At 36.9% G+C, this 576,716-nt stretch overlaps 6 protein-coding genes across 10 annotated transcripts; 4 read left to right on the top strand and 2 right to left on the bottom strand.

The window, feature by feature from the left end:
* The first annotated feature begins 131,100 nt into the window (after window positions 1–131,100).
* Window positions 131,101–151,836, top strand: KATNBL1 (katanin regulatory subunit B1 like 1). Of its 3 annotated transcripts, none has more exons than XM_063332741.1 (10): window positions 131,101–131,384; window positions 139,901–140,028; window positions 141,641–141,681; window positions 142,055–142,337; window positions 143,718–143,836; window positions 144,020–144,070; window positions 144,155–144,244; window positions 144,813–144,902; window positions 145,323–145,416; window positions 146,981–151,835. In XM_063332741.1, exons 2-10 carry the CDS (start codon window positions 139,915–139,917, stop codon window positions 147,011–147,013), a joined length of 915 nt encoding a protein of 304 aa, XP_063188811.1. In that variant the 5' UTR covers window positions 131,101–131,384; window positions 139,901–139,914; the 3' UTR covers window positions 147,014–151,835. The 3 variants fall into 3 exon arrangements, with proteins under 3 accessions (XP_063188811.1, XP_063188810.1, XP_063188812.1); XM_063332740.1 differs by lacking the exon at window positions 131,101–131,384 and adding an exon at window positions 131,696–131,829 and having other exon boundaries at window positions 146,981–151,834; XM_063332742.1 differs by lacking the exons at window positions 131,101–131,384; window positions 143,718–143,836 and adding an exon at window positions 131,696–131,829 and having other exon boundaries at window positions 144,162–144,244; window positions 146,981–151,836.
* A 14,132-nt stretch (window positions 151,837–165,968) lies between these two features.
* Window positions 165,969–176,831, top strand: EMC7 (ER membrane protein complex subunit 7). 3 transcript variants are annotated; one of them, XM_063332916.1, is made up of 6 exons: window positions 165,969–166,672; window positions 169,705–169,824; window positions 171,824–171,962; window positions 172,502–172,582; window positions 174,241–174,389; window positions 175,975–176,831. In XM_063332916.1, exons 1-6 carry the CDS (start codon window positions 165,984–165,986, stop codon window positions 176,018–176,020), a joined length of 1,224 nt encoding a protein of 407 aa, XP_063188986.1. In that variant the 5' UTR covers window positions 165,969–165,983; the 3' UTR covers window positions 176,021–176,831. The 3 variants fall into 3 exon arrangements, with proteins under 3 accessions (XP_063188986.1, XP_063188985.1, XP_063188988.1); XM_063332915.1 differs by having other exon boundaries at window positions 175,972–176,831; XM_063332918.1 differs by having other exon boundaries at window positions 174,241–176,831.
* A 17,752-nt stretch (window positions 176,832–194,583) lies between these two features.
* On the top strand, window positions 194,584–199,119 carry LOC134514782 (fibrinogen-like protein 1-like protein). The gene is made up of 2 exons (XM_063333013.1): window positions 194,584–194,728; window positions 198,202–199,119. The coding sequence occupies exons 1-2, from the start codon at window positions 194,584–194,586 to the stop codon at window positions 198,900–198,902; spliced, it is 846 nt and encodes a 281-aa protein (XP_063189083.1). The 3' UTR covers window positions 198,903–199,119.
* Window positions 199,120–202,182: 3,063 nt separating this feature from the next.
* On the bottom strand, window positions 202,183–254,908 carry CHRM5 (cholinergic receptor muscarinic 5). The gene is made up of 2 exons (XM_063334427.1): window positions 254,773–254,908; window positions 202,183–207,552 (listed from the first exon to the last, which is right to left on the bottom strand). Exon 2 carries the CDS (start codon window positions 207,483–207,485, stop codon window positions 205,899–205,901), a length of 1,587 nt encoding a protein of 528 aa, XP_063190497.1. The 5' UTR covers window positions 207,486–207,552; window positions 254,773–254,908; the 3' UTR covers window positions 202,183–205,898.
* AVEN (apoptosis and caspase activation inhibitor) lies at window positions 212,969–313,877 on the top strand. Its single transcript, XM_063334428.1, has 6 exons — window positions 212,969–213,321; window positions 236,386–236,566; window positions 307,053–307,123; window positions 310,751–310,846; window positions 312,354–312,714; window positions 313,418–313,877. The coding sequence occupies exons 1-6, from the start codon at window positions 213,070–213,072 to the stop codon at window positions 313,543–313,545; spliced, it is 1,089 nt and encodes a 362-aa protein (XP_063190498.1). The 5' UTR covers window positions 212,969–213,069; the 3' UTR covers window positions 313,546–313,877.
* A 150-nt stretch (window positions 313,878–314,027) lies between these two features.
* RYR3 (ryanodine receptor 3) lies at window positions 314,028–547,060 on the bottom strand. Its single transcript, XM_063334430.1, has 104 exons — window positions 546,930–547,060; window positions 497,588–497,707; window positions 489,503–489,610; window positions 486,761–486,835; window positions 485,688–485,766; window positions 483,023–483,135; window positions 482,480–482,579; window positions 479,103–479,196; window positions 475,216–475,290; window positions 474,215–474,371; window positions 467,942–468,115; window positions 463,535–463,656; window positions 459,528–459,696; window positions 458,380–458,515; window positions 456,656–456,751; window positions 455,847–455,965; window positions 453,269–453,402; window positions 452,391–452,632; window positions 449,338–449,530; window positions 445,190–445,406; window positions 444,875–444,979; window positions 443,237–443,340; window positions 442,701–442,784; window positions 440,807–440,966; window positions 440,255–440,402; window positions 439,108–439,313; window positions 438,199–438,373; window positions 436,881–437,089; window positions 435,452–435,636; window positions 434,646–434,682; window positions 434,123–434,283; window positions 433,179–433,344; window positions 430,188–430,274; window positions 429,591–429,817; window positions 427,742–428,543; window positions 427,025–427,225; window positions 426,358–426,460; window positions 421,775–421,912; window positions 412,257–412,530; window positions 410,305–410,419; window positions 405,979–406,108; window positions 404,843–404,946; window positions 401,336–401,471; window positions 397,397–397,577; window positions 396,833–396,938; window positions 395,484–395,604; window positions 394,570–394,739; window positions 393,669–393,889; window positions 392,326–392,416; window positions 390,819–390,959; window positions 388,294–388,457; window positions 387,248–387,326; window positions 385,740–385,829; window positions 384,238–384,387; window positions 382,604–382,666; window positions 382,110–382,185; window positions 381,816–381,939; window positions 377,371–377,486; window positions 377,022–377,089; window positions 376,061–376,182; window positions 373,774–373,823; window positions 373,015–373,075; window positions 371,740–371,978; window positions 370,735–370,816; window positions 365,027–365,157; window positions 363,605–363,925; window positions 362,010–362,250; window positions 360,374–360,461; window positions 360,173–360,265; window positions 355,454–355,468; window positions 352,277–352,447; window positions 351,752–351,811; window positions 350,687–350,818; window positions 349,735–349,847; window positions 345,742–345,838; window positions 344,077–344,186; window positions 343,212–343,263; window positions 342,460–342,513; window positions 342,086–342,185; window positions 341,761–341,840; window positions 341,423–341,499; window positions 339,734–339,807; window positions 339,474–339,491; window positions 338,897–338,977; window positions 338,401–338,489; window positions 337,866–337,994; window positions 337,394–337,498; window positions 336,176–336,257; window positions 334,534–335,858; window positions 331,517–331,575; window positions 330,184–330,352; window positions 329,448–329,534; window positions 328,446–328,643; window positions 327,688–327,818; window positions 324,712–324,754; window positions 324,016–324,143; window positions 323,015–323,075; window positions 321,827–321,973; window positions 319,796–319,930; window positions 318,306–318,462; window positions 317,123–317,187; window positions 316,911–317,011; window positions 315,706–315,757; window positions 314,028–314,887 (listed from the first exon to the last, which is right to left on the bottom strand). The coding sequence occupies exons 1-104, from the start codon at window positions 546,978–546,980 to the stop codon at window positions 314,792–314,794; spliced, it is 14,613 nt and encodes a 4,870-aa protein (XP_063190500.1). The 5' UTR covers window positions 546,981–547,060; the 3' UTR covers window positions 314,028–314,791.
* Between the last annotated feature and the right edge of the window lie 29,656 nt (window positions 547,061–576,716).

Raw genomic sequence — 576,716 nt, 5'->3', positions numbered from 1 at the left:
AATAACCCTTTCAGTGAAAAAATGTTTCCTAATATCTAATCTAAACCTCCCCTGACGTAACTTGAACCCGTTTCCCCTCGTCCTATCACTTGTCACCAGGGAGAAGAGGTCAGCCCCCATCTCTCTACAACCTCCTTTCAGGTAGTTGTAGAGGGTGATAAGGTCTCCCCTCAGCCTTCTCTTCTCCAGGGTAAACAACCCCAGCTCCCTCAGTCGTTCTTCATAAGGTTTGTCCTCCAGACCCCTCACCAGCTTTGTAGCCCTTCTCTGGACACGCTCCAACACCTCAATGTCCCTCTTGTAGCGAGGGGCCCAAAACTGAACGCAGTACTTGAGGTGGGGCCTCACCAGTGCCGAGTACAGGGGGATGATCACTGGCCTAGTCCGGCTCACCACACTATTCCTGATACAGGCTAGGATGCTGTTGGCCTTCTTGGCCACCTGGGCACACTGCTGGCTCATATTCAGCCGTCTGTCAACCAACACTCCCAAGTCCTTTTCTGTCGGGCTGCTTTCAAGCCATTCTGCCCCAATCCTGTAGCGCTGCATGGGGTTGTTGTGACCCAAGTGCAGGACCCGGCATTTGGCCTTGTTGAACCTCAAATTAGTCATCTATTAGATCCACACTTTCAAAATGCCTCTTTAGCCAGAATTTTCAACCGCTTTCTCACAACTACCTGAGATACTGGGTTAGGTTCAGCCTCAGAAAAATGTGAGCAATATGTAATAGGGTTAACTTACCTTTTGCTATTTTATATACATGCAATCATTCTTCTGATTTATGATAAATATAAACTTAATAATTTTGACTCATCTGAGCATTAAGAAGTGTATTTTACCCTACAGAATATTCCATTACCTTTAACTTGAATATGTAGAATGTGGGTAATAAGAATACACGCTTCCCCTCCATTTTGCAATAAAGTAAGCCTATTTGTACTGTATCTAGAAACTGACTCTGAACTCATATAAGGTGCTCCACTCATCTTTTTTTCCAGCATTGCTTTGAAGTTGTTTACATTAATATAGAAATGAAATAAATACTGCATAAAGAAGGACTTCAGTATCAAAGCAAAATACAACTTTGAGCAAACATGATAAGGATTAGAAGTCTTATTCCAACCCTCTAAAATAAACTGGAATATGGCCACTGGAATAGATGGAGCTCTTACCCTCTAGAAAGGAACAGTTTCAGTGATGGCAAAATAAGGGTGTTCTATAAATTTAAAATAACAAATTTTGAAAGTAAATTTATTTTATATAAAATCTAAACGTCTTCCATGTACTATAAAAGTCCCTTTATCAGGGTTTCCTGCAGCTAAACCAATGTGATTCAAGCAGAGGCAAATGCTGAATCAGATTTAGCAAGGATATCATGCAGAGGCTTTTCCTTTTCCCTTCCTTCTATCTGAGCGACACTGACAATGGGCAACTTCATAATAATAGGTCATTTCTATCTACGGATCCCACCTCCCCAAATAAAGAAATCAAACACTACCTATGGACTGCACAAGATCTTCAGATTCCGCCTGTCTTTGACCACTAGATTTTGACCTCTCCTGAGACGAGAAACAAGGATGCCAATTAATTCCAGCAGTAATTATACTTTCTGCATTATTTCCTGTGCAACCTGCTCTAAGGTGACCCTGCTCTGGCAGAGGGGTTGGACTAGATGATCTCCAAAGGTCCCTTCCAACCCTATCATTCTATGATTCTATGATTATAGTCATCTGAAGTGACACAAGAATTTGACTGAGGAGTTTTTATCATTAAAAATTTTTATCATTTCAATTCTGTTCTAACTTTGGACTGTGATGTGGATGGTAAAGGCTCCACATTCCCCTAAGAAACAACAACCATTGACCCTTTGCAATCTAAAAACCTCCAAATTCACAGCGCTAACTTCACTCAAGGAAAAATTCAAGTGAAAACTCAAGTCCCTCTGAGGACCAGTCAACATCTTTGTCACTGACCAAACCTGTCACTTGAATGGATTCAAAATGAAATTTGACTTGAAAAAGATAAAATCTTTGATGAAGGCATGGAATTATTCAATGGAATTTTCTAGCCAATGGGCATATGTTTTTTAAATCTTTTGCAACTTAACTGAGTCTGTCAAGAATGTGAAATTTGTTGAACTTCACTGCAGGTCAGACATGGGTACCAAACCAGCAAAAATCATTGCAACCGTGGTACAAGCGGGATGAAACATGCTGCAACACTTGGTTTTTCAGGTAACCTAAACTTTGATGCCAGCCAAATCTACTTGTACACTTTTCTGAAATAAACAAACACATGAGGTGCCTTGCTTTGCCATCTCTAACAATCTTCACTTTGAAAAGGATTACTGCAGATCACAGAACATGAGGAAAAAAGCCTTGGAGATTAGATCTGGATTTGATTTTCTGTCAACCAGAAGGACGGGAAAGATGTCTTTCTAGTAATAAGGAGGATGTGACCTAAAAATAGCTTTTTGAGTCTTAAACGTGTGTATGAAAACATAATTTCAGTTACTGTTTAACAAATTTTGTTCTTTGGGAAGTGAAGACACAAAATTTGGCTCAAAGTAACTGGAAATAATCATCTTGGTTTTTAAAAGATATAAAAATATGAAGCAAAGGAAAGAATGAACTTAAAGTATTTGATCTCTCTCTATCTTCCATGAGCTCTGCTTTGAATTCTGTCAATCTGCTTTTAGTTACTGGGGTTTTTTTATGTGATGCAGAGTGCTATCTTTTAATGTATTGTCCAAGCCATATGATTTGAAACAGCAATGAATAATATTGCTTTCTGGATTCTTTTATTTCCATGAATGCGTGAAGTTGCCTGAATATCCGTAGCTAGTATGTACAGTCTTAAATAGTATCATACCTTGTTTAAATACTCCACATGCTCAGAATAAAAGTGTAGATAGTATAAGCAACAATGCTGGATCCTCTCCACAGAGTGCAAACAGGAGGTCTCAGTCCTAGCCTGAAATAGAGTATTTTTAGTGATGAAAAATAAATCCAATCTGTAGAACTCATACCAGTAAGCCATCCTAAAAAGGTATAACTTTTCATTCTGGTTTCTGAAATAAAGAGTTTCTTTCAATTGTAAAAGGAACAAGTGAAAAAAGAAATAGGATATACTTAATGTCCGCTTAGGAATAACATGTATAGCTGGTAGATTCTCATTACAATGGTGTTTTTAAGCATGAAAAAGAGGTCAAACGCAAGGGCATCACCTTGCAGGCTTTTTCTTTGAATCAGTACTTTGTGGGAACCGGGTAGGCACCAAGAAATTGCACCTTGAAAAACTAGGAAATCTACCTACACAACCCCAGGACCTGTAGATCCTGTGAAATCAAATTGGTTCAAGTTTATTGTAATGCTCATAAAGGACTGTTCACAGGAGACATCATCTCTGTGCCGTGCACTTCCCCTGGCTTCGGTGAGACTATCTCATGAGAGAAAAGAGGTCACAGGATTCTCTTACTAATGATTTATGCAATTCATATAATGTATAACTTTTATATAATTTCTATAACATCTAACACTTTTAATGTCATTTATTTATATAAATGACATTTTATTTATATAAAATGACATATATAAATTTATATATGTTATTTATATAAAAGAAAGCAGCAGTTACCTTAGCATACCTCAGTATGAAAAGCATGCAAAGGAAAGCTTTTTGCTATGTTAGCTAGTCTAACAAAAGCTATGATTTCTCCCTATGGATCTGGATTCATTTGTATCAATAGACCCTCATGGTCACAGCAACAGTTGGATTATTAGTTTTAAAACTTGGGCAGGGGATTTATTTAAATAAAATAGCATCTAATTAAAAAAAATAATGTATTTCTCTAATTCATCACGGGACATACCTTATAAGGTTTGCCTGGTGATTAGGCCATCCTTTTCAAAAATTATCAACATTTTTGCACGCAGAAGAAATTTTCTGGGAAGAAATTAGTATAAATTACTAGGAAGATTCTACAATAAAAGCATAGTGCCTGTTCTGCTGTTCTAAACATTACTATTCATGCCAATCAGCTGGACATGAATGAGCAGACCAGAAAAACACCAACAAATTAGGGGGAAACTTCCTTGACTCAGACTACACGTTGGTAAAGATACAGAACTGAGAGTTGCCAGCCTAAGATATCTCAGGCATTTATCTTTAACCATCGGAACACAAAACCTTTTCTAAAATGTAACCACAAGACTAAATACTCATAAAATGGCAGAAGGAAAACACTAACTCCACCATTTACTCTTGGATGTAAGTGCATTTCCAGACCTTATATGCTATACAGACCACTCAAAATACTCAGCAGATCAGGCATAAGCAGCATTAACTGGTTCAGAGAGACATGATTTGCCTGTGATTGTAGCATCACTGACGCTCACTTCATAGCCCCAGCCAAAGGCAGCAGGCAATCCACCTGCCAGAGTCCTCAACGTATTTACTCCAAGGAACCCACAGCTCAAGAATTAATGAAACCAAGTAAAATATTTGTACAAAACATTCTTACACATAAAATGGGCAGATCTGGGTCACTGTTGAAATCAGTGACTCATCTGGGTTTCTAATCTGCTGTGAAATATTCTTGGATAATATCGCATACTCAGAAAAGAGATGATAGATGGGAGCATGTGTACTTTTCTGTAAATATGAATCAGGAAACCAGGACATAGTTGAGGAATTTGTTGGCTGGTAACCCCAAATGGAAAGAGAAGGAAAGACAGAGGTCATGCTTTTTTCCTTGATATGAAAAAAAAATAAATATTCATCTAGTATTCGGAAAAGAAATTATGTGATTATTGTCGTACAGCGGTTACATTATCCTCACGCATTCCCAAGAATATCAGACTCCACTCGTGTTCTACATCTTTCGCAGAGAGTCAGAGGACCTAGTGAAGTCTCAGCCTTCTTTCTTGGGTTCTTCAGTTTTCATTGTGTGGGTTTATGCTGTCTGAGAGAGAGAGTCTGAACAGTGTAGCACTGCAGAAGGTTTCCACTCTGTTTGGTAGTGTCATGACATATGAAGTAAAGGACTTGGTTCACGCACCGCTATTTGTCTTACTACTTGGCAGAATCCCTATACCCAAGCTGCATGCCTGCACGGAGCCCTGGGAGAAAGGGCTGCATACGGATGGCAAGCGGGAAGGGAAGCTGGGAAGGGCTCGCTGCGAGAGAACCACTCACACTTGCCAAAGGGGCTGAAGTCCCTGACCCATCTAACCGGCATGTATGCCAGCACGGCCAGCACTTATGGGGTTCTGCAGCAGATATAGCCACTGAAAAAGCTTTACTGGTGGAAACATAAGTGTTGGGGGAATTCAGGCTCCTACAGTTTTAAGCAGAAGCTGCACAGCAGTTTTGTGATTAAAAGAGGTAGCTTCCCGCTACAGTTGCACTCATACATGTCCTTGTGAGTCCAGTTCCTGCTGGTTAAATTTTGAGTCTTTTGGCCTTTAAATGATTTATTAATATCAGTGTTGCCAATACAATCCTTCTGGAACTACTGAATTATAAGTAAATTTTAAGTACATTTTAAGTAAATTCAGTTAAACTAAAGCCCCTTAAGTCTTCACAAGAAATAACCGAGTTCTTGAACAACTGACTGAAGCAGACACCGAAAATAATAATTTGCCCAGTCAATGGGATCATGTGTATATTCTATTTCACACGATCTACTTTGGCTTCCAAGAAAAGACAAACTTTACATGGTAAGAAATCCCTTAATTAGGTCAGTGATGGAGAAAGCAACCCCAGTGCATTGCTGTAAGCAGCAATGTGTGAATTTTCTATTCAACACCACAACAGTGGTCTATTTATTTGGCTTATGTGCATAATTAGTAGTAAAATTACAGGGTTTTTTTCTTTAACATACAGTAGTTATTCTTTATGGGTCTGGATTCTGAACAAAAATATTTCCTTTAGATTTTATTTGAGTAATGCTTTCTTCAGGTGAGCTCTGGCAAATGCCATAAAAAGTTATAAATCTGGAAACCTAGGAAGTATAGAAAGGGGAAGGAAATTACCTCATTTTGGCATGAGGTACAATGTTACTTTCTTTAAATAAAATGTATCCTCTGTCCTTAGGAACCCCTTACAGACTAATTTAACATTTCATTGTACTCTTTCGCTTACCCTTGGCTTGCCAGACACACACAAGGCAGCTGATATTACAGTATCTGGAGTTACAAAGAGCTTATTTTTACATACACTGTTTTTCCCTTCTTTCCTAATACAGGGTTGACTGGCACTTTTCTGATTTATTCATAAATGCTCTTTTACTTACTAAAGCAAAAATAGCACATATGGCATATCGGTAATATGACTGTTGGTAAATATAGAGGATATCATACACTTGCCACCAAAACTGCAATTTAACTGGATGTATTACCAAATTAGCTATGTTTTTTCCCCTCAGCTATTCTTATCTAAACAAGCAGAAAACCCAATTTTAGAAAAAATTTGCTTGTGAACTGAAATCCCGGAAGGAAAAGTATGCTTGATACAGGTGATATTCTTAAAATTGCTTGTCATAGGAGCCATATAGATAAAAATTTTAAAAGATAATAGCACTGTTGATGGCAGCTGCTATAACTCTACATAAGACAGAACCTGCCACTACACATTTTGAAGACCCCTAGTTTGATACAGTATTTAAATCTTCTAAGAGGAATTCAGAAGCAACAAAGCACACGTAAAATCAGTTAAAAACTAGTTAACTGATAGTTCTCCTGTTGTACGTATCCTCCAGTGTAGATATCTCTAAGAAGTTTTTGAATGGGGATAGATCGTTGTCAAATACTGTTGAATATCTTCATAAATTATCTTCATATGAAAGACGAAAGATCTTCATATGAAAGATCTTCATATGAAAGATCTTCATATTTAATGAATATCTTATTACGAACAAAAGACAAAATGATATACAGTGAAGTTCAAGAAAGGTATGAAGACCAAAGAACTGATATGTGCAGAAGACAACAGGCCACCTACATGATGGAATCCACATGGTTTTCTCAACCTACTTTATGGGAAATGCATATTTAAAACCACAGCCAAATGGAAATATGGAAATATGTAGGTATAATAGTAAAGAAGGAATGTAGTCTCACAGGACAGGGACTGTGACCTGGAACAGACGCTGAAATGGTCATGATAGTTAAATGGCCATGGACTTCCAGTTGTGCTTTTCACATTTTAAAATGTATGATGGAAGAAGAAAAGAACTTTCAAAAGACTAAGTATGATATAAGACCTCATTATCATATCTTTTAGTAAAAGACTTAAGAAGTTACATCTTTAAATTACACAAGGGAAGATTAAAGCCAATTCTGGTATTTATATGCCAACAGGAAGCAGAGAATTAAAGCACACTTTAAATAAACACAGAGGCAGAAACTATCCAATAACAGAATGATAAAAAAATACATTCAAATGAGCAACAAAGCAACAATTTCAATTTCTGTGTGCTTAGTTTTGATAGACTCTTACATTTGTATCCTCTCAGGAGGCCAGTAACCACCCTTCATGGTTTGGAGTAAAGACAGGCTGATGTTGTCCCAGATCATCACAGACAAAACTAGAGGGACTACTTGTCTATCCATTTTTCTTTAAACCATCACTGGTTTAATGGTCACATTAACAGTCACAAGCCTACAATGTACAGACAGCACTGGGAACGCAGTCCAGTACTTGCCTATGTGTTCTCAAAAGTTTGAGATAGGGTCCTTCACTAGCCATGCCGAGTTGGAATTCATTTCTGTGACCTGCTTTTATGTAAAGACAGTAGCTTCACCTACTTAAGGGACTAGAGAGGGTTTGAAATGCTGAGTGTAATCCCTTTATTTACCGTGCTTTTATTAAAAAGTCTCTTTCTTAAATCTCTGGTTTATTACCCATGAAATTTCAAATAGAGTCCATCATGCATTTCCAAAGGACAGCAGAGGTTATGAGTCAAGAAGAAGGATTTGGGCTGCACACACCAGGTTTGAGAGGTGCCTAACACAGGACCAAATCTACAGAAAAGAACTTTCTTCCTTGTTTCCCGTTGACTGGGTTAAATAGCCGTCAAATGCACACATGCGTGACCAATATGCCCAATCTGTCCTCCCTGATTTGGGATTCAGGCATTTCCACAGCTTGACATAGTGTCTCTGTATAGCCATCAATGGGTTTTCATTTCATTACTTTGACCAAGATTTGCCCAAACTGCCCGACAGTAGGATCACTGCAGAATTCCTGCATCGGGCATTCTGAATTAATCTTCCTCAAAGACCCTGATACAGACAGCTTTCTGCTGAAACAGAACCTGAAAGAAAAGACGGGCAAGTAAGGGAGGTATGAATTCCATGTTGCCCAGCAGCCTGTCTTTAGAGACATTGTAGGAGACCACTTTTAATGCCATTTGTCTGCCTAGATTGAAAAGGGGCATGAATTTAGCATATTTAGACATTCAGGGAGGGCCCTCACCTACAGAATATTCTAGAGATACAGCTGTTAGCAGCTCTAAATTCAAAGCTGTCATATTTTTGCATAAATAATGAAATATATAGTAATAGAAGAATGACTCTAGAGCTTGTTAATTAGCACTCTTGCCCTGTCTTTTCCAAGGAGATAATTGGGCTGGCTCCCTATCCTTAGGTACCTCAGAGCTCACGCACAGTGAAAGGCACTGGACAACTAATCTGAGACTAAGTAATTTTAAAAGCATCTTTTTTATGGACCTCTACTTTACTGGCAATATGTCAAGACATCAATTTGATATTCAGTAGATTGGACCTATTACTCTATAAGAAGATCCAGAAGTTACTTTTAAATTAGGAACAAAACAAATTAGCAATTCCCATTCTTTTAATTACAGTTGCACCCTCTAGTAGTACTTCTTATGCTTAACCTTCCTAAGAAGCAAAAGTCACCTTTCTCTGAACTCCTCACTTGTCTATGTGGGTAATTAATCAGTCAAAAACACTCAAGTATAAAGTTGATCTGACAAACTCCGTTGAGGACATGTGTGCTGTAATTTTGCTGAATCCCTAGTGCAGGACAGAGTGCTGGCTAAGCCCAAAGGTTTATCAAAACACAGTGATAAATCCCAGATGTCATCTCAGCTTTTTATGCTTTCTATTTTGTTAATGTCTCCAAAACTGCTTGTGGGATTTCTGTTGGGTGTTTTCTTTCTTCCCTCCCCTTCCACAAGTTCAAAGTAAATTGGTCTGGTTTCTAGTACCTGGCACAGTGGCACTCTTCCTCTCAACAACTGTAAGCCTGTCTGAAAAACAGAACAACATCTTTGAGATGGGTGTTTATATGGGCAACATTCAGCCACTGCAGTGAATTTGGTCCCACCTTCAAAGAGACTCCAGAGCACTGCTCACCTGATGAAAGCATTAACTGTTTTTGGTTGACTTGATTTACATGGAAGCAGCCAGCTCATTAGCTGAGCTGAACCCAAAGAAGTAAATGTAATGCACATGCAGATGTTTTCCTAGCTACTCGATGTCAATGTTGCTGCAGCTTTCCTCAGGGTAAGAGTACAAAGGCAGCAGTGATAAGGCTTTGCAGAATCCCCAGCAGCTAAAGGAGAGCAAGCTGTTGAAAAGATTTACATCGGAGCTACTTAGGTAAAAAAAGTTAAATTAATGTAACCAAATCTTAGTGGTTAATAATATGATTGCGCTGTGCACTACATACAGGACTGCACTATACCCTTAATGGGCCTGGCTGAGACAGAGTTAATTTTCCCCATAGCAGCCCTCAGTGCTGTGCTTCGTGTTGGTAGCTAGAAAGGTGTGATAACACACCAGTGTTTTGGCTACTGCTAAGCAGTGCTCGCACAGCATCAAAGCTCCCTCTCCAACCTTGCCCCCCCACCAGTAGGCTGGGGGTTGGTCAAGATCTTGGGGAGGGACACAGCCAGGACAGCTGAGCCCAGCTGACCAAAGGGATGGTCATATTCCATACCATATGACATCTGCTCAGCAATAGAAACTAAGAGAAAGGAAAAGTGGGTGGAGCATTTGTTAATATAACGTTTGTCTTCCAGAGCAACTGCTATACATACTGAAGCCCAGCTTCCTGGGAAGTGGCTGGACATTGCCTGCTGATGGGAAGTAGAGAATAAATCTTTTGTTTTCCTTTTCTTCTGTGCATGGCCTATGCTTTTGCTTTATTAAACTGACTTTATCTTGACCCTCAAGGTTTTTTTCCATCTTACTTTCTCCCCACCCCATCCAGCCGAGGAGGTGAGTGATAGAGCAGCTTGGTGGGCACCTGGCGTTCAGCCAAGGTCAACCCACCACACCATATTTCACAGAAGTAATAATTTAGAATCACAGAATCATAGAATTGCCTAGGTTGGAAGGGACCTTTCATATCATCTAGTCCAACCATCAACCCAACACTGACAAAAACCATCACTAAACCATGTCACTAAGCACTATGTCTACCCACCTGTTAAATACCTCCAGGGATGGCAACTCAACCACTTTGCTGGGCAGCCTGTTCCAATGCCTGACAACCCCTTCAGTGAAGAAATTTCTCCTAATATCCAATCTAAACCTCCCCTTGCACAACTTGAGGCCATTTCCTCTTGTCCTGTTACTTGGGAGAAGAGACCAACACCCACCTGGCTACAACCTCCTTTCAGGTAGTTGTAGAGAGCGATAAGGTCTCCCCTCAACCTCCTTTTCTCCAGGCTAAACAACCCAGGTCCCTCAACCACTCCTCATAAGACTTGTTCTCCAGACCACTCACTAGCTTTGTTGCCCTTCTCTGAACCCGCTCCAGCACCAAAATGTCCCTCTTGCAGTGAGGGGCCCAAAACTGGACAAAGTACTCAAGGTGGGGCCTCACCAGTGACGAGTACAGGGGGACAATCACTTCCCTAGTTCTACTCACCACACTAAATTTAATATGACCAAGGGGTGAATGAAGGGCTTGACATTCACATACTGCTCCCTAAGAAATATACACTTTTTTTACAGTTCTTTAGATTTCTAAGCTACAAGTAAAGTTATACCTAATTATTTATATAAATAAGGCACTCAGTTGTTTTTCAGACACTGTTCTTTCCTTGAGTAAGAAGGTTTAAAATAATACTCTGATGCATACTCGAAAAGGTATTCACAGTATGCAAAAAAAATAATTCAGCGACAAAATGAAAATGGATAAACTTTAATGAATGTAATACTAGACTCTGTTCCGAACTAATATGGAAAATGTTTCATACTCATCACTTCTTAAATGTGAAAGCTACTTTCTGCTGTCTTTCACTCGCAATCCTAATTAAAATTGCACCTCAACATCATTTCTCAGCTAGAAATCTTAATAGGAGCTCCCTATTACGGTTGCTTTTCTTGGCTTCTTATCAAATCCTCACCACGGTCATAACAGCTAAAGATTAATCAACCTGCTTTTCCTCAGTTCATTAATTTAGCTACTTTGCTCATATAATCTATCTATGTGGAATCTAAGGGTCTTTTATTCCTATTGCAAAAGTTCATATAATTTGATCTTTAGCTAAGCATACATTAAAAGTATGACATCTTCACTTGTCTATAACAGAATGCCTCACTCATCACTTTACCTTTGCTTCTTATATCTTTATATTATTTTTGAGATTTTTCTGCTTTTCTAATACTTGTCTCATACATTTGGACACTGGAAATACCCACCTTCTTTGCTCTCCTTTTTGTCATCTATTTATACACCTTTGCCTCTTCCTGTCTCCTAGATTAGTATTATGTTTATCTTAGATTTGCAAACCAATTTTTACCACCATTATCCTTTTATTGATTTAGAAGACAATATAGTGAACAAGAAACAAAGTGAAAAAGGCAATGTGAATGGTGTTTGTATATGCATGCATTTAAGTATAAATATATTTAGTTATAACCAGGCACTAAATTCAGTGGCTTCTGTCTGGAGACCCTTATAGTCTTGTTTTCTTATGAAGTTGGGCAGGGAATGAGAATTTCACTTGCAAAATTCATCACTTGCATTCTATCTATGAATATCCAGCATTAATAAAACAAAAATCAGAATGGGTAAATGGTTAAAGAAGGAGATGGTAAGCTTGAGAAAACAAAGAACAGAGCATGCCTATGATTTGTGGTAAGCACTGTATACCCAAAGGCCTTGTTTTCCCACTTTAGAGACAAGCAATTTCTAAAAAGTCAATGTCAGTTATTCATTTCCAGTGGCAGGAGAATATGGTGCCCAAGTAAAAAAACACTTTAGACACTAAATTTCAATTCCCAAATTGGCTATTCAACTGTAGCCTTATAACTACTTTTCAGGTTTTAATTCTCTGCATTTAGTCTGCGGTTTGATGGTCATAATAGGCTACTGTGCAGTCCTGTGTGAGAAACCATATGCTTTTCCCTGACAAATGCTCTTCCAATCCTGAATGATCGACATAAGAATTTCATATTAAGAAATTTGAAGAAAGAAAATGTCATTTTCCAGTGTTCATACATAGTAACTGTGCTATGTGTCTTATCACAGTGAAGACCCTCATATTTCTGGAAGACATTTTATTCAGGGTCTAACCTACATAGATATATTCCTTGATTTTTTAAAAAGATAATGCAATATATATAATAAGGTGATTAATCTTGACACTAGTTACTTATGCCAGGCAGTAGTAAGAAATACCCATATCTTCACCTTCACACTCCAGCTTGAGTTTGTAAGCACATGATTTGCGACCTGTTTCAGTGTCTCACAGAATCTTCACAAGTCATTTTTGTACATGAGATCCTTAAGGTAAAGTAAAAAATAACTTCTTCATTCAGCTTATAGTGATTATTATGCCTGTAGTAAGCGCAACAGCAGAGAGCCCTGAGCGCACTTCATAGCATCTAAGCTGAGCAAAGGGCAAGGAGGAAAATGCAGAAGCAGTATTAGCTCTGTCGTAGTACAGATTTCCCTGAAAATTTGAAATTCCTTTTTCTACCTAGATTTCACTAGCTATGATAACTTCATTGGTAAAGTTCCTTTTACTAGTTATTAAAAAAAGGCTCTATCTGAAAAGAAAACGTGGACTGAATTTTCCGTTTCTATAATTTTGGAGAAGGGCCCCTGTCAGTGCTATAGGTCTAATATCAGATGGGTCACATAGAATCACAGAATCACAGAATGGTTTGGGTTGGAAAGGACCCCAAAGATCATGTAGTTCAAACACCCCTGCCCTGGGCAGGGACACCTCCCACTAGACCAGGCTGCTCAAAACCTCATCCAGCCTGGCCTTGAACACTTCCAGGGATGGGGCATCGCCAACTTCTCTGGGCAACCTGTGCCAGTGCCTCACCACCCTCACAGTAAAGAATTTCTTCCTGATATCCAATCTAAATCTCCCCTCTTTCAGTTTGAAGCCATTACCTCGTGTCCTATCATTACACTCCGTGATAAAGAGTCCCTCCCCATCCTTCCTGTAGGCCCCCTTTAGGTACTGGAAGGCCACTATAAGGCCTCCCTGGAGCCTTCTCTTCTTCAGGTTGAACAACCCCAATTCTCTCAGCCTGTCCTCATAGGAGAAGTGCTCCAGCCCTCTGCTCATCTTTGTGGCCCTCCGCTGGACCTGTTCCAACAGGCCCATGTCCTTTTCGTGCTGAGGACTCCAGAGCTTGACGCAGTACTCCAGGTGGAGTCTCACCAGAGCAGAGTAGAGGGGCAGAATCACCTCCCTTGACATGCTGCCCATGCTTCTGGCCAGCAGCCGAGGATGTGGTTGGCTCTCTGGGCTGCAAGCGCACATTGCCTGCTCGTGTTGACCTTCTCATCTACCAGCACCCCCAAGTCCTTCTCCTCAGGCCTGCTCTCAAGCCATTCTCTGCCCAACCTGTATTTGTGCTTGGGATTGCCATGACCCAGGTGCAGAACCTTGCGCTTGGCCTGGTTGAACTTCATGAGGTTTGCACAGACCCACCTCTCAAGCCTGTCAAGGTCATCTTGTCATGGCATCCCTTCCCTCCAGTGTGTCGATGGCACCACACAGCTTGGTGTCATCGGCAAACTTGCTGAGGGTGCACTCAATCCCACTGTCCATGTCACCAACAAAGATGTTAAACAGCACTGGTCCCAGTACTGACCCCTGAGGAACGCCACTCATCACTGGTTTCCATGTGGACATTGAGCCATTGACTGCAACCCTTTGAGTGTGGCCATCTAGCCAGTTCCTTATCCACCGAGTGGTCAATCCATCAAATCCATGCTTTTCCAATTTAGAGGCCAGGATGTCGTGCAGGACAGTGTCAAATGCTTTGCATAAGTCCAGGTAGATGACGTTGGTTGCCCTCCCCTTAGCTACCAATGTTGTGGCAACATCATAGAAGGCCACCAAATTTTTCAGGCATAATTTGCCTTTGTGAAGCCATGGTGGCTGTCACCAATCACCTCCTTATTTTCCATGTGCCTTAGCAGAGATTCCAGGAGGATCAGAACTACTCTATGTGCATGGCAGACATACCCTGCATGTGTGTAGAGGATCCCTGCATTGCATGTACGTTTGCTGCAGAATCTCTCTGAACCATCCCCCATGACATTGCAGAAGTTAATGTCCTACATTCTTCGGCAAGGCCAGTATTAGTCTTAGTGGATGGGCACTGGGCAGACCAGCCTCTTTTTATCAGCATCTGACAGAAGAGAACTGCAAACAGGGCATCTCTGGCATTTCTCTATCACAGAGGAGATCAGGTATTTCTTCAAGAGGAGATAAAAGGACTTTCTCTGATGTAAAGAGAGTCTGGGGAAAATCCGGAGAACAACAATTGGTACAATTCTATCTAAACGTGAAGAATATTAAGTCTATTATTCTAAATTTTAATTTATTTGCAAAGTTACTTAAGCCTCTTCCATGTTGCTCCCCCATATGTTTTCTGATGTCTATCTAAATATTCATGCAAGTCGAAAAAAAATCCAGATCTCATTCATTTTTTTTTCTTTTCCTGTAGTGAATATCACTGTTTAACTTCTCATTTTCCTGCACTTCATGACAGGCTTGCACAACAGCATTTTAAATTGGGAACTTTGCACAAAGTCAGTTTTTACAAATGTTATTTTGTTGGCTAATCCAACAGCTGGAAGTGAAGCGTTTTGTTAAAGACCACCTAAATACATACTGCTTTATTCATTTCTTTTTAAAAGTTAAGTAAAGGAGAGAGTTGGAAACATTTTGCTGCCAGAAATAAAGGAATAATTTAAAACTCCATTATAAATTAAAAATAATGCATTTTCTTCCTCAAAGAGTCTGACCTCTTGAGAGAGGCATATTGAAGAAGCTATGTATTAATTAGGCTGATCCTGAAAATCTGCATGATCCTGATTCTCCTTTCCTTCTTACTCACTTTACTGTGAGGTAACAGTACCACTGGCCTCTTCTGATGTACACTGCTCTGCCTTGGAGGAATACTAGGGCTGAGAAAACGGGGGACTGAAGGAAAGGTGAGGTGGCTTTTAAAGTTAAAAAGAAGAATAAAGGGGAAATCTGAGTATCTAATGTAAGGGGAAAGTACGTTTGAACATGATCAGCAAGGAAGAAACGGGAGGAGTGCCAGACTATCCTTCTGCCCACCCCTTAGCCAACTACCTAGACTTCTTCAGCTCTCACCCTTGCTGCCTGTCTGTCCAATTGCCTTTTGAATACGCGACAGTTATGGTTGTCTTGCTCTTGGATAACTTTCAGCCACAGAAGAGCTCAGGCATGTGTGGGAATTCTGTGATTACAGAGTTTGTCAGAGAACCTACCTTTTTGCCACAAAGTCCAGCTCCAAAAAGTAAGTTCTTACATATGTGCCACATGTATGCTCACAGTCTTTCTCTCTTCTCTGACTAACCCCTCTTTCCCATATAGCGGTGGAGGAAAAATATTAAAGATTTGAACCAAATGTATACTATACGATAGTATGCTCAAATATTTAAAATGCTGTCTGAAAAATTTATTTTCAAAAAAAAATCATGATAGAAAAATATTTTTCATGGTAAAGAAAATCAATATTTCATCCAGAAAATCGCTGGCAAATGGCAATAAAGTTCAAAAGAACAACTGTGCTAAAATTAAAACCCCAAACCTCAGTTCTAATTCTGCTTCCCTATATAGTCCCATTTACAGGACTGGGGCTAGCATTCATTCATTTTGCTTCAAAACAAGAAAAACTCTTGCATTAGTTAGAAACCTCCATACCTACCTCACTGATGGATGTATTCCTCATCTCTCTCTAGCAGCTCTGAGGTTGGCATGCTCGTGAGATTATAAATTTTCATATTTAAATGAACAAAGAATTCTTTTCTTATTTGAATGATGCCAAAAATTTCCTGCCTGTTAAATGCCACAGAAAATTAATACACAATTTAGAGTATGTAGTCACTCTTACTCTTGCCTCTTACTTAATTTTCTCCTTCCACCCTCACCCCTCTTGTGATTTTTCTCATTCATTTCTTATCACATTACTCTAAAGATTTTCGTGTCTTTAACCTTTCACTTTTACCTTTTATTCCTCCTTGAATTTTTACTGGGACCTAGGTTAAAACATATAAGTAGTTTATAATTTCCTCCTCTTTTTTTTTTTGTTTAAATTTTCAACATCGTATTGCACCTTTAGAAGCACTGCTCTCAATGAAGTTATTCATAAAGCATTCTATGTTTAAATTTGCAGTCACAGTGCTGGCTGCCTCTCTGTCTCAAAAACGGTGTGAAGAAGTGGGTCTTAATAAAACTCCTGACTGAAGAATGTAAAGTCTTTGATGGAAGGGCTGTCTCTTACCATGTGTTTGTAAGACCACTAACAGAATCGGTCTCAAAGTCGGGTTAGAACCTTCTTGCTGTTTACATAGTTCATAATACCAATAATAGCATAAAACCCAACATAACTATTGCAGGAAGCATCCTTTTCTTTTGCTTAGTGTAAAAGCTGTGTATCAAGATTATTTGTGTAATCTGGTCCCTGCATAGAAGTTCAGCTTCAAGTCCTAGGCCATCCAACAGGAAAGCCAAAATACTGAATTTATGATCACTGATATCACCATTTTCAAAAATTAATTTTATTTCTTTGCATACTTAAAGTAGATACAAGATCCTATAATAATAATGTAAAGAACAGATATGGCTTCTAGCTGCGAAATTCAGAACCAGGTTCCTAGCCATATTTAAACCTGTAAAGGTCGGTCAGACTTAGGATTTAGTTTAACCATTATATATGCATTACATATGTTGGCATGGCATCTATGTATAATAACTCTCAAAATCTAAATCCACAGGTTTCAAAAAGCAGTGTCAGTGGGATAACGAAATCATAAAGGTATGAAGGCCATTCTGCACTGCTGGGAGTAGGCAGACCTGAGTTTGTTGAGCTTGCACTGAGCCCAGGACTGGAAGGCAGCAGATCACACTGACAAGACACCTCTCCTACAGGACAAGAGCCACCACAAGCCAAGCCTTCTAGCCACGCTGGCCCTACCTGAGAGCCTGGGCATGTTAGTGGGCCCAACAGCAGACTAACTCGGGCAGACGGTGTCTGGACTACTGCAATGATGTGGTTTTAGCATTCTGGATTTCTGGTAACTTGAGCCCATCGAAGCAGTGTCTGTCCCAGGGTAGCCATGCCGTGCCTGTGTCTTGGTAGCAGAGCTGGGATTAGAATCTAACAGTCCTGGCTCAGTCATGTCTATAGGTTATTTCTAAAAACTTCCATCAACATCCAGGTTCCCATGGCCAATAAAATAAACTATGCTCCCTATCTTCATTCTCGGCAATGTGTGCCAACATCACTGCAACATGAAAGACATTCTTAAGCAAACAAAATGACTTGAACTCTAAACTATGCTTTCAGATAGTATGAGCTACTGTTGTAACCCACGAGCCAGGCATTCAGTTTTCACAGCTTACAGCAGACACTTAATCAAAGTCACCATCTCTTACTCCCATAGTGTAACAGCAGGCCCAGGGTAAAAATAAGGTTACACTTCACTGATCAGAATTTCAGAAATAAAATCCAAATCTACGTGCATAGGAAAATACAATTTTGAATGTTATATTGCATTTCCTGATATCACTTTCTTGTTCTGAGATATTCTCTGAACTAACAGCAGCTGTAATACACACCATCCACAGTGAGCCACCCCTCTGCAGCGCTCCATCACCGTTTCACTACATTGGTAAAACAATACAAAGCAAACAAATAAATATCTTCCAAGTCTGCTTCTTCTCTTTTCCTGCAATTTTCTCAAATTTCCTGATTTATCATTGTCATCTGTCTTAAGTCATTGGTTCTTTCCAGGTTAAAGAAAAGAAGCAGAATTGTGATTTTACCTTTAAAAGCATTAGTCTTTTATAAGTGCTTTTTAGGTTAAAAAAATATTGCTAATTTGTGCACCAAATGGAATAAAAATGCATTAACTAAGTTGCAATTGTATTTTGCTTCCTCCGTCTGTTAGCATCCTGTCACATTTCCATTCCAATTATCTGTAGCAGACTTTCAGAAAAATCTTCTGGAGACCCTCAGACACAGAGGAATTTGTTAGGTAATGTGATTACAGGCTTGTCTCCATGAACACGAAGGAGCAGAGAGACACAATGGTAGATGGGGGAACTCCACTAACCTACTTGGAGAAAGAAGCTGTTGCCAGGGAGCCTCAGCCCTACAGACCACAGGTGACCCTCATCTGTGAGTCTGTGGGAGAGGCTCTCTGGGACTTCCTTCAGACTGAGGGGGTTTAGCCCAGGGGTAAGAGAGTCATTCTGGGATGCAGGGGATGAACATTGTGGGATTTTACAAGACTTATGAGATGTTTAGGGTAAGTACCAAAGACGGGAAAAGGGAGAGTTCAAGGAGGAACAAGTGCATAAAATGAGGAAAAACGGGATAAAAGCTATCTATAAACTGGCATTTGGCCTGTACGCTTGTCTGTCCATGCACAACCTATCCTATCTTCTCATTAAACTCCATTTTCAACTCTTCTCATGGGTGAGAGGCTCTCTACTGCATGGCTCTTTGTATATATGGGTATCTAAATGCAGTAACTGGAGGCAGACCATGGGGCATCAGGGCCCATGCGTGAGGGGTGGCTATGAGTGGAGAGACTGGAGAGTGTGCATTGCTGTGGGTGTTTACGTTGGTGTGTAATCACTACTGAACATCAAGCCAGACTAGCCAGCAAATAGGATAAGATGCTTAGGATAAGTATTGTTGTGGTTGTTAAGTCTGGGCCACATACCAGAGGAACAAGAGGGCTCTGAAAGCTGGCTAGTGGAGGATCAGGAGGTCCAAGCCAGCTACTGGAAAGACCTTGGGATCTGGAGGTCAGCTACTGGTAAGGTCATAGTTCTGGGCCAGCCACTGTAGAGATCTGTCTGCATGTGTGTATCTGTGTGTGAGGCACCTGGGAAACCAGGAGATCCTGGGCTAGCTGGATAGACTGAGTGTCTAACACTAGCTAGTAAAGAGGGATCCATATTTGCTTATATATGTATATACTTATATATTTTATACTAATGGCCTTTCATCCTGAGCTGCCAGAGAAAGGAGACGGCCATTGGTGCTGTTTCTGTTTGTGTGAGTGCAGTGTTTTCTGTCTCTGTTGATCTGTATGACCAGCCGCCTATATCTGTAAATTTGTATACACGTTTGTGTTTCTATTGTGAATACACGTTCAGTCTCACTACTGGTTGGACCAAGGAACAGAGCTGTGGCAGCCTCACCTCTATTGGGCTACCAGATTTGGCAGCTCTTAAAAGAATTAACATGATGCCTCTAAGAAACCTCAGAAGTTGCAGATGATAATTCTCAATACTGGCAGCTTCTTCCAAAATGTTTAGGAAGCTGTGCAAATGCAGGTGAGGCTACCAAAAGTGTGTATGCTTTTGTAATTCTTATAACCTTCAGCTGGCAGATGGAGTCCTTCCTGGCAGGTAAAACAAAAATTGCCTCATTATAGCAAAGTAAGTATGGAATTACTAGTCTGCCAATATGTTTGGGATAGATGCTGAAATGCTCAGACAAACCAAAACTGAAATGCTTCTGTCCATGTCCAGAAACAAAATTTTTGTTACCCAGGGATTTTGAAAATTCCATGGATAGCTGAACAACTATATAAGTAGTAACTAAGTGAAGACTTGGAAATCGCTGTGTTGAATTTGATTCTTAAATTCTAATTTCAGTGCCTAAACTTTAGTATTTACTAAGAAGTATTGTGATTAAGAGCACTATTAAGAATGTCAGATTAAATGTAATAAAGTATTTTAAGGAAAAAAAAAAACAAGAAGAATTGACCATTCTTAAAGCAGAAATTGGTCAAAAGAAGTTGTCAATCAGCTACAGAGTTAGGTCACTGGAATCTAAATCCTTTTTTGAAACTGGGTGGCCTATTCCTATTATTATCTGTTGTGTTTTGGTGTGGCATTTCAATGTTTTTTTCAGTGATATTTAATATATTGTTGCAAGTTAGCAGGACTTACTCAAACAGAGAAACACATCCCATTTCCTTCTTTTCTTAGCCTATAGTTTCCTACAGTGTCACTTGTTTTTGCTAAGAAGAAACCAAAATATGCCTGGAATTGTAATTCGGAAAAATTTTGTAGACTTGTGGTAGTAGTGGCATTGACTACATGCCATAAAGCTCTCTAATGAGCTTCACCATCTCTATATCAAGTTCTGCAATGAATGCAATTTGAACCCAAAAGAGCCCTTTTCAGAAACCATGTCGCCTTTAAAGGGCCACATATAATATATTAACTCTATTTTGATGAAAAACAAATCTGCTAGATACTTAACAGACTTCATCCTGAAGTAAAAGCTGGTATATGGTGTTGTTCTTGGCAAAATAGCCCCAGCCTCCTTAGAAGCTGTGATTTTGGATTACCACCCCTTTTCAGTAATAATAAACATAGGGTAATCAAAAAAGTTATATGCAGGAAAATACATTATATGCAGGAGATATGTTATTCTTCTCATGCAAAGCAATGAGGACTAGGTCCCTTTTCCTATAAATCAAAGCAGCACCACTTAAATTTGTGGAACTGTCCCAAGTTAGCAATTCGGGTTTTGTAACTGCAATCTGCTTACTAGAGCTAGAGGCGATTGTAACTGGTAACTATACGTGCTGTACCTGCCATATGAACTTATCTTTTTGAACAAGACTTTTTCTCAATTTTGCTTCCATGATGACCTATGCTTTTAGGAAAGGATGAGCAGTCATTAACAATGTTGAAACCAAGTAACATAAATTGAAGGCTCTTTTACATTTCAAAGATGGTGTAAGAGAGAGTCAGGACTGAAGAATGAAAGGAAAAAATCCCAGCCACAAAAGCAGAAGGCAGTTCTAAATTTCCAGCACCAACATTTCAAAGTTTAGAGGCATTAAAGTCTTTTTTCAGAGAGAGGTCATTTGCAAAATGTGGCCATGGATCTAGTTTTAGATCACGATCCCCACCCACTTCCTGTCCCCATAGAGCTTGGGATAGTCAGGTCCAGGCTCAGGGCCATCTTTAGTAGAAACCATTATCTTGAAAACCTGCATTCTTACAGAAAATATTGCACATACTGCATTAACAAATATTTAGAAAGACATTAGTAATTACAATAAAAATCCTATTTTTCAGTTTCATTTTTGGGGGATGGGAGAGAGCTTTCTGTGCTGTAAGTTTCACTGATCCTTTGTACAACCCATTTGTTTATTTCTGGGATGTTTCTTAATCAAATAACAGATTGTTATTGCACGGAATAAGCAGTTGAAGAACGGTAATCTTCCATCCCCATTTGTCAGTTAGGCGTGCTGTCTGTATGTATGGCCACACACTATTAGGGCACTGTAATTATTTCATGGTCTGTTGTGTGCAGGAAGAGGCTCAGTCAGAATGTCCCCATGACAATCATTCAATGAAGAGATTTTGTGCCCTGAGACTGCTCTGTCAGCAGGTGACACCGTAGCACCTGTCACTCCAAAGACAGTGTGGTGATCCAGGATTCTCTTTCTGTACAAGTGTAAGTGTAATCCTGCAGAAAAGTGCTTGAAGCTGACTAATTCTGGATCCTGACTCCACTGCATGACATGCAGGTGCTAGGACACAGCGTCAGTGGCCTTGAGTTCCTTTTTATGAGTCCACTCAACCTCTTACAGTGACAGAAACTTTTCTACCCTTGAGTCAGTCAACAGAGTCGGTCTTAGAGAAAAAATAGGGCAAAATCCTGGGACCTTTACTACATGTCCTCAGAGCAGCTGAGGCAGCAGGAATGCTCATCAGATGAAGGCAAGTAATTGCTGAAATCACCACATCTCTTGAAGACAACCAGAAAATATCTTTTCCATCCATTGGGGAAACGAAAATTGTCCCCTCCTGAAGGTAAGAACAGGAAAAAAAGAGCAGAAAAAGGGTAACAGAAGAGACTCCACGTTCAATAATTTTGTTGACACAAGACAGTCTGGTGTCCACACAAGTAAATATGTGTGTTGCTTGGTCTGTCAGAAATCAGAGTCAGTGATAAATCAGACATCACAGTACAACTCACCCTTAGTATAAATTTAAAGGTGTGACTGTCACTATACTTCAAAAACATTTTTCTGGTGCTTTCGGGGAAAGGAAAAAAGCTTGGCTTATAATCGGAAATGTGTGTGTTTCGCATAGGAACATGTGCATTTGTACAACAATGTTCTACCCCACTCTACTCCACTGAGGTTGCTTCTGCACTGTTGAAGGGCAAATTTCATAAATAGCCTATGTACTTTTTCTGTCCATCAAACTTAGCAACATTTAATGCTACTGTTTGGAATATAATTTCCTGTAAACAAATTTGCAGTTACCATACCATATATCAAAGTCAGCATTCACATGCAATCTACTCAATATACTGTGTGGCTGAGAAACTGGTAACATTCTTCTGAAAGTAAGAAACATCTGGTCTGAATAGCCAGGCCAGCAGCTGCAGTAAAATAAATTTATTTTTTTCCCATTAACAAAGGAAGCAAGATTCTCCACAAGGTGCGTTTGTTTTCTCTTGTCCCTAACTCCTCTTAATATAGAAAAGCTTTCTTGGCAGTACTGCTATCATGGAAAAGGAAAAGCAAAAAAAAAAAAAAATCATTTTCTTCTGTACAACTACACGAACTGAACAGAATCCTTAAGGGTTGGATTGTTAAAGCCATAGCGATTCAAGCTAAACTTTTTGCCTTTGCAACTCATGAGAGGCATCTTCATACTGTCAGATACAGTTCAGTTGTTCTGGAAGAAGTTCTTTACTCTCCCTGCTGTCAGTTTGCCCCTCTCAGCCCAATCTTAAGTATGATAGACAGTTGTTCCAGCTGCACTATAAAAAAAGCATCTCACACAGTCAAGTTGTTTGTCTTTTGATTCAAGTTCTTGGAAGGCTTTTCAACCCTGAAGAGGGATGGTTATGGTACAGAACTCTGACAGTTTGGACTTTAGTTACAGTTTCAGTCCAGCCATGCACTATAGACACAGCCTAAGCCAGAATGCTGTTTGTGACTTGGAATATTGTAAATTCTCTTTTCATCTACAGCTGAATATCTAACTGTAAGCCTAGATAGCAGTATTTTCTGCTCACATTGGTGTAACTAGGTCTAGTCCTTCCACAAATCAACTTGTGCCCTGAATTCAGCAAGTCTACATTGGTATAAATTAACAGCAACTCTACTGCAGGCAAACATAACCAGCAGGAAGGCCTTCTGAAAAGGTCTCACCTTTTCTCCTCTCTCCTATATAACATCTCCTAACTTCTTTTCCCTCAGATACAGATGAGTACAAACAAAGCATGTTTGAATGGATAGTGACCATTGCTTCCTTGAAGTTAATCTTCCTTCCTTCAAGTCAACCAAATGGAGACTCTCATCCTAGGGGAGTCAGATCAAAGGAGAGAACTGTTCACCGCAAATGCTGTTCACTCAAACTTTAAATACTGATCTATAAGATAAACAAGAACAGATTTTGCCCTTTAGACATACATTTTTAAATACCACAGGTAGTTTTTCTCATAGCAGCAACTCTTCAACAAGAAACAGACTTAATTTTTCTCAAAGACCAAAAAAGGCATAGCATCTGAATCTGGAACCTAACTGAATGAAATGAAAATACACAAATAACGGGATTGCAGTCAGTCTACCACAACCTGACATAGCAACGATGAATGTGAATTCCAAAAAGTATCAAGTGTTAAACCAAAAGGATGAAACAGGGAGGCATTTCATCTCCAAACGACAAAATCTATGGGTACCAATCATAAAACTATTACCAATCCTGACGAAGAATTATGGGCAAGTAGACTGTCTCTGAAGACGAGCACCTTCTGAGCCTTCCTCAAGAAAGATGTAAGTGAAATGACAGTTCAGAAATTGTTCAAAATGGCTGCAGATTCCTACCCTGCTATACAATTGGGTTTTTGTTGGGTTCTTTCAAACTCTACCATTTACACAGAATATTGCTTTCAGCGCCAAACCTTAGGCAGGAACAGCACACAGCCACAGCAGGAATAGCACAAACAGAAAGAGGTTCTTCCCAGTGGTAAAGCCTGCAGCTGATCCTCCTGCCACTCAGAGAGATGGGCTGACAAGGGTTGGGGCATAAACAGGAGACAACGACAGTTACAAAGAGCCCCAGGGGAGGGCGTCTGTACTTGGTGGACCTGCAAGAACTGCATGTGAAACTAATTACACTGGTAAGGCTGCTCTGTGACAGATAAATCCCATTCTCTGGCCTCACGCCAGGAACACATAAACTGCCCTGGATAATTCCCTCTCTTTTAGATCAGTAACAGTTCCCATATCCCTCTCAGCTTTGGGGCAATTTTTGATTCCTTCTTCCATGCTAATTTTGTCCCACAAGCTTCTAGGGATTTCGTCTTCTTATCTGGAAGGCACGATTACTCCTGCCTCCAGAATCTCATCACTTTTCTTGCAGCAAATGCAGGTCTGGCTGAGGGACTATAGATTTTTTTTTAGTGATTTTTTTCTTTATATTTCTACCCTTACCCCTGTCAAGTAGTTTGGTGCCTTGCCTTCCCTAAATAGAAATCCTAATGGAGACTCTGCCATGAATTTTACACATACACCCTTTTCTTCTTTCCCTGGCATCTCTCATTCTTGGAGCCCGTTGCACCTAGCTCCCATTTGGGGCTTTTTCTCTCCCACTCTCCTCACACTGTCCCCGCTGTCTTCCATCTGACGTGTTCCTTTTCCCCTTACTTTTCTAGATGACTCAAGATCGCTTTCTGCTCATGCAACCAAAACCTTTTGCACACTTTTGTTGATTTACAGGGGCCACATCAGGTCACTACCTCTTATGCCCATAAAAACAGTTCTCTTTCTTGCACCCCTGTTTTGAGTGGAGGTCTCCGCACGTCCCCTGAGGGCCACCTGAGTGTGTGGAGAGGTCCAAACTGCCAGAAGAGATCCCAGAAAAAAACCCCTCTCCTGGGTTCAAGTCTCTGGCAAATACCTCACTGTATTTCTGAAGTTTAGTTTTTACATGGAATTTATAATAACAGGAAAGAGAAATATACAGTCTTTCAGTACTTGGAATGGCAATATGTCATGTGGCTAGGAAAGGTATGTCTGGGAGTATCATATAGCTGTTACTCAACCTAGAGACAGAGGAGCTTTGTGTGGCGTGCTGAGGCTTCTTGAGCAAGTCAGACCAAAATACAGACACACGGCTGAGGCCGTTCTGGCTTAGACTGACACAGACAAGTTTCACACCCAAGAATAAGTAACTATTTTTTCTTATGACAACAAAATTTTGTGAAGGTAAAAAATTAAGTCCCAATATTAGACTCATCTAACTCCATGTTCAGTGCAGGGCAAGCTCTCACTCCCTGCAATCCTCAGTCAGGCAAAGACCAGGATAGTTTTGTGTCAAAGCAAACTAAAGAGGAGATTTATGGATCATGCTTAGGCAAGCAGAGGTCAGTTGCTCTCTCTCTGGAGACCTTACAAGGGAGAAGCTTGCTTCTTTATCCTGCAAATCTGCCATTCTGAATTACTCAAGATAATTCCAAGTTTTATTAGCTTTCTAGTCATGAATAATTAGATAAAAAATATATAACTGCTCATATTTACAGCAGTAACACAGGAATAAAAATATTGTTAAAACCCAAAAATGCCTATTTACTGAAGCTTTCTAATACTTCGTCTTTCAATGTTCTGAAAGATAAAACAGGAAACTGGAGTTTTGTCTTACAGTCTTAGATTACCAGTAGCAATGGGATACTATAAATTACAGAGGTCCATTTGGAGTAGGATACTCTAAGGTTTGTCCGTGCATAAAAAAATAAAGAGAATCAAGAGGGTCAGGGGAGGAGGGTGTGTTTGTGAATATCTGGATGTTTAATAAAATGCATTCAATAATGTCATTGAAAGGAAATAGATGGAAAGATCTCAATTATTAAGATTAACATAGGACTTCCTGTAAGTTGCCTTGGTAGAAGTTAGGCATTTTCAAAGCCAACTTGGCAATAGTGTGCTTATTTGGTGAAATCTATGGTCAGAAAACAGCACTCTAAAGGAAGGAAATTGGCCGGTTTCTTCTTTCCATGCAGTGCAGAAAAGTCCCACAAATCATCAGTGGCATAGGTCCCCTTGATGTATATTCACACAAAACGTCATTTGCAATTGAATATACAAGCAGCATACAAAACATATTTCTGGCAGCAGAAACCATAGTATCTTACAGAAATTGCATGTAAGTCAAAGAGTTTGAGAAAGAGATCTTCACAATCGTAAGAATGGATCCCATAAAATAACCAGTAACAGTCATTTCACATTGCGCATGCTGAAGCTAGAGCAAAAAAAAAAAAGTGCCATGCACATCGAAATTGCATATTAGACAAAAAAGCCACCACAAATTCAAGCCAATTTATAACAGAAGCTTCATTTTATTATTGTCCCTGCTACTGACAACATTACACTATAAGACTATATAGCAATTTCTCCAATAAGTGGTAATGTAGAATAACTAATTACAAATGGCAAAGCAGATAATGCAGTTCAGCGAGTTCAAAAACTGGCTTTCAGAAAGAGCACTCAGGAATTCTCTGAATTCAAGCTCTACCCAAGCACAGAGAAATATTTACCAATACATCTGTTAAACAATCAGGTTAGTATATCCAATAACATTTACTGAGTGCAACAGCAAATGAGCTAAGCAACACCTTACTCCCCCTCCCTTAAGAAAGTCGTGGTTTCTATATATTGTCAATGTCTACGTAGCTCTCAGTTCATAAAAGGTATTTTCTTTTTTTTTCTTCTTAGTGCACTGAGTTACCTTGCCACTCATTCTACCCTTTTGGAGGTGTCTGACCAAACTCAGAATGTATCATGATTCCTGTTATCATATACAATTATTCCTCCCTTCATCAAGAGGAAATTAACACCTCCATTAAGTCCATTTTCTGAGATAATGTAGATATCACTGGAGGAATTGTGCATGTGACCTATGCTGCACACCACTACAGGAAAGAGTAAACAAAGATACATAAATAAAAGAAAAATCTACTAAGACCTGGTTGATTTGAAATACTAGTGGGAGCAGATTTTCTATTTCTTCCTGTCCAGAAATCCTCTATTTTAGCCACGTCTTGCACTATTCTACATTGTTTCAAAATTCATCTTCTGCTGTCATTGCTGCAGAACCACCAAATTCGTTCAACTATAATACTGACCGTGTGACTATAAATATATGAAAAGAAATTGGACTGCAATGATCCACTAATTTGATAGTGGCCAACCAGCAATATGACATATAACAGTAAGATAAAGGCTCTGGGCAAGGACCTGGGAAGACAGTATCCTAGTATCTTAGAATCATAGAATCATTTAGGTTGGAAAAGACCCTTAACATCATCAAGTCCACTAACACTGCCAAGTCCACCACCAAACCATGTCCCTAAGCACCATGTCTACACGTCTTTTAAATACCTCCAGAGATCGTGATTCCACCACTTCCCTGGGCAGCCTGTTCCAATGCTTGACAACCCTCTCAGTGAAGAAATTTCTCCTAATATCCAATCCAGACCTCCCCTGGTGCAGCTTGAGGCCATTTTCTCATGTCCTACCACTAGCTGTTGGCCTCCTTGGCCACCTGGGCACTCTGCTGACTCATATTCAGCCAGCAGTCGAACAACACCCCCAGGTCCTTTTCCACCAGGCAGCTTTCCAGCCACTCTTCCACAAACCTATAGCACTGCATGGGGTTTTTGTGACCCAAGTGCAGAACCCAGCACTTGGCCTTGTTGAACCTCATACCATTGGCCTCAGGCCATAGATACAGCCTGTCCAGATCCCTCTGCAGAGGCTTCCTACTGTCAATCAGGTCGACACTTCTGTTTGTGTCATCTTGGTGTCACCTGCAAAGTTACCGAGGGTGCACTCGATCCCCTTGTCCAGGTCGTTGATAGAGATATTAAACAGAGCTGGTCCCAATACAGACTCCTGGAGACCACTTGTGGCCACCAACTGATTTAACTCCATTCACCACAACGCTGTGGGCCTGGCCATCCAGCCATTTTTTTACCCAGTGACCTGTACACCCATCCAAGCCATGAGCCAGTTTCTCCAGGAGATTGCTGTGGGAAATGGTGTCAAAGGCTTTACTAAAGTCTAGGTAGATAACATCCACAGCCTTTCATCATCCAAGAAGCAGGTCACCTTGCCATAGAAGGAGATCAGGTCAGTCAAGCAAGACATCATGTACAAATTGTTTTGCCTAAACCACTTCTGTTATTATTGTATCCATATTTCCCTCTATTAGTGTGTTGCTAATAAATTATCCTCTGCTCTCTATTTTCTCTGGAATAAACTTGAGATAGTACTTAAATCACACAAACAGACATTCCAAGCGGAATGTAATCCATTACTTATCTGTAAGTGTGTCTAAATGTTTTCAGCAAAAATAGCTTTGTTATGGAGTAAAGATGTCAAAACACATGAAAAAGCCTATAAACATCTTTAGTGTAATTCCTGTGAGAAAATTGTTCTCATAACCATTGCAGTTTCCTGCAGACTCAAAGTTCTGTCTAGTGAGTCTTCCGTTTATATAAAATCATAACTGTCTCTGTACCGACTTCCTCTTAGCTCCCACAATAGCTCTAATTCAGACCATGGTGATGTAACATTTTTAAGGCTGAAGCAGGTACACAGGGAGTATCTGAATCCCAATGTCACTGGCCGTTCCTCTGTCCTGTGTTTAGAACAGTAGTCTCCAATTAAACTTTTTTAGAAAAACTCAAAAATTTCCACTAGGAGATGAAACTGAATCCCTTTGAGCCAAAGATATATATCTGCTGGCTTCATAACACATGAAACTTTACTTATTTTTTACCACTTCTTTTAAATTCTGTGTACGTATGTACCCACAGACACATTTAAAAGCAATACTTATTCTTACTCTCTAGGCACCCCTGATATAAATAAATAAATAAATAAATAAATAATAACCACATGAACTACAAAAACCTTTTTAAGCTACTACTCTGACATAGCTTAAATACTGTGAAAGCTTTTAGAAATACTTATTTAGGGAACCTGAAACACAGATGGCAGAGCTGTCTGCAGAGCATGTATTTTGTTTTCATAGCAATTTTCAAGCTTTCAACATTTTTATTTTTTGTTGGAAACATTGCCAGAAAGGAATTGGGTGTCAAGAACCAAACTTTCCCATTCAAAAGGCACTCTGGTGACTGGGTGTTGAAACTATGGGCCTGGGAGTCAGAATAGAGTTTATCATCCCAGAGTATTCTGAAAGAGGTGGAAGACAACCTGAATAGGATCTGTCATCATTCCAGTCCAATTCCCTAACTACCACTCCACTGAAAGCGAGATGTGTAACTGAAAACCTTTCCCAAGGAAAGGCTTATTTACACTAAAAGAATCTTAGCCAAAAGTATCCCGAACAATGACAAAAGGAAGCACTTAGGAAGATAAGGGTATTAACTACCCATTTTGTGTAAGATAAAAGTCTGTCTAGTCCTGTCTCTTTCAAAAGTCTGTAGCAGAAAGTACAAGTGAATAAGAAAAACAAAGAATGTATAGAGTCATATACCTACTCCTTTATATATCTCCTACCTTTTAGTTAAAGAAAAAAAAGTCAAAAACCTCAAAACATTATTCATTTCTTTTTGCAGAAATACGTCCTGGTAAATCTTTTGGTCTACTGCAGACTTCTGCAACAGTTCAAGGATTAAATTTATTTCTGCTTCCAAGAAAAATACCAGCAAGTTTCAAAGAAAGGGACAACAGCATGGTGTAGACTTCTTAATGCTCTTAATTGGTATCCAAGCATGAATACTGAGTTCTTTTCAGCAGGACACAGTACAGATTTTCCAAGGTCTAGATCAGAATTCCCACCTGCAAATACCAAATTCATGAGACTAATTTTGTCACAATTACATCAGTGCAACTCTGCTGTAACTACAGCGAGAGCACAGCAAGATATTATCATTGTTATTTATCCCTAGCTAGTCTCATTTATGCAGAAGAGTGACTATAGCTAATTTTTAAATCCTGTGGCCTTCAGCTCTAACGTGAACTGCTCAGCTACAGCCAGTATCTGGTTTCATTACTACTGCATTTCCTGGCTCCTGCTCCCCACAGCTCCAACTCTGCAGATAAGTTTGTGCAGAGTAAAATGTTGCTATTCGGTCATAGTTCCAAAACAGTGTTTTCCCAGCTCACCCACCCTTAATTCTTTGGTCAAGACTCTCACTGGATCTTTTCCAGCTGTATGAAAATGACGGGGGGGGGGGGGAAAGCTCTAAAGCTCTTCCACATTACTGTTTCTCTTTTTGAGACTAACATATTGCAATGTTAACTGACTATGCTGAGTCTTACTTATGCCTGCAGTTAAATTTGGCCCATGACCTGAAAAGACCACAAGAAGAATTAAACTGCAAGGCTGCTGTTTTTCATCAGCTCCTTTTTCTTGACTAGCTAAACCTTCAGAGAATCTGAGTTATAACCACATTTTTCAAAGACAGTTCCCTGCTACTAGTCATTCTGAGGTTCATCGTGTACGTGTAATGTCTTCCAACAACTGCAGCATTCCTCATTTAAATTTCACCTGTGATAATATGCAGCAACTGAGGTAAACTCCACTGATTTCTTAAGGCATGTTAAATATCTGGAAGTTGGCCACCAACTAAAAATTTAGAAACTTACTTCAGAGACAGCAAAAGAATTCTTACCAGATTTCTCTGGACAAGCACAAAAATAATGTGTGATTCTTACAGAGAGCTGATCCTAAGTACCTTCAATCAGTAGAATGAATACCACTGGCTGTAGACCAGCCACCTACAGTGCAGCCAAAAATTACTGAAATTGTGTACCAAAAATCTCCTTCACATGTAACATAGGTTATCTGATAATCAGGAGAAATATAATGGCATCTGTTATGCAGCAGGCCTTAAATACGAGCTTATCTCATTGCAAATATATTTATTGATTTGTAAATACATTTAACTCTGACACAGGAATATGCATATGAAGTATATAAAGCCTACAATTAACATTTGTATTTACAAAATGTATTGCTTTGCACTGTTGATACCTTCATTCATTTAGTTTAATTGCTTGCTGGCACAGATTTTAGGGTATTATTTTTGTAGGCTCCAGAGAATATATTTGCCCTCAAGTCCATTAACACCCAACTGGAGATTTTACAAAAACAATCCAGCAGACCAGCAGGCACTAGCTACTTAACGAAGGAGTCTATCAAAGTGAAAACAATAACATTTTTGTCATACTTGGTTTCATGATCTCAAAAGACAGGAGAAGCCCTGGCTTGGGATTCTATTGGATTCTATCAGATGGATGATAAAAACAATAAAATTAAAATCTATATGTCTCCATAGCTTGTGTAGTATCTTCTCAGAATCCCATCACATTCACTATATCCTTATCAGCTAAGAGCGAAACAAGGTCTGAGAGACTCCTCCATGATGGTTCTGCAAAATCTCAGGAGCTTCATGTGTTCCCATTCACTAGGGAACAGTAAGTGCTGACTCCCCTCTCCCAAATACAAAGTTTCATGATTTGACTTACTGTTGTGTTTTCTTTTCTAGTGAACAAAAACCTGTAACTTGTTGTCTCCCTTTCCCAGCCAACTTCAGTTTGGACATTATAAAAGAAAACGAGTCAATGTAATTTATTGGCCAAAACCCAGTAAATCTTAGTAAAACACAATTTCACAGTTTTCATGAAAATATTCCAAGAAAATGTGCAACAAACAAAGTGATAAACATAGCTGAGAGAATGAGTGACCTGTCTGAGGAATGCTTTCCCTTGCAGCAAAGAAGGAATGGTTATGAGTGATGAGAAACGTTACTGGAGATAATTATGTATGCAGTTTTTATCAGTTACTCTATAAGAGAAATAACTTTTTAGTATTATTCACTCCTTATTTTACTCTTCACTTATCCTCATGTGTCCAAGTACCTTTTAAATAATATTGCTTGCAAAGGCAGCCGAAAAAGTGGCACTTGGCTCTGAAGAACTCTGAAGAATTTATAAGCTGTTTTTCCTCCTGTCCTTGGAGCTACTGCCAGTAGAAGCCAAATCCAGACATTTGCAACTCAACACCAGGAATGACAAGCTAATCTCATCAGTGTTGTCAAGGCCTAAGCCAATGACCTCAGGCATAGGACATCTGACAGATGCTGAGCCACAATAGCTAATTCATTTTATATGAAAACCTTTTTAGATTATTATTTGCTTATGTATTGCTACACTGAGATGCAGCTTAAAAAGACACAGTGAATATTTTCAGTCCAGACTAAAATTCCAGTCCCCGCAAAGCCTCTGGCAAGCATCATTGTTCAAACAAAAAGGCAGTAGGCAAGCCTTTAGAGATGCAGAGATTTGCTTCAGATAATCAGTATTCAGAAGTTGAGATGCTGATGCAATCTGCAAATGCGCTCTCTAAATCTCTCAATTCCATTACAAAATATCATACCTTTTTGGAAATTTGTTCTATTGAGGCTAAGAACTACATAGGAGCCACGTTTCATGTGATATAACACTGCCTCTGCTTCTGGACAGAAACAGGAAATAGCACAAGAAAATGAAATACGGAAGCCAAAGAATAAACCTTCAAATACTTGCAAACCTTGTTGAAGGTTCAAGTCACTTCAATCCAATTGCCCAATCTTGATTAAAAGGGTTCATATATTTCTACCTAAAACACAGAAGGCAAATAGGTTCTCAGGAGCATTATGAAGATGAATGTTTGATATCTGGCACATGTGCTTTCAGACATACTGCTTCCTAGGTCATGTAAAGTAGAAGAAAAAGCTCAGATCAATCACTCTGGAAGCAAAACAATACTTCCTTCTCGCCATGGTGCTGTCTGTAAGAGATTTATGCTATAAAATGAGTTTCAGATTTATGAGCTGAAAACCCGGACCTGCTCAAATTAAAGTCATAACTCCTACTGACTTGAATAAAGCCAACATTTTATCTGCTGAGAGCTTAGAAAGAGCAGGAGGACCTGATAGGAAGAACCAGCCAGGCTGTCTAGCCTACCTAGCAGTGTCTATCCCACGTCCTAAATATGTCTGTGCATCCCTGCTGCTTATTGAAAGAAAGGTGGCAATGGCCTTCTTACCTCTAAAGTAAGTTAATTTGCAGTTTGTTTGGAAAATGGTAGCTATATCAAGAATCATGATCCTGATTTAAAAATACACAGCTTGTCTGATCATATAGCAGAGGAAAATCCTTCTGTAGTGGCCGCAATACACAAAAAGAAAATGCAATTGCTTGGTAATCATATCTAGCTGGAGGCGCATCAAGAATGGCTAGAACTCAAGACTGCAGACTCATTTTACACTGCAGAGTATCTTTTGGAATAGCCGGAATTAAGAACTAACAAAAGCACACACTAGAGATTATTATATCTTTACATGGTACACAGCATTCTTGCTCAAATATTGTTCAGGCATTAAAGGCAACATCTTTCATAAAAGGCAACAAAAAGCATGGGAGAAGATGACAAAAGTTGCAATGATGTACATATATGTAAAGGATCATGCACATAAATGAGTGGCACCTTCTATAGAGGTGTCAATAAGCCATATGCTGAAAATTTTAGAAATAGGTTACTTACATGACTTTAACATAGGATACTGGCATTACATATGACAATATATACAGAAGGACACAAAAGATACTGTTACTCATTACATATTGCAGTGATTAAGACACAGTAGAAGGAGCAGAGAATTAATGGTAGCCAACGAACAGAAGCGGTTCAGAACTGAAATTTCTTTTTATTTAAACACATTTGTTTATCAGATAAGCATACATTGAAAAACTGTTTTTAAACTTTTAATTACAGTATTCACTTTCAGTTTTAAAGACTTAACATTAATTTTTGATTACACTAACTTTAGTTTTACATCTGTGTCACTGTGATTATTCCAAAATGAAGCCTCATGTCTCCTGAAATACTCACATGAGAGAAAAAATGTGCCCTTAAGTAATCTCTATCTATCACTGCAGAGGCAAAGGACACAAATTCCTGGATACATTTATTACTGGGGATGATGTGGCAGGCAGCAGGGGAAAAAACAGAATCTGTGTGCCATGGGGAATCCTGATATGTCTTGTCTTAGGTCTGGATGGCTGTGACCAAGATTATAGTTACTACCAAGTACACTGAGAATGTCTGAAGAAATGATCAGTTCTCTTGCCTAATGTAAAGCGAATCTTCTTCTCCGCTGCCTCTCTAGATCCCTTGAATGTTTCAGTAGACACAATCTAGTGTTGAATAATTTCAGTGAAATTCCTATTTGAATTTGAAAGAAAGGTATTTTCTTATCATAGAATCACAGAATCATAGAATGGTTTGGGTTGAAAGGGACCTTTAAAGATCATCTAGCCCAACCTTTCTCCCATGGGCATGACCATGGAGACACTCTTTCAATTATCCATTCTACTTAATTTTTAAATATATTACTGTATCTACTCTTGAAAGTAAACAACTGTAAATTTAATTGTAAATCCTAAGGATGGGTGGCTAAACTTAACACACTAGATACACTGGACAAACAAAACGTTCCAGCAAATAATGTCCCTTCCACTGAAAATTTACGGAATTAATTCAGAAAATAAAGCAAAGTTTAATTTCATTTCATGTCTTGATATCTGGTTTGTATAACATAATGTCCATGATATAATAAATAGTTGCAATTCTAGATTTCATGGTGATAGAAAGTATGGCACAGATCATTCCATGTTCCAGATATGCAGCCTTCGTTAAAGGCTCATGCAGGATTGTTTCAGTCTTCAAGTCAAATTGTGACATTTATGGGAGAACACACTGAAATTTTAAGCATGTAATCTAGGTAACTGAATTACAGATTCCTGAAAAGGTTGATTCAGAATGGAATCACTAGACCCTTGAAGAATGGGAAACTTCTGAAGTTTCCACTGAACACAGCAATTTACAAAATTGTTAGTATAAATATAAACTCATATACAAATATTCAAGCAAAACTTCCAGCAGAAAACTAATCAAGCTACCAATCATCATAGCTGCAAAATTAAAAATGCTTTTGCATAACTTAGGCAAAGCATTTTATTTTGCAGCCAAGCAATAAATCCTAAGAGCTTATCTCCCCAAGCCATCATCTTGACAGAGGCTCATTTTAATCATTTGAGAATAATTCCTTTAAAACATAAGCTCATCATATTATGTGGTCATACACAGAGCACAGAAGTATTTTTATCACACTCTACTTACATAAATGCATTGCAAACTAGCATTTTTATATCAAGACTTCATTTTCTAAAGATTAAATGTTTCATTTTCAGTTATTTTTCATGTGTGCTGAATATTTCCTTCAAAGGATATGAATTTTCATTCCTGAGTCAGTATTGCTATTATTACAAAGCCAGTGGTGTGCTTTGTTAAGAACTTTACCTGAAATACTGCCCAATGTTAATCATTTACAGTGCACAATAACAAGAACTCTTATTATTCAAGAACAATGCTACATATTCTTGACCACCATCTACTCTCCCCTATTAAATACTTGCAAACTTCAATTTAAATTGTAGCACACTCCTTTTTTAGAAAAGTATTAATTTATACACCAAAGAATTAATTATTTAAATTCTCAGGACAGCCGAGATGCACAAGAATTACATTGTGCACCTGAGTCCTTGAATTTAAGTCATGTTGAGAACTAGTGTAAACAAAAGGTAAGCTTGGAGACAGCCAGGATGAGTGATAAAGCTCCAAAATATAAGAAAGATGTGTTTATTTTGTAATTAGTCATAACGTTTATTTCTCTGTGTTCTGTTAGTTGCTTGAAAAACATCAGAAATACCTATACGGTGCCACACCCAATGAAAAAGAGTTGGAATGTGGTAAGAAGGAATTTTTTTCTTGTTTCATTAGTTGCTTGACATACATCACAAACAAATCAACAAATCAACAATACCAATTTCAATGAGAAATATTTGGTGTGCGGTAAGAAGAGATTCTAGCTATGTGACCTCCAAGGAAATTGTGCTGAATGGCTTGGCTTATGGTGATACAACTTACTAGCGCTATACATAGTAGCTATAAGTAGCTACTTAAAATAGCTAAATTTCTGTTCAAGATGCTGTTCAATTTTACAGTTTTTAAACCAACTTGATTAATAGGGTATCTACTTTATGCAATCCCTCCAGGTAAACTACAAAAAACAAAAGACAGTTTTCTTTAGTTTAGGGTGGGGTTTTTTTTATTCAAAGTGAAATGCATCCACTACCATCTTTCCAGCATGAAATATGAAAAAGCCCCACAAGATACAATAGTGATATAAGACAAGGATGCATGCTGGTGACACCAAGTCAGAGTCCTAGGAAGCTGGAATTCCATCTGTAATTAAAGCATGACTTGGGATGATAAAGCAACCGCCAGATTACCTACCTATTCACAGGTTGTATTTTGTGCAAGGACCTGCCTAGTAAATTCTCTCCCACTAGTCTGGCAATGACTGCAGTCACTTTCACCAAAGGCACTATTCCTCTTAATAAAAACATCGAGTGCAGAACAAAATTCATGGACAGGCTTGCAATAATACCCCAGAAACAATCTTAAGGCAATGTGAAAACTGAATTTTCACCAGGGAACTCTGGTCCCTACACCAGAGATTAGTACAAAGTTATTATTGGCTTCAGGATTTCTAATGCAGATTAATATATTTAGCATTATGTAGGTTTACAGCACATAGAATTGGGATATATTTTCTCCATGTGTTTTCCAAAGGCTGTTGTGTTTACTTAAAAAAAAATGAAGTGATTAACAATAACTCAACATGTATCTCAGTCAAACAGGTTTCTAGGATAACTATTGCATTGAAATAGCCCCAAAAGCAGCCTTGTGACCCTAATCTTGCTGGAGTAACACTAGGCAGTAAAAGTAAGCAACTAGAAGTGAAAATCAACTTAGAAAACTTTTCAAAATCACAATTGTTTTGATTCAAAAAGAATAGATACTCATATCCACTATTTGGATACTTGTAGAATACAGCTGCAATATACTAAAATGCCACAGATGTCAGTTCCCAATGCAGGATTTCAGCACACAGTGCTCTAAAGAAGTAAAACAAATACTCAAACGTGTCTAACACTGAAAACTCAGCTAAGCAATACAACTGAATGTAAATATTCTGGATGGAGAACAAAACCATGATTCAGCCCTCTAAAACAGGTGTTGCTTATACCCTCAAAGTACATATCAAATGGAAAAACTGAACCCAAATCCTTTCCCAAAGAAAGATTTAGAACAAAGTGATTGAAAAGCTGCTTCTTGACCAAAACATAACTGATGCATTTCATGTTCCCACAGTTAGTGAATTTTATCAAGCCTAATTTCCTCAGAATACTTTAAAAGCACCTACAGTGCTTTAAATATACATACAAAATAAACAAAAGGACTAATTATTCAGTTATATTTAGCTGAGATTCGCTAAATTTTAGCACTGTATTTGTTTATAAAAGTTTTAATAAGGTATAAGTAACTTACATGTATTACACAAGCATCTAACAGCAAGAGCAACAGACTTACAAATGTATCTGTTGATCCTATTCCAGTCTCATTGACTTGACTAGAAAGTTTTAAAGTACCTTGAAATCCCCTGGAGTCCTCAATTCATTTACCTTAACATGGGAACTTGCCTAGAGTGTATTTGCATACCCAGCAGAGAAATCACTGAGGATAGAAGATTACTTCTTCCCACCAGAGAACATCAGTGCCGGCGCAACCTTCCAAATGAAGGAATTTACTTCAGAGTTTCCAGTAGCAGCAAGCAATTATCGTCTAAATAATTGGTTCCTCTCACCTCAGCTCCTCATTCCTAACTGCATGAGAATTGCCATGGAGGGAAAAACATAAAGGTACCATTTACATTTGTCAATCTCTTTATGGAAACCAGAATTTAAGATGGCAATTTAATGCGATATGGCTTTTTCAGTGAAAACTGTATCTCAGACACAAGAAAATTCAGAAAAAAGAGCAATGCTTTTTAAGAGGAGGGGAAGAGAAAGACTGAACAGTGATGGATCAAATTCCTCTGAGTTGAGAGACAGCCTACGTGCTCAGGAAAACAAGAGCAATAATTTCAGCAGAAGCAGTGGGATGTGGAACAGAACTGAAAAAAAGTGTTTTAAAAATGCTTTGCTGCATTCACCACAGCCTGTCCTGCCTGACAGTTCTTGTATGATCCAGTGATCAGTGTGTGTTAAAAGTGCCTTTCTGGGCTAGGTTGCTGAGGTGTTATATTTAAGACAGTGGAACCCTGAACTTTTGAAGTTGTTCTGCAAGCTAGACAAAAAAAAGCTATCATTGCTTATATTTCTGGTGTTTCTTGTTTTCCATGCAACAGGCACAAAAATGTCAGTTGTGGATAAACAACTCTTTTATCAGGCTTCTGCATTGGTGGAAAAACCACAATCCAGGCAGCCAGAATCTTTCAACTTCAATGCCAGCTTGTGGGCTGTTCTTCCTACATCTTCCTCCTTCACACTACCACACTGTGTGTGGTGTGACAGAAAGACTGTGTGTATCTTCTTGTCCTGCCGCAATGGTAAGGAGTCACCAAACAATCACTATTGTTTAATACTAAGCAAGAACTTTAGTATCAGACTCGGAAAAATAATCTTATCCCTAAATTTAGCCCATTTCTTTCTCTGCTTTTCAGCAGCACTTCCAGTTTCTCCAGCTGCAGCCAGAAGCCATCTCCAGTTCTGAATGAGTAGATAAGCAGCTGTCACAAATCCTTCTGCCATTCACAAGCAACAGGTGCATCCAGAACTGAAGCAGAATCTAAGTGTCAAATTTATCTTCCCCTTTGGGTACATATTCATTCTAGTAAAAAATGCCACACATTACTATTGACTGAGCTTATTACAGTAGCATGTCTTGACCCACCAAGAGGAGCCTTTCATCGTGCTAACCCTTAAAATTCTGCCCATCCAACTTTTCATTTGCTACACGTGAGTCAGAATTTTATCAGCCCTTCTTTTACTGTGATCCCTTGATGCTATGTTATTAACAGGAATCAACAAGTAATGGAAAACTATTATGATCATTAAAGTATGCAGAGGAAAAGTAGCCAACTTACGCTTATGCATGTGCCAGAAACCAGAATACACACTTTTTCCAGTTCGCAAGCACTTTGAGAAAGGAATTTTGGTCCTGGCATTCTTGGGAAAAATCAAATGCCTGAAGGACATTTAGTTCCAGCAATGGTGAGGTTTTTCCTGGGTTTGGGGGGAGTGTGTTGGCAAAGTAATTGAAAAATGTCATTTTAAAAGTAAATAAAATCAACACATTTTATTAATGTTTTGAAAAAGACACACATTTCAGGTAGCTTATTTTCAGCCAAATACTGAAGCCATTTTTCAAAACTTGCTCAGGAAAGCTTATTGAAGTCAAGAGGAGTTTTGCTGAGTGAGGACTGCAGGATTTGTTTCTAAGAGTCATTGAAACAGTGTGTTTATTACTGAAGCAGCAGCAGCAAAAAAATCAGTCACTGTGAATCATCCAAAATAACTATTTCCTTTAAAGGCTGACACTCAGACAGATAATTCTATCGGATCTTTGTGGACTTGGATGGAGTGGTCTTCAGCAGACATTTGGATAACCTACAAGAAGCATGTGGACACACTAGAGTGAGAGCATAGGTCTTGCCTCAAACTAGAAAATAAGTATTTACCTCTTCTTTTTATAAGTGTGAGGGGACATTAAGGACAGTGGGAAGTTTCTGCCAGGAAGAAGGCAGAGTGGATTTCTGGAAGGAAACATGTTTTCACCGAAAGAAAAGGGAAAAAATAAACAAGGTGGAAAAAGAAGCCAACACTTTCCACTGAAAGAAAGAAAAACCATTAAAGTGAAAGAAGAGGTGAAAGTAAGAATAGCTCCTTTGCAGCTTGTCACTTCCTATTGCTCTTTTTGTTTGACGGAGCCAAAATCATGAATTTACCTTTTTCTTCTGTATTTAAAGGCTATATTACTTTGCTCTTCCTTTATTCATGTGTTTGCTTTTAAATTCTACTTGCTTTCACGTTTCCATGGCCTTTCCTCCTACGAAAAGAACAGGTATGGATATGGATTTCCCCTAGAAGAGATGTCAATGCCCTTCTTTTACCTAACGGCCTTCTCAAGAGATGGGGATAAGGGGGAGTTTTAGAAGCCAACCATATTTTAGCAAACAGTCTACTTTGTCTGATGTTGGGTGTCTGACATCAGACAGTTTTAAGATACACTTGAGGAAAGCATTGGATCCCTCATTCCTTCACAACTTGCCTAGAGGAAAATACGTTTTCTAATATTTGTTTATTTACCAAAGTTGTTCTTTCCTCTGATTCAGTCCTTACACTGGCATGTGTTAACTTTTCCTTTTTACTTATTGAGTACCTGATTTATGATTGGGGCTGCTAGGCTTCATCACAATACAGTGCTAATAGTCTGGCAATAATTTGCCCTGTTTCTTGAGTCTCCCATGTCCCTTGTTTAGGAAAGCACCAAAACTACAGCCCACATGTGTTCTTTTGTCAATGGAGAATATTCAAAGACATTCCTTTGCAAATGTCATTTTGAAAAACATTATTTAAATAAAAAGATTGCAAAAATTAATAACTTACAGGATCCAAAATGGCTATGAAAATTATAAAAAAAATAAAAAAATTAAAATGTCTTTTTTCATTGACTTGGCACTTTGAGCTGTCATATTATTTTTTAAATATTATAAAGGGCACCACACATTTTTCTTTCAGAACCTGGCATGTGATCTCTAAGAGAAATCGTATTTTAAATCCCAAATTCAGCAGATGTCTCTGCAATGTTTTCTCATAAAGAAAAATTCATCATGTTTCATACACATGAGCATACATGAGCATATCAACCTGTTTCCAATCACTGACATCCAAATGATAGATCTGACACATTTCCAGAAGATTTGATCTGGGAAAGTATTTCTAGATCTGAGTCAAATGAAGAAGCAAGAATACTGAAGTTAAAGCCCCTCTGCTTGAGAACCCATCTGTTATTTAAACGATATATTATCAAGGTGCGTGCTCATCGAAGTAACCCCTAGATGCAAGATGTCTCAAAATATGGAATATTAGACTCCAGACACTCTTGGCATTGTGACAGTAGTCAGCTTAGGTTACATAGTTCTTTGCTGATAAATTAGTGCAATTATTTCAGTGCGTTTTTAAGAGCTACAGAGTGTGTTCCCTTGGAAGACCCACTCTCAGCAATACAGTGTTTTCGGAATTTTTCCTGCCTGAGACGCAGTATCAGTCAGAGCAAAACACAGAACAAAGCTCTTGCATTTAGATAACCACGAGGCACTTGGCTAAACCCAAAGTACTAATGTAGCTACTTAAGATTTGTGGCAATTGTGTTTATTACGTGTAATTGGTCTTACTGCACCCACCTGTGTGCATGTATCCAGATACTAAACACCCAACCTTGTGCATTACCTCATGGACACTTATAAAGCTCAGCTTGATGGTCTCTTGAAAACAAAAACTTGTGTCAGGGGAAGAATTACTATTTTCCAGTAGAATCAGATTTTGGTGATGGATACAATAGCTGATTCAGAAAAGAGATATATGTCATGGGACAGACTCTGGCTAAGGTAGCTTCCTAAGCAGAAACATTCAAAGCAGCTGTATCCTGCCTAGAATTCACTAAACCTCTTTATCCACATTAAGAAAAACAGCATAGCTTCAAGGTAGTGAATGTGTTTTGTGTCCATACAACTTTCTTTTTAATAACTATTTTACCACAATCAGTGAGAAGCGTTTGCAAGCTACATGTGGGCCTATTCTTGAACAAATGGAAACTTTCTGTGGAAATTCCACTTCGCCAGGAAATGTTTCTTAGATGCAGGATGTAAATCAGACAGAGACCTTGCGCTAGAAACTCCAGTTGTCCTGTGGCTGCAACATTAATCTGACACTAAAGTATTCTGTCCTTGCATAAAATCAGGCAAACAAGGACTCCACTTGTATTTCCCACTTCCTACTATTGTCTGTTGAATTATTGACTATTGTAGTTAAGATATGTCTCTCCTCGGAGCAGTTGTACCCCTTCATTGAATTTCCTACTCTCAAAATACATAAAAATATGTCTAAGTAAAAGAGAAACTGCAAAAGATTTGTCCCATAAAGAGTAGAAAGGTTTGAAAAAATTCAGTAGCTTCCATTACACAGAAGAACATTTCCCACACAGCTCTTTTCAGAGCACAATACTAACCTTCAGAAAGACTTAGCTTAAGGCAGAACAAGTAAAAAACGTTGGTCTGTTCTACCAGCTTCTCCACAGTGCCACCATCAGTTCTTCAATATGAAATGAATACAAGTGGATCTTGGACCCAGAAGGGAAATCAGATCATCTGTAAAACGGATGATGAGTCAAGCAGCATCCGTGCCACAACTATACCTTGTGTTCACTGGGTGAGCATGGGGACTGAGCACAAATACTCATTCCTTTCCAAAAGTGCAAAGAGATATCAACCTGTCTAAAGCCCAAAGAACAAAAAAAGGAGTCCCCTTCTGGTCTTCACATTCCAGATTTGCTTTAAGGAGCTAAGAAGAGGGAGAACATTCTCTCCTGGTCCTTCTCTGACAATAGCTTTCTAAGATCTTTTTTATAGGTGTAATTTTTGTCCTCTGGAAAAATCACTGCTGCACAAATGCTGCTGGGCAGAAAAATTTAATGCAAATGTTTGACAGCTTTATTCCTGCTGTGAATTGTCAATATTATAATTTCAAATAACTGTTTCAAATTATTCACAAAACTATTTCTTATATAATAATCAAGAAAACGTGCATTGATTTTGAGCCAATCCTGGGCAATCATAACCAATCATTACTAAGTGCAAGCTATGTACACACTGCATGTGTACATCACAGGATTCTTTGAATGAATGCAAGACTGATACTAAGTGTATTAAAAATTCATAATTCCAAATTTGTGAAGATTTGCTTTAAATTTACTTTTGTTGCAAATATTACTGGTGATGTTTCAATTAGGAGAAATTTCAATGCAAAGGGAACACAGAACATTGAATCAGAGAATGGCAGGGGTTGGAAGGGATTTCTGGAGATCACCTAGTCCAAACCCCCTGCCAAAGCAGGGTCACCTAGACACATACAGGTGGGTTTTGAATATCTCCAGAGAAGGAGACTCCACCACCTCTCTCGGCAGCCTGTTCCAGTGCTCTGCTACCCTCAAAGTAAAGAAGTTTTCCCTCATGTTCAGATGGAATTTCCTGTGTACCAGTTTGTTCCTGTTGCCCCTTGTCCTGTCACTGGGCACCACTGAAAAGACTCTGGCCCCATCATAGAATCATAGAATCATTTAGGTTGGAAAAGACCCTTGGGATCATCGAGTCCAACCATCAACTCCACTCTACAAAATTCTCCCTTACACTATATCCCCTAACACCACATCTAAACGAGTCTTAAACACATTCAGGGATGGTGACTCCACCACCTCCCTGGGCAGCCTATTCCAGTGTCTGACCACTCTTTCTGTGAAGAATTTTTTCCTAATGTCCAGCCTAAACCTACCCTGCTGCAGTTTGAAGCCATTCCCTCTTGTTCTATCACTAATTACCTGGGAGAAGAGACCAGCACCAACCTCTCTACAGTGTCCTTTCAAGTAGTTGTAGAGAGTGATGAGGTCTCCCCTCAGCCTCCTCTTCCTCAAACTAAGCAGTCCCATCTCCTTCAATCGCTCCTCATAAGATTTATTCTCCAGGCCCTTCACCAGCTTCGTTGCCCTCCTCTGCACTCGCTCCAGCACCTCAATATCTCTCTCGTATTGAGGTGCCCAGAACTGGACACAATACTCAAGGTGTGGCCTCACCAGTGCAGGGGACAATCACCTCCCTCCTTCTGCTGGTCACACTATTTCTAATACAAGCCAGGATGCCATTGGCTTTCTTGGCCACCTGGGTACACTGCTGGCTCATGTTCAGCCGCATGTCAATTAGAACCCCCAGGTTATTTTCTGCCAGACAGCTCTCCAGCCACACTTCCCCAAGCCTGTAGCGATGCATGGGGTTGTTGTGGCCTGAGTGCAGGACCCAGCGCTTGGCCTTGTTGAAGCACATTCCATTAGCATTGGCCCATTGGTCCAATCTATCCAAGTCTCTCTGTAGAGCCTCCCTATCCTCATGTAGATCAACACTTCTGCTTATCTTCATGTCATCTGCAAACTTGCTGATGATCAATAAAGATGTTAAACAGAAATGGTCCCAACACCGAGCCCTGAGGGACACCACTTGTGACCGGCCGCCAGCTGGATTTAACTCCATTGACCACCACTCTGCGACTGCCCATCCAGCCAGTGCTTGATCCAGCAGATTGTATGCTCATCCAGGCCATGAGCCGCCAGTTTTCCCATGAGAATTCTATGGGGGACAGTGTCAAATGCTTTTCGAAAGTCTAGGTAGGCAATGTCCACAGCCTTTCCCTCATCCAGTAATCAGGTCATCTTGTCATAGAAGGAGATCAGGTTCGTCAGGCAGGACCTGCCTTTCATAAACCCATGCTGACTAGGCCTGATCCCCTGACACCCACCCGTTAGATATTTACAAGCACTAATAAGATCCCCTCTCAGTCTGCTCCAGGCTAAACAGACCCAGGTCCCTCAGCCTTTCCTCATAAGAGAGATGCTCCATTCCCTTGATCATTCTGTAGCCCTCTGCTGGACTCTCTCTGGTAGTTCCCTGACTTTGTTGAACTGGGGGGCGCAGAACTGGACACAGTAGTCCAAATGTGGCCTCACCAGGGCAGAGCAGAGGAGGAGGATAATCTCCCTCAACCTGCTGGCCACACTTTTTAATGCACCCCAGGATACCATGGCCCTTCTTGGCCACAAGGGCACATTGATTTGAAATGTAAATTAGAGAACTATGATAACACTCAGTTACCTCTAGAATCAGAGCGCAACAAGCAGCGCAACAATTCTGGAATCTGTTAAGATTGTGACTACACAACTCCATGATGTCAAATGCAGAGTATTCCCGTGATTTAAGGGTAAATGCTGTCTGCCATTTAGATGGTTCTCTGGAGAGGTGACGACCAACAGGAAGAATGTTCAGCATCATTACTGTCTATTTTGATTTGAGGACAAAAAGGCTGTACAATGAGACACCCTCTCCTAACCACTGTTGGGATATATTTATTTACAGCTGGAATGATAATTACATGGATGGTTCTTTTAAGCTGAAGTATGGTTCCTCCTTTTTGCTTTAAAGTAAGGGTGATCATACTAAATCTGTCATTACAAGTGGTGTTTTCTTTTTCCTGATACTATATAAGACTGCCAGCCTGCCAGCTCAGCAAAGATATCAACAAGCACTTGTTTTGCTGACCAGATGAAAACAAGTGCATTTCAGTTTAAGAACTTCAGCATTTGAAAAAACATACTTTTTAAGAAAAAAAAATATACTCTGTAAGAAAAAAGAAAAGAAGAAGCAGTATCTGGCTATTTGTATAAACAAACAGTTCTCCCATGTGATGACAACTGCATACAACAAAGTTTCCAAGATGTTATTACAACAATATATTAAACTGGGATGTACAAGTCTGTCCCTGAGGCTGGTATGCAAAGAGAGAGCTCCACAACTTCTGCCTTGCCTTTTGCATCTTTGTCTCTCCAAACACAGGCAGATTCTGTCATATTTCATTTACAGTTATGGACTTGATTTAAATTCTGATTTGTTCTGAGAAATAAAACAAGAAGAGCAGAAAAAGAATACAGCGGGGAGCTGGTGTTGCCCAAAGGAGATGGAAGATGTCTTAATCCCACATTAATACAGAGACACAGGCAGGACAGAGCACCTCCCTCTCTCAGGGAAGGAACACTACTTGAGTGAGTTCTCATCTACCTTCCTCAGCTCCAGAGGATGTCGGACCTGTCTCAGAGGAAAGATCCACTGTGGCAGTATCCAGTCTCACCTGTGGGCACGTATTGTAGTGAAGGGGCATGTGAGACTAAACAAAACTGAAGTGTGTTCCATAGGTGAAAGTGTCACACTTGTTTTTAATTACTACTGCAGTGGTTTAGACATCAGTGTACACAAATGCTTGCTGGATACAAGTATTCACTTTCTCAACACATGCTCAGATCCCAGATATTTGCTAGCTTGTAAAGTAGCTTTAAAAAGTACTCTGTAATTTACTACAGTGCTATAGTCCCATATGTACTCAAAAAATCTATTGTCCTGAGTACAAAAAGATCTTTCAGTGATTTTTTTTGGTTGGTTTTTGGTTTTGGAGGGTTTTTTTATCACTAGACTTTTATAAAAATATGAAAGGAAACATGAAAAATTTCTACTAAATTTTATAGAATATTTTTGCCATAAATAAAAAAAATCACACCTATACAGAAAAAAACCAAAACCAACATCTAAATACGAAGAGTTAGAATATCTGATCTTTAGTAGAGGCCTGGCTGAAAGACTTATCTTCACTATTTGGCTTTCCAACAATTATAACATTACATATTTTCATACATTAAAACCAGATCCATTAATATAAACCAGAAATTACTTCCATGTGTTTCCATGTAAAATATTCCCTCTTCTCATGTTTAATAAATTTCCTGTTTGAAGAGCTGTAAACTGATATTCTCATCCAGCAAAGCACTTAAGTACATGTTTAAACTCATGCACATTAGTCGTCTTCTCGATCAGGGTCTAAATGAAGCTGCCATCATTTCTCTCTGCCAGAGTCTTTCCTCTACAGTAAGGGGATGTAAAACCAGGTTGAAAAGAGACAAAAAGTGTATTGCCACCATTTAATGTAGGTGTTATTGTGAACCAGTAGTGGAGCAGCTTGAACAAATCTCCATCATGCCACAGGAATGGTTCTCACTCAGGTCCTGGATAGCCAGAGATAAACATGAAAACAGAGGTCATCCAGAAAAAGTCAGCAGTGCTGAATACATCAAAAGAAGCACACAGGTGACTCAGAATGGGTTACCACATTACGATTCCACTCCCAGTTTCCCCAGAGACTGCAGATACTGAGGTTTCATGCAGGGGAAGCTGGTTATGCCTTTTACAGTAATTAATCTCATCCATGTCTTGGCTTTCCTGATGAAACATTCTTCTGATCAATATTTTGACTGAAATGAATCATTAAGTTTCTATTCATAATTGTAATATGTTATTCCTCATCAGAAAACCAGCAGTAGTGAATCCAATTGAATTTCTGCCTCCTCTTTTTATTCCTTTTTCCTGCCTGGTCACCTCTCTTATGTTCTCATTTTCCCTTGACGTCCTTCATCTAATATATTATCATACAAATAATCTGTTCTTCTTTCAATATTCTTATGTCTTTTCTTTCCTTATTTCTTTCTTTTCTTTCCTTGTCTGAGAATCATAGAATAGTTTGGGTTGGAAGGGACCTTTAAAGATCATCTAGTCCAACCCCCCCTGCAACGAGGAGGGACATCTTCAACTAGACCAGGTAGCTCAGAACCCTGTCCAACCTGACCTTGAATGTTTCCAGGGATGGGGCATCTACCACCTCCCTGGGCAACCTATTCCTCTTTGTTCCTTCTTCTTTTCTTTTTCCTTTTCTTTTTTAATTTTCTTTTTTCCTTTTCTTTTTTTCCTTTTCTTTTCTTCATTTTCTTTTCTTTCCCTCCCTCCACTCCCTTCCTTGCTTCCCCCTTCCTTTCTCCTCTTTCCAAGTTCCTCTTTCCCTTTTCTTTCTTCTCTTTTCCCATTTTTTCTTTTCCTTTTCCTCTTTCTCTTTTTCTTTTCTACTTTCCTTTTATCATCCACTTCTCATTTTCTTCCTTTCACTCTCTTCTATGCCATGACCTTTTTTCTCTCTACTATTAAAAAATAATATGCAAGAGCATACACACATGTATAAATTAAAATTTAAAAAAAAATCATTAACTGAGATCATTTCTGGAGGGTTCATCCTTTTAGAATTTCTTCTGTTAGAAAATGACAACTCTCAATGCTCACGATGATTTAAGAAAGCTGAGAAGTAAAACTAAGAATGATTCTATTTGAAAAATATATAGACATGAAGGCTCAAGTTAGCATACAAACACACATCATACACATTAAATAAAATCCTGGTCTACCTAACTGCAAGTTCAGTATAAATATTTGTACACTCTTCCTGGAGAATAAATAAAATGAAAGTTGATGTTCAGCAGTGCTGAATCTCTATGCTTCTTTAAATTTTGTCCTTGAAGATATTTGTGTTTTGTAAAAATAAGCTTATGGAATTTTCTTTCTGTCTTGCACATGTTACAATAGGCATCAACGGGAAACTTTGAAGTCAGTTGCTTGAATATACAAGGCAAAGTCAAAAGCTTCGCTACTGCAAAAAGCTTCCTACTTCAGAACTTATGGTTTAGATACGGAAAAATAACAGGTAAGAAATAAAGGAAACCCCCCTGTAATACATTTTAGCCTAAGTGTATAAACCAATCCTCGTGCATTATTGACTTAAAATAATCTCAGGACATCTAATGCTCATTTCAGTGAATTAGACAACACAATGGGACATCAGATTTTGCAAATCCCTAGTCATATTTGTTTTAGTTTGAGAGACAATCTGCTTACAAGCAGTCCTCTGGGTTCTCAGTCCATCTTAACAAGAAAACATCATAGGGCTGTATTTTTAAGCAAACACTTCCGTTTCTTTGTCTGACTGAAAATTCTGAAACTTGAGGAGAAAGTAAACCAGCAGTTAGTTATGGTGTGACAGAGTCACTGTTATTTAGATGCTTAAATAGCATCCTGTGGTGGTGCTGGTCAGCGGCAGCCTGCTGAAACCCTGCGCTGAACCAAGGTGCCCTCCAAAAAGGGAAGCACTGTAAGGAGGTACCACCTGTAAGGAACCAATGTTACACAAAGACATAAAATTCAGCTTCATTTTACAAGTAAAAAGGGTTACATCTGTACAAGAGCTTTGCTCATTTGTAAACTTCTATAAATTATACTGCTGCTCAGGAGTGAATATAGTCACATTCAACTCAGTGCCATAAGAAATGCAGGAGCAAGCTGATTTAGGCACTCAGTTAAAACAAAAATAACATAACATTTAATGTGAAGTTGAGACATTGCATGAGATGGATTCATATTCCAGTATTCTTTAAAGTATATTGTATATGTTGCTATTGCTCGATATAACCCATCTGTCACTTTTCTCAAGCATTTTCTCCAGAAAACGGATATTTAAAATTAACAAAACCAAAATCCCATCCAATAGCTAGATAATTTCCTAAGAATACAAAACTCTTCACCTTAAGGAGATAGAGGAGCTAATAATCCAACTGCTCTCTCCCGTCTGCTGGTCAGATTGAAACTGCAGGATGTGTGTTACAGCAACATCTCTCCATTAGGACACTAGTAATCACTCCAATTTTGTGTCATACAGGCATATTCAGTGACTTTGTACAATACTCGCCAGAAGCAAAAGACTCAAAATATCCAAAAGCATGGGGAAAAAAAAATAGGCATCCTTTAATTCATAAATAACAGGAATGCAGTCATGTAAAAGTTATTTCTAATGAACACCATTTCAGTATAGGATCATTCCTTACATCCCTTTGGGGAAAACAAGAAATAACTTACTGCTAAAATGACATATTTAGAAAGCATCATGGGAACAAATTCACTCTAAAAGAAACATCACACAAAACCTTATGAACTTTGTGACTAAATATTCAAAACCAGCTAAGTGATTTTACCCATAAATATGGATATTTTTGCTTATGTTTTTTCTATGTGCAAGTTTACTGAAGTCTGAAGATCAGTCCTTTTACACCAGCCCACACAAAAGGACTCAGAGGAAGACATCAAGCCACCTATCTGCCTCCTTTGCCTGAGGGTATACGTGTGCCTGGCCAATTTTTCAGTACAAATTTTAACATCCTGAAGGCTGCTCTAATTTGTTGGCGAGGTTCCAAAGGAGCCGTCTTTGTGGCCATAGCTGACAGGGGCTCAGGAAAGCATCAGTCATGACTCCATGCTGACTCTGGCACGCAGAGAGAATGCAGCTTTTTCTGGCTCTTTGCTAGAAAGCATCCCACCCACAATTTTAGGAAAATATCAGATATCAGAGTGGTGCGAAGTATTCTTGATGACAGTATTTCTGGAATTTGTTATTTTAAGTTGTTTATAAACCTATACAAGGGATTACAGTTTGCATTTACTGCGTATTACATTAACATGCAGATAGTTGTAATGTACACTGTTAGAAAGAGAAGGGCTGGATGCTGAGGCGGGACACCAGTAGAGAGAGAGAGAGTTTAAAAAGATTTTTGAATTTTTCTTTCATGATGTGCAATATTGAAATTTCAGCTTACTATTTCTTTTACATTTATTCATTTCTCTTCACATTTCTTTGGTTTATGAAAACAATGTTTATGTATCATTAAATAGATCTTCCTTTTTCTATAGACATGTAAACATAAGATACGATTATAGGGTTTCTTCTGTTGAAAACAGTCATATTTTACACCTTTTTTCCTCCTGTCCACTAGGTAGTGATTTTCTTTCTTAGCCACGGATTACTCTCTTTCAAATCCATCATTCCCAACCACTCATTTGGTGGAGCACAGCAAGCTTTTTCAATCTCTCCTTTTTGCTGACCATGCATATGAGGTTGCAGAACTCCATTTTGTCCTCACAAGAGAATTGTTTTGGTACACTTTTGTTGTAAATTTGAAGTAATACAGTTACAGTCTTACATGGGGATGTTCTGATTCCAATACCACAAAACTTTTTTAAGTTTGTTTTCATCACATGGGAACAGTTCTAAGCTAAAGTAAGCAAGCAATTCTCCTCCTCTAATAAAAGTGTTCATGTAGGAGATTATAGCCATGTAACAGTTCCAATGATTTGTCTCCTGTCGAGACGAAGTCCTAGACAATGACGTGCTCCATGCAGACACAGAAGCAGCATACAGATGATAGGTCTCCATATTGTCCTAATTGGTTCAGATAACATGGTTTTCTTTTATAATAGCATGTCTCTATTTTTTGTCAATTTTTTAAAGGAAAAATATCCTTTCAGCTGAAATCTTACTATCAGTCATTAAGCTGCTAAGAACCCTTCAAAAGCTTGCTACAAAGTCCTGGTAAGCCCCAGCATCTCATAAAATTTCTGTAGTAAATAATTTCTCGTACTATATTTTCCATATGCATGATACGTTCTTTGTATTTTTAGCCATCTAAGGAACAATAACATCGCATGCCATGATAGTCAGATGAGGCAACAGTCCAAAGAGCCACCCCTGTATAGACTGCATTGATAGGTACTTGGAAAGGAGAGTCACATGGTAGAAAATTAAATAAAAGCATCCTAAGGGAAAATTCAGGTTATTTCTGACCCACCCAACAGGGGAAAGAACCCACTCATCAGAAAAGGCTGAAAATGAACTTTATCAACTGAAAGAATGAGCTTTCTTAGTAATTCAGTGACAGAATTACAGTTCAGTGACAGATTGCTATAATGAGTTCTCCATGGATAGAATATTTTCATGTACATTGAGGAAGTTTCAATTTAGAAGTTGCAATTTAAAAGTTTCAATTAAAAAATTAAAATAATAAATTAGATCTGCAAACATTTGCATCATTTTTGTCTGGTTCATCTAACCCTTGTGCGCTGAACACTCCATTTTCTGCTTTCTATTCAACCCATGAAACATGAGGGTGAGACACGCCAGTTCATAGTTTCAAAAATGCTCATGTTGTCTTTTCTGGGAAGTAGAGAAACATTTCGAATCATAAAATTAAAGAACTAGTAGAAATGGAATTTTAAGTCCAGGAAAAGGTGGGTAGCTGCTGATGATGTGAATGCTAAGCAAGAAAGTACTCATCATTTTTAAGAGTTTAGGTGAGAGCACAGGCAAACAGGTTTAGATAACATTAAACAATTGGCCAATTAAAAATTTTTTGCTCATCAAGCAATCACAAAAGCCTTTCCTTAAAGCCACCTTTGCTCTATACTTGACCATTCCATGGTCAAATAGAGACAGCAATTTAATTTTCAGTATGCCTGCAGATCTTCAGAAAGCCTTATTGCTTTTAAATCATACTGCCTCATATAACTGAATATGTATTAACTTAGAAGTCTGTTTAGCCTCTTATTTGTCATACCTTTGTTTTTGATCTATGGAGAACTCAAATCCCTCAGTTCCTACTACAGCTCCTGAAAATAAATCTGCTTTGATTTGCAACTGAGTATAAATTGCACTTTCTATGGTCATTTTTTCCTACACAGGGACACTACAGGCATCTGTCAATTTATGGAAGCAGTTATAAAAATCAGTGAGAGGGAGACACAAAAACGGGTAGAGGTAAGGAAATCACGTACTGCGTGGCCAGAGAACATCACTACTTTCTCCATTGCAGATAAGAGCAAACACTGACTCAAGTCTAGCTGATTTACAGATTCAGGTTTCCCATTCTAGCCAAATTATCCACCCAGTCTTACAATGATTTTTTTTTTCCAATTCTGATATCCAGAAGTAATTACTACTCCAGTTTACCCATAAAGAGCTCTCATTCCTTATGAGAAGACAATTTAGGGCACTGAAAATCTTTTTGTATTCAGTTAAACAAATCATTCGGAAAGTAGCTGTGATCAGTTCAAATATGTGATTTGCATCAGCATGCTTTTAATGACTCATAGAGAGTCTTCAAAAATCAAAACTTGTAATGCTTCTTTATATTTTGGGACATTAGAAGTATAAAAATTCAAGAAATACAATTTCCATAAAAACAAGCTAACAATTAATGAAATGCTGATTACTACGGGAAGAGGATAGAGCCAATGGAAATTGTGTATATTACTGTAATTCTAAGCTAACTATCACTTAGTAGAGAGGACAGTCTTAAGGTTAAAATCCCTTCATTCCCCTCAGACAATGCCCTGCATTCCATGCTTCCAAATTATTTACCACCTACTACAGCCCACTTTCGTAACACTTTTCATTAAAGAAAACATGGAAAACAAAACAGCAGATAGAAACAGCATTGGAGTGCATTGCTCTGCCCCCTAAAACCATTAAAGGCCTTGTTTAAAGGCCATGCTTAAGGCTTTGTTTAAAAAAAAGTTTACAACCTCCATTTTTGTTTACGAAGAGGGAAGAGTAACAGTCCACATCTCACAAAATTCTACTGTAAGAGAACTTAAAGAATATGTAGGAGTTTGGCCCACAGAACTTACAGGATGACCAAGGAGGTTTTTTTACCCTAACTCTCCATGTGCAGTTTGGAATAAGAAGAATCAACATCCACAGTCTCAGCTATATCTACATTCTCCGCCTCCCAAGACATGATTCCACAATGCACACCGATCGGAGCGATTTGAGGATGTTCTGTGTTACTTAGCTGTAATGTATTCTAAGCTTATGTAAACGTATATGCATGCAGTATTTGTTGTATTGTATTGATTGGTCAGGGCCACCTCTAGACATGCAGAAGACAGGAAAAGTTTAACTACATTTAAGGAATGATTTTGCTGCCCAAGTTGTCCTTTCAGAACTGCAATACCAACCCGTAGTTTAACCACAATCACACACACAAAGAAGCATGTAAATGCTGTCTAGGATGTAATTAAAAATAAATAGAAGTTTCCACCCCTATTTATCACAACAGATCTTCAACATGGATTTCTCTGCTTGAACAAAAACAGTCTGCGGGACATACAGGAAGAGACTGCTCCTTAAGTAGCTTCTGATGGCAGCATCCATTAAAGCCTGAGAGCTTATTCCCAGGAATCCATCTTCATTATGAAAGGTCCTCTGATAAATGTCTTATTTAATTTCTGGGCAATTCAGAGGAAGCACAAACTATTTCTTTTATATTCTATTGCTGATTCTGAAGTAGCCTTTGACAAATCATTTACATTTTTTCCTTCAGTTTTTCTATCTGTATCCTGGAGTAACAACATTTCATTGCTGCAAAGAATCAAGTACTGCTGACTGCTATATAAATGCCAAGTATGGTAAGAAGAAAAAGGAACCTGGAATGAGACCCTGGAAAAACAATACCACATGGGCAAGAAATTAAAGGATTAAAAAAATGAGGGATAATAAAGACTTAAGAAAAGCAAGAATAAATTAATAACATGTAAAATGATTGCTTTTAATCTGCTTGTTTCCCCTAATTTGTCAGTTCCTCTACATCAGGAGAAAGTCAGGATAGATATTTGGTGGGCTCAAATTGCATTATGAAGCTATACCTACCTGGAGGGGGAAAACAACTCACCAAAATGTACATAGAGTCCTCTAGCAGATGAGACTTCACACACACAGAAATGATGATGGAACTGTTTTAGTGTTTACAGCTATAAATGGCAGGATGGATTTAATCTCTACCATAGAGAAAGCTACCTTCATCACATCTTTATGCAAGTTGAGTCTGTTCTGAGTGTAATATGCTGGGAGTAGAATAGCATTTCTACAAACTGCCATGATTGCTGAGAACTTCCACTGATACCTGGAATTTCATTCATGTTTAGGGTAAATATCAAATGGTTTGGACAGCATTAGCAAATGGATACCTTGTTCCACAACTAGTGTGACCAACATTTCTAACTATATTATATTTCTAAATTATATTTCTACCTTTTCCCAAAGAAGGAAAAAGTATGTGCTCCTGGAAACAGGTCGGAAATAGGCCTGTTTTTCAACATTGCACCTTCTTAAAACAATAAAGAAAAAGACAGTCTCCTCTCTTTGCGTAAGCAGAATATCTCTTTCAGCAGCTGCTCTGTCCTTGTATAGGGTCCCTCTAAGCAAAAATGATCACTACATAAATAAACAGTGCCTCTTTCCCTTCAGCTGCCTCTTGCTCCCAAAATGTCTCATTTTTTTTACATAATTGATCAGCGCTATTTGGATGAATGTGTTTGCACAGCTTTGGCAAGCAAATGTGTATTTTTTCCCTTCTCATGCTGGAAGGAACAGTTTATTTCAAAGAGCTAAACAGCCTCAGGGACCCTTGAGGTGTTCTACATCCTCTAGCTGTGGTATGCACTCTGCTAAGCTTTGAACGATACACTATACAGCAGCCCCTTTGAGGATATGGCTATGTAAACCATCTTACAGACTCTTTTCCTACCTATATTAAAGGCCTAGTGTCTCCAGGAAAAAAAGCTAACGATTCCTGTAATTGGAAAAAATTACCGCTAGAAAGAATCAACAACAGGAAAGGATTGAAATGAATAGGTAATCCAAACACGTGCCTGAAATTCCATCATTAATAATATAATTGCCACAAACTTTCTCAACAATACTGCACTGTTAGCCACACATGCCATTGTTTACATTGTTGTGATGCTTATATTAACACAGATATAACTGCACCTTAAGTCTGGGACATTTGTGGCATGACATAAGTCAACCTCCTGTCACACGTCCATTTATTTTGCTGCCTTCTAACACAGAAGAGGGAGTCAGCAACAAAGATGCAGATCCCATATGTGCTGAAGTTCCAGAGTCACATGGTTTTCTTTTGGAAACCAGGATCATTAAGTAAAAAAGCTATGAAATAAGCCCTTTAAACACAGTAGCCAAATTCTTTTCTCAGTCACTAAGTGTAGCTCAGGAATTTTGACTCTCTTTTTTTCAGCTGCCAAATGAAGCCACAGTAGAAGTACATGGCTGGTCTTACAAAAAAAACCAAACACACTTGTACTGGTGCCAGTCTTAAATTCACTGAAAAAAACACTTTAAAAAAATATTATTAATTAGTGGAATCATTCCTTTTTCTCAGAGAAAATAAATTAATAATATCTCCTGGTCACCATGTGTGACGGCTCTGTGTAACTTAATCTTGTCTCTTATCTGAAATAATTCAGTATATATATGCAGCCACTTAGCAAAACGTTTAGTTAAAAGTGTGTGCAGCAGAGATCTAATTTGGACAAGGAACATTTTACCCACTTCTAAAAGGCTCCACGGGAAGTTACCAGCTTTTTCTTGATAGACAAAGGTTTTTTTAAAATCTGCCTGTGAAGATTCCTTTCTTAACAGTCAGTTGTTTCTATGTAATTATAAATTCTGACACACTTTTTTGCTGCCCACATAAGTATTATATCACTGTAACAGAGGGGGGACACAGAAAATGTGAGTCAGGGAAGGAAAACCAATCAAAGATGAAGGAAAACAGCATGGGAAAAAAGGATTCCCAAAAGATTTTCCCCTGACAAGAAAGGCAGGCATAGGTTGTATGAAGGGTATTGGGGATCAAGGAATTGAGGGATCTATGTGCGTCAACTGAAGAAAGGATTTCTGGATATAAGACATTTGCTATTATTGGAAGATGAACAGAAGGGGCAGAATACAGAACCTCTGTAAAATGAATAGACCCAAAGGAGACTGAAACACAGCATTCCAAATAATTTAGGAAAAACAACACTGAGGGCAAACATTTCCTTTATATAACTTGGCAAGCCAGTGCTAAAAAACGAAATGTGGATCTCTAGCACTTGGCAACAGCAGATGGCCAGAAAAGGACTCGTGTGAATAATATGCAAAGCAACTATGAGTTTTAATTCAATTTATCATAAAAATTATGAAAAGAAAGATTTTCTACTTTGCCAAATTTTAAAATATTTTTCCTATCTGTTTTTCTTCTTTTTTTTTGTTACTGCAGTCAAGTCCTTTTAACTTTAATAAATATTGCATATTAAGCATTAGCAATTATTTTTCTATTACAAAATATTATTCAAGCAACACAGAATAGATAGCGCAATGATAAGAATGTTCCCAAATGTCTCTTATCAATTTTGTTTGAAGGTAACTTATCAATAGTGGGACAGCCCCGGAACAGCAAGACTTGGAGAAAGTAGTCTGTCCATCCATTATTATGAATAAATGCACATTCCTTGTCACACAGGAAAGTTCAGTCAAATGATCTTACTATTTATCAGTCCACTCAGATTATCATATCCTTTTTTCCTAATCAAAAAATTTGCTCCAAGTGCACTAGCTCACCACCAGCTCTGGAGATACTTCCCTATGAAAGCAAAACACGTTCAATACTTTATTTGTGTCGCTTTCTATAAATTAAAGCTGTGATCCTTTTTCCTAGAGAATAAATATTTTTGAGGCCAAAATACTAAAGATTTTGAGCAGTCGCAAGACCTTGCATGTACCCATAGGTTTTGCTCTAACTTGGAACATCCTGAAATAGAACAGCAGATTTGAAATTGGTCTGCCTTAATGTCACTGCTAGTAAGAGAAAACACTCTCAGGTTAATAGATAGTCAGAAAAGCTACAGCTGACTAACACGCAGAATCAGATAAACAGGAACTGGCCTAATTCACTTAATATACCAAACCGGTCTGGAAATTGTGGGGGAGAATTCTAGATGGAGCAGACCAAATCTGTGACATAATCCATGACAACATTGCCTACCCTGAGATTTTAGTCCAAGCCTGGACCTTAGCAATGCTTACCTTCCCAGCTTGTTGTGAGGTGTCAGTAATAACCTAGATTTAGTCACCTTCAAACACTTTCTGAGTTTATTTATTCTTAGCAATGATAAAGCTTTACAAATGACTTGCAAGAAGAAAGAAAAATGTCCTGTCGAACCAAGTTTGTCAGAACAGAAGACTCTGTAGGTTCCCCCCTGCTGCAGGGAGAATGGCCAGGCCTTAACAGAGAATTTGAAGAGCTCACCATAGACCTGAGGCAGGAGAAGACTAAATTTTGGGGTTTGCCTCTACCCTAAAACAAAAGTGACTTCTTCTTCCTTGTTCAGAAATTTTCTAATCAATTTATGTTGTAGAATCTAATTTTGATGTTAAAATATTGTACTTCTACTATTATAAATACAATTGCAAGGACAGGGTAAACCAATGCACTTTCTCTTTGAGCAGTAGGCAGAGCCTAGTACTAGAATACAATCACAGCATTTAGCCATATTTTATCTGCATGTTCTTTATTTTGCCATTTCATCCTCTGTAATATGAATCAGATTTTACAGAAATCAATAACCTCATGCCATACTTTGGACAGCCATGGCACCAAATAACCTAGTAAAGGGAAAAGGTTGGTATTAAGTTTTAGTACAGAAATTTAGAAGCACATATTTAAAGAGATACTTTAGTGTTCACCAAAGGAAGGGATGCCATCCAGAGGGACCTTATCAGGCTTGAGATGTGGGCCCATGCAAACCTCATGAAGTTCAACCAGGCCAAGTGCAAGGTCCTGCACGTGGGTTGGGGCAATCCCAAGCGCAAACACAGGGTGGGCAGAGAATGGATGGAGAGAGGCCCTGAGGAGAAGGACTTGCAGGTGTTGGCTGATGAGAAGCTCAACATGAGCTGTCAATGTGCGCTTGCAGCCCAGAAAGCCAACCACATCCTGGGCTGCATCAAAAGAAGCGTGGCCAGCAGGTCGAGGGAGGTGATTCTGCCTCTCTACTCTGCTCTCGTGGACCCCACCTGGAGTACTGCATCCAGCTCTGGAGTCCTCAGCACAGGAAGGACATGGACCTGTTCAGGCAAGTCCAGAGGAGGGCCACAAAGATGATCAGAAGGCTGAAGCACCTCTCCTATGAAGACAGCCTGAGAGAGTTGGGGTTGTTCACCCTGGAGAATGGAAGGCTCTGGGGAGACCTTATAGCGGCCTTCCAGTACATAAAGGGGGCCTACAGGAGAGATGGGGAGGGACTCTTTATCAAGGAGTGTAGCAATAGGATGAGGTGCAACAGTTCTAAACTGAAAGAGGGGAGATTTAGATTAGACATTAGGAAGAAATTCTTTACTGTGAGGGTGGTGAGGCACTGGCACAGGTTGCCCAGAGAAGCCGTGGATGCCCCACCCCTGGAAGTGTTCAAGGCCAGGCTGGATGGGGCTTTGAGCAGCCTGGTCTAGTCGGAGGTCTCCCTGCCCATGGCAGGGAGGTTGGAACTAGATGATATTTCAGGTCACTTCTAACCAAAACCATTCTATGATTCTATGAAAGAGCAACTCAAACTTAGCATCTCCTCTTCTTTTTTTGGGCCTCCTCTAGTAAAAGAGAAGTTTGTAAAAGATAAAAAAGGGAATTATTTGAGAGACTATCAGCCTGGAGAAGAGAAGGCTCTTAAGAGACCTTATAGCGGCCTTCCAGTACATAAAGGGGGCTTACAGGAAGGATGGGGAAGGACCCTTTATCGGGGAGTGTAACGACAGGACACGGGGTAATGGTTTTAAACTGAAAGAGGGGAGATTTAGATTGGATATCATGAAGAAATTCTTTACTGTGAGGGTGGTGAGGCACTGGAACAGGTTGCCCAGGAAAGTTGTCAATGCCCCATCCCTGGAAGTGTTCAAGGCCAGGCTGGATGAGGTTTTGAGCAGCCTGGTCTAGTGGGAGGTGTCCCTGCCCATGGCAGGGGGGGTTGGAACTAGATGATCTTTAAGGTCCCTTCCAACCTGAACCATTCTGTGATTCTGTGATTCTGTGATATGTCCAACAGCCTTCTCCATTAATTGCTGAGCAAATCTCTACCTCCTTTTAAACCACATTTATTTCTCAAAAATACGCATTTCAATTAGTTTTCAGTTTAGGCAAAGGAACTTGACAAGGTTTCTGATTTTTTGTAATGAACAGACGTGAGAGAGGGATGGATCAAGGACACTATTTCTGCCTCTGTTTGTTCTGAATAATCTTTTATTTATAAAACTTATTTTCAGCTGCAAGAATTATTCAATTATGAAAGCAAAAAGCCTACAGATTTCAACAGAGCAAGAAACTGGCAGATTGTATGATCTGGGACATGAAAACTTCTGAAGAAGCATCAATTTTCATTATAAGACCTAGAAATTTGTCAGGTCCTACTAGGCATAATTTATTCACCATCCAATGAAAAGACACTTGTTTAATTTCTTTGTCTTCCCTTCACCATTTCATAGGCCCAGATTATTTCATTGGAGCTCTTACGATTTATCAGCTACAGGTAGCAAATCCTTACAAAAGTTAACCCTACAGAAAGTCTGATAGGAAATGAAAAACTCAAAAGAAAAAAAACTTCAAGAACAGAGACTGAAAGAAAGGAAATTTAAAGAACAGAGACTGAAAAGAATTGAAAGTGTGGCAAGTCATCAAAATAAGGCCATTTTTAGGACCAATTGATCAGGAAATTACATATTCATTTCTGCAGCTTTACATCAGTTTGGGGGAAATACTTGGAAATCGTTGTTAAAGAGCAAATGGAAGAACGGTCAGTAAACCGCATCTTGAATCAAGGATAGCCAACATGGTCTCAGGAAGGGAAGGGCACGCCTCACTTACTTGCTGGAATTGTTTAAGCCTGTGGCTGCCAATACAAACACGGGGAATGCTGTGGATACTGTGCACTTGGATTTTCAGAAAACACTTGCCAGGATTCCTAACTGAGATTACTGTCTAATGTGCAAAGCCATAGCCTAATTCAAAAAGGGCAAAGGGGCCCTCACAGAAGTAAAAGGCTGCCCCTTGGGCAGGAAACAAGGCAAGCCCCTGTAAGTTGCAGGGAGGTTTCTGGTGTTAAGAGCTGGCCTTACCAATAAGCTTATAAATGCTCTGTGAGATGGAATTGATATGTACTTACACTTGGAGAGAATGAGTTATGATACATCCAGAGCACAAATAGAACATTGTATTATTAAATATGAAGGCTAATTAATAATCAAATTGTAATTTTGCAAAAGTAAAAGTAAATTTCAAGATTAAAGAATCTCAAGGCAAGCTTGCTCACCAAAACCCTACCAAGCTTATTAGAAACATAGGCTTGAAATACAGCAACATAGTTTGAAGCCTGAGCCTCTGAGAAAAAAACAAAAGTTAGAGGAATGGTGAAGTTGTAAATAACTAAATTGTCAATTTAGCCACGGAACTGAACAGAAAAATACAAACTTGGTTTGATCAGAAATTAAAAAAAAAAAAAATTAAGGTGAAAAAAATACTGGGGACTAGGAAAAACAAACTGATTCAATCCTTCCAAAATGTATTTCCAAATACTAGTAAAAAAAGCAAGGCAACAAAGGTATGAAATAAGAAATAGGCAAAAGTTCTCTTTTAACTACTGTGCAATTGAAGCACTCACTCAGAATTAAGAAAACATATATCCTCTGCCATTTTCCCAGTCCCCAGGAGTCTGACTTTAACAAATACACTAGAAGAGGTTTTTTTATGCTATTGGATGTATTTGTTCTTCCATTGAAACTATTCTCCCTGGAAATAAGTATTTATGTATTCATTTAGTTGGAGCGGGGCAAAAAAGTACTTACTAGCCAGTAGGGAAACAGCCTTGTCCCTGATTTAATTATTATTTCGCACAAAGTAAACTTAGTGAATTTAATGCTGACACCTCCACATTGGACTAGATGTCTTCTTTCCAACTAGAAAAATGTGATGGTTCTGTGGAAACCTCCTCATCAGAGACCACACTCTGTGGTCTGGTGAACATCAATATTGGAAGCCCCCAGCATTTTAAGTATCATAACCACTACTGGATTAAGACAGCTGTCCAATTCAATTCCAGGCAAACTTGGTGAATCACTTTACAAACTTCATCTGTCTGGTTATCATAAAAGTCTGCTCTCATTTTTGCAGAGCAGAGAATATGAAACACAGTGTGTAAAGTATTAATATTTTTACAAAGACTGGTTTATAGGCATGCATTTTAAAGATGACTCATAGAAGTCCAAGCTTGTGCTTAATTTCTGCAAAATCACCTAAAAATTTTGTTTTATCAATCCAAAAAAATGAGAAAAAAATTAGTCATGGTAATTGCCAAGGACACTTGTAATGGTAAATGAAATAGCTTTCATTCTGTAATACTTTCGGAGATCATTAATTGGATTGTCTTGTACTCATTTCTGTAGGTTAAAACATGTCTGTCATGCATTAATGAAACAAAATACTTTTGCTTCACTGTAACGCTTTCTTAAAAAAAACAACTTGTAAGACCTGATCCTGTAAAAATAAGTAGAGGTAACACCGGGGAAAACACAGCCCCCACTGGTTTAGGAGGATTATGCTGCCTTCCAGTATGTCTTCCTTACAAGGTGGGAACACCTCCACTCCAGCTGTCACTACTAATAAGAGAAGTAAATATCCACATTTCACCAAATCTGCAGCCTGATAATAAAGGACTGCAACATATCAGACACAGGAAGGAGCTCTGCGGCAGCTGATTCAGAGTTTTGAGAGTGCCATTCAGTAGCAAATCTGATCTTCCTATTTACACAACAGGACTAACATAAACAGGAGTTTCTGTCAGTGATTCATTTGCACCTTGAAGATTTCCTTGAAACCCTCATGTCTCCTGGTCACACCCAGCCCTTCTATTTCAATGACCCGATAAAGAAATAAGGCTATCACCACAAGCGTTTCTGGCTTACTACTCAATTCATTTTGCACAAATTCAGCACCACCTTTATCATGCCAAAACCATAAAACTAGGACTGGGGTAAATCAGTAGGAGGTATTTAGGAAGTAAAAGCAAACATCATGCGTTGCATGCTTATACTACTACTTTTTTTTCATATGCAATCAAATATGTGGGAATGAAATCTCATGTTAAAGTAACTTTTTGCAACACCAGTTTTGTTTTTAGGTTGGGATTTCTGACTCAAGTTACAGTGAAGGGATAAACTGAATGAATGAAGGACAAGTAACCAGTAACAATGGAATGGTATTTTGCAGAACAGAGAAATGCGAAGTTATACATACATCACAAAGTGACTCAGTGTTTACTATTTGTTGACTAAAAGTTTGTCATAAATCATGTATGAATGTAACTGCAGCACTGTAATTACAGTACTGTACTTTAGAAAGGCATGGTACTGTGATAATTTAGAGATTACTTAAGTAGTAAAAACCATGGCAAGCTACGTAATTCTGGAGCACCAGGTCAGTAAATGCAAAAATGGCAAAAGATGATTTTAAGAAAGGTTTTTAAAACCCTCAGAGGAATAGCTGTGAATCCAGATTTTATTTAACACAAACCACTAACGCCTGGGGAGAGAAGGAGTTCCTCAGGATGTCCCTGGTTTTGGCACAGCACTTGCTGTTTGAATAAGACACATGGAATATGTGTTTTCCTATAACAAAAACTAAGTTGGCAAATATTTTTTTCCAAAAACAGGAGGAAAAAAGATACCACATTCAGGGTCTGTATCTCAGTGGCTGGGATAATGGAATCAGATAGGTGATCATTGTTTGAATCAATCTTTACAGCACACAGCAAAAAGTAAGATGGCAAGTTAGGGGCAAATCACCAGGTGACTCCTCCACTCAGAAGAATGTAGCTTAGCGTATTGCACGGTTCTTCTCATACACAGACATATACAGAGATAGCCTAGCCAATACGTTAAGTGGCATATATACATTACAGCCATGGGTATTATAATTTAAAGCACGAGACTGTAATTTCATGAAACAGCTTGCGAGAATGCTACACTATCTCACTTAAGATTTAAGCTAGTGTTCAAAACTAGCAAGCACTATGACTCTTTCATTGTTTTTTCAGCCCTGTTAAACTGTCACACAGAACAATGGCAGGCATCCTCAAAGAAAAGGGTTATTAGTTAATTTGTTTGTAAGTAACCAAGCACAATTAACAACCTTTCTGACCTTCACTAAATTGTAGCCAGTTTCTCATACTTAGCACAGTATCTTTACACGACTTTTGATTTTTAGTCCTGCATTTCTTGCCACCCACGACAGCTTATAACTGCATGCAGACCAACACTGGTATGGCTCCAGCAGCATCTCAGCCATGCCTGCACGCAATGCCACAGGTAGGGCCTTACAGAAGGAAACCATCAGCATGTTCCACACTGTCACTATGTACTCAATCCCTCCTTCCCACCAGGAGCACCAATATTACGGCCACATCCATCTTCAGAGGGGTGGGCAGAATGCATCCATAAAAAGTGATTTGGTCTAGACCTGTTTGTTTGACATGAATTGTTAGAACTTGGTGCTTATCTCAAGCAGTTCAGCTTCTCTCCTGACAGTATTAGGATACCTACCTTTACCGGTTGGCATAAAATCTCTTTGAAGGCAAGTCTTTGTCTTCTTCTGTTGTTTTAGGCACAGCAACAGGGACCTGAAAGGTAGGTTTTAATGTTAATGGCAAGAAAATGAAACTCTGAAACCCTATAAAATTGTGTTTTGGATGCACCCTGCATTTCATGAGTGTCTGCTGTAACAATGATCAGATGGCTCCACTTCTCCATTCCTGGATGCCAAGAACCAAGGCTAGCTGAGTTACTGCCTCCTGCTTGGACCCCTGCAGGGCTCCTGGGGTCCTGTGAGCCTTGTGACAGGGACAGCAAAGCAGTTCCCTGGCAGACAAGGTGCAGGTGAAGCGCTCCCACCTCCCATTTCACACTGGGAACCCTTAATCTGTTTTGACAGTGTTACTTGCAGCTTTATTCTGTGGCATAATTTTCATTTCAATCCCCTTTTCACGTGAATCACAATACAGATGACAAGGGATGTATGGTGATAATTACAGTCAAATTGCCAGGTTGCTTGGCACGCTTGCTAAAATCTTGGGATTTATATTCTTTCTTTTAGATGTATTTATCATTAAAAAGGTTCCTTTGTGCCATCAAACGTGGATGTAGATGGAGTAGGAAAGCAAACATTCTTAAATTTATTGGAGTAAAACAACTCTGAGATTATGTCTGCTTAAAAAGCTAATGTCGCTATTAGTTAAGATTACTACTTATAGTAATGTGCACTGGATTGAAATGAGGAATACAGCACTGGACTCAGTAGTATTTCCAAAAGCACATACTTATTTTTAGGGATGCTCCAAGCAACTCAGTTCAAGAACCAACAGATTACAAAACCTAACTCTTCATTATTTTTTGGCATTTAAAGGTACTAAATGCAAGACTCCTGAGAAGATGTGGTGCAACACTTGCTCACAGGTTTTTGTTGCTGGAGGTTTTTAAAAACTTGTAATGCATTAATAATACCACTGCAGGGAATTTGATATGTATCATGCAATTTGACAGACGAGGAAAAGGATAAAAATTGGGGAAAAATAAAAAATAATTCTACAAAGATCTCTCGAATATGAGTAACGCCAGTTGGAAGCACAGATCAAAGGACTAATTTATAACAAGATACAAAACAGCTAGAAGTCCTCACAAGTTCAGATGTTTAGACGTGCTTCTTAAAGGCCAGATGCAGGGAGCCAGCATCCAGCAACAAAACTGCTCCAAGAGCCCTATAGTGCCAAAATGTCTCTTTCATCTCAGCACATCCACCAATCTGGCTATGCCCCATCTCTGTTTTCCATTTTATGCAGCAAATGTACCCAGGTCGTACTGTGCATAAGGCAGGGAGCATTCTACACCCTGAAATGCCTTCCAAATACAGTCATCACATCTTTGCAAAGAGAACCATTCAACTTCTGAGACAACTAAAACACCCTGAATTACCTTCTCTGCCCACCCCGACTTCTGTGTAAGAAGAAGTAGGTTTGACAAAAAAACTGCTGAGCATTAATCCCCTGTTGACAGAACTGTCATCTTCAGTCAAGTACTTTTGATGCTGATAACGATTTAGGCTCTGTAAAATACCAATGTTGATAGGTACGTTTTTAGCTGACAGATTATATTCCTCTACTAGCAACCTGTTTTCTACTAAAAATGCTAACTGGTTCTCTGAATTATAAAGGGAAAAAAGTGAAGCAGGAAGATACCATGGACAAAGCTGTAATTATAGAAGGTTCTGGTGACAACAGCAAGCTCTGGAGCCTTGCTCTTCTGGTTAATTATGATGTCATCATCCCCTCAATGCACAATGTTTATAGGATTTTACTTCAGGGCCTATCATTTATTCTATATATTAACGTCTAGAACTATAACCATGATATAACCTAGTCATTGGGAAAGGCCACAAAGCCTGCTATGGTGTGTCTCGATGCCAATGCTGCTGCTTTACTGCATCTGAGACAGAACCACAGAAAACACACGGCTTTTAAAACTGATCACTGAGGTAACTCAGAAAAGGGCTGCTAACTGGAGGTGCACTGAAGTAACTGATATCTCTGTACTTCTGGTGCTGTGCATTTTAAAAAGTGACTGCAAAGGAAGTTAATTAATTAACCTGTAACACCGCCACAGCAGGCAAGTCAGTCCTACTGGAGATACATCTCAGTTAAAATATTAAAACACATTGACTGAAGTTTAGATGTTAGGTTTCGGTTCCAAGCTATTTTTCCCATGTGGAAAACCAGAAACAGATGTGGAGTATCTGTTTCTGATTTTTACTGCAGTGTATAGATCAGGAGGAACTCCACTGAGTAAAGCCAGATTACATCTAAGTGAATTGCCTTGTAAATATTGCGGAGGATGTGGAATTAGAGCCCTGAAACTTGTTTCAGACCACAAGATCTCCCTCTCTCTCTAATGTCTCAATAACAAACCCCTCATATCTTTATCTCCAAAACGGAAGATGGTATTCCCAGTCAGAACTAACCCTGCTCAGAAGCAAACAGGTATTTTTTAAGCTTAAAAATCAAGGGGTTTTGCTCCAAAGCCTCCCATAACTGTGTGTCAATTATCTGGGATATTGGTAAAGAAAATGGGATTTAAAAATAAAAGTATAGTACTGGAAAGTCAAGTTCTTGCATTTGACAGAGTATTTGCTATTCCCCTTGAGATTCTTTCACTCCAAGATATTGGAAATGTTGTATTGTGACTTGCTCTACATTAAAAACTAGCAACACTTCTAAACAAAATAATACTAAAACCCCTGCAGCACTAGAAAATACATAGGAAAAACTCTCAGCACCGACAGAAGTGTTGTTCATTTATAGGCTTAAACAAATGCCATTTTTAATGGTGCAGATACACACTTAAAATAAATACACGTATCCACACAGAACCATTGCTGTGCCTGGACATTCCTGTGCAGAGACAGAGCATTTTTTTCTCCGACCTGTTGAAATTTACACTTGAAAGATTTTCAAATCATTGTATCAGGAATGAAGACCTGAGAAGGCTTCACCAGCCAAGTTGTCCGAGGGGTGGCAGATCCAGGTTTGAAGAGAAGACACACAAGAAATGGCAGTAGCAGGGGGAGATGGGTGGTGAGGGCCATGCACCTGGGAAATGCCTCCGCTGTCAGAGGACCGTCGGCGGCTGCTGCAGCCGGCAGGTCACCAGAAGCTGATTCCCTCCAGGTGTTTCCCGTTTGCTACCTGGACGGCGAAGTGAAGAGGAAAAGTGTTTAAAATTGGCCTTAGACAATTCGAATTTATTTTATCAACGCGCCAAACTACCTTTGATGAAATTTCACTGGCAGCATATCTGAAGACAGATACAGGCCCCGACGCTCCCTCAGAGGCGGCCTCCCCCCGGCCCGGCCTCCCCCTGGCCCGGGCGCAGCGGCGGGGCGCGGGCGCCCTCTGGCGGGAGTTTGCCAGCAAAAACGGCAGGAAGATAGCGGTGGGTTAAGAGACAGGCGTACACAGTCCATTTTCTCATCAAATGATGGGTACAGCTGTCGCAAATGCGAGGTGAGAATGCCACTGCAGCATTAAAAAAATGCACCGATGTGCGCCGCCCTCATTCTGCTACCTAATGGGTACCGTCAGAGCTGCACCTCCAAGCGGGCAGCCCTGCCGGCTCTGTGCGTACGGAGACAAAACTGGCCAGTGACACACGACTCCCACCCAAGCAGCGGGGGCTCTGAAGGGGGTTGAAGTCATCAGGCTGGTGTCACACCAACGCAGGGACAAAGGCAAGTTTTGGTCTCTGGTCTCTTAGCTTGCAGGTGAGTGCGTCAGCCACAAAAAATGAAATTCAGGTAGTAAAAATACTCAAGCAATCATGTGGTCTAGATCTTCTGCTTCTTCCATACCAGCAAACCTGCTTAAGGGAATGCAAGGTATAACATTTCATGTTTATCAGATCACACACAATCTGGCCTAGTAATAATCACAACTCTTCCCCTTCAGTGACTGTCAGAGAGGCACTGTTTTTCACTCTGTCGTTGGTTCTGCAAAACATCCCGGGCAACTGCCGGTATTCAAATTCAGGTAGTTTTTTCATTTTGTTGTTTTAAATGTTGTGGTGTTGTGTTGGGCTTTGAGCAACCTGGTCTAGTGGGAGGTGTCCCTGCCCGTGGGAGGGGGGTTGGAACTAGATGATCTTTAAGGTCGCTTCCAACCCAAACCATTCTGTGATTCTAATCTTGATAAATGGATCGGACAAGCAGAATGATTATGGGAAATGAATTCTCATTCGTAACACTGTCCACTTCGTCAAGGCGGAGATAGTGGGCAGGCAGCATCCTACACTAAATGAGTGTGGAATGCGAATAAACAGACAGTATCAGCCCACAGCATTTAATCCAGTTTTGTGAACAGCTCTTAAAGCAAATTTTTTAAAAGATTTATGACATTTACCAAAATAAACTAACAGGTCTCTTTAGGAAGACTATATCTGGACAGTGAACATACTGGAACCTTTGAAAAAGATGCCCAAATTCTTTCATTCACATCAATTGTCTTGAATAAACAGCGTTCTGAGATGAGGCTTCATTTTAAATATCATAATTTTAATGCTTTTCAACAGAAGGAAATGGAAAACATTGGTGAAATTAACCTGACAGATGAGGTAGCAGAGCTGCAATTTTAAAAGTAATATCCTTCCACAAGATCCAAGAAAAACTAAATAGTCTTGTGTTTTTCTGTAGGCTCCTTATTTTATTTTCTGTTGCTTTGACTGGCAAGCCCAAATATTTTACCATGAATTTTATTACTGAGGAAAAAAACATGATTATTTCATGAAGATTACATTGGAGATGCACCTCATACTTCTAATAGCATATTATTAGCTTTAGAAAAAATGTTTATCCAGCTGTTCTTCTCACTAAAAACTCAGTAGATCAACATGACAATTATAACTATGGTTTTTTCCAGTTTTTTTTTTTTAAATTAACATTCACAAAAATTAGCGTTTCTGCAAAATATTTTACCTTTGACAGAGCTACAATTTCTGATAAAGATTCCCATGAAAAAATGCAGAGTGGACATCAGTCAGAAAAATATTCTACTTCTACTATATCTGTGTGACTATTTTATCATTTTCCCCATTGATGGTTACAGTGACCTGATATGTGATTGGAGCCCATGAACTAAGCACCGAGGAAAAAAGAAAATTATGGAAACGTGTAATTCTAGTTTACTTGGGTTTTTGAAAATATCTTCTTCATGAATTTACTGTGTGAATTCAAACACTTGTTATTTACACTCCAAGACTTACATTTCAGTCTACCAGGACTGAATTGCAAATTCAGTCAAAACCTCTCAATGAAACATTTTAAGATACTAATCAGATCTGCTAAACAGTGGTACAGACTTGCCAGAGATAGCAAATCTCTTGACACGCCTGAAATGAAGGACACTTGCCAAAGTAAATACTATTTAAGATCCTTATGATTTGTATTAATATAATGATCAATAGAGCAGTTTCAGGGATAGTTATTCAAGAGCAAAGAGTGAACATTAAGAGGACTCTGCTTGCTCCCTGATAGCATTACCTGGAGTTACCTAAACACCAGGGCCTGGTTGCATCAATAATTTGATTGTTATGGATGGAGAAAAAACATGTTTGTTTTTCTTGCCTATATAGTTATAGCATAGAAAGGAGCTGCAGTCCTTTAACTCTGCTGAAACTAGCAATACGAGTGTTTGCTATGGCAGGAAACGTGTTACGGGGTTTTATTCTAGACAATAGCTGTCCACTTCTAACTGGATTGAAGTAAATTTATCATAATCCATGTAAACAGCCTTTATGTGGTATTTAATATTCTAGTTAAGGCTGAAAAGTACAGAATTTGATCTGTTAACTAGAACAGTTAAGTGTAACTAGTAGAACTGTCCCAAGAACAATCAATAAAAATTTATGCTGAAAAATAAAAGGGGTCAGTGTTTTCTGGCTGGGAAACACAACTGAGAGAAGGTAAGAGGAACATGAAATACCTGAACTACATGTCCCATGTGACAGAAGGGCAACATTACAGAATGTTTTTCTTGGCCTTCACTAAACAGATGCTTTTTCCAAAAGGTGTTCCTTAATTAAATGAAAAATAAAAGAAAATACCATTATTCCCTTGATAAAAAAACCAAAACAATACACTGCAGACTACTTGTTTTCAGGTTTGAACTATTTACTTCATGCTTGTAGACAGTAGGATCCTCTTAACAGGTATTGTAAAGCTCCTTAGCACAGGAGAGTATGGCATCAAATAGCAACTTCAGTAACCTTAGAGGCTTTTTCGTTCAAGATTCTGATTGAGGCTGAAATTGTTTAGTGAGGATTGAAATTTTGTGGGCTCCACACAGAGAACATATGTTTTACATCCCACTCACAGGGATTCATGCAAAAATAGATATGGTTATTTCAGACTGCAAAAGGTACAAATGCATCAATCCAAGCATTAGAGAACAGAATGAAATACTTGTGCTCACACCGAGCTTATCCTTTCAACAGGAAAAGAAGAAATAATCACAGTTTACATGAGGGTCTCTCTGCACCTGCAGTTCAGTTGCTGCAGTCCATCATCTCCATTATCTTTGGAAGCAGACTATTTAAAAAATGTCAAGCCACACTTACGAAGAACTCTGAATGCTTCCTGTGCCGTCTCCTTGCCTCAGTCTCAACCAAGGCTGGAATCTAATAACTCGGAACTAGTGATTTCCTGGCAGAATATTATATTTCTGCTTACAATCATTCTTTCTGGGAATTGAGGTAGTGCTCTGGAGAATGCTGAATCCCTAACTGTGCAGGCTGGATTAGATTTACTCTAATCCAATGTTTAAAAAAAATATTTACCTTGCTTTAGTGGAATTTTAGCCATTTCCTTTATTACTTTGATAGTACTTCAGAGATAGTTCTAAACCTGGACAGGAAAAAAATTAAAAAATGTTCCAGGGAAAATTACAGAAGTCTATATAAACATGACTTTTTCCAGCATTCTGATATATGCATGTGTATAGTTATATATAATTTATATATGTATATAATATAAAATCTTTTATGAAAAAATAGTTTACTGCAAAGATTTAAATAAAACATATTGGAGCCAGGGATTGCATGCTATTTGGCATATTCTGTTCTCATTATCAAATGAATATTGGTGCTTTTCTAATGTACCGTTGATATGAAGGCAACCACAGGGTTAATCTTCCACGTTTCTAACACTCCAAATCTCCTTCACAAGAGACAACACAAAATGCATTCAATTGTTATATTCTTATAATGGATCTATGTAGATCTAGCAAGCAGTAACTTATTGTAACCAGTCCTGAAATTATTTGACTGGTATCAATCCAGACGCAACTTGGAAAATTATAAATACCACTGTAAGGATCAAAGTTCGTTGTCACCATGTCTGGCTCACACAGGCAATTATTAAAATGAAGAAGAAAACTATTTGTGCCAGAACTTGGACCCCTTCATAATTCAGAGTTCTATGTTTAGAACAGAACAAGGAGTTACAACACACAATATTTTGAGGCTTTATTTCCACTCACTTTATTCCATTCAGGATTTCAAATAGAAATCCTAAGCTGCCACAGGTTTTGTTTTTGTGTGCACAGTTCTTCCACAAACAGGGCAGAAATTACTTTCAGACAGGAGTCATTATTTAAATAACACACGATTCCATCCAGTTACAAATACACTGGCTGAGCGAGAAAATTAAATTAAAGGGGGGAAGACTTGGCACATTTCACCAGTTTAAAGGATTATGAAAAGCAGAAAAAGTTCTAGAGGATCTGCAAACCCAAAACACCACAGAGGTCTGTTATCCATCGCTATTTATGCTGCTATGTTTAATGACAAGTTTTGCAAGAAAACCATTTGGTAAGATTTTCATCCTGAAGAAATGAAAATAACAACAGTAAAACTCAGTAGTTATATAAAATCATGTATGTTTGAAGAGACATATAAAAATTAAGTGATGGGGTTTTTTTCACAAAAAATTCCTTCTAATTGATACCAAGTGGAAATGAGAGGCCACTCAAAGGACTCGGGGTGATTCAAGTTCCCACCTTTCTCAGGGGTAACAGAGTTCACAGTCATTCCTTGAAATCCAGGGGATCATAGAATCAGTCTTAGGTCTCTGTCCAACCTGGGATTCATTTGTTCTTGGCTCCTTGTCTTCAGGACGATCACTTCTCTTCTGCAGAAACAGGGAAAATTAGATCCACCTTCACCCCTGTAATGCTTGCTGGCCTCAATCCCCACCTTGTCCCTTTGATCTCACACGTAAAGCCTCTTTGAGGCAGTTCCCAGCCTATCCGTGTATTTCCGTGGACAGTATTCCTTCATAGCACCTGTTCTTAGCAATCTCCTTGAGTAAAGCTGGGGACATAATTACGTCCTCCATGGACCTTGATATGCAGGAGATCTACATACCCCCTTACCAGGACAGAAGAGTAATCCTGAAATTAAAATATTCACAATCTCTGGGGTTTTGTAAAATGTGCACTTTCCCTAAATTTTCCATTTGGCCACGATCTTTGCAAGAGATTAAGTAGCAGTGGGTCCATTAAAAGAATATTATATCTTCTCTGTAAAGAAGTGAAGACCTTCAGAAGACCTCTGAAGTGAAAGTGGGAAGACTTAGTACTTTACAGTTAGTTAGGAAGTTTATTTCTTATACAGACATTAGCTTTACCAACACTAAGGATGTCCAGAAGATATAGGAATTAAGGAATACCATCAGGGACCTAAAGCCGTATTTCTCAGCTCTTGCTGATTTGTAATAAATCTTAAGAGTATTAAAGCTCAGATGAAATTATATTTAATTTCCTTTTGTTCACTATCTTATTTTTAAGATTTCATGGAAAGTCATGAGAGACAGTCTGCCTTTTGGAGACCCAGTCTATCATAAATCCTGAATCAGACACATTGGTCTATTTAACAGATTTTGCTGCTTTCATTTTTCTTGTGCTTCTGCATTTACTGATACCATCTGGGACCACAGGTGGAGTGTTGAAATAAAGCAAGAAAGAGTTTTCTACTGATGAGATGGCCAGATAGATATGGTTAAAGAGATGTGCCAGCTGCCCATTTCCTAGCTCTGAGGTTCCATTGTTATATTCCCCAACACTGGGTGTTCCATCCAGTTTGTTTTATTCATTTTAATACTTACATTTCATACTGAATTTTCCCCATCACAATATATTATGACCTGGGGATTTTTTAAAGTACTCTGTGTGATATTCTATGAAGAAAGAAAAGAAAAAAGAAAGAATTTGAGAAACAAGTTCTAAATTGTTTCACAGTATCTCACCAACATTCCTTTTTCTTTAACTTTTTGGACATTAACCACTGTCTTTATTTTAAATTAACTCAATTTAACTAAGCAGCTAACAGTAATTGTACCCACATTGTGATCTTCTGTGGTATTTGCCCACAAGAGAGTGGAACAGGGTGAAGGAGTAGGTCACCTAGCCTTCTTTGACCAAATACAAATATAAAAACTAGCCCCAGTCCTAAGTCTTTTTCTGAAAGACAAAGAAACTTATCACTCTTCTGGCAATTATTAAGATATCCTTAGGGATAGTTGAAGCACTTCTTTCAGTCTTCAGACTTGAATTCATGCACACAACAGTGGAGGAGTAGAAGGAGTGTATGTATAGACACTACATAGATAAATAATCTTGTTTTCACCTTATCTCAGAAAAAACTGCCCAATTTCACCACTCAGCAGATGAAGTTTCTTGACTTTACCCTCCTTTCTCTTAGTTCCCATTGATTCTGCCTTTTCCTAATGCATAAGGAAAATTAATTGCCTGTGAAATTGCAATGTCATTACTTCCTGGAAATATTCCTTTGTGTTATGACTGCTGGTGAAGAATTTATACCAGGAAAGGGTTTTGACATTGAATAACTTTTTTTGACGAAACTGAATTGGCAGTCAGAGCAGCAAAAGTCCAACCTTATAGCTGGCAATAATTAAGAATCTTGCTCAAAATTAAGAATGTTGCCAATGAAATATTATAGATTCAAGGCCAACAACCCACAATCACAGTGCAAAGGCTGACTTCATCATGGCCGCAGGGAGGCCGGTTCATGAGACAGGGAGGGGCCGTACATGTTTTGGAGCTACAGGTACCATTCTATGTTCTGGCAGCTTTGCTTAATTGTGAAAGAGCTGCTTCTGCCATGCCACATCTCACTTACACCAGGATATATATTCAGAACAATTCACTGACTGACACAGGAGGTTCATTGGCCCATTTCAGAGTGATTCTGGGATTTCTGGGAAGCCTAGAAATATGGAAATGAACTCTGCAAAGCTGTCACAAAGTCCCGTCTATGGATGGTTACTTGGTCACATATGTTGTTATGATGATGGAGATGAAAAGCTTCTAATATTCTAGGATAATTTATTGACCTGTCAAAAAAAAAAAACAAATCAAATCTCTAAGCACAACTGATTCATAACAACATCACCAGCTACAGAAAATCTTACCATATGCTTTTGCTTGTCAAAGGCATCTTGCTCCACAAGTTAATTCATTTTCTGAAAATCAGCTGGGCAAATAAAAGCAGGGCCTAAACTGGAGTCTATCACAGTGATTTCAGACAGGCCCAAATGAGTTAACAATTGTGCATCCACAGAATATAGCCATCAAGACTTGCATGAGGGCACCAGGCACGGGAGCATCCCAGAATAAAAATTCTAAATTAATATATGCCAGGATGTTTACTCTCAAAGTTCAGGAAAATAAAACTGACAGGTTAGGAGAGACTTCAATCTTGATCACAGATTGACATAAAGCCATATTTTGATATCTATAATACAAGTGTATTTTTTTTTCTGTCTTACAGGTTTTCCTCTCCTAGTTCCTCTACAAATATGTCTTCCAAATTATCTGGAAGGCTGAGGAACAGCTAACAAAATAAGTTTTCTTCTGTGCATATGTAAAATATTAAAGAAAAACTGGTTTAGCCTCCGTTTTCTTTCTTCACGCAAAGCAAAAGTAGATAACCAGCCTTCAGGTATAATTTGTATAACAGAAAAATTCCAGCTGTGTTACTTTGGAAGTCATCCTTTGAAATGTGTAATACGTGTCTTGTATGCTTCTATACACAATTATTACATTTCTTGGATTTCTTAGCATGTCCTAACTATCAACCACAACTCCTGTTTTGCTTGGCAAGCCTCCCAACAGTCAACAGATGTTTTCTCCCTTCTATCTCTTCAGTGAGCAAATGACTTCCAAATGATATCCATCTCTCCTTGAATACAGGGTGACTCCTTTTTTCCTGAGGGTTCTCTTTTGCGCCCTAGTGTTTAGAAACTTGGTAAATGAAAAGGGTCCCTTTTCAGAAACAGTCCACACTCTAACTTTGTGTTTACAAAATTACACTATGGACCACCAAGGCTAATATAGCCAACCAGGCTTACCTCTAAAGCGTTGGAAGACAAGTGTCTTAGATATGAAAATCTGTAATTCCAAATGGGTTTGCATGGCATGCTTCTCTGCCCAATAAAACCGACTCAGTTTACCTGCTTGAAAGCTTGACATTTGGTAAGTGATTTAGTGCTTGCCACATACTGTCTGATGACTGCCAACACAAACTGCTAGGATTCAAAGAACATGCATAGATCACCTGATGCTACTTCCTTTTGTACTTTCGTAACTGGAGGCAACACAGGAGATGGAAGGAAAATCAAGACTTCTCAAGCTTGTGTTGAGTTGAAATATTACAGTCAAATTAAGTCATCTAGCTTTCTCATGCTAAAGGTCTAAAAATAAACCAGTTATTTTTCAGTGTTAACATTCTAGACCAGACACAAAAATCCCCAGAAATATAATCAAGAGAGTATTTTTCAGTTAGCACTTATTACAGTTAAGGATCCTAGACATCTTTTAAGACTCAGCTGAGCTCTCTTTATTCACTCAGAAACCTCAATTAGTTAAAAATATAATTTTTCAATCTCTATTTTTGAAATTTGTCTTCGATGGAGTACAGCAGGTATGCTTTCAGAAAAGGATATATTTGTTAGCACTTGAAGACCATATATTTCAACATATGTTTGAAAGATAAAATTCTACCAAGTACTTCTCTCTCTCCAAGCAATTTGCAATTCTGAAAATGTGATCTGCAAAACAAGCACACACAGGAGGAAGGAATTTGTGAAGAAAGAAGGATTCTGTGTATCTTACTCTCTTAGTTTTCAGCACAGAGTTATGACTGTTTAAACTAGAATACTCCATTCTCTTACATAGCTGTTTACTCTTCCAGGCATTCTGGTGTTAGCAGGACGTTTTATAACCCTTCTCAGAAGAGGCTTTACCAGTGTGTTACCCAAAATGCTAGGCCCACAGACCCTAATATCTGCAAAGTGTTGTTGCAGTAAATTAAATACTATTAGGTACAGATGCACAGCACGGAATGTAGTGTAGGAAGAGCACAGACAGTTTGCTGGTCCCAGCTGAATGTTGAACATTTGCCTTAGAGATGCCTTCTGTGTCAACTCAATGGTTGTCCATGGCCTTTCCCTGTACAACATCCATCTTCTGGCCTGGAGGTCCCGGTGTTCAATATAAAGCTTTGTAGACTTTAGACCTTGGTGAGAAATTATCCTTCAAGGATTTTCCACTGCCTGACATTCTCTACAAAGGTTCCAAGCCTGACATTCTCTACAATGGATCCAATACTACCATTTCAACTGAGCTGATGGGCTCTTTCTGTCTCAGAGGAGTTGCTGTTCAGTGAATAATCTGGCAAAAATGGTATTATGAGAGAAGAAATGAGATAATCCCCCATTAACATGAACGATGCCATCCAGCACAAAATAAAAAACCAATCTGTAACTGGTACATTCTGTGACACTAAAATTTAGCAACTATATTAGGCTTTATTTTTAAAACCTTTTACTGACATTGGCAAATCCTAGCCCCAGTCTTGCGAGTGATTGACATATTGTGAAACTAGAAAAAGGTGCAGAAAAATTAAAAAATTACTTATCCAGGCCACAGAGACAGAGAGTGTTTCAAGCTTAAAATAAGAAGAAGCAGAAATTCCTGTATCTCAACTGCATAATCAAACACAGATTTTCTTTGCACACATACAACCAGAATAGACAGGCAAATGTAAACTGTACAAAATGTGTGTTGTTATTAACGTATCAAATGCATTGGGCATCCATATGTTTCAATTTTTCATAGGGTGATTTTTGATGTTGGTAAAAATGCAGTCCACTGTCCATGCAGATGAAATCCTGTACCTGCAGGAGCAAGTATAAGAATATATGTCACCTGTCAGAGAATCATCTGCTCTTTGATCATTTTTGGCCTGCAGGAATGTAGTCATTTCTGAAAACAGGTAAAATTGTGACACACAGGCATTTTCAAGGAGAATCCGATAGAAAGTAAGCTTGCTACAGGAAATACTGTGTAATCAGCACGTGGAGAGCTGAGAAGCTATTCAAGAAATAATGCAGATTTCATCCACTTGATAACTGGCTGTATCAGGTCAATACAGGCTTGCTGTAGGCTCAGGGAAAGTAGAAGGTAAACTCTGGGGTGTTAGCAATAACCTTGGCCTGGTTGCTCCCTTTGCCCACACCTGAGGTCTGGAAAACCAGTCTGGCTGCTTCCGAACCAGTGCGGGTTTGGCATAAGCTCGTTCTGTGGTGTGGAGAGGTCCTCCAAACAGCAGCTGTCAGACCATCCTTCCCATGGTAGTGGGAGCAGCAGTCCTTACTCTCCAAGGTCCTTTCCTATACCTGGCTTCCTGGTTGTCTGTCCCCACCTTTCCCTGAGGTAGGACCCTCCCCTGAGACAGCGAAATTAATGTTTTTCTACATTGCTGAGAAGCATTGGGCCAGCTCTGGTTGCGTATCACATTTTTTAATGACCAGTAAGTGGTTAGTTAAAAAAATCGTTACACTTACAAAAGGCCTATGTTTTTAATCCTAAAGATGGACTGGCACCAATGCAAGGAAAACCACCGGGTGCCAAGGCTCAGTACCTAATAAGCTGATCCGCTTCACAGCCTGCCTCCACCTTTCACTACGTTGGCTGCAGTCTTAGACTCTGGCTTTACTTCTATTCAGGGATCTGTGACACCTCTTTGAGACCCACGTCAAAATTAAAACAGACAATTTATGAGCATGGACCACCTACACAGAGTTAAACCATTTGAAATTCTGTGCTTCTCCTATGATGCAGTGTTAAAATCCTTTCTGTTAGTACAGTTTAGCTTCTTCCAGATTACAAATTCTCAATTTTACTTCGCATGTAAAGCCTGGAATCAGGGAAGACATTTTTCACTATAAGCAATATTTCTTCCATTTGATATACACTAGGAATCATCACTGAGCAAGCTTTTCCCCATCATTATTTTTTTCTCATAACAAAACTGTTGGATTTGAAACAAAAATGTGGTTCTCTAACCACAAAAATCCAACAAGGAGCACAAAGCAACAGAATCCTTAAAAGGCTCCTGTTTTTGGTTTTGATTTTAAATATAGTATTAGTAAAGCACTTTTAAAATTAGATATGGCAGAAATCTACAAGCAGAACACCTAATGTAAACTGAGTGGAGCCTGAAATCACAAGTCTTCATATGCCGGCTTCATACGCAGCTACTTTAAAAGTATCATTTTGAACATAAGAAATACAGGGATGAGGAAAAAAGCTGTGATGTGTCCCCCTATTCCATCCCATGTCCTCTCTGCAGAAAGTACTGGCATAACTCTTTGAAGTTTTGCTGTATTCTGAAGAATTTATTACCTTCATATCCATTAAATGAGCTGTAAATTTTACTACAGTTTTGAGCTAATGCCTTTAATAAAATAATGGATTTCAATAAAATGAAATTACTATCCTTCTAAGTATATATTATACATTTTATGGAAATTAAGCCAGAATTTATATATAAAAAACCCCACACAGCAGTTGTTAAATATGAGTTTAGAGCTTATGTGGTACTTCCTCAACTGTTTGTTTTGAACATGAAGTGCCCCATTTTTCTCAATCATGAAATCACATTTAAATTGCCCTTTTGCTTGATTATCAATTGGCATATGTTTCATGATACTTTAGAAGAAAATACATTACTGATAAAGACACAACGTTTTCTACAAATGTATGTTTGTTGAATGTTTTTTGGCAAACCACATGAAAATCCCAGGAGTTTTCATAGCTCTTTTTCATTCCATGACATTCAAAGATTGTTTTCTAATAATCTGGCACATTTCAAAAAAGTGCATTGTCACACAACTCCATGTTTCTGAGTTGACTGATTTTAATAGAGCTACACAAAAGAAAAATTTGGCCTATTTTTGCTAATAAATGCTACCAGAGAAAAGGAGGGGATGTATGAAGACAAAAAAATCACGATTCAAACTGTACCCCACAGTCTGAGTTTGTCTTTTGTATTTGTGGTGATTTCCTGGACTAGTGGGACAACAAGTGTGAAAGAGTGGGAATAAAGTATGACCTGTGTGACAATCATGACTACATCTCAACACCCCCGTCCACTCAGAAAATGCATCTCAGTCATATAAGAGATCCATGAAGATATATCTAGGTGCAGAATTTGCTACGTATAACAATCACAAATGGTCCTGACAGGAAGTCTCGGTAATTGTGACAAAAAAATTAAATATATCATTGGTGGCGTGCCAGATACAGGCCCCATTTAGTTTTTTTCTCAGACAGAGGTTTTCTCAGTTGCAAGATTCATTGCCTGGATAACAGCTTTATTTCTTCCCATTTCTGCCTCTCATAGGCTATCTATCTAAAATGCAGAGCAATGGCACTCTGCCATGTATCTCAGAATATCACTTCCCCATCTGTCCAAACCAGGTACCTGTCCAGACTGAAGTGAAGTTTTCTCTGTTGCACATCTAGATTTAATTTAGCTGTGAATTATGGGATGTGCACTTGCATCTGACCCCAACACAGAATCAAAATGCTGCTTGGGCACGTGTCCATCAGCAGCTTAATGCGTGGCAGGAAGTCCTGGATCTCTTTCATAGTGCCTCTGTAGCTGCTGTCTCTTACGGATGCCTCTTACAGAGGTCATCCAGATCCTGTCAGATCTTGTGCTGGAGACCATTTGTCACATTCCTCTAAAATCTTGTCAGCAATACAAGTGCAATTACCACGCATGGTGCCATTAACAGTTCTCTTTCTTATCAAAACCAAGCCTCGAGCCTTCTCTCTAATAGGTAGTCTTGCCCATTGAATCAAGTTCACCATGAGTAAATCAGTTCTGAATCATCTTCCACCATGTTCTCGCTGCAGACAAATGCTATTCTGGGTTTGATTAAGATGCCTAAATTGGACTTTGCCCTTGCTGACCTGACTAGAATTTTTGCAGAAATGAATTTGTCTATCCTTTTTCTGGATCTAGAATAGTTCTGCTTCCAAAGTATTAAGAAGTTCCATAATTCAATTATTCATTCTCTGAAGAAACATTTTTGCTTGTTCATAAATGTACTGACAGTTTCATTGTGTGGCCCATAGTTCTCACTGTAGGTTGAACATTTTTACCTATAGTAAAAAATAATTCTGCAGTTAAGAATGTAGTACAACGAAACAGTATCATTCCTGGACTGCCCTAGCTTTTTTTAATCAGAAATTTATTATGTTTTTGTCAGTGAAATTTGTAACTCACTTTCTTGTCCAGTCTGTTGTTGAATCTTTTATTGCTCACATATAGGCTTTGAAATCTCACAAAAGGCATCAGTTTGTTTCTGATGCTGTGCCTGACCTTTGTCATAATAATTTCTCATTTCATGTCACCATCACGAATTTTGCTGGAGGAACAATTAAACAAAGTTAGAAGACATTTAGGCAAACAGTCCAATGTACACTTTAACTAGCCACTCTAGCCCAGGTAAGGAAACAGTGGTGAATTACACACATACAGCTCAGCAACACTAAGAATGCCAAAGGACATCAATGATAGAGTCAAACTTATTCACAACTTTCTGTGTCTACTCCCATGCTTAGTCCATATCCATGAGCACTTCCAGGACAGAATTTCAGTGTCTCCAAAAAATGTAAGGCTTAATTTTATTGGTAGAGCTAGCCAATAGAAAGCATCCAAACATGCTTTCTTCAATATTTAGACTGGTGCCTAAACTCATGGAATAAAAAGTGTAAGAAATTTTCCAGATGGACCAAAACACCCTACTACTTCCTTAGAATGTCACAACACAAACACTTCAGGTTGAACAGCTGCCAGGATGTATGTGTTCATGTGTGTGGTGCACACGTGTGTGCATGTATCTCCCTTTCTCTCTTTTCCTATTTTCATAGAGTCTTCTCTCTGGCTTTGCTTTTTTTCAGCAGTTTTTGCCAATCCAAAATATGTAGACACTAAGTTAAATCACTCATTTTGTTTATGTGGCAACAAGTTCAGACTTCTTGCCGAAAAAATGTTCCTGGCTTTGGACAAAGCAGGCTTTGAGATGCTTCCATCTGTTTTAAATACACCACAAATCGTAGTATGGAAACCATTGCCCTCAACTGGTAGCCAATTTGCTGAATAAACCTATATCCAAAAAAAAAAAAAAAAAGAATGATTCAACTGCAGACTGTTTTCATATTTCTTATATCATTTAATTTCAAAGGAATTCAATCCTTGTATGGAAGAACTTTAAATACTTGTGAATTTGTCTTACTGAGTATACAGAGTCAAGTAAATTAACAAAAAATGATTCTTTCAAATTCACAAATTGCTATTATCAGTGGGGGAAAAAGGTTTAGGTCCTTTTTATTTTTATGTAATACCTTTCGTAATGGGACCTGAACACTGCTGTAAAGGTAATTTTTTAATCTCTCAGCAGTTTTACTTCTTTTTAACTTCTACCACTGCTTGAAAGGAGGCATTTGAGACAGTTTGTTAGTCAACAGTATACAGAGCCTTGGAAAAAGCAACATATTCTCTGCTCTGTCTTTGGTCTGTTATGGGAATCTGGGCACATCTTTTTACTCTTCCTCTTCTCTTGCTTCCTTTTTAACTTCCACTGCTAGTTTTGGAAAGGGAGAAGGGTTTCTTTAACAATGTGTATGGACAGCACTAGCAATAAGGACTACCAAACAGTGAGATCCGTATCTTGATAGGAGAGCTCATGAGAAGTGATGCATAGCAAGGAGGAGGTTATCCATTTCCTTTCCATTCCTCCTGCTTAAATATTTGTCTTGGGGACCTGCAGCGGCAGAAACAGCAGCTCAGTACTGCCTACCAGGTCCACACCATCAATCACAGCTGCAATGAAGACTTCTTGAGGGGGCAAGGAGGAAAGAAGAAGAAACGACTGTCCTGATAAGACTTTTTTCCTTACAGTCTTATGCAGACCTCCTCTGGTACAGAGCTGAGTCTGAATCTGCTGAGGTCTGATATCATCTCTCTCCTCCCTTCATCTTCTCTTTACAAGAATAGCATGTCTTGTTGCAGGCCCTGGTCTCCCCACTGATTTGCTCTCTTTTTTCTTAATACAATCCAGCCACTTAAATTTACCACTTATACTCTCCAAGCACACTCCTCACTCCTCCCACCCACTGAAGACTCTTCCATAGTGTATCACCATGCTGGAAAATTGACAGTAGCTGCCAGGGAAGCTAGCAAGATACACTACACTTTGCCAAAGAGCAGGGCACCTTCAACTTTCATGTCTATATCAATATATGAATATATTGCTTCTCCCATTTTATTAGGGCTAAACAAAACAAGGCAAACAAATGTTCTTCATAATCTGGACCTCAGAATTGTTTTCAAACACAGCTCCTTCAGACTCCAGAAAACTAGAATCATAGAATATCTCAAGTTGGAAGGGATCCATAAGGATTATCAAGTCCCTGCTCCTCACAGGGAGTTACATCTTTCAAGATAGTGAGTAAAATGTGTTAGAAGGGATAATTATGTATATACTTGTGTATGATTTTACACAAAAACTAATTACAGGATTTACTCAAAAGATCAAGCAGATGCTGGAGTAAAACTTTGAGCAACATATTCAAATATATCTTGCAGTTCACAGCACAGGTATCCACATTATGCTTCCAGAATCAAACATAGCATGGGAAAGTACTCTAATTTATCCCACATTATGCAAAACTGAGTCTTTCTGACATACGTTTCTGCCTTGTGTTCCCTTCCAGGCATGATCTGTTTTCAGACGTACAGCAAACTGAAAATATACAAAGTCCAGAAGCCAAGAGCCAGGAGCAAGGGACTCCATGGCTGTCATGGTAAATTGCCAGTGATCAAATCTAGTGGCTCATGGCTGAGTTTTCCAAACTTATTGCAGAAGAACCTGGCTTAGGAGAGCCAATGATGGCAGGAGGCATCTCATACTGCATCATCCTGCATTATTTCCCAGTTCTAAACCAAGGCGGGTATGATGTAAATGATTTAGCTGAGCTTGAGAATGTCATGAAGTTTGACCCTTCCAATAGAGGCACAGTCTCACCGCAATGTTGAAAAAATCAAGCCATAAGCAAAGGCTGATGTGTAACAGAGCTGTTAATATGTGCAAAACATTGGTTTTGCACATATGCAGTGTTTCAAAATATACCAGGAGAAACTCAATGGAACAAGAAACTTCACTGGAGGCTGGCAGTCAGTCTATCAGCCCCATCAGACTTTATGCCATTCTACATTCTTTTACATATAGCTAAAATTTAGAATATCAGGGCTGCATGACTTCAGTAAACAGAAAAAAAAATAATCCTGTTCCTTCATTTGAAAACAACTCTTCCATGTCTTAACTCACATAAAGACTCCCTCTTATTCTATCTACATGCTTTTTATGGTTGCAGATGTTGTGGAGTATAACCTACAGATAAGGCAGAAGTAGTATCCAAAGCTATACAAAATCAAATCAAAACTACGATGTGCTAATGATAATTGACCTGTGATGCTAGTCTTCCAGCCCTTTCTATTTTAATGTTTCTACTTCATTAGGTCTCCTAGTGCTACCTGAACAAAAAGGATGAGAAGCAAGAGGAAGCTCCGCTCTGCATCTCAGCTAGAGGTGCTCTTCCCCTCAGCAGAGTGCAAGGCAGGACAATGCTGCTGCATGCGTGGAACTAGTGGCAATCTGTGGGTGCTGTGAGGAGCATGAGATAGGTGAGGGTTGCATACCCTAAAGATGTGAAAGAGAAAAATCTCATTTCCTCTACCATGTGTGTGCCAAGATACGCCTGAAAGAACATCCATGAAAGGCTAAAGTAAGAATTCAATCCCATCCACAAGCCCCCATTACCTCTTTAACCCTTTGGCCAAAATATTTATTAGTATTGTAATACTTGTTAGTCCTTTCTGCTATGGATATTGTTACAAATTTAACTGATTAAATCTTTCATTTCTAATCTGCTAGTGCTATTACTGTTTGCTCCCTGGGTTGGGATTTGGCCCTCTTTTGCTTTCCAGCAAATTATATATTTTTTATCCTTTCCTAGCAAATATTTACTGTCATTTCTTCTGAGGACAATACCTCATACCTTAATAGCACCAAAAACATGAAGAAAGGCATTAGTAATTAAATCATGCTTACCCTCTCACTCCTCTAAATTTGCATAGCATGGGTTAGGGATAACTGGCAAGTCCTCCCTTACAACAATAAATTGATTCACTCACTTATTTTGGACCCCGAACACCACATATATAAACTTTAGACAGTTTTAAGGATAGTTTAGGAAAGGTACAAAATGACCTTACATCAGTAACTTCTCAGCATAGTGAAATCTCTCAATCTCACCATAAAAAGAGACCTTCAAATGACTTCTAACTATGTTGCAATTTTCACTTCATCACCTCTGACTACTCCTCAGCAGATATCACTGCTTAAATCTCCAATTAGATATATCAAAGAAGGCATCTTTCTGCTATATTCCAAACTTTTTATTAGCTTGATGAAATCCTTGGAATCTGTAGTTTTACTGAGTCATTGCTGCAGTTTGGCAGAGTCAGATGGATCTAGTACTCTGATCTGGGAGCAGGCTGAGGCTCTGGTGCTTACAATTATGTCCTTATAAGGCATCTTGGTTCACTTCGAATCATGCTTTTTCTATAAAGCTTTCATATTGCAGTGATTCATTTATGCTCAGCCAATGGAGAGCTCTCATTGCTAATAGAATTACAGTGTTGTTAGGTAAGAAATAACAGCTGAGGTCTTGACTTCTCTATACCTCCACAGACAGCGTGAGAAATGAAGAAGCTCTCTGTCCTTCCCCATTAGCAGATAGCTGGAATAATAATGACACTATAAACTGAACACAATGTACAGGGAAACCCTAGACCCTGGGCTTTCAGCAGGTTGTCAGCTTGTGCTCAGTCATGCAGCACTTCTCTACACCACATACCCTTCACCCAAACCTGCCAAACATCACAAGGCCACAGTTTTTCTCTTCCAAAGTTATGAACTGTAACTTAAGTGAGGGAGGGAAAACACTCGAAAGAAAAGGGCCAGATTAAAACAGGGACTGTCCAGCCCCCATTAGCACTGGCTAGAGTGGAGCATGCTCTTGTGTTAGGTGACACCTGGCACTAGCACGGCCATGTGTTCTTTCACCACCTTGTCCAACCAAAGCTGCTTCCACCACAGACCCCTAGCAATCCCTCCAGTCATTTGCTTTTAGACCACAAATTTCATAAATGTGCTTATTTTTCTCCTGTGCTGTGATGCACCTTAGGTGCTGCAGTGTTTATCTCAGTACCAACAACCTCAGTATCAGGGACAGAGGCTTACGGGACAGACATCCCTTTTTGCTGTGCATGCAATATATGCACACTGAGTCCTCTCTGATCTGGGTCTGGCACTACTGCAACGCAAATAAATAAATGGTATCAGCATATTGGAAAGTGCTGGCATCATCCAGCCATATCTAGCTAATAACTCAACATGCCAAACGGGTACCTAAAGGGACTTTCTGAGCTTTGCCTGCAGTATTTGCTATCTAGACACAAGGGTAAGCAGCACACCATAAATATTTAACATAAATCCTATCCTTTGTTCTGATCTGCCTAATTCATCAGCTTGAAATACCAGCCAGTTCAGCAGGAGAAGCGCATATATGTCTGTGATTCAGTTTTCATGCAGACAGAGTATCAATGTAAATTTTAGTGAGAGGACGAAGGTAATTTCATAATCAGACAAAAAAAAAAAATGCAAAATTCTCCAATTACTTTTAACAAGCACTTAATCAGAACTAACTGGGAAAAGGCCATAATCTCAGATTTTAAATCACAAAAAGTGCAATCAGTTCTTTTTTAAGTAGTTCTAAGTAAAGCACTCTGGCTGGCCTTTCGCTGCACTAATGTGCCGTTCCTGTGAATTCAGTTTGCTTTGTGTGCTTTGTTCTCTTTTCCTACAGCAACCCCTACTGTTAAAAATAAAACTGGAATTTTCAATTACAAGTCCACAAGGGTTTTTTTAAGTAACCACTAACTAACAGCTCAAGCTTTCAAAGTGATCCTAATCCTGTTATACAATGTGTTTTGTCTCCCCAACAACTTTTTTAGAGAGCAATCTCCCATCTAAACTGGTCTCTGGGTGCAAAAGACATGAATTACAGATTTACAAGACAACTCTCTGAACCTAACTAGGGGAACCTGATTGAAATATTTGAACTGACATGCCACCCTCTGCTAGGTCAGTGACAAAACTCAGATGTGGAACAAGATTTTTTAAATCCAGAGCCCAACCTCACTTCTGACTTAAAATAAAAATACTAAAATAACAAGCAGATATTCAAAACAAGCCTAATTTAAGTAAAAAGAAAGCCACCTTATAAAAGTGGTTCTGTTTTCACTTTAACATTTCAGTTTCAGGAGAGTATGGTCACAGGTTTTGGATTCAGTTCTAGCCTTAATTTTATCTAAGCTGTAAGGTAGAAGCTTAGATTTATAATTTAGTGTTCATGCTTTGAAGAAAATACAGGTCTACAGAAAGTCCAAGTACTGCATCAAGTTTGGTAGGCTAAAAAGTTAAGTGAATATTTAAAATGGAAATACAAAAAACCATGCATTTTGTGGGCTATTAGGAGATTGTTTTGACAGAAGGCTGGTTCACAGCTTCTGTTTCCAGATTTATAGAAACTGACAGCAGAGCTACCACTATTTCTTGTTTTGAAAAAATGTATTCTATGTTTTTCTGTGACTAAGGTCACTATGTGTCATCATGTTCCCTAGAGCATGCTGCGAGCAAAGTTCAGCCCCAAGTAGCCCGTTAGCAGACTGTTTTTCTGAAGCCATGTTCTATGTCTGTCTTTTATGCCTACAAGGTTGTAAAACAATTTTATAGATAGAAACACTCTATGACTATGTTATACTTTGTCTGAATTTGAATTACTCATATATTCAAAAAACAAGTTGTTTAAATGAAGTACATCCTTTGACTTGAGCTAGCTGCAAAAAGACATGATTTTTTATTTTCAAAAGTTCTCACAACTGACTTTTGCTAACCTTTAAAGATGAAAAAAATATTTTAAAATCTCACAAATTCTTAGAAAAAGAGAAGCATTTTCCATTGCCCTCGTCAGACTTCCCTGATCCAGTCCTTTGGATATGAACCTATGTTTCTTTATACATTGCTCTGACATGTCATTTCATACATGCATACAAGTGAGAATTTCCTATGGACACAGTGAGAAAGTTTTAATAACAGGATCAATTAATAGATAGTAGCCCTGTAACACCGCTAACTTCTTGTGTCAGCCAACAGCTCTCACACTTTTTGTTGATTTTCCCTGAAGTCTGCACTGCCACAGATTCATTGATCTTAGTATCCAACCAATCTCTGTTTACTCATTCAGCCATGGGAGGGAAGCAGATGTGTTACATACGCTGGAACCAGTTGCCCAAAGAAGTTGTGGATGCCACATCCCTGGAAGTGTTCAAGGCCAGGTTGGACAGGGCTTTGGCTGATCTAGTGAAAGATATCCCTGCCCATGCTAGGGGGTTGGAACTAGATGAACTTTAAAGGTCTCTTCCAAACCAAACCATTCTATGATTTGTTGACTTACAATGTCAGTCCTCAGCAAACCCATCTAATAATAAAGTACTCACTGCTGGAAACCTGGCTTTTGTCATCTTCATGTAGTGAAATACTCATGGATTAAACTGAAAAAAAAACTTCCAGGACCACTACAGAGAAAGGCAGGACACACACATCACAGGAACTCAGCACGAGACTGTATGGAGGCTGCGCTTCACTATCAGTTGAAGTTGAATTTCCTTGTTCAAATTGCCATCTCAAAACAGACCCCAAAACAATACAGAGGAGAGACAGAAGCTGAACTGCAGGCCATACCCTTACCATTTACATTGCTTGCCCTTATATTAGAGCTCCAGAAAATATATTTTTATGAAAGAAATTGCCACAGGCCTGGTTCATAATCCCTATGTCCTTTGAAGCCCAATCAAAACATCCTTTCTAAGCAGGACAATTGGTGCATATTGAGAGGACCCTTCATCCCTATGGAGTAGTTTAAATATGCATAGGCTTATTCTACAGTAAATGCAGTCACAAGATTTTATCGACAGAAAATGTGCAATATTCACCATTGTTTTACTGCAGCATGGTTAACAGATAGCAATGTCATGAGGCTGAGTCTGTCACAGCTAGCAATCTGCTATGAGCTTATAGCTTATGGAGATACTTCTTTAACGTAACTGGTAAAAGTGGAGCTAGAACCTTGATTGAAAGAAAGCCTGCTGCAGTCCATGTGAAAACTTCCACTGACTTCAATACACTTTAGTTCAAGCCTTTTCAGCTGAGCGTCTCCAGTAGAGTTCAACTGATGAAAGCAGCATTTGTACACGGATGTGATTTGCTATGTAAACATATGATGGAATATGCTTTCTATGGATTCTTTGGCTGGCAACAAAGAATCTGGCAAACATTCACCCCCTTCAGACTGCAGTTTGAGCAACTGGAAGTTTTGTTTTTTCTGAGAACTGTGTCAACAGGAGCTAAATTTCATAATAGCTCTCTAAACACTGCTGTCTGGTTTCTGTTAACATTTCCACTACCACGGCTTCTCAGAGGGATTCACAACAATGCTGACTTCTCAAGGAGACAGTAGGGGAAGAGATTGTTTCCCAGTGGGTGTTTTTTACTACGCAGCTCGTGTCACAGTGGAGATTGATTTTTATGAAGAGACTCACCTAGGGAGAGCAGAATCACCTAGGGACCCAAATCTGGCCAATAATAAACATGCAATAAACTTGCAAGCAGAATGAAAGCTGAATGCCTATCTATTGTTGGCAAGAAATTGTCTAGAATGGGCGGTGCAGGGCTTATCAGAAAGGAGTGTTACGAGAACTGGCTGTGGATTTGTGTACTCGAATTTGCACAGTTGCACATAGATAAATCTTTGTACCTTGTATGATTGTACATCGGTAGACATAAGTAAACTGTCTAGTGTGGCCAAGAATCTCAACTTTTTAATTTTACATATATAAAATATCTTTTTCAATGCTTCTAATTTGAAAAAAAAAAAAGCAAACCTTCATTATTTTCATCCAGTCAGTTCAGCAAAGCTCTTACAGCTAGTCTATTCTGTAAAATAATTTCTCTGGCACTTTGGCCATCATCATCTGGTAAAGCTTATTTGCACTCAGTGAAGACATAGTATAAAGAACTGGGGTAGCATTAAGCTTTATCTCCAGGATGACTTGGAACTGACCTATCTTTTCTTTCTTGCAGGTGGCCTTAGTAGAGGGGCATTTCTAATAATAATCCCACTGCTTTTGTGGATGCACTGCCTTTGTACAAGTGTACTTGGAGAAAAGTTACCCTGTTCGTAAATCAGGCTATAAGATGCAACCCAGGAAAGGTCAAAGAATATCTCTTCTGTACACATCTGGATAAAGCCAACAAGACAGAGAAAGCTGCCTACAGCGAATGAATCTGTCCCTGGCTGATGGATGCAGAGGAAAGCTTCTGATAATTCTGACCATTGCTTTCAGCTTAACTTACATTCTAACCATGAAAGAATAGCTATAGGTACAAGTTATATTATATCACAGTACCTGTTCTCCTTCAATGGCACTGACAAGTTCTTCAGTTGAGGCAAAATTCTCCTTTCAGGGACAACAGCAGATTGCAGTTCCAATATCTTGTTTCCCAGCATGCACAGAATTGATCTCAACATCTGACAGAAACACTAAGAATGCTCTCTGAAGGAATCAAAAAGCAGTATCTTGGAAGGAAATGAACAGGAACCACAGATCACAAATAATGTTGTCCCAAAGGAAAGAAGAATCTCTGAGAACTTCCATGGACATTTCTACTCCACAGACTTAGTATTGCCAAATGATTTGCATTGCAGTAAGATGCGAAGTGCATACGCATTCACATGCTGTATAAAAGATATGCGTTATGTGACAGCGTTGTAAGTATAATCTTGTGGTGCTCTCAAAACTGACTGCTCTGAATTACTCTACTTCTATAAACATTTTTAAACATTTTAGATGTTAAATGTTTTAGTGAGGCAGCGATTTCAGCAGAAAAAGAGAGGATCTATAGTTTGTAATGCACTTTGAGATTTACCATAAGGAGAGACGGTAAATATATTTGTATTACTTACACAGATATAAAGATAAAAATACACATTTGCACGCACACATATTCACATGCACACACATATATAAAAAAGCTAACAAAAAGACAATGATAAATTATCTAGATCACTTTTATAATGATTGAATAATTTGAGTATGAGACTAATATACTATTTAAAAAATAAAGCAGCACTATAAATGCTATACAGTGCGAGACCATTTGTTTTCAGCAGCAACTGTGATATGTTAGTCTCTTTCCAGAAATTCACAAATGGCCAGTCCCTGTCCTTAGGTGACCATGTGGCAAACAGACAAGAATACAAAGGTTACGAAAAGGATATAAATATTTTTTTATATAGTCTGTCAGAAATAAATATTTTCACATATTTGAAACAATTGCTATAAAGTTGAGTACTTAATATTAGTCAAAAATTCATACATTAATCCTTATGCTTTCACTGCCAGGGACACTTGAAGGAGCAGTTTCAGACTCTAGGAAGTGAAAATTTCTTCTGCCCAAAAGAGGCATAAAAATGCCAGTTTCACAAAATAAACTCTGCTAAAGTGATCAGACTGCAGACTGAAAAATCTAGTTCAGAAGTCAAAAATGCAATACCAAACCAGGGCAGCACAGACAAGATATAACAACATTTTCAGCACCAGACAAAGAGGACAAATTGGCTCAGCGGCTGTCTTGAAGGAAATTCTTGACTGCTCTGTAGTATCTCTGAGCAAAAGGACAAATGCTGGAAAGTGACAAGAGCTTCAGCTGCCTTCCAAAAGGTGTATTCAGAAGGCCTTACACCCCACAAAATCCGCACACAGAGTGCTGCCAGAGCTATTCTTAGTTTTGCCACCTTTTGTGTCTTGCTACTACTTTAGTGGTTCAAATCTCTTTTCTTTCTGTTTCTTCCAAACCTATGGTTAAGCTCTCTTCCAGTCCAGGATATTCCTAAAGTTCAGTTTTAAAATATTATGTTTTTTAAACATCAGTATTTTAGAAATATAATAAAGTTATACACTTCCTGACATTTCTTCTAGAATAAGCATAATTTCTCACATATTTCCTTTAAAATGTTCTGTGCCAAAATAGTGACCTTGAGGGAATGAGTCTCATCTATTCATGGAAATGTTTTCTTAACAGAAAACAAGGGTTCTGGGATTTCATCCTGTATTGCAACCTTCCAGCCTAGGACCATATAGGAGAAAACAGAAGAAATAGAAAGCCTTGTTTACCTGAGAAAGCCTTATTGCTTGTAGCTGAAAAATGAAGGTGACATATCTACTCAATTACAATGGCATGGCTTGTTACAAATTTGACACAGCAAAATATAAACAAATCAATGCATAATTACTTTTGTTTGTAGAGACAAGCAAAAAATATCAAAAAACGTAGTGTCCTCAGCTGGCATTACTTGTAGACTGGCTGGCAGCCTCTGAAGAGAGAACAAGGAATACTAAAATATATTCAAAGGTGCTATTTTCAAGTCGCTTTACAGACATACTGGCCAGGCAATGTGGGAAACGAGCCTTCCACTTGTCTGTGACAGCCCTATCAGATTTAGAAGATAAACAGAGGGACTACTAGAGTTTCTTCTAAAGTGTTTATTGTGGTAGATGTATTGGCACAATTTTTCTCTGACAATCACAATGTATGGACTCATTCCCAAAGCTCAAAGTGAAGCCTTGCACCGTTTAGGATGGCCCAGCAGTCTTAAGCTAGATATTTTTGCTCTGTCAGGCAAGGGTAACAGTGGAAAATAAACTGATACCATCTTTTGCAGGGGTTGCAGGAAAGGATATACTGCTGTAAAGCTAAGGCATATTACCTCATCTAATTCTAGACCACGTTTTTAATTCAATTTCTGCCATTGCTAGTGGCAGTAGAACTGCACTGTAGACATCAAAGGCTCTCAATTTTGTCAGTCTTGAGGGTATCATAGAAGCTACGGTCTTGCAATTCATCTTTAATAGTTGTTTACATGGAAATCAAACAGCCATGGAATTTCTTGAAAATAGCTGAGGATCGTTCCTAGCTCCTGTCCAGCATTCTCTCTCTTAAAAACAACTTCTGTGGCCATACATCAACTATCATTGAGTGAGATTCAGAGCTGTAATAAAGCTGTTTACTGTTTCACTCTGGACACGGTTTTCTTATTCATGGGTCCCAGCCCAATAACTGCTAAAATATATATACTGTCTCTTATTTCTGTGGCTTGGAATTTATTAACAGTATGCAATACTAATTTACAAGGAACTCCTCTCACTTTTATTCCTCTCTCAGGAATAGGCTGGGAACCTCTACACACAGCTGTCTGAACTTGAATCAGATAAAAATATTATTTATGCTCTAAAGTGTCCTAGGAGCCTCCTAGGCAGAGTTGTACACAGTTAGGATCTGCCCGTTTTCACAAGTGGGGAAACCAGGCAAGATTCATAGTGGAAAATTTCAGCCCATAGCTGCATTTAGGTGAACCTGGACCATGCATATGCACACACAGATTTCAACTCGCTGCTTGGGAGGTCATTGGACGTTCAGCACGATCACTTCAGGAAAATGCTGAACTTTCTCATTGCTTCTGCTTAATCTGTTTATTCTGGTGTTCCAGTTTGTTCCTTTTTCAAACATCCCTCTTAGTCTGACTATGCTTTTCCAAAATTGTATATTGTTGATTTGTATTTTGGACATCAAGAGTTTTAGCTCCATTATAAGGCATACTGTTCCAAGTAAGCATACTTGACACTGGACACAATCCAGGATGAAATATATAAAACCTGGGCAGTCACACCAAAGGATACTAAGTAAATTCAGTCCTTTAACCTTATGACTTTCAGCATTTTTAATTACACTTTATGCGTTAGGATCTTTATGCATTCAGTCTGTAAAGCGATGCTGTATTTGGCGCAAGAGCTAATCCTAGTCCTAGTGTAACAGAACTCACACTCTGCTATCAAAGATCTCGGTAGCACCTGTTAAATTTAAGAGCTTGATGTATGTATTCATCCTGTTTTACTAAGGTCTCTGGGATGAAAGGCACTGCAGAAATGCAAAACCCTATCTCTATTTATTAAATACCATGCCAGAAAGGCTAGCAGAACTGATAGAAGGTTTAAATTCGACAATGATATCATTTTGTTCTGTTTTGTTTTGAACTAACACATGAGTGCAGAACTCAAGAAATTATCTCTAATTTGCTAATCTATGTGTAAAAATACCCAAATAGGTTAAATAAAAATTTCTGGTTTAGTTTTTTCTGTAGCTCTTTAAAACAGAGAAATACCAGAAAGCATAAAATTTAAATTAAGATTTTTTATGTGTTCATAGGAGAAAGTACAGACATGCAACCAGAACAAGATCTAATGGTATTAAATTACAGTCATACTATATAGTAATATAGTTATAATTATCTAATAATGGCCTATCAGACAAAAAGATGTGTTCAATGTTTTTAACTGAAAGCTTATTTAGAATAGCCTATGGCTTATAATCGAAGTGAATAAACCTGATGCCTCTATCACAGACAGATTGGCATTTTACTGTCTTTGAAATACAAGGCTTCTATGGCAATATAAAAGAGATCGTTTTGGACCATAGCTTGTAAGCAGCTGGGTAACAGCAAGAGCCCCATATAAAGGATAGGTGGAATGTTTCTTAGGGCAGAAAGGTAACTCTGGAAGCTTAGCTTCACATATATTTACTTGTAATTATGTCCCATATTCCCATTATGCTTTTTAAATGGCTCATTGTGAAAAATTCCAAAGCTTAGATGAGAAATACAAAGTGATACCTACTGATCCTTCACCAGTGAAATGTAACTATGGTGGAAAACAGGCCATGCTATGCCCCCAGTGACAAGCAATGTTAATGAAAGTCTGTGGTCAGGGTAACATTTTCAGATACAGTATTTCTAAATTTAAATTAACTTTTTTTTCTAGGATAATGGACAGATGAATATTAAGTAGACATTGCACACTGGAAAATAATTGACCTAATACACACCAGGCGTCCAGACAATATTTGATTTGAAATGTCATATAGATAAATGAAGTCATTTCACTCTAACAGATAAACAATTCAGAGAATAAAGAAGCACAAGCCAGACAGACCTTTTTTCTGAGAAAACTAACAGAAGATGACAAAGCTGTTATGAGTTACTTTGTTTTCTTTCAGTAGTAGGAACTGACAAGACTCAAGGCTACAAAGCAAAAGTGGATGGATCTGCTTCATGAATTAGAAGGTTCCTTTGAAACATTTTGTATTTTTCTAAAGAAAAGGTTGTCAAAACATAATGTTTTTAATTACTTTCAGAGATATTTTTTGTGTTTCCCTTAAGTGTCTACAGCTGTCCCTTGCTCAACCATTTTAAAAAACAGATGAACTCTCCTAAAAAACATTCTGCTCAGAAGCAATTTTTATATATCACATATTCTTATTCCTGTCTTATTCCTTGACAGTTTCACTCCTTTGAACTTTGGAATGAAAACAGGATGATTGCTTCACAAAACCGGTTTTTGTTTCTGCCACTTACTTCCCCATTTGCACAATAATTCCTTGGATTTAGGAACAAGATTAGGTTTAAGATATTCCTTAAAAATACTTAATAAAGCAATAACATGATAAAAATACACAACGCTGTCAACTGCAAGCGTTCCATTCTCCAAAATAGACATCATGGGATAGACTGAACCAGAGGAAGAGCTGTGTTCTGCTCTTTGTGTACAGAAATTTCTTTGTCAACATAACATGTCATCCCAGAAGACAGAACATAAAACTTCGGACTTTCTAACAGCTTCTAAGAGGAGCTTGAAGAATCAGTGTCAAGGAAAGGATTCAGGACAAAATTTTCATGCAGTATTTTGTATCTTGCACTCTTTGAAAAACTCTCTGTATGCATCCTTCAAGAATCATGGTGGAGAACATGCTAGGGGCAATACAACTAAAAGCACCCCTGAAGCCATGCTGTTCCTCAAGCCCACACTATGCAAGGCCTTGAAAAATACATACATACATACATACATACATACATACATACCTACCTACCTAAAAACAGACAACTTTTTATGAAAGGATATAACAAACAATTTGGTGGTGTTTAAGAGGCACCAGAGTACAATCATAGATGCATGAACTATCCACATGTAGTTTTCTACAGTGATACCTAGAGATTTCATCCGCTTAATTAAGCCTTAAAAGGTATGTAAATGCGAGGTGTGTAGAGGCCCATATGGCATTCCATGACAAGCCTCTTTTTCACTTTTACAGACATTACACCAGGCCACAGTTCTCTTCTTTATCTCTAGTCATATCACTTTTAGACAGAACTCCATGTGGTCAGTAAATGGGAGTAGGATTGTACGGAGAATGAACAGAGCCTTTGCTTGTTCCTCTCCCCAGTGCACAGACCACCAGAGTTATGCCAGAAATCACAGTCTGTAAGAAATAGGGCCAGCAGAGTTCCAAAGGACACCAAAAGAAAAGTCACAGTCCTTTTGCTGCTGCTCCTTGAGAAAACGTGTCTGTGAAGTTGAAAATAATATAATAATATAATATTAGCTGACCAGCCCTCTATCTTACTACTTCAAAATTATAAGGCATTAGTCACCTATTTTAAAATTCATATTATTTAGGTACACAGCGTTTCTAACTTCTGGTGTAGATATTCTAGAGGTACAGTTGCAAATCAATTTCTGTCAGTCTTATATGCTTCTCAGAAACTATCTTGTAAAAGTAACAATTTTAGAATTACTTTATTCACCATTTTAATCAAGAAAATAATATTGTCTTTTACTTCCAAAAAATTTGTTTTCTGTGTACTAATTCCCAAGACACTGCTTGCAGATCTCTAGGCTGCCAGGCCCATTACTTTGCAGGCTAGCATAAAAATTAATTTTTAATCTATTGGTCCTAATAGATAGAGACAACAACAGCATTTTACAATACAGACGCTGTTTCTGCCATGCCCTCATAATATAAGTTGTGATTCAAATTCAATATGGAACCTCGGCCCACGTTCTACAGGAGCCTTATTCATACTTGGAGCATATTTAGAGTCACTGAGAAAAAAAATATGGGAGACCAGTAGCAGAAAAGAACCAGAATGCTGCACATAAGTTTGTAATTAGGGGCCTGATTCTGCAATAGTCTGAGTATTTCCTGAATGGTTTGGTGCTGACTACCTTTAACTCATCAAGTGATGTCGTCAGCTTAGTTTATTCAATAACACATCACTGTGGTAAGAGGAATGAACAGAAGGTTGTTTAATAGGAGATGTGTTTCAATTGCTATTCAAAGGTAAAAAATCAAGTGTCAGACAACTGGAATTTTTTTGCTGGGACTGCACGCATCCTGTGCCAACCAAGGCATTAGTGCTCCTCACCTGAAGTGGAGGGAAGGCCACTTCATGAATTAAATGGCTGGACAGATGCCCAGCAGCTATGCATATAGAGTGAGAGCCATAGACTCACTTTCACACTCAAAGCACTCTCACAGCATTAAAATATGTTGTTGTCCAAGCCGCAGAGCCACTTTTCTTGATACTGATTTTGAGGATAATGTGCAGCTATGTTGGTTGGGCTTGAAAACTCTCCAGACTGGCTCAGAGTTTGTTTTGCTTCAACTCTCTAACATGAAAAAAATTCTTCCCTCATAAAACCATATCTTCAAGCAAGCTGCCTTTTCAAGCATTACGTGTTTACCCATGAGGTTGAATAACACTGTGCTGTGTCCTAGAAAGTCCACATCAACGAGCTCCTATGAACATTGGAACAAGTTGGTATGATCATCTAGTTGTGTATGAAGGAGGAAAGAAAGTAAGAAATCGTAGTGTATGAATTACATCTGGTGAGGCGTAAGTTCAGCTTTCCAGAAGTTAAACTTTTATCCTCATTGATTTAAATAGGACTAGTAAGACAAAAAGAGTTTATACTTTAAAAGTAAGCCTGTGAATTATATTAAGGAATTTCCAAACTTTCAGACCATGTCCTTGTGTCAGGGCAGGATTCTGGGATTCAGTGTATCTTTGCTAAAGAGTATTGAAATAGAAGTTAGCAAATGGTGCTTTGTTTGGCAAAGGTCCACTTAAAGTTTTAACAATAAGGAAGTTTAGTTTTCAAAATTTAGTTTTGAAGTCTAACAGCTCTGAAATATCAGTCTTATTTTACAGCATCCAGATATTACAGGAAATAAACTCATAGTATTAGAAGTTAATCATATTCTCACAAGAAGAAGTATAGAGTAGTAAGCAAATAATGTTTTTCTATTCCCCAATCTTCCATTCATTTTAAAACCCTGAAATCCATAAACTTGGATTGCAAGCTTGCAACTCTGACACTTCTTGAAATCTGATACCAAAGAGTGCTTTTATATTTATAACCATTATTGCCCAATCCATCATCTTAACCTAATATTTCACTTTCCTTTGCTGAAGTGGAAAGGTCACCAATGGCATACAGGTCGCCAAACTCTGAGGCCTTTTGAGCCCAAGTGAACCTCAAAAGTATATACAAGCTGGGAAAACTACAGGATTACTTAATAACAATTTCCATCTACAAAAGACAATTTTGGGACATCCAAGTGAGTTCACATTCAAAAACAGTGTCAAACTTTCAAAAGGATCTCAAATTTTTAAAGCTAGTCAGAATGAACTGATTTATTGATTTTTTTCCTCAGAAATCTTTTCCTATTTCTTCCTCTCTCAACTGAGTGAGGGCCATGAAAATCTACTACATATTTATAAATATTTTATTATGTATATTCTTAGTTCCAGTCCTCTTGCTCGGTTTCTTTAATTTCAAGGTTTACCTCAAACTACAGTTCATATGAGTTGATATTAAAATAATAATATATTTACATTGCTAAAAGAAATCAAATGTTGCTATATAAATAAAACTACAAAATGTAATATGAGTCTCCATTATTTTTCATCCATCATTTAAATTTTGAATGAATGGTGGCATTGACGTTATGCCTCTTTTATGAGGTATATTTTGTAAGGGACTACTAACTCCTTGTTATAAGCCTGAGAATACTGGAAATTACTTTTGCGAGGCTGCAATGAAGAGGTCAGATGTTGAATTCTCTCTCTGTACAGTGTGAAAAATCCTCATAATCTCATATGAATCTCTCTTTTGTCATTTAATTCTGAAGTTTTTGTTACTCTATGTTATTAGCAGATCATAGAAAAATGTGGGTGAAGTACTGCTCACTTCATCAAGAACAATATGGCCCCCTATAATCTGTTATTAAAAAGAAAAGATTATATTTGTCTTCAGGCTCAGAAGATTGATATTCACTCAATTTCTTACGGAATAAATCCCAAGACCAACCAGTTTTGATAGGATCAAAATAAAATATTTTTTTAATTAAACCAGACCCTTGATTCTGTGGATATCTAAGTTAGAATTCCAAAATTTATCCATTCCTTTTGCTGAAGTGTGAATTGCCATTACACTGTTTCATATTATCTACAAAGGCTTTTATAGCCATACAAATTAAATACAAAATGAGTTTTCCCTTCAACACTTCACTCGGGAATGACATTTTGTACTTTATTCTTGCTCCATATAAAGAACTTTCATAGGAAATCATATATTTCTGCACTTGCCTTACCAAAAAAAAAAAAAAAAAAAAAAAAAAGAAAAACAAAGTAAGGATCATTGAAGAGTACTGATCTTGGAAACAACTATGTTTTCTCATCCATATGTGGAATGATTTGATGACCATTAGATTCATATAACAACATATGTAATATAATGGGCATACCACAAATCCAATAGGCAAGCAAATGATACTGAGAGACATAATGCCATTCTAATTGTTGCTGTATTCAATATATATTACACACTGTGACAGAATTCCTACTATTTAAAAACTCTATGCAAATCCTGAGCTTTCTGAAATAATATAGAAACAGGATTCTACAAATTCTTTATTTGGAACCAAATGCCCCTGCTCTATATATTACTTTATTTTGTGTGACTCGTTTATTTTTAACATTTTCTTAAAATAGCAGCAAGAAAAGGTACTAAAATCCAGTATGTACAGTGGCATAGTTGTTACGTTATGTTATGTTATGTTATGTTATGTTATGTTACGTTACGTTACGTTACGTTACGTTACGTTACGTTACGTTACGTTACGTTACGTTACGTTACATTATGATGTTACGTTATTTTATAGCAAAACACTTGTTTATGTGACCTATGAATGCTGATTTCATCTTATTTTCACATTTTTACTGCAATTATTTGGAGAATGGAAACATTAAAAGATATAAAAATTGCAGTAAAGAAGAGGAAAATGGGTAAAAGGTGAAGCTTTTTCTCTAACTTTAATTTGTTTGGATACGTTATAAACCCTTAATGCTACTGTATGACAAGATCCTCTGGCACTTTGTTGCAACGTGACAGATCAGAGAATACTTAACAATTGCACTTTCAAACGTTTTCCTGCAACACCACGGTGATTTCCTATCACCGTCTGTTACTTCAGGATACTGGAGTTACTGCACTCTTTCCTGGTCTTCCCAGACAGGCAGGAGGCACACTTACTACTACAATATTTTTACAAAGTTGTAGGAACATCACTGTTTTTGAAGTGCTTTTAAAACCGGATACCTCTGTTTTTCATCTATTTTGATGAAATTTAATCAATAGGTTCCAAAGTTGCACAAAGTTGAGTGATCAAGTGATCTTATTACCTTTCAAATAGGAAACATCATTAGTAAAATACAAAAAATGCCAACGTTATGCCTTCTCATAATTTATAAATGTTTTATATAGCTGAGGAATGGGATACATATAATGCAATATTCCACTATCCTAAGAATAAATCTGCAATTTTCAGGACAAATCAAGCATCGAGATTTGACCAAACCAGAAATACAGATGTATATACAAGAAGTTTACAACTTTCCTAACACTTACGAAATGTTATAACAGCTGGCCCTGGAAGTTTGCACTTTCCCAACACAAACTGCAGAATTTGCCAAAAAAATAGATATTCTTTTTAATTTTTCAATTCAGAAAGATATTTGTCAGTCTGAAATAGGCTTTCCTTGCACATGCCAGGATGAATACTAGCAATTCCAGTACTGGTTAATGTTCACTGACAAGACCTAAGAATTTTAGTTCAAGCTACACAGTATATATAAACTAAGATCAAAGTGGCCATGTCCAACTTTGTTAACATTGTCTACATGTATGTGACCAAGTGAAAACATTTATGAATGCACACTAAGCCTTATTAACCAACAACATGGAAAACTGGGATACAGTCTTCCAATACACTTTCCTAAACAGTGCATTGACTTCAAGCAATGGAAGTTGTAGGTGCAGAGTCTATCCTTTGTCTACTTTGTACCTTTGAAATGCAAAGGAATGTTTCCATAAGGGAATGCTCCAGAAACTTGGGTTTCCTTGTGGTCAATTACACAGAAAATCTATTTGCAAAAGGAAAGTACTGAATTGCCTTGTTATTTCACAAATATACATTTCAAGTGAAGCTGCCAAGCCCTGAACACTTACAACATTAAATGTACATTAGAATCATAGAATCATTTAGGTTGGAAAAGACGTTTAAGATCATCAAATCCAACCTTTAACCTAGCACTGCCAAGTCCACCACTAAACAATGTCCCTCAGCACCACATCTACACGTCTTTTAAATACCTCCAGAGATAGCGACTCAATCACTCCCCTGGGCAGCCTGTTCCAATGCTTGACAACCCTTTCGGTGAAGAAATTTTTCCTAAGAAGATCCATCCTAAACTTCCCCTGGTGCAACTTCAGGCCATTTCCTCTTGTCCTATCACTTGTTACTTGGGAGAAGAGACTGACCCCCACCTTGCTACAACCTCCTTATTGTAGAGAGCGATAAGGTCTCCCCTCAGCCTCCTTTTCTCCAGGGTGAACAACCCCAGCTCCCTCAGCTGCTCCTCATGAGACTTGTTCTCTAGACCCTTCACTAGATTCATTGCTCTTCTCTGGACCCACTCCAGCACCTCAATGTCTTTCTTGTAGTGAGGGTCCCAAAACTGAACACGGTATTCAAGGTGGGGCCTCACCAGTGCCCAGTACAGGGGATGATCACTTCCCTAGCCCTGCTGGCCACACTATTTCTGATACAAGCCAGGACACTGTTGGCCTTCTTAGACGCCTGGGCACACTGCTGCCTCATATGCAGCCAGCTGTTGACCAAAATTACAGCCACGACTATTCATTGGACCAATGTTTGCTTAAAAGAATGCCATGGCAATTCATTGTTATGGACTAAATCAAACAGTTTGACCAATAGTTCAAGCAGGAGTTAAATCTGACTGTTTGGTTAGTTTTGACTCATATTCTTGCAGCCACTACGGTATCCACTGTAAACTACCAGTTTTCACAGGTTTGCTCCACATTTGATCCATCCCACTTAGGAGTAATTTGAGCTTGCTGAAATGATTTTGAATTGCAATAAACAGAAGAGAAACTTTGCTTTCTCTCACAAACCTTCTCTACTTATGCTACACCACCTTTGCAAGCTTAAAATAAAAAGCATAAATAAATTGTAAAGACAATTTGAAGCCATCCTTTAGCCCAATATCTTAAGAAATGTATATAATTTATTATAATGCACATATGTATCAAGATATGAAATGCCACATGGCATTTCATGACAAATAATCTACATAATGTAGAGCAGTGACTTCTGTCTAACAACGGCTAGGAAGGGACAAATCCTTACAATTTCTAGTAAAATTCATTAAATATTATAATAGAATAAATAGAAAATATTTAGTATGGCCAAAAAGGAACCTCCTTCTAGACCTCAGCATTAAGTAACTTTATAACCTTCAGTACTTTTTTCCTTGTATTTTCCCTTGTTTTCTATTAAACTCCATATTCTTGTTAATTTTGTAACCATCCTATTAATCTCTCAGTGTCCATGACAAATCCTGGCAATAAGTTTCAGATGCTATGTATGCATTTACTTTTTCATTTTCTAATCAGCTAACTCTTGATTTAATTGAACACGGGTCTGTTCTGCTATTAAAAAAATTTATTTGAGAGAGCTCAGTGGGTTTGTTCCATATTTCTCATTTCAGGTTTTTATAACAATCCTTATTATATTTTTTTTAAACATTAATCTTTTACATTTCTTTCTATGTAAAAGTCTTTGCATGTCATGGGTCATTTACTGCCCTTTGGCCTTTTCTTTTCTGCATATGTAAAAATCTATTCTCTGAAAATGTTTGGTCACTTTTCAGTACCTGCTTCCTCACCGAACTCTGCTTGTACCCTGTGAAAGCCTTACACTCCACTTGGAGCCACCTTACATTTGCATGCGCTTGGGCATTAGGAAGCTGAATGAGACATCTGATTTGTATAGGGGTGTGACGAGGAAGGACAAAGGAAGCCATGCACTGAGCTACAATAAGATCTATTAAATCATGAATATATTAGACAAGGTACAAGTTTATTTGATTTGCTCAAAGTTCCAGGACCCTTCATTTGGCCTGAAGTTAAATTCTATTTAGTCTTAATCCATCACAGCTATGTTAATTGACATAAACAGATCATTACCACACTTTTAGGAAAACCAAGTTAAAAAGTCAACAATTAGAAGAAAAGAATTGCCATAAGAAGCAATTAGAGAGGAAAGAAAACATACTGTGTTCAGCTCATGTCTGGGATTAAGACCAGTTTATTCCTACATAGCTGGTACCTGGGTACGTGCAAATGAATCTGCAGATGAAAACCAGGAAATTATTAGCTTTTTCTCAGCCACATTCAAGAGAGAAACAAAAAGTTGGTGAAGGTGTTCAGACACAATTTTTTCAATACATTTCAATTAAATTGCAGTAGGGGAAAACTGTATCTTTCTGTAACTTACTGGACTAATAGGCTTATACAGAGCAAAATACGTCATTCTTAGTGCATCCAAACTAATTCTTACTCAAATGTTCCTGATATTTTCCACTGTTGTGAAAGTTGTACACAGAAAAGGGCAAAAGTTTTCATAAGTTTAACTATCATCAGAAGGATCAGAATTTGGCAAGTATCACAGTGGGAAGAAAACACAACAGTAAGACACCTCACATATCTTTCTTTTGAACCTGAGCCCTTTCCTGTGATAAATAACATTTCTTTAAGTAACCAGATGTCCGGGAACACTAACTGTGATATTGGTCAGGATACCTCAGTGGAGGAAGACCTGATGTAATAAGAAAGAGATAGTTGAGAAAAGATCAAGCTAGAAAGCTCTTTGTTGGGCTGTGATCTACGAGGCAAACATTGATGACGTTTTAATGGCTATGTTCATTCCAAGAAAGCAGCAAAAACCAGGAAACAATCAGCAGAAAATATCTTGCAGGAGTTGAAGAGTTAGAAGTGATAACTTTGTTAACAAACATTCTGCAAAAACAAGCAGAATTTGTGTAAATAATTCACTAGGAATTAAGTGGGAGAAGTCTATATTCTTATGGTCTCAGCATTCATTGGCTGTTTCTTGAAAAGGACTTCTATTAAAGCTCACTGCTAACTCCTACCTGCCCTAACTGGGCATAGTAAATGGTTTGTAACTGTTTTTCAAAATGTTAGAGCAATAGTCAGTCAGCATCAGTTTCTTTCTAGTTCTGCAAATCAATTAAATATATACAGGCTGTACTTGGCTTCATACAGAAACAGGGAAGTTCTATAACTAGAGATACAATTCAAGTGATTTATCAACTGCAAATTTGTCTAAAACTGCCACATGGCAAGTCAGGCATTGCTTTTAGAAATGAAACTCAGGTGTCTGATATTTAAAGGATAAAAATCACTAGCTTTAATTCCTACATGAACTGTTTCCACTCACATTAATGGAGGCAAATAGTTATTGAAAAGTTCATTATCCAGACATATAGGACTTAACTTCAGGAAAAGCTAACTTTTCAATGTGAGTAGTTTGACACCACCACCCCCTTACTCCTCACACACAAATCTAGAGGCAAACACAGCCTATTCAAAGACTGAACTTTACCTGACACTTTTTTTTTTCTTCTGTCATCATCCTCCAACCCCTTTGATGTTACTAGAGATTACATTGAGGTATGATTAGAAAGGATGCTGGAATTGTGCCCACCTCTCCTCCCAGGATTTTTAAGAGAGATGTGAGTAGAACTTTCAGACTTTGGCTAAAGATGAAAGACTCTAAAAATATGAAGTGTGGAAACATGAAGGGCTCACCACGCTCTCTGTATCAAGTAGAGCCCTCACAATTTTCTTCAATGCAATACCTCACATGAGAATCTCCTCAAAGGAAACAAAATAGTTAAAAAATACACATTTAGTATCATGTGTCTAGATCTATTTTGCAAAGAATCCTGATAATGAATGGTTTTGCCCACTTCCTCAACCGGCGTTAAAAAAAAAAAATTAAAAATGCAAGAACATGTTATTCTAAGGGGAAAATACCTTGAAAAGATATTTTGGGAAAACATTCTAAAAGAAAAACAGACCCTTCCTGGTAAAGATTAGCTGGATGCATGTATTCATAAAGGAAAGGGACTGCTTGCATTTTTCTCAATCTCCACTGGTTCACATGGTGAAGAAAGTCTGTTTTGGCCTGGCTTTTAACGGTCTTCAGCTGAATATCCTATGTCTTCCACCGAACTCAGTACGCATTTACTTATACAAGCAGACTAACTTCCTCTTCCTACTCTGTCAAAGACTACCTCCATTATCACTATAATTCAAACAAATAAAAATTAATTCCACTCACTTTTTTGAAGCTATTCAAAACTCAACTCTTCGCCAGCTCCTCTCTTTCATACCACTGTGAACAGGGAAATTTAATTAAAACTGAGGATGGGATTATGTTCGGCACATATCCTTTGAGATTAGCATGGAGAAAGCAAAATCCCTTTATGGAAGGAAACAGATAACCAAAAGAAGGAAAGCCTCCAATTCAAACACAACTACATTTAAAGAGATGGTAACTACACTGTGAAGGCTTAAGCAACCAGCAAAGCAAAGCAGACTGTATTTCAACCTTCTTTTAATACTGTTGACTGCACCATTATTTTCTCCTCCTAACTGGAATAACATCATACTGCTTTTCAGCCATTAATGCCTTTCCCATCAAAAGGGGGTTGCAACCAAAAGTTGCAATGCCATCTTCTTTTATCCTGAGTCCTGCTACCATGTACACAACAGTCAGGTGAGGAACACACTTAATCCAGCCTTTGCTTGCATGGAGCTTGTATTGTCATCCCTGTTTATAAACACTGTAAAATTTTGTTGCAAAAAGATTATATAAAAATAGTAATTTGTACATTAAAATCTTAGCTTTGCTTTTGCTGTCAAATATCCTCTCACAAAACAGTCAATAAGGACAGCGTTTGGAATATAGTACACTGAAGCGTGATGGTATGTGTTTTTCCTAGGAGTAAGTAACCTACACTGAATTCCCACTCTGCCAGTACCATGCAGGAGCTGGAACAGAACCCTGTGAGCTGCAGCTCCCACAACCCAACCAAAAGTCTTCGCAGAAAGCTGCTGCTCCCTTAATCCATCCCCACACCTCATCTCTCACATTCTGCAGTGTCAACAGAAAAAAAAACATCTGCACGTCCTTTCTTTAGGAGACGCTTTGTGACCAAACATTGCAACCAGCAATAAAATTGCTGAACTAACCATTAACTAAAAATCTATTAAATGCAGCAGTTAGGAAATTATTTTTTTATATAATGAAAGTGCTAAAAGTGAACTTTCCTCAGTCTATCAGAAAATTATGTTTTATCCAATTACTACATGATAAAACTAATTCTAACTAAGACCTGTTGAGCGAGCAGTGTTAATCCCCCATTTTGACCACCTGCCAATGTAAAAATTTGCTCTGATTAACATTTATTAATACTGTGGGGCCTGTGTTGGGAACAAAATCAAAAAACAGTATCTAAATGTGTTCATCTATTTTTTCTTCGACTTCCTTTTTTCCAGATCACCAACAATGGTAGGACAACAATAGAAGATATCTCTTCTTCATGTTTTATGAATACTATGGGTAAGTGCAGAACTGAACATGTTGCTGCATATGGTGCAGCACCATCATGCAGCAATTATTTCCACGATACACACAGTTTTTCCTGTTTGATGCCTCAGCATAAGTCTCAGACACAATTCCGTAAGGATCTTCTCAGATAAGAATTTCAAAGCTGTACGGAGAGGGTAGCAAAGGATTTAGAGTCAGCTTTCTGAATTTTATATGCAGCTCAACTGGTTATTTTCTGCCTGTCTTTGGTCAAGATCACAGCTATGCATCACGTTACTCACCAGAGCTTTAAAAGGCCATGGAAAATAGAGAAGCAAAGACTAATTGAAGAACAAATGTGTTCTTATTACCAAGCCAGTGGTGTCCTAACTGTGCTCAGAAGTAACACTTTGCACACAAGAACCTCCACCCCTTCTAATACCACAAGCAAGAAGAGAGTTAAAGCTGAGGACCCTAGAGAGGCTTTGAGCAGGAGACCGGCCTAGATGACCTCCAGAAGTCTTTTCCAACTCACACGATAGTTTAAAAAATGTCATATTCCAACAGACTGGTACTTGTTTAGTATTGCTGCTTGTAGTCCAGAATTAATCATAACAATAATTAAAAAATCCAATACAACTACTTAGATTTCACATTCAGTAAGACTTGGCTTATTAACAGTTTTCTTCCTTATTAAAATGAGTAACGTTTTCTAAAGGTATGGCTTTTCCAAGTGATGGTATTTATTCTATATTCCTTGAGAAAAAAAATATGCTATCAAATATCTAACATATATGCAGTGCTTCTGAAAGTCACAAATGTTTTCTCTGAGTTGTACACAACTCACAGCCATTGTAATGCAAAATACTTGGAAAGATCTAAGTTTGTGCATTTCATTATTACAGTGGGAAATGTCAAAACAAAAGCATTTTGAAGGAAGAACTAAAACAGCTTCCTCATACATCTTAACATGCTTGTTCGAATATGAAGTCAGGTGCTTTCAGCTGTAAATTAAATAATCTAATATTTATTCCAGAAGCAGATAGGAAGCAATGGAAAACCAGGCAGTTACATAAGCTGTCTTCTGCTCTTAATGAATGAGAAGGAAACAAATATCCCCAGATTAAGAAAACTCATGAAAAACAAGTATACTGAAAAATGGCTCCTCCTGAAATAACTGATACTTGTCTGGACTTTTGGGTGGGCAGATACTGGAATACACATTACTGTAATAGGTCCTGACTAAATCAGCTGCAGTGAAAACTAGGCTTACAGTAAGAAATATGTATAGTAAATTATTTACCATTTTTCAGGCACTGTCCCCAGTTCCTTATATATTATGCTAGAATTCCTTTGGCCATCTATTACTTCCTCCAAGGCTCGATTCTGCACATATGAAGGCAATGAGTATCTTGCTCTTGATGTCAAGTGGAGAATGACTAAGTTCTGAACTTGATTTACCTAGAGTATGAAAATGACCTCAGGTTTATCACAAATCGAAGCCCTGGCTAACGTTGTATTGTTATTGTCACTACAACTCTTGACCTTACTCACTAAGTATTTATAGCTACAGTCACAAGCCCAAAATTTGATCTTAATAACAGCAGTGAAAATCCAGACTTCCCTGAAGCCAGGGAACAGGAGTAGATCCACATCTGTGATATTTCCAGGAGGAGGCTCTAGAAGAAACATCCATAGATCACCTAAAAGAGACTGTCCCCTCCATCACGCTTCATCTGAGCAGACACCGAATCATCACACTAGCTCTGGCTCCTGACAGCAAGTGCTGACTTTGCAGCAGGACTTCTTCTTGGACAACAGTTGTCTAATAATTCTCAGAATGAGTTTTTCCGACAATGACAATGTAAACTGGAATCATGATATATTTGGGGGAGATTCTTTAGAGAGGAGTAAAAAAAAATATGCCTTCACACACACAAAACATGCCTTTGGCCTGTTACGGCTCTGCCTCTTCTGCTGGAATGGTATCTGCACCACAGAAAATCTTACACATAATGCACTGAATCCAGTCAAACATAAGCAAAGATTGCTGTTGTCCTAAATTTCTGAAGGAACTCTGCCTCATAATTTTATTCTGAATTTTCATAGGAAAAACGGTGACGTTTGTGTTCCTTCAAAGTGGCGATGTGTTGTGTGACCAATGCGGGGCATCCAAATAGGAATAAATTGCAATAAGTACATTTGTTACTCTCTGTCTTGTCCTTTTCTTTATTCTCTTTCAAGCTACAACAGAATTAGGAATTCAGCAATCACCCATCTCTCAGCTGGGTACCCTGACTAACCTCAGATAATTTTTTGCACAGCTTCTTCAGGAAAGGTAGTGAGTGCCCAGGCAGAAATCTCTAGCTTACTGATCAGGAAATTCTGTTGGATGTGGGTGTGAATACTTTCCGGAAAAGTTGAGAATTAAATTCAGAATATGCTCCAGCTACCACTGTCTATTCACAAAAGAAAGAATAAGCCTAACTTGCGCTTTGAGGGACAAAAGGACATCAGCGACTACCTCCAGGAGGTAATGTAGTGCTGCAGATCCGGTGTAGATGGATGGATCCTATGTAAGTGGAAACAGCCCGAGGAAAGGGATTTGAGATTGCCCCTCACCTCAGTTTAGCTGTCGGCCTGGATTCCTTCTTAGCAGTTGACCTTTACAAATCTTTCACTTCAAACCCACTGTTGAGGGAGTTTAATAATAAAAACTGAGTTCTGAAGTCTAATTCAGGGGTAAAGTGCCTAAAAAAAATGAAGTGTTATGGTGTCAAACTCTACTGAATCTGGCCTTTAACTTTCTTTTTTTTTCTCGTTACCAAATAAAAACATCAAAGGCAAATTATCGAGATATTGCCAGCATAGAAATAAAGCTGTATTAATTATTACTTACATCAGCTAGTGCAGACTTAGGTATACTTTCCTTCCTAAGGTCAGTATTGATTTCTTAAAAGAAAGACACAAGATGAAAAAAATATTTGGAACAAAAAATATTTGGAGAATATTTTTGTAAAACTTAGTTTATTTTACAGGTGTACATTTTGGATTAAAAACATGTAAAATAAGATAGAAGTCCAGCAATTGAAAAGATTTGACAGTGAAAATTCTGTGGCTGCTCCACCCTGTCCTACATAAATGTTAAAATGAACAGTAGCAGGAAGGCATGTGTGCTCTTAGAACAATTTCTTCTTGTTTACAATTGCAGTAGGCTAAAATGACTCATCGTTCTGTACAAAATAAGAACTGTGTGCTCACAAAAGATGTTTTGGTACTATCTGAAAAGCTTCAGTAAATTAGAATGTCAAAATGATACATGCGCTTTCTTTGAATGTAAATTTGAAAATCATGGTGCCTACAAGAATGTGAAAAGATATACAATGTCTTAGAATTCTGTTTCATGCTGATAAGCTAGGGGACAACATCTGTTTTACTTCATAACTGTTCAAAGGGCAGGTGTTATAAAACTAAATTAAGACCATTGCAATACTTGTCCCTCAGGAATTTCTAAAATAGAACATTTTCCAGAGTTATAAAAATTGTATGTAGCATTTCAGAAAATGTTAAGAACTCTTTTCATCATGAGTTTCTCCTTATACACATTGTAAATATAGAGAGTTTTCTGAAAGGCTCTTATATTAAAACAGAAACTGTAAAGATATAATTTTCATAAGTTTTCTGTACTAAGGACCTGTGTTACAGTTTTAGTGATAATTTCAAAGGCAGTAGAATAAGACAAGAACTTTGTGCTTGAAAATTACTCAAAAAATTAATTGCAAAGTGTAATTCTGCTCAAATTACCTTCTGGCAGCTGTTACAATATCTATATAAAAACACAACTTCTCTCAGTTTAATAAAAAAGTTTTGCTTTTCTCTTCCCTTTAAAAATTATCATGTATTTCAATAAGTTATGAAATCAGTTGGAGAATAATGCATACAATACATAAACACAAAATTCAATATGTAATACAAAAGATGTACATACATCATGAAGGATTCGATCTATTCTTCAGCCTCAGTGCCGAAACACAAACTGACTTCACTTTAAAAACCCCAAGGTTAAGGGGTCTTAGACAAAGATGCAGTGAAGTAGATAAAGAGGCTAAAATCTTTGCTTCAGGAATGAAAATCAAATGAAAAGAAGACATGTCCCTTCCTGTAAGTATTCTCCATAAAAAAAGCTATTAGAAATGAAAGAAGTCTAGCCCTCTCGGCTACTTAGAAGGAAACATTCCAGGAAAGAATATTTGTGTTCTGTGGTAGAGCAGAATACCAGCGTAGAAGAAGAGGGCTTTTGACTTTCTTTGAAGGTCACAAAAGGGGCAGAGCAACAAGGATTTTTAAAGAACAGTATCCTTCCACATCAAAATCAAGTACCAAAACATACCACAAAATATACAGCCAAAAGCGTGCACAGCAACTTTACCGGTGGTTTCTGTATTGACCCAAAATTTCCACATAAATGAAGACCTAACAAAACGACCATATCAAGTCCATCTTGAAAGCCATTTAGTATGAATGAAAAATCTAATCTAGATTTGTGTGCAAGCCCTCTGATGATGTTAAAGATGCTCTTGTTTTGCTGTTTCACACAAGAGGAAAACACACCAGGGAGGAAAACAGTCCTTACCTTTGTAAAAATCAAAATTCAGTGTCTCCAGGGGCTGTGAAATAGTTTATTCCTGACCTTATATGGACCTACATACAGGTACAAATTAGGGAAATGAAAAATATAGTGGAAGTTCTGAATGGCCAGTTATCATAGCCTCCTATTTTCACTAAGATTTATTTAATGAGTAGAAATACAAATATCCCCACAAAACTTGTGTGGAATATCAATGTTAAGAAATTGAATGGGGTCAGAAGTGTTGTCTCTTTCCCTGTGTTTGCTGTCTTTTCTCTGTGGGTTTGGCAGAGAAATTCATTAAGTTCATAACAGAAATTTTTGCTACTTCACAACAGACCTCATTATGAAAGGGATTTATAAAACCCATGCTGATTATAGCCATGGGGGCATTTTACAAAAAAAGCAGTAGCTGGGCAGGTAAGATTCCTAGAATTTCAGGCAGAGTGTAAATGAGAGCAGACTGGGAAAAGACTCGTTAAGTTCTCAGAAGAAAGTCCCCTTTTGTCACTTTGACCTGTCACTGCTTGAAAAATCACTTACATCAAAGACTATTTCAGGAGGTTTGCTACAGTTTTAGCCTTAAAAGAGGCGTTCGAAATTTCTGAGGCAAGTCACTAGAGTTTATTTGAACTACAAAATATCACTGAAAATAGACAGCTACTTGATAGACAAAACAAACCTATAATCAACTTGCATTGTTATTAAAACAAACTATTTTGGCCACATGGAATCCAAATGAAATCCCATGTGAATTAATGTGTTAAAACAGCCAAGTTTAACAACAGTGTTTACAAATTCATTTCCAAAGTAAATGTCATCAAAAAAGACTTTATCATTGCTTTGATTTTTGTTTTGAACAGAAAAATTCCTTAAGGATTTTGCAGCCTTAAAGACGAGAAATGCGACAGAATTTAAACAAATTTTAAAATGTTGTGTGTACTTCATTACATCATAAATATGTATATTCTACTTTGCAGAAACATCATATCAAGTTATAAGGGGAGGGGTTAAAGTGCAATCACTTGGGCCAAACATCCCGATAGCCCACCTTGGAACAGCTGTTAATTTAAAAGACAAGTTAGAACACATCACCACAAAACAAATAATAGAGAAGCAAGTCGGACGGAAGAGAGAATGGGAAGAAATAGAAATCTTTAAATGTTAAATTCTTCTCTCATAAAGTTTATTGGATGCGATATAACACATAAAATCCTCCTCAAATTGATTGATTAATTCCTAACAAAGCATCCAAATAAATCAATTGATTGGTGGTACTTCAATCTCAATATGTATTTATAAAAGGAAAACAGTAATTAAAGCTTTATTACAAAAAGCCAACCACGTAAGACATCAGGGTACACTGAGAGGCTGTACAGGTTGAAACCACAGTATCTTCTTTTTAAACTCAAACCATTTTACAACATCAAAAATAAAAAATATTACATAGCAAAACTTAATCTCTCTATTCTGTAAACCATATTGTTTCTTGAGAACATGTGTATCTGTATTGGGAAATGAGGAAGAAAAGGCACGGACTTAAGTACACAGGAAGACTCTATACATATTACCTCTCTGACCACTATAAGAGAAGCTCCATGCTGATTCTTAATTTTTTCCAGAGGATGTGAGCTTAGGTCCACTTCAAACAGTTCTGTGTTAAGCTATATAAAAAACTGTCAGGTTTACTGAGTTTACTTGCACAACATTATAAATCAATATAATATATGTATTTTTAGGTCCCAGTTGACTTCCCACAATACAGTGTTACCCAGATGTCTATTGTTATCCAAAGAATCATAGAATCATAAAATCATAGAATCGTTTGGGTTGGAAAAGACCTTTAAGATCATCAAGTCCAACCGTTAACCATTAACCGTGCCAACTCCACCACTAAACCATGTCCCTCAGCACCACATCTACACATCTTTTAAATACTTCCAGGGATGGCGACTCAACCACTTCCCTGTTCCAATGCTTGATAACCCTTTCAGTGTAAAAACTTTTCCTAATATCCAGTCTAAACCTCCCCTGGTGCAATTTGAGGCCATTTCCTTGTGTCACCTGTTCCTTGGGAGAAGGGACCAACCCCCGCCTTCCAAAAACCTCCTTTCAGGTAGTTGCAGAGAGTGATAAGGTCTGAAGAGGTACCTGTAATATGGGTTGGACAGATAATCTATAAAATGCAAATGATAAGGAAATGCCAAACTGATCACAAGCATTTCAAAAGTCCTGGGAATTTTACAACCAACGAATCAAAAAGAAAGAAAAGGCAGCAGACCTAAGAGACTGTTGCCTTACAGAGTTTTATATTGTTTGAACAATCTTTCATCTCTAATTATCATTAGGAATGCTTATTCCTCCTATCACTCACAAGAGAGATCTTCCCCAGGATGTTCTGCTTACTTAAAGTTATCAGAAAGCTAAACTAGTGGGGGACAGAGGTAGTGTAAATGCAATGATCAGTCTCACGTTTCTATTACTACTGGACATGCCACTGAGCATACGAAATTCCTTTTTCCTTTTAGTCCTGGATTTATGTCGGTGTTCTACGAAAATGGCATTCATAGTCAACCAGTCACAATCAACCAGACACATCATTACACAGAAAAAATAAATAGCAATATATAAGTTTTGTAAAAGTCACAAATGCAAAAATGCTACTGTAAATCAAGAAACTGGATAAGACTGGGTTAGTAAAAGTAAAGATGGGATTAGTATATTTAAGATTTGATCAGTAAAGATAAAAATTGGATTAGCAAATATGATTGCATAGATAAAGGAATTGTTAAAAATAACAAGTTATTATATCCAGCAATTTTTTGGATATATTCTTATTATCTGGCAGATATACTTCATTCTGATACGCATGTAGGACACATGGCAAGCCAAGAAGAGTTTCTGCTCTGCCATAACTCTCTGTAGTAGCAATGATCTGGGTCATTTTTCTCTGTTTTGCTACAAATTTTCACAATACTTGAAAAACATTTGGTATCCTTAAGACTTCTACATCTGTGGGAAACCTTCTTGAAATTTACCAGTGAATTCAAATGTTACTTGGAGAAATACAGGAAAAAAAAGATACAGACAAAAAAGATACTTTTCTGAGTCCTGCAAACTGAACATAGACAGCCAGTATTTTCTATAAAATAAATTCTGATAATTCAGAAGAAGTAGAGGTGTAAATTCTATTTTTAAAAATCTACATTTCTGCATTTTAATTTATGTAGGGCTGATTTTTCTACTCTTGAGAGTAACTATTACTTCTGATTTTTAAAAATATGTTTACATTTACTTAAAGTTTTGCCAAATTTTGGACACTTAAGCTCAAATTTTCCATGTTGTTTCTCTTTATATTTCCACCACTGCTCTTCATCCATTCTCAGAAAAAGCTACGCAGAAATGCATGATTTCCAGTTTTAAATGCTGGCCACCTTTATGCTCCTGTGCTTTATAAAAAGGAAAGAAGCAAAACACTGGTCTTTCTGTCAGGAAGATAACTTCACTGTTCTGGGAAAACTCACCTAACTTCGGTCACTCTGCTAAAAATAAATGAGTTTGAGAAAATCAAACAAATTTGTCTGTGTCCACAAAAAAAACGGTCTCCAGAACTTGGAATTAAACAGAAGTGCCAAAAATCGTCTATGCATCTGCTACCAGTAACTATCTGTGAAACCCACAAGCTACATCTCTTTCTTCTCCAGTGTTACTCCACAGAGAAAATTGCAGCTTTCTATTGATTATTCTGTTAGCTCAATACATTTGCATAGCAGTTTGCAGGGATTATATTCTTTGAATCTGTGCTTTACTGGGATGCTGTACTAGGGATTTGGGGGCTTTTGAGTTCTCTTTTTTTATGCTAAGAAATTATTCACACAAAAATACATTAAACAATATTATTTGAGTGTAGAATCAATCACTTAAAAGTTAGAAACTGCTTAAATTATCATTGTTTCTGATTGCATTATGATATAGCCTTTAATTATATAGTCTTTTTTCCACAGCTCCTCCTTGTCCAATATCACACTTATTATGAATTCCTGTGTAATGATGACAAATCATTTAAATGGAACGTTTCACAAACTATCCATAGAGCATGCTTCCAGATGACAAGCTTATCACCTTCAGCCTGGTGTGCAAAAATACCAATCAGTCACAAATGTATCTAAAATAATAACATATGAAATGTTTAATGCCAAGTTCAGTGAAGAAATCACACCACAAATGTCCCAAGCTAGACACTCAAAATTTATGTTTATTTTTACCTGAGTTTTCTGAAGAGTATTCAAACTTCTTGACACAGTGTACATTCACCAGACTGCTGTGCAATTCATAATACCAAACAGACAGTCTGAGCTTCCCTTTGCTGGTAAAATTGGCAGCCAGGGTTTAGCAGCCCTGAAGAGTGATTGGCTTAAACCACTGTTATCTTGAATTGCGATCACAGTAGATAGTGTGAACACAGTCTGCTAAATCTTTGTTTCCCCTTCATTAAATATCGTTAATAATATTCCCTTCTTTTGCAGAGCTGTGGTGAAAATTAGTAATATCTGTACACTTCTGAAATATTATTGATGGATGCAATAAAAAGGTGAACGGAGGGATTAATCACTTTCTCTGAAAAGCAGAATTTGAATAATGTGAAATACATGCGGGTTTGGATTGTTTTATTCTCACTGAATGAGACATTGTTTTTTATCAAGGACTGTAACAAAATGGGCGCTATTTTACATTATGCTTCACAAGAAGTTGTCTTCTGCGAAAATTCTCTTAAAAACTGACCACAGTTGCAATTTACTAAAATGTAAAATGACTACTATAGTAATCAAACCCTTACTCATTACCCATTTACTTACCTTACTTAGTCATTTAACAGAATTTGGGATTTAGCTTCTTTTTCTTTCTGATATTACTAAAGTGGAGCTTTTTAAGATAAACTCGTTTCGGAGGCTGAGGTCATGTAATGGTTGTTCTGTGAGCATCTGCAAACTTGTTTTAACTTAAACATAATGGCTATGAACCAGAGGCACCGATTAATGGCTCATACCCTTTACACCTCATTGCTATATTACCAAGGCTGACCTGGGAATTCTCAAAACCACAGAGAAAAAGAGTCTCAGTCCCAATTCTGCTTTCATTTAAATCGTATTATAGTTCTTCAAGGACTTCACTTGAAGCAGTTGGAACAAAAGTCTGCTCGTGTGATAAAGAAGTGGTAAGAGAAGAAAAAATGATAAATTACCAAGTAAAATTTTAAGAGGGTTTTACATTGACATAGAGTGTCTACATTTATGAAACAAAAGGAATGAGATGACTGTGCATAGACTTTTGCACAAGCTGATGACCAGACTTCAAAAACATAATATGAAAGACCCCAAGCATGAAATCCTAACCTACTATTGAACAATAACAGTGAAAGATTTGTCATTTATTTCACTGTGGACAGTGATTTATTCAAGTTCCCAGTAGGATTTAAGATCTTGATGGACAAAATTACTATTATTTGCTGTGAGTTTATGCCACAAGTAACTGGAAAGGAGGAAGCATGGGGAAGAATCTTGCATGACTGTAGGTTTCTTTCCCTAAGGAAACTGGAACATTTTCATTACAAGCAGCAGGAGCTAGCTTTTCATCCCAGCAAAGACCTGGAGAGAGAACTCCCTCCCTCCTTAAAAGTTGCTGTCTTGCAAGTAAGTTAATTTATGCTTTATTATAATAAAACTATTTACAAGATTAATAAGAACTTTTACAAGCTTTGACTCAGAGCTCTGCCTCCTCTGTCAGATGCTACCATGTCCTCCCTTCCTGCTGGAGCTGTGGCATGATTCCATGCAGGAAGGAATGCAAGACTGTCAGGGTGAGAAAACTATCAGGAAAGTGGGATTTCAGCTGGGGGGTGGGGAGGACGGGAATTCTATGCTTTGCTCCCTAATCTTTTTATTTGCATTTTAAATGACAATGCATGCTTAAAGGAAAAAGCAGAGACATTGATGTAAACAGGCACTGACACCTTCCAAGTGCCAGAATACTCCCTAAATATGCATATTTCCCTCTGGGCTTTCTCATTCTATACCAGAGCCTGGAATTTCTTTACAGTCAGACAGTTTCAGAGGAGCAAGAAAGTGCCCTCCAACCAGTGTAGCCAATAATTTGGTGACTAAGACATTTTCCAGGATAGCAGCAAAAACTGGGTTTCAACTCCATTCACTTAAGTGCACCAAATCTATATCTACCACTTTCTAGGTGAAAAAATACTCTGAACCAGCAGGTATTATAGGCACTTCTTGCAGTAGAGTTTTGAAACAAACTAGTGCAGGATACTCTATCTTTTTAATACCTAGAAGCAGGCAGGGCAAACACTGGGAGAATGCAGAGACAGCTAACAGAGCTATAGCGCCTACCCAGCCTACCTATTGGGACACTGAGCCCTATCACACAGCAGGGAAGACTCTGTATACAGTATCAACCCACTACCACCATCACCATTACAGTCACAATACTTGCTCACAGCAGCAGACGCAAACTGGAGATCAATATGTGAAGAACTTGCCTGCCACATATATGAAGTATTCTTACTCCACTAAGGCATGGAATTTTAGGCAAATTCATCTACTTATTGTTTATGATTTGGCTCCCTATTCAGAGTGAAAAATGTCTGAATTATCATTTAAAGGTTCTGATGTTCCCATACATCAGAGAGGGAGACGAGGTATATAACACACAGTTCTGGATCTGGAATGCCAGCGACTGGATACATAAAAGGCATAGTGACACCTGCTTTTTGTGGCTCACAAGTCTTTTATTGTCCTTGGCAATTTGCTGTGGTGTAATTTCTTAAATGTATCCATTTCCCTTTAATTTACAGTTTTATGCTTCATGCTTCATAGAGCCTTCTCTACACCAAATAAAGGCAGTGTAGGCATTTCTCTTTTTTTACTATTAATGAATACTAATTCAGTGAAACCTCTCATTTACATTCACCTTGATCTTTTGAAATGCTGCGTTTATACCCTGATTTTTGGAGGACTTCCAGTCTTTCTTACACTGGTTTTCTAATTTCAATGTACATAAAGAATTGAACATACTACTACCTGTTATGCTTTTAGCCACCTATTTTTAAAAACCCCTCTCTTCTCTTTTTTTTGGTTCCATCCTAAAATTCTTCTAAAAAAAACCCAAAAACACACAAAACTGCCAAAACCATTTTTAGCTTGTATAATAGCTGACCCAGGTCTCTAGGCAGTTCTTATCTATGAAAAACATGATTTTATTCTTGATATCTCACTGCTTTATAAACAGCAAATATCTGAATTACAAGATTAGGTGAAAAGACACAGCTTTCTCAGTATTAGAGATGACCCACGTACTCTGACGCTTTCTCCAACACCAATGCAAACAGTGGTTTTCTAAAGTCTGGGAAGTGTTTGAGAAGCTTATTTCCTTCCTACCACAGTCTCAGTAACTACGACATTCACTGCAACTGATGCTGTCACAAAAATGTAGAAGTCGTCTGCGAAAAACTTCGCCTGACTGGATGATTTTTTATATATCATATTATTTTTGTATGTCTTATGTCTCTCTGCATGTCTTTCTGTATGTCTCTGTCTTTCTATATATCATATACCACTGTGCTTTGGGTCCTTATCCCAATAATTCACCAGCACACTACAAGTAATATTTGATTTTTCTCCCTAACGACAGATTATTTCAGACCTTTGAATTTACAAGTTAGGTAACAGGAAGAACCATGCAGTCATAGAATAGTCTAGGTTGAAAGGCGGCTCTCGAGATGATTTGGTCTAAACTTCTCCTGAAAGCAGGGATTTAGATTAGGTTAGCCAAGTCTTGAGTAATTCCTGAGAGGGACATTCCACTACTTCTCTGAGCAACCTATTCCATGGTTTAGTTGTTCTCATGGTGAAGAAAATCTTTCCTACATCCAGAGACAATTTCCCCCGAAGCAACTTATGTCTGTTGCCCCTTGTCCTGTCACTGTGCATGCCTGAGAAGAGAGCACCTCCTTCTTGATCATATCTACCCTTTCAGGTACTGAAAGACTCCTAATGGACCCCTCAAGCCTTCTTTCCAGGCTGAACAAACTCCATTCCTCTGACCTTTTCCAGGAAGAATTCCTGAAGTGGAATTCTTCACCCACTGCCTTCCACTAACTTACTCAGGAAGACCACCTACAGCAGCACATTGAACAACGTTGCTTCTGAATGTATTTGGAAAGTAAAGAATCCCTTCAAGCCTTCAAAAATAAAATCAGATTCTCCTAGTGGTCTTAACTCCCTGAAGCAATTTAAAGTTATTCATTTACTAGCTCACCTTCCTTCACAAAAAAATCTAGCCTTCGAAGTAAACAGCTTTAAATCTTGTAAAGTGCACAACTGGGTCAGACACAAACTGTGCGTTAATATGTATTTGCATGGAAGAGAAGGAAAGAAGAATGAAAGGCTGGATTCGAAGGGAACGAGCTTCTGAATTATTTTTAAGGATTTACAGTCCATGAAGACACCATGTGGAGTGATGCAGAATAACAGGCTTAGAAGTAAAGTACAATAAAAACTAGTTAGAACTGGCTTCTTTTTGACATGTCTGAGTTCACTTGGGCCTGGAATTAAATTTTTTATACTTTGAAGGAAGAGAGAAACAAACAGTACAGGTGCAGGAGAAGAGAGAGTTATAAGATGAGACTGTTAGGATACAGTACTGCAGTACCTCACCTTGTTCTTTTTTTGCAGGCCTGGATACACGTTTGTAGGCTAACAAACAGCTGCATTCTATTTTTGCTCACTGTTGGATGGGGACTGTCTCAACCGCAGCATTTTAGGTTGTATTTCACATTTTAATTCCACTGCAGCTTAAAAACAGCTTATGTAGTCTATTGAATCTGATTCTGAGAATAACTGTTTTACTTAAGTTATGACAAATTTTCTCCTACGGAGCACAGGGCATCAAGTAGACAACCCTGAATAGAAACAAGCCCTGTATCTTTAACAAAGATTGGCAGAAACTATCTGCTTTGAATCCTTACGTTTTTAAATAAATCAGCAAATAACAGAAATAGCTTTTGAAGTCTCCACAAAGCTTCTCTTCGATCAACAGACACAGAATTTATGTTTAAAAAAACTCTCTAAGACTGACAGCATTGCAAAATATAAGTAAAAACGAAAACAGAGGTATTGTCTGAGATATAGTAATGTGACAGTGTAAGAATGCCATTGCCATTAAATACACCACAAGACACACTATTAAAATGTGAATGAGGAGGAGGCAACTCTCCATACTTATTGCAGAGAAGTGCAAAGAATCCCATAGCAACAGACCAAAATAGATGGATTCTACGACATGCAGATGATGTCTGGAGGTTCCCACACAGACCCTTTGCAGCTCTCCCTCCCCTTTTTGCGGGGACAATCCGTATGGCAGATACACAGCAAAAAAAAAAAAGATAATAAAAGAGATAGGAAGAAGAATAATTTTATTTATGGATCTTCCAAATCTATATCTCATGGAAGTGAACCATGTAGAGAACAGAATATGTAGCCTACAATGTGACAATACTAAATCACATTGCTTGAAGACTTATTTCCCTTACTTAAAAGAAAAAAGCTCGGCCTGCAAGTTATCCATATGATCTTTTAAAACCCAAACTGGAAAAACTGTAGCCAAAAAAGGAAACACTGCAAAATACAGATCCAGAAGAGTAAACAGCCACAGAAAGGATTACAATGGAGCCAGATTTAAAAGGATAAAATCAAAACCTAGTATCTCGTCACCATTTAGAAAAGTGGCAAAACATTCATCACGTCATAGCCAACGCTTGCAGAAACGAAGTAAATGTTTAAAAACTAGTCAAATCAAAACCCCCTGAAGAATTGCCATTTTTTGTCTTGACAGGCTTTAACAAAGATAGTAAGAAGATGTTAACTAATCAACAAGAAAGAGCTATGAAGACAAGGCTAGGATGTGTACGAGATTAAGCTGTAGAACAGACACAGAGGATTTTGTGTGTTAAAGTACTGTGGCTAACATTTAGTGAAAAGAGGAAAATATCCCAGAACTTGTTGCTCACTTAACAAATTACTCCTGATTAACAGCAAGAAACAAGTCTAAAATGAAGAAACCAGACTGATGTTTTGTTGCTCTAATAATGGTACACTTATGATGTTCGTTGTGTACAATGCCTATGATGATTATTACTAAAAAGGCTGCAGGGATTCAATACTGCTCATTGTGAACAAGTATGGCTGGCCCTTAAATTGATTTAATTCACTTATAGCTTCTTTTCACAGCCGTAATAATTTCATGCAAGCAATGGCAAACTCAAAAATATTGCAGTCACCATGAGTTCTCTTAGACAGTCAAGTAATGTAGTAGCCAAGGGTATTTTCAGTAAATCTAGGGTATTTTTATCAGCAGTGACAAATGCTAAAGGAAAGAGGAAAATAATGGGTCTGACAGCAGTATTAGAATGGTGCCATGTTTTTCATGTTCCTAGCAATTACAATCTTATCCCTTAAATTATCAGTATTTGGAAGATTTTAACCTTAGTCTAACTGAAAACCTGTTCTCATTTATAATATATCACATCATATCGCGCTGTTTGTCTAAGTAACATCCTGCAGAGGCGAACTCAACTGCTTGGTTAATCTGTGCCGATACAGACATTTGTTTGCTTGGTTCACATGCACAAAAGATGTATGTGTCCCCAAAGGTGGCCATTTTTTCAACAGTATTAGCTTGGTCTAAAAAACTGTATTTTCTCTACCTACATATTTTGCCATAGCATCTGCATTTTAATTGCTGCTTCATAGTTTCTTTAATCTTCTCATTGCATTTAGGAATACAAGCAATGTATGCCTGATACTGTATCTTTCTCAATGCTTTTCATTAATTAGTAAGCTTTTTCACAAGACAGCTCTGCTCTCATTAACTTCGCTGGGAGGAAATCTGAGCTCGTATGTCTCCTCTGCAGATTGTACGGTGCATGTCTTTTTAATGTCTCTTCCCTGGAAATGCCTTTTCTCCCACATCCTATCTCTTATCACACTTTTTCCCCCTTCTGTTACCTACAATTATGTCTTTTGGGGAAGGGGAGGGGATGGGAAAGTGAGTTTGGAAGTCTGTTTATTCTAAATATAAAAAAAAAAATGGAAAGAGAAAAAAGGAAAGGGAAAAAAGGCACAGCTGGCTTACAAACCTTTCATTTTCAATAGCTTAGGCTCAGTTACTCAAGGACAGAAAAAACACTCTCCCAAGAAACAGTATTGAGAAAATAGTTCCAGGTATTCTGTTGTTTCCAGCTGGGCTTAGTGTGCCTTATAAGGAGAACTCATATTTTCTTAGGCAGAACCTCTCTCAAAGACATGTTGGAAAAGGTAAAGCCATAAATCTGTGTCAAGTCCAGACATGCAAGACTCTGGTGCCTAAAACTCATCCCAGCTTATTTTTATAAACGCTTCCATGGTTTGTTTAAGCAGATTAAAGTAATACATTAGAAGAAAATCACTCAATATACATCTGGTAGATATGTGATGTATAAACTGTACATAAAAGGCACAGAGTTCAGGACCAGAAACTGTGGCTCAAACATTTGCTAGAGAATTTTGCTCACAGGTCGTAAAAACAGTAACAACCACAGTCTCCTGTTATTTGAGCTTATAGGATTCAAGATATCTATGTACATCTCTGTATAACCATGTGTACATACACACTGTGACAGCTTCTGAACAGCTGAACACGGAATACAGATGCGGATTTCATGACTTTTCTGTTTATCAAGAAATATACCTTTCTCACTACACAAGATATTCAAAACAGTTTAGAATTTTTCCCTAACATAGATGCTTAATGTTGAAAATAGAATTTTTTTTTCAGTTAGAATCAGGAAATTTAATAGAGCGTTTTCAACTACATACAAAATTTATAGATAGACATATATACTTCCTTTATTCCTTTAGGCCAACTCGTTTCTATTAATCACATTCCAGGTATTTGTTTTCCTGTACTTTCACATGTTTAATTTGATACCCCTCTTCTTGATATCTCTCTGATATCTTTCCACTCTCTTTCTGTCTCTATATCCTTTTCTCCTCTGCACCTTTTAAACCTTACTATCACCCAGTCCCTTAAGACATTAACATTTGCTTTCACCACTGCCAACAAGTCATTTTCACTCAGCACCATATGTCATTAAAATTTGTAACCTTTTTCTAAAATTCCTGTCATACCTTTATTTCCTTTTTCCCCTTAATAGCATTACATAAAATCTTTTTAAATATCACTCCTATTAACAAAAGCACTGATTAATTTTAGTCAGAGCCTGGCCTGCTCCCTACTCTTTCAAAAAATAAAATAAAATAAATTTAAATTAAATAAGTAAAAGCTTGACTACTTCTTTACAAATATAACTTACACGAAAAACTATAAGTACCACAAACCAGTGTCCTCACCCTACTGTTCAGAATTTCCTAGAGGAAATTACTACAATGGGTTCATGAAGTGTTTAGAAAAATATTCAGGTAACCCAACATAGTATTATAAAGTGCTGTCACTCTTAGATGCCTGAATTAAACTGGTTATACACCTTACACAGACACAAAGAACCTGGGAATAGTTACTTGAAATCAAAATCTAGGCTTTGGACTTCTATTATTTGCGATTACATCAAGGTTAACTATAAATTCTGACTAAAAGAAGCAATTGTTCTAATAGTAGAAAGCAGCCACTACAATTTTTACAAAGTTCAGAGTAATACTGTGACTCTGAGCCCTGCTATAAACGGGAGCTATGTGGCATGAAATTTTCCATGAGTATCCTAGGAAAGAAAACGCAGCAGTAAACATCATTAGTCAAGCGAGACCTACACGTCATAAGCAATAGGCAAGAGTCCAGGAAGGCCACAAGGTTAAAATGCTTTGTTTGAGTAATTATAGGATTTGAAGGATTAGGCTGAACCAAAAGATTTAAGGACGTGGAAGGATTAAAGGGAGAAATAAATAAATTAAACTGAAGAGAATGAAGGTATAGAAGGCAGCACAAAAAATATAGTAGATTCAGTAAAGTTTTTATAACAAGAATTGTTAAATAAAATAGTTGCAATTGAAGGCAACATGATTTTGATGTATTTGTTTGCTATTCAGTATCTGAATCGGGAGAGACTTTTTTTTAAAAAGATCTCCATGTTTCTGAGATTAAAGAACTAAGAAAACAAGCACATATTTGAGGTGAAATGTCTTAGCCAACTTTGTATCCCAAAATGTAAAGTCATTATGTACTCTGTAGCTGCTATGAAAGTGAAATCCCGGTATACAAACCATCAGTGAGATCACACCCACCACAGCCTGTTATTGAAATCTGGAGATTCCTGCCATACACATGGAAAATCTATTCCAGTCTTTACCTTATGCCACTCTGAGTTACAACACTTTACAAAGCTCACAAAGCTTGTTTATTTTAAAAGCCTACTGCCCTTATAAGCTATTAATAGTGAGAATTAACTCACTACATTTGTTCCAAAGAAAATCTAAAGGCTCTGTTTCTCAATATTGAGGATGAGAAAAAATATTCAAGGGTTAGGATGCCTGGGTTATGCCATGCTCATGAGGTAGGAAGTTGACAGAAGATAAAACAACCATGAGATAACCATAGGTATACGACACTAAACATAAATGAATAAAAAGGGTGGCTCTTTTTTATGAAACAGGCACTCCCAATTGCAAGAGAATATCAATTTCAGCAAAGCCATGCAAAAGAATAACATTTGAAAAATAGACATCAACCTTCATTTGACGTTACTGCCATATAACTTAATGATAGCTCTCCTTTTTTTTTTTTTAATCTTTAAAAAAAAACAGCATCTGCGCATCTCAGTAAGGCTATCTGGGAGAAATTCAGGAGACAAAGAAAAAGCATGAGATGGTAAAGGGGAACAGGCAGAAGAAAGAATCAGTTACTGAGAAAGAGAATAAAATGAAGCAAGAAGGAAGTGTTAAGCATGTAAATGCATCAAGAAACTGGAAAAAAGGAATCAAAACACAAAGCTAAGACAAGAGAGAACAAATTAATAAAATACGTATGTTCTAGATGTATGTTTCTTGCTATTCCATCTTTTCCAAAGACATACCCAACCTCAACTAAAACCGTATTGACTGAACCGTGCTGCTGGGCCTAAGGAAATCCCGCTGAAACTCATCCCCCAGCCGGGTTTCTTACACGCGGAGCCGCAGGGCGCTGGGCTGCGGGGCGGACCCGGGCAGGGCCGGTCTCTGGGCACCACCTCCTGGTCAGCGGCGGGAAAGCAGCAAAAAAATAACCACTACCTTTTCATTCATTTTTACCGTGCACGGCATGGAACAGCATAGTTTTTTCTGCGAAGATGAATGCATAGTGTATTATTCGTTATGGGTGTGAAACTATGATGATCGTCATTCACAAGTCTGACTTCAAACAAAAAACGGTGTTAGCAACCCAGAAAATCAGATCCCAAATTCTTCATACGTTTTTTTAAATCTCTTTATTAAGGCCTAGGTGTTTCTCTCAAAATTATCACCCTAAAAGCATAGTTTTGCTTCAGGAAAATTAAATAAAGCCCTAAAGTGGTTAGTATTAATGTATGATTTTCATATTAAAATAAAAGATTAGAGTTGCAGATAATAATTTTCAATATAACTTTTTTTTAAATTACAGTAGGGTTTTTTTTTCTTTCTCTCTTAAGTGGCTATTGAATTTGGCTTTTTTTGTTCACATAGAAAATTGTTTCAGAAGATTAAAGAAATTCAGACACTAGCCCAATTCACAGATTCTATAATTATGTCTGACTATTTCTAAAACAGAAAACGGATGCAGCGTTCAGAAGTGCTATGTTACAAAGAATTCCAGCGTGGCATAGTGATTCATAACTTACTATCCATTAAGTCAGCCTGAGCTACCCTGTCTCAGATTGCAATAAGGCAAAAACTTTTCACATTTGAATGAAGCATCTCTTTCAGTTGAACTACGCCCCATTTAAGTACTGCCATCACGTGCCAACCAGAAAGGATTCTGATGTTGATATCTGCTTTTTCGCATCTTGGAAAAATCAAGTCACTTTTCTCACAAGCTGCTGTCATTTTCAGCCAAAAATTATCAGTTGTTTGCTTTTTAAAAAGCTACCTTTCTATAAACTGACTATTGCCAGTGAAACAGCATCTCTTGACAGCACACACTGACAAATTTTCCTACGCTCCCTTCAGTGTGTTGAGGCCTGACCATTAGGTTTCTAGTGTGATTTTTAGTCCTCATGTTCATTTGGAGCTGTTTGTGGTGCAATCATTCTCACAGTGGGTTTGTTGGGATTTTTTAATTGTAAACCTGTTCACCAGTAGCAGGGATGACTACTGATTTCTCATATGGGTCGCTGACCAGACACCAGATGGTGGAAATATTCTGTTTCTACTAAGCTGGCCCAGAGTTTTCAATTCAGAGGTGAAAAGCTTTATCCCATTACCAACTGCCTGAGCCATCCTGCCTCCCACCTGCAGGCTAAAGATTAAACAGTTAATAGTCTTGAAGTAACTACCACCCCCTCAAATATCCCATCTACTACACATCCCAGACATCTACTGGGTAGATCTAAAAGAAGATCCGTAAATGTCAGTACACTTTATCAAATTTAAATTCTACCTAAGGAGGAATAAAAAAGAAGCAAGGCTGGTAAAATAACAACATCACTTGGGATAGTACTACTTATGCAACAGTTGAAAGGAAAAGTTTACTGCAGGTAAAATATTAGGAAAAATAGAAAATACAAGTAGGCTGCTCATGAGAAATGCAATCTGGAAAAAAGGGGGAGGGCATCATAACAAGGAAATGCAAACACAAATGAAAGACAGAAAATACAAAGATGCATCTCTCTTTTGCAGGTTTCAGAAAAAAAATCACTCTATCAGTATAACACAACACAGTCTTGATCAGTTCTGAACAGCAGAACTAGATTTTTTCAGTGAACTTATCTATCCTATTCTTACAATTTTCTTTGCCTTTGAACAAGTACTTTGCTTTGCTGTGTAGTCAAGCTTTTAATTTTTATACATTAGACTACCTGTTGCATCCAAAATCACTACCAAAATTTCTATTTTCCACCACAAATTGCCAGAGGAACTACTGTTACACTTGTGAAGATGACACCAAACATATAATCTGGAGTTCAAGGTAACTGCAAAGGAAACAATTTAAAGAACTCCTGAGCTTGTCTATATCCAGATTCAATCACTGAAATTCTTTAAAAACGCAAATGTGTTTTAATACCAATATAAATTTTGAAAATACGAGAACACAAGAGGAAGGAGCTAGTAGGCTGTATTTTATATGTAGATATGTTTACATTTCTGTATGTTAGATCTGCATTTATTTGGATCTATATTCTTTTGCTCCTGCAGAAAAACATGATTCAGATTACATATCATGATCTTACAAAATCCTATTACACCATGATTACCTTATCTAGTTAGATTCTTTTACCCTCCTGGAAGATTTAACTATTCAAATCTGTCAAGCGGTGCACAAAGAACTCATTTACAAATGAATCATGAAAGTAACTGTACAAAATCTGACCTTGAGAGAGGGGAAAGGGTAAGCATAGCATAGCTCCTTGGTGCTACCTTAGATGTCCCAGTGTTCATTCCTCACTTCGTGTTTCATACAGCTTCACTTATGGCCGGTACAGAAAGTCATGCAGTATATATACAAGTGCTTGGTCGGGTTTTTTTATGATTACCTGCTTAATTTATTTACAACCATGATGTTTCTAAGGACTGAAAACACCCCATCTTTTGTCCATAAAGACATCCTATCACATCACGATATGTGTCATAGTAGTAGTAGTAGTAAAAAGCAGTGTTCTAAGGTAGATTACTTAAACCGGAGTCTCTCACAGGTAATTCTTTTCCTTGAAAATACATAATTAGGCCTTGCAAAAAATTTTAAAATATTAAAATTTCTCAAGTATACATTTTTCTGTATTAGAATTGCAGCTACAATTGTTTGAAGTTTGAATTTATTGCAAATAATTATTTAAAAAGCATGAGATTGTTTCTTCAGTTTCAATAATAAGGGTGATGCAGCTTTTCTGCTAAAATCCCCTGTTTATACCAGTGCAGCAAATTTGACTCAAGAGAATTAAAATAAGCAATGTTAGAGAAGTACCATTTTCTTGATGCAAACTTCAAACATGTCAAAAGTATCCTACCCCCCTAAAAGTGGGGTATAGTGGCACTCCTCTATTAGCACTGTCCAGAAGCAGCAACATTACATCTTCCCTCTACCGGCCAAATTTACACAAATTAAAAAAGCATGAAAAGGATTGTGGAGCTGGAAAAGAAAGTTTCAAAAAAGAATATGAATTTTCAGTACCTTGCAGTTAATACAAGAAACTCTGATTTTTTTCTTTAATTTAGAGAAGACAGCAGCAAAAACTAAGTTAAAAAAATAGGCTAAGGAGGGTATTTAAAAAAGGTATAAGGATGCTTAGCTAAGAGGACTGTTTTTCCAGGCCCAGATAGCAATATAAAACAGGTAAAAGTATGATACCAAAAACAGAATTGAAGGAAGATACACAAAAGAAGTGGGAATTCTTAATGGAAATTACTGCAGCTGAGCCCTCGGATGGTTAACCTGTTACTATTAGCAGCTAGATGGTCCATGGTCATTGCTAAGTAGCCAGGGTACAGCTTGTGTGCTTCTGAAAGCAGAACTGGGCCCTTGACAGAAATTACATTACTATTACAAAAATTTGACCCCTATGTGGACTTGCAGAACAGCTTCTTTTCAGAAGAGGTATTTAATAACCAGGCCCAGTAACAAAAACATTATTCTGTTTGGCAACCCTGACTGAACAAACCAGTTGCTCTGCCCTTTAAAAGCTAAACATAAGATCACATCACATAAGAAGCACTTCTGCCACTGTCTAGTGTCAGCATCCAACTTAGCCACACACAGCTGGCAATCTTCTAAAATCCATTTGGTATCTATCTGCTCCTGACAAACTTCACAAGAAAGGTCTGTTTTGGAAAGCCCAAACACTTTCAAGTGTGCATCATCTGGTAATTGTCACTTTCTCTAAAACAACATATCATCTGTTTCCCTTGCTACAATTTTTTTGTCAGTACACACAGCTCTAAGAAAATAATTTTTAAAAACCCTTATTGACCATGTGTACCTGGATAGCCGCAGCTGAAGTGCTCAGATGAGTAAGAGAACCATATATATATTAAACTCTATGCACACAGGACAGCTTGAACTGAAACAGCAACATCTGCAAAAATGAAGGTAAAAGTGACATCAGGATGATTAAGCAAACAGAAAAGCTATCCTGCAATAGGCTAGCAAAATGAAATTGTTGAGAGGATGAAATTATTCTCTTATGACAAACAGACATGATAGAAGGTGACAGTTGTTTAAACTATATGATAATATTGGCATTAGAAAAATAAACAGGACATGAATAAACTTAGACTGGAAATCAGAATGGATTTCTAAGCACCAGGGCATTTTGGGTCAAAAGGAGAATGACGGTGAAAGGCTCTAACAACGTTTAAGATCGATATGGTTATGAAACTTTCGAAATTAAATATTACCTAACCTAAGGACTTGATTATATATTTGCAGCTCATTTTTAATGCTATCAAATGTTTTCTTTTGTATAGCAGTTTTGTGTCATAAGCTGGTATCTTCTGTATGACCTTGTTTTAAAATCTGATGATACCATAAGATGAAAAAAAAGTGCTAATGCAGCCTCTGATTAAATCCAGATAGTCTCAGAGTTGTTCAAACACCACTGAGGAAACGATTTAATAACCAAATTACAACTTAAATTGTCATGCCCAGTTAACTTGTTGAAGAAAGGATGTAATTTGTCAAAGCCTGCCCTCTCATCCCCCAAAATTGAGACTACGGTAGGCTAGGTAAAAAAATTTCAGCCAAGCCAAAACTTATATGACTGTAACAGGGACAGATGAAGTCTATTTTACAGGGATGCTGTGAGGTTGTATGAGAAAATAACACACTTCAGGTCAGAATTTATGATGGGAAGGAGGAGCAAAGTAAGGGGAAATGTGGAATAAATCACACCTTTCCCCCCGTTTATCACTAAAACAAGCCATTTTTCTCATTGGCTTTAGGTATGTTCTGAGTTGCTATACCAGATCAAAGAGAGAATCTTAGTAACACCCAAGCCTCAGGAATACTAAAGCTATTCATACTCAGCTATAATCTGGAGCTAGCACGGATTTCTCAGCCAGTCCAAGCACAGCACACTCACAACCGCGCTTCGTCATTAGGAGCCTGCAGACACGGCGGGGAGCGAGGGCTGCAAGGTTCCCGATACAATATAAACATTGAAGGAAAATTAGACACCAGCAAGCTTTCTTTGCACGGAGCAGCGCCAAGCTGGAACGTAACCCCGCACTCGCCATCCCTGGTGGTGGTGACAGCTGCAGGCCTTCGTGACGCCTGTTGAGCCAGATTAAGAGGTGGCCTGGCCTGGCCTTTGCCCCTTCTCTGCCGCTGCGCCTGCAGCGTGAAGGCCCGAGAGACTGGCGGCAACCCGGGCAGCGGGGAGGCGGCCTGAACCCGGCCTGAGGAGGCTCCGCTCCGGGCAGGGAGGTGGAGGAGGACGAGCAGCTTTTCCCAACGAGAAGCTGGACGCGACCAGTGCAGGTGAGGCACGGCCAGGCCAGGCGGCTGGCGGCCCCGGGGCGCACTCGGGAAGGCCGGAAGAGGCCTGAGGTAGGACGGCTGCGGCAGCCTGGGCGGGGGCAGCCCTGCGCTAACGAACGACCTCGCCAAACCAGGGAGCCAGCAGCCCCAACAACCTCACCGCATACCCCGGCCGCCGCGGGAGGCGAGTCAGGGCGGGCCGTGAGGGGCGGGCCGTGCGGGGTGGGCCGGGCCGGGCCCCTGGGCGGTGCGGGCGGTGCGGCCGCCAGAGGGCGCCGCCTGCCCGGAGCGGCGCGGGCGGTGGGGCGTGGCGCGGCGCGGCCCAGCATGCAGCGCGGCGCCGTTTGAATGGCGCAGGCTCCGGGCGCTGGGCCCCGGCGGTAGGACTCTGTGGCGCTTCTTCCTCCCTCCTCGGCGTGGCCCGGCCCGGTACCATGAGCAGCGGGTGAGTGAATGAGGGCGAAGGCTTCCTGGGCCGCGGCTGAGAAGCGGACGCTGTTGGCCGGCGGTCCCTAGTGGCGGGCGGACCCCTCTTGAGCTGGGGCGCGTCTCCGGCCGCTGAGAAACCGGCGACGGGAGGGATCTTCGGCGAGGCCTTCCGCCTCGCTGCCGGCTGTGGGGGAGCGGAACGGGGCGGGCGGCGCCGTCCGGGCCGCGCTCTGCCTCGCCGGGGCCAGGTGCGGCTGCGGGGCGCCCCGCCCGGCGTGCGGGCCGGGGGCGGGGGCTGCGGGCGGGCGGCGGGGCCGCCGCCTTCTGCTCCCCGCCCGGTGGGACGCGCGGCGGCCCCCGCCGAGCCCTCGGCCGTGCCGGAGCGGGGACACCCCCGGGCCCACCGGGCGGCCTGCGGCACGGCTGTTTGCGGTGCTCGCAGGCTGCAGCCAGCGAGGTCTGGCGGCTTTGTCTTTTTCTAAAACGGTGGCTTCATCCAGAACTCGGAGCAGGCGCGTGCCGTGGCAGATAAATGGCAGGAGAGAAGGAGAGCCTTTAGTGGTACCGAAAGGGAGGGTGACCAGCCGGGTGCGAGGCCTGCTGGCGGATTTTTATTCCCTGGGTGTGACAGATTCCAGCGGGGAAAAAAGGGGAGGGGGGTGGGTGGGTGGGTGGGGAGTCTTTAGATGCTTGAAGATCGGATCCTGCATTAATTACTTTGTTAAAAGGCCTTCAGATGTAATGTATTATTTTTTTTCCACTGTTGTGCTGGAGCGGGTTTGGCATGTTGTCAAATGTAGATCTAAAGTACAGAAATTCTGGATAGTGAGATCTGTTAAGGAGAGAGGTTGGGAGGTAGTTTTAGAAACTTTTGTTGCTGTTTTTGTAACATGCTGTGCTTTGAAGCAACTTTAAGTCAGTTGCTTAAAAAAAAGCTTTCTTCCATCTCTTCTTGGAACATGAATTTTGCTTTTCCCACTCCCTTGGGTTTTTTTGTTCCTTCTCAGTCTGTAATCAGGGAAGGAAAAAAAGGATAGTTACCCAAATTGTTCTAGTCAAAAGCTGTCACTTTAATTTCTTGTTATCAGTGCATCTAGTTTTGATAAAAATGTCTATAATATTATTTCATTGAACTCAAATTACCGTTGGTTTGAATTCCTAAACTTTATAACTCAGAACTTCATTATAATAGCTTAGAAATAATATTGTTAAAATATTCTAGATTTATATATTTAAAAAATTATATGTGAGTATACTGATACATACATGTTATTACAGTTCTCTCTCACACCCAGTTTTGAAACTTCTCTTTTCAATATATTTCCATTGGAATAATTTAAATAAGCCTTTTTAAAGAAATGTAACAGGTTTTTTTTATGTTGGTCCCAGGATAAGGAGCTTCAGTATGAACTAAGGCGGCTTTTTAAATACTATAAAGACACCACATTCAATAATAGAAGTGTATTTAAGGGTAATGTAAAAGAAGTCATGTGATCCTAAGCTATGTGAAATGTACTCACAGACTGTGTTCAGCCAAGTGAGGATGAGATGGGTACCCATGCCTCCACCAAGTTTGGAGCATGAGGCATTTTCCAGTATGTCTTTCTCTGGGAGTGAATTTAAAATTCTTGTTGCAGGTGTTTGAAGCTCTTTTTTGGGGTTGAGCAATCAATAGGAAAAAACTTGCGGCATTTAATTTTATCAGTAGCTTCTTAAAGTTTGTTTAAAACATTAATGTGGGAGCTTCAATGTATTGGAGCTTTATTTCCTATATAACAACTCCCAGATAATTTTAATAATAGAACTTTTCCAACAGTCTTATTCCTGGAGTGTTCGTAAATGAAAATCAACAGGTAAAAGCATCTTTTCGTAAGTGAAAGATGACTTTAGAAAGGACTGAAACACTGACAAGTAATATTACTTTATGTCAGCTTAACATATCTGTAAATGGTACCTCCAGATGCAGAAAACCGGGTACTTGTTTACTTGACTTTTTTTCTAGAAAATATTCTTTTTCTAGAATGTGAATAAGGTTCAGCTATTAGACTCATAGGCTAGCTTAGCAAAGAGAGCTAATTTGTACCTGGATTCATCCTTGGTAAACTTAACCAAACTCTGACTTGTGGTCATTTTTGGAGGTTTGTTATGACTGCTTCTGCCAGTGGGCCACATAAAAATTCCATATGTAAGAGTAATAGGAAAAGGAGCTTAGATTGTAGGAATAAACTATATTACTTTAGTTACTCAAATAGTATTTGCCTTTACTGCAAATTTAATGTCATTCTTGTAATTTCTGTCCACTGTGAAACTTTAAACCAGAAAAAATGGCCCCACAGGTATAGCAGGTTAAAAAATTGTGTCTTGCTGGTGTATAAGACACACTTCTTATAGTGTTGCAGAAAAATTTTATATTAACATACTCTTTAAAAATCTTCAACTCCACTCTTTTTAAGATAATTCAGTATTTTACACCTGGTGAACTGTCAGGGCATGAATTACTAAAAAAGGAGTTTAAAAAACCCAACTGTTTCATATTCAAAGGATGTGGATGCTATCTAAAACTGAGAGACAGATGGATTCTCTGACATTTGTCAGAGTTAAAATGAACGTATGCCAAGCTTACGGAATCACTTCTCCATCATAAGATAGTGCTAATTTATTTTTGTAGACAGATTACTCCTTCAGAAGTAAATTTGGAATAACCATTCTTGGAAGTTTCTCATGAGCGTTTTAAATCTGTTAATAATTAGTGAAATTAGTTTACCATTACTTGTTCCCTGATGTAGACCTATTTTGAATGCTTTCAAAGAATGGACTCCTTGGGGAGTAACAATTAATTAACTCTTTCATCTGAGTCTAATATTGTCATCTTTGAACTTGCACTTGATTTAACATGGAGTCGGGGAGAATCACAAGAGCATCAGTGATGGCTAATGTATGTGGAATGCTACAGGAAAAAAATAGCTGTTAAGAATTTGGGCAAAGTAGGATGGGAAGAATGTTTTAAAGGGTATGTACTGATGACTTAAGAAATCTAGCTATTTTACATTTGCTTTGCTGCCATGCAAAGTACTCAAGTCTGTGTTCTGTAAGAAATTAATGTTATGTTAATACATGTGTAGATTACATAACATGTGAAGAAAAATTTGTCCCTCTTTGGGGGCCGTGCCCAGAACGCAGGACGATGGGAGGGAGTGGCAGAGTTGTTAATACTTGCCTTTGATAGATATGCACTTGCAAGCCTTTTAGTGCTGACTTTCTTTGCTTGATTCTGGTATGACTTGAAGAGTTGTATTTCATCTGGGAGAGATCGGAGTTAGAAAATAGCATTAGAGCCATCAAGAAGGCTTTGCGCAGGTACTGTCTGTGGGGGACAAATGAGTTGGCTCACCAGGATATATGGCTGCTGTTACTCTAGTCCTTCTGCTTCCTGAAAATTGAGGAGAGGAAGAAGGGTTGGCATCTGCTATGAGAAGCCACACACGGGAAGGGAAACTGATGAAATGTGAGCCTATCATCTTAATGAAATTGTGCATCTCTCTTCAGATTTGCAATCTCCTTTGTTACAGTTGTAAAACGGTTTAGGCTTGTATGATTGAAGGGCTAAGGCAGAGCTGAGGGGAGTTGCTGTCTATCCTTAGTTTATTTTTAGAATTTCATGAAGCAAGTTACATAGAGTTGTATTGTCCTTAATGAAATGGTATAACAGATTGTTCTGAACAAATAACAGCTAGCTGTAGAAGGAGGAATAGTCAAAAATTCAAGAAGTTAAGGTGTAAGTTGTTTGATCTTGTATAAATTAGTATCTAATGCCACTTTAGAAATCTTCTGTATATATACCGAAATAACAGTGGATGGTAGTGTCTAATTAGCCATCCCTAGATGATAGATATCTGATAGTAGATAGGAAATAAAAGTTGTAAAGGGCTCTGTAAAGTGCCTTTCATCCTCTAGCATTCATCTTTTTAATTGCTGGCCGGCTAGTATTTTATCGTATGTTACAAAGCCTTTGGAAACAGCATTCTTGATGTGGACTACATTTATTATAGCAGTATTAGGTTTGGATGTACCAGGCTCTTCTGCTTGTTTTCTGCTCTGTGCCTGTGCTACCTGGATTATGTTTCTGTATTTAATTACTTTCAGTGTATTTCCTTTTTATGATTTTACACAGTCTACCTGTGTCATGCAACCTATGTCAACATTTGAGTCAACAACATCCTGTGTCAAGTTCAGCTTGATTATAATTGTACCTGCCACCCCCTTTTGTTAGTTTTGAGCCTGCCTTCAGCTAGTGTCTTTTGCCCCTTCATTCTTATGTTGGGCAAGACAGTGAACAATCTGTATGCAACTTCTCCAAGCCATTCATTTTATAGGCCTTTGTCTTATTTCCCCTCTCTGCTACAAGTAGCCTCTTTTCCAGACTGATCGTATGGAAGGAACTCCATGCTTTTTTTAACTTGCATTTGTCTGACCTCTTTTATAATTTACTGGATCTTTTGAATTTCTTAGTTGTGGGTTTGTTGTGGTTTTTTGTTTGGTTTTTTTTTTTTTAAGGAAAGAGTGCTAGGCCTGCACACAGGATTTGAAATACAGGCACAAGTCAATTCTGTACACTGTCACGACAGTGTTCTGTTTGTTTTTCACTATTTATTGATCCATATATAGCACTGAGCAATCCAAATGATCTGAAGTAAACTGTAATGTATCCAGATATTGTTGTGGGTGGCAATTATTAGCTCTGAGCCTGTGATTCTATATGGGAACCCACAATTTCCTCATGCCTGCAGACACAGGCTTTGCTTTGCATTAATCTATAATCATTGCTTCTGCCTATTGTACATCACAGTCCTTACCTAATTCTTCAGCTAGCCCTCATCTTCAGTGCCTGGTGTAACTTTGTATTGTCAACTACTCAATCTCCTTTGTGAGGTAATCTGTGAATATATAGAACAGCATAAACCAATGCAAATTTTTTGCAGGATTCCTGTGGTGGCCTTCTTCAGTGTGGGAACTGCTTGGACAGTTTATCGCTGTTTCTTAGCTATTTCTCCATGCAAAAACTTTTCCTCTTTTCACTTCGTTGCTTAGTTACCTCAAGAGTTAAGTGAGGGACTTCTGGAAGCTTTTTGGAATCTCCGATATACTCTGTTGTTTAGAGTTCTACTACTTCTACTGTCAAAGAATTCCATTAATTTTGCAGGGCAGGACTTGCTTTATCCATGTTATACTACTTCATACTGTCAAAGAATTCCATTAATTTTGCAGGGCGGGACTTGCTTTCACAACAGTCAGGTTGAATCTTTCCCAGTATATTATTTGTTTGTGTCCACTAATTTTATTCTTGATTACATTGTTTACTAATTTGCACAACAGAGATGTCAGTCTGAGTCTTCCTTGAGGCTATCTTTAAATACTGACTGTATTTTCCACACATGATTTCTTCAGGTGCTTTGTCAGTTCTGAGGGAGAGAGGTTCTGCATCTTGGTTGACAGCGCAGCTATTTCATTACTGCGTATATCTTCACTGCTGCTTCTGTTAAACTATGGAAACCTATCTAAACTGTAGGGCTGTGAACACAGACATAAGGATTTTACTTCACTTCATCAGATGTTCCTTTATATCTTATCTGTTGGCCTTTGGGTTTCTGTTTCTGGTCTTTGAAGAAAGAATTGATAGTTTTGTTGTCTTTTCCGACTTCAACTGGGAGGCTAGGGGGCATTATATTATGTTCTTATATCAAATTTGTCAAAGTGTGTAATTCTCTTCATTTTTCTCTTGTACATGTTTAACTTTTTGTAGGGAAATTCTTACCCTCCATGATAATCTCTCTCCAGTTCAGCTATTTTGAGATACTATCTTAGGCTCTTTAGATCCCAGTATTAAACACTGATACGCTAATGGAGTTTCCTTGGTAAGACATTTTCCTAGCCTTCTGTTATTTTACGCTTCTATTAAGTAAAAAGCATTCCAGCTTAACAGTGCTGTTGTATTTGTCGATCAGATTCTTTCTTACTGAATAGCATGAAAGAGGAGGGTAGGCCAAGATCATTTATTAAATAAGCAAGTAAGAAGTCACTCTTCTGCATGAAGAGTTGTAAGCTGTCAGTATGTCCTGGGAGTCACGTGGGATTTTTCAGGAACAGATATTATGGATTTTTTTTTGGCATCTAATGGGATAATTCTATGAGGTTTAGCTCTGGTGGTTGCAAACTGGCCTCCCTATTCTTCCGGAGTTCATTGCTTTCCCCTCAGCAACATTGTCAAACAGGGGACACCAAAAAAAACCAAACCCACAACCATGTTTTTTCCAAGTGTCCTGGCTTTCTGCCTTCATCATTAGCCTGAATATAAGGCTGGATTTGTTTGGATTTTAGGGTTGTTGGGTTGGGCTTTTCTTCAAAAGTTCAGTAGTTTGCCTTTGTGTTGTGCTCAAAGTTCAGATTTTAATGTACAGCGATTTTGAGTCCAAATAGTGTTTTCAACCACTCTGATAAGCAGATAAGCAATTTGTTGTTCTTGTGGTTTCTTCTAAACTTCAGGGGAAAAAGTACTTTTTTACTATTTAATTGTAAGCCTGGTGGCTGTAAATGTGAAGAGGTGACAAAGGTGAAGATGGTGACAACTATTCTGTCACCATCCCATAGCATGCAGGGAAAGAGTCAAGTTAATGAACCAGTCTTAAGCCAGCCTTGTATCTGGAAAAGTATGGACCACCAACTGTTAAAGGTCTTGCCCTAAATGATGCGTCCATTTGCAGTGCCTGCTGAAGTTGTTGTCTGAGGGCTCCATGTTCCCATCTTACAGGGTAAGGGTTTCTGTCAGTAAATCTTCCCTTTTTTGAGAGAGATCTCAAATGAGATTCATCTGTACTGCTCCTGTTCTTAAGAAAACTGAAGCATTTGAAGAATTATTTTTTTTCTTCCACTGTATCCTACGATATGGAATTCAGTGTGCATTATGTGTAGAATATACCTTTTATTTTGTTTTGAGCCTGTTACCTGTTTGTTTTATTTGATGGCCTTTAGCTACTGCATTGAAAGATCATCTGTAGCTAATAAGCTGTTTCCCATCTGGCTTTTTCAGTGCCCAGTGTCTTAGTATTTTAAATACTGAAGTTCTTAATGTGGGATAAATCTGCTACATAGAGAAAAAGGGATAGGACTGTTGGATCTAAAGGTGGAGGGAAGAGATTGGGGCACTCACGTTGGGACCAGAGTTTTGCCATCTAGGGGAAAAACAATATAATTAGAGCAAATGGTTGGTTTTTAAAAGTAAGGTAGGATGTCTTGCTAAAACATTTTGGGAGTAGTGCTCCATGATGATGTAGTTTGTGAATCCAGTCTCAAGCAATGGATCTTCTCAATCACTTGCAAAAAATCCAAAACCACATGTACAACTGTCCCAATGTTGGTTTTGATTCTTGTAGAAATATTTGCATACTTCAAGACAAAGTACTTTAGACTCTTTCTTAATGGTTAACTGTGGAATAAAGATATTTTTTTAATATGGAAAATAGTCACAGTTATATGCTGAAAAAAATTGGCAGGGGGTCGATTTGCCAGTAAACTAAGGGGTGATCTTTCATTTCCATTTTTTTACCTTTGCTATTTTAAAGTTTACTGCCTTCCTGAAAAACAGGGATTATTCTTATTTAGTAGCCTTTCCTTATTTGGAAACAGTTGAGACCAATTATTTTTCTCTAGGTGGCAGATGAAATTCATAGTGTGAGATGTGGAGGAAAGAGTCTCAAAAAATGTCTTATTCTTGTTTGTATGGCACCCCTTAGTGCAGGTATACTAAGCTGGTCTGAAAACAAGATCTCTGCCTCTGTTTCTTTGGAGGGGGACTTGGTTTTATTCCCTTTTTTTTTATAAAGCTAAATGGGAATTTTGAAGTGCTTATCAGCATGTTGCTAATGATAAGGCTTCCAGCTAATGTTTGCTAAAGGATGACTTCTTGGATTATTTATATGGTGGAACACCTTGGGAATAGTTGAACTGTGTTAACTGGTTTTGCCAGCTGCATTTGAAGAAAGTTGACTGAATGTTTTAGAAAATATAACTAAATATCTTTCCCTTGAAAACAGGTATTTGAGAGATTATGGCATCTGAAGCCCACAATGTTAGAAAACAGAAAGTATTGCATATTGAAGGTTGTCCTATTGATCTCCCCAGAAAAAGAATCTCTTCTTCCACTAAAAAGATCATGAAGGAGGTAAGTTGTTTGGGTGGTTTTTTTCTGATGAAACTGAAGTAAATATTCAAACAAGTTTGTAGTTCTGAGCAATCTAACACTAGAAGCACAGCACTATTGGGCATTTCATGTTTAGATGTGCAATAGAACTTTAGCTTGAACAGCAATTATATTATGAAAACTATGCATTATAATAGGCACAGACAGTGACTACACAGATATGTGTATCATCCACATGAGCAGTAGGTACTGATATGGTTTTACTCACGCCTACTTTTCTGCAGTCCAGCCAAGAACTGTTTCAGTAGAGGAATTGTATAATTAAAAAGTTCTTTCTTGCCAAGAGAGCTACATGGCACAAGTGAGAGGCGGGGCAGGTGAAATACCTGCACTGAAATGGACCTGTTGTCTTGTTACTGTACAGCTTGATCTACCACATTGTCTAGTAATGTGTCCTTTCACTGGATTCTTGCTAGTCAGAAACATTTTCTCCTAACCTCTTAACGTGTGTTCTGGCTGAAGAGTAAATAAGGCAGTGAAGTACAGAGGAAGTACTAAGGAGGTAAACTTACTATAAGATCACTTCAGACAGTGGTGAAGATGCCAATATCCTCTATGTTCATTTGTTTGTGGAAATTATGTATTAAAACCCACATGATTTTATGACTCGGCATTACCAAAACAAAAAAATCATAGCATCGTCTTGCTGTTGTGCACAATGTAAATGTTAACAGTAGTATAAATTTTCAAGTCAGAATGCCTGCAGTATATGAGCGTAGTACCTGTTTAAATGAAAATACATATTTCTAACTTGAACCTCTTAATGCTTTTTTAATTTTTAATAATTTGTTTACTAGTGCAAAAAAAGTAGACCAGAACATCACAATTCAACTCATCTTCATTAGATGAAGCTTTAAAACATCAGAGATTACTGTATTAAAAAAAAAAGCCTTTAGAAATTCAAATTGTGTTGCTTGATTTTTCAAAGGTTTTGCTAATCAGCGTGCCACAACCTTGAATGAATTTTGTGACTTCTCTGGGATATTATCGTTTTATGCAGCCTGATTGGTGTCAAGGTGCTAATCTGTTTCATATGAATGAATTCAGGATAACGAAGCTGCTGTTGTCTACAGCAGTCTTGATTTATTTAATTTTTTGTTGTTGTTGTGCTTTGATGGGGAGATGTTCTGCTGTCATCCCTCCCGATACTAGCATCTGCTATTATGGGCCTTTAAATGTATGTGCGAGACAAGCAATGCAATTTTGCCATCAGACTCCAGTAGGCTTTTTATATTAGTCACAGTTTTTAGTGTACTATTAACTAAAGAATCTGTCTCTGATGTCACAATCCTGTCTCTTGCCTTAGATACCCCAAGCCTACTGCTGACTGTGGTGCTCCAAGGACAGCTGGGGCAGACCTAGTCCATCTGTAGGTCACTGTGAAATACTTGAAGATTATAGGAAGGTTAACGTAGCTGTGCTTTAGTTGCAGGAAAGGAAGAGTGGGTGGAAAGAAGGGAATCTGTTGTAAACTTAAGCCATGGTAAAGCAGGACTTCTTTTTGCCAAACTGTAGGAATGTTTGAGACTTTTTAGTAATAAAGCTTTTTTATTCTCTATTCCCTTTCTCCCAGGGTAAGAAATCTCCAAAACAGCTGGCTTCATACACAAACAGGTAGGAGAGCTGTGCTGTGTAGAGTCTGAGTTTTAAGTGAGAGGGAGGCAGGGAGGAAGAAGCAGTTTAAATCTATTGCAACACCCAAGCAGACACAAGTGGAAATGGGTCTTAATTTTACTGACAATACTTGGTACTTTTGTCTACTTCCATAATAATTAGTCTCTGCATTAATAAAAGCAGGAGAAAAATATTGGTGGTAGCTCTTACTTCTGATAACCCAAATGTCACAAAGGTATATCTTGGGGATAAAATGTTTTAAGTAACCTAAAAGTTGACTGCTGAATTCATAATGATATATTTTAACTTAATAACACAAAGTATTGCTTAAGTTTAGAGGAACCTTCACTAAAACACTACTTTATTATTGCAGAATAACAGTTGGAAAAACGGTGACCAGTCCCCTCTCTCTCTTCAAAGTAGTATATTGTAAAAGAAAAGTTCATTGTTATAGTCCAAAGCCCTGTTACAGAAAGAAACAGCTCCCTAAATCTAGGGGCTGTGACATGGCAAATAAAGAAAATGAACTGGCTTGTGCAGGGAATCTGCCAGCAAAACTGCACATAGACAGTCGTACACGCTTGCTGAATTCTAGTGACTCTGGCTCATCTCAAACAGAAGGCCCCTCATCCAAATATAGTGGATTTTTTTCAGAGGTAAGTAGAGTGTAAAGAAACTTGAGTTTAAAATAAAAGTATTCTTGGTAGCTTCTTTGTGTGGTTAGCTGTGAAAGTTTTCAGAGGTTAATTTTCTTAACATATAGATTGGCTTAGGTCTGTGATTTACAGCCTTTATCTGTCAGTTTACAGTGGCACATTTGCCAACAGTGGTGGTCCTGCCAGTTTTCCCCATGTTTGTGTCAGCACAGAAGCTCAGATCTAAGAGGCTAGTCTGGGTTAAAATTCTACCAGCACCAAAGGAAGACGCTTTTTTTGACCTGGTTATGCTTCGTGATCTGGCAAGACGCAAGGCCACATGCGTGTTTGTGAAAGCGTTAGTGTGTAGATGGGCATAACCGTGGTGAGGTACGATAGGACCATTTTCAATAGCAACATCAGCTTAGGGTGTATGAAACTAACTTAAGTGTTTGTATGAGACTGTTTCCTGTTAAGATTGCTTGATGAAACCCAGTGAACACTTGCAGGACTTCTGAAACTGGCTAAAAAGTCAGCTATTTAAATGAAATAGGTTTTGTGACAGTGAAGGCCATTTAAGTCTCTTAATGTTGAAGTTTCCCTTTCTGTCATCATACATGCTTGTTAGCCATTGAGGCTTGCAGGTGTTTAAAGTGAGGCATGGCAGGGAAGATAAGATCGAAGACTATCCCCTGCTGTCTTTTCATGGTACTTTTAAGGGTGGGCTGCCATGAAGAGTCCAAAGGGCTGGCGGTACAAGTCTGTGGCACTCCTTCAAGGAAGGAGCAGTGGAATAGTTAGAATAAAGAGGTTGCAGAAAGGACGGTTAAAAAAAAAAAATGAAGACTAAGGAAGATTCGTGCTCTGAGAAACTAAAGACCAGATCACTGGCCACAGATGTCTGTTTAACTTGTTTGAGAGATGTGGGTGGTTCTGCAGTGTTGATTCCAATCCAAGACTTTAATAAAATACCTAAACTTCATTCCAAGATCAAGCTTTTTCATAAATCAACCTTTTCTGTCAAAGTTCAGAATAATACATGTATTTACTTGTGCCTAAATTGTTAAAGTTCTCAAAAATTAATAAGCATCTAAGTAAAAAGCTCTCAAAGGTAGTAAGAATTATAGGTTGATGCTCATGAATGCTGTATTTAGTTATTACATACCTCCCTTTAGTTGTCTACAGACCTTATTATTGTAGCTTTTGGGTAAAGTAGTCTCAATGTATTTGTGCCCCTGTGGTTTTAAGGCCATTGTTAGCTAAACTTCTAAAACAATCATCAGCATGTGGGTAGAAAAGCATATATTCATATCCTAAATTACTATATTAGAGCAACTTATTGTGTTGTTGCTGTCTACTTAATTTCTGGCAAACTTCTTTTATATTTTTGAAAATATACAGATTTCTCAGGACCATGAAACCATGACTCAAGTTCTTTTCAGCAGGAATCTAAGGTTGAATGTAGCTTTAACCTTTTGGAGAAGGAGAAGTATAAGTGAACTGGTAGCCTACTTATTGAGGTAAACTGAGTGTCTCTTTTTATATTTTTAAAGTGGTAGCAATCCCAAATACGCTGCAGTATTTTTAGGGGTTCTTTAAATGCTGTAATTTTGTTATACTTATTCTTTAAGTCATAGTGGAAGCTTATACTTCAACCTATGATCTACTAGTAACGTTTCTGATTTTATTCTTAATGTTTCTAGGATACAGGATCTTGGAGTACTAGTAGATTGCCTTCCTGTGCTTACAAACAGGTACAGACAAAAAGAAGTGGGGGATAAGAATCTGCTATACCTGTGGTGAAGTTCAAGCACTTCTGAAACGTCTTGTTTTTTAAGTTTACAGGAAGAAAAACCATATATTTCAGCTGGCTGCTGTGTAGATCTTTTGCCTTTAGTGAAATCACTGCTTAACAGCAAATATGAAGAGTAAGTATCAGTTATGGATGTTTAAGGCACTACTACTTCCTGGCTATGCAGTGCCCTAGAAACTAATGGTGACTCTGGCTCTTGTTCCTCTGCCCCTTCTCCCAACCCTGCCTGCCTTAGAGAACACCTACCTGAAGGGGAGCTCTCCTTTGAACCTTTCTCCTTTAACAAACCAGTGGTGCAAAACCTCTTTTTATACAAGGTTAAGGACCAGGGCGGCGCTGGTTTTACGCTTATGCAGATTTATTTATCCTAAACAGTAAAACAAAATGGCACTGAGGTTTTAGTATGCTTTATAACGTGAAATCAAGGCAAAGCTTTCAGGCAAAATACCTGAAGAATTTCTACTTCTTTGACAAGAGCTTCAGTTTACCACTTTGAAAATGAAAACATAGGCGAGTATTAAAACTTGCCAGTTTGTCTAGGTTTTTTTTTCTCTTCTGGAATTGAAAACACATTGCTTTCTAAGTTGCTTACGAGTTTGCTTACTGCTTTAGCTGACCTGTAGATATTGGAGGTTTGGGCGGTGAGGGAAGAAAAGAATAATGTGTAAAATACGTTGTTACAGATATGTGATAGTTGGTTTAAACTGGCTTCAAGCTGTCATTAAAAGATGGTCGTCAGAACTACCTGTACATACCGAAAAGGCAGAGGATGGGTGAGTATAGTATTGGGAAATATTTAAATGTGTTTCTGTAGCTTATTCCATCTCAAAATCTGTTTTAACTTTGATCAGTAGGAGTACACCTTATCTACAAGATAAAAATACATAAATTGAAAGCAAAAGCTTAAAAGTACTTAAAAGAAGTTCTTCTGTTAAGCCACAGGTGGTCTTTGGAAACTTACTTTAAAGATGGCTATGTTGATTTTTTTTTTTTTACTGGAATTTTAATAAATGTAGAACATAGTCATATTGGGGGTTATACAAATGCTGTAGAAGTTAGATTAAAATTTTTCTGATATTGTGGCAATATCTATTGTATAGATTAATTCTATATGCAGTATTAATCGTGTGTTTCAGTCAAAAAGTCTACTGAAATGTAGTATATACGTTTATAAGGTGCTCATTCTTTTTCAGAAATATTCATATTTTAAAAAACCAATTAAGTGGATTATGGGAACAGATGAATCATCTTACTCTGGTTCCAGGATATACTGGTAATATAGCTAAGGTAATCCAGTTCCAGTTGTGTTTAGTAATAAACAAAGTCATATCACTTGCAGTATTCCTCTCATTTGATGTTATTTGCACTTATATTATTCATGGATAGAAACACCTTTACTTTATTTCCACTAATGCTCAAGTATATTGCACAATTTTTACAGAAGTCTGGAGTGTATTCCCTGTGCTAGTAGTACTATGGTTTAGAATGCCACAATGAATTTTTTATCCTTTTTTCTTTCTTTACAGAGGAATCATCTCCTTAATAATAAAATAGCCAATAGTAAAAAGCCTTCAAATTGATGCAAAAAAGGGCCCTGATAAGTAGCTAGACTGTGAAAGGACAGATGTTTTCTCTGAAATTGGCTGTACCTGTTGTTGTAAGTTTAGTGCAGCAAGGAGAATCTTAACCCAGCAATGTTGTTTGTGTTTGCACATCGGGTGCCTGGGGAAGGTGACAACACACTAAGTTCTAAAGCTTATTGCTGGCCTAATGCTTAGAAAATTATGAGTTTCTGAAGAGCAGAAGAGTGTCTCCATCTGAAGTGAATCCCTGTTTGCCTTTCTCGGTACCTTGTGGGATCAGTAATATAATGAGGGTGTCTGGTAACTGCATGATTTGCTGCTCATGATACTCATCCCTATAAACATGGCTTTTTGAGGTGGGGCACCAAGAGTTGCACTGAGTAAGAAACCTCTCCACATGGCACGGCCTGATGAAGGTAGACAGTGAGAAAGGACTTAAAGCAGACACTTGGTTCTGTGCAGGATTTGAGTGAACTTAAAAAGAACTTGGAGACTGCATGCTTTACTTGCATCTAAAGGAGTTTTGTGGAATCTATAATTCTGTGGCTACAGAATTTGTCACTTTCATGTATCAAACAAGTAAGTTGTTCTTTTGGAACTACTGTGTACCTCTGACTTCAATTTTTATGTCTCTCCAAGGAAAACTACAAACTTCTTGCAGAGTTTCAGTCAGCAGGGATGCAGAAGAACTGAGTTCTAACTTGCAAATGGTGGAGCAAGCAATGGGAGCTTGTAATATAAACTGCCTAGATCTTCTGGCAGATCAGCATAGCAGTTACAGCCAGTGTCAGTTTATTTCACTAGGATTCAGGTTCCCTTTCTGTTCATTTGCCTGCTACTTAATGTATATCAGGATAGATTGTGACCAAGGCCACCTCAACAAGTCAGGAGCAAGAAGAGTAGTACAAGAATGTTGGAGGGATGGGGTGAAGGAGTATCACTGCTAGTAAACATGTTCCAAATATGTGATCTCATAATGATGGTTTTCTTTCCTGTGCACGTAGAGAACAGAGGAAAAATGGACCGAATTGATGGCTTTGGAAATTAATCCCACTGTTTTTGTAGGCTTTTTAGTACATAAAGAAGTGCTATTGAAAGCGTTATTTGAAAGTAATCTTGAAGTTGAAGACAACTTGTTCTGAAATTTGGCCTAAACATAATTATTATTGTATTATGGTCCTGATCGGTTACCCTGCCTCAGATACAAAGTCAACGTTACAGAAATAAGTAATGTGACAAGTGCTTTCTCTTTTTTCTTTTTCTTCTAGGATGTAAATGCTTATTTATTACAGCTACACTGACATGCTTGGGAAGCTATGTGTGCTGATGTGGTGAAACAGTCCTCTAAAGTATCCCTGAAATATGTACCTGAAAGCCTTTTGAGAAATACTGGCAGAAGAGAACTGAACTGTCAAGCTGTGTGATGAAACCACTAATAAAATCCTAACAATCTACTTCACATTGAAGTGGAAAAATGTCTAATAGGAGCAACTTTTACTTCAGTGAGGTGAAAGTGCACTATGAAAACTGTATGCCTTTGCTGCATTTGGGATTCACTCAGTTACTAGGTATTCATTTAAATGCTACTGTATTTTACTACAACATCGCATAAAAGAAGATGGATTATACTGTCATGAAGACAAGACAGCAGAACCAGTTGTAAGGAACCAACAAAAGCAATTGGCATTAAGAGGTTTTAAATGTTTCTTTCACAAAAGAACTCCAAAATGCACAACTATCTTCCAGTTGCATTAAGAAAAACTTTGAGGTATTCAGTTACTTCTATGTTTTAATCAAATTATTAAAGACAGTTTTTGTTTGCACTATACAGCAAAGATGCCTTAATTACTAGTGTTTCAAAAAGCCAACGTGTTTAAGATGCAAGTAGCTATTATGTTCAGATTGCGATGAAAAACTACAAAAGTCAGGGTTTCACATTGTGTAGTTAATGAAACATTGCACATATACAAAAATTCATGTATGAAAAATATTATAAATACCTGAAGTTAAGCTTGGATAAAGAGTTATTGCAAATGTCAGCAGAATGGTGAATCTATGTCTAACGAATGTTTTTATATTGTATGTGGATTTCTAACACGATAATCTTGTTCTGTATCACTTAAACTACATGCAGATAAGTAAATATATTAAATGTATCTACGTTTTTTCTTTTCAAGTTCATAAAAACAATTTCTATAATAATCTCTTCCACAGTACTTTTTATCGTAGATATTTATGTCTATTGTTTGAAATGTTTACAGCCAGATGAGGCCATGTTATTCAAATCGTACCCTTTTTGTACTACCTCCTTTTAGAAACTGACAAAGAGCTTTTGCAAAAATAATCAAGTTCTAGCCTGATCAATGATGGCAAATTCATACCAACAATAGCATTGAAAATACAGCTATAAAGTCTTTTACTGTCCTATTGCTATCCTATACTATTTTAATTTAAAAGCTATGGCTTAATAGCTCTGAGGTAGTCTTGATTTTAGGCTTGCTATTGCCTTTTTTTATTTTGTGATTAGGAAGTGTGCTTTTCCAATTGAAACTTTAAAGTGCCAGCTGTTCACTTAAAACATAAATGCACAGTATGTATCACCAAATAGTCTACTTCCTTAAAAAAACTAAGTACTTACAAGCATTGCTTTCATACCTAGCATTAAGCAGATGCACTTTTATTGACATGCAGGAGAAAAGTCTTTTGATAGCCCCAAGTGGTTTTTGCTTTACAGGTGAAATAAATGAATTTTAAACTCTTGTAGTGGTCAACAATGTCAGGCCTCCTGTTGCTTCATTTTGTATTTAATTTACGTATCATTATTGCTGACTTGTGATGACAGACTTCTAGTTAGCTTTCAGAACTTGGTGCTTTTGATTATTTGACTATTCTTTAAACCACCAAAGGTTTTGTGCTTCCCAGGGCAGTCAGCTACAGGGAATAGTTTCTGGGACATCCCAAAACTGAGAACTGTGGGACAATCTTGAGATATGCACAAAGACAAATTCTTTTTGCTGGAATTGTTATGTACCATTAGAGAGATTTCACACTCAAAAGAGTTTGACATAGAACTCACTACTTTTCAGATGTTCTTGCTGTCAATTAAAAATTCAAAGGAACTACAGTATGATGATGTTATTTTATTACTTTACTGTTTTGTTGAGCACTTAAATGTAAAAGTAACATAATGACTAGCTTCGTAACTTGGGTAGCAATTGCTGAACCTCTTAGATTATTCCTCAAGGAGAATACTGTAAAGGTGATGGAAACTCAGATCTTATTTTCTTGGGGGGTTTTTTGAATAGACAAAAGTAACTCATGGCCATTTATTTCTGATAATATAAAAAGTAATCATTGTAATTCATTAAAGTTAAATACTCTGGTCAAAAATCCAACTTGACTCTAGATGTAAATACATGGGCTGATAATGAATTCTGCATGTGGCCATGGATCTACCAAATCCTAACTGTGGATGGTGCTTGTGTTCTAGTGGCAAGGCAAGATTGACTGGAGGATCATTATTGGGGAAGTTCTAATAAAATAATGCATTGTTTTTAACTGCCAAAAGTTGTATTTTGACAGCATCAATAATACAGTATTAAACATTGTCATTAGTATCTGTGCCTTATTTTAAATTATTTTTTTTTACTGTTTCTAGGCAGCTACTAGACTGTTAGAACAGGATTCTGGTCTCCCTTATGAAATTATTTTTCTGTCATCTTAAAGAACTTATTTAAACTATTCATGCTGACATTCAGGCTCAGCTTGTTATATGCTCTTTAGTTCATGAATGGCTAGGAATCATTTTTGCTGTAGTAGAATGGGTATGTATGATACCTGCTCAAAGTGTCATGAGTAAAATGTCTTAAAAGCTATGTAACTCCATTAAATCCATGTAGTTGTATCAGTGAATCTAAGAATTAGCTTTATGAACAATCGTGCATAAATGCTACTCTTCATGTGATACTTTCTGAAAGTGCGCTTTCTAGGATGTGTCAGAAGATCCATGGAGAATTAATCCTTTATGTTTTTGTGATGCAGAAGCATGTACGTACTTGAGGACGAAAGATGCCTCCACAAAGCTGTTCTTCATGTTATACCACTTAATATGAAATTAATGTCTTTGAAAAACAGTATGTCTTTTGCCTCAATGTTCTGTGAGAGTACTTGAGGCTGTTTTGCTGAAAGGGTTTTTATTTACCTATTTACCCTAAACTGAAATTAAAGATGCTTCTTGGCAAACTGCCTCTTTCTGCAGAGCTAAAAAACCCAAACCAAACATTCTGTGAATGTAACAATCAAAGTTTAGGTATTGTTGATAGCTTGCTGAAGAGTGGAGATGGAAAAAGCTACCCCATTAATTAGCTGGGTAAAATAAAGAAGCTAGCATGTCTTAATGATTACGTGTAGCTCTGTTTTGAAGGAGTTACACCTGTTTCTTAGTAAAGAGTAGTCAGCAGTGGAACACCCTGGTATCACAGGTACTGCAGTTCCAGGCTACTTAATGGTGCTTACAAATTGTTATTGATATTACAAAAAAAATTAGCATCAGCCCTACAGAGTCTTATCTTCTGCAGTGAGATATAATTTAAATGATCTTTCCATTTCTGTAGGCTGTCTTATTGTTATCAGAGGCCACAGCTTTAACACTTGGGGTGCAGGAGGGATGGGAGAATGGGAAAGGACAAAAAGAGTTCTTGTGCACTATGTTGAACGACATCAGTCCTGCTGCATCATACCATATGTATCTTAAAGCAGGCTGTATTTTCATTTTCTGGTATCCGAAGTAGGAAAACTTTGGAGTTATGGGTCCTTAGTGAATTTTGCATCGAAGAGAGAAATGTTTTGAAGACAGATGCTACAGTGCTGACTTGTGATGTGTTTTGGAGGGTTTTTTTTCTTGAAAGGGTGGACGTTTTTGTGTATAGAAACTTGAAAGCATCTTGTGCAAAGCTTACTTTTTTGAAAGGAGGAAGTTAGTTGTATTTGTCAGTGCATCGTGCCAAATCTTCCAGTTTTACAGAAGACTGAATGTCTGTCTGAGTGTAGAGACTTGCAGCTATATTTTGTGCCCAGTTCTCTGGTACAAAGGGAAACAGGTGGTTCATAGTCAACTACTTCAGAATACAAAACTATGCAAATCGTGCTACTGGTGTGAAGTTATTCCAGCTTTTGTACAATGCAAATTCTTTAGTTTATGAAAGCAGTTGGTTCTTGTGTGACGAACTTTATATTGAACTGATGAAGCCGTTCTTAATAGCCTTGGTAAAAGCCAGACAGGGTAGCTTAATTTTTGTCTTCAGTCTACTTTCTTACACACAGTAATCATTGTAGGCTACAGATAAAGATTCACCGAGAGGATAGATTGAGCATACTTGTGTTGTTAGTGCTTATATTATACTTCATTAAATAATTTTTTATTCCATGTTAGTTAAATGGCTTTGCTGTCTTAGAATGAGACTAAATGCAAGTATTTCTTTTTTCCCCCATACACACCTCCGTTCATTCTTCAGCACTTAATGATGTTATTTCTTCCTCTTTGAGTTTAAATATACTGTGTCTATTGTTAGAAGCAGGGAGGGGAGGATGAAAATTCTAGATAAAACACAGGGCTACCTACTTAACACTATTCATTTTGAAGTAATTGTGAAAATTTTCCCTCTTTAAAACTTTTCACACAAATTTTGTTAATACCTATTAATTGAAGTGGGTACTCATGGGTACAAGGTTGAGTTTGAACATGGTTGAAAAAAAATAAAGTGTTTTCACTCTTAAACCATAGCTGCAGTATTTCTTCTGTTCTTTTTTTTTTTTTCCATTGAGTACTAAGCTGGACTGATACCTGCCATATAGGAGGCAAGAGGTGTAGCACTGTCCCTTAATGCGACAGAATAGAAATAATTACCCACGATTCTACAGTTGCAAACCTAGAATGTTTTTGTTTCCATACTGGCTGGAGTTTTGTAGTATATCTCTTTATGTAGACTGTAGCTGCTGATCATATTGCTGTAAAATGAGGTCTTCCACTTTCAGGTTGAATGTGGTATGTAGTTGTTTCCAGTTCATACAGATCACTGCTTCAATTAGTCAGTCATTGGAGCACCGTAGCACGTAAACAACAAACTATTGGAGTCCCACATGTCTGTACTTCGCTCTAACAAAATACAAGGATGCCGTGTTCGCATTTTCCACCTCTTTTCCTCTTTTTTTTTTTTCTTATTCCTTAATTTCAGTGCTTAAAGCTATTTGGATTCCCTTTGGTAAGTGATAGCTGCCAAAACATGTGACAAAAATGAGTTTACAAATATGCTTGTTACTTGTTTTAATGCACTTCCTTGAATTTGGGAAGGAGGCAGTCTTCTATATGCATAGGCTTCAAAGAAACAGAACTAGTGGATTTTACTGGGATTGCAACCACTTTCATTTATTTTTTTTAAATTTTTTTTTAGGTGAGCACTATGTGTATTGTGAAACAACAAAACCAAATCTAAATCTTAAGACAATGTTACATTCCAAGACTGCCTGCTCTTGTTGGGTGTAAGTGTTGGAATACATACACACCCTAGCATCACACTTTAAAGTGACCTGCAGACAGTTTCAAATAGCTCTTGTAATTGAGGTTGATGGCTCTTTTTCAAGTTGCATTTAATCTATTGAGCTTCACTTTCAAAAAGTCTGAATTATGTTTGGGTCTTCCAGTTGCCACTTCTATTTCCTGTTTCAGATATTCCATGGATTGGAAGACTTAGTACAATAAGTATTCCAGCTTCAGAAAAATAGCTGGTCTTTGTGTCTTTTGTGACAACAGGCTTGTTGTTTTCTGCAAGAGTTAAATCATTTTTAGAGACACTATTTCAGAGGAAGATTGCCACATCCAAGAAGCCTGTGGCATGTTTGGTTCTAAATGGAGAAGTTGCACAAATACAGTCAGCTGTTAGGAGAATGCATATTTCATTACTGTCAAGTTGTCTTATCACGTTTCAATCAGCTGTGCTGTTATCTGCTTAGCCTAGATAAAAGTGAAATGATGGATTATTGGGGGGTTGAAGGCTTAACAACTCTTGGCTGTAAGAAACCAAAAATGCTATTTCCATGCTGATGAAACTGCTACAACGAATGCAGAAAGGAGCTCTTTGTTGTGTGCTTGGTTTGGACAGCAGAGATCTCTTCTCTCTTTCTATGTCTGCTAGTAATGCTTTGTCTTGAAACTAAAAGGCGTAGACATTTATGTGTGTTTGCTTAAAATAACATTAAGTTTCTGACTGAAAAGGAAAATAAACCCATGCTGCATTAGTTGATTTCTGGATGACTGTGGCACCCATGTTTCAGCTACAGAAAAAAGTAAATAAAATTATAAAAGCAATTAACCATCATTGTACATGTAGTGGTAAAACTTTATTTTCAACATTGTACGGTTCTGGCTATTATTAGTGAAGTAGTAAAGCAAAGTAGAACTAAAGAATAACTGGTAGGTTCTGTTCTCTGCCTTATGTTCTGATAAGTCTAAAAGCTTGACTTTTTAATCAACCAAAATGAATGATGATAAACGGAAGTGTTAATTCTGGAGTAATTCTATGCCAACAGCCAGCATTAGCATAAGAATAAGCTGGGTAGCTGGTTGTGAAGTGAACCCTGCCCACCAGAACAACTGTCTTCTCAAATAAATTGTCTTTGAAAGAACTTTTTGGTACTTTAAGTAAAACTCTAAATTTGCTTCTTTTTGAAAGATGCTGCAATTAGGGGGCTTTCTGCTAGAGAGAGGAGAGAGTGAATTCTGAAGATTAAGATTTTGAGATCGGCTATTTGGATGATGGGGTAGCGCTGCAGAGGGTCCCTCTAAAAATATTTACTGCCCTCTGAGTGGCGGCATCAATAATCATTAAAAGGGGTTGAGGGCTCAAACCCAGGCACACTCTCATCAGGACTGTGGCTGATGTGCATCTCCCCAGTTGTCTGCTGGTGTAGGGAGTTGACTTACAAAATTAAAACTAGGGAAGGGGAAATGTTTGTTTTAGATAAGGTACAAAAATTCCCACTGCCTGAGAAGGGTGCCTGTGATAATTGGGAGGTTCAGGTTTGATGATGCAGGAAGTCTTTCCAGTCCTGTGTGCCTAATTCCACAACAGTGAGGCACTTCGCGAGGGAAGGTTGGAGACTGTGATTGCAGAACAGTCACGTTTCCTCCCAGTTGCTGCTTTTCTACCCCTCTGACATGTTGAAGCACATCTGTTTGGCTGAGTTCCCAGCTCCACATCAACCTTGTCGCTTATCCAAGTGAGAATAAAATGCCTTCATATTTGGCACACCTGGTTTCCCAAGTGATGTCTTGTATCTCAAGTCTTCCAGCTTCTCACTGCAAAGAAAAATTATTAGCTTAGTGTCATCGAACTGTGAAAACTTAGAGGCTTATACCTCTGATGAATAACACGTGCAACTGTCGAACATGCTACCACTGTGTTTACATGCTACCACTTTGTTTACCCCTTACCTTACCGCTAGAGAAGCAGAATGATGCACATTAATGTAGTGGCTATTTCAGTTACCAGGTTTAAGATGAAGCTGTTCTATTAGGTGCGTTTGTGTGTATGCATATAAATGGTTTTTAAATATTCTACCAAGTATTAGCTGAAAGTTCCGAACACTTAGAAATGGCAGGCTGGTGACTAGTTAGGGAGAAATCATGCTGCTTAGAGGTGGATGGTTTGTTGGTTTCATTTATTTTTTTTTTTAATTCTTCACCCATCTGGTCTCCCCCTCTGAGTACAGGTTTTTAAATTTATTGGTGTCTCCTTGAATTCTCATTTTTGCAAGCTTATGCCTTTTGGGATGGTTTTCTGACCCCACAGAAAATGATCAGGGAGTTGGGCAGAGAGAGGACATGTTTAATTAGCCTGGTTCACACAATGCTGTGCAAGCACAGGTATGCGCTCATTGCTGTGCAGAAATTCCACTTCTATACTTCCTTCTGAACTCCGGAGTATTTATGCTTCTACTGGTGGCATGTCCCTTTACATCTGTAAAGGGATGCTTTCCATCTCATAACTCTTCATTTAAAAAGCAGTTTTAGTTGCTTCCCAGCTTAACAGAGAAGCTTGCTACTAAAGCTAAAAACAAACAAAACCCAAAAACCAAACTGAAAAACTAGAATTTGCTTGTCTCCAGCATAACGTAGTGCTGTGGCAAGATGACAACAAATGCTGCCACCCATTTTTCCCTAAAAAGGGTACATAAGAATGCCTCTCTGAATGGAGGATTCTCTGCTATTATGGATTTTTAGGATTAGTGCGTTGTATTTTAGCAGTTTACTTTCTAGATTGTCTGAATATTTGGTACATGACCTCAGCTACCTTACTCTGAAGAGCTGTAAATAGGAGAACGCCCTTGGAGCTGTCTTCACAACTGGCAGCTTGCTAACATCAGCCTTTACCCTGGGGACTAGCGAGGCATATTTTAGCATTTCTGTATGCAGGCTTTGGTGTACATACTTCTGATACGTGCTTCCTCATTTAATAGTTCTCTGTGAGCTCTGGGAAATGAGAATTTAGCCTCTGGTGACTGACTCGAGTCTGTTTTGAATGAAATGGTTCTCATACCAAGAATTCTGGTTCTATGAAAGGAACTGCAAGACCTTCTCTCTTTCTCCATAGACTCACCAAGTTAAACCCCGATGATAATAGGCTTCTCTATTGAGAAATCTGTTTATCCACAGTTCTTGGTATCCTCATTAACACTTTTTTCTGACAAAATGGATTAGTTTGCGGTTCCTTCGTCTTATTTGATTATCATTATCCTTATACTATTTTTCATACCTTATAGAGCAGAGCTAATGGGCAGAACCTGAGGTTTATCTCCAAGATACCGCTGCCCCCATGTTTCCTGGTGTTCAGCATAACTGTCGGATTTTCCAGGCATTTATTTGAAGTAGTCTTTTGGCCAGCAAACGTATTCAGAACTTGAACTGATTTTAATAGTCTGAAATAGTATCTTCATGGGTGTTCAGGAACATTGCACTTTTTGATGATTATATCATTTGCAGTGGCTTTGCAGCGGTATAATTGAATTTTGCCTCCACAACGAGAGACTTGAGCGAGAGGAAGAGCTAATTTGAGTCAGATGGCCCTACCTTCTGCTCTCGCATCCAGCGGTGAAATAAAAGGAATATAAGCAGTAATTACTGCTTTAGGGAGTATTTGAACCCAGCCTCAACCACAGCTTCCGTCTCATATATATCGCTTTTCCTCCTCATGGCACCACCAGCTGTCAGTCACGCAGAGTTGGTGGCTGCAGTGCTGCTCCCTGGTCTGCTGCTCCATGTGACCTTCAGACACAGCATCGCCTCTGCTGAGAAAGTAGGAGACCCTTTTGCTGAACCCTCAGTAGGATTCTTTCCTAGCAGAACTTCCCTTAGAAGATGTTCCAAACACATACCTAAAGTTGTGTCCACGATTCAGTTATGAAAGTACCTGGTTTTCTTTCCTGTATGTGCCTCTTCTAGGTCAAGATGCCACTGTGTGCTTTGTAGCCCAGGAGAATCTTCTCATTTTACGTGCACAAGCTCAGACTTTTTAATCTCCCCATGTTTTGTCTGCCACAGAGACTGTTCAGCCAGATAATCGGCTGTGTAAAAGCCTGCAGCAGGACTTGCTGGTGGTCCACCTGAGCTTGAGCTCTCTGTGGCCTTGCTGAAGAATGCTTCTATTCCAGATACCTACACTGCAACCATTAAAAGGTCCAAGGTCCAGTTGCTTTTTCATCAAGCATCACGCTATTTTATGGAGAAAGGGATATCATGTGTGGTAAGATTATCAGTGTCACGAGATGAGAAGGTTGGTGGCTTTTATTTCGTTTGTTGTGTGGTTTGTTTTTTTTCTTCTTCTTTCCTAAACAAGTAGTACCTGGGCCCTCAGTTTGTTCATGTATAATTTTGTTAAGAGTTTATGCACTTTATTTCTTCTCCCCTATACCACCTCCTGCCCCCCAACTCTTGCATGAATACAAAGTAGCCCTGGCAGTTATTTGATTTTGCTTCCCCTTTCCCGTACTTCTTATTTTGATATGTCAGTATCTAAAAGCTCATCTTTACCCTTGCAAAAAGTAATTCCAAACTAGGCACTAGGGTCTCTGCCACCTGGACCGAACACCGCTTTTAAGATGCTCTGCTGAATTCTTTAGGCTTCCAGGAGACGGTAAAAGCTTGTAAATCAAATTCTGCAATATTTTTTTCTGGGGATCATTGTTGTTTTATTTGCCTAAAATCAAAGTTCTAAAAGCAAAACACAAAATTAAATTCAGTACTCCTGCTATCCATGGCAAAGCTACTGCTTCCAGTGAGCCCTGGATTTCACCAGACATTATACAGAGCTTCCCAGAGGAGCCTGCTGTCAAATAACATTTACAAATAATGAAAGCAAGTAGCTAGAGGCGGAGAAGAGGCATTTGAAGGTGACTTATGGTACTATTTTTTCAAAACACTTAACAAGCTGTTATATGAGAAATATAAAAATGACCCCTTTATACATAGCTCAGAAAATTAAGGAGAAAAAAAAATGTAGGCATCCAAGCCCATGAATGATATGACAAATACAGGACTTCATGCTGCAGTTGGAAAGATTTTATATGATAAAGCTTGTATCATGAATCTAAAAATTACTTAATTTAACCCCACAGTGCTGATCTGAGAAATGGCAAATCTTGCTTCAGGCTGACCTATTAATGTAAAGGAAAAAAAAAAAAAAAGTAAAAAGTCGCTGTACTCCCATAGGACTCTTATTTACCTCTAGTCTAAGGTTGACATAGATATATTTGAGTCAAACAGGAAATACTACTACTTATTGTAAAGCTCCTAGTCATGTTGCTTTAATGAAGCTGTTTAACACATTGAATAGCAATGTAACAACGCATAGAAAATTAGCTTGTTTGCCATTGATTAATGATAGATAATGTGTGCAATTCACCACAGTGGTTCATTTGAGCAGTTCCCTGTGCTCATCAAGGCAAGTATTTACTTGCACAGTCTGATGATTCAGCATAAAAGCCCTCACAAATAGGAATGCACATTAAACATAAAACCAGGATTCATATTTAGCTTTCTTACAGTGTAATAGAGGTGTAATGCACCTCCAAATTATTTCATTCAGATAAACAAGGCAAAGATTTAAGGGTAGGAGTGTTACCAAAGCATATCCTTGAAATGTTATTAGTAACTAGTGTTGGGAATGCCTTATGCGTCTTCTCACGAATAATGAGGACTTAATCCTTGAATTTATTAAGCATGAGTTAATGAAAAGAACTAATCAAGGGAGGCAAGAATTGTATCATTCTCAAGGAGGCATCTCCATTTCTTACACAGCTCTTCAATGTCTGCCCCCAGTAGGAGATCGTCCACGTACTGAAGGAGAGTGAACATCAGTTTCCTTACCTGGCCGTTGCTCCACATTTTACCGGTTCCACATTCTTGGCCCTTCCAGGTTTCTTCGTTGCCCATACAAGAGGTGTTACTGCATCCTTTATTTCCTCTGGTACTGCTCCTGCATCTTCTTTTGTTTGGTCCTCTTGATTTTTCTGCATTCTGTAACACACAAACTTGTGCCTGCCAAGCATGAGCTTCAGGAACTCTTACTTGGATTTTTCCCTGTTCAAAACTGATTTGTGCTCTCAGCTTAGTTAACAAGTTTCTTCCCATGAGAGGTACTGGAATTCAAGTAAGAATTCATGAACTACCGTCTGTTTGCCAATTCTACATTTAACAGATTTCAAAAATGATTTTACCTCTCTTTTTCCTGTGACCCCAGTCACTGGCATAGTACATTTACTTAAAGGTTCTTTACAACTGTTTAATACATAGAATGTAGCTCCTGTATCTACTAAAAAGATTATTGTTTCATTCCCCAGCTTTACGGGAACGAGGGGGTCTGCTGGGGAGTTTGATATATTTGTCCCCGGTTGCCTTCATTCAGAATCCTCTGTTCCCATCATTAGTAAATCTGTCTCTGAAACCGGCTGTTCATTTCCTTGGATCCTTTTAGGACTTTCATTTTTCCAATGCCCATATTCCCTGCAAAAGGCACTCGTCCCCTCGGTGACGTTCCTCTTCCTCTACCTCGACCTCTTCCTCTAGCTGCAGCTTGTGCTTGGACAAAAGGAGCAGCTAGAAAGTTTGCCTGTTGTCTCTGACTTTTCTGTTTCTCTTTCTGCTTTTCCTTCTTCTCTACCTCCTCCCTGTTACTATATACTTTATATGCTATTTCTTTCAATTGCGAGATCGACATTCCTGACACCCCATCTACTTTCTGCAACTTTTTTCTTATATCTGTAGCAGACTGTCCTATAAACAATGTATTAAAAGTCACCTCATTCAACTGACCGTCGTGATCCAAATCCGTCCATTTCCTAGCTGTTTCACAAATACTTTCATAAGATGCAGAGGGACCTTTGTTTGGACCCTGAGCCACTTGATACAATTTGGCTATGTCCTTAGGTCTCAGAACCCCATTTTTAATCTCATGGAGAATTAGCTATTGATACTGCTTAATCATTAATTTCCCACCATCAAATTAAGATTCCAGGAAGGACCCATATCTGGCATGAAAAGTTCAGGCCCTTCTTTATTAATCGGTCTATTCTCTTCATTTGCTTTCTCTAACACAAGCTGCCGTTCCTCTGGGAGGAGCAAGGCATTTAAAAGTACTTCCATATCCTTCCAATTAGGATTATGATTCCCAATTATCATTTGAATTGTTCTGTACGTTTTATCAGGATCCTCTTGGCAAGATCCAGCTGACTCCTTCCAATTCAATAAATCAGAGGTAGTGAATGGAACCTTTACATACAGAGGCAACCCCCTGAGCCCCATCGCTTCTCTTAAAGGGGCCCCAATAACTGAATGTTCGGGTCTTCCCTGCTATGGGGCTAAACCCTTCTGCCCCACGGGAAGAATCCCGATTCTGTTCTCTCCCTGCTGTGTTACCCTCATCAGAATCATGCAGCTACAAGAAGTTGCACATCTTCCTCTTCCTCTCCCACCTTCATACACCTTTTTCCAACACTACATGCAGAACAACATCTGGGATATTAGTTTTTCTCATCCATCCTCATCATTACATTAGAATCATTTACCATCAACTGACATTTCTTTCTTAATAATTTCTTAGAGCAAAAAGCAAATCCACATATGGAACCTCATCCCACTTATTTTGCTTCCTACAGAACAGCATTAACTGCAAAATAGCAGTATAATTCATATATCCCATTTCAGGCCACTTCTCATCCTCCAATTTATACATCAGCCGCCACTGAGTACAATACTGTTTTAATTTCCCCTTCATCAGAGGGTCTCCACCAAACTTATTCCAGTTCCCAAGAATACATCCTAAAGGTGAACAGGGGGAAGGCTCCGCAGAAGGGCCAGTCCCCATATTTTTCCCCCCGAGAGAAAATTTTAAACAAGAATTCGGAGCCACTGCAATTTTCTATAAATAAGAGAATGAGTTGAAGGCCCAGCTTTGTTTCTTTTGCTTTGTCAAATAATACAAGTGCACAGGTTTTACTACTTTCATATTTAGTTTGCATCCTGATTTGCTAACAGTATACACTGTAATAGTTTTTGTAACAACATATTTAGTACATGAAAAGTTTATAATCTAGAAAATGCTGCTCCAATTACAATTGCACTGATATACTTTTAAGTCCCACTATAAATTGTGTAAAATAAAGACACCTCCCAAAAAATAAGGAAAGGCGGGCTTAGAAATTGTGCAAGTCACTCTTTAGTGGCCTTTGGTCAATCACTCCCAGCATAAATTTTCATGATAGGCCAGAAATGCCTAAACTTCCAGCCAGAAAGGGGCTCTGTGACACTTTTCGCCTTTCTTTCTCTTCAGCTTCTCCTAGCACAGAAGCAACTGTAGCATAATTTAAGCAACCGCTTAAGGCTGCCTGAGTTACAGCAGCCCTTTGCATGTTGGATACAGGATTTCCCAGACTCTCTGCAGGGCAGACAACCTGCAGACCTGCTCCAGCTGTGAACGTGTCACTCTGGTTCCGGAGCAGGATTCTCTCTGGTAGAACATCCTACCAAAGTGCTCACAGCCGCTTTGTGTTGCTCTGACCTCCCGTCTGACGTGAACCAATTCTACACAGCATGTGAACCTCTTCTTGAGCTTGAAATACAAAGAAAGGAGTGTCATTTTGTAGCGGTCTGTTACCAATACTGCAGTAAAGCAAAAAAACTATTTTCATATGCCATTCTGTAAAGGATGAGATAATGCTGTATTATGTGGAGGCCACCTTGTGGCGTTACCGAAATAGAATGCAGATGTAAAAGACAACACAGCATTTAGACTGTGTACCAAGAAATAAGGATTTAAAACTGCTTATATTTTTGGAAACCTAATGTCACAGTGCTGTGTCATTCTAGCCTTACGTGAATGATTACAGGTGGTGCCCATACAGGCAACAACCCAGGAATCTGAGGGCATGTGTAGCACCATTCTGTGTGGCATTGCTTCTTACGTAGGCAGCTTAATGGATGCTGTAGTTCTTAAACATGCTGCTTACGTGGTTTATGCACAATTGCTGCTTAACAGAGATGAAGGGACAAATTTTACAGCTAACAGGAGCAGCTGGGGACTGCAGCCACAGTACCGTAAACCCAACTTCCAGGTTACGATCACGTTACCCCATATTTGTTCTGCCTGCAAGAGCGGGGCTGGAAATTTTTACAGAAGGAAAATTATGCTCCTTTTCCCTGCACTTAAACTAATAATTGAATTTCCTCCACCAAAGAACGAGATCTGAGCTTGGTAAAGACCAGTTCAGTCAATTGCAACCAGACAGAACTGGCTACCATCTGGCAATCTCTATGTCAGCATTTGCCAACTGCTATGAAGAGTGTACTAAAATAGTGTCCTGTTTATGTTTTTGGATGTGTATTATCAGAAAGGTGGAAACAATTCATTCCTGAGGAAAAAAAAAAAGGCCTGAAGCTCAAGGCGGAAAATGGAGATGAGGTAAGCCTGAAAGAGAAGTGTCAAGTATGATCACTGTTGGAAAAGGAAGGTAGGACAATCCTGAGTACTGGAACGCTGGATGTTCCAGTGTGTGCCCACCCAGTAACATCCTTAAGGAAGGTTTCTCCACGAAGCTGTACAGTGTGGGAACTGATAATGCAGAGCGTCAGGGTACAAGAAACCTGTTTCATGACTTGGCTTTTGTTGGATGCTTTTCAGCTTACAGCAAAACTTTGGGGACTGCATCTTTATCTCAAAAATTTCCAATGGAGTTTTTCTGGTCAGCTTGAGGCAAAAGCAAACATGGGGGCAGATGAAGGTTAGCTCTCTGAGACAGGAAAGTCTTCAATTGTACACGCTGACTCCATGCTGTGGGGATGGATGCGTTGGAGATGGAGAGATTATTCTGACAGCTACTGAGTTTACAGGGAATTTGGAGAGTTTTCTGCTCCAACATGCAACAATCTGTCAGAGACGGAGTGTAGCATAACATCCAGAGCACTGACGGGCAATCTTTTTGAAGCAGACTGGTATTCTGGAGCAAGTCAAGATGGTGGCCTGCATACCTTTCTGCCCCAAGTCAGAAGTAGGACCCTCTCAGGGCACCTTATATTCAGGACAGCACAAAGACTGTCACTGAATGCGGGCTGTGATGCTGATTTGTTCTGTCCACGTTCTTATGTGAAACTAAGTAAACGTTTCTAGTGTAGCACTGTAAATTGCCAGTAGATGGCATAATGATTCCACTCTACATTTATTTAAAAAAAAAAAAAAAATCGGTGCTGAAGGAAATATGCAGCACAATTTTTGTTAATTCTGTGTTCAATCACAGTAAATCTCCTTGTGAAGGAGAGAGCTCAGTAGATGAGTTAACTGGCTGTGGCCTTTCACGGTACCTTTGTGCTGAATTCCTCCATCTACCTTTGGTTTGTGTGTTCTCATAGATCTGCTCGCTTGGGTGGGCATTTTGGTTTCTTCTCACCTCTAATTAGTTTCTCAAAAAAAAAAAAGTAAAAAATAGGATGTAGGTATGAGTATTCTGATGCACATCTAATTCTTATATATTCTTCTTATCAGCCAGGCCTGTGTCTTTGCTTCCACTGCACATTTGTGAACCAGCGTTGCTCATCTGGTGCACTGGGTGTTACCCGTGCACCCGTATTGGGGGACTGACTCAAAGACTACAGTAAGATTAGAGGCTGAAGCTGCTCCCTGCTTGTCTGCTAAAAGTCAGCAGCTCTGCATATCGCTGCCCGAATCACACACAAACCAGACTGTGGGCTGCTGGTTCTTGTGGTCCAGTGCATGTCCTGTGTGTTGAAGTAAACCAATATCAGTGACAGGATCACATACACTTTCAAAAGCAAAATATTTAATTGCTAGACAGTGTTACCAGCTTTATAGAAAGAGATGTTTTCAGAGCAACTGCAGACATGTTCAAAGGTGAATTAAAGTTTATAAAAATGCTTTACTGATGGTGAACTATAGGCAAAAAATGTATACAGCAAGTTTTGCTAGTGTTCAGACTGTGAAAAGGATTCAGCACAAAAATAAGTTCTGCTACATTTTTGTAAACTCTTTCTTACCTCAGGGGAGAAAACAACTCTCTTGCTATCTAAGAGTGTCCACCAGTATCTCAGACTACATGATTCTCTGTAAACAGCTGTGATGCTCATGGATTTTGATGTTGCATTCAGAGAGCTCGGAGGGATTTAATGGGTCTTTTTCAGTTTGTAGATGAAACCAAAAGTGACAAGAATCTGGAGATCCGGATTTCAGTGTTATCAGCGTGATGGCATTACATTAGTCTAGACCTCCTCTTTGTTCAACCCATTAGGGACTGTCAGCTCTCATCCATCTGGCTGACAGTTCTGCAGCATTAGCGACAGCTGGTTGAAGTAACTCAGACAAAACCAAGAATTTGCTTGTGAGCAGGGTGGAACTTTTCAGAAACTTGCCAGTTTCTACCTAGCTGTTACTCAGGGGGTGAATCCATCAGTGAAAAGACAGCTATAAGATATGGAGGTCATCCTTCATTGGATCTCAGGAGAGATCCATCATCACTCTCAGGAGGCTGATGGAATTGTTCGCTTGTTTCAATTGAACTGAAACTGTTGATTGGCAGTTTCATCTGTCTTTTCTGATCAAGTATTTGCTTGACACCAAGCTGCAGACACAACTTTACTTCCAGAAAAAACAGGTAGCGTCTCCCAGATGAGGTACTAGGAAAATGAGTAGTTGGTTATACTTGGTTATATTTTGATAAATTTATACCTGGATATTTTTATTTCTTTGTTTCCATTTATACTACTTTTTTGGGGTGCTGTTCTTTTTACCTAGAAGGCAAACACAGCGTGATATCAAAACTCACAAATAGCATTGCGCAACCCACTCAAATGAGATGCTCTTACAGCTAGTCTTAACTGAAAGGCAGTAATCAACCAAATTATTTTCTCAGTTGTGTACCCTTAAAAATATGTTAACCCATTTATCTGTTTGTATGAAATAGGGCTATTAATATGTAAAGAAGTTTCACAGTGAGATGAGAAGGGACTGTTTGCCTAACATTAAAATGCTTGCATGCCAATACAGGCATTAGAAACTTTGCATATGTAAAAGCGGAGATATGCTTCTGCAATGAAAGCTGGGCCCAGTCAGGGTTTCTACATGAGGGTGGGATTCTAGCCAAGAGGCTGTTCAACTAACTTGTCAGTTTGCTGGCAGGATGATACCGAGAGAAGCTTCCTGGATTAGAGTATGAAAGAACAAATGAGGTTTCCTTTTCTTTGGATTCACAAGGCTTTAAACCAAGCAACTGTATTATTTAGGTTAATAAATTCTTTGATTGAGGAAATCTGTAAAACTTAAAATGGAGGTCATGACCATTCTATGTGGTCTGACAGCATTCTAATACAGTCCCTTGAGGATATTTAAAAAATAGGAGCATTTTTACACTAACTGCATATAAAAACTAGTAACATGAGATATCGATATGAAGATGATGTCTTTCTGTGGCGTTATACTGGAAACAGCGTTGTGTCTCTGACTTTAACATGAATCCTACTATTTAGTGGTTCTATTGGTAAGTACCCGCTTCGTTAACAAAAACTGAAAAAAGTGACGCTCAAAGTTATTCAATTCAGAGAGGCTACTTTCTAATGCTCTTCAGTTCTCGCATTCTTAGGTTTCCACCCTCAAAACTGATGGAGTTCCTTGCTATTTTGAGTTTATGTGACAGAAGCACCTCATTGATCATATGTCTTCCTGGTTGTCTCCAAAGTAGACAAATCTCAAAAATACTACCAGAGAAATAATTCACATTATCCCGCTCACATGGGATGACACAGGCTTTCAAAGTCATACCGACTATAATGTTTTTATTGAGTATCAACTGATGACCAGGTTCATCATCTCTAACATGATCTTCCTTAATAATTAAATGTTTTCAATGTGGTTAGTAATTAACTCTGACATAAAAGAGGTAAAAAGGAAGCAAGGGTAGCCACAATCTGACAACGAACACGTATGATGTAACAGGACATGCTGTGTAAAGGGAAAACGGGGGTAGGGGAGGCATTACAGCCGTCTTGGTTTCTCCTGTAACTCTGCGACTGCCCACTAAGTAACAGCTTTTCATACTATTGTACTGTCAACATGTTCTAGTTATTCATCAGAAATAAACTGCAGTACTGTAAGTCATTGGTTAAAAAAACCACACTTCAGGCCTTGATTTAATGACCAATTTTTTTTTTTTCTTTTGGTAACTTTTTCCTAGAAAAACCTTGATTATTATTCTTTGCATGATAACTATTTTTATTTAACTTAAAACTAAAACATCTTAATTCTGAATGGATCCATCTGTTACCAAGAAGGATATGTCTACTTCTTACACATTTATATTCTTCAGGTTTGTGTTTGTATCCTTCCACATTTTAAGTGGCAAACTATCTTACACTTTTACTCACAAACTGGAAAACAAAGGAGCCCTCTCTGCCCTCCCAACACCCACTACATTTGTCATCTTGGAATAGACAAACTGTTGAAGAACTGTGTATGGACACAGATTATCCAGACTGCAAGTTACCCGTGCTGCGGAATCAGAGCAAGCACTGCAAGACGTTTAGAGTAACTGTGCTGCTTTTAGGGCCCAAGAGCATGTGATGGTGCGCTCCCTCCTTCCCAGGTGCCAACCTGATCTTTTATCTCCTGAAACCCTGCCCAAGCGATAACTACCTGTGGTGGTCATAATGGGTGTATCTAGTCTATGCCCATAGCCAGCCAGCCCTGCGGCCTCTGCGTTGGCGCTACTGAGAGGCAGGTGCCCCTGCGGCCCCGCCGGCGCTCTGCCCGAGTTGAGAGGCTTCCCCGCGGCCTGCGCTCTTTCAGGCGGGCAGCAGGGCAGCCCGGGCCCCGCACTCCCGCCACGCGTAGGCCGAGCCGAGGCGCCCGGCGAAGGGCGCTTGGGCCAGCGCCTCCACCCGAGCCCCGACCGCAGCAGCGCTTCCGCCTCAGCACGCGTCCCCGCTCCCTCCTATTGGCCGGCGCTGGTTCCGTCACCGGAGGGCTCCCCACCCTCTCTCGCGCGCATGCGCTCGGCGCCGGCTCCCCTTGCCGCCCTCCTGGTGCGCACGCGCAGCAGGCCCGCGGCCCGGCTCCCCGCGCGGCGGGTGGCGCTCGGCGCATGCGCGGAGCTGGCGGCGCGATGGCGGTGGGTAGCGGGGCGGTCCGGCCGGCGCTGCCGCTGGTGCTGCTGCTCTGGCTCTGTGCCTCGCCGCTGCCCGACGGCGCCTGTGGCTCGGAGGCGGTCGGGGCAGCGGAGTCGCCGGGCGTCGCGGGCCCAGGGGAGCGGTTTAAGATCGAGGGCCGGGCCGTGGTGCCCGGGGTGAAGCCGCAGGACTGGATCGCCGGGGCCCGGGTGCTGGTGGACGGGGAGGAGCACGTCGGCTTCCTGAAGTGAGCGGCGGGCGGGGCGGGGGGCTGGGGCCCGGCGGGGAAGCACGCGTCCCCTCGCCGGGCTGGGTCCGCCGTCGCCCGGTGGCGCTCGGAGATCTGCTCCGCGCCTCCGACAGGCCGTAAGATGGCGGCGAGCTGTGGCGGAGCGGGAGCAGCGCCCTGCGAGGCAGCGGCCTTGTCCCGGGTGGCGGCGCACAGCTGCGGAGACGAACATCTCGCGTCCCGGTTTGGCTTTGCCGGTACGCTTGCGCTCTGCCGTGTGAGGCGCTAGGAACGGCTAGGCCTGCAGTGGGAAGCTGGCGTGCTGCAGGTGGTGGTGGTGGTCTCAGCCTCCCGCAGGCGTGAACAAATTGGTGGCCAAAGTTGCCAGCTTTTTAGCCGTCAAAAAATTGGAACCGAGTTTTCATTTTAAAAAAAACAACCAACAAAACCGTGTTTGCATCAAACTGTGGAGTACAGTAGGTACTTTTGTGGGTGCAAATTCTGTCCCTTCTTTTTTAAGACCCTCTCTTTAGCTAAGAATTTACTTATTCTGGAGAAACGTTTGTTTGTGGCAAAAGTTCCAGTTGTAGTTATCTATTACAGTACCTGTGAAAAACCTTTTTCACTGTACCAGTGAAAGCCATTTCAAACGCTGCGGCTTTTTTTCCTCACACAACGTCAGGCAAATGGATTTGGGAGCTGTAAAGAATCAGATTAGCTTATTCAGTCTCAGGTAGTAGTGGGTATATTCAGATCAGCTAAGGATCTAGAGATATTAAGGCATAGAAAACATCCTCAGAATAAAACTAATCTCATAGTTTCAAGAGTAGACCCTTGTTCTAAAATAATTCTTAGTATTTTTAATACAGTGTAATACATTGCTTTTAAAATTATGTATTATAATGAGAAAGTTTATATGGAATTAATATAATATACCATCTTGTAAATACTAGTAATTTTTAATTATTCCTGCTGCAATAAAACTTGAACTGAATTTTGACTGTGCAAAACCTACAGAGTCTTGTCGGTGTGGCACCTGATAAGGCACTACAACCAAGCTCTGGGAGCCTGACATCATATTTAGGAGCTGATTTAATAAATACCATGGAGTTTGTAAACTTCCGAATGTTTGCTTGAGCTTGAGTTGTCTGAAATATGAGGAAATAGTCTTAGCTAAGAGCATACCATATTTATGATAGTGTAACCTAGATATCAAGCTCTATTGATTACATTAATTTGATACGTGTATTTATAGACGTATCAAATTATATTGATTTAACTTAAAGCCAAGCAGTGAATATTACCGAAGTTACTCAGTTTGATAAACATATTTGTAGATGTTGCACTACCATAAGCGTGGTACATTTTAGGAAAAATGCATTAATGTTAGTTGGGATTTTTTTTTTTGTTACTTGTAATAAGCGCAGTAGTGGATAGCAGTATACTTTTAGTAAGGACTGTGTTAAAAGAAAGAACAGTTTTCTTAGATAACAGTTGTATTTCTGGTTCAGTAGAAAGATCCTTCATTTTCAGTGACAGATTTAAATGTATTTGGTATATCAGAAGATAAATTTGTCACCATCTTTTGTCACCAACTCTCATGCAGGTTTTGACTATATATTACATGGATGTCATTCCAGTTATCAAAAAGAGGAAAATAATTATTTGACATAGCAAAGTTTCTTTTTGAGTATTTCAAGAGTCATTCTCTAGTACAAGCATTTTTATAGATCAGATTAGTTTCCCTACTGTAATAAAAATGAAACTTTTTTCTTCTAAAAAAGCAGTTTGATACCAGTTTATGAAGTGAGAATTTGCTTTGTCATATAAATAAATCTTTAGAAAGAAAATATAATTGAATTTTATTAAAATAATACTGTGAAAAAATGAAAAAAATAAAGGAAATTTCTAGGGAAACATCCCACAGCAGTTGCAATATAAGATAGTGTAAGCATTCTTAGGGGTTCAAATCATCACACAAAGTATTAGTGAAATCCACTTAGACAATACTGTTTATATGCTTCTGCCTTTGTGATGGGGAAAGTCCTTAAGTGACGTACGTCTTTGAGAGAGAGAACTTGTGTGACTATAAGGACAAAATTCTTTTTGAGGGTTCACTTTTAAGAGGTTTCATTTGTTTGTTTTCCTGATACAAATTTCTAGCGTATCAGTTTTTATTGCTTTTTCCCCCCTCTTTGAACAACTTTTGTCTTAATTTTGAGTCTTATCTTTAGGAGAGATATCTTTTATATTCATTTCAAAAGGGTAGAGAACACGTAAGTTTTTCTTCCTGGAAACTTCTGGAAGCATGTAGGAGGAAAACGACAAGCTTCTGTACTTTAATTCAGTGGCAGCTGGTGATGAAGTTTTCAAGTATCTTTTTACAAGAAGTTAAACTGAATATTGAATTTTCACGTTTTAAAATAAAAGCAGTCTGCCTAAAAATCCCTTCTGTGTGTACGTTCAGAGCTATTAGTTTCCTTATTGTTGTGATAGAGCTTTCCAGCGTGGGCTGGTCCTAAAGGGAGCAATTAAAAGTAAAAACCTCTATTTTGCAATGAACGAACAAACTGCAATTTTTTTGCATTGCAAGTCATCTCTAATATCTGCCCACACTATGTAGGGTGGCAATTTTGGGGGTTATGCTTCCAGCAGAAGTACTGAAGCAACATAAACTTCATTGTATGTATTTCGGAAGGAGGGAGGAAAGTGTAAGTTGATTCTGCCATCATTTGAATACATGAAATGTAAGCATTTCAAAACTTAATTAGGCCGTTAAATTATTCCTCCAACAAGACAATAGCTTGAGGACATGAGAAGATCTTTAACATAACTGGTAATTTCTGCTACTTTTGTGGCACACATTTATGATCTTAAGGGTCTTGATACTATAAGTGCTAAGCGACTTAAATTTTCCTTTTGGTCATTGTTATATTAAGATTTATAATATGAAGTGATACTATTACAGTTTCTTCTTTAACGAAAAGTAAAGCACACTCTCTTTTGTACTGGAGCATACTGAAATGTAGTGGAACTTACTGTTTTTTCAGGACAGATGGAAGTTTTGTCGTTCATGATGTACCTTCAGGATCTTACGTAGTGGAAGTTATATCCCCTGCTCATAAATTTGAGCCTGTGCGAGTTGACATAACTTCAAAAGGCAAAATGAGGTGAGCCTTTCCTGATTTGCTTCTGTATCGACCTGTTAAGTATGCTTGACAGCACAGTATAAGAAGTAATGTAAACAGTACTGTAGACCTGATGTTCCATTTCAGTCCATATGTTTAAATCTGAAGTCTGATTTCTTTCTTCCTTTCGTATTTATGGCCTTAAATAGATAAAGATAAATAGGAAATAGATAAAGAGAGTCCTGTTTGTTTACTTCCGTTACTTTTTCATGCAGCTATCCGGAAATAAAATCTAGACATAAATGAGTTAACCACTTTATCTTTTGCCAGCATGGTTTTTTTTCCTCCTTCCCTTTTTCCTTTCTTTTCTGCTGAATGTTCTGTCAAGACTTGGCACAATGAAATTCTAAAATATTTCTGTTACACCTCCATAAGATACTCCTTAGAGTTACTGGCAAATGCTAGTAGTTGCCAGCCTGCAGTATTTCTGTAGCATTGTTACCTTTTTTTAATATGTTATGGCCAGATACGTTATCCGTAACAACTATAACTGTAAATCTTTAACTGCACATGATTCAGTAAGTAATACAGAAAAATGAATGTCCCATCTATTAAGATGATTTTCATTTAAATGAACGTGTTTGTAGCTCATTATTCTTTGTACAGGTACACATGTAGCATCTCAACTTCAAGTTTCTCTTTTACAGTATCTTATAAAAAATGCTGTTACATTTTAGGAATACAAACATCAGTATAAATGCTGGAGCAGTATTTTTTGGGAAGGTTAAAAATTGAAATCCCAAACTGAAAACAGTACAAACTGTCTGTTTATAATAATAATAGCACAGTTTGTACTTACATTTTTTTCCCCAAACTTTATGAAATTTTACTTTTATACTTTGTTATGCAGTATCTCATTGGCAACAATTAATATGTAATAAATATGGAAGGAACTCGGTAAAATAGACACAATAGCGTGTATAACCTCTCAATTAGCACTGTTTTGGTATCTGAGGATTAGAGGTAGCAAATTTGACATTAGCTAAATTGCTAGTGTATGTCTGCAGAGCCAGTAGGCTTGACTTCTCTACCAATCAAACAGGTAGAAGCTATAATGTGGAATACAGTTGGGAGATGCATGAGAAAACATAATGCACGTGGAAAATGTCAACTGGGCTTTTCTAAGGGAAGTTCTGCCTTAAAAAAGCCACTGAAATTCTTAGAAAGATGAAACAGCATGTGGGTAACTGATATGTTTGATAAGATCTACTTGAAAATCTCAAAAGCTTTTGAAGAAAACATGTAGTCGTAAGGTAGGAGGGAAAGACATTCTATGGATGAGTATTTGGTGAAAAATTCAGAAGGAATAAATTATTTCTCTTGTAATGGACAGAAGTCATCCCTGGAGTTGCAAAAGGTGGGTAATATTCATAAATCATTAAAAATGGTTCAAGAGTGACAAAGTTAGATGATAATACCAAGTAAATACTAAGCCTAAGTGATGAATACTAGTGAAGAGCTATGGAAAGACCTTATAAAGTAATAAAGACTGAGATTCAGTATCAATAAATTCAAAGTAATGCACTTAAGGAAAAGGTAGTATTAACTTCACATATAAATAATTGTTGCCCTGAGCAACCTCTGTTTAAGCTACACTACACTGTTCAAAGCAGTGCCTTCTCTTTAGACGTTGTAGCTTTTCTTGCTGGTTACCAAGGTGAGAAAAAATGTATTGCAGGAGTCACATTTGAACAAATAGCTCTGATGTTTCTGATCTGCAGGTCTGTTTTCCGTATCACGTTTTTCAGCCTGCTTAATAGCTAGCCTGGAAAAAAGGTAAATTATCATTTGATTCCATAAAGTATACTGATGAGAGAGATTAGCTTCTGAAAGGTAAAGCCTAGTTGACACTGCTTAGCAGATAGTTTTAGTTTTGTTTGTAGTCTACTATTAAAACTCTGTTTAGAATATTATTAAATAATCTTTTTTTTTTGTTAAAGATTGTATTTATATTTTTAATGATTTACCTTTTGCTCATTAGAGCAAGATACGTGAATTACATCAAAACCTCTGAAGTTGTCAGGCTGCCATACCCACTCCAGATGAAATCTTCTGGACCTCCTTCATACTTTATAAAGAGAGAATCTTGGGGATGGACAGATTTCCTCATGAACCCTATGGTATGTACAAGCAACATACAAAGGTTAAAAGTATGCTAAGTTTCCAAGTATAGCTATTATTCAGAATACCAAGAATAAAATAATAGAGAAAAAATGTGCACAGTTTGCTTCTGAGAGGATTGTTTTATTTCTTTGTTTTTTACTTATTTACAAATAGAAAGTTTTTCTGTGACCTCTGCTTCCCTGTATACCCACGTCGTTAATGTATGTCCTCTGAAAATAGCCCATAGTCTGGTTCCTTTGGCAACACGATGTTCTAGTAGCGTGGAGATCAATGTATTGCAAGACTGTAATTCTAACAGTTGAAAGAGATAACATGCATTTGCTTTAATGGTCCGACTTTGAAATCTGTTATTTAAAACATAATACTTCCTTATCAGCTTTCTTTCCTGACAACTGGATTACTGTTACTGGGTTACCGGCTCAAAATGCAATAGTTATAGAACTTGGCTGTTTATCCAAAAGCTTTATGTCAGTTATGTTGAAAAATGTCTGGAGCAACAAATAAGCTGAAGAAATATTTGCTGTTTTCTGCATAGGTGATGATGATGGTTCTTCCATTACTGATATTTGTGCTTTTGCCTAAAGTTGTCAACACCAGTGATCCTGATATGAGACGGGTAAGTATGTTCAATTGATGCGGACATAGAGAACAAAAATAATGAGATTTTAAGGTACAGAAAAGAAATTAAACCAAAACTGGACTTTTAAAGAAGGTTTAATGGGCATCACTTACTCAGTTAATACAGTGTTGCTGTTCTGACAATGAGTTCTAACATTTCCAACTCACGAATATGCTGTTAAACAGCACAACGCAGAATTTAATTGTTTGGTGCAGGTTTGAAAGTACTACAGTATGAATGGTGTTTCCCAGAATTTCTATAAAATAAAATTTCTTGAAGGCGATTTTTCTTATAAGTTTCTAGTTAATTTCTGCACTCTCTTGAAATCTAGCACTTCATTTTTAGACATCATTTAATTAAGTGTCCTGTGTTGAGAAGAGTATTATGTGGGGTTCTCTTACCCATCAGCCTAAACCACATAGTTTACAAGAATATTAAATCCCGATGTCACAATAGCGTATATGATATGGAGTCTTAATAATAGTCATTGAATTATCTGATTTATTGTCCTTTCATCATGCACAATGCCGAATAACAGAAGGCTAGGACAAAATGGAGATTCAAGGTGTTTGCCAAATCTTTTCTTATTTTTAGAAGTATTCCTTGTCTGTCTTGGGTGGCTGCTTTTTGAGGGTTTGGTTTATTTAAACTCCTTTTCCTTTAAATGACCACTGTCTTCAGTAGTACTTTATAGGTTACTGAGTATTTTTCTTTTTTTTTTTTTTTAAATAAGTGATACCTATAAAAAGCATACCAGTACTAGTTTGTATAGAAAATTAATGATTTAGTAACTGTGCGTGTTGTAGAGGCATTAAGTACAGATGTAGTATAGATGTAACAGTAACAAAGGCTGCCGTAACAGCTTTTGCTTTGTTTGTACCATGGAAACAGTTAAAACTGTATCATTCTGAATGATAACTAGAAGAGCAAGGTGACAGTCCCACATTAAATTGGCAATTACTAAAAGCATTATCACACTGTGGATGTGCAGTTCAGCTGTTGTATAAATTAAAAGTACTTCAGGGTTTGTTTGTTTTAAACCGTATTAATTTGTCTCATAGAGCCACTATGCTAAACTCTAAAGTTACATTAAGCTTAGCTGGATATATTGTCTCATTAAAATCCTTCCTTTCATGAAACAAAGAAAACTTAGCTGCTGTACGCTTGATGTTAAAAAGTAGGGCAATAAAAATATCTAATCCCTTCAAACAACTTCAAAAATTTGTTACGTGTAGCGTAAATAATACTTTTGTGTTTTCAAATTAGTATGTGAAACCTATGAGAACACAGATCTGAAAATCTAAATAAAAGCTTAAATTTTAAAGTGGAGGAAAGTAATGCTGAAAATCAGTAATGGCATTTTTTTCTTTTAGAATTTTTTTTTTTTATCAGGTGGTTGCCCTGTAAGACTGCTTAAGACATGGTTACCTTTTTTCATATACCAGTGCTTTTAGTTTTGGGATTTTATGTTTCTGTGCGTAGCTGGGCATTTGGCTGTGGTTGCATAAAAATATGTAGCAATATGTACCCTAGAGGACTACAAATAGTAAAACAGTATTTGGGAAAATTTGACATCTTCCTGATCTTTCAATTGATGCCTTAGAAACAGCCATAATCGTTACGGACTATTAAGGTTATCTAATCTTTGCATGCAGGAAATGGAGCAGTCAATGAACATGCTGAATTCCAACCATGAGCTGCCAGATGTCTCTGAATTCATGACAAGACTTTTCTCTTCAAAATCTTCCAGCAAGTCTGGTAGTAGCAGCAGTAAAGCAGGGAAAAGTAGTTCTGGAAAAAGGAGGTAGTTAAGTCTTCCTCTTAAGCCTGAGTTTGCACAACTGTTTGTTATGTGGTATCATGTTTATTTGTCTTGAAAGATCAAAAAGCCACTACTGTAAACTTTAAAATACGGTATGCTACAACTGTGGCGTGTAGCTTTTTATAGTCTATATAAGCTGTTTTGTACTTGACAGAAAGCAAAAGAGGACATGGCTTCAATACTGTATCTGTATAAAGTTATTGATGATACTGAATTAACTATATTGTTCTGTAGAGAATTATTATAAATTATATGATGTACTAAACAGTAATGAATGTCTTAATCATAAGACAATGTATAAAAAAAATTCAAAGATAATAGAAGTGGAGTTCAGTCTTAAGATGGCTTTAATGTTTTATACTTGCTGTCGAGTTCTGAAATGATCAATCCTTTCAAAATTGAGTCATGGGTTTAGTAAGTAATTTGCTGTATCAGCTTGTCATGTGTGTTACCTATAAAGTAATTTTATTTTATATTATTTGCTGCCTGTACACTTTAGTTCAAGCACTTCATACTTTTTATTGCCCAGTTTTATTCTGATCTACTTTCTACTAAAAACTCTGAGGGAGGGGGGAAGCAAAGCGTCCTGCATCAGAAAGTCTTTTAAGCTCTGTCAAGTTAATTATGAATCCAAGGTATCTATATAATATGGTGAATGTTTATCTTGGTTCTTTCCTTTCTAAATCACGTGTATCACTTCTGGAACACTTTTGGTTCTTACTGTTTTCTGTGTGCTGTGCATTCATCTTATCAATGGTATGATTTGAGGCCAAATGCAGAGCAAAATTTTAAAAACGAAAGAAAAAGCTGAAGAATATAGTAGGAAGGTAAACCCCACGCATCTTTTAAATTATGTTCCAAAGTATATGGCAGTCTCTAGGTATGCTAAGTCACTGGCAAAACTTTTTTCTTTGAGCATGTGTGTCTGTACTGCAATAGTTTTTCAAGCTACCCAGTAACTTCAGAGAAAAGTTGAAAAAATTGGTTGTTTCCCACTAGATGAATATTTGCAAATTAAAATGGCAGCAATATCTGCCAAACCCCACTAGCAACTGTCCATAAGTATTTTTTTTTTAGCATAAATGCTGTTCTTTTCCATTTTTACAATTACTAACTTCTTAGGTAACAGTATCTGTTCAGTATGGGTAATGTATATCTGATTCCAAAAATGGTATTTAACATTCACGTAAGGTACACCTGAAGCAAAATTAATTCTAATGCGTTTATTTGTTCTGCCAAACACTTAGGAGGGCTATAAATTATCTTAGAGTACATACTTAGAAGTATGCTGTGAAACATAAAAGCTACAAAAGAGTAAGTATTCATTCATAGGATTAAGTCTACTTTTAAGATGTTGGAGAATAAATAAATCAATGGTTTTTTGGACAATGAAGGATTTCAGTCTTTGCAAAGCGGCACATTTTTGGTCTTGTTTTCGTTTTGTATATTGAGTAAAATATATCCAATAGAGACAAGGATATTTGGGTATTCTTGTTGGAAGGATTTACTGAAATGAGTGTCATGTGTTGCCTTTGTAAAAAAACCCAAAAACCTCCTCTTTCAGCAGCATCTTACTGAAGAATTCATATGAAAAACGTGGAGCAGTTCTTTGAAGACGGAGCAATTAGCTTTGTTACTATGCTGTCCTGGAAAGTACAAGCCACAAGTTACTTTTGTTTAACAGTAATTGGAATGGGAATTAAATTGCATTAACTTGTTTTAGTCACAGTTTGTTTGGTAATTAATTATATTGATGGTTTCTTCCTTGTTAGAAAGGTAAGAACAGCAATATTTCTGCCTTCTTTCCTTGTGTCTGTTCATGGTCTTGATCCATCTTTAAGGGAGAATGGAGAATTCAGGTCATGAAAAGATGAAAATCTTTATTAACAGTCCAGAGTAAAAAAATTGACAGGAATTGTAAGGATACTAATAAAACTTTGGAAGGAGCATATGGAATATTCAACACTTCTCTTTTTCTTAGAACTGATGTATCAAGGTCCAGGCAATTTCTTTGTCATTGGGATCAGATGCAGTGTACCACTCCCCTGCCTTCCTCAATAGAAAACTCTGCCCCACCCCCAGAAACCTGTTATCTGAACAATCCAAGACACAAAATCTTATTGCCTAACGTTATTCCCCTGTGGTAAAGTGATTTGTAGAAGTGTATTGATCTGCTGCTGAACTAATGCTTGTTACAATGGTACCAACTTGTTTGTTTTCTGAATCTAGGGGTGGAATCTGTGTGTGTCAAGTGTGAAAAGACATTCTAGCCATAGTGCCTTGGTCACTTAAAGTTGTAACATGGTCTTGGGTTATCATAGGCACTAGGCAAATCTTATTTGATATCTTTCGTATTGCAGTTACTAGTATAATGGAAGGTTGTCTTCCTGCAGAAAGTAAACGCTTGCTATAGTTCAGTTTTAATTCCTTGTCCTTATTTACGGATTTTTAGGAGTCTTTCTTCTGTGTTAGATCTGACATATCCGTTTTCCCAAAAAAACATAACTGCCTTCTAGTGAGGCTACTTGGGATAACATAAAGCAGGTGGTAAGTTGAAACCTCAGAACAGAAATTAAAGATGTACAGAATCTGCTTGGAATATAGACAAGCTGATTTCCTCATTGCCAAAAGGAGGAAGTCTTGCTCCCTCAGCTTGGACTGGGTAATCCTGCTGCCTTCTGCCTACAAGTTCTGGTACTTCTCAGGCTTTGGCATTTGTTGACTTAAAAAGAGAAATTTGTACATCTTTCTGCTGGATTTCTGTTAAGTTTTAAAGAGTTAAATCAGCTCACAGGAGGATCAAAGAAATAACCAAAGACGCGAAAGTAAGCACAGAGACATGCAGTCAGAAGCAGGAACTCTTCTCTGTTTCGGGCAGTGAGTGCAAGTAGTACAGTCAGCTCACTGTGTCTTAAACATTTGTAGGCTAAGAGCTCATTTAGTCGTGTTCTGAATGAGTGGGCAACTGACAGGCTGCGTAGAAGGGAGAGGAGACATAATTTTACTCAAGTCTGTTTCAACTATTTGTCATGTAAGATGCCCTGGAAGGTGTTTGGAACAGTTTGAAATAATTTTATTAATTACTTCATCAAAGATGCTTCCATTCTTCACCTGTAAGGAATAAATTTAATGTATCAATACCTCACCTTACTGTTTTAAAGAAAATATTGGTGCTCTTCATCTTTTTGATGAAGTGAGGATCGTAATGGCTCCAAACGGGGTATGTATTGCTTCAAAGAGAAAGGCTGGCTTGTTAAGATTTGTATTTGTGAAGAGGACTTAAAACTCTAGAATCAAGTGCCTTGGGTTCTGATACAATTGTCGGGCTCTGTGTAAATCATTTATGATTTCTGTTTCAATTTCTTGTGTATGAAGTATGAGAAGCTTGTCTCACAAAGGTAATTGTAGGGATAAATTAGTAATGAATATTGAGTACTCAAATAGGGTGGATCTGAGCTTACTGAAGAAAATCTAGTAAGTAATCTTCTAAAAGAGCACCTTTATTAAGAATTTATATGCAGTTCTTGATACATATTTATTAAAGCAACACTATTAAGTAACCACATGTCAAGATTTCCAAAACAATCTAGGTAATTTAATACACCTTTCCAAGTCAGTGACAATTTAAACATCTCCACGTGGGTGTTAACGGACCTTTAATCACATCAAGGTTGTTTATGGGTAAGAATCAGGGGCAGGGCTAACAAGGCAGATATCTTAGTAGGAGTCTGTTATAGACCGCCCAACCGGGATGAGGAGGCAGATGAAATATTCTATAAACGGCTGGGAGAAGTCTCTAGATCACAAGCTCTTGTCCTCGTGGGGGACTTCAATTTGCCGGACATCTGCTGGGAATACAATACAGCAGGGAGGGAACAGTCTAGAAGGTTCCTGGAATGTACTGGGGATAACTTCCTGACACAGCTGGTGAGAGAGCCAACTAGGGAAGGTGCCCTGCTGGATCTTGTGGGGGATGTGGCGGTTGGAGGCTGCCTCGGGAACAGTGACCATGCAATGATAGAGTTTTCGATTCTGCGAGAAGCAAGGAGAGGGGTCAGCAGAACTAATACCTTGGACTTCCGGAGGGCGGACTTTGGGCTTTTCAGGAGCCTGGTTGACAAAGTCCCCTGGGAGGCAGTCCTCCAGAGCAAAGGAGCCCAGAAAGCCTGGATGATTTTCAAGAAGGAAGTCTTAAAGGCGCAGGAGCAGGCTCTCCCCATGTGCCGGAAGACAAGCCATCGGGGAAAAAGACCGGCCTGGCTAAACAGGGAGCTAGTGTTGCAACTTAGGGAAAAAAAGAGGATTTATGGCCTTTGGAAGGAAGGGCAGGCCACTCAAGACGACTACAAAGAGGTAGTGAAGCTATGTAGGGAAAAAATCAGGAGGGCCAAAGCCCAGCTAGAACTAAACCTGGCTTCTGTTGTCAAGGACAACAAAAAAAGTTTCTATAAATATATTAGCAATAAAAAGAGGACTAAGGATAATCTCTGTCCTCTAGTAGATGGGACCAGTAACATAGTGACCAAGGATGAGGAAAAGGCTGAGGTACTTAATGCTGTCTTTGCCTCAGTCTTCAGCAGTAGGACCAGTTGTTCCCTGAGTACCCAGACCCCTGAGCTAGAAGACAGGGATGGGGAGCAGAATGAAGCCCCTGTAATCCAAAGGGAATCGGTGAGAGACCTGCTTCAGCACCTGGAGGTGCACAAATCTAGGGCCGGATGGGATCCACCCAAGGGTATTGAAAGAGCTGGTGGAAGTGCTCACCAGGCCACTTTGCATCATTTATGAGCAGTCCTGGACAACTGGGGAGGTCCCAGCTGACTGGAGGTTGGCAAATGTGACACCCATCCACAAGAAGGGCTGGAAGGAGGATCTGGGGAACTACAGACCAGTCAGTCTGACCTCGGTGCCTGGGAAGGTCATGGAACAGATCCTCCTCAGTGCCATTATACGGTGCATGCAGAACAGGGTGATCAGGCCCAGTCAGCATGGGTCTGTGAAAGGCGGGTCATGCCTGTCAAACCTGATCTCCTTCTATGATAAGGTGACCCACTTAGTGGATGAGGGAAAAGCTGTGGATGTTATCTACCTGGATTTTTGCAAAGCTTTTGACACCGTTTCCCACAGCATTCTCCTGGAGAAACTGGCTGCTCATGGCCTGGACAGGTGTACTCTTCGCTGTGTAAAAAACTGGCTGGAGGGCCATGCCCAGAGAGTGGTGGTAAATGGAGTTAGATCCAGTTGGTGTCCGGTCACAAGTGGTGTCCCCCAGGGCTCGGTGCTGGGGCCGGTTCTCTTTAATAACTTTATCAATGATCTGGATGAGGGGATCTAGGGCACCCTCAGTAAGTTCGCAGATGACACTAAACTAGGAGGGAGTGTTGATCTGCTTGAGGGTAGGTTGGCTCTGCAGAGGGATCTGGACAGGCTGGACCGATGGGCCGAGGTAAATGGTATGAGGTTCAACAAGGCCAAATGCCGGGTCCTGCACTTGGGTCACAACAACCCCATGCAGCGCTACAGGATTGAGGCGGAGTGGCTCAAAAGCTGCCCGGCAGAAAAGGACCTGGGGGTGTTAGTGGACAGCCGGCTGAATATGAGCCAGCAGCGTGCCCAGGTGGCCAAGAAGGCCAACAGCATCCTGGCCTGCATCAGGAATAGTGTAGCCAGCAGGACTAGGGAAGTGATCGTCCCCTTGTACTGGGCACTGGTGAGGCCCCACCTCGAGTACTGTGTCCGGTTTTGGGCCCCTCACTACAAGAAGGACACTGAGGTGCTGGAGTGGGTCCAGAGAAGGGCAACAAAGCTGGCGAGGGGTCTGGAGGACAAACCTCATGAAGAACGACTGAGGGAGCTGGGGTTGTTTAGCCTGGAGAAGAGGAGGCTGAGGGGAGACCTTATCACCCTCTACAACTACCTGAAAGGAGGTTGTAGAGAGATGGGGGCTGACCTCTTCTCCCCGGTGACAAGTGACAGGACAAGAGGAAATGGGTTCAAGTTATGTCAGGGGAGGTTTAGATTGGATATTAGGAAACATTTTTTCACTGAAAGGGTTATTAAACATTGGAATAGGCTGCCCAGGGAGGTGGTGGATTCACCATCTCTGGAGGTGTTTAAAAAAAGGGTAGATGGGGCACTTAGGGACATGGTTTAGAAGTGGTTTTTGTCAGGGTAGGTTAAAGGTTGGACTTGATGATCTTAAAGGTCCCTTCCAACCTCAGCGATTCTATGATTCTGTGATCAGTAGTTTAAAGAGGGCAAAGTTTGTTTTACAGTTTGATAAGAGGACCCTATTTTTACAGGCTAATGGTGAGCAGTACCTTAAGGTACTAAAAGGATTTCACTTTCATTTTTAAGACATCATGGCTGACCTTAATCCTACTGCTATTGATAGTAGATAGTGCGTTTGTATTCCTACGATTTTTTGTTTCATTTGAACCCACTTCTTTTAGGAAAATAACCAATATGAAATATAAATAATAGTAAATTCTTAGTGGCAATACATGTTTTTTATTCTGATGTGTCAGAATGAAATGGCTATATATTATGCTTATTTAATTAACCTAAGGAGAAAGAAGTGTTTACGTCTACTGTTGATGGGCTAAAGAATACAGAAAGTACTTAAAATTTTGAACTTCAAATCATTGTAAAAGCAGATTTACTGAAGAAAGTATGTTGAAAGGTTAAATAAATCTGTATGTACATTTCGCACACTCTTGGGCAGGAAAAGCACAAGATGCACCTGTGGTGCACAGGGCATTGGAAAGATCGTATTTAATAGGCTGAATTGTGATCTGTAGCTCCACGGGCTTGTTACTGACTGGGGAACTGGCACTGAGGCCAGCTTGCCTGGAACACCTCCTGTGCACGCTGTACTCCCCAAAACAGAGTGCATAGGCACTGCGTTTCAGGAGTTGTTTCTTGCCCATGCTAACTTCCCCACCGTATCCAGGAATTATTGGTCGTGGAGGCAGAGTGTTGTTATTTGGCACATCCAGAAGTGTATTGACAGCTCTTGCACAAGCTTAATACTATGAGTCAGCAGATTGCCGTGTACAGGGAAGTTCTCTGGCAGTGTTTCATTCAGTAAGATACTTGAAGCTATAAATGATTGAAAGGAGAAAAATTTGGAGAAAGACCACCAAGGTAATGTAAGGACATGAAAAATACTGAAGAAATTTTAAGGATTGCCATCATGGCAGATTTGACCCAAATACTAAGATTTGCAAAAAATAACTTTAAAAAAAAAAAGTTTTCATGATGTTCTGTGGACATTCTCTTCTGGGTGATTGTATCGTTGGCAGTAATGCTAGCATATATGGATAAATAATTATAAGGGAGCAAATGAAGATGTCTGGCCACTTCATTTTAGTGTCTGTAAAGACAGGACCTTAGATCCTAAAGACTATTTTGAACTTGACCCTGTATGTAAAATCTGTTGATTCAGACTATAAAATGATACAAATTCAGGGAGCTTTTAGTCACAAAACTGTCAGTAGGAATAGTATTGAGTTTTAGTCTTATTTTCAGGTTAAGCTAGTGAAAGCTTCTTGAGGTCACAAATAGATTTTTTTATTTCTGTTGTTTCAAATTCTATAAAGGATTATTAATCCTCTGTCATAATAAATATTAATTCTTGGGGAAAACCTGTCTACTTTTGAAGTTACAAAGTTACTCCTTCAAATTATGCTGGCAGTGACCCTTGTGTAATACGTTGTTTCCAATAAGGTTATGAAGATTTAATGACAATATAATTTTCTGTGCAAGTGGAATTTAGCTAGTTAGCTCTTTTATTGATGATGCACAAAAACAGATTACGGTTGAGCTCATTTTTATTATGTATTTGGTTCTGCATGGCTGATAGGAATAAAAATTAATTAAAGACTGTCATTCAGTCAAGGGCAAATTGTGGTGAATATACAACAGAAAGAAAACCTTTCATGGCATTTTTTGACCAGAACTGGATTTTGAACTGATTCTTTAAAGCTGAATACAAAGATCAAAAAGTAATATAAAAGGTGGTGAAACTCATTTGAAAACAGAGCAAGCAGAAATTAAAAGGGTTTTAAAGGGATATTTTCTGTTTGAAATATTAGAATGTTCTCCTCAGAAGCTCCATGGATTAAGGATCTTCTTGCTGTGGTACACACAGGTCTACCATTTCCCTTTATGTCAGAATGGGGAATAGGACACCCAAGCTCATAGTCTGGTGTCCAGGGCACGGGACTGCTGTTTACCATGCAGATGAAAGGAGAATCCAATTAAATACTCAGAGTAATATCTCCCGTTCCTAGGATCAGAACAGAATAAGACTTTGACTTAATTTTTGGAAGTGGGGAGGAGTGATTCTTCTCCTACCAGTTCATTTTCTTAGCCATCCATAGATGTGGTAGAGATTGCTTCAGCTTGGCAGGCGGGAAATGTATAAGCTGTATTAATAAAGATTTAATTTCTTGACTGTGGTAGTCGAACACCCTGAGAGGAAAGTAAAGAAAGTGGAGACCAAGATTAAGCCTCCTAACCTAATGAGGTTGTATTTTTGCAGTGCTAAACCTTGTCTCTTGCGAAGAGGAGGAGCTCAATGAGAGGTGGAGTTGTTACTAAAAGACAGGCTTATAATGCAGTAAGTGCAGCATCCATCATTGTATTTATCAAAAATGATGAGAAGTGAGCCATAGTGTTGTTATCAGGTATGTGATTAAAGGATCCGGGTGATCCTTTCATAAAAATAATACTTCTACCTGTAGCTTTATAAGGGTCCCCCACATTGGGCATGTGCATCTATAGGCAGTTGGTAGAGACTCCTTGAGAAACATTATTTTGTATTCTTCTCATTTTCCGATTCAAACTGTAGTGTTGATACTCCCTCGTTTGGTTTGGTTTGTTTTCCTGCTAATTCTATTCACATGGTATTTACATAGAGTTTTTTCCACTTCTGGTTGCCCTTCATTTGTATAAAGACTACAAGGGTCTTGTTGAGTAGCAAAATCTATTCAGCTGGTGCTGGCAGAAATAATTGTATACATCACCTGTGCTTTCGAATGTTTCAGTGATAGCAAGCAATTATTTCTGTCACCAGGTAGCTAGCTAATGCTGGAGAGGTCATTTGTCCTGGAAAGATCTGACCAAATTGCTTTGCTTTCTTTGTAATATGTTTGAACCTTATTTTATTGTAGATTTTTTTTTCAAACCCTTTAAGTGTACCCTGAGGAGAGTATCAGAAAGATTCTACAGAGTCAGCTGCAGTTCACTGAAAATTCAAGAGTTTAGTAAACGCACTGTTTACAGTTTTACCTTTGGGGAGAAAAAAAAGAATAAGACAATGTCCAGAGAGCCTGGGTAGCTACTCATGAAAAATGTCAACTTAAATCCCAGTACCTAACACTGAAAATCACCTGCTGCTTTCAGCCCACTTCATTACTATCACATAGGAAAGAGAGACACTTGAAAAATTCTGCCTCTTTCAATCTTAAGTCTGTACTACAAAAAATTGGCATGCTTTCTGTCATACGTTGTAGCTGTTAACACACTTTTATGTATGATGGATTCAACTTGCCCTCTGAAGACCATGAAGTGCCTTTATAGCTTTGCAGTACCTTGTTAGCCTTTAAAAAATCTTTTGTACGTTGTTCAAATTTGACAGCCTTTCTTTTAACTAGAGGAACTTCCACTTTCTCTGTGCTTCTTTGTAAGAAGTGATTATGGCTATAAAGACTTAAATTTCTAACTTGATTTAAGCACCGTTTGTTGGGTTTTTTTCCTTTAAATGGTGCTCACATTGCCTACTCTTTCTGCATGTATTTTTAATAATTTACATATAGTTTGTGTTAACATGCTTTTACTGCCTAATAATTCTTTCATGTTCCAATTTAGGAATTTGAATAAGCAGGTATTTCTGCAACAACAACATGTGGTACTGGGAATATTAATACAGTTTATCAACAGAAGTCCAAACCATGAAATGGGCTCTGCTGTGTTTGCTATTTTTAGCAGTGCTTTCTTGCTTCAGTTAGCTCCTTTCTGAACAAAATACAGACTGAAATTACCAGTGCAGCCAGGTTATATAAATACCTGTGGAAAAATATGTAAGCACATTTGAAGATCTTGATTTGCTATCCAGTGTTACTTTTGAAGGGAAGTTTAGTATTCTTTCTCCAGCCAATGCAAGGGATGTTGGTCTTAGCTGTTGAACACAGCATTATGGCTATTCCACATGATGGCTGCAGATAGTAGATGATGGAAAACTCAGAACTTACATTGTAGGAATGCACATTTCCCAGGTGTATATCCTTGTACTGCTGTAGCACTTCCAGATAGTCTCCTCTGAGTGACCATCGTCTGTGCCCAAATATGCCAAATACCAAGAATTCTTAAAGCCAGGAAAAGACATTAAGCTAACCAAACTGAAGCAAGGGTAAATAAACAAGAGTTTAAACCATAACCCTTAGATATGTGCATGAATTTACCTTAATTTCTAAATTCTATAGGTTAAGTTTTAGAATCAGCATGTTAAAGAGGTATTACAGGTTTTCTAGTCTGTCTAGATTCTTAGACTATAGGTTCTTAACACCATAGTTCCTTAAAACCTTCCAGTAGTCATTGAGTAATCTGACTAATTCTTATGATGTGATCTCAACCTCTCTCCTGGGGAGAACCGTGGGCAGCAAAATGTCTTGTTTTGGTAGAAATTTTTCTGCTCCCAGCCTATCCACCCCCTGTGTATTATTCATGTTGCTATTCATTATCCTTAAACAACAGCAGGATCAAGAAACTAAGTCATGTAGTTAGTGTGAGACAGTGAGATCTGTGATAACTATTATTTCCAGGAGAGACTGATTCCAGAGTCAGCTACAGAAACACACATTAGTGTGGTGGGATAGATGTGGTTTGGTTTTTTGGTTGTTTTTTCCCTGGGCTCATCATCAAACTGAGAATTTCATTTATTTATTTAAAGCCTGTCTATGTTCTGAAGCATTCTTTTTATGATCCTTCCAAGCATTTATTGTGATGGTATATTGCTCTATAATCAAAGCCCCTCATTTTTCTCTTTTTTTTTAGCAATGCCACTTCAGCTGTGAGGTTGCTATAGAGCAACAGAAGTCACAGAATCTCACTTTGGAAATGAGATGGTTGCCATGACAATGCTCCCAGCTGCTTCTTGTCCCTCGTGAGAAAATCATTTTTAGGCTCATACTACAAGGTTAGGCTACAATGTTTTAAACAGAACAGTATAGCTAATTGATTCAAATCAAAGATCAACACATTGCTTGTTAAAAATCTTTGAGCTGATAATCAGCTACAATTGTTGAATCAAATATTTGTGCAGGTACTTACCAAATATTTTATGCTATTTGTTTTTGATCAGATACTTGAGGTAAAACTGGTGCATTGAGAAGGAAAATATTTTCATCATAGTGATTTCACTAAATGTCTTTTTTTGTAGTAGAAATTATCCCGAAAGCTGACTGATACCTAGATAAGTAGTGTTTAAACTATGACTCTGAGTTTGAATCATATCTTGCAATGTGTCGAATCCTGATCAAACCTGAAACGCTAGATACTTTTAAGGTTTATTATCTCAGAAGTCCAGACAGTTGATGATGGAAGTGTTGGTTCTCTTGGTTGTCTCTAGTCAACCTCACTTTGAGCAGGATTATCACCAACACTATGGTGTGTCTGGTCAGTATTAAAAACCTCCAAGCGTGGAGGTTTCACAACCCGTCTGGGAAAGCTGTTCCCATGCTGCACTACTCCTGGTGAACAAGCTTTCCCAAATGTCCAATTTGAACCTCCCAAGTCACAGACTGTGGTCATTGCACCATGTTATTCTTAGACTATGAGGTTAATCATGGTAAACACAAAAGCTTGGTGAGGTTCAGATGAATAGTAACAGGCAGAGGAACCCTAGTTAACCTAATCAGTGAAAACTGTAAGACATAGACTTGACTGCTCCTAAGACTACCAAAGGAGAATGAATAGACCATTGTCCATGGTGTGAAAACCAAATAAACTGTCCTAGGACTCCTTACATAGTGAAGTGTTGCCTACAGGGGACTCCTATGGGATGCAGGGGGAAGGGTACTTTGGAACTGTTTAAAGGTTATTATGGGGTGCTTTTAATGGGACTGTGGGAATGTGTGAAACTTTCTATGGAATGTTTAGGGGAAGGACTAAAGGTTGGGAAAGGAAGGGATTCATGTAGCAGGGAGAAACAAGCCTGGTTTGATTTCTTTCTTGACCAGTCTATGCTGGTTGATTTCATCATCTTATCACCTTACCTTTCATCAGTTTACCCTGTCTTTTTCAGTTCTTTTCTAAGTTTTGTAGCTTGCTGTTCTTTATTGCTCCTAGTTTTTCCCCTTTTTAAAAGATAGGCCTCTGCTATGCCCACTGAAGTCTTCTGGGACCTCCATGACTTCTAAAAGGTAATTGTAAATGGTCCAGAAAGGACTTTTGCTAGTTCATAAGATGCCTGTAGAATTTAATCTGTCCTTGTCCCATTGAAACTATCTAACTTCTTCAGTATCTTTGAGATGTTTTGCACCTAATCTGGCCTCCAGTCCTACTCCTTCATTAAAATTAATTTCATTAAGTATCTGTTCACTGTTTATGAAGTCGGCAACAAAAAAAGGCATCAAATCTGTGACATTTGCCCTCTGCCTTCATTAAATAATGGATTTTTCGTTTTGACTTCTTTTTATTTCCAATGCATTTACAGAATACTTGTCTGTTTTTTATGTTCCTTGCTAATGGTAACCTTTTTAATCTTAACCTCTAATTTTATCCTAGTCTGTTGTTGTGTTATTCCTATATAGTCACTCTCAGGAAATTGTCATTTTATTCCACTCGTTTGCACAACTTCATTCGGACTTTCAAATTTTTAAAGAACTCTCGAACCAGACCTTTTGACCTCCTAGTATGGTTCCTGTCTTTCTACATGAGAAATGGGTTGTCATTTCTCCTTCATTATAGTACCTCTTATTAATTGCTAGCCCCCTTAAAGAGCCTTTTTTTCTCAGAGTCTTGGCAAGAGAGGATAGAAAATGGTTGCCTAAGTTTCTTGGTCTGCTTTTTAAAAAAAAAAAAAAATTGTCCTTACAATGCTGCACATACTTTTCCTTTCCTCTGAATCACAAATTCTACCATATTAAGATAGGTGTCACCTAAATTGCATTCCACTCTCCAACAGTTTTCACCTGCAATGACTCTATCTGGCAATTTCTGCCACCTTTGGAATAAAAAAGCCATTTACAAGATGTGTCCTATCATCCTTTTTTCCAAAGTTACCTGAGTAAGTTAAGTTTTTCATTATCACTAGTCCTATCTGTCGGCTAACCAAACAATTATTTTCCCATGTCTTCCATGATGATGGATTTGGATGTATTTTTCAAGTTGGGTCCTACTTCAGTGTTTTTGTTGAAAGTGAACCCTTTTCAATTCAGTTATGTTTCTACGCCTTTAGAATTTAGTCTATGGTTCAGCAAGAAGACATGAAGAATATGTTTTCAGTGTTTACTTCAGAACTTGGAATATTTTCATAAATAAATCTGAAAAAAAATTACTGAACATTTGAGAAGTCAAACGTTTCTAAGAGGGAAGTATTTGTTTTGTTTCATGTTCAGTCAAAAATATATACCTTGGTTCATTTCCCAAATAATGGTTCATATCACAAATAATGTATGTGTAAAAAGAGATTTAGAAGCTGTATTGAAAATAGTCTTATTTGCAATTTGTTTCAGCAGTTAATAACTGCTTTCGGCATTGTCAGACAAAACACATACTTAAGATGCCATTGCCAGCTCAGAAGTTCAAGAACAAGTGAAAACTGTTATGAACATTTTGTTACTGATCCTACACAAAGATACCAAAGCGCATTTAGCCAAGGTTGCAAAGCAATTCAAAGTCACTCAAAGTTGCAGAAGTAGTTCTATGGCCTGGTTTTGTTGTTTGTTTTTTGGTGTGGGGTTTTTTTTTCCCCAAAGCAATCGCTTGTGCTGTGCACCCATAAAACTTCTTTCAGGAAAGATACTCAGTGAGACCTTTTTTTATGTGTTTTGCCTTGTTAGTACTTTGTCTCTTGAGGTCCTTGGTATGCTGAACAAGATGATTGCCTGAAAGTTAGAATTTTTACATATTTCTGGCAACAATACAAAGCCATCAATCACTTACTTACCTCAAGCGTTTTGAAGACCCTGAGAAAGCAAATTGCTAGCCTGTGTCAAAGCCTTTCCCATAATGACAGGCCATCCCTGGGCATTGCAATCACGAAATTATAGTTTTCAATTCTTGGAGAAGGAAGGAGAAGGGTCAGCAGAACTGCCACCTTGGACTTCTGGAGGGCAGCTTTTGGCCTGCCTAGGAGCCTGGTTGAGACAGTCACTTGGGAGGCAGTTCTGAAGGGCAAAGGAGTCCAGGAAGGCTGGACATTCTTCAAGAAGGAAATCTTAAAGGTGCAAGAGCAGGCCATGCTCATGTGCTGAAAGACAAGCCAGAGGGGAAGAAGACTGGCCTGGCTGGACAGAGATCTTTGGCTGGAACTCAGGAAAAAATGAGTTTATGACTTCTGGAAGAAGGGACAGGGAACTCAGGAGGACTACAAGGATGTCGAGGTTATGCAGGGAGAAAATTAGAAGGGCCAAAGCCCAACTAGAACTTAATCTAGCTACCGCCGTAAAAGACAATAAAAAATGTTTCCATAAATACAACAACATGACATAAAACATACAACAACACAGCAACAAAAGGAGGCCTAAGGAGAATCTCTATGGGGCTGGATGGGATCCACTCAAAGGTACTGAAGGAGCTGTCAGATGTGCTCACCAAGCCACTTTCAATCATCTACATCTCCTTGGCAAACCAGGGAGATCCCAGTTGACTGGAGGTTAGCAAATGTGATGCCCATCCACAAGAAGGGCTGGAAGGAGGATCCAGGGAATTACAGGCCTGTCAGTCTGACCTCAGTGCCTGGGAAGCTGATCACTGGGATGCCATCACGCAGCACGTACAGGACAAGGCAATCAGGCCCAGTCAGCATGGGTTCATGAAAGGCAGTTCCTGCTTGACAAACCTAATCTCCTTCTATGACAAGGTGACCCACTTACTGGATGAGGGAAAGGCTGTGGATGTTGTTTACCTGGACTTTTTTAAGGCCTTTGACACTGTTTCCGACAGCATTCTCCTGGAGAAACTGGCTGCTCATGGCTTGGGTGGGCGTACACTTCGGTGAGTAAAAAACTGTCTGGATGGCTGGGCCCAAAGAGTTGTGAATGGAGTTAAATCCAGTTGGCGTCCAGTCATGAGTGGTGTTCCCCAGGGCTCGGTAGTGGGGCTGGTTCTATTTAATAACTTTATCAGTGATCTGGATAAGGGGATCAAGGGCACCCTCAGTAAGTTCGCAGATGACACCAAGGTGGATGGGAGTGTTGATCTGCTTGAGGGTAGGAAGGATCTGCAGAGGGATCTGGACAGGCTGGACCGATGGGCCGAGGTAAATGGTATGAGGTTCAACAAGGCCAAGTGCCAGGTCCTGCACTTGGGTCACAACAACCCCATGCAGCGCTACAGGCTTGGGGCAGAGAGGCTGGAGAGCTGCCCAGCGGAAAAGGACCTGGGGGTATTGGTCAACAGCCAGCTGAATATGAGCCAGCAGTGTGCCCAGGTGGGCAAGAAGGCCAACAGCATCCTGGCCTGTATCAGTAACAGTGTGGCCAGCAGGACTAGGGAAGTGATCGTCCCCCTGTACTGGGCACTGGTGAGGCCCCAGCTTGAGTACTGTGTCCAGTTTTGGGCCCCTCACTGCAAGAAAGACATTGAGGTGCTGGAGTGGGTCCAGAGAAGGGCAATGCAGCTGGTGAGGGGTCTGGAGAGCAAGTCTTATGAGGAGCGGCTGAGGGAGCTGGGGTTGTTCACCCTGGAGGAAAGGAGGCTGAGGGGAGACCTTATTGCTCTCTACAACTACCTGAAAGGAGGTTGTAGGGATGTGGGTGTTACTCTTCTCCCAAGTGATAAGTGATAGGACAAGAGGAAAAGGCCTGAAGTTGCGCCAGGGGAGGTTTAGGATGGATCTTAGGAAAAATTTCTTCACCAAAAGGGTTGTCAAGCATTGGAACAGGCTGCCCAGGGAAGTGGTTGAGTCCCATGGTTTAGTGGTGGACTTGGCAGTGCTAGGTTAAAGGTTGGACTTGATGACCTTAAAGGTCTTTTCCAACCTAAATGATTCTGTGATTCTGTATTTACTGTCACTTACTGACATCATTATCCAGGCTGCTACTTTGCCCTTGATAGAACTGATGGCTTCATTATATGGGTTAGATATGGATATCTTTCATATTCTTTACACAGACAATCTGATTAGTTGCAATACAGTAGCCAGGTGTCTTTGCAACTAACCTCAGAGCTTGATGAAGTAGTAAGTTGATCAATTTCAGACAAATTCTTCCTTTGCAAGGGTGTGCCGTGAGTTGTTAAAAGTTATAAAGAGACTTTTCACATAGGAGAGGCTGCACTGGAAAAATTCATATGAATGCTTGCCAGTTAAAGCTGGGCAGAATCGGAAGGATAATTAAAACCTCGGCACACTGTGAAGAAGGAAAATGCAGACACTGGGATAACAATAAGTCATTACAGAAATGCATTATTTTGAAATCTATGTACGACCAAACCATAACAATGTAAAGTATCCCTACCTTAAGATCATTATATAGTTTTCAGGGCTGAAAAATTATTCGCAAAATACTTGATCAAGAGCAGAGAGAGATGTCATCATTTTCATTGTTTGAATTTCAGAGTTTTCATCTGCAGAAACAGATGCTTTTCTGAGCATGAGTGAATTAACACTGTTGGCCTTTCTTCTCTCCTAATTAAACACTTCCCACTTCACTTCTGCTCTGCCAGCTCAGATGAAAGTTTGGAAATCAACAGAGAGAAGCAAACAGCAAGAAAGTAAAGAAAAATGGAAAGACGGGGAGGAGATAAACAGTGATGGTAAATGTAGGAATCAAAGGCACAAAACAAAGATGTAGCCCAATTTATATCAGGGTAACATGAGACCTATCAATAAATACCACTAACATGTATTTCTAGAGTGTATCAATATGGACAGAATGGAAAGGTACCTTCTCCTGCCCTTTCTTAGCATACTATTTCAGTAAGATCTGTACCTGTTCAAAGCACTTTTATTATTTCATAAGCTACAATACAGCATTTTCATGTCTTAGACAAGGTTTATAAAGCCTGGTACTAACCAGAAATTAGATATGTCAAACATAGAGATATCAGAAATTCCCTGAGCTGCATAACGCTAAAAGCGGAGAGAATGTGTTCTTACACATTTCCCTGTAGCTCTACTAATGAACAGTGTCAGGGAAAAGATACTGTTCTGACTCCCTGTGGTGACCCTCATGTATAATAAAGCATTGTTCGTGCTTTAAAAATGAAAAGAAATATCACTGAGCTTTAAACGTTACAAGTAAATCTGCCCTAAAACATTCATTATGTGTATTTGTTTAATTGTGCATGAAATACAAATCCTCACGTGTGCTTTCACTGAGGATGAATTATTGAAGAACAGAATTTGTGCATTCTACAAATCCTTAAGTAGAGCTTGCACAGCACTTAAATGCTCCACCAATTTTAATTTTGACTTGGTTTCAGAAACGGGTTGCAGGCTGGATCAAGGAGCACAAAACCTTACGTGTTGGCTCATCTTGAAAAGGGTAAATGCTAGATTAGACATCATCTAAAGGCCATGCATGTAGACAGTACAACTTTCAGATATATAGCAACAATTAATTCACCTGATTCATTACAGTTTTGACTTGAATTAATGTTAATTAACTCTTGTTAATCCAAATAAACTAAAATAGAAACCTGTTGACCAGCGTGTTCGGCTTCTGTTTTTTCCATGTTTATAGCTCCAAGAAACTGCTTCTCATTCATTCACATTAAAACATGAAGTAACAACGAGGTTTATGGTTGGTTTGTTCCTAATACTTAATAACCAAGTTGTCTCTATGCAAGTTTAAATGTGACTAGCAGTATAGCATCTAGTTAATTCACATATGCAAAATGACACAGTACACTTGAGCATCTGTCTGTGTGTATTTAAGCAACATAAGTAATTTTCTGAATTAAAACCACTTTGTGGTTCTCCATCACTGTGTCTGTTTATTAATCAAGGAAATTTAATTTACATACTGTGTTGTTTTAATCTTTGTACTTTATAATTCATACATACTTACTATGTCAGAACAAAGTCCACCGGAGTAAGAACACAGCGTGAAATAATGAAGATGCAATTTTGCTGCATTTGAGATAGCATGTTGGAGCTGATTATTTCACCTGGACTTACGTAGCAGGCAAAGTACAACTGTAAAGAACGAGCTTGTTCATTTGGGTGTGTTTTCCTTTGCCAAGCTTCACTTGAAAGAGGTAAGGTGCCTGCCTAGTGCTGTTTTCTTCAGTTGCTCTCTTAATAATTTATAATATCAAGTTCTATTCTGGAATTAAATGGATCTGTAAATGATTTCAATGTGTAAAAATAAGGGAAGAAAAAAGACTGACTCACTCAAAAATGCTAAAAGAAAAACAAAACAGCTAAAAAAATAACTCCAGATGCAAGTAGAGATTTCCTGAAGTTCAGTGTTGCTTGTGGGTTAGGTTTTTATTTTAAGTTATTTATAATATAATCATTTATAATAGCAACAATAATAGAAGCTTTCAGGAAACAGAATACATGACAGTGGGAAATGCAGGCACAGTAGAACCTGAATGCTTTAAGGGAAACCCTGTGCCAAATTTCATGGAATTAATCTTCCAGTTTATTATGATCCCAATGTCAAATAACCAGCTTTGCATAAAATAGCAAATTGTATGTTAACAGTAAATCAGAATTATTACCGAATAATTTTAGGTAAAGTAGAAAATTCTGTTTTGCTAGTTGTCTGTGTGGTAGGTATAAAATCAACTCTCAAACCAGAGCTTTATGACAATGATTTATTTTGGGCATTTTTTTAAAAATGTGCTGAATATTTTTTCACTCTGGAAAACTGTTTGCTGAATCTGCTGCTAAGTCATTAGATTTATAAGGAAGGGGGCTCTGTTGCAACATAAACCGCTGTGGAGAAGGGTACTGTCCTCTCCAGACTCTGTGCTGACACTAGCAGGAAATAAGCTCTGACCGAAGAGCCGCTTGCTGGATCTATTTTCTGCCTCCGTCAAAGCCACTGTGGAGAGCTCAGTCGTTTAAAAAAAGACAATAATAATAAAAAAGAATTTGGCTAGAGTCTAAATAAATGTGTCCTTTGAGAGTATGGGAAACGTTTGTCACCTTGACTCAGTCTAAGCTGTTGTTGATACAGAAATTCCTCTTCAGTCAGGCTGGGATTTGCCGAAGTGAGGACCCCAGGATTTAGTCCAGTAACAGCCTAAGCCTTCTTGCTATATTGGATGGAGGGGTACCAGATGTGTAACCCTAAAAGGAGGACAAAATGAGCCTCAAAACTGTTCTGATTCAGTATGTTGAATCCTTGTGGGTTTTGAAGAGGCTGAGGAAAAGTTCTTTTTGCTTGGCTTTTGAGCTTTTTCAAAAATAATCTGATTTAAACCTGTAACCTATTATTTAAAGCTGTAGATGGAAATTCATAAAAAACGTAGTCCAGGTGTGCTGAAGTGAGTTCTCCAGTGCATGGAAATATTCCCAGCACTCAGAAAGCCATGTCTTTAAGTACTGTTTGAACTACAGTCATCAGAGCCAGTATTACTGTTTCTGCCAGTTCAACCACTGCAATTTGGACTCAGGGAATTGGCAAAATTTAATTCTAATAAATATAAGATGTGCTTTTTCTTTTGTCATTACATTACTTTCTCTGTCTCTTTATGACACACAAAATTACATTATGTTTCATTGACCAGCATGGTACAGTGAGAGACATTCTGTGTCGCAGCACCGTGCTCTGTGTTAGAGGAATGACCAGTCAGGAACAGGGTGTGAGACATCAGGAAAAGGAGAGGCCCTTGAAAGATGGTAGAAGCCAGTTTGGCCACTATATTGAAGCTAGGTATTTCAATACCTTTCTCCTTCAGGACTTCCATACTAAAAGTCATGAATCTTTCCATTTTCAGTTCCGGTCTGTGTTACAGTTCTGTATTGCCGCAGGAGGACTGACTCGGAAGGAAGATGTTGATGAGCTCAGCGGGATTTATTCTGTTCTTGCTCTCTCACTGCACTGTGTCAGTGAGCACCACAGAGGTAGCAGTCTTGGCTAATGCCCACCTTCTCCCCCAAAGAGGCTATGAGAGACTGGGTAACACCAATGAAAAAGGTACTCATGAAGAAAGCAAGTGATTTGGATGCATGCTGTGTTTTTTACTTTATTGCTTTGCTATAGCATTTTCTGCCAATGCGTTTGAAAGTTAGCCCTGCAAAAATACTTTGCAATATGAACATGTCCTGCCCTGAAGTCCAGAATCTTTAAAAGCCTTGTTGCCCTCTAATTCAGGAGAAATTAATAGGTTTTTCGTAAAAAAATATTTTGTGACATTTGAAGACTTACTCTTAGGACAATCATATCTACATTACATTTAACACCTCAGTGCCTAAATCCCACCGGTACCTATAACTGAGGCATCCCTAGCTTGCAAGGCCCAGCTTGGTAGGTTTTCTAATACATTTACCAGAGTAGGTCCCACAGAAAATGTACACAAAAAGAATAGTGATATTGATTCATTTTCCTCCTCTGACTGATGGCACTTGAGGGTTTATAAAATTCATTTTCCAAGTGAATCCTGTAGCAGTCAGCCTAAATGATTTTCTCATTATCTGTCTATAGAAGTTGTTTCATTTTTCATGAATAATATTCACTGAGAAGGGCAAATACAAGTGTCACTGTGTATATCACTGGCTTGGATTTCACCATATAAATCACCTGAATAATCATTCTATAAAATCATGGGATCAGGTTTTGAGTCGGGCTATGTCTACCAGGTGAATGTTCTAACAACTGGGGTGCAGAGTCATGCACATGGTTCTGCTCTTTCAGGTTATTTAATTATGTCATACAGATAGTATTGAGATTTAAAGTATTCTATTCATGGCTGTAGATTCTATTAGGCAATGAAAGGCATAAAAGTAAGACCTTGGAAAGCCTATACACTCCTGTAAATGTGCCCTGAGTGGCTCAGAAATACCAATAAACTTCTGAATATCAAATATAAAAGACTATATTTAACACAATACTGACATGATGAATAATACTATTTAACAGGTTTAGTCCACCTGGACTTCTACAAAGCCTATGATAAAATACTTCATACAATATTAAATCAGAGAAGGTAGGGTTACATTATTATTTCAGTAGAGATTGAAAAGAAAATGGCTACGACTTGGGTAGAAAAGTAAACTATAAAGCCAAGGGGAGACTGGAAGTATTTACTTATAAGTGATCTTTTCAGTATTCTTAAGTATACTGATGCAAAAATAGGAATATGCTGATAAAATTTAATGATAACATGAAATAGAGAAATGTCAATACAAAGAATGAGAACATTACAGAAAAAAAATTACCAGATATTCTTAAGTAATACCCTTAGGATGAAAAATAAAGTACAAAATTCTAGGTTTTACTGCAAGGTGAGGATCTTACCAGTTAAAGAGATCCAAAGACCGAACTCTAGATGAAAGGAAAATAAGCAATAAAAAGGCAATCCAAGAATATATCAACAGAGATGTTTTTAATATGACTTGGGAAGAATCAGTGGCACTATATAAGGCCATCTGCAATATTGTGTGCAAATTTTACCCACATTCTAGGAGATTAATTTGCAGTGAAGAGGTGCAGAAAAAATGCTAAGACAATCAAGGAACAGAAGTTTTATCTTACACTAAATAATAAAAGAGGTTATTTATCCTAACAGAATTTACCCTAACAAAACAAACGCTGATTAAACGTATAGTTGTCTTCATGGTGCATCGGGGCTTGTTACCCAAGAAGCAGCACTATTTAACTAAAGGAAAACATGACAAAAGAAAGAAAAAGATGTTCAGTGGACATTAACAAAATTAGATTGGAAACCAGATGAGTATTTCTAACAGAGTAGTGACAGTTATTGAATTCTATAGTGCTTTCCCGTTGGAAGAGAAGAAATTTAATAATTCTATTCAGAAGACTGCATGATATAATTCCCTACAGGACAAGTAGCAGATAAAATAGTCATGGTCCCTTTCTCTTTCCAGAAGGCTGGGAAGCTGGGGGCTTCAGTGTACTTTTGATCTGTTGATCAAGAGACCATAGAATGAGACTGACTCTTTTCAGACTCTGTTTTCTGTTCAGGAAAAGAAAAACAATGCGTTCAGTAAAATGATCAGCAGGGGCTCTCTGGTCAGTGGTTTGGGCAAAGAAGAGGTTTTTTTCTGAGGTTTTATTTTAAGTTTTTATCTTTGGAAATGTTTTTCCTTAGGTTCTTTTTTGCAAATTTTTGAAAAAAGAAAAAAAGATAGAACATCTTGCCATGCTTTTCCTGAATTATCCCAGTTTCCCAGAAGGAAAAACTAAGTTATAAATGCAGTATCTAAAGTCCTATCGGTCATTGTCAGGACAGAAAATAGGATTTCATAGGTCTGAAGAATTGTCAGTTTACATCATGGGTGGTCTGTAGGAATTTTTCTTACAGAGATATTAAAATTGTCAAGTTTTAGTTAAATATAGATTACAAATATTCCATAGTATAATGACATGTCTTTCAACTCTATGGAGAAGTGAGTTATTTCAATTCAGAAACACGTTTCTGAGTAATGGAACAGACATTGAATAACACCCTTCTCTACAAAGGGAATTCTCTATATATGAATTCATACATACATAAATTTATATTTAAATAAATTATATTCTGGCTCTTAGAAGTCTCAAAGTCAATTGAAAAAAGCAGACTATTGTGCCTTAGTCTCAGAGATGCTTGATACTACGCTACAGCAAGAAGTTACCTTATAAGTAACTTACATTTAAAAAACACAGTGTGTATATATACATATATATATTTCAGCCCAATAGAGGGCATCATCCCAAGCCTTATATGCCATTTTTATCACCTTCTGAGTCTACTGGATAAGCAATAAAGTGGAAAAGCACTTTCGCCTGTTTTCCTGATATTGGTGTTCAGCACTGCACAGCACTGTAGTTATACCTGCAAATCAGTGGTAAGATTTAGCCTGGAGTTTGAGTGACAAGAACTGTTCCTAAAAAAATCCTCAGATGTTTGTAAGTTTTGTATTAGCAAGAAACGTGCTTTAATATCCCCCTTTTATCAATGAACACATGGCATACATATTGGAATTTAATGCAGGGATGTTACAAGTGCCTGAAGAATAAATTGGTTAAACAGAAATTAGATTTATTTGTTGAGGATAAGGCTAGCTCTAGTAATTGCACACAATGGCCCAAGACATGGCACAGGGAATTGCAAACTTGCTGACTAGTCAAACTGGAAGAATACAGGAGGAAAAGGAATGGTCTTTACATAACTTTTGGCTTTTCAACCATATTTCTGTCACAAATGGAAAATCACACTTCTGTTGTATGACAGGGTAACAAACCCTTTTTTGAACTTCTGAACATTTCCTGCATATTCTGCCCTGAAATCTTCCCCCTTTAGCTAAGCAGGTGCCCACCAGCTGAGATGAAGGCAGAGTCAGCTTCCAGTCAGAAGGCAATCACTCACTCACTCTAAAGGACAGAGTTCAATAAATAAAATGTACTATTTGAACAGAAATTTACTTTTAAACTTTTTTTTTCCTACTCAGACTATCCAAGGGATTGTTTTGAGATATTTCAGCGCTCCAAAGGAAATTCCAGGGATGGTCTTTACATCATCCAACCAAAGGAGGACCCAATTGTTGTCTCTTGTAACATGCAGGATGGTGGCTGGACAGTAATCCAGCACATTACTGCCAATAGTACTGTTGACTTTGATAGGACCTGGCAGGATTACAAATACGGATTTGGCTCCGTTCATGACAACCACTGGTTAGGAAATGAATATATGCACCAGTTAACTAGCAGCTCCGTGAAATATATGCTTGGAGTTAAACTTGTAAACCTAAACGCTGAAATCAAATGGGGACAGTACGAACCATTCCTTATTGAAGATGAAGAGTCTCAATACCGAATCAGGGTTGGTCTATACAAAGGCAACGCCACTGATGCTCTGACCTTGGACACGGAAGCTTATCTCCATGACAACCAGAAGTTCACCACCAAGGACAGAGACAACGACAATTACTTTCAGAATTGTGCTAAATTGGAACTCAGTGGAACTCCTGGAGGAGGCTGGTGGTATGATGCGTGTGCTGGAGCAAATCTAAACCGTAGGAACGTGATATACTGGCAAAAGGACTGCAACAGGCAACGTCTGTGCAAGTTTGCATGGATGATGATCAAACCCATTGACCACAGTGTATCATATCCAACCAAGTCCTGTCCATGTCAGAAAGTTGAACTCTAGATAAGCCACGTTACTTTGAAGGGAACATGGATTCTTTGTCTAGTGACTGAAGTGAACTCACACTGACTGAATAACTGCACTAAGTAATCATGACTGAAAATTTAATTTGGGCCTCTGCAAGAGCTTTATGATAGCATATTGTCCAGGACTGGACCGGGACATAGACATCTACCAACCACACAAGTGAGAAGTCACTGTCAGAAACTAAGGCCTCTACCAGAAGATTTAAATAACTAATTTTATAGTATTTTAGCCAAAAGAGCAGTCAGGTATGAAATCCAGGATATGATATCTTGTATGAGATATACATGAATACACATGCATTTCAGAAGGTTTTGCTCCAGTATGAATGTTCACAGTTGATCTCCTACAATTGCACGCCTTCACATATCATGCAGGAAGGAAATTTTTAGCAAAGTACCTATATTTACAAAATGCATTTTGGAGAGTATTGTATACTGTAGGGCAGCATCAGGCCTTTCCTTTTTACCTTTAGTGAAAGGTATTCTAATATATAAAATTGAAATTAGACTCATCTCCCATGGCTTTTTTTCCCCTTCACTGACTCTTCTATTTATCTCTACTTTTTAATCATCCCATACACAATGAAGTACTCAGCACAGGCTTTCCTTTCCTTCTGTCTTTTTAGAGCACCCAGAGCTAATGGGATCATCAGTTTTCCCATTTAAAGCTACTAATCCAAAGCTTTCAACTCCTCTGAATTTTTCTCCTGAGAAACTCAGTGAACACATTTTTTAAAAAGATCAAAATGATTTCACAATTGTTTACTTTTTGCTCCATTTTTTTTCTGAATATGAGTTCACTTTGTTTACCATGTTTTGACTGTTGCTTCTCCCTGTTCCACAATGTGGCTTCAGCTTTCTCTGTTTTTTTTAATACAACTGTGAGAAAAAAAGTGCGTTGGCTTTATTTCACATTTGCTGTCTTCAATCATTTTGGCACTCAACCCTGACACTATTTAAAGTGTCTTTTTTTCTAGTTATAAAATAAAGAGAAAATAATTAAATTTCATTATAAATTCATCTGTTTTAAAATCATAAATAAAAGGATTTCAGCTTTGGTAACCTTGAAGACCTTGATTTCTTTTACAGCTGTTACTTCACACGTCTATGTCATTGGAATAACTGTATGACAACTGAAGAGTTTTCATTGTTGCATTATACAAAATTTCAGGATAATAATTAGAATATCTTGTATTTTTTCTTAGATATTTCAATTACAGAAACTCAACCAAAAGATACTGGCAAACTCCTGCTTTTTAATTTAGAAATGGAGATCTCATAATTTCAATGAAAATTACTTCACAGAAAATAAATTGTATTGTGTTTTGAGAAGACCAAGATTGCCAGGATTACTTAAGAAGAGACATTAATTAGGAAGTGGAAAAGCCAAGAAAACAATTTTTATTTTTTAGAATGCACTGTAACATTTTCAGAATGTTATACAGATATGTTATGTGGGTGAGGCTAATACAGTATTTACGTCTATTTTTCAGCATCTGATTTTTTTTTCCCCCTGAAATTGTGTTCAAAGACAGAAGTATGATGGGGAAAAAATGGACAGTAGCCGAATTGAGTTTACGTCATTGAGTCAATTTAATGTGGGTTCTGCTGTAACTCTATCAGGATGCTTTCAAAGTTGCAATGAGGATACAAGAACATCACCCGAGTGCTGCCTGTCTCCCATAGTTACTTGAATTCCTGGCTATGTAGACAGATTCTCACGCATCTTCCAAAAATGTGTTTTGAATACTCGACATGGAATGACACAATTGAAAGCCAGCAGGCTGCATCTGATCCTCAAAGGCAAGTAACCTGCTCTGCAGCCCACCCTTGGCCTCTTTTGGAGGGTTGTGGAGGAAAGGACTGTGCAAATAAGCTGTATGAATGACTTGGGCACCAGCAGCTCAAATCCAGCTGCCCAGGTTTGGAGGCACTCTCTGGTATTAGCTGGCACCCTACAAACTTATGCTGACATTGAAATTCCAGTATGGGTATTAGATTAAATTGTATCAATAACTCATAACAAGAAGTCTCCAAGCAAAAACAGACTAATTCAGTTCAAGCAAAGACATTTAATAGAAGTCAGGGACTGAGGTATGTCCCACACTTCTAAACAAAGCACGGATGGAAATGACTACCAGAGATGGATTTGGGACTAAGTAGTGTATGGAAATATATAAGAATATTCCAATACACCCACCAGCACTTCTTTCTAGAGCTCTTAAAGAGAAGGACATGGAGCCTTAAAAAGGGGACTAAATTCTACTTTGTAATTCCTTAGCAAAAGGCTGTTTTAACTGAATAGATTTTTTTCTCCATCCTGAATCTTAATGACCAGATACCCAGAACAATGCTGAGAGCAGCTGCCTGTCAACACTGAATCAGCAAAATCACAGTCTGAAACATGAGGGTTCCTATTCTGTCTGCGCCTATTTTCTTTTCCCTATTACATTTCTCCTATCCTCTCTCTTAGCCTTTCCTAATTATACTGCCACCTGCACATACTTGAAGAACGGAGGTGGGCACTCCCAAGAATATCTGATGGAAAAAAAATTATTTGGTCAAATAAATATCCCACCAAAATGAGGAAGCATGACAAGGTCTAGAGCAACAGGTATATGGCTGATTTCCGCCTCAAAGCACCCCTGAATGGGAGGGTTTTTTTGAAAAAAAACCCAACCTTCTGTAATATCAAAGAGGCATAAGCAGTATGGAGGTTTTTGGGCAGAGTCCCTTCTAACACAGAAGCACCTAGATGTCAAAGCAAATGGTAACTCCAGCTTAATTGTTATGTACAATTGAGGAAACGTGCATTTGCTTCTCACTACGCCCAAGTGATTCCTTCATATTATTTCTGTCTCTATAGAAAGCAAAGAAAATTAATTTCAGAGGAATGTTACACCATTCCATTTGTTTGTTTGTTTTCCTACAGCAAAGAATCTAGAGAAGGCAGAAGTATGTACATCCCCTAAAAATTACAGAGTAAAAGAAGCATCCAAAAATTCTCCTTCAGCATGAAGATTTTGGGAATCTCACTATGAAGGGGTGATTTGGAAACTGTGTTTCCAACCACAAGTGAGGAAGCATCTTACAAAATTCTATTTAAAATCCAGAATCTGAAAATTCCGCAGGTATTCAATTAATTTTCAAACTGGTTATCCAGTTTCATAACAAATGCATTCTATGAGAAAGCAGCATCTTCCAGATTGATACCAGATTCTTTAATTTTTGTAATGACTTCTCATTTAAATTTTACATACTTACCACATCCCAGTGACATTTTTATTCCTTCAGGTATGTGACTATCCTTTGTTACATTTGCATGAGGATTTATCAGTTAAGTTAGTTTGACATGTTCAGGTCATCTCTCAAATATGACAAGGAGGCAATGTCAAAGACTTCAGAGAAAAGCCCTATGTGGGAAATAGAATTATAGAATGATCAGAATAATTAAATTAGAGATGGGGACTCAGCTCTAAAACTGGGACAATATCTAAAGGGTGATAAGGAAGTACAATTTAGGATTTTGCCTTGAAGTGCATCACTGTCTCTGAATCTAAACTCCTCAAATCCATATATCCCAGAGCAGGTCTCATTATGGGTACAACAGAGATGAGGAACAAAAATCCGCATATAAAAATAACTTTCAACAGTTAATAGCAGTTACTAATTGACATGCATAGTTGAGTAAGATAAGCATGATTAGCAATTGAATTATACAATTAATGGCAAAATATGCTCTATCATGTTTTACAGATTCTTACAGTATTTTCTCTATAATCCCTTTGATTTCGTCCTTCCTCAATTCAACAGGATTTTTCTACAAAGGAAATACCTGCATTTATGTTCTATCTTGACTTTCCGTCCTTGGCAAAGCTCTTCGCTCTGTGCTAAGTAGTCACAGAAAATGCACAACTGTAACTGCAAACATAAATTACATTTACATAAAATGAATGTTACTTGATAATTTACAGGGATCTGGAATATATAGGGAGGCTGGCATGTATGAAAAGGGAGAGACAAAAACAATACCCCCAGTTTGTGGAAAAATTCAATATTCAAAAATATTAAAGTATGCTGTGTCTCTGAAAAGCTTAGTTAGGGATGTATATTTATGCATCTATATTGATAATACAGACATACATATCTATATATATGTATGTGTATGTAATTATGTATAAATAACATGTAATTTTACAAAAAAAGATCTTTCCACAAGTCCATGACTGAGACCATAACCAATTATAGGATCAGTAAAAGGTTCATTAAAAGGACAGAAATACAGATAAGAAGATTGTTTTACACTGTAAAAGTCCCACAGCACTTTTCAAATGAACAAAATATAATTTGAAAACAAAATGTAATTAAGCACTAATTGATTCTCTGATGAGGATCGCGTTTTTCTTTTTGCAATTTTGATATTTTTTTAAGAATAAACATTCTACTTAACAATAAAGCCAACACAGACCACTTTATATAATTCTAGGTATTTACAATGTACCCATGTCTGGCCACGTAACGTCTCACACGGTGAAGTGCTAGCAGCATAGGTTGAGCACATATTTCACAATTACACTGAACCAACATTGTTGCATCCATCACCGTGTATTCTAATACATTTACTGAGCACAGAGTCCATAAACATTTACAGAACGCTCTAGTTCAACAGAAGCCAAAACCAACAAAAAATGTCCCATTTAATTTCAGTAGAAGCCAATGCTTTACTTTAGCAACAACACTGCAGCTAGCAGGAACTGTTACTACCTCATAAATTTTGCCTTTAACTACAGCTTGTGCCACAGAGGGACACGTTCATTTGCTAAAAATCAAACACAGTTTACTGAATGCCTGATCCAATGTAATATAAAATAAACCCACTATAATAACCAACTTGTACATAGTTACTGTACACAAGAAAAGCTCTGGATAGTGACAGAGGAAAGTTGATGAAAGGGTCTTTATAAAGACCCATACTTTCCTTTAATAAGCAATCATATGCTAATGTGCAAAAAATAATAGGCACAGTATGGTATGTTACAAAATCAATTGTGAATTTACAGAACATATTTTTACATTACTACAGTGCTAATCTTTCACTGACACAATTCTACCCTCTGGAGATTGGGGATAAAAATATTAATTACTTGTCCTGTGGCTGTTGACGTGGAGGAATTATGTATTTGTAGGGAAACATTTTGATGGTATGATAATTTAATAAATTATATGAACAATTTCACTGAGAGCAATGGTACATTCAGGATGACTAATACAATCCCTGAAATGTGCAACTGGGTCATGTCACCACTGCAATGTCCCACTAGCACATCTAAGTAGATATAATATGAAGATTGGCCCAAATTAATGTTCCAGAGTATCTCACCCTGAATTTTGATAGAAAGGCTAGAGCTGAATCTGAACTTTGTGTACATGGAGATCTTCCTCATTTACTCATAAACATTTGTTTACTTTAGGACTTGACTCTTTATGACTCCTGTCGCCGTTAACTTTGTTTTCTTTTGACCTTTTCTGAGGCTTCACGTTTGTTCCCACCACAAGGAAACAGGTCACCAGCTCTGTTCCAATGGCCGCCTGCTGAAGGCAGACCCTTCGCTTTACACATTCAGTCAAGCTCACAGGGTTCCTGCAACACAGACATCAGGCAGACATGCAGTTCACCCCTGCCACAGAAACGTCCTCACCACATACCCAAAGCCCTGGGAAACTGCAAGTAGTGGCCAGAGTCTCAGCTCATTGTACCTAGGCCAGTACAGCCCAGTCCCAGAAGCCACAGCTGTCAGAGGAGTTGACTCCAGCCCCCAGTACTGTAGCAGATATGGTTCTGCTGGACTAGAAGATAGTGACTGGAGAGAAACTGTATTTCCAAACACCTAATGTTGATTAGCGTTTGTAAAGCTATTTAAAGCTAAAAAGCAGTATGAAAGTGCAAAGTTTCCTTAATAGCTTTAAAAATCTTTCTTCTTTCAGAAAGGCCAATTCTGTCACTGTTTTAAATAATTTCATAACATATAGGTAAATGCACAGGGCATCAATACATATTTTTCTCTTGTTCTGGATCATTCCATCATTAATGGAAACTTTTGGGGCAAGGGGAAGCACAACAGAGGAGATGACTGGAAAAGAAAGATTTTCCTTATGTGGTAAAGTAGATAGACTATGTCCATTATGCTTTACAGTCAGTTCTGATTTGCACCATTGTCACTATAGCACACAGAAGCATTGAAAAATGGAGAAATTCAGAGGTACCTGCTCATTATCACCATTTTTTACAGATGACAGTGATTTTCATGATGGAACTGAGATTAGGACTGGCTTCTTCATAGACAAAATACATTACCTATTTCCTCCACTGTGAGCCCTTCCTATGTCTCCAGAAAAGTCATCCTTAAAGTGGAAATTTTCTCAGTATTACATTCTCCTATAATACGAGTGTTCATTTGAAGTATAATGAATCTCCCTAAACATATATTATTGGGTGCAACATTTACCCCTTTAAATAGTCCTTGTTTCATTCCAACAGCAGGTGGAAAAGTCTCAAAACAGAAGTAGTACAAGCTCCATTGCCTGGTACCTTGAAAACGAAATAGACAATACACTAGAAAGGAAGAAAGGACCTATAGGAAGAAACAGGGAGACAGACTGGATGACCTGACCTGATGACCATCCCACTCTAATTTCCAGTAGTTTATAATTTCCTCTACACTTTCTCATGCTGAAAGGACAGAAGACCCCAAACAATAACTTTAGCACAGACCTACTGCAAAATCACGAACATCCCGTGCTGCTCACAGCAGCCACTGACTTCTTTATCCCAAGCACACTACTTTCATGCAAAATTTTACTTTTCTGCAGATTTTTTTAACCCCTAGACATATAAAGCAAGAGACAGCATTACAGTCAGTTTACTAGGATACATCAATATCTATTTTGCCTCTTATCCCTTATATAAGAGCAATTATGGCAGTCTGGTATTGCCCTGCCAGTATAGTTTTTCCTCCACTTTTTTCTTTTTCCACTGGCAGAAAAGCAGCATCTTAAAAGTTTTCCTGAAAGTTTTGTTACAGAGGGCGTAACACATGGGGTTAACAGTGCTGTTCACATAGCAAAGCCAATATCCAAGGTGCCACAGTGTCAGGGGAATGCAGTCAGAGCAGAATGTGGAGATCAAAACCATGATATTGTAGGGAGTCCATGTGATGATAAAAGCCAAAAGAATGGCACTTAATGTCTGTGCTGCTTTGCGTTCCTTTATAAGAACCATCCGTTTCCTTTTGGTGATTTGGTTATTTATATTTGGATCCATGCTTTTGATGGAAGGATCCTTTGACAGAGCAGCAGAACAAGGAGTTATTTTTACTTTACGGCAACCATTGTTGGCTTCCTGGCTGCCATCAGCCTTAACCACCAACCGGAATTTATAGGCCACACATTTTTTACTTTTTTGTACATGGCCTTTGGCAGGTGACAAAAAATATTTCTGGTTCTCAAAATCATTTTCTTCAGGTTGGTCTTTGACAACAACATCCGTACTGTCATTAAACTCTTCTGCCTTACCTTTAGATGGACTTTTGTAAGTTACTTGGAAAACGGAATCAGCGGCAAGTTTATCCTCCTCTTCTGAAGATGCATAGCTGCTGCAGGTGGTTAACTGGTCAGCCTTAGCCCAGTCGTTACAAGTACTCGCTGCCTGAGAGGCTTTCACCGTAGCTGATGTACTTCGACTAGATGAAGACCAGGAAGCTTGACACCTCTCTCTTTTGACTATGTTTTGCTGCTTGCAACTGAAGCAAGACTTCAGGAAAGTTTTCTGAGGCTTTATCATCTCAAATTCTGCCACAGACTCTGAACCCTGCAGTTCAGCAAGGTCCTTGGTACGTTTTTCCGTCTCTTTATAGATGCGGCAATACAGGATGGTCATCACGGACACTGGAATGTAAAAAGCAGCAATTGCAGTACCAAAGGTGATAATGGGCTCATATAAAAACTGTATCTGGCACTCTTCAGGTGGTACTGTTCGTTCGCCCACAAAATACTGCCAGCACAAGATTACGGGTGCCCACAACACGAAGGAAATCAGCCAGGCCAGACCAATCATGATGCCAGCTCTTTTGGGCGTGCGCTTGGCCCTGTAAGTTAAAGGCCTTGTGATGGAAAAATATCTGTCAAAACTGATGACTAGGAGGTTCATTACTGAGGCGTTGCTAGCTACATAGTCCAGTGCTAGCCACAGGTCGCAGGCAAGGCTTCCAAGAGACCAGTGGCCTATGAGTATGTAAGATGTATAAAGGTTCATAGAAAATATTCCAATGATGAGATCCGCACAGGCGAGACTGAGCAAGTAATAATTGTTGACAGTTTTGAGCTGGCTGTTAACCTTGAAGGATATCATTACAAGAATATTTCCCACTATGGTTATTAAGCTTACAATTGCTGTTACAGTAGCAATAGTAATGACTTCCAGGAGGCTATGCCCTTCTAACTGCTTATGGTTGATGGATGAACTGTTTACAACAGTAGAATTGCTGAATAAATTTACTTCCATTCTTCTTCTTGGTGTATTATCATCAGGATCTTGCTTTCTGTACTCGAAAATATCCTTTTGGAGACAGCTGTAGAAATCAAAGGAAAAAACAGAAAAAAAGGCAGCTCATTAAGTAGCACAGACTTCCATTAGAGTTAGCATCTATCAAATTATTTGTGCTTGCTTTTTGCATTTTGACTATTGCTTCTACCACTGTGAATATAACTAAAACACACAAATGTACATTCTAGGACACCGTACTCTGGTATCTTAGGACATTTTTAAATGCAATCAAAACAACTATTGTTTCTTAAGTCATTCAATCATGCCAGCTTTTATATTTTGAATACTTTAGGATACACTTCTTAAAGACAGACATTTAAAATTTTGCAGTGCAATAAGACAGTGAGTCACTGTTTCCTACAGTACTATGTAGAAGACATGTTGAGATTTCAGAAATTATCTTTGGGAAAATTTGAAGAAGTCACCAACAAGAAAAAGAGAGTAAAAGGAAACTGAAGATGCATGGGGAGTTAGGAACCACGCTGATATGGTGGCGGTGGGAAACAATTAGGTGTTAGAAGTGCTTGGGGCAATTGAGGGGGAATCTTTGAGTTAAGGAAGCAGGCAAGGCCAAGAAGATGTTTTTGGAAAAATACATTAGGCAGGAAAGACTTTTCTCTATTGGGAGATCTTGGGACAGAGATCCTATAGACTGGATGAGGTGTGGAAGTGCAGTTTGGGTAGTTTGGGCGAGTGAATCAGCAATGGATTACCACAGTGAGAAACAATGCAACAAAACCAATTAATACTTGCATAAGCAGCGAAAGGTGGAAATGGCACCACTGTCACTCTATTAACGCATACATGCCTCTGACGTCCATCCCTTCCTACGTTCTTCACTGCTGTTTTCTTGTCCCAGTGAATGCATGCCTGAATTAGGCAATTTGGTTCTTTCACAGGTACCTGCTATTTTTTGAGTCATTCCATCACAACAGATGATGCTAATCACTTGTTCAATGCTTAATCTTGCTAGACTGTATAATTTTGGAATAGTCAAATAGTAGTTATTTTTTTTAAGTCAGAAATTAAGGATAAATTATCCTTTTGTTTATTGGGCATCTAGCCAGTACAAAACCAGTAAGATGATCCCTTTTTTCAAAGCAGACACAGGTTGAGATAAAATTATCACATAAATCACCTATTACAGTCTAACTCTAAGTCTTTAGGATTCTCTCAGCATCAGATCTCTATTACATGGCACTCCCCATTCATCCACACCACTTCTTTCATACTAACTCTCAGAACATTATTTTCTTTGGTCTTGGCAAGCTTTCAAAGCCTATCACTTTCCCACATGTTGTCATCTATGTCTTGTACCAAGCAATTAGGTCCTGCCTCTCATCAGCTGAATACACTGGTATTTTATACCCACTTGTTGAATTTTCAGATAAGCATCTTATTTTCTTTAATTGTCCTTTTATTTTCTGTCATTGTTTCCTTTACTTTTGTCCCAGGTGTCCTAAATATCCACAGAAGTCTATCAACTTTCTTCTTCAAACCCTCCCTAATGATTATCTCTTGTTGTGATGACATTCGATAATGGTTAAGTTTCCTGGTGTACTGAGACCACTGTCTATCATACTATCCAAAATGGTTCTCCTCCATCTGTGTGTGTCTGTCATCTCCTATCTTATATTTAGATGTTTGTACATCTATATTCCATTTATACACAACATATATCGAACCTAACTCAACAGAATTCTAGTTCAGGTATAGGCCTTGCAGCTTAGTAATACTCATAATATTGCACGTTGACCATCTGTACGCTTGGCTCTCTACAGCCTCCAGAGACAGTCTGGCAGCCAAGAATAACTGAAGAGCCACAGCAGTCCTAACAAGCCCCATGCAAGGAAAGAAAGTTCATCCTGGTTTTGCATTCTGCAGACTTCCCTCAAGCCAGAGCTGTCTTGATGGCTGGGCGCGCTGGCTTCACAAATCTTTACACAACCTTGAAGTGTAGGAATTCATTTAACAAGAAACAAAGGTGTGTGGAGCAGCTGCATGGCTGTGATAAGGTAGCTGAGCTGTGAGAGATGAATCTGCTACCTCATATGGCTCATGCTTCTTTTTCTATGAACAGTCAGAACAGTTGTTCTGCATGTCAACAGTTCTGTGTGATTAAATTTCTGAACGTGGCAGTGCAGTAATGAGTTTAGTGTGGCAACGTCAGGGGGCAGAGAGGGCCGGCTACTCTGCAAGGGAAGGTTAGCCACGGGTGGAGCATGATACCAAGACAGGTGGGAGCAGCGATCTCACCGAGAAGCTGGACGTAGAGAACCACGTTTGCCTCATGATCAGGGCCAGTGACAGTGATTAGGGTCTGACATAGTCCAGTGATTACACAGCAGGTCCAAGACCAAGCCAGGAAGCCCAGCCAGCAGGTCCGAGTCAGGATCAGAGTCAAGACTGAGGAGGTAGGAGACCAGATGCAGATGTTGCTGGTGGCCAGCTGCGATGTAGCACAGGCGAGGGCCGGCGGTACAGCCTCAGCTTAAAAGCAGTTCCCAAGGGAAAGGCGAGGGAGGCCCTTGCTTCTAGTTTCCTCACAACAGGTCTTATCAGCTGAGCAGCTGACCTTGGACTCAGCCAGCTAAACTCTAACATAGCCAACAGTGCTCCTAGAAGGGGGCTGCGCTCCAGGCCTTCACAGCTGTAGACCTGAATCACGGCCAGGGATCGTGACTTCTTTGCAAGTTGCAAGATTTCAGGAAAGGCTAGAAACGGTCTTAAAAAGGCACCAGCTATAAATTTCAGGCACGTGGATAAACCTCTACTCACTTCTACATTTGCCTAGCACCTGGGGTTGAGCAGCTGCTTAGGATGATTTTAGGAGATTGTTTGAACTTTCTGCCTTTTTTTTTTGCAGAAGATGACACTTTTCTCAGAAGAGAGGAGACTAGAAATTGCCTAGATGCTGTGCCCTGTAATGCTTTGCCTTTTGCTATAGGTAGCAAGTGTGTCCTCCTCTTAGGTCACTTATCCTCCCTAACACTAGGATTTAGGAGGAAAGACTGATTAAGATACCCCATGTGTATTGCAGATTCAGAGCAACAGGAGAAGCAGAAATTGTTGTTGTCCTGACACAATTGTTCTTGGTTTGAACAGACGCAGGCATGAGGAACGCTGGCAATATGGTATAGAAACTATAATTAATTTCTAAATAAAAAGCCCTCTCATTATTGTCCTGCAAAGCCTTCCCTCCCTAATGGGCTGTTTTATTGTGATGCCTATACAAATTAACAGTAACTAAGCTGCTAGTATGCAAAGATCCCTTCTTGGCATGTTGACCATTCTCATCATCTCTTCGTACTCTATCATCTTCTGTCTCACAGGTCTGTGTTAACACTTGGCGGTGTTACCTTTTGTTCTCTATTTGTGTATCACTCAAGGCAACAGTGCCTTTGAGTGGGGCTTCTGTGTGCTATGGTAACATAATTTATGTTAATTGTCTATCATAAGAGATGATAATAACAGGGAGATCAAAATTAAATTACAAAATCAAAATGCACATGTACAGTATCATGACTTTGCTATCTGTCTCATAATTATTGATGCATGAACTTCACGCTTGTGAGTTGTAATGATATTTGCTACTTGTTACCAAATATTAGCGATATTTTTTTCAATCTAGCTGTAAGTATTAATTAACGTGAGTTGTTAAATCTGTACATATAGTCGGCTTATAGTTATCTGCAGGCAGATTGTTCGTGTCACAGATTAATTGCACCACAGATGCAGGCACAGCTTGGGTTTGCCAGCTTTTATTAGCTCTAGCTCAGCACTGGGTCTGCCAGACCTGTGCTGGCTGCAGGAGGCATCATTTAGATGTCTTTGCAACGTGCTTGCCAGTGCTGCTCCCTGCTACTTGATTTATTTGCTTGTGTTGCGCTGGAGTCTTGCTAAGCTAATTTACTGATTTGCTGCACGCTATGCCCCAGAATTAAGCAGCGCTTAACCACAGGTAGTAGTGCAGAGACACTACAGCCCGTGATTTCAGAGTACGGGAGTTTTGGTCACATTTTGCTGTAAGGACTACTGGGTTTAAAAAACCTTCAAAACCAGATTGATGTTTTAATGTGTGTTGTCAAAAGACAGCCTGTGTGCTCAAGAGCTACTGAGCAAGCCTGCCGTTAGGGAACTGGTGAACTTCCTTGAGGAGAGCACGGGTGCCTGCCTAGTTCAAGCAGAGCAGGACAAACCCTCCTGGCTGTACAGCACAAGGCGGTTCCCATGTCCCTGCTTGCTCTGTGTCCTCAGAGCAAGATGCTCCTCCAGAGGCTGCAGAATCACGTCATGTGCTTCACATAGCGCAGGCTTGGGTGCGACGCCCTGTCAGCCCGGCTCGGTTGCTTTTTTCCCTCATTTCCTACAGAAAGATAACTCTGGGTCCTGCACTTGGGTCACAACAACCCCATGCAGCGCTACAGGCTTGGGGCAGAGAGGCTGGAGAGCTGCCCAGCGGAAAAGGACCTGGGGGTATTGGTCAACAGCCAGCTGAATATGAGCCAGCAGTGTGCCCAGGTGGGCAAGAAGGCCAACAGCATCCTGGCCTGTATCAGTAACAGTGTGGCCAGCAGGACTAGGGAAGTGATCGTCCCCCTGTACTGGGCACTGGTGAGGCCCCAGCTTGAGTACTGTGTCCAGTTTTGGGCCCCTCGCTGCAAGAAAGACATTGAGGTGCTGGAGCGTGTCCAGAGAAGGGCAATGCAGCTGGTGAGGGGTCTGGAGAGCAAGTCTTATGAGGAGCGGCTGAGGGAGCTGGGGTTGTTCAGCCTGGAGGAAAGGAGGCTGAGGGGAGACCTTATCGCTCTCTACAACTACAAATATGAAAGGAGGTTGTGGCAAGGTAGGTGTCTTCTCCCAATGACAAGTGATAGGACAAGAGGAAATGGCCTGAAGTTGCGCCAAGGGAAGTTTAGGATGGATCTTAGGAAAAAATTCTCCACCGAAGGGGTTGTCAAGCATTGGAACAGGCTGCCCTGGGAAGTGGTTGAGTCACCATCCCTGGAGGTATTTGAGAGACATGCAGATGCGGTGCTTAGGGACCTGGTTTAGCGGTGGACTTGTCAGTGTTAGGGTAATGGCTGGAGTCGATGATCTCAAAGTTCTTTTCAAACCCAAATGATTCTATGATTCATACGGCTTTAGCCAAGAGTGCTGTCTTCTAGACATTAAATGCATTTTTGTTTTAAATACATGTGGAAAGCTATTTGTTTTTCACTCCTTGCTCGCTGAGGCTTGCAGAGGGTACAAGGACAAACGTCGTGAGGTGCCCGCCAGGGCCTGGCCCCCGGAGCGGGGTGGACCGCGGGTCCCCGCCGCCGTGTCCGCCGCGCTGCTCCTTGACGGGCCGCAGGGGCTGCGCTCGGCGGCCGTAGTCCTGGCGCCGGCGCCGCAGGCAGGGGGAGCTGCTGAGGGCGCGGGCGCCGCCATTTCCCTCTCTCGCCCTCCGCGCGCGGCCTCTTTCCGGGAGTAGGCGGGGACCGGCGCGGCACAGGCCGGCCCGGCCACAGGCGGCGTGAGGGAAGGTCGCAGCCCGGCCATGCAGCCCGAGCGCGGCGGCAGCCGGCCCCGCAGGGAAGGTGGCCGGCACGGCCGGCGCAGGCCCGGCGGCGCGGAGAGGGCTGCCGAGCCAGCGACCGAAAGCAGCGGCGCGGACGGCCACGGCCGCGGAGGAGGCGGGGGCCGGGGAAGAGGCGGCGCTCACGGGCACCGAGGAGGCGGGGACCGGGGCAGGCGAGAACCTCGAGGCCGCGGGGCACCGCCGCCGCCTGCCGCCCACCACCACCGTAGGGTAAGCGTGAGGAGAGCCCGCCCTCCGCGGGTGCGGGGGGAGGCGGGGCCGCACGCGGTGGGGCCCGGGGCGGGGGCACAACCCTTCCCTCTCCTCCCCTGCTCCTCCCCTTGCCGAGGTGGAGCCAGGCCGGTGGCGGGGGGGGACGGCGGGGCTGGCAGCCTCGCCTGCCCGGTCAGCTCTGCGTCCGCGCCCGCTCCCGGCACCTGCCCGCTGTAGTGGAAACGTGGATAGGGGGATTTTTCCGGCCGCAATACGTTTATAATTTCGGGCTGAAAAATACAAGTCTCGTTTGAGTAACGCACCTGAAAGACACATCTGTGTTTGCAGACAGAGACGAGGGATTGCAGGGCATTTTTGGCACAGTTGATTAGAAGTTGAAATGAGCGTGTGTCTTGTCCAGCGTGTGGTACGAGCGAGGGGGAGATGGTAACAGCTCGTCTTACAGCATTGGTGTCTGTGATTCACGGGAACATGTTTTTGTCATTAATGCAAGTTGATGGTTGTGCTTTGACCAATTATAAAGTGTTTGAGCAGATTAAGAGTAGCACAGACGTGCCAAAGTGTGCCACAACTACACATTCAGTTTCCTGTGGAGATGTTAAAATGCCTTCTGTAGCCTACCGTGGTATGAGATCAACACTATGCCTTTAAAATAATTTCCATTTATAAATGCTTTGACAGGACTACATTCAGATTGTCTTGCTTCTGTTAGCCTTGTTGCAAAATAGAAATCATGGTTGTCCCTGGATTGGCAAAAAGATTAGGATGATGACCTAATATTGATTAGTGTTGGCAGCACTGTGAGTCCTAATGTAGATAGACCAGCTGCTACCCCATTTTCAGCATCAAGCTGATTAGATTCACTTTGACTTTTACGATGCCATAGCTTCAATTGGACCCAGACAGTATTTTATCTATATTAGAACTCCCATGGTTGCTGGTGGATTTGAAAAATGTAAAATATTCATCCCTCTTGTCACTGTATTTAGTTACATTTTAGTACTCGTGTTTTGGGAGATAGAAGATGCAGCTGGATTGGTACTGTTACCTAGAGTGCTGGTTGGTAATTTCACTTGTAAGTGATATAAATTGCTGAGATCATACTGGTGTGTGCAGATGGGTTTGGATTCTGAATGTGAAACAATAGTGCTACCTCATAAGCCGCAGAGACCCAAGGGGGAAATGCAGCACCGGTATTAGCTGAGGAAACTTCTATCCTGGAATGATTTTTTTCTAAGTCATTCAACCGTTTCTTACTAAGTTGAAATACGTTTATATCTGTGTTCCATCTGGTACTGTTGACCCAGCAGCACCCATTTCATAATTTAAAAGGTGCACTCAGGAAGGGACTCATGTTACATGTATGCATTTTTGTCTGTATTGTTGTTTGAAGTATTTCAGGAAGCAGTTAAAAATGTTTATTTTGGGGCAGCTTATAGTATGTTTTGCCTGATCACTGTGTTACTGACTTTGATATGCTCTTCATCTTAGTCTAGCACAGTGACTTAATTTATTTTTGGCCAAGGCTAATATGGATTGTATCTTTAAAAGTGAAGCAGTAGCTAGGATTTTCCCAGAACTCTACTAAAGAGTGGTTAAGCATAATGCACTTCTGCACTGGAGGCTTTTGATGTTAAGCACTGTCTGGTCTCTTAGCACACCTGGCACAAACCTTGTGTTTAGCAGTTTGGAGGGGACTGGCTCCCAGCAATCCAGCCATAGCATCAACAGCTGTGCCAGCCTGCAGCTGCTGCTGTCTGGTGTTACCTCTGAGCCAGTCTTATCGTTTACCACTTCTGAAACAGGGAAGACCTCTTTTGTCCTCCTCTTTCTTCCATCTGCGTGGTCAGACAAGCTCTCTTGTACTGCCTTTGATGTGTGCTGAACCACGTTTTCAGAACAGATTCATCTCTCACCTGGCAGGAAATTACCCCTTTTTAGTCACAGTTCCTTAGGGTTCTTTCTGTTTTACACAAGTGCACCAGCTCAGTGAGAGGGTGCTTGACCCAGAGTAAGCGGTTTGTGTGAGAGGAAACCCTGCTGTCTTGCAGCACCAGCGGTCAGATCTTCTTAAGTGGTGATGTGTAAACTGCAAGCCTGGAGAGCCAGGTAATAATAGGGGGAATGTGAGTGGTTTTATCATGTTGCTTTCCTTACTGTGTGCTGAGAAGCTGCAGTCTTCTCTGAAAATCTCCTTTCTTTTTTCAAATGGGCCTTGAAGAGAAGGGAAGCTAACAACACTGTAATTTTGTAATATACAGAATTTCAAGGGCAATTCTAGCCCTTTTGCCTTCTAGGGTAAAAATTATGGAGGATTACACTCTGCATTTCCACACCGCTGGTGTCAACTTGGCATTTTGGAGGAATTTTCCTACTAGATAGGGATCGTTTTAGCATTGTATAATCAGGATTTAGATGACCCGGTATTATTTCCTGAAAATAATTTTAAATCTAGGTTCTTAAATAGTTTAAAAGCTATATTAAATTTATAATTTTATTTATTTATACCCCATTTGTTTATAAAACTATTGCTGCTAATCTTGATATTTAAGTAATTCTTTATTGCTGGAGATTTAGTTGTTGCCTGGGAAGTTTCTTCTTTATTGTGTCTTCAATTATGAAAAGCTTTATGACAAAATCTACATCAAATTGTATTAAAGTAACTGGATTTGCATTTGTTGAGCCTGCTATGGGCAGAGCAGTAAAATGGAAGTAAAGTTAGAGGTGAATGGGTTCAGTAATTTGTAGTAAGAGTGCTAATAAAACCAAACTTAATTAAAAACTCTTGGAAATATAGTGAAGTAGAAATTGGCATTAAATTGCATAATACTTTGGCAGCAATATTTCATCTTTAGTTACATTCATTTAAAACCATGATTCATCTTAAATTTTGTGTTTCAGATGTTTTAATTTAATGGTTCCTATGCTTGTGTTTGTAGCTCCCGGAGGACGTTATTCCTGACCTGTACAACAGGGAGAAGAAAGTGTACTGGTGGCACGTTTGGTTCTCCTTTTTTTTTTTTTTTTTTTTTTTTGTGGACCAGTGAAGGCTGGAGACTGCTTTACATGTTTTACAGTACTGTAAGAGTACTGTAATTCTTTGGTTTTAGAAATGGGTGACCTGCTGTGCTACTTGCAAAGCCTGTCAAGACGCAGTACTTGCTGAGTCAGTTCTCCCCTCCTCTGCTGGGTGTTAATCTAGAATGAGATCAAGGTGCTAGTGGTTTATAAATAATTGACTTGCTTATACCTGGCATGGTAGATCCAGCTGTGGATCAGAGTCTTAAAGATGAAAGCTTTCATGATTTCTGTCAGCTGTTGAGGTGATAGCTCTCTAAAGAACTCCCCAGCTCCGCTCTTGAAACAAGATGCTGCCTGTCAAACATCGAATTGGTTTAGAAACTGTGAGGAAAAGTGTTCTTATTCCTGTCAAGAGGAAAAAGGATCTTGCACTTGTTAGGTCTTTTTGTAACTAGTGTGCATGTTGATTTAACTGGCTTGATTACTGAAGATTTTGCGTCCTCCCTTCAAAAGTGAATCCAAGTCTAATTATGACCGGCTGGTTTACCAAATGGCAGATTTCTTTATACATCTGTCATCTTGAGTAATTTTCTGTTGTTTCTGTCTGCTTTAACTCATCTATTCTATGTTAAATAAATAGAACACATTTGCAATTATTCATTTTTAGTCAAATAATGTGGAATTATAATGCTTAAAAGGTCCGATTGACATTAGCCTGATGTTATCTCCCACTCTTATTCTAGCTCCTCTGACTTGCTCCAGATTAATATTTTATGGACTGTCGGAATTTTTAAATTGCTCTTCTATGAAAACAAAATTAAAACCAGCTATTAAAACAAAAACAACTTCCTGAAGTTGTGGACAAGATACCGGGTTTTATTTTGGTGGTGCTTGACTACATCCTTTTGTGGGTGGTTTAAGGAGACTTACTTTTGTCCTTTATGTTTATTATATTTGCAGTTTACAAAGTATTCTTTTAACTTTGTTTGCAGTGTGTATGTGATGTCTGCTATTACTTCAGTGCAGTTTGAATTGTCAGGTCTGTTTCAATGTTCCTTTTTTGGCTTTGGGCATTGGTTGCAGTAAACATTTTATTGTTAAAGAATGGAGGTAATCAGCTTAATTTTAGTGCAGTCTTTTTTACTTATGTTTAGCTTCAAGATGATATCACATTTATTTAGTGTTTATTATATCTTCATTCTTGTGGTCCATGCACATGTAGAACTGATCTAATGGAACATCTAATGCATCGGATCAGCATCAGATAAGTCTTTCCTAATTAGCATGAGCTAAATGTTTACAGTCTAAGCAACTGCAAAAAGCAATCTGTTCACAGGCATGGTAACAAAAGTTTGGATTTTTCAAATACAGATACATTTGACTTATTTTAGAACAGTGTAACAGAGCTTGTGCAGATTTCTGGATCTTGACCACAATAAATCTTTTTATGTTTTATGTTAATGTTCTCAAAAGCAACTAGGAAGAAACTTACTTAGATTAATGTACATCAGCTTGTGAGCTCTACTTAATTACTAATGAGGTGCGAAGAACTTCCCTTCTCAGGAGTTTCTCTACTGTGATGAGGTGTGAAGAGACACCGATTGTGAATGAAGTGTGGATTATTTTATTTTGAGTGTATTGATTTAGATTAAGCTTCTTGAAAAGTGTGTGAACAAGGGGCTGGAAACTTCTTTAGGGTTGGTTCAGTGTCAAACTGGTGTTTGTTATGTGGGATTCTGCGAGGCTTCGTTCTGTATCTGTTCACGTTTTTATTTATAATCTTGATGAAGGAGTAAAATACACAGTTAAAATTTGCAGGCAGTGATAAAGTGGAGGGGTAAACAGGAGGGTGGAGCATAGGACACTGTCTCAACAAACTGAAGGAGAAGGAGCCTGCAGTAAGGTGTAATTCAAGGTCAAATATAAGACAACTACATTTACATAGGAAAAATCTGTAGAGGTGTGTGTGACTGGTTAAGCTACACAGAAGTTCCCTTTATAGAAGGGAACTAGCAGTTTAATGGATGAGACAGTATCAGTGCTATCACACTAAAGAACTGGTTCTACTTTTGCAAGATTTGGACCATCTGGGGAAAGTTCAGAGGGAAGGGATGAAGAAGGATGTGAAGTCTAGAGGATATGACCTAGGAGGAAACACTGAAGGACCTGGTTCTCTCTCTCTCTCTCTTTTTTTTTTTTTTTTTTTTTTTTTTTTTTTTTTTTTTTTGTCTGGTGAGGAGGACACTCTGGGGGGGCCTGGATAACAGTGTTCCATTATGTAGAAAAGTTGCCACAAACAGATCCATTTTAGGCAGGACAAGAACAACACCACTATTAAAAAGGAGGATGTTTAATTTGGGAACTGAAAAATTGTGACTGAAAGGGCAGATAGATTGTGTGATGCATTGTGTAGGAAGTATACGGAGATCAGTACAGAAAAATATTGTCAGAGGTTTTAAAAGAGTATGGTGAAGGTTACTGAGCCTACTCAGTAGAGCTGCTGCATATCCACTTGTGACAACCCTATTTTTTTAATTTTATTTTTTCAAGGCTGTCTTTGCAATGAAAAAGAAAAATGCTTTTTACCCAGCCAAAGTTAATATATTCTTTTCAGTTTCTAGACATTAGAGAAACCTGCTTTTCATAGCGCTGGGGACTGCAATATTTCATAATAATCCCTGATTGTTTAGCATGGGACGGTTTAGTGATATTTATTGTTATTCCTTCATTGTATTTTACCAACTTCCCTGCTGATTTAACTTGAGACACTTGCACTGAACGCATCCCATTACACAGGTGAACACGCAGCATCATTGCTCCATAGCAGCTTCATGTCTGACTTTTTTTTTAACTTCCTTGGAAAGAGCTTTGGGTTTTTATAGTTTGGATGGCTGTGCATTTCTGTCCTCACGTACTTAAATGCTTTTATTCCTCTTTTTCCCCTCAAAGTCTCTGGGGTAGTAATTTGGTAACTTTCAAACAAGTTGTCCTGAAATTTTCTAGATTAATGAGATAACTTTATCAGCTCCATATTTTGTTAATAGTGTGAAACACAACTTTCAGTCATTACCTTACTTAGATTTAATTATCCCATAAAATGGAGTGGATTTTATTCAGAGGAAACATAAAATGGTAATACCTTGAATATTGGAGAAGCTCTTCCGAGAGCTTCCCATCGTATTTAACTAAACGTTTTAGAGTTTAGGGAAGAACGAAAACCACGGATTTAAGAATCCGTCTATTTTAAAACACGTTTTGGGGATGAAGCCATGCCGGTAGCGGCCAGTAGGTGGGGTGGGCAACCTGCCCCTGGTGGCTTCATGCGGGCACAGAGAGCGCCTGCACCCAACGATGGAGAGTAGGGAAGGATGTGTGCGCATCGTGGGGCGGGAATGCTGTTCTCGTCCCAGGGTGATGTTTTCTGAACGTACAGCGGAATGGATGAAAGTCACATGTAAGTATGAGGTGTTAGGACTTGCTACTGGGTGTTTGTTCCAAACACAGCTCTGAAAGGAAAGTTATTTGTAGGCAGGGAACACTTAGTAACTCCGAGCTAAAAATCTTGTGCTACTGGGGTGAGTAGTTGGTCCTGGAGAGCGTCGTACAGGGTCTTGTATGGGTACATCAAGTGAGAGATAGTAGGTATATATGTGAAAAATAAACAAATTTGTAGAAGTGATGAAATTTGATTAAAGAATTATTCCATACAGTACTGCTGTTCTTTTCCTCACAAAAGTAACTGAGTAGTTTCAGGAGCCTTGTTACGGGTTTCCAGCCAGTCTAATGGTGCTGCACAGCATTTTGTAGCTATCAGAAGGTTTCACTGTATTTTATAGAAACAAAAAATTGCTGATCATTGATTCTTTGGTAATTTAGAGCCTTATAAAAAGTACAGAGGAGTATTTCTTATAGGTTTTCATAATCAAAGGATTTCAGGCCCGTGTGATTTGGTTTTCTATGGTGTGGCATAGAGGGGTATTTTTATGTGGTTTTTCTTTTCTTTCTTTTTTTTTTTTAATTTAAAAATAAGGCTTAGGTAGACTTAGTAATAGATCCTGCTGGTAAAACCCATAAATCTGCTGGAGTGTGTGAGAAACTTGCCTCAAGGTCCTGTTTCTATTCCTGCTTCACTTTTCCCAGAGGATAACCATACAGTTACAGACTGTACAGACTCTGTCTTTAACCCCAGAATAGCCAGGGTCTCTGTTTTGCCAGGATCTCTGTCTTGTGGAGAACAGAGTGATGATTCTGGGGCACAGCTCTTCCTAGGCTACTGCTCTGCCACTGGCATTTTGTGAGGCCTTGAGCTTTTTCTGATTGCCTGGGTTCTGGTGTGGGTTTTTTTTTATTTTTGCTTTCTTTATTCTGTTTCAGTCTGTATTACTCAGATTATGCTGCTTTGCTGGCTTTACTGATCTATTATGTTCCTGTTAATTTCTAACAGTAGGTGGCATGCCCATGGAAGCAACAGAAGCTCAAATGATCCCATACTCTTTATTTCTTTTCCTTCTACTTCACCCTAATTGTTAGCAAGGGTGTTAAAAGATTACTGTCTCAGAGTAAAATTTATTTGTAGAGGTAAAATTCAAAAATTAATTGTGCTAATGAGAAAAGTTGTTCCTTCAGTATTTTGTCATGGTTCTTCGTTTTTAGAGGTACTGTTAAGGATGGGGTTTTTTTTGGCGCAAATTTGCCTTGCGAGATTACACTCGAGTGTAATACTGGTGTACTCAAAGTGGTTTCCCTCCTGATGGAACTACAGTTGAAGTTGTCCACGAGTTGTCTAGACAGCTGAGCACTGTTTAGAGCTCACCACTGCGAAATGGTTGCAATGTTCTCCTGCAGTTAGTGTTGTGTATGCAGCTAGGGCTGGCAACTAGTGCAAACTGTTGCAGGTAAAGATATGATGTGCACATAAAATCCTGGGTTCATAGTGCATCCCAGCAAGCACAGCCTAATCCTCCTTTACCTTGTTGGGAATTTCCATGCATTTGTACTTCCAGCAAGTTCTAAATGATTTTTAGAGCTTCTTCACAGTAGCGTTAACTGCAGGATCAGAGCATCATTGTGCAGTAACTCTTACTTTTTAGAATTATACTCTAGATCAATGGCAAAATAAAATGACATTTTAACATCTTGTTTTTCTAAGTTTGGTATTAGGGCATTGAGGACCTTTGGCAGTGATTCTTCACTACTTTGTCTTATGTTCCATGTTGGGTTTATGGAAGCACGTTCTTTAAGGCTATTCGGAAAAGTATTTTTCAGAGTATTTTCCCCCCACTCCCCTCCAAAAAAATTTGTAGGTGAATGAGGAAGGAGTGTATGAGGTTTGAGCGGTGATCTCTAAAATGTGTGTAGTAAGTTGCATTCAGATTTGATATACAAAGAACAACGGGGTTTTTTTGAGTGAATGCAAAGACAGTTTTTTGAAAACATCGATGCTACTATACTACCCTGGTGTAGTTATAAAACAGTTTCATCAAGATGATTTAAAAATGAAACACCATTCCTGCTTCTTGAGCCTCTCAAGAGGTTGACAGTCACAGAATAAACATGGAGATACAATACACCGTGGAGTTTTTTGTGAGCACTTGATAGGTTTACATCCGTTCATATAGAATTATTTGACCCTTGTTTAATGACAGGCTTTTTACAGATGTTCTGTCTAGGTAGGCATCATGGTTTTTTCTTCAGCTGTAAACAGGTTTGAACATAAGAACTTGTCAGGATCTATAGACTTTTTCTCCTGTTATTTCAGGTTGTTTTTCTGCAACTCAGTGATGCTTTCTGGAGAGGAAGCTTTGGATGCACTCTTATCTACAAGTTACATATTGTAGATGTCATAGTCACATGACTAATCTGTTTGAATTACCCATAAAACATTTTAAAAATCAAGGAGAGAGAAATATTTTTTGCTATTGAAGTTAGTAAGCTCCTAGAATGATACTTTGTGAGCGCTGGAGCCGTAACAGTTTTATGTAAAAACTTCAAGAACAAATCTCCTGTGTGCTTCATGAGATGTTTTTCCCTTTAACTGGAGCATCATTCCTGTTATGCAAAACATAGGTTTCAGAATAGGATGTCTCTCTTGGCTAATTCTATCTTTAGCTAATGCAAAGTGATGAGTTCCAGTATCTAACATTTATGAAGCAGTCGTAGGATTTCATCTCTCTTTCAAAAATTCTCATCCTGTACAATAAAAACTAAAAACTTTTTTCTTCATGCTACCTGTTCTCTCAGCTGCCCTTTCTGCTAATTAAGCTTCTCTTCAGCTTTGGTAGATCTCTCTAAAGGTCACCAATAAAGCAAACTAGTGAAGAGAATTACTCTTTGGAGGGATTTTATTTTCCCTTTTCATGAAAGAACCTCTCTTGAGGTTCTTCCTTCCTTGGTCTATTAGCGTTTTCCTTCAAGTTGAAAAAACGGTTTATAATAGAAACTCAAACTGGTTTATAATAGAAACTTGAATTTGTACTGGAAGAGCTGTGATGTCTAGGCAAGCAATAAGGAAGTAAGTTGTTTCAGTTAATGGAGGCAATGCTTAAAAATCACTGGAGGCTCACTACAAACTCATCAATAGGTAAGTATGCCCATATGAGAAGACTGTGAACATAGGAACATATCTGTATTACCTCATGCCCATTAATACTTTTGAAGAAATTATTTTTAACTTTCTCTGTCATGTGTGTCACTGTAACGATGGAATAGATATAATATTTAGCAAGACTGTTTAATCTTAGTACTACTGTTGAAAAATCATGAAGTGCAATACACAAAATATTAAATATAATTTTTTTTTTGTCTTTGTATTTCATTAGGTATAGTCTGGAAAAAAATAAAGCATAAAAGCAAAAGGATTTGCAAATACCTGTACTGATTTGTCTAAGCTGACTGCCAAGAATTGCCATTAAGTGACTTGTACAAATGCTTATTCTCTGTTGAATGATTGGAAGGGGAAAAATCTAAATTACGTGAAACCCTGAAGGAGGAAGTATAATGAAAAGTGGTTTAATTATTTTCAGTGAGACAGCAAAGCAGATTGATGCACTTTTCAATAATAATTGTTTATTTTCTTGCCTTAGTGTATCCTTTGTTAGCCACTGAAAATGCTGTTTATGATGCAGAAAAATTGTCTCTTAGTGAAGTAATGTATTATTTTCAGCTCTTTCTCAAAACATATAGCAAAATCATCCTTGTGCCTGCCAGTTTACATTAGAAACCGCTTGTGCATAAGGTTACAGAGCCATTAGCACTGACGCTTTTTTGCAAAAAGGCAGTCAGTGGACAGACAGAGCCTGTTTTAGATACAGAGAGTGCACAATCAATTTGCAGTGAGTAATGAAGCGAAGGATTTGGAGAATGTGGAGAAATGGAACAAGTTCAAACTGTGGTCTGTTTTCTTCCCAGTTTAAATACAAAGTGCAGTCAAGATTTTTTTTCACTTCTCAGATAAGTTACCTGCCATTGGACTTCAGATAAGTTTTGAACTGACTTTCTCTCAATTCCCTTTTTTCAGTCCCTTTGGACTTTATGTAAAACCATGATATTGTCATAAAGATAGAGCAGGAAAGAAAGAATCACGTGAAGTGTTATGGTTTTTTTATTTTAATTTTTTGTGTGTGTGTGTGGTAGTTGGACATCTGCATGGCGCATAGGCCACCAGCTTTTTGAGTTCTCCTGCCAGGAGTGTCCAGGTGCTGTACAAAGTAGAATAGGTCTGGCTGAGAGAGCAGGCTAGATCACTCTGCAATCAGAGTATGTAGAGTCACTGTATTCTCACGGGATGTGGGAATGCAACTTGAACTGCATTTGTGCAGAGAAGGTAACTGAATTTATTTTCACTTTCTAGATAAAATGCTGTAGTTCTGCAGTAGCTGAATAAGTGTGGATTGTGTTTATTTACACTGTCTTTTTGAGCTGCTTTGTTTTGGCATTCCCCTCTCTTACACCCCAGCCTCCATCTATTCTCAGGTCATTTCAGGACAAACAGAACTATTTTTGCTGGAGAAAGTTTCATGTTCCAGAACTGTACAGTTATGATGTTAGTTGTTAGAGGTTGTTGATAAATTATCGTATTTCTGTTGCCTGCAGTGGACTACTGCTTTGAGACCAAGTGCACGCCACACATTGGTGGTATAAAATTTTGCCTCTGACCTACGTGAGTCAGGAGAGTGTGATGTCTCTACACTTTTTTTAAAATCTGTGTTATGTTGATATTCTGATAGACAGAATCCCCAAACATGTTCATCATTAATTCTCAAGCCATAGTATAGCAGTTGGAGGACATACTCCTCTGGGAGCTATACTACTACCTGTACCATCTTTGAGCTTCTACCAAAAGAACTTCAAAATGGGGGGTGTGGTGTGTTGCTGCCTTTTGTTTTGGAGGAGCATCACAGAGACACATTACCCCTCATACAGCTATATTTCGGATTACCGTGCAGGTGGATTCAACGCGAGGCTATCTCTCTTGGAACCAAACCCACCACAAATCAGATGTTTGGCAGTAATTTGCTGTGTTATGGGACAGCATGCTGCATGGTGCCAGAGGGAACTCCAGCCGATTAGTTCCTCTTTTTTGCTGAGTTTGTCCTAGGGAGGAGGCTACTGACTTGTGCAAGGGAAGTTGATAATGAGTGGCTGCTTTTTTTCACCTCTTGGGTATACTGTCAGGGAAATCGTGCATTGATTATGAGTTAGGGATTGCAATCTCTAAGTTTGGAAACATACCTGTGATGAATTACTTTTTTTTTCTCGTTTCCCCTGTCCCTGCATCACTATCATGACTCTGTGGTTTGCAGACACCTATGAAAATGGAAAGGAGAAAAACTGGGCTTCCTCACTGAGCAGTCCACACATTTTTTAAGGCATTGAAAAGACAAGGAAGAAGAGGGGTTTTGGTGTCTGTTTATCAAGTGGGTAGTTTGTACTCTGTGTTTTTTCTATTTTTCCACCGTTTAAAGAAAGAAAGAAATTTTAGTATTGGTCTCAGAAATGCTGTTTAAAACCCTGGGAGTTGAGGATAGTATCTTTTTGATGTAACATTGCTGTAATATGTGGTGGTTTTTTTTCTAGTGTAACTTGATTTTTTTTTTAATTATTGTTATTCAATATGTATATGCTGCTTGCTTGTTCCTTGATATGTGATTTTGCATTCAGCTTTATAGTTATGCATTTTGTTTGCATGTTAGGCGATCTGCTTTTTATCCTTAGTATCTTTTATAATTTATTGTTCATTGATTTACTATGTGGCTGTTCATTGGTCCTAAAAATTATCCCTTTTTGACCCCCCTTTATGAAAATATCGCCAAACGGGGCTATTTGTAACTGCAGTCTTACTGTTTCGTCGTGCCACACCATAAATGTAATAGTGCAACTTAATTTCAAAAATGCATGATGACTGGATCTGCCAGTTTTTGGACAGAAGGGTAATAAAGATGCCAGTTTTTTCAGTAGCACGTGAAATTCTAATTAGGAAATGGCAGTATATTAGTAACGAAAGATGAAAAACTTAGGGACTATGCTACTGACAGTTGCAGAAATAGTGAAAGGGAGAAGGTAAGCAGAATGCTGTCCTTTTGAATTTCTTATATAGTACCCTTTTAGGGCTTCACTTTAGTAGAGTTTCTCCTTTTATAGCTTTAATTTTCATTATGTGAATATTTTTGTGTTTGTAATATGCTGTTATTATGTGATAGTTGATCTGAAGAAGTGACAGATGTTGGGTGTTCTAACTTAAATCCAATATAGCATTTCCCACTGTGAACCAAAGATCAATACTTGTATACTGAACCTCTAAAATGATGCATTACACGTCTCAGTGACTACCTGAAAGCAGTAACTGAAAAAGGGTACTAAAGCCAGTCACAAATGTTCTAAAATTCATGTTGAAAGTTTTACCAATCAACACAAATATTTGTAGCAAAGTATCTATATATTTTTTAATTTTTGTTTAAAAAATATGTGAATTTGACAAAGAACACTTGTGCGTCCATGTGTATTATGTGGAACAGGAACAGTAATGGTGAATCTGCAAGTCTTTAATGGAAAGAGAAAACAAAATTGGCTTTAGAAAAACAAGTTTAGCGTTGCAGGAAATTAAAGCCAAGGATATGGCTTTACCAGTACACTTAGCCAATCTAGCAGATAACTGCTGCCAGATATGAAGGAAGGACCTGCTTCTCAGATCCCATGTTTCATGGCATGGTTCCAGCCTATCTAACCATTATTTGTGCTTGTCTGATTCTGCTGTGAACTGATAGAAGGAACTTAGGCTGGCAGAAGGTTAACAGTAGGAAAGAGAAGAAAACTTATTATTTTTCTGCCAGTTTAGGTGTACGGTTTCAAAGAATACTGTTCTGTTTGGTGTCTTTCCGAATTTTTTCTTATTTAATGCTGTGCCAATTGAAAATATAACAGCGTGAGTAAATATCACTAGTTATTTTTATGTTTTGAAATCTGTAGAAAAATGTCTTATTCCTCATGTGCTTTCTTTTTTACAAAATAGAAGCATTTAAAAAAACCTAAACTTTTAACTTGGTACTAAACATTATCAAATATTTTTGAATTTAAAGGTAGGAAATAGTTATCTTGTTATTCAAATGTAACATAAGTTATGGAGAACTCTCTTAATTCTTAATATAACACAGCTGAAATCTTCCAAAAGCTTTTGTTTGTTTGGTTGGTTTTTTTGTTGTGGCAAAAAATGTGTCTATTGAGAAACTTTGTCACGTATTTTTCCTTTCATGAGAAACCGTGAAGCTTCTTCAACATGTTGGTTTTGATCTTGGTAGAGAGTTGCTCATTTGTGTTGGTTTTGTTCTAAAACCGTGTGCATGTAGGGGATATTAAATACACATTAGACTTGTCTGTGTGTAACTGAGGTGTTCTCTAAACTTTACTCTTGTGAGCAGCCTTTGTTAAGTCTATGAAATAACCTTTGTGGGTTAGGGTCAAGACTCAAATTTTTCTCTCTTCTGCAGATGTATGCTGCTTTCAGTGAGTTTTTTACATAATTTGTCATAATTGGTCATTGATATGGTTGCAAAAGTACAAAGCTTTTCAATACATATCAGTTTATAACATATCTTTGTTGAGTGAGGCTGTCTTACTCATTGACTTATGAAGACTAGCAAAATATCCTTTAAAAAGTCTGTTACTGAGCTTTTGAGGTGATTATGTACCCTCAATAAACTTTGATTGCCTGATGTTGCAGAATTTCTCGTGTGTTATTTGCAAGTTATTGTTAAAGCTGTTAATACAACTGCTTTTACAATTTCAGAAGTGCTAGAGTAGAAGAACAAAATGAAACACTTAGAATTAGGTATACTATTGGAGGTTTTCGAGCCCTGAGTGGACAAAGCCCCAACCTGCTCGGTCTGATTTCAGTTTTGACCTTCTTTTGAGTAGGTAGTTAGACAAGATGACCTCTTGCAATCCCTTTCAGCTTGGATTAGTCTATAATACTGTGACATTAACGCATAAGAATTGAATCAATTTCAGAATACATCAATTTCTCATGCCGCTCGGGATACTTCTATTTAAGAATGGCAGATTTTGTAAGAACAAATAATTTTCTGTAGAAATTTTCCTTAATCTATCCAGAATACTAAGTATAATTTTGCTTTAGAATATGACATACAACATTCACATATGTGGATCCATATGTATGCAGTGTATAAACCCCCTGACTTTGGCAAGTACATCCTATACATAGTAACAATCAGTAATCTAAATGAAAATGCTATAACCTTTTTGGCAATATACTTACTTTGTAAGGCTTTCTTGAAGCCTGTTATTTCTGTCATTTTATGTTTGCACTCATATTTTTGACTGAATGTTTGTAAGAAAAACAGTCAGTTTTCTTAAGTTACTGTCAATTTGAACATAATAGGGCTGCCAGGTTTTGTGCAGGTCCATGTGACAATTTTGTATAAATTGCTTGATGAATTTGCATAGTTGCCAGTAACTTTCATATCATCATTTCCACTGAATTAAAGAAAAAAAATACAGTTAATTTTCTGTTGGTGAAAATGTATTGGCTTGGCAAGTTTAGAAAATCAGAAGTCTCTTTATCTATAGACAGCAGCCGGACAAGCTTCCTCCAGGCTCTTTGCTCACAGCATGGCTCAGCATCATGGAGGGGAGGCAAAGGACTGCTTCTACAGTTTACAGTTTGTTGGTTCTCTACTGAGTTTCCCAATTAGTGCAGAATCATTGCTGAATTTATAATGATAACGTTCTCACAACAATACCCCATAAAGATCCTTCAGTTTGGAGTTATAGTCTAAATGAGTAGAGCTGAATTGTAGCTGGGGGCTTTGTAGTTTGGAAAATGGTGTATCTAATGAGTGAAGTCTCGAAATACGCGTTTTCCCAAATAAATACTTGACAGGCTTTACCAAGTTTCCAAGTTGGCTTCTAATGTTAGACAATAGGGTTTTTGAGACTTTCTTCCTGTGAATGTACATTTCATGGTTATTAAGTTTATTTATCTGTGAGTCAACAGCTTTCAAACTGGGTCTTTAGAAGCTGCAGTACAGAACTGCAGCGGCGTGTCGTAGAGGTTGGTTCATTTTGCCCCTGTAAGCCACCCGTTTGAAGGATCATGCAGCTAATCATGTTCTAGCAGGTTACAGAGCTATTTCTGAGATAGCAGTGGAAAGTGAACATCAGAATTTATGGATTCTTTTCTAACTCTTTGAAAGGGAAGCTAGTCTGCCATTTAAATCCGTAGTTACAAACAAAATAACCAACCTCTCTGCCTGTGGGTCTTTTTTTTTTTTTTCTTCAGGCTCAGCGAGTCAAAGGGAGACATTGAGCTCCTAATAGAAGCTGTTGTTCCAATTCAATGAGGTGTAAGATTCGTACAAAATATGGCTATAGCTTGTGGAAATATTAATAATGATCTGTGAGAAAGATGAAGTATGACTTGTAGCCTCCTGGTGCTTGATCATGTTATAACTTTACTGAGTGCAAAGAATATTTTAGAGGTTTTTTTTTTCAGTTAAACAGTTATGAGAAAATAGTCTCTTTCATTTGAAATTTTTAGTCAGTTCCAATTACTTGCATCTCATGGATAGAATAAGCAGGAACTTTGAAGCAAAATAATTTGGTGGGCAAGATTATTATATTTACTTTTTCATTGCTACTTTGGTCAGACTTGTGAATATGTTGTCTATTGAAAACAATTCAGTATAGTTAAGCTAGCAGCTCACTTTTTGGCCGGTGTTGCTGAGTATTATTACAAAATAGTCTTTTCTGTCTCTGAAAGAAGCTATGGTATCTTACGGTATCACTGCGTGAGGAAAATCTTACTTTTCAGGGAGATATACAAATCTTTATCTTTCATTTACTTTTCTAAAATCTAGATTGAGAGTACTAAATAAGGATAGTTTAGGGGATTGTATTCCACTCTTACTTCATACTGACCTTTTTATGTTGTTCTAACATGCTCTTTTTTGTCTATACAGAAATTTATCATCAATGTTTCTAGGTAGGCAGAACAATGTGTTGGCATGCTTCATGAGATTTTCCCAGATAGTGAAGTTATGTATATAATATATTGACAGACATGCTTACCTTGTCAATTCACTGTTGGTATTTTATTTTTTTTTCTTTTTTTAAAACTAAATTACTGTTTGTCTACATCACTGTGAATTGCATTTCGAATTCTGTCATTGAATTTCATCTGTCTGTCTAGGTAACTTCATAAAGATAACCTGTATTATTTCTTGTAGGTAAGGACGTCTTGATTCTAAACACCTACAAACTTGCATCAGTATTGATAAAATTGCGCTAGTACTTTATGTTTTGTAAAATAATAGCATTAATAAATGCATTTAAAAATGCAGTTCTGCTTTCATTTGCAGTAATTCTGAATTCTGGATATATGTTCTGTTTTTCTTTAATATACCATACAGTTCATATTTTATAGAGCCCATTAAATTTCTACCACAATAAATCAAATAATGTATTCCTTTGCCAACTCTAGATTTAATGTTAAAAAATCTCTAATTACTTACAAGACGGAGAAGAGGGACATATATCTAAGGGTTGTAATTAGGTAAATGTGGAAGATCAGAACAACTTTTTTGAAGATTATTATACTATATATAACTATCATAAGGTATAAGCCTATCAATCATTCTCATGATAGAGGAAAATTAGGCTGTCAGGGGATTTTTCTGTACCTTTCTGAACTTAAGGTAAAAAAAGGATATTTAATGAGCACTGTTACAAGAAAATGAAACCTTTTTGAGATTGTGTTGTATTCATATTGTGCTGGTGTAATCTCATTGCTCCTGTTTGGTTACACCAGCAATAACTTTGAACCATGAAATTAAAAGCAGGTATGTCTTTCCGTGTGCAATTTAAGTCATTAAAGTGTAACTGTAAGTCTTTCACATTTCCACTTATGTCTGCCTGGAGGAACCACTCAGTAGATAATATCAGCCAAGCTACCTTACTTATTGTCAGTCATACAAGCCTCTGTGTACAGACTTATATTCTGTGAAGCAATTTAAAATGTAGAGATTGTGAGCTGCTTTGTTACTTACTATATATGGTTTTTTGATGCTATGGCTTACAAGTTCCATCTGTGAAAATTTGACTGTAACAAATGCTGCTCAAATTGGGATGAGGAGGAGAGGAGAAATTGTCTCTGCCAGACACCTTTCTATTTTAAATACAAAAGAGGAAAAGATATATGCCCATTCATGGTGCAGCTGATAGTCTAGGTCAGATTCCACCCATAGGCTATTTTCACGTTGTCTAACTAGCCTTTTGCTCTGATGAGAAGAGAAATTGGGGCTGAGACAGATAAGCCTGAATGTCATCACACTTGGTCACAGCCTTACAGCAGTTCCCAAGAAGGGAAAAAGGAATCAAGACAGAAGTGGTGTAGCTGGTGTACCTGTAACAAGGAGTTGGTGTAGCTGCTTGGAGAGCAGCAAATGTGGGGAGTAAGCAGTGGTTATCACTTTTCATGAACATGCAAGCGTCTGTGCATGGCAGTGGCTAACTGTTTTTTGTGGACTCTGTGTGGATATATATATGACGTTTGGGGTATTGTAGGTAAGTGTCCCGTATAAAGAATGGAAAAGATTAAGGAAATGTGTATGTTTTTGAGAGAATGTTTTTGTAACATTCAAACAGTAATACAGAAGTTACAGTAACAAAGGGGAAAAGTAGCACTTGAACAGTACAGGGTTTCTTAAGATAAAATGAAAATGTTACTGTATAAATTTTGGAAGAAGGTGAAGGAGAGAAATGGCTATGCTCTTTCTAACAGATAACAGAAAAGCTCAAGCTGTGTTTTCATACATTCTGTAAAGTGATTTTCTCAGGACGAGAAATGGGAGAAATACTACAAAATAAATAAGAATGGAAATCTAATAATGAATGATTACTACATAATGGGGAAGGGCAGTTGGCCCAAAGAAAGACAAGCTGAACCTATGTTGTTTCTATGTTTCCCCCAGTCACTGTAGAATATTGTAAGTACTGACAAAGATTAAATGTTTTAAACTTTTCTTACAGAGTTAATAGAACTGAACAAGAGGGCTATAAACCTTCACTCCTGTGGCTTCCTAAGGGCAATAAATACAGTTTTAGAAAGTCTTAATGGAAGCCTGACTTCTAATGCATTTTAGTTTTTTTTAAAGGGCTGTGAGTTCAACAGTTCTTGTTGAGTGTTTGCACGTGTGTGCTTAACGTGCTAGGACTGACTGCACTTACAGTGAAGAGCGGTTGAGTAATTGAAGCAGGATGTAAAAGGTCACTGTTGCACTTTCTCCCTTGTGTACTTCAGCCTTGGTTTGATCCAAACCACTCTGGGTTCCAGGGAAGTGCAGAAGGATGACCCCGGGGGAAACTGCCTGTTCAGAACAATGTTTACTTCGTTTTGACACCTTCATTCCTGAACCATGTGCATCAACATGTTCTTGTCTGTAGGAAAAGTCAAACAGAAAGCCTGCTTTCCTATTTTTTCTCAATTCCATACTGTCCAACTCCTCAACCCTCTATGCAAAATTATCAGGAAAGTGTGCTAAAATATCGTTTTACTGTGGTAGAGACTGTAGATTGGGGTCATGTGTGCTATGCATTTTGCTTTCCTTCAGAAGGAAAATGGAGTCATAGGCTCTGCTAAAAGATGAAAATACATTCCTTGGTGGAAGACCCCAGATCGTGCAAGCTCCTTTGCGAGGGGAGCTTGGCTCTTACGCTGTTGTTTGAATGACTATGATGAACTTAGTGTTTAGCAGAACACTGCATGTTTGTTTTTGTTTTTTTTTTTTTTGTCCTCCTGGTATGCAAAACAGTCTGAAGGTTTGTTGGTTTTGTTCAACTGGGCTTTTGCGTACTTCCCCACTTTCAAAATTTCAATGAAATATGCAAATAGTAATGCATGTAAAGCTGTCTGAAACAGAGGCACAGCAGATAAATATTATACCTCCTGTGGCATCGTGGTGCATTATAGCACTGAGCAAAAATGTGTAGATGTGGTTCAGTACTGTTTAAAGACGTAAGTTTTTCTCCTTACCTGAGTAATACTGTTTTAAAGGTTATATTTGAGTTGGCTTCTAGAATTTGTTTCAGCTTGTGTCATTTGTTATTTGAGGATGAGGCAGGAGGAAAGTTATTTTATGTCATTACACATAGGACAGATGTTTGCTCCGTACTGATTAAGTCCCATTTTCAGTCGGCTATGATGATAATGGTAGCAGCATAACGTCGAGCTGAATAGACAGCTAAGAGGAAAGTAATGAAGATTTATGTCTACGTGTTTCTGAGGTTGTTACTTTAGATGGTAGCTGTCTCATGTGAGATGGTAGAAGCAAATTATTTTCTGAAGCTTCACTGAGCAGAGTTTTTTTATGTATTTGATATTTTCAATGGTGAAGATACATCTTTAAGCTGTTTGAATGTTGAATATTCAAACGTGATTATTTGCAGTTCTATCCTGTAGCATGGCAGCGCATCATGTAAAATTTTCAGTTAAATATTTATTGGACATGTAAGCAGGTTTGTATCTGAAGTTTACTCATTTCAAAAGTAAACCTCAGGACAGCATTTGGGGAACCAGGCTGCACAACTGCTATTAACACTCCTGAGAATTTGTGATTTATTTCGTAAAGTTCATGTTAACAATTTTACTTCCAAGAAACGAAATTTCCTTGAGGTGTGCTGTATAATACAGCTAATAACAGAATGTGAAAAAGAATGTAGTCCAGTTAAGAGAAAACATTTGAATCTATGTTAGTTTACTGGAAGCTAGTTAAAATAAGGTGATACTCCAGTTTTGTTTATGTCGACAACTGACTGGAGTGAATCCTTTAAACAGGTCTATAGTAAGTAATTATATATAATATCATAGTTGCCTAAGGTGATTCTGAACTTTGCTTAAAAACAGACCTGAAGTACAACACAGATCTATCTGTGTAGCACTATCCTTGCTTTCGCTTGTCAATTGTATCAGCTCCAAGTTATTTTGGACACTGAATGTCACTAGGTTTCTTGGCTTATAGCAAATAATTCAATTTATAGGAGAAAAACAGAAGAGAAATAAGTTGATTCTTATCTTGGTGTAAGTGGATTTGCTCTTTATTCTGTGGAAACTATAGCTCTGGGTCAGTCCCCAGTAATACAGAGTTGTGACTTCAGTCTCCTGCTCACGCAGACGACCATTTGTCCACAACAACCATTTTAGTGTATTTATCTGATGAATAGAAAGAAAAGAGAATTTACCTAAAAATTGCACAGAACCAGTGAGAATCCACAGAATATTTTCCTTCTTGTCAGTGGTTTGAGAACTGGGAGTATAATTATGACAGCTTTTAATCTGTTTTTAAGCTCTTTGATGATTTTACCATTCCTTCATGCTGTTCCTAACCAGATCTCTCCAACAGTGCTGAAAGAAACTTGTTTATGAAGATTGGTGGATTATTTTTCTTGGGAAGTCATTATTTTAGTTCTGATTTTGCTATTTGTGTGATATGCTGGGCAGTCATTTTTAAGACATCAAACCTGGGAGAATCTAAACTCTCACAGTCGTGTTTGAAGATGCTTTGCCTTTCAGTGGACATTTGTGTAAAAGCCATGAAACAGGCTTCACTGCTACTTTTGGTCATTTTTAGTAGATTTTCAGAAATTAGGAGAAGTAATGCTCCACTGTCCACAAAATGCTGCTTCCTACTTTTTTGTCTGTGTCAATCTTCTTTTTATGATGATGTAGTTGCATATAAATACAGTATGTGGTGTGCAACAGGGATTTATTTGGCGTTGAGTAATTGGACACTAAAGGAACATGAAAATCTCAAAATAGTTTATCCTTGTCTAGCTGAGCCAAAATGTAACTACGGAATTTTCTATGGAGTAGCTAAGCTTTCTTCACAATGGATTTCTAAAATCAATCTAAAACATGTTGCACTGCTCTGTGTCCTTCCTTGAGCTATGAAAGTAACTCATCAATTATAAAACAAATTAATGAAGTGATGGTGGTTTGTTCCTGATAGCGGCTTTGTGAAGTTGTTTTCACCAGGTTGTCTGATGTACCAGTATGTAAGTCCACAGTATGTGCTTTAAAAAAAACCCTAATGTAGTTTTAGAAACACAGTAACTACTAGAGATTTTAGTAATCTTTCTGCACAAGATGTTGCAGCTCTTCACTTACAAGGGATTTTTTTAAACATAAATAATTGCTCTTCACGTTTAATTCAGGATTAAATTTAGTTTAAATTATCAAAGCTGAGGTCCTTCTTAAAGCCAGTGTCTGATGGTAAGCTGTAAAGGTGTTTTGGCTTATGGATATATATAATAACTTGCTGAAAGGTAGCTTGCTATTTAAATTATTTTATACTGAACAGAGATGGCTTTAAGTTTTACAGCAGTGTAGATAAACTTGAAATTCACTGCCCTGGTCATGAAGAATGTACTTATTATTGTGACAGTGAAATTTAATCTTACGGCAGCAGCACACTGTGATTTGTGAAAGGAGAGATGGAGTAAAGGAGAGAAGAGAGTGGAGCAAAGGAGAGAAGAGAGTGGAACTGTCATCAGGAATGTTTGGGAGCAGACACAGTGAGAATCTATTCTTTCTTGACTCCCTTACTTCACCTCTTCAGAGCTCTAGACCTCTGCATAAAGTATCCTGTACTTTATCTTGTACTTGTACCAACTTCTCTGGTTGCTCTCAGTTCTCCTCTTGCCTATTGAGTGCTCCTTCCTCCAAGAAGCAAATCTTTGTGAACCGATAGTCATTCCAGCTGAACCCCAAGCTGTGGGAGAGGTGAGCTCTGTTGATCTATAGAGGATTCAAGGGAGGGGGATTGTTTTCCACAGCTGTTGAGTACTTGTGGTAAATGCTTATTTTGCTTGCATCTTAGGCTGACTCTGCAGTGAGTTCTCCTTTTGACCCTAGAGCTTTTTAAGAGTTTGGGCTAGTAGATTGACTGCTAGCAGTGTATTTAATTTTTCCATGTGTATTTCCATAAAATGGCTTTCATGAAGGAAATTAATTTGATTAATTATTCTGTAGTACTTGTGTTAAGACCCTGTAGTTTGTAATAATGGAAATTCTTACATAGATCACCCATTCTGGATGTTTTTCTGCGGTATTTGTTATGTTACCTTTTTCCTGTTCTACTTTACAAACACTAGTTCTTCCAGTTATCATCTGTATCACTGCAACACTTGGACAGAGATACTGTGATTCTTAGTTCTGTTCTCTACACATTGCTCTCAGTTTCAGGAAGGACGCTGTTCATTATGGGCTTCCAGAATAGGAACTTAATCAGTGTTGCTGCTTGACCTCTGTAAGAACTGAAGCTTCACTAGGTGCTTTTAATTATACTATTAATGAATTACATACCGTTCAGGAAGATGGTAGCACCTGGTCTAAAATTTTGATGGGGATCCAGGCTGATTTGTCTTTCTGGGTTTTAATTCTGTGGTTGGACTTGTTTGTATGAATGACTGCTGAAATACAGAACAAAATGCTGTTGAGTTACAATGGCTTAACTGTCCATTTAAATGTCACAGGTAGAGGAGGATGGTGATATTGAATCACGAGAGGAAGAACAGAAGGAAGAACTGAAAAGCTATTCAAGAAGAAAGATTTTTTCCAACTGGAGCCGCTATGAGGATACAGAAAAAGAGGGACAGAGTGAGCGTGGGGAATCACAGAGAGGAACAGACTTCAATGTTTTGCTTAGCTCAGCAGGTAAGCATTTTCTACTCTATAGATAGTTTCTTAGTTTTGCATGGTGAAACTTTACTACTTTTCTGGCTGTTGTCCTTGATGATGAAACAGGACACTGGAATACCATTCCTGTCTGCCTCGGTAAGTCTGCCATTGATGTATTTAGGAGTGTTCAAAGTCTCCATGGGAGCAGCCTTGTAGCGTACAGGCTGCACTGAGCCATGGCAGATGGGGACTAAAAGAGTGCTGCTGCATTTATAGCCTTGTCCTGGAACTATGTGTGGATCTGAGCGTGTGCAGCATCCAGTGACTTTGAGCCTGTTCTTTCTGACAGTGAATTTCTTACTGATCTTCGTCATCAGATTGCTTTCCAGAAAACAAAAACGGTTGCTAAACACAGCAAAGGAGTCAAGCAGCTGCTTGCTGTTGTGTGTTTTGACAAAGATTTGTAATCAGCACTGTACAGATGTGCGTGTGAATAGCAAGCATTACTCTCCTTGAAAATAAAGATCGGTTGTTTTCCCCTCTGTAAAGGAGATAATAGAAGGAGGAGGTGGAGGACCAGGCTGTACTAGATCTACTAGATCTTTTTTTTTTTTTTTAACTATACGTGAATAGTATGGGCGGTTGCACAAAAAACAGTTACCTAAAATTATTTTAGAAACACTATGGGTTTTTTTTTGAGCAACTTAGAAGTTCTGAAATCTCTCAGATCTAAGTAATTGGATTTTTCAGCCACAGCTTGGAGGGATAAGTTAGAAATTATCTACGGTAAAGAAACAAGGACCAGAGCTTGCTTTCTCTGTGCCAGAATCAACTTCTGAGGTTCAGTTTTGCTTCAACATTGTAGAATTGGGCCTAAATTGTCAGTTTTAATCATAGAATCACGAGATGTGTATTGACTTCTCCGAATGATATGTTGCATGGTAAACAGAGTTGGAGTTAAGATGCCTGGTGTGGACCTCCGAGACGGATAGGTAACTTAGCCTGGGGAGCAAAGTAGCTATCACAACTCAAAACGTTTTAAATCAAGAGACCTACCCTGAGCTGCATGTTACTATGTTTCAGCTTTTTAAAACAAACTTTAATATCTCCAACTTTATACTTAGCCTTCAGAATGTCTTTAAAATGTTCTGATGAACAGAACAGAACTAATGATATAAGGGAATACTCTGTATTTCTACTAATTTGTATTTTTTGGAGGTTATACTCCAATACAGTTATTGCCAACCCATTTATTTTACTATGTAGATTCTTTTAATGCCTAAAATTAAAATCTTGTTAGTTAGTATTATTAATAGCTATTAATTCTAAATCTTTCATTTAAAGAGTGCTTTACTTTATTTTAGGATATATTGTGACTGTTCTTGACATTAAAATAAATTGATAAGAAACAGCAATGAAATAAAGTACTTTCAGAGGAAAAAAGTACCTTCTAAACAATAATGCAGATTTCTTGGAGTCTTATAAAAAAACAGTGTGTATTGGAGGGGTTTCTTTGCCTTCTTTGGCTTATGTATGAAAATTGAGAATGCAGTCATCTTTATTTATGGTGGTCTGAGAAGAAGCTTGCATCTTTGCTTTATTTGATAATTTTGATTTGTTCATATATTGCTGTTCAGCATTCTGAAGTTGCACAGTGGATCCAATTCAATTGCAAGAAGCAGTTAGGGGAGTACTGGAGAGGGAATGGAGCTGAAGTGCCATTTTTCACGAATGCAAAAGCTTAGAAAGGTCTTGCAATTTACTATTAATACACAACAATGTAATCAATACAGCCAGTTAAGAATCCTCTGGCAAAAGCTCAGATTAAAAACCTGTTCTCCTATGTAACATTTAGATTCCATAATATTGAAAGCAGTGTCTTAAAGAAGGTCCCATCCTTCAAGATACAACTTGGATTTATTCCCAGAAAATATCCTGTTAATTGAATGAGATAGAGTAGAAAAAATAGTTTGGGATAATGTAGTAATAAAGACGGAATTAATGCTAGCAGAAAAATTTAAATGGAGCAATTCCTGATGTCCAAGGAATTAAAATTCAAAGATCGGTATTTGTTTAATATATTTTAAATTTGTTTCTATATGTGATTGTTCTAGTTAAAATCAACCAAATAATAGCAAAATGAAAAGATTAATATTCTGTGATATGCATGCCATGTTGAAAACTAGCAGGATTGGAGCTTTTAAATTTAGTACACAAACACTACTGTTGCTTGAATTGAGAAAATAACAGAGTTATGGGTTGTTATACTGTATTTTTGTCAGTAGTAAAGCGGGATATTTTTTCTGAGAGGAGGAGGAAGGGATTTGCAGATATTAGCAGAGGATGTTAAGTCTTTAGGGTATTTTATTTTACGTTTTTCTATAGCTTCTGAAGGCATGCACTTTTTTTAGTTTTTTGCCTGTACTTCCATCTTGTCCCTGCCTCAAGCCAATCTTCAGTGCAGCACTGGCTCTGTCTTTTCAATCTAATATTTAAGCCTGACTAGTCCCAGACCATCTCTGACTGCACCTGGTCACTCTGCTCTCAGCCTTTGCCCGTCTACTAATTCTTCTCACTCGCTTCTGTTGATTTTTCTTCTTGTCTAGATTTCTGATTCCTGGTGGTGGGTCTTTTCTCAGTTTTTTGTAGTGAGCCAGCTCCCTTCCACAAAAATTCATTAAAATCCATCTCTGTCAGCTATTTTCTGTCCCTTGCTCTATCTGGTCCTGGTGGTCCCCGTTCTGAGTTGTTCTGCCTGGGATTGCTCATTTGGTTTAATTTTTCTCTCATCCGCTACCACATCTTCTTCTTACATTCCTCTTAGTTTCTTTCCTTGGCCAGTCAATCTCAGTTTATTCTTCCAAGCTTCCAGTTCTAATCTCCACTACAAGCTGTTTTCTTCACGTTCCCTCCAAATGCTCTGGCGGTATACCCTATATGCTACTCAATTACCCAACAATATGAAGTGACAGACCACTTTTTTCAACTATGGCAGGGATATCGGCATAGGTGAGGCTGCAGAAATGTGCAAATCAACACTGTGTTGATTTGCACAACTTAATACCTGTTAAACACAGACTTCTCTTACAGTGAAAATCTGGCTCTTCACTCATAACCAGAGGTTAGAAGACACTTAATTTAGTTGCCTTGCACATGGAGGTGACATAAAGAAGGTCACTGAGGATGGACAGTTTGGTGATTGATTGTTAAGCTCCAGCAGATCTTGCCCAGAAGTACATACAAACTGATTTCTAGAAGCTTGTAGCTTTGCTAAATCAGGTCAGATTTTTCACAAAATGAGGATAAAAAACCACTGTTCAGGCTGATTTCAAGTTATGGAATCAGGGCAGGAAAGTGGTTACAGTTTTTCAAAGGAAGAGCTTACAAGGGCTTTTTTTCTAGGTCTTTTTGTGGTAGAAAAACGTTCTAGCCATTCTCTGACCTTTTTTAAAAGGTGGTGGTGAGGGGAGGGTGAGGAAAAACTACATGAAGCAGACAATTGAGATGGAAAATCTCAGACTGAATGGTTAAAAAAGCAGCTGAAAATAGTCTTAAGTAAGAACTGCCAGGTGGCTTTGATACCAGCTAATGTCACTAGCCTGACAGAGCATTTTTGTTAGGGTTTATTATGCTTGTATGTAAAGTAGGGTGGTAACTTTCAGTTTTTAAGTCTGTTTCCTTCCTTTTTTAGCATTTTATAATTTTATTTTATTTTTAATTAAACTTGAATAGCAAAGGAAACTTTTCTGTATTGCTTTTGATGTCTAGCTGATGTAAACTACAAGTCCATTGTGAAACCTTCAGGGAATATGTCTTGAATCAATTTAGTAAAAATGCTGTTGGAGCGTAAAGAACAAGAGAAGTGGAAGCGATAGGATAACCTTACTTTGCTAGAAGAATCTTGCCATGTTTGAAGAGCTGTCCTCGTTTTTTGACTGATGAGGGTTAAGTGTCCCAAAATAGATTTAAGTCCTTCATTAGGTTTTTGTCTGTAAATAGGTGCTTTACGTTTAAAAATATGCTTTTAAAATTTCATTACAGAGCTGACAAAAATGTACTCAGGTACCTGATCACTTTCCTTTAATCGTGGTAGTCATTATCAGTACAGAACCCAAAAGCTGCCAAATACATGCCTCAATAACAGTGTGCTGAGTTGCAGGGTGTAATGATTATCAAGATGAAAAAAATGTAATTTGGTGGACATGAATTTTTTCCCATTTTTGACCAAAAAATTATTTTTTTGGCCATGGCTGAATAATTCTGATAGCCTTAAAGGCTAAGAACGAGAAATGCTGTGTAATTTAAGCAAAACCAGCGGAATAGTTTTGATTTTGTCAGAATACATATAATTTCTGTAGGTACCTAGGACTTGAATACAACAGGAAATGTGGAATAAAAGTCAAAAGAGCAGTCACTGGAGCATAATAATAATCAACAGTAAGTCTAGGAATTGTGAGATAGCAGTTACTTTAGGTTCCCTAAAACACCGTTGTTTCGGGTTTTTAACCTCTTGCTTTTGGGCCTCTCTGTTTAATCTTGATGTGTCTATTGCAATATATTGCTGCATTTTTGTCATTTTCATGGTTGGTACATACATGAGAATTTGCAGTATACAGAAGACCATTGGTTGTCTTGGAAAAGCTGAACAGATAAACTTTTGGAGCGAGGCTTGTGTTAAAAATAGGTTTTCCTTCATTTTTTGTATCTTAAGTATATACTGACAGATTTTGGGGAAAAAAAAAGTAGAGTGAAGAGTAAATAAGTTTCATATCTTTGATTCTAATCCAGCGTAAACAAAAAGAATGGCAATGGCAGGGCACGGTTCAGCTGCTAAAAAAGAATCCTTTGAGTTTTAAAATTCTAGAGCGTAGCTGAAAATCAGTTTTCTTAACAGAACTGCCTAACTCATTGTTGATTTGAATAGCAGTATATATCAGGGGTCCCACTTCCAAGTGGTATTTGATTGCCAACTTCTACTTTTCGTTTTGTATGTCTCTTCTGTGAAATTATTTATGTCCATATGTCTCCACAGAACTCTGATTCTGCATCACTCTTTCTTGTACTATTGGGACATCTAGGCTAATGAAGAATGGTTGTTTATCAGCTCTGAAAGCATTATTGCTTAGTGTGAAAAATAGTGAAAACTATTTTTTAATTCTTTTTTGCATTTGGTTAGAAATTCAACAGATGCAAAACTTTGTGTCCTTGCTGTTCACCAGGTCACGTGAGCTCTGTGTAGAACATAGAGGTATTAGTTACTACTTATTACTTATCAACAGCTTTAAGATGTTAGTACTGGGTTACTGCTTGTGAAACATGACACTGTTGCAATTTAGGATTGGAAATAGGTGACCTGAATAGTCCTAGTATATGTGCTCCTGAAATAAATAGTTAAGGGCATGTGCTTTACTTGCATCTTTCTTTGTGTTCTCCTTTTTTTTTTTTTTTGCTACCTCATTCCATAAATGTTTTCTGAGCTTCTCTGACGTGCTCTACTCTCCTGCTTCTCCTTTTAACCCCATTCCATCATATCAGAACTTTCCTTTCCTTTTTGATGGTTATGTGGTAGATACCATTTCCCATCTGTGGAGGCTCTTCATCCAAGTGCTTATGTTTATATTTGCAGAGGTTTTAGTTGTGACAGTTATGCCCTGGGCAGTCTGCAACTTCGGACTTGTTGATAGACCTGAGGGATGCTGCTGGTTTATGTACCTGTAGGTATCTGAAACCAACAAAAATGCAGCCTCTCCTCTTCTCCCTCTCTCCTCCCTAGCCAAAGTGATTTTCCCAAACAAATAGCAAAAAACCCTTTCCACAATAAAGATTTGCAGTAAAATCACAGGACTTGGCATCAGTGGAAGCTGGTTTTCCATCTGCTCAGTGCTTCCTCCTGAACTGTTCCTAACATTACAGAAATTCATCTTTTTTGTTCTAATCAGACAAGCTGTCTTTTTTTTTCCTCTGAACTAAAAATAGGAAGTGACAGATTTTAAGTATTAATTGCATTTTGTTGATAAATGTATTTTCCTGTAATAGGTAATCTGTGCTTATTATATATGCTTTCATATCTGTGCCTTTTTCCCTCCTAAGTTTTATTTAAAATATAACCAAAACTGTATGATTGAAGTATAGAAGTATAATGTGATTCCGTGACTTGAATGCATATAAATGTAGGATAAAAGTTCTTATTTTTATTTTAACATTCTGATATCTTAGAACTATGTGACCATGTATGTGTCAGTGATAATATTACTTTTCAGTAATAAAAGAAAAATCTGAAAAATTTGGATTTTTCGGAGCGATTTGTATACTTTATGTTTTAGAATTGAATAGAGTAAGGTTCACAGACTAAAGGGGTAAAATTTGTTCCCATTAAAATTAGCATGGTAAGCTTTTCCCCATTCTTTTAATTTTTCACACCTTGATTGCACTCATTTATTTGTTAAATTCCAGATTTCTGGATTTAGAAATTTTTCTGACTAACATCCTTCTCTAATCTTGGGCCTTAAACTTTTGCTGCCACTATATAGTGACAGTATTTGTGCTGAATTGTGTTTAAGTATGTTTTGGTTATGAAATCATAAATTGGTAAGTTTAAGCGTGGAACAATTTGTCCTCATTCCTGTCTTGCTGTTGTCATGCCCACTACTTGAATTTGTAGGCATGAGAGCTAAATAAAAATGCCTACTCATCCGTTTCACCGTTTCTCTTGTTTAGTCATGTCCTTTGTTTTTATAATACCCCTAAAACTAGTTCTGTATGACCAGGCCTCACGTTGGTCATCATGGTTTCTGCCACATCATCATCTCCTCTGACTTTCCTGCTAGTGAAATCCCTTAATCAAAAATTAATTACTCCGACTCTTGTACTCAGACAATACATCTAGTATTCCAGTCTTCATTTTCAAAATTCAGTATGTTATAGCCACTACATTCTTGTTCCCTTTCTTCTATATTTACTTATTTTTACTTATTTTCTGCCTTTCCCCCTTCCTTTGAATTTTCCTTTTATGCCATGAACTTTTTGATTTTTTTTTTCTCATTGCTGTATGTTACTTTTGATTTTAATCTTTTCTTTCAGATTCCTTTTTACACTTCTGATTCTGAACCACTGTTAAATCACTTGAGTTTGACTGTAAGCTTTTTAGAGCAGGGACTTTCTTTTGCTTACCCGTAAAGTATTTGTTCATTTACAATAATAATGTTAATAGGTATTACTTCTGTGTTAATAATAAAAGATGTTGATTGATTTGGAGGAGCTGTGTTTGTTTTAATTGTAATACTTTTGTTCCATCTCTCAGCAGCCTACGTTAGAGAAAGAAAGAAAAAATAGAAACAGAAATTTTACAAAATTCTATAAAACCAGTTTTTTGTTTATGGTAAGGATGATGTGAGTATCAGATGTAGCAGATTGGTTTAACTGCAGAAGCTAGACTTAATTTACTGTTCTGTTTCTTGTAAGGATAAGTTTATTCCTAATATCAGTTTACAAACAAAATAACTGTGATGGGAATTTTTCCTTGTTCATTGAAGGATGCTCCAAAGCAGTGTTGTGATCAGACTGCATGTGAACACCACAGAAAAGATGGACAGACCTATTCTGCTAGCACAGTTCTCAGAAATTTGTTTGCAGGGAGCAGTGGTGTTTCTAAACATTGGTTTTGGAGTGAAATAAGGGCTGCGAAGTAGGTAGTGCTCCAGAAGACACAGAGTGCCTACTTTTTTTCCTTAATCTCAGTTGCACCTCCTCTTTTCTTCTTATCCCATTTGTGGTCCTGAAATTCCTCCTCACATTTGCTACTGATAATCTGGGCTCTCCTAGCCCTTTTCTTCTCCTTTTAATACTTTCTGAAACACATCCCTTCATTTTGCTGTTCTTTCCCTGATCTCATACAATTGCTCAAGAGTTCCCAATTCCTTCATCCAACTTCTAGTCTATGCTTTCTCTTGAACCTTCCCCCACCCCATATTTTTGTACCTGTCCAAATCACATGTTGGCTCCCTGTCTGTTTTGTGTTCTCTTGCCTATTGTTTGTTCTTGGCTCTCCTGGGAGTGGCATCTTTGGAATTTCTGGCTGTTGTATAGAAAGATGGCTCTCCTGAGCATTTAAAAGATTTGGTTTTTTTTTTTCCCAAAGGGTTTATTTTTTGTCTAGATCTGGGTAGTTTTCTCAAAGAATGTCAAAGGCATATTGAGCCCTGCCAAATTCATTGTTTCAAAACAACAGTTGTATTAACTGTCTGTTCCACCCTAAAGGGAACTCTTCCGTCCTGTCGTCCTTTGTTGCAAACCAAACTGTGAACTAGAAACTCTTTTAATAAAAAGCATGTTTGAGGGACAGAATAGGGTGCGAGTGGGGAGGAATTATGTTTTCTTTGGTTCTGACTCATTTTCAACCTTTACTGGAATGTGAATCAGATGACCTTCCTTTGACAGTACACATCATCTCAGCGTATAAAGCGTGGTATTTCTGAATCTGCTGCAGATAATTTGGATTGTGAAACTGATCATACTCTCTCTATTTCTTTTTAAGCTTTTGATTGAAAACAGCCTGTGATGATCTGGTATTTTCTTCTTGAATACGTGCATGTGCTTCAACATGCAGAAAATGTGTAACTGCAAAGTGTGTATCAGCTAGCTACAAAATGTATGGGGGCAAGGTGGAAGAACTAATTCAAGATGGGAGTGCTTTAATAGGATGATATCATTCCACTGATTTTTGTGTCATAAAATTTTTGTGTCATAAATGCTAGAGGCAGATATATTGCAGATATTTATAGCAAAGAAATTTTCTTTCGAGACACTTGGATAACTTTGTGTTGGGAAAATGCTGGAAGAACGGAGCTGCTAGAAAGCTAAGTATTTTAAATTGACAGTTCAGTGGTAATAGGAGGTGAGCTGGTTTAGATTTTTCTGAGTAAATAAAGTGCTAGGGGTGCAAGAGTAATAGTCCCAGAGAGAAAGTCTATACAGTTTGTACTCTTTCAAGAAAAGATACCGTTTTCAGTCTTCCACATCACCTTTCTGATGCCCAAGGAAGTGTACCGAAGTGATTATAATGGAAAACAGCACTTTTGCCCTGGCTTCTTTACTAATGGAAGTCTTGTTATTTTTGTCCTCTAGGTGTACTTTATGTTTCTGAAGTTGTTAGAACATAGAGTTCAGCATGACAGATGACAAATGTTGATTGGCTTTTATAACATAAGATTTGCTTTGGGCTAACCCACTTCTTGACTGATATCCATAGACACGGAAATAAGAGTGGCACTAGCAAGACAGAAGTTTTGCTTAACTGAAGAGGCAAACAGTCTTCAAAGGCAAAGAACATTCAAAAAAGATGTTTTGAATGTCTCACGTAGATGTATTTCTTAATGCATATTGCTACCCTGTCTGACCAATAGGAAGACAGGATTGTTCTGAAAGCCGGTAAATACATCTCACCTGACTATCTTTCTGTCTTGGGCTTTGTCATGATGTGTCTGTGGGCCCAGGGGAGGAGCAACCAGTTTGAAAAAGAGACTGGGAATTGAGACAGCTTACCCAACCCAATAATATTAGGTCAGTCTAAAGACATCGTTGCTGTCCTTTGTTCATTATCCAGGTTTTCCACATAATACTATGCTTCATTTTGGGGCATAAGTCATCCATCACCCTGAGAAAAAAAAGATATCTAAGATGCAAATAGGATCCGTTGAGACAGTTTGTATAGTCTGGGACATTCAGCATTGCCAGCTGTCACAGGTCTCACTGCACATTACCTCAGAGACTACTAACTTGATATGTCTCCTCTAAAATCAACAAATCCCTGTCACCTTCCATTGTACGCAGGGAACAATTCATAGGTGCTGGTTAATTATTCCAGAATTCTTTTTTAAGGCCTGAAGCATTCATTCTCTCTCTGTCTACTCACTCTCTCTATATTCTGTCTTGGATGGGGTTAATTTTTGTACGCTATCCTTTTACCTTCTTATCTTGGAAAGCATGCTTTTCCTTTTAAGAAAAACAATATATTTTGCACCTTTCAGGTACCCTTTTCAGGACTACATTACCTCTAGGACAAAAACTGCAAGGAATTGTATCCAGCACTTAGTAGTGGTTGAGCGGAAGGTGTTTGCGTGTTTCCTTTCATCTTATGGTGTCACCTGTTACTTCAGATGGGAGTGGGTGCAAAAAATAACTTCTGTGTAAGTTGAGAAACTGACTTTTACCCTAAGTAGCAAAATACTTTCATTTGTCCCAAAATGGGCTGACTAACACTGCTTGTTCCAGCTGCAAAAAGTGCACTCGTATTGGCTTCCCCTGCTTCCACACATTAAATAGCAGAGAAAAACATCTGTAGCTGTTACCAGTCACATTTGCGAATTGGCTTCATTTGATGATGTTTTTAATTTCTAAGTAATTGTATATGTAGCTATTAATTGCTTTAGTTTTCATGCCAGTCGCTACCAAAACATGACTTCTGATGAAAGTGGCTATAATTTATTTTGGACTTTCTCTTCCTTTTGTACGTTCTTAGAAGGAACCTGGTGGATGTCTGTGTTTTGTTTCCTGCGTGTCTCTGCTTCCCTTGCTTTTATGGAGTGTTTGGTTTTGTTGTTCTGTTTGTTATGCAGCTGTGGAGTTCTTACCAATAAAAATGTAATGAATTTGAACTTGCTTTGTGTTTTCCTTCTGCTCTTGATAATAAATTAAGATCACCTCCCCTCTTCTAAGGAAGTGAGTTTGAAAGACACTTCAGTGATATTATGGATTTGGCCCATCACCAGATATGGATCTGGTTGCCTGATTTGACTGCATAAATGCTGCCAAAGGGTTGGCAGGAACATGAAATGGAACAGCTGGTGAGAAGGGAAAGATCTTGGGGGATCGGGGAAATACTAGGATTGGTATTGGTAGTAGTAAGGGAAGAAGTAAGAGCTCCTTTTTCGGTGGTAGCATGCACGTGTATTGCGTTAAATCAGATTAAATCCCGATGCCTGCTTCTGATTTATCTTAATATATGTTTGCAGTTAGAATATTAACAGCAAGTACATATTCTAATGCAAATAAGAGACTATGGTCTCTCTTGCTTTAAATTTTCTATTCTGTAACTCCACATGGTTCTGTCTGCCCCTTCTTTTACCTTTTTTTCTGTTGTTCATTTCATAATGCCTTATTAAGTGTTCGCTTTCTGTCCCACAGACAACTTTGTTTCTCCGAGTTGTATTTGAATATGAAAAAAGAGGAGGAGGGAGAGAAAGGAGGAGGAGTAGAAAACTCTGAGAAGAACAACCTAGTCCCTTGGAGGAAAATTGCCTACAAGTATGAGATGACTAAATTAACTTGTAGAAGCGTAATCTGAAAGCAGATCTCATACCTGTAACTTACAAGCACACTTTAGCTTGTCAAAGACAATTGATCTTTATAAATAACTCTGTGTAAAGTAACATTTAACTGGAGACAAAGCATTTTAAAGTCTCCAAAGTGTTTGATTTGGTTATGTTATCTTTGTGTTTAAAAAAACCCCAACCAAACAGCAACAAAAAAACCCCCTAGTGATTATTTGTGTTTAGTGCCTGTTACTTCGAAATAGTTTATCTGTATCTGTTCATCTGAACTTTAACAATTTTCTTTTGGCTGTTCATTTATTAATAGTAGAGTCCTATAATAGTTTTTTGGGGTAGTCTTTTTGCGGACCTTGCTATTTCAAAGTATTTTACCACATTACCATTTTATTTTGCTGCAGTGATTATAGGAAACTGAGGAAGTGAACAATGGAACCCCTCTGGGAAGCAAAACTGGAGTATGAATTAAAGACCCATCTTTAATTCATGGGAGAGAGAAAGAGTATTTATTGACAGAATTTTGGCATGAATAAAAAAAAAAACTCAGAAGATATTTTTTAATTTAAAAAAGCTGCAAAGAGATGTAATAATTTTTACCTCACAATTGTAAATGCTTTACGGTTACGACATGCTATAAACAATGGTGGTTTTTTCTAAGCATCCAGAATAAAATTATCTGAGCTATATTCCAGAAGTCTGTCAATCTCCCAGACTGGTTGTAAATTGAAATTGTTTCATTCAAAAAAGACTAGTGAAATAAGTTTGTTCTGTAACAAAAATAACTCACTGAGCAAGCTATACTATGTGATAAAAAGCTGCTGTAATGCATTTTTGAAAACAGAGGCATTGAACAACTACACTGAAAATGTAACTTCACGTGACTAGAAATAATTTATTCATGAAAGGAAAGCACAGTAGATTAATCCAGGGACAATGTAACATGGACAACATATATTTTGGTGACAGTGATAGTGTACACCTACGATATCAGTCAGGAAGAGCTAACAACCATGTAATGGCATTAAGGATGATTTATCTAATTTACATTACAATAGGTAAAAGAATTCTTGAGCAGCCTGTTAAGGAGAGTATGTATAGGTGTTTAAGAAAATGACTTTTTCTAGAGTCTGTTTTTCTGTATCTGAGTTCTGACAGCTTGGCATTGCTAAAATTAGAAATGGTTCCATTTCCTCCTCTCCTTGCAACACTTTTTAAAACCGGTATAATTTGAATAATTAGGTGACACAGTATTTGCCATTATTTGCTTTTCAATGTTAGAGATAAAATACTACCAACAAACATATTTGAATTACAGTTCCTTCATTTTTTAACTAGCAAAATGTGTGAAATAGCAAATATAATAAAGAAATCAGTTTCGCTAGGGTTTGGGGCAAATTTGAGGAAGTGAAACTTGCTGTTCTTTCTTTCCCTAACTCAGCTCCCCTTCTGCTTTGAAAATCAATGGACCAGGTTCTCTCTAGTAGGTAATTGTACATGGAAGGCTAACCCCAGCATTGCCAGTAAAATTCATAGATTACAAAAGCCAAGAAACCATTTGTGATCGGGTGAATTTTTCTGGATAACATGATCAGTTATAACAAAGTAAGTTATGAACTAGTTATTGGTTGAATTAGGGTATGTCTGTTAGTATAGCTACTGTCAAAACCTATTGTCAGTCTTGATTTAAACAATTTCAGTGACAGAGAATCCCCCCGAGCTCTTGGAAGGTTGTCCCACTGGGCTCTTGGATTGACTCCATGTACTGTTACCTTGACTGTTAAGTGTGCATCTTAATTCCCCTCTAATTCTGTATAGGCTGAGGACTGCAGAGTTGCAGAAAAAACACACAAATGACAAATTAAACTCAGTGCAGATGAAGATTAAATGATGTACATGGTATGTGTGTGGGGAAACACTCCCCTATCACATTTAAAGACATCTGAGGTGATTGTTACTACTCGCTAGTTGAAAGCAAATGAACCCTAGAAATTAGGAATAGAACAGAGAACAAATCAGAAAATACATCACGGTGTCACTATATAAATCAGTGATACAGGCTTATTGTGTAACTTTTTTTTCAAAGCGTCTCTGCAAGGAAACTGTAGTAATGAAAAGGTACAGCAAAGGGCAGCAGGACAGCCAACAGTATGGAAAAATTTACATATGAGTTATGGCTGAGGATGGTATGAGTAGAATGGAATAGAGGTCTTCAGCCTTAAAGACAGATGACTGAGAAGGGTATGGTGTAGCTGTCTGTAAAATCATGGAAGGATGGATATGGTGAATAAGAAATTATTATTTTCTCTTCTAGTGCAAGAAGTAGGGAGTATTGAATGAAGCTGGCTGGCAGCAAATTCAAAACAAAGAAAGGAGATTTTTTTTCATGTAACTCATAATTGAACATGGGAGTTTGTCAGGGGATCTTGTAGAAGCTTAAATTTTGTGCAGGTTCAAAATACAACTGAAAAAATACTTTGAAGGTTATCTTATAAATAAGACATCATCTCTGGCTCAAGAAATCCCTGAACTGCAAATAGCTGGAGGCTGGCAGAATATTTCTGAGGAAGTGTCCCTCTGTGCCGCCTTGTTCTCAGCATCCCTAGACTTATGCTGTTGGGCACCGTTGTGCAGAATTTGAGGCTATATGGAGCGTCTGATTTGATCTGGTATGACCTTTCTCAAGTGATGTGCTTCTTTCTTCCCTGTTTGTAATCTGTAGAATCGATAAATATAATATTTAAAGTTTGAGAAGGTGTCAGTTCAAAACTTTTGGATGGTATTGACGTCCTGTAAACGATTCAGTTTTCTGTAATTTTGGTATTTTCAGCAAGCTTGCTGACTTCACCACTGTTTGATATATAATTACGTAGTAGTGGGGCAGCAAGTTGAATTCCTTGTAAAGCATCAGTACTGCTCTATGGGGCAGACTATCCAAATAGGTATTTTTAATGTCTCGTAATTGCAGGAATTCTGAAGAAGACCAAGGAATGCCTGTCTTGAATACTGAAAAAATGCTATCAAATGGAAGGAGTTAGGTAAATGTAGGCCCATGTGCTTGATATCAATCTTGGAAAAAAAACAACGGAAAAGCTGATGCAGGATTTGGTTAATTAAGATGTAAAGTGTGGAGGCAGGCCTTGCTGGACCTAAAAGTTGTTGAAGAACCAGCAGCATCACAAGCAAAAGAGGGGGATGAGCTGAACGGATATAAGTTGAGGCTGTAGGGCTCAGTTTTGAGTTACCAGGAGCACACAGTTACGTCTGCTATAACAAAGCTTCCTTCTGTGCAGATGCTGCTTTGCCGTATCGGGTCCCTTCACAAAGCATTTTATAGCTGCCATGAAAGTATATAAACCCTCGTGCTGTATTGATAGAGGGCTGAACGTCTGTCGCTGCATTCTCTCCTGTAGCTATAAACTGGTTTTGCCTGATCTGGCTCTGCCTGTATACTCTATGACAAAAGGATATGAATATAACTAATACTGGTCCTCTTTTGTTTTCTGGAGAATGTCTCTTTACGTGTGATTGGAAATACTGCATAATATTACCTGCATGTATTTACAATGCAAATGGTCCTGAAGTGTTCTAGTGCCTTTTTTCTCATTACAATAACTCTTGGAGGCGGGGGATTATTTAATGAAGGGGCTTGAGAGAGACGCAAAGGACCATGGTGAATTTTGTGTTCATCTGTAATTCAAGTTGAAATGAACACATTGGGTCAGTGATTTAACTATAGGAGCAGAAGTTCTGGATTTCACTCCTTGCTTTCTATTAGGTTATGTAAGTTATATCTCTTAACAAAAAGATGGAAGTGTAAAAGTATCTCATGTTTTACCTGTAGCTTAATAGTCTTGAGTGACTTGGAAGTGAATGCAGAAGGTATGCCAACAGTTTAGGAATACCTATGAGTCTGTGCTGCTACTTGTTGATTTCTTTTAGCTGATAACTGCCCAGAAGGGGCAGTTTGGGCTTTTGGTCTGTCTCATTTGCGTCATTTCTAAAAGGCTCATTAAACCATGCTGCACCACTTTAATCTTTGCTACCTGCTGAATTAGTGTAGAAGGGGGTCCCATTTGTATAGTACCATGCTTTATGTTTTGCTGAGCAGATGTACTATCTTTAGGCAATTGACTGTAGTTATTTTGTCTTGTGGTTTACTCATTTCATGTATACAAGCAACTTAATACAGAGAGAAAATGAAAAGATATCCTTGTCAGATGCTTAGTGATCCTTGAACAACTGATTATAACGGTGAAAAATAAATACCAACTCATTGCTTTCAGGTGAGGTGATTTTACATGATTACACATTTTGGAAAACATTCTGTGATATATTTATTTCTGATTGCACAGAGGTTTTGGAATTTGATAGCAGACCGTTCATTTATGTTAAAGAATCTGAATTCTTTGAAGATAAGTGAGAGGAATAATACACTGAAAACAAAAATAACATTGTGATGAGTTAAATTAAAAATTATTAATGAATAAATCTGAAAAAAAATCTACCTTTTCTTTTAAAAATACTATATAGTTGTATCCAATCTTTTAAAAATATTAGTTGTATCCAATTCTTCCTCCTACAACTAAGCTTTCTACTTGGTCTTAGCCCTCTTGTATTTTCAACAGAGAGCTTAAAAAGCCTTAACTACAACTCTCAGTTTCAAAGTTTCTGAAACACTAAGTTTTGAGTAAGCTTTTTTGAGAGCTTCATTGAATGATAACCTGATTTTTCTTAAATAGGCATGTTGGCTAGCTGTTATCTCTGGGTTTTTGGGTGGGTGTTTTGTTTGTTTTTTAAGCCATGGTAAACAATACCTTTTACAAAAGAGGAGGCAGAGAACTCGCACACAGTGCCCAAGGTAAGAAATTTTTCAGTGTGAGAGCAGTAACAGGAGAATCAAAACTTGAATTACAGTTCTGATTTTTCTCTCTTTTACTTACAACTCTGAACCAGATTCAACAGATACAAAGCCGTCTTCTAAAATCAGCTAACAAAAGCAGTATTACATCTGCTGCTTGTTATAAGTGTTATCGAGTTGTAGTAGGCTTTGACAGTTTAAGTTATGGAGATCTTGAATTGATGCCATTGAAACTTATAGCCATATTGTTTTGTTTTGTATTGCACAGAACCTACTTCTTAAATTATGATTTTTATTTTTTTTTCCCCCTGGTATGTTAATGAGAGACAAAGCATTGGTGTGTATTGTATAGGAGCAGTGAGGAGGCAGGAAGAATTCTTACTGGATCGATGTAATATGTGAAGTGAGGCATAGGAAAAAAAGACTGAGAGATGTTCGATCAAGCGGTTGTGAAGAGAGTAGTTGGAGTTACTTAGAAAAGGACAGAAATTGGGGAGGTGTAGAGAGTGCTGGAACCTGTCAGCAACAAAATGGCTGAGTGGTAGGTGCACTAGGAAAAATTCCCATCAAGTTCTCATGAAATACAGCAAGTGGGAAAGTGGAAGAGGATTAGAATAATGGAAATTTCTTTGCTTGTGTCAAGCAGAATACTTAAGCGTGAATGTTTAGAGACTATGAAACATTTTTCCCCCCCCATCGTGGCAGTCAGGAGTGGGATCTTGTAGGAATAATTTCAAATATATAAAGTATTCTACAGTATTATGGATGCGATGACCCCTCTCCTGCAGAAGTTGTTTCACATATCTTTCCTGGTAGGAATTCCATTTGGAGGCATGTTGTTGACTCTTGATATGAGACAAGGCTCAGCATAGTATTAACTTCTGGTTTTCAGTCTCATGCTATTCTATCAGTCTTTGGGAAGTAGGTTTAGTCTTCTAGCACTTGGTAGAATTCTATATAAGCCTTTTGTCTATAAGTGAAGGGTTCAAAAGAAGTGTTTGTAAAAGTCAAATTAGTCCACCTTAAGCAAGCATCAGGCATGAGAGAGGTTATTTTAGTAAGTCAGTAAGAAAGTAAGAAAAAAAACCAAAAAGGATTGATGGATACATTAAATAAGAAAGGCATGCTAAATAGAAATGAGGGAATTGATATAGAGAAAAGCAGAGGAAAGATATTTTGTACTATTTGTGCTTTTTCAGTTTCAAGGGGTGTGGGGTTTTTTTGTGTATGTGAGCACAGGTACCTTTCTCCATGACTCAGAAGTGTAGTTTTTTGACTAACAGATACTGTGTTTATTTTTCAAGCCATATAAGATGTTAAATCTCATTCTGAGATATTCTGCATGTTATTTCCATGTAGAATTCATGTCTATGTGGCTTATGTAGTAGATGCTCCAAATGAGTGAAATAACTGAGGTGACCTGCACTTTTTTTTTTATAGTTTTACTGGGGCACTGATGTCCAGTCTTCTTGTTGAAACTCTGTACACAGTACCTTGGGGTGTATGAACATGGTGCTTTTTCCTTACAGTGCTGTAATTTACCTTTCATAAATAACTAATCAACAGTTCTAGCTTTATTTAATATCCTTTTATATAAACAAAGATTCATTATCCTATAATAAAAGTCATCCTTTTACATTTACTGCTGTGGTGCAAAATGTTGTTTGCTTTGCCAGATTAAATAGATAATAAAGTACAGCAAATGTGTTTTGCTAATATTAACAGAAGCGTTGCTTTTTATTGATTTCTTTTTTCTTAAATAGCCATGCATGGAAATATGTATTAAAATATTTTGAAACATTTAAATCTTAGGAAATATTTCACTCCAGTATAAGTCAACAGAGAAAGCACTTAATAGTTTTCCTTTGAACAACCTTAATATCAAGAGAGCTGTTATTTGAGCAGTATAGGAAATCTAAGAACATCAATATTTGTCATAGAAGGATTTAAACTTAAGTATCAGTAAAAAGAAATTTAAATTCACTGAGTTACTGTCCATACATTAAAGTATATATTGATGTAATAAACAATTACATGAAAAACATGAAATAAAAACTTACGTGGGAGATACTTGATTGAAGCTTTATCTGTGCTCTGTCAGAATATAGTGAGACTCACTCAGCAGAGAGGAAGCTTTTTTCTATTTGAAATGCATTGTGCACTCTCGTCTTGTGATTTCTTTTTCCACAGCGTCTTGTTGTTCACTGGTGCTTCGTCTTGTGGTATTGGTTGTTTCCAGTTTATTTCCAGGTATCTCCAATATCTGATTTCTTCCACATTCAGCATTTTTGTTTGTTCTGCCCTAATCAGGTAACAGAAAAGAACCTGTAAACTTTGCATCTTCTCTGCCCCCCTAAAAAAGGCGGGGGGGGGGGGAGGGGGGGGGGCGGGTAGGGAAAGGCAAATGCACTGACCCCAGTTAACTCAAGTATTCAGCACCCATTTAAAAACTCATTTAAAGATTTAGCATCCGGTAAATTCCATCTGTTTTCTGTAGCTATTCCAACACTGAGAAGTTATTTCCCTACACATTTTGGTAGCCTCCACGTTTTAGATTTTTGTAGGAAATATGCAGGATCAGTAGACATCAGGTAACTTTCAACCCATACAACATTAATCTGTGAAAGATGGTGAAGTCTGCCTCTCTCAGCTCCTTGTGCTTCTGTCAGACACAGATGTGGAATGCTGCTTTAGAACAGAGAGGAAAAAAAAAATCCCAAAGGGTGTAGTGTTTTGTCATCTCTCAGGACAGTGAGCACGCATGGCATCAATGAGTAGCAGATATGAGCTATTCAAACCAGTCACTGAACTGACAGGATGACGCTTTCGTACATAATAGACCCATTAATTATTTCTTCTGATGGACAGCAGTGTCTACTAGAAGAAAAAAGCAGCAGATGATAATACTAGGTTTGATAGGTGCTCTGTGTTTGAACAGCTTGTCATCAAGAAACGAATCCAGGAAAAAATTGCTGTTTTCGGATATAATCAGGTAAAACGGACCAGAGTTGTTTTGACATCGTAGATGTCACATATAGGGTTAAAAACGCCATTCAGGTTAAGGTCTATTCATAGCTAGCTTTTTATCAAAAAGATGTTCCAAAAGATCTGTTCTAAAAATCGTGGTGTGTTTTGCTTCATGTAGCCTTTCATTTGGGGAACCTGGCTGTAGTCTTGTGGTTTTTAATTTATAACTTAATGTGCAGATTAAGCCTACACATTCATGGGGTTTTGTCTCTCTCCCTGCCCATCCCCCAAGAAACCTTAATGTTTTAAAAAAATGTTTTTCAAAAGACTCTATGTATGAAGATTATGTTCAGACTCGTAACAGTAACGTTATACTCGTTAACTTGTGTCAAACAAAGGCTTTCTGACTCACAAATCCATTTCTAATTAATTTAGAAATTTAAATTGTCTGATTTAATGTTAATTAACCTCTCTTGAGGTTAATGTGTAGGAAATACGTATATATTGAAAAACTCATTTTAATGTAGCATTATGAAGGGATTCTTCGTAAATCTGTCCTGAAATATGATGGGTAAAATCTTCATTCACTGTACTGATGTTGTTAGGGGCAACGCTTGCTGGTTGTGGGGAAACTAAGGCAACATTTGTAACTTTTCCTTAGAATATAGTTTCTTCCCCCTCCACCCCCCGAACCTTATTTACTGTAACTTTTCTTTTTAATTTATTGACAAGAAAATGTTTACAATCAATTTATTTCTTTTTTTTTGCCTTCTATGCATTGAAGGTGAAGAAGAGATAAAATGATGAGGGAAAGAAAATAGAGTATTTACTTTAGAACTGGGCTGAAACATGAACCACACCAAAAAGATGGTGGGAGAAGGGGCTGCTTCTACAGGTTTGTACTTGTTTACTCTAAGTATGAAGAACATCTCTCATAATTTGCCTTAGTCTCATTTCATTGAAACAGTAAAGTTATCCTCCTCTTCCTTGTTATGAAACGATGGAGAGCATCTGGATAAAGCTTTTTTGGTTTATGCGGTCAATAATGATGAGCACAGTTATGCCCTTATATCACATCAAATAATGTTTGGAATACCTTTGGCCTCCATCTTGTATCCTATCTAGCTCCAGACCAAATCCAAGCCTAGTGGCATATGATGGCTGTAACTTTAAATCTAGGTTGTCAGTCTTGTCTCTTTAGATAAGGAGTTGAGTTGCCAAGGATACAATGGGTACATGATGTAAAGTCCATGCTGAAAGTACTGGAATGAGATATACTGTCTGAAATAATATTAACACTTTCTCTCTCATGATTTCTGTCCTCAAGCATCCAGTGCACATCTGGAGTCGGTAGCCTAACCTGAACTTAAAGTGTCCTCAATTTATTAGGATATTTCATAAAAGTGCCAATTCTTATGAAACCCTCCCAAGTAGTTGGAGTCTGACAAGGCACAATCTTTGTATATGTAGCAATAAGATAACTTTATAGAGTTTGTAGTCTCAGATAATCTTTCAGGAGACAAAGAACAAACACTAGTCCCAGTCTGCTTCCCCCTTGCAAATCACAAAACAGGGCACTCTGTGATTACAACTCTACTCTGTGATTATCCCCAAAAGAAGTCCTGAAGCACAAAATAATTGAACCTTTTTTTATATACACATGTGCGTGAGCGCGCACACACACACATATATATATATGTGTATAAAAACCACATTTTTCCCCCCTTCAGAAATGGGTAAGCTGAGCTGTTTGTATGTTAGTATCAAAAGTATTCAGCTGTCTCAAACCTGGAGATTAGAGTAAACTTGGGTAAAGCAGCATGTTAAAATATAGGGGATAACAGCGATCCTGACATCTTGGAGTGCAACCTAAGTCTAAACTAAGGAGATGATTGGTGTTAAGAATTCAAACTCTAAAGACAAAGTTGGTTAAAATTTTCAACCTTGAATATAGCTCAAAGAAGAGGAATTGTGTTTTTAGCATGATGTTCTGAAAATCTTTTCTGTTTGGTCAAGCTACAATAGGAATAAGCTATATATATAAGCTGCATAACTAAAGGGCATAAAGAAAATCTCCAGTGGAGAATGTCGCTGGTATGTCTGAAGTAGCAAAAGCTTCAAGTATGCACAACTGTAAAAGCCCTAGGGCCTATAGTCTGTCTTGTGACTGGATGTCTACTATGTGACAGCGCTGTAGTCTGTGATTAATTCTTGCAGAGTTTGGTTATTTTGCACTCATAGAATGGCGTGATGAGGGATTCCACGTCCATAAATAACGTCAGTTGACGTGAAGTTCTCATACCTCGAAACCAGAGTAAGGAATCACAGGGGACTGGCTGCATCCCTCTACTTTGTTTCACTTGGTTCACAGGCATGTTGTTTTCTGCATTACTTTCTGATAAGAGGAAGGTTAATTTGTAGTGAGGAAAAAGTCCTGTACATCTTGGGCAGAATTCTGTTTCAGTTCTCTCTGTTTTTTTGAGTGGTGTTATGCGTGTGCATGTTATAGCCAAAAACCTCAAAATAACTACGTAGCTTTGGTTAACAATGCATTGAAACGCTGTACCTGAAAATCAGATCTAGGTTGAATAATGCACTTGCCTGTTTTAAGAAGATTGCTTTATAAAAGTTTTTTTTTAAAAAAGAAGTGAGCACAGAAGTCAGGTTTATTTAAAAACGTTTTACATTTTAAATGCATGAGTATGCCAGGTGAAAGCTCACTGAAATTTCATTGCAATCTCAGTGAGATTTGATATTTACAGTATCAAGGCTGATAGCTTTGCAAATAGAATTAAACACTGTCTGTGTTAGTCCGTTCATGATTAATAATTATGAATTCTTCAAGTCAAAAAGGCCAAGTGTTACCCCTGTTGTGTGAAAGTAATTTGTCAAATGTATCGGGAAAGACATTTTTCTAATAAAACTGAATGATCAGTAAAGCCATATCTCGGTGAAATGTTTCTACAAATTATAAATTTGTGTAGTAACCACTAATGTTAGTGCTTCAAATAAATTTGAAAAAAATTGGAAGAAGGCAGTGTCAGAGAACACTTCTAAGCATTTTCCTTTTTGAGGATTTTATGAAGTATTTATCCTTTATTTAAGAACAGCTATGCACATGGAAATCCCATTTTTACCTTTTTTCTGAATGTTGTCATTCGGCTTTTATAGATGTGTATGATTACCTGTTTCAAGTGAGTTGATAACTGTAGTGGTTGCTTTTCAGAGAAAAGCGGTGCATTTATCAGAATTTTTAAATTGCTGAAGAGCTAATGTTCTGAAGAAAATGTCATCATTATTGCCACTTCTTTTGTTGTCTGCAAGTAGTTCTTGCTTTTGTGAACAAAATTATTTTCCCACTTACTCTTCAGCCGCCTTCTTTTTTTTTTTTTTTGGGGGGGGGGCGGTGGAGAGGGAGGGTTTTGTTGTGACCTCATATAAATAATTATTTGTTATTGCAGATTAAATAATTGTTTTGTCAGTGGAATATGTGATTATCTTCCAGCTAAATTAAATTCATCTGCAAAACTGTAATTTTCAGTGACCAATATAGAATACATTATATGTTTCTTAAAAAAAAAAAAATCTATAAATGTCTGTATAAATGAAAACAGTCTTCAAAGTTTTGAAATTTTGCCATCAATCACATATTTAACACTGAGTAATTTTTTACTTAAACTTAAAAACATGGTACACTGAATCTTAAAATTATTTTGAATTTCAGTGGAATATCTGCTAGCTCTCAGTGAAAGTAGATTCTTTTGCGTTTCTTAAAATGAGACTGTTCCTAATAAAATGGGTCTTCCCTGTAGTCTGAAAACTCGTTTAGAACAACAAACTCAAAAGAAAAATGGATTGAGATAGCTTAGAAGAAAAGGAGTTTTTGTTACCTTGGAAATGAGCGAGTAGAAGGACTTAGCAGAACTCATGTCAGACAGCTGAGGGCTTTTGTGTTTCCTAGATTTTAGTTATGGCAGTCAACTGTAGACTTGAGACAAAATGGTTTTAATATTAAATCCTTTGTGAAGAAAGACATATAATTCATTTTCACTTTTTAAGTGGAAGTGTTGCTAGTAGATGCATTTGGCCAGAATGCTTTAATAGAAATGTATAATAGTGGTGACTTAACATTATTTCTAGGGCTCTTGGTTGCTACTAACATTTTGTTGGACATATTATTCAGTGACATTTTGATAGAATAATACTTGCAATTAAAATGCTTTTTGAGAAAGGTAACTAGCATGCTGGCACAGGTTTTAGTTAATATGTTTTATAAATTATTCTTTGTGTAGCCTTCCTATGTTTTTTTTCCCATTATTTTAATACTGGAAACACACAAAGATTTCTACTTTTGTCTGACAGTATTAGGAAGGATAAGTAATGACCGTTTCACAAATATATGAGCTTCAATTATATTTTTAATCACATTTTAATTAACGGATCAGCATTTGTGAATGTGCTGTCTGATTTATTCAAATTACAGCAGGGTACTGTTACTATTCAGATTGGTAACAAATTATGAAACTGGATCAAAGATTGAACAGTTTTGCATAATTGTGGTTGGTTAACTTGTGGTATCTGATGAATATGTGCTCAGCAGATGCTGTCCGGGTATCTTTCAACTGACTCTATTTTTGTAGACTATTGATATGGGCATGCACTAGATGGATTATAACCTTGGATTTTATTTGTCTTAGATTTTACGCTAATGTGTAACTTCTTCCCCCTCGCCTTGTGTTAAAGGGAAGATTTGCAGTTAAATTTTTGTTGTAAAGGTAAGGAGTAATAACACTCTGACCACAAATTTTGAAGAGTTTGTTGGGGGTGGTGTCAAAGATTTTTAAGTTTTGATTATGCGCACTCTTCCTCTTTCCCAACTTGATCATTCTAGTTGCCATAACAACATCATAATAGCAGCGCATTTGCTGCTGTAGTTAAGGTTGTGTCAGCACTTCCATTATAAGCTACTGTTTTCAGGAATTTGTAATTTATCTACAGGCTTAAAAATGACATACAGTAAGCCTATGTAATTGGTTTTAATGTATGGTACGAACTTTTTGAAAGCTGCTGTTGTCTATCTCTAATGGCATGTATAAAATAGCATATTGTTTCAAGTGTTTTTTTTCTTTTTTACCGAGAAGTAGCAAAATATTTTTAGTCTAAAACTTACTTTGACTGGTTCCCATCTGCCAGAGGTATGAGAATCAACATGTTCTTTTGCTCTGCCACAATGCTCCGTCACGCCTGTATCCAGTTAGACCCATCTGTTCCTGTTAGTTAAAAGGTTAGTGTGAACATGGTGCTTTTTTCTGGGAAGAAAAATATAACCTTTTTAATAACAGAATTTCATATCTTATTAAGAAATAAGCATTTGACATCTTCAATGATTTTATAATTAATTTTATTTTAAATAAAGACAGCTATATTAGATGGATGATTTTTGGAATGCAAGAAGTAAAGGGGGAGTCTATGAACAAAAGCTAGTATTGGAAAAAGTCAGTTATTCATTGTAGGTGCAGTTCCCGTTGTAGAATTTTAGCAAGGAATTGTGCTTAACTTTAATGCAGCTTTCTGAAATCTGGAGATCGTTTAACCTGGAAATCCCATCTAAGCAGTTAACATAATTTGCCAAAGATCTACTTCATGCTCTGTAACAAGGAATTCCACTAGGAGCTTGATAAAGGGATTGTTCAAGGACTTTCTTCCACCCAAATGGAATTTGTTTTTTTAAAACACATCAGTTTCAGGCAAATTTACAAGGCATAATGCAAACTTGCTGCCCTGAGTAATTATGAATTTTATACTTGTGAGGATTCATGGTGGTTTTGTTTGCTTTTTTTTTTTAACCTATCTTCTTGCCAAATGTACCACAAGACAATTGACCCTACAACAAAATGATGCCTTTTTGCTGTAGGAGACAATGGTATGACAATGCATTATACAATTTTAGAAACTGCTCTGTAGTATTGTTACTCATAAATTAGAAGGGAACAGATTTTCTTCTGCTTTTTAATCCCTTATTGTTATTATTTTACTTTGAATTAAAGTCTTAATTTGCATAAAAATTACTCAAATGTGAAGCAAGTAGGTTCTTTTTTAGTTCATCTATGTAACTTCTTCACTGTAATAACATCTAATTGCAGTTATTTAGACTTTTGTTTGTATCGCTTCAGTTGATTGATGTTTGAAAAACTTCAGCAACAACATGTAACTTTAAAAGAAAGACTCATTTGATTTGATTTTAATTGTCCGTAGTAAGTGTAGCTATTAATTTCAAAGGCCTATTTCTTCGATTTTATTTTTAAAGGAAAATCTAGTTTAAACTTTGAACATATTAAATTTAGTTTAATCATCTTATTTAGAAAGTATTTGTTTAAGTATATCCTACACTGAAGAAAGATTATGGGTACTTCTCTACTGAAAAATACAAAGAGTTTATTTAAAAAGATCATTGATGTCTTTGACACAGACTTTGTTTTATTCTAGACAGGTGAAATATTCCATCTGCACTTCCTGTGTCCAAACACTTTATCGTCCTTTTATTGCTTCACTTTTTAATATATTTTCCCCTCACCTCCCAGAATGTGATTAATTTTTAGCCATTTTCTGTTATGGTTTTGTAATCAGATTCACAAATTCGATTTTGGAGTCTCTTGTTTCGAACTGACTATTAGATTTTACACACAAAAACCCTATAAATGTTAGAAGAAAAACCACTTAAAACTTCTGAATAAAGAAATTACTTTTAAAAAGCTACAACATGGTGGTAGTTCAAGATTGCGTCTCTTTTTCTAGGTTTTACAGATGTCTGCGTTTTTTCCCCTATCATCTTCTGTTAGTTTCTACTTTTGTTCCCTTTCCACCTCTCCCCCTGAATTTATGGAGTTTTGAATTTCAGAGAGTTCTTTCACCTGGAGGATTAATTTTAAACCTTAGCATGAGTGATTTATTCACCTTAGTTGTTTTCTAGCTTCTGTGTTCTGTTTTGATTTTAATTTTGAAAGATTTTGGCCTCTCTCTGATAAGGTAGGAATTCATGGAAACATTTGCATCCCTTGCAGATTTCATAGCTATCAGAAGTGATAGTGTCTCATCCCTGCAACTTCCTCCTTTTGAGTAAATATCTGAAGAGAATCCTAACTTAATATTAGCTTGGTACTTCATAGTACACTTCAGATGAGAGGGAATATTGAAAGGAATAGTATAATGTTGCAGGCTGTGGATGAACTATAGTCTTTTTAAATTTGTAATGCAACTCTGTGGAGCTATTAAACTTGCATTAGTTAAAAAGTTTGCTCTGTACCAAAGATCTCTCTCTTCTGTCAATTAAAATTGGGGTAAAAGATGAGGTCTGATGTCAGTTGCATTTTGGAACAGTGGTATAGAAATAACAGAACTAATAAAGTCTGGGTTATTGTGCTAAGTTGCTCCAAAAGCTCTTAACATTGCATTGTTTTTTCAAAGATATGTGCTGTGTTGATCTCTAATGTATTAGAGATTGGGTAGTGGAAGTATCATATATTTTCGAAGGGAAGAATTAAACAGAATTACCGAAATCAGGGATTTTTTTGAAGCCCATGTTTTGCAAATTGTAAAAACAATTATCCATAATTTTGAAAACAATTCCCTTCAAAAATACTACATGGTGGCAAAATTATTGAGATTAAAACAACTTTTTGGGCATTCACTACTGTAAAATTTAATGTCTTTGTTTTCTCAAATAGATAAACATCCATTTCATTGAAATGATATTGTTCAGCCTTCACGTGAGCTTAGTTTCAAATTTTGTTATTTTTCAGCCCTATCTGAATGATTATTAGTTTCCTAGTATAAAGAATGTTCTCTGTGACCCATGTGTGTAGGTCTCACCCAGCAGATAGTCACACATCTGAAAAACACATGCCCGTAATTCAGGTAGTTTTATAGTGGTGTTGTGTGGTCCTCATCATCTGTCTCAGGATGTGACAAATGAGCAGGGCTGTCCTGCAAATGACACAATCAAAATTTGCCAGTTGATCAGTGAGTGAGGAATGATTTCTTGAAGTCTTCCAGGAACGGTAGAAAAATGGGTCTTGTTCAAGTACCTCTATAATCTTCCTGCTGTATGTCTGCTTTTGTATATGTATTGCGTGGAAAAATAAATCCTTTCTTTCTGCTTTCAGACTGAATGCAGGATTTTCTAAAGACTCATTTTATAAGCTGGGCAATTTTGAAGTGAAATCAGTACACAAAAAAATATAATTTGGGCTGCTTGATAACTAGGACAGAAACAATTAAGGACTACTGCAGTTTAAAATCTATCTCATTATGCAATGAATTCATAAATTAATATTTAAAAAATTGGAATTTTAGTTTACTCTTGCTAATTGCGTATGTTACTGTCCAGTCTACTAAGTAACCTTTTCTGGTTTATACATTTTAATCCTATAATTTTGCTCGTTTAAAACCATCTACCGGAGCCTTTGCAAGAAATACAAAGAATGAATGAAGTAATGAATTTGCTTTCACAGTCTAGTTAAAAAACAGTTCTAACAATAGATAAAGAAAGTCTAAAGGAGGAAGAAATCCAGTACTGCTCTTATTTGGAAGGGGATATCAATGAATAAGGCACCACTGAGAGTGCATATTGAAAGGCCAAAAAATCTGAAAAGACGAGAAACTCACATGTCCTTGCATCATGACATGCATTGTCTTGCAGTTGTACGTGGATGAAGGGGTGTTCTTTGTTGATAGCTTGGTTCTTTTGCATTTTAGTCAACACTTCATTATTTGATTAGTGAATCCTAGGACTTGAGCTTTATCATCTTTGCCCACTTGTGGAGGAAGGACCAGGATTCTTTCTCAGGAGGAGGGGGAAAAAAACCACACAGAAGAGATGCCTCTTCTAAGGTAATCTATGTGTCGTGGTTTGGGCTGGACTGGACACTGAAACAAATGACAGGGTTTTGTTTGTTTGTTTTCTCCTGGGGATTTATTGCTGCAGAGATGGGAACTGAAAAAAAACCACAGTAGAACACCTTTATAACCGTTTGTGACAGATTCTACGTCGTAACTCTCCGTTCATGAACTGTTTTAAAATTATTTTAGAACTTTGAGAAAGATTGTATTTTGGTATGAGATGTAACTTTATGATTTTAAGGATGCTATATTTGCAGGAACTAAGGTGTGGTGGGTTAACACTGGCTGAACGCCACATGCCCACCAAAGCCATTCTATCGCTCCCCCTCCTCAGCTGGAGAGGGGAGAGAAAATATAATGAAAAGCTCATGGATTGAGATAAAGTCAGGGAGAAATCACTCACCAACTACCGTCATGGGCAAACCAGACTCAACTTGGGGAAAATTAATTTAATTTATTACCAATCCAGTCAGAGTAGAGTAATGAGAAATAAAAACTAAATCTTAAAACACATTCCCTCCGTCCCCCATCCCTCCCTTCTTCCTGGGCTCAACTTCACTCCCGATTTTCTCTACCTTCTTCTCCTGAGTGGCTCAGGGGGACGGGGAATGGGGTCCTCCACAGGCTGCAAGTGGATATCTGCTCCACCATTAACCTCCATATGGCCTGCAAGGGGACAGCTTGCCTCACCATGGTCTTCATGGGCTGCAGGTGAATCTCTGCTCCAGCACTGGTTCCCCACCCCCACCTCCCCCCTACCAATCTTAAATATGTTATCCCAGATGTGCTACCACCATTGCTGATGGGCTTGACCTTGGCCAGTGGTGGGTCTGTCTTGGAGCCAGCTGGCACTGGCTCTATCAGACGTAGGGGAAGCTTCTAGCAGCTTCTCAAAGAAGCCACTCTGGTAGCCCCCCTGCTACCAAAACCTTGCCACACAAACCTAATACATAAGGGAAGGAGGGAAAAATAGATTATAACAGATGTGATGGACCACTTCAACATTTGAGTAGGCAAAAGGAGGACAAACTGCATTTTTAAAAATTTGTCAGTTAAGGTGTCCTGGGAGAGAATTAGTTTATTGGTGAGTAGTGCTGGCGTAGGGCAAATAGCATCTTCAGATATCTGTTTGGGCATGCAACTCTGGTTTTGTAACTGAAACTACAGGTCAAAAAGTGTTCCTTATACCTTTAGCTGTTGATTAGTGGCCAGTGCTCCTTTTGCATCTGGACTGGGAATGTACAGTTGGAAAACCCAATAACTTTTAATAATTATCTAGTTATTTAAATGGTACTTGAGTGTAATTCTCTTCCATTTCTGTTCAACTGGGGAATTATGAAAATATTAGACTTTGTTTTTTCATTATGTGCTTTTTTGAATGACTCAATATATGAATGCATTTGTCAGTTGGATTATGAATATCATGCTTTATGCCTTATCTCAGCCTTAATTTTAAGGAATCTTTGTATTTTCTTTCTATTACACAAGTATCAAATCTCAGAGGGGAGCACAAGAATTCTGTTATTCATCACACGATCTCCTGCCACACTGCAAGCATCCTGCTTACTGGCAGCAAAAGACTGCTATCTCAGTACCCTTCTGTCAGCCCACATGTGAAGCCTGATTGGGTAGAAACTGAAAGATTTGCTGGCTAGAGAGGCATGGGCATCAAGAGCTGGGTGAGAGGCAATAGTGCTCTGCAGAAGCACAGAGAAAGCCTAAGGCCACATCTTGCAGTTGCCGTACCTGTAGGCCAGGGATGTGTGTCTTACGTGAGCTGATGTATGCCTGCGATATCGCTGAACAGGATTGCCCGTTCCCATTGTTTTCCTAACGCATGCGCCTTCTACGTTTGATTCTAGTGTGCTGCAGAGAACTGCTTTTTGGGAAAGTTGATTGCCACTTTAAAATAGAGCCGAACATTAAAATTCAACACTTGCAAAGTAATACATCCATTCAGTTAAAATGTCTCTGATGGAGACGTGACCAATTGTGTGATGAGAAGAAACAGGAAGTTAAGCTGTGATTCTGTTCATCCTGAGCCTTTGAGTACATTCTGAATTGTCAGGCTTTGCTTCCTGCTGGGTATTTGAATGGAGAAGGGTTCCATGAAGCTCTGCCCTCAGATGGAATTGGCTGTGTTCACAGGTGGCAGTTTTGTTGTTGTTCCGTCCTTTGTCTGTCTAGGAGGTTTCTTTGACCTGCCTTTTCAGGATGGTGTGTCTTCCCAGTCACCTGTTTTTTACAATTGGAATTAATTTTTTGGGGGTAACTAGCCAAGAGGCTTGTTTTTTTTTTTTTTCCCCTCTGGGGTTGGGATGCTGGGAAGGGTATTGCAGTATCATGAAGCATAGTTTAACAGAGAGACATAAAAATAAGAAATTAAGTCTTAGAATATAGAAGTTGACTGTTATCTGTGTGCTTCAGCTTTTATTTGGCTGGTCCAGGAAATGTAAATGAACCACCTTCGAGAAGCAAACAAGACCTATGAAACACCTCCATGCTACCTTTAGGAACAGATCAGAGGAACAAGAGCAATTTCATACACTTTTTCAATCAGTGAGATGCTAAGAATATTTTGAGACTATTTTATGTATTAGTTGAGACATTCCATTATCCACCTTCCTGTTATCTCAGTAACAAAACCTGCAAAAAATACCTTAAATGTATTTAAAAATATCTTGAATATACTATGGCTGACAGCATTTTCTGCCTAGGAGAAAAGAAGTGCTGTTTGTTTAACTAATTAAAGATGACATTTACCTTCAGCAGCCTAAGAGATGCTGCTATCTGTAGAAACACCTTGGTGAACAATCTCAGCTTTGAAGCTAGTCCAAATGAGGATGGCTGAGTACAAAATGTACATTCTGTTATAATGCAGGGTTTCTTTTGATCAGAAGATCTACTTCTGAAGGGAAAAGAGATGATGAATACTCTGTTGGTGTAATAGAATATAGTTGTATAATTGGAATGAGAGTCATTAAAAAAATATGTTGAGCGTGTTGATTTAGACATTTGACTTCCTATATGTGTTCCAAATCACTGTAAGCTTCTATGCAGACCATGCTGACAGGACAACTTCAACAGTTATTGTGGCACTTCCAGGTAATACATAGGTTATCCATTAAAAAATGTTAAATTAAACCTCAATTAAAGAGTGGAAACAAAGTATCATGGCCATTTGGAAGTCCTTTATTGTATGTTTTTGGAGTAAGCAAGCACCTTCTTTAGTGAGAATGATGTTCAGAAAAATGACATTGGAGTGATCAAACATAGAAGGCTTGTCTCGGGTATGCCTTAATTTTATATAGCCGATAGTGACTTTGAAATAATAATTTTTGATTTGAAATAGGAACGTCTCTTAAGTCTTATAATTTATACTTGTATAAGAACTATGACTGTTGTGAATGTGAGGGCTGCTTCTTTAGTGAATAATGATGAATGATGATACGTTTTTAATAGAATATAAAGTAGAAGCATCTTGAAAGCTGAAAGTAAATGCTAGCATTTAGTTCTTGTCTTGAAGCTGTTGGGCCTTTTTTTAAACAAGCTAAGATTTTAATCAAGCTTTGTTCTATGTCACTCAATAAGAAAACCTTTAGATAGAGACAGAGGTTCAGGTGGCTTGCTCTTGGGAATTCTGTGAATGTGACTTGCCCAAATAGTAATTATTTTTAAAAAAAATAATTTCTTTATGTTGATGTTCTTAAATACAATAGAAATAGTGATGCCACTTCTAAAAAAAATCAGATTTTTTTTAAAAAGGAAGTTCACTTATGCGCTTTGTTAATAGAAATAAGAAATTAAATAATAGGAAACTGTACTATTAAACATTTCTTCTGTAAGTATGACAGACCCAATTCTTTTCTGGTGTAACTGGTTGCATTTTAACAGCAGTAATGCCCATCTGCTTCTCAAGGTTTCTTGGCAACTTCAGTGCACTAAAAGTTATAAATGCTTCAAATGAAGTTGTATAATTTTGGTTTACTGAAGCCCATATTGGAACACACTGTTCTAACAAACTGTAACTAGATATAATATGTATTTGTGTTTTTTTTTTAAGTTTGGTGCTGAGTTTTCTCAACATTTATGATTAAATAATAAATCTCTTAGAAACTTTGGCATTTAACACAGAAAAGTGGGCTATTGTAGAATGTGTGTGTTAAATTGTAAAATATTGTTTTCTTGGGGTTGTGTCTTTAAAAATGGGGTGTATTAATTTATTGCCCAGGTAGACACTTACTGTAATTCTGTTTAGGATGATGAAAAATTAAATGATAGTAGGGGTTTTCCCATAATTATGTTGATCTTCCCATCCTTGCACGACTGATCCATAACTGTGATTTTGGTGGAAAACCCTGGAAAATAATTTGAGAGAGTGAAGACTGGAAAAAGATAGAAAAAGGAAATGGACGCATTTTAAAAACAAAGGAAAACAACTATGGAAACTCTGAATTTGGCCTAGTAAAAGGAGATTTCTGACCAGTTTGTAAACCATATACATATGTTTTTGATACTTCAAAAGTCCACTTAGTTGAAGTATTGGGAAGGAGAGAGTATCTGTCTTCTGTTATTTTACTTTGCCCTAGGCAACTACTTGTGTCTGCTCTTGGAGGTGAGATACTGTGTGATGGACCATCAGTCTGAATAAGCACAACCATTCTTATGTTGTAAAGCAAAACAAGATTAAATGGGGGATTTAGCCTTTCCATGTTTGACAACAGAAGCTGTATGGATGATATAGGATCACAGGATAATTCAGGTTGGCGGAGTCCTCAGGAGGTCTCTAGTCCAGCCTCTTGAACAAAGCAAGGTCAGCTGTGGTCAGATGCAGTTGCTCAGGACTTTATCCAGTAGGAATCTCAGAGGCTGGCAATGGCACAGTCTGCTCCTCTGCCTGGACTCATGATTAAAAGGCTTTTCCTTGTATCCAGTCTGAATGTTTCCTTTCACTTTATCCCTGTTGTTTCTTGTCCTCCCCCCATGCACGCTGGACAGTCTGGCTCCATCATCTTGTTAACGTCCATGTAGGTACTGGCAGGCTGCTGTTAGGTCTCCCCCCAAAGACGTCTCTTGTGCAGGCTGAACACGGCCTGTTCCCTCAGCCTCTCCTCAGAGGGCAGGTGCTCCAGCCCCCAACAATTTTGGTGGGCCCCTTTGCTGCAGTTTATCAGTGTTTGTGTTGGAGTTCAGTATTATTGGTGTGATCTGCCAGGCTCCAAGGGAGCACTGCTGGCTCCTGTGCAGTTTGCTGCCTGACAGGGCCCCAGCTGCAGCCAGTGAGTTGCAGCCTGGACACATCTTCACTGTGTAGACCAAAAGTAACATAGCAAATATGTTATGGTGAGACAGGTTTTAGGTTAAACATGGGAAAAACAATTCTCATGTGAGAACAGCAAAACATTTTGAGTAAACTCACTAAAGACACTGGGAGCGTCTGTCACTGAAGATCTTCTTTGACAAATTAGAAAAACATCTTTCAGGAGTGACATAGGAATACGTGAGCTTTCTTGAGAAGGAAGAAGGTCTAGATGATCACATGAAGTTTGTTGAAGTCCTGTGATTTCACAATAGTCTGGACAGGAACACAAACTCCCCACATTTTCTTTCTAAATATTAGTGGCTGTTTAAGCTAACATTGCATGAAATAATTATGTTTATATATACAGGAGGAGTTAGACACGTGCACATGCCTGCAGGGCTGTGATCTTATTGGCATCAGGGAGATGTGGTGGGATGACTTCTATGACTGGAGTGTTGGAATAGAAGGATACAGGCTCTTCAGGAAGGACAGGCAGGGGAGGTGAGGAGACGGTGTTGCCCTCTATGTCAGTGACCATCTGGAGTGCATGGAGCTTCTCCTGGGGGTGGATGAGGAGGCCACTGAGAGCTTATGGATCCAGATTAAAGGGAGGGTAGGGACAGGTGATGTTACAGTGGGGGTCTGCTATAGGTCCCCCAACCAGGAGGACCAAGATGAGGCCCTCATATATAGACAGATAGGAGCAGCCTCACGTTCGCAAGCCTTGGTCCTCATGGGGGACTTCAAGCACCGTGGTATCTGTTGGAGGGACAACACAGCAGGGCATAAGCAATCCAGGAGGTCCCTGGAATGTGTCAATGATAACTTCCTTCTCCAAGTGGTAGAGGAGCCAACGAGGAGGGGTGCCACACTGGACCTTGTTCTCACCAACAAGGAGGGGCTGGTGTGGAATATGAAGCTCAAGGGCAGCCTTGGCTGCAGCGACCCCGAGTTTAAGATCCTTAGGGCAGCGAGGAGGGCAGACAGTAAGCTTGCTACCCTGAACTTCAGGAGAGCACACTTTGGCCTCTTCAGGGATCTGCTTGGTAGAGTACCACGGGATAAAGCCCTGAAGGGAAGAGCATCCCAAGAGAGCTGGTTAATATTTGAGGATCACCTCCTCCAAGCTCAGGAGTGATGCATCCCAATGAAAAGGAAGTCAGGCAAAAGTGCCAGGAGGCCTGCATGGATGAACAAGGAGCTCCTGGAGAAACTCAAAAAGGAAGCCTAGAGAGGATGAAGCAAGGACAGGTAGCCTGGGAGGAATACAGAGAAATTGTCTGAGCAGCCAGGAATCAGGTTAGGAAAGCTAAAGCCCAGGTAAAGTTAAATTTTGCCAGGGACATCAAGGGCAACAGGAAAAGCTTCTATAGGTATGTTCGTGACAGAAAGAAGACTAGGGAAAAAGTGGGCGCTCTCTGTAAGGAAATGTGAGAGCTGGTCACCCAGGATATGGACAAGGCGGAGGTACTCAATGACTTTTTTGGCTTGGTCTTCACTGACAAGGGGGTTGGAACTAGATGATTTTTAAGGTCCTTTCCAACCCAAATAATTCTATGATTCTCTGATTCTATATGAATGAACATAGCCCTACATACCATAAGCTGTAGAAATGAAAACAGAGGAAAATATGTGAGCATATGTGTCACTATTTCTCTTCTGCATTCCATTCCAATCTGTGCATCTTAAACTGATGAAGTATTAAAGCTCAGTTCTCATGCAAGGCTTATTTAGCATTACCCTTTTATATTTCTCACAGTTAATGATATCATTTCTGTCTTTTCTTTGATTATTGTTATATTGTTCTTTGATTATGGTATATAAAATATTACCATATTACTCAGTTGAAAGAAGAAATGGCTGATGCCACTGGCAGTCCTAGAAGTTACCACTTACACCTCTTCACTGTTTCTCTTCATGATCTGCCTTTTAAAGATTTATTTCAGAATCAGATTGGTTATGTTGTCATCTTATTAAATCTTCTTTGAATTAATAACCTGTAATGCAGTAAGCATGATTTAATTGTATGCATGATTCCAATAAAGAGTACAAGTATCATCGTGATCAAATAGAATTAAATTATGTACTGGGCTTCTAGATGACTGTGTAATTACTGGATTTTTTAATTTTGATTACAAAGCAATAAATAAACTTTATTAGAAATATTTTTAGAAATTAGGAGCAATCCTTCTGTCATTTGTGTTCATTTAAGTGATAGACTTTAGGGTATTTAGCACCAGTATTTGTATCAAAAATAGAAATTATGTATACTAGGTAGGAGTGATACTTCAACATGATGTTTTGTTTCTGACGAAGCAGAAATCTGTCCTGGAAAGAATTCTCTTCCCCTTCGAAGAGGGGGGAGAGACCCAACCAAAACCCAAACCAAAAGGCAGCTGTCCCACGTGTGTATGTGTTCTGGTGTGCCTGGCGGGTATGTGTTAGGCGTAGTGAGGACCAGGCTTGCTACTGCTTTCACTGGTTATCAACGTACATGTGCTAATGGTTGTGTTTAGGTAACCATTAGATAGCAATGGCAAAATAATAAAGATACAACACAATAATAAAAATGTATTTACCACCTCATTCCTTTCTCTGTTTCCCAAATAAATAATTCAAATTAATTGATACAAGATTTTTTTTTTCCAAAGTCTTGAGAATCCTTTAGTTTGAAGAAATGTTGATAGGCATAGCTTCTGCTACACTTGTGTTCTTAGAAACACTTTATTATCAATGTATCTGAAAAACTTCCGATTTGCCATTGTTATGTTTAAAAGGGACAAATAAATTAATCAAAAAATAGAATTTCTGCTTTTGGAGATTTAATGTACTTCCGTACTTTGCACTGAATCTTAAGAACTTAAGGGCTAAAAGTGTAGTATGCTATGTATGTGAATAGTTGTCTTTGCGTGAATAATCTTGCTGAATATATACACGCTATATATTTATGTTTGTTTAATATTATAAATGTATTTACCTGAATGTTCTGTTGATGTTACAGGAAAAGTGAGTAATTCATATCCAATACTAATACAGATTCTTATTAAAATACAAACCCAAACAAGTAGGAAAGAAGTTCAGGACGCATTCTGTATTTGTGTATCTATTCATGCAGAATTTAGACATATTACTGATTTTATTAGAATATAATGTGGAATTAAGGCAGCTATTGTGATGTGAGGTTAATTCGATTAATCCGCTGTAGTAAAGCAAAATGAGGGGAAAAAAGCAAAAAGGAAAGGTGCAGTGACTACTTTCTGCTGCTTTCTGATCCTCTCCTCTGGTATCTATAGCTGTGTATAAATGAGAGACTGTTAGGACTGTAAATATGCTTTTCTCTCTGACTTGTTTCCTGCTGGTTGCTTGGTTACCAGTACTTTGATACGCATACATGCGGCATATTACCTTGTTCTTCTGTCTTCACACTTTGAGCTTTAATAAGAAGATACATGATCAAAATTCATGTTTTTATTTCTTTGCATCTAGCTGTTAAGGGTTAAATGGCTTATTATCCTAGAAGATTTAAAAGTAATTATGCATAATGTATTGAATTCATGTGGAAGAACAAGATGTTCCACTATCTATCTATGTCTTTCAGGGGGGTTTGGTGGGGTTTTTTGTGTTCGTTTTTTTTTTTTTTTTAATTAAAAAAAAAAATCAGAGAAAACCTTTGAGATGAGGGCTTTTGCATATTATCACTTTTAACATTTCATTTTTTCAATGGTTGATAAAAATAATAAAATATATTGGGGATGGTGAAAGAGTAAAACTAGAAGAGTCTTAAAATTACCAATATTTTTTTTTTCACACTTGGACAGTCAAAAGAGAATTCTGTTCTTTCTGATTTTAATCTCACACAATATTATAACTTGAGGATAGTTGCTTTTCTGTTTGTAGATTCCTCCTGACTTAGGTACAAAAAATATTCTTGCATATCATTTAATGAAGTTGCTACAATTTTTGCAGAGTTTTTATTGGCAAAGGTATAGTTGTCAAGTTTTATCAATTTGACAATGTGTCCATAATTTAAAATGTTTTCTTTCCATTTTAAAATCTCTGTGTGTTAATTTGTGCTCAGACCTACACACCAACCAGAACAGACAAATAATTTTCTCCCTCCATGTTGCTAGCATCCCCGTCCCCTTTTTTTGGGTGTGTGTCTTTGTTCTGGATGTGGTTAAGTAGATGAAGGAAATTAGTGCTATCCTCCAAAATATGAATGGTTTATTCAGATTTCTTACTTCTGTGCTTGTTTGAAAAGATATTTTCATGTTCAGTTGAATCCATACAAGATGACTAGATATCGTATTACTTTCCTAGTTAGGAATTTTTGTTGGTATGACGCGTCGCACCTGTGCCTCCATATAGGACTAATTTCCCATCTGCTAGAGCCTTCAAAAGCTGTGTTGAGAACTATATTGAGATTATCTGCTTTTGAAAATTCTATCCTTTGTAAAGATTTAACTGTGTTTCTTGTAACTGTCCTTATGCAGCTTGTGCACCCCTCTTTCATTTCACCTTTAGCCATTCTTTTCTAGTTGCAATGAAAGAACTGAATGACTTAATGTAAACTGTCATCATTACCTTTGCCAATGATGGTGGTCTTTGCCATTTCTCCTCTAACTTATCCACAGTATATTGTTAGTGTCAGGGTCACTACAGAATGGTATGTAGTATTTTAGGTATTTCTAGCATATCTGTCACCATGGTACCTGCTAGCTTTCTAGCTTTCAACTAATTGGAGTAAGGGGGTAAAGAACGCAGGTTATTATATGTCTCAAACAGAAGAGCATGGAAGCAAGGACAGGTATCGTGGGAGGAATACAGAGAAATTGTCTGAGCAGACAGGGATCAGGTTAGGAAAGCTAAAGTCCACACAGAAGTAAATCTGGCCAGGGACCTCAAGGGCAACAAGAAAAGCTTCTGTAGGTATGCTCGTGACAGAAAGAAGACAAGGGAAAACGTGGGCTCTCTGTAAGGAAATGTGAGAGCTGGTCACCCAGGATACGGACAAGGCTGAGGTACTCAATGACTTTTTTGCCTTGGTCTTCACCAGCAAGGGCTCTAGCCACACTGCCCAAGTCGCAGAAGGCAAAGGCAGGGATTGGGAGAATGAGGAACTGCCCACTATAGGAGAAGACCGGGTTCAAGACCATCTAAGGAACCTGAAGGTGCACAAGTCCATGGGACCTGATGAGATTCATCCTTGGGTGCTGAGGGAACTGGCAGATGAAGTTGCTAAGACACTATCATATTTGAGAGTCATGGCAGTCCAGTGAAGTTCCCACTGACTGGAAAAGAGGAAACATAACCCCCATTTTTAAGTACGGAAGAAAGGAAGATGTGGGGAACTACAGGCTGGTCAGTCTCACCTCTGTGCCTGGCAAGGTCATGGAGCAGATCCTCCTGGAAACCATGCTAAGGCACAGGGAAAATAAGGAGATTGGTGACAGCCAACATGGCTTGATTAAGGGCAAATCATGATGCAAATTTGGTGGCCTTCTACAACAGTGTTACAGCGTTGATGGATAAGGGATGAGCAACTGATATCATCTACGTGGACTTGCGCAAAGCATTTGACATCCTTGTCTCTAAATTGGAGAGACATGGATTTGATGGATGGACCACTCAGTGGATAAGGAATTGGCTGGACGGCCACACTCAAAAAATTGCCGTCAACAGCTTGATGTTCAACTGGTGACCAGTGAGGAGTGATGTTTCTTGGGGGTTGGTACTGGGACCAGTGCTGTTTAACATCTTTGTTGGTGACATGGACAGTGGGCTTGAGTGCACCCTCAGCAAGTTTGCCAATGACACCAAGCTGTGTGGTGCTGTTGGTACAGTGGAGGGAAGGAATGCCATTCAGAGGGACCTGGACAAGTTTGAGAGGTGGGGTTGTTCAGCCTGCAGAATAGAAGGCTCTAGGGAGACATTATAGCAGCCTTCCAGTACCTAAAGGGGGCCTACAGGAAAGATGGGGAGGGACTCTTTATCAGGGAGTGTAATGATAGGACAAGAGGTAACATTTTTAAACTAAAAGAGGATAGATTTACATTAGATGTTCCTGCCAGTGGCAGGGGGATTGGAACAAGATGATCTTCAAGATCCCTTCCAACTCTTAACCATTCTGTTATTCTATGATTCTATTTAATTGCCTGCTTTTAATTTTTTCCCATATTTTCCATGGATAGCCATGGAAGTAGGAAACTGGTTTAAAGGTTCATTGAATAGGAGAACACAAGCTCCGTCATGTCCTTCTATCTTATCACTCCCTCTCCCCATCCAGCCCCCACCCCCTCAAAAAATACTGTTTTGCAAGTAGTGTACCTGAGTCAAAAAGGCAAAGGTGTAAGCAATTTGAGAAGATTCTTTAATGTCAGTTGCATGTGTGTTAATAGAATGATTATAACTTGAGAAGTTCAGACTTTTTACATCAGTCTTTGATGCACTGAACTGTGCTTTCTAAATTGTTTTTTTTCTACGTCTTAATATTGGTAGCCATTTTAGAATTTCCTGAATGTTAACTGATACACGCTACAGATGTGCCATTTTACAGTAATTTTTGTAGAGATATGGCTCAGGGTATCAGATGTTGGAAGAATGATGCCACAGTGATGTCTTCTGAAATGGAAGTTCGCTAATGAAAATATATTCAGATAAGGTTTCATATTTAATTCTTAAGAGTACAAACTTTTAAGAGTCATTTAAAAAAGGCAATGCCAAAGTGGTTTTGGTATAAAGGAAAAAGTAGTAGATCTTAATATTCCAATCTATTTTTGACAAGACCTTGAGTATTAATACATCTCTTATAAAATTGTATAGAAATCTGTAAATGTTTTATCTGCCTTAAATGGTTGAATTATGTACATACGCATGGGCATATGTAAAAAATATTTAAAAGTTGAACTATACTTGCCAATAGTTATTAGACCTCCAAATTATAAACTTTAAGAGCTCCCTTATTTCATAGTTATCTTCTTTTGAAGGTTTTAAAGCAGATATGTTTATGACACTGCTTTCAAAAATTAGTCCCATCTTGAGACTGTCAAAAAACCCGATAACTTACTGTTCTTTTCCAAATTCCATTTTCAAAGATGTGCTCCCCCTCATCATTCATCCCCTAAATACTTAGATATACTGAATTAATGGCAGTAGAAAAGTGAATGCAGGAAAAACAACTTCTCAGACTCTCAAAATATCTTCTTAAAAGGTGCACTTCTTGCTGAATCTGCCAGATGCTTTAATATATACTACACAGTAAAAAATATGAATTCGTGAAGTGCTTGAAAAAATGTATGCAAAAGGTCACTAATCATCTTGGGAGAAACAGAATATATAAATTTCTATTAAGTGCATTTTCTTCTGTTTTCCTTAATTTTTATTCTTCTTCTCTCTCTCTCTCTCTCTCTCTCTCTTTTTCAAAAAAACAAGTTTCTTCAACGGCTAGAAAAAATTTGAACTTTTCTTAGCCTAAACCTGGGACCTAAAACGTAGGACTGTAAAAAAGCATCTCTGCTTAGGGCTTCTGGGGTGGAAGACAATTTATCCACAAGTACGAAACAACACTTGCAGAGTGGACAAATTTATTTTCCTTGGTTTTCTGTTTAACTTTAGTGAAATATGGTATGCATTCAAGAACCCAAAGCATTGCAGAATGCACAAGTGGTTAGTATTATGAAGTTTCATGTCCATGCAACATAAAAGATTACCTTTTCTCCTTAAAGTGGATCAGGAAAGTTAGGGAAGTTTCCTAACAGAAAATGAAATAATGCTTAAAGTCCCTTCTAGATTCTTTCTAGGATAAAGTAACATAGGATGGTTTTTGGAGAAAAGGAAAGATGGCTTCTGCAAAAGTGTGAAAAATATTAATCATATTGTGAATTCCTACTGCACCATGTTAAATTGAATAAAAAATACTCTTCCCATTATGTATGAGGCAACAATAAAATTCATTGTAATTCTACCTCTTTGGCATTTTTAAATTCAGATAATATTTTCAGAAAACGAGAATAAATATAATAGGTGAGTCTAGGTACTCAATGCAGGTCAAGTCTGAATTTGTTTTCTTCCAATTTTTTCCCCCCATATTTTAGGCATATGCTTTAATGTTAGCCCTGAAAAATCTTAGTATTGAAAAATCTAATGTAGATAAATGTTCAGTTTAGTTTAAAATGCTTCTTTGTGAGGTAGTTACTTATTTTATAAAGTGACTTCTCTTCCTTTCTGAAAGATTATGTGTATAAAGATTAACTGTGCCCGTAATCTGATAACTTCTTTAGGAGCTATCAGAATCACTCTGATTTTTGGATTATCGAGAGTAATTGCCTTAATAAAGGGAGAAAAAAAAATCTTAAATTGAAATACACAAATATCAATTATATTTTTTAATAAAAATTCCATTTTCTCTGTTTTGGTGAATCCAGTTTAAACTCTTTACATTCTGAAGATAACACCAGTAGTAAAACTCTAAATTATTTAATTAATATAGTGGACTTCTTATATGTTATGCTAACTGAACTATATACAAACACACGTGCCAATGTGTCTACTTACTGTTTCTTAAGTAGCTGTCCATAGTGTCAAATCGTGTGAGTGGTTTTATGATACGTGAAAATGAAGGGCACAGAAATAAATCTCTTGCTTGCTTTTTGTAGTATGTACAAGCAAAGACAGATGACTGTCCAGTGAAAGGAAGTAACTTCCAATAAAATGAAACGGTATTAAATGAAGTGTATTGAATATTAGAAAGGTATATAATAGTATTATTTGTTAGGTTATTTGGCCCCTTCCTAGCACTGTGCAGTTTGCGTAAGCTTCTTCGCTCAGGATCTGTGTCAATCAAGACTATGACAACTACTGCTTGGTGGTTTGCATGTTGGAGTTACTTGCCATTTTGTGAATTGAACGGAGAGCCTCTGACTTATTTAAGTATGCGTTCTTTTACAAATTAGGCAATGAGAGTTGTGACTGATCTTGCATATAGAGTGATAAGAAATCTGGAGGTGACACCTCCACTTTCAAGTTTTACCCCTCTCACCTGCCCAGTCTCTCCACACCAGAGGGTTCAAGCTATTACTAGCTTCTGATGGTTTCACAAACCCTGATGTGTGTCTGTATGGGTGTCTGATGACACAAAAACTGCATCAAGATGATGTTGAAAAAAATAAAAATTGCCTAGTTTGCGTATTTTTCTGGAGGAGATTAGAAGCAGTTGAGGTAATATGTGCCCCGCGGGCCTGAAGAGAAGCCATGGGCTGCCGCTGCTTGTCACCCCAACGGGAGAAGCAGCAGGGGGGAAGAACTTTCTTTCCACCAAAGCATGGGCTACTTAAAAATTGTGTCCAAAAGGCTATGTAACTTTTAATCTTAAAACATGGATAATCTTTCGTTATTCCTTTTGAAACATTTTCCTTCATAAAGTAGTTTGGTGCTAAAAAGTCAAATGGTCAAAAGGTTCTACGAAAATGGAAAATATTTCCTCTTCTGTCACATTCAGTAGCTGTTAGGGAATGGGAGTGTGTCTTCACTACTGAAGCTGAAGGCAGGTATTGATTTGGAGCTTTATGGCTTTCTGTACATCTGTGGACATCTGCTGTTCTTTAATCACTGCTGTTTATTCAATTACAAAGAAAATGATTGCTTCTGACTAATCCTATCCCAATATGCTATCGGTATTATAGTAAATTTTGAGGGGAATTTGCTCAAGAAAATGGTGCAGATTTTCTAAATGAACTAAGTTAATTTTATTTAATAAGAGCAAAAAGATAAAAAACCCTCAGAAACAGTAGCTTGAGATGAATTAAGCTTTTATTTAGAGTTCCTTACTTTGCAGTTCTTAGAGGTCTCAAAATGCTGCTTCCAGTGGTTTTCAAACAGTGAAAGGCAGAATGTTGCTTTAAAAAATGCCACCTCAGCACTGAGTGAAGAGCAGTTAGCCTGAAGGCAGGGGAGAGGCTGAAATGCACATAAGGGCTTCTTTCCTCCAGTTCCTCAGTTTAGTTTCAGTGTTGTCATCTGTGCTCAGGTAAACAGCTGATTGAAATTTTGATCTTAATGAAATTGGAGAAATAGGAAATTCACATTGTAGTTCTGGTTTTAATTTTTAATGCTAGCTTTTATCTTGGGGTTTCTGAATGTGTCTGCATGGCTGATCATGCTTCTGAGCGACTGTATGCTAAAAATACACATAGAACAAGCCTTGTCTATGTTACTCTGTTATTTTTAAAATGTTTCCTGGTGAGTCTAAGTTTGTATTACCTGCATTTGATATTTTCTACTTGTCTAGCCGGGCATCAGTGAAAATCCCCTGGTAAAGATTTAGTTTTTTGTTTCCAATTGGCTTATATATCAGAGGCCCCTTCTAAAGAGGGATTTAAAATTAAATGCGCAGCCCTTAATTTCAACATTAATGATGGTAATAGTGGAAATAATCAGTGCCATTTCCTCTGTCCCCATTGCAAGCTTCAGAAAAATCTATGTCACTAATTTGTTTATATAATGCATTTTGCAAACTAATTTACTAGATGCAGTAGTACAAATAATCCTTTATATAGCATTACAGATTAAAGGGCAGATTCTGCCACCTTCATTCATATTAAGTTATGCCCTATCTTACAAGCAATTCTTTTGATTTTAATAGGACCACCATAAGGGTAGAATTCCACTGAAGTAGAACCTGTTTGTTTCCGTTGGGATTTAGTTGTGTAGTTTTAAATTCATTGTACCGTTTTATGCTCTCTCATATAAGTAGCTGTGTATAATTAATAGAAGCGTGAGTTTCTTAGAAAATACAATATCACTTTCTGAAATTGCCTTTCAGCTTGTTTCTGTCCTCTGTCTTTCTCCCCAATAGATATTCTATTTCTTCATTTACATGTAGAGGGATAGAATATGTGTGTCAAAAAGCTGTGACAGTAAAAGAATCTGAAAGAGGTAAAAGAGGGTTATTAAACAGTCAGGTATGAAGCGTAAATCAGTCAAGTAAGGTAGTAATAGAACATTTTCTAGCCCTCCTCCCCCTAATTTATTCATTTGTTTTATCATAACATCTATATGCATCACAGTAAGATTCACTGGAAGATAAATTCCCTTCCCTGAAGACCTTATAAACTTGGTATTCAGAAATGTAGTATGTTAAAGTTCCTACCAACCTCAGTTAGTAACCAGGAAACACGATGTATAACAATTAAATTAGAAAGTAAAAGGGGACCAAGGTGTCAGAAAAATTCAGTTGTTTTTCTGTGATTTAAATGAAATTTTTTGTGAAGGTTATAGCCTTCTGTCTGTCATATCTTAATGATTTCATTTTGGAAAGTCATTAATGTGAATCAGAGTAAGCGGAAGACTATGTAATCAGCCCAAGATTTGACAGTGACAAGGGAATTTTTAACTAATGCTATAAGATAATACCCTGGTAAAAAAAAAAAAGGTTCCTTTCTGAAAGCTCTTCTTAAAAACAGGGGTTCCCCTGGACAAAAGAACTATAAGGTTATTTTCTTTATAGTTTGTTTCTACATGCTTTTCTCTGTTCCCAGCTTTTTTGTCTGGACAGAAAAGTCAGTCCATGCTATTACTGGTTTAGACTTACAGATTTGTGGATTGCCCTGTTGGTTGCTGCATTTTTTTTAATGAATCAGAGGATAAGTTTTAATTGTCATTGCTTTGATAAACTCATACAAGGCCTCTTCTTTACCGGAGGTGGTCACAAAACTTGGACATTCATATGTTCAAAAGCTTCACCTGCTGTTATATTTAATTGAAATTTGCCAAATAGATCAGAAGTTATGGGTAGATAGACAAATGGTATATCTCATAAACCATGTTTCCTTAAGAATTATTATTATGCCTCCAAATGAACTAACTCAGTGTATGTTATTTTATGCATTTGGTGGGGTTTTTTATTGTTACATTTTTATGTGGTCATTAAACGTGCTGCATGTACATTTTTAATGTTATATTTGTCATATTCCTTTAAAATAACTTCTTGCTGAAAGAACAATATCCTATGAAAAGAAGCCTTTAAATAAATTGGTTATTGCTTATTGTAAGCAGTGTAAATTGTTTTAGTTACTTACACTATCCCAAAGGTTGTAAGGAAGAAAACACAAGTATTTTAGGAATAGTAGGGATTATGGTCCTAATCATATCAGTAGTATAGCAAACTATTCCAGCCATGGATGCAGTTAATTACAGCAAAAGAGACTTTAATTTTATCTGGGATTGATAGAAAATACTCCCCCTTTCTTTCACATCTCACTTCAGTCCTGTAATAATTTCAGCTCTCTGTTTGTTTATAAATTCCAAGTTGTTTTCATTCTTTTGTATGAGGATATACTTAGGAGGATGTCAGTCATAGTTATGGACAAGTATTTTTGACACTTATTGGCCAGTGTTATCCTAGAAATAACATGCAGGCTCGTGAGTCTGAGAAAAGAACCCATCTATCTTAAGTTCTCTGCAAAGATCTGCATACTGAGATGGCCGTGTTATATGAGGCAGCTGCATGCCATAGCCTTGTTTTGACCAAATGCGGAACTAACATGTTATTCAATATATTTTGTACTCATGTTGTCCTCCAAGTGCTTGCTTAGATGTTTTTATTTTTGACTACTCTTGATTGATCCGATGAAGACCTGTGGGGCTTAGGAGCAGGGGGGAAAGAAAAGAAAACTTTGAAAAAGGCTCAAAAAGAATGGCTGTGTTGGAATTTTTCCGTCGGAATTAGGTGTTGTTTGAAGGGTCACCTTTTCATGATTTAATAGAATTGCATTTGCGAATTGCTGAAAGCTTTTGTTGTTATGTTACTGAAGAACGATGAGGATACAGCGGTGAGGGATGCCTTAATTATTCTCTTTCCTAGCACCAGCAACTGAAAATACTAGATTCTTGCCAGCTTTTAATAAACAACTTAATAGGACTTGAATTTTGGGAGAGGATAGGCATGACACAATATGCTGATGAAGTAAAATGAAAAATAGAACACTCAATTCAGTAAACTTCTATTTAAAATTGCAGATGTTATTTCCAGCTCTAATCCTGTATTACTGTAAAAGAATTGAAAAAATATTGTTATATATTAATAACTACTGTAATACTTAATTCCAGTTTTTTAATACTCTGTTTTGAGGCTCTTGTGAAGTATGACAGAAATTAAGGCGTAAGAAAGTTTACATTTGCCTTTACATTTTCCTCTGCCAGCAGTTAATAAACGAGATCACTGGTACGTAGTATAAAGATACATAAGGCTGGTAACGAATAAGGATAGCACAACAATGCAAATGAAAACTGTCAGTATCATGATCCTGGTGGTTTTTTTTCAATACAGAACAATCTTGTCGTGTTCCATTATAATTTGCTGGTTAACTGCCCTTCCAACTCAGCCATTATATCGTTTATGAAAACACAAGCACAAATTTCTCTAATTGCTGTCCTCTTTTTTGATAGAATTGCTGTTGAGCTTGGTTTCTGATTAGCAGTGCAAGAAATAGTGGGGCTGAGGGCTCTTCAGATATAGAAAACTATCACGTTTGCCACTATATACTAAAAATCCTAAAGGCTTGGTTTGGGTTTGTTTGTTTGTTTGTTAGGCATAGAATTGTACTGCTTTTCTTCTACCTAGGTTTTCTAGGGCTTTTTGGTGTTTTTTTAAAAAGTCTTGATGTGTTTATACATATATTGATGTATTGACTCTTCGTTAGTGGGTGGTTTTTTGATTTTGGTTTGGTTTTTTTTTTTGAGTAGGTTTATATTAGAGAGGAGCATAGACTGCTATCTGCCTTTCAAATTCAGTTGATACTGGACTGAATATTAAGTCCTTATATATTGACAAATAGACACACATTTGCGTTCTCCTACTCTAAGCTTCATTTCTTTGGGAGACCAGGCTAATGCCTATGTCATTGGAGAAGAAAATATAAAATTATTCCTGTGGCTGAAAATGAAGAGAGTTACTCCAGGGGGAGCAGAGTCTTGACAAATTGTGTTTGAGAAAGCAATTAGAAGAACAGGGAGCGGCAAGGGAATTGCACAAGAAAGTCATGTTACTGTAGCATGAGTGAGATGTGCTATCTAGGATTTTTAAAGAGAGAGAAATCTAGAAAGCTGGAATAAAAGGTTTATTTAGAAGTGAACAGCATATCTCACTCTCTTTTTAGTGATGAAACAGGATTGATTGTGGTATCTATCTTTTATTGGAGGAAATGAGCTTTACATCCTTGTTTTGCATTTTTCGACATATTTGGCTTCAGAGATCATTACTTACCTTCAAACTTTGTTCTGTATGGATTAGAACGTAAAATTAATCCAATGCTGTGTAGCCAGTTATGACTGATTCCATTGCTACTGAGGTTGAAGAAAGACAGTCAGTCTCTCTAGAGATTTCGTTTTGTGTGTCAGTCAGTGAACACCTATTTCATTAATGAAATAATGTTTTTAAGTCCTGACTATGGTCAATGGGGCAACAAGCTAGAAAATGAAACAAGCTAGAAAAAGGCTACAATTCCATATAACTGTCTTAAAACTGTACAAACTGTCTTAAAACTGTACTTGTATATGCACATCTCGTGTATTTTGACGAGAGGCATTATAGACAATGTGGAGAATGAAAATACTAAAAATTCAGGGTAAAAGTTAATTTTAAGGGAGAGTCCTGGTACAGTGACAGAAAGACTGCTGCCCTTAGCAAGTATTTTGTAAAGCTTCTGGTATTCTAGAAGTTGATAGGCCTTGTAATATAGGATTTATTAGGTAGGCTTTATAAGTGTTAGGGCAAGACTAATGTGTGACAGCACAAGCACTTTACAGTACTTTGTTATAAATAGTTTTATCCATGCATAGCCATGTAACTTCTGCAGCGCCATAGCTGGTATTATGCAATTTAATTTACCTACTAAAGAATATAATATTTTAATAAGGCCTTTGATTTTTCCAGGTGTGGAGTATTTGTACTATGGAAGTGGAAGACTTCAGGATAAAGTGTTTTTAGAATGTGTCTTCCTAGAACAAGTGTCTGTGCCAGCCTACACACAGATACTTAGAGCTGTTTAATAATTGCTTTCTCCCATGAGGCTGCTTTGCACTGAAATAAGAACCAATGTGGCTAATCCTCATTAAAACAAATAGATTAATTTCTTACTAAAATGGAAGACCTCTTTTTAATCATTCAGCTTCATGCTATTTAGAAAAATGTTAAATTATTAAAAGGCTGCTGTAATTTAATGGACTAGAAGGACTCTGCACTTCATTAAATTGTATGAAATGCCGTGTTTTTTTCTTGATACACAGATTACGCACCTTAGATTTCTCAAAATATCTAAGCTTTCATCTTATTGTTGTATGTCAATTTAAATCTTAAATTTGACCCGTAAACTTTGAAAATTAAAATACTTTCTCTGTAAAGTACTTCTAAAAAATAAGTTAGTAAAGACATGCTACATTTTCATGCTAAAATGCATGTGTCCTTTAAACAAAATCTGTGTCATCTGAAAACTTCACATTGTTTAACTTTCCTGTAATTAAAGCTGGATAAGTTATTTTTGTTAAAATTATTGGGCTGGATTTTTCATTTGTCTTTAATATCTTTAAAATTAATTTGATCACCCATCTGATACGTTTGTTCAGATTATAGAAGAAAAAAAATCATTATAGTTTGAAGGTAGTAAAAAAATGGTTTGTGTAATGCTTTGCTGATGAAAATGGTGCATTTTTGTTAAGTTTAGTAGCTAGTCTTGTTAAAGCTCTCTGTAACAGTTACCGTGCTCTCCTTGCAATGTTTTTTGTTTCCTTCTTCCTCCCCTTCATCCCTGAACGTACATCAAGAAATTCAGTTGAATGGTTCAAACTCCAGTTGATGGCTACTCTGCCTCAGTTTTGACAGAAAAATATGTTCTGAAATAGTTAATCTCTTTTTCACTGAGGATTCACAAATTAGTGTTATTCTCTAAGGCTGAGGAAAAAGTATTAGCGAGAGTAAGTGACTGCCAGTAGTTCTGCTGTTGTGTTATGCTGACTTCATCACATGCAGGGCACATGCAAACCCATTTCTGACTTGTGCTTTTATATTACGCTCTCGGCTTTGTAAACATTGTACATACTTTCTTGGGAAAATATTTTCATTCTGAATAATATGCTCAGTTTCAAAGTGAATGGATTCTTTAATATTAGCAATTGCTGTTGTTTTCAGACATTAATTTCTAAGCAATTGAGCTTGTTGCGATTTTATTTCTTCAATTTTAGGCACACAGTTATAGGGACTCCTGTAATGCTCTGATCTTGAATTAGAACTAGAGAGTCCTGCTCTAGTTTATTATTTCTCTTCACTGCTTCAGACAACACGTATCCATTTTTTCTGCTGTGCCACCTCTGATGCTTCTCGGAATCTACTTGCTAAAATGGCAGAAAGTTTAATTGACAAACAAACCAGCAATACTTTTCTGGCAGTTTAGCAGGGTGAGTCAGCTCGGTAAGGATTCAGCAGGAGGGAGGATGTGCAGCTACGCAGCTAGGACCTGAGCAAGAGGAGGTGTGAGTGGAAGAGCCCCCAGAGCCAGGGGAAGGGAGAAGGTATATGATTATATAGCTAGGGGTGTGGGTGGAAGGAGGGGTGAGTGGGACAGTCTTCTTTCTGACATGACTGAGCGATAGATTCTGTGCCAGAAGCCCGGTGCCTTCATGTACTACTACCTGTGTGTTAGCCACTGCTATGCTGAACGCTGCAATTTATATACTTATGCTAGGTGTTAAGAACGGCAGCATGAAAAGCCCTCTACCGTGAACTTCACACAGTATGTGTGATATGGGAAGTTACCTGCTATTTTTTAGAATGGAAATGTAGGATCATAGAATGGTTCAGGTTGGAAGGGACCTTAAAGATCATCTAGTTCCAACCCCTCTCTCCTAGAATGAAGTGGTCTGATTTTGCTGGTAACTTGAAGTAAAAATTGCCTAAGTATTTTGTATTGTCTGATTGCTTCCTTTCCTATTCAAATGCCGTTTCCACTTTGTCTGCCTAAGAATGTTATCTAAAGATAATGGAGCTGTGCGGGGTAGAGGTTGATCAAAGTACAAATTGCTGGGGACTTGTTTAGTTGTGGAAATGTAACTTTTGGGCTGATTGAACACTTTAGTGGAAGCAGGTCTTGTACGTTTTTATGCACTTCTAAATGCAGCTGTCTTGCAGAAGCATCTCACTCATTTTAAACTAAGATTTTTTTATTTTTTGATATTGTGCCTTAATTGCAGTTCCTGAAACAGTCTGATTTCACTTTTAGCTAGGGTGTTTATTTGGAGTGTGACTCTCTTAATTCCACATTTTCTTTTGTGTTTCTGCTTTACGTATGTTTGGCTGTCTGTTTTTGTTTGGTTGGTTTTTAACCTTTATCAAAACTTTCATTGTATTTCTGCAGCTAAGTAGGTGTTTCAAAAGATACAAAAAAAATATTAGTAAAAGTTTTCACTTTTATATTAACTTGAGACAAGTATTGCAAAATATGCAGTTGAAAAAATAGAGGGAAGAAATGACAAAAGATTCTGGCACATAATTGACAGTTTTACTCCCGTCCTTAAGTTCTAACTACAGGAAATATTTTTGCTTTGTCAGTACTTCATAGGTCTTCAGTAATAACCGAACCTTGTTTTAAGTGTTCGTTTTAAAGAAACTTCTTACTGGAGCTAAAGCTTAAAACTTGTGATTTTATTTCATACATGTACCATATAATGACCATTTCCCTTTCCCTGAAAACTTGCAAGGGGAAGTATGTACTTTTCTGAGAGTAAACGTCAGAGCACAACAGCTTCTTCAGGATCTTCAAGTTTTTCATTAAGACTAGTTAATGTAGTCTTTCATCGTTAGTCTATTTATAAATTAAAGGATACTTTTTTTTTAATATCTGCTGAGGAGTGTTGTAGGTTACAGCAGGAAAATATAAAGAAGAAACATATTGCCAAGTAGGGTAATGGGTGCTTACTGATGGTAGATTTATGTATGAGGCATTTTAAAATGAGAATGTAGTAATACAGCAATTTTTTTTCAGGCTTTAAAAAAATTGTATTTGCGTTTTGTCTTAGATTATTTTCAAAAATCTTCTAGAAGGAACTAGAATATCATATGATATTTTCCATACATTAAAAAACCTTTTAGTGCTGCTTAGAGGGTCTGACCTTAGAAGCTAAGAACTACTGGCTCATAGAGAGAAGAAAACAAGTGTCACCATAAGGTTAGTTATCATATTCTCAGACTGGGAAGTTCAGATTTCTGTTATGAAAATTAAGTTCTCTTTGGCTGTCACTTCAGTGTCAACAGAATGTGAACTAAATTCTCTGATCCCTCGTTCATTTTTCATGTTCCTCTCTGAGGACATAGTATACCCTGAGATCAAAACTCCCATTTTACCAGATATACTAGTTTTCTATGTTATGGCTCGGTTTTATATTAAAATTACAGCTTATTCTTAGATGTCATATGCTTCAGAAATAGAAATAGATGCTATTAAAACTTTTGATTCCCCTACGATCTATTTAACAACAGAAATATTTTTTCATTAGAACATAGCCGCTACTGTTGTTTTTTCAGTAAAACAGAAGCCAGTAATAGTGCATTCACAGATTGATGTGTTGAGAATTTTTACATAACCCACTGTTCTTTCTGTTTCTGGGTAGCTATAACATCTGTACACATAGCAGTCTTATTAGGGTTGCTGATGGAACAAAACATTATCTGTTTTTATTAAAGTCTTAAACATCAAATTGGTAGGAACTTTTATAAAACAGCGGTATTGTTTGCTCTCACATAACTCCAAAATTTAACAGTACCTTTCCAGAGAAACAAATCTAAAATGTATCAGTATAAAATTATCTGATGAACCTTTACTACAAGGATATTCATTATCAGATTTTTGGGACTACATTCTGTCAGTGTTTAACACCTACAAAGAAACCCAGGGAGATCACAGCAGATCAGTTGACACAGTGTTCACCAAGTAAGTATGCTTTCTGACTGGGTGTTTGATCTTGATCGTATCTGGTCTTCATAATCCTCTACTCATAAGAAAAGTACCTCTATTAATTTTTCATATCATAGAGAACACTGATGAAGATCAAAGAGGTAAACAATCCACAAAATGCGCATGCTGTCTGTTTCCAGCTGTCCTTTTTCTACTCTAAGGAGTGTGTCTCATTGAAAAACTATTCAAAGAGACAGTAAGCCCTTATCGTTCCTGGAGGCATGGGATTTGTATCTTCTTATCTCAGAGGAGGAGACTTTATTCCTTCCTGCTTCCGAAGAAAGGTGGTGAATTCAATTGAGAGAACTGCATTATTTCAGCTGCTGCTTTGTTTTCACATTGGTCACTTTTTTATTTCCATTATCAGATTAAAAGCAATAGCAAAGGTACCTACTTTCATAAACATCCAGCCAGCCAATATAAAACTTCTGAGATCCTTACTTGGAATACATTATATTCCTGCATTAAGCACATGTACAGGGTCCTGCTTTGACCTTTCAGTAGCAGTGAGAACATTCAGGGAAACACTGCAGTGGTAATGGCCTATGTATGCTGCCACACTGTGCAGTTGTTCATATGTGAAGATGTCTGGTTTACAAAAGACATTTCCCGTGAACAAATTCAAAGACTACCAAATGCAGTCATTGGTCTGATACAAGAATATAAAAGGAATCAAAGGAAGTCTGCAAACAATATTTAGCTAAAAAAGAGAGGTTCTTTTTTTCTTTTGAGAAGCCTCTTATGAAGTGTACCCCTGAAAAAGTACACAGTTGACCTTTTTACTATGTCTGCCCTGTAAAATTTATGGCCACAGTTGTGGGGTCACAAAAGCGTGAGTAAATGCATTGTTAATGGATGCCAGACTGCACTGTGAAATAAAGTTTGCAGTTTCCAGCATGATCTTGGTCGCCTTTTAGGTCATGTGACCTCTTACAGACATGTAGCACCTGATGCAATAGCTTTTTTCGTTATTTATTTATAGACATAGAAGAAGAAAAATGAATCTACAGTCCAGATAAGTGCCTTGTAGAGAAACTACATAGAGGGGTTTTTTGAGAAAGTAAAACTTTCTGGAATTTTAGAAGATAGGCTTCATACGGGGTCATGTTTTTATGATTAAATCAGCTGGTACATGCTTTTTCTACCTTGAGCTATTACTGTTAAGTAATGTAGTAACTTATAACTCAAAATAGTTTTTGTCTTTCCTAAGTATTTGAAACATGTACAATCTATACACTTGACTCTCAGGACACATCTAAGGACAAAAGCTGGAGGAAGTAATTTGATTTACTATACCCAACAAAATGTTAATGACTGTCTGAAGTAGAAAGATTTTATTACACCTTTTAAACTCATCTTCTCTAACTGTAGAAAGAAATCATACGAGAAGACACGTTTTCAATTTAGAAGATTTAGATAATAAGATAGCAGTGTCGCGTTTTTCTTTGTACTTAGCATTATCAAATACATTGGATTATGCTTTCTCCATGTAGTCAGTGAACTTCTTCCACAGTTTGTCTGCATCTGGCATGTACGTATAGTACCCTCCAGTTGACAGTCTCTTGACATTTTCATGTTCACTTACAGCATCATTGTACAGAGTTTATAACATTTCTCATTATACCAAAGTGATAAGAGTCATGAATCTGGCTCTTCTCTAATGACATCTCATTCATTTGGTAGCCATGTTCACTTCTGTACCTTTTTCAGGAAGGATACTTTCCTTGTAACCATGAAGAAAAAAGTCTTTCTCAACCACAATGAGCTTGTCTACTGAAAAAAATTGGTATTAATTGAATTATTGAGCTATAGCTTTAGTTCTCTTCCATACATTTTGGTGATGATTATAAAGAGATTTGCCATTTTTATTCAGAACAAAAATTTTAGAGCAAGTTCCTTGATTGTTAAGGAGCATTATAAGCAGCCACCACTTCCAACAGCTCCTGGGGGTTCCTTCTGCTCACCCCAGAGACCCCAGGGTCTCTCCAGCTCAGGCTGATGGATGTGGCTGCCGTTTTCCCATTTGCAGGTTCAGCCAATAGTGAGGGTAAGTCTGGCTTTACACTAGGCTGATAACTCCTATATCCTTTTTATTACCCTGCTTGGAAAGTCTCACAGTGAAATGCAGACACGATAAACAGAAAGATTGCTCATGAATTCAGTAGGTGGCATTTTCCAAAATTTCCTGGTGTGCATTTTGACAGTCATAGAAAGAGAGCTTGTTTCTAAGATTATCAATTGCCAAACTGTTTTTTGTTCTTCTGAACTTAATAAATTCAATTGAGACTGACAGTATTTTTCATATGGATATTTTAAATGTGAGTCATTTTCAGCTGTTGTGTCTTCATTTTTGTAGAACCAGAGATATGCATGGCTTTTCAGTGTTTTATGTTTGCATTTATTTACCTTTTTTTTTTTTTTTAGGTGCAGTACTGATGAATTACTAATCTGGGATGTTGTGCTACTGCACAATGTAATAAAAACATTTCTGAAAGCACAGCCATGTATTTTTTGATCACTAGATAAAGTAAGATGACAACCCATTGTACCTTATTTCCTCCTGACATTAATCCTGGAGTCCTATAATAGGTTCCCCACCACCACTGTTGATGGTATAGGGATAGTTAAGTTTCAGTTTGAAATGTGTATTTGAGTAGAAGTATGTGATTTTCCCAAATTCTCCTTGGTTTTGCTTTTCCCTCCAATGGTTGCTAATTCCTAGTTCTGAGTCATCCATCAAAACTGGCCTTGCAGCACGTTTAGCTTCTGCAGTGACTCATCATGGATTTGATGTAGGTAAGGCAACTGCAGCTGGCAGGTTAGAGCAGTTCATGCCTCAAAACTGTACCTGAATTAAAGTGCAAGTGAGCTATACAGTTCAAATATATTTTTAATTTGACTTTCAGAGAACCCTAGATGCTCCCATATATAATATAAAATGGAATTATTGCAGTAGTTAAACTGACCTGAACAGACTTTAATCTTTTTTTTTTACTTGCAGAACTTCAGTGGTTTGGGTTTGTTTGTTGTTTTTTTTTTTCTTTTCCAGTGGGGTGTGGAATCCCGTGGTGAAAGTATCACAGTCTTGTGTGTTGCTTTGGTCACTTTTTACAGGTTTCCTGAGGAATAGTCCACAGGACCCATAGTTGAAAACCACTGATACAGAGTTCTCTGAGTAGAGAAATTAGGAATGGAGAAAAATGGGTTTAGTTGAATTGAAACACAACCTTGAAAATTCATTTTTGTTTTCTTAAGCTTATATCTTAATTTTTTTATATATGTAGTTTGATTGATGTATTGTTCTAGCCTATGTTTTGTTGTCACTTTTTGTTGATGAATGGAACTTCTGCTGTATTCTGAGTATTTTCTAGTCAGTGTGATGAAGTACCTCTCCTGAGAAGGCTCAGATACCTAACTCTGCGGTTTCCCGGGTGTGCTGTTTTGTATTCTCAAACTGAAGTTGTCCGTAGAAGTTTGCATGGGAAGGACTCATTTCGCTGTCACTTTTGTGACTTTGAAAACATGTACAAAAAAAGTATTGTGGAAGGAAAATACACGAGGGGACTGTTTTTGCTGTAAATCTCTGCGTAGTGTTACTGGACAGTTATGTCGAACATCTGAATACTTTGCAGTCTGTCCCTTGAAAACTGTAAGGGTACCCAATGGGTTTGCAATACTCTGGAAGAATTTGTAGTTTGTCATTTATCTGAAGGTATGATCCATCTCTTAATTCACTTCTGAATTAAGTGATTCAAGAGTTAAAAGGCTAGCTTTGCTGTTCAAACTCAGTTTTGGAAAAACTGGTAACCATTCGTGGAACGCCTGCATTGTGTATTTGCACTTAGCAAAAGCAAGCCCCATGATGTGAAAAACGCAAGCAAACTGACTTCTCTCCTTTGACAGCTGTGGATTGTAGCAAACAGAGATGTTTTTAAATTTGAGCTTACTTAGAATTTGGGTAATTCATTAACTGGATGTCATTCATCCAAGCATTTTGTCTCTTTTTGCTTCTGCAGTAGCCATAATCTTTACGTGATTTTTTTAAATGATTACCTCAGTATCAGGTAATCAGGCTTCAGTGGGAAGGTGATATTTTGGTGGCACTGTTAGCACTTGTGTGTAGTTCTTAGGATGCTTTACAGAGAATGGTTTAAGTCTGTAAACAGGCTGTATTTTACAAATATGAGAACTGGCAATGTAGTACGATGTATCATTTCTTGGTAACAATGGAGAGAGTGGTTTTTTTTCCATTTCCATCCTCTCCCAGTACATTCCTTCCTGGTTCAGAAGGTTGTTCCCATTTTTGGGTTGACCTTCAGATATGCAGCAAAACTGTTCACTAACTGAAGCCTGTGGAAAAAATCCTCTGGCCCAGAAAAAGAGGTGTCATCTCTGCGGTTGTATATTAGCCTGTCGTTAGAGTCAGGAGTGACCCTCTTGTCATCCTAAAACTTTTGGTAGTTTCTGATTCTTTTCTAGTCTCTGAAGCTTAAAAACAAAATGAAGAAAGGTACTTCTACAAATGTTAATTTAAAAAAAAAAGGAAAAAAAAAGAAAAAAAAGTCCTGACTAAGAACCAGAAGAAGAGTTATTAAAAAAAAAAAAAAACCCTGAATGTGTGTTTAGAGAAAAGGTCATTCATTTTTCATCTATAGGGAAATACATGCACGAGAGCAGCGTCTTGGTGAAAGGTGAAAGCTTTTTTCTCTTACGCTACGAAGACTATGATTTTTCCTTTTTACATATATGTGGCTAAGATTTATAAATGTTAACTCAAGCATCTTTTACTGGTTTTAAGCACATTTTCATTGCCTGCTAATCCTTGTTCTCAGATTACTGAATGAGTTTTGGCTCTGTGTTATTGCAGGTTTGTGTTGATTCAGTGGGAAAATTGCATTGTGAAACCTTTCCCTATGTGATTGCTGAAGCAAAGGGAGAGTCAATTGATTGTTTTGTGGAAGAAAGTAATGATAATCCAAAACTTGCTACAAATCTCAGTGTCCCTGATACTGCTTTTTAAAATAAATTTTTATTAGATTAAGAATTAAACAGTTTGAGCTGCTGAGGAAAATTCTGCCTGAATTATTTTTGCAATTGAGAATGCAGTTTCTGAAAAATTGCAATCTTTCATTGAGTGCTGTGCCTTCACTGCTTAAATGCTAAACCTTATTCAGGTTTTTACTGACTTGGTATATTCTGCACAGTGACTTCACTGTTGACATGCTAAATGCAAATCAAAATTAATATGCCCAAAAAGGCAAGGCTGGCTGAAAGCATTTCCCTAAGACAGTTAAATAAAAAAAATTAAAAAAAAAAAAATCTTTCTACTCAATAATAGAAACATATACTCAGTACGAAAAATGTCTTAACTTTTTGTTTTGAAATACTATTTTCTCACCACATTTACAATGAAAACGAGTACTGAGAGTAATGTTTGATAGATGTCTTTCATATTTCTGTGCACGGTGAAATGTTTACCACAAAGCAATGCAATTTGAAAAGGCAGAGCAGAGAGAGTACTTGGTACTTTCTACGTGATTCACAGGTCATTTCCTTCTGAAGTAAAGAATTCATTGATCAGCACGTGCTTATTATGTTCCAAGTAGGCTAGGGGGACTTAAAGTACCATAATCATGGTCAGAAATCTGGAAGAATTGATTTAAACAAGATAAAAAGCTAAAATAAACCTAATAAACAGGGCTAAAACAAGCAGGGTGATGGATGAATGAATAGGCAGGGAAGGCTTTAGCACAACATTAAAACACATCATGAAGTAATGTCCTTGGCAGGCAAAGTTGTGCGAGACATTTTTTTTTTTTTGGACTGTATAGAACTAGATCATAGACAAATCTAAAAGTAAACAACAACAGAAAGTAAACATGTCTAATAAATAGCTATAATACAGATGATTTTTCATTTTAGCCTTGTTGTTATAACCAGACATGTCAGTGTCTTCAGTATCTTAAAACCTGAATTTTGATATTGCTATTATGCTGTTTAATAGTATGCCAATAGAATCATAGAACGGTTTGGGTTGGAAGGGACCTTAAAGATCATCTAGTTCCAACGCCCCTGCCATGGGCAGGGACACCTCCCACTAGACCAGGCTGCTCAAAGCCCCATCCAGCCTGGCCTTGAACACATCCACAGTGTGGGGCATCCACAGCTTCTCTGGGCAACCTGTGCCAGTGTCTCACCACCCTCACAGTAAAGAATTTCTTCCTAATATCTAATCTAAATCTCCGCTCTTTCAATTTAAAACCATTACCTCTTGTCCTGTCGCTCCACTCCCTGGTAAAGAGTCCCTCCCCATCTCTCCTGTAGGCCCCCTTTAGGTACTGGAAGTTCGCTATAAGGTCTCCCTGGAGCCTTCTCTTCTCCAGGCTGAACAACCCCAGTGCTCTCAGCCTGTCCTCATAGCAGAGGTGCTCCAACCTTCTGATCATCTTTGTGGCCCTCCACTGGACCTGTTCCAACAGGATGGAAAATAAATTCTCTAAATCAATATTTAAAAATGAACACTAGCGTGCACATTTCAATTCCGTGCTGTTTAAATACAGAAGATAATTAAATAAAAAACAATACTTTTCCATTATTCAGACCTGTGAAACACTGTGTATCAGCAGCAGATACGTAGCCCAGATGGTGTTTGTCATCCAGAAAACTGTAATTCTCCATTCTGTATCATCTCTTCATGTTTTTTAATTTGTGGGAGAGCTGTAGTTCTTGTCACTACCATGCAAGGAGAATTTGCATAAGGAGGCTATGGGATGTGTTGCTAAGAGGTATTGTAAGCTGTAGAACGTGGAACGCTGTAGTGTGTTCAGCGCAAAGGAGCAAGCGCAGGGGTCAACGTGGGGGACACTCGTGTTTTCACTTGAGCTAATCCAAGCTTTATTTACTTATGATGAATTTGTTAGAAAAACCCTGGAGGTACCTGATATAAGCAGAAGCTCATATGTGGCTACAACTTGCTTTTTAACATGACCCAAAGAATAGTGGATAGTAAGTAATTATTTTTCTCCTTTTTGCTTTACAGAAGAACTCTTAATTTCTATTAATACAGGGTTTGAAACATTGCATTGATCAGTTCATCTGTAACAATGGGAGAACTCCACTGTCGATAATCGTAACTTTTTAAAAAGCATATTTCTTGAAAAATAACCATGAGCTTCTACCTCATGGATTATTTTTCTTATAAATGCAAGTTGGACCAAGAATGTAGTGGCTTTCTAAGCCTTTGGTAAGACAAATCCAGTACGCTGCTTGCTTGTATTTTTGATCTGAAGTGAATGTTTACCAATCTGCTGTTAATTTCAAGCTGATGTTCAGAACTCTCTCATAAGCCATTACACTACTGTCTTTGGAGAATTAAGAGTAACTTGCATATGCAAAGAAATACTTTCCAAGCTTTTGCATCCTTATAGAGCTGGAGCTTTACTAGATTTACTCTTTGCTAATTGTATTAAAATATCAGAAGAAAATCCTGTCTTGTTTTCTGAAGCTACTTCTCCTTTCTTGTTTCATTCCACTAAACAAAAAAATCTTGCAAGCTTGTGTTAGTACTATGACTTGTCGTATGTTCATAAATGCAAGAAAGTCAAGCCTCATACTCACTATATCAAACCGCTTGAATATTTTTAGGCCTGCACTTTCATGTATAATTTATGAATACTTTTGAAAGATAGTCCCATAGACAAGGCATACTTTACCACTTGCATGAATAGTGAATTCTGCTTTAGGGAAACGTCGTACTAATTTGGATGTGATGAAATTAAAAATATCCAGCACAACAGCATAAAGAATATTTATTGATTATATAATTTCATTCTTTGCTGTAAGTGTTCTATCAAATACAGAGTAAGGAATGAACCTGTAGCACTAAGAAAAAATTGGAATAGTTTTTTAGGTTATGAAATTCTAATGAGGGCTGTCAACTAATGTGTGTACCATCATCAAAAATTAAGACTGGCTTTAGATGCTTATACAGTCAACTGTTTGAAGCTTGAATAGTCAACTGTCAAAACTATAGTAAACTTTCATGGCTTGTCTGCTATAAAAATTGGAGGGAAGAGGGAGAGAGAAAGGGAGGTTTTCCAGTGTTTATGTGGCATGTAAGAACTACAGACAGCAGATTCTTTTCTCCAGTTGTGTCAAATTAGTGGCTATTATTGGAGTAAAAATAGCAAGCTGCTTAAAATAAAGTATTTCTTCAGTTTGTTCATTTGTTTGCTTTAAGAGTACTTACTTTTTCTTTAAAAAAAAAGTATAGATTTTTTGGATTGGAGGTACGATGTGGAATAAAGGAAGCTTATTTTGTATATACCTGCCATTTATGGATAAGGAAGATATTTCATGAATTTTGAAGTTTTCAGACCAAATATTCTGACAGCCTACTTACAGAAAAGAGTGGTTATCCTCATGTAAATTTATGCAATGCAACTGGTCTTATTTAAGCCTGCCAGTTAGATATAAAGCTCTCTTAGATGGAAAGGTGCAAGAATAAATCTGATTTAATGAACTGTGTGACATTGTCACCTCCCAGATACAATACAGCAGTATAGTTGCGTGCACTTGTTTACACAGGAGGCAGAATGAGCAGTAATCCAAATAAAGGATAATTAGGAGGATTTTTACTTAAATAGATAAGGTAAAGAACCTAGGCCAGTGAGTGCCGTTCCATGAGTTACCAAAATACATTAATGTGCCGTTTATATGTTCTTCTGTCTTGTAGCTAGCATGACAATAAGTATCTAAACAACAGTAGGATTGTTATTGCATTTTTGAAATATATATGTTTTACTTAAACTTTAATTGGGAAGAATCTTCACGTTCCTAACAGAACTGAGAAAGAGCCATCTACGAAAATACCAGTAGTTTAGTGGGTAGAGCACTCTGCCAGTTTAGACCAGCAACTTGAGTTTCGAATCTGAGCTTTCTTACTAACGAGTGATCTAGTTAGCAGTTGGCAAAGTTTGAAATCTCGTTTGGTTTTATACAGTAAAACATTCATTCTGCTTGGATTTGGAAACATTGTAAAAGCGGGTCTTGATGTGTAATTTAGACAAAAATGAAAACAACTTGAATAAACTGCAAAAGTTACGTAATCCATTATGGAATTTATTTTTTTTTTAACTTATCAGAATACCAGAGATCGGAAGTATAGGATGTGGAATTACTTGCGAGCTGTACTGTCTAAGGTATGAATGAGGGGTGCTGTTTCAGCTTTAACCTCGGGGTTATTTCTTTTTCTCTTCTATATAAAACTAAACTCTTCATTAAAGCTCTCATTTCCTCTTCAAAGTGTTTGTGTGAGCTTAGAGGTAACATCTGCCACAAGGTCTCAAGCCAGTATTTTTGCTTAATAGAATCCATAGGAATGCATCCTTGTCCCCGCTCCCTCATCCTCTGACGCCCATTCACTCTGGCTGCTGCAAAGCAGTTCCCGACAATAGGCAAGGCAAATCTGGGGTCTTTTTGGATGACTGGCCTCTGTTCTGATTGAACCTCGTTGCTCTTGTTTCAGATTTTCTTCTTTTCATTCTCTCTCTCTCCTTTCCTCACTTACAAGCCAGAATCTGGTACGAGTACCTTGTGCCAGCACATACAAACGGATTCCTCTTGGGTCCTGCAGTTTGACGTTATGCAAATTTTCTTTCGTGGGTGGGAACCTTGCCATTTCTTCATTTCTTCCAGTGTTGAATTTCAGCTTTGCTTCCTGCTATGGACGCACGCTGTACTGATATTAGCTGCTTATATAGTCTTGGAGAAAACGGGGTCTTCACGAAGGGCCAGGTCATTAGATTCCTTAACCTGTTGGTCTGTAGGGATTAAAAACTCTACTTTTTCCTGTGTTGGGTCCAGGCTTATGAAAACAAATGAGTCTTCTCCCTTTCACCCAAAGGAGAGTTGTCTGCACTGGTCCCTAGGGAGAATCACAAATTTCACTTCCTGCCGTGTCATACTGCTACTACAAAAACAACGAAACAAAAGCCTTTTGTCGTGAGTATTTGTGCATTAAGTTATGTGGCGATCTTTGCCTTTTTTTTTCAGCCTTTCTCTTGAATGATACTGCTCAAAAACTAGTATACTGTATGGACTTTTACACTTTGTCTGATCTAGCAAGCTGGTTGCGGTGACATTTAAAAAATCACTAAGTATGTTATGAATTAGTGACCTGAAAAAAATGACACTAGAAAATGTCATAAAGTATCAGGAAAAATGTAAATATTTAAGGTGACTAGCTTAAACTTAATGAAAGGTTTAAGCTTAACCTATGGGGAAATCAGTAACTTCACACTTAAATATCATTTTATTGTTTATTCAGTAAAAAAGTGAGTAACGGAGAAGATGGGATTGGTTCTTATGAATCACTGCATCGGGGTACTGTATTTGGGTGAAATTTTAAATATACCTTTTTGTTCAGTGCGTTTTGTTCTAACCTTTTGCATTTTTGCTGCATTCTAAGAGCTATAATAATTAAATATTTAATAAAAATTGCATATGAAGGATAGTGATACATTTAGGAAAATGTGGAAAAATTAATTAGAAAGCAGAGAGGGTCTATTGATGCTGTTAATACAATTTCCTGTATGGTGGTGTTGTCTGTTGTCTCCTTATACACCCTGCAGATTTACAATGCACATTGACTTGAAAGAACCCTTCGCTAGATTAAAAACAAATTTGTGGATTACTTGCTTTTCCTTCCTGTTTTTCCTGCAGAAAGATAACTAATTAAGAGAAAGGTACAGCTCTACAATTAAAGAACATAGCTATTTGCTTTAATTTAAGGTTGGTTCTATTGAATTAGACTCAAGGTCCATCTGGAGACGCTTGAGGTAAGGCACCTGAACATGCTATATGATACGCTACTTTCCCGAACACTTTCTTGACCTGTGACAATTTGTGTCCCAGGGACTTCCTGAGCCAGATATGGAATCTTTGTGTCTAAAAATAGTTGTCTTCTGTCCCTCCTTCCATCTGTGGAAACTTGGGGCATCTACGCCATCTGATGGCATGGAATCCCACAATTTAGCTTCAACGTAAAAAGATTTGCCAGTTTTTGTTGAGTACATTCCCTGCTGGCTTCATTTGATGCCTCTAGGTCTTCTATGAGAAGAGACATTGAGCAGTGAGTCCCCATCTGCCCTTTTCATGCCGTTTGTGGTTTTCAGATCTCTGTCATGTCCCCTTGGTTCCCCTCCCTTGGCTTAAGTTACTAAATTGTTTCTCATACAGGAACTGTTCCATGCCTTTTCTAGTGCTGTTATACTTTTTGAGATTGGGCTTGGGAAACCAAGACTGTGCATAGTATTCAAGATAATAACACATGATGAGGGTGTAATGATGTTCTCTGTGTTGTTCACTATTGCTTTTTTAATAATACCCAAGAGTTTGGTTCTTTGAGCACGGTGGAGTGCTGAGATTCTGATTCTGAATTGCGTTGGTCAGCTCTGAACTTATTTTGTATGTGAAGTGCAGCATTTTGCATTTTTGGTATTGAGTTCCATCTGCCATTTTAAAATCTGCTTTTTCAATCTTGTGAAGTTCTTAACTCATTCTCCACAGCCTACCTTCGTCTGCACTACCATGAAAAGCTTAGTATCATCAGCAAACTTTGTTACTTCATTTTTCTCATCTTTTTTTCTCTTCTGTTTTAATTGAGTGAAGAGGTTAAACAGATACAACCCCAGAGAAATGTACTGGTGGTTTCTTTTAATGTGAAAATTGACAATTTACTCTTTTTTCTTCCTACTTTTAGGCAATTATTTATTCATACAAAGCCTCCTCTTCTTTTTGCTGGGAAAGGGAGTGGGATGTCAGTGAGAGCTTTTGGAAACGTGTGAATTATATGAACTAAATCCTGGTTGTGTGCGTGATTTTTTTGCTTCTTCCAGGAAAATGTCTTAGATCGTGCAGCAGATCTTTCCTTTTCAAATGCCATGTTGACTCTTCCCGCAAGTATTATGTCTCTCCACATATCCATTAAATTTCTTACTAGTTTCTACCAATTTGTCCATCAAATGCATTGAGCTGGTATTGCACTGTCCTCCTGAGTCTTCCTTTCACTGCTCCCAGTATTCCTGTGTTGTCATTTAGCTTTTTGAAGCTTTAAAGACTTAAAGGCATTTGAGTTTCTTCTGTCTTATTTCTTAGTCACCTGGTGTGTATGCAGAAGCATGTGTACTACTGTTTGGTTTTTTGAACCTCTTCAAATATCAATTTATTTGTTCTGTTTTCCTGGTTTGACTCTTGTTAACCTCTGCTTTTGCTTTTAATAAAAAAAAAAAAAAAAAAAAAAGAGTTGTTTGTTTGTTTTAAAACTGTTGTGTTCTTCGACACTTGTTGGCTTCACCCTGCTCGTCATTTGAAAAACTGGCGTCTGACCTTGATTTCAATAGCTGTAGTTCCTCTAGATGTTATATTAGTTTTGATCTTCCTGAATAGACACTCTTTGTTCCAGCAGCAGCACTAGTTTCCGAAGATCTTTCCTTCTTGCTCCTTTATTTGCCACACATTTTAAATTTTGAGGACGTTGTTTAGCCTTGATCAGATGATCCTGTTGTTTGGTCAAATCCACATATTTATTTTTTAAATTGTGACTAGTACTACCATGTATTGGTGCCAGGGAGTTAATTTTGAATATTGTCGGTTTTGAATCTGGTTACAAGTATGCTTTATAAATTGCGGTGCAGGCCACAAATATCCTTGACATCAGTATGTTTGCACAGAGCTCAAGAACTTCTACTGGTAACAGTAGAAGAATGTTATTTAAAATATTTTCTTTGAGATATGTATTCTGCTGGTAGGTAAAATTTTTATGCTGGTAGGTAGAATTTTTATGCTCAGCTGTTGCATAAGCCTTCTGGAGTTTGTAATACACGACTGTGCAACCTACTGGTGTGCAGCAGAACCAGGGAAAAATGTAGGTTGTGCTAAAGTATTTGTGGTGAAGGCATGTTGTTTGGAAATACCTGTCATGTTCTTGATGACAGACAGACTTTGCAGTGACATACAATATTACTGATCTTAATAGTATCTGAAGAAAACGATTAGATGTTGAGTTCTTAAAGGGTCTTTTTCTGTTGCTTTTATATTCTCGTATTCTGAAAATTGCTATTACTCAATCTATGCTCGTGACAAATTGTGTAAGTAGCACACTGCAGCCTTAGTCATAGTAAAAGATAATAGATACAGTGTGTGCTCTACTGAAGTAGAGAAATTTAAAAAGCAGAAGTAGAAATTAGTGATGTTACTAAAACTGCCATGAAGAGTCTTTGGAAGCTTTCTGTCTTCCAGAAGTTTGTTTCTCAAGTTTTATATGTTACCTCATCATATCTGGATAATTATCTGTTTATGACGTGTATAAAACTACTCATAAAACTTTTGCAGAACATACATTTCCTAGTGTTGGAAGAATATTTATTATGATTTTGTGTATAAGTCTCCTTTTGTAGGAGAAAAAAGGAAAACGGTTAGGTGTCCTCTAAAAGGAAATCTTCACTAATATTTATCCAAAGTGATTTTTATAAGATGAGCATTAATTGTAGAAAGACAATTTATATATATATAAAATATATAAATAATATATATAAAAAACACACTATGTGGAAACACTGTGTGAGGAGAAAAGACATCTTTTCATGTCTTTTCATGTCTTCATGAAAAGCACCCAGTCGTCCGTGGTTCTTGCTGTCTCCATGCTGCTTTCAGAATCTTCTAGTTAGAGCAAGTCACGGCATGGGTGGATGGGAGTTCTTCCTCATGCTTTTTCCTCGAGTTTGAGAAAGATTCATGCACACCTAATTAATCCCAAAAGACTGGTGAGCTTTAGTTTTCTCTTTGTGCTTGTAAGTTAGCTCAAAATTCATGACTCAGTACTTGCCCACCTTTTCTATGATCTATAGATTTCTGTCTTCTTTTGCACCTTCTACATGAAGTCTTGTACTATTAAAAGGGAAAGAATATGTTGTTTATCTTGCCCTCAGACTCCTCAAGGAAGTTCCTCAGTCTTGTATGGACCACTGTCCATATAAGTTAGATAGGATTTCAAGCATCATTCCTGCCTAAACTCTGTGATTCAGGTTGTTTTTCCCTGCAGAAGAGTGTTAGATTGGAGGACCTGGTTCTTTTTTTCACCTTAAAAATAACATCTGTTTCCTCCTGCGTTATTGGAGCCCATGGAGAAGACTGGTGGAACAGGTAGTTAGCTTGGTTTGGTGTTATATCCTTCATATAGTGATGAACTGGGGACCGATATATGTAGAGAAAGGGATCTCTTAGAAGTTAAATTTGCAAAATTGCTTAAAATCTCTTCTAAAGATGAACTTTCTTCAGAGAGAATCTTCTCAATTTAGTAACTCGGAGAGAACTTTGACTAGTGTAGTAGAGAGAGCATGCTTTTTGAGATATTTTAGGCCTGTTAATTTCCCAAATGTAGCTAAGTTGTAGTTTTCTGTTGTGATTTATTTTGTTCAGCTGCGTACTGCCATCATAAATTTATTGCATGTTATTTAGCTGACTAAACAGACTTGTAGATAGAGGCTTGAATTCTGAAAATAAAATAAATGGGAGATGAGCAAGGTTGGAAAACTGCAAATAAGTTTATGAAGATCATTGTTGCTTATTTAGGAGAAGGTAAATTCTGATTAAAAAATTGGGTTTAGAGTCATCTATTTGCCCTTAGAACAGTCCTCAAAGGATCCTGTTACACTGTTTGTTTGTTCCCTCCCCTCCAGTTTGAAAGTCTTTAAAATGATAGAATATTTTTCCTCTGTCTTCAGTAGTGTTTTATATCTTTTGCTTTTAATGATTTTGAGAGTTAAAATGAACAGAATCACTCTACTGATATGTCAGTTTTCCTACTGAAAACTGTTTTTCTTCATTTTTTTTTTTAACTGTTAAACTCATAATTTCACAGATTGGTAAATATTTATTACAGATTACAGGTAGGATTTGTTTGATTCTGCTATTCAAGGAATATTTGTATGAAGAGCTAATTGGACTGTCGAGAATATGAAATGTGTTCATTTAAATCAATTGATTTAGCTTTAACATATATTCAAGTGGTGGGAAAGCGTGGTGGTTTAGATTTGCTGTTCTTTCATCATAAAGTTACATTTTATACAATAAAGAACACTAAAGAACACTTATTATGAATGTTACCAAAGACGGTGTGTGAGGTTTACTTGAATGCGTTATTTTTAGCTATGCTGTATTTGAAGGCCAAGTGATATTTGTAAGTAGCATAAAAAACTATTCACATGAAGAAAAGTGGTTTTTTTTTATGTTGGAAGGAACTTGGAGTCATTGCAAGACTTTTGATTAGTATTCATGGCATAAAAGGAAGTTATTTTCAGGGTAAAGGAATTTGTGAAAAGATAATTGGTTAGACCAACATTCTCATTAACCTAATTTGCATTAAATGTGCTTCTGTGAATTGTAGTTATTGCTTTTCCATTTGAAAGGCGTGCTTTGTTAACTTATTTAAAGAGCCTGGTTAAACTACAGCTTAAGTCACCCTTTAATTCAGCAATACAATATCAAACTCAGGATCTGTTATTACCAATTTTGTGAGTGCGGAGAATCATCAACCAGTTCTTGATCCCAGTGGATTTTCCTGAAGAAGTAGGTTTGTTTAGCTGCTTGACATATGGTCGTTGTCAGATACTGAAAGCATTCGACTAATCCTTCAGTTTAATGTTACTCCTTTATAAGAGCAGAGGAAATTCTTTATTTCCTCTGTGACACAGCATTAGAAATAACTGAAGGAGTCTTGGAGATACTGGAAGAAAATACTTATGCCTTTGTTCTATAATAGCGTGAAGACTTTGAGGATAACTTGGGTTAATTATTTTCTTTACGAGTGTAACTAAATCGAACCTTTAAAATATGAGCTGTGAGTTGAGAAGCACATTTGCACATTTTCATACACATTTTTAAAATCATGAGACTGAAGAATGAACTTGGAGTTCTTTAATTTTCAGCGTTAGTTATTACTTATTAGTATGCTAGATGTTTTGAAACAGGGATTTGTTTGCTGTTGTGCTGTGTGCAGTGAAGAGGAAGGCACCTTTGTCAGCAGTGAGTCAACTGTGAGTGCTTAAGTTAAGTATTTGCATCTGCAGATAGATACATAAAGACAATATATTTTTTTTTTTCCGTATTGCCGAGCATACCGAGCTGTCATGGAGTTTGTGAATTATATGAACTAAACATTTATAAAGTTAGGGGGCTTCTTAGGATACCTAAATGTTAATTTCAGTGCTTAATTTTAATTTTTCGCACTTGTACTGTTTGACACTGGTTGTTTTCAAACCAGTAATGTCTGGAGGTGTTGAATGTAAACCAAAGCCTAGCTGCTGAGGCACGGTTGTTTAGCAGCCCAGTAACGCTGAATGATGTTGGATAAACCTAATGAAAACAGGGGGGAGCAAATTCAAGCTGGTTACGGTAATGGTCGTGAATATCTATATAAATACTCAGCTGAGAAGGTCACTTTATTGCTAGAATGGTTCTGAAGATGACGATGATGGACACGGCAGGTACACAGTGTGATTAGCATATGAGTACATTGCATACCCAATGAGCATACATGAAATGCAATGAGTTAGAAGAGCACTTTAGATATTTAAAAAAAAAACAAGCTATGGCAAATAAATGTTACATTCTAGCTGGGAGATGGTTAGGTCTCCCTTTTTTTTTTTTTTTATGTTTGGCAAAGAAATATGCCAATTACTATGCCATTTTGCTGCGTATGCATTCTGTTTGCAAAACAGAAGCTGGCTGATGGTTGCGCTATTGAGTAAAATTGCTGAAAGGCTGAACTCCCCTACGTTTTAGGACAGGCAGACAATGGAAAAGAACCCAGTTTTGAGAACAGCACATTATTTGTTCGGATTCTGTATGCAGGATTAAGGGCATGATTCAGGAATTGTCAAAAGTATGAATGGCAGTTAGGATGTTGAGAGCCAAATGGAAGTTAGATGCTCAGTTGTTGGTAACGCCATCGAAAACTTTCTCTAGCGCATTCATTCTCTATTAGAGGTTGGGAAAGAGTGAGTTGTTGCTTCTCAACTAACTGCTGGACTCAATCCTAGTGATTTATAGGTGATCTGCAATTCTCAGGATCAAATTTCATCTCCTTCATGCAATAATTCAGCAGGTTGTTTTGTTGGGTTTTTTTCTAATAGAGCTGCTGAAACAGCTATTTGTTCTCAAAGTGCATGGTCTAAGAAGGCATCTGTCGCATACGCTGCGTCAGCAGCGTCTTTGCTTTATCTTACTCTAGGCCTTTGGCCATCATCTTGCAACCCTAATCTTTCCTGTTTCCTCTGTCACAGGCCTTACTGATTTTTTGAGTTCCTGGCATTCTTGTGTGTTTCTTCAGTGAATAAATTTATGGGACTGTCTTTTGCAACCTAGCATGGTACTACTGCAATAGAAATATTGCGTCGAAAACAAAATAATAACCCAAGCCCTGCTGTAGTAAGAGGAAGTTCCTACTGCCTTGGAGGAATGTGATAGGAGGTTAGAAGATCCTATAGCTAAGGTTACATACGTAGCTTAATTAGCCCTATTTAAGGTTTCTTTTAATTCAGTCCCTTATGCATATAAATTGGAGTTCGGGTTCAGCGCCTTTTTTTGATGACATGCTGGAGTAGGGACTAGTTCAAGAAAGAGAAGAGGCTGGAGAATTTAGCTACCAGACAAGAAGTCTTTACTTGGCCCGTACAAACTGATTTTGGGGACACATATAATCCATTTTAAGAGAGAATTGCATGTTGATAAGAGAAGGCCTATCTACAGCACATTCAAAGCTGTTCATAAAAATGTGCTCTGTGAATACAAGATATATTCCTAGTATGTTGTCCAAATCGGACTTTTCAATGAAAATCTTGCTTGTTGACATGTCACCTGGCACCTCCTCATTCAGTTTTGAATTTGTTGCACCTTTTTCAGGACTGTTTTGCAAATAAGAGATGAAAAGATCTTTCTATAGAACTTTGGCTTAAAGAAGTTTAATATTGTGAATGCAAACAGCATTAAAATTAAATGCAAATTTGTTGAAGACGTGACATTTATTGACTGAATTTACTTCTGTAGGGTTGGGAACTTTGGAGAGCGCTCGTTATTTTTTTAAAAAATAAATATGTTTGTTATTTCTTTTCTGTAGGAGATTCCTTTACACAGTTCCGATTTGCTGATGAGAAAGAATGGGATAGAGACAGCATATGCCATAAGCAGGTAACAGAATTTTCATTCACCTGAGTTTGTATGGATAATTGCCTGGGACAGAATAGCTAGGCAGCTGTGCTTTCAGCAACAAATTGTTTAATACAATAATAAGACTCTTTATTCTGCATATTTTTATTAATATGATGCTGGGGGCTGTTAGGTCTTGTCCTGTTTTTTCTATTGAAGCAGCAGGCTAGGTTTTTAAGTAATGCTGGAAGAAAAGAACAAGGAAACCCATCCAGTGAAGGAAAATAAGGGACATTGTCACTTTGCTTTACTGACATATCAAGTCAGCCTTCCTTTTTCAGCTGTATTCAAGAGAAAATAGTTTAGTGAAATGACTGCAACAAAACCTATATGAGTATATTCATATATTAGACTATGAAGCTGGTTCTAGATATTTCAAATTAACAGTTCATATCCTCTGGTTGAAACTTCACCTCCAAAATGACTATGGAAACGACCAGGATTTTAGATGATTTGTATGTGGATTCTTTATGCTGGAATGGAAAGGGTCAAGGCAATAGGAATCTGCTGTTTGCTATATAAGGATACTGGAAAGTGGTAATCTCTGCAGCTGTCTGCCTCACATAAGTCACCTAAATTATTGCAAGATAAATGCTTTTGTCATCCAAGCCTTTCTTAAAATTGCTGCGAAACTGTGCTTGAATGTTTCTTGAAACATACGTATGTATTCAGATTTTAAAAGTTTGCTATTTATTTCATAAAATTATAATTATCCCTGGGAAGTGATATTTAAAGGTACATTAAAGTTGCAAAGTCAAATTAAAATGAGCAAATAAAACCAAGTGCAGCATTTTTGTAAAGCATCATGTGTTTGTTCAGTGGGATACAGTCTTTCAATGACTCTGTATTTTTGCTTACTAGTTTCTCCTGCTCCTAGCGTGCAGGATGACAGTATCCAGAACATGAATTTATTCATAATTTCCTCGTTGGTGTGTCATTACAGCATGTAGGTGATTTGAACACATTAATTAATTTCTCAATGGCTAAAGCCGTTGTGAGCAGAGTGAAGTTCCACGTTGCCAGTGGATTTCACAAATACTCTTCTGGCTGCCAGTGATGAGCCTGCCCGGCTCTGGAGCCGGTCCCATGCCCTCGCTCACTGTGAAGCATGCCGTGGCGGGCACCTTCTGCCTCTGTCCCTACCAAACTGTAGCCATTCGTCCTGCCCCATCCAAACTTGCTGTTTCCAACTGTTCCCGTCTTTCACTGTTCTTACGTCAGTTTGAAATAGTTCACTGCACTGATCACCATTACCCTTCCTTTGATTTCTTATTTCAGTCCCGAATCCTCGCCCAGATGGCTCCATAGCATTATCTAATCTTTCATGTTTTCTTTGGTCTTCAGCCTGTTATCTCGCCCGTCTTTCTTTTTCCTGAAAGCTGGATCCAGGTCTAATTTTCATCCTAGATCCCTTTGCTAAATTCCTTTGCCTCCTGGCTCACCTGTTTCGAGTCCTTTGCCTGTCTATACGTGATGTACAAGATTAGAGAATTGTAAACCAAAGTGAAGTGAGTACGATGGAACAAAATAAAGCAGAAAAGGCATAAAAATAGTTGCAGAATGACTAGATGTTTCCCATTCCCTATTATGTGTAGGAAGTAATGGCAAAACATCAGTTTCAAATGTGGAATGGGAGTGTAACGGTGACATCAACAATTTCAGTTTATTAAAAACATTGTCATTCATTATTACAAAAATTAGATCTGGATTTGCTTTATCATGTATTGATAAAATGCAATAAAAATATGTCAGAACGTGGTCTGCAATTTAAAAATCAAACAGACAATAGTAATTTGGACTTTTCAGTAAAAAATGGCAATTCTAGCAACAAAGTATGCCTCTATTTTCTCGATCAAATAGCTACATATGCCATGAAGTTTATGATTTGTTAAATGTTGCTTTGATCTGTTTTTTATTCAAACACCACTTTTAGTGAAATCTCTACGTAGATATCGAATTCCTTTTCTCAAAATTCCTCTTTTCCGTCATCCTCAGCCTATCCTCTTCTTCCCCAGCTCCATTTTCACTTTCATTCGCAGTGTTCGTTCACATCAGTCTTTTTGCAAGTGTACTTAGCTCTTCCCAAATGCATATAAATGTTACTCAATGATACTTGACTTTTTACAATTTTTTACGCTACCAGATTCGTATGATTTCCTTGTCCTTTGCAAATGTTCAGAAGCCACATTTGATCTTCAATATCTGTCAAAAGAACTGGGTTTTCTGAAGTTGTGGTTCATTGCTGGGCAGCAAGAATTGCTTGTTGAAGCCTTTTTGAGGTTACTTGTACCAGTGAATCATCTTTGATGGTGATCACTAAGTAAAAGCTGTTAGTAAAGAAGAAAGAAAACATCAGATATTTAAGTCGTTTTGTCCTTTTACTGTCATTACTGGATACCAGAACCAGAGTTTGGATACAAGAAACTGTTAAACCAACCACGTTGTTTCTTTTTTAAATTTATTTTAATTTTGTAAACACGCTATCGGAACACACTGTCTTTGATGTTCACTCTTGCTGTGTGCAGGTGTCAGAAGCCATTCTGCTGGCTGGCTTTTGGGAGCAGTGCGCATTCCTAGGACAAATCTCGTATGATACGGCACAGAACACTCTCTCCTAATCTATGAGTATTTGGACTTCTAAATGTCAGTGTCCATCCACGCTGTATTGAGAGGGCCAAATTTTAGTCTTTTCTAACTAGATTTAGAAGCAGGTTCTCTGCTTAGGTGAAAATGAGAGGATAGACCGAACTTAAGTATTTTGTTGTCAGATTTTAAAATATGTGATGGATGTCGGATTATCTTTTTCATCAATGGTGAATGTACTCAGAATGTTCTGTTGCACTGCGAGCTCAAAATCTATTTAAGTCTACCGAAGTCCAGGGTGTTCTGTAAAAACATCAAATATTGCTGGTGCATTTTGTGTAAGTTTGTTTTTAATCGTTTGAGGCCAAAAAAAAAGGGTCAAGAGAGAAGGAAAGTTCAATACCTGACACATTAATAAGTGACAGTTCCACCTTCTAAGCAACTAGGCAACAGTAGAGTATCTTTCTGGAATATCTTGAATATCATTTTAAAAGTGCATGTAACTATAGACTGTTGCTTTTGTAAGCATCGAAACAACATTTTAAAAGATGGGGAAGTATAAAAAGGGACACGTTTAGGCATTAAAAACAGTAGAGGTACACACAAGCTACGTGGTTTGATTGCTTAGAAAACAGTAGCAACTCATTAAAGAATGGCGATTCCCACCGCATGGAAAGCTTCACCGATTAAAAGATGTTTGAGTTGGAAAAGCCCTTATGACATTGTCAACTTGCTGAACTGTTCCCTACTTCGGATTTTCAAGGCGTTGCCTAAGGAGCATTCCATTTGTACCTTGTTTTTAAACCTTTTAAGTGATTACTTGCATTGTGCGTGTTTGTATGGTAATTTAGCCAAACTGCTTTGTACACATGTAATTTAAAACTATTAATTCCTGTATTTCATTAGATTGTTCTTCACATTCCTTGAATGTATTGAACAGGGGAATGGAATGGACTAAAGTCATTATCAGTTCATTTATTAATTTTTTTTTAACACAAGCGTACTGTGTGCTGAATTCTGTTTCAGTTATCTGCGCTTTCTGTTGACTGCCAGTCTTTGGTCCAGGCCCTTCAGGAATTGCCTCTGCACCTGCGGTTGAACGTAGCTGCGGAACTGGTGCAGGTAACGCTGTGAATTTTCACGAGAAAATGCAGATGTTTTCAGTGAAACAATCTATGCGAGAACGATTACTTTAAACTTGGTCTTCAAACAGAAGTAGAATGTGTTTCCTAAGTAAGTGCCTTTATTGAAGTGGCGTCTCCAACGGCAGGTAATGCAGGATACCCGTCTGTCAGCACTTTTTATGCTTTGTTGGCTTTAAACAAAGTGCTTTGATGTGCAGCACATTAGACTTGAAGCCAGGTATCGGAGTATTTGACATGGAATGATTGTACTATTTCTGTATTTACTTCTCTTGGTAGCAGCTGTTAAAATCTTGTGCCAAAACTTTGAAAGTGCTTTCACATTATTTCCTGTTAATTATTTTAATTGTGATTTACTCTTCTACATAGCTAATATCAACATACATGTTTATTCCATGAATCAAACTTACATCTGTGTTAGAACAGGTAGAACTGTCACTCAAACAGGTGAAGAAAATGTCATTTATGCTCTGGTAGGAAAAAAAAAGGAAAAAAAGGCAAGAGAATATTAGGAAAAAATGATTCTTCAGGCCGTGAAAAAGAAAATATTAAAGTAAGGGCAAAAGAAGCAATGAGACTTAAATATAAAACCAAGATTCTCAAAAAAAAAAGTAAAAATTAATCTGCTTAAACAAGAAAAAAGGAACATGACCCTTACAGAAGGAATTTTACTTCTGTTTGGAGTTGCGTGAAGTGCTTCTGTGACTGACACAACCATGCTCCCTCTTACGGGAGCTCAGTCTGTCTGCAGATGTGATGTCTAGGGGAATCCGCACATAAATGTTACTGTCAAGTACAGTCTTCTTAAGAGTTCTAGTCACGGTCTTTAACTTCTATCGGGGTTATAAGGTGTGTGTTATGACATTTAATCTTTGTCTCCTCATTCTGACCGGCGATGTGGTCATCAGGTATGCTGCAGTGTTATTAATGCCAGGGCATCTGGATAAAAGCAGAATCTGCGTTCCACGGCCATTTCTTGTTTCAGTATTTGATATTTTGTAATTTGGTTTCATTTTTCAAAATATCCAGCTGTATACTATAACTTTTGCTAAATGATAACCAGCAACCTGTAGTATGGTTTGGTTTCAAGACTGGAATTTTGGAGGGAAGGCCTAACATGAGGTAATGTGTCTAACCAATTTCTGACTTCGGTCATTCCAAAATTCATGGTATCGATGGGATTTCACTACAGAAGAATTAAAGAAAAGTAACTCTCCAGGAAGTGTTTGTGAAACAATGGAACTTGATTTAGCATACAATCTCGTATTTCACAGTAAGGGATAAAAGGAGTTTTTATTTTGTAGTTGCTCTGCAAAAGCATCGTGAAGATAACTTTGGTTTGCTTTTACTTCTGAATTCAATTCTGTTGAAATTCATTGTACCTTCTTAAGTGATCAAATGTAGGAAGCATGAATTACAATCCAAATTAGAATAATAAACATGGGGTTAATGATTAGAAAGACTCAAGCCCTTTCCTGTTCTCTTAGGCATCAACACCTGTAGAGCTCCCACAGATGAAATCTAAAATTATTGAAGACGGCAAGAGGAGAGAGCTTCTGTTCCGACAGTCTCTGCCTCAGAGTGAAACGGCCTTGGTCTCCCATCCCCTTGGTGATTCTGTTGCTCCATCAGAGCCTGGAAGTCAAAATGGTCCTCGAGCAAGTGCAGCAGAACCATTTCAGAGAGCCCAGCTGCTATCAAAGCAAGAGACTGACCATTTGGATGAAGAACTAGATCTTCTCCTAAATCTAGATGCTCCCGTTGGTACACAAACCAGACCCGTGTCTGGTGCATTATCCTACAACAGATCAACTGAGAAGGATTTGAAAATGGATTGTAAGGAAAAAGGTGAGATTTCTCTTCTACCCGGCATGCCCTTATTCAATTTCCATTGCTCTGTTTTGGTGATGTTTTGGCTAATCTCTTGATTAGCCAGTCAACAGCGCCACTGTCGTCACCTCTGTCATTCCGCATTTCATTTATGTGGGGCTATGTTCTGACCCATTTGTTCCTTTTCAATTTTAACTCCCCACTGAAGTAAAGTTGCACAATTGTCAGTTTGTTTTAAGCATTAAGAGAAATTCTTCTGCAGAACAGCGTTGGTCTTTTATGATTCAGCAGAATTTTAAATAAAAAAAAAATAAAATTAATGTACTGCTAGAGAATTTTAGTGAGAGGAAGACTAAATAAAGTTTTTATGTAACATTATGAACCCTTAGTTCACTGTGCTAAGAGTACAAGGAAGAACTGACAGCTCTTTCTGATGGCTTGCTATGAATTCTATTTTCAAGCGTTACCAGCTGCGGACCAGGCCCTGCCCCTCCTTGAATCAGACAGAAGCCACATTGCTCTTGTGGACCTTATTAACCTGCCTCATTATTTTTTTTTTTTATTGTTGCTACTATTTTTGGAATATGACTCGCTGTTCTTCAAGAGAGAGAGATTGTGTTCAAGTAGTCAGTTGTGCATTAAAAAGCACAATGATCTGGGACAAAAGGGCTGGTATGGAATTGTTTCCAGATTTTCAAGTCTGTTCTTTTCACTTTTCTAGACCCTTTAAAACTAGATCAGCCTGAAGAGAAGAGCGCAGCAGCGCAGCAGCAGCAGCAGCAGCAGCGTACATCTAAAAATGTTACTGAGGAGGAGCTTGAAGACTGGCTGGACAGTATGATTTCCTGAAGCTCAAATTTTCTTATATGAATAACTGAATATAGCAAACATTAAGTGGAAAGTTGAATCTCCTCATTATTTCCTTTATCTATTTCACTTTGTTGAGCATGCCAAATGCCCGGTTTTCTTTCCTGGCACCTAAAATTCTGTGCAACCAAAATTCGTTTAGCTGTGATTGAAAATTGTCTGAGACTGATACTCTTAGAAAGGTCTAAAATTTGTGATGAAATTAGGATTTTCGTTGCTTAAGATGCAGGCTACAGCACACTACGAGAACAGTTATTTCAGCTTGTACTTGCTCTCTGTAGTCCTTTAAAATAAAGCTATGAATGAATAATGAATACGTGTGTTTTCAGTCGCCCTCCTCACGCGACATCTCCATAGTGTGGACAAAGGAGAAAGAAGAGAGCAAAAGTCACATTTGGTTTATAATACTTTATTGCAGTGGGCACTTTTTATTAGAAGAAAAGAAATGCATAATCCTAGCAGCTTCTACTTGCAGGTGACCATAGAGCATTGTTTTATTTTGGCCTAAGATTTAAATTGTATTAATTTTGATACAGTGTATGTCTTTTAACAGCAGCATCTAATAAGCTGTTATTGAAGGTAGTATATAAACAAACTTCAAGTGCAATTTCATACAGAAGGACAGGAAAGCAATACAGGTAATGGATCCGTTCATCTAGAACACTAACATAAATAAAAAGTTTGCATAGCTATGTCTACAGAGGTTTTAAGGCACTTAATGTTTCAAGGTCGACAGAGTGTTTGAAAATGTTTTCTTTTTAACTGCTTAAAGCTTTTCAGGCTGTATCTTAATACATTCACTAGCAAATACCGGGGGCAAAAACTGGACAGCAGTTAAAGTATTTTTTCACGAGGCAGGGCCTCTGATGTTCAAGTTCTTAAATGTCAAATGTTGTGCAATTAAGACACCTTTTAGCCCTTTCAACTGTACTGCCACACACTGAGTTAATGATGCAGTTAAAAAGATGTTATCATTTCAGACCATGTTTGAACAGGAAGGCTTAAGTAAATCTGGCATAGTTTTCTCTTTTCTAATGAAAATTCTAACAGGAGACCTGTTTCCTATGTGGTAGGTACAAAAAGCCGATGAAATAGTGTCAAATTTTACGTACGTGTTGAAGACATTTAAAGCAAATACAAGCTCTGAAATTACACTGTGAAAAGAAAGGAAGTTTTTTTTGTATACTGGATCGTAACAGTTCACGAATAAATAATTTCTTTTGTGGTATTAGCCAAGTTGATCCTCATACTGTTTCCGGAAGCAGTCCCCTGCTGGGAAGAAATCCCAACATCTTTCTTGGTACATCTTCCACACAAATGACTCCTGAAAATGGTAAAGAGTGTTTATTTTAACAGACACCTTGCAGTTAGTGCTCTAGAGAAACTTTTAACAATAACCAGGTGCTGTGCCCGTTACCGGGGGGCGCAACTGGGAAGGCACTGAAACTCAAAGATCGTAACTCAAGAACAGTTGTAGAATGTTCTGCGCTTGTCTTGGTTCAGTAGAACTGAAATTTAAGCCCTATTAGAAAAACTGCATAAATGAATCAGTCTAGTTCTATCCGAGCAAACCTGTACACAATCTGCATATATCAAATGTGGTTTAGTTTGCTTGGAAACCATTGAAGTGTAAGGTACTTTTGTAGTGTTTGCGTAACAGCCGCTTATTTGAGACAAGATATAGTTAAATCCTATACACTTTCTTATTTATTTACATTTAGGGCCTAACAACACTAGACATACCTACCCACATCCATGTACCTATCTATATCTACATATGTCTGGATTTAGACTATAAATATAGTAGCTTCACTACTGACTCTTTTGGGAATAAGCTATAACTGGTGTATTTCAGGGTTTCATTTCAGAGCTAAGGTGACAGTACGATGACTATGCCCGAGTCCAGTGCGGGGGGTACAACAGGGCACTGCTGCAGCCGCCACCTCCCTTTTTTTTAACCCTTCCTTTTCCTTCACTGCCAGAAGGCTCTCAGGGAGGGTGGCACCATCTCCACTCCTTGGTGGTACATCAGTTCCACCTGGTGGTACACAGCTACAAGGCTGGAGAAGAAGCGTTATCTTTCAACAAAGCGTTGAAAGATAATCTTAAAAAAAAAAAAAAAAAGTTTTACTTTCTACTCACCTGGCCAGTATGCTCAGTTTCATCCTTGTTAATGAGATACATTAAAAAGAACCTGAAACAAGCACATGATGTGGGTATTAATGCAGAAAATGTAACATCTCTGCCTCACCTTTCATAGATTGGGGTATCTGAGGGAGACGGTGCCAACCAGCAGAGTAACGATACTGCTGGGGGTCTAAAGTGCTTATGTTAAAGGAGAAAATTCTGTCCTCCAGCACTTCTGTGGAAGTGCTAATAGATGTAAAATCTGTAGAAGTGGAAATGGTTTAGCATTTTCTTCATTTCAGTGCTAGGAGCAATACGTGAGTTAGGCATATGCCACCTCCTGTACGCACATGCGCCAACATCTCGCCCTGGAAGAAGTTACTAGGGCTATAGATAGAAGTGTGGCAAATACTCAGCTGCACCAAGATTTCCAAACACTGGTGCTCGTAAGCTGCGCCAAGCTGTCTCGGGTACCTGCGCTCACTCCCGTGTACAGAGCTGGAACTAATGAGAAGGGCTGTAGAGTACTAACAATGGTCTGTCTGTAGTAACCCCACTCCTGGCTGACGCTTGTGATGCAGTGCATTTGGAATTAAACTTGGTATGTGCTTTCATGGTAAAGAAAGGAGCGTATAGTGAATATAGCATTTGTCTAATTAAAGGGCAACGTGGTTAGAAAGATTGTTCGCTGTATATTCTAATATTAAGGAAATGGACAATTTTAATTCACTGTGAATTACAGGTTCCCGTATACCAATTAAGCAAGTCAACATAGTAAGAAAAGCTTGGAGGTTATAGACTGGTAAAACTATGGATATTAATGGAAATTTACCTCACAGAAGTAGTGTGCTTTGATTTTGCAGTGTCAGTTGCTATGCAGGGTATAATGCAGCCTCCACTCCAGGAGGCACACTTTTTTTTTTTAATTTAAAAAGTTCAGATGCAGCATTCCAAAGACAGACTTCTGTAAGACACCAGCAGTTTGGCTCCTTTGGTTCCGCTGGCACAATGCTCATATAATTATCCTTGTTGTATGAGTAACTAATGCCACCAAATTAACTTTTAAAATCTCCTCTTTGATCGGCTCTTTGTTTACTGATGGAAGTGGAAGATCAGTGTCTTGGCACTCTGGGCAATAGTCTAAACACACACAAGTCCCGATTGCTTTGAGGTTTTGGAAAGCTGCGCTATCACTAAAGAACTAAAGGAACTATACTTACAGATAGTTTGCCAAGTTGTGTTCTTGCAAAGTATGTGTTTCGAAGCCATGTGGGGTTGTGTCAAAATAGTCGTTGCCGATTCCACAAATAAAACATTTGGTCTGGAAACACAAGTTGTGGTTACAAATGAATTTTAGCTCAAAGATGCTATTTTAACCAATAACGATCTAGATGAGTGAGAGTAATGAAAAATGTTATGTGCTTACTCATACCTCCATATCTTCTCTCACTTGCTCTTGCTGGTCTCTTAATTCACCAAAAGCATCGATGATCAGACCTGTTTCAAACGGAAAAGTAACAGCACTTCAGTACTTAGCAACATTCATATTTCAACGGCAGACATTCTCCACTGTCTGGAGTTTAGCGTACTTTTATGCAGGTTAAACAATTCAAGATACTATCTATCAATTTCCAGACATCTAACACCTGGTCACACTGCACTCCCAGCAGTAAGAATTTCTCTTACACAGAAGTACAATCTTGAGAGTGGAAAGGTTTTTCTGTACTTATGTTCTGGTCAAGTTAAGCTTCCATAAATCTCATCTCTTTTGTTCCCATGAAAGACTTTAACTTTCATTCTCCTTCTCTTGGAACTCTTGTATCCCAACTTTTGTTCAACAAAGACGACGCTTCTCCCCCAGCCCCCCCAGTCAGTTTGTGATGCTGCTTCACATTTGAAGCATTATTCCTCCACTTACAACACATTAACAATGGACTTGGATCATTTGGGGGACTGTGACATTCATAACTTCTCAATATAGATGTATTTCAGTTTTTCTTTCCCACCAGACTGACATAAAATGATGGGGTTTTTCCTAACAGCCTTAGGGCAATTTATACAATGAGTGTTGAACACCGACAGGCATGGAAGAGAAGAGGTCTCGTTCTCTGTAAACCACAACTGCAAACCAAATAAAACTGCAAATCATCCTCTAAAGAAAGGAGGAAATGGGTATGTGGCCACGGTGACTTTCTCTATGTCGTTTCTCCTTTCCAAGGGGAAAGTCTCCATTCCCCAGCCAGCTGCGGTGGGTCCAGACTAAAGGTGTGAAGAGCGTCTCCAGCAAGGCTCTCCAAGTTTGAACGGTTACAGCAAGAGCAGTGATCCTGCACATGCTGTGTCATTGCTGGATAGCTGCCAAAGTGTCCATAAACACTTCAACCCTGATAAGTTACATTTCTTGTGCTTTGTCTTTGTGTAGTACTTGGGACAATGCATTATTTATAAATTAAGTCTAAAATTATTACTTTCAGAATTAGTGATTTTACCAACTCAGAAATAAGTCTTCATAGCAATACTGCTAAATTTACCTCAAACACAGATGGGGTTTAAAAACATTGCAGAAGTTAAGTAAACTAAATTCTAACAGTCTCCACTATGGTTAGTGTTGGTACCTTGAATAATGGCCAGTAGGATAACAATGACAAAGAAGAAAAATGTGATGTCAAAGACAATGCGATACATTTCGTAAGGGTCTCCAGCAGGATCCTCAATTTCATCTCCAATGCCACCACCAGCTCTTACACCCACATACATGTGGAACAGGTAACACTAAAAGAGAGAGGAAAATTACAGATATACTTACCATGAATTATTGTGCTGTTTTGTGTGGGTTTTTTCTGTTTAAAGAAGATTCTGCTCTGCTAATGCTCTTCAAAAGTTAGAGTAACAAAGAACACAGTATCATTCCTCATGTATCTCTCACGCTGGACCTTTAAAAGTCTGTTACTGCCTTAACAAATGGGGTTACATCTTCTGTTGACATAAGATGTTGGTACTAGTTTAATCAAACTTAAAAACATAACTTGGAATTGATTTACCTCACATGGTAGAGGTAAAGTAATTTATATTTAAAAAGTAATATAGTTTAATTATTCCAATTACTCTTACACCTATTTTATGACCATACTGTTGTATCCAGCTTGCAGAGGGACCAGTTAAATAATACTGCTTGGGCAGTTTTCATAATTTCCATCGTTTGCACATCTGACTTGCACTGAGTGTTTGAAAGAAAGGTCAAGAATAGGGAAGAGCATTTTGTGGAATTCTATGACACAGCTCTGGTCTGAGGGATTTGATTCTATTTTTGGCATATAACACAAGGCAGAGAGTGACTATTCCATGGAAGAAATGAGCTGGCCGCAAACTCAGAATATTACAGTTTTAATACCTGAATTTGTGCTGTTTTCTGTATACAATAAGAAAATCAAATCCTCTTCATACCATAATACATTATCTGTAGAGTATCTTTTAATGTGACGAAAATAACATTCTGTAGCAACAGGTGGAAATCAGAAGGGAAATTAGTAGCATTAGATTATCACCTGTAATAAGGTTTCATTTCCTCCTCCTCTACTCACCTTTGACTTCTTTTTTCATGACTAAATTACTAATTGTAAGCAGTTTGGGGCAGGTTTTTGTAACTAGTGCTAATAACACCATATACTTGATATAACCAAAACAAGGAGAGGAGGAGCCTGCACATTTGCAAACATTGGGAAGAAACTGGATTTATTTGTGCTGCAACAACACAGCTTCTTATTGCAGGGCTGGCCAGTTTGTCATGAAATTTCTTCCACATACTTTCCGGGTTTGCCATCTTCACATGAGAGTTGCAGCAAATCATATTCTGGATTTTTCTCCTCAATACTGTGGTATATCTTCCTATACTGGTGAGTGCCATCTATCTACCGCTGAGTTTAGACCGCTGAAGAATGCAGAGGGCATTTCGAGACCGTTCACTTTTTCAAAATGACATACAGCAAGAAGAAGAGACCCATGGACTTAACAACAAAAACACCCCTCCTTGCTTATCGTTTTATCTTAAGTATCCACTTGAAAATTCAGGATGAAATTTGAAGCATGCTCGTGATGTTTTAGTTACCGTCATCATGTCATCACATTTCATGTCGGGTTCATCTTCATCTTCGCTTTTGTTGTAGAATTTGCGGAAGAAGTTGAACGCCACAACAGTGTAAAGATACACTACTACAGCGAGGAGTCCTACAGTAAGCACAAGCTGTGTATGGAGACATGAGGTGAAAGCAGGTTTCAATTTCATGCGGTCAGAAGAGACATGCTAGCTCAGTGCACTGCCTTAAGTACTGAACATGTGTTACATTGTACCTTTCCCAATAAGGAAACTAAGATAGCAGGTATCACGGCTTTGAGGTCTCCCTATTGCTTGGATCAGTGTAGAGGTGTTACTTTACCCCGTGCTCAGGTGAAAATCAAAGGGAAAAACGGTATCAAGAAACTGAAGTTGTTTCCATCTTTCTGAGCTATATGCATACGGCCTATGTATCACTGAAGCACTGTTTCCACTATTTAATTTAAAAGTTAAATTCTGGTAATTTGAAAAACTGGCTATACAGTGAACATTAAATGATAAAAAATAAACCCCTTTAATTAATTTGATAAATAATTTCAACTGGGACTTCTTATGACTTACAATAGTCTATTTTCTGTTCCAAACGCGGTTAGCAAAGCCATTAATAAAGTGGATAGAAAATTTTTTAGATAGCCAAAAAGTAGGTAATTTTTCAGGTCCTGCTTTTAAGCAAATAAAATCCTTAGGTGAAAAAGTTCAGCAGTTATTAAGACTAGATTATATTGTTTGTTGGAGTTGGCATTAGAAGATGCGGCTCTGGAGAGGAGTTACTAAAGTCTACATATTTTTCAAAGTGCGACAATTGGTATTACTCTTAAAAGAAGTGTAAAAGTACTGAACAACAAGCTGTTTGTCAGTTTATCACTTTCTGCCAATGTGTAAGTATGCTCCCAAAGTGAACGCGTCAATTGAAAAATCTCCACCTGTCTTTCAGTGTTCGTATCCACTAGCAAGAAAAGCAACAGGATGAGGAAAACTAAGCTTCGCTTTTTAAGAATGTATACTAAAAGCTGTGGTCTTGAGTTGAAACAGGTCTGTCAATTATGCTCAGTTTTGAGTACTATATTTAGAAAAATCTCATAAAGAAAATATATCAATCAGACTTTGGTCATCCTGGAGGAAAATGAAGGGGATGAAACCAGAGATTTCATTTGTTTTTGTGAGGATACTGAAAACTTCCTCATATGTACTATTTTAGAAACTTCCTTTCCTGATAAGCAAAGAAAGTTCCATTGGTCAACTTCTGCTGAAAGAAAGGATTAAGCAAACATAAAGAATATATCTGAGTTAAGCTAAGGTGATATTCTTAGGCCTCTTCCAAAAACGTTACGTGGTTGAAAATGTTTTGACAAGTCTAAGAGAGCATAAGAGTGGTCTTAGAATACATGTTACTGCAGTCGAGAATGAATGGAATGTGTATGTTTGAAATTAAATGTACATTAAAAAAGGGCGTTAGTGAAAAGCTTGCTTTTCTTGGTGTGCTAGCTAGGAACACAGAGCCTTTAGAGATCTGAGAATGATTCCCTGCATAAGTTTCAACCATCAGTTTTGGAAGTAGATTTTATTAATCTGATCTTTGCATGATGGAAGTGGCATATAAATATACTCCACAGTGCACAAAGCCCACACCTGTAAGCACTTTCTTACTAGCTAAGGATTGAAATCTCAGCGCCAGATCATTATTAATGCTCTAGCTAAGGAGAGATTGTGAATTCTTATTAGTTACCACCAATCAGTTCATCATTGAGCACAGAGAAGGTGCTGGTTAGGTCATAATTCATATTCTTGCATTTCTCCAGTGGTAGAAAACTTCTTCAGCTGTCAGCACTCCGTGGGTATAGATTATTATCATTTCATAGGATTTAACATGTATTAAACGTGCTGCAGAAGACACAATGGGATCTATTCTTTAATCCAGTTATGATCAAAATGGATCTCATTCCAGTATTTCCCAGGTACCACAAGATTTTTTCCAGCACTGTTACAAAACGCATTCATTTTCACACCTTTGCATGTAGCACTAACCTGTTTGCCATTGTGAGTGACTGAAGACAAAATGGTTCGCAATGTCTTGAAACCCATAGCAATGTCCAGCAGATGAGCAGCAAAGAAGAAGTTGTTGTAGTGCCCAAGGATAGACATAGTCGTGTACCAAGCTAAGTACAAAAACGACTGCAGAGGAAGTGAAAAGTGGCAGAATGTTAGCAGGTGCTCATGTGCATTACTGGATCCAAAATCTGGCTTTCTTTTAGTCACTTGAGTTATGAAATAAAATAATACTTTCATGATCTGATTAGAATCACAGTCTGAATGTAATACCTCTATTTTACATGTTCAAAAAAGACCGTCTTAGTGTCTCTTATCATCTCCACTGTTCATTTAAGGAACGTTTATTGCTTAGTTATGCTAATGAGACCTCTGTCTTTGCACACTTAAATGCAGTCTTCAGCATATGTGTTATTAACATCAAAATCCCCTACCTTAAAACTTTTGGTTACACAATACTTTAAATTTTAATACTGATTCTGAAGGAAAGAAAATGCATTGTATTACTCTTGAGACACTTTCTCTGTTGAAGTCTCAGACCACCTCAACCAGGACACCTCAAAAACCGACGGCAGATAACACAGCTTATTCTTTTAACAAGCAGTGAACCTGAAGCCACTTTGACATGAAAGCTCTTATTGAAGAACAGTGGCTCGGTGTGCTTTTAGTGCGCAATGAATATATGCATCTTCACTTGATTCACCTTGGCCGCCTTGTTTGTTTGGGAATGCTCAAGAGAATGAAAAAGACAATTCCCAAAAAAAGGACTTTCAGTATAAGCGTGGTCCTTTCAAATTAACCAACCATATCAAACAGATGATTCAAGAAGAAGAAAGGATAACTTTCTGTAGGCTGTGCTTCATTTTACAAAAGATGCCTTTGGTTGCTAGATTGATTTCTACAAAATTCATCAATGTACCATTAACTTCCAAAATGCTGGCATTGTATTAATGGTGAGGAGGTGCATATTGCTATTTAGAATCAAAACAAAAATTTTAACATAAATTAAAGCAATTTGCTACAACACAAGACAGAAAAAACTATTTTAAAATGGCTCTGTAATGCAGTAGTATTTGTGTATGTTTGTTTAAAATAAAAGCAGATGGTGGAAGACAGAATCATGTTTATAGTAAATCAAAGCATGTTCTTCTAGGCTAATGTACTCACGTTATCAGTGAAAACAACTCCGAGCTTCCAAATGTGGTACTTTGTATCAATGGAGCTTAACCTAGGAAATACAAATTTTTTGAAATGCATCAATGTCAAAATTAAGTATTGAATTCTGTAAGTATAAACAACAAACTAGGTTTGGTACTTCACATTTGTTTGCTGAAGGTGGTGATAGAGATTAGCTATTTATTTTTTGAATGATGTAGGTGCTTCGTTTTTCAGAGAGCATTCATTAACTCTGAGCACCCATACACAGTTTCTAAACCATTGAAATGGTTGGAACAATTTCAGTAGGAGTGATACTGCTATATTCCAGATTTATAAAAATTAAAATGTGTGTTAAAAGTAGTGAAATGTGGAACTGGAATTGCTTGAATTCAAGACATAAGTGTCCTGTCTAGTTGAAAATGTTGCCAAAATTTCCAAGATAAAAGGTAACACCTTCTGCAAGATTCTAAATATTTTATTGCCATTAGATGTCACGCGAACGGAAATCCTGATTCTTGTGTGCCTTAAGGATTGGGGAAACCAAATTCTTGTTGGAGCCTAAATCATTTGGGACTTGGATACTTTGAAACTCTCATCTTCACTGATGGATTATAAATCAGGAGAACATCTCTGAGATTTTTCTAGATACCTGGGATCTAGACGTTTGATACCAATACTTATTCGGTGCTGTGGTTTATAAACTAACTCTGTTGTAACACCTAAAGAACTTTTAAATGCTGCACTGATTATTGTTTAAAATAAAAGAGTGCCCAACTATATCAGTCAGCATCAACTTGTGTGATTCTTCTTCTTACTTTTATAACATTATAAGTACGTTTTAGAACAAACAAAAAGCTTTGTTATTTTACTTCCACATTAGGAAGACTTCTCCATTTGAATTTTCCATGCTGAGGAAAACGTCACTACAGTTTCAATATAAAATCTGTTTTCATCTTTGACGGTGACGTTATGCCAACATACAATTTGTCTGTGAAGTTCAAAAGTCATACCATGATACAAGAGATGCCTCTTCTGGTTCGCTCTCTTCCACTGGACTAAAATCAAGGGCGCTTTTGTCCAAACCCAGAAGTTCTGCTATGCGCTCTGCTCCATATAAGTCTCCGTACTTGTTAATAACCTAAAAATGAAAGAAGAGAAGCTTTTGCTCAGAGAAAGACCTTGGTGACATTCACCCTACTTTAAGCCAGTAGTTGTCAGAATTTTTTTTTAAAAAAGTCTTTCACAATTAACACTACTAGAACAGTCAGAACTCCCAGGAAGCCAGGCAGGGGGAGCATAACAAAGAAAAACAGAAGCATTAAAGGCTATTATCTGAAAGCTTATGTATAATTTGCCGTCATTTAAGATGGCATGTTTTTCTTTTTTTAGGGGGATGAGGGGGCTTTGTATCCTAAAGATGACAATGACTGTAAATTAGACCTGCGTGGCTGATTGACAGCACAAAGTTATTTCGATTGCCTGAGTCTAGGAAGGAAACCACAGCCTTCTGTCTTCTCCCTCCTCCCACCTACGCTGCAGCTGCCTGTTCACTGAGACATTTGCCACAATGACTTCCATAAAACAAATTTCAGTTCTCAATTATTTGTATATTTATGCGTACAAAAGTATATTACACATAGATATCCGAATTAACCAAATAGTAGATTATTGCTACGACTAACGTAATAGAAATAGAAAAAGCATACCTTTCGTTTTACAAATTTGTCCCAGTAATTGCTAGGAAAGGACCTACATAGATAAGGCAAAGATATGTCAAGTTATTTAACTTGTCAGGGGAAGGAAAAAACACCTAAATAAAGGAAAATACCATGTTCCTGGTCACTGCAGATTCTGGTACAATTTCATTCACTCACATGCTGCACTTCGAACAATTTCTTTTCATGTTGACAACAGCTATTATTAATCATCATTCGCTGCAATATCGTCTTTTTATTTCCCCCCTCTTTTCTTTTTCACATCCACAAATATGATTGGCTACAAATAGACAGCAGGCTAAATATTATAACCTAATGAGCCTAACAACTCGATAAGGCTAGGGTAGTCACTGTAATATCATTCATCTCCTAAATAAGTACTTTATTGCTCCTAGCCATAAAATCAACACAGACAATGATTTTCAGAGGAAAATGTGAGAGTCTTGTAGCATAAATACTTTTTAAGTTCGCTAGATTACATTTCAAATGGAGGCTGAACACTTGGGAACCAGTAAACAGTTTGCCAACATAAAATTAAAATTAAAAAAAAATTAATAAAAAAAAAACCCACCACCCTCCAGAAAATTGCAAAGATCATTTGGCAAGAACAGAGGTCAGTGGTAACGTTGTTGTCAGGCGGATATATTGTTACTGGATCTGACATCCCAGAACAAGACAAGGTAAAAAACATTTATAATTCTACAGCTGCGAGACAGTTCAGCTAAAGAACATTTTGTGTCATCTGCCTCGTGCCCACATTGGTAATTAAAAGAAAACCTATTGTGTATACAAAAGAGAAAGAAATGAAGCAGTAAATCTTAAATATTGAAGAAGTGTCAGGGTATCTTTTATTGAAAGGGTATCTTTTGTTGAAAATTCCCTGCTTTTTTTGAGAGTAGTGAGCAACCATGATGCTTCAATAAGCAACTTTTTATCCTGGGGGAGATCTTAAAACAGACGCTAGGAAATACATTAGCTTTGACCTGAAAGAAAAAAGATAGCCTTCTCTCTTATCAGTGACATTTCCCTGATCTTCGTAAAAAATACTGTTCTTATTCTTGAAGAATAAGAAATTCTTGTCTTATGAATAGCAGTGCCCAGGAATTCCTCATTCTAACAGTCTTACTGTATAGTACGGCAGTTTTGAACAATGCCAATTAGCAGGCAATACTACAAAATTTAAGGTTTTTCTCTCATCATTTCCTGAATGTAACATTGAATTGAGCAAATATGCAGGAAGTTAAGTAAGAAAAATAATTACTTAAACTAAAGGACAGTATTGGTAAAATAAAGCAAGCGTTAACATCAGAAGAATGAGATTCCAGGACACTGTTCTGCTGGGATGTGAGACAAACTTCCCAACTTCTATTAAGTGCTCAATTTTTTATTTTTCTGAATTGAAGTTCTGAATGAGATTCCTCCAGAAAAAGGCAAACACCTCCAATGTCTCAGATAGCACGTTCTGGTCCAGTGATCTATATTCTTTCTTTCCTTGACTTCTCAGACTTTTAAGCCAAGTATGTGTCTAATGTAGCCAGCTTGGATCTGTCTCTTTTACCATAAACATCTAACAGTGCTGCATTTATCAGGGTACCTCTTCTGCCTTTTTAATTACCTTTTTTTTTCACTTATAGAAAGCATATTTCAGTGTATACACAGCACTGGGTACCCTCCAGCAGTGGTTATGCTGCTCGTTACAATACCTGCACTAAACCTTGAGAGTTGGTTCACATCAAGAGGGGAGAATTAGTCTGCTTAAATTACCTTTGTCTTTTAGTCAGTTTTGATAGACAGTGCAACATGCTGAGAACAGGCTGTACAGCACGTCGTTCGGGATAAGCTGACAATGTATCTCATTAATTTATGCTTGTTTTTGCTGAGAATAAATTTACTGGATGTCTAGATGGCTTGCTGTCAATAGTTAAAGAAACGGGTTGGAAAGTAAGCAAGCTCTCCAGTTTCCCAATTACCTTCCATTGTAACTTTAATAATATGCGCCAGTCTGTATTTCTAACTGAAATGAAAGAAAATTCTTAAAATTCATGTGTAGGAAAACAAAGCATTCAATAATTTCTGCTATTTTAGACATTCTGATTTTAATGAAAGTAAATCTGAAAGTAATGAAAAAATGAAAGTAAATAGGGCACTATTTATGATATACAAAAATTGAGTATAACTGATAAGATAGGTATTTTGGCTATTTGGCAGCATACTGTCACTCTGATGCGTTTAGTTGATTGTTTTTGCTGACTTGTTTTTATCAAATACTTACTTATGCCTGCATATACTAGCCATAACTACTTTGTGACTTGTAAATAACTTTGTTCTTTTACAGCTTTCTGTTACTCCTACAGACTGCTGCAGCTTACTGGTATTTTTCTTTTTCTTGCCTACACTTGTATCATTCACTCACAGAACAGCAAGTGAGTCTCCTAGAATCAGTGTATGACTACTACAGTATTTGCTAATGCGTACAACTTGACAGTAATTCCTGTCAGACCTACTCAAATCGTGGGATTGCTATTTTACACGAGATTTACTTCTCTTGTCGTATACAAATTTTGTTAGCAAAAAGCGGGAAAGGCAGGCAGCAGAATACTGCTATGCAATATGAATGTGAAATTGAGTCACTGAAAAGGATGGAAGTTATCTTTTTAAAACTTTCTCAATAGTGACTAATGTGTGCAACGTCTCGGAGAGAGCTTGTGAGGTAAGGCACAATCCTTGCAAAGCCTAGAAAAAGGAAAAGGATGTGGAATATGCATGTTATGATAATATTAAATAAACAGATAATACAGGATTTCATATTCAAATCTAATACTGTAGCATCCAACGTAAGGTGAAAAATGCCTTTCTTTTAGATGAACTAGGTGGCAGATGGACAGGGAAGGTTCTAGATCAGTGGCTTAATGATCTATAATATTTATAAACAGTTTACATACAACAATAACATTTAATTTTACATACGGAGTATTTATAACCAGGCGATCCCATTGTCCTTTAATATCATCTTCAGATGGCTGTTCAGTTATGTATAGTCCGTCAAATTCCAGCTTTCTAGCTACCTCCTTTTCTCTCTTGAATACAACCAGAGGGACCTATAAAAATGACAGTGGACATCTTTGTCATGGTTTATATATTTTTAGAAACTATGATATCTACCTACAGTATTACGTCCTCTTTATAACACTATGTAAGACCAAACATCACAGCAGCACCTCCCACAGGCACCTCAATGCCTAGCCAGTCTCTGAGCAACATCCATCTTGGAAGTCAAGCATCCCCCGGCAGCTTTTACCGCTGAGCATGACATTACATGGTGTGGAATATCGCTTTGGTCCATTCAGGTCAGCTGTCCCAGTTGTGCCCCCTCCCAACTTCGTGTCCCCTCCCAGCGTACCCTCTGGGGGATGCACAGAGTGGGTAAAGGAAAGAGAAGGCCTTGATACTGTGCAAGCCTGTTCCACAATAACCAGAAGGTGGGTGTTTTAACAGTTTTAATAATGTTTTAACCACAAATCCAAAATACACACGCTGCTATGAAGAAAGTTAACTCCATCTCTGCCAGACTGAGTACGTGAGGAAAACATCTACATATTGAATAATGAGAATTTTTAAACAACTAGGTACAAATAGCTATACCAGTATTAGCTCCAAAAATGACCTTGGGACATAGCCAATGTTCTTTAACAAGTAATAGATTAGTAATAAGATTCAGAACTTGCCTTTAAGCAATAGTATCCAATCACACAGACAAAGGAGATGATAGTATGAATAACTGCCAATGCTCTGAGAGCAGGTGCCATGTAACCTGTACTTTCTTCTAAAACAAAAAACACCATGCCCTCCTCCTCTTCCTCCTCATCAAAAGAGTTCCAGAGATTAGAGTCTTCCTCCACTTCATCAAGTGGCTCTTCTGTCACCTGAGAGAAATTCAAGCATATTGAAAACACACAATAAACTTAAAAGCTTTACTATAATGACAAAAGATGTTTGCGAAGCCTGCTCATGGGAAAATGAGAGAGCATTAGCTTTGAACAGTGATGTCCTTCATTTTCACAGAAGTCTCCGCATCATCTCATGTCACTGAAAAGAGAATCTAGAAAAAGCAAGTAGTTACAAATCTCTCCATTGACAGTGCTATAGCAAAAGCAGAACAGACAATGAAAAAGTTATGCAAAAATGTTTTCTTGGAAGAACCAAGAAATGTCACGGTTATCTAATATGACTGAATTTAGGGTTTGTTTTGTAATCTACGTTGTTGCTGAGTCTAGAAACAAAGTTCTCATGTTGTCAACTTGTACATTGTCCACAAGTTTTTATTTCATGACTTAGTTTAGAGCTTAAAAATTACTACAGGATTTAATACGTATTCTGTAAATACCCCCAAGCCGTAAAGCTGACATACTGCCCTAAATTATTGCAGCAACTTTAAAAATGTGGCCTTTAAAATAAAAGGCCTAAGTGACCTTCTTTTGACAGCTTTATCTGAAAGCTGAAGTCCTGTTCAGTCCTATTTGGCTCCCACAGACGCTTTTCTATGAAAGATGGACTTGTATTGATAAACATAAACTTTTGTCCTTGCTTTTAACTACTTCATATCTATATACTTTAGTTTATGTTTGAAGGGCTTGTAATAATGGCTTTATTAAACAAGCCTTGAAACCGTCACTAAATATTCCTCTGGAAGTTACCAAAAATATTTAAAGAACAATACATAATCTTACCTTATAGAATAGAAGAATAAAGTTGATGGCAAATGCAACAAATAGAGCAAGAAATCTTAAGTTATAAAAATTTCTTGCCAAGTAGTGCTGAAAGTAAAAAAAATAAAATAAAATTAGACGTGGCCTGTAGCTAATATCAAGATAAGGAAAGTAGGCAGCAAGGTTTCTAAGAACGTAAACACGTAATTGTGCTGCCTTAACACACCAGTTACAATGAGCAAGGGCATTTCTTGGCAGCCTATTCTCCCATTTCATGGTGAACAGGATTAAAAATAATGGGCTTAAAATTGCAACAGGAAAGACTGAAATAGAATATTAAGGAAAAATTTCTAGAAGGAAGTCTGGAAAATAAATACTACAATATTGGAATAAACTACTTGAGAAGGTTTCGGAGAGTTCATCATTTGACGGTTTTAAGAACAAAGAAAAATTTTACAGAAAATAGAATTACAGATTCTAGAAGTTCAATTATGGAAAATAGGGAGGTCTTAACAAGGAACTCAAGAGGTTAATCTGTCTTGTTAGACCAAGATAGGAGAAATTACACACACACAACACTTTATTTATATAACTGTATGAAGTATTACAAAAAGCAAAAAAGACTAAATACAGCCAGTCATTTGAAAACTCATGCCAATGTTTCTTTTATGATGACATTTCTCCCTCCGATATCAAACCAGTGTTCTATATCACATAAATCAAATTCAGTGACTAGAAGAGTTTAAGAAAAACTTACAAGCATTTTTGTTTGATAAATTTCCAAAGCTTTGAAGAAGTTAGCCATAACAGCCTCTGGTTTCTCAATTTTTTGTCCATGCCGTCGCTTCTTTTTCTTCATTTTTCCCTCTTCTGGCTGCTCAGATTGTACTTCCTTTGCTTTATCTTGTTTCTCACCATCTTCCATGCTAGAAGAAAGGTTATCTAAACAAAAATACGTAGCCAAACTTCTGTATTGTAAATTAGGAATCCTAATTCAGAAAGTTTGGCTTTAAACTTAGTTTTGACACTGGGAGAAAAATGATTGTACGTAACAGACTTGAGGTAGACAGTGAACTCGGAGTAAAAAACGAAAGGTGATCTTAGTTTCAAATGATAGGCAAGAATAGAGTTGTTGAGGAGAGATCAAAAAGGGTAAAAAGCCAAAACCCAGGCAGAAGTTACTGCACGAAGTGTGAAGTGGGTGTTTGCTAAAACCACTGATGTACATATATACTCAATACAAGCAACGTAATTTTTAGAGTTCACGTGTACTTTCTTGAGCCTGGGGCTGAAGAAGAGAAATAAAGCTTTTGGGATTTGGTACACTGTATCATAATTGAATCACAGTATCAGAAAATGATTTCATTTCAGTCAAGGCAATCACTGTTACAGATATGAATGAGTAATACCAAGGAAGTTCGCTTCAGAGGACTGCACCTCACAAAGTATGTAGGAGATGACAACCATTCCTCCTGCACCACTAAACTGCCTTTATGAAAATTAAGTATCAAGATTGTACATAGTAACAGGGGAATTTAGTTACTAAACAACAACAACAAAAAAAAAAGGTGAATTTGCATATATGTAAAAGAATGTTGAGGCATCGAGGCGGTTGAAAGTTTTAGCCATGAAGATAAAGAAATGCAGTATGTGGTTCACTTATCACACTACTACTACTACTACTACTTATCACACTACTACTGCAGTAGCAATCATACGATGGGTCTCTAAGAATGTGTTTATCTTCTACCAAAAAAAGGCCCTGTTGCAGCCTCAGAAATGTAAGTCATTCAAACTCAAACTTTTGGTCCTCATTTTTAAAGGTAGTTATGGGAACTTTTAAAAATACAACGGCTACAGATTTATATATGCAGAATTGTCAAGGGCCACAAAAAATCGATTACCATTTTGTTGCTCACTGAGATGGTCTGCCATCTCTTAGGGACTGTGCTGCTTTTCAAAATACTGATGAGACAAAGTGTACACGAAGTTCTTTGAATACTGAGCATTGCTTGGATTCTTTCTGGCCAAATTATCTAGCATTAGGAAGTAGCAAGGAATTACACGGGAATTGTGTAAAAATAACTTACTCTGCCTTCTCAGATTCTGCTTTTCTTTCTTTTTCAGCTTCTTTTGCAATTTCAGATATCTGCAAAAAGTATTTTAACTGTCAAAATGGATACATTAAAATAAAATTTTGGTAACTTTAGATACTATTTTCTAAGAAACAAATAAAATAATTACCACACTATATTTTTTATACCACTTTGCACTTTTAAATGTTACAGTTTTAAAAATAGACAGCTCAAACTAGATTTTAACAGTGAATACTGCAGAAATTCTTCAGATAGCCTTTTTCAATATGGTGTTATCAATACTATAGCTATCCCAGTTGACTGAACAACTTAATTATACACGGTTATCAGATTATGTGAAAAGGAAAAACCAATATGCCATTTTACAGATGGCTAGCTGCAGCAAAGAAGCTGGGACCTGGATTTCAAACACCTTTAGGCTCAGTGTTGCTAGACCAAAGTGAGCTCATTTCAAATGCATTTTGAACATCTAAGCTTCACTGGAAATCAGAGAGATGCAGGCTATGAAGTCCTAGATTCAAAAAGGAATCTAAAGTGCCTAAATTTGCTACCATTCACTTTTGCAAAAACGTATCTTAACTCTTCACCCTCTTCTGTATTCTTCAAAGAGCTGAGACAACAATTATCTATTGGTGTATTCTCTACATTTCTAATACACAAATACAGTTATCTAAACTTTTCCCCCACTACTCACCTGGATGCCTATTCTCTTGCATGTAAGTAGTGAAATAATTTATGAAAGAATTTACTAAATTGATCTTGCCTTGCTTATCTCACCTCTAACATGTGAAGCCTCATCTTGTACATGTGATAAAGCATGCGTAACTCTTCCACAAAGAGTTTCCCCTAAGATCTCAGGCTGGTGGAGTGTAATTCAGCAATCATTTGCTGACACCTAGTTCTTCTAAGGGGTAGAGTGGGAAAAGAATGAATAAATCCCTATCCATCCTCTCCAGGCTGAAGAGCCTTAACCTACTTAATTCCATACACAGTATTTGTTCCATATCAAGTTTTGATAACTTTTTCACCCTCACTGAACCTTTTTCAGTTTTATCACATTCTTTTTTCTTCAAGACACAGTTATATTTTGGGTTCATGGAACATAGTCATCTGGGGTTTTCCTCTCTCTGTTCCTTTCTCAACAATTCAAAATTTCAGTTTGCTTTTTTTGATCTGTGTTGATTGACATTTTCATTGAACTGATACTTCTGTAGAATTCTTATTATATTCCCAAGATTTCATATCCAAGCAGTAACAATGAGCTCAAAATCCAACACTTTACATGTAAAATTATAATTTTTCCTCCCATGTACATCACTTTGCTGATTTTCATGTGCAATCTTGATTTTACTGATATGAATAACACAGATTTATCAGCACACTCTGTTAGCTCACTTCTCACTTCTTTTTTTAGTTGTTAACCTGCATGGTGCTCAGATTGCTATGGAACTTCACAGTAAAAACTAAGTCCTAACAATCTTCAGGATACACAGTTCCATAGGTTAATGCAGTTTCGCTGGCTCTACGGTAACGTCATTGACCTTATCAGTACACAATAGCTTTTCCAGCATATAGAGGTGAATTTCGGTCTCTATCAATTTGTGCAAGCTTTATTATTGTAAATGCTTAAGACAGACACAGTGACTTCCTGAAGGGAACTTTTGATTCTTACATTGCTGTTTCTTCTTTGAGGTCTACTAAACAGTTACATACAGTGCTCTAACTGCATTACTTGAGCCGTTCATATACACCATGTGAAAAGTAATTTCTGTAATACAGAATTAGTGTAAAAATTGTTTTGGTAAGTTTCACTAGAAAACATACTAAAGGTAAAAGCTGGATAAATTGCATTGCTGACCACATTAATGACTCAAAGTATCTGCATAAATTACTGAGCACTTCTGTCAATAGTTACAAACAAACCTGAGAAATGGATAAATCAAAGTAAAGCAAGCAAAATTCTGAAATATTTAGTCAGATCTGAAGTAAAATATTTACTTCAACTATCGTTGAAGAAAATTCTAATATATTTACTCAGACCTGCTATGATCCTTAAGTTAAAATAGTATTTTTAAATACTCACCACATTACATTTATGCTAAATGAGGCAGGAATTTAAAAGACACTCATTTTTAAGTACACGCATAACAATGAATTAATAAATAAGAAAAAAAATTGGAAAAATATAGCTCAATCTAGGCAATAAACAAATCTTGGAGAAAAAACATATGAATGAAGAGGAAATAATGAACTAAGAAGTTGTACAATGGAGGTTTATCTTGAAAATCTCTGGAAAGCATACCATAAAGAGGTGGATCAACGATGAGAGGAAAGATATATTTGAATAACAAGCAGAGTGAAACATAATGCATTCCAAATATGACAAATGCATTTGGGTTTTAACATTTAGTTCAATACATTTTTAAACGTAATGATAAATTATATTTAGCTCAGCTGAGTGGAACAAAATACAGAGTTCATAAAACAGAGTAAAAGTAAAGAATGACTATATGATAAACATTAAAGTAATAATAAATTTAGGCAAAATTATTTCAAATAATAGTAAAAAATGGTATTTTATTGTATGTGATCAGTAAAGCATATAGAAGAAAGACGATAATGATAAGGCATTATTATGGAAAAAATAGATTGGAAAAGTAATTGAAATATACTGTAAAAAAATGGGGTATGCAGAATAAACAGGACTGTAAACAATTTAAAGCAAAATCTGTGCCTAGAAAGTTGCTAGCAATTTTTGTTTTGAATAAAGTCCAAATGAAAAATAACACCAATTTCCTGTAGTGAAATCTAAACACACCGGACTGAATTTTTCTGCCATGTAAAACTCTCCTGTTTGTTTTTAAAAGAGTGCAGATTATAAAGTATGTTCTCAATGAGAACATTTATTAATCAGTTAACTGGCAAATAATTCAGTTACTAATAGAAAATTCAGTAATATATTTGTATTATTATTATTCTCTTCAAAGAAATACAAAATCTCTTTAACATACCTGTAATCCTTTTTTCTTATGAACTGTGTTTTCCAAAGATGACTGGATATCAGTACCAAGGATTTCTGCAATATCTCCAAGTCCAGCATCCTGACCGTGTTTTGGGCCACCTTCTTTCTTTGTATGAATGCCAAAAATGTCTGAGATTATGTCAGTTTCTCCCTTTTCACCTTTCACAAACTGCACAAGTTCAGCTCTGATGCCATGCTCAGTACCTTCAACTTTTTCTACTTCCATAACATCATCATGGATTCCAAACTGTGTTGGGTCAGGCATGTCCCCCAATATTTTTGTAACTTTAATGTTTTTGGCTCCTTCAACCAGGCCACCCCCAAATACAGTGCTCCAAAGAATCTGGAAAATTCCCCACACTATAGTGAAGAACATTTGGAACATCCCTACAAATAGGATCCAGAAAAAGGAGAAAAACACTTTCACCATCTCTTTTACTGTCATCTTTCTAACTTTCCTGTATTGTTTCCTTAGGCTCTTCACAGTGACCATTTTAAAAAAGCTGGCAACATTCTTCTTCACTGCAACACAGGCCATTGCAAAAGCTGAAGCAGACTCCAGGGACTTTTCTTCTTCCTCATCATCTCCAATACCCACTACATAACAAGGCTCTTCCTCCTCCTCTTCATCAGGCCTCTCAGATGAATCCGTTTCAGAGATCTGGGATGCTAACTGCATTTCAAAGATTGTGTCTTCACAAAAATTCACGAAGAGTTCCATTTTTTCTTGCTCTCCACCTTCATTTACAACATCAAATATGAACTGCCTTTTGGATTCCTTCACCTGTGGCTTCTCCCACTGCATTCTACTGGATTCACTGATTTCAAAGTAAACTCTTTCTATTTTCTTGGCTCCACCCATTATTTCAATACGGCCAAGATATGGTTCAAAGTAATTAAGAACACTTTCTGCAGGTTCAAGTAAGCTCTGAAGGCGTGAATCATTAGGCATGTGCTCTGAAAGGTTTGTAAGCAGTACTGCTACATTAAATCCAATGTCTTTGGCTGGTTCATGGAATCTTTCCACAAAATCAACATAGTTAAACATATCATTTTCATCAGCTTCTGCACAGGACAGCAGGAATTCAATCTCTGACTGTATGTATTGTTTTTGAGCCTCCATTGATTTCTGGAATTCCTTCTTTGAAATGATGCCTTTACCATCTGGGTCATGCTCTTTGAAAGCATCTGAGTTAGTCAGATCTTTTAACTTGAGGAACATGTCAAAGAACTTCAAAATCATTTCTACATTGCTAGATGATTCTACAAGTGTGTCTACCATTTGTTTTCCAATAGTTCCATTTACAACGTTACCTAAGTAGTGTGTTAAAACAAGAAGTTATTTGGCATCACTACATTTTAAATAAACACATTGCATACTCATGCTGAGAACAGAACAAAAATGTTCTTAAATCTTCGTAATTTTTTGTTCAACATGCTTTTCTGTAGCAGCCCTCTGCTCATGATTATGTATATTCCAGAATAATTGTTAAATAAATACGAAATAGTTTTTTTCCCTGGCATTACATAAAGGCAATTAAAAACAGTTTAGAAAGATTAACATAATTATCATAATTTACATTATGAAGCTGAGACAATCATATTTGACCACAAAGAAAAACAGGTCCTACCTTCAAGCAGTGACAAGAGCATCACTACCATATCCTTTAGCAGATCCAGCAGTTCTTTAAGCAATTCAATCTGAGCAGAGTCCTGTAAAAAAAAAAAAAAAAAAAGGAGTATAAGATTGTTTTGTCTTTGTATTTATCTGGAAAAATAAATACAGTTGAAAAAAAACAGTATGCAGGATGGTCATCTAAATGCAGTTCAAATTCTTCAGCAACATTTCATTGTCATTTTATTATGATTACTATCAGAAGTCTTATACAGTATCAGGGTAACTTACTACAGCAGAGGTATTAATACTATAAAGATAAGCTTTAAAAAAGCATTAAGGATTACCAAAGTGCAGATAAGGGACAGAAGAAACTCACAAAACTGGTTACACCACAGATCTGGCAGTATTCATCTCAGAAAGAATCCATCCTTTCTCACTTTACAGGGAATATTTAATGGCATAATGCATTACCACTCAAATAGAACTAGAATTGTTTAGTTTAACTACAGAACATAAGTCTAACATTAAGGACCTAAAAAAGACCTCAAAATACTGATATGCTTCTGTAGGGTGGGAAGAAATCTTATGAGTAAGTCAGAGAGTAGCAGAGACACTGAGTAAGAGTGAGAAAATTACTCTGCACTGTTGCATGTGGTGCCTAGTGGCTTGAGCGTATGGGTTCATTAAGCAGAAATCACAAAAGAACATAGAAGCCTGAAACTGTGAAGAGGGGTGGGACTCCACAATGCCCTGGCACAGTGAAATCAACACCGACTGTTGCCCTCCTGCTCTGTGCCTGTGATGAATTAACTGGACAAGTTGACTGACTGCCATATTCCCGACCTCTTTGAATCTTTCCCAGCTTTCCTCTTGCCCTACTTAGCTGTAGCATGGGAACCATGCTTTTAACGGGGCTTCTGCTCTGACAGATCATCAGGTTTTGGCAACAGGGAGGCAGGGACCAAATTGCCACCTTCATTATAAGAAAGGTATAATTGGGTTTGAAGCAGTGATTTTGGTATTAGAAAAGTTGAGCGGACAGTGATGATTAATGCTAAAAGCAGTGACATGAAGACGCTAGTCCTGAGCTTCAGTCTTGGACCTCTACATTACAGTAGGCCCATGCACATACAACAAGTATCAACACATTAACTGTTAACAGCTTTCGACATTCATTTGATTGTAATTTATAAACACATGCAAAGAAGGATTACTTGACTACTGAAAATACCTGTGAAAGTTTCATCTGCATATTGGCAAAGACATGAAGAAAGCCAACAACTGCATCCCACAGCCTACTATGAGCCAGACTCTGTTGATTACCTATGCAAGGGCCCTAAAAAAAATAAAGCACATTTTTTATTTATATAAAATAAAATACGACAATACAAATAAAACAAATTGCTTTCCTAAGATTTCCCCCTGAAAAAATAGAAAAAGAAACTTCAGGCTTCCACGAAGATACATGAGAGAGCTTCCTAAGGTCTCCTCGGTATCTAGTGCATCAGTACTAGATCATACCATGTTAAATATACAACCATTCACATCTTTTAGTATTAACTTTACACTGGGCCAGCGATTCCATTTAGCTTTGTCAAAATTAAGAAAAATAGAGCCAATAAAGCCAAAGTATTTACAAATTTATGATAGGACACGATCACAGAACTTCACTGTTAGTACTTTGAGCAAAAGACTTTGCTTACCTGGATATATTCTGTAAGGGAATTGAATATTTGTTTGGTGACAGCCAAAGCTTTAGAGAAATTACGTTGTCCTGATTCATCAATTACATCCTTTCCTGAATAGTACCAATAGAAGTCACTGATTGATTCCTAAGAACAAAATAACAGTGTTATATTTTCTAATTTTGGATTCTGTATGCAGTATTTACTGCCTCCATTTCTATCACCAAAAGTTGAATCATCAGCAGATGAAATTTTGTATTTTTGTGTCAATCTATTTCTCATGACAATAAGAAATTTTTGCATTTTTATCTAACTATGCTCCCTGCAGAAGTGAAAAATGAGATAAGTTACAAAAAATCTGGTTTCATGCAGAATTCTGAAAGGTAATCTATTTTAAAAGGGGAGAAGAGATGAAATAAATTAAATCAAAATTCTTTTTTTTAGATATCCCTGGGGAGAGCATTTTCACATTTGTTTCTGGTAAAATGTGAATTTATAAAAGTGAAGGACAGGCAAGTATGTTATACTCCATTTTCTTCGCTTTTTTCCTCACCTGAAGACGCAAGAGATAGTCAACTGTACTAATGATAATATTCACTGTTGTGGTGTTGCCCATCTGAGTACGTAGGTAATTTTGAAAATCTGAAATAAGAAGTGATTTGTGTTTGGTTACTACATATAGGAATAAAAAATAGGAGTTTATTTTCATATTTTCATGGAGACATAGAGAACACGTTATTTTTAAGTGCCTTTTTGGGTACAGATGCTTACGTGGTGGAAATTGAAGGTAGATTAAAATGTAAATAGAACTGAAGAATTGTTGTCCACATGACTTGCAATAGGCTTTACTATTAACAATTGGCATAAAAACTGAAATTATATTAAGACTTAAAAATTCAAATTGAACTCTGCAATTCAAATTGTTGACATGCCAATTTCCCCTCATAAAACTAAATTAGAGGAAAAAAACATTAGAATTGGTTCTATTCAATTCTGTTTAGGAACAGACTTATCACACATTTTCCCCAAAATTAATTCTGTTCACTTACCATTGTTATGTCCTTCACAGAGCAGTTGTAAAAATCTAAATAGATCTCGAGTAAATTCATCATGCTGCAACACTTTTTCACCTTTAAAATACATAAATGCAATGATTATGTGCCAACTGTTACAATTAAATATGCAGAACACATAACCTCACAGCAACCTTTAAAACTGGAATTCTAATAAAAACAGTATTATAAAAGCGTTAAAGCAATTTGAAAGAAACAGACTGATAATAACGAAAAGAAAAACTGAGACAGAAAAAGCAAAGCCAAAATATTTAGCACTCCAATGCATCCATGGTTAAAAAAAAAAACCAAACCCAAAAAAAAAAAAAAGAGAGAAAGCAACAGGAAATATATCTAATAAGTAGGTGGTTAGTCATAACAAAAATCATGCCTTAAATACGAATGACACTTCTTTAATAAGCATCAAACTGTTTATCCAAGCTGAACACACAACCTGCTGCAGACCATAAAGCTAAACCTAAAGATATCTGGGAAGATGCAATGGAAGATTTCTCTCTGTATTTGCAACACATTTTTGCAACAATAGTATCAAAAACTGTAAACCCAAACATACCACGCTCACGAACGATGACTGTGGATCAAAGAAAAATAACAAGAATACAGGATAAGAATATTGGAAGTTATAATGTTTTTCTTAAAAACTATTGCTAAAGATTTTGTAAATATAAAGCATACTCAGAATTCAAAGCCTAGAATTACTTACAGTAAGTCTATCAACAGAAACCTCAAGCCACAGTAAATAACAGTTCTAGTTAAAGAAGGAAGCACAAATAATGTTTTAAGCACTACTGGAATCAATTTCATTCTACTTACGAGTTCCTTCTTCAGTAACCATTCCCAGGCCTTCTGCTTTATTTTGTCTCTCAAACGCATTCAAGTCAAGAACACTTATATTGAAAAAAAAAGCAAACAGGAAAAAGTACTGTAGTACACAATGGAAAATTATTTTCTTCTAGGATATCTCTGGAGGCCTTCAACAACTAGTCTTGACCCACTGTGACATGCATTGCCTCATATTTTATTTAATATGAATATTAAATAAAAGAGCTTGAGGTGAAAATAAGGGTCCAGTGTCCATTTCTGAAAAGAAACGAGTCTCAGGTCAGGTCTCGCCACTTACCTAACTTCACTTCCAGTAAGATCATTCATGGTTTTATGTATAAATGAAAAGTGGAAAAGGAACATGAAATATTACTCTTTATATTGACTCAAACCTGCCTGCCAAAAGGACATTACTGCAGTTATTTCTCAGTCACACTCTGTTTTCCACTAAGTTCCCACTATTAATTCTATTATATTGTTACTGTATATATTATGCATTATTATGTTATTCAGAAGATGTATGCAATGTCTGATTCCATATTCAGAAGACATATATGGAATCAGAGATTCCGTATCTTACAAGGTCTAAATACACTGATATCTCTGTTTTCTTTTCGTAACTTGGTATAGCCCAGCACGTGAAATAGCAGATGATGATTCTTCTCACCACTCAGTCAGAATATTTAAATTCAAACAGTCCAAATATACTTCTATGATTATCTGATTTTTTCCGTTAAACAGCAATGCAGTCACATATTCTACTATCCAGCAACATCATTAAAACCAAAAGCATGTTTAAAGCATCATTTTCATTCTCTTGTCAGTGTTCAAGTCATTTTATCAAAACCTTTTTAAATGAAGTCCAGAATGATACACATACATGATTGGTAATATGATCACTGCAGGTCCTGTTTGAGCAAGTCCTTGCTAAATTGCTCTACATAAATGGAAAAATTACAAGATACATGTTATTTAATTAGGCTGCAACTACTCAGCGATAATTTCTGCAGTGAAAGTCACCACTCCTTCCATGTTTTTTCCTGTCTACATAGGGCTTCTCCACTTCTAATTCCCAGTCTATTCTTTCAGAACCCTTCTGTTGCTTCAAAAGGCTGAGAGAAGGAGGTTGTCTACTGTAAGAGTAATCAGAAGCACCAATAGTTTTCCGCCTTCTTTATGTGAGTCCTTTACCTTAACAAATGTGAACTTCTGGTTTATCAAGGGAATGGACTACTGTAGTCTCACCGGGCGCATGCCATCTCTCACAAACCTGATACATATGCAGAGGATTCAGATGAAGACACAGAGATTACGTAACTCGTCAGAGACGTGCAGAAACTGAAAGCTTAGTAAAGCTCCACTGGCCTGTCTCTCCTTCAGTGATGGGTCTTCCACATCCGTATAATCACCCAGACAGAAAACTTGAGGGATCTGGGACCAGTAAAGGAGCCACTACACTTTACTTTTCTGCCTCTCCAAACTAAGGCTTCAAAGGCATATACCATCTTTGCTTTATTTTCTCCTTTGGAAGAATACTGTTCCTCTGATTCACAAAGACTTCCCATGAGTTCTACAATCTGTGACTCCTGTAATTTAAATCTAACAAATCCACCTGCACTGAGCAACAGGCCACCAACCTGAATAAAACTGAAACTGTAATAGTATGATTTATGCTTTTACCTGCAGGACTGCATCAAGCCAGAAAGACTTTGAAAAAATCCAGCATCCTTCTTCTCCTTCAGGTAGTCCAGCATTTTCTAGGGGGTACACATTTTGGGGGAAAAAAGATAATCTGTATTAAAATTATATGAATTACCAACTTCCTGAATTACCATTTGAAATGCAAATCACTGGCAATAATATCATTCTTATTGTACCAAAAATACCTTGATATTTCTTCACTGTTTAGCTTAAAATTAAATGCACCAAAATAAAAAAAAGACTAAACACACTAAAATTCTCAAAATTACTTGCCTCCTTTATACAAACAAGACTCGCAGTAGTTAGAAAAGCATTACCTGTTGAACTATGCTATTCCCACCATTTAGAATAGCAATACCAAGTTTTAGTGTTTCAACAACCATGGGTCCTGTATGACCTGTCAAAAAAAGGCTACAGTCATTAAAACTTGCAATTATGAACTATTCAATCAGAAAAGCAGTCTGGAAATTTTACCTAGTGCAGTTGTAACTGACATTTATTTTGCCTAATTATATACTGTATACAAGTTGTATATGATATACATATCATAGATATAATGACATAATACACTATATATATGTATAGCATTTTAACTATGATATTCTGTATCATGTATACTTTTAATACTTCACAGAATATTACCTTTGCTTGCACTAATCATCTGAAGGACCATCTCAGCAGCGCCACGATCATGTAAGCGAGCTTGCTGATAGAGAGTTCTCTGTTTTTCCATTTCTTTCTCCTGGGTTTGGGAACAAAAATGAGAACAGAATACAGACTGGAACTGATTCAGGAAAAATAGGAAGATGAGAAATCTGAAGTTGTTGAAGGCCATTTGCCTCCATAATCCATGGGTTGTTTGATTCCAAAAACTCAGAACTAACCATTTTTCTTTTATATGAATAACCTACTAAACTAGCTCAATACACACTGTGTTATTTTTGCATTTATTCTAGTGGACATATTTAAAATACTTGCACGTTAGGCAATGATAAATGTTATTTAAAAGCTCTCACCTCAAATGTCTTTTCTTTTTCTTCTTCTTCCTCTTCTTCTTCTTCCTGGCAGCTCTTTTTAGGTTAGAAACAGAAATCACAAGATTTTGTTTATTATGGAATATAATGCCTATTTTTACTATAGTATTTCTACAAAAATGACCAAAGACATTTTTTCAAGCAGTAATTAAAGGCATTAAGAAGATTTACAAAACCTGTATTCATAAATATTTGTGCTCATCCTCACAAAGAAGCTGATATTCCCTAATGTATGAGTACATCAGGGTACTCATCCAACTATGTATACATCCTGTAACTGCAGGCTATGTGTTCTCATGTCATATCTCTCTCTATATCCATAATATTTATTTTCACAGCCAAAATGTTCTCAAACGTGTTACCTTTAATCAATATGTTGCAAAAACCTGTCAACTTATTTTTGACGCACTTCAAATATTAACTCCAAAATAATTACCCAAATAATAAAGATAACTAACATGTTAAGACTGCTCATGAGTTAAACCTGTACAAAACAAAGTGCCAAGTGATATCAACAGGATTGCACCTACTGGAATTTTATAATATTATTTTAATGTAGGAAATTTCTCATTATATATATAAGTCTGAACAGCATTTGCTTCGTCAAAAACAGAGAAATTACTAGTATCAAGCGGCCCACGTAAGAAATAGAAGGAAAAGGTCTGAAAAGCATCTAAAATTAATGGGAAGCATCTGACTGGAGTGAGGGATGGAGCTTAAAATGATGTATTTACCTTTGCCATCATGGCGGAATAGGCAATATATAAAGGATCATCTTCTAGTTTGCTATAAAGAGTAAAAAATATTTAAAATTATTTTACGATGTAGTAATAAAAAGATGTCATACTCCTACTAATATTTAAATATCATTTTTATTACTGGGCATTTTATAGTAGATACACATGTCTACTTGAAAATTGTATTATAAATGTATTTTCTTATCTCAGAACAAGTCTCTAACTTTTAAATTAAAAAAATTCATGGTATATTTGAGCATCCAACTTAGTCATATTGGATAAGTCAGGATCACTGGTTGTTGTAGGTGCAGAAAAGTAGTGTAGAGATACAAGTAAGAATAATTATAACTGTCAGATGGCAAGATTGTATTAGTCATACGGAAAAAGTATATGAAGCACTGGATTACTCTACTTATACAAAATACATATTCTCATCAATAGTCTAAATTCAAAACAGAAACTGGCACTGAAAGAGATTCATGCTAATCATCAGTTTCTGATATACTGAATAAAATGTAATGAATACCAACAAGAACAGAAATCTATTACCAGCAGAGACCACAATCTGAATGAACCAGCGGTTCCTGTAGACTTTATGTTTCTATGAGAATTCATGCTTGGTTATTTCTGTATTGGGTATTTACCAAGCTTTTAAAATGTCAAAAATAGTCAATATTTGTCTCAATATAAAGGTTATACGAAGTTTAAATACATGAAAACTCTAATGAAACTGAGAGGCAAAAAAGCATTCACCATGCACAATAATGAACTGCAATTGTGTTAAATCACTTCTTTAATGTTACTAGAAATTCAATTACTATGTGCATTTACTCAATGTGCTTTTCAACACGGCTCTTTTTACCTTCTTTCTATGAGAGCACTGCGACTGAAATAGAGGATAATCTGATGAAGTGGATCAGGCTGTTTTTTCTCAGTCTCTTCCTCTTCCTCTTCATCTTTTTTTGGAGGTGTCTGTCTCAAGATTTATATCAGAATATACAAATTAAGCTTCATGAGTAAGAAAAAAATTGAGTAATTAAGCTTAGGAAAGGATTTCAGTAGTTTTATTCTGTCCAATTTGTATTAACTTCCAGTATTCATTTTATTCAGCAGCTTACCGCATAACCTGCAACATTATGTGCCTGTATATCTCAGAAGGAGTTAGAGTATCTGATTGTTAATCATATTTGATAGTAACATTAGAAGTTTCTCATTTGCAAGGTACTGAGAACAAGACAGGGAAGACCTTAGGGAAGCCTTATTCAGCAGAAATTACGTGTTTCCCAGTTCAGTCCTTTAGCAGGAGAATTATTGGTAAATTGAACTATTTTTAATAATATCAGATACATCCTATTTAGTCTACTGCTTGCTGCAATACTTTCATATATCATTTCTAGGTAACCTTGATTCAACAAATGTAAGAACTGTTCTCACTGTCAACTTCAAACATTTTTTTGGCAGTTTGAAATACAGTCGGCAGTTTGAAATCACCAGCACTGGCAAAAGTGCAGCATATCACCTTTACATTACTTGTGTTATCACCCCTTTGTACCGTTTTCAATTATTGTAATTATAGTAATAATTGTAATTACAGAAGTTCAATTTAATTCTCTAGTAAATCTGAAAGAATTGTAATCACTGTTTTGATTAATGGCCTCATTCCTTCTTTTAGAAAGAAGCAACAAAGTCAAATAAAGACTGTGACTATATAATTGTCCAGAGTATGAGAAGACTATATTAGCTGTAATTTTGAAAAATCATACAACCTTCTATACTGGTGGGTCTTTAAAAAGCACAACATGACTGCTTTTGCTAACACTGAAGAGTCTCCTGATACATCTTCATGTGATCCATGAAGCTGTATGTTCACTTTCACGGTGTTTCTACAATACAGAGATAGGCCCCTTGAAAGTATTTTAGAAAAACTAACTACAGAGAGGGAAGAGAAAAAGCAGTAGGCTTTCTGAATCAATATTCAGTAACAAAACGCTGAAGTTTACTGATCACTTTTATCAAGTACACATGTAAACTAAATTTTTGCTGAATATGGCTGCATACATTTAATTCTTATGATGTATCAACAAGAAAACAGCAAAATTAATTTGTATCAAAGCTGAAAATGTTAAAATTAAATATTATGCATCAACAAAAATTTTAAAAAGGGGGAAAGGATCAATTGTGTCAAGCTTTAAAAAACTAGTAAATAAAATATAGGAACATAGGAATTACCATAATGACAAAAATAGTCTGACAGTTCATCTAAGCCATTTCTCTTACCAAGAATGCGTATCACATAGTTTGTTTGAAGGCATAAACCACCTTAATGCACTTCAGTGTGCATCACAGGACAAATGTCTTTTTGACCACAGCAGAAAATGACCTTATGCCCTGAAGCATAAGGATTAATATTTTACAAGTTTATGCATACATATACAGTGCACAAAAATTAAATATAGGTTATAATAGATACATAAAAATTACACTAAAGTGGGCACTGAAAAATATGCCCAATTATGTCAGTACTTACAGACAAATCCTGAACTAGTTTCTCCTCAAATGAATATTCCTCTGTTTCTATCCAATAGTTCTGATAGCCATGGAGGAAGAGGTTAATAGAACGGTGCCTGGGGGGGTTGTGAAAGTGAGATCAAGAGGGGTAACGGAACATAGTATAACAGCTCGTGTGGTTAATGATTAGTAAGGATACGTATTTGTACAATTCTGATCCTCTGATTGGTCAGTGAAACAAAATGCAAAACATAACTAACATTCAGTGACAAATGAGCATGTACTTTTGAACATTCTTACTGTATCTTTATACATATATGTACACGTTACTTCTTGTTTTGAGGGCTTTGGGAGCGCTAATATACGTTATACATGAAACTGCAGGTCTGGAACCTTAATGTGAGCATGGGAAAAATACACACTTGAACAGATTGAGAATGAGTGGGTGGGATTTACACCTACGAGATGTAAATCTAGTTTACTAGATTTAGGACACTGAGACAGCAGAAGTTGGTCATCGACACCAAAATAATTATCAAGTGCTTTCCAGCATGTTATCTGCAGGCAACTATTGCTGTCTTCCACATAGAGAAGCCTAACCTCAGCTTCTTTTCGATCAGTTCTAAATCAGGGCAGTATGAATGTGTCCTTGAAGAAGCTGGATTAGAAATACACAAAACCTGCCCTAGAAAATGACCAGTTTCAGAAAACTCCTAGGCATATTAATTGCTACCATACAGTATTCATTAATTTAACTTTCTACAGAAAATACAGCTCATGGCAATAAGACTACACGTAATAATGGCAAAACCATTTCATCTTTACATTACGTTGGGAGGAAAATTTCATTTTGAGGTGCACTACGTAAGGTTACAAAGGTTGTTCCACACAGCCTTTTCATTTACTTTTATCCTGCACCACTAACAAAAGTTATATAAATTGGCTGTATATACTATGACTGTTTAAATACACTGTGCACATGAATTATTATTTTATAATAGAACAGCTATTGAGCCAGCCTTCTAGGTTCTCCTGCTGGCACTGGTGCCATTTTATTATCAAATTTCAAAAACTGACCAATCAGAATCCCCTCTGAAAATTGTACAAATTCATGTTTTATGATAACGTCAAATCATGGCTGGGAAGGAATAAGTGTGCGCATAAGGAAGAGGCTCTCCACAAGTTACATTACCGTTAACTTGAGTATAAGCCTGTCATACTGAGTTTTTTCATGTACTTTTTCCAGCCAAACACGTTGAAAGGTGCTCAGGAAGAAATTGCTAATTTTGTGTCTGAAGAAAAGCATATAGGTTTTCATTGAAGAAAGGTACAAGTTAAATTCAATAAAGTAGTCAGAAAGAATGTATTCGTAAACTGTGTATGAAAAACTGCCATGTACAACTTCGCTGTATCTATGTGCATATACAGATGACAGACAGTAAGACAAATCTTTTACAAATTGATTTCCTTAAAACATCAAACATAAATGCACACATCTCAGAGAAAACATTTATCACATAAGACACTTTTTCAAAGCCATGTACATTCTTTAAACACAGAACACAAAACATTAGTATTTCCTAACTTAACTGATGGTTTTTTCCTTGAAAAATAAAAATATTTTAAAATACAACTATTTCTTTTGTATCTCCAGGCACTTGCCAGAAAAGGGAGTACTCGGAATATCTACAGTAAAGTTAAAATAATTTTTCTATGATTTAACAAACATCAATAGACATTTCAATTTCTGAAATATCATACTGGAATTCCTAAAAACTGATATATATATAAGGATGTCTTTTGAAGAAAATCAGATTAAAATATGAGATTAACTTTAAATTATATAGAAAGCCATCGAAATCTCCAGAAAATTTTCAAAAGAAAGAGCTCATTATTCACTGAAGATATTAATCCTTTCTAGGATGAATGAAAGGGTATCACCATAATGTTTGCTTACTGCCCTTTAAATTAATTCTAGCATCAAATTTAGAACTAACACTCCAAATATAAAGCTGCAACTCAAATGAGGAAATATACAAGATAAGGAGAGCTGCATTTGACACTCTGGTTCAAAGGGATTCACATAACTCCTAGAATTAATCATACCCCACTTGAAATAATCTCCTGAGGGTTCAGAGATGTCTTAACAAGACAATCAATTTAGATGTTGGAGATAGTTATAGATGCATAATAGTGTGATAGCCTTATTTTCCTGTCAGAATTCTATGATTTATCTAGAAAAAGTATGTGTCTATAAACTAATGAATTTTAAAACTTTGTTCTGCACCTATCAATTGAGCAATATACTTAGAATTCCTGCTCATTGCAGGGGGGTTTGGTCAGATGACCTTTAAAGGTCCCTTCCAACCCAAGTCATTGTATGATTTTACGATCCTAAGTCCAAAGTGGTTTTTTCACTCTTGCCTATTTCAAAGTGCAGACACCACAGTTAATTGGGTAAAATAGTTTTATGACAATTCATTTTTAGAATCTTCAAGACAAAATAAGTGGACAGATTTGTCTCACATTCCTATTTAAATTAAGAGTAAACTCCACCACAAAATCTACCATAATGTTTGAGAAGAACCAACCTCAACCTTTTTAACACAGAAAAGTTTTTAATGAAAATTGCAGATAATGTAAATGTTCTACTTCAATGAGTATTACTCTGTATTTTCTTGAAAATGAAAATACCGATTCATAACCCATTTTGCCCCTTGGCAAATGTTCCATCAACCTCAAAAATAAGATAAGTGATTTTTTTAAAGGCAAAAATAAGATGAGCCATTTTTATCGTTTGGGTGCTCATAGATATTCCAAACATTTTAAGAATTTATAAATTCAGAATATGATTGTAAAAAAAATGCTCACAAAAATGTTATACTGAAGGAGGTGCTCTTCATATCACTTCCTCTTGTTTTTCAAAACACAGTTCTTGAAGATTAAATGGTTGATAATAGCCAGTTTGTTCTTATGTTGTACTTAAACCTTTTCATTGCCCTGGTTCTTTAAAGATTGCCTGGTGGTAGTGTGACAACTCAGAGAAGTTATTATAGCCTAGAAATACTACTTTTTTTAAAGGAAGGATGTGTGCTTTTTACAGTATTTGTCTTGTGCAAACCTAATATTCTTCCAATATGTTAGTGGCACAGCTACAGACCTTTAGCTGACATCAAATATGTAGATTGGCTTTAATAAAGGCATTTAAAAATGCAATGCAACTCTTCTGTTAAATACTTTGCAAACAATCTTTGAACAAAAATATTAAACATGAAAGGTGAAAAAGTGCAGGAGAAGGTGAAAAGCAAACTTAATTAAAGATGTGCTTAGGCTGTATCTGAATAAAAACCAGATATATTGAGAAGGAACAAGATAAAGGAAATGACACCAATGCTGCGTGGTCTTAATATTCTGTTTAAAGCAGTAAACTGATCCAGGCACAGGATGCACTTTATCTTGGACTTTGTGGAATCTACATTCAACTCAAGTAAGAAGCAAAGCAACACAAAAGTCAAAAATATCATTTGGCGCTGCTCTGCCCTAATAGCCATTTTAATGCATATCAAATTCTGATGTGGTAACTGAAGGTTGCCTCAGACAAAGGGCCTGAAGCGTTCATACAATAGCCATACAAAGTTAAACAAGAGAAAAGAATACGAACACAGGAGAATAAAAAGAGCAACCAATCAGAGGCAAAAGAGGGACAGAAACAGCAATATCTTAACAATTTTCACAGATAACTTGAGGAACTATATGGAGTAACAGCTGACAAAAACAAAGCATTTGGGGTTTGAAGCAGTGTAATTCCTATGGTCTTTTCCCCCACTGGGTATTTGTCATGAGACAAGTGTTTTGCTGCTGTGAGGAATAAGCTGATAACTGTCTCTTCTGTCTCTTAAACAAAATTACATAGGCCTAACAATCAACAAATTTGTAGGCATACACACAAGCAATATTTGCACTCAGAAATGTAAACGAAAGTTACAAAAAAATAAATCTTTAAGCTATTTACCTTGGCAGGTTGTATAATGGTGCCATTCTGAAACACGCAACAACAGCCCTTTTGCGTTGTTTGGACAGGAGTTTGTGCCAAACAGCTTTCTTTGATCTCAGTGGTTGTTCAACCTATGGGAAAATATCTTCTAGTACGTACAATGGAAACTCTTCAGCTTTTATTCAACAATTTATTTTTAGCTAGTGGTTAATGTAGTATGCAAATGAGAAAATGCTACAAACACTCCCCACCATCTGAAAAAAAAACCTGTTTATTTGGGGTTTTGGTTTTTGATTTCAAATTGGTAAGAAAAGATACTGGGGGCCTTATGTATAGCACCTCTCAGTTTATACACAAAAGCTGAAGATGGCACAGTACCTCACGTGTGGGACTCCTTGGTAAAATTTGAAAAAGATTATTTTGTCTGTTTCTAATGATGCATATTCAATTGTTCATGGAAATGAATTTCTGTGCTGTATCACTTGTGAATGAAATGGATTAACTTTATGGGGGAAGAGTACAAAAGCCTTTTTGTATTACATTGTATCATTTGAATGAACAGGCCAATGATTCAAAAGTTGCTACGGCATCCTCAGGTGCAGAAGTAGGAGATGGGCTAAACCCAGTATATTAAAAATAAGTACACATGCAAACATCTCTTCCTAAAATTACAGAGTTTTCAGCTACTGGATTGTGACAAGTTGTATACTATACTTTTTGCAACTGTTCACAAAGTTTTGCAGAGGGAAATACATCCTCAGTTGTCCCTGAGGCTAAATTGAGGCACTTCAGTAGATTACATTAAAAACTTTGCATATACACATCTGTATGCGTGTGTGCACGGATGTGCAAAAGTAATTTTTATTTGGAAACTTTAATAATGACACTCACTGAAGTTGAAATAATCTCTACAAGGAAAAAACCTCATACTACTTTAAAACAAACACAGCATAGACATTTAACTATTTACCTGTTCCAGATGATACAGAGCAGCCGATATCCTCTGCACACGTTCCACATTTCTCTCTGGGTCAGTAGGTTCATCACTCTTCAAAATGTCTTTGTACAGATTTAACTGCCATTTCACAGCTGGATCATCAGACTAAAAACCAACATATTTTGTATGTAAGCTGCTGAATGAAGATACTGAATTTGACTACCACCACTATTCTCATAGTATAATAAAGAACGTTATAGATACGCCCACTTCATCTGTCCCATTTTAGTCAAAATTAACATCTGCTAGCTGCTCAGAAAAATGGCATTCGATTCTGGACTTTTCTACTGATAGTGGAAAGCTGTTTTATGGAGTCTATAAAAGACAGCTGGAATTTCAGTAGGTGAAGAATTACAGCCAAAGGTTTTGGATTTTTTTTTGCAAGACAAAAATAGAAAAAACGTATTAGAATTACTTAGTGTGTCCAATCTAAATTTATGAGCACAAGTTTATAGCAACCAGACAGTCATCTCCCATGACAGATAAATGAGTTGCTCCTACTATGTTCAAAGACCGCAGGCAATGATCTAAATTATTTATTATTTACAGAATGAGGACGACTCCATTTTGGTATCACCTTTGACAGTGTATTCAGCATATAAATAATAGGAACATAAATGTGCTTGTAAAACTCTTAACTGTTAAGATGACACAAGCTTTTCTTATTTTATCATAGTCACTTTAAAAGTGCAAGTTAAGATTAAGAACAGAAGCTGAAATACAATAGTTTTAATTTTATTTTTTGCTTGGATCAAGTTGATTTTAAGTTATTATAGCTTTAGAAAAAACAATATATCAATTCTTTACACTGTCCTATTCTATAGGAATTGCTCAAACTTGAAAATACCAGCCAAAGCTATAAATAAACTAATTATTGTCATGAAAAAATTATGAAGGAAAAAAATGTTAAAATGGCAATTTTTCTAATAGCTTTTCACATTCCCTTTATTTTAAGTATCACAATAAACAAAAATATTGTAACTTTTGTGTTTTAAAAGTGCACACCACCATTTTTAAGACAGATTTTTTTAATATTACCTTTTCCTGCAAATGTAAATTGTTGCGTAAATGTTCTTTGACTTCATCATCAGTGTCCCTCTGTAGAAAGGTAGAAGTATTTTTCAATTCACGTTATGATTAATCTCGTAAGAACATATACAGCATAGAACAGCTATTATTTTAATATTGAAACTTAACCTCTTTTGTTTTCAAAGTTAAGTTACCAGAAGGGTCTGGGACAAAGGCTTTCTTTAATTTTTACCACAAAACAAGGATTAAAATTTGAAAAGAATTAAAGCTAACTAATAGTATTTCACTATTTGGTTCAAATGAGTATGCATATGTAAAAACGTATATTGTACACAAAAGGAAAATTACATGGAAATGATGGCAGCTGTCTATACACCCCGCTTTTTCTTGGGAAAGCACAATTAATAGCTATAATTGCTTACAGTACATTGATATATTTAATTATATTGACTGCTTAGGTACCTATGCCTCAAAGTTCAGTTTATGAAGTTCTGCTTATTTTGCATTAAACACTATTACAAAGTATACACTTACATAGCTGTATCTAGTCTTGGCCAAAGAGATGAGCTCTTGATCTCCAGGAGTACACATATTCAAACCAATAGGAAGCATCTTTTTAAGTGCAGCTACAATCAAGGATGTTTGTATGGAGTACAAATCCCCTCTACGTTTTGACTTCTTTCTCTCTTGATCTTGTCCTCCAGACTATAATTAAAAAAATAGAAAAGTAAATTACTGTAATTCTGTGGATCATATACTTTTCCAACACGCTCTTCCCCTAATGGTCCGAGGAAACTATGTTCCTGATACAGTACTTAAAAATGCTACATTAGAGGAAGGGTGTAGAGTCTTGAACAGAAAATGTAAAGGAATATTTTTGGTGTGTGCCAATGCAGAAATTGCAGTAAGAGTAATATTTTAATAGCAGTAGCATACTTTTGTGTGCATTCGTACGTGTGAATCTAACTATGTTTTCTGGATCTTACCTCTCAAATCATAAATAACTCTAAAATTAAAAGCTGAGTCAGTCTCAGGGGACACTATTAGTTCTCAATGTTACAGAGACAAATTCAGGATATTTACATTTTTGTTAGAAACTTACATAAAGACAGTTATCCAGGATCTGAATGAATTAATATTGCCTGATTTGTCTCAACTGAAAAATAGCAGTATCTAAAAGGCTTTGATTCAATGCAATAAAATGCCAATGAATTAGTGCCTCTGGGAAAATCACAGCCCTTTGGCTTTGGCTAAAGTATGTAACTCTGGGATGAAAAATTAAGTCTTTTGCATCTTTGGAGATCATGAGTAATAGGAAAAGGAAACCAAAAGAGACAGAGAAGTAAACAGCACAACAAAATAACATCTGCCCTATCTTCTTAAAACAGACATTGTACAACAATATTTCACGCACAAATTTTCATTTATGAGACGGCGAACCAAAATCTTTAGAACAGACCTAGATATTTAATGAACATGTGGTAAACAACAACATAAAAATAGCCCAGTTCTGAATTCTGTACCTAGATTAAACTCCTACTACACTCAAGGGGAGTTTTGCCTAAGATAAGATTTCAGGACTAGGCCTCCAGGCTTATACAACACTACAAAAGAGCAAATGCTTGCATTTAACCCTCCACATCCTTTTCCCTCTGTCAATTAAGTTTTACTGACTACTGTTTTTATAATGCATTATGTAGTTAAACATTAGGATCCAGCAGAATCCACTGCAATTCATTATTTACCAATTATTACCACACTATTATCACAGTAATCACTGGAAGTAAAACCAGCAGGCATACGTATTCTACTCAGTGGTAAATTTTGGCAAATTCTGTCTTCTAGATGGTGAATCTCTGTGTACATAGCTGGTGTTGAACTTTTTGCCTGTCAGAGGGAACACACAATGGATGTGGCTTCCTTTCTTAAGGAACTAACAATTGCAAGAGAGTACTTCGCCTCAAAGCTTTGCTTTTGGAAGTGCCTTAGAAATAGCAGTGATGTAATGGCTATAATAATGACATTATTTGTACTCTACATTGACAGCAGACAAACATATCCCACAATGTATCGCTGTATCCCAGTGGCGTCACTATGCATCTTAAATAATAAATAACAAAATATGTTACAGATATATTAAAAAAAAAAAAGGAAATGAAGGAGAGACACTGGGTTACTCTTCTGCATCTGTGTGCTTGAGGGCATTTTACACATCCAATTTTCTTTAGTTTCATTTGAGATTAATAACAAGGTATGGACAAGATAGGTGAACCTTAAAACCAGAACATTTTTAAAACATGAAAAGAAGATCCATTCTGCCTTTGCCATCAAATTCTGCTGCCTGTGAATTCACAACTCCTGCTGGAAAATGTGTAAGTAGAGTCACAGACAGAAGCCTAAAGACAATAAAATTATGCCTCCTTCAGTTCTAATATGCACCAATATGAGCAAACACAATACCTTCATTTAATATGTAAAGCATTAAATTGGATGTCTTTTGCCTAAACAATTATCTGTGCTAGAAGGACCTCAACAAGAATGATACAATCTAGTTGCCTAACAGCACTTAATGATCTTACTTGTCTGAGGATTTAAACACACAAATGGACATTTCTTCAACAAATATATACAGAAAAAGAATTACAGAATCTTCAGTAGATTCATAATAATTAAATATACAACCAAAATTAAGAAATAATTTATTTATACTGTAAAAAAAAGATCAGTTAAAACTGGTTATGATGGAATTAATATTTTTAGCATTTCCAATCCTCCTTAAATTTTCAATTTTCTAAGGTTCTCATGAGAGCATTCATTAAACCCTACTCCGTATACCTGGGGAAGTTTGACAATAGCAAAGCGTGAAATCGGGTCTATCAGTTTAACACAACTGCTCACTTTTTAACTTATGCCTCCAATTTAATTAATCAAAAACTCTTCACAGCATCATGTGTGCTTCTCAGCACACATGGTGATGGGAAAGATGAAAGGGTTTTATGCTCCATTTTGCTGTTCATTCTGTTTCACCAATGAAGAACATGCCATAGGTTGGAAAGTACTCTTCTATATTAGAAATTCATATTAAAAAAAGATAAAAATGAATTATGCAAAGGAAGGTGAACTATGGTTCACTGGAAACAAAGAACGTTTTGAATATATCAAATACATAAAAGAAGCAAGTATTATTCAAAGGCTTTGTTACATCTCACATCCTTAATAAAGATCATTTTAATTTTGCAAAAAGGTAGGATTTGAACTCTACATCTTATTTAAATTTCATGGCTCTAATACAGTCTTCTATTCATCTACAGAGAGGGTTACATCACATTTCTCCCATATATTTTTACTGAATATCAAAAGCAAAATACATGTTTCTGATGACTCTACTTAGGCATTGCTTTTACAATGTCTGCTTCAATATATTAGCAAAAAAATCATAATGCAGAAAGACAGCAGAGGCGGAATGTACATCTAAAATAATTACAAAAGGTAACTTTACTACATTTTCACATTAAGCAATGTGTGGGAGTGCCAAAGGGAATTTCAGCGTCTCTGGTCAAATACTGACACTTTAAATTGGAGAAAATTTATAGTGGGTGGAACCTGGGCCTTCACTTTGTGACGCCACTGCTATGATCAATGGAAAGAATGCTTGGAGCCTGATCATCTCTAAATCTAAAACAAAGACACATCATGCACTTTGACCTGTACCTTTACTTGCATGGCCTGTGTGAAAGAAAAATAAAGGGAAAAAAACATGAGTAAAAGATGAAAAGATGATAATTTTACAAGTTAGTAATAAACTTACTTAGCTTTATCAGGACAACAAAAATAGTATAAGTTTTTAGCTAGAACTATAGACTGTAAGTTCCTAGTGAAATAATTTTTATTCAGCTTAATCCTTATTAAATGATTGAACTTCTGAATTTATCTGTCACTATTTAGCCCTACCATTTGTTGCTTCAGCATATAAGGAAGTACGTCTAGTAAGTAAGTACATCAATATACTAATTACTGCATCTTTTCCCAATATTGTTAAAAGGAGGAAGGTGTCTGGAACTCTGGATAGTCAAATAACGAAAAATATTCACATTTTCACCAAAATAGCTCTTTCCATCTCTTTTCCCCACCAAAATATGATTGAAAAAAACGATGTTTAGAAATGGAAATCAAACTATCACTGTGAAGATGCAGCATTTCATTTATAGATGTATTTTCCCATTGCATAGCTCATTATCCTTTTGAAGACAGCCTGAGAGAAACCTTGACTTAAGCAGTTATCTCTCAGCAGTACCCACTTTGGGAATACTATTGTAAACTAAATTGTAACTCTCATACATAAACAGTTTTTTTTCCTGTTTATTATGTTAATACCCTAAGTACACTTAAATAAACATGTATTCCACAGTCAACACTGTATTATCATTGTGTCAGGCAATCTTAAGAAGACAACAACAAAACCATGTCGTTATGGTAAAATGGCAAAAAACCTCAACTGTTACTCAAAAGAATCTTTAACCAGGCATGGGAAAATACTATACAAAATTGTTGGTTAAAAACAAACAGAAAAAACCATAAACACAAACAAGCTCCCCCTTCTGTGATAATATAGTAACTTTGTTTTCCTGTGATACTTGAATTAGCTTCAAAATGTTTAAGCCAGGCTATTATTACAATCTTTTTTTATATCTTACTATATTAATATAACATAGTGAAGAAAATCAGCGTTGAGTCAAGAAAGACTGAAAGACTAATCATCAAATTAAGTTTAAGCACCTCAGAATCTTCAATACCTTACTCAGAGAAACAGCAAATTTTAATTGAAAATTTCAATTGCGTGAAATATGTAGATGCTGCACAGACATGGCTCAGCAGATATACATCAAAGGTAAGTAAAGACAAGACATTAATTATATTTCATTTATTAAAGATGACCGTAAACATAATCCACTCATGATTTACCATAGTATATCTAAAGGAAATATTTTCTATGCAATTGAAATAATCTCAAAGAAGAGATGTAAAATTCTTGCAGAAAATACTAACACAAAACCCTCTAATTATCATAAATTTGCAAATTATATATGTCACATATTACAAATGGGCACAAACCACAACGTTGTTTTGTAAAACAAACTTGGATTTTATGACTGCCTCAAACTTCCGTAATAGGTCTATCCAAATGCTTTTTAAAAATAGACACAAAAAAATTAACAATGAGGGCCAGTCAAATAAAACTTCAGGAGGATATGCAAGTGTTTAGCAAATGAGGTTATATATCCAGCCACACATTCATTTAGATTCCAAAACTTACACAGAAAAATTGCCCACATATGTATTACACTTTTATTGTGTACACGTGAATGGACAGGTTTAGTCTTTTATACCAATTAGCTGTAAAACACAATAGGACATCATTGCATCTTAATCAAAATGCTATTTTATTAACAAGCCTATGAAGGGTTCAAAAATAACAGATTAGTGGAGTTGAATGTGTTTAAATTCTCCATTTCAACACTTCTATCACAAATCTGTTATTTCAATGCAATCTAAGTTACCAGTCCCTCTCGGACTGCAAGTTCTCTAACTTACCATTCCCCTCCGAGCAATCTGCTGCCATTTTTTTAGAAAAGAAAAATTAAAAAACTTGCTCAGCTGTTAATACATTCATTTCAGAAAATATTAACAAAGTTAATATTGTAGACTCAAAATACAATGGGTACTTAATCATTGTATTGATTGTAATTATGAATCATTTGTTACCACTGCTATTATCTACCAATAACTAATGTAATCCTAATCCTTCATGCTCTGCATATTTTTTTCTGCATATGGTATGTAAAGATATAGAACCTTCCATACTTGATATATCACACCTTACTATCACAGTATCTTCTATTTTAGGAAGAATACTAAGTCTTGGTTGTAAGGCAGACAGTTGTCTAAAGGCATCTGAGATCAACATGGGGCCTTCCTCCTTTTAAGACCCCCCAAACTGTTCTGTCTTGGGAGAGCTGTAATAGCCAATGTTCATATTCACCGTTATCTATCCAATCTCATGTTAGATAAATAATGGATATGACTGCTTCCACTAAAAAGAATGTGAATAAAGAGGAAAGTGGTAATTTTTCTGTTAGCACACTGCCTCCTGAGTTAATGTTCATATTAAATCAAGAAATTATAAAAATAATGTTCCCTAATGTAATGTCCTCTACTGATTGTTCTCTGAAGATATAAGTAAGTATCAAACCTTGCAGGTAATCCTGAAATTCAGTTATGTATGATAATTTCTTGTTTATTCTGAACTATGCAGTCCTAAAAAAACCATTCAGATCTAAATATATGCTTTCATGACTGTGCTGGGTTTAGATAACTTTCATTACATATTGTGAAATGTTATCAATTTCCTGCTTAGAAACCATGTACAGAAAAGCAATACAACACTTCTAAAAGATGTCTCATGTATTCTATCACGGTATTTAAGTCATCATGAAACAAACGCCTATCCAAATGATCAGCTGTTCTGCAATCACTCCTGCACATATGGTACCATATTAATAAAATATTAAGTTATCAACAATACAATCTTTTATTTTTCCCTATATTAGCAATAACCATGCATAGTGTCCTTGAGCACTGTGATTTGATATTAATATGCTTACCAAAAATTACATGCATATAAAAAAATATATAATCTCTCAGTACTGTATACCCATATGAAGAAAAGTGCATTGACATATGCATCTACATCCCTCTTATGTATAAATATTTAAATATACACAACAGGTATCTGAAAATGTAATCTCAAAACCAAATTCTCTCAAATTTGGGTCATATAGCTTCTTGATGTTAAATTCCTGTGATTTCATCTGAAATGGAGCAGTCTGAGGGATATCTACTCTTTATTTTCTAAAGATTTGTTTTTGTCATTCCTGCCACGCCAGACTGACTCAAATGTGACATTAACAGTTTACATCATATTATCTGTATATTTATGTATATATATGATGTAAATATAATGATGTATATTTACATCATATCAATACTGCAGTGAGACACAATTTAGATTAAATATGAATCACCTGATTCTAATCTATCATGTTTTTAAAAAAGTACACCTAATTCTCTGCTCCTCAGGCCAATTCTAACATATAAATGTCAAAGTATATGTATTAAATGTATGTGTAGTGATTACCGTATGATAAAAGCACAGAGCAACACGTTAGACTCTGCTATTGTGCGACTGATCATCAAATAGCCTGGTCTGTGCCCACTACGCATCTCGCTAATGAGAATATACAAACATTTCAATTCTACCACAGAAATTCAAGGAACTGCATCTTGAAAACAAGAACACATTAAAAAGTTTAGTTTTCTTCAAATATGTATAGTTTGAATTGCTGTTCAGTGCCAATCATGAACTAATGACAATCAGAAAATCTGTTAATTTTGCTTGTAAACTTTCCAATATCAGGATTTGACTTAACCAAGTTTCAGAATTTAAAATAATATAACATAAAAGAAGCAAATGTTTTTTAAGAGAATTAAGAAATGTAATGGCACATCTTATCTGACTCTCTATTCTCTAAAGTTGGACTTACAGTAGCTAGGTTACAGACAATCAAATATAGTGAAATACAAAACAATAATCCCTACCATTTCTCTGGAACACTTTCAAAATAGGATTCCTCCAAATACATTACAAATATAAATAAAATAAAGGCTTCTTTGCTACATTTACCAACAATGATTTGGAAGTAGTCTTCAACTGGCTTTAGTTGAGTAAGGCAATCTTCCTCAGCTACTGTCAAAGCGTCATTTTTTACTTTGACAACATGCATTTTCTCTATTATACAGGTAACAAATGCAACTTTCCAGCCATCATGTCAGCAGCCGGTCATATTGAAAACAAGCAAAAAAGAAATCAATGTTGTCATTAAAAAGAAAGTAGAAGAACAGTGCCCATGTGCCATGCTATATGTATGAATAAAGAGGTATATGCAAAGACAGCATTCCTCCATCAAGGTCAACAGAACCATACTGATTGACATCCACAAAAAAAGATCAGGCAACCAATGTTTCTTCAGTCGCTTTTATAAAATAGTCTACCTTTCTTTTTTTCCTGAAAGGTCAATAACCCATATTATGTATTACAATCCATGTTCTCTTAGCTGCGTAACTTTTTCAAATCAAGACCTTTATTTTAATCTTCTCTCTTTGACTGCTTAGCAGACATTTAATAAATAACTCTAAGGTACATAGCCTATATTTTGCATAGTAGTTGTCGTGTCTATCATCAAGAAGCAAAACTATTTTTTGTTTCTTCTACCAGCACCACAGCTGCGATGTGAGTAGATTTTCAGAGCCTTCTTACAACATACTAAACATGTGCCGAAGATTTAACTGATTCACAAATTTATATTAACTTACTTTAGACATCTTGCTCTTGGTGTCTCCTGTTAAAAATGCCAAATTGTTGATTTCATTCTGAATCACAAAATTTTGTTCTTCTCTTTTGAAATTCTAAAGATGAAAAAAAAAAAATCACCACAAGTTTAATTCATCTGTGTGTACCACATTCATATTTAAAGATAGAATGAAATGGAGGAAAAAGTATTTGTCTTATCTTACATGTGATTTACACCACAGGATAAAAACTTCAGCTACCATTCGAAAGAGTTCATCAGAATCTGCATCTGGTTTCTTTAGCCAATTGGCTCTAATTACAAAAACAAAAGGAATTTCAAATAAGACATTTAAAATAAGACAACTGAGTATAACAACTTCTATTTAATAAATCAGGTTACATTTGTATAGTTAATCTTGGAATTTAATGAGAATCATTTCAATTTTCCATGACCAAAGTTAGAGCCACCATTTTTCATAGCAGCTTAACTCATCTCCAACAAACTCCCAATTCTTGGCTACTTATTTCTGCCTGCTCCTGCTCCCCATGGTGCCAACAAATGCTTTTGTGCCTGTTCTGCAAACCAGACTAGGAAACAAACCTGACTGAAAAGCAAAACCGTTTCTCTGAGTATTTCTCTATTTCTCTATTTTTTTTCATAATAAAACTTTATTATCAGAACTTTGTGTTGATTCTAAGGAGAAAACTATAATAGGGAGAGGAGGAATAGTACAGGGAAATGAATGAGTGGGTAGAGCTGTAAGAACTGACTACTTCAATTGGTTTATTTTTGTAATCCAGGAACTAATACAACTTCAGTCTAGGCTGGTCTGCACAAGGATGCTCAGAAAACATGGGCAAATGAACTAACAGATGCAGCCCTCTTAAGTGACTCTAAATTAAAATTCATTGATATGACCATACATAAAGTGGGTATCCGACAGCAGACATGGAAGGAACTATTACATTTTAAATTATGCTTACTAACTCTATCTCTCTAGTTGGATTTCTCCACAGCCCAGTTACATTTGTGTTTTTAAAAAATTTTAAGTGTTTCCTTGCCAGCAAGGTCTGACGTAGTAAAGCCCTCAGTTCATCAAGAAAAAGCAAATCATTCTCGGTGTAAACTGGTTCACAGCATAATGATCATGCATGCAATGAAAATGCTCTTAACTAGCCTAATATGTACTAACACCTAAAAACTAACACCTAAAAAATGTAAGTAGGCAACGATTGTGTACAGAAGAACAATGTTGTTCAGGATAGGATTAAGATACTGTAGATACTGAGATACTACAGATACTTCAGACACTCTTCTGGGACAAAGGAAAAGGAAAGTGTAGGCACAGGATAATCCTTCAGTAAATGGTTGAGGAGAAAAACTTCTTATTATTCCAAAGGCAATACAATGTTGTCCAAACACTTTTTATTTCCATCTTAAAAAAAAAAAAAAAACAACACAAAAGATTAACATCTTTGTGGTATTATCTATGGACAGAATGATTCAATTGAGGCAAAATTTTTTTTTCAGCCATTCATTAACAGTTAAGGGTTTTAGACACTTTAATTTTTGAAAGGCATCTTCATTTGTGATGTCATTGGGCTGTGGTAGCATATATAACAAGTCTGGTCAGGAAATGCATTCTCAATGATAATAGTGCAGTTACAATAGAATAAAATAAGCCAAAAGGATGTGAGAAGATGGTGTGAATTCAAGGTCCATCATTCTATAAGTTAAGAATCTTAAAATACTCAGGTTCTGATTCTTAGCATAACATTAAACGTTCTTTCTGATTATCTGATCATGGACTCCAGTACATTAACTAATAAGTGTGACTTTAATTATTAATTTTTATTTACCTGTTGTTGTCTACATAACGTATCAACATTGGATAGAAGGCGTAAAGGTCTCTACAAAGAACAGCAAACTCATCGAGAATTAGTAGCTCAGCTTCTTGGGTGTCAGTTTTACTATCTGCTCTCAGTTGCTCCTCTTCCATCACAATCTTTATAGCTTTCTTCTTCAATTTATCCAGTGTTGGAATAAAGTGAGTTTTGAGCAGATCAGGCCTGGCTTTGCTGATGATGGGTTGCGCATAAACTATACATAAAAATATAGATAATCCTATGATTAATGCATAATTGATGTTTTTCATTGTATTAATATGAAACTTTGCAGTTCTAGAAAACATAAAGGTCATAGTGCTTCACCTATTTCTGGAGCATCATAAAATTATTAATAAAAATAAGAATATAGCTTTGTAACAACTGTGTGCATTGAGAGATTGAAAATTAGTTACTGGGAATTCAGATCATAAGTATTTCGGTCTTATGTCAACTAAACTACCATGGTTTTGGCAAAGTCACACGTCTCTAACTTAAAATCTAAACAAAGTAGGCATTGAGACACAAAGTCCTCACAAAAGTACTGTTGGGGTTTTTTTTGTTGCGTGTTTTTTTTTGCATAGTGTCAGAAAATAGTCAGAAGACAGTATTCTGGAAGAATTCCTTTACCTCTTACCTTGGGCAAGCTACAATGCAGAGAATGAATGACTAATGCAAGACAATAGATCTACTTTGTACAAGCATTAGCAATAAAATACAGTTCACCTGAGTCAAAACCACAAGAACCACATTAGTACATTACCTCCTTATGCACACAAGCAGACACTACAAAACTGCAAGCAGTGGTCTCTACAATTAAGCATCAAACTTATTACTGAATTTTAATGGAGTCCTTGTTATTATTAAAGATGTTCCAGTATTTAAAAAAATACTGAAAACCCAGTATCAATGGGGCATTAGAATTTAGCAGGAAATTATTACCTTTACATAGATTTTCTTGAACCACCTTATTGCATATTATAGATACTCTCACACTTTTAAGATGAATGATAAAATAATACAGTAAATTTCTTCAGTTAGCTAGCTAGCTACTAAGTGTTACAGGACATTTTGAGAAATCTTTCTGCTCATTTAGTAGCTCAGGCAAAGCAACTAATTCTGAACTTGGGTTACTCCTGGGATTATCTCACCATATACACTGTATTTCCCTTTTGTCCTGATATTTCATGAACAGAATTCACAGGACTTCTATCCTCCACTGCAATAATCGGTCCTTATGTGTCTTGAAAATTAATGGGATTCACAATTCCAAATTAAATGCTAAGGCTCTTATACAGTGCATAGAGAAGGTAAGATTTTCAAAATCCATTACGTTGTATAGAAAGCTCTCTGCTTACAGTGATGCTACAATGCATGCATTAAAATAATAACAAAAAATTTCAAAAATTAAAATATCTTTCTCTTATTATTACTTATCTACTCTTCATCTTTCTTTCCTGCTGTTTTTAATTACAATTTATTATTATTATATCACTGGGTAATATGGTAAAGCGTAGCAAAGTAATTAAATGTTATCAGGTACAATTACTCTTTAAAAATATTTACAGTACCTGCAATTCTTTTCATCCAAGATGCTTCATCTATTCCCAGATTGTTGTTAATGATTTTCAGAATGTTTCCAAGAATGATGCTCAGGTGCTCAGATGTTATCATTGTACAGCAAGGCCCAGCACTTTGAGGAACACTCTCAGGGCCTCTTTCCCACCAGTAGGATAAATAGTTGCATAGCATGGGTAAGATAACCTCAATTACATGCGGCATTTCAGTATACCTTGCTCCAGACTCTGCTAAATCATTAATTTCCTTTATTAGTCCATCTAACTGAGGGATCTCTGGACACATCTCTTCTACTGTATCAGGCATACCTAAAACTGCAAGTAAGGGTAGAAAAGCAAAAGACTCATTAACAAAATAAAAGACAACATCTATGTTCATCAATGTTTAGAACCTAAATACAAATAACATCACTCAGGTTGTTTTTCTGTCACCATCTTGGGCAGACATAACTATAGTAAGACTTTGGGGTATACGCAGGTCTCTCATTTCATAAATTTTGTCTTTCTGATGATATGCATATAGCACTGGTGTAGACGATAGCTGCCGGAAAGCTAAGGCTTTACTGTAAGGTGTCCTGCAATTATCTGATGAACAGCCCAACTATGTAAAGGGGCAGAACTGAGAGCTTATATCAATATTGGATAAACTCTGGACACTGTTTCCATAATCATTCACAACTTTCTTGTCAATTTGCAAAAGATTAAATCATCCTCAGGGACAACGAAACAAACAGCTCAAAATTATGGGTGAGCTTAAAATTAAACTGTACCTAGTTCACGAACTCTGCACATCTATCTCCCAACAAAAATGCCAGGAAAGAATTCCGGTTGTCAGATGCTTGTACTAGAAACTGAAGTGTGCTTGTTCAGCAGTTAACAACCCATCATAATCTAATGCCAGTTGCTCTAGCAAAATTCTTCTTCCATTAATGCTGCTCCTATAAAGTATAGCTGACAGGAAGGAAGGGCTAGCACAAGCTATTCCATAACTGCTTTTATTTGTAAAAACTTGTGAATCATATGGAACAGATCTACCTACATTTTTTTGTTTGTTTGTTTATAGTAACAATGATTTGGGCAGGTAATTACTCTTACAAAAATCAATGAGAAAAATACCGAAATGCTTTAAGATATGAGAGTCATTCAAGAGTGAGTGAGGCGAGAAGCAAGTGAAGAAAAACTGTGTAGAAGGACTCTTCTTAGATTAAGGCTTCACGGAATCAAAGTCATATTCTGTCAGCAACTCCCTATACCAAACTGCATTGGAGTATTGGTAAGACAACAAAAAATATAGATAATTGTCTGTTCTCATAAATATTATATCTCTTGCATTTTGCTAAAAAGAACACAACTGTACAATTTACTAAAAATTTTTGTAACATAGATATGCTCTTTGACTGTGAGAACAGTACTTACTCGCTCTTTCTCTTGCACTTTTTGTGTTGAAGACAGACAATGGGTTGTAATGGTTGAGAGAAGGTTCAAGGAACGCTACTGGAATGGCTGCGGCAAGAGATGCTAAGCACTCACCAAGTGCGGGACGCTGCCTGTATATGAGAGGCACTAAAAGTTACCTGAGAGGAAAAGTATTTCACTAGACTTTCAATGTCTTGCATGCGTTATAAAGCAGCATTAACATTTATTGCTAATTTAGTTTACCTTTTTAATACATTGGAAACTATTTGACAATTTTGAGAAATTGCATTTTTCACATGAACAAAATAACTAGAATTTATAGTGGTATAGGAAACACAGTTTAAAAAAAAAAAAAAAGAAGCTCCACCAAGTATTGGATATTAAAAGTAAACTGCTCCACAATGCAACTGTGTGACTACAAACCATCGAAAACACATCTAGAATAGGCACAAAGAAGAGATTAGTAACTGCATATTCTTATTATACCTTCAGTTTGCTTAAACAAGAAGCAAATACATATAATCAATAGAAATTTGTTTTGGCAGTCATACTGTTTTTCAATATTTCACTTCTTTTCTGGATTTATACATATATATATATCTTTTGCTTCACCCATTATACCATTTACATAGTCAAATGATGAGAAACACTACTGCTACTCACTGAAGACCGATGTCACGACTTTAGGGCATTCCGTGTGGTGTGTTCGGAAAGGGATAATTCTGCATTCTCCCACACAACCTTCCCATGTTCCTATTTGTTCTGTGCTAGCACTAAAGCTCAGATAGCATCTTGATAAGCTGGATGAAGGAACAGGTTCAGCTAAAAATAAACCTCACTGTAAAAACAAAATTGACCAAGCCAAACCAACAGCAACCGAACATGCTCATGATCTGGCTGCATAAACACTATTCACCAGAAAAAACCAGAAAGGCATGGAAATGTACAGATGAAGGTGCAAGAGTGGCTGAGACAATCCTTTTCAGCATAAGATCAGACTCACATTGGCTTAAAACTAAAGCTAAGATGCTCTCTTGAAGTTCTGAAGCATTGTTTATAGAAGACGCCTTACAGATTTTGTTATGCTTGACATACAGATTGGATAAAGATAGCACATATCTTTCATCCTTTGAAGCTCTTAAGTTTTTTTTGGAATAGAAATGGACCTGTTGAGGGGGTCCAGATGAGGGCCGCAAAAATTATCAGAGGGATGGAACACTCCTCCTGTGAAGACTGGCTGAGAGAGTTGGGGTTGTTGAGCCTGGAGAAGAGAAAGCTCTGGGAAGACCTTATTGCAGCCTTTCGTACTTAAAGAGGGCTTACAAGAAAGATGGGGACAAACTCTTTAGCAGTTGCAATAGGACAAGGGGTAATGGCTTTAAACTAAAAGAGGGAACATTTAGACTAGATATAAGGAAGAAATTTTTTATGATGAGGGCATGAAACACTGGAAGAGGTTGCCCAGAGAGGTGGTAGATGCCCCATCCCTGGAAACATTCAAGGTCAGGTTGGATGGGGCTCTGAGCAACCTGATGTAGTTAAAGATGTCCCTGCTTACTGCAGGGGGGGGTTGACTAGATGACCTTTAAAGGTCCATTCCAACCCAAACTATTCTATGATTCTATGATTGTTCAACCTCCAGGAGTAATGACAATCTTTTTAAGACTCCTTAGTGTCAACAAAGCCTTCCTCATTGTATGACCTAAAGTCAAAGATTGTGACCCATCTGCTACCTCATCTTCAACTGCCTATATCAATTTTGATTTCACAACCACGCTGTAATGTGAAGAGATGTACAACAATATACCCTCCAACTTCTTTTGTTGCAGGAGAAACAAAAGAAATTGGCAAAAGCAATGGCCTTGACAAAATTGAAAAACATTATAAAAATGATTTTTGTTCCCTTGGGTATTTAATGCAACATGATTTACATAATACCACTCTATTTCAAGGGTGAATGCTCATTCATTCTCTGTACAGAATTACTACAATTTACCTTTGTTTTACTGACATCAAAGAAATGGAAAATGCAGAATTCAATTACCACAAAATTAAAAAGAAACTATGTCCTCCACCTATATATATCTATGTCATTTTCCTTACATTCTGACCATCTATATAATGTACATTTTGCAACAGAATACATGATGCATTAGTATCACAGATAGCAACCATGGAACATTTCATTAAAAACCAAATATTTCATAATGTTACAATGCCTACTATATTTTAGAGCACAGCAATGTTCTCTTCCAATTTAAATTGTAACGAAAGATGCACAGGAAATTTTACTACATCTTTGTCTTCTGTTGGATCAATAAGGAAAAACTTAGTGTGTGTGTATATATATACATGTGTACCCAAACGCGTATTAAAAAGTAATGTGAAAAGACTAATGCACTGAGGTTATTTAATCACATGCGTAACAGTATCATAATAGAATTGTAGAATAATCTAGGTTGGAAGGGACCTTTAAGATCATTGAGTCCAACCATTGACCTAACACTGCCAAAACCACCCTAAGCACCACGTCTACATGTCTTTTAAACACCTCCAGGGATAGTGATTCAACCACTTCCCCAGGCATCCTGTTCCAATGCTTGACAACCTTTTCAGTGAAGAATTTTTTCCTAAAATCCATCGTAAACATCCCCTGGTGCAATGTGAAGCCATTTGCTAACCTCCAGTTACTGGAATCTCCCTGGTTAGTCAGGACTGCTGATAAATGATGGAAAGTGGCTGGTGAGCACTTCTGCCAGCTCCCTCAGTATGCTTGGGTGGATCCCATCCAGCCCCATAGACTTGTGTGTGTGTCTAAGTGGTGCAGCAGGTCACTCGCCATTTCCCCTTGAATTATGGGGGCTTCATTCTGTTCCCTGTCCTGCCTTCTAGCTTATGCATACACAACTTCCTATATGAAAGGAGGATACCAAGAAGCCGAAAGATGAGAAGGTGAACAAATATACAACAAGGCTAAGAAAATTACTCCAAGTATACGGATATTTTCTGTCATTTGGAATTCCTAAATATGAGAAACCAAGGGAAAGCCTATAATTTTGCAGGACAGAAATTAGAAAAGATAAGAATAATTTTGGAGGATATAGTCACTGACATAAAAAGAAAATAACGTAAAATAAATCACTCAGGGAACTGAGTGGTTCAACAGAATGAATGGAGTAAAAGGTACTTAAAGAAAAGCCAAATTAACCCTTTAGACAAAATATGTTAGGAAGACAACTAACTGCAAACACTTGCTCCGAAGATTGAGGAAGAACTGTCAGGGGCTGATGTCCAAGCCTTGGAGGAAGTGGAAAACACTTGAAATGTAATGAAATCGACTAGACTTTGAAAAATCAAAGCAAGATAAAAGACCACCGACTGATGGTAGTCATGAAGAAGCATTTCCTAGTATACTATTGTTATAACAAGATGCAAGACTTTCTTGCATCTTTGGCAGTCTTCATTTTGAGAAGCCTCAAATAAGTCAAACTGAAGTCTTGAACTGAACAATCTGGATATGTATGTATGACCGAACAGCAGTTAGTTTTGTCATATTTAACTACATACATAAAAAAAGTGCTATAATTTCTTAATTTATGCAGAAGTTTGTATTTCTTATTATTGATACAGATATTTCATCATTTGTGCTAAAAATCATTTGGAAATGTGTTTCTATAAACTAACCAGGAAAAGACCAAGACACCATAACGAGACATAAAATTTTGGGGTACTGGGTATGAAAAGGGTATTCAACCCCAAATTTAGGACCTGAATTTCTGATGTAGTGAATGAAAAGAAATGGGTACATGGGTATAGAATTCATAGTCAGAATGCCTACAGCAATGATACTACACTTGCTAGTAGAGCTTTAGGGCTCATGGTAGTCAAGGACTACTGCATTTTGCATCCAATCCTCAACATTTATGAACCACAGAGACATTTAGAGAAGAAAGGTCCACAGAGAAATCAGAAACATCTCCAACATCCTAATAAAGATAAACACTCTTTGTACAAAGAATAAAACCCATGACAATGGAAGTTTGCCACAAGGCTGCAGCAGCAATCGAACTTGGTGTTAGTCCTGGGCCCTGGCAGACAGGAGTCTTGCAGAATCAGCTAAACTATTTCAGCCACGAAAAGTGATGTTCACCTATGAAAAGTGAAGTATGACTCATCTTGCAATGGAAGGTAAAACTTCTTAATGTCCCTGCCAAAATTCACTAGGAGAAAAACTGCACTTTGATCCTAAATCTGAGCATTGTTTACTTGAATCGCTGTTCAAGTCAGCTCAATCATTCACTTCTAAGTTTTGCTGAAATACTGAGCAGTGTGTTTGAAGTCCTACCTCCTACACAGACACTGATGTCTGCCTACAACCTTAATTTAAGAGCCTGAGCGAGTCTAGTGAAAACCAAACTAAGTGAAATCCACAGTTGGAAACCTCTCACACAGCCATAGGAGACTAATTCTTTTCCTCGGATATATCTGATCTGATCACTCTTCCCTTCTAAGATGACAACTGCAGTAGGAAAAGGTGATGCTGCTAACACCAACATTTAATGTAGCTGTCCAGGGCTTATAGCTCTTACCAATCAAGTGGAGGCCTGTGCTGCCACCTCTTCTCATTAAAAGGCAACTCAAACACAATCACATTTTATTTCCTACGAGAAGACCCTGAGGGTAAGGTGCTTCCTATTTTGCCTATAAGATCTGTGTCAAAAGCGCTTAAATTTTCAAGCCCAGAAAGAGAAGAAAGAGTATAGTTTTGTAACTTAGTCATGGACATACAAATGAGTGAATGTGGACATACAAAAGAATGAGCGTGTGCACACATGTACATTCATGCAGAGTGGGAGGAAAGAGACAGTCTGTCCACCAGACTGCTCTTGCATTTTGCATGAAAGAATTACTGAAGGAAGGGAGACCAGCATTCCTCATACTAGGGAAAGCCCCTCCTAACGAGACTAGAGTCGTATTTCCTCCAGTTTAGTCTCTCTCTCAGGCCCTGTGGATCTTAAACTTTTCATTGTAAGAAAGAACATTAAAAGTGCCTAACCTAAAGCCTTAGGAAGGGTTAAGATTACCTTCGTTCCTGTCTTGTGACTGACCAACAATTAGGGTTCTCTTTTCTGAAGTAGCAAATATGGATTTGAGCCTCTTTTATTGGAAGAGGATCTAAAATCCAGGGCTTAGAACATAGAGCAATCAGATGCTTAAAGGAACTGTAGACCCAACTCTTTTTAAAATGCCAGTAACTGGTAAAGTGGTTTCCTTTGTAGAGTTAAAGGCTGTCAGAATGGTCTACGTATGCTCAGGACAACTGTTTTGAGAACTCTATAAACTTACGTGTGAGACAGACGCAGTCTACTTAGTACTCAGCCTACTTATCACAGCAACATGCAGTAGCTGAACTTTGGAATCCTTAATGGCAACCCATGGAAAAATTTAGCTTTTCCTATGGGAAAAATAAATTCCCTGCAGATACACTGTCATATGCAGGATGAGTTGTTTGCTTCTATTTAGTTTTATTGTTGGGTTTTTTTGTGTGGAATTGAACCCTAAGATATAGGGAACTACATTCCAGCTAAAGTATATTTTAAACGTGCTCATACTGTTCAGACTCACCTTTCATTCACACTGCTTTATTACCTAAACAACACACTCCTAAAGAAGAGAAAGTTTTACATGGTGAGTTTTTCACTCAGTACCTTTCAACATAGATGTTCTTCCCGGTCCCAAGGGAATAGAGGCTACAAAGAATTCTGTAACATGAAACTTGTACATCACCCACTAGAGGAAAATAGGAAGTAGATAATCAGTATTTATTCAACTAAAGACTACTTTCCAAATATTAAACATCTGTTTTACACATTCTAATAAACGGTGTCTAAAACTTTTAGCACATGTATGACTGAACATTCTAGGCTGTCAATACTCTACACATATATCTTCAATTTCTCTGATACCTGGTCTGTCATCCACATTCATTCCAAAACCTAACAGATCATCAGACATCCCAAGAAGCCAGCAGATAGTTGCTGATAAGATATTGCAGGTTATCACACTCGCAGAGTAAAATTTCAAGCTAAACCACATCAGTCTGTGTGTCTAACCTCTGGAACACGATCTAAAGGCCTCCCACCTTTTTAAAGAAAGTCTTTTAATGGCTATCAATCTTTTAATTATCTGCTACTTTGGAACTGTGATCACCCAAATATATACAAAATTGTGAAACAGCGTATTGATGAATCTCAAGGAGGCATTTCAGTAATTTTAAACTAAATGATGCTAAAAATAAGGAAAATTTAAATTAAAAGAGCTAAAGTGGTTTTCAAATGTATGAAAAAATGCACAAGGAGTTAATAATGAGTGGTCTCCTTTAATCATATGAAGTAATAATATGTAACAAAAATAAGCATAATTTAATTTTCTACAGGAAACTAGTCTCATCCACACAGTTGGCAAGAGAGCACTTAAGGGGAAATTTTAGTTTTTCTCTCTCGGTGTTTACAGAAATATTGTGCATAATTAATTTGAAACTTAAGGAGAATTATTTTTAAACATGCAGTAGAAATAAGGTACTATGCAGCTAATTTCAGATGTAATGCCTGAAATGTGTGTTACTGAAAACAGAATTTCATCCTTTGTATTCATGCAATCATTACTAAGCCCCATTTGTATTATAAACTTCAAAAATAAAATAAAATACTTACAAAGTAAATCAATTCCAAACTGATACTGTGAAATATGTTCAAAAATTGATGTCAAGATTGGTAACAATGCTACTGTAGTATAATTGATATTCTGTGAAACGCCCTTGATTTGAGTTCGTGAATGGGTAAATTTTCCAAGTTTAAGATTTTCTGAAGTTTTTTCAAGGTCTTCAGCTGCATTTTCAAAAAAGGCACGTAATCCGGCTTTAACAAGCTCTGATCCTGATTTCATAACAGTTCTGAAAAATAATAAGGGAAAAACATTTACTTTGGATTGATCTTTAGTAGTTGTACAGATATATATATGTACGTGGTAGTTACATTCTATCAGTCTTTGAAGATGCACACATGTATCAGTGAACTTTACATTATAAGCTAGCTCTAACATATGAGTTAGATCTACACAGCAGTATAAGCAACAATTAGCTCGGAGTATTTAATACAAAATAATAACAACAAAGAACTTGCTTCCACAGCCTTGTCTTTCCAGTTTTTGTGATCTGCTTTCAAATAAGATAATGCATTCTTAGCAAATGTCATAGGTGGTGAGAAAGGTCCTCTGTACAATATGTTCAAGAAAAATAACTCTTAATCCCTAAATGTTTATGGGAGCCACAGTAACTAGGTATGCAAGTCAGGATACATGCTTACCTATCTTCAAAGCACCCTAACTCTAGAAAATGCAACTGTAATACCAGCATCACAGTCACATTCCTTCCTATTTTTGCACTTTTCTCCATCTCCTTAATGAAGTTTTTCAGTATTATTCACAATAAGTTCACTGTCAGGCTGCTGTATAACATAACCAGGCCAGAAAACAGCTAAAATCACAAAACTATCCTGGCCTGTGTTTTAATCTACATAAGCATTTCAATGATAAACAGTAGAATTTAGCAAATGTAACTATCCCCATATATTAATACATTCTGCATGCTTCTAATGCCAAATTTTCCAATATGTACTAAATTGTCTCAACATCTACAGATACCAATACTTGCAGTTACACAATTTGTATCATTTATCTCTCCCAATAAAGTCTTTAAATGCCTTTGGAAAGGGCTAAAAAAGTTTTCAATGTTTAATGACAGGCATTGAACAGAAAAACATTTTAGATAAAATCTGCCAATATGGAGGTCATTATCTGAATTATTGATACTGCTAATATCATCAATTACACATAATGAATAAAAAATACAGAAACAATCCAACTGCTCCTGAAAAAACGCTCTGCAACACCTATGTAGTTTGCAGTTGGTACAGATATTGCAGACTCACCGTGTGTCAAGAGACTGAGCTAAGATGTGCAGGCAGTTCACCATTGTAGCAGAATCACTACCTGGGTAGAAAGAGATGCTATGAGAGCACAACAGTATAAAAAATGTAGGATAATCTAGTGATCCAAAATGTCATTATTGGAGATGCACAGGTTAAACAAGACGTGACTTAAGTCTTCCACTTTGGTCACTGGAGGGAGAGTTAGGTCTGGTTCTAGAGCTAACATTCAATTTCTTAAGTCTATTTCCATATGAGAACTAAAAAGAATACCTAGTGTCTTCTTATGGCTCATTTTCATCACTTGACTCTGCAACATTCTGAACTTTGTATCTCATAGTACCTACATTTTTTAATCCTTTTCTTACTGATACCTTTGAAAAAGGCATGTTATTTTTTCCCACATCCCCCTAGCCTATTGAGATATTAATCTATTGGATTCAACAGTTGGATGATAGAAATCAAAAGAATTAGTGTAAGATGACTTTTGAAAAGCTAAAAGTAACTGCAAAGGCATAAGATTTTTTTAAAGGAGTCCAAAAATCCTATAAGCTCCTATTTTTTCTGTTCCCACATTTTACATATTCTATCAATTGTTAGCTTCAGACCCGTGTTCAATGCACTCACTAATTGTACTGGAAGTTTATGCATCACTTTACAAAATTTTGCCTATAGCTTCTGAAAAGCTTCAGGTAAGATTCAAGCAATGATTATACATCCTTTATATTTTTAACTTTATCAAGGTCTTTCTTAACAACTTACCAAAAAGTGAGATCCTATGTCTAACAAGAGCAGCTAGTTTGCAGAACAGGCTAAAGTAGAAAAGAACAGAAAGAGCAAGACAATACAACACAAAGATTAAAGATATATTTAGAAAATGAGGTAAAGAGTAGTAGGAATATGAAAGAGAAAACACAAAGTAGTTCCTGGAAAGCATATTTTGAATCATACACGATGATAACAGTCAGTCAAATAACTGCATCAAGCAGAATAACTTTTTCAAGCTTCTGAATTCTCTCATTTTCTAAGCTTCACTACTTCAGAGATGACTTGAAATGTGAAACTTTCTTTTGATTACAGTGGTTTCCAACAATTGCTTATTATATGGTTGAGTCACTCTATATGGCTATTATTTTTGAGTAAGATTTTCTTTTTGTAAGAACAAGAAAAACTAGTAAAATTTTATTGTTTCACTTGGCACTCTGCAGGGAATGAACATTACAAATCACAATTTGATAAGATATCCTTTGCAAATAAATAAATCTCTGTTTAGCCACTGCTGCTGATAAGATGAATCACGAAATATATACAGGCTAGAGGAGCTTCTGGCAAGTATGTCAGAAACTTGCATATCAAATCCATCTGTCAAAATAATAGGATAATTAAGAGAAAGGAAAAATCACCAACTCTCTGAAGATTAAAGGGGCTATTTTAACTTCTAAAAACAAAGTCAGCTAGGCAGACTTGCTTACCATCTGTGCTATACCTTACAAATGAAATGATGACGTAACAAAATGAAGCAAATATACCTTAGGAATTTGTATGTTCTCTTACTAATAACATATTGTCATTGTTATCTTCACAATAGTAAGGAAATACTATAAGATGAAGATAACTGACAGTTACTCTTCTCAATGAAGAATGGACAAGAATTATAAGATATTTCTGAATTTGTAATAACAGATACACAGGCTAAACATCTAACTTCCTTCATGTGCATGTAAAGGCATTTTGTAGAACCCTAGTAAGCATCTCTCTGGCTTTATTAAGCTGACCTGACTGACTTTAGGGAAGTAATAGCAGTATTCAGAGAGGAAGCATGAAATTGAAATGAAATGAAACGAAACGAAATGAAACAAAACGAAACGTCCATCCTCCTTAATCTGAGCTGACTTCCTCAGCTACATTTGTAAATAATATATGTGAAAGCTCAGTAAGGCAGAATCTTAGGGACTTAACACTCTTATGGACAACTGCTATAGAAGGACTACCACCTGCCTAGAAGATGGAAACAAAGGGGTAATAATAATTTAGAGAAATGCAAAAATATGTTGGAAGATAAACTGAAGAGTGGAATCTAGGAAGCTCAGTGCTAGGCCTGATCTTATGTAACAACGGGTAAATAACCTTTATTTTCAAATTTTATATCTACTGTTGGAAAAATCAGTCAACTCTAGACAACATAGTGAAGGAAAGCAAAAGAAATTTGAGAAACTGACAGTTAAAGTAAGAAAGCATGAGAACAAAATACAAACTGAAAGACTATCCTACAAAATTTCCCAAAGGAAATAACTGGCAACACCTCTATAAGGGGGAGAAGAAAATTTGGCAACAAAAACATTAGGTGACAGTCATAGTTAAAAACAAACTAAATATTTATTTTTAAATGTTAATTGCAAAAAATGAAAACCGTATTTTTGTAAAGGCAACACATTATAAATTAAAAGGCAACTGTCTCTTTTTAGTTGAGTTTTCTAGAATAACTTTGAATCAAATAGCAGATTCCAACCAAATCTGAAACAGTACGGACATCTAAAAATTATTAAATTCCATCAGTTTTTGTGCAGGGGCGTAAATAATTTTGTAGAGAAGGGAGAATCCATAATTACCCCTAAAAAGATGCATCATGGTATTTTCACATTGTTTTGCTATCTGAAAATTTAAATGTGAGACCATTTAAATGACCCAACAGTGGGATAAGCTTCAACCAGTAACTGCCATCAACAATGAAACACAAACCTATCAGAAATTAAGTTTTATTAGTTCTGTGGCTCACAGAATCATTTATTAATGTTTTTTATGTTATCATCCACAATTATATATTGTAATATATATAATTAGTGTATATACTTAATTCTTTAATTATATATTATATTAGAATACTAAAATGAGGAATTCTATTCACTCACTGCCATTCTGATACAGAATAAAATATTAATTTTCTGTCTCAGGAAACTGAGCTTTTGAACTATCTTTCTTTTTAACTTAAGAAGAGACCTTCAGTTATCTATATAGAACCCTCCTGTGTATATCTTAATTTTCTACTTACCTTGCTACCATTTCTTTTTCCTTATTTGATGCATATCCACTGCTACTGAGTGTTTTTGTTGGAGAAGACAGGAAGTAGAGGCAGTGATTTGTAAAGTACTGATCAACTAATGGTAAAAGAACCTAAGAAATACAGATACAAAATGTATTTTTCACAGAGCACAATGGTAAATGTAGCAACAATGCTCTGATTGGTCAAAGTTCATTCAAAGAATTTTAGAAGTTCTGTAACAGTTGTATTTTCTCATTTCAGACACAAAATCATATAAATTAAAACCTTAAGCCTTATAATTTTACTTAAAAGTTATGTAAATAATAAACAGAGTTATACAGATCTATTTTGGATCTAATATTGCTGGCTTACTCTCTCACATTCAACAGTGATAAGTATCACTCAACTAAGAGGACCCTTCCTCTCCACTATTTACATAACTGTCCAGTACAGATATAAAGGGAGAGGGCTTTTTTTTTTTTTTTTAATAAGATTCTAAATTAAATCCTAGATGTTCCTTACTTCAAATCTGATTATCGACAACATTCTTCTTATTAGGTACACAAATGTGTACAACATTACTATGCACAGGAATACTTCTTCCTGTTAATTAAATGATACTATGCACTTCAGTGATATATCGAGGCAAAAATTTTCAGAAATAATTTATATGTTCAGGAAGAGTATGTAATTTCATGTAATAATTAAGCTGCCTTTTAATTTCTATGTTCCTTCTCATGTAGAAGCAGATATATTGAAATATTTTGAAATATTTGAACCCAGCAAATATATTGAAATATTTTTGAAGATATTTTGAAATATTTGTTAACAACATTTAATTGACTACTTACCATGAAAAAAATGGGAAAGATATATTTCTGTTACCTAAAAAGCAGTCTAACATTACAAATTTCCATATTCTGTACAATGGAATGTATATGTACATTACTTGAAATACTGGATCACTCACTTTGGCAAAGAATTTTATTTCTTGGTCATGTGGAGATTTCTCAGTTTTCCCACTGGTTACAATGGCTTCTGCAAGGATACAATCAAGGCACATACGAATAAGAAGTTGTCTAGTAATAAATAACACAATAGCTCTTTGATATAGCCTTGCAAACTTAGTTTTGCTGAAATACAAATAAAACAGCAGCAACGGTTTAGCTAGTTACGGATGTCTAAGAATCCAATCTGCAAATTAAAGGACAGAATTTAAATGCAATAAAAATAGTGTTTGCTACAAATTTAAACATATATATCCAAATATTTAAATATCAACAATTTTAATTATTTTCATAATGAAATATGCAGCTTACCCAAATGTGCAATAAACTCTTGAGCAGAATCAACATATTTCAAAATTTTCTTCAGAAACTTAAAGGCAAACCTCTTTTCCATGGATGAAGCATCCAACTCCATGTCATTCAGACCCCTGTTTTAGAAAGCATTAAGATAAATATCATTGATGGTGACAGTAGTATGAATGATGACAGAACTATGAAGCATTCCATTCCTTATTATCTTTTAATTATGGTAAATCTTCATAAAAAGGAGAAAATGACCTTCCATAGCAAATCTCATTTATCAACTGGAAAATCTGCTAGAACTCAGTTCATGTTGCTCTAAGAGGTATAATAGCTTTGGATTAAAATATCCAAAATATATGGATTTTAGGATAAGAACTTCAGAGAGCTATCTTATTGCAGAAATGAAGCAATAGTACATTTGAATCTAACGAAGCAATGCACTGGCCAGTGAATTTCTACTACTGACAGATTAAAGTGCCAAATGTTTAGTAAGTCAGCAATTGCAAAATCAGTCTAAGTACTACAATTCATTTCATTATTCACTATTAAACTTCATTATTGTCCTTGAATTTTATGAAAGACTGAAGTCAAAACGACTTAAGCTACTAAATGAATACCTATATGCAAGTAACAAACTACTACACTATTCAAAGTATTTGAAAAATTTCAACAGTATGTGATACTTTCTAAAGAGGCATGTATTATTTATTCCTTGAAATAAATTCATGACCTAAATCATGACCACTATATTTTGTATATTGTATAAATTTATATATTAGATTTTATTTTAGCTACAAATAGAAACCTACCTCAATTAAATTCTAAAATTCTTTAGGATCACAGAAAAATTTAGGTTGGAAGGAACCTCTGAAAGTCATCTGATCCAACTCCCATCTCAAAGCAAAGCCAAATCCGAAGTTAGATCAGGTTGCTCAGAACCTTGTCCAATAATGTACTCGGTATCTTCAAGGACTGAAATCTCATAATGACTCTGGAGAGCTTACTATAATGTTTGACCACCCTCACTGTGAAAAAGCAAGGGTGAAATATTTTCATGTATCTAACTGAATTTCCCTTGTAACAACTTGTTACTTTTGAGGAGATAGTGTTTGACCTCATCATCTCTATAATCTTGCATTAAGTAGTTGAAGACAGTGGTAAAACCCCATTGTAGCCTTCTGTTTTAATACTGAAAAAATCTAGCCTTTCCTCAGAGCCTCTCCTGGCATGACATGCATGCCTATCCCCGAAGCATCTTGGAGGCCCTCCACTTGATTAACTCATTTGTCAATGTCTTCCTTAGCACCAGTCAACCAAAAACTGGACAATGTACTCCTGATACAATCACAAAATGGAAGGGGAAAAAAATCACCTCCATCAATGTGCAGACTACACTTGCTAATACAGCCTAGTATGCAGTTCGCCTTCATCATCACAAGAACACACTCCTGACTCACATTCAACTTGGCAAAATTCAAAGTGCTTTTCTGCATAGATGCTGTCAGGCTCAATTTTCCCTGGCATTATCTTATCCCAGGTATAGGACTTTGCATTTACCTTTGCTCAACCTCACAAGAGTCCTGTCAGCCCATTTCTCGAGCCCATCAAAGCTCCTCTGAAAGGCAGTCAAACTCTCCAATTTATTGCTAAGGGTTCATTCACCAAAATTGCTAAGAATGCATTCTGTCTCATCATCCAGGACATGAACAGGGATTTTTTTTTTTTTTTTCTTTTTGAAGTCACGTAACTCTATAGATTTTTAATTTATTCTGTTTTCAAACATACTTGTTTCTACAAGTCATTAATTCTTCTTCATTTTCTTGAGGTTTTCTTCTACATTTGTTTAGTTTGCAACTTCTTCATAGTCTCTTTATTCCAACATTAAAAGGAGTAAACTTGAGTATTCTTGAGATTTTTCAATTGATAGATGATGGTCTACACCGAGGACATCTAACTGGCTCGCCAAGCAAGGAAGTAACTGAGTAATGTTAAGGGAAACCTCTGGTTACCCATAACGGCTACTTCATTTGCTTCTGTTCAGACTGTTCAAACAGTAGTACTTAGGAAGACTCTCTTTATCAGTTAGATAAACCTGGCTAAAGAAAATACAGAGACTACAGAGGGGTTGAACCGTGCGACAGAAGTAGGGAAGAAGTGAGGAACTGGTAGTTTGTGGCCCTGGGGCAAAGGCAAGAAAGGAACAAGAAAGAAGGAAAGTTGCTGGCGATAATGGAAATGATCATTCCTTAGCATTGGTGTAGGAGTAAATTAGGGAGAATAAATGGAACATTAGATTAACAGTTGAAAAACAGCTATTAGGTGAATCGAAGGGAACACGTAACTCTGGAGAAGGCTGATGCAGCAGAAATCGTAACAACAGAAACATTTAATACTAACGTGTGTGTGCTTGACCATGTGAGAACATGAGTAAGAGGAAAGGAACCGTTATAGTCTGGGGGAACTGCACGAGCAAACCAAACAATATGTTCCAATCCCATTTTACATAAAAGGACTCTAACCTCCCATCTTAGAGTTTCATTTGAAAAAAAGAATATAAATTCTATTTGAAGAGTCCTAGTTTACATACTTTTATGACCTCCTATATCACGTGTAATCAAATGATTTGGTATATATAAAGAGCTATGTATGGCTGACAGGCATCTGGTGCCTCACTCTCACAGAGGATAATGCAACTAAGTATTTATCTGTATTTTCAGTGAGATCACTGTAAATACTCTGTGTTTATAGTAAGTCACGGTTGCTAAGAGATTACACGTACTTTCCTAAATATTGAAAGACATTGGTAGTTCTGTTAAATAACAAAGGTGACATCAAAAGAACTTGTAGAGGTTTAAAATACCATGTTGTTTTTAACATATACTTGAGTAAGGCCTGAGAGATTTATCTGTTTGTCATAAACACCCGAAAGTGCTTCAAAAGCATTCTCAACAAAGAAAGAGAAGCAAAAATCAAAACAGAGGCAGATGGTATATGTAAAGTACACACACTGTGCCGCCTATACATTTCCAATTATAAAGAATTTCCATGTTTTAATGATTAGCCCAACATTTTTAAGAATGACATTCTGGAAATGTGATAATTGCAATCAGTACTTCAAAAGATTTTATATATACTTAAAATATGCACATATTCATCTGAAGAAAACACTGAGAAGAGGATAATCTTGATTCACCCTGACAATTACTGCAAAATCTTTGCTCATCCCCCATGAAGAGTTTGAACAGGCTTTTTCAAATTGACTTGTCCCATTATTTAACATTGAAAACATTGTCTTCCTAACCCAAACGGATGCGGCTGCAAAGAGATATTAAAACTAATATATGAGCAATTCCTTTGGTGTTTGAAAGGACAATTCATTTGCAGGAACTACATCTGCTTTTCTTATTCAATGGTTTTAAAGCAATTATGGAGGATATAATAACGTTTGGCGGCATACCTACATTTTGGTTTCAGGCTGAGCACCTACATATGTGTCAGAAGGGAATTTTTCTCTGTAGTAATGCAGAAATGTATATTTAGAGCTGTCTTCTAATACCTTAAGAAATGTTATTAACCGCTGAAGACAACAAAGTTACCTTTTGCAGATTCTAATAATCAATTTGTATAAATTTCTGAGTGTATACTTTCACTAGAGACACAGACTTGAAAAGCAGAAATAAATGAAAACAAGATCTGACTCTGTGCATGTACAGAAAAATTTGTTCTTGAATTCAGTTTAGTTTTCAAAAATGCTTAATGTCAGCAAAACTGCAGTTTCCTATGTGCTCAGGTGTTTCACATACACATTCACATCTTTTATTAAAGATGATAGTTATAGTATAGTAACTCACAATTCCATCATATAAATGGAATTTATATATTACCATTACCAACATTACAATAAGTTATTTTAATTTCATTGACAGTGTTAAGTCCCCAGAGGCCAGCTTACTTCCAGACACAGAAATTCATGTTCGAGTACAATTAATGCGGTCTGTGCTTCTGCTTGAGCAGAAGTTAAGGATGAAATGCCCACAAAACAGCCACTTTATCTTACTGCTTCACAGAAATCAAACCAACATTTTTCTTGAAAACTGGATCAAAAAAGCACTTTTACATAGATGTCTTTCAGTATCAGACCTCAGATTTATTTTCCCATGATCCTTACTGACCCTGCTGGCTGCTAATTTAGAAGTTTTGAATCATCTGGTTGTTTAATTACACTACCATTGCATTTTGTATTTACTACGAACACATACTTATTAAAAACGTTACCTGTCTACACAATTTCAGAAGAGTCTTTCTGAACAAAAAAATAGCGAGGGCTCTGATTTACAGAAGATATGCCAAATGGTAATTATGTTAATAACTAACAGACTGCAGTAAGATAAGGACAATCATCATGGTTTGTGCACTGAATGTAAGCAAGGATCTCAAAAATACGTGCAACTTACCGAGATATGATTATACCATTGACTTGAAGGAATTTAAACAGCTCTTGTGCCTTTTCACGGTCCCGTGATTTCTCCTTGGCTGTCAATGTGTCATAAGGTACCAATAAAGGATGACTACCTCCACCTTTAATAAGTTGAAAGAACTGTAAGTTTTTCTACTGTAAGATTTATTTTGCTTCAAGTACAAAAAGGAACTATTCAATTTTAACTGTCTTACACTGTCTTCTTTCAGACTCTTTCTTCTCCCTCATTTTCCTTGTCTTTTTTTGTGCGGTTCACAGGATTCTGGCTTACCTTTGCTTTCCAACTCCATTTTCTTCTTTTTGGCCCATATATTATGGTAGTTTTCTGCCATTACCTCAACCATTCCCTGCATCACCATCAGAAAAAAAATCAGCAAAATTAAAAGGTGACGATTAAAAATTCTGTAATTCTACATAATTTTACGGTCTCGTGGTAAAGAAACATCGCAGTTAAGCGTCATTTCTACATTCAGCTATTCTTTTAAGTCAGCACAGGCACAGGATACATATCACGTGCTGTTTACAGTCCCTTCCTGAGCTTCATGATAACTTTTTCTAGGAAGTCACGAAGCACCAATGTTATGAAAAGTAAAAATCTCTTCTTTAAATATGTAAATAGTATGGCATGCACATTTCTACAACAGCATATCACAACCACAGTCACAAATACACTCATAAACCCTGACAAAATTAAAGTTATTATTAATAAAAACCCAAGTCTATTAATTCTTTTCAGCCCCACATATGCAAAACAAAAATACAAACCTGAAGTTCCCTAGAAAGCACCACGTTAGAGAGATCAAGTGGCGCCGGACTATAGCCATTTCCCTGCAGGAAAAGAAAAGACTTATTTTCAGAAAAAAGAATCAAATACTCAACTACAACATCTCTGTTGTTGATCTGATTAGAGTAACACCATTTACATTTTTAAACTTTCTTGCAGAAACTGTGTTCATCTTTTGTTTCGCAACGTGCTGAAGACACACAGGATGATTAGCAGAATACATCTGCTGATGTGGAAATAAGAAGGTTGCTGCAGGTACTTAGATCTCTCTATTCGCAACAGATGGCAAGCTGCTAAGAACTATGCTTTTCAGCCTAAGAGAGGAGACCAATGATGAGGCATACAAGATGTGCCTTCAGAACATGACAGAACAGTGTGGCAACAGCCTGAATGAATCATGTACTAAAGACAAGACATCACAACAAAAAGTTAAAATAGGTTACTGTCTCATGGAATTTAGACTAAGCAAAAGGAGGAGCGTGATATATTTATGCAGTCTTTAAATCTTTAAAGTCTGAAAGCTCTAGTGCAACAAACCTATTAGGCACATACTACACGTGAACAGTCACATATAAATCAATGATTTCAATCATGATCTGAAGTTAAACATACGCTGAAATCCTCTACTCGGTCGAGTCTAGATCATGCATCTTCTTGGGCAAGAAGGCCCAACTGCAGAACAGATTCAACTGGCTGGAAGCAGAGATGCCAGAGACAGAAGGACTCCCTGTGAGGGAGTGAAGTTTGATGAAAGGATAAGAAATGCTGAAGTACTATCTTGTAACAGAGTGCTCAGGGACCACTTTTGGTAAGCAAAACTGGTGCTTGGGAAGGAACCCAACACAGATTTAAGATGCCTGATGCTGATGCTCACAGGATCAGTGCTGGCACAAGTGTATATAAGGAATCAGCTTGTGACACATCTTTGCACACTCCTTGCAGAGCTGGTTATAGCGGTAGAAGTCTGCCCAATGCATTGCTCATTAAGTCTCACTATATTAAGCACAAATGTGTGTTTAATTCACCTTAAGGGGGACAATAAAAATTCCTCCAAAACTTGTCATAGTTTTTCCCCCTCCAAGACACAGTTATATCAATCATCAGTCTAAACATGCTATTACAAAAAACAGCAAATGAAAGAAATACTCTCTGTAACATCAAAATGTTAGGTACTATATAATCACCTCCAAATTTTGCCTATAGATTTAACAAAAAGTCTTAAATGTGCAATCATATTTGTCAGTCACAACTATAATCCTGACAAAAGCCCATTCCAGACTCTTCTGTTTGACCAAAAAAGAAAATTACTAGATTCACTTATTATAAAATAAAAGGCTTTAAATATTCTGCCATGTATTCTTTGAATGACTACATGAAAACTCTCTTCAGGTCTTCTGAGAAAATTCCTCTGACAGCCTTATCATCTTAAAAGTTTTCCCTTCTTTAGTGTTACTGCACAGTTTTTATGATAGTGACGTGACTTCCAATCTCAGAACTCTAACATTAAAAGTTACTTTTTGTTAAAAAAATAGAAAATTAACATATTTTTGTATAATTTCTTAGTAAATTAACAAAAAAGCCTTTTGCTTTCTAAATTTAAGCAATTCCACCTTACCTGGCTAGACTGAGATATGCTGCGCAGCTTTTCATTTTCACGCTGATGTATTATTGCGTCTCCTCCTTCCTTGGTCCTTTCTAGGCTCCATCCCATGGCCAACATGGTTTTCAGTGATTCTCTGGCAGGCCAACGATAGATTTCCTTTTCCTTTGAAGAAAATAATGTATTTAGCAAACTCAATAACAATCCTCTGTCCTCCTTTATAAATTGTCACATGCCACAAAAGTAAACAAAATTTGTATATTATATCTGAAGACATGATATAGTTCTTTTTACATGAGAAAGAACCTTTGAAGCACAATTTTTTTGGTTTATTCTTAGTGGCATTTATTAATGGGATATGCGTTACAAACTAAACGCACTCAAGTGAGCTTTGGAGCAATAATGTAGTTTGTATCTGGAAACATATTAATTGACTCCTCCAGCCCAAAATAATAAAAAATTGATGGCACTACAAGTGCTATGAAATTAGTTAGGCAAGTATGTGCATTTGAATGCATCAGCACACAAGGCCTTTTTTCAGTCTTCCTATATTTATATCTATTCACAGATACAGAAAATTACTGATCTATATGTCTCTTCATATGAATACAGCCATCAGTAAATGATTAGGGAACAGCCCATATTCCAACACTCCTTTGAAAAGTAAAGGTTTTACAGAAAATCTGATAACCAGTGGCAAAGAAAATCCTGAGTATGTCATATCAAGACTTCTCAAATCAACCTAATAAAAGTATTGCAGTTCCTACCATAAATAAGAATTTCTATGACAGTTACTTAATCTGAGGCAATTCAGAAAATTCTCTTTGAACTGCTTTAATAACAACTACACCAATAATTCTTCAGCTCCTCTCCAAAGATTTTAAAGAAATTAAACTTTTTGCATCCCTCTTGATTTTTGTTATCTCCATTTTCTGAACAGGATAATTGTGGTAAAGAGGGACAAACGTAATTGATTTATTTGAGTCACGAAATGAATCATTACAAAAATATGCAACAGAATTCAAATTCAGTTCACTGTTCTGACAACTCAAAGACATTCATGCTTAGTCAAGAAATTCAAATTAAAAATGCATTCAAAATAGTTTAAATGTTTTTCCCCATTTTCAACTGAAGCATCTTGTACGCTTTCTTTAGATTTTTCTACCATCTTTCTTGAAGACAAAATTACCTTCAGATACGTTAAAGTACACTTTCATCTAAAACCCAGGAGTTGCTGCCAGGCATTCCTCATCCATGAAGGCCTGAAAACCCTGTGCTATTGATACTTGGAATACAAATTGGCCCAGGCCTATGAAGACTGCCTAATGGAAGGAAATTCTACAAGACACTGTGTAAGATTAACTAAACAACCACTTTAGCACATAGATGTTGCTATTCTTAACTGTAAGAGTTCTAGCTTGTCTCTCTTCCTTTTATAGCATGTATTTGAAACGGGTTTTAAAAAGTACACAAATCAATCTACTTTGCATTAATGCAGCTGAAATTTCCTCTATTACCTTTTCAGTTAAAGTTTTGAAAGGTCTTATTAATGGGTGAGTCTTCATATTTTCATCCAGTGAAACACCGTATTTCCATCCACTATTAGTCTGAAAAAAATAAATATACAGAAATAAGATGAGAACACAGACGAGTAATGGCAAATTGGCCAGTTTAGCTTCTCATATTGAACTGCTCATCTACTCCAAAAGCTACTCAGTGCTACAGAAATTTCTGTTAAGAAAGCATGCATCCACCTGTGGATACACTGGAATAAACCATGGCCCAGATAGATTAGATGCCATCTATGAGTAGTAGGTCTCATGCAACCAGTTCTGAGTCTAACACACGTTGGCCCCTTTCAAACAGATTCATGCAGTAAAATGGTATTGGCTAAGGTAAAAAAAAGTGCCTCTACTCTCTGGGAGGCTAAAGTCAGCAACACAGAGAAGAAAATGTAATGTTAACAGATCAAGCATTAAAGAGTGTAACTTCAATGAATCCTTTACCTTAAACAATACTAACTGAAATTTATGGTTTGAGATTAATGTGTGTATATTTACATATCCATATATATGTATACCTTTCTCTACAAATTTGCATATATAGCCCCACACAATTGTTATTTCTATAGACCTGTTCTATAAAATTACTATTTATTTGTTATTAATTGTTATAATAAATTACTAAACCCCGTCTTCATATTTTTCTTTGAATGAAAGATGTTTAAAATTCATACTTGGGTTGAATGAATTATTCATATCCAAACACTTCCAACATAGATATCAAAAACTACAACAACTCCAAACTTTATTTTGCTCAAATTTAACTCTAAAAATTATATTTATTAACATTAAAATCTATTTGCAAGATGGAACACTAAAAAGGCCTTTATTAAATGTTTCACAGTACCATTAAAAAGATATAAAAAAATCACTTCGTTTATATTGTCTTGTCTTATAGCTATTTCGAAGTAGTGAAACAGAAACTCAACGCAGTGACAGACCACTTGGAAAATTATAGAGGAAATAAATACATAACAGCCCTCTTAATGCTAAAAAGAAAGAAAAGCTATAACTACATTTTCTGGGGAAAAAAAAAAAAAAAAAAAAGGACATTAGACTCCCCAGGCACACTCTTAGATCAGAGCTGCTGCAATAAAATTGAATCGCTGACTCCCTGACAAAAAACCATCATTATCAGGCAAAATTAGGCTAAGATCTATATATCCTTACTTAAAAAAAAAAAAAAAAAGAAAACAAAACCCAACTCAAACCAAGTGCCCCTTTTTCATTCCCCTCAAACCTCTGTTGTAATAAATTCTGGCCACTTTGAAGAAGTGACAAATTTCAGTGCATTTTCTAGAGCAAAAGGTTTCTTCCACAAGTCCCTAAAGAGATATGCAGACATTAACGTACTCCAAACAAAGGCCTATCAGTTAAACTGTCCAGTTTGTCTTTCAATATTCACCCCAGGTATTATTTACTAGTCCTTTTCTGACTGCTGCCAGTGTTAAAATAATTCCTACCTTATCAAAGGACCATTTATCGTGGGAATGTTCGGCATACTTGCTGACAATATACTCCAACTTTTCAGGAAGTACAAGGCTGTAAACAAAGGCGAGTATCGTCATTCAATCATAACTTACTGCTGCCTGATTTATGAAAAAAATGTCAGTATAATATAGCATTAATCAAAACGCTTCACCTCCAGATGAAGGCAAGGTATTTGGCTTTGTAATTCCCTTTTCTTCAGAAGAAATGCCACAAAACAAAGCAGAGCTTTTTGGCATTGTCAGGGAATCTTCAAATATGTAACAGTTGCACTTATTAGCAACTTAAGTCACAAGACAAAAAACCAAAACTGTTTCACCATAACCTACAGGTGTTCTTCTTGGCAATTCTTAATACAGGATAGTATTAGCATGGATGTTTCACATTGCATAACGATGGAGGGGTAAGACTTTAATAGCAAGAATCAACTGGTGATCAGTTCTTGAATATAAAAGTATTAGAAATCTGTACTTTAAAAGCACAAGATTACTAGGAAGGCCTAGTATCTATTAAATCACCCCACATGATCTGCTTATTTTGCTGTATCAGGTTGCTACAGATCAATTCTCTAAATTAGAGTGAAGATTTTATAAAAATCAGGCAATAGGCCAATTGAATCCCTTACCGGATTTTGATGATCTTGCACCATTTTGCATAAGCACACTCTAAATAATGACAGTATGAAATGTATTACAGGTGTATATATCCCAAACATTGAACTATTAGGTCATAGGGTACATAATAATTACAGAATTTACTACGTACTCTGCAGATATAGTGTGGAAACATTTAACATCTTTACAGTGCTGAGAAGAATACGGTTTATATCTGGTAAACAGGGTATGTAGCAGTGAAGTATTTGGCAGGAGGAAGCAAAAATCCCTACACTACTTCTGAAAGGTACTAATGTCATTAAAAGTCAGTCACAAGTCAACTCCTCCCACAGAGGAAAAAAAATATTAATAAGGAATAGTACAAAAATATTTAAGGAAAGGAAATCACTATGATTTATATGACTCACTTTGCTGTGCTGACAGGTTTGGGATCAAAATTTCCTTCTGGATCCACTGAAGTCTGCTTTTCCAAAGTTGACCTAATTCGTGTATCTAAATAATCAGGGGGCAAGGCACCAGCTATAGCACTTAGACAAGGCAAAGCCATTCGAAAGAGCTCTGGATCATACTTCTGCAGGAGAGATAGGAACTGGTTGGAAAATCCAATAGAGAAACATGCAAAATGTTAGTGAAAACCAAGCAGCCATATGTACAAATATTAGAAGATACAAACAAACAGTAAAGCAGATTTACAAATTAAGCATAGAGCAAAATTATTGCTGCATGACATCTGTTTTTCTTGCTATCACCTTGATACATTTTTAAGACTACTCAAATTAATGTAAGCGTATGTTGACATTTGTATAAGTATATACAATACAGGCATGACTTTTAAGCTTTCTATGACTTTTAAGCTTTCCTTGGACCTTATGCCTACACAGTGTCAAGGGTTGTTTGCCTATTTATAGAAATATGATCATCCTCAAAATACCACCTTAGTTCTACAATGACTAATTCCTATCTTAACTGCAGAAGACACTGTCATTTGTCCCTCTTTTTCCCTAATCTATTTCAGTTTAAATCATGCTGGTTAAAGGAAATTGTGTTCTACTGTAGCAAAGTCAGTTCATTATTTTTCAAAATTCTCCTGCTAAGAGGTGAACTAGCACATTTGCTCTTCTTAATAGTCATTTTGGCTCTGGAGAGAACATAGAAGCGCTTGATATATAGAAGTACAAGGTGAAATTACATTTGAAGAATCTATCCTTAGTAACTTGCCATGAAACATATTCAAGGTCACTTGTTACAAACTAGATTATAAAAAACATGTGCTAGCGGAAGTAGCAGCAGATCATTGTAGGCCAAAGCTCTCTTTCCAGCTCTCAAACAACAATTCTTAGAATGCTTGGGGAAAAAAAAAACCCCACAATAAAGAAATCACTTCTCTATCTTTCAGACTCCCCATCTGCAAGATGGGCATAATGATATAGCTTTAAAAGGCTTTAAGATCTACTGATGAACATTACAGTGCAAGAGTTTGATGCTATTATAATTATCTAATAATGTTTTACTCAGATAGCACAGGCATCTTTTTGACATTATGGAACAAGCACTAATCAAGCATTTATAGGAAAAAAAAATATTATACCACAAAAATATTTATCTTACTTCATTATTAGAAACAGAAACACTATATGCTTCTATAGATCTGAATGACCACTTTAGGTCAAGAAAATGATAAAGAGCAATTTTAAGGTTCATTGAAAATACTTGCTGATAAAATTATATGTTTATATCATAGCAAGCAGAATGCCTAAAATTTTGACTTTAAGTTCCTCTAGTTTTGTTGCAACATTCTTTTGCGTGTAAAAAAAGTGAGATCACAGGGTAAATTGCTTCCACTAAACAGCTGGAAGCCATGCAAATACCAAACCTGTAAATATCTCAGTACAAAACAGGACAATGGAGAATACTGTAGCTCAGCAGATTTACACAACCATTTGCAGAAAAATGAAAATGCTATTATAGAGGGCCACCAATACTGGCAGAAACATATCATCATCATTTATCTGTAAAAGGCTAAGACACACTAATTGGAACCATTTCATTGTGTCGGGCCCTCCTGACACTCTTTGCGCTTGTGACAGCAATAAGAGATGTAAATGTCACTAACATCAAATACAAATAAGGCATAAAAATTATTTCAGAATAATGCAGAGACCATGCTCATTTCCATACTATAAATCAGAATGCTTAGGGAAAGAATCATCTAAATCTGTTGATTAGAACTGGAACACAAATTCAGCAAGATGCAATGCAAAAATTTGGTATTGTCCCATAGTGAGAACCTGATTTTTGAGTACAAAATCGAGTACAAAAAGCATTTACTTGGCAAGGCGTTTATCCTATCTGAAATGTAACTTTTTCTTATTTGGAGAAAATATGACTAAGTGAAAAAGTCCCAAGATCACACTTTGGAACAGGAAAATGGAAAAATGTATAGTTCTAAGAATGGTGCATCATATTTCTTAAGCTGGGGAATAACCAGAAAACTAATAAAACACAAGTGTGTTAGAAACAGACAATGTAAATACACTCTGCATATACCAACAATTTGACAAGCATATACATACGTTTCTTAAAATTAATTTTCTATCAGTAAAAAGTATTTTTAAAAGTTTAATAGAGCTAAGATAGGATGAGGCAACACTGACTTGTTAGTGCAGCAAGCAACCTCCCTCATTACTAGTGTAAGGCTATATGGGTATATCAAGAAATAGATCTGACATTTCATTAGTTTGGAGAGAATCTTTCAAGATTCAGCATTCAATTTTTCATTAGAAAGTTACTTCGTTAAAAGCATTCATTGCCATATCTCCCATATTAGGTGAAATAATTGTTAAAATAGGCACTTCCTGCACATGGCACGGCAAATTATCATTGTAATGCTTTTATAGTCGTCCCATACTGTAATGTGAATTACAGTCATTACCTTATGAGACAAGGAATCAAATATTCCCCAGAAAAGTTTTTCAGTTAAATGTAATTCTTCTTCTGCTGCAATTCCATAGCTTCCCATTCCTGAAGGCAGACAATAATATTTCCAGCACTGCTCATAGTGATTTGTCAGAAGCTAGATTTTCAAGAAAATAAAATTGCACATAAAACATTGGTATTTAATAAAATAACATACTGTTTAATGAAGTCTGAATTGCCAGTATCTGTTTGAACAATTACATGAGCATTATTATTATTTATTTCTGTCTTTTAATTTCTAATGTTTCATTTTTTCTTCTTTTTCTTTTTAGGAGAGCAGTAGGGCCCATGCTGGGGAAGTATAAAGCCTATATTATCCCCAGCTGCTGCTGTGGGATTCTCAGTGATGACAGCAAGTAGCAAAAATAGAAAATTTCAGGATTTAAGTACAGATTAGCTCACAGTATAAAAACAGAGATAACAGAATGGGTATAAAACAGGACATGATAAATTATTGTAAAAAGTTTTACAAATTCCAACTGATTTTACTTCTGTCATTTGTAGTTGATGTCCTCAGTATTATTCAAAACATTGCAAAAGACACCTGCAGTACACCTTTTTAGCTGTGCCTGCTCATCTCTGGAAAAACCTATGGAAAGAACTATTGTACAGACAATCCGTAACGTACCAGTTAAAGAGCTAGCACATAGGAAAATTGGTGCACTTTCCACATCATTTCAAATTTCTACTGATTTCTTCTTTAGAACTAAAAATTCCTACCCATGGGAAACGCTACAGTTCCTTTTAGCATTCCTTTAGAATCTTGACATTTTAATTTTTCCTGCAATTTCATTTAGGAAGGGAAAATAATAATCAAAAACACAAATCAAACACTCCTTCTTTGCCCCACTTTTGCTCCAAAATTACTGATGCTCCAGAATATGTCTCTGAATCTGGTAGCTCTGCTTTAGAGTATGACAGAATTTCAATTGTGCCATAAAAAGACCTGCAGACCTAAGACCAGGCCCTTTTACCCCAATAGCAACGGGAGGCAAATCCAACAGAAAAATTCTAAATAAAAGTTATTTATCATCTCACAATTGTAATTCTCTATTTACAGATAAGACTTTGGTTAAAGATTGCTCAAAAGTAAGAGGTTCCCTGTATCCTATTATCTGTAAACTTCACTCGAAATTTATTCCTGGACTATGCATCCTATCAAGAGTTATCATACTTCATACAGCATAAGAAGAAATATCAAGATAACTCTAACATTTAATTTGATAGTTTCTAATACTCTTTTGTTGAAGCAGCAAAATCGCATAATCAACTTACTGTGTTCTGTTTGCATTAGGCAAGATTTTACAAGCCTTTAACCATTATAACAATAACATTATTTTCAATTCAGAAGTGATTTCACATTGTTTCACCCTGCCCTGCTCTGTTTTGAAAAACATGACGATGACAGGTTACTATGAAGTAAGTTTTACACTGAATGTGTGTACAGAAAGTAAAGCATTTACCTTGAGAGGCATTTTACAATATTCATTGAGTAGGGGCACATCAAAAACTAGCCTTCTCAACAGCTGTTGTAGCATAGAGGGTCGTAAGTGGCTGTAATTTAAAATAAATATAACTTCTTAGTAAAATTTACAGAATCCAGTGAAAATGAAATAAAATCTGAAATCAATTTACATATTGGAATTCAAATCACTCATTAAAACTGTTTTTAAAAATCAATGGTAGGTGCCTAAGGCATCTCACTATGCCTCATCTCTATATAGAAGGATATAGCACAGAAAGATGTGCTATTTCTGGACTGTCTGAAGTAAATAGACAACATGTGTGATTGTCCACGTGACAGCAGAGGGGAGGGTGCTGGATTTCTTTCAGAATACATAGGGGGACAATCTAAGCAAAAGAACCAGAATTTTACCCTAACAGAATGGTTTCTGATAGGACACTAAAAAGCAACAAAACACTCCTAACTGAAACTGATCTGGGAAATACATTATGATTATTCTTCTAAGAAATAAAACTCAACTAGAAGACTGAATAAATTACCCAGCATTCCTTTTCTAGCTATTTAATTTCAGTGATCTATAGACTCAAAATCAATGTAAAAATCCTCTTTTCAGATCTCCCCCTCAGCCATCACTTTTTCAAGTTGAAGATTCCTGGTCTACTAAGCTGTTCCAGGGGAGAGAAATTATTTCTTATCTTGATCCCCCTTGTTTTAACCTTTTCCAAATCTTTTCCATTTCTAATATATGCTCTTTTTGGCAGGGGTCCAGCACTATGCACAAACCGAAAATGCATACTGCATTACTAATTTCACAGTACACTACACAGACAAGTACCACTACAGTTTATCACAAAGATCAAGAATTATGATTCAGTTGGCAAATCTACATTTCAATTCCTGATATAACTTCAATGCTCAGTTCAGTTTTAGAATCAGTTTTAGGATTTGGAGAATGGGGGGTAGTTTTTCTTCTTTTTTTTTTTTTTCGCTTAACTATGGCCAAGGTTGTTCAAACACAATCGGAAATACAATCAAGTCAATCCCTTAAATCCCCAACACACACTGACTGCCAGACTTGACAGAACATTTTTGGTAATTACTGGGGTTTTGTTTTTACAAATAATGAGCATTTATCCTGTATCACTATAAAGCTCATATCAACATGACAGCTTGTATAATGCAGTACCCATAATGGAAAAATTAAATCTATTTTCTCTCATACACTCTGGTCTTTTATTTCATGCAAGAATATACAAGTTCTACATTATATACAAAGAAAGAAGTTATTAAAATACATATACTGCACAAAATAAATCATTTGTATGCAGGTATCATACATACTGGCAAATAGCAAGCAGGCATTCTTCAATAGTGTCTCTTTGTGCTTTTGTAAGGGAACGTCCCTTGGATAACCTATATATTGTGTGAAGCATGGAGTCAACCAGAGAGGCGTGATGCTCTGTTCCAGAAAAGAGGGGAGCACATCTTTTGAGTAATGGAAACACAGCTGAACAAATATATCTATTTAGTGCGAGAGCTGCCTCTGTGGTACTTAGAGAAACCTGTGTGAAGTAGTAAATGATTGTTAGTATCATATGGAATAAAGGTTACTAAATATGAAGTCTATAAAACATAATAATGAAATACTCTAGTCCCCTTAGCAGCTGGGTGCTAACATGATATTCCCAGTATACAGCTGAGGACAAAAGCAATTTTTTTTCAACTTGAGAAAATCCAAGTCATCCATTATCTCCTATCTCTTGCCCCACTGCACTCTGAACCAACAGGAGCAAAGAACAATATGCAGCTTTTATCTTTAAACAGGCTAGCAAAAACCACAAAGCATTAAGTAGCACTTTCCATTTCACTTAGTTTCTTCATACCTTCACACATATGAATTTTCAGTGTAATTCTTGGAAGCAGACATAAAATAAAAGTAATTGTTAGGCCTATTACAGCATATCCAATGTACTTACTGTATAATTAATGTAAGCAAGCCTGTATTAAAAGTTTTTAAACTACATTACACTGCTGGTTTATAAGGTGGTACTGAATGCTTATGATCAGACTTAAGAACTATAAATTAATAGTAACTGAATTTTACTGTTTGTGCTTATAGCGAGCCTATACTACCCTTTTTAAAAAAAAAAAAAAAGTTATTTTGACATGAAATTCTGTTTCTAACACTTACAGAGACACTATATCCAGCCACTGTATCTAAACTCCACAGCAAAATACTTACTGTATCCAAAGAGGCAGAGGCTCTTAAATCTGGTAAAAATCCAACTTCCAGTAGGTGAAGGAGGAAGCTTTGGTCCTTAATACCATAGACACGGTCCAAGAAGAGCACCATGGGTGCTTTATGATCAGGACAGAAATTTGCAGACATGTCTGGCTCATTTACTGTGCCATCTACACAAATATATAATGCAATTTTTAATAGTCGATAACTGATAAAACAAGAAACAGCAAGACAATGAAAGACACTATAATTACATTTAATGTGTAAAATCATGTTCAATGAAAATTATATTCCTGTTCAGTTTTCTTGTATGGTGAAAAAGATTACTAATTTTTTATTATGTCAAAAACCCTATTATTTTGCAATTTCTTAACATTTCACTCTTAAATGAAAGCTTAAGAATGAATGGCAAAGTATTCTATTTGTTTCATTACTATTATGGATAATGTTTATACGGTAAAATTAAAGAGTTAACATACAGTAACTGTGATGTCAAAGAAGGTTAAGAATTTTAATTTTTGTCTCATGTAAACTAGACCAGAAAGAACAAGGAATCCACGGGGAAGACAACAATAACACAGAAGTTAACTGTGTATCAGATAAACCATCTCTGACTGTAAAGGGGAGTAGACAATTCTTGTGAAACAGAAAACACAACAGAAGGAGGGGAAGGAGGATAAAGTTATTTTGCCCTAGAAGAAAATGACACACAAATGACACAGCTCTAATTGATACATATCTAATTAAAATCTGAAGAATACTGTACTTGAATAAAATCTGAAGAATACTGTACTAGAATACTACTGAGCTTGTACTCAACTCTAACAAAACTGCTTTGTTTTACACCCGAAGGCTTTTGCGCCAAAAGATTTTTTTAAAAAGATGAACTGGTCTAATAAAGGTATGTAAGTTACCTTTGTTAACTGTTGACAGCTTTAGTGGTATACTTATAATCCCAACCAAATCTTCAGTAGGCACCAGAGATCGAAGGATTGACCTGATTCGAATAGCTTCCCCTTTTCCACTTTGAATAAGCTGTTAGAAAACATTTATTCATTAAGAAATTTAGTAATGAGGGGTGCATGAAAAATTTCCTGAAAATACTGACATTAATATGATTTTTTCAAACACTGGAAAAAAATGCACAGAAATTCAATTTATCCCAGCACTCTAATGCTGTTGACGATTTTCAGCTGATCGTACTTTTGAATCTGTACTAATTTTGATATCATATCAATAATTTCATGGTATTATAAATTCCCAGTAACACAAAAACCCCCACATGAATAAGATTCCTATCTTATCACCAATCTGATAAAGTGATGAAACTGAACATTTCTGAAAGACTCATGTTACAGAACCTACAGTGCCAGGTTTTGAGCTTGTCTCTTTATCCTATGAACAGATGCAAACCTGTCTGATGTATTCATGCATATTTCTATTATTTCTATGCAGTAAAAATTTCAAAAGGCATTAACAACAATGAGGTGACCAATTCCTTTCAACTTCTGGCAGAAGTCTCTGAGAATCTCTTCCAGTAATTTTCTTAACATGAAACTACTATTGCTGGCTGGCACCAGACAGTTACATACAGCTTTACAACTGATAAAGTTAATAGAAGTTAATAGCTTTGGTAATAGTAAGTAGGGGAGCTACAAGACAAATTCCTTGCTTCTTGTTGTATTGAGATACATATTGCATTTTCTGCTGAATTTATCATAGAATAGAATCATAGAATTGTCTAGGTTGGAATGGACCTTTAAGATCATCGAGTCCAACCATAAAGAATTTTAAAAATTGACAAGCAGAAGTCAAAGTAAACGAAGTCTTGCATGTAGTTGTTACAGGCATTACAGTCAAAAGATTTATTTTACATATCTTTCCCTGTATTCATGTGGTGCACACAAAAGCAGCTCTGTATCACATTCTTATGAAAATTATTTTTATAGCTTTCTACAGAATAGTAAAGGGCCAGCTTCAGAAATTTCACTGGTAGAATACATGTGAAATCTTTGCTTTGATTCCATAGTCATATAAAAATTCTCAAAATTTTAGATAAAAAAGCATAAGGAATCAAACGACAATGATTCTTTATAAACAGCTTGCAGGGAACACATCTGTCTAGATACAGCAAGAAATGTAATGTAGTTCACCTTCTGAAGGGAAGAAGCCTTTGAATAGAGAATAGTTTAGTTAGTTAGGCATGTACAGTTCTGTTTACAAATCTCCTACATTTTCTGAGCAAGTGACAAAATGAACTTACATGCATTTCTGGTGCACAACGTCCAAGCAAATCTATGAGAGCTGAGTAAAATGACATGATTGCATTGCCCATGTGCACAATCTCCTCTTCTTCCTCCTCCTCATCACTAGAAGGTAAACAATACCAGTGAGCATTTTTGCCAATATAAGTTTATACCTCCTCTCTGGAGCTAGATCCATGATCCAGAGACTATTAATCAGACATCCTAATTTCCTCTGGCTCCAGACTACCAGGTTTTTATCCCTAGAGTAAGCATGCAATTAAACAGTAATAACTGACTTCACATGAGACTTCTATATTTGTCTTTCACTTTACCTTAGCTTCATTCCACAACAGCCTTCTCCTTTGCGTTGTCATTCAGGCTTCTTCTCTTCTGTAACTCTCATTCCACTTTTCTCTAGCTCATGCTTTATGAATTCCATATGACAACTGCTTGGGGTTGAGAATCTCTAATGCTCTCTATATAATGCCTTACACAACGGGGCCTATTATCTATGTATTGCAAGCGTGATTAAACCAGTTATTAAATCACCATTTGCCAAACAAGCATTCACATTTACTTACCCTTCTCTTTTATATGCCTGGGAGGGAAGGTCACGAGTAGGATTCTCTGAGATCCTGATAGCCTCCTGCATAGCTGCCAGCAAACCATTTCCTCCTTCTCCCCTAAGGTCTGGTCCGAAGCACTCTGGCCGTCGAATAAGGAGCTTGACAACAACACTTGCGTTTTCCTCAACACTTTCACCTGAGGACCAAAAAGCACTACACATACTTTCTCCTCAAAAGTCAGGAGACGACTACATTTTCCCTCTAAATTTTACAAAATATAAAACAAATCCTCATCCTTATTTTTGAAAAGAAAAATGCATCAATTTGGCAGTATTGGATGTGCTTTATCAAAAATATACCGAGGTTTAAAAGTGACAGTGTAGACTTCCTTTGCAAAAGTTTAACTACTTCAACCTAGAAAGGTTCACTTTAGAAGGTTAATTTGCTTTTAATCGCAAAGACTGCTCTCTCTGGTATAAAAGGTAATAGCTCCACGAGGCAAGAAGCGTGCAACTGGGGAGAGCAGGACGGAAGTTTTGACTCCAGCCAACCCTCCCAGCCTCTCACTCTCTCCCTTCTTTTGTGGGACAGCAAAAATATAGTTGGAAGGTGCAACAACTCATGGATCAAGATAATGACTGTCTAGTAGAGAAAGCAAAGACTAAGCATGCAAGCAAAGCAAAAAGAGAAAATCGTTCACTGCGTCCCAGGGCCTCAGCATGTGTAATGGTTGTTTGGGAAGCCAAGCGCCATAACCACGAACGTTCCCCTCTTCCTCCTCCTGTCCCTGAGCTTTTATTGCTGAGCACAACGTCATAGTATGGAATATCCCTTTGGTCAGTCTGGGTCAGGTGTCCCATCTGTGTCCCTTCCCAACCTCCTGCCCATCCCAAACCCACTCACTGGGGCCAGGGAAGGAGGGGAAGGGGCAGAGTGGGAAAAAAAAGGAGAAAGCCTTCACGCTGCACAAGCACTGCGCAGCCACAGTCAAAACACTGGTATGTTATCAACTGTTTTAGCCATAAATGAAAAGCACAGAACTATATGAGTTGCTATGAAGAAAGTTAACTCCACCCCAGCCACACCTAGTACAGGACATGAGAGTTATTTGATTTTTAATGGGACAATTGAAGCAAGGATGTTGCTTAACATTATGTCCTCAGCACTTCATCAGTGGAAAACTCATCTCAGAGTTTAATCTTCTCAATATGACTAAATATACCTAGAGTAAAACCTCCTGATTCTGATGCACGTTTAAATATTCGTTACATCTTGTGCTTGCTATTTAAAGCCTGAAATTGAATACTTCATCTTTTCTATACACAAAGATCACATTAAAATCAGTTTTAAAGGTCATGGCTTGCCTGAAACAACTCCATTTATAACAGCTTTGTGTGGAAAAATGTACGTGTATTGTATAAATTCAGTATAGGCAGACAGGTTGTGATATAGATGCTTGCTGAATAAAACTCACCAGGAAAAAGAACCTTCATACAAATGAACTCTTTTACGTAACTAACTGCTTCACATACAAGCATGATAATAATTGAATCAAAAGCTCAGTTTATGGTTAAATGCAACTGTTTAGAAATGCACAGTGGCTACCTTGTGAGAATATTGATAACCTGTAGGAAGATATGAAATTAGTGGGACATACAGGAAGAAAACAGATTACAGGAAAACAATCAGTTCACAGTAACTGAACCTGCAATGTCAGTAGCTTCGATCATCAGTATCTATATTTTACATGCAAGCTACAATACTAAATCAGTACAGAAATGCAAGTAGCAAGTTTATATTAAACTGAATGTTGCAGCTTTGGCAGCCACCCAAAAAAGTAGGAAGTAGCAACCTGTGGTTTAGCTGAGAGCAGCAGTGGTACTACCAGGAAGTCCAAGTCAATCAGAAGCAGTGATAGGTGAGATACCTGGGCCTGCTGGCTCTAGAAGGAGCAGCTGACCACTTTAAACATCAGTCTTGTATTTTTCCCATTTAAAACACTGTTATGGTCTTAATATGGAATATAGGACAAGAGGCAACAGTTTCAAGTTGCTCCAGAGAAGGTTTAGATTGGATACGACAAAAAATTTCTTCACTGAAAGGGTTATTAAGCATTGGAACAGGCTGCCCAGGGAAGTGGTTTGGTCACCATACCTGGGGGTATTTAAAAGAAATGTAGACATGGCACTTAAGGACATGGTTTAGTGGTGGACTTAGCAGTTCTAGGTTTACAGTTAGACTCAATGATCTTAAAGGTCTTTGATTCTATGATTCTATACCTTAACTGTTGACTTTACACAGATTCTTTTTTTTTCCCTTTCTTTCTTCTCCTTTTCATTCACCTTATTTTCATACTGCAGCAAAAAAGCAGGATTTTAAATCTTAAAGTCAACAACTTTAGTTTCATTTGGTTAAAACCTTCTAAGTGAAGATTTTTAAAAGGAAGCCCTTATCAGCAAAAGCTGTTTGCACGTAGTTTTAATTTAGAATGTGCAGGAAAGACTTACTTCAAGCACAGAGAACCAAATTAATCTTTAATGTTGCTCTATTGAAGTCAACAGAATTTTATCAAGAATTAATTAGTCTACATTTTCAATTTACATTTCTTTGTACACTGCATTTGCCACTAGAATCTTATCCTGACCTTCTCTGTATATGTATTTCTTTTCCATAACCCTTCCAATGGGATGCCAAACTTCTGAAAATAGCTTTAATATTTTGCAGGCTGCTCTAATTTACCACACAGGCCAAGTTAATGAAGAACTTTGAAGAAAGAAGTTATGCTTATTCCCAGGATTCACCGGCCAGAATCAAAATTCATTCACGTGTTTACAAGTGTGTGTTTGTTGCTTTTATCTCAACAACCCAAATATTTTACTAATTTATATTTGTAATTGTCCTCTCAAGCAGAGCACACAGAGAAATAAGTAATCTGATTTTCAAAAGTCCTATCTCCAAAACTGTCATAATGAGAAGCTTCAAAACCCCCACCATAACTGTTTTTCAGAAAAAAGTACCTGAAACACTTGAAACCGAAATCTGATTCTACTAACTAGCAGTCCACCCAGCAAATTTATATTTAGATTTATAAAATCAACAACGAAAACAATTTCTACATTTCTTATAGGAGTTTATCAATTTAGTTTAGCAGCTCGCTCAATAGCTACAGGCTTATCAACAATGAACGTACTTCAGTTATGTTTACTGTCCCTAGCTGTCCTTTAAAACGCTTTGCATGTTGGTAGACCATATAGGTGTTGAATGGACAAATCTTTTCATCTCATCTAATCTTTAATCTAAATTACTGGTTCGATGAAAAAAAATCCACATGAACTGCAGTGCTTTTTGTTCAATGGCATTCAGATAATCTAAATATGACTTTAGCGTATTTGTTTCATAAACTTTAAAAGGAAGTTTCCCACAGAAGAAAGTATAAGATAGTTATCAAAAAAGAAGATTTTTTCCTTTTTTAAGACATCAGATTTAAATTACTCAGTCAGGGTACTTTACAAACACTGATCCCTCAGAACTATGTGAACACATGACCTATTGAAAATTTGCTTTTTGGAATGCGAAATGGCTTAATTAAAAACGTCTATAATCTCTCAGTGGCCAAGAAAGGTCTAAAATCAGTGCTCACTGGTTATGTTTATAACCAGCCTATGTGGTATATGTAAATACCACAGTTTGTTTACTTAATGAATTCCTAATATCATTTGCTACCTTAACAGGTTACTCTTAAATTACGCAAATTGCAAAAAGAGTAAGGAAAAAATGCAACTAACTATGAAGATCAAAAAAATGACAATAAGCGTCATATACTAACAATCTTGTATTTGTAATGAGAACAGTATGCGTTAACCTCTCTTCATCCATTAACACATTTTTATGGTTAGAAAAGTAATTTCAAGGAAACCTTTTGATGGAATTTGCGTGCCAAGAAATCACACTTACTGTTAACAAAAACTGCAAATCTCAAGAATGACAGGTAACGTTCACCCTCTATTGGATTCCATCCGATGTCTGGATATCCTTTAGCCAGCAATACTGGACAACTCTGCAGGCCACAACCCGCCAGGTAGGTAACAACCTACAATACAGAAGCAATCATTTATTCATGTGTTTAGAAACAAATTTCTAAAAATAAGTATGAAACAAAATTAACACAGTCATTTTTTTTTAATAACAAGGGTTTTATATACTAGGTGTTTCACCCGAGTAACTACCAACGTAGCTCATTATTGCATCAGTCTCTAGTTTCTAGTTCTTGCTTTTGATGATGATGAAAAAAATCAAGTGCTCTTTATTTCTGAAGTTACCTAATTATATGACGACTCAACAATACAACAACATGAACAAATGTGGAATGTGAAAAGCAGAATAAAATACTGTGGAATTCAGATCTTTTTTTACAGTACCTAAACAGTTAAAATACTACTGAACAACTTTAAAAAATCACACCAATAACCATGTATGGCTTACCTGCTACAATAGCAAAATAAACATTACATCAAAAGTTTATTTACTGTAATTTCAATTTTAAGAAATATGCAAAAAATTACATTTTTCAGATAATTGATAAACATCAGTGAACAGTTTCAAGAGTCTGAAACCAGAAAGATTAAAATTTTTGGTAGTATGTAAATTCCTAACACATCATTTCTTATAAAGATTAATATCTTTAAGAGAAATCTTTGAGAAATTACGAAAAATTTCATTAATTATAGTATGCTGAATTTCTGAAACATACAGAATGATTTCTCAATCATTTAAAAGGAAATTTGCAGATAGCTGCACAAACATATTAATTTTTGGTTTTATTTAAAATACACAAACAACATATGAACACAATTATAGGACTTAAATATATTTTGAAATGGGCAATGCACATCAAAAGCCTTTCATGAACCTCTAAAAAGAGATGCAAATTATCATTTCTTACAACGGAAGGCAGCCAAAAATGTGTGGCAAAAGGGAGATAGGTTTTTCTATTTGGAAAAGGGAGATATGTTACTCTGCTTAAGCAACCTATAGCAATTCCACCATACATGAGATCACATTTGGTCATTATCTAATGCCCTAAGAGAGAAACTAGTTACGAATTCAGGAAGAAAAATTATATTTCTGCTGATACAATATACAAGTTGCCTCCGAAAGGCTGCAACAGAGGAAAAATGGGCTGATGTGAAAAAATGTGCTTATTACAGTATGCAGTAGGGAAGTTACTCAGTGCACTTGGTGGAAAAAGTATGCTATTCCTAACAGGACTCAATAATTTTCTAGTATCCATTCAGAAGGTATGAGTGAATACAAACTTGTAGGAGTCTAGAGATGCAGCTCGTATAGAATTTGAGAAAACCAGTAGAATAAATTTCTTCTCCATCTGTTTTCAGGTTTTATAATGCTACCACCAAACTCCGTCATTTTAATCTATTCAGTTTACTACAGTATGTCATCAGGTCATGGGATACTTTTCTTGTGCAATCCTCTACCTTCCACACATTCACACGTTTGCAGTAAAAAGATATCAAATTTGCATTGTCAAAAGTTCAAAAGTTAAGTTGTGTATGTGTAATCTATCTGCTTTGAACACACACTCTATGCTACAAACTTTAGTCACACAGAAATGCCCTATCATTCTGTGAGTAGGGTATGTATGCCACATTCATCGAACTGATAGCTATACAGCATTTGTTTTTACTTGTTATGCAGTATACAGATTTATTTGCTGAGTAACATACACATACTGCACTTGATAAAGTTATCAACTCATCAAAGTTAATATATTACAGCCAATACATTACCATTCTTACAGGTAAAATGACACGAATTTGGGAATCCCAGTTTGAGACACATACAGCCTGATTTCTCAGCATAAAATACTGTGGACGTTGCAGCTGATATCTGTTACTGTTTGAATATTCAGCGATTGTACAGTGCCAAGTATTCCAAGGTAAGCAATCAGTAAATGAGGAACATGGGACAAAGATTTCAGCAGAGCCTGTTGTGATAGGACAAGGGGTAATGGTTTTAAAATAAAGAGGGTAGATTTAGACAAGATATAAGGAAGAAATTTTTTACAATGAGGGTGGTGAAATAGTGGAACAGGTTGCGCAGAGACAATCTCTGGAAATATTCAAGGTCAGGTTGGATGTGGTTCTGAGCAACCTAATCTAGTTGAAGATGTCCCTTCTCATTGCAGGGGGGTTGGACTAGCTTTAAAGGTCCGTTCCAACCCAAACTATTCTATGATTCTATGTGGTCAATGGTCAACAGTGAAATTCTGTTTAAGTAATTTGCCCTATGGTACTTTCCATGAAAATATGAGACAGTCACTGGTGGCATTCCAGTCACTAGTGGTGTATCCCAAGGGTTGATACTAGGGCTGATACTGTTTAATATCTTCATTAATGACAGGAAAGCGTGCACTCTCAGCAATTTTGCAGGTGATACAAAACTGACAGTTGTTGTCAATGCTTTATCTAATTAGGATATTCCTGTGCTTTCTCACACCTTTCCCATTCATATTCTTGTCTCTGTCTTCTGCTAGCTATCCCCATCATACATTCATTTATTTCCATTTCCCCACTTTTCCTCTCCCACAGCACACGCAGATCACAAACACCCCCACAACCAGTTCTATTCTCATCACAGGAGTCTCTCATACTGCACAGAAGCTTTCCCTGTGCTAAGCTATCATTGAGATGCTTAACTGTTCTCCTCCATTTATATTAAACCCTGCTTCTGTTTTCTGTTTCCCAGTGCTGTGCTATCACATATCACTTCCTTTCCTTGCTTTCTACTTCTTCTGACTTTGCACCCATCTTCCATCTCTTCATGTTTTCCTTCCTCGGTATACAGAGAACTTCCGTGTCATTTTTTCGTATCTTTTTACCCCCCTTTTCTAGTTCATCCTGCCTCTCCTCACATTTCCCTTTATTCCTAACCATAGCCAATGACCTGAGTCCTCGATTCCTTTTCCTACTGCACCTACCCTTAAAATCCTGTTCCAACTACCCTTCTTCAAATACCTGCCCTTCCATTCTCTTAGCTCTTACCTCCATCCCCACCAATCTCTGATTTACTTAAGCCAAAAGACCTGTTTCCTTTCTTCACATTCTCCTCTAAATTCTCAAGTTTTCTCCTCCCCAAACAAGATTTCTTGATATGCTTTTTCTCCTGTTTCACGCCTTTTTGCTTGTCATCCTTTCTACCTTATAACAATAGTGAAAGGATGCAGAAGATAGAAATAAATCTCTTTTGTTGTGGTTCCCACTAAGTGTAAAGCAAAATCAGGAAAAACACCACTCAGTCCATCATACCTTGAGACAGCACATCCCTAGAGCAAGTATTTCTGAGGAGATCTTATCCAAAAGTTACAACGATCAAACTTGCCCTTTTCCCTTCCAGCACAAGTACACTATTTAACAAACAGGTAAAAAGGGCAGAGTGATCACTTACCTTATCGAGATCTGGCTCCTCCAATGCTAGCGCAAGCTCATTGTTATCCATTACAGAGGCTGCTGCAACATCTAGTGGTGTCGAACCTCTCATTGAAGGAAATGCTACAGAAAGTTAATATACAGTAATTAAATTCAGTTTGCAGTAATCACAGTCATGCAGCAGAGGGCAGCAATCACACTGAAATCTAGAACATAAATATGTTCTTAATATGTTGTATGGCTTTTCTTCAATCAAGAACATGGTTAACTGTTTTGAATAATTCAGCTAAAATAAATGCCGAATTTTTTTTTCTGGCTTGACATCCATATCTATAAACATAGCCAACCACACTGGTTTTAAATGAAGATGAAGAAATCACTATTAACAACATTGCAAATCAGTGGAATATTATGCTATTTCTTTAGCAGAGCAACATGTTAAATATGTAATTCTACACAACTCTATCAATTCAAGATTTAAAAATATGCCTATATTCAGCTAAAAGATACATTTTCAAGCTTCAGTGTTAACAGTTTTCTTTCTTTTAGGCTTATCCCATTTTCTGTGTTTAATGTGGGCAAACGCAGGAATCAAAATGGTCACCATGAGCAGCTAAAGCACTGTGAAGTCACACACTATCTTACCTTGCTATACCTTATTAATATAGCCATCTATCTATCCAAGACAATTTTCCTTCTGTTACAAAATCTAATGCACACATATTAAAAAACATACATTCAGTGATCCTAAGGAAAAATATGAAATTCACATCAGTGGCCTAAACTTTAGAGGGAAGGGAAATGAAACCAGATGAAACAGGCAATCACCATAAAGTGTCAAGTTAATCTTAGATTTCCAAACTCAACTATTTTGAGTGGAAAAAATGTCAAACCGCATGGACTTAATCCTAAATTTTTCAAGGTATTTAAAAACACAGATTTAGACTCTTCTATTTCTAGTACTATTCACAGACACATAAGGATGAAAGGAAAATGGAAAAAACCCATATGAGTTAGAGGTGAAACTACAAAATGGTTTAAGCTTCACAGAGGCTTCGTCACATGCTTCAGCTTGCTATACAAATTAGGTACTAGTCTTGTGATACCACAGTTCCTCCTGGCCTTGCTTTTAGCTGCTACAGCCACATGACATACCCAGTCCAACGCTGCTGTTTTCCAGTAAGTAACTAAGATGCTCAAACATGGCCTTTTGGTTTTGACGACTAATTCGACAGAAGTAGCACAGGAATCGACAACAGCTTGCCACCATCTTAGGAAAAACGATCTGCTGAAGAAGAAAGTTGACAAAGCAGTGAAATATGTTAATTACCAATCTGTCCCAATTCTTCCTGCACTCCTAACAAGGAAAGTATAGTGAAGTTACCAAGGTGATAAGAAGCTGACAGTTGCTTTGCTTCTAACTTAAAAAAGGACCTGCATATCCTTTTGACTTTTGTATTCATTAGGCCATTAGGTTTAAAATGTTGAAAAACATTTTGCAGAGGACTATAGGGAACATACAAAGGCGAAAAAATGGAGAAATAATTCTCATCAAAGCAATTTGCTGACCAGTAAATGCAGTTATACAAAAACTCTACCTTAGCAGCATTACGGTAACAAGCTCAACCTCCAATATTAGGTCATAGCAGAATAAAGAATATTCAAGAACCTTAGTTTATCCTCTCATATTACAATAAGAATGTACAGTCTTCATATAAAACATTTCTACAAGACTTCTATGTTGTTCGATGCATAGGTCTGATAAGATAAAACAAAATATTAAACTCTATTAACTATGCAATGCTTTTAAACCCAAAAACAAACAAAAAAACCCCAAACACTTTACTTGCTGCACATGATGTGCAAGGATTTCACCTCTGAAAATAAAACAATTTCATCTGTAGCACTCATGAAAATATGTTTCACAAGTTGCAATTAGTCATAACATCTTCTGAAATGAGAAGTTATGCCATTCTCACATTTTACTGAAAGAACAAGATAAAAAACCAAGGGACATATTTTGATGCTTGTTTAAAGGTTTTTCTATCTGATTTATTAAATTTACCATTATACAGCAATTTTTTAAAAGTGTCAAGTTCAGTTGCAGATCTATGTCCTAAGGATACTCACAAAACTAATGAGAAAATTCATTACCATCAAAGAGAATTAATTTTATATAATCTGACAAGCACCCTTAGGCAGAAGCATGAATATATTCTATGCAATAATGTATTCTATAATTTCTAAGCTGATATCTGAGCATTTTAATCACAATATCATGTATTTTTTCTTCCTATGACATCCTGCCTCCTTCCCTTCTTACCTTTCAACCATAAATAATATTGCTTATACTTTACTATAACAAAGAATAATGCATGTTGCCTTCTATGCCACACAACTCTAACTCATTCTGAGAAGTTCAATCTTTTCACTTAATGAGACAACAATCTTGCCAAAAAAGTTATGTAATTAAAAGCTAGATGATACGTATTATCTTTTTAAGACACCAGGTGCACTTCAGAGACTTGAGTAACTGTAGTTTTACTTTGGCACAGTTTTTTTCCTAATATATGCGACTCATTTGTCTATTTCAGTCATGGAGGAGCTATTATGTATAAGCAGCTTTATATACAATTTCTATTCTCAAATGTATGGTAGACAAAAATGAATGAAAAACGTTCATTCATTCATTCATGAAAATATTCAACAAAGCTTCCACCCCCCAAATTTACAGGGATTTTAACAGAATGTGTGATATAACTTTGTTTAAAAAATTACAGTAACAGCAATACTGTTAAAAATTATCATTGTAGAAATTCCTCATTATTGACAGGAATACCTATGAATATGGAATTCTAAAACTTTAAATCAGTAAGAAATAATTTTGAAGTTAAACGATTAAATTCTAAAAGCCAAAAAGGGTGTTCCTGAGGATTTTCTGAAAATGAATTAACAACCAACACCAGAAACCAACATGACATTAAGATTCCAAAATTATAAGATGTAAAGACACAGTCTGAAACAACTATTTTAGGCATTAAGATACACACTAAAACCTAACTGTGACAGAAATGCTGAAAGCTTGCCCAAGTATTTTCTGGGATGTACATTTCACCGATGAAGTACTTTTCCAGGGTTTTGTTAGCCAGTACTGGCAAAACACTTCTAAGGTACTGAGATACCTTCAGCCACACTATATTCCACAGATCTCCTCATCTATTTCTGACTCATTTATTAATAGCACAACTGGAAAAAAGCCTGGCATAAATTTTCTTCAGTTTGAACTGACAAGTTTTTACCTTCTCACCATTCCTTCAGAGAAGTGTGAGCTGTAACACTTGTTATAACACTTGAGACACCACCTGTCTCAATACAGCTTCATGATAAACTCACTTAATTCAAGAAGCTGGAAATCTAGCTTAAACCATCTGCTGCCACAACCAAGGAAAACCAATTCCTAAACCAGAGACTACATTGCATGGTTGCTCATTCCATCTCTTGAAGCTGTAACACTGAAAGAAAGAAATGTCCATGAAGCTGGAAAGAGAAAATAAAAGGGACCATACTAACAACCTAGCTGTCAGCCACTTGTTCGAGAGCAGGAAAAGCAGTTTCCTAGTGCCTGATGCCACCACTGTACTTGAACTGTATATAAGGGACTCACTGGACAAATCTGCAGGGAATTTCAAATAAGTATATAAAAGCATAGCTGACCAAGGCATGGTCACTGTTTCTGGCCCTACTCCTTTTTATTCAGAAGAATACCTTACCTGGAAGAGTGAAAGATTTGAAGCATGCACAAACATGTACCTTTTCCAGATTACAGCCTAGTGGTTCTACCTAGGGTCAAGAACCTTTCAAGTGAGACTTCTCTAGCAGATTAGAAGTTAAGCATGCCAGCAGAAGATCAACAGACAGCAGATGGCAAGTCACAGAAGGCAAAGGCGGGAACTGGGAGAATGAAGAATTGTCCACAGTAGGAGAAGCTGAGGTTCGAGACTATTTAAGGAACCTGAAGGTGCACAAATCCATGAGACCTGATAAGATGCATCTGCAGGTCCTGAGGGAACTGGTAGATGAAGCTGCCAAGCCACTATCTATCATATTTGAGATGTCCTGACAGTCCAGTGAAGTTTCTGATGACTGGACAAAGGGAAACATAACCCCCGTTTTTAAAAAGGGAAAAAAGGAAGACTCGGGGAACTACAGGCCGGTCAGTCTCATCTCTGTGCCTGGCAAGTTCATGGAGCAGGTCCTCCTGGAAACCATGCTAAGGCACATGGAAAATAAGGAGGTGATTGGTGACAGCCAACATGGCTTCACTAAAGACAAATAGTGTCTGACGAAATTGGTGGCCTTCTATGATGAGGTTACAGCATTGGTGGATAAGGGAAGAGCAACTGACATCATCTACCTGGACTTGTGCAAAGGATTTGACGCTGTTTTGCACGACATCCTTGTCTCTAAATTGGAGAGACGTGGATTTGGTGGATGGACAACTTGGTGGATAAGGAATTGGATGGATGGTCATACTCAAAGAGTTGCAGTCAACAGCTCGATGTCCAGGTTTAGACAAATAATGAGTGGCGTTCCTCAGGGGCCGGTATTGGGACCAGCGCTTTTTAACATCTTTGTTGGTGACATGGACAGTGGGATTGAGCGCCCCCTCAGCAAGTTTGACGATGACACCAAGCTGGGTGGCATGGTCAATACGCTGGAGGAAAGGGATGCCATCCAGAGGGACCCTATCAGGCTTGAGACGTGGGCCCATGCAAACCTCATGAAGTTCAACCAGGCCAAGTGCAAGGTCCTGCACGCGGGTTGGGGCAATCCCAAGCACAAATACAGGCTGGGCGGAGAATGGCTTGAGAGCAGCCCTGAGGAGAGGGACCTGGGGGTGTTGGTTGATGAGAGGCTAAACATGACCTGGCAATGTGTGTTTGCAGCCCAAAAAGCCAACTGCATCCTGGGCTGCATCAAAACAAGTATGGCCAGTAAGTTAAGGGAGGTGATTCTGCGCCTCCACTCCACTCTCATGAGACCCCACCTGGAGTACTGTGTCCAGTTTTGGAGTCCTCAACACAAGAAGTCTCTTATGATAATTTATTGCTAATAAAACTTTATCTAAGATGAGGAGGTACATTTTCCTAGCAGAGCTACACCTCCCATAAATGCAGCTAACATATATCTTTAATTTAAAATAAGGATAAAACCTTTTCAAGTCCTATTAAAAGACAAATGAAATACCTAAAACCTCTCTCACACTTTTAAAATCATGTCCTAGAATGCTGGGCTTCTCTCTCTAGTAGTTTAAAAACTGTTCAATTTTTAACACTAATCAATATTTAAATTTGGACAAGGAAAATCTGTCTTACATGAGGGACATCTGTTTTTTCTTTGGGTATTTCTTCTTAAAAATTCTACTATACTTTCGGAAAGGTTCAAAATGCAAAACAGAGAGTAAAATTACAGTGAAATTACCTGAGATTTGTCTCCTCCAAGCACATTCACCATCACATCCATGACAGTTTCATGCATGCCCAGGACTCTCATTAAATTAGGATGCTGATAAAACACCTTGTTGTTCATTATATCCCTAAAATGAAAGAAAAAGCAACAATGTGTTTTTAAGGCACACCATTTTAATTTAAATCAATGATGCATCATCAGAGATTTCAGAAATGTGCATTCACTGTAGTAACATAATTTTAAATTCTTAGATTTCAGCATAATACAAAGCCACCTGACAACTAAATGCTTCACACTTCAGTACACTGTCATTCCTTTAATTTTCATGAATTCTATATAATAAGAATCTAAACTTTTAAATTATTTCAAAATGGCATTTCTTCATCTTTAAATTGCTCTTACCATCTGTTCTGCTTAAAGGGAAAATATATTCTCCAATGATCTAAGTGGAAAAGAATATATTGTTATGTTTTAAGTAGAGAATAGGGATCAAGAAATCTAAATCTAATCTTTCCTCTGCAGTAACACTCCTTAATTAATTTTCTCAGTTCACAAAGTAGAAAACAATAAATAGACTTAATATTCAAGGTTAGCTGTCAAATGTGTTTCATCAATATTTCCAAAATTAAGCCCATCTGTCAGAAGATGTAAAACGGCATTCGTTCCCTTAAATAGGAATATTTTAACATTTTCACTCTGCCCACATTCTTCTCAAGATGTTCTAGAATTCGCTGTATTAGTTTCATAATCCATAACACAATTTATGTGTTTCGATAGGGCACCCAAGGATTCTAACATTTTAGGTCAACCTGTTAAAAACAAATGGCAAACAAGAGACATCATGCCTGCTTTAAAGAAAGACAGAAAACTGGGAATGGAAGATGATTTATAATACAGCACCTATGGGAAGCTGAGTTTAGCCAGAACTTACCCTTTACCCCTCCTAGAATTCTCAGCAACTTTACAAACAGCGTCAGCAACAAATTAGGTAATATAGTCATACTAATTAATGAGTTGTTACTATGACTTGCTCAAATCAACTGAAGAGATTAATCTTTACAATTTTTACAAAAACAATACAAGTTTTGCAGTGAAATCGTAAGAATATTGGACGTTCCTTACAACTGTTGTAAAGGAGAGAAATTGTTCAATGTTCTTGATGAGGGACAAATAAATACAGTTCTCAGGTAATTGTACTATCATTTCCTCTCTTTTCTGTGACTTTTTTTTTCCTTCCTACATTAAATGACCTAATCCAGCAATTATTCACATAAGAGAAGTAACAGACATGGAAGCGTGCACCATAACACCACTGCTTAACAGAGGTAATTTCATAGCAAAGATGCAGAACAAATATTCTCACATCAGTAGGCATTACATAAAGGCAATTTCTTATAATTCTAATGTTATAAAGGATAAAATAAGCAGTCTTGCATGTTCAAATACTTTAAGTTGCCACTGATGGTGACAGAATAAATACCGAACAGTTTGAAAAATTTAAGATTGCAACAACACTTTGCTGGTTCTACCTAACGGCCTGCACAAACTTTCCAATTAAAAAGATACCAGCAAGTTTATTCACTCATGCATGAAATATAACGTGAGTTTTAAGTTTGGGTAAGATGTAGTATTGACACCAATAAAGATTTAAGTTATGTTTTCTCCAGAGATGTTAAAACATGTACTTTGACAAAGCTTTAAGCATTAGGCTTAACTATAGTAAAAGGAGTCTGTTTTCTTTAGATTAAAAAATACCTTAGTTCACAGAAACCTTGACACATTTGATACTGCAAAAGGGATCCGTTGGAGCCATCTTGCAAATATCTGTGAAAATTAAAATTTCTGGCACATATCTGCATTTTAGTAGAGCAGCAATTTTCATCCAGGATCTAAAATGAAAGGATTTACTAACATAACAAAAAGCTTTACACAAACTTAAAAAGAAAATTATGTTAATTCCATACCCTAATCCATTAATCATTAGCAATTCCTCCTCTTTTCCCATCCTGACACTGAGAAGTGAGCGAATCTGGCCCAGCGCTGCAAGCAGGTTAATGGTATCCTTCACTGAGGCGGCACTAATGGTGTATGCTTTCCTCAGAGCTTGCAGTAGCTCACCAATGCTGTCATATTGCCTACGAAGGAGGGTGTACATAACCCGAACTAATTCTGGATCTTGAATCTGATCTTCCTGGGACCAGCGCACCATAGTCTGGGATATGAGTTCTTTCAGTGTAGCTAGAAGAATAAAATACATAAAATGTTATTAGTTATTACAACCAAAAAAAAAAGTCAAAAACGTGTATTACAGTAAAGTATTAGCTAACAGTAGACAATGAGGCAGTTGTAAGAGAGCAAAAGAGCACAAGCAGACTCCATAGGATTTTTAAACTGGAAAAATAATTTTTAATCTTTCAAGATAAGTGTGATGCTCTTGACAGATGGAAAACAAGAAACATCTACTTCGCATTCAAGTCAATAACAGCATTGTTGGCAATGAAAACTTAGTTGATCATGACTCTAAGAATCATCCTTGGAAGTTAAATGCTATATTTAAACTTTTAATTTATCCTTCATTTCTACATCAAGACCTATAAAATAGGACTAAGTGCAGCACAAACACCTTTTCATTAGGAATGACTGAAATCTGATTTTATAATGCCAAAGAAACATCATATTTTTGATGATCATCAGCTTAGGTTTGGAATACAGAAATTGGTAATTAAGTTTTCAGTAAACAGTTTATTGGCTGACAAGTATGAGTTGAGTTACAGCATGAATGTGGGCTCAGCTTGCCAATCAATCTTGCCATGGGGGAGGAGGAAATAAAATCCATTCTAAACTTACAAAACTGCCAGAAAGGAGGATGAGATAGCTGCCTTTTAAATCAAATATCCAATTCAGGGCATAGCTAGGGTGTCTTGAGCAGCTTTTGCTGCTCATTCACTTGATGAATATTTAGCTATTTTGTTGTTCAAACAATGGATCTACATTGTCTTCAAAAAGATGATCTACCCGGAAAGATCTCATAATTGTATGATGATGCAAACACACTAAGGAGTAGAAGATGCAAACTGACTTACAATTGGGGAATTTAATCTGTATTTCCCATCTGTTTGGGGAAAGTCACTGTCACTTGGGAACACATTATCTTAAAAAACTGTATTGTTTGGAACTCCACATGCATATTGCTTGAAGCAGTTCTGTTGTATACGTTACATGTCCAATGACCCTGGACACAATTCTTCTGAGCCCAGAGTTTAGGAAATTTACCTGAAAACTAAACACATGTTCCTGTCCTTGTTCCAACAAATGTTCATTGATGATATAAAGTAGAACATGAATAACGACCTTCTCTCTTAAAACAATGCAAGTTTCTTTCCTCTATTTCCAGTAAAATTACCTCTTGACTTTACCAAAGTTCTTCCAAGGGTAAGAACTGCCTCCTCCCAATTTTCAGCACAAAAGTATTTATAGCCAGTGTATATTCATTTATTTTTGTATCTACACTACCCTTTCACTTGCTAACTCTTCTCCCTTACAGTTTACTTAGTGATGCGTTTGTAGAAAACCGTCATTAATTCTCATATTTTCTACAATAAACAGGTTCTTTTCTGCGTGGACAGATTCTGTATTTCATTAAGACAGCCCTATTCTGAAGGGCATGAATGAAAACATCAACCAAGCTTTGTTCCAAAACACTGTATAACTTCAATCAAAACAATTTCTTCTTTCACCACAACAAGGCAATCTCCTCCTCTTTCCTTGAATAACTAATAATTTCCCATAACTTTCAAACTTACTGAGTTTCACTGATTTCTGGTTACATAAATATAACACACTTCTGTCAGAAAGTCAATGAACTTATTAAAGAATATAATTACTTACTCTGGCTTTCCGACTGGGGGGAAGGGGATAAACATGGGATAAGGAGCAACCTAAAGTGGTAAACTCAAAGAGGAGTTAAGGTTTCCTCCTGTGAAATTATGTTAGGTCTTTGAAAGCTCAGCTGACGGCCCCCCTCACAGGGCTAAAGGACAAAAAGTGCACAATTTTTTGTCTTTTTGTTTTACAAATCTAGTTCTTCAGTTCCTTACTACTGCCAGAAATATGTAATTTTTGTTGGATTGAAAGGCATATTACTTTCAAAATAATGTGATATTTTGGAATTTTTTTTGTTTGATGTGGGAAAATACCATATGATTCACTCCAAATAGATATTTTCCACTTCAGCAACAAAAATATTATTTGCACTGACTCAATTATGAGGGTGATTTTATACACTTGAGTTAACTGTCAGATATTTATACACATAACTAAAAGGTTATTACAATTTTAGTACAAACATAATATTCCTCAAGAAACACATTCTCATGAAATGAACAAATGAAAAACAAATAGTCTCCCTGATACTGAATTGTCTACGCAGAGGTTCCCATGTGTAAATGCAACAAAATGGTTCTGTGTTTTTTAGAACTTCTCTCCGGAGTTTTGAAAATGTTTCGCTACAACAATTTTTAGCGTTTCTTAAGTTTTAGTACCTTTGAAAGTTTTGATTTTATTCTTCTGATAAGCTTTTAAGTTGCATATTGCTATTTGTAATTACTTTTAGGCAGTATGGCAAATAGCCTTGGAGAAATCAATTAGACATGTCCCTGTGTGGATGAATTTTTGGTCAAATGGTAAGAAATGGAGGTTAGAACTAAATGGTAGTGGTCACAAAAAGAGAGGAAACAGCAGTGAAGTTCTGCATATATCCATGCGTGTTCTCTGATGTTAAGCACCTTTCTTCCCTAAAAGACCCGAGAAGGGAATAAGCAGATGCAAACAAGTGTGATGATACAAAGTTATGAAGGATAGTAAATATGAGTGTAACTGAAAAAAATGCAGAACTTAAAAGGACAAAACTGGGCAATAAAATGGTCATGAAATTAACTTCAAATAACATCACTGTAAATAAAATGAGGTAGGAGAATATAGTCCTCATTTATAAATAAAACAATGAGATGTTAACAGAGATAAATCACAGAATAGTTGAGGCTGAAAGAGACTTCTGGAGGTCATCTGGTTCAATCCCCATGCTCAGGCAGGGCCACCTAGAGCCAGTTTTCCAGGACTGTGCCTAGATGGTTTTTGAATATCTCTAAAAGGGAGACCTCCCTTATCAACATTATAGAAATATCAGCTCAATTACGAGTTTCAACTCAAATTCACTGGCAGTTAAAAGATCAAACCAAAAGCCAGGATTTATTAAGAAAGGAATGGTTAAAGCAGTGTATGTGATGCCATTACGTTAAGCCATAGTTCAGTCACACCTTTTCATCCAACACAAGAAGAGGCCATCAAATGAAGCCCACTCACAAGGCAGGAGCTAAGCCAAAAAGAAAGGTGTTTCTTCACATAACGGATGACAGAACCCCGAAACTCCCTGCCAAAAACGTGGCAGCTGCTAAAGGTTCACATTTGCTCAAGTGAAGACTACACAGATATCTGTCAGAATAATACAATGGGGATATAAAAAGATAAAAGATAAACCTCTTTTGAGTCAGGAAATCTCCTGAGCTGAAGATAACTGGAGACTGAGACAGCATTAAAGTTGTAAGTACCATATCTGATTGTTTTATTCTTACTTGTCCCTAGATAACCATTTGTTGTTACTGTTTGAAACAAGGTATTGGGTTAGATGGACCTGAATCATTACAGCCTGTCTTACCCATCACATTATTTTAAAATCTGAGAGTCTGCTTAGTGCTTCTAGCTTCAAATGTATAAGGCTCAGTCACAGAATTAATTTCTTATCTGAATACTTCTTACAGATACAGAACTTTGCAGTTCAGTTTCTACTGCCTAAAACTAGAAACTTCTCAAGTTGCCGCTTCCAGCCACTTACGTATACTCGCCCACATCTAAGCACAGCAGTACACTCTCAGGACTTCTAGCTGAACTCCTGCAAAGAGGAAAACCAGAAACACTTGCAAAATTTGACAAACACTCGTTAATAATCCTCTAAGAGGCATTAGAGTTAAAAGCCTCAGGAAATACGAATATAGTTCTTCCTAGGCTGCTCTTAAGTCTTCTTTGCATCTTGGTTTAGGTTTATCAGAGTCTGCTTAGAGTCTCTTTTTCTAATTAGATGTATTGTGACTGATCTGCTGCTTCCTCCCTCTAATCCTTTCTACCCTCTTTTGCCCTATGCTGAAACGGGGATACTGCTGTGTTTGTTGCACTTGAGGAAAAAGATCTTGCAACTCAGCCAAAACATGAGAATAGATGAGAAACAATCAAACGTTCTGCAACCAAAATTAAAAAAAAAAAAAAAAAAAAAAAAAAAAGCAACAAAAAATGGAGCTCAGAGCCAGTAGGGAAGTCTATTGTAAGTAATAACTAATAAGTTAACATTCTGTTGTTTCAGTGTAAGTAGCACTCTGAGGAACAAAGTCTCAAATGACAGTCTATGATTCTTCAAACTTAATGTTACAATTGCCACAATCTTTTCTTGAACATGCAGTGGCTATTATTCAACAGAGACCTAACCTTTTCACACAAACGTTCTCATATACCCACACTAATATCACTCAGAGAGATCCATGGTTCATTGTTTTAACACGGGAACTGAAAAAAGGCATTTGTTCAAGCCAGTAAATTCTATTTCCTGATTTCTGCTCTAGGACCAGTAATCAAGCATATACCTTCAGAATATATGGTTCTGCATGAAAGACTAATATTGTAAGAGCAGACACCCTCCCCTAAGTTAGAAGCACCTCAAGAGCCATAGCTAAGTGAGCCTGACGGCCATAGTTTCTATTCCCAAAATGCACGAACAAGATCATTGACCTCTTTTAATTTCTACCTGCAGAAAGAGCAGACATACATATCACTCACTATCTTAAATAAAAAGTCTTTCTTTTCCATTTTTTGTGTATAAGGCGTACTACCCTTTTTATCACACCACAAGCCTCTCGCTTCGGGAAGGAGGTGAAAGGCAGGCCAGCAGAATTACCTGTAACAGAAGCTGAGAGCAATCTGAATACTGGGCATGGTGACATCGATAATCGCCTAAACTGTTGCTAATACTTTCCCAATTTTTAACAAGAAATTGCAGTGCCTTAATAATCTTTCAAGGCTGTATCATGAGTCACCCATATATATGCTTATCTAAATTATGACATGACAGTTAACAAAAGTCCTATCATCATAATTAACACTAATTTATTGCTTCAATGTGTTTATTCTCTGAGTCGTAGCTTGTTTTTAAAGACAATTTTTACTAATTCATCATTAACACTAGTTTAAATTGCTATTATTCCTCTCCTAAGATCAAAATCCATTTGTGAGTAGATAGGAATGCATGCTTAGAGGAAAGGAAGATTTCTTCGTAGAAAATAGTTCCTTCTTATGAATATTCATGGCCTGAGTATGTATGACCAGCAAGTCAAAGCCAGAGACTTTTAGTCTTGGCAACAGGTACACGCCATGCACACCACCACCCCTCTGCATGCATGTAAGAGGACTAGGGTATCTCAAACACCCATTTCCTTTCACACTCTGAATTCCAAATTTCCTGGGGGGCAAAGGGGAAGTGCACACATAGACTATGTATCTCACGGTCTCTAGCTACACTGAAGCATATGCCATACTATACTATACGCATTATATAATTTTTCATTGTCCTTAGAATGACTTCATCCATATGCATACTTTTACTATGCATCACTCACAGAAGCAGCCCAACCTGAAGAGATTATCTGAAATTTCTAGAAAAACAGACCCTGTAGAATCACTTGTCCAACCTGCACTTCTTGTGACCCAAAGCTCCAGTATATGAAATACGTAAACTGCTCTGTTCCAAGGACCAGACACCATGTGCCCTGAGGCTTTAGGAGTGAATGCTTCCTGATTCATGACAAGAGAATCCACATGAGGCCTGAAGAAGAAATGATACTTCCCAAATACTGTGTAGATCCTACTACCGTTAAAGAGAAAGCAGATGCTAACAGATGAGTCACTGGAGAATACAACCCCTTTTTCATGCAGCACATGAGATTATTATAAGATTTAATATATTAAGTGTCAAGCTTAACAGAACAAAATACGCTTTCAGGGCAGGATAAACCCTCTCTGGTGCTTTACAGAACAAGCAGATCATGCAAGAGGCACCCTGAGTTACAAAATAGCATTGTTGTCTAATCTCACACAACTCTTGATGAAATGATTAAGTCTGAAATGAAATTAATTCTCCTGGGTCTGTACATGGCCAAACAGAGCAAATTGGAAATAGAAGAGGGGCACTTACTACCATTGTTGCTTAAAGAGGCTCAAAAGAATGCTCATGCAGATAGTAGAGGAATTGCAAGCAGAGAACCCATCTTGCCTGTTTAGACGATGAACACAACACTGTTCCCTGTGTTACGGAATAGGGTACGAGAATGTATACATACAGGAATACTGCTCAGAATAAAAAGTCTGTGATTTCAAGTGTTTTGGGGTGTTTATGTGCATGTATGTATCTTTATGCGTATATGCATCCTAAGAAGAGGTAGTAGTAGGAAGGAATATGAACACTTCGTTCTGCTACTAGTCCTTCCCTGACAGCTACAATAAATAATTTATTAGAGGAAGTAGAGCCAAAAGAACAATATACCTTCAAAATGCAACACGGAATATTGCAGAGGTGAAATAATAACAACAAATTGCTACTCAACTGAAGCAGACAGAGCTTGAGGTAACTTCAGGATGTCAGACTTTCCTGTCTTCCATTTACAAGCAAGCTGTGTTTTGCTCTCAAGTTGCAAAGAGTTTGAACTAACCTCTGTAACAAACATTGCAGGAAGGTATCTATCTGTAATATTTTTTATTTCAGTGCTTCCTTTAATTAAAAATAATGTATCTTTGAGCCACCAGTAATACATGCAATAGTCTGTTTTCAGCTTTCCATTGCTAAAATGACTGCACATAGTTATCAATTACTTAATGCACGTGCATTATTTCTAACATGGTTAACCAACTACATAATCTTCTTCAAAACATTATAAAAACATTTACTATCTGCTACATATGACATCCCTCTGTGGTTATAAACATGCTTGGTTTCTCTGAAAATCCAGCACTTCAGAGAAGCAAAAATGGTTCACATACACTATATTAAGCTCTGGCAGCATTTACAAGAGTTAAAATTGATTGAATGCAGTAATATTTTTTTTTTATTCCCTCTGCATAAAAGTATATAACAAAACATATTATACCCTGTAAGTGTTCAAATACTTGCTGGATAATGCTTCTGAATCTGGTTGTAGGAATATGAAGAAAACTTGCTGAAACAAATTCATAGTCTCCTTTTCTGCTTGTTTTATGCCATTAGGCATGGTAAAATAAGAAGACAACAGATATGAAATATGGCAAGCATATGGCATTTGTGTATAAATAACAACAAATGTAATTTTACTTTACTCTTCCACAGAAAAGACAAACTTTCTATCTTTTTGTATTACAAAAGCTATGAATTACAGTGCTAAGTTTATCCATCATTCCTCTGTGTTTAGAATAACCTTGATTCAGCTACATCTGTTTTTTTTACAAGAACATGAATTCTAGAGTAAAAACTTTCACTGATTATCTGTCAAGCTTTGTACGGCTTACTCTTAATACAATATACTAAAAAGATATGTATGTTATCAGCTGATATATATATGAATCAAGTCCAACCAACCTCCACAATGCCTTGCAACAGGTAGTGTCAGGCCTTTTTAAGAAGAAAGCTCATGAACCTAACTGGTCAGCATCAACCAAGAGAGAGCCTGGACTGGTTTGCCTAATGAAGAGAAGGCTCAGCGACACTGTCATCAATGTATACAAATAAATACCTGAAGGGAGGGTGTAAAGAAAACAGAGGCAAGCTCTTTTCAAAGACTAGTGACAGGACAAGAGACAATGGGTGCACACTGAAACATAGGAGAGTCCATCCGAACAAAAGGAAACACTTCTACTGTGAGGGTGACTGAGCACGAGCACACATTGACCAAGGAGGCTGTGGAGTCTCCATCCTTGGAAATATTCAAAAGCCTCCTGGACATAGTCCTGGGCAACCTGCTCTAGGTGGCCCTGCTTGAGCAGGGGGGTTGGACCACATGGCCTCCAGAGGTTCCTTCCAGCCTTGGCCATTCTGTGGTTCTATGAATCACTGCCACACAGCATTATACATCTGAAAACAAATGAATAAAGACTATCTATTCGTTTACTCTTAAACACCATTAAACTAATTAACTTAAAAAAAAATTTGTATTGTTTCAACAGTTACTCTCAGTTCTCTGTTGCACTTATTCATCCGTGCTACGTGGAAGGACTGTTTTCAGTGATGTAATACACATTCTCCCATATATATTGTTCCTAGCTCTGTGGATTGTCTCTCATCTAATTAGTTTCAAAACATATATAGAGACTGTTCAGGTGTTTTGAGGTAAATATTTCTATTTTTAAGAAATGTTAATAGCTTAATATTACTCAGCAAACACACAGGGATATCGCAGTCATCCTCCTCCTCTATAATATCCTGCTGCAGAAAGGAACATTAAAAAAAATTCTGCTAAAAGATGTCTGTCCTTCTCATGTACCTTTAAGCAATATGAAAGCTCACTGTAAAGGGCAGTGAGATTTATAAACTACAGAGAAAAGTTTTCAGGCAAACTGATGATATCCAGTGTTCTTCTCTGCCCTCTGATTTTAGAGACGCGTGTTAGAGATCTATAGAATAAAAAGTAGCAATACTAAATTCTGGAAAATTCTGTTAACTCAGGAATTTATTGTTATTTTTTATTTGTGAAAATAAAGATGTTCACTCTGTTTAGTTAATCAGATAGATTTAATATTTGTTTTTAAATTCAGAAAGGATATGATATAGAAAAATATGTATGTGCATGTATGTGATGCTTGAGAGAAATCAGAACAAGTTATCAGTCTTTAATGAATGTATATATTTACCATCGTCAAGTGAAGTAAGTGAAAGCCATTCCTTTTTATACAAAAAACAAAAACTGTAAAACCATTTTTTCATATATATCTTGCTACTGAGATACATACAGCTTCTCATGCAGCAAAGAAAAATGAAATGGAGTTAAGTTGTAAGGAAGAACGTTTTTGCATTAAAAAAACCCACAGCATATAAATGCAAACTTCTCACTTTTGGAATGCTTGAGTCTAGATTATAGCACTATAATTAACTTCTTACATTTCTTTGTAAAGAATACGCAAATTTTCAACCCCAGAGTTAATGATCTGGATCCAAAATCTTCCACCCATTTTAACTTCTTGTTTAACAAAAAATCTAAGATGTTCAGTACTTAGGATAACAGTTCTAAGAGGCAGAAGGAACTTAAACAGGTAGTCTCCTTCTTCAGCACTCTGAAGTTTTATTAGAAAATATACTCGTCAACTACGTACACCTTTAACACTTCCATCACAGAAGTATTCATGTGAAAAGAAAACTTACTAGGAGATTTCTCTTCTTCCTCCTTAGGTTCTACTTTTTCTGCTTTTGGTGGACCTTTGATTTTATACATTAATGAACGGAGTTTGCCAGTCAAGGACGAATCTTCCTCTTCCTCTTCCTCCTCTTCTAGTGGAATACCTTAGCAGATAACAAAACTGGTTAGAAACAAAACTTTACCTTTGAAGATTAACTCTTTCGATATTTAAACAATACTAAAATGTGTACAGGATTAAGCCCAGCAGCTTTAACATGTTAGCTACAGTAGCACCCCTCAAATTATGTTGATTTCAGTACACATACTTCTTATATCCAGATTTATAGTATTATTTTTTCAGTATTATGACCAAAGAGGTGGCATTTTTTGAAGACTACTATGGCAATTAATTTTGACTCAGACTCATATTTGATTACATATGTAATCCTTTGTTTCATATCACAGAACGTAAACTAAAGAAAGAAATTTATGGCTGTATCTCACAATATAGAATAATTTTTCAGTCAAGATATTTAGCAGTCATAAACAAACAAACTTATTAACTGGATTTAAAACTGTAAGAAGGCAGATGTTCAGAGATTATACCAGTGATACATGTTTTTCATGAACATTTATACGATGAGATGGGATGTCATTTTACAAGGTACTTTAATACAGTTCAGTTCACTACATTGCTTCACAACCATTCAAAGCATTTTCAAATATTTCACATCCCTTAGTGATGATCAGACAACACGTGTTATGTGCAGAAGCACAGAACATCTAAGCAGGTTCCCTTCAGAGCAGAACTAATTGTGCCAAGCTGAAATGTAAGCTTTTGCTGTTTGGCTGCTGGTCAAAGTGAAATTGAGTGAAGGAAAAGACTTCCAGACAGAATACTAAAGACATACAAGCTGGAGCAGAGGAAAAAGAATAGAATCATAGAATGGTGCGGGTTGGAAGGGACCTTAAAGATCATCTAGTTCCAACCCCCCTGCCCTGGGCAGGGACACCTCCCACTAGACCCAGCTGCTCAAAACCTCATCCAGCCTGGCCTTGAACACTTCCAGGGATGGGGCATCCACAGCTTCCCCGGGCAACCTGTTCCAGTGCTCCACCATTCTTGCAGAGTAAACTGCGGAAGCTAAAACTGATATTAAAAAAAGAAACTAAGAAAGGAAAAAAGAACTGAAATGCGGTATCAGGTTGGAGAAACTTTGCTGCTGGCAGCTACTAAGGGGAAGCAGTTAAAGTTATAAGCAGGAGTGACTAAGTGACGAGGAAGAAAAAAATTCAGGCGCAGTGGGAGAGAATGATAGAACTAGAAATTGAAATTGGAGACTACATTTAGAATTTAAGGAATGGGAAAAGTGAGACTGGCTGGGCAAAGTGAAAAGCTAAGAACGAAGGAAGGCTACAGTCAGAGTCTGCAAAAAGAACACGAGATGTAGCCAACAGGGAGGGGAAAGAGAAAGCAGACAAGGATGCTAAAGAAAGCAAGAAACTATCTGGCACTGAAAAAAAAAGCTAGGCCCTGGAAGCAAGAGGGAGAGAGACTGAGAGAACTCTTGAGAAACTGAAATGGACAAACAAGAAAAAATGCACTGGGATGATGAGTTAAGACAGTGCTGTAGTGGAGAAGATGGGGTCTATGACTGCTCCAGACAAGGTCTCATTCACCACTCCTTATCATTCATAATTCATTCTGCGTCCTCTTAGAGTTGCAATCCATTCACAAGCTGACCATCTCAAGTTGCTACTGGCTAGTAAATTAATTCAAGTGGCAGAGGTCTGTGCACTGGAACAGGTAGTTCCAACCCATTTAAGTGTCTATTTGATATTATGCAATAAAATCTGTTGTAAATTTGTTTGTTTTCTTTATAACCAAGAAATTACACACAAAAATTATGATAGAGGACTATTATTTTTCTGGGAAAATTAACCACTCACAGTTAGGACATGCTAAGATTAAGACTGCCTGAGTAACTTTAATTCTGACTATTTGCATATATTCATTATGAAACAGCCTTTAATTACTTGATTGCATACAAATTTTTCCACTTAGACTGCAAAGTATACTTAGTATTAAGAAGCTGATTAAATATTCCAAGCACAACTCCTGTTCATTTTATCTGCAGCTGTGATTGCTTAGTACTGATTTTCAGGACTAAGCCAGGACACAGACAATGAGGAACATTTATCTGTAGTGACCACCTATGATGAATGTGTACAAAGTAATGAATATTGTTTTGTTTTGAATCCAGAGGATCATTAAACTATTTTAATCGTAAGACTGTGCCCTCTCTATCTTCAGTTCTCTCTCTCATTCAACATACACATTTTTAATGTAATAAACAATAATACAAATACAACCCTAAAAAGAAAAAAATCAGTAGGGTTTCACCTCATTAAAAGATGAAAAGTGATCAGGAGCTAAGCTAACTCAATAATAACACCAGCAACTAATACCAACAACAAGATTTCAGGTAAAATAAAGATACTGCAGAGCTAAGACTTTTCCAAGTAAATTGTGGGTCTTCCATAATCTTCATCGTGGAGTCTCAGAGAACTCTCTGATGCCAAATAGGCATGACCTTTGAAAACCACAGGTCAGATCAAGTGCTAAGTGACTGAACAATGGAGATGATGGTATCTATCTTAACAAAAATGGGGAGAAAGAGGAGCAGCTACAAGGATATTAACTATTCACTTTAATGCTTGGAAGAAAAACGCTGGAATGAAAGAAACAGTTTTTGGTAAGCACTTAGAAGCAAGGATGAATAACAACCAACACAGGATCGTCAAAATCAAATTATGTTAAATCAATTAAATTTCCACCTATAATGTAGCTAATCTTAGAGATACAAATCTTGATTTTAAGGACTTCTAATACTGTCTTATACAATATCCTCAGAAATAACCTAATGAAACACAACCTAGATACCCACTGACCTACTCATCTTTGGCTGAGGTAGTTGAGAAATGGCAATTGGCTTATCACAAAATCATAGAATCATAGAATCATAGGGTTGGAAGGGACCTCTGGAGATCATCTAGTCCAACCCCCCTGCCAGAGCAGGGTCACCTAGAGCAGGTTACACAGGAACATGTCCAGGTGGGTTTTGAATGTCTCCAGAGTTGGAGACTCCTCCACCTCTCTAGGCAGCCTGTTCCAGTGCTCTGCCACCCTCAGGGTAAAGAAGTTCCTCCTCATGTTTAGGTGGAACTTCCTATGTTCCAGTTTGTGCCCATTGCCTCTTGTCCTGTCCCCGGGCACCACTGAAAAGAGCCTCGCCCCATCGTCCTGACACCCACCCTTTAAGTATTTATAAGCGTTGATAAGGTCACCCCTCAGACGTCTTTTTTCCAGACTGAAGAGACCCAAATCCCTCAGCCTTTCATCAGTTGATGGAGATTCTAATAGCGTATTCAGAAATAGCAGCACAAGAAGACAGCAGAAGCCTTAACAACACAAGCACAGAATGATATGGGAGGCACCACGGCTACAAACAGAAATCACAACCTGTTAATTACAGGTCACTAAAACACTACAATTCCATGAACTGGGTAAAACTGTTTTTAGGGATAACCAGCGAAGAAAGAACTAGCAGATCATATTAGTAAACATTCAAAAGTGACCCCAAGCAAACAGAAGGAGGAGGAAGAAACTGTTAAGATTACCGTGCCCTTCCTGGGGAAGAACCTGAGACGCTGTCAATTCACTGTAATGACTCTGCCCACCTCTTCTTGAACAAGAGGGCGCTATCAACCACAGGACCAAGAAATGCACTGAAGAGTTACTACTAATATATCTACCAAGTAGGTGGATATGAAAAAGCTTGAGTATATCAGTTTTAACTGCATCATTATTGGGAAGGAGCAGTAATAACTGGATGACTTGGACCACAAACATTAATATCATTGTAAATGGACTAATAAATCCATGATTGTCTTGATTAGACTAAGATTTCAATAGACTAACAAAAGATTTTTGGCATCACATGTAAAATGTGATTCCTTAACCCACATAAATTGCACAGGGTATCTGATACAGCTCACCCTTGAGGATACCCTAAGGAAATTCAAATTCAATCACTGAGGCAACTCAAGCTGTAATCTGCAGTGCAATAGTGTTTTATAATGATTGACCATCACAATTATGTATACACCAGGAAACTAAGCAAAAGCAGCAGCCACACCCCTCATCGAGTGGTTTTTATTACATTTTCTACTGGTCAATTTCACAGGAGCAATGTTCTTTCCATACCTTTTATCTGCTTGTACACACACACATGCCTAAATCTTTTAAGGTAATCTAACTTTTTTGTTCGGATCATTTTTTTTTTCCTAATTAAGTCTAAAATTGACATACAAAAAGAATAATACAGGATAATATTCAATAGATATATCACAATGAAACCTGAAACCATGCATGAGTTTCCCTTATTTTTGTAATATGCACCAAAGTCTGTCAGGAAAGTTATCATGTAGACAGTAATACATCTAATAAGACCCCCTCATATGAATATTTTTTTAAACTGATCTGTTCTTTTTTCATGTAAGGTCTCAAAAAGACAAACAGAAAAAGGTACAAAACCTTGCCACTCACCACAGTGAATTAAAAGATCATCATGAAATTCATACAACTCATCCCGAATCTCCTCTGGGCAGGGACAATCCTCTCCCAGTTGAAAATTCAGCAACATATTAATCTTTAAGGGAATTAGAACATAGTTAAAACACTGAGATAGCCTAAGACATATTCTAATCTATAGCCACATTTTACCTGTTTATAATCAAATTAACATACAACATGGATTTCCAATACAGTTTAAAAGAAATACTAAAGCAATGGTACTTTGTAAGGCTTAATTATGATTAACATCAAAATACAGTCAGACTTTATAATAAAACTATTTCCTGTAGGTAGAAAAGACTATTTCCCACATACACTAACTTCATGCTAACTTTTAGCAACTAAAATTATCAAATTCTCATCATTTTGCAGAACTGGATGAATCTCAGCTCCTCAGCACTGGACATTCAACGTTTCTATCCTGTTGAGAAATTCTAAGTCAACTTTGGTTTCGAGCTTGAATTCTGGAGTACAGGTATAAGCATTCTGACATTCAGTATCCTGAGGCATCTTAATAAATTGTATTTCAATTTCAATTTTGGTTCTCTAGCAATTCCAACAGTAGTTTAGAAGTCAAAACTATTTTATCATCGCAAAGAATTTATTTTTTCTTTAGATTCAACCATTTGTTTAGTATTACCTGTTCTTGAGGAGGAGATCGAAATTCTTTAGTCTTCTTGGCAGTCAAAGCAGCAGACATGTTCAAGGCTTGCATGAGCTCATTGTACCTGTATTTCTGATTATATTGCAATTTTGATACATAACGGTCTGCAAATGATACAATTGCTTCCACTCTATGTTGTAGCTCACAGTCACAGAAATAACTGAGTAAATGACACATCTAGGATAGAAAAAACAGATATAAGTTCAACAGTTTAACAAACTCTAATTGGGGAAGAACTGCAGTGGATACTATACACTGCAACAGACTGAAAAAAGAGAGACTTTTTCCCCATATTTTTCTTTTAACACTGTAAAGGTGAACAATTTATACGATTTTATTATCTGATCAATAATTCTATACTGCATTCACAGTCTTTCATGTCATGCACTCAATACAGGTGGAAATCACAGAATCATAGAATAGTCTGGGTTGGAAGGGTCCTTTAAAGATGGCCTGGTCCAACCCTCCCTCTTTTAAAATGCATCTATAAAATAAGTATTTGCACATCTATTTTGAGTGCAGACACATGCAGAAGTAATTGCACTGTCATCAAATTTGCTTATTAATGTGAGGTTATAAGGCAAAGTGGAATAAAGACCTTCAGGATTTCAAATCTTACTAACTTGACAAAAAGCACTACCTTTCTTTTATCAATAGTAGAACATATGTAATAAATTTATATTAAATTGTCACCTGAAGCTTCACAGATTCTGGTAATCTTGTCTGCAATAAGCCCTTTGCAGGAGCTTTCGTTTCCTTTATTGCTTTCTCCCCAGCTTCCACAGCTTTTTCTTCAACTTGTGTAACTTCTTCCTTCTCTGTCCTCTCTTCTGTTTCTTCCTTGTGATCTCCAAACACATTGGGATCAATGAGGAGTAACACCTGCTTCACATCATCATCATCAAAAACCCCCATTATGAGCAATGTTGCTATCAGTTTAAGAACAGGAACAAACTGGAATGCAACCTGTCCTCCAACAGGGTCTCGTATATGACTACCACTACACTGTACTGCCTCTGTTAGCATACTTATGGCCTTGGATTTAAGTATATCAAGGGGTATCTCTGGGCTGGATGTTTGACGTTCTTCACTGGTCATAAGAAAGCATGGAGTAGAAAAATTAAAGCTTGGTTTCAGACAAGTGCTAAGCCCTACTCCAGGTAAGCCATGCTTCTTTGTTTCATCAGGATATAATTTAATTGTTCGCGTTTCATCTGTAACTGGAATGATAAATTCATTGTTCATCATGAGCTTGGCTTGCTTGGCATACTCCAAATGAATACTAATGAGTAAGTCATAGAATCCGGAACGTAGAAGTCCAGGTAAGTACCGATTATCTATTGTATAAAATAGCTGAGATATGTCCACATGGCTACAAAGCGCATAAGCAACTCTAGTGTTACCTAGTGCACTAACTGAGCTATAGAGCTTCAAAGTGTGGTAGTGAAACTTCATCAAATCTTCTTGTTCACATAGTTCCAAAATGTCAACGCATCTGTTATGAAATAAAGAAACAGATCGCTAGTCAATTTTATGAATAATAATTTTGTAAAAGAAAAGTTTTATAATCTCTGAACATTTTGCTAAATTCCACTTCAAACCATTAATACTAAGGGTGATACTGACTAATCTTAACATATGCACCATTAAACCAAAGTAAATGATGCTAATAATTGCTGAGATTATTGACAATTGGTACTCCACAGAAAGAAAAAGGAAAAACGTAAAATAGAGAAGCTTCTTTGGAAACTATGGTAAATTAGAGCTTGTTTTTAAGAGAAATGTATTTGCAGTACGAAAGTCTGCAACAACAGTGTCACTAAACAGTGCCTTTATAGTTTAATGAGGATTACTGTTTCATTTTATTTTTTACACAAAACACAGTATTTTACCTCTTTTCTTCAATTCAGTTTTATTAATGATAAATAAAACTGGTTATTGAATTATTAAAAGAAGCTGAAAAATAACTGATAAAAGTACAGCTGTTAAATTATGTTTCCCCTACAATTCTGCTTATAGTTTGATTTGTCACTGGTTACAATATTTGATATTTGGATGTATCTTTATTATCCTCACTCTGAAGATAAAACCTAATGAAAATCTAAGACAGGATCTTGTCAATAAGAATATGAATACTTAATTCATGTAAATTCAGAGCAGATGAAACAGGAACAGATTACGTGTTTTTATTACAGAAAAAATCAGAAAAATATTACTTGCATGCTCTTTTTGATGTTTTTTTTTTCAAGCTGAGAAAATCTCTATGTTTAAAGACCTAGAGATTTAAGACATATTATTTTATAATTTAAATAAAATAAAATAGTCGTGTTTTCTCTTATTTATGCAAATGTCATCACACGGCATTAAAATTATTTAGCCTCTTGTATCTACTTAAATTTCACGACTATGATATTATAGTGGATCAGAAATTCTAAACAACTCCAGTGTAAATATTCTCCAAGGCAGGTTTAACCAATACCCAGATATCAGCTCTCAATATGTTTTGTCCATACCAAGTCATGGTAGTTCCTTCCAAATGTACCTGTTTTCTTCTGGAATATGAAGTGCCATCATCTGCAGAGGTTCCAAACACTGCACGACCCAGCCGTGACGTTCACTGACACGCTCCGTTTCTACTTTTAGAAAGCTGTTTGGCATCCTGCTCCATAAAACAGGTGTAATTGTTTGCACATCAAGACGAGGGGGACACTGAGGAATAGGATTCCTTTCTTCACTTTTAAAAATTGCTGCTGATAAAGGCATGGTATTCTGAAACACATAAAGTGTATTAAAATTCTTTTTGTAACATCTAATTATGAAAAAACCTATAACATCAAAAGGAAGTAAAATTTTTTGATAACAAAGAACTCATAGAAAAACATAACTTATGGCAATAAACAAAATCCATTAAAAACACCCAACATTAAGGGTGTTCTCCCCAAATAATTTTAGTTTATTCTGACAGATGCAGTTTAGATTTGTTGAACAATTAACTTCATATAATAATTACATTTACAGAAGTAAAGGTAAAAGTCAAAAGTCACACCAATAATTCAATCTTTCTAAAAAAATTCAACTGAGGAATTTCTGTGGCAGTAAACAGATTTAAAAGAGCAGTTTTATAGAAAATATTTTGTACCTTTAATTTACCAAGTTCAAACTGAACCAGGTTGGTGCTTGTAGGCTGTACAAAAGTTGCTGGAAAAAGCTTTGTGTTTGGTTCAACCTAGAAGAGAAATGAGATTAAAAAATTAAAAAAGGAACAAGAATTTCCTCCCAGAATATGATACCACATAAAATAAATACAATATAGCTTACACTTCAATATCAAATAAGTGCAGATGCTATTCAATTGTTGCTAAGTGTCTACCTGTAGTATACCTCTAATACAGTTATCTAATGTAGTATGACTTTGTTTTATAGGCCCAACTAACTTTGAGGCAAGTGTGTCTGCTGCCTTAGGTGCTCTTAGCACCTATAACAAGAACTTTGGTAACGCTACGTGTTGACTCTTTTCAAACATATCCAAATCAAACACCTCATTCTAGAGCAGCTCCTTAAAAATCCAGCCACTTTGAAGCTACGTACTTTGCCTCTTGCTCTAGGAAAAGCACCACAAGCACAGTCTGAGGGTAGAATACAGCTTTTTAGACCACCACACATCTTTTAACGTTCTTTCACATTTTATGCTGAACAAATATTTCACTACCAAAAAAGCACTAAAACAAATTTCTAAGAGAGGGGGAAGCAGAGGGAGGTAAGAGAGTGAGACGGCATCATTTGGTCAGGATAGTGCAAATCTTTATTTCCTACTGAGATTAGCAAGTTTCTGATTCATACTCCAAAAGTAGAAGAATGTAATTTTTAAGACCTCAAAGACCTCCAGCTTATAAATTCACAGTGAATCACAATGAATCACAGTGCTTCAGTTTTAAAGTGTCTGTTTGTGTTTGGGATTTTTTTGACATCTACATTTTCCTCACTTCCCCATTACAGCTAGATTCAAAGTCCATCTCAGAGTGGTAACACCAGTTTATTCTGAAGAATTCTCTACAAGATCACCCACGCCTATTGCGTGGGTGAAAAAATAATTTAAAAGATACTTATAGGACAGTATATTATTAAAAAGATTTCAGTGTTCCAGGGTGGCTGAAAAAAGGTACACTCTATATAATCAATTCAAGGTTTCAGGAGTTCAATTAAATATTTTAATCGCATCATTATGTATTTTGTGTACTATGCATATACTTTATACATACAAAGTACAATTACAATACTTGTGCTGTGAAGGAGTGAAACTCCTAACTTTGGGGATAGCAAACTATCAAAAATTGCAAAACAATAAACTGAGAATCACAAAAAAAAGAAATAAAAGAATCCATATTCTTTCAGATGAGAAAACAGCTCCAAAACACAATATAACAAATAAAATGTAAAATAATATCATATACTTGAAAATCTGTATGCAGAATAAAGGTTTTTCAGAACTATGATTACTTGGATACGCAAAATAATGTAGGGCCAATTATGTACATTCTAATCTTTTTTGATAAGGAAAAAACCCACAAACCTAAATCCAAAAGCAAAGGGTATACTGGACTGAAAGACTCTACTAATAAAATGTGTCTTTTATTTCATTAAAGCCTGAAAGTAACTGACTGAGACAATAAAACTCTCAGCCCATGACCAAAGAGAGATATTTCCTAGTAATATTAACTGAATTTGTCATTTCTAATGTTTTTTGAAGGTCAAAAACCCATTACTAACTCAGAATAAAATAAAGCATCTAGTAAACCAATATTTAAAGTCTCCTTTCTGCTATGAATACATTAACATTGGCCTGACAATTAATGGCAAAATCTGAAATATATATGTATACACTATCTTTGATTTACTTTTCTATTATAGATAGTGGGTTTTTTTCTGAATATCACCACAGCATTCAATATTTAGATCAAGAACTACAGCAAAATTCATTTCTGCTCCTCAATATGTTGACCGGTAGGCCTTTTAGAAAGAAAACAACATCCAAATCTTGTCCCCCTACCTCAGTTAAGAAAACTGCAATGTGCAAATGGTTACAAGGTTAGAATAATTATCCTGTAGCCTCTAGACCAGACAAATATCAGTCATTTGCTGCAATTCGGGTGAGAGATTAGATTTAATAAAGGAATTTAAAGATTTTATTTTATGGTAAAAATATTCAGGGAATGAAAATGAAAACTACATACGACTATTTTCACTACTTTCAAATATAGATAAAAGATTTAAATTACATTAAAAAAGCAAAGGTTGAGAAATATTTCACCCTCAGGCATAACACTCCTGTTGGAATACACCACTATATCTTTACAGGAAGTGCTGGGTGTTCTAGGTTTCCAACAGACCAGGTGCTAACAGGTTTACTGAAAAACATTTCCAAAAGCAACTCCAGGTATTTTCCACGGAAAAGAGAAGGAAAAAAAAGAGAAACAATTGTATTTTCTGAGATTATTTTAAATTTAGTACAAAGAATGTGGTTATATTAACTGCAAGTCATAAGAGGAAATACCTGAAAGTGTTTTTTACACTAAAAGCAGTAACAGACATTTTCTACGTCTATATTTTCCTAGATTTCTTTCCCAAATCAGAAAAACAGGTAAAGGCTGTTCCATGAAAAAAAACCCAAAACCAACAAAAACAAAAAATAAAAACAAATAAAAAAACCCCCACAAAAAACCAGCCACCAAACTTTGATGGTTTTGTTCAGAAGCTGTCATATTGATTTGTATGTAGCCAAAAAAACAGCAAAGCATAGGGCTTGAGCACTTTCATCTCCCATTTTCTTTCCCCAGGATATTGACATTTAATATCCTCCCAGCATGCACTAACGTCTCTGAGCGCTCTTACAACATATACCAAAATTACAGCTGCTAGATCATCTTCCACCCCTGTTTATAGGCTGTGTGCAACCCTGCCACATTCATTTTCAATGGAGTTGAATAACAATAATAAGGGAAAAAACCGAATAACACAGAAAACATGTTACTGTCACACAGTGTTCACTTAGATTTCTGAACAAGAAAAAACAATTTTAGAATAGCATCAAAATGACCAGCTATTAGTTAGCTTCCTGAAAATCTGATAATACCTGATAACAAGTGCCAAGCTCTTTTCCATTGGCTGTGAACGACAACATTCCAGTAGCCAGGTCAACAAAGCATCCAATTTCTAAATCAACATTGCTGCGACCTGATCTCTGGGAATTAGCAATTATATCTCCTCCCCAAACCATGTAGCAATTGCTGCGCTTCACACTGAAAGAACAGCAAGAACAAAGAGAACAAATCATAGGTCACAGTGAACTTGAATAAGTATTCAGTGAAAACAGACTTTTCAATGGAGTAATAGTTAGAGATCCTCAAAGGTCCTTGTGCTGCTATTAGTTTTGTTTTCTCATTAACAAACACCCTTTTTTTAAGAACATAAGCATCATGGGTAAGGGATCATAAAATCATAGAATGGTTTGAGGTGGAAGGGACCTTAAAGATCATCTAGTTCCAACCCCCCTGCCCTGGGCAGGGACACCTCCCACTAGACCCAGCTGCTCAAAACCTCATCCAGCCTGGCCTTGAACACTTCCAGGGATGGGGCATCCACAGCTTCCCCGGGCAACCTGGTCCAGTGTCTTGCCATGCTCAGAGTAAAGAATTTCTTCCTAATAGCTAATCTAGGCTAAAAGCACCTTTTTTTTTTTCCTTTTTTTATAATTATGAAACAATTTCACATGCTTCTGTGTGCTTAAGTAAGATACATTAGAATGAGTAACAGGTTCATCCACAGTGACCAAACATGGATGTTAAAAGAAAGACGCGCCACAAAACATTCTTTCAAACAGAACATTAAATATACTAACTTTAACAATTTTATGTAAAACACGTTCATATATAAATGAGCACAGAACACTCCTACTCCATAATCAATTTTATTATTAGTTTAAATTAAAGTTTAAAATAACATCAAGCTTGTGAAAAAATTAACTTTTGAACAACATATTAAAATACAATGTTTAATAAGTGATAAATAAATCCATACCTTTCATGAACCCTGCCTCTCTCATCACCTAAAGTAACTGTCACTGTACAATTTTTATTTAGGTCAAAATTCTCACTGTAAAAATGATAGTCTGGTGTTACCCATCCAACCCAGACAAAGGATGGGTCTTGTCCAGCAAATATTCGAAGTGAATAAAAATACTGAAAAGAGGAAAAGAACATATTAGTAATAGAAACTGAAATTATTTTATCAAGGAATACTCAAATAGTGATTAAAACATCTCCTATATATCAAACTTCAATAATAGTAATTCAACGTTCTCTTAATAAGTCAATTTAAAATGCTCATGGATTAAAAAAACAGACTAGTGGTTTAAGAGTGAGGCTTGTGCCTCAAGTCATACAACTCTGGGGCATTATTATTTATACACAATGTTATATCAAATGACAGCAAATGATTAAGAAGGCTTCTTTCAACAGATCAGTTTCGAAAGAATGTGCTGCCATGACTAAATCTACTTCAGAAACTAAGAAGAACTAAGTATCTCAATGTATTTACTTACCGTAGTAGAAGGAGCAGCGATTTCTTGGCTGTGCTTTCTAAAGATAAAGGAACATCATCATTAAATTAGTTGAAAAAAGAGAGAAGTAGTAAAAAAAGTTCTGATTATTAAACTAAGTGTACTTACAAGCTAACTCATGTTTGCTGGGTACTGAGTATGCATGAGTAAATTAAGTATGCAAAGACTGTACAGGATACAGATATACACCCAAAATAATTGATTGCAGTTAAGACTGAGGCGGGGGGAAGAGACAGATTTACAGCAATTAACTAAAGATTAAGGCAATGCTGGAAGGTGCTGAACTCAGTAGTACCTGGTATCTTTAAAAATTTGTCCCACAATCTTTTTAGTCACTTATCCAATGACAATGGACTATTGAACAATAATGCAGATGAGCATTAATCCAGTGGGCAAAAGATTCTGATCTGTTTTTCCAGCCTGGCTGAAGAGCTTTGCAAATCCCAATGATTTTGAAAAGATGGCAGTTGCTTAGCAATGAATAACTATCAGGCCCTTCTTCAGAAATGGTCGTCTCTTGTCTGGATATGACATTCTGCAGCAAAATTCTGTTATAAATTTATTTATATGTATAAATATATTTATGTGTATATATATATAATATATATTTATGTATAAATTTATTAAAACCATCAAGAACAAAAAATCTCAGTAACATGCATCCTATTACAGTGTGTGCTTAGTGCAAAAACAAGTATGAAATCTTGAGTGTACAATAATAAAGAATAATGGAACGTGTTACATTTACATTGAGAGCATGAAATAGGATAATTAAACCCAAACCTAACCGTTTTTGGAAAACATCAGATGAGGCATTTTCCACACCCATGCCGAAGTTGAATGATGAGCGGAACTCAATGGGCATACTCAAACGACAATATATCATGTCTGAATTGCTGTTCTGCGTGCCAAATGTTTTGTGAGTAACTTTTAGCCGAGGTGGACTCTCAATGGTGCCATCAATTCTCCATATCTAAAAATAATAGAAATAATTTTAAGATTATACTATTCCAAGAAAAACACTGAAAACTTTCAACTAAGCAATTAGAGGATGAGATAACAAAGAGTCAACTTAAATTTTTTGAAATTAATTAATTTCAGAACTACGCAACCTTCTTCTCTGCCAGGGAATCTAGCCTGAAGAGCGAGGGAAGCAATAGATTCAGTATATCCTGACTATAGTAAATACTTGTTCCATACAACACTTTCAAAAAAAAAAAAGTATAGATTTTATTAAATTAATTCACTTAGAGTCCACAAGACATTGAAAAATTACTTCACAAGAATCAGTAGTTTTCTACGAGAAGAAATATCAATTAGAATCCTTCAGATGATCATTATGAAGTCTGTGTCTGATATTATTTTCCCTTGTGCTGACATAGTGAGTATGCTTTTAAACACAGTGATAGGAACATTTCAAAAACTTTTAAAGATAGGAACACAGTTCAAATGATCCTGATAAACTGAAAAAAATGCTGAGATAATTTACTTGGAATTCAGTGAAGCGTATTTTGTTCAAGAAGGAAACGTTCAAAGATGAGTATTAGGGAATAATTGGCTTAACACCTAAATTAAAGTAAATGGCCTAGGGATTATAGTAAAAAAACTGATCAGGAATTCAAACATCCCTTTGTGGAAAATATTAATATGGAATATTTTATACAAAACATAGGATATATATTACTCCGCTCTAGAGTAGATTAGTTAGGGAGCTGTGGAATTCCTATCACAGGTGCATTATAGGAATGAATGAAACAGACACCACTCAGCAATACCACAGGTAACACTTAAATGTCCCTCAGATTAGCGAAGTGGACTAAATCAGTCTCCATTTCAGTGATGCTGCATTCAACTATACAAATTTTAGATATTTAAGAAAAATGCATAGTACAGAAGGTTTAAAAAAATTAAAGTGAACGTAAGGTAGAATATAAGAAATGGTTCTAGGAAATCACAACTGACATGTTTCAAGTAGCTAACCACAACAACATAAATTATGTTGTTATATAATAGAACAGCTAGGTATACCCATACGAGTGGTAATACTACTATAAATGAAGTTGGGGATAGACAAGATCATCTGGAATTATTTAAGAGTGACTTAATAGATTTATATGACAAACTATCTGATGACAGTAAGTATTAGTAAGGGTTTAATGTCTCAGCTTGCTAAACAAACAGTTGATAAACAGGTGTCTCCCTAACATGTAATGTTACCTCAATGTGAGGATGATTTTTTGGCACATTGACAAATGTCGGTAAGCGTTTACTAAACCACATAGCAACATCTCGGTTCATGTTGACAGCGAAAGGTTCAAAACCTTCTTGAAGGCCGCACATTGTATAATATTTGAATGTACTGGCATCCATTCCAAGGTTCATACGACCAATCTGAGATAGACCCAGTGCACAAATTGGAACAAAACCTAAGGAAACGATACAACAACAACAACAAACCCAACAGTAATTTATTTGAGAACACAAGGATTCTATTTTAGATCCATCAAATGTGAACTAAACTTCTGCTCCTACACGTAATGCACATGAAGTGATGAGAGTAGCAAGGATTTAAAGTCACCTTAAATACTAATTTCTACGTTCAATATAATCGCTACCAAAACCCCTGAGGATTTAGGCAATAAATGGACATTACACACACTATCCCATTTATTTAAACATTAAACCAGTTTCACAATTGTTATTAGTAAGTAGCAGTGATTTATGAAAAAAACAAACAAACAAAAAAACACCCCAAAAATGTGAAGTAAAGAGGTAGGTTTGTCAACAATCAGATTTGAAAACCCAACATTTGATCAAGTCAGTTATTCATTTATTAGAAGAATCAGTTATCTTCATCATTTTTAGACTAATAAACATGCCTTTATACAATGAATTGGACACTGGAAGACAATCTTGGCTAGATCAAAGTTATTAATAAATGCTAAGTATGCTCTCTGAGGGTCAACACGACTTTAAGATGACGTTCAGGTATCTCAGTTCATCTGTTTAAAATTTAGTTTGTCATCAGTAGCTATAAATTTGTTGCCAACTTTCATCCCTCCATCATTCATGATGGAAAAATACACACTTCTTTAATGCTGTCATTTTTTGTAACCAAACGTTTTTGGTCTCCGTATACCTGCAGCAGTCAACAGACAGGGATAAAAGGCTGTTGAATTATTTCTCCATCTCTCAAGAAAGAGAACTGGGAGCAACTTCAGGGAAAAGCCAAAAGTTCAACTTCTAAAGGTGACATTTTCTCTCCTACACTTTAACTTTACACCTTCAAAAAAGCTCTCTTAAGGCAGTCTCTCATTCTCTACCATTAGAAAACTGTATCAATGGTCAGACCTAAGAGAGACAGTGAGCAATTGCAAAATCTTCTTGCAATTACTAACGAGCATGAAGCTACTGCTACATGAAGGCTCACATAAGTGAAATACTCAGCTCACCAAGCTGTTATGACAGACTAGTTTTTCTAGTTTTTGTTTTGTTTTGTCTTCTCATAACCATGTAACTATAAAAAGAAAATTACCACTTTCTATTCCAAAGTCAGCAAATGCAAGTTCTGAACCTTTACTGGTTATAAGCAACTCTCCATTCAGAGTAAAGATAATCGATTTATCATCCAAGTTTATCATACAGCCAACAACATCTCCTGGTTGCCAGCTTCGTCCAAAGAATCCGCTGCCTTGATGCCAACGCTGGCCCTAAAAAAAATAAAAATAACCACAATAAACACCATGCTAAAATTAAAAAAAACACAAAATGAAGTCAAACAAACAAATATTTCACTTTCCAGGATCTCAAAGTAATTTACAAATGGTATTGATCATGGCTTTCAGATAATGAATTTGATGATTATCTTAGTTATTTCACCTGGAGAAACAAAGGCACCCTAACTTCAGTAAAATACAATCAGCAATTTAGAATCTGGATGATAACCACTGTTCACTGGATTCCACTCTCACATGCAGTTTCATTATCATCCTGGTCCTTTTAGGAGTCAAGTTTGGGAAGAAAGAATGTGCAGAAAGCAGAGAACACATAAAACAGAAATCAGAACTGTGCTTCTCTCTTCTGGGAAAACAGAACTGTGGTTGTCTCTTCCGGTCATTGAAGAAACTTTGTTTTAGTTTGTAAAACACCACTTAGGAAAAAAAAAAGGAAGTGAATGCTGTACTTTGTTTATGCTTACAACACGCTTCTTTACTCAGTTGGGTATATTCTAGGAAGATAGATCTAAATCAACACACCTTTGTTAGCATAATTTCAACGATCAGAACCAAAATGCAGATACTATCAAGCATGAAACAGAGCTCAGAGACATCTCTATATGTATCGAAAATATTCCAGTAGTTGACCTGGAGTACACAGATGCAACCTACACTGTAGTTCTCTGCCTAGTCTATTCATAGGTCAAAAAAGATAAAGATGTACTGACTTTGCTTCCTTCAAATACAAATGCTTGGTCATCAGCTCCCAACTCTATGTCAGGTCGACAGCCTGGCCTGGCCCAGCCAACACGCATATCTCCACCTGTCACAGCTTCAAATTCAAAGTACCACTTTCCAGACTTCACTGCGTAAGACTGTTCTACTCTGAAAAATCTTATCTTGTCGATGCTGACTTTTTCCACTGTTTGGTCAGCTGCAAAAATAAACAGAGAAAAAATAAAACCCACCTTTCATAATTAGATGAAACTATAAATGCCACTGTTTAGATTTTCATCTCTGTATTTTCTATCTCTGAAAACAGCTATTATCTACCATTGCATGTTTTAAGAACCTTCATAGTAAATGTTAAAAAAGGAGGAACAGTAATCAGCAGACAGAGGCTAGTGCATTCTAACTCTATACAGGATGAGTGATTATCTGCTGTTTAGAATCAGAATATTTCAAAGCATTACTCAATGCAGAGCCCTAAACACAAAACTGACTAAAGGAAACCTCAGAAGTGTGAGATTACTACATGCAATGCAATCTGATGCAATAATGCAGTATTACAATACAGCAAAATACTTTTTACAAAAGTCAATACATTTAGAACGTTTTAAAGAAATTATCTAATAAGTTTTGTTTGGGTTTGGATTTTTGTCAAAAAATTACAGTGGTATAGCAAATATGGAGAAAAATTTCAGATCAAATTTCTGCTCCTGATTTCAATAAAAAAAAATTATTGAACTTGGTGCACTTCTTTGACTACTTCTTAAGAAGTGAGTTTGACTTGAAGTAGTCAAACCTGATCTGCATACCATGTAAAAAAATTCTTTTCAATTAATCCCGTATTATTTGTTTCTTTCATTATTTCCAAACAAAAACCAGTACATCCACTCACACTCCAGATTTTCTCCATTCTAAAAATCATGGAAGTTAGAATTATCATACCATTAACAACAAGCAATCTTTTAAAAAAACATCATTAATATCAAGTCATTTACAAAGTATATTTGCACCTTTCATTAAAGTCCACTGCAAAGGTATGCTACTATTAATTCATATCTTGTTTTCCCTACCTATTTCAGTGTTTTATGGGTTTTTTTCTGAGCACTAAGGGAAAAAAAGGCCACAATTCTTACTGAAAGTACATACCTATCTCTTGGTCAGGTGGCTCAATACTATAACCATAGCCCGCAAATGTTCTAACAGCTTCACGGAGGCTATCTCTGTTTGATTTTTTAGTACGTTCATCTAATAACGCATATGGCACTAGCCGAGGATTACGTTTGTTCTTAAGATCCTAAAAAGGGTTATAAAAAATAACAAGAAAACTGTGTTTAAACATCACAAATATTTCATATAATGAGACAGAATGTATTCTGAAATAATGTTAAGATTACAGGAAAGAAATAATATTGATGAAGAACAGTTCTATGAATGCAAGCCCAATTGTTAATAATATTAAAAACCTAAAGACAAGAATGGAAGAGAAGTATGGAGATACCTTCTCATACAGCCTGCAGCTGCAGGCACGCAAGGTCTGACAATCTACTCAGGCTTCTTTTCCTGCTCCCCACACCCTCTAACTTTTCCAGACATTACACGACATTCAGTACCTATCCTCCTATTTAACGCTCCAAAGTGATGTTCTGGGAAACAAAATCTCACGTTTTTCACTTTAAATGCGTGTAAAGAAGTCCTTACCTGCTGAATGCCATAGGTCCATCCTTGCTTTATTCTATCTTTTGCCCAGACATTATGTGCATTTTCTGCTAGTCTGTCAACTAGAAATTCTTGGGAAGGTAACAATTTCACTTCAGAAAGATCAAGAGGGGCAGGTTTATATCCATTTGACATCATGTAACTGTTAAGTCAACAAATGAAAACAGAAAGTCAAGATACCCTACTGATGGTATTTAAAGTTTTCTATGTGGCATTCATAGCGTGGGGTTCACTTTTTCTCTCCATTTTTCAATCTCCTACTCTCCCATTTCTTTGCAAAAATCCTGCATTGCATTTGACTAGGATATAAATTGTGTTCTAGCAGAGAGTCTCATTTTCCACCTACTTGCACCCTATCTAATTAAATGTGACCTAGATCCATATGTGCATCCCTAAATAGTTAATATGAAAAAAACAAATTTTTTCTTAAATAAGTACTCTTTAAATAGTTTTTATATTTGTCATTTAAACCTTTCAAGTAATTTCTGCATCATCTGCAATCTGCATCATGCATCATCTGCATGATGGTTATTTATGAAATTATTTTTATGCATTATTAAGTATGGTATTTTTTATATACCATAATACTGATTGTGTTATCATTTTTCCAACAAGAAGAAAACATATTTTAACTATTGTTTCTCCCAGTATTTCATCAAATAGTAATTTTATTATTTTTTTAGTAGTAGGTATTACCCTCTCCAACCCTTCACATAGTATAAAGACTACTCTGCGGTTTTAGACATATGCAGACTCTCTCTTGCTCAAATCAGATCATTTCCATTTGCTAGGATGATTCATGTAGGCAGTATATATTTTAACAAGAGTCAGAAACCAAGGTTTATTTGTTCTGTTACTGAAGACAATAGTACCAAAACAGCATTATGATTGACTGCCTGCAGTATGAACCTTGGAAAGGTCCTTTTTCCCTTTTTTAAATTAATGCCATCAACTGGATCAAGATTACCATCGCCATATCATAAAACTATTTATTTTTCTGGTCTCTTTAAAAACCTAATTTTGTTTCTCATGGATAAAGCTGTTTCAGGAAAAAAGACATCTTGCAAGTTGATAAACTGATGTGCAATGGCAGGTATCCAAATCCCCATCTCCAAGTTTTGTTGCAGGACAGGGCTTTAATCTGTCCCAGGAGGATTACAGAATCCCCACAGACAAGGCTAAATTAGAGATGTAATTCTTGATTAATCTTCGCCACTGATGACTTAAAGATGTCTAAATAAAAAAAAAGATCGGACTGCCATAATTTAGCTACTAAACAAAAATTAAAGGAAAAACCCAACTGTATTTTATGCAATAATCTACATATGCACATTTCTTAGAAATGTACAGCATTATAAGAACAGTAATTTTCTATTTTTTTTCTCTTCTTTAAAGAGATGCAGTAATAATGTCTCCAGAAATTATGTATCTTGAACAAACCTTTTCTTGAAGGGGAGGGAAGGAGAAGTGCAAATCAAAACAGGAGTTATGGGAACATGGTATACCCTCTTCCAAGTAGATCAATTTACCATCATATACATGTATTGTTCTTTGCTATGTGATAGAAAAGCACTGAAATGTTGCTTTTAACCTTGAAGTATCTATTCTAAGATCATGTAACACACATGTAACTGCATGTGGTTTAAGTATGTCACTACTTGTGTCTCTGTGAATCACACTACAAGGTGATGTAATGCAGCAGTATTCACAGTCAACCACCATCACAGCCAAGCTAATGGACCAACCATGTGGTCTCTAAGTCCATATCCAGTATGGGGTTCACATCAAGTATTTTTTAAATGATCTTACAATATTTTTGTTTAGTTAATACCCTGTAGTTACAAATAACATATAATATTTATCATAGGGTACATACTTTTTAGGAAGTTTGACTTTTTTAAGATCTTCCTCAGCTGCTGGATGAGCATGAACGATGTGACATCCAAGGGCCAAAAGGGTTCTGCCAACATAAAAAATAGCAGTAGTGAAACACAACATTACAGTGCTCACCCATTTTATACATTTCTTTTTGTTTTAGTATAAATACGCAGAACTAATGATATTTAAAAACCAGGGAAGTCATTCAAAATAATGGAATTTCAAAACCCAAATATTCTAACTTATCAAAAATAACAAATAAAACCTTCAAAGTCTAAAAATGTACAAATCTGTGGGTTGAAAGTTATGCCACTTTATTAAAACCAACAGGATTTGGTGGTGGTGTTTTCTTTCTATCTCTGTAGAGATAAGATTTTTCTAAATCGCTCTGAATGTGTTCCTGGAACTTCTAGTGAAGTTAGCAGAACACACTTTGAATGAGATATTCTAATGTTTTTATATCTTACAACAGTATGACGTCTTTGAATAAAAATTAAAAAAACAACTTTATTTTCTTTTAAATTTAAAGCTCACTTGAGGGTTTCAGTTGACATTTGTAGATTATAATTCTTCTCTGTTTCAGGTAATTTTGAGAATTCCACAAGACAAGGATGATGCCTTTTATTATCATCCCGTATCTGTAACAAAGCAACAGAAAAGAGTACTTTCCTGATACCAGACCCAAGCCAGAATCAGAGTAAAAAGATCAATTAATTCTTTGCAATAATGAAGACATCGTAAGCAATACCATTTATCTTTGCTCAGTGACAGTTACTCAACATTGTATAAATGAACTTTCCCATGATTCCTTTATAATGCACACTGTAAGTTCTCCTCCATAGCCAACAAAATCAGAAAAAATATAGCTATTTCATGTGTTCTGCATAAATACACGAAACACAAGAAAGCAAGCTTGCAAACTCAATGAACATTTCTGCTGAACGCCTGAGCAATATATGCTCAATAGAGCACAATCTGATCTATTGCACACACTCTGATTCAAGAACCTTAAAGAATCACTTGGTAATGTTTTTCAAGTTCTACTGGAATAATAAAGCAGAGCATTCTTTTTCTGATATCGATATAAGTCTTTGAATACTTATCTGACTCTTAATTAAACAAGATCTTTCACTCAGTGCCAAGTGCTTCTATCCTGATAGCAACTAGGAGTCATGACATTTCACATTCAAAAACATTTTTCAATTGCCAAAGCTCAGAAACAGTAAAAAGGCTAATAAAGCTCAGAATTTCAATAGCGATGACATTTTAGCAGATAGTATGATAGAATTATTGAAGAAAAAGGTAAATCAAGTCTATAAGTAAAACCATCAGAAGATAAGAGAAGAAAAAAGATTATTCTGAGGCAGGATACAGTTGTGATGGGCACATGGAGGACTACCCCAGTAAATCTGAATTTGAAAAGAAGCATGATGAAATAATCTAAATTCAAGGCAGAATACAGCCTTTAAAATTTTATATTACTAGGGGAAGGTACAATTTTAATACAGATGTTGAATTTAATGTTAAACTCTAAATATAATATTCTTGGCTTACCCTTGTAAATTTTACCACACATCCATTGGGTAGAGAATTACCCACATCCATTGGGTAGAGAATGCTTTGTCATATGCATTTAAATAACCTTGACCAGATGGCTTACTCTCTTTAACCTGTCAGGCTATATCACATTATAAGGTATCATTATAATGATACGTTTTAACTGTAACTAATTAAACAAAAAATCTGAGCTTTGAGGAATTTGAATGTTTACAAAAGTCATCAAAACCCTGTCTCCATTATCAACAGAAGAGATCAACAGATCTCTTTGATCCCCAACACTAGAGTAAACAAAGATTTAGCTGAGAGGTCACTCACTATTGGTATGATTTTCAGTAGAATTCCATCTTGGTATAAGCTAGTGAATTTCTCAATTAAAATATTTTGTTCAAATTATTATTTATAGTGCTAAAATATGTACCTTATTTATACTCCAAATTTGCTTTCTAATGACTACTTAAAATCACTGTCTCCTGGCAGCTCACACTTTCATCTGTTGTTAGTAAAGTATAGAGCACCATTAAATACTCGGTTCAGCTTCCAAGTCCAAGTTTTCTGGTAGGAGATTTAACCAAATACAGGTGACTGTACCCAGACAGGTCATTCAAAACATACCTTGCCGTATGTCCAGCCTAATTCTATTTTATTCATTCCCCACAGTTCATGGATATTTTCAGCTAGTTTGTCCCTGATCTTTTCAAGATGAAAAGGAAGAGCAACCTAAGAAAAGAAAATAACAATTACACAAATAAGAAAAGGTTCCAGTTACCACACCTTGTAGATCTGAGATCATCTGGTTCACTTACATACACCCCAACACACAAATGATGAATTACTAAGAAAGGGGGCAAGCTAGCTTAGTTTTTATATTGTGAATTTAAATATTTTTAAGACATATTTTACAATCCTATTATTGTATACTTAACATACCTGACTGGTGTCGATTGGACAAGGGATAAAGGAAGCTTGCGAGAGGAATTGTGTTGTACCCAGTAAATCCCTCACTCCATCAGAATCTCTCTTATATTCCTTCACTGGTTCCAGTTTCATCTTCTCTTTTGGAAGCAATGCTTCATAACAGGGAGCATAGCCACCAGGAGGCAGAAATTTAAATTCTCCATGACGTCCCCCCAATAAGAAACGAACTCTGTGCAATTTTCAGTGAAGAAATTATACTCTTAAATAGTCAGCATATACTAACATTATATATATATAATTTCAAAACTTAAACATTTATTTGAACAGCATTTACAAAAATGCAGGTGTATTTCATGATTTGACAAACACCAAAGAGTTATCAAGCATTCATACTAGCAGATACTATCAATAACACCACAACCTACCCACTATTTTTTTGAAAATTTGTTTTGGCCAAAGCAAAACTAATTATTCAATGCAGTAGTGTATTTTCCAAAAAAAGTTTCTTACTTAAAATCAAATGGTTGTAAATTGTGAAATTTTTAATGCATTTAAATGATTTGGAAACACAAATCTAATTTAAAATGGACTGTTACTCTAGAAAAAAAAAAGCAACAACAAAACCCAACACACCAACAAAAGGACTATTTATATACTACTTAAAAGTTTTAAAGTAAATTCTCAGTGCACTCATGCGGGCAGTTGGCACAGCAGAAAAAAAGAACCAGAGGATATGGTATAAAAAACCCCACTATAATCATAATGCCTAAATCAAGCAAACAAAATTATACCAACTACTAGAACTGGGAATGAGTTTCAGAACCATAACTACAATTCCTCTTAAGCCCCTAAAGTTTTCTGTTTCTCCTCAGATACACATTTTTAATACAAATTTAAGAGTATACCAGGAAAAACAACAAAGACAAAAAATATCTGACTTCATACTTTGGTCCTCATGTAAGTAAACGTCTAGAGGTAAACAACCACAGAAAATTGAAAACAATTGTTATTTCCAAGAAACAGCCCATACATTTGTTCTGATGGGGTCACCAGAAAGAGCCCATACCACTTTTTACTTACATGTCTAGAAACACTGAACTATCAGATCAATATATTTCATTGAAAGTAAGATACATTAATAATATTAAAAGAGGAGAAAAATTAAGACACACAAGTTTTCTCGAACAGGATATACATAAGCACAAGTCACAAATATCTGAAACAGTTCAATGTCCTCAAAAATATATAATTATTGATTACTTTTATTAAGCTTGAACTTTCTAATTTCATTTTAAAAATATACTATTTAAAATATTTGAATGATCCCAAGGCAGCTAAATATTTGAGATGACAACTTTTGAGCTCAGACCTCTCTCTATGGCAAGCCCCCACACAGATCAAAATACTTTAAAAATAAAAAGGAGGTCAATTTTATTTTAAGACCTAGACATCTAACTTCCTAAATAGACAAAAGTCAAAGAAAGAATCAAAATGAAAAACTCATGCAATTCTTCCTTTGCCTACCACACCCCAGTAAATAGGTCCTTGCTTCCTGCCAATTTGGTCAGTTTTTCTGAGTTCTTGCAAACCATTCAATCTCACCTGATCTTTATGATGTTCTGATTCCTTTCAAGGCCTGTCTCCTCCCTGCCCTTCACTGCAGTATCTAAACCTCCACACAGGCTATATGCTCCTAAAGCTGCACACTCTCTTTTAAAAACCTGAACACGCCATGAAGCTGTGGCTTTTTGCCTCATTTTAAAAGAAATGTTCAGATTTTTTGATTTGAAGAACTTGCTTTAATTTGTCTGAGCTTAACCTTAAAAAGAACCCTCCTGAAAATCAAGTATAAAGCAATATAACTCCTAAAAGACAGCTGGAAATAGTTAAACAGATTTAGGTTAATTACTTCTCCTTTTGGAGTTGGGCTGTACACAGGCAACTGCACCTACCATTCTAGCAATTTGCTAGCAGCTATACTTAAGTTTTCATAGCCTGAATGACAAGACTATGCCAAATAGTCTTTTGCTTATTATAATGGCTGTCTGAGAAAAACAAGATCTCTGTGATAACAGTATTTAATGTACCTCATGTTTAATTACTAAAAGCACCAGGCTTTTACTTTTAAGATGTTGACTTTTCATGTCAACACATCCAGACCCCTAACTTCCCTAAAAGTAAGTTGGATGGCTCATTTAATCTCATATTTAATTTCTTCATCTCTGCATTTACACACATTTTAAGAACAGGATGAATAAATCTGAATAGAAGAAAAGAAAAATAGAAGAAAAGAAAATTAATGCTCAATACAGAGTTGCTGTTTAAATTCCTTGATTATTAGCATGGCCATATTGTAGCACTACAAGCACCATTAGTAGAAGGAGGAAATGGATAGATAGTGAGAAAATGCCTACTGTAAAAAAAAGAATAAGAGACAGTGCGGGTAAGCAGGTGCTGACAAGGGTTTAGAGAGGAAAAACTGATGATGGAATGATAAAGCAGACCCAGAATCAGAGACTGAGAAAGTCATAGGCAGAGGAAAAGCCACAAAAGAAGTAGAAACGTAAGAGTTTGTGCTCAGTGCAGAACACACTCCTCCACTCATGAACTCAGGATTCCCATGTAATAACATTTTTCTGATATTAACAGACACTGAAGATGACATATAACGTGCTATTGCAATCAGCTACTATTAACTACAAGGGAATATGCTCTCACAAAATGCTCAAACAACATCAAATAAGAATGAAAAAAATAAAGAAGTTCAGGCAGATTTCTTACAGAAAAAAATAATGAGCATTTTCAAAAGCTCTTGTAGGGTCACTCCCAGAGAATAAATGAAAATTTATTTTTAGGCCCTTCCCAGGCCTCCTTTATTATGTTTGGTTTATGTTGGTATTCTCACCTGGGAGGTTCTTTTGAGCATGAGATGCTCAAAGTACCTATGTATTGATCATAGAAGGAAAAGCCCACAGACAACTAGTTATCTGATTTACTTCATCTCAGAGGAAAAAAATATTTTTTTCTTTCTTAATTGCTAAATGTATGAACCATTTATAACCTGAGCTTTCTTTCACTTATGAAAGCTACACAATGTCTATTCTGGCCATACCAAACCTTCATTTCTCAAAACCTACCGTGTATAAGAAAAACTATCCTTTAAATAAAAGCCAGCCCTCTGCATCTTTTTCTCACCTTCACCACAATCTCTTACTCTGCTCCTGATTATTTCTTCCAAGTCTGTCAGTTTCTGACAGATATTGACATCTGGACTGTTAGCCTTTTTTCATAGTGAAAAATTTTCATAACTTATCCATACTTTATGCAGAAATCATGCTCAGCCTACAAAAGACAGGAACTTTTCTTACTGAAGAATTCTCCTTAATTATCTTCATGTCTTCCCTTCCTAAAATTGTTGCCTGCCCATACCAGCAATAAAGATGCTCTAAGATGAACTGAATAGAAATTGGCCAAGTTACAACAGTGCTAGAGCTAGTCTTTTGTTATTTTGTCAGATTTTTAATGTTAACATTAATATTAATGTGTCTAACGTTAACACAAGTATTTTTGCCACTTAAGTAGAGTGACATTTGCAGAAGATTTTCTGAATTAATTAAAGGTAAGGTAACAATAGAAGCTTGAAAACAGTAAGTTCAAATCTCTGTATTTTAGCTACAAAACAGGTAAGAAATGGGCAACATTAGTAATGAGATTCCAAAACTTCTCATCAATTCTTTGTGTTTCCTACTGTGAATATAGTATCAGTTTTCATGATGATTTAGGTTTTTTACTACCTGCTGAGAAAGCCAGTGAGAATATTAATTAGTGCCAAATGCGGTGCTGTGTTTCTAATGTGCTTTTTTTTTTCACTGATAATTGGTATGAGACAAAATTAATTTCCCCCAGGTCACCAAATATCCATAAAATAATAATTTTCAGAAACTGTGACTTGGTCAAATGGCAAACAGGCTCACATTTTGCCCTTAAGAGAAATCATCACTAAACAAATCAGTACTTTCATGCCTCCCTCCCTCCCTCCCAGCTGCCGGTTGGGCAGAACTGAAACAACAAAATGGAACAAATCACGCATGAATTTGGACAGTATTTTGTGTGACAAGACAGTGAAGAAAACAACGGTTAACATTAAAAGTTGTACTTACTTTACACCTGCTGATAAGCTTACAACAGGAAAGAAAAACCCTTCTGTACTGAAGTTCTCAAACATTCCTTGTACAGGCTGTCCATTAATGCGGAATGAAATGCTGGGTACACCTAAATCCAAGCAGCAGCTAACCACATCATCAGATGCTAATAAATGCTGATTGACAGATGCTACAGCTCTGGGTACTCGACCTGGGATGAAGGTATTAAGTAATCAGAAGTTTTAGGCAGACTCACATAGGTTTAACAATGACATTATTTCCTCAAAACCATATCAAGTTTTTTGTCTGTAGTCACAAAGACATGATCCTGCCTTCATCTGTTTTATGAACAGTTCTGCTTTTAGAGACAGACAGGGAGTCAACATTCTTCAAATTGATATGTGGCAGAAAAGTCCAGGAACTGAGCAAATCACTTGAGACCTCTGACATTGTTCACAAGACAGAACGTGCCCAGTTGAAATCATGCCCGTTCACGCTGTAACCTGATCCAAGTGTACTAAGGCACAGTAAATAATGCCCTCTTTATAAAGCTAACATGGACATATCCTTTTTTTTTTTTTTTTTATTGTGAAATACCAGATTCACATATCTATGAGTATTCAGTGGTGAGTCACTGGAACATGTTCCGCAGAGAAACTGCGGATGCCCCGTCATTGAAAGTGTTCAATGTCAGGTTGGACAGGGCGGGCTTTGAGCAGCCTGGTCTAGTGAAATATGTACCTGCCCATGGCAGGGGGGTTGAACGATATGATCTTTAAAGGTCCCTTCCAACCCAAACCATTCTATGACTCTAAAATTCTACTGGAGATATGATTATGACTAATATCTAAGTTTACAGTATAAAGAGGCAGAATGGTATACTGAGTTATCAAAAAATAGATCAAGAATTTAGTGGACCACATTTTCTTTATCAACTACAGTCATACACTCAACAGAGGGAGCTTCATTTTCCCTACCTGGGAAGGTGGAACCTTACAACCAGGCACAGGACAATAACAATTCACCAGAGATAATATATCTGAAGTAATCTAACTACACACACTGTAGTTTTTCAATTGCACTTCAGTATCTGAGTATATTTTTAGCCAAGGAATATCTCTTGAAAATTCCTTTCAAAACAATTCCCTTGGAAACGTATTTTAACTGTAAAGCGAGTCTAATTAAGCAGTTTAGCACTATCCCAAATTACTGTTTTTGGAACTTCTTAAGAACAAGTCAAGTCAACTGTTCAGGACAGTTTAAGTACTTTGAATTTTCCCTTACTGCAGGACATGAGACTTAAGAGGCTTTCCAGCACTGTATTTCTGAGGTTCAATTAGTGTTTAATTTTGTATTAATGATCTATTCAGCCATTTCTAATGGAGTATGTTACAGATGTCTCCCAGCCTACTCCCCAAAATCATTAGTTCTGTCATTTGGGAATTGCTCAGTAGTGCTTGTGATGGTTGACCTTGGCTGAACGCTCACCAAGCTGTTCTATCACTCCCCCACTCAGCAGAAGGAGGGGTGGGGGAGGAAATAAGATGCAAAAAAACCTTGTGGGTCAAGATAAAGGCAGTTTCATAAAGCAAAAGCAAAGGCCACATGTGGAAGCAAAGGAACACGAAAGATTTGTTCTCTACTTCCCATCAGCCGGCAATGCCCATCCACTTCCCAGGAAGCTGAGCTTCAGTACACATGGCAGTTGCTCCGGAAGACAAATATCGTAATAATGTCCCAACTCCTCCTCCTTTCTCTTAGCTTTTATTGCTGAGCAGATGTCATATGGTATGGAATATCCCTTTGGTCAGTTTGGTCAGCTATCCTGGCTATGTCCCTTCCCATGATCTTGACCAGCTCCCAGCCTACTGGTGAGGGGGGAACATTGGAGAGACAGTCTTGGTGCTGTGCAAGCACTGCTCAGCAGTAGCCAAAACACTGGTGTGTTATCACACCTTTCTAGCTACCAATACAAAGCACAGCACTATGAGGGCTGCTATGGGGAAAATTAACTCCATCTCAGCCAGGCTCAATACAGTCCTGAAAAAAAATATTGAATTAAGTGCGCACACACACACATATATTTTATACACAAAATCCTACGCTAGAACAATGCTAATATAATTGAAAAGGCAAACACAACCAAATTAGGGAACGTTAGAATTAAGGCTATAAAAATCAAACTCAGCGTATTTATGTACACAGTATTTAAAACACACCTTTTAATTGCATGGCCCCACGCTATTTTTTTCTGAGCAATTAAAGAGTACTTAGCTGTATATGGCATTTCAAGGCACCAAGAAATATGGGGAAGTTAATGATTTTGCCTACATGCCTTGAATATTGTAAAGTAAAAAACGCACACATCACAAACTGAACAAGCTAAAAAAATAACCCTCATTTAGTGTATGCAAGAGAGATTTAGAAGGAAACATAATGTGCTACTTCATAAATAAAGACTGTAAACATAAGGACTGAAATAAGGTCTATTTTTTTTCCCCAAATTTAGCAACTACAGGATTTCAGTTTGACAATAAACCACAGAAATTCATGGTCTAAATCCAACTGAAGTTGGTAATAGTGTAGCAATTCTTATTTCAAATTGCCAAAATTGTCTTTTATGAAACTATTTATCAAAATTTAAATTCGATTTATTAAATCTATCAATAGGTGTGAGGGTAATAATGTCATTTTCCTTCAACTGTAGATACAAAGTGAAAGAATAATGCAAATGCAGATCCATATACAATGAATTTGTCTGAGATCAATACATCCATTGATTTTGAACAGGTAGACTTGATTCAGTACTGATCTAAATCTGGAAAATGCCATTTTTGATCAAAAATCATGAAAATAGAAGCTATCTGCTAAAAAGCCTAATTGGTATAATTCATTATTGCCTAAAATCTCACACAAGAAGTCTGATCGGAAATTCTAAATAATTTCACGGCATCCTGGAGTTCTGAATGTTAGCTCACTATAAAATAGCATGCTATATACACACAGGTACTGTAGGTAAAGGTAGGTAACTCCTAAGTGTAAGAATAAGTGGAAGTGAAAAATGTACCTACCAGACCACAGATGAAGGCCATCAAAACCATAAGAGTACAAGTCATCACCAACACCATTGCCTCCCCATCCTTCTCCACCTCCAGGATAGGGGGCATAACCTGAAGTAGAGGCCCATCCAACTCGTAAATGGGTAGGTTCTGCCGTCAAGAATGGATCAACCTGGTCAATTATTAACTCAAAGTACCACTTCTTGTACTGTGCAGAGCCCTCAGCAACACCCAAAAATATGTTTGGCCTTATGCTAAGAAAGAAAATGTAAGCAAGTTAGTGTAAAAATAAATGCAATGCATGAAATATATTGCTGCATAATAGTCAAATTCACTTTGCAAATATGATAAGAGTGTAGATATCCACATTTTGCTTATAATATTCAAGCAGTGATTCATTTTATGATTTTATAAAGCTGCTGTAGAATCACCTTCTAAGGTACAGGTTCCGTGCTTTGAAAAAACTTATACTCAAAAAAGCAATAAGAAGATCATTTTCTAAAAATCAAAAAAAAAGGAGTGAGTTTGCCAGGAAATCAAATCCCTCTTAAAATACCCAAGTACTTTACAGTATAGGTTTACATACTCTGTAATAATTATTAGGTAAAGTCATGCTCTGTTTTGGATGAGAAACAACTTTCATCTTTCCATTTCAAAACAGATTTACTATTAATTAGCAATTTCTATTTGAGCAGTTCCCATTACAATTGCTGCATTGTTAGTAACAATGTTTTTTTCAGAAGCTAATACATAAACATGTCCTAATGTGTGTGTTTCAATATTGAAAGTTGTGGAACTTCTCTTTAGGTTACAGTATTTTCTTCAATTAATTATTGAAGACCTGTAAGTTCCATTTTTTTGGAATATAACAATAAAACATGACACTATACCTTGTCACATCATTAATCAAACGTGTTTGCAAGAGTAAGTCTCTTCTAGGCAGTAGATTGTCACAAATCAAATTTTGATTGGCACGAACTGCAACTCCATTACAGACACAGAGAGAACAAAGCACATCGAGAACCTTAAAAAAAAAAAAAATCAGAAGAAAGTTCAGTAAAGGCAACTGCATATACTATTATTCAGTTGTTAGCTTAATTTACATTCAGAATAGACCTAAAAGAAGGAATATAACATACATTATCATTATTTTTTCCTAAATAATTTTCACATATATGGATTGAGTGTAGTCTGTACTACTGAAAGAGGATAGCAAACATTCATGGAACACAAATTCAGAACACAGGGTTTGCAAAATGCCTCAAAAACCTTCCATTGAGATTCCTTAGTCTCATTTTGATTAGAAAAGCAAAGCTGGAACAGCTGTGTGTCAGCTGTTTACAATTTTTAAAATTAAGTCTCATATAAAAATTTGAAATGTAAAATGAAATTATTGGAGAAATTTACTACAGCACAAAAAACTTTCTGAGCAAAATTAGTAGACAATTGTCAACTGCAAATTTTCAGACTGCTTATGAATCTGTTCCGAAAGCATGTTTTCAATATGAGAAGTAATCCATTTATTATTAAAATGAAAAACATTCTAAAGAATTCACTAAAAAGCAAAACAGAATTTCAGAAAGATCTGATTCTAAAATTTCAGCTATCTTTTTTTTTTGGTCACAGTCTGGAAATTGAAAGAGATTGACGTAATTACCCCACAGGTTACTGGACCAAAAGGGTTTGCAAGAGAGAACACAGTAACATAGCATTTAATGCGGAGGGACAAAGCTGAACACTTTTGCAAAAAAAGAAGCTTAAAGAGGCACTTGAGCCCTGACAAGCAATAATTCAGCAACAAGCCCAAATGGTCTAAACTCTTACAGACCACCTCCAAGACAAAGAACCATCTTCACACTCTTATCATTTTGGAAACTGTTGTACAACACAAGGAGCAGCATAACAGAACACTTATTTAAAGTACTCCCGTTCTCTGCCCAGTGGATTAGCACAAAACCACCCTCAACAGCAGTTTAAGCTAATATATTTTGAACTTTGCCATGTCCTAGCCCATGCATTTTCCTTTCTACCACCTCTGTTATTGGGCAGAAACCTCTAGCAGAAGGACAGGGGTAGTAACCTAAATAAGCACAGAAGCTCTGACCAGTACTCAGCTGTAAAGTGTCTAACAAGATTAATGACTATCAGTAAGACAGAATTTATATATAAACTCTTTAAATAACCTCTATGCACTCACTGACCATATTTCTGACACAAGGCTTTTCATTTAAAAAATCCTACAAATCAATAATTTCCAAGACTATCTTGGTTAATAATATTACTGTTTCTTATTTCTTAAATCACAACAGAATTTCTAATCTAGCAGGAGAATAAGAGATACTTTTTCCAGAGTAACAAATAAATTCACTATTTCACACTACTTCATTACTTAGTGATGTTTAGTGTCAAAGACATTACAAATGGAAATACACAAATTTGTTACCCAGTCTAATTCTTCTGTACACAACATTTTCCTCTGCTTCTTTAAGTTCCTACTATGAGGTCTACGTTAAAATGCCCCAGCTGAAAGGTTCTCGTTGCTGGTGACTGGCACAGCACAATAATCTTGATAACAGCTAAAAACAGTAAGATAAATTTACCGCTGTAATTTCAACTGGGTTTTTATGCCTGCTTATATCAGTTCATACTCCCTAACCATGCTCAAAAATACTTCTTTTCCATATCTGTAGTTGGTTAGGTTCTCCGTATTACCTTCTCCTGTAAATCAGTAATTTCAGCTCACTACAACTTTGTTCTTCCTCTAGGTTATCAGTCTTTCAAATAAAATTTTAATTGAGGAAGGAAACTCACATCAGAAAATCACACATAAAACTATATCCTCCTCTGTGTTGAGATGTCATCCTGATCGCAGCCAGAAACTGTGTTCACTTTCTTCTGTCATAATAAATTGCACATTGATGTCTAAATTAATTTCCACCATTATTTCTTCTGGTGTAACCCAGGGTTTTTTCTTTCTTCTGAACACCTGTGTTTTCAGATATTTGGATTATTTTTCCAATTTCTCATTTTATTTTGTTCTTTTCTGTTACTGTTACTATTACTATTGCTTAAGTTAGGAATGACTTTACAGGATTTAGTTCTGCCTTTCTGCAGATACAACAATGGTACTTCACTGTTTCTGCAGAGCCCCGCATCACAAAACAAGCTACTCTGTCCGCGTGCTTACAACCACCAGAATGCTCCATTTTCTCAACAAATCCAAAATTCTGACTGGTTATCAATATTTTGTAAGTATTTGCTTGTCATAAATATTTGCTGTATTTGAAACTGCAAAGTAATCATACATTATACATTTTTTTAATCTCAACAAAGCAATTTTACAGATGTATTTTGAGGTTATTCCTTTAAAGGTACTAGAATCACGTATTTCCATATAGACATTTATCTGGGTTTTTTCCACAAACCTTTGTGAGATTATCAATACATCCTTAGTTTTTCCAAACATACCTTGTAATTGCGCCCGTGTTTATCCAACAATGAAATAATGGATTTGATGTGCTCCTCAGCTATTATATTTAAAGCTTCTGGGCTTTCAATCAAGATGCAGTGCAACACTTCCAAAATACCTGTATGAAGGCCACAGGAACAATGTCATTAAATCATTTGTGCAACTGAACACAATCTAAAAGCTCAGTAAATAACAGAGCATCTTAAGAAATGCTGTATTTTCTCCAGCCTAAAAAGAGAATGAAAACTTTTTGAAGAGTATTGATATGACTATGATATGAACTGCATTAGACAAAAGTTCATTATGAAGCTGTTAATTTCTGGGGGTTTTGCTACAGTTTTAAAACCACTTGAGAAAAATGCAAGTTTAGCTTCTTTTCAATGAGAGAGATAAAGGTTTTATAGTAGGGAGCACTGTACAGTATTTTGGTATTTTGTTGAACAGCTCATAGTGTAAAAAAACCTTGTCTCTATATATACGTCACTTGTACTTGTGCCCACAAACAACTCTGGCATTATTCAATAGCAAGGGGACAATAGTCTTGCTACTGTCTGAACTAGTTCATTAATTCACCAAAGTCACATTCAACACTGATTGGATGTGGTATTGCACAAATGTATGGAACCAAAAAATGCCACAAAAACGTCTGCTTGAATGTAATACTTTGCTCAATTAAAAAAAAAAAATGCAGTGTATTTGTTTTCTAAGGCATGTCATTTTCACAGAAAACTGCTCTGACATTTACAATGTAAGACAGCTGTGTATGGTGTATTGATAGTTAATTTACTCTGATAAAAGTGAGTCTCACCTGAGGAAGATTCTAATCTGTCCAGTTTACTTATTAGCCAATCGAGGTTACTGGAAAACTGAGTACAATTGTTTCTGTTGCCACGAATGAGAGCAGCTGGAAAAAACCCACAAGGCATAATTTTATAACAAGAGATTTCCTTATTAAATCACCAATGTTAATCATATATATTTTAACACAATTCTTATAACAACTTCACAAAATAATAAACCGACAAACCCTAAATACACATATGTTACAGTAATAAAGAATTAAGAGTTTCAGTAATTAGACTATCAGCAACTGACATAACTTCTAAAGAGCATGTAGTTTTTGAAGTTGACAAGGGTCTACTGGATAAACATGAATTTCATCAAAAAATACATTTATGTTTTATTTTATTATTAATTTTTAACAGAAATTATCCACCACCCTTGTTTGGTGCAAAAGTCAAGCACTGTCATCATGAAGAGGCTGAAATGTTTCTTTTTCTATATCTTCTTAGCAATGAGTGGGAAGATCATATGCAGAAGTTTAAGCTCAAGTGAAGGCTGAGCGTACTACCCTTTAGCTCTACTTTCTGATTAAAACATGTTATAGAATGGATAGATTTTAGTCTTCAGCAGTGCAGAACACAATATTATTTGACTGCACTTTGAAAGTTCATCAGCATTCCAGTATTTCAAGCAATATTGATTTTTTTTCTTCCAGAAGTTGTTACTGATCATAGACAAACATAAAAAAAAAAATCTTTTGTATACAATTGTCAAGGATTTCTATTATGAAGCATTAACTTAAATATTTATTACATCAGAACAAGTGTGTTCAAGATGTACCTGCAGAAGAAAATCAAGACAAAACCTGAAAAGGCCTACAAAGCACTAAAGAGGTTTTTTTCACCTTACTTTTTAAACTCGTAAGACTGTAGTAAAATGCAGGCAATGTTATCTCATTGCTTTCTGAAGCAATGGGAAAATTTCACCAGAAGCATCTGCATGCCTGTGCCATGCGAATAACCTCATGCTTCAAAGCACTCCCCCTGGTTTGTTTTATTCTAGTCCTAGCTCTAGAATTGTGTATTTTACTATGGCTCAGGACTCACTTTCTTTGTAAGGAAATTAGAATGAATTTAAACTCCATTAGAAGACAAGATTCTCACATACAAGGAATCATGCGACTCAAATATCAAATTAGTGATTTAAAGAAAATACACATATACATAATTCTCCTACACTATAATTTCGGCCCTACAACACAGAAGCTGTTCGCTCTAGAAAACATGGCATTAGAATTGAAAAAATATTTTAATTTTTGTTTTATGTAATTATTTTTATTATCATCTAAATCTAAGCCTCAACTGACAAACATGGATTCAGTAGAACTACAAGTTCTATTACTTTAAGGCTTCTCTTAGCTTCATATATAAAGACTGGTTTCCAGTTTTTCTAATTTTTAAAATAATAATTCACACCTATTTCCATACAACAGATACATTTAAATTAAAAAAAAAAAAAAAAAACAAAAAAAACGCAATTGGCATGCTGCACCAATCTTTTGCCTAGTTGAGATTTATTTTTCTGCTCAATTATGTTCTCTGTAATAAATATCAGTATGTGGAACAAATTCTGTAATTTACATGACCAAATGAATAACACACGAAGTATTCTTTGCTGGTGAAGCAGCAAGCAGAATACAAAGAATACGTAACCTTGTTCTTTACATTAGTAGATTATTGAAGAACTTACCTAACAATTTGTAAAGGAGATTCAAAATTTCTTTCCATGCTGTACCATGTTCTTCTCTTGCAACTCCTGCAAAATGAGCTGCGCTGTTGTAGTCATTTAAGCGATCAATGCAATTCAAAACTAGTGCCAGCATTCCCTAAATGCATATGACACAAAGGAAAGTGAGCTGTACATGAAAAAGCATTTGTTGTCCTTTTAAAAGATTTTTTTCCTGTACACATTTAAAAGTTGCATCATCTTAGATTAAAAAATCCCAAACTAATGTGCTTACAAGATTTGAATTTGATTTTCCATTTTAAAGAATGATTCTATACTATTCCTTGTTCAGCTAAGTATTGTAAAAAGTCAGGAATAAACAAAACTGACAATAAAAGCTTTTATAATTTTTGTGAGCAGACTCTTTTTTACATAAAATCTTCCTTACATAGGAAAAAACCCAAATGCTTTAAATTTATATAAAAGGAATTTTTGTTGATTAAATAAGGTGGACATTTTACTATCCAATAAAAAAATCTGTAAAACAAACAAGTTCAAATACTAGAATAGATTTTTAACTTCATTTTGACTGGAGACTAAAATGGTATTGAAAACCTGCAAGCAATCCAAACATGTCTAAAAACATTTTAAAATATATTTCCTATTTATACAGAAGTGTAATAATTTCACTTTCAGGGAGGAGTAATTCAGCAATTATGTCATACATATCCTTCTCTAAAATTAGCATTCTCCCAGTTTCTAAACAGTTCCTTTCTGTTTTCCTGACAGAAAGACATTAGAATTAATGTATATTAATTACTATTATTGACAGTTTTATTATTCATTTGGCGTATCCAGAATGTGTAACTTCACTGAGAGAAAAGAAATTTCTTGTCACAATTGTTTCTTTTAAAAATGACAGCTATTTAAAGATTCTCAGAAGTATTAAGACCAAATTTTATGAGAGCTCGCAGCTCGTGACAAGCATGGAGGCAAAAAATTTTTCACAGCAAATTATCATATGGCATTACAGTCTATTTTTTATATACATAAAAGCTACGGAACTTTACGTTATAAATCATATGCATGCATGATAATGTTTAGGTTCTTCTCTATGTTTGTGACACGATACAATTAAAATAAAAATAATGTAACAATTCCACTCTCTGTACCTCTTCTTTAAATAGATCTTGTCTGTTTTTGAGTGACCGAAGCTTGCTTTGCTTATCTTCATGTTCCAGGTTTTCTTCGGGAAGCTGGAAGTAAGTAATCAGATCTTGCAGAGTCTGAGCCATCTCCTCAACAGGCAGGGCAGTGGGTGATAGTGTCCTGTTGTTTCCACTATGGAAAACAACAATGAGAAAGACTGGCAGCATTATTCATTTCTGCACTGTAATTTAAAGTATTATGTAGCAGCCTGTCTGTTGGTATCTAAATCAATTCTTGTTATGTATATGACATATGTACGTGAGCAACAGCTGATCTGAATTGCAGATCATTCAAATATCTATTATTTGGGTGTCCAGTGCTCAGAGCCTCCTGAAGTGCAATCACGTTTCCCTTTCTGCACTGATGTAAAGAGAGAGAGCGATTAAAGAAACTGAAAAAAATAAGCAGAAGAAACAATATAAATCAGAAAAAAGATTAAACAGAGATGAAAGATGTACCGAAGTCCTTTCTTACAGTAATTGATTTTGTTTAGATACGTTAAATGCTACTGATGATATAGGCACAATGTGCAGATGGACTAAAATAGTAGATGGGGGGGGCTGTACACCCCTAGTCTTCTCGACAAGGAACACAAAAATAACAGGTAATCCTAATCATTAATTAGGTCTTCTCTATCAACTCTATGTAGGAAATAAAGAAGGGTGGGATTTAAAAATATAAAGCATTTAAAGGAATCTCAGTTGTCAGCAAAATAACATCTCTTTCCTGTTCAAGCATTTGCTCAGTCTTGGGTGACAACCCAATTTTTCAGGGTCTGACTTACTATTATAAATAGTATAATCTACGAGGAGCTGATTCCTGGCAGAGGTGGCTCTGGTTTTATACCCTCAGCACAAGAAATACAAATGAGTAGTGTAGTCCCTTTGATACTGAAGAAGTAATGTTTTAAATGTAGGCTCATGGGTGCGTTCTGCGAAAGGAAATTAATAATGACAAACTAATTTTTTCTTTATTTTTTCATCTATTAGGCAGTAATACAAGGATGATCATTTGATCATCATAATTAAAACTTCTGCCAAGCACTATGAAAAAATAGTTTCTTCAGTACCACATACATTCCTACTGATTTCACTGTGTATTCTTATATGTTGATCTCAGCAATTATAAACGAATATGCATTGACATAGTATTGTATTTTACCCTAAAAATCTTTAGACAAAGGCATGTCACATGGAAGAGCTATAGTGAAGGAAACGTGGAACTTTGACTGAAGATCTTTGTCTTGCTGCTGTTAAAGAGCTAGTATCACATAATCAAAGATTGGTAAGGATTGGAAGGGACCTTCAGGGACCATCCAACCCCCCTGTCAGAGCAGGGTCACCTAGAGCAGGTTGGACAGGAACACATCCAGGTGGGTTTTGAATTATCTCCAGAGAAGGAGACGCCACAACCAATCTGGGCGGCCTGTTCCAGTGCTTTGGCACCCTTAAAGTAATGAAGTTTTGCCTCTTGTTCAGATGGAATTTTGTGTATTCCAGTTTGTGCCCACTGCCCTCTGTTCTGTCATCTGGCCACATCCTCCTGACACCCACCCTTTAGATATTTATAAGCATTGATAAGATCCCCTCTCAGTCTTCTCTTCTCCAGGCTAAACAGATCATGGTCACTCAGCCTTTCCTCATAAGAGTGGTGGTCCGTTCCCTTGATCATCTTTGTAGCCCTCTGCTGGACTCTCTCCAGTAGTTCCCCGTCTTTCTTGAAGTGGGGAGCCCAGAACTGGACACAGTACTGCAGATGTGGCCTCACCAGGGCAGAGTAGAGGGGGAGGATGACCTCTCTTGACCTGCTGGCCATGTTCTTTTTCATGGACCCTAGGAGAGCTGCTGGCCTTCTTGTCCACAAGGGCACATTGCTGGCTCATGTAAGTTTACTATCTTGTATTTAGTAAGTTTTTGGTATCATATAAGTTTAGTGACGTAAGATAAATATCATGAACGATTTACTCTAAAGATAGCGGAAAGGGGAACAAAAGTAACAAAATAAACACCATAATAAAATTATGCTTCAAAATGACTCATATTTTCAAACTAAAATAGCTAAAGCTATTATTCAAAACATCAAATAAACCACATACGTAAGACAGTTTTCATGATACTTCCCCTTCACTATCTGAATACTAAAGCCCTCATCAGAACAATCAGTTTACAACTATTTCCATAGTTTCCATACTAAACTTATTGGTAACTAAGGTCTGTCAAAATTAAGCTAAACTGTACAAATTTACAAGACGGATAATATAAAGCAGAACAAACCTTTTTAAGCACAACATATATTTTGAGAGGACTGGAAAAATTTAAGCTGAAGCGAGTGCATTAATATGGTGAAGGCAAGTCAAATTTTGATTCAGGAAATCTCTTTCATAAATAATATTGTTTAAATACAGGCTTGAATCCAGAAAACCAAACTAGGCATGAAATGTGATAAATACAGTACCTTTTCATGCTCATTTTGTCAATGATTCATTAAGATTCAACATCTCCTGAGGACACAAAGGCTCTTCAGCTAGCAACATACAAGTTTAGCTAAACTGCCGTAGATGATATTCATGTCCAAGATTGTACTTTTCCATTAAAAGAAAGGTATTATGTTGCCACATGTGTGGCGAGGATATTAGGTAACTACTTACCAAGCACAGCTCTTTATCTAACTTTCTCAATAAATCAAGATTATGATAGAGCAAGTCTGGTGGCTTATTAAATTGTTTAAATTCCCTGACGTTCTCATATCCTTTGTAGTATTGACTCCATGCTTAGGGTACTCATATATTCCATGTTTCACAATGCCCAGGTATCCAAGGGCTTTGGTGTTTTGATCTGCGGAAACAGCCATCACTGTTTCCACGTTACTTTTTGAGTTCTATTATACAGTTAGTGGAACAGCCCAATCTCAGATAATTCTTACTGAAGTACAATTTCTAACTGCATTGCCCTCTAGTACAGCAAAGATTTGAAAGATAAATACTATTCAGAAGGTAATTCTATTGATTCTATTCTAAAGTCTTATAATCACAACTTAAATTATACCTCAAAATCAGATATAGTCACTGTATCTCTGCTGAGATGTTATTACTGACTTTGAATACCCATACATCCATTCCACTGCAAATAAACATGTTCGGTTTAAACAGGAAATTTAGGAATGCTCGCATAACAATTTAGCTGAGAGAGAGAAGTTAAGAAGTTGTTCCATTTACCTACTCAGCTGATAGTTAACCTTCTGCCCTAATTGTTGTCACTGCATATAATCTGTTATACTGCATACAGTTCACCAGAGAGAACTGCCTCTCCTCTGATCTTTAAATCTTCCAGATATGATCAGAGAGGTGACAGAGAAATAGGAGGATCAACAGGATGGGTGATTGAAAAGGTACAGGTAAAATATTTCAGCCCAGATTTTGAAGGCAATAAATTGGTATTCTGCTACCAGACACGTGGAGATCTATTTTGTACTTCTGTCTATTGTTACTTGCATAGACTTGGGACTGCTACGGTTACCCATTGTATTTTTGATCTAAACAGTATTATGCATCAATAGTCCCTTCAATTATTTTGACAAATTTGAATAGAGCTAGCTACAATATTTGGTCTACCAAGAAAAACAGAAAAATACTAATCCTTTTATGAATATTTTGAAGTTCTAGTTACTGTAGAATACTTATTAATGGAGCTACACTAAAATAATTTAGCATGTTTTCTTCAACCTGGATTATTATGATTCAGTTTGCTTCTGTAAGAAGATTTCATGTAAATAATCTTAACTAAGCTGTTTTATCTGTTTCATGGCATCACTAATCAAAATTACAAACAAGTCAGTAAAAATACACTGTTAATAGCGTCTAAATACAAATACCTGAAAGCAGGAAATAAGGATTCTGGTAGAGAAATTCTTATCATTTCAGAATACTTAAAAACAAACAAAAAATGCTTGTACATAAGATGGTAACAACTACCTTATAAACTGGCTGAATAAACTTGTAGTATTGCGAATGATTCGAGCAGCCTGGGATTCCTCGTGCTGACATCTTTGTAAGGTTAGACCATCGTCCATATGGCCTTCTTGGTGTAATATAACCTATTGAAAGTCCATAATTATCACAAAAATTACTTAAAAAAACCTTTGTGCTTTTAAATATTTTGTAACTTATTTCAATATTGCACTGAAAACAGTAATTACATACATACTGAGCTACTACTTGTTAATCACTTTATCTGAACACTTGTTTTGTCAGTCTTACATAAAAGTTATTCAGGGAAGACATTTTAATGTACCTTTCTTCTCCCACAATTCATTAAACATATATGCTTATGAAATGTTTTCCAATTGAAACAAAAATGTCACTCTTTCTATATTCTGGATGTCAGGAAAAAAGGATCTTCTCTATTGTAAGCATGGTTTACTAAAGGATTCATGCATGAAAAGACTACTGACAAGAAAATCAAGCTGGAGTGACAAACATCATTAAAATTACAATGCAGCTAAAGGAGCAACAACATTTATGAGCAGCTTCTGACTCATCTAACTATTACCTACATGTTGTGTTGGATTGTTATCAGAACCAGATGTGAACATCATATGAACTTCAAGCAGTAAGAGAGATGCTTTGGTGGGTATTTATATAAATAGTCAATTTCACAAAAAGCCAGCATAATTTTTAAGTATCACAAAACCAAGTCTTGATCCTTTACAGCGCTTTTGTAAGAATAAATGTGAGTTATCTTGCTTTTTTCCCAACATGAAACCTATTGAATTCTCCACTGAAAAATGTATTGTTTTAGCTCTGAGATAGTAAAAATTTGCTTCTCCATTGGCTGAGTAATCCTGAAGGCACCGAATAGTTAACAAAGAAACTAATAATGTTATACAAGTGGTTACAGCCACAAATGGGAAGGTTATTTACCATAGATTATCATAGAATCTTCATGGTTGGAAAGGACCTTTGAGATTATTGAGTCCAACCATACACACACACAAAAAACAAAACAAAACAAAAAACCCCAACAACCTACAATCTCTGCCCTTCAGAGCATGCCCTGAAGTGCCACATCTACATGTTTCTTAAATACCTCTAGGGATGGAGACTCAGCCACCTCCCTGGGCAGGCTGTTCCAGTTCCTGACCACTCTTTCAGTAAAGTGATTCTTCCTAATATCTAATCTAAACCTCCCCTGCCTCAACTTCAGACCATTTCCTCTGGTCCTGTCATTATTCTCCTGGGAGAAGCGGCCAACACCCACCTCTCTACAACCTCCTTTCAGGTAGTTGTAGAGGGCAATGAGGTCTCCCCTCAGCCTCCTTTTCTCCAAGCTAAACATGCCCAGCTCCCTCAGCCTCTCCTCATATGACCAACAGCTTTTTGTACATACTGGCATATAGGTGTACCAAAGCATTGGAAAGTGATGGTTTTCTACACCTGTCAGAATCCAAAGTACGCAAATGCTCTGTTCCTTCCAACACGCTGAGGAAGAGCTTTTAAAAAGAGGCAAACATCAACTTATGAGTTTATCTGGACCCCAGAATCCATGGAAATGTGATGGAGAAGAATAGGAAGACATTTTTGAATTAGTATATTGATAATATTATCTTAAAGGAGACTAGTTTACATATTGGTCATCTTTCCTCTTTGTTCAAGTCACACTGTGGGTGACTTCGTTAGCTGAAATATCACTGTTTCCATAAAGAGGGGTCTTGGGGTCTCTTAACTGAACAATAACTAAAGAACCATTCCTCCCATCACAAAACTAATAAGTAAACATTTGACAATCAGATAACGGTTCCTCAGGCCATGCATGTAGCTCCAGATTTTTCAGCTAAAGGAATGGTATAGGAATGAAAACATTTGACAGCATATTAAAGTCGTCACACATTGCAAAGTACTTGCACCTTCACCACTGTGCAGCAGATATGCACTTTTCTCCCTAAATATGCAGTAGATCAGGGAAAAGAGAAGTCTTTTAGAATCTTCCCTACTTCTCTGACCAAAAAAACCCAACCCAAAACCTCAACTAAACCATCCAGAAACACCACAACGAACGGAAAGTGAGACTTAGAACTCCAGTAAGTAGATCATGGCCAGATGCATCCAGCACTGCCTAGTCCAATTCCTCAGATAAACCACTTCTCTTCATATAAAGGGGCATTTGGCACTGCCTTGCTTGTTGAGCTACAGCAGGGCATTGGTATTGACCAACACCCCGAGCAATGGTCTCCAGGACATGAATCCAAAACACGTAGCATGTGTTTCTCCATTCTCTGAGCTCGACCATTCTGGAGCTCTGCAGGAGTTCACAGCCTGCACAAAAGAAAGGTCTCAAACTGAAAAGATAGGCATCCATCCCTCATGCTGGATAGTAGAATACTGTTGAAGAATGCTGATGTAAACATCATTACTACCTGACAAAGTCTTGAACCCTTGGTTACCAAGATCTCAGAGAGAGAAAGAGATACAACAGATCAAAAGTCTGGCAGAAATCATGCAACAGAAGCCTCATAAATTATGCCAGAATTTCTTACATATTTGTGTCTTGAAGAGACAGCATGATAACTAGATACATGAAACTACAGCAAAGCCAAGCAACAGACATTTTTACTTGGCATTTTGAGTATTTTATAACAGAACTAATCCCGTATTTTTTTTCTCCTCTCTATAGATTTCCAGCAGCTGTCAGTGATAACAGCTAGGTTATGGGAAAAAAAAAATAGCCTTTGCCTCTTGCAAAAATAAGGTATTTCTCAATCCTCCTAGGGCTACTGAGGCATGTTACAAAGAATGCAGGTCAGCTTGAGAAGGATTACACAGTGACTCAAAGTGAAAATCTCCTGACAAAATGATGGTGGAGGATGCATACAAAGCTATCATTTCTCTTTTACTGTAGAAAAATAAATTTTACATGAAATTTAAAGGGACGCATAAATCTAAACTAATTTACAAAATTATAGTCTAATACCATATTTTGCAGAGGATGAAAAATTGTTCCTTGCCTCCACAGGAATATCAATTACAGGAAGCGAAAAGGTTTGGGTTTTCTTCTGTTTGAAGGCACTTAACAGGAGAGAATTCTTCGGGTGAGAAGGCAACAAAAGATTCGGAGTCTTTGAACATGAATGAAACAGTTTGAAAGGAGAATAAAAGTGACAGGCAATTACTGAGGTTCCTCTAGTCCCTTGTTGCTAAGCAGAAAACTGACGAAAAGAAACGTAAACTTCACAGGAAGCTATTGTGAAATTCTTCGTTGAATATAGAGGAAGATGTTGCCTTTTCAGAAACTAAAACCTGATCCTCTGAGGAAAGAAAATCCCATAGCCAACACTGACATGGGAAAAGACCATCATTCTGTGATTAAATCTCTTATCAAGAAAATACTAAATTACTGGCATTTGAAGAATTCCTCTGATCAGCCAGGTTGCTGAGAAGCGAAGGGGTCAGGCACTTGGACACTCACTGGCCATTTATGACCATGTGCGCTGCATAAATAAATGAGATTGTGCCGAGGGTATGCTGAGGACCTCATTTTTTGTATTACAGTGCTGTGTATGGGTATCCTTGTATCCTCTTAAGAATGTAGATTCATACAAGTAATCAAAGAATTCCAACTTATGTTCAGTAATGAACTTTTTTTCTTTTTTCATGTTCTAATGATAGGTTCAAGTTGTAAAAATCTATGAATACAGAATCAAAGAATCATTTGGTAATGGTGCAGTTATGCAAAGCTAGTACTAAACCCCTTAATCCTGAATGAAATGCAAACATAAATTGAAGAGATAATAGGTCATATGCCCTAATTAAGAATATACTCATACCCTATAATCAAAAGGCTGAGAGAAAGACCTTCTTGATGCCACATCACAATTACATCTAACATTTTGGCAGGAAAACTTTTGTTAATACCCATTAAGAAACTTGAGCAGTTTCAAGGGCCATTTCTTCAGTAATAAATTTAATTGCCTTTTCATAAAATATACTCAATTAAGAAATCTAAAACACCAGTAAAAGTAAGATGACTTGCAAGTTTACATCCTTAAACAGTTAAATGTGTATTTTCAAAAAAGTGATTTGACCATCCAAATCGGGAACTTCCATATTTTACTGAAGTGTGAAAAAAAATCGAGCCCAAATTATTAATTTCTTCTGCGAAGAAAAACAGCTACATACCTTACTTAGAGGCAAAGGTTTTCTTCATTTACATGGTTATATTAATACCCACCATTTTTTTAATTTTTAGAATGAAACATTCACACCATTTTCAATAAGACAGCACAAAACAATTAAACCCACAACTGCCACATTGGTAGAACGGCAAAAAAACAGGACAGACCAAAACTGTTATGCAACTAATATTCATTTTACAAGTAACATTACCTTTCTTTTCAAGGGACCTAAACGTGCTGATTTAGCGTCTTGTGCTTTGTAAGTCAACCATAAGGCACTGGCCACATGTTGGACAAAACAGATTGAATCACCGTACTTTATTTCTGGGACTCCCATTCCATCAATGTCACGTTTAAGACTAGAATCCTGCTTTTCTTTTAGCTCCTAAGAAGATAAAATAAAAGCTGACATTTAATGTCTGTACTAGAACAGGATAAACCATTGAATTTTACGCTGAAACACATTCTAACATTGAACAACATTTATGCTGCTTATGTTGTTAAGATGCAGCGAAATTTCGTTTCACGTAATTTCTGTACAATTAATTAGACAGGTTCTGATTTAAAATAATTTCAAATCTGAAGCATCATTTTCACTGAAGCAAGAAAAATCAAGTAAAATCTATTACCACGTAAAAATATATTTAAAAAAATCTTTAAATATTTAACCTAATTTAATGACGTTACTGGTGTAATAAAGGTTTCAGTTTAGTAGAATCTGTAGAACTCTGTATTACTAGAATTTTCAAATTTTAGCTTGAATATGAAAAAGAAAAGTGAGAGAAACATATTTTGAAATTTAGTTAAAATATTTTTATGCTAAAGAATTTTTTGCTTATAAATAGTATATGCAGATAAAAGCTTCATTTGGAATAATGCCCCTGTATTGCAACAACCAGCAAAGAAAAAATTATTAATTTTTAAAATAAGTATGATTTGGCTTTTACATTTATTTTCCTTTTGCATTTCTTAATTTTTTTACATTCATTTTATTTTTCCATTTATCCTCTTTGTAAGAGGAACTGGATTCTTTCAAATCGCTTTTAAAGACATTGCTCACTGCCTGGCTGGAACATCCAGTACAATTTTTAAGTCGAACCTATTTCTTAATCCCATTATTCTTCATTCACAACCAGAGGATTTTAAGTCTCCAGCACAAAAGCAAGTATCTTTTTCTTTAAAATAAAATAGTTTTCCTCTCAAAACTGAATTCAGGAATAAGAACAGAATTATACAGTAAGTTCTGTAATAGTAAATTATGGATACATATGCATGTGTGTGAGTAAACAAAAAACTCTAAGTAAATAGACTAATTAGATTATATCATTCGTCTATGATTTCAAACGGTGATGGACTTAACCTTAAATGTAGACAGTTGCTCATTTTGTGCTAAGTAAATACAATATGCTAGACATTGATACACAGTTTAAAGTATTATATGTGTAACAGGTTTTCTTATTTCATTTCAGTTTACTGAATGTTCAGCATCTGTGGAGTAAAGAGAAGTTCTGTGCTAATCTACTTTCATTTATATGGAATTTAGCTGTCACATTTCAACAATAATTTTAGTTGAAACAGATAGCATTAGAATGCCAAGACGAAGTAGAATGAAATTACAAGATACTCCTTGGGGATACTACCACAATATCAAGACTATGAGGATGTCACATCATATTTATGCAGACTGCACTATCACTTGCAGATAAAGATGAACTCTTTCAACACACATTTACAGTGAGGCCATTAAATGAAAAAGACAATAAATTAGCACAAATTGATTAACTGTCATCAATTAATTATTTGGCTTTACCTAGCACCTTGAAGACTACAACATTTTTCACAAATATTATGTCTGCATCAAGAATCAAGCATCAATGAAAATTTCAGTGAAAGAAATCATAATGTGGCAACAGGTGATGCTAATTAAGTTTTAAAAAAATTGAGTGATACCGGTCCTTTTGGACAACACTACACAAAGAAAAATAATGATTTTTGAATTTCAGAAATAAAGCTTTAGAATGATTTTGTGGGCCTGAAGGCTGTTCTCACTTTAAGCAATACAGTATAAATTCCTCTTCGTGATGTTTTGCTCTTTGTGTTCTGTCCAGTTTTTCTAGGATTTCAGCCAAGTCATCTGATAGCAGCGTGCAAAGAGAGGGTGTATTTTCTAACAGCTGAAAAGTATAGTCAGATAAAGATTATCAGGGGAGAAGGGGAAAAAAATATCTTGTATCTAGATATTTGTACATATCTTAGCCGCAAAATATCTGAACACTTTCTGCTTCAAAACCCTCTCTTCACAACCTATTCTCCGTTTAACTCCCTTGGGCCATGAATGAATCAAGTCAAAGAAAACAAATCACATCATGGGTCTGGAAGACAGCAAAAGAAAGATAACAGTGACCAAAAAATAAAAAAATAAAGAAGGAATGAACAAAGGAACTCGCGGGCAAAGCTGTCAAAGATACAATTTTCACAAGATATTTAATACACTAGAAGATGGGCAAGATTTTAGACAATGAGAGAATTCATAGAATCATGGATTCCTACGTGATGGAAGGAAGGAAAGGAATGTCAGTGTAAACAGGACAAATAAACCCAACTGTCTTTACAATGATTTTTCAACAGTCTTTTGTAAAAAGACAGTCGGGAAAAAACCTCTTGATATCTTAAGGGCTTGTTTACATACCTAGGAATGGTAAGACAACCTACCTGCTGAACTCATTAAATCTAACCTACACAAACTAATTAAAATCGTATCTTTTGGTATTTCACACTTTTATTGCATTAAAAGTAGTGCCAAAGGCTATCCCATTTTAACAAGAGAAAAAGATAAAGGGTCTATAAATATATGAGCAGAGGACTGATACATTGAGCTTACCTATCTTGCTAGTGGACTTACTGTACTCTGTACACTTTGCTGTATACATTTCTACACCCCAGTAGGCAAGAACAAAAAAAAGGTGGTTTTAATTTTACCTTCTACTTTCTCCTCCCATATAAAATAAGTAGAAAAAAAAATTTAATATTGTACTTGAAATGCAGCGCTTACTGGGAAATTACAATTGTAAAATCTGAACTTACAAATAAATACTTGAATTTTTAGAGACAATGATTCTGTAATGCCTATCACCTTATTCCAAAAACGAATTAAACTGTATGATTACTACTAAACTATTACGACATCCTAATGTCATGTTGAGCCCCGAAGATAGCTACATGCTGGCAGTAATATTAAAATGATATCAAATCCTTCTGCATGAGTCATCTGTGACTTTTGAATGTGTCAGAATGTTACTTACTCAAACTACACCAATAACTTCTTCATTGTCAATAGTATATACCATCATGAAAATAAAATATCAAATATCAAATATTAATTCCAGGCTACAATAACTTTGAAATAAACAAATATTTTTAAATATTCTCTTGTTCTTCACTGTGTTTTTTCTCAAAGGAATTTATAAGCAGAATCAAGGTTCTGCTCAGCAGAGTATACTGAGCCAAGTACTGTGCTGGAATGAGAACATCCCATTTCAAAACAGGATTCCATCTGCTGTAGGGAAACTGCTGTCTCTGTGGTCACAAGGCATTACAGAACTGTTGCCTTAAAATATAAAGGCTGACATTTTAAAACTTTGTCAAAAGTAAGCTCCATATGAAACAAAAAAAAGGCATAATTTGGGGGGTTGGGTGTCAACAATTTCTGATACTCATAAGCTTAGTTTGCAGTAATTTGCAGTAAATATGCATGTATTGCATATGTTTTTTTCATTGCAATCAGCACCATAATGTTGTTTAGCACGTTCTTTCACTTTTTTAAAAGCTCGCTTCTATTCTTATTTATGTCAGGACATATTAAGGAAAATCCTAATTTGAATTTTACAATTTAAAATATCTGTTTCAATTTCCGGTGTTACCCAGCAAAAGGAAACAAAACAATGACAGTAAATACATTATGAATGCAATCACAGGTTTTGAAAAGCAAGGAACACACAAGATTGCTGAAGTGGTATGTAACACTACCGAGGATGAAGGTGTGCTTTTTCACAAGAGGGTCTCTATAACAACTGTTGGAAAAATAAGACTTTAAATCATGTGTTACAGGCTCCTGGGAAGCCTTGGGGATTTGGTATACTCCACGTAGCTCTGCCTACTGGCAAAGATCATCTTTTTTCCACAAAACCCCTTTTGCTGGCTTCCAAACTGGAAAGAATACCTCAATGGAGAAATGGTTTATTTCCTTTTGGATATTCCATAGCAATGTATATCCTGAGCAACCTGGTCTGAATTCAGTTGACCCCACCCGGAGAAGGCGGCTGGACTAGATGACTTCCTAAGGCCGTTTCCAATCAGAATTACTCTATGATTCTAAAGGACAGAAGTGCTTTAAACAGACAGGTATTCCAACACGCTGTTTTTAAGGATCTTTACACGGCTGGATAGGAAGCTATTAGACAGTTATCTTGGAATTTCCCTTAATTCATGCCATATTAAGGTCCAGGGAAGTGAAAATATTTCTTCATTGAAAAAACAAACACGAGAAAACAAAGGTTTACAAATACATATGTGCAGATTAAGATAATCACACTTCATATATTAATCTAACTATTAGTTCTACAGTTCTTTTCCCCCTCAATCTGTATGCAATCAGCACTTGGCTTTGAGTCTTATCCTTCTTATAGTCCAGATCAGTCTTTGGGGTTTATGCCCTTCCAAAACCTCACCTTTCCTTCTTCAGGAAGGGTTATCACTGCTTGTTCCCCTCACCTTTGGAAACACTAATATCTCTACCCATGGGCCAATGCAGCTCTCATCTGCCCAGACAATAAACGACTATTCTTATTCTGAGCACAGGCAAAAGCAAATTTATAACCTATTGTGAGATAAAAATATTCTCGTCTATATAGGACAGCATAAATCCTAGGATGACAAGATGCTGAACTCATAGTTCATATAAAAATGTACATTATCAACCACATTAGGTAAAAACACAGTAGAAGGGATGAATGCATTAAACAGTCATTACTGACTTTGCATAATTAATTACTACTGTACTTCACCTTAGGCATTTTGGGGATTGTAACAAATTTCACATATATGCCTTTGAGATACACCTCAACAAAAGAAGTAAGAAAATAGGGAATGTTTATTCAATGTAAAAGAAATGATTTATTTTATGGGTACGTATACATAAACATATAATCTGTATACTTAAAATTTATACATTTATATGTATATAAGAAATTGCAGGACAGCCAGTGTCCAATTAGACAGTAAGTTACAGGAATTTGAACACACTGCTAAACCAGTAACTGCAGCATTCCTGGCATACTCACCATCCTTACCAGGGTGCCATGATTTGCCAAAAATCAAGAAAAAATTACAGCTGTAATAAATTCCCCTGCACACCATCGTACGTACAATCTACACTGCAAACCCTTTACACTGAAGAAAGAACCAAAAACTATTTGGTGGGCATCTAGCAATCCAAGGAAATTTCCTGATAGTTTTTCAATTATTTTCATTGGTTAAAAGTCTCAGCATACCATATGCAGTCACGCTAATAAAATAAACATTACTATTTTAAACATGCTAAAAAGAATTACTTGCTTTATTATACTAACAAAAGTCTAGCATCTGTCAAGACCCTTAATGCTAGATTTTATCTAGTATATATCTAACTTTAAAGATGCATTTTCACTGCCCTTCAGGGACCATGCAGCATTCAGAACTACATGGAACATTTAATTTCTCATACTTAATAAAACTCTATTATAGCAGCTATGGCAACTGTTTATAAGTAATATCACGAAAGCATGTAAAAACTTCTCATCATCTTCCGTGTAAAAACCTTTCACTTTCTGGAAAATAAGTTATTAATTTTGCATACTTCTATAATCATTCTTCATTCTCTCTCACTTGTACTGTTTTTCTCAGCTGGAAATGATGAAAAAGCTAGTGACATGCAATTAGCAGCTCAATAAAGAGCACAGTTTGAAAACATATGGTTTAGAAATCACTGACTACATTTTCCTTGCAATTCACCTATCAACACACTGCACAAAGAATAGTAAGGGCAGAATTTTGCCCAACTGAACTGAATTCAATTGAATTCAATTATGAAAGATAGAGCTGGAATGAATAACATTCTAATGAGATTCTGTCTAACTAAAATGATTCTATAATGATTAAAGCATTCCTATTAAACCACTCTATCTTTCATTGTATTAGTTTTCAATCTCATTTTTTTAACTTGTTGACAGTTTAGTTTACTCTAAAATTAATTCATCATCCCTTTTTTCCCCTCAAGAAAACCTCTGTTACTCTCAACTCAGGCTGTTTACCTTTGTATTTACATGCGTAATCCCTGTCAATTGCTTCAATTTAGAAATTACAAATGATTTATAAAGTCCTTGAACCAACTCAGATATAGTATTTGAGTGCTCCACTTTTTAGACAAATTTGCATTGATGTTATTTACCTTTGATGCTCTAAAACAAAAGGCAGTAGATGTGGTGTCTGACTTTTCTCTGTCTAACATTGCAAGTCCTTCTTCTTCATTCAGAGCCAAGTACTTTCCTGTTGTAATATGTCGAAGACGGAAAGGTTGTCCCCATCTGATGTTACTTCCACTCCAGCTAGACATTTGAGATGAAGTAAGCAAAACAAATATTACCATTTGTGGCTTTAAAGGACATTCAGAAGATTGAATGCGCTACACATATTCCTTTTTACTATTGATCTCAATATTTGCATTAAAACAGATGCAAAACTGTTAATACACTTGCAAAGGGAACCTTGGAAATTATTATAGCTTTAATTTTCTTGTTTCTATACCCTGTCTCTGTTTCATTAGGGTGTTACATACAGCGTCCATAAAAAAATCCTACATGTTTCTGAAAAATACTGAAGTGTAAGTTAAACACTGTATTTCAGTGGACCGCCTAAACAAATGAATTAAACTTAAGTGAGGACTTAACATTCCAAAGAACTATCCTACATCTCTCTTAGTTATGAGAGTATTCCATTTGCAATCACAAACACACTAAGAGTAAAACAAACATATAGTTCAGAAGGTCATCAAAGTTGGAAAAGGTATACCCTTTTGGTATATACATGAAATTTCACTTTTAACAAGGTAACAGATAACTAATCACCTAGGAGGGAGATAGAGTCTAAAAATAATAAAAAAAAGACACCAATGATGCATATTACTGTTCTGATTTCCACCCATGCTTCTAAAATTTCAAGGGAAAACTAGGAAAGCATTTTACTTTTGGACAGAAGCAATGTCTCAAGCAGATGTATGTTATAGGCAACACTGCTTTTGATATGGGACACAGACACAAAAAAAAAAAAAAATACTAACCATACCATATAGCAGGACAAATATATTCCTCATGTTCTGCCTTAAGGGTCTGCAACAATTGAATTGCTGTTAACAAGTGTTGCTAACAAAAACTTTCAAAAAAATATCCATACCTTATTCGAAGGGGTTCTACTCTCCACAAAGACCTTGCTCGAACACCAGCTCCTCCAGTTTCATAAAGTACTCTCCTACAGAAAAGATTCAAAAGATCATCCTCTTATGCTATACAGTATTTATAACTTACTCCTCTGTAAACTGTATAGGACTCACTTCTCCCCAGCTAAACAGATGGAGTTGAATGGACAGGAGATTCCTACTTATCACTCAGAGTACGACACACAATCTGAATGTCCCAGGTAAGTCAGGCTACTTCCCTTAAGCTATTCTCTCTCAGGAGCTGATAAAATACTTTGCCTTCAAAGTGGCTGAGAAACTTTTGCTGTTATTTAATCAGTCATAAAAATACGTAATTCACAGAGTTCCCAAGAGATTGATCTAAATTACTAATGTTCTTAAATACATATAAACACAATATTAAAATAAGTACACACATTTGCATACATTAATGATTTTCTGCATGAACACAACATCAGAGAATTAATTCCTAGAATGACTTCTAACATTCTTATTAAAAGACAAAAATGGTGGTGATAAACCAAAAAATTTTGTATTATAATCCTTACAAAACAGATAATAATGATAAAATTATATATTAGCTTTAGGAAACTCAGAGAAATAAAAAACAGGAAATGAAGGGATTCAGCCTTTAATATAATCTAGTTTTCTCGAATTACTGGCTGGGGGTTAGTGACATGTTCTAGTGCTGAAACTAACATTTTACTCAATAATCAAATATGAAATATGGTGGATTACTCCTGCTCACAGGAATACACGATTCAGTAATCATTCATGTCTTGTCATTTAAGCACCAGAATTTCTATAACCTTTCTCATATGTAATGGATAAAGGAAATACAGTGGATAATAGGAAAGGTCTTGATCTGAAACTCAGGATACATAGCACGTACAGTATCTGGGCCTTCTATTATACTTCCGTTACCTGAAAAAATGTGTGGCAAGGGAATTTAAAATCTGCCTTCCTGCTCTGGCAAACTTGACTGAATGATGCACATGCATACATAAAAACGTCACAACCTAGCTGTTATACAGTGTGTTCTAAATTAAAGTAGTATTTTGAAATGCAGAATTTTAACTGGCTTTTCAAATTGTCAAATTCTTTTCCTTTTTCAACAGTTAACGGGAAAAAAAAATAATCTGTTTAGCATTGTCCTCGTGAAACTATGGGACTGGAACTCAACTTGTGAAATGGAAGTTGTGTTTTTCTTATCTCAGCAAGTGTTTATACAACTTTTCTTCTGTTGAGAATACTTAAGGTTTTAATTTATCTGATATTCTGCTTCTTGAGCAACACCAACACGTTCCAGGAAGAACCTACAGATTAACATGAAGTATGCATGAGTGTGACAAACCATTTGCATCCAGTATCTTTATAAGATGATGGAGTTGTAGATCTACACCTGTCCATTATTAAGGAGTTGCATTTAAGAACACACATGTGATTTCAAAAATTTTGAAATGATAGTGCACCATAAAAATAAGAATATATATTCCTCATAGTAAAGGTACTAGAATTTCCCACACATTTTGTCTTCTGTAATAATGTTTTTGATACATTATGTATCAAAATGACAACAAAAGAAATACCAATCAATTCATCTTTGTTTCCAGACTCCACGAATGTGATCTTTCGAGGTAACTTCCAACCTGAGCTGCTCTATGATTTTGTGAATATGCTGAATACACAGTAGATGTGTGTATATATACACCCATATACACACTCTCTGGAGCTTTTGTTTTCCATTTTCATCCCAGATCCTCTTTGGTCCCTTTCACCTTACTGATGTTACTTTTGTCAGACTCTAATGACCTCCTCCTAGCTAAGCTCAAAAATAATAATTAACTTCCATTCTCTTTGACCTCCTTCATTTCTCCTTGGCCTAATTCAAGCACTCCTTCACGTTAGGAATACCATAGCTATGTCTCTGTTCACCTTTTATACTTCTTAAACTTGTATACTACTTACATGCTCTAACCCTTTTCCAGCTTTTTCTATATGCAACACTGTAATAGCGTTAGTGACCTGCTCCTACAGCAACAAAACTGCAAGTAAGAGAGAATTGCTCTTTCACAACAGCATCCACATAACATTTTCTTCATCTTCTCCTTGATTCCATCCATCCATACACACATCCATCTTATTGTGAGCTTTTGCCAAGTCTGCCTTTTCCATGTTCAGTAACTCCATCCCCTGTATTTTCACCTGGCCTGTTATAAAAAACCTTAGGATTCTTGGCAGAGAATAGTCACTGTGTGAATTTTTATAGAGCAGTCTCTACAGAAACCTTCAGAAAATTAAATGTCTACTCTATGAAAAGAGAAATTATTACTCTTCTCTAACTTTTTATTTAATACTCCTAATGGAATGCACAAAACTGATTAAACAAAGCAATGGAAATAAACACAACCATTTTCTACAGTTCTTTCTCCTGTTCCTAATCTTATTTGGTCTTTTTCATGTATTCATTTTGTTTTGTATAATGTAAATGTGACTCCTACAACTATGACACAGTAAAAACTTGGCCTTATGTCTATTATGCAGCTCAGAAATACAAAAGACAGGACAACTCCAAATCATTGATCTTAGCACGTTGTACCACAATCACACATTTCAAGATGTTCAATATAGCATCCATGTTATTCCCCCAATTTGGGAATATAAATGGATAGATTTCATTCAGTTAAATAAACCTTTTTCATTTTACTGTTTTATTTACATAGTTGTAAAAAAACGGAAGCAGAGCTTAAGGCAGTAACAATACATCCAAAGCATACATTAAGGAGAAGAACATACAAGGCAACAGGGCTCCACATTTATTTTTGGTTTTAACTATATCTGGCTTCTAGATAAGTAAAAGCAATAGCAAAGTAAAGCATTTCTGAACATACTGAAAAGGTTGGACACCTATTCTAACCTTATTATGACTGGCTATTAGAAAATTAGTCTGAATATGACATCTGTTCCAGACAACACATCTAGATCCTAGTACTTTTGCCAGTATTTTTATACTAGGTATGCACATTTTCACACTCAGTGCAAACTTTGTATCTTTTTTTCTATAAACATGTGAAGAGAAGAGCAATAAAAAAAAAAATCACCAAGAAGTGAAGTTTTTGTTTTTTGAAGTTTGGGTTTTCTTTTGGCTTTGGAGACATTTTTACTCCACAGAAATATAAAAATGGAAAATTTAGAGCTGAAAAGTTTACTTGACATAGCTGAATGTTAGTTGCAGTATCGCATTACCTAAAGCATAACTTATTTGCCACAACAAGTATAGAGATCTTATTTGTTGAATATGATTTTTAATGATGGGGGTTTGTGTATCAAAATGATTAGCTTGCTGTGCTTTTTGTAATCAGCAAAATGCAAAGTCAAATTCAAATAATAAATCAACATAATATGTAACAACTGTAGATTTAAGTTTAATACAAAAGTCATTTAATTATCTTAACGTATCAATCAAATTTGAGAGAGCAAGAACTTGCAAAAAGGTGCAAAAAATACAAATACAAAAATCATTGTAGAGGCTGAACTTTCAGAGAAGTTTTTAAGGATTTTTTTTTTTTTAATTACCATCTTCCCTGCTAATGCTTGCTTACCTCTGCTTATAGTAGTACACATTAAAGACAACGTAACTGGCTGAAATCTCAGTGGAAATCAACCACTTACATTTCATCAATAAAAGAACTCATGACTGATTTTCTGATTAGGAGGTCTCAACTTCTTGTAACAATGTCATTGCCTAATTAGAGATTGCTGTAAAGAGTGTTTAACTTACCTAACCTCAAATTTAGCTGACAATCAACGATCTATTTCTTTTTTGAGAGAAGGAAATGTACAAAAAAAATGTATCAGCACTTACTTGTGCTGTGAATCATTCTGATCTGTAGATGGAATTGTCAAACACTCATCATGGCCATGGAAAAAACGTACTACATGCCCACCAAGAAGATATCCTGTACAAGAAGCAAATTTACTCATTAGCTTGAACATTGACAATATGAAAGTAACACCCTCAAAAAAAATTTACAAAGTTCAAAAGACCTATGTGAAACCTGCTGTTCAAATTTTCACTCATAACTGAAATTAAACAAGAAGAACAAATTTAGTATGACAACATATTATTTTTTAATATCTTTTTCACTTGAAAATATTTCTTCTGAAAATGAAGACAAAAAGAAAGCAATCTCTTACCATTTAAAAATAAAATTAGGATTCTGGGACAGAAAAGGAAAATAAAAACTTCTACAACAATTACCGTTTTGAAAATTGAACGCTTTAGGTAAAAGCAAAAAATCAAATATATAATACCAGTTTCCTTCCCCTTAATACAATTTAAATGTTCTCAATACAACATAATTTGGTGAGTTCATCATTTTGTTCTGACATTTATGATGTGTATCAAAATGGCGCAGCAGGAGACAGAGGACAGAAAAACACTTAGCAGTTCTGAAGATTAAGTTTAATGGAAGCTAACTTTCCAACCCATTTAACACAAAGACTACAGGTCAAAAGCAGGCACTTTGCCTCAGAGAAAAAAGAAAAGAAAAAATGGTGTAGGAGGAGAATGATTCACCAGACCCTCAGTCCAAACTGTTCTGACCTTGTAAGTGAAATTAATGCCTTTTAAAAGAACAAACACACATAAAGGAGGAAGGGTAGAAGGAAACTTTCATATTGTGCAGCAGATTCAATACAAATGTGTGAATTAGGAAAATGGTAACTGGCAATTATCCTGTTGCCAATTTATAAAAAGGTCAAAGCAAAGAAAAATGAGAAAAAATATACTTTCCTGATATGTATGTTCCATCAAAAGTACTTCAAACATCACAAAACGTATGTTGTCCAGTCCAACTTTAGACTCATGAAATCCCACTTTCCCAGTCTGTCCATTCAACTTGAGCTAGGCTGCTAAGTCTTTTGACGTATGATCATTCCTCATGTAAACGATTCTGAGAAGTGTATATAAAGCTAAACCTAGGCCTAAGTAGTTGGAAAATAACTGACACATGGAAAACCTACTTTTCTGATTATCCCACCCTATCCTTTTTTTTTTTTTTAATTATGCAGTTTTGGATTGTGTGTCCGTTCTTGAACAGTACAAGGGTTCCAAGTACAGCAAAGGGCCACTAAGATGATTAAGAGACTGGTGCACCTCACACATGAGGGAAGGCTGAGAGAACTTGGACTGTTTGACCTAGAATAGAGAAGGCTCCAGGGGGATCTCATCAGTGTACAGAGGACAGAGTCAGGGTCTCTTCAGTGGTGTCCAGTTACAGGAGAAGAGGCAATGGGCACACACTGAAACACAGGAGGTGCCATTTAAACATCAGGAAACACTTTTTCACTGTGAAGGTGCCTGAGCACTGTCACAGGTTGCCCAGAGAGTTTTTGGAGTCTCCATCCTTGGAGATGTTCAAAAGCTGTTTAGATATAGCCCTGGGCAATCTGTTCTAAGTGGTCCTGCTTGAGCAGGGGATTGGACCAGGTTCCTTACAACCTCAACCACCTTGTGCCTCTGTAAGCATTTAGGAAATTCAGCTACGAAATACCTGCTGTTACAGAAATCTAAAATATACCACTGATCTTCCATGAACTCTTTGCGTAGCTCATTACAGAATCATAGAATCATCTAGGTTGGAAGGGACCTTTAAGATCACTGAGTCCAAATATTAACCTAGCTCTGCCAAATCCACCACTAAACCATGTCCCTAAGCACCTCGTTTACCTGTCTTCTAAATACCTCCAGGGATGGCGACTGAACCACTTCCCTGGGCAGCCTGTTCCAATGTTTGATAACCCTTTCTGTGAAGAAACTTTTCCTAATATCGATCCTAAACCTCACCTGGCACAAGTTGAGGCCATTTCCTCTTGTCCAAATTTTACTATGGGATGGCTTTTCTATTTGCTTGGTTTTGTTTTACCTGTGAACCCTGAGAACACGGAGACTTTTCCATAGTTAACCTCTATTCTGCTTATGACCATCATGGCAGGGGACCAGACAGCCGTTTATAAATATATGGCTCCAGCATAACATACTTCTTGCAACAGAAAGCAATCAGAAAGTATTACATGGAAAATCCATATACTCATAAAATGAAAACCTACAAACACTCCGAAACAAGTTTCTTATGGGCCAGTGCACAGAAACACTGTGGGATGCTGATTTAAACCACTTGGGGTTAGAAGGACCTGACCACAGTTCAGATAAACCTAGTGACTGTTAGTCTTTAGCACCAGGGTAGTCTGCTTCTATCAAGACTTAGTATAGCTGATCCCAGGGAAATGCAACGTCTCTTTCAGGTCCCTTATAGCTCCACTTTTTCCTATGATCCTCTGTATTATTATATCACAATAGCAATTGGTTTTAGGGCCGAGTGATACAAAATGATCCTGACTTAAAGACATTCATGAATGTGGAGGGCTGATACTACAGAGAATGGCAGAGGTAAATTACAATGTTTGCTATGACAGCGTTAATGACAGAGTATGGCATTGAAATAAGGAGCAAGATTGAGTGGATGAGCCTTTCATTACAGAATAAGACATTTCTCATACAGAATAAGGTGATGCTTCTCAAACATGGTTGTAAAGTGCAATCAACTACCTAGAAAGAAATCTTGACTCTGTGGTGTGGGATTTAAGGCTGATTAAGAGGATGTGTTTAGAGAGCTCATTTTCACTGACGATTAATTACAGAGAGACAATACAGATGCATGGCTGTAAAATACAGAAAGGATATTGAGCAAACATCCTCAAACATACTGAGCAAAACACAACTGAGACTGAAATAGAACCTATGAGAAACCGACTTTCCATCTGCACATACCTTTATCTCCCTTCTGTTATCTCTGTTACACGGTGACTGAAAATCCTATACAAAATCTAAGTTTACTGGGTTTAGTTTTTCTGCAACACCTAGTCCCCAAAATGAAACTGAAGACAATAAACTCATCTGTTGCGCTCTCAGTCTTCATTTCTCATGCAGCTTTTTATGCTTTGCTATTCTAAATTTCCAGCAGTTATTTAGGTTTCCTTCAGTTAATCCAGCTGATGTATCTGTATTTCCCCATTTTCCCTTCCGTTATTCTTCTCTCCTATGCTCATTTTCTTTATTTTCATTAAGCTTTTTGGTTTGATGTTCTAGGGTGGGTTTTTTTTTTTCATTTTCACTCTTTATGAAAAGCAATGCAAAGTGATCTAAAATATATACATTTCTAAATAAACAAAATGACAAACCTTCTGAGATATTGCTTCCTGAGCATGTAGGATGTACATTCCATAGTGTCTGCATAAAGGAGGCATCCACCTGAATACTTCCATTTGACATGGAGAGATGCTGAAATAAGACAACAGTAACAGGAAACAGTGAAATTTATGCCCTTAAAAACATTTAGTGTATTAATTTCTCAACAAACTACATAAATAAAGTAAATATACAAATATTCGTTAAAAATCAGTAGTCACTTGCTTTTAAAATGAACCCTTTTCTAAATCTAATCAGCAGACTCCAGCTGCAGCTTAGAAATCTTCTACAGTTACAGAAATAAACACTTTCCAAGATGGGTAATGATGAAGTACAACTTGGGATAAAGACAAGGAAACAGTCTTGTTCTAGGGAAACATTTCCCTGAGAAAAAAAGTGCATTACAACCAGGCATTATTTCCTAGATTAGAAATTCATATGAATTCATTCATAAGAATCCCAACCATTTTCCCCAACTCCTCACAGCACTTTGTATTTTCCTATCATGTGCCTACTTGCTAAACAAACAAACCTACCAGGTATCTTTCAGAAGACACGCTGACCAGGATAAGATCATCACCTATTCGAACTTTTTCTCCTTCTGACCTCTGTTTAGAAGCAGGGTGTATTGTCCACCAGCATGCCTCACCTAAAGGACAGAGATACTTATCAAAGCTATACAAAACAGACAACTCCCAAGAAATTTAACGATATCTTCATACATCATTGAAATAACATAATAAAGAATTATGTCACATAAGACATTCACCTTAGAAAACCACCTCATTCCTCTTCGATCCATTCAATCCATTTGAATTTCTTTTTCCTTGAAACCTTTTGTCAAGCAATCTTTCTCATCGCTGAAGTTCATACTTCTCTTTTTATGTTTTTGTTGTTTTTTTTTCTTAAAACATTTCTCAGAACTGCCTTCCCTTCAAGGCTCTCACTGCCAGTAAATTGCTGACACCTACCTCAGTCTTAATTATCACCTTTTGTGTCTGCTTGTACTTAATGTTCATATTTAATTCACAATCTTCTGTATCATTTCCACTCTAAGTTTCATTTATGTTTCAGAACACGGGATTTTGAAGCAAATACTCCATAACTTTACAATATTGCTACACTACAAATGTCAGTTCTGGGAGCAGTTCCATTTGCACTACAGACCATATGACTACAGGACAGACAAGCCTACAGGTGACAGCCATAGAACATTTTCTACACATTAAATGTAAGACTCCTGATTACTTTGCATGCACACACACACCGATTCTGGGGAGATTATCTAATTCATTCCACAATTTCACAGGCTTCAGGGTTTAGGTAAGACCCTGAAGAAAACTAGTTGAATACAGCTTTCTTACTGGGCGATACAAAGTGGGAGAAAATTCAACAAAGGCAAAATTGGTAGCATAAGACAAAGCACAAAAATCTGTTTGATCGACTAAGAAATTTCATGTAAAACCTCCTTAAAATAAAATTTGAAGCTTATGAATCTAATTATAAACAAGACAATAAATAAAACTTACATCCCTAAATGTAAAAGTGTAAAGTGATAAATCTTTAAAAGAGAGTAACTTCAAATATCCAGTGGCTTTTCATCAAGTACCTGCTAGGTGAAGAATACTTCCTGCAGCTGAAATTGACTCAATAGGACAGTTTCGGGGGCGGGGGGGGGGAGTAGGGCAAGGGGAAGTGATATGGTGTTCAGTTTATGAGGTTTACAATCATGCAGTAGTTATCAAAATCCTCTGTGCAGAAACACAACTAAACATTCCTTTTCTGTGTTGCTTTTTATTTATTACCTATGTGTGCAAGGGTCTTTTCACATACGTGCAGTTAAGCAAATACCAATATGAGACAACTACAGATATTCGTTACAAAGCCTCATGGGCACAAGCAGACACATGGACAATAACTCTGAAAAAAACTATAAAATTATAAAGACAGATTTCACTCAAACTATTTTCAGAGAGATGGAACATTCCTTTTATCGACATGCCCAAAGAAAATGGTCTCCATCTAAGGCAGCAACCACAGATATAATCAAGTAACAGGCTGCTAGTATCTGTCTGAAACCATTTTCTGTACGGTTACAAACAACTGAAAGACAAACTTCACTCATTCAAACCAGAAAGTCATGTAGATAAATGAGAGTCACCTGAAAAGGAAGTTTCAAAGATCCTGGTCCACAAACATTTTAACACCTACATTGGCAGTGCCTCTCCATCATCAAATAGTCTATTTTGCTTTTAATTTATTTTCAAAATAATAATAAAAACCAATAGAAAGCACAGGTTTATATTAATACAACTGGCGTTTCTTTATTTGAAGCTTCACATTAATGAGATGGTATACAGATACTTAGATTGTCCCTTCAAGGTATATGGGGCTGGGTACTACAGGGTGACCTGTTATTTTCTGATGAGTACTCATTGCTTTCAGTAACCATTAACACTACATGTACAGCACCATGTAAACCTATTTGTGGCACTCTGTGGCTGAGTTGCTTTTAAATTCATCTAACACAGCTCCCAGTGGCATCTCACAGTTTATATGTGATTTCATGGAAGCTTTTTTTTTTTTTTTTACTATATTTCTGTCAGCAGCGCTGTTACTGGCAGTACTCCCAGAAATCTCTTAATTAGATTTTAAAGCTTTCTCATCATTTCTTGTTTGTGTTGTATCTCTTCCACTCTGTCCCATTATTATTGTGCTCCATTTTATGCTATTGTTTTTCTTCGGTTCTTTTAGCAATGTGCTCGTTACATTTTTCCTGTTTTCCTGCATTAAAAGTTGCATACTTCTTTTGTTGCATGGTCACAATGTATATTGGGAATGCACTGATACATGTCTTTTCCATACTCTAATTCTATTGCAAGTGACAAACCATAGAAATAGAAAACAATTGCATCAAATTTGTTTTATTCAACAGAATTTTTTTATTTTGACCGTTATCACTAGTGTTATTGCAGTTGTGGTAACTCAGTTTAATTGCAAGGCATTCTCAGTCTTACATGAAGTCAGTTAATTTACTGAAAGTCATCAGTACTGACAGTCATCATTTACTTTCAGTCATCTTATCTGTCATGAACACATAAACATGACATTCATAAGCTCACAGTGCCATTAATCTCAATGCCGCCTCTTCTAAAAACAGAACTGTGTGATACGCTTTCCTTCAAAAATAACTTGCCATACCTGCTGCATTTTCTCGTAGTCCCACATCAAATGCAAGTTTATCCGTCTGGGATCTTGATGATGTTAAACATGTCAAATACTGCAAAACAGTGAAGTTATTGAAAACAAAATCCAACAGTATCCATTAACACACATGCCAAATTAATATTTATATTACTCCATCTTATTATCAGCCTGTGCTTAATTTTTCAAATCACTTAAGCATGATGTTCTTTGTATACAACTCTCCCTGACTTCAAAACATCAAAATCCTTTTCCACTCCAGCACCTATTTCTCTGTGCAATTTAGCTCCTGCCTTCCAAAGTTTCACATAGTTCATCAGATAGGAACAGGCAAACATCTTATTACAGCATTACTGAAATAAGCTTGCTTCAGGAAAACATAGCAAACATACCAAAAGGCAGTAATCATACTTGCAATTCTGGTATATCAAGGCAACTCCAATTTGTATGGTTCATAAACGTAAGTAACAAAGTTTAAAGACTAATATAGAGTCTTCTAGTACAGGAAAAAGGAGGGAAGCTGTTTTCTTGACTTTTCATTTCTTCAGCATCCTGTTAGGTATACTTTCATGGGCCCTAGTAAGGCAAAGATCCAGAAGAGTTTAAACTCTCCAGTTGTACAATATAGTGAAACAAAATTTATCCAAGGTAGCCTGAAGATAGCAAGTTCGTGGGCATAGTCTCTGGGAACTACGGGATAATAAAAGGAACCCCTTATCTTATAAAATATGATGGAAAAAATAACAGGTATCATAACAAATGCATTTGCGATAACAGCAACTTGCTAATGGAATTATCGTTAAACAAAACACCTTAAGGACAAAGAAATAATGCATGCCTAAACGAGCTCTTCAGATACATTTCTGAGTGAAATGGATTGACGAATCTCGATTTAAAATATTAAGGCCACTTCCATTGTGCTGAGACACTACAAGCTATTCAAATTTTTCATCCAGTGGAGAAGAGAACTTAGAAAGAACATTCTTCCAAATTTATGTATTCTTTTATTTTGATATAAAGATAGATTGAGTTTCACGTTACTCATTCCGTGCAAGTGCTCTTTCACTTACCATTTCACTAAACGAATGTCGAAGTAGTATAGCGTGGCCATACAGCAGCGTTCTGTGACCACCCCCTTGAGCTGCCTACAGAACATGAGAGAGAAGGTCAGAATTCCACTGCAGTGCCTGGACTACGATCAGAACTATGTAACAACGTGAAGAACTACTACAGTTCAAGTAACAGGTGCAAATATTCAAGCAAATTATGAAATGTATATACTGGGCAAAAATCATAACAATGAAGTAGCTACAGCAACAACCAAATATCTGCCAAGGGAACAAATGTTGTTCTTGTTGAGTCTTGGTCAAAGACTCATATTGTGACCTAATTTTTATTATAATTAAGCAAAACCACAGCATTTTTAAAAATATGTTTTAAATTAAATAAGATACTGCTTACCTTTCTTATAAACTTCTCAGAGGCATTAAAAAAACAATAATAAAATTAGTATATATACATATACACAAGCTGAAATCTGAAAAAGGAAAGATGTACCTATTGTCCACGATAGTTTAAGCACATACTAAGGATATCTATTCACTAGGATTTATGTTATCTTAAGCATTTACCAGATTCGTTAAAGCAACTGCATCCATAATTTCAACCACACACAATTATTAATTTTTAATATGGAAATTTATAACAAGATCAGGGAAAGGCATAACTGGATTTTCCACACTCTTCCTTTAGAGAATTTAACACACAACTTTTGAGCTCCCTTTGGTGACTAGAAGAAAATAAATTCCAAGGGAAGAATATTAACAAGTTATCCATGGGACAACAGACAACAAGCTTTATAGGTTTTCAAGTCTGCTTCTCTCAGCCTCTTTTTGCATCTACCACCTTATTTCCTAGTTGTTTATAAATAACAAGCCTAATTCAAACTTAAATAAATAATATGACAAAGAAATTAAATTCTTGATTTATTGTGATGGTTTCCAATGAAACTAGGATTTCTTTTAATTTCTTTTTTAAATCCTTGATCCTAAATTGTATAAAGCACTTTTGTAGGAAAGTGATCTCCAAATTGTGCGGATTTATGGATATAACGAATAATGTTAAGACTAGTTATACTATGGTGGGCAACACTATACTTCATTTTTTTCTCCCAGTCCAGATCATAACATTTGCAACTGTTAAGTCTTGAATAATAATAAAAGGTCTAACATCCAGATCCTGATAACAAGTTAGAAAGTGCTGATTTAAGAATATCTGACTTCTTATGTAATTGCTTGAAACTCTTCTCACACACAGAGACAGATTTTTTTTTCCATTTAAAAGAGCATTTACTTTATGGTCTTCTTGTTACAGCTATGTTTAAGCAATCGTTAAATATTAAAGATAATTCCCCACAATACAAATTTAGAACAGGGTTTGTCTCTAGTACATTACATATTGCTAGAAAGGCCTTTAAGGTCAGTTCTTTTCCTTGGATTCATGTGGAAGGGACCAAGACAGTTCCAGGAACTCAAGTGACAGTTATTCATGTGTAGGCAAATGATTTTGCACTCTATGAACAATACATTAGTTAAATTACCAATTAGGTCAATAGGTTTATAAGCTATGTACAACTTGTGTTCTATAGAACCCCAACTTAGAAGACATCACGCTGAGAAACTACTACATTCTGTAGCTTGACATACAGAATACTAATTCAAAGGATTAAAGAAGAAATGTTATTTGTCCAAACAGAAGGAATAAAAATCTAAAAGCAATTCAGTGGAGGTCTTTTATTAAAACAGCAATGAAACAAACATCTTACTTCTATTTCTCTAGCTAGTAACAAAGACATTAACAAATAGGTATTTGGGACCTGGTTATGCTGGAACTTAATCCTGTTAACCGATAGCAGACAGTTTTATGTAATTTTATGTAGTAAAATTTATTGAGAAACTTCTCAGAATTATATGAACACTATGTATAATCTCTTTTACAATATGATTCATACAATTACATAAAATTTCTCAGTACACCCAGTAGAAAAAAAAAAAAAACCAAACAAAAACCAAACTCCTGGATAATGATTTTCTGGACTCACATAGAAAATGTGTTAGATTATTGCAAAAATTGGAAACAAATATAAGATAGTTATCGCTGGTTGTTCAGAGAACATAGCAAACTTTTAGATCATTATAAAAGGCTGATCAAAAACAATACATAAAAAAATTCCAAGGGCTCATGCAAAACAAGTTGTCCATAAGAAATGGTTTTAAATAGTATATCCTGCAGGAACTTACAACTGCTTGAGGAAGAAAACCAGAAAAACATCATGTAACAGTGTATATGTATGTAATACTTTTAAAAATTACAACTTTTTTTTTAATCGGCAAGGAAAACCTTAACAGCAAAATCAAATGTAAATATAGACAGGTGGTCAGAAGAAAATTACATGTAGTCAGTTTGTAACAAATGTATGCATACTGAGTACAAGCAATAAAACACCTCATGCTATTTTTTTACTGAAAGCTTTTAAGTGAATCACTTGCAATTTTAAGGCTGACTCATCAAAAAAAAAGAGAAAAATGAAAAAATGAGAACAATACATATTTCACAAGGCTAACTGCACCTGCTCCTCAATTCTAAAGAGAAATGAATATGATATAGTGGAGCAATAATATCCCAGGAAAACAGGAAAACCGTAGAATCTGCCTTGACACATGGCCCCTCTCCTAGAAAATCCTGGAGCAAGGAAAGAAATGAGAACAATCCATATTTAGAAATTTAAAATTGTTTTATGTCAATTTACTTACACCTTCACTAGCATTATCCCCTGTGCTGGCCAGCATTTCTTGAAGGGCTCTGACAGATAGGGACTGTTCAAGGACGAAATTACAGATGCAAAGGTCCGGAGGAACATACTGTAAAAATAAATTAAACACTGTAAGAACAGATCAGCAGAGCAGGTGAAACAGGACAAAAAGTGTGTTTGAACACACATTAATTTTAATTTTGAAATCCATACTTAATGTTTACTCATTTTTTTTAAATACATGCTGTTTCCCTGTATGAGAATAACATAAATCCATTCTTCATAACACGTCAGTGCAGTAACTTTACTTTTCCTAGAGCTGTATTCCCTCACAGTAAAATGAAACACCTTCATGTTCAAATGTGAAAAGTTTTACTCTGCAGATTATTGCTTTCCTGTCTTTTAGCATTACACCATGAACATTGTATTTGTTCTCTAACATCATCGACAAAACAGAAGAAAAGGTCTATGATCTTATTTGACATATAAGGTTGATGCTCTGAACATACTTATAGCTGTTGCTACATGGCAAAGGTTCAGAATCTCATGATATAATAATATGAACCATTTTAGGAGATCTTCTCAATTGTTGTATCAATATGTCTGCTGGTTTTGAAACATTAAATTTACACTCAATTCGAGAACAGCAGATTTTTTTTTTTTCACAATTTATTGTCATTGATGTGTCCAAGAAAAAAAAAAAAAGAGGAATCATCAACGTACATAAATATGTGATGGGAAAGTACAAAGACGACAGAGCCAAACTCTACGCAGCGGTATGCACGGAAACGACAAGAGGAAACTGACACAAACCGAAATACAGGAAATTCTATGTAAACATGAGGAAAAAACACCCTTTTTTTACTCTGAACATGGTAAACACTAGGACAGGTTGCCCAGAGAGTTTGTGGAGTCTTCATCCTTGGAGATATTCAAACCATGACTGGGCACTGTCCTGAGCAATCTGCTCTGGCTGAACCTACTCTGAGCAAAGGGGTTGGACTTGGACATCTCCACAGGCCCTTTCCAACCTCAGCAATTCAGTATTCTGTGATTTATGATATAGATCATGGCTAGGAATGAACTTTAAAGTGTTATATACTCCTTTTTCTTTTTTAAATCAGTGTGAGAGGAGGAAATAAAATTCTTGATAATGCTGAGTTATAAGGTAGTGAAAAGGGAAATGACACGAGAGATTTCTAAACTTGCTGAAGTGAAGTCTTCATAGCAAACTAATCAAGTAGTGTCTTGGAATTCCCACCCTTTGATCTCTACTATAAACTCTAATTATTTTGTGTGTGTGTTTTCAAATACATTTTGGAGAAGACTGTTAGGCCAAAGACTTGACACTGAAATTTCATATATTTTTATATATATATATATATATATATAATTCTTACATATATTATTGATGTAAAGTGAACTCTTACATTTTTCTTACATGACTAAATAATTGTAAATAGTTCATAATTTCATTAACTGCAACAGAACAACTTAAACTGTAATACTTGTCATCACATCACCAGTCTACATCTGTCACTTAATCAACTCCAAACTGAATATGGCATAATCAGGATGATCCAACACCTACCAACTGAACAAAAGAACTCCCACCTGTTTCGCTGGCCACTGGTCTTGTGCCACATAGACTGCATTTGGATTTGAAAATTGTTGCAGCCCTTACTTCAGTGCTGTATTAACAAAACACACACTCTAAAACAATGCACTCCTAGTCACAGTTTGTATAAAATGTACATCTTAGGTTAATGCAATTAATTTTTCACTTCTTGTTCACAGGTTATGGAACATTCAGCTTTATTTAAGAATACTGACACTGAGAACTATGAAATTAATGATTTTTTCACCCATGACTTAGAGCAGCTAACCTCTCTTTCAAATTTGCAATGTCACACAATAAGCTCACACATGCATGCCATCACATACCCCATTTCTGTGGTTGGATGGCAACAAATTCTTTTTTGAATTTAACTGTCCTGAGAAATACCAGTGAAAGGTAATTTACGTGGATGGTACATGACCTAAGTAGCAACTGACCTCCTTAATTAACCTAGATTGCTTCCTTTTGGTTTAAAAAAAAAAAAAAAAAAAATTAACTATTGAGTCTGTCAATGCTCATTTGTTTTCTGGTACTTTTGCAAATGATACTGTTTCTTAAGTTTGATATTCAACAACCTCTGTGTGACAGATCATTTTACACTCTTAATAATTACATACCTAAAAAGGGTTTAATAAAATCTCTACCATCTGCTAATTTATGCTTTTTTCCACACAACTATGAGCAATGTTGTATTGTAATGGAATCCCCCCCAAAAAAGAGAAGTGCCAATATGGGATCTTCAATGAAACAAGAATACTGAGAGGTGAGAGCTACGGATAGAAGATGGGGAAATATTCATGTCAGGAAATGAAATGAAAAACAAAATCTATTCAGGCACTAAGATAAGGTTTTAGAAATCTGCTGTAAAGTAACCATAGGCATAGGTATTTATCTCCCTTCTGGCAATGGGAGGTTGGAAAGAACATACAGAAGAAAGACAATATTATTTCCAAGAATCATCAATAAAGGAAACAATTCAAGTTATGCCGAGCAAGCATTACTGTAAGTGAATTTGTGCAGCAGACTGATAAGATATATGATAAAAGAAAGTAGGAATTTTGAATAAATAATTCTTCAAAGCCAATGAAAGTTTTTGGGAGTTCTTCCAGCACACTTCTGGACAGTCTTGTCCATACATACAGGAAGATAAAAAAAATAAATTTGATATAGGAAATCTACACAAATTTGCAAAGTAAATCTGAAGAAACAATTGTCAGTTCTACCCTGACAGCAGCTCTTTTTATATGAAGAAAATATTTATTTCTGAGATTATTTCCAAATAGGTCTTTCTTGTGGAGTTTCCAGTTTTCCATCAACATACTCATAGCACGGAATATACCTCATTTTTCTGAATTAAGTGTTAAGATAAATAAAACTAGCTACTGAACTGGAAATGTTCAATAGAGTCCTAAAATAACTCTATTTTCTTACAGAAATGAGTCAGAGTCCAGGTCAAATTACTTTATTTTCACCTAAATTGATTTCTGGAGGAAGAGCAGAGAGCAGGTAAAGTACATCAGTAGGTCAAAGCTGATAGGAAAGGTGACATGAAGAAACAGATACAAGTTACACTGTAGTTACAGAGGAGCAACACGAGCAGTTACAGAAAAAATGAAGACCTACAGCACGACAAGGGGCCACACTCTGTAATAAACTAATTAAAAAAAAAAAATCTATCAGTATGTAGGATTTTTCTCTCAAACAGATGAAAATACTTTATAGAAAGTACAGAATAGAATGGCAAGGCGCCGTTTTCACAGACTTCTGATTGGTCATATATACACTCATCTGCCTTAGTTTTCCATTTAAAAGGGAGACACCAGAGAAAAATTTTCTCCTGTAAGGTACACTGTGATTTACTGAAAAACATGGTATTTTCAAGATTTGGTATGATTTATTAACATTGTAAAGGTACGTGCTTACATAATCATGAGTAGTAAAGGAGCGGTACACCCATCCTCAGCCAGTCAATAACATACACCGGTCTAATTTTCACTCGTAGTTTCTTAGAATAGACAGCAAAACACAGCAAGACAAAAAATAAGGCCGCAAGAATAACCACTGGTAAGGCCATACGTGAAGTACTGTGCCCAGATCTGGTCTCCATAGGACAAAAGTGGTATGAAGCTGCTGGAGAGACTCCAGCAAAGGGCCACTGAGATGATTAAGGGACTGGAGTATCTCTCATATGAGGAAGAGATGAGATGATGATGACTGTGTGTGAATACCCGAAGTGATGCAAAGAGGATGGAGCCAGGCTCTTCTCAGCAGTGCCCAGTGGGAGGAGTAGAGGCAATGGGCACACACTGAAACACAGGAGGTGCCATCTGAACATCAGGAAACACTTTTTCACTGTGAGGGTGCCTGAGCACTGTCACAGGTTGCCCAAAGAGGTTGTGGAGTCTCCATCCTTGGAGATGTTCAAAAGCTGTCTAGACATAGTCCTGGGCAACCTGTTCTACGTGGCCCTGCGTGAGCAAGGCAATTGGGCACGAAGACCTCCAGAGGTCCCTTCCAACCTCAGCCATTCTGTGATTCTGTGAAGAATAAACTGCAATGAAGTTTCTAATACCAGGCTTCTACATACAACCCCAAGGTGAATAATAAATTGACTCAACGTACGCAGTTAATGCTGGCTGAAACATTCTTACAAGCACATTCCGGTGAAGAGAGCTTCATATCAAAAGATTTCAAGGAAATGTTTTCTACATCAAAGAAACACAGCCAGGCAAGTACAAAGTGACAGTGGAGGGAGCACTGAGATAAGTTTTATGCTGAAGTTTAAACTTGTTTCTCATCAGTTTTATGTCTCCTTTTTTCAGCCTATGATTTCAACATGACAAAATTATTATTTATTACAAAAATAATAGCTGTGCAAATAGCTGTAGGGCAGTTTTAACCATTTTATATATAATTATTCTAAGTTTATGCTGGGTTGCACAGGGGGAAATGGAGGCACATAAAACAACTAACAGGAAAACCCAGCTCCCACATTACACTCTCAATGCAATTCAGTCTTCTGGATTCCTCCAGGCATTATGATAACACTGAATTCTTGCAGGTAATATGCTTACTAACCAAATTCTTGCCCATAGCTCCTTGTCTGCAGTACAAAAACCACTGTCACGAACTGGTACAGATTACTGATTTGCTAGGTTTACTTTTACCAGACCTGTGAACTATTACATTCTGTCATTAGGACAGAAATCTTGTCTTAATTAGTTATAATTCCCTTCAGGCATTTAAGTTTACTTGACAATTTTGCTTCTAAAAGAGATGCTAACGTACTACAATTACTTTTGAGGTATATTTTTCTTAGGTATCAGTAGAAGTTAGTCTTGTTTCACCAGGCTATCAGCTTTGAAATATACCATCTTCTAAATATATCACTTTAAAAACAAGGAAAATAGCAATAAAGTATTATAATTAGATCACATAGTTCAACAATTCTGCTATTTATTGTTTAGTATTAAAAACCTCTAGTTAATTAGATTTTCCCCCTATTTTAAATATCACACATTATCTAAGGAAACATCTTCCAATAATTCAAAAAGGAGCCATATAGACAGGAGGATCATAATTTCATACTGCTGAATTAATGCAAAAGTGCTTTTAAAAAGTGCATTTAAAATCCAGTCACCATAGTATAGATTATTAGCAAACCAACACTGTAGTAGTTTTCACTAAGTAAGAAAGTAACATACAAGTTGCTTATGGATTTACAGTAAAATTTGAACAGAACTATCTCTTAATTGTTATTCCCTTCAGCATGTACCAAAAAATACCAAAATAGCTAATGGTCAACCACAGAAACCCCAATTTTTCCTCTTTCAGTTTCGAAGAACTTTTTTTAAAGAAATATAGCTTCTCTTTCCTTGCTTCCCTTTCCTTTTAGCTACTTCTATCTTCTGACTTCTACTACACGCAACTCAGATTTAAAAATTAATCATGAAGTTAGACCTTTTCATTCTGGAATTAATGGATACATAGAGGTTTTTTCGTGTCTACCTTTTTATGTTTTCCAGAATTGCTGGAATGGAAAAGCATTTCTTCTTTTGATTTGACAATATTTAGCCAAAATTTAATGATTGAAGAAGCTGTCACATACACTGCAAATAGAATTTAGCTTTGGTAAAGTGGTAAACTCGAGAAGAGAAGGTAGTAGAAGGTATCACTATGATATTCTGCTCTGGACTTCTGTTGATAAACATGCCTTGAATCTTCTTTAATAAAATTTCTTCTTAACAAACAGAATAAATCTAGTTTTATAATTTCCAGGGATAAGGAATCCATCTCAGGTAAACAGTTCCGTTTTAACAGGGAGGACAGTCTGCTGCTGTCTAAAATAAATGGACTTTTATCAACATTCCCATTTTAGAAGCTTATGGGTAGTGTCCATACTTTCCTTTTTTAAACTGAACAGACTGCGTCCTCCTCCAATCATGATTCTCATAGCACTTCCTGGAGCAATCTCCATTTTATAAATTTGAACGCCGTGACTGTACTCCAGCAGCACTGCCACAGAGGTAGTAAGAAAACCCCAAAATTTGCAGAGATATTATAACTTCCCATCTCCTACCAAGTTTCTTTTGATTGTACCCCTAAAAACTATGCTAATTCCCTTGAGCACATCATCACTCAGGGAACTTATGACTGTGTAGCATCCTTATAGGGGACAAGAATAGTTTCCCATTTTGTAAGCATATTCACACGCTCATTTATTAGACTTTACACTAGCAGAATGGAAATATACCTCTACTTTCCATTGTCACACAAGGCACTGCAGCTCTTCCTGTGTGTGGCATGACTTTATCAATTGCCAGTTCCCCAATGTTTTCACATCCGAAAAAATCGCATGTTAATTTAAATGATGTCTTAATTGACAAAAATACTCAACAGCATAGCAGTGAGAACAGAACCCTGTAGGATTTGATAAGAAACACAGCTATTCAATAACTATTTTTTAGTCCACTGGATGTGTGCCATTTTAGTTTTCTTGGACACCTTTTTGGTAAGAGTCATCGGTGAGAATTATACTCTCTAATCATCCAGGTCAACCTTCTAGATTTCTTATTTTTCAAACAGATGTATTTATATGAGTCTTTCCAAAATTCTTCACTGTTCTCAGTTAAGACCAGCAGTTCAGAAAGCTCCTCAGTAAGCTCTTTCAGAGCAGTTACATACAAGTTTTCTGAACCTCTTAATTTTAAAGAAACTTCAGAAGCTTCTGTAGTATTATCTGCTACTAAGACACTTATGAAATGTAAAGCAGATCTATGGCATCCTACAGTAATGCATACAATTCCTCTTTTTCTTCTAATAAGATGAGCAACATGCTGTTTTACAGATTGAGATGGTCATGGTCAGTAATAGATGAGACCACATTGCAGCTGAGCTGTCAATTAATAAAAAATTCCCAATCACTGTTGAAGATTTTAAGACAATAGTTGCAAATACATATGTGAAAACTAAATGCTTTTACTTAAGCATGTGAAAAGATTATGGGTGATTTCTAAAGTACACTGGGGATAAATTATCTGACTGAACTCTCGGAATGCAAAGAAATGAAAATTTAGAAGCAGCATAATTTTTCACCTTAGAGGTGAACAATGACCTCTCATACTGCATACATAAACACTGTGGATGTAACGTGGTCATAATACCTAGGCTAAAAATAGGACCCCATGGCAATATTTCAAGGGAAAAGATACAAAGACCCCACTAAAAAAAATCAGGGGGAGAAATAAATTATCAGGAAGACAAGAAAAGAAATAAAGACACAAAACAAAGAAAAAGAAAATGGTGCAGAGAGAACAAAGAAGAGAGGGAGGAGGTCCTCCGCTGTTTGCCTTTGTTCTTAACATTCTGCTCTAGTACAGGTCTAAAGTTTCATCTCTTCTCTCCTTTCTCCTCTCAAGCTCCTCTTACTACTCTATTTTCTTTTATTTTTTCTTCACTGCTCTCTAGCTTCATTTTTTCCTTTTGCCTCTTGTTACCTTTAAAACCTTTCAATCACTTAATAATTCTGCTCCCTGTACTCTAAACTTTCTGATTAATCAACACAGTTAGAAGTAACACTTAATGTCAGTAACTAACAGGTGACAATGCCTCTAAAATTATCAATCCCGTATATCAAGATATTTGAACCTACAGCAGTAACAGGGATAAGTTTTTTAGTGAACTTAAATCTTAGTAACAGTCTGGAGACTTAATCTTGATATGAAGTATTTCAGTTACAGCAATAATTTTAAATAGTTAAAGAGTAGTGGCTTTTGACTGCTATTAACAGGTATGCCTTAAAGTATATTTAGAATCTCTAAGAAATCTCATGTTGCAGTCACAGAAAGAAATGCATACAGAAGGTGCATCTAGCATCACATTAAAGAAACCCTAATTAAATGTATTCGTGGATAATAAGTAGGTTAACATTCACTGATCAGTTACACCCGTTGAGTATTGATTTCTTACTTTAGCTTCTGATGTTGGTTCCAAAAAGCACAGGCGATTCCCAAGTCCCTCAGCTGCCAAGCAAAACTTCCTTTGTTCTTTGTGAATACTGGCAACACACTGAAGTACTACTTCGTCATCCTGTCACAAAACAAGGTATGAGAAAAAAAGTAAATATTTGGAAGTTACATATACACTATAATGCTAAGAAATCCTGGAACACGGAATCTGTTGAAAATGAACACATTACACTCCTACAACTGGTAGCATGTGCACATGCAAAGATTCTTTTGATGTGTACGTAAATAGATGTTTATGTATAGATTTATATGCAAGACTATATCAAAGTGACAAAGACTACATACTGTCTCCAGGGCTTTCGCAAGTGCTGTGTCCTTCTGTTGCTTTAGCAGTGGCTTGCTACAGTGCCATAAAAAACTGTTACTCAGTTTAACTCAATAAAACATGTTTAATGCTTGCAGTAAAAACCTGTTATTGTGATTTTGCAGTAATAGTAAGCCAAATATAAACACATTTATTTTGTTAGCACAGTAAGCCCTCAACACAAGTCCTCTGAATGCATGATCTTAACTTTCAAGGTCTCATTTAATTTAGTAACCTCTGAGTATGAACAAAGATCCAAGAGGTATTTTCAAGTGATGGTTCAAGTAAGTCATAGGAACTTGCTCCTCAAAAAACATATTCCAAGAATAATACCACTCTGGAAAAGTGACATGAAACAGCCCTATTGTTTAGTTATCCTAATTATTCTAAAAACTCTTTTACAAATTGTTACATAACGCAATGCCAAAGACACACTTATAAAGTGCCAAGCCCTTTTCACCTCTTAACATGCGACACTAAAGCTGATATAAGCGAGCCAAAACAGATTATTTTTAGTGTTCAACTGTGTCAAAGGTATATACAGAATTAAAAGTCATTTTATTCTCCAAAACTTGTCCACTAACCAAGAAAAACACCACTCGCAGACTAGCACGTAGAAGAACTTATTTTTATACAGGTATGTAACTGTCCACAAAAAGACACTGCCTTAGAAGTTTTTAAGGGGGCGGAAGCTGATAAAACAAGAGCGATACGATATGTCAGTATCCCATCCAGCTATGAAGTTACACTCGTGTCAATTATTATTGTCAAAGCAGATACACAACAGCCGCCTGTACTGAACTCAAGAGATCACTTGAACAATTATGTTCTAAAAGCAGCACTGCTTTTTCCAGTCCCCTTATGCAACTGCAATAGTATGACACTAGACCAGCTACCGGCACTTGAAATAAAAGCTGGGAGTGACAAAGTGATTTTCATCAAAGGAATTCAGTGACGCACCCTTTAAAATGGGAATTCAAAAGCAGGTTTTTCACTTGTGTGATTTTACAAATGTGTGCAAGCTATATGGCTTTATTTTAGGTGACACTTCATTGCTTACTACTACTAAAATGGACAGCTATTATATTTCAGACTAATCAGCAGACACTGTTTTCCTTATCTAACTTTGCATAACAATCAATAGCATGTTTAACAGTACAGATTAGGAATTCAAGAAATTTTTATAAACAATTCTAAGATGTATAGTCAAGTAGGAGGAAGACAGAATTAGCTAATTAATGCTAAACAAATTCATTTTCTTTTTCCCCTGCTGCTTCTGTTTCCATTTCTGTAAAATGCTCTCTGAAATTCTCAGCTTCCAAACTCATTACTAAAAACATTTCTGTTTTTTAAACTTCAGTGTAGTAAGTTGCAAAGTACAAACAATACAATTAAGCACTCATTACTATGTCCCTCTGTTCATGAATTTTTAAAAATTGGCATCAGAAGCATGTCCATTTGAGAGGAAAAAAGTCAGAACATGTATAAGGTAAAAATAAAGATTTTTAAAACATTTTTGTCATCTGGTTCCTGTATCAATCTTTGAACATACATATTTCAGACTTTTAAAAAGAACAAAATACTAACCCACAAACTTATAAATACCCAGATTTAGAATAAAATTGAGATTTGCCACTTACTGACTTCTATATATATATGAAATTGTGTTTATTCTCCCTGCTACATTAAAGCATTCATAATTCCACAGAGGCATATACATAGTATCTGTTGTAATTCATAGTTTTCTAAAAAATAAAATTATGCCTTCAGACAATATACATAAAAACTTACTTAAAATGAAAGTCACTCAAATAAATGAACTATTTTCTTTTTAAATCCATACACATAAAAGGGCAAGAGCTTCCAGCATAATGAAATTAACATTTGGATTTTCTAGACTTCAAATAATAAGCATTTCTTTTTAGAATTTACACTGGCATCACAAAGTCTTTATCAATCATGAAATGCTGTAACGCCAAAACACAAACACTGATAATGTCTTAAGGACTGTGTGCAGCATTCAACATCAATGTTCTACATTATCCCTCTAAATTTCCCGTGTACCTTTTCATTTGTGCTACAACACGTAATAAACTATTTATTTGCTACATAAGATGAACAACTCTAACAGAGTTTCTAAAAAGTGGCAATAATGGTGTATTTCAGAATGTTTTGGAACAGAGTTTTGAAGAGTTTATCATTCAGGTGCAAGTGGACTGAGCATAAGGAATTAGTGGAATCTATGTGACCTGCAAATAAGACAATGACTTGCTGCTGAGATGACTCAGTATTATATTGTACTTACTGAAGTACGATCATTCTAGCTGAGGTCTGAAATTGCATTTCTGGCCTGAAGATGCTAATAGAAATGGGGTTTATGGAGTTGTTATCCTATAATGAAATTGAAGGCCATGTCTCAGCAGTATCTTGTTTTCTTGAGTCTTCTCTCACACAAATTCTGGTATTCTAAAACATTTTTCCAGGTAAACTCATTTTCTTCTTCTCTTAGTTTTTAAATACATATGGTGCCAGGGCGAGTTAACCTTGGTCTTCACTTCTCTCATACAGAATTTCATTTGTTTACTTCAATATACCGTTTTTAGTACAACAAGAAGAGGCCTGCATGCCCAATGAGATGTGGAGAGTCAAGCGATGAGCAGTAATGAGTTGTTAGTTAAATTACATACAGCTAATTCACAAAGATAACCAAAAGCAAAGCAAAAGGAAAGCAAAAAAAAAAAAAACAAACCACAACTTCCTTGAGATCCAGTTTGTCAACCAGGAATTTAAAAAATTTAAATGTTTTAAATTTAGTAAGTATTTTAAATGCAATCTTTCTCATCTAGCAGCTCTGACATTTCTGCATTTAGAAATTTAATTTGTTCTAATCCTTTTAGTTTTGGTAGTGGGTTTTGGATTTCTTTTTTTTTTTTTTTTTAATAAAACAGGTTTAGAGTGCATGGAATCACAGGCTGGAAAAGGACCTCCGTAAGCAATGATCCAACACCTCACTAGAGAAGGGCTAATTTAGATCAAGTTTCTCAGATAATCTAATGTGCTTAATTTAAGATAAAAAGTCCACTTCAAAGTTCTGATCAGCTTGAGGTATTGTTACAGATTCTCACCTCTCTCTCCATCACACATTATACCTCTTCAGATCAAAACTGTAATATGCAACAGTTGCATCAAAGCTCTCTACATTTTTCAAGGTTTTGCTTCAGTGAGAAAATGGGGGGAATAATTTCAGGTTGATAAAAATACTTCTATGATTTACTGAGCACATGGAAAAATAATATATTTGGACGCCACTAGGGCTCACACAAGAAACTGTGTTCACCATTGTCCCTCAAAAGGTACACACATTCCAAATGTCACTTACTAATAACTGGTTTCCACCAGTAGCATCATCAATAACTACAAAAAGTTAACCGTGAGATACATTTTATAATCCCATAATTAATATCTATTCACAAATACAGATGAACAGCAATTTTTAACTTTTTTCTGAATGAAAAGGAAATGAAAACTCTCCTGTCCAGAAATCTCTTATCTGGTTAGGATTCATTCATCAGTCCTTTAGCAAAAGGACACAGACTAGGTAACTCTAAACCCAATTCTAAGAATGTTTATACATCGAAACACATTGATATTACTAAAATATATTTCAGGTGGACTGAAATCCTGCAGAATCTACCAAATATCAGGTAGTTAATGTGTCATAATTCTGTCCAGTATTATTAAAATATTCTCACAAATGCAAGACTTTTGCAAAAAGAAAAAAGACGGCTTTGGAGATTTGTTGTCTTTTTTTGAAAGTAGGTAGCTGCATAACTGTGTGTAGTGAAAACATAAATTTGTATTTGCTTTGGTCAGAGCTGAAGCTGCAATCTGAATTTGCGCTATTCAATAATGTCTCCGTAGGCTGAGAAACAAAGGTATTTCTAAACGAGAGTCACTCAGTCAGTATTTTCTGCTTTTAAGACAGAACACGTTACCAAAACAGACCTTGGCTCTTCGCAAAAAGTATGCCTAATATTAAACGATTTCTTTAATTGAAGATTGTGATTCCTAGCCTATAGCAATACAGCATTAAGCAGCATACTATCCGATTTAAAAAGCAGTTTTTAACGAACCACAGCTCGGTGGTTCATCACCAGGCAGTATTTGGTCTTGGTCTTCAGGCTGTCTTCCTCCTCAGGTTTCATAATAAACTGATGGTGAACTTAAACTGAGATTCCCGTGATGGAGTAATAAGCCAAAACATAAACAAAATCAATTTTAATTAATCAGTGATTTGCTGCAAAGTGAGTCAATGATCAAGGTGAATCAATGTATTGCAGGCATGACCTTGCTTCTGCTCAGTTCACTAGTTTTTCAACTCAGAATTTGAGAAGATGTTATGACAGCTAGTGAGAGTCCTTCTTCATTTATGCTGCATGTATATCCCAGAGTTCAGAATTATTGTCATTTATACAATACGTTTAAGTCTGTATAGAGGTTGTATTCAACAACAGACACACTTCCATATTTTTCATATTAAGAAGCACAAACGCATCAATACACTAAATAATACACGTACAACACCCTAGATTTAGTTTGCTACCTACCGATTCAACATCTACCAAATCTGTATACCCTCCATTATATTCAGTACTGAAAATGAACTGATAAAATAAAATTGACATGACATTGAAAACTAACGAGTTTTAGAAAATTAATCATACATATTTTGCTTATATTTTACTCACAACTGCACACAAACATGCAGGTGGGTGCTTGCACACGAATGACTAACTTTAATGGAAACTGACATGAAATTGCCTTGAAAGTATGTTCTTCCGTAACACCATGGAAAAGTTGTCTTTGATAGCATATCCTTTCCATGAAGAAATGTATATTACTTTTAAAAAAACCACATATCTGTTAAACAAAGAAACTCAGAGCTCCTGTTTTCTACAGTAAAAGAAGTAGGCGTATCAAGTCGATGCTCTTTACAGGCCTGATTACTGTGAGACCAGACTGTGACTCTTGCTGATTATAGATCAGTGCTGGAAAGAAATCCACAGCCGCCTTCACTCTTTGATGGACAACATCCTACTCATGTATCTTCCTATATCACAAAGCACAGGATATAAGCAAACAAATGTCTTGATTAGCATTTGAACAATAGCTAGAAACCAGTTCTTCCACAGGACTGCATTCTTTTGAAGTTATCTGTAATAATCTTGGAGAACAAGTAAAAATCACCAGAAATTGCCATCTAAAGTGGCTGCATTCTTCTTCTCAAAATAAGATTTAAGAATGCTCTAACAAAAGATGGATTTGATACATTTGTGGGTGTCTGCCACTTCCATTCACAAAGGGAATGGTCTCACTGCAAAGCTGGCTCCATGCACTTGCATTTTTTCTTTGTCCAAAACGCGCAGCTTCAGTGTATGGCTAATGTCACAAAATATTTTCAGTCTTTGGCCCATTTTAAAAACAATCTTACAATCTTTTGAGAAACAGAAGACTGTTTCTACTTTTAAGCTGGAGCTTGAACAACAGTGTTGCCCTAGGATATGGAACTGGATCTTCCTCTTCCTAAGGGAAAAAAATCTCTCCTAAATCTGACCCCATTAGAAAAATGCTATGCAAAAAAGACGTGGACAGGCTGGAGAGGATCCAGAGAAGGGCCACCAAGATGATCAAAGGACTGGGAAGCCTGTCATATGAGGAAAAGCTGAGAGAAAGCACTTAAGTACTACTTTCAAAAAAAAAAAAAAAGTATCATAACCAGTTTTTATGAAAAAGGAATATTATATAGCTTATCAGATAAAGCCAATATCCATCTTTATCATGGATAATACACCAGCTTTAATAAAACCTGTAAGTTAGACCTGTGAATTTCTAAAGTGTTTTGCAGGCAGCAACTCTAAATCACCAGATGATAGTGAAAAGCACAGAATTAAATGAGTAGTCAAAGTACTTTTTCACTTGATCTGACAGTATTTTTTTTTCTTAGAGTGATCAAGCACTTTGCTGTAGTTGAATTTCACACCCTCTGGTATAAGGCTAATAAAGTATATGAAACTGTGACACACATCCCTCAGTTTGCTACATTAAAAAGAAAAAGAAGAAAGGTGACTCAAGTTGGCAAGTTGATGTAGAATACCAAGGCTTCCTAAACATTAGTATAAAAATAAAATTACTTATGTGTTTCTCTTGAATAAATGATCAATTTTTAAAATAAAGAAGTCCATAATTTCCTTAGTTTCCAACTTCTTAATATAGTCAATCATTCCACTCATTCCAAAACAGAAGCGTCATACAATGCTACTTCAAAGGATTCCGCTACTTCCACATTTGAAAAGAATAAAACTTTTCAAACCTATAATCTCATACATTACTATTAAGATTTTTTACTTCGGTAATCATTATTACAACACTTGGGAAGTAAAGATTTGTGTACTTTCTCTCTTGTGCATTGTGAAAAATTAATTTGCATATAACTGATACAGAAAACAGTGCTGGTATGGCTTTTTATCTCTGCTATTGCTCTTCTACTTCAGATGAAGGATGTGGAAAATTCTGGCTGTTGAATTTTATTATTTACCAAGGCAACACAGTCCTAACTATTCAGGCTTCCTAATTAATTAGTTCATAAAAATGAAAAGCTTCTTTGATTAAATTTTACTTGGATTGTTTTGGTTTTGAGGCTATGATCCAGAAAAGTTACTTAATGTGTTTGCTTGCCATCTAGCTAAAACAATTCTGCTTGTTTAGGTTCCTGTACTGTTACAAACAACAGTTTGGTAATTATGTATCATACGTCCATGCAGAAGTTAGATTCAGAGCAAAGTATGTATCTGCATCACAAATCTTGCTTCATGGTCATATCACTTTTCCTTTGCTAAATCCCCCTGAGGTATGAATCTAAAAAGCAAATTTCCAAAAGCTCTGCTGTATTTATTTATGTATATATATTTATTTTTTGTGAAATGGGCAATTCCACTTTTAATGAACAAAAACATTGTTTATTGTGATGTTATGACTGATTCTGATGTATAGTATGCAACACACAATTGACTAATTGAAATTTTGGATATTTTTGTTGAAAGACAGAGTCGATTACTCACTTGAAAAAAATTGTTTATCATTGATACAAAACTAGTGTGTGACATATTTTTTGCTTTGCCTACTCTTTGTCAACTTAAAAAAAATTTTTTTGGACTAGTCATGAGAAAGATGAAAGAGGAAACCAAGTAAAACCTCAAAAAAGGTTTTTAAGCCTCAAAAAAATCCCAAACCCAAAACACATGGACAAAAACCAACAAAAAAAATTACCACACCCTGCTAACTTTACAAACTTAGCTGTAGTTACTATAAATGCAACATATTGGTGAGGTATAGTATGTCCTTAGCAATGACTCCATATTGATCAGCAGACTGCAAAAATGACTACAGACGCCCCTGGGATTCTGAGGTTCACTGAATACTGATTGATTATCAGAAGAAGGTTTCCCTTACCAAGCACATGGGGAAAGGTACATTACTGAAACTGTTATGTTAAGGAGCAGGAACCCTTGTCAACTTGGAAATGGAGGAGGTGATCTGAATCTCCTCTTTGGATATAATCTAAGAATGGACATAGGGAAAGAAAGTTTATTATCTCTTCCAGGACATATTCTTTTGTGTATTCTTCTATTCTCTTTCTGTCTTCATATCAAAATGATGACAAGCCATCCGGTTCATTGACAAGTCAAGTCTCTCTTTTCTTTTTTTTTTTTTTTTTATTTCTTTTTTCTTTTTTCTCTCCTGTTTCTCCACCTCAGGGGACTACTAAACTTTCAAACCCCAATTTCATTTACAGATACATTCTTAGGTAAAGGAAGACTGAGTTTACTCAAAGTTTATCTTCCCTAGTTTGTGTCTGCGTGCGTGCGCGTGGGAAGGAGGAAGGGGGTGTTGGTTGGTTGGTTGTTTTTTAAACTGATAATATGACTTGACCTTCTATCTTGCTTTTAATTCAGGGTTGCCACTTCTTTGCCCCTTCAGGCAATATAGCTTACACAGGCTGCAGCCTAAACTGAACAGAAATATTTACAAGTTCAAGACAGTACTGATGGGCAGAAAGAGATTTTGTATGAACTCTTTCCTTTGGAAATTAAGAGGCAACCTACATAAAGAAATCTCAGTTCAATTAGCATTAAAACATTAAGTAACTCCTCAGGAAAACAGAACATGAAATAGGACAAACAATGGTGAAGATGAATGTAAAGCATCCTTCTTGTTTGTCTCAGGAGCTAGTTGATGTTCACCCTTCCCTGCCTCATTGTATCACTAACGCAAAACACTACTTTAAGAAAGTAAGTTAATTGAAGTAACATGAACTTTAATCCCATGCTTACTTATAAAAATAGAAACCAACAGAACAAGGAAGCAATATGCAATGCATCCAAACTGAAGCTGTGTCAACATTTTAAAAGTTCTGAAATTTGAATAATTATTTTTTAACCTTATATTTAGACATACTTAATTGTCCTAATTTAAATATTCTTCTAGGCAAATCTATATTTCTATTCAACTTAAAAGGCTGTATAACAGGTACTTATACTGCCACATTTTATTCAGTATTTCCATGTTTAAGAGTTTCTGTCATACTGTCAGGCAGGAGGGGGAAAAAAACAAACTGCTCATCAAAAAAAAAATAAATCAAAAAATAAAAATAATGGAAAAAATTAAAAACCAACCATAAACTGCACAGAAGAGGTAATCAAGTTACCAGGATAAATTAAATTATTAGCAATTTTTAAGAAGAATTCTACATTGTCAGTCATGAAAATATTTGTATTGTTTTTTGTCTCACACACATGCCAGTAAAGCAGACATTTCCTGTTTACAAAACTCGTAATTTTGTCTCACAGCACTTACATTCTGCCACTCTGCCAAAAAGACATGACTCTTCCGTACACCTCTTGAGAGCACTTTTTTCCCCACATTATTGACTTACAATATTGACAATGCAATTTTTCAATAAATTCTACTTTACTTACTACCTAGGTTAATATTGTGAATATTGTTTACTAAAGCACGTATCCAAGCACCAAAGTAAAGTTTGATATCAAAGTAAGCTTACAAACAAAAAAGGTTCATAAAAGTTTCAAGTTATGTTTTTCATTCCTGTAATTTAAAAAGTTATACAGCTCTGCTGCAATATGATGAAGTTTATTTTAGGACCCCCACACAGAATTGCACACTACACAAATATTTTGGTCCCAAAATACAGACATCACAGTCATTCAATTGAATTAGGAAAAGGTCACATGAATGTATCATCTTAGGCTTTCCTTTGCTTTAAAAGTCTATAAATAAATCTTCTGGCAAGCAATATGTGTTAATTTCTAAAACAAAAGTGTGCTTAGACACAACTGTCATGTTGTAAATCATCACAAAAACCACAAACAGATGAAGGAAAATAGTATGCAGAGCAGATCTTGAATCAGTGGTAATAGGGGGCCGGTGGATTCTCAGCAGTTTTAGCTTTACTTCCATTCCATTACTTATCATCAGTTGTTTTTAACATCTTTTTGTAAATTAAAAGCCTTTATTTGTTTGGTAGTAACATACCAAGGCCTTTCTTCTCCCAGTGAGCATATGAGTTTCTCCCAATAAACACAGCCAGTTCACTGCAAATGGATCCTTACGATGACAGCAGTGTTATTTGATGGAAGTTCACGCACCACCATCTGACAGTTCTCAGAAGACTTTAAAAATAGAGTTGGGGTTTCCGTTGCCAGTCTACTCCTTCAGTAATGGTTGGATCGAAGCCTAATCTCAATTCTGGAACATACTTCTATATCTTATATCAGGTCATCAGCAGGGAGAATAAGCAAATCATTAGATAGCAATAAAATGTAGTCAGTGCTCTTCACAAAAAATTAATACTTCTGAAGGAAAAATTGCTTCATAAAGTTAAGTATTTCAGTATTGACCATTTTCTTTCTTTTTTTCAATACAACTTGCAGGTTGTAGACTTGCCATTGAAGTGTTAACATAGTTTGCTGTCTTTTGTATCACAGCTTTCCCCGCCTCTCCCCTTGCCCAGTTCTTCACAGAAATGAGATATCATGAGATAGTGACAACAAAGGAAAAATCAAGACCGAAAGTAACATCCAAAATATTTATTCATTATCTGTCATAAAACTTGAGCACTAAATATTCTTTAAAATCACTCCTTTGATTTCAAACTGTAAGGCAGGGGAAAAAGAAGCCTTATTTACAGAGCTGGGGTGAACTAGTCATGCAGACTGGCTTGATGCAAGTCAGTGCATCAAATCAGTAAATATGTCCTCTCCTATCAGGCAGAGTCCTGTCTTGCTTGAAGAAATGAAGTAATTTTAAGTACGCATGTTCATTCTCAGAATGGCAGACTGACTAAAAGCATTGAAATATATTCCTTGCTGATCAAGGAAGCGGAATCAGCCAAGAAGGTCCATCCTGCATAAGTACCTTATCATTACCTACTGAATGGACCTCTTAGAGCAAGTCCCAAGGAGGGCCACAGAAATGGTCAGAAGACTGGAACATCTCTCCTATCAAGAAAGGCTGAGAGAGTTGGGGCTGTTCAGCCTGAAGAAGAGAAGGCTCTAGGGAGACCTTATTGGAGCTTTTCGATACTTAAAGGGGGCTTATGAGAAAGATGGAGAGAGACTTTTTACCAGGGCCTGTAGTCACAGGACAAGGGGTATCAGTTTTAAACTGAAAGAGGGTAGATTTAGATTGGACACAAGGAACAATTTTTTTTTTTTTCAGTATGAGGCTGGTAAGACGCTGGAACATATTGTCCAGAGAAACTGTGGTTGCCCCATCATTGGAACTGTTCAGTCAGGTTGGCCAGAGCTCTGAGCAATATGATCTCGTGAAAAATGTCCCTGCCTGTGGCAGGGGGTTGGACTAGATGATCTTTAAAGGTCCCTTCTGACCCAAACCATTCTATGGTTCTATGAATTGTGGTGTCAGTATTGGCATGCTTTGCACCTCTGACATTTGTGAACTCTGGCATACTACTATATGAGTAAATGAAGAAAGGACAAGATTTATTAGAAAGGAGGGTATTACAGTTCATTTTAATGGAGCATCCTTTTGGAGAGAGAAATGAATGCAATAAACTTTATTGTGTGTGCACATACTTGCATATATTTTGTTTGCTTTCCCCATTTCTTTTACATCTGATATACTGGCAGACCAACCATGTAGCAACAGAAAGATATGATGTAGAAACATCCGTAACAACGAACTTATTTTTATTTCAGCAATTAACTGGTAGCTGGAGTTTGCAAATATAAGAGAAAAATTTTGGCATAACAAACTCAACCTGAAGGGTTAACTTATAAATTTCTACTGTTCAACAGATGATCAGAAATATTAATGGAATAGCCAGTGTCTTGTCTCAGTTACAGATGAACCAATTTAAAAAACTTGGCACCTGACAGCAAGAAGGAATCCAAATAGAAGCTATCAGCCTTTTGGAATCTTAGTGCATGACCACTACCAGATTAGTAAAGATACCAATAGCAAGAGACATTTAGATCATATCTATTTCAAATGAGAATGGGTGTGCACAGTATTTAGCACATTCTTTAAATCATGTATTCTGTATAGAAGATCACTGTTATCTCTAAATGATCAACTACAAATATCTCAGATGTTTACTTAACATCATAGTTTATAAAAGAATGTAAGATTTCCCCTTTGGACTAACAGTTTTTGCTAGGAAATTTAAATGGTGACTTTGAGGAAAAATCCTGTGGATCTTTTTAAAGAACCCAATAACATTCAGGGGTTTACGCATTGTCTATAACAACTGTTGGCAAGAGGGATATAGGGTACAGCTTTGAAAATCAGGGACCTACCAGGGGACAAACTAGTATCTATCTTTAATTTTAGGATGTCAAAACAAATTGGAAAAGGTTCTACAAAAAATGAAACAAAGCAGACATTTGCTCAGCCAGTATATGAAGTTATAGGCTTGCTGCTTTCCACATGAATACAAGGGAAACATTTTAAAGTATTTTTTAATATAGTATTCTGAGAGGAGGTTTTACAGTGTCAGTTACCTGAATTTAAGACCTCTCCTTGTCAGGTATAGGCAGCAGAACCACAGAAAAATGGGCAGTGGCACTGAAACACATACAGAGTACTTGCATGACACAGGTCTTTGCACCAGGGCTCAGAACCAGAGTGAGTCTGTGAATAGCCAATAAATAGTTAAATGCTATTTATCCAGTTTTTAGGAGCAAGAAAAAAATAAGACGTGAGCTGTAACGTCACCAAGTAAATGAAAAAGGTTTTGCCAAGGACTTAAAGATGGAATGACATCAGTGCTGAGGCAAGATAGGTCTGAAGCAGAAATGCAGTGGACCACAGGCTCTAGAATTACTTGATGCCTGTATTTTTAACCATAACTATTTTACATCTAGGGGAAAACAGTGACACGTTTTAAAGAAGTTTTCAATCATGAAAGCAGAGACTTCGACTAAATCCCAGGCTCCTTCCCCAGACTTTCTATAGACAAGACTGAAATATGGCTGTGGATATATAGCAAATGACCCGCCGGGTCTGCATGGGTTGTTAAGAATGGAATAGGTATGAACCACGTTCAAATGATTACATGTACACAGGGAGGATCCTAAATTACACAGAGGAACAATTCTAAAGGAACTAGAATACCTATGGTTATTCTATACTACTGAATAGACAGATATATTAAGGTACAGGCATATACAAGCATATCCGGTCAACGTACAGACATATTAATGGAGCTAGAGAACATTAAAGAGTTTTTACATGCAACACTCCTCTTCAAACAATAAATTTTTCTTCTCTGATAACATCCTTATTCAGTGATGTCAGAATGGCACATAATGACCACATATAATGGTAGTATATGTTACCTAACAAATAGAATTAAATTCCGGGCAAAGCTTTTAAAATTTACTAGAAAATTAATACATTTCAATGGCACATTCCATTCTGCAGACCTAGAGGCTATATACACACGATTCATCATCAACCATAAATACTTCCCCAATGTTAAACTGCAGAATTAAAAGAATCTCTTAGTGAGCTATAGCACCTAAAAATTATTTTAAAATATGCTTAATAGGAGGATATAATGCATTTGAAATCCAACTACATCTCCCAGTTCTTAGTCCATACTCCACTATGCTGATAACTGCACCATGTATGTGCACATACCTGTCAGTTTACCATGTTTTCTATCAGTAAAACTTCTCAAACAGGAGTCTGCTCAGATGAATTACACTCCTATTTTGATTTAAAAAAATCTGAAAACCATAAGTTACAGTCATGTATATTTAAACTTAACTATCTGTTACAATCCTGAATTATGACTTGATGGAAATTTATTTCAGAAGTGAGCTTTCTGAAATTTTTGGCAAATCTTTACAACAAAAGCCTCACTATACTCAGTAAACATCCACATCTGTTACAGTTTAAAAGAGAAAAGGCATCAGATGCAGGCAACATTCCAACAGAAATCTTTCAAACAGGATTTGAAAAACACAGCAGATATTTTAACAGCCTTCATACAAAATATATGAAAAAGGACAGAATAAAGTAGAAAAGATGGCACAGAAATAACATGTGAAAATTGAAGTACATTCCCATGTGAACTATTTACACATATTACTCACGCTGGACTACAGAAAGCAGAATGCTCAAGGTTTATACAAGAACTGACAGGAACAGGATACTGAAAGAGCATAAATGAATCATATCCATCGCATATATCCTAAAAAATAAAATATTCAAACCACCAAAAAACAGCTGCATGGCAGTTTCCCCTGCACAGTTATTTTAAAGATGTCTTACAGTTATTGCAAGTCCAGTAGGAGATACCTACAAACTTGCAAGCGGTTGCAGTGTTTAAAAAAAGTGACAAATCAATCAGTACCCTCTAGCAAACCGAGTGGAAATACGTGAGCTAACTACATATTCAGCCACAGATGTCTTATGTCAACCATGGTCTCTTTACATTTTGATCTATAATCAAGAACAGCTATAATTAATGGGAATAGAAAGATTTCCCATAAAATTAACACAACTATTTCTCAGTGTCTACGTAATTGATGTTACAACGCATAATAAAGACATGTTAATTTGCTTTGTTTTTTTCATACATTAGATGGTGGACCCTTGCCAAAGGAAAAGTGCACTTAATTTTGTAATTATGTTGATTTCTATAGAAAAGTCAGTATCACTGTATTTCACACTGCTTCTATCCCAGATAAGATGTTAGCAGTGCTTGCTTACTTGCAAGTGGCTTCTTAGGGTTCACTTATGAAGTCTGTAGCACCTATTCTACCAAAAATCAGCCATCACATTCACTATCAAATTAGAGAGCCAGATCATGATAAGTTGTCAGCAGAGAAGCTCATAACATTTTACTACTACTTAATAATCACTTACATCCTTGGCACTTCACAGATTTTGACCACACAGAATCCTACCAAATGATGCTGAGCTGGAAGTGACCTTTAGAGACTGTCTAGTCCTACCCCTGTGCTCACAGCAGAGTCAACAGCAGCAAGGTGCTCAGGACCATACCAGTCAAGTTTCGAACATCTCCTGAGACAGATTCCACAACCTTTCTGGATAACCTGTTCCAGTGTTTGACCATCCCCATCATACAAAAAATTATTTTATTTTCAGGACCAGGACTTCAGTCGATTAGTGAAACTCCAGACTCCCAAGCACACAAAAATTTGCAGTTCCTTCAACTACCAGCACAGGCCCTGTGCCTGTCTAATACCTGGGCCTTATACTTGCCAGCTACTCAAGTCTGCAGTTTGCTAGGCAAATTACACACACGTGCCCACATATGCCAGTTTAGGGGAAAATATAAACTCCAGTCCCCCCATTAGTTGGTGCTTCAACACACAGGCCCTATGAGCCAGATCTCCCACTCCAGCTGCTCAAACTAAGACCCTCACACTTCATTTCACTCACCCCACGCCCCCGCAGCTTGCACCTGGGACACACAGGACTTTTAACCCATGGTCCCACACCAGCAGCTGACACTGATTGCTCCGGTTGCTGGTGCAGGCTTCAACCCAGTCTGATTCCAGTTGGTGGCTCAAATGCACACACCGCAGTCCGTCCAGTAGCTGTAGATCCTTCTAAGATCCATGGCCCCTCCAGCTACTGATTCAGACACTCTTACTTGCTCCAGTTACTGGCACCACAGACACAGGGGCTGCTTCACCTGAGGTCTGATTCCAGTTGCTGGCTCCAAATTCACTCCCTCTAGTTTGCTAGCACTTATTCCTTACAGCACTCATGCACAGGGTAGAGAGCAAGATTACATGAAAGAAAGTTAATAAAGTAACTTTTAATTAGTTAAGTAATTTTTAATTTAGTTAAGAAAGTTAACTTTTAATAAGAAGATAAACTGCAGTGATCAGGCACAAGGATTTCAGGCAAGCATACTGACTGGACATGGTTTACACCCAGCCAGCCCTTTTTATAACCCCTCCTCTTTATTGCCTAACACCACCTTGCTCTTCCCCCATCCCCTTCCCCTAAGCATCTCTTCCTAAGTTTTGCAGAATCCTACAGACCCTCCTTAAATATTCAAAACCTTCACATTTGCCTTCTTATCAGTTACAAAGTCCACACTGGCCCTCTCCAGATTGCTGGCTATAGTTTCTTAACAGACCATCAATTAATAGCTGAAGAGCTTTGGTCTTTGTCATTGTCTCCATTTTCCCATGTCTACTAGGTTTGTATCTCCATGTAGTTCTGTTTGTCTACTAATCTCCCCCTCCACACCTTCTTCTCCACTTAGTCCTTCTTTCAAGAATGAAAGGAAAAAGATTCAGCAGATTTCAATGCTACTTGGGGAAGGAAATGAGTTGGGAAAGACCCTGTAGAATGCTCAAGTTTGTCATTTCAAAATCAGCTACAACAGATGCACTCCTTGACGAGAACTTTATATAGGAGAAAAAACTAAAGGCTTCACAGCATGTTAAGTTTGTGTATGATCAAAATACATGACCCAAGATGTATAGAACACTAGTGGTTTTTTAATGCTACACCATCATAAACACTGTTGGTTCAACTTACTGCTGATGCAGATACAAAGCAGCACACAGTTGTAAACAATAAAACAGAAGAAAGCTTTATTTTTGAGATCCTATTTCAAACACAGACACTCTTCTGTTTCAGAGTTACAAATTTGCTTCCTCAAGTTTACAAATTACTATGTGCCTGAACTTTGAAAACTCACAATCATACTGCCTGCTTTCATGAAAGCTTAGTTATCATTGGAGAGCTAAATTAGATTTTCTAATCAGGAATACTGAAGCTGATTTTATGCTTGTATGTGCTAAGTTGTATTCCTATCTGTCTTGACATATGAAGAAAAAGGAAATTACAAAATCTATCAGCTCTTCAAGCTGTCTTGCAGGGGAATTGTTATATTCCCACTATGGGTTTCTGCCACAGAAATTACTGCTTGACATCCATGATTTCAGAATGTTAATGCATATGAAGCTCATTTGGGGTAAGAAAATTACTTAGAGTTACGAATGTTCAATTATTCCATGACTCTTTTTTCAAATCTAGATCCACATATTGCTTCATACAGAATCTATAACTTTTTTTCATCTACGCCTGCAATGGATAAGCAAAACCTCTCCTTCTAATTTTATTAATACTGGGTAGATGAGTCAGTGAAATTACTTTAACAGTTCCACTCATATTTCAAAACAAACAGAAGTAACAGTGAGACAGAATTTGGAATGTCATCTGCTAGATCTTCTCTTCATAGTGACTTTCACAACAAAAACAGAGAGGCCTTAAACCAAATTATAGACAGATAAATAAAATTTCAGGTTTTAATAGAATAATTTAAAATAGTACAATTTAAATAGTGAAAAATGAGTGGGCCCCACAAAATAAAAAGGATGTTAAGGTACCCGAATGCACCCAAGGGAGGGCAACAAAGCCGGTGAAAGGGCTGGGAGGCATGTCAAATGAGGAGCTGCTAAGGACTCTGGGTTTGTCTAGTTTGAAGAGAAGGAGACCAAGGGGTGATCTCATTGCTCTCTACAGCTTCTTGAGGAGGGGAAGTGGAGAGGGAGGTGCTGAGTTTTTCTCCCTGGTATCTAGTGATAGGGTGCATAGGAGTGGTTCAAAGCTGCACCAGGGGAGGTTCAGACTTGACATCTCCTTCTCTGGAGATATTCAAAACCCTCCTGGATGCAATCCTGTCCAACCTGCTCTAGGTGAATCTATTTTGGCAGGGAGGTTGGACTAGCCATCTCTGAAGGTCCCTTCCAACCACTACCACTCTGTGGTTCTGTGATTAGGAAACACTTCTTTACTGAGAGGGTAGTCAAATACTGGAACAGGTATCTTAGAGAGGTGGTCAACGTCTCAAGTCTGTCCTGTGTTTAAGAGGCATTTCGACAATGCTCTTAATAACATACTTTAGCTTTTGGTCAGTCCTGAAGTGTCCAGGCAGTTGGATTAGATGATCATTGTAGGTCCCTTCCAACTGAACTATTCTATTTTAAATGGAAAGCAAAAAAAGTTAGTAGGGAAGACCCAAGCGTATAAACGGAGGAGCGTAAACGACTTTTGCCTGTCCATTTTGCCCCTGCATACAGGTCCTTCCTTCAAAGTTTGGTTTTACAAAGACCAATTACTTTTTGACTCATTGCAAATCTAAGCACTCAGAAAGTTCCTTCTGTCTTCAGAGGCCTCAATGGCTGCACCAGGTTCCTTTCAGAAGCTGCTACCTGAGCTGTAGCCTTCTGCTTGCATATTATTTCCAAGTTACTGCTCCACCACAGCAGAATCTTCCCCCACCTCACTGCTACCAAGCTCAGTAGCAGGAAAGGAACCATCCCTCCATCCCTCCCTTGCCAGCCTGTCCAGTCCGGTATCAATTCACCATGCCTAAAAAAAAAAATAACTGTGAACAAATATTGCCTGTAAAGATGGGTTTCAGGAAATAACTATATCTTCTAAAAAAGACAGGCTAGCACAGTCAGTTTTGTTACTTGTCTTGTTTAAGATGCACAGCAGTGAAGCTAGTAAAGAAAGACAAAGCAGAACATTTATTATGATGAATTTACTCAGATCAGATTGAAAATTAATTCAGTTAGAAATCAGGTGTCTGAAGTTAGAGAATGGGTGAGAACCAACTTTTGTATAGCTGACCAGATAAGGTGAAAAGCTTGGAAGTAAACATTGACTAGAGCAACTAATATGACTCTTGTGAATACTCTATAATTTGTGACTCACATTTGCAGCCTTGAAGATGTTACTAAATCTAGGATCAGAAATCTACAAAAATCACAGCAGTTATAGCCTCAGTGTTTCTATATGTACCCAGATACTATATTTTTCTATTTCTTTGCCTTTTATTTCATCTAGGGACTAGTGTGCTTTAAAATGTCAGTCACAGAGCTTATTCAATGGGAGTGAACTGGGGGCAAAAGTTGAGTACAAACCAAGCATCCATTTGTTGAGAAGTTATATAGAGCAATTTCCTAAACACAAACAAGCTAGCAGGAATTCAAGCCACAGAGTTTTACAATGAAGACGCTGTTATACAACAGTAGTACAGAGGAAAATCTGTCCAAACTGACACACCTGGCACCAGGTCCTCCCTCCGGTAAAATCTGGTACTCACTTCCTTTCATACCCTACCCTGGATTAACAAATGTTTTGGCTCTGCTACAAACTTACTATGTCCATATAAACATCATCTCAAATTATCACTGTGGAGCCATAAACAAGCCAGGAGTTTGAAGATGACTAAAAACATAGCTTAATATAGTGGAAAAGAATAACTGCAATTCCTGTAAAAGTCCAGTAATCATTAGAATCTCACTCATTGAACAGTCACACTCATCTTCTAAAAATTAAGATATTACATAAACAAACTCATTACTGGACTTGATTTCATTCATTCAAGTTTCAAAAATACAGACTTGAAGGTACATATTAAGATGTGTATCAGACACAAACATTAGGAAGCAAAGACAGATTCTTACCTGAACTCTCTTGCTTATGTCCACTTAACTCTTATCCCTGACATAAAGTTCCCTGGATCTAAATTTCCTGCCTGTGGCCAATCTGTATGGGAGAAGGAGCCATGATAGATTCTACTATTATTATTTGGGCATGGGCGTGAAATCTTCTGGACAGAAAACACTTGGAGTTTTGTATAAAGTTCTGTTCACATAGTGAAATTTGTAAAATGCTTTTTAATCTAAGGATAAGCTTGGCTGAATATGTGACTTCAATATAATATGGGGACCAGGGAGCTCTGAGTTGATCTTGAACAAGATTCAGAATTTCATGTTAGTTGGTTAACATTGGTATTTCAATCTAATATGAACACAAAGTAAAAGATGAAATAACCAATTTAAACTACCACAGAGAATCCAAGTATTTTCAGACTGACATTTCTTGACTTTTGGTCAACTGGCCTCCAGTAAGAATTATGAGTTGCCGCTCAGAGAGCAAATGCTCCTGTAGTTATCAAATTCACTAGAAGTCACAAAATTTGTTTTACATTATATCCCATGGAAAACTAACTGCCACTAACACAAGGACTTCAGAAAACTTCTCTGTATAATTCTTTCTAATGGTGAAAGTTTTGTCTGATAGCTAAAAAGCTAGTGAGAGAAGTTGCTAAATGTGAACAGTACCTTCAGAAAAGCACAGTTCATTCATATTTGACAAGATTTCCATCAGATTATTCTACTATTACAATACAGAGGACATTACAAAAGATTTACAGTATCACCAGCAACAGGCAGGAAATACTTGGCAAGTGGCAGTAGCCCTGCCATTCTTGGTTGCCAAAATTATAACCATGACTCAACAATGGCTGGGTATTTAAAATGTGTAAAAAAACAGACCAAACAAAAAAAAAACCCAAACAACACACCCCCTAAAATTATATTAAACATATTCTGCCTACAGTCATAGAAGATATTAGAGTGATATTAATAAGGTAGAAATTATTTGATATAATGCCAGCTAGCTAAATTACCCTTACATTATTCTTCTTCTCTGTAGTCAATAATGCACTCTGCCTGACAAAATATTTTTTCAACATCCACCAGAAACTGCTTTGAAGCCACAATAAAAGGACAGAATTGAACCTATTTATCTTCATGTAAATTCTAGATAAATTTTATACGTATATGTGTATGCATGGTGGAGAAAATCGGCTGTATGTTGAAGATCTTTTGGAACATCTCTTTCTCCTCAGTCAAGATTTTTAGGCAGAAATAGAGAACAGTAGGATAATTGGACACAGAAAAAGTTCCAACCTTATTTGACTGTTTAGTAATTAATCATCGAATCATTTAGGTTGGAAAAGACCCTTGGGATCATCGAGTCCAACCATCATCTTCACTCTACAAAATTCTCCCCTACGCCATATCCCTTAACACCACATCTAAACGAGTCTTAAACACATTCAGGGATGGTGACTCCACCACCTCCCTGGGCAGCCTATTCCAGTGTCTGACCACTCCTTCTGTGAAGAACTTTTTCCTAATGTCCAGCCTAAACCTACCCTGCTGCAGCTTGAACCCATTCCCTCTTGTTCTATCACTAATTACCTGGGAGAAGAGACCAGCACCAACCTCTCTACAATGTCCTTTCAAGTAGCTGTAGAGAGTGATGAGGTCTCCCCTCAGCCTCCTCTAAACTAAACAGTCCCAGCTCCTTCAATCGCTCCTCATAAGATTTATTCTCCAGGCCCTTCAACCAGCTTCGTTGCCCTCCTCTGCACTTGCTCCAGCACCTCAATATCTCTCTCATATTGAGGTGCCCAGAACTGGACACAATACTCAAGGTGTGGCCTCACCAGTGCTGAGTACAGGGGGACAATCACCTCCCTCCTTCTGTTGGTCACACTATTTCTAATACAAGCCAGGATGCCATTGGCCCTCTTGGCCAACTGGGCACACTGCTGGATCATGTTCAGCCGCGTGTCAATTAGAACCCCCAGGTCCTTTTCTGCCAGGCAGCTCTCCAGCCACTCTTCCCCAAGCCTGTAGCGATGCATGGGGTTGTTGTGGCCCAAGTGCAGGACCCGGCGCTTGGCCTTGTTGAAGCTCATACCATTAGCGTTGGCCCATTGGTCAAATCTATCCAAGTCTCTCTGTAGAGCCTCCCTATCCTCCTGTAGATCAACACTCCCGCTTAGCTTCATGTCATCTGCAAACTTGCTGATGATACACTCTATGGCCTTATCAAGGTCATCAATAAAGATGTTGAACACAAATGGTTCCAACACCGAGCCCTGAGGGACACCACTTGTGACCGGCCGCCAGCTGGATTTAACTCCATTGACCACCACTCTTTGGGACCGCCCATCCAGCCAGTGCTTGATCCAGCAGATTGTATGCTCATCCAGGCCATGAGCCGCCAGTTTTCCCATGAGAATTCTATGGGGGACAGTGTGAAATGCTTTTCGAAAGTCTAGGTAGACAATGTCCACAGCCTTTCCCTCATCCAATAATTGGGTCATCTTGTCATAGAAGGAGATCAGGTTCGTCAGGCAGGACCTGCCTTTCCTAAACCCATGCTGACTAGGCCTGATCCCCTGCTTGTCCATTATATGAGTTGTAATGAGCTGTAATGAGTTGTAATGGCACTCAAGATCATCTGCTCCATGACCTTCCCTGCTACCGAGGTCAGACTGACTAATTGAACATGTAAAAGACATGTTCTGTTCAAATGACTGCACCGTGATATTTACATGCACCAAGAAAATTACAGGCATGCATAGGACTGTTTAGCCCCCACATACACACCTTCTGTTAAGTTGATTAATTAAGTATACAGTGCTTAAGTATGTTATGATTGAGCAAGGAGTCCGTTCACTATGCAGTTATTTACTAAATGCTGACTGTTTGTGCTATCAACTGGCAGAATTCAGATGAAAAAAATCTACCAATAAAACTGAAGTTTCAGATCACCACAGTAGGCTACACAGTATCATTTGTCACTTTCAGCAGCATGAAATCCCTTGAGTGTCGTTGTTATGATAAAGCCCTAAGGATAAGCCCGAGTTAATTGCTAGGAATAGTATTTCCTTCACAGGGACAAACCCAATAACTGAATCATAAACACAGCAGACAAATGCATAATAAGTATATAGGGCTGAATGTTAAAATCACAAAAACCCAAATTAGAAGACAGACAATTTTGACAATTAAGCGAGTGAAACAAACTAGCCTTTCTGCACTTTCAGAAACATACTAACATACAAACATACTAACCATCCTTAATCATGTCTCTGCAGTTTTATAGAACTAAAAAAAAAAAAAGACTTTAAATTATCTGATAAAAAAATGAAAAAATTTAAAGTATTTTCCAAATACTGTTAGAGTGACACAGTGAGTTAGTTTTTAAATCTACTGCACGATCAAATGAGACATGACTGGAATCAGTCATTTCTCCCACTAACAGTTCTTCTAAGCAAGACAGAAATTACAAGATTTCATTCCTCATATTTTGCGAACATCTACAGTTTATTAGGGCAGTCAGATAATGTATTATTTGTAGAAATACTGTAAATAAATTAAATACACTTATACTGCAGAAAAAGCAACTGCACTACAAAGACACCACTATCTTTTTTTAAATTGTTCAGCTGAGAATGCTGACATGATTTTAATTATAGTAAGACAGAAAAAGCTATTCCAAATAAGCCTGACTCCCACATACAGAGAAATATTTCAGACCTCTTTGAAGCTTAATTGTTTCAGTCCCCTACAAAGGTGATATGCTACAGTATGAAAAGAGTTACACACTTGCAGAAAGGCAGGTACGAAAATAATGATGTTAACTATCAAGTGTTTTACATTGCATCTGAATGGAAAAGGGTTTTCTGCCATATTCAAATTTTCTCACATGCTCTCCATCTTCAACAGAGTTTTATTAATTCAAACTAAAATTAGCTAGAATAACAGAAAACCTGCAACTTACTACACTCAAACTTAGCAAAACCTTCAATTCTACATTCTTTGTTCTGTATCTATTCATTAGTCCAGGGCTCAAAGACGTCTGAAGCTCCAACACAATTATTTTGTTCTTGTATTTTCAACCACATCCACTAAAGGAAAATATGCTTATGTGAACAATAAAAAACTGAAATATCCTCTTATTTCTAGATGACATTTTCTGCATTACTACTAGCTTCAGACATTCTTTCTCTTTGAAAAGGTTGCATCACTAGTTACAAAGTTCACAGAACATCCACTTAAGGCCTACACCAATCATTTTTTCATGGTCTTTGTTTTAACAGGAATTCAAAAGGTCCCTCCAAAGATTCACGGCAACCCACCTGACACTAGATTATTAGAAATTATACTCTATACAGAATGAGCAAAATTTTAATGAATTTAGATGTGTTTTTAACAGTTGTTCTACATGAAGATCCTAAAAGAAAGTTTTTAAAAAGTTGAACCTGCCTAGCCTAGCTAACAGTTCCTCTTTTTCAGTTTTGCACGTCTCTCATGTCCATTCCTTGCATCATCTCTCACCTCAGTCTTTGTCATATATTGATTTTCTTCACTCTTCATTTACCATGTCAATCCTTTATCTGCTTCTCTCTGTCTGTGTATTCTGTCTGCTGTCTTCACCTCACACCTGATGTTTCTAGTTCAGTTAAAGGAGAGTTCTGGCTACTTCTGATGTGCATGGACATAACAAATGCCCAAATACAGTTTTTGAAAATTAAATTGTCTTTCACAACGCAAACAGACACAACTTGTGTGATAACTTTATGCCTAACTAAAAAAAAAGTAAATTATTTTAAAGTATGCTGTCAAGGAAGTTACTGTGAACTCTACATGGCTTAGTTTTGTGGTTTGATAGTTGCCAAATCTCCCAGCCAGACCCAGTACAGCATATAAACAAATATACACAACTTAATACACAATGGAGCTATAAACACTTTTTTTAAGCATGAGAAAATGCAGATCTGTCTATAACTAAACTGAGTCTCTACTGAAAAATACGTAACTATGTTCTGTATGGGGTAGTGCTACTAGGGCTCCATGAATTGATTTGATCTGTTCCGTATTTGTAAATAGTCCCAAAGGAAAGACAAAGATCTCTTTATTCCTACACCATGTCTGTTCTTTGAGGTATGCCATCATATATATTCCATTCAAAGCTCACTTCACTTACGCTAAAGACAGTTGTTTGATCACCAACTGTCAGGATGAGCAAAATGTAACAGGTTAGAGACCTGTCTGCCACAAGCTTGTCTCAGCTTGTTTATAATAAGAGTCTGGGAGCACCTGTTTAAGAGGCAGACACCAAAAGACCTCCATGTCATACAGAAATATCTAAACACAACCAGCCTGTGTATTCTCATGGTTACAAGTGACAAAAGTGGTCAGGGACAGTGGCTTTTAAGACCTCTTCCATGCCCCCTTCTCCAGCTCAAATGCCAAGAGGAACAAAATGTCCCAGTTTCCTCTACTTCTCTGTCACTGTGCCTCCTTCTATCTTATTAGATAGTCCCTTATGGCTTAGCAGGATCTTTATTTCTACTCCGCTTATCACCCCAGTTCTGCATGGGAAGAGTGGGTGAATATGATCTATTTGCAAGAGACCAGCACCCATGGCAGGGGGGTTGGAACTAGATGATCTTTAAGGTCCCTCCCAACCCAAACCATTCTATGATTCTATGATTTATTTTTGTATCTCAAAAGCTATAAAAGCTAAAGAGCTAAGCTTAACAGCCATCTATCATCTTCCTTATCAAGTCACTTTTGGCACTGGCACTTCCTACCCTACTATTCTTTACCAAGATATTAGCTCCTGCCTCAGCACAGGCTATGATTCTAATTTCTTCCATCTAAAGAAAATGGAAGATTAAATTCCACCTCAATTTATCAGAAATAAAAAAGAAACAGAAAAGTAGATAACACAACCTGACAGGCAGCAAAGCACAACGTGATCAAAAGTATTCTTTAGTTACTTTACTAAATATGTAAGACAAGCAATGGGTTTAACTAAATTTGAAGGGCTTATACCACTGAACTTTCTCACTCTATGCATCTCCAGTGCACAAATAGCTGAGATAAAATTGAGATCTTGTTTCCAGTCTAAGTAGTACATCAAAAAACGCAAGCGCTCACAGCACCCATACAATAAACCAGATAGCATGCTTACTTTTTTAATAGATGAAAAGTTAAGCCTGAGAAAGCTCCTAGCATATATGCAAGATAATGCACATTAATTTCAGAGGTAAGAAAAGTACTATCCCTTCCTAATGTCTTCCGGTCCACACAGTATAAAACTCTCATATTACAGATTTTAATATCCAATACCTTGCTAACTGAAAAGACTACTGAAATATGACAGAAAGACATTGCAGGGGCAGGATCAAAATTCTGCCTCAAAAGCATTATATCAAATTCTTGTAAAAACTAAATTAAAACCCAAAAATATAATTTACTTTTTTCCCTCCAAATCACATAAACCTGTGAAGAGTAGAGCTTTATGTATAGCGTTAGCACTTTCTGCTGTTTATCAGTAGGCTCATTTAAAATTTAATTTAAATAATAATTCACAAAGTTGCTACACATAGCATCATAATACACTTAAGATTATATACAATTGTACAAATAGCCTGTACTGAAATACTAATCTTTGGAATTGTTAACAAATCCATCTCTCTAAAAAAGCACATTAGATTCGTAGCCACTAAGAGAAACCAGGAATACTTTTAAGAGGTTATTATATATTAGAACCTCCTAGTTCTTAATGTTTTCTCCATAGCTGAGTTGAGACATTATGAAACACTAGGGTATATGACAACTTTGCAGCATACACCATACAATCATCAAACACTTGGTATATGATGACCTGACATCATATACCTTCATTGTATGATGAAGGACAGATATTGCTAACTTGCGAAACTGAGCCTTCCTCTACCCTTACTGGAAATCCTATACAGCAAATATACGCAAAACCTCCAAGCATTTCTGGTGATGCTGCAAGAATGGCTGGGATATCCATTAGCCAATACACTATTATTTTCATGTCAGACTAATTTTATTAGCAATATTTTTTTATAAGCCACGAAGCAAAATCAGAACTAAGTTCAGAAAGCAGCAGTTCTGTGCATGATGCTCCAAATTATATAGTAAAGCATAAACAAAAGTTTTTTACTGCAGAAAATAAACATTGTTAACATAAAATTGCTGCTAAAGCTTTTCAGCCAACTGTGTTTCAAAACGCGGTATACTTTACTAAGTGAATTACATAAACTATTTTTTATACACAGAAAAATTTGAAACGGGTTACACGGTCACCCAGACAATAAGAATATGTAAATAATCTGTAAATTCCATTACGGTTGGACATGGATTAACATGTTAAAACAGCATAAACAAGACGCAGCTGTGAATGTTGGAAAGATCCAGACTAATCTTCTAACACAAGCCTGAGAAAACTCCCTTACAGAGACTTGCTGAACTTTTCAATTCCATGTCACGGTAGTTGGGACATCAGATTTCTTTTCACATGACTGGCTTGTCACTTGTTTAACATCAAGTCTGAAAAACTCTTTAATGCTTTTGCTGCATGCTAGAAGAATTGTGAGAGAATATTTTCTGAATATAATAATTTCAGAATTATTTTAAAAATCCAAACAAAAATAATTTTACATTAATGGAATAGATCTCATCATTGATAGAAGACAAACATATTTTAGTAACTACAGAGTCATCTGCTACAGCTAGCACCATAATTTCATGGTGATTATATGTCATTTCAATAAATAACTGACTCTAATTTCCAAAATAAGTTTTATTTTTAAATATACTGCATTAACTGGAGTTAGTTTAGGACCATAATGAAAACCTGACATTTAGCTTTGCTAAGGCTGAAATTGCTTAAGAGATCTTACTATTTTTTTTTAATTTAAACACCTGGAGTAGCGTAGCATGCTTCAGGGAGATTACACCATTAGTAAAAGTAAAATCTACTGTTCAAGTATTCTATATGTATCTCTAGTGAACACTGTATGATTATTAAGATAAACACTCACAGCTAATTTGTTCACATAAGCCTATTCTAAACCCCACGTCTGGGAAAACTGTATATTCCACAAATCTTAACACATTCAAATCAATCAGCCATTCATGACTTCAGCAGCCTTCATGGGATAGCCCTCGTGTTAATCTTCCTTCATTTTAAAAAAAGTATAAAACGCTTTATCCCAAGATGGATTTTACCCTGCACTGGGTAACATATCCTGAGAACTTAAAATAAAGCCCATTTCCCAAATAAAGTTCTTCCCCTCAGAGTTTTGATTAAACATCTGAACCTCAGCACCTCAGAACTGAACTGAATGTTCTCACTATGACCAAAAACTTGGCAATGATAGAGGCACGTACTGGTTTGTATTTGAAGTGACTCCTGCCTCCCTTGCTCCTACAAGCTTCTGTTTTTCTTTGTCTTCTTCCTTGCAGAGAAACTTCCCATTATATCTTACTTAAATTTCTTTTATTTGTAAAAGAGCACAAATTCAGTGACTCAACTGGCACTTTTCTGCTTTTTGTGCAGGAAGTACATGATCTTGTGTCTCTCCACAGTTTAAGTGCTAATCTCATACTTTAATTCCAATACTTTTACTTGAGTAACTATTTTATTTTATTCAATGCTTTTTATTACTAAAGCTCTTTTTTATATTGGAACTGGTCAAGCATGCTAATGTTCTATTCTTTTGTGCTTCCTGCCTTCCAAGTAATATACTTCCTAGACCACAATCTCCTCTTGGCTTTCACAGAGAACTTTTATAAATAAATAAATAAAGCAAAAAACCTGATAATAATATTCAAGACAACCATTTCAGAATGAAGATAATTATGGTATTTGCATTATATTATATTTTATCATGTGATGTTTGACTAACGTTACAAGAGCTATTTACCAGACGTATGTGAGATTGTTCACCACCTTTGCAGTATGAGATTATAGCACATCAACCATAACTAAATGTTGGTCCAAGGCTTTGATATCATCGCATGGAAAAACGAAAATAAAAAAAGAAATAAGCAGCTGACAAAATACATACGGATAATTTTCCATTGTGAATTTGGAAGTTGGTGAATTGAGGTTGAGGCAGGAAGTGATATGACTCACAGATCTACTATGGATTATGGGTCATCTGAGATAGAAGAAGAAAACATCTAATTCTACTCCTTTCTACAGAAACTGAGATGTAGCTAGATAGAATATTTATTAGTGCTTCATTTACTGTAAAAGGAAAAAAAATTGACCAAAGCTGTCTTACTTAAGTAGAATGTCTTACAGACACTTTTGGGTTTTTTTAAAGGAAATTAAAAAATTATTACTTAGAAGAAGTAATATTCTCATTTGCTTCCCTCCTTTTCTTTGAGGCTCTAATAATCTTAATTTCAAATAAAATCCATCGTTCACCAAACTTCAGAAAATACTGCAATAAATCAGATATTCATTCATCATTTATTCTACTATGCTAATATAACAGATACCTAATCTGGGGATATAAAGAACAAGTTGACTTGTTAGTACCCAAAAAAAGGGAGGTAATAAAACTGCCGGTCTCAGTTTTCTTCCCGTGTGCCTGAAAATATTTGCAAAAGATAATTTGTCTCAATGAACAGTAGCAGTTATGTGTTGTCACACACATGAAAACATGAAGAACTCATCACACGCTCAGTCAAAAGACTGAATAAAGACTAATCACAGTGCCACAGAAGTAATTTCTGATTATGTTACTCTTTTAACCAATGATCTCTGCTTAGCAAAAGTTTACACAAAAAATATAAAGGAAATAAAAAAAAATCAAATCCAAACTAGTGTATATTATCAGTAGAAATAACACTAAGGGTAATTAAAGGAGGCAGGGAAATATTTATAATTTGATTTTCCATGTCGCACTGAAATTTTAATCCAGCGAAAAGCGTTTTGCAAAGGTCTGAAAGGATGGGTTAAAAAACCATTTAGCACATCAAAAAATATAAAGATCATAGCTATGAAACTTTTATTGTCATTTATATATTGGTTTGAAAATACATTAATTAAATAAGCAATAAGCATTTATCATATAACTGCGTATTAAAAATAAGGGAAAGACTCTCTTTGATCACCTGACCCTTTCCAATTACTACCAGCCTTTAAAATTGTGCTTTTTCCTGTTTTAGAGAGAAGAGTACACTCTTAAGTATTTAGCACAAAAATATTTTAGTTAACAGAATGCGGCATGGCTTTGAAACAAAACATCCTAAAAGATTTTTTAAAAAAATAATAATAAAAAATATGGCTTGATTCTGTGAAGTTAATCTGCACATTTTTGGTCAGTGATGCTCACAGAGAGTATAAAATAAATTGAATTTACATGTTAAGTGTTAAAAAAAAATATACATATACATATACATGTTCCTGGGGCTGTAACCACAACTTCCCTCAAATGTGTTATTCCTGACAAACAGAAGTGAGAGGAGACTCCTATTCTTCTCATCAGTTAAAGTCTGGTAGGACTTGAAATTGATTTGGCTTTACTAACAAAATGATTGGTGTGATCATTCTAGAGGGCATTTAGTCTTATGTTTTCCTAGCTTAGAGTTCTATCTAGGAGGGTGATCTGTGCTCTCTGACACTATTTTGTAAGTAACGTGGGACAAAGACAACTTATAATTCAATTAAATAATTCTTTGTTTAGTAAGATTCAGGTCCACAGAAGTGGGATATTCTTTAAAAATGCTGTATCTGGAGTACTACATGTAGTATCCTTAAAGACTGGTGATACAAGCAAATAACAAAACAATTTCAGCTATAATAAAATGTGTATAGTTTTCAAGCTGTGCTAAATTTTTATAGCTATGCGTTCTACCAAGTACAAAAAGGAAAAAAAAAGAGTAAAAATTTCCATCTATTGAGACTCCTATCAGAACAGTTCATTTCAACACAGAATAATGTGAAGGTCTCAGGCAAGTCATCGGTATTTAAATATGGTAGGCAGAAGGACTACTACCAATTTAATTTAATGCCCGTGTAGATTGCCAACATGGTATCTGCTTAAGAGAGAACAGGCATATAGAAGAAAAAAAAAAAAATCTATATTCACCAGGCACCAGACTTCAAGATGAGACAGAACTTTCTCTCCTTGGTTAAACACAGACAGCTGACTGAAAATAACTGAAATCCACAAAAACCATATATCATTAGGTTTTGGATCAAATAATTTCAGAAGCTGTCAGATCAGTGGTCTAGCTACTGACATGTCACTGTGATTTATAGTGAACACTGTTGTTTTGAGGAAAGTAGAAAATATTCACAGACAACCTTCCCCTTCCTTGTACACTCCACAAATTACCATGCCAATCTGAAAGAGTCAGCTATCTTAAAACATTAGTCGGGAAACATCCTTCTTAACCTTCGAATGTACAGAGGTTACTTTCTCTTGTACTAGGATGACGAACTCCTTTCAAAATCTTTGTAATTTCTTATTATAAAACCTATATCCTCTAGTGTGTCCAATTCTTTCTGAACGTGAGACTTTTACTTCAATATGACTCTTTAGAAAGGAATTTCTCACCTTTCACCTTCAAAATTTAACTTATGCTATGAAACAGAATGAAAGGCACTCCTATGTAATTTACACATTACCTCTGTCACAGCACTGTTTCTTTTCTAAAGGTCACAATTATTTCAGTATAATTTCATTCAAGAATATTTCAATACTCATCATACTTTGTTTCCCATGTCCTGAACTTCAAAGGTGGCAATGCTACTGTTCTTGCAAACTGTGAGACTAGAGTCTGACTCATCATTTTAGCATTCCTTTGTCCTTACCCTGTGTTTCTCTACTTGTTCAGGAGGAAAATGTGAAGAATTATTCTGAAGTGATGACACCCTAAACCAGAGGATCAACTGCATTCACACTGACAAAACCTTGCTTAGGGGAAGAAATAGGAAAGACAGACAGACTAGTTAAAAGGAGACTGGAGTAGGTTTAATCATTAGATAGAGGGTTTCTCTACAGTGACAAGATTCCGTAAGAGTTAAACGGGATATGGTTACCATGGAGCTAAGACTCCCACAGAAAAAAAATTACAGCATTTTGAAACATTTGTTGAAAGCACACAGGCAGCCAAATAAATGACACTGCACCACTTTCAGGCTTTATTAGGTCACTTAAATTCTACCTGCAAGTGGAAGCTCAGTGGACGGATATTTGCAGGCTTTTACTGAATGTTTCAGCCATAGCCTTTCTAATTTAGAAATCTTTGCCTGAGAACTGCAGATAAGTTTCTTGTGCAATGCAAGACTTCACCATATTAATATAATTACTTGTTGTCAACAATCGTTCCAAGTAAACTGAGAGGCATGGTTTAACTGCAAATGTAAAAAAAAAAGAAGAAAAAAAAAACCCCAACATGCACAATTTAAAAAAAAAAAAAAAGGACAAAAGAATGCTGACTTCAATCTTTCCCCTTCTTTGTTAGGAACTGTATTTCTACTGTTGAATTTGATAATATAAATGGCATTCCATGCCTGAAAGAATTACAGCTACAAAAAATTACCTCTCCATAACTGGGCAAGGCACTGTCTTTTGTAAAAGCACTGGAACAGGCTGCCCAGGGAAGTGGCTGAGTCACCATCCCTGGAGGTATTTCAAAGACTTGTAGATGTCGTGCCTAGGGACATGGTTTAGTGGTGGACTTGGCAGTGCTAGGTTAACAGCTGGACGATGATCTTAAAGGTCTTTTACAACCTACATGATTCTATGATTCTTTCCTATGATGCTAGCAGGAGAAGAGATATTCCTGGAATTACTACTTTCTGAATTAAAATTAAATTTCCTTCAAACATAAAATATGATACTGAACAGAAATATAACCATCAAAAAAAGAATACCCTTAAGAGTATCAAAAGCATCATGAAGCACCAATTCAACCAATGCAAATATACAGACTAGTGACTACTTGAATACCTGACATTTCAGTGCTTTCTCTGAAACACTACAGAGTGGCTGCACTGACACAAGACCACATACTGAAATCAGCATGAACTTGGGAAATATATTGCCCTGTACCTACCAGAACCTTGCCAAACATCACCTTAGCATGACTTGGGGTACCAAACAGGCCAGGGTCTGTTCCCAACAGGTACTACAGATAAGGTCATCCTGGGGAATTAATTTAGCTGTATGCACATAAGCTGTGTGCTTCAATTTTGCCCCAAGGCTAGAGAATTGACTGTGGCCATTACATTTACTGGCACAGTCAGACACTTTGCAGCCTTTAGAAAGGGTTAAAATGGTAGCCTGTTTCTTTTTAGGTTGGTCTCTGGATTGAATTTATATTCTTTAAAATACATCAATATGGCCATGCTATGAAAGGTGAGCAAGCTCTGGCCAAGGAAACAGGAAAGTATTAAGTCACTGTCAAAGAAGTGGATGTCATCTATGTTTAAGGGAAACTCAGCCAGCAGGAGTATAAACAAGAGATAACAAAACTGTGAGGAAACTAAAGATCCAGTCATATGAAAGTAAGCTAAATGAAGTCAGGTTACTTATACCAGAAAAGTCAAACTGGAGAGGGAACAGAATTCTTCTTTATAAATACATTGACAGGTGACACTGTTGGCACACATGAAAAAAATCTAGAAATATGTAAGTACATTTAAGCTGAAAAACTGAAGGAAGATTACGATGATCAACGGATTGGTACCTAGATAAAAGCAGCAGGGGAAAAGCTACAACTAGCTTTAACATTGAACTTCAGTTCAAATGTATTCACTGACTAAAAAAGTTCTTCCCAGTTCTATGTTCCTGTGACACATAAATAAACCTCTCCACACAAAATGAAAGCAAATGCAAGACTAATCTAAGCAAAGATACTTCAGATGGATGCTGCACAGTAAAAATTAGGCAGAAACAGCAGACAAACAGACACACTGGAAAGTCTCAGTGACTTTACGAGTCTGACAAAGAACCTATGAAGACGCACTTTGAGGAGTAATGACAGAAGAATTTCAGTGTTCTCTGCACAGTATCTTTGGCTGGCTTCCTGCATTCCTTTTGTATTTGAGAAGATGGGGCCTTTCTTATTTCTGAATGTAGATTCTACTTTGAAGTTTTTCTTTTCCACAAAAAATACTTACTTATTTGTAATTTTCCATCCAGAGTAAGCAAACTCCTTTTAAGACCCCCAATTTTGACAAGCCATGCATGCCAAATGAATAAAAAGCCTGTCATTTCTTCTTTCTTTCAATTGTGACCTCAAGGAACAAGAGATAGGAGGAGAGTTGTTCTGACTCTGGATCTTACAGCCTCAAGTAGAACTAAAGGGGAAATGTGTAAGAACTGGTGTCTCAGCCTCTCTCTCTCTCTTTCCAGTCTCTCCTTGTGAATATTTGCTATTAATGAGTACTCACTGTGACTAAATATAAAGATTCTTTGTCACAGTAGTCAAGTCTACCCCCATACTTCCTTTTTTTTCATCACTATGGTATTACTAACCTTCTTGTCACACCAAAAAAATACACCTCTGTGGGATAATTACACCTTAGTCTTTTCCTTTTTCCTTATTATCACATTAAATAACTCTTTTACAACTCATCCCTCCTTTAGCTGCCATCCCTTCAATCAAGCAAATACCCATTTCTGATAAATTTGTGTACTAATCACAAATGCCAATCTACAAAAGATTCAAGTTTGGGGCTGCCTTTTTGTTTTGGTTGGAGGGGTCATCTACCATTTCCCACAGCTGGAACTTCCCTGTAGACATAACCCACTACCTCTTTCCCCCATTTTCCGCCTTTTTTTTTTCCACTTTTCTTTATTTTATTTAACATCTTCACTTAGTAGTGTAACAACATTTCAACCGTGTTATGATTTACTCCTTTTCATACTGACCAAAGTCTCATTTTCCTTGTGCACTCATCTGCAGCCTGTCCATCCACAGGTCCAGGTAAGCTCTTTGTATCAGAGAATGTACTGTTTTCTTGTGTTTGTACAGCACCTAGTAGACCCTAGCCCTTGTCTGTATGCAACAGTATTACCAATTTTTAAATCAAAATAACTCAATTATTTAAAAAAAAAATGTTGCTTGACAAGTCTATATATTTGTATTCTATCACAGGGTCTACACATTATTTTTGCTTACTTACATTAACACCACAGCTTGAAGAAGAATAGCTGGAAACACTAATAAAAGTCCTTCAGAGCATTAATTAGGCTAAAACCCAGGTTTTAATCATGGTTCACTTGAGATGGTTTCAGATAATTCTCTCAAGTTTAGCCATCATTAGATTACTGGACTGAAATTACTACTGCTCAGTGTAACATGAAGAGTGGTTGTTCTACTTGTTTAATATTGAATCATTGTTTCACAAGCAAGTCTTTATATAAAGAGAGAAATTAAATTTCTGCTTGGTTTTGGCTGTTTGACACATGCACTAGATCTCACTTTTTGAATCTGCAAGCTTTCACGTTTAGCACATTTGCCTTCCAACTAATTACTGTTTAGCAGCAGTACACTTTCACCACAGGTAACGACCAAGGACTGACCCTTACCAGTAGCTGTAACATTTTACCAAGTTCTACATGGGAATACTACACTGACTTGCAAATACCTGAAGCCAAGGCCTGCAGCCAGTGATTCACCCACAGCTAGTAGTCACAAGAGCCACGCAAACTATGCATGTACTAGACAGAAAGAGCCATGCAAACTATGCATGTACTAGACAGAAAGTAACCAGAGTGAAGAGCAATTGCTATACATATATAATATTGTAACAGGAGAAGAAATACTTGGGAAGAAGCAGGTGTCGCCATTGCTTCAGTCCACTATTTTAGGACAGCAGCACACTGACCAACATTGTCTAAGGCAACATTTCTGCAAACACTGTAACTCTTCACCTAGTGTATCCCCCAAAAATGCTTACATGGTCAATGCACAGTTATCCTACAATCAAACCTCTAACTTTGCATCTGATCAGTATGAAAAAGCACAGAACCCACAACCATTTAAAGGAATCAAACAAGGATCGTGTGTGCCAAGAACCCTGACTACATAAATCTCTCCTTGAACAGGGGAGACAGAAGTTACCCTTGAGATGCCCCCTCAATCACCAAAGAAAACAGTAGCTGGACACTGACATGGTCTGATGGGGACTAACTCAGCCTGCTAAAAGCTCACTACTTTTGCCATGTTTATACAATATACCTACTTCCCGGTAAATAATAACTGTGTCTTTGTCTCTGTCCTCTGCAGCTCCACTTGAGAGGAATAGCTCAGTGACTTCTATTGTAACTGCAAGCTCCAGTTTATTATGAAAACACCTGGCTCAAGAAATAATAGGAAGAGAAAACACAGTACTCAGAAGTTGGTATCTGAATCTGGTGTTCTGAGATAGCTAAATCACACAGCTAGCTGATAGGGTGTTCCCCTACAGCAATGGCTGCTGGAGATTTAAGGGATAAGCAAAAATGAAGAGGCTGGATATTGTTAACTGATGTTGCCTAGAAGTAGCCTGAGGTCAGGATAATCTTCCATCAACTCCCACGTTATTATCGACTTCTGTTCTTACTGTCGCTGTTGGTTTCTTTAGATAAACAAAGAAAAGAAACAAAGATGTGAAAGATAAAAGTAGTAAATGGATTAGGATAAAGTTAGATTGGATGAACACATGATAGAGATATGCAATTACGTGTTTAACTTTCTAAACAGCACTAGAAATATTCTACTGATGTCACAGATTACCTATAACAGAATATCACCACTATCATCTTTTGGCCACCATTTTTTTCCCTTGAAGATTTTGCCCCCCACTTTCTATGTTGTGTGAACGCATTTCACCCTTTGGAGCGTTGTGATTTATGATTCTAAATGGTCTTCTTATTGGCAAGGGTACGAAAGGTCATGTTACCACTCTAATTGGCAAGTTAAGCCTTATATACAGGCCCTTATTTAGTCAATGATGTTATTTAAGCCTAAGGTCAGCCTTTAGAGAAGCTGACTTGGGAAGGTCCCTGGCAAATAAAAATGGATAAGTCTAACAAAAACAAACTTCTACCACGCAATGAAAAGTTACATGCTCAGAATGAATCTAGAATCTTCCATACCATCAAGCTTCCTGAATTTCAAATTAATCATGGAGAGTCTGTACTTCCTTATTCAGCTTTACATGCTCAGAATGAATCTAGAATCTTCCATACCATCAAGCTTCCTGAATTTCAAATTAATCATGGAGAGTCTGTACTTCCTTATTCAGCTTCTCTCGAAGTTGGCTTTTTTTCAATAACAAGGCACCAGTGCATACAACTTTACAGTTTATTGCTTGTGCAGAGGTATGACAAGAAATAGGAACTATACTCTGGTTAGCAGCAAAAGGTCATTAACGACAGCTTCTGTAACTTATCTGCAGTTAGGCTAGCCAGGGCATTCACAACGAGTCATCAAAGTGTGGCATTTAAAAGCAAAAATGAGCAAAAGCGTGAGTAAGAAAAACATTTTCTCTTCTGATAAAATTCTCTTCCTTAATAAAGTAAATTATTTAACATTCTCAATGTATTTTTATTAAGTGAAAAATTTAAACGCAGGTGATAACCTACTTTCTTCCTTCTTGAGGAAACTCATTATTGTGTAACAACTTAGTGATTAGAATGTGTTCTATGTTGGCAGAACAATCTTTCATTGTTTAAATAACGTTTACAACAAATGACATATCATAGAATCATAGGGTTGGAAGGGACCTCTGGAGATCATCTAGTCCAACCCCCCTGCCACAGCAGGGTCACCTAGCGCAGGCTGCACAGGAACGCGTCCAGGTGCGTTTTGAATGTCTCCAGAGTTGGAGATTCCACCACCTCTCTAGGCAGCCTGTTCCCGTGCTCTGCCACGCTCAAAGTAAAAAAGTTCCTCCTCATGTTTAGGTGGAACTTCCTATGCTCAAGTTTGTGCCCGTTACCTATTGTCCTGTCCCCGGGCACCACTGAAAAGAGCCTGACCCCATCCTCCTGACATCCACCCCTTAAGTATTTATAAGTGTTGACAAGATCCTCCCCTCAGTCATCTTTTTTCCAGACTGAAGAGACCCAAATCCCTCAGCCTTTCTTCATGAGAGAGGTGTTCCAATCCCCTAATCATGTTGGTAGCCCTTTGCTGCACCCTTTCCAGCAGTTCCCTGTCCCTCTTGAACCAGGGAGCCCAAAACTGGACACAGTACTCCAGGTGCGGCCTCACCAAGGCAGAGTAGAGGGGGAGGATGACCTCCCTTGATCTGCTTGCCACACTCTTCTTGATGCACCCCAGGATGCCATTGGCCTTTTTGGCCACAAGGGCACATTGCTGGCTCATGGTCATCCTGTTGGCCACCAGGACTCCCACGTCTCTTTCCACAGAGCTGCTCTCCAGCAGGTCAGCCCCCAACCTGTACTGGTGCATGGGGTTATTCCTCCCCAGGTGCAGCACCCTACACTTTTCCTTGTTGAATTTCATAAGGTTCCTGTCTGCCCAAATCTCCAACCTGTCCAGGTCTCTCTGTATGGCAGCACAGCGTTCCGGTGTGTCAGCCACCCCTCCCAGCTTTGTGCCATCAGCAAACTTGCTGAAGGTACACTCTATCCCCTCATCCAGGTCATTGAATATATTGAAGAGGACTGGACCCAGTACTGACCCCTGGGAAACACCACTCGTCACTTCTTTTAGACCTCACCATTTGTTTATGTCTAGCTCTCTGCTGCTCTTACGCTGCTCTTAACTGTCACAATCATACAAGCATACCATACAGCACAGTTAATTTTGTACATAAAGGATATCAGGTGCATAACTGCATGACTGAAACAACTCTGAAACTCAGGCGGATTTGCCTGAGTAAAGCAAAGCAGTTCTTCATCAAGCCAAATTTGATATACTAAGCTCTTACTATTTCACACATTAAACTGAAGTAACAATGGGAGAACGTTCACATCACTGGTGAAGAATTTAACACCACATCCTATACCCTTCTCCAGTAACACCATTCTATTCACCTCTACAAAACAAACTTTGGTCAGTAAGTTTGTCATTTCAGCACTGGATAAAATCGTTGCTTCACAACCATAAGGGTGGAAAAAAGGTCCTATAGTAGCTGCTGAATTTTCCTTCTCTTTTAAAGCACAAATTTATATTAACAAGCTTCTATTACTGAAGCTTTTTTTTGTAAGTGCTAATATAGTTGATATCATTATGTATGTACAAAGGAAACATTTTTTCCATCTTTATAAAAATCAAAGTATTAAAAAGAAAGTTTTGAACACTATAAGAAATACATCAACACCATTATTATACAAAAAAAAAATACAACTTCTTTATTAATATAAAGAAAAACATAAGGGGGAAAAAAAATTATGGGTTTGATACAAATTCAAAGGTAATTCTATAATCCAAATATTCTACATTCACGTTACCTGGTACAATATGAGATGCAATGTCACTTAATTGTAAAGGTGGAAAGATTTTGCGTCTGTACAAGATACAAAATGTTATCTTATTTCTATTTTATGGAAGCAATTTTAAAATTTTTATGGATACCCTGAGCAAAACCACTATACACACAATAAATAAATCATGAATAAAACCAAACACCTAAAGCAAACATGAATAATCAGCATTCCCATTGACTCATGAAAGAGATTTACATTGATTGATAGATTTTTTTTAAAGGGTTGTTAACAGCAGAAAGTTCACTAAAACTGCCAGATTTCAGTTTAATGAGGTTTAATTGGAACTTTTATAATAATCATAAATGATTACTGATTCCAGTGAGAATACTTATCCATTAGAATCATGGTTTTGTTTAAGCATTAGTATTGTGGTACTACTCAGCATTCAAGTACACAACTATTTTACCCACTCATGGGACAGTTATGTTAAAGATGGGTCCATTTTCATATTACATAAGACAGTCACCTAAGATCCAGTATAGTAAGTAGAAAAAGCTCTTGATATTTTCGAAAGCTTTAAACTCATATTTTTTGTTCTAATGTGTTAAAATAAAAAAATGCAACTAACATCCCAGTTTAAACACCTGGGTGATTCAGCCATTCAAAGTAACTGAAATAAATGAAGATAATGAAGGCTGAATTCCACATTATTTAGGCAGGACTACTTCCAAGAGATCTGTAAAATCTTACTAAGAAAGCAAGTATGATGTCTTAAATTCAGTCTACAGCAACTCACAACTATTACAGTAAAGGTCTAGGGTCTGCAAATCAGAAAGATAACATTGTTCTATGCATTTTAAAAACCTCACTCCTTATTAATTCTAATGTATGTAAATAGCACATATAATAAAGGAAAAACCACAAAGTTTTAAATGAAGGTTTGGCCCATATTATTAATACAATCGCTATTTACTTCCCACAGATAGTGACTGATCTGGAAATCAAACTTTATCAGTCCCTATTAGCATTTTTTCCTGTGATGGTCAAGACGTATGCAGCAAAGAATCCTTTGTTCTGTGAATGTTTTTCACAAAAAGGTTAGCTGGTAAGAACAAATGAAGGCATGACATATAGGATCAGACTGAGGTCTTCCAAAGTCTGAAGTCTACCTTTCCCAGCTTTGGCTACACAGGAGCTATAAAGCCTACTGATTTTGATCTTTTGGAAAGTGCAACAAAAATGTATATGCATTTTAGAAGAAGGTTATGCTACTACCTTGGCATGTAATACAGACAGCTTTGGGGGGTTTAATGTTTTTTTATTTTTTTTTATCAAAATGGCAACTGACTGTGCACTGGCTGTATCAACATTTCTATACATATCAAACAGCTTCTGAATTCTACAAACGACTGACGTGGTGTATCTTTAATATGTACCAGGTGTATAGGTCTTCTGGGCATTTTCCATATACAGAAATGATGAGACAGTGCAGTCAATGAACTTCAGAGGGAGTCTTGAGAGATGGAAATCATTTGGCCTTAAGCATTTTATTGAATCATCTGGGGCATTTTAGTATATATTCTATGCTTGATGATCCTTGTACTCCTGTTTGTACATGGTACTGCTGACGCAATTTGAAAGCATGTTAAATCTTCAGTGTTTTAAATTAGTTCTGCATCTGCTGCTAAACAGCTGTTTAAAGTCTCCAAGTCGAAGTTCTATTGTTTGTACAAGTAATTTGTAAAGGATTTTATTTAAGTAGCAGTTCTTTTGTATTATATTTATTGGAGAGAATTCAAGTTGTTGCAAATGGGTCGAGGGAAGTTGGTTTTCTGGTACAAGGTATTGAAGAACCTGGTTGAGTGCTGAAGTAGCTGAAATGCTCAAGATTGAGAGAGATGTTTGCTGTGGGCTAAAACCAGCTCAGGCGTGTGCTGACTACTCATCCTACTGAGGAACTAGCACTTGCTTATTTGGATAAAAGCCCAATAGAAGGAACAAACCTGATGTTACTACTGAATCTTTCACCTTATGTTGCTGTTGTCTCTCCCATTGCGTCTATTGACTGAAGCTGCCACTCCTCACCATAGACATGATGTGCCAGAAGAGGGAACTGGAAAAGAGAGGTTACCTGATCAACAGACTGGCCATCAGCTCCTATTTACAGCTGAAGCACATCTGTTAAGACTGAGAGTTGACTGACAGGAGGTGTGCAATGGCTGACAAACACATGTACGTATGCAGGTGAGATACTACCAAAAGCAGATCCAGGTGTGGAAAAAAAAAAAATCAATTTTCCTGTAGGTTTTTATAATTCCTATGCATATCCCAATCTTGAACTACTTTACACGCACTCTAAATGGAGGGATATCATATTTGGATGTCACATATTTGCCACTTGTGCTTCAGAACGTTACTGTAATTTTCAGAAAACAAGTTTCCAAAAGTTACCCAAGAAAATTAAGTATTTAAGAGGAAAACATCTTCTGCTATTACAACAACATACACTCTTGTTAACTAATGTCTGGTACACTATTTTAAATCTTCCAGCACAAACCCCACTACATTTCCTACTAAGAAATGGTCTGGTGACTTTTTAATGATATTAAAGACAGAATGTTACATTTAAAATTTCTACATTGAGCAAATAAACCAAAACATTCATTGAGGCATAAATTAATGCCTCATCTTCTCTTTCTGAATCTTCTAAAGCGTGTTTATGTCAGCAATTGTTTTCTTAAATTGAGATGATAATTTTACTGCCTATAGAGGTCTACGCTTATTATCTATCTGCACTGTTATTATGTGCCATTTGGGAAAATATGTGTTTCATGAATGAACTCAAGAAATACATGACTTTAGTGTCCTGTGATTGAATTAAATATATTCTAAATAACTGCATGCCAAATTTATTTTTCTTCTCCTCCCTGCCCGCAACTCTGCTTTTATTTTTGGAATCTGTATCTAATGCACCTGCCAGCATTTGACTGTGTGGTCACAGCACTGCCATGGGAACTGAGAAAGAAGCAATATTCACAGCTGGATTTCAATATGAATCATACCCAGTTAGCATGGCAGGGGATTAGAAAAAAGGCACAGCGATCAGGCAACCCACTTGCTGAATTCTATGAAAACATGGGAACATTGCTAGCAAACGCACTGTTTATTACCAAAGATACTAATGCCCCTTCAGATAGCAAAAAAGCAGAGCTTGAGCAGAAGACAATTCCCCACAATAGCCACAAGTGGGGCCAGGGGGAAATAGGGAAAGATATGTTTGGAGTATTAATTTAGGATTATTGCACTGTCACAAATCCTATCAAAACCTAACATTCTAAGGTGAGATTGAAGAGTTTTGCTTGATTGTAATAAGTTTGATGTTATTTCAGCAGACCAGCATTGACACTGATATCCTTCCCAAAAAAAAATGAAAAAGAAAAAAAGGAAAAGAAACTGACAAGTTAGTTAGATCTATCTGAGCAGTTCAGTCAATTGTGACTATATTCAATTTTGTGATTATTTTGTAACAATACACTGTATTTATGATATTGTAATACATGCACTGATTCCTTTTTGAAATAGCAATTTTTTTAATTTAAGCCGTAGAAAGAAAACGGTAGTAAAGCATGATACTTGTTGCTTTGTTTTTAACTGCTGTAGACTGGGCCAATATGAAGGAGCTTGCAGAAGCGCAACTAATTACATACAATTACATATATACTATATATATGTATGTATCCCATATATATCATATGACATATGTATACATACATGTATCATGCATACATGAACTATCATTACATATAATACAACATGCAATGTTGTTCAACACATCTCTGAACATTACTGCATCCTTGTAGGAAAAACTAGGTTTACAGTCTATTCTACAGATCCATACTAAAAAAAAAAAAATGTAACAAGGGTATCAGGGAAATAGACCAAACAACGTACCATCTCCAAGAGCAGCCCGTAACAACCGAACCTTTAGAAGTGTGTCTCAGTCTCTACTACCTTCAATTTGATAGAGAGAAATCAGCCTTCATCTCTGACTAATCATGATGCAAGTTCATTGCCCACCTGTTATACCTGCAAAAACTCTCTTTGCCTTTCCTCCTTTCTGCCCCCCTTTACCTGATAAAGTCTTTCAATACACTACCACCTAGCAAATGCATTTTTCCCAATATATTTAATAAAGTGGTGTTTTTCCCTCATGACACCAGTAAAACTACTTTATAATTGCTTCTGTAACTAGAATGTAAAAATTACTACCTAACAACATGATGGATATCATTTCACTGCCTCTCTTTCCCCCTTCCTCTGTTATCTTTCCTCTTAGTTTAATTGCAAGCTTTTGGTGGCATGAATGTTTCACTTGTTATGCATTTACACCACAAGCTGGGAACAGCTCAAGATCCTAACTCAGAGAATGAGAAAGACCCAAGTATATCAAGACAAATCATGTGAAGTTCTATGAAATCATAATGCAGTTGTGGCTATATCACTTACCCCTCTTTTCCTCAGCAGCAGACATAAAATTCCAACCATTAACTAAACTTCAAAACAACTTCCATTACATTAAACATACCGAACTACTCAAGTGTTTCCCTTTTTATCTAAACATGGCACAATTTTCCCAAAGAACTGTTCCTTACTAGAAGCCTGAAACACCCACTTAAATGAGATGATTTCACTCCAAAAGAGAAATTGTTACACATGAATCGAATAACTCTGATATAGGTATCAAGCCACTACTCCAGTGCATCCAGAGCTAAAAACTAGACACGCTATACAGTCTGAAGACATCACTGTTGTGTTTATAGCATGGTAGAGCATTTGCTTAAAATTCTGCCTTGAAAAGAGGTTGTAATTAATTGCAGAAGATCTTTATTTTATCAAAAATAAACACTCACAGTGTACTACAGCATGTGATTCACTGGAAAATTTGTCATATTCTCAATCTATCTTATAATATTACCCAGACCTTCAGCCAGGAAATAGTCCTACACAAAGAATAAGCATAAGCTATCTTTTGCTTATAGTGACAAACTGGGCAAACCTATTCACAAAGTTGAAAAGACAAGCAGGGAGTAAAAGTGGCAATTTAATGGGTGAAAATAAACAGAACAACATTATTTACAAAGAAGGATGCTACAAGTGCTAAGAAACTTAAGTCAGAAACTTAAATTCATAAAATTAAGTAGGATTTCCATGGTAGAAACTGAAGGATAATAAAGCAAGAAGAGTGACTGCAACTAGCTACACTTGTGACAGCCTGAAGTTTAAGCAGCAAAAAGAAATCTATCTGACATTTTCTGACTTTTTTTAAAATGGAGTAGAAAAGATATGGTGGCTTTTTTGTCTGTTTTATCTGTTGTACAATTTTCGTTCTTCTTCTTAGAAGACTTCGAAATATGGACTGCTATACAATTGTTAAAAGTTGTGGCAGAAGGATCAAAAGGGGCAGACTGAATGCATAAAGATACATAGATACATAAACATTTAATTCAAAAATCCCTTTAGCTCCTGACACACGCAAGTTCTCATAAGCAACTCAAGTTTTATATAACGTTATTCTCCTTTCTTTTTACCTTTTTCCTAAAAGGAACTGACTGGCTAGTGGACAACTGCTGTATCATGAATTGCAGTACATTTCAGTGACAACAGACAAAATGTCCTAATTAATTTTAAAACAATACCACAGAACACGCTCAGCTGTTCAAGAAGCATGCAGAACCTGCGCCAGCTCCCTTAAAAGGGGCTTCAGGAAAATTCCACTTATTTGGTCTTAAGGCGTTCCTTAGCCTTTGTGACTTCTACTACACATAAATTTCTGTATTGCTTTTACATAATCTCATACACAACTCACTGAGAACAGTTTCCATGTTTTCACACTTTTTAATTAGCCACTGCTAAAAACTTTTCCCTAGAAATATCTTCCATTATTGCCTGACATGTGCCTGATATATTTGTTTGCAAGTGTTTATCTGGTGAGCACTATATAGCAAATATTTGTACTTTACTGAATCAAGCCACGGAGATCTGTGCTACAGAATATCAGCATAGCGTAACTATTAGATATTGAGTTGGACTACTAAGGAAAAATTATTTTACTGTTTCCACGTCACACATTCTTTGTCATGTTACTAGGGATACACCATTAGGGACACAGATTTGCCAAAACATCATGTATTAAAAACATCTAAAGAAGAACTGTGTTTATGTCACACTAATCCTTGGTAAACTTAAGTGCTTTAGTACAACTCCTAAAATAATAAAAAAAGACATGATATAATCACTTTTATATTTCCATTTGGCAACAGTGAAAATGATTGAAAAAAAAAGAAAATATAATTCATACTATACTTAACAGTTCATATTGTAAAACAGTTAATTTCCCATCTCACCTCTAACATCTGAACAGTAAAAGAGCTTATTTTCAAGCAAAAGTGAATCCACATATACACGTGTATGAGTCACCCAACTGTCTTGACTCTGAGCAGCAATTTAACACACAAATGAACAAAAACATACCTGAAAAAAATATCTGTAAAGTCATTGTGTAAATGGACTGGATCTTGAAGGAAATCCAAATATTCTGTTTTAGGTCTTTGTAACAACAGTACTTCGCTGTTTAAGTATAACAGGTAACCACACTCAGTCTATGACAGAAAACAATTTCCCACTCCTACCTGTAAATTTTTAGATAGTGATTGGAGAGGTTTATCAGAACACTTAAAATTAGGTCATTGAGACAAGCTGTTAAAGGAGCAAAAGTCAAAGAAGAATCAATTGTTAAGGCCTTTGTCACTCAGAGAAATGAATTTGTAGTCAGTTGCAGAAAGAGTCAGGCATACACAGAAACATGCACAAAGGCATACACACACTAATACCCATACGCATCAACACACACACTTGTTCAGATCTATGGAAAACAAAGCAAAACTTTGTTGACTAATGTGTTATGAGCCATCTCAAAAAAAAAAGATTAATTTGTATTAAAATAAGTCGAAATGCTTTCCATTAATGTGATGAATTTCAGGAAAAATAACAAAGCAATACACCTATTAACTACTGTTACCATCATAATTTGGACTCTAAGATGGCAAAGAACTTTGACATGCTTCATTGCAAGTACATTTAAACTGCTCCTATGCATTGGGCAGGGGTGTGACTTTTTCTTTTCCCTTCTCCAAACGTGCTCTCTGTTAGCAAATGAGTATAGCTATTTCTGATGGAGGAAGACAAAAGCTATCTGCTCCCAGGCATCACCTCATATTTGATTAATTTGGTAGCAGTGGGAATGACAGAGAACTTGGGAATAATCTCCAGAGAAGAGAGGACTTTGTCAATTTTCCACAGTAGTTATGTCCCAGTAGCTAGGAAAGGCTCAAATGAGAATGCTTTATACTCACTCATTCACATTGCCAAGGGCAACAGGGTTCCCTCTATACCCATCTGCATGTTATCTCAAAACAGCACAGGTTAACATATATGTTCTCACCTAATGCTGCATAAATGTTAACTTCATTAATTTCTCATGTATTCATACCTTAGGAAGGGGTAACAAACAAACAATAGGGGGAAGTCATCTAAAGAACAAACATTACTAAGGCAGGAAATTAAGAGACAGCAGTATTGCATATTACACACATGTAACAAGGGCTTTGCTTCTCCCTCACATACACAACACGCAGGTGGGCATGCATACACTGAATATCCAGGCTCAGATATAGATGAAAGCCATCAACTAGAAAACTAGTGAAACGATTCCAAGCATTATTACAGAAACAGAACATCAAATATTTCATAACAAAGACACAGCAGCAAGGTAGCAATGTTAAGAAAAATCTGTGCGTATTTATGTATTTATTTATATTCATAATGAACTTACAAGTCAGGGAAAAATTAAAAAAGGAAATTAGACTGTATTAGTAACACCATCCTTTAAACGCTATCATTGCACACAAAGACTTCACACAAGAACTGGGACTTACTTGAAACGAGTACTGAAGACATACTACTACTACAACACTGATAACAATGAAAATGTTCTTTTCCTCTCCTCTCTGGGATTTTTTCTTAAGGTCTTTGTCATTCACATTGCTGCCAAATTAATCAAGTATGAGTAATGTCTTGGAATGGAAAGTGATAGTGAAAAGCTTTCCATCAAAGTTTATAAATATGCCTACAAGTCTGTTGATCCCTAGAAACAAATACAGGTATCATGCATTTTTATGCATTACTGAGCTTCTAGCCCTTCTACATGTGCAGAGCGCATGACACACAAAGCTATACAATAATTTAGATCGGGAAGAAAAAAAACAAAACCACGTATCCAACAAAAAATGGGGGACAAAGGGAAAGCTTCCCTTTAAGGAAGCAAAGATTAATTTTACTAGACTTTTAAGAGTTAATTCTCTTGCTCTTTCAAAAAAATACTGTAGGATATTTTTAGATCAAAAGATATCTAATTTTATTTTCTAAGTCACCAAGAAAGAGTTACCTTTGAGAGCCTAAAACCTCCTACAGCACTTCTGTCTACAGGCTCAAATATAAGAATACCGAGATCAACAATTTCAAAGGAAGATTCAGCTACATAAGCCTGGGAAACATTCACTAGCAATCCAAATTCTGAGAAAACATTTTGATCTGGAGAAGATCCTGACTGACCAACAGTTTTACTGGAAGAGCTCTAAAGGGCTACTGTACTTCATGTTCATAGGTACAAACAGTGTTTAGGCAGCAATAAAAGCTATAAATAATAAGTACTGAAGGCTTACATCACTGTAGCACTCAGTACCTAATAAATGGTTCCCTTCTCAGTATATTTCAAAACAACAATTGATCCCTTCTCCATGAAGGTGAAGGAAGTTATAATGGAGAAGAAGCAGCAACTGATATGATTGTTACAGCAAGGAGAAGTTGGGGCTTTCGAGACAGAAATCTAGTCCATTTTTTCCCCTATAAAAGATCTCCTAACACCAAGTAAAAGGAACACTTATGCATAGTCTCACTTTTGCCATTTCCAGTTTTTTGCCCCATCTCTATTTTGGTGCTTTATTTTACCTATTGAAAAGAACTGGAAGAGAGTTCTACTAGCCTGAGAATGGGTCACAGCAGCAGAAATTGCCATCTCATGTAGCACACACAGCCTGACTATGAATAGGCAAAGCTTCTCACTTCATCACTGAGGAAGACTGTTGAGTCAAGGCAACATCTTAGAAAGTGAAAGGATGAAGGACATTCATTTAAAGGTCTGGTTTCTGATAAAAGCACCTTCTCCTAAAGGCTGAGTAATCTACTAAACTATGTAATAGAGATACCTCTAAGAAGTGGAGTGTTGGGAAGGGACATTGAAAAGGCTAATTATTGTGATTATCCATTTCCCTCCCCGCCATGAAGTTCTCCCAGGCTTAAAAGTGCTAATGACACTTCATCACACCTAAACAATTTACATAAGCAGCAGCAGCCATCATCACCCTCCATCCTTTAATTCCCAGAAATAAATATTCCCAGCCTCCCAGAAATCAACCTTGTAATTTCCTACTTTGGGCACTTAGCATGTTTTATTTTAGAGACTTTTCCTTTTAAAGTTGTATCAACTCTAGAGGAGACTGTTTCTGGAACATTATTTGTAACAAATGCAAAGTAAAGATAGTATGGAAAGTGGAGGGAATACACACATCAACAGCATTTTTTTCATGCCAGTTACACAACAACACATTCTTAGTCATGCATGGTAAAAATAATGAGACACAGGATGACACATGAAAAGGATCTCAGCCTCTTCCCAAAAATTAATGCATGAACACTACTTGTTTAAAAGCCCAAATTGGTTATCAAACTAGATTTGTGTAAAGCTTTAGGAAAGAATGGTGTGAGGTCTCTTTATAGAAAATTACACTAAGTGAGGGCTATTTCACTAATTAACACCCCTTCCCAAATAAATCCTTATCTCCTTTTAAAATAAGCTTCTTTTAAGCAGGGGAAAGACCCCAAACATTTGCAGAGCCCTGCCTTAAACATCTGTTGGTATTCCCTACACACAAGTGTGCTTCTGTGTGCATGTTTATCAGAAGAGGTCATCAAGGGCTTGCTTGGTTTATTCATCATTTTAAGGCTCTCCTATTTGCAAAGCTTCTGTTAATGTCAGTGAAATCTAACCTAGACAGAAGTTTCAGAGGTCAGATATTTGGCATGCTACATTTAGAAACCCAAGTACAAAGTTGACGAGGACGCTTCAAACACAGGGGATTACAGCGGAAATAGGTCTCCTTATACCAAACTGGCTATTGAGCCGATTCAAGGAAGAACACACTGAGACTGCCTGATGCTATTAAAGCTCATATTCTTGCTTTATTTTTTCCCACTGACTAAATCAATTCTCCCATTTGGCAAAGCCCAGCACAGAAATAACACTTTATTTTTAATACAACAGAAAAGGAATAGACATGAAATCATGTACTACATGACCTATAAAAAGCAGATACTTACAGTTCGTAGGAACTGTATTTCATCTTCCCCTCCTTCACCCCCTTCAGCCATGGCTCTTGAGGAGTCAGCTCTGCTGAGACTCTGATCGCCTCCACCGTCAGCTCACTGCGCTGGTACAGCTCCTCTTCTCCTATCAGTATTAGCATATAGCTAATCCACAGCCATATAGGGAGCTCAGCTAACTCCACTGCACTGCAGACTGTCAGTCAACCCCCTCACTGCCAGAGCCAACTGCGCTGCTTCTCCAGCTCATAGCAAGCAATTCTTTTCCTTTTCTCTCTACCCTAGACGCAAAACCCCCCTACTGTTAAGGTATTGCGGGAAGCACTATATGCATCACTAGGTGTTGATTTTTTTTCCCCCAGATACTGTCTGGTCAAAACAGCAATAATGGTGAAGTGTTAATGAAAGCAGAGCTTGCGCTTCCATTTTCACAGATCAGGGTACCCAATTTTGCACTGAAATGTATCAAATTCAGCAACTCGAACCTACTGATTTGTGCAGCAGAGGGATGTAAATGAAATAATAGGACAAGCTGATTTTGACAGCAGGTATTTTCAGCTTGCTTACAATAACTTCCGTTTCTTGCTTCTCTGCATAAGCAGCTGCAAATCTGGTTTTCAAGATGACTTAATGATCTGAACCTACTATGTATAGTTATTTGTGCTACCCTTCTAAATGGCATTTATACATATATCCTAAGGACTGCAAGGTTTTTATTTGTACCTTCTCAGAACTGCACCTGAATATGTATAGAGGATGGTACAAGTTTACTTCAAAACCTATAAACCACAGTTATATTAAAATAAAACTTAAAATAATTTTAAATTCTAGTTAAATAATGAAAAAAAAATTAATTAATGAAAATTCCTAGTTATTACTTCAATATTAGCAAATGACCAAGGAAAAAACATACATCAACTCTAGAACGACATTTACTTAAGTGAAGGGAGGAAAACAGAAAGGACACAAGGAAAGAAGAGAGCACCGAGGAGGCTCTAGCCAGTTCACTATATGATCTGGCATTTTGTGGTAAGGTTGCAACCACAGCCTACCCATACATCCCACCCCTGAGAAGCATTACCCAAACTGTGCTGTCCATTTTTACATCTATACATACCCTCACATATTGTGAGTACAATACGTATACAGTCTTTTTTGAAGTAAAAGCATGTTTTTGTTTCACTAATGAGAAAAACAGACATGAAGGTAAGGCAAGAATAACTTTCTTGGGGTCACAAGGACAGGTATAGCACAGTGAAAACTGAAACTAGATTCTCTATGTCCACAAACTAATAAGTTTATATCCTCTGGACATGGAACCCAATGCACACTGCCCCTTCCCACCCCCTCCCTCACCCCCCAAATAATGGTATTCTAATTTTTCACTAATTAAAGTAAACATAGACACAAGCCAAACAGTGTGATGCCCAATAGTTTCTCTCCTTGCAGGGCACAGTGCTTTGAAAAATGTTTTATTTCACTCCCTCTTACCACCCTGAGAAACTCTGTCCAAAAAATAATGACAATCCCATTACTCAGCAACAGGCAATTTCAGGTCAAAAGCAACTCAGAAGCCTCTAGCTGACAGTCATATTGGCTGGCCCTGCCAGTCTGTCCACTCCCCTTCCCCCATTCTGTAGTTTTTATTGGTTGTTGTGAGCAAGAAAAAGATAGCTTTGTGCAAGACAAAGGCAATGTAGGAGAAAAATATTTCTCTGAAGTTCCAGAAAACTTATTTGGTTGGTGCTCTGAACATTCAGTTTTGTGTTTATCTTTGAACAAATGTTCCTTATGGAATATAGTTATTCCAGAAAAAAAGTCAGAGGAGTGGCAAAAACTTGCCTAAAGTCAAAGCATCCACTCAGTGTTTATACTGAAAACCAGACCAGGCCTACTGATCTGGTTTTCCATACCTTTGTGTTTAGAATGGATTTGATACATGTATTGTATGGCAAAATCTACACATGTAAGGAGAACTTTTCTGTGATGTTTTATATCAAACAACCTTTCAGGCATACTACTTTACTTCAAAAGATTATAAATGGTAAATACCCAAAAATCTGAGAAAATAAGCACAAGTTGTAAGACTCATAACACGTACAATGCTCTATTTCCTTCAAAAATAGAAATCAATGTCATACAGTACATCTGCTGATCAAGTTTTATTTCAGTTACTGCAGTAAGATTTCCAGGTAGTATGTTCTGAACCTGCAGAGCTGAGATGAATCCCTCTGAATCAAATGTAAAGGAGAAAAAAAAAGGTAACTTTTCAAGTGCTTTCCTCATATATTGAAATATTCCACCAAAATGAATGAAACTTTGAGAAATTTCTTGAGTAAAATATTATATTTACATCGGTTAAAATAAATAGTTATAGATACCTATGTCTGCAACTTCTAATGAGGCAGCTATGGAGGTTGCCAATTTTATAATTTTTTTTATACAGACATCAACATGATCAACATGTCAGGATCTCACTTTGCATTTTTAAACAAAAGACAAAGCATACAGAAAAAGGAATATCAGTAATACCTCTAGCATTGTAACAGAGATCATATAAGACATCCAAAATTCTGACTCATGTCAAATTTCACCAGCAGGTTTTTCTCTTTGCAATTCCCTCTGTTTTTCTTTGCCTGATACTCAACTTCACAAAATAGCCTGTGCACTGTTTTGGAAAACAATTTCCTGCCCCAGTAAGCAAAATATTTTGGTTAGATTTCTGCTTTTTAAAACTGTCAAGTGAACTGCAAAACCATTTCATAGCACTTCTATTCCTGAGAGTTTTGTTCTGCTTGGTATTATGCCTATATGTTTAATGAGAAACACATTCAGCTGCTACAGCATAATGAATTGTACATTTTCTCAAGACATAGCTAATTTTTTTCTAGGACCTCCCTGTTGATCCAAGATTGAGATTTGGCCATTTACGGAACTGCACTTCACCAGAAGTCTCATTTACATGAAGTATAAATTGCATTTCTAATTTTTTAACACTAAGTTGTCTTGAAAAATCTTTTCCATCTTTTTTTTTTTTTTTTTTTTTAATAATTTCATGACACTATGACTGAAAGAAAATGACATCAGGTCACTGCAGTAAATCAATCCAAAATGATCACATATTGCACACAGTGTGTATGTATACAGTGACTCCGCTTTACTGGAGATAATTGTGAGGTGCAGCATCCCACTATGAAAGTCACAGAGGTCAAATAATCTGAATTCGGACCACTGTGTATTTTATGATATCCTATTCATGCCAGTCAGTTGTAAATCTATAATTTAGCACTTTTTCTGATGAATACATGCTGGATGGAATCTATGGTATTTTAAAGCTATCAAAAGAACTTGTCTACAAAACAAATTTACGTAAAACTTCCTTCCTGTTTTCAGCACAAACATGTTGCCTGGTTATTCTCCAAGATAAGCTCTTCCCTCTTACTAGAGGATACAGGCTGACTGACTCTTTACATGAGTACCTGACCCTAGGTTACCTTTTGGCAGGCTTCACTGCTGCTGCCGCCAAACGATAACTCTGAATTTTTATAGTGGCAGTAGTCTGGCAAGAAAATAGTAACACGAATTTTACAAAAGGAACTAAACAATCATCCTGCTGTAAGAAAGGAATATCTGAATCTAAACCACTTTTTGTTTTGTGTATTTTATCTTTCTGAATATTGACTTAGATCACCAAAGAGGGATCAAATACCTAATAGAAGGTATTTACAAAACCTGTAATGGTAATTACATGCATACTGGCATTTTCAAAACCACAGGAAGTATCAGTTACCTAAGCATTTATTGGGTGAGGAGTCAAAATGGTATTCTCCACTAACAATTACAGGCCCAAGTGCTAAAATTTAGATGCCGCTTAAAAGACCGACATATCTCTGCATTCTTTATGCTTCACTTCTGTATAAAAATATGTATAAATACAGTTTTTAAAAAGCCATTAAAATAAACATATTGTTTCCTCGGCAAAAAACTTCACAAAAGTATTCAAATTTGTTATGTTGGCTATTTTCAGCCCACACATTAAGACAGTCAATTACTTGTCCAGTTCACAAACACTAGGCCCTTAGTACAAGTTAACACTCCATTCACAGAAGAGAAAACTACTGTCAATTTGCACTTAACAAGTTATAGTTCGGTTTGGGTTTTTTTTTTTATTGGTTTATTTTAATTTATTCTAGAGGAATTAAGCTACAATTTACAGTGAAAAACGTAGGATCTAAGTGAAGTTGAGGAAAACCTTCATCAAAAGATAACTAGTTTCAGAACTTTAAAAGAGAGAATGGCTTTATTAATTTACACATATTTCCCAACTTCATCTGCATTTTTCCTGTCCTTTCAAAAATTACTTTTATTGGGCTTTACGCATATCCTATGGCAATACTTTGTTATATAGCACAAAGTTTTATTTTGTTTTTAGAACAAAGACACAATCTTTGATGCAATTCTTCATTAATGCAAAAAGAATACAGTGTATTATAGTGTTATAGAATCCATAGCATAGTATCAGTACTGCTTTTAAGGCCTAATTCAGTGACCTTCCAAGCAACTTCAACACTACTTAATTCAAAATGAGGAAAGGACAGTATCTCAGAACAGATTATCAAAACTCATCCTTTCAGCAATGATCAAAAGTTTATGTTAGATTGCCATCTGGTGGTGTAAATTAAGAAATAAAAAAGACTGTGGCTTAAATTGGTAAGCATAACCATTCACATTATTTTAACCTAAGGCATTGGGCGTCTCATTTCCAATTTCATTATACATTACAAAACACATTTTTTACTATAGTCTATGTAGCACCATAGCTTTGACATTGCATCTTCTTCGTTTTTCTTCAAAAGAGAAAAAAAAAAAAACACAAAGAAAAAGCATGCTCACAAGTTTCTTCCTAAACCTAAAATGCCGATACATGAGTAGGACTTTCTCTTGTTTCCAAAACCACAGTTACTCCAATCCCAGTTGACTTAAGTCTGCCAAAACAAAGATTTTCTACATCTCTCCAAAATCTCCAACCAAGCAGTTCACAAACACTAGCAGACATTTTTCACTGTTTGTTTGGCCACAATTTCCACCTCAGTTCCTCATCACAGTACAATAACATATTCTCATACACAAGGCATTATTCCCACACCAAATAGCAAGACTTTAAAAAATTCATTCAGTGCAGTGTATTTCCCCTTGAAACTAGGGCTCAAGGAGCAAAAATGAAAATATATTTCACTTGAACTTCACAGACAGATTTAATTCATACTAGGTCCTTAAAGCCAGCACTTGGAATAACAAATAAATTAGAGTTTACATGGTGTAAAACACTAGGACTGTGAATGGCCATAACGGCCTTTATCTTGCCAGTTCTAGTTAGACTTAACTCAAACTGGACAGTTACATAAATTCAAAATGTATATAAACATTTATATTAGATTTACAAATAAAATTAGAAAGTTACATAAGGACTGCTAAGTCAAAGTAAAGGACAGTTCAGCCCAGTTGCCTGCTTCTGGCACTGCCCATTTGTGAATACTTCAGAAAAAAAAGTAACAGAACAGAGCAAATCTGCTGCAATAGTCTCCTCACAAAGCCCTCCACCTTCTGCAAACCTACAAACACAGGATTCCAAAACCTGAAAGTTGTGTTTGAACAGTTGTATGCGGCAACTACAGTTCAGCTGTAGAAAACAGTCTTTTTTCAAAACAAACTTGGCATTACTAATAAAGATGTAAAAAAAACGCAAAAAAACCCAACAATTAAACAAGACTTGTATTTCAATAAAGAATTCCATCTTCTAAGACACAAAATTAAAAAAAAAAACGTTTTTCCTTACATGCACCAGTAAAAGAACCTGTAATAAGAATTTATATGTGATGCTGCCTATAAAACAACTGAAGGAAATGTTATGCAACACCATTGTGACATCAAAAAACACCTTACACATGGGGCACTAAAGGATTGCAATTTTAAGTTCAGTGTAGCAGATGCTTTCTTCTAAAGCTGTGGTGCAGTATTTTTAATCTTACTATAGGTCCACAATTAAATTCAAGTACTACAGAAGTCATTCTAAGGAAATGGTGCAAAGTACTACACAGAGTAACAGGGCACACGTACAACCTTTGCACAACAAGGTCTTCAATAAGATCCACATGGAGACTTCCTGTAATTTTTAAAACATCATTCCCTCCCATATGTGAACTAACATAAATACTCGATTCTCCTGTTTACTTTCCATTTTCAGCCCACCAACAACACGGACTTCTAGCTCCCATTAACTCACCCACATGCTCCTTGATCTAACCTTGTTCAAACAATTCCTTTTTCTCACCTCTTCATTCCCTCACGGCAGTACTACCACCACCCCAGCCTCAACACTAGTAGAAGCCAGTTTTTTTAGAAGTGTGAAGCCAGTTTGAGGTGTAATACACACCCTCCCCTCCCCACCTTCACACAACTATGGTTTTCTGCTTGCTACCTACTCCGGCTTACCTAAGACCTCAGCAATTTCACCCCAATTCTCATTTTTGCTCCTTCTGTGTTTCCACATGCCCTTGTTTTCCAGGTCCTGAGTCCTCTTCTCCTCAGAGGATGCCCTGAATTGCTAGCTGCTAACTGGCAGAAGAGGGACAGAAAGCCTGGATCTCTTTTCTGAGGCATTATTGACAAACACTTCTTAGAGCCTCCTTTTGCCTTTTTTTTTTTTTTCTTTTCCAAAACTATTTGAAAGCTCCCAGCCCCTGTAAGCCTGCACTGCCCTTCCCTCCCCCGCTTCATCTTTGCTATGGCGACTTCCATGGGGCAAACCCACCTTTCTAGGCTCCGCTGCCCCTTGCCACCCCCGGCCCCGTTCCCTCACCCCCCTTCAGCTTTATATTTCTTCCCCTCCTTGCGCCCCTCAGCTGTCACCCCATCTCTCACTCACCTTCCCTCTCTTCTTCAGTTTCCACCCCGTTTGGAGCTTTCCACGACTCCCCCTCCCGGTCCCGACACAGCACAGCACGCCGGGCCTGTCCTACGGTCAAGCAGCGCCACTGGCCCGCGCTCGCGGAGCCGCCTCCCTCAGGCGCCGCGTGCCCGCCGCGAGCTTGCCCGCCATCTTGTGCGCGCTCCTCTTCGGCGTCGCCTCCTTTGGCCGCTCGTACACAAGGAGAAAGGGGGGAAAAAACCACCCCAGTGCTGTATTGTAGGAGTATCTACTTTCTGTATCCCTCATCTTGCGTTTGTTTCTGAGAGCATTCTCAGGTTTGTAGACGGGCGTGCAGATAAGTGTGATGCCTTAAGCAAAGCTGCGGTTTCCAAATTGGTGTAGCTGACAGCTCAGTTGCGAACCTGCTTGAGCTGAGGGAAGGCCAGTCTCCAGCTGCAGCGGGTTGGCATGCACAGATCCAGTAGTATCTACTGGGCAAGGTTAAAATTATCGGGGTAATTACAGGCCCACATACTTCACCCTGAGAATATGTGGAGTATATGCGCAAAGGTTACAGAATAGCTCCTAGAAGATCTAATGCTTGCTTGTAAAAATGTTACATTTAGGAATAATGGGTATTTTTACATATACCTTTGCATTTCTTTATAAAGCTCTGCATGAACATCTAGCTTTGTTACTTTTACAACAATTAGAGACTGATTTCCATCAAAGAAATTACACACCACTGGCTTTACTAATCAGATAAAGTGTCCGTAATAAATTCTGAAGTAGAGTCACAGACTGGAAGTCTGTTTGCAACCACCAGTTGTCGTGATCATTCAAAAGAATTATGTTTCTTTCCTCAGGCTATTTTCTAACACTGGCAATGCACACTATATATTTTTGAGGCAGTAGCAGAGACTGGAAATGCAGCTAGAAATACTAGGCATTCTGCACAAAGCTCCTTCCTTCTTTGTTAAATAGCAAATTTGATTTTATTTGTACCTTAACTAGGAAGATCTTAATTGAAGACTCTCAGCGTGGTGACCATTTGGGTATAAGGATGAAAATGACTATGTGTGAATTAATTTTAACAATAATTTCACCACAAACCATCATTCAGTACTCCTAGAAACTTTAATGCTTCTAAAGGTAATGTTCCATAAAACTTGGATAATAAATTTAGTTATGACACGCATCATTTTTGAATCACTGCCTGCTCTTTCTGTGTTTCTGCTACTGGGTTGAGGTTGCTTTCCTCATGGAAAAATTTGTGTAACAACATTAAGTGCAAGTTTTTACTTAGCATTATTTATTTACAGAAATCTCTAAAGTTTATCTTATAAACTCACACTTATTCTCTCATAGATTTCATTCATTCACACTCACATACAAGCTCCAAGATATGTGTGCCCAAGCAGTCTGGCCAGAATCACTTCTATATATTGCTTAGGACAAGGGATGCCAGCTATCAAGTCCTTATCACATCCCTGAAGTTCTCAGTCAGCAACAATGAGCAGACAGGTTATGAACAGACCCTTTAGGCAAGACTGTTGTTCATTGTGTGTTTTCTTCTGTTTGTCTGAATGTCAATTTTCCCGGTAAGCAAACAGGACCAGGAAAAGCACATGGCATGTTCTGCAACCTTGTTACAATGCCCCTGGTTGTTAGACTGTAGGGTCTGCTGACAAGTGCTATCTTATGAGAGGGCAGGTTTTCTTGTCTTGATATAAAATTTTATTCTGAAATTAGTGGACCACTGAGAACAGTGTTCCTTATTATTGTTGTTACTATTATTGTTATTATTTCAGGCCATTCTTTTAGCCCTTGTTTTGCCATTTCTTCTGGCGCCTTCAACCTTTTTCATTCATTTCTGTTACAAATCTCTACATACTGATCAAATTGCCAGCTGTCCACGTAATAAACTACCTGACCTGGCATTTGAGGAAAAAAAATTGCAAATAATATGATACTGGCAGAGAAACTCAAGAGAATTCATATTTGGGTCTCAGAATAATAAAGCCTTATAGTAACATTATCTAAACCAAATTTTTCTCCTAGGCATGTTTTTTATTCCATGTCTCAACTTGTTCTGGACTTCCATGATCAGAAATCTTGACAGCCTTATTTCCAGTGAGCAACAAAAATGGGGTAAGCTTAATGTAGTCCAAGGAATGCTAATGGAAGCTAAGATTTACAACTGTATTTTGAAATGAGCCATATTTAGGGCTTGTAAAATACCCAGCTACTCCTGTGTTATTGCTTTCCATCTCCTAATTTTCCAGTGTAACAAACCTGTTCTTCAGTATTTTTCCTCCACCAGAGGTCTCCTTCTCTACCCGTCCTTAATTGTGTTTCCATAATTATAATTACATATGAAAGGATCTGTCTGCTGGCAACATTTGTTCAGCAAGTGCGTGCAAGCCTTGAACTGCCTCGGCAGTTTCTTCTTCTTGCTTCAGATGTATTAAAAAAAACAGTTACACTATTTGATCTGTGCAAGTCCCATAGATTCTGCTCAGTAAATATAAAAAATGAAAATAAGTGGTAGGGAAACAATTTTCCAATGAAAGTAAAAACCTGACAGAGATGATATGCAAGACAAATGCTGCATATGACATATTATGAGAAAAGGCCTAAGAAGACTTCGTGTGATCAATTGATAATTTTTTCATCAATATATTCATTATATGAATACACTGAATTAGATTTCTACCAACTGGTCGCTTCTTAACAATTTCTCTAAGCTACTAAACTCCCTTTAAAAAAAAAAAATTAGAAGGCCAGATTCTGTTTTTCTGCTCTTTTAAGAAATTAATTCTTATCTCTACTTTCTCCCATTCTTTCTCTTTAAAAAATAACAATCACTGTAACAAAATTTCCAAACTATTTTAATCCAAAATTGTTGTGCTTCTTTCATACTTTCCTTTGGTTCAGCTGTAACTCTTACATTACCTGCAAAGAGTTCACAGAAGTGCTCCCTCACCTCTAAATGATTAAAAGTCAAGAAGCCTAAAATGTTTCTCCCATAGAGAAGGTGAGTTGTGCTGCACTGAGTGCCTTCTGGTGCAGCACAAGCTTATTGGTAAGCAATTCCTGCATACTTTAGAAACGAGTGGTCTTTCTCACTTCTCCTCTACACATATTCCATTTATGTCACCTCCTTGGTTTACTTGGTTTTACTTTCAAGTTTTGTTATTAATTTTCCACAGCTTTAAATGAGTGATTTAGTAGCCAAATATAAGGCTTTTATCACAAGTTTCTAATTGATGCTTTTTCTCAACTGTAGTGTAGATGTTTTAAATTTGTTAATCTTACTTGTGTTACAGCAAATGAAAATGTGCTGGACATGCTTTAATTAACTTTTGTAACAAGATTCTGAAAGTATTAGATATGACCTCTTGGGAAAATGTAGAAACCAATTATGCAATTAACTCTTCCAAATATTCCCAAGATACCGGAGTCAAAATCAGAAAGAAACTTACCTAAAATGAAAAAAAAAAAAAAAAAAGAATTTCTAGTTTTCATCTACTACTTTGGATTAATTTAGGCTTTTCTACAACTGTGTAATTAATAATTTTCATTCATATATTTGATATGAGAAAAGGTATATATTAACTTTAATCAACTACAAAAAGACATTGCCCTCTATATAAAGCCGTGCAAAGCTAAAGCCAGATCTTAGGTAAGAACAGGTATTAGCCCAGGTATAGAAGACCAACATCATTCAGATTATTAGATGGCCTAACTAGCTTCAACACAGAAAACTCTTCAAAATTTATGTTAAGGCATCTAATAAAGAGACCCAAGAAAAAAAATAGGACAAGAAAATATTTTGACCTGTTTCAATCAGTTCACTATTCTATCAAGTCAAGTTAAGGTCTTGGTGCAGGGGATTCTCAACTTGACCACAGAATGTTTTGAGATCCATTATACTGGACAGTGGTTAAAAAGAATGTCAAATTAAGATGATTTTTTTTTTTTTACAACAGATTAAAAAATAAACAGGCAAAAAAAAGGGAGAAATCTCTGAATTCCTTTATTGCTTAATAGCTAGCACCAAATCAGTCCGTTTTCTCAGAGGGACACCTATCATTACATCATCCCCAGAAAAATTTGCAGTCTGATCTGCATTTGTTTGCATTTTAAAAACAGGGTGTTCTAATTTTGTTTTGGATCTCGCTTCCATTACAATCCAGTCTCTTATAGAGTTCCATGAAATTCCAGCAGTCCATGATTACCTCAACAATTCAAAATGTTTAAAGTGTCTCCAAAGTTTATTCCTATTTCTTAATTCTTAGTTTAAGTTGATATACCTCAAAACTGTTTCAAAATTATTTTATAATTATTTAGAAGTGAAATAATCTCACCTAACTTTACAGTATTATTAGCTACATCTAGTGACTCAGGGGCAAAAAAATCAAGCAAGGAGCTATTTTCTAAATAGTACAGAAAAACTTTGTTTGCCTTTCCCCCAACCTTTTACTCATTGCATTTCTGGAGACCCTGAGCTCTGCTCCAGAATGCAGCTGCTGTTTCAGGAACACACGCACATTTCTTCTGCTACATTTTTTAGTTCAGTTTTGTTTCTCTTCATGAAACCGCATAGTGCTCTTACAAGACCGTTTAGGAAGCCTGTTCTAAGAAGTTTATATATGGCAATATTTATTTGTTTTAAGAAGACATTAAAAAGTGCAAACCCCAGCCTTCACACACAGTACCTGACCCTTGACTCCCCCAACTTTGACAGATGAACCTTGTTCTGCTTTTCTAAGGCCCTTCACTTTCAGCAAATACTGTGATGAGTTACCAGCAAACATAACTAACTGTTTTTGCAGTGGTCGTGCAGGGGGAAACCGGGTACTCTCGAGATCTGGACAGAGTAATGAGACTTGGGGCACTGGTGAAAGAAACTGCCCCGTCTTTTTCCCTCTCTTCCCCTTCTTTCCAGGAAAGCAGAATCACTTCAGTTCCTAGCTCAAGCCTGTAGAGATTTCACCCCCTCCCGCAAGCAGAAAGGTTTTGTAGGGAAGGACTCAGGAGCGAGAGAACAGGCGGTTTGCCAGGAGCAGAGGATGGGGGCATGAGGGAGGCCGGAGCCGGTCTCCCCTGGCTCTGCCACCCACAGAGAGCTCCAGCGGGCCTGCAGGAGGGAAGGAGGCACAGGACCGCCTCAGTCTGCCCTGCACAAGGCGAGGCTGCCAGTGGTGGCTGCGCTGGCCACAGGCAGGTCCGAACGGGTCCCTGAAAAAATGCTTAAGAAGTGTATGCTTAATTATATTTACTTAAATTTGTGAAGTCTCTGTGCTATTAGACAGCGTTGGTCGTGGCAACTTAGTCCTAATTGCACAGAGGGATCTTGCTGTTGTGTTCAAAATAATGGTGTTGCAGGCTGTCAGAGGTCCAGCAGCAGTGCTGGGGGGTGCCGTTCTACAGGCGACCTCCCAGGTGTGGAGCCAGGGAGTCCCCTGCTTGCTGAGGAAAAGATGGCCAGGCCCAACTGCTCCAGGCACCGTGGCTTGGGTGGTAGTTTGACTTGCCATCTCCAAATGTTTAATAATTAAAATAAGTAAATTGTTGGTTACTTGACTCTTATGAGCATAGTTAAACGCCGCCTTCCCCAGCAAGCTGCCTAAGGAAACAGCGGGAGCAAATCTGGGGTAGTGGATGCTCTGCTGCCTCAGTGGACAGGAGACCTCACTCTTCTCAAATTTGGTTCGGACTCCTTCTGAACCCTGCATAAAAAGGTTCAAAAACACTGCAAGCTGAAATAAGAGAGGATGGTGTGAAGTAAGAGAGAGTCTTCAAAATGTCATAATGCAGGCTCTCATGAAGCAGCTCTGCAGCCAAAAAAAGGTTATGGCTTTTGCAGATGAAATAAAGACGGCTGCTGTAATCTGTGAAAGGCTGTAAAGGTAAAGCTGACCATGTGCTATGCATGCAGGACTTGCCTTTATCTCCCCTTGGCAGTTAATCATATGTATTCTTTTTCTGTTAGCACACTGGCTGAGCCCAATGGAGAGTTAAGATATCTTTAATTCATAACTCCTACTGGGGTCATAGTTTCCTGGAGCGATCCTCCAGTCCAAGGCTCAGAAGCCTTATATATCTTCTCACAGAAAGTTTAGTGTTGACAATTAGTGTCGTCAATGTCTCCCAGGTTAAAGTGCTGTTCAAAAATAAAATCTAAACAATTGTCAGTAAATATGGAGTTCTTGAAAATGGAGTTTTTAATTTAAAAAAAAGTTGTGATTCAGCAATTGTTAAAAAATGTGTGGTAGTCACATGAATTCCTAAATATTTGATACGAATTTGTTGCTCACTAGTACTTGGAGGATTACTCTTGGCTAGTTATTTCTGCCTCAGTCCTCTATATAATTTCATGGAGATCTCAAAATAAAATGGAATACTGATTAGTATAATAGTCATATGACTTAAAGGAGGCAGCCATTCCAAGATTCATGGGGATCACCCATATTAAATAAATAAATTATACATTATATTTGCAAGAGGATTCCTTTATTTAAAATAATGCCTAGGATAATTGTGCCTCTGTAAAATATTTCTAGTAACTAGTATAATAACAGAAATACAAAATTTCATTGTGAAAGAGAAGTATTATAAATATTACTAATATTAAGGTTTCAGTCCAGCAAGTTTAAACAGAGAGGCAGTATACATTATTGCTGGTTATCTCAGAAACATATATAACAAGTTGGAGGTCTCTGAAAACATGTTATCGATCATTGTCAAGGATTATGAGTCTGATTTTTTTTTTATCATGCAGAAGCTTTTTACGTTTTGTGGGCTGTTTGTTTATCCCTCCCCTAGATGAATGGATTTTAAATAGCCCACTTGATTTGTCAAATTGGCCTTTGCTTTGGATACAACCAAAACGAACTTTCAGCCAGCTGGTTTTGAAATCTTCTATTTAGTATAAAATTGTGTATGAACTGTTCTTAAAAAGGGTCTTTTTACCTAATTGTTCTTGTTCAGTCTTGTCCTGCCAAGAACCCTGTTATAAAACTTGTACTATTACTGAGAAATACATAATAATTTTGTATGTGAATATATCATAGGAAATAGAAGCAAAATGTAAATACATATTTCTGTTGTGAGGTCCCTTGATTATATGCAGAAAGTGTCTGGTTACTGTGAAATCTGAACATATTTGTACTCTGCACTAGCAAGGTACTGTTTCCTTCTGCTAGCATAAAACCTTCATGTCCAGATTGCAAGTTGTCACTCTAAGAATTAAAACTTGTTTAATTGTCTTATTACTAATCTAAGAGCCTGGTTTGCAGTTTTTAAAGTTATGGACTGGTCTCCTTCATATGAAAAATAAGAAAACTATTTGAGTGATTGAATGACTTTGACGAAAGAATTAATTTTATAGCTCTATGTTTACCTTTATAACTCCTCAGTACCTTAACTAGCAGGTACTGAAGTTTCATGGAGTTCTGAAAACCAATACTGAGTTAATTTTGCGATTTTTCATGAATCGTGTGCGAGTCATGATGCTGTATAGTGTGGGTAGAACATTATAATAAATATCTTTTCTTCCCTAGGCAGTGTTTCCAACAAATACTTCTAATAAAAACACAAAAAATTATCCCAAGTGTAAACAAAGTATGGCTTCACAGAGGAAGGGAGTTATAATGAAATTCATGAAACATTTGATTAATGTTATCAGGGCTTTTTTTACAAAGCCTATATCAGCTATCTATCTATCTATCTATCTATCTAAAAGCTATATCAGGGCTATTGTTTACAGCTGTCATTACAAGTTAAAAAAAAAATTAATTCCAACTGTGAATCAGTTTCAAAACAATTAGTAGTCTAATGCTTCACAAAGCAGTAACAAACAAGAATCCCATTTTCTGGTTAAAGAGAGGTTAACAACAAAAATCAAATAATTAGGAAACTGATGGTAGTCAATTGATAACATGCATAGTTACATGTATTATAAAAACCTACTCATTTCGTAAATAATAGGAAAAGATTTTTTAGTGCTATTGCCTTTTTTTGTTCCCTCACTAATTATAGATGGAGAAGAAAGATGGTAATTCAATCAGGCTGGGTTGTTTTGTGATACATTTAACGTATGGTGAGTGTTTAAAAACATGCTATGCAAGAAGGATAAAAGTTGAGAAAGGAGAATCAGTAACAGTCTTCTTCATGAGCAAAAAAAAAAAAACGAAAACAGTAACAAAGAAGGATAATGTTTCACCTAGACATTAAACACTAATCACTTTCTTGAGGTAATGAGTGTCATGGCTAAATACTGTGAAGTGTCACATTGAATCTACTGAAGTCCTCAGTCAAAGACAGAACTACACAGTACTAATTCTAATATTTTTAATTATTCCTCGTTCAATCACCTATGTTCAAGAGACTTGAATTTGCAAAAATGTGGACATTATCTTGTTGCTTCTTGACCTGAATATGCATATCCCTTTAAATTTACAAGCCATCTGGGAACTTTTGACGTGTTCTTCTAGTTATATGTAGTTATAAACAGTTATATGTGAGGTCATGTACACCTGACCCAGTGAATTTGTACATTAAGATCGCTACAACATTTATATTTCTGTTTTATCTTTGCCTAATATATCCTAATCTTAGTTAGGTTTTTCTTGATTATATTGTTGCTAGATTTATACCTCTTTCAGTTTTAGCATTATCACATGCTTTTTAATCAAGAGGCTAAGATTGATTTGCTTTCATTTCCCCATTTCTAGATTGGTATCTGTTTCTAGATTCATATTGTATGAGAATTTTAAATTTATTTTTACAGAAGACTGAAATTTTTACCCCCTTTTACACTAAAAATAGCCTTCCCCCCAATTTAAAAACAACCATAAAAATCTAGTGTGGCCCCATCAAATTACCTTTTTAAACCGTAATATTTTTTTAATATTATCGATTACTTCAAAATTCCTAGGGTTGACATCCTGTGTTTCTCAAGGATACTTGAACAAGTGTTATTTAAAATGTTTCAATATCAATTACAATTTTGTCTTTTAGATTCTTGTTATAGTACATCTTTATTTGTAGGATTTATATCTCAATAGCCAGTTGCACTGAAATATTTATAGCTTAGAGAAGAATAAAAACTGAGTAATTATTTTAACAGATGAGTACTATTATTTTAACATATCTGCATTCCACACATTAAGAAATTCCATACTACATTAATAAATTGGGAAAATGTAGTTAGTTGCATGAGCTACCATATGTGAATCCATCATGGCTGTTTCTCTGTTTCTCTCTTTTGCTTTCTCTCGTATTCTATACCCACCTCACTTTCTGGAATTTCTTAACTTTGACCCCAGAATGCTGATTTATAGTGGTAATTGGCAAAACATTATTGGAGCAGAATTGCTTCTCTTTAGCTTCCAGACAATGCAGGAGATAAAGCGAGAGACTGACCACTTGTCATTATTCTGTTCAGACAGTGATAACACCACCTGCCTACTGTCGCTTTTGTCACATGTTTAAGTTCTTCCAAGGTCATGGATCATTAGAAACATTTAAATGAACAAGATAGCTCATTTCTACCTACAGCATACAATTTGTTAACAAATCTGTCCCACAACGAATGAAAAAGTTAAATAATATTTATATCTCTGTAGATCTAGTTCCTTTACATATACCCTTCAGTAGATCATTTGAACAAGAGAGAGTGTGGTAGAGTGCCCGCTTTCTAACAGGTTTATAGCCTGAGTAGTACACCATCTGCACTTGTTTCCTGCTTGTGTTATGGTTGAGCTTATGCAGTTAGTTTTAATCCATAAAATCCTAAATGACTGAAGACCTAGATATTTGTGATTACCTCTTGTTCAGTAGTATTAGCAGTGCTACTAGAATTAGATCCATCATATTTTATATAATAGAAGGCTATTGGAAAGTTCTTACACTTTCTATACTTTCCCTGTGTAACTTTTCCTTTTAATATATGGGACAATGCTGTAAAAGGTCTAACACCCAGATTTTCATGTCAGATGAAAAACAATAATGACCTAATATCTTAAGCTGAAATAAATGACATTATTTTTTTCAGTATTATTCAATGCCCACCAATAAGGGTCTTTCAGTAGTGTGCCCCAAGTAATGCACTGTAATCCTCTCTATGCTCTTTTTAGTAATTACTGATAATATTGTCTAAAATTCAGAACCGGCTGGACACGCAACAGTGAGGAACGCCATTTTTGCTAAGTAGATTACAAATAGCAACTTGTATATTGTACAAAGATAGAGAAATGGAAGTACCAAGAGATGAGAAGAGAAGGGTCAATGATGTGAAGGAAAAAGCAACAGTTAAGTAGGTGAAAAGCCCATCAGGCATAGACATTGAGAGTTACAAGAGTGAACAGGTGGCTAACATATCTCAGAAACCCAGCAAAGTAGCTAAGAGCATTTTTATCTTCCTCTAATTAATACAAAGGAGCACTCAGCTTGTGCTATCATATTGCATAAAATTAATTCCCTGCATATTCTGCTGCATTAAAAATTATTAAAAGAAATATCAGAAGTTGTGCTTCTAATACAAGATTAACAAAATAAAAAAAATTATACACAAGTTTGAATGAACATATACAAATCTTAAATTACATAAAGATGTATATACTAGTACAGCCATTTAAATAGCATTTCTGGGTGTCTTACATTACCTTAATTTGTTCTAACATATTTATTCTGTAACTAATTTGGTGGTGTTAAGACATTTGTCTTAATACATACAAGTATTATTAAAACCGTATTTAAATTATTCTGCCAGTATTTTTCTGGACAAAGTGTCACATTAAAAACACTTCTTTCCCCTTCACCACCACCCCAGAAATCTGTATTTACATTATGGGTCTTTTAAAGGGGTTTGATAAAATATCAAGTAGGTTGGAAGTGGTTTCTGATGAGAAAGCGTGAAAACTGCTGTTGTGCATTTGTTTAACTTAATTATTGATTCTGACAATGAGACTAAATGACATATTAATATTCACAAATCATACTGAATTAGGATGAATATGAAGGAAAAAGACTGCCAGAAAGAGGATTATTGTAACATTTGATTTGGAAAGGTGTAAATGCATTCTTTGTGGTTTGAATAGAAAAGTGACTTGGGAATTTATAATGTAAAAACCTAATAGTAATTTGCGGTTCAATGTGGCTACAAAATAGCTTGATCTGAAGCTTCATAACCATGAACCACATCATGGAATGAAGAAGCTAGGTTGTTTCACTTTCATTAAGTGACAAAAGACAAACTTTTTTTTTTCTTTTTTTTTCTTTTGAGGGGGAGCGAGAAAGAGGAAGGGAGGAGACAGAAAAGGGAGGGGCATAGTGTGTGATCTCCAGAAACCAAGCAGATGCAGTTTGTCATCAGCTACTTAAAAGAGCTGCAGAGAGAGCGATAAACCTTGGAAAACTTTTTTAGCTCTGAGGTAGATCATCTAAGTGGCCTAATACCTCCAGTGTCCCATATACACTAAAGAGCACGTAGAGTTTCTCGTAGCTTGCATAGACATATGGTTATTTGGGGCAGGAACAAGCATTTGTAACATGATATTATATATTTATTACTATAAACTGTAAAATAAAGCTTATTTGTAACTACTTTAACTAGTTAATAATGACTGGATGTTGGATTTTTCTATAGGGGAGTCATGTCCTCGTTTGAAGTCGTGTCCTTTTCTGTATTTTATGACTATCATTTGCTATTGCACATGTTCTGTCTTGTGTTGATATCATAATTTGAGGTGGGGGTAAGCTGGCCTCCTTCACACTCGTCTAGTAGATACCAGGCCCATTAACAGTGCTATGTAATATATTTGAATAGAGTTTCTGTGTCAATTAGATGAATACTTATTGTGTAGTGCGTCCATATAGAGTTTTTAGACATATAGGTAAGAAAAACTTTTGAAGTATGATTTTCCCGCTTTTAGATGAAGAGAAAGTCTTGCAATAGTAGAGTAGCTTCTTGGGCATGAGTGCAGTGCATGAGAATCTTCTCAGTGATTCTATCAAATATTCTGTACATCTTTTGGTAATAGATAGATGGAGTTTTATAATTTTAAAATGGCTCTGTGCCAGTTTCATTCAAATAACTGTCAGTTATACATTCACTAGCTGTAGGAATGAAGTTGGCCCTGTCTTTAGAAGGTGTTTTTGCTTCTGATAAAAGATAGGTTAGAAAGCAAAACAGTAATTAAAGAAATTGGAAAGTTTAATGATTTAAGATAATATGAACTCTTTGGCCAGCATGGAATTTATCTGAACTGAGCATGAGGAAAGATTTAAGAAAATCATACCAAGTGAAGTGTACTTGGAAGAAGAAAGAAAGTCTCCTGTATTCTTTGCACCTCTGATTGAGGTACAGCTGTTATACAGACTCGTCAACAGCCTGCCTCATATTGCATTAGTGGATTAGTGCATTTTTTCCCTTCATTTTTGCCTGGTGTGTAAAGCATATGGCATGCCTTTACGGAACTGTGATTGTTCAGGCTGCCCAGTAGACTGCCTGGGTGCAAGCAACACCAGTCTGAGGTGTCATGTTTCAAACCAGATGGCCTCACTAGAACAGTATACCCATGACTGTTAACTGATGGAAAGAATCTTCTTAGAATATATGGATGCAGTATGCCAAAACCATTGACTTTGTGTTCAAAACATAAACAATTCAAGGACACAGCAGTGGAAGTTCAATAACAGAAAATCCCCTGGAAAACACAAGAAAACTAGCAGTCACCAAATACTGAATGTATGTATCTTTCATTCATTATTGTTGATGATTGTCTGTTACCTAAGGTAAGTTACAAGCTGTAACTTCATCTTAAGCAAAGTCATATTTGGTGATGTCCAAATTGTTTGATGTTAGATTGGCCTTGAAGTGTTTTTCAACAGTAACTAGAGCAATTGAGCACCATAATGCTAGAATCTGTTGGCCTGCTTCTTCTCTGGACACTCTCTTTAAACAACCGGCCAGAGTTTTTTGAAGGTCATTTGTAGCAGTCTTCTCCAAGTAGTAGCTCACTTTCTGGGTGGTTTATTTACTGCAATGTAATTCATTGAGAAATACTTGATAGCCAAATTGGTACCTGCTTTCTTTGGACAATGCCTAACTTTCAGGGAATGCCTATCAATAGAACATGAAAGCAGTAAATGACGTCTTGGCAATATTCCTTGCATGCCCTCCTGCCATATGCCATTCTCACCATCAATTGTAAGGACCTTGTTTATCTAGCCAGTCTAATTCCATGCAGAACTTCCTTGTAGCAAAGCTCTTTCTCTTGAATACTGTGGTATCTTACATCTATATAAAGTGCTTACAGAAATAACCATCTTTGGCATCCTGCTTCTGCTATGAGTATTTGCATATTTTTGCCCTAGACGCAAATTTGTGGGATTTCCTAGAATATCAAACTGCAACTGTGTAATTAATCTTGAATTTTGAAACATGCATGAAGAATCTTTTTTTTATGCATGTATGTGTCTTAGCAGAAACAAATACATTCAACATTTCACTAGTTTATCCTATTCCCATAGAAGCTTCTGGTACATTTTTTGGGACATATTCCAAGTTGTTTCTTAATCTAGGAAGCTTGCCCTTAGCTAACCTTGGCATTCCCTGGCAAGTTGACTTCAGTGAAAACAAGTTACTATGTAGTAGCTTTTAATAACATAGACGGCACATGCAGGAGAACAGGGTGATCACGCCCAGTCAGCATGGGTTTGTGAAGGGCAGGTGATGCCTATCAAACCTAATATCCTTCTATGATAAGGTGACCCACTTAGTGGATGAGGGAGAAGCTGTGGATGTTATCTACTTGGATTTTTGCAAAGCTTTTGACACTGTTTCCCACAGCATTCTCCTGGAGAAACTGGCTGCTCATGGCCTGGACAGGTGTACTCTTCGCTGGGTAAAAAACTGGCTGGATGGCCGTGCCCAGAGAGTGGTGGTAAATGGAGTTAAATCCAGTTGGTGTCCAGTCACAAGTGGTGTCCCCCAGGGCTCGGTGCTGGGACCGGTTCTCTTTAATATCTTTATCAATGATCTGGATGAAGGGATCGAATGCACCCTCAGTAAGTTCGCAGATGACACTAAGCTGGGTGGGCGTGTTGATCTGCTTGAGGGTAGGTTGGCTCTGCAGAGGGATCTGGACAGGCTGGACCGATGGGCTGAGACCAATGGTATGAGGTTCAACAAGGCCAAATGCCGGGTCCTGCACTTGGGACACAACAACCCCATGCAGCGCTACAGGATTGGGGCAGAGTGGCTCGAAAGCAGCCCGGCAGAAGAGGACCTGGGGGTGTTGGTTGGCAGCCGGCTGAATATGAGCCAGCAGTGTGCCCAGGTGGCCAAGAAGGCCAACAGCATCCTAGCCTGTATCAGGAATAGTGTGGTGAGCCAGACTAGGGAAGTGATCATCCCCCTGTACTCGGCACTGGTGAGGCCCCACCTCGAGTACTGCGTTCAGTTTTGGGCCCCTCGCTACAAGAGGGACATTGAGGTGTTGGAGCGTGTCCAGAGAAGGGCTACAAAGCTGGTGAGGGGTCTGGACTTATGTCCTTATGAAGAACGACTGAGGGAGCTGGGGTTGTTTAGCCTGGAGAAGAGGAGGCTGAGGGGAGACCTTATCACCCTCTACAACTACCTGAAAGGAGGTTGTAGAGAGATGGGGGCTGACCTCTTCTCCCTGGTGACAAGTGATAGGATGAGGGGAAACGGGTTCAAGTTACATCAGGGGAAGTTTAGATTAGATATTAGGAAACATTTTTTCACTGAAAGGGTTATTAAACATTGGAATAGGCTGCCCAGGGAGGTGGTGGATTCACCATCCCTGGAGGTGTTTATAAAAAGGGTAGATGGGGCACTTAGGGACATGGTTTAGAAGTGGCTCTTGTCAGGGTAGGTTAAAGGTTGGACTCGATGATCTTAAAGGTCCCTTCCAACCTCAACAATTCTATGATTCTATGATTCTATGAAAATAGAAATGAAGCTCTTCTTACACATACCTCTTCTTGGTATGTGTAAAATTTTGTGTGTGCTCCAGAACAAAGTGGTATATGACATAGCTGAGAATAATTTGAGCCTTGACACCAGTGATGGTCTTGAATAGCTTACCTTAAGGCAAATTAAAAACTGAGATAGGTTTAAAATGGAGCTAGGTTTACCATGTTTAAATGGTAAAAACAGAGGTAGGTTTACCATGATGAGCAGAAAAGTGATGACAAGGTATCAGCCCATATGAGACCAAAAGGGCTGTAGTAAAATGTGGTGACTCTTAGTTCTATCTATCTCAAGCTTGCAGTTCTAAAGGTAAAGTTTTCAGTGCTGATGAATGGGCAGTGAACTCTGGATTTGGAGCAGTACAAAGATTTTTCATTTAAAAACTGCTTGTCAGTACATGTAAACAGATGCGAAGTTGTACACAAGTGACATGACATGCATCTGCAGTGACAGCTTCATATATTGTTGCTTTACTTCAATTTGAATGGAAGAATTCCTTATGGGAATTTATAAGTGCAACTTTTAATCTCTGCAGCTTTTATACGCTCAGTTCACTCATATTTGTGCTTTTGGACTTCTCTTCAGTACTGTGAAGTCAGATTCTAGGGCCACTCATCTTTCCCAGCACAGAAACTAATTGGGTTTTTGTTATTAATAAGTATTTTGACGTTGCTTTCTTACGTTTCTTTTCCTGTTCTCCTTCCCTGACTTATTTTTTCCTCTTTTTCTTCCTTGATGACAATTTCATGAAGCAAAGGAATAAACTTCTTTTCTGCTTTTGTTTATCCTAGAAATCTAGCAGTAAGTATTGATCCAGCTTTAAATGTTATTTCACTGCTGAAACCATGACAAACTTCCTTCTATATAATGCTTTCAGAAATTTGAAATAGAATTCTCACCACCAAGTGAGAATTACAGTAGTGTCCTGGTTTGAGGTAAAAAAGAACCAATTTTCTGACTTGTAATTTTACTTTTTAGCTGGGCCTCTTCTAACTGACTAAAGTCTGAAATTAACAGCATATTGTTCAGAAACTGTTCACTCTCAGAGTGATAAGACCTGATTATACCAAGGAATGGTATGCACAGAGGCTCTTGCTTATACTTATTCCTATAACAACCAAGGTCAGCTAACTTCACTGCTTGCCCATTAGAGGGTTGGAAGCGGAGAAGCGTAGAGGGGTCCCACCTGCAGGGAGGAGCAGACGGGATAGGTGACCCAAAACTGACCAACAGGGTATTCCATCCCATCTGCATCACGCTCAGTATAAAAGCTGAGGGATCAAAGGGCAGGGCTGCTCTGGCTAGCTTTTTCTTCAATGGCCGACGTCTGAGGAGGACCCTGTCTGTTCGTCTGCCTTTGATCCCGATCTGAGCATTCCTGACTCTAGTTCTGGAATTCAGCTCCTGTCCATCACTGACTCCAGTCTGGGACTTTCCCCGTGTCTGCTGGTGACGCGATCGTCATCCTGGGAGCTGGATACGGTTTTGTATATATTGTATACTTTTTTCTTTCATTTTTATTATTCTATTATTATTTACTCTTTTCTTATTTATTATTATTTTCATTAAAGTAGTTTAGTTCTTTTTCTAAATTCATAAATCTCCTTATCTCTTCCTCTCCTCTCGGGGCGGGGGGGAGGGGGGGGGCATCTGTCATTCTGGTTGGCCAATCCGGCCAAAACCACAACAAGTAGTTATTCAATTAAGAAGAAAAGCATCAATTAATCTCTATATATTAAAAAAAGAAATGTGCAGTTGGTGATTTTACTATTTACTATTTACAGAGGTCTGGAGCTCACCATATCTCATAACAGCACTGGCAAGAAAATCAGTTAGTTATTACTGTTATTTTCTATATTTATTCATATTTTTCATATGCAGAACAAAAACAATCAACAAGCTAAAGTCAAATTTACATTTTTAACAAAGTCAGTCTGACAACTGATCAGCTGATTATCCTATTTAACATTGTGACCACTGCCTTGAAATCTGTTAGGATCAATGTTAGGATTACAAAGATTCCAACTGCTTAGAATTTGAAGGTAAAATAAGTGGTACTTCTGATTCTAGTACCACTGCTACATATGAGTCCTCTTCCTGGAATAATTGGGAGTATTAATTGCTTTCCTCTCTGATGCCTTAGACTTGGCATGCTCTGCTTTTTTGTAGACAGTGTGCATGCCAAGTCTGGCCAGCATCAGACAGTTACAAGAAGTTCAAATTAGAGAGACAGAATTTTAAGTAATATAGTTGTTAAATGTCTGAAGCATTTCAACTGGGATTTTGTTTTGGTGAGATTACATAAGTGTTTGTTGTAATAAAACATTTCTTTGTAACTTCCAGTAAATAAGGTTACTTTTGTTCTAAACTAAATGTTCTCATGAGAAATACGTCGAACTCACGTGATCACTTTATGAAGCAGCTCATGTGATTAAATCATGCAAGGTTATCTGTGTTTTTCTGCTTCCAAATATTTATAGTGTTTGCAGAGCAGCTGAATGTGTGATTTCTTTTTTTTTAATCTGACTAAATTGAGAAAAAAAAACCAACAGAGACATAAGGAGAAATTTTCTTGGAATAAACATTTTTTTTTTCATAAAAATATAACCTCTAGAATTAGTATTATATTGTGATGTACTCCTGTCACTGTTTGGAATAACTTTTTTTTTCCTGCATCATGTAGGAAGAAGTAACAGTCCATCTTGGCAAAATATGCAGAGAATTGCATACTTTTCATCTCAGCCACTTGCTTGCGGTGACCCTAGACAAGCAACTTTCCCTTAGTGTTCCTGGATTCTCCAAAGTGTGAAACTGAGATTCTCACAAGTTTAATTAAATTTTGTAAAGCACCTTCAGATTATAAAAAAAAGTTTGAATTAAGTTCAGTTATTTTCAGAGAGGTTGCAAGAGACATTGTACTGTTCTGAATTTATTTCCCAAATATTTTCATACCACTTTACTGAACGTAGGCATTTTAGAAAAGGTGCAACTGGTTTTTGTTTGTTCGTATATTACTTTTCTTATTCTCCTGAAACTTTTCTTTCAGACTACTAGCCCTGAGAAATTCTAATTTTGTGTCAAGTTAATTCTACTTAATTTTTACAGTTGCTAAACTACATCTGGTTAAAATGTGCTTAAAGCCTTTGATAGAGGTAGAAAGAGTATGGGCTTGTTTCCTTATATTTTTATTTATTATTCAGAACCAGCTGCTGTTTTGTATTAAAAACATTGTTTAGTTGAGTTTGGGTGTTTTTTTTAAGTAAGCATTTGTAAGAGACAGTGTATCTGTTAGAGTAAGATTTTGTTACTATTTTAGTCTCTTTATTTTCCCTTCTCACTTTTTAAATATTAAACTTTAGCATATACATCATGTACAAAAATGCTACAGTGGCATACTGGAGACAGAAGTCTGAACTGCTTTATAGCTGCTTTTATCGGTATGTAGTTTAGTGTGCTGAGAGTAATGGGAAACCAAGAGACTTTCCATCAGTGCTCTAAACTGTTTTTCATTTAGCCTTTATTTTGAATGTAACCTTTAAGTATATAATAATTCAGCTTTTAGTTATAACAGGGTTTTTTTAACACCTTTATGCAAACTGAATCCATTTCTGCTTCGGGGAGCGGACCTGTAATGTTACATGTTTGATTCTTGATTCACTAGTGGCTGTAAAATAGCGTATGTATCTGGAAGACAGAAAGAGAAGGAGAGAGATGGAGCAGTGATGACAAGTTTCTGCTGTCCTAAGACTGTTTTTCCCTTAAGACCATTTCTGAGGGCAGTTTGTCTCCACAATCTTTCAGCTGGTATAACTGTTATGTATAACATGTCGTTATTTACTACCTTTTTTTTTTTTTTTTTTTGGCACAGCACTCCACCAGCCTCAGTTGTTAATCTTTCACAGAAAGTATATAATACCATACACATGCACTTTTCTCACAATCTGAGGGTGTAGTTTGCATGAGAAGTAGTCATGACAATTTTATTGATTTCATAAGTATTTGATGGTGTAATAGCTTCATGTACACCTGTTAGTATGTAGTATATGCCAAAGAGTAAACTCCTCGATTTTAAAATATCGTAACAGACAAATAGTCTGTATTTATAATTAGTGGCGAATGTTTGAAAGTTCCATGCATGTGTTTTCAGACTACAGTATGTGAACCAAGTGATTTTTTTTCTTGGTATTATTCCTTTATTTTCAAATTTTAATCACCACAGTTTCATTTACATCCTCCTTGTATTCAAGCCTGGCAGAGAATACCTCACTATTAATGTATTGATGAAATCAGTCCTACTAACACCCTTAACGTTAGCAATGTTTTAGTCACTTACACACATGTTCATTTCCAGAGAGATCTTCCACATTGTTTTCTGTAACATCTTGTCTGCTTTCTGCAGAAGTCCCAATTATGTTCCTTTCCCTTGAAGATAAGCCATTTTTCACCCTGCTCTGAGAAATTTGCAAACACACACTTGATTTTGTTGTAAGATGTTGTGGCTTCCCTCCTGTCCAAAATCAGGTCATTTAATAGCAAGAGTTGGCAGCACTGCAAAGTCTTATATGTTCAAAATTTTGAAAATTCGAAAGATTCTCCTCTGCTGTCTTTGGAAGTTCCTTTTTGGCCAAAGTTACTTCATTGTTTGGGTGAATTGAAAAATTAGATTTGGTATAATTTGAAATGAGCAAATCTGTATTTCTCATTAGGATAAAATCTTTGATATTGATAAGTGACAAATGGATTGCTAATGTAAACTGTAATAGCTCTGTATTAGCTGTGTTTGGGTCAAGAGTTTATGAATAAACCAAATTAACACAATGCAGTATAATGTATGTTGCAGAGACAAAAAAACCCCAACACTCTGGTCAAAAAAAATCAATCCAATCCATTATATAAACGCATTCCAATATATCTGCATTTACTTTGTTTGTATAAATAGTGCTATTGCCTTTTGTAATTACCCAGAATAATCTAGGTCCTACAAGTCAAATTTTATTTATTTCAATAATTTTTAAGAGAACAGATGGCATCTTACACTTAACTAGATGATTTCTTTTTTTTGTTTCTCAATTATGCCAGAATTGTAATAGATCTGTTAAGGACTCCATAAAACTTCACAATTTATTCTCAGTATTATTGATCAGAATCTCTACTGAGTTTTAGACATGAGAAGAAAACTGGCACGGTGGACACAAAAGGGATCATGATCTGAAGTAGTAGTTAGTGCATGGAATCTGTGGAATGATGAAGCAAATGAGCACAGCTCATACTGCTATTCCAAGGCACGGGATGGCGTGGATTAAAGAATATGGGATGAAGACACAAGGGGGATTTGAGGGGGTGGAGGAGAAGGAACTGAAGAAAACAGAGTTCTGGGCATATATACTATGCCATAAGCCATTCAATTAATGTATCTAGACAAGTCAGAAAAAAATTTAATTCTTTTGGCTTCAAAACCTGCCATACAAATATGCGTAGACAATAAATTGCTGAATTATGGACCTGAATTTATTGAGAATTCAAAGTATTCATTTTAAGTTGAAAATACGGAGTTTTATATCCCTGTTATACTGAAGTGTCAGCTCTGATGTGCAATGTAAAGACAAGAAAACAAACATATTAAAAGATGGAAACACCTGTTCAGAGATGAGAATTTGCTGCAGGCAGGAAACAAAAGGAAAATGGAGCTGGTTTATACGGGATAGCTTTGTGGTTTTTAATTCTTCAAGTTCAAATAGAATGGTAACAACTGCTTTGGCAGCAAACTGCGATACCTTTCCTATTCCCTTTTTTGCATCATACAGTTCATGTTTTCCTCATGTATCTCTGGATTACCCATACACCTTTATGAGCATTTTTCTGACAATCATACAGAAAAATATTCATCCTTTGAGACAAGAGCACAAAGAACCATAAACATTCAGTTGGCCAGCCTGTATCCTCATTGTTAGCCCTTAGAATTTAGTTTAGACTTAGGTTTGCAGACATCAAAGTCAGTCAGTACCTTTCCAATTCAGATATTGCTTCTGCAAAGGTTTTTGTTGAAGTGTTTCATTTGATGATGAGCTATGATTTCTGGTGATACTTTTTCAAATAAAGGAGCCGCCTGAACAGGAGGCTGTTACTCATTCCTTTGTTCCATGAAGGTCTTGTATGAGCCTTCCATACTCAGTTGAACTGAGATTAAAATCATACTTGTTCCACTCAACAGCTTGGGTTATTCACTGGAATTTAAGTTTATAAAAGCTCCTGAAAGGTTTAAGCATCAGCTATTGTGCTCACCAGCCACAAAAGTCACAGATTAAGAAATTAAATGGTAGCTGAAAGTAAGGATTGCTTCATCTAAAGCAAGGTCAGTTTGCATACTAGATGTAGTGAATAGCCTTCAACTCTAATTAGTCTATCAACAAGGCAAATAGATGACTTCCAACCTTTAATGTTCCTTTAAAAACTGAATGGTTTCAGGTTCCTTTCTGAATACATTTCTACATAAGCTCTTACCGCTTGCTTCATACAAATCTATACTAGTGTTCTATATAGGGTAAATGAAGCAGAAGGCAGGTTGCATTTATCCTATGGCAAGATGAAAAGCTGATTACGCAGATGAGTGCAGATGAAGTGGAAACCTCTCGGAGATTAGGTTTTACTCTCAGTGTGCCCTACATTGCAGCCTGACATAATCGTTTCTTGTGGGTTGCTTTTTGTGAACTCTGTCTCCATATAAACCACATGCTTGCAAAAAGGGAAGTTATAAACAAAGTAATTGTTAATCTTTGTTTGAAAAAATTAAACATCAGAAGAGAAAGCCCTACTTTGAGCCAGAGTTTTTACCATTCCCTAGACTGCAGCCATGTCTCAATATGCAGAGTATGAGCTAGTATTTCTGCATAGGCAATCGCTTGATGATCAGAAAATTTCATGTAAAAAGGAGAAAACCCAATTTGTTAAGATTTCAAAAGGAAAGGATGGATGCTGTGAGTCGTCTAAAGTGATAGGGACCTGACAATCCCCACTGCTTCAAATAGAGGTGGATGACTTCTGTTTAACTAAGATCACATTTGTTTATGAAAAATTTGCACAGTGAGCTAATAAAGAATTTAATAAACCTACCACATATTAATAAAGCTCAGCAGAACCAAATGTGACATTTTCAGGAGGCTGTACGTTTCAGTGCAAAAAGGTGTTTCATTGCAATGTTTTGATATTGAGAAGGGTCTTAAACACCAATGGGAATCGCAAGACCATTTCTTTCTCCCAGTTGTGTCTGTTACTAGAAATATTTTAACCTTAATTGTGTTACTTCTTAATTGTCTCTATTATTTCCACCTAAGTCAGTTGTTCAGTTGTTCCAAAGGCCTTTTGCTTCCTTTATGGTGCCTTCCAGAATGGGGTACTTTCAGTGAAAAGTAGCAGGAAGATTACTTGTAGCAAAATAACGTTCAGACCAATAAACTAGGTCCTTTTCTTGCTCCATCTAAAAATCTGTCCCTTGAAATAGCTGGGTATTTTATGAGGTGGTTTAGGAAACCAGCTTTTATTGTGATTTACCTCTTCAAGCGGCGTTAGGAGTAAAGGGTAGCATCCTTGTCCTCTGATGTTGCAGTTCAGAGTTATGTATGGTTTGCTAAGGGCCGTATTGCAATTACTGTGGTAAGTGGTAGCTGCACGGTCGGCAGTGATGCGCTTCCAGGAGGAGAACAGATTTGATGGATTATGCAAAGACAGTTTATGACAAAAATAAGCAGGCTGAAGCCTCGATGTGTTACCTCCCCGGAAACCCACACTTTGCTGGAGAATCTTCGTTTTCCGACACATCAAGCAGCAAGAGTAACTGGCACAGCGACAGCTCTTCCAGACAGCCAGAAAA

Source organism: Chroicocephalus ridibundus, chromosome 4, assembly GCF_963924245.1.
Source record: "Chroicocephalus ridibundus chromosome 4, bChrRid1.1, whole genome shotgun sequence".
Classification (NCBI taxonomy): domain Eukaryota; kingdom Metazoa; phylum Chordata; class Aves; order Charadriiformes; family Laridae; genus Chroicocephalus; species Chroicocephalus ridibundus.
This window is presented reverse-complemented; position numbering and strand designations above follow the sequence as displayed.

Excerpts from the sequence above, each read along its gene's own strand:
- EMC7 (XM_063332915.1), top strand. The coding sequence starts at position 165,984 with ATGCCCATAGCCAGCCAGCCCTGCGGCCTCTGCGTTGGCGCTACTGAG. Across the intron at positions 172,583-174,240 it reads GTGATCCTGATATGAGACGG|GAAATGGAGCAGTCAATGAA; the intron begins GTAAGTATGTTC and ends CTTTGCATGCAG. Across the intron at positions 174,390-175,971 it reads AGTAGTTCTGGAAAAAGGAG|CAGCATCTTACTGAAGAATT; the intron begins GTAGTTAAGTCT and ends CTCCTCTTTCAG.
- KATNBL1 (XM_063332741.1), top strand. The coding sequence starts at position 139,915 with ATGGCATCTGAAGCCCACAATGTTAGAAAACAGAAAGTATTGCATATT. Across the intron at positions 141,682-142,054 it reads CTGGCTTCATACACAAACAG|AATAACAGTTGGAAAAACGG; the intron begins GTAGGAGAGCTG and ends TTATTATTGCAG. Across the intron at positions 145,417-146,980 it reads ATACTGGTAATATAGCTAAG|GATGTAAATGCTTATTTATT; the intron begins GTAATCCAGTTC and ends TTTTTCTTCTAG.
- RYR3 (XM_063334430.1), bottom strand. The coding sequence starts at position 546,980 with ATGGCTGAAGGGGGTGAAGGAGGGGAAGATGAAATACAGTTCCTACGA. Across the intron at positions 437,090-438,198 it reads TGACTTTGGAATAGAAAGTG|GTTTTGTTCCAATTTGTGCA; the intron begins GTAATTTTCTTT and ends TCGTTTCCTTAG. Across the intron at positions 430,275-433,178 it reads AGCTTGGCACTTGTTATCAG|GTTGAACCAAACACAAAGCT; the intron begins GTATTATCAGAT and ends TTTCTCTTCTAG.
- LOC134514782 (XM_063333013.1), top strand. The coding sequence starts at position 194,584 with ATGTTGATGAGCTCAGCGGGATTTATTCTGTTCTTGCTCTCTCACTGC. Across the intron at positions 194,729-198,201 it reads GGGTAACACCAATGAAAAAG|ACTATCCAAGGGATTGTTTT; the intron begins GTACTCATGAAG and ends TTTCCTACTCAG.
- AVEN (XM_063334428.1), top strand. The coding sequence starts at position 213,070 with ATGCAGCCCGAGCGCGGCGGCAGCCGGCCCCGCAGGGAAGGTGGCCGG. Across the intron at positions 307,124-310,750 it reads ACAGCATATGCCATAAGCAG|TTATCTGCGCTTTCTGTTGA; the intron begins GTAACAGAATTT and ends ATTCTGTTTCAG. Across the intron at positions 310,847-312,353 it reads TAGCTGCGGAACTGGTGCAG|GCATCAACACCTGTAGAGCT; the intron begins GTAACGCTGTGA and ends CTGTTCTCTTAG.
- CHRM5 (XM_063334427.1), bottom strand. The coding sequence starts at position 207,485 with ATGGAAGTAAATTTATTCAGCAATTCTACTGTTGTAAACAGTTCATCC.